This window comes from Haemaphysalis longicornis, unplaced genomic scaffold (genome assembly GCF_048455015.1).
Source record: "Haemaphysalis longicornis isolate Haplotype H1 unplaced genomic scaffold, Haemaphysalis longicornis Haplotype H1 scaffold_3, whole genome shotgun sequence".
In the NCBI taxonomy this organism is placed as follows: domain Eukaryota; kingdom Metazoa; phylum Arthropoda; class Arachnida; order Ixodida; family Ixodidae; genus Haemaphysalis; species Haemaphysalis longicornis.
The window spans coordinates 184,629,717-185,202,430 of NW_027526335.1; the positions used below are offsets into that span (position 1 = coordinate 184,629,717).

The following is a 572,714-nucleotide window of genomic DNA, read 5'->3' on the forward strand; positions in this document are numbered from 1 at the left end:
AAGGCCAAGCCGAAAGTGCACAGGCTGCAAGAAATTCAATGTACAAAGTTCATTTCAATGTTCAAAGTTCAAATGTTTTAGCCCCAGTGAGGCTGATACGTTTTATGTCGGAAAGACAGGAAAAACACCTTTCTTTTTTACCGTCATAACATAGTTAAGTCACATTGAAAGGTAAAGCTTACTCTTTGAGTTCTTTGTGGTTCAGTAGGCCTAGGTTTGGCGTAGAAAATTCTGAAAAAGGGTGTACATTGAGTACCTAAATAGGTAATACATTGAGCAGAAGAGAAATTTCTATTGACTCGTGGGGATCACTGCACAGCGCCTGCGCGCACCACCTAACGCAGACCAAGGAGCGTCAGGTGGTCTAAACCTTCCATGTAACTGTTCCGTGGTATTCATACGCCAAATTTAAGTTAGTCAGGCCTCTTTAGTGCATAAGAACGCCCGGATAAAGAACAGTTTTAACGCGTGCAGTCTGACGTAGCACGTTTATACAAATTGTTGTCGACAAATGCTTATAATCCTCTTACGGGAGAAGAGATTTTAGATATAGTGTCGATTTGTATTGAGAGCCGGAATATGGCGGCCAAATAACTTACTTTTATTTATGAATAGATCGTAAAGTGTCGTGGACGCCGTATTCAACGCGCCCGCTCGACTCAATTTGACCCCCGCACGACACAGGATCGAAGAAATGGCATCACCTTTTCACGGAAAGTCTCTCCTGTTACATGTATGTCTACGCTGGAAACTATTCAGGATTGGCCAAGTGACGGGCCATTCTTTGCTGGCTCACTGCCTTGCAAATACCTTCTCCTGCTCTGCGTTACACTTGAGTCTTCCGTGTCTAACATCTTGTACCCTTTCGGGCTGGAGCAGATTTTCTTGTGTATTTTTGACGTGTGTATCTGCGGCAATGCTCTCTGTTTCAGGCCCTTTTTTTCGGTCGCACAGGCTCTTAATGCAACATAGGCAGCGTGTGACTGCGAACTCTAGAAATTAGCCGACAGCACGTATTCATAAAACCAAGTAAAACACTATAAAGGGGCAAGTGAACGCTTAGTTTTACGTAACGTATCGCGGGTTCACCAGAAAGACCTGGACATTGAACCACTGTTCCTAACATCGCTTGAGACCACGTCGGCAGTTTACACACACACACAAAAATATCTCTTGTCCCCTACCTGCCGGCTTACGCGGGCATTGTCCTCTTGTAGGCCTTATCTCAGGCACAGTAGCAGTTGAAATATCTCCCGTCCCTTTGATCGGGACACAACACAAATAGAGGCACACCGCAGGTTACGGCGCCTCGAGGCGCGGCCTTATCTAACTGTTGAGCCACCGGATTGCGTTTCGCGCCATTGTATATGGCCTGCCGACTGCAATCTCCTGGACTTGCCAGAATTCGGCGACGGGAAAAGAGCGCGAGAGAAAAGAAAACAGGGGGTAGCAAAAATCCGGAGGGGGAGTTAAAATAAGGAGTGGGCGTGGGGGGTGTTCGCACGCTATTATACCCCGCGATGGCGTCGCGAGGCCAATGTCGCTAAGAGGCAGCGCAGACGCCGCCCGCGGGTGCCGTCGAGCCCGGGCGCAGCGCCACCCGAGAGAGCGCTCGGAACGATACGCCCCGACGCCAATAAAACAACAAACGCTAGAGAGGAAAGGGAGAGCGCATAAAGAAAGAGGGAGGGAATATCTGGGTCGCCGGTCCGGGCCGGGGCCTCAGGGCCAAGGGTGCCTGCGTGCCCCACGTCAGCGCAGTTGTTCGTGCCAGCACGTCCCTTTCGGGCCTCCACCTGTCTCGCGCTCCAAACGGTCTCCCTCCTCCTCCGTTCTCTCTCTCTCCATCTCTTTCTGTTTTCTCTCTCTCACTTTCTCTGTATCTCTCCTTCGCCACCGGCGTGGCTGCGTTGCCACTCGGGCTCAACATGCCGCAGAAATAAAGGCCGGAGGAGCACGCCAACTTGTTCGGGGGCTGAGATGTAGCGAGGGGTGGGTTTGCTTTTATAACCTCCTTTTACCGCCATTTTCAACTGCGGATACCGCGGGAGGAGTTTGCGAAACCAGTGCGTCATCTACTGCAATTGAAAGAGAAATCTCAGTGGGCCCCGTCCTTGAAAGAGAGGCGCCCCTGAACCTTCGCTTCCCTCTCTCCCTAAAGGGAGCCAATTTTTCCTCTCCCTTCAGCTGCTCCCTTTGGCCTGGTCGTCTGCGCCGCAAACGGCGAGACACGCCCGTAGGCGTGCCGGCGATCCCTCCGAGGTAGGCGCGCCATAGATTCTCTGTTTTGTTGATTGGAGCGTGCAATTTGTCGTTCTATTTTTGCCCGTCTTTTGTTTGCCTCTTCCGAGTCGAGGGTGTTGCCGGTCCTCTTGCCGTCGCGGGTGATGCAAAACACTGCGGAAGGTAAGGGGGAAGGGGTAAGGGTGTGTCCTCAGTTGTTTCCCTTTCTTCTGCATTCTCTTCTAGCTTACGCAGTGAACAAGGCGTGAGGGCCGACTATAGTTAGGAGAGCTGCCCGATTATTCTGGGAAAGCGCTGCAAATGGCTGTGTTATCAGAACGGGCCAGGCCTATGCTCGCTGTTCCGTGCGACGGCAGGGCGATCAGCTTCGCAGCACAACAGCTAGGTAGTGGTGAAGAACACAAAACTCCGGGCGAGGTACGGTTAGGTTAGGAGCAAAGAAAGATTCGCGATCTGTACAGCAGGAAAGTTTTGCAGGCAATCTGTACATCGGCATCCCCAATGGCTGGATCGTGTGCGCCCTTCAAAAACAAAAGAATACAATTAGCGTCAAAGGCAATTCCCTCGCGAATGCTTTGTAGCTCTCCCTTCAAATGTATTCATTATGGACAAAATCCTACTTCAATTGGTAGCTAAGACGACTTTTGCTTTACGCCGGGCTTCACCTATTCGTTATAATTAGTTCGCTGCGGAGTAGTAATAAAGTTGTACTTCTCGTTTGCCGTTAATACACGATCTCCTACGGGATAATATGGTTAACGAAAACAGATGTCGTTGGTGTTCAGTCGAAACCGACCCAGAAACAAATTACATGAGTGTTGTCGCTGAGACGACTCTATCATCACGCATAATTTAATGTACTTGTCATAATTAGGTAGTTCGCTGTAGAGTTGTAAGCGCCCCATTGAGAATTCTCGTCTGCGGTCATGACATTGGCTCGCACGGGAGTTGTGTAAGTACAGAAAACGGCAGTAACTTATATTTTGTGAGAACTACCTTGAAGCAAACTGTCTCGTTGGACTGCCCAAAGAACTACGTTGCTGCGGTTTTGATAGACGTAAGCATTACGAGCAACTATCGGTCGCAGTGTTAATACGAAAATAAACCCATTGTTCCTAAGCCATTCCGGCGGCATCACAAAGGCACCGTAAACATGTTTATCCGCTATTATAATAGTACAGTCCTCCCTAATTTCATTAAGCCCATTAACTGAGACGTAGTCTAAACCGCAAACTTCAAACAACTGCGTTTTGTTTCCTGCACTCGTTCGGACTGCCCCCCGCCAATCGTGTTTCGTAACGTCCACTCGTTTCGCTGCGTTGTTAAAAACTACGTTCACGTCTTGGATTGGGGTCTGTCTCTTTAATGCGAAAACTCTAAATGCCCCATTACGCGAACATGCGGCGCCCGGCGTATCCATTATTGTAAGAGAATCCTGAAGGTCGCCCTCGTTGCACACAGAATAAAAAGGAAGAAAATATCTGTTTGCAATTGGGTCTGGGATTCCACCACAGATCCTACGGAGCGCGAATCAAATATGCATCCCCGCACCACAAGCGATCTTTGGCTCCAGCTTACAGAAGGCGAATTTAGTGAACGCCTGGTTGCTTTGCACTTAGAAACGTGCGTTAGAGAAATTTATTGCGCCATTTCGGAATTATTTGAGAATGTTAATTACGCAAGCAGCAAAGAAAGTTTATGCAACTTATAGTGGTAAATCTTTCCCATAAAAATGGCACGCACCCACTTAGGGCCAAAAAGAACCTGTTTTAGTCATGGAATATGCAGAGTTTACCAGGCTGAATAAGAAAGCAAGAAATAAGAAAATTGCACACAGGGAAAACGATTCTTAGATTGGTAGCAAGACGGCATAGCCCCGCCACGGGGGAATAAAGGAATAATTTAAGCATGGTGATTACGAAAGTAGCAAAGCACGTTTACGGCAGCAGGGGGTGAGCAGTGCTAATAAGGGCGAATGGCCAAAGTTCTCAGTCATAGTAACAGATATAAAAAGAAAACAGCGCAATCAGAAAAGGATCGTGAAATACAATCGCGCCGCTGGACACGTTTCTGCTTTTGTACCGTCTCTATCGCGATGGACTCTGAAACATCCACCTCGAAGGAAGCTGTAAGATGTCGTCTCCCACGGAAATCCGGCACAGAAGGCGCAACGGAATACACAAATTCCTCCCGGCGAGCAAAGAGGCAAGCGCTCACACGATCTAAAACAGCCACGACCCAACTCTATCGTGACAGGTATGACGCGCACATTAAACGGCGGACAACATCACTCCAGTGACGAAGATATTGTCAGAACAGAGGGTGACGTAATCACTATAGGGCTATCGTTAGACCTAGGCCGCGTAGTTTGAAACAGAATTTCAATATTTCTCGTTTCTTCATGTAATCAGCCTAAAGTGTGGCTCTGAACGTTTTGCCTCCTCATTTCTCTTTCTTAATCATCTATACCCTCAGCTCCTACACCCGGTTTTCTCTCTCCCTATTATAAATAACATTAAAACTACAGGAAGTTTCCATCCTTTGCGTGAGGCTTTGGTGGAAGCCTCCTCAAAGCGCAAAGCTGGCTCCACCGCTAGGCTGCTGTGCCCTGTGGCGCAGCCTGCCAAAAGCGAGATGATATACGCCGGCAGCAGAAGTAACGCCTGCTCCCTCCGAGTCGCATCCGGTTTGAAAGAAGGCTTCGAAAGGCCCTTAGGCTAAGCTCTCGGTGAGCTTCACCGCGTTTTCGTTCTGCACACACCCGTTTCCATTTCCATCTTTCGTCACAACTGTCATTCAGTTCTACACGGACGCCAGCGTCTTCGCGCTATGCATGTGCTCGGGCGCGTGTGTATTTTGACCAGACATAGCTTTGTGGACGTAATAAGACTCTTTCGTATTGAAACTAGGTCACACCTGCGTTTCCAAAGGGGCATTATGCCTCGGAGCGAGCCGAGTAGGTGACAGGGCTGTCATGGCAATGCCGTCGTGGGTTCGCAGCAGTAGCACGTGCCCGTATTTGCATCGGGTCCGGCCAGCCGTCAGCGCGGCGTGGCATCCTGCGGCCTCACCGGAGGCTGTGGCATTGATCGGCCGTGGGACCCGGGCCGGCAAAGGGGGCGGTGATGCGGCGACCACTCTGCCTCCCCGTCCTCGGATCGTTTGGCACGGCTGCCTCGTGTCCCGGGGCGGTGGCTAAATTGCCATGTGATCCTCCGGGCGCTGCTGCCATAGCGATACGAAGGAAGGAAGCCAACGTAGAGCGGCTGTGGCGCCCTGCGCGTCCAGCCAGCGAGAGCGTGCTTCTCGTTTCCGATAAGGAGGGCCTTCCATCCCATTCTGGATGTAAGCAGCCGCCCTCAGGACACGGGGTTTTCTGTGAGGCCACACACGTGCGCGCCGAATGCGATTCTGGCAGGTGGCGGCGTCAGTGCGAGTGTTACCATCTGCAACCCCTCCTTGCCTTCCCTTGGAACTTCTTTGCGAAGAGGCCTTAGGCGTCTAGACAAAGTTTTCCAAGGGGGAAAACTGTGGTACCTGAAAATATAGGAAAGACGGAGCGGCAAAAAGATATTCTAAAGTAGATGGACAAAGAAAGCGACAAAAACGAACCCTATCGTTTAAATGCACCAAATGTATAACCAGTTTACCATGCACCGATAATTCCTGTGAAACTATGGTTTGGTTCGCTACCGCGTTTACCTTATTTCCTGGGTGTGGCACACCATTTCCGAGCCGCCCGTAGAAGTAAGTTTTTTGTATGGTCAGTCTTCAACAACAAGTTGCTAAAAACTTGAATGCGATGAAGCAGCGTGCCTTTAAAACTTCGAGTCGGATCACAACCTCCTTGTTACGCAAATTTCACACTGTATAAGTAGGCAGATCTTGCGAGTGGTGGCGCCACTACCTGACGTCTGTACCTTCTTTGAAGTGAGAAAAGTGCAGAGCAAAATATGTTTTGAAGAACGACTTAGAAACATTGATGACCAGAGATGGGCGGGCAAAGTGTTACGGTATCTTTACATGAAAAGCGTGGACACAAAGTGGAGGAAAATAGCCAGAAGGCTCAGCACAAAGTATGTGAAACGACCAAAGCACTAAAAAGTGAAGTAAACGAATCAGAGACAACGACCTGGAAAAAAAAAAGGATGGAAGCAAAGAAGTCCTCAGATATCTACAGGATCGGGAAGCGGGAGATCACGAGGGAAAAGTTCTTTGATAATACCAAAGGGAGTGCATTGCGTTTTGAAGCCCGGGCGGGGTGCTTCTGGACAAAAACGCTTATCCGCGAGCCTGTACAGGAAGAACTGTGCGCAGGCTGCGCCAGGGTGACAGAAACGATGTGACATATTGTAATGGAGTGCAAAGACATTCGTACAGTCCTCAGTGACGGAGATATCCAGCTTCCGGAAGCCCGTGGCTCTAAGTTTAACGGATAAGTGAACTGGAGAGCAGTAGAGGTTAGTAAAAGATGGTTAGAATGTTGGTGGGAAAAGAGCAGAGAAAAATCTGCGAAGACATGCGAACAAAGTCAGACTAGCACAAAAATTCCATAAAGGCTTTTTTTTGCGAGGTGATCGTACAGTGGCGCTACGACTAAGGTTGCTGTGCAACGCCACCCGTTACAAAGGGGAAGCTGCTAAGCATCACCATGGGTTAAAACCAGAACATAGTGTAGCGCTGATTTTTGAATACCATGTATTGTGGTGCAATAGTTAACACATTCCTTCACAACAGCGGCTCGTATTTTCGTCCTCAGCTCATACGGTTAGCCTCTGCCAGCAAAATTATGCGGATTATATCGCCTATATGCTGAGAATATAGAGCTAGTAAAGTTTCTTTTCTCTCTTTACAACCGGCTGTTGATAAACACAGCTTGTAGCCACGGTGCCCAAAGTAATAACCCACCCGCCGCGGTGGCTCAGTGGCTAAGGCGTTGCGCTGCTGAGCACGAGGTAGCGGGTTCGATTCCCGGCCGCGGCGGCCGCTTTTCTGATGGAGGCGAAAAGCAAAAACGCCCGTGTGTTCGAGATTTCGGCGCACGTTAAAGATCCCCAGGTGGCCAAAATTAATCCGGAGCCCTCCACTACGGCGCGCCTCATCGCCTGCGTTGCGTCGGCGCGTTAAACCCTACAATCAATCAATCAATCAAAATCAAAGTAATAACCCGCATGATGGGAACTGCCGGTCTAGCTATCCACGCCCGCATATGAGATCTGAATCGCCACAGTGACTACGCTCGGGTACAACTTGTAAAGGCAACTGATGATGATTGATGATTGCTATTGGTTTCCCCCCTGTGTAGTGGGATGATGACATGTCATCTTACAAAAAGGGGTAATATACCTACGTTTTATACTCTCGGTTTAATACTAGCGCTGCTTAGGGCAGGCACAAAAAAACTTCTTAGGCACAAAATACTTTTCTTTTCTGTTGCAGGTGGTAACTGTCCTAGGCAATATTCACCTCTCGGATTTTCCTCCACCAGCATTCTTATCTTCTTTTCGTCGCCTAGACAGCCTTGAAGTTAACTTCACCTGCGCTACCCTTAAATCCTAGGGCTTCTGGAAGCCGAATATTTCCCTCATGTAGATTTGCATCGATACCCTCGCATTCTAACGCTATGTGCCGCATAGTTTCTGTTTATTTCCCTTATGTAGATTTGCATCGATACCCTCGCATTTTAACGCTATGTGCCGCATAGTTTCTGTTTATTTTCCGCAGACCACGCATACCCAATCGTCTTGTGAATACTTCTAAACAAAGCTCTTAGTTTGCAAGCAACCTGCTCTAGCTTCAAAAAGCAAAGCGGTGCCCCGAGAATTATCGTGAAATTTTTCCTTTCCGATGTCCAATTTCTCAGCAATGTACATCTCTAACGACGTTTTAGCTTCCATTTTTTCTCTCAATTTATTCGTTTCTATCTGACTTACCCCTTTTTTGCTTACCTCGGCTCTTTTGCATTCTCCCCTGTTCTTTCCGTATTTCATCGTTAGTCTTCTAGTCTTCTTTAACCACTGCGTGTGCACGCTTTTGGAGTTAGGTACATAAAAACCTTAGCTGCCCACCTAAGTTGATCCATTGCTCTCAAGCTCACCTCTAAACATAATTTACTCTGCGCTTCTCGAACTTCAAACGACGCCCAGCCCATAACTCCCTCCACTGCTTCGTTATTTGTTTTTCCATGCGCGCCTAAGGCCAAACGGCCTACCGTTCTCCGGTTCACTTCAAGGCCTGATAGAACGTCTGATTGTAAGCAGAGTACAGCATTCGCAAATGTGAGGCCCGGAACCATTACTCCTTTCGACATTAATCTCACTACTTCATAGTTGTTATACACCCACCGAGCTCTATGCTTCATTATAGCTGCGTTTCGCTTTCCGTTACCCTTAAGTTGCTCCTGATGAGTTCTTAAGTAGTTATCCCCTTCGTTTATCCCCACTCCTAAATATTTATATTTCTTCACTCTGGGTAATTCGCCTTGCTGGATGGACACTGCGTCAGTGGTAGCGCCATTGAAAACCATTATTCCCAATTTTTCTGCGCTAAAATTTAACCCGAGGTCGGTGGCTTCCTAGCCGCTAATATTTATGATCCGTTGCATATCGGTCTGGTTACCAGGCAAAAGACAATGTCGTCTGCGTATAACATTGCCGGAATACGCTGTTGTACCGCTTCGCCTTGCCGCATATGCGTTATGTTGAACCCTACTTGACTTTCTTCCAGATTCTTTTCGAACCGTGCCATAGAAAGCATAAACAGTATTGGGCTGAAAGGGCATCCCTGTTTCAGTACCCGATGGATGTTGACCTGCTGGGCGCATTTCTGTTTTTCCCACGTAAGGTGCACTCTATTGTCTTTATAGATTGCTATAAAGAACTGGATTAACTCGTCATCTAATCCATGGAGTTTCAGCATTCTCCACAACAATTCTCGGTTTACGTTGTTTTATGCCCATTTAATGTCCAAGAACGTAATCCATAATGGCCGATTCTGCGCTTTCGCAATTTCAATGCATTGCGTCATCACGAACAAATTATCATCCAATCACCTGTCTTTATTTATTTATTTATTTATTTATTTATTTATTTATTTATTTATTTATTTATTTATTTATTTATTTATTTATTTATTTATTCAAATACTCTCAAAGCCCGAAGGCGTTACAGAGAGGAGTGGTTACATTTCATGCAATATTAGTTACAGCCGTTTTGAATGATGTAGGATGCGAATGCTGGCGATGGAGGCGGGGAGGTGGTTCCAGTCGTCGCAGGTCTTGGGAATGAACGAGTGAAAGTAGGGGTTTGCGCGACACTGAGGAACCCCTACCTTGAACCTGTGATAATTTCGTGCGGAGCTGTAGCATGGAGCAGAAATGAGAGCCTGTTTTAGAATGGGGTTAGTAAAGTAAATCTTATGAAAGAGGCACAAGCGCGTAATTTTCCTTCTAGCAGCAAGGTCACTAAGTTTTAGAGAAGATTTAAATGAGGTGATGCTAGCGGTTCGAGAGTAGTTTGTGACAATGAATCGCGCAGCCCGGTTCTGAACGGCTTCCAAGGATGAAGACAACACCACCATATGAGGGTCCGAAATCGATGATGCATACTCTAATTTAGATCTAACAAGGGCTTTATATAGTAACAGTTTTAAAGTCACTGGAGCAAGAGCAAAATTACGGCGCAAGAAACCAAGCATGCGGTTAGTATTATTGGCAACATAATTAATATGTTCATGCCATTGCAGATTAGTGGTAATGTGGACGCCAAGGTACTTATAAGAAGAGACAGAGGATAAATGTACATTGTTAAGTTCGTACGGAAATAGCTCAGAAGGGTTATACTAGCGCCAGAAGAAACTCATTATTTTACATTTGTTAACGTTCAGTTGCATCAGCCAATTATTGCACCAAGAAGATACGGTATTAATGTCACGTTGGATAGAGACGGAATATTCCTGGTTAGTTATTTCACGATAAATCACGCAATCATCAGCAAAAAGTCTAAGTGTAGAAGAAATAATGTTTGGAAGGTCATTAATATAAATCAGGAAGAGTAAGAGACCTAACACAAAACCTTGATGCACCCCAGATGTTACGTGTTGCAACGGTGAGTTACAGTTGTTAGCACTTACATATTGTGTTCGGTTAGACAAAAAACACTCTATCCACTTGAGTAAGCTTCTTTCTATGTTAAGAGCACCAAGTTTTAACAAAAGAAGTTGATGGGAAACTGAATCGAACGCTTTTTGAAAATCTAGAAAAATGCAATCGACAATGGCACCCGGTCTGTTATGAAAAATAAATCATTAGTGAAAACTAAAAGGTGCGTTTCACATGAAAAATACTTTCTAAAACCATGCTGGCGGTTATCAAAAAATTTGTCGTCCTCGAGGAAAGTTATCAAATTGGAATGGATTACGTGCTCAAGCAGTTTGCAGGGGATACTTGCGAGTGTAATGGGCCTATAGTTGAAAGGGTTGGAGGCATCACCTTGCTTCGGAACTGGCATTACCTTTCCGCCTTCCAGTCGCTCGGCAGCACAGAAAACTGCAAAGATTGCGAAAACAGCTTTGACAATATTAGTGACGAGTATGTTTCGGTTAGCTTCAAAAACTGTGCAGTGATACCATCAGTACCGGGGGAGGATACCTTTAGGTTCTGAATTAATTTACTAATGCCAACCCAATCAATACCAAGTGGGTCCATAGGCGGGAAATGCACATTATCAACTTTGGGTAACACAGTAGAAACACGATTACAAAAAGAAAGAACAAAGGCATTTTGCAAGGCAACGCAACACTCATCCGGTGGTATCATACTACCGTCATGATCACACAACTGGATCGTGTCCTTTTTATAACCATTCACTGTTGACCAAAATTTACGAGGGTTAGTATGCAGCAAAGAGAGCCACGTTTTAGTAAAAAAGTAACGTTTTGCTGTAGGAAGCGCATGTTTATATTAAAGGTTTACATTTTGATAGGCTGACCACCTTTCGCTACTCTCAGATAATACTGCGCTACGGTACAACCGTTTCTTTTTGTTGCGCAACCGGTTAAGAGAGGAGGTGAACCACGGAGAGCGGAAAGATGATCGGATTGTGCGCAGGGGAATAAATTTATTAATGAGGGATTCAACGGCATTATGAAATACTTTCCAGTTTTCTTCCACAGTGCGCAAAGAAAAGCTACGCAGATAGGACTCGGTAAAACTTTCCATTTCCGCATTGATTGCGGCCACGTCTGCGCATTTATAATCTCTTATGGTTTTAGCGTAAGCTGCTTGTTTTGAAGCAGAGACATCGTAAGTAAAATGAAGAATGCTGTGATCGCTTAACCCTGGAAGATAATGAAGAGAAGAAATTTTATCAGGGGTTGTGGTAAGTATCAAATCCAGCAAACTCGAGGAAGTAAGAGTGACACGTGTAGGTTCCTTCACTACTTGGGTGAAGTGAAAGTCATTACGAAGATTAAAAAACAAATTTCCTTCACGTGTGCAAGAGGTAGTATGGTTACCACTACCGATCCAAGAGATATCAGGAAAATTAAAATCCCCTAATAAAAAAATAGGGGCAGCAGGGTAGCGAACAACTATATTGTTTAAAGCATCATGCAACGTATCACAAAAATCAGAAGACGAGTTCGGTGGACGGTAACATGCACACAAAATAACGTCATTATGACCAAAACATACGTACGCGCAAACAAATTCTAACGAGGACCTTATGGGAACAAGGTGCGAGTGTAAATCAACAGAAACACCAATCAGAACACCTCCTCCACTTCTGGTATTACGGTCAGACCTGTAAAGCTTATATTCGCCGCAGGTGTGGAACACTTCACTATCACGAATCTTGCTGGACAACCACATTTCCGTGAGCACAATTATTTTAGCATCACAGTCGTCGATTATTGAAGACAGTTCATCACGTTTGTTTATTACGCTGCGTATGTTAGTAAGAAGGAAAGAAACATTACATTCTACTGGACTGTGGTTGCAACTGCGGGATTGCTATGACGTACTTGTGCTAGAGTTGGGTTGATTTGCATGGGTATTGACCGGCGACACAGAGTTGGTTGGATTAGCATGGGTATTGATCGGCGACACAGACTCGGTTCCGGGGTTGATTTCACAGACACTGTCAGTTTGAGTACAATAAACAAATCATTTCTTACCGATTAGTAACTTGTTATAACGTAAGGAGTACTGTTGCCCACTGGCTTTCCCAAAGTCGAGAAGCTTTTTCCTCGTGTTTCTAGTTGCCTTACAGAAGTCCTCACTGATAGAAATTCCCGCCGATTTTAGTTTCCCTTTCATCGCAAAAATGGTGTCCTTTACATTGAACGACGAGAACTTTACTATTATTGGTCTTGATTTATCGAGCACAAAAGTTCCAAGCCGATGTGCCCTTTCGATTCCGTCATGCTCAATTTGAACTTTTATACGAGAGGAAACAAGCGTGCGTACTAGCTCCTCCGACTGCGACCATGTTTCTTTTGAGTTGTCAGCCACACCATAAAATATTAAGTTGTCACGGCGAGCTCAATCTTCAAAATCGTCAAGGCGGCAACGAAGCTCTGCATTTTCCGAGCGAACTGCATTAGTTGCGGCTTCTAACCGTGGGTCACTACCCTGATCAAGGGCGTTAACACGGGTTTCAACAGCATTCGTTCTGCAGTTCTAAATTCATTCTGCAGTTCCCCGAGGATTTTATTTTCTTCCATCCATGCTTGAATTTCTGATTTTATCACCTGCTTTATGAATATATACACCACTGACGTTACTGTGAGTGTGGCCTGTTTGAATCAATACTGGCATTTTTGCCTCTGCCTTTATACATTACACTCATCCTACTTTCTAGCCAGTCATCCGGTATTTGTTTGGTTGGTACCACCTCATCTGTTGTCCTCATAAACGATGCCTTACTTTTAGGTCCAAGCAGATTTATCAGTTGCATTGGTATTCCATCCAGGCCCACTGCTGTCGGGGAGGGAAACCGTTTGCTCTGCTTTTTTCCAATCAAGGTTGCTCAAGCATATTTCTCTTTCCGCAGTCTTCTGTGGCGCTGATGTTATTGGTGCAGGCTTCCCTACTACTATTGTTCTAAACTTCTCACTAATCACTCGTTGAATATGCGCCAACGCGTGCTCTCCTTCTAAATGTTTCTCCTCCTCATCAATCAAGAATTTTTTACGGATATCGTTTTTTGAGCTTAGTAATTTTACACGGTATCACAACTTCTTGGACGCGTTTTTGTCCTTTTTCGTATATCTGTCATCCATCGCTCGCTTTTATTCTTGATCTTGGCTTGCACCATTTTCTGCACTTCTCGTTTTTTCCCCCGGTAGATATCCCATTTTTCCTTCACTGCCTCCGGTTCCATGCCACTTCTTTTTGCTTCTCTATGTTCTCTCGACGCCTTTTTTTCGCGGGTCAATAGCCTCTTTTATTTCCTTATTCAAGCAGCGTCTCGTCTTTCTCTTGCCTTTCCATCGGTTTAGTTTCTTTGCATCATTCATATTACCCTTTATGAACGCAATCATTTCGTCGTAATCCCAATTTTTGTCTGGGTATTTATTGATTTCATCTTCCAAACCATCAGCGAGGATCTTTAACTGCTCATTGTTCAAATTAGTTCCTCCTATTGTACCTATTTCTAAATTTTTCCGGGCTGTGCCTCCAAAGTGTAAGCTAAGCCTTTTGTGGTCGCTTCCTAAGCTGTCTGTTCATTTTCATCTATCCTCATTTCCCGCAACCATTCGTATACTGTCTCGGATTCTAAACTGTAGCCTATGCTGGACTGTCTGTTACCGCTTTCCCACCTTATTTGTCCGTAGGACTTGCTTTCCGTGTTTACTCTTACAAGCCGGTTTCGTTTTCCTGGCATAGATCTATCACTAGAGAACCGTTGTGGTCTGTCTATCCATCCAAACCTTCAATGTGAGCATTCATATCTCCAACTAGGATTACTTTACCTGAATCTTTGAACTCGTTTATATCTCTTCTCAAACAATTTACCATTTCCTCATTTCCCTCCCTCGCCCTACTTCCGGTCCACAGATACACCACTCCTAACCATGTATTTTTCCCCTCTATGGTGCCTCACATCCACAGATGCTCTTTACCGTATTCATGCAATCTCTGCCAGTCGGTCCCTTGTTTAATGAGCATTCCAACACCTCCCCCTCTCTTAATTACTGTGGTCCTGTTGTAACCTTCCCAGACATAATTGTCTATGACAGGTGGGGCTTCTAGGTCTCGGAGGTGAGTCTCGGCTAAAGCGTAGACGTTTATTTCTTCCCGTTCAAGCTGGTGTTGAATTTTTACCCACTTATCAGGCTCTGCCTCCCTGCATATTTATGTAGCAGATTAAATATTTATAAGATGCGACGCTGAGAGCATCTCTTGTCGGCGGCCCTGTCCTTCCTGCGTGTGTCCGTTGTTGTCCGCACCACTGCGCCCCTCCTCCTCTCGCCGTGATAGCGCGCCCTCTCCCCCAACATCTGTGGCGCGCGCAGTACGGCGCGCTCTCTCACTCCGCCGGTGGGCGGGGCTGCGCGCGGCGCAAGCGCGCTGTGCGCATGTGCAGCGCCCTCTCTCTCCGCGGTCTCCTCTCCTTCGGGCGCGCTGCGCATTAAGCGGAGTGCCGCGCTCCGGCCGGTCTCTCAGTCGACGGTCGTCCGCGCTACGAGGCTCTCTCTCTCTCTCTCTCTCTCTCTCTCTCTCTCTCTCTCTCTCTCTCTCTCTCTCTCTCTCTCTCGCATTACCCGAGGATTGCTCACGCAATTCGAGTAATCGACCCAACGGAAACGCACAATGGAACCTCCTTCAGCGTCGCATCACACCAGGGTTCCCGCGAGGGGAGGTGGGCGTAATTTTTGCATTTGTTTTTCCCTTTACGATTACAGGGTCTATTTTTGTCTTTTTGCAAAATTCTTCGCTCTATTGTTTCCACATAAATCGCTTCTGTCAACGTCCTCAGTTATGCCTGTAGGTTCTCCGGTTAGCTCTAGGCCTGGCTGCCTCCCATCGTTAAGTGTGCATGTGTCCCTTGCTTCCCCTTTGGCTCCTAGTTTGCCTTCCTTACCTGCGAGGGGCAACCCTAAAAAAGCAACCGCTCTCCCCCCCCCCTTTTTTTCCTAGCCTGGGGCTGAAGTGAATCGCGTCCCACTTAGAAGCTTGCCTATGTCCAATGCTGCCCACTACCCTGTTCACTTATATCACTTCAAGCCCAAGTTCCCTGCTGCGCCTCACGATCTTGGCTGATAGCAGCGAGTACTGCTTGTTCGGTGTGTACGCCCTGCTTTGTCACCTCCGGCACAGTGCAGACTGCAATGAGCGCTCGTCCGTGTCCCCTTCGTCCTGTGTCTTGCCTACTGCGCTATACGGTGTTTAGATGGAGTACCAACTAGCTCGTACCCATACGTTGTTGAATTACATTTGAGGCCGTCGCCCGCAGGTTATTTACCCCCTCCGCTATCTCATGGCCAAGTTTTACCTCCTCTCTCTTCAGAACATCGTTAAGCCCCACGGCAATAAAAACAAGGTTTCTAGCTTTACTGGACAAGGCCAGCTGCCCCTTTGCTTGAGTCACCGCCGTCTGCGTTGTTTGACCGCGGAAGCACCCCACCTTCACACGCTTATCCCCCTTTACCCTTTCGACTACGGCAGCTCTGCTCCTCTCCACGTTATAATCACCCGCAATGATAACCGCGCTATCATCCGCCACGTGCTGCTCTTTACTGGTACCCTGCTTACCGACTGTTTTTGCTGGCCTATGTTGCAGCACGTGGGAGTAGCTGTTGCCTTTCGTTGCTTCCACCACGTGTGTCACCTCGGTGAATGCCGCCTTTCTGCTGCATGGGCCGAGGTGTTCCTCATTTGTTGGCGAAATGACCCTCCTGTCTACCTTCCTCTCAGCTGCTTCTAAAGGCACGTTCCCACTGGCGATTCGCCTCGTCGCGCGACGTTCCATGACGTCGCAAAGCGATGAGCCGGCCGTCGCTTTTCGTCGATTTGCGACGGCGGAGCAGATCGCTCTCGGACCGAATTCCCTCGTCGCGCGACGGCCCCGCAAAACCGGATAGCCAATCATGGCCACGGAGTAGGCTGACGCAGCTGGAAACGAAACGTTTGTTTACATACGGAAAAGCAAACGGCTCGTAGCGAGCTGTCGCCGCTGGGCTCGCTCGGCCCGCTGCCGCTTGACCCGTCGGGTCGGGCCGGCAAGCAACTTCCCGTGCGCTTCGATTCTTTGGTCAGTGGCTTCTGCGTACGCGTGCACTAATCAACGATTAGCGTGGAACTCATCAGTGCGGAGAAATGTGTATGGATTGTAGAATCAAGTAATCTTCGTATATAGCTAGGTGGATAGCGAGACGGTAGGTTGACTGGCAGCATGTTCGTACTGCTATCGGGGACTGGCAAACACGCGTAGAGTTCGGAAGCGTCAGAACTTTGCGCCTGTGGAAACAAGCGAAATTTGTGGGCCGTGGAGCGAGTGTTTTGGCGTTAAAGCAAGCGTGTGCATTTCTTCCTGCAATAATATGTTGAAAAGAGCCTTCTTGAGTTTGTTATTTTCTGCACCTCCTGCAACCCGCAATGCTTTCGGCATTGTTCCAGGTTAGTAGCATGTGTTTTAGTTTGATTTCTACCTGCTTTTGTCGCGCTCGTGTAACATAATTTTATTTGACTGCGAGTGGTTTACGCACGAAGGAAGTCGTACAAGTCGGGTAGCAGCTGCGCTCATCATCGCTCATCGCAAGTGCAAACACCGCCTCATGGCCTCATCGCGCGATGCGCGACGTTGCGCGACGAGGCAAATCGCCAGTGGGAATCAGCGTTAACTTTCCCTCAACGGCCCTCCGTTCGTCGCGTTCGTTACTTAGCCCTGCCTCCAGTTCTACAACCCGCTCAGCTAACCCAGACTTATCCGCTTCTACGCGTTCTAGCCGCGACACCACTAAGCATAAACGACATACCTGCCCCTTCGTCTGCCTCGCCGCCATCCCGCTGAAGCTCCTCGGCGTGTACTTGCCGTGGACAGCTACCACACTGTACCAGTTTTCTACGCGTCATCTCAGGTGAAAAACCCGCCACAACGAGAAAGAACCGTGCAGGTAAATACTTTCGCTGTCCTCCGCTGTCTCTGCCGTTCCGCTGTCCGTCACTGTAGAAACACGCTGTTGCCGGAGCACTAGGAAAGCACATCCTGGTTGACTGCGCACTGTGGAGTTGCCCCGGTGCCTCATCACCACCGCCGGTTGTTCGTCTGCGCCGCGCAAAGAGTGCGTCAATGCGAGTATTTTAAACGTGGCACAAGTCGTTTCAGAAATTGTTTGCACCTAACATGCTTATAGATAACTTCAGTGACGACAAACAAATTACGTGAGTAAGAACTGACGAAGTTTGCACTAAGTCGCGCAAGGTTTAAACCATAGCGAAGCTGCAGATTTCTATCTACGTGAGCACTGAAGGACACATAACCACGCATTTGTACAATTTAAAATTGTTTATTTACATGTCCCGCCGTCGGTTTGCACTGTGCTATAGTGGTCATCATCATATGCCTCGATATTGTCGTGTTCCTGATGCCAAGCTTTACATGCGCGGTAGCGATTGACGAAAGCTGGGGCACCGTGGCGGCGGGTGCGTGCACGACGCACGCGCCGCGTTCCTTGAGACGCGTTGAGATTCCGTAGAGCAGGTGTTGCACCAGCAGTGGGTTGTTGGTTTCTAGGGAACGCGAAGCGCTCCTCGTGGTTATGGCCATATTTTTTGTTGCTAAATCCACTGCGCAAACCAGGGACGCTCGGCGGTTGCCGCCAGGCACGAGCTCACAAGTGTTCGGCATTTTCGCGCTCCTCGAAGTTTTCGGTGGTTTTCTTTTTTCATTTTGTTTGCTAAAATTCCTTTAGGAATTTCACGTGACGGGGACGCTCGGCGGTCGCCGCGAGGCGCGCGCTCACGGAAGCTCGGAATTTTCTTTTAATTTTTAAAACGTTACGCGCCGCACATTACGGCCAGCTACAACAGCTCCACTGTTAAAAAAGCAGACAATGTCACACGCGCGGGGTTGACGTCACAGGTCCGCAGTTTCAGCGGGGTGATATGCTACAAAAGATATTGCCGCTCTTAACGCGCGAGTATATAGAGAACTGCAGGTAAATAATCACCTCTTATAGCTCGTTTGGTGAACAACTGCTCTGGTAATCGCGTTCGCACCAATAGCCATCTGCATGTTTTAAGGTTCGCGGGAGATGGAATTAAGGCACCGTCGCAACCGAATGTTCAGGAACCGGAGCTATATTTCAATCATGCTTCAATGGCAGTACAGCAGAAGCGACAGCAACGAGGGCGCTACGCTCACTGAGGACTCAATATCACGTCGGGCTGTGCACACAACTTCAACGGTAGTTTTACCTCTCGTTCATGCACCCCAGCGTTTTTTGTTCGGTGCAGAAACTGCCCAACACCTGAAGTTCCGCACCCTAATTACGCCGCGGTGAAAGAGCCCGCCTTCGTCAGCTGCCCATCCCTTGCGCTCAATCAGAAGCAATTTGCTACTACGACTGATAATCTTTCATGGGTTTCCGGGCAGTAGAATTTGTGGTGTTTGGCTTTCTTGGGCAAGTTTATAACGTCCCGTGTACAATCTCTACTATTCTGGACAAAACCTTGATTACTGGGGAAAGTTGGTCAGGTTCGTTATACTAACAAACGAATTCATGACCCCAGCGAATACCTAACCAGACGGCACCTAAGAAGGAACGATTGACATTATAGTGTTAAACTTAGTTTATACCGGAAGAACCAAGTAAAGACGAGTTAATTCGAAAGGGCCAAGAACAAAACGAACAAAGGAACAAGAAGAACCCAGGGGGGAAAACAACTGGGCCATCTTCACTAACGTGAAACCTGGGGAGGGGCGTAGCATGCTGTGTGTAAGTGCATGATGCGGTTTCGACGTTATGCTGAAGTGTATAATGCGGTTTCGATGCGTTCAGCCTTGGCGCTTTTGCCCACGGAGATGAAACACTTGGGGGGTAGAGGTATACAGCTTTGCCGTAAAAGTCTCGTGTCTCTGAAACACGAAGCGTTCTGGCGCGAGGTGTTGGGAACCGAGTATCCCGGTGTGTTCTTTGAGGACGCATTACATTCTAGCGCGAGGTGTTGTAAAACGAGTGTACGCGTGACTACATGAGACACCGACACCCGGAACCCCTACGGGGCTTTGCCCTAAAATAAACGCTCGGGTTCGATTCCCGGCCGCGGCAGCCGCTTTCCTGATGGAGGCGAAAGGCAAAAACGCCCGTGTGTTCGAAATTTAGGCGCACGTTAAAAATCTTCAGGTGGTCACAATTAATCCGGAGCCGTCCACTACGGCGTGCCTCATTGCATTTGTAGTGTCGGCGCGTTAAACCGTACAATCAAATCAATAAAATAAACGCTGTGGGCCTTGTGCTTGTGGCTATCCCTAATACGCACCCAAATACACACGTTCTGTGCGAGGCCACATCAAACTGGCACGCGCATCAGCCACGCGCTCCTCACCCAGGCGCATATAAAGTCACTTCCAGAGATATCGCGGGCCGTCTCCACTAACGTGAAACATGGGGATAGGGGCGAATCATGCAGTGTATTCTTGGTGCCTTGGCGTTTTTACCAACGGAGGAGTAACCACTGGGGGGTAGAGGTATACAGCTCTGCTGCAGAAGTCTCGTGTCTTTGAAGCACGAAGCGTTCTAGAGCGAGGTGTAATCGAGGAGGAGGAAAAACTTTTATTGTTGCCCGGTAAGGGGTTGGGAGTAGGGGAGGTGGGAGTCCCCGCCCATTCCCCCTCAGCCATCAGCCAGGAGTCCTTGGTCCCTGGCGGCGGCTTCGGCCATCCGGACTACTTGTAGCTGGATGTCAGCTTCCGAGCTGAGCAAGGCTGCCTCCCACTGCTCGGGTGTGTTTATAATGAGTGTTCTCTGATCACTTTTATCTATTTTGGAGCAGGACCAGATGATGTGTTCTAAATCCGCTCTCTGCTTGCAGTGTTTGCACTTGTCGTCTTGTATGCCTGGATAGTAATAGCTGTGTAAGACTGGGTTTGCGTACATACCAGTTTGAATTCGTCTCCAAGCTGTGGCCTGCTGCTTGTTGAGGGTTTTATGCGTTTCCGGGTAATAAAGCCTGCCTTTTCTGTAATGATCAAGTATTTCGCTATAGGTTACCATGCGATCCCTGTCTGCTCTGCGGAAAGTGAGTGGCTCGGTGGTTTCACTGGTGCTAGCCTGGTCGGCGAGTCCTCGGGCTAGCTGGTGAGCATTCTCATTTCCGGGTAGACCAGAGTGCGCTGGGGCCCAAACTAGTTGAATGTTTCTGATGTTGGTAGTGCCGTTGCTATTGAGTATTTTTAGTGCTATGTTAGAAATGCGCCCTTTTGCGAAATTACGTATCGCCGTCTTGGAGTCACTGACTATGACCTTAGCCTAGGTCGAGGTGATGGCCAAGGATATGGCTGCTTCTTCTCCAATCTCTGTCGTGGTGGTATGCACTGTTCCTGAGGTCAGGAGTTGTCCCTTTTGATTCACAACCACTAGTGTCATGGCTGCATCGAGTATCCCGGTGTTTCAGTACCGTGACTACATGAGACGATGGGTACGATGACGACATGAGACGCCAACTGCCCGGGCCCCTTGGCAGTTGCACCAAATATGGCGCATTGGCGCAAATGTCTTTTTCACGTCTTCATTGTTTCTTCCAGTGAAGGGGGAGTTGAGGTCTAGCGTGCGTCTCGTCTCCGGTTTTGCTACCGTCCAGTTATTTGATCGCTAAAGCCATAATTGATTTGACTGGACAGCCTTCCCTGTGCGCCTAATGTCGCGTGTAATTCACTCTCTTGCAGTCGCAATGCAGTCATAGCCAGTCGCGATGACAAAGGCCCCTTCACAATAAGACAAGGCTCACTACTCTGTTGAATCAATTTAAAACGCATGTGCCCTTATACGATCGCTACGGAAATGTATTATTTTTGTTACAAAATACCGCGGGAAATGTTGTTGCTATTCAAAATAACTATTAAAAGAAATTACAGCAGTATTGGGTCGAAGGTAGTTCTTCCGTAATAAAACCCACTCTACTACACCCAAGCGAAATGGCAGCTGGCATTTCTTACGCAATGTTGTGGTTTTATTTCGCCATGGTGTGTCACTGGCCCTTTTACGTGCCGTGGGCAGTTCTGCTGGAGATTTTGCAACGTGTGACACGACACCCTTCTCATGCAAAAGGCTTTCTGCCAGCCGCGTTGAAAACAGAGGTGGTGCCGATTAATTACGAAAGACAGCTGCAGCTCTGTTTAAAAAAGTCGTTCACGGCCGATAATCTGCGGGTTCAAGCGGTGAACATTTGCGCATGCGCGTTCGTGCACGCGTGCACACGTTTTTGTGCATGCATGTGCGTGCGTGCGTGCGAGCGAGGCCGAGAAACTATATCAGTCAGTTCATCCCTGTGAGACTTGGATATTAAACTGATTTCAACGCTGACAGAAAATGAAATAAACTAAGAACAATCTTGGACCAGTAAGATCGCCAATGTTTGCAGCTATCCAATGTTAGGGAGTCTGTATTTTGGTGATGAATCTAGTAGCAACCGAGAGAGCCATCCCCTGTGGCAGCGAACTACTATCAAAACTGCGTTCCCTTTTTTCTGGCTTATATTTGAATGCGTTTTTCCTGAAAGTGTGCAACGCGGACTGCTGCACTTACAAAGGGAGTAAGAGTAAAAGTTCAACGCGTTGGTGATTGATGTAGGCACGACTGGGAGCCTTAGTTCGTTTTCGTTCGCTCTCTGAAAGTTATCTGCCACTATTCGCCGACAAAGAGTGATCTCCTTTCGACGCAGATTGTTCGGGTTTATAAAGATTCGTTGTGCCTGCACGTCAGCTGTCCGCAGTTGGAGTAAACAGATGTGTCGGCAGAAAGTCTACAAGCCTGCTTTGTTGGGGTAGTTGATTCGTCACTGTCAGTCAACCTAAACAAAATGCGCAAGCTCTTTCCCGTGAAATTGCGTTTAGGTGGACTATATGTCAACCCACGCTACACAAAGTGTACAGGAGACAAAGCAGTGTTTTTAGATTGCATTTTCAAAGCTTAAAGCGAAGATTGCAGCGACTCTCCGGGACCCATAACTTTCAACACGCCATTGGTGCCAAAGTCAACAAAGCATTATTCCTCTATCTCGGGGCTCCGGCGGCATGGTTCCTCAAAAGAACAAAACGCAGCGATATGTCGTCTCACTAAAGTAATACTTCGTTTCACATGTTTACAAAATGCTCAGTAGTGCATGTTCTCTGATACGGGTGCAGCACCAAAATTTACCGAAGGGTAAACGTACATAAATACTGAGTACATGAACCAGATATCAAAAGAAAAATATAAGCAAAAACCAAATGAGTGCAGCACTGCCATTAGAGCTTATCTAAGGAGCTCACCAACTTAAAGCTAAAATAATAAAGATCAAATAGGGTCTTGTTTGTGAGATATCTTTGTGTAATTTGTTGCTGCGATCCTACACCCTGTTTTAACAATCACCCATTTGTTTTTTTGTTTTTTTCACGACGTAGAATGATGTGTTTCAAATAATGGTTGAACCAGCTGCTTCGTTACAAACATTCAGTAGTTCGGCTATTGACGGACAAAAGCCCGCCAGGGGGCCACGCAATGAAGACAATCTCCACGTCGGTACCGTTTTTCAATGTTTAATTTGTGGCTCATCAGTTCCCTGGCGTTTCTGAGTGGTACCCTGTGAATCGGCAAGGTGCAAGGACCCACGGGACACCACCGACCAACCATTTGGACCACTGGATGCGAATTTCTCGCCTCGGAAAACCACGCCAAGGCGGTGGCAGCGCTAGCCCTGGTTCTAGGGTTAGCGCGGCGGACCCTCGACCCGCCGCGCTATCGACGGAGGATCGTCGTTTCATCTCTCCTGCCGTGGCTATGCAGCAATCGTAGCTCTCCGCCACTCCGGCCAATCACCCATGAAAATAATAGTACAAGGTGAGGACATTGATCCATCTGAAATGTCCGACCCGACTTGGGCCACTATCCGCCACAAGCAGTTCGCTCTCAAGGAGGCCGAGCAAAGGGCCGCCTCGCAGGCACGTGCCCATCTTGCTAGCTCCCCACCCACGCGCGGTCGGCGCGCGCCCAAGCGCCACCCACCCGCATCACCCCTACCCGGAAAAGACGTCAAAATAATTCTCAGGCCCAGAGGGGGTCTCGCTCTGTCGACGGTGTCGGCAGCCGCTCTAGCCGATGCCATCCACAGACAGGCCGGAGTCTCTCACAACGACGAAGACCAAGTGCGCATTCAGTCGACTTCTAACTTCATCATCGTAAGCACGCCGTCTGAAGATCGCGCACGCAACTACGAAAAGATCGTCACGCTTACGGTGCAGGGCAAGCAATACGCTACCTCTTCGCACGTCGCCGCCCCGGCTAACACCACAACTGGCGTCATATTCAATGTTCCTGAGACCGATACGGCCGAGCAGGTCCTCGATAGCGTCTGCCGCTACAATCCTGACTTACAAATTTTGGATGCCCGCCGACTCAACTCTTCCAATATTGTCAAGATCCTCTTTAATGGAACCCGAGTGCCCTTTTGGGTCCGATATCGTGCTGCAACTTACCGTTGCAAGCCCTTCCGACGCAAAACTGAGGCTTGCACGGCGTGTTGGCAGCCCGGAAACCGACAGGACGTTTGCCCGACCACGCAAATTGCCCCGCGCTGCCCCAAGTGTGGACCCTCCAGTGCACCCGACGACCACGCGTGCACTCCTAAGTGTATTGTGTGCGACGGTCCCCACCTGACGGGTTCCGCTGAGTGTCCTCGCCGCTACCAACATCGCCGGCAGCCGCTTACGTACGCACAGGCGGCCAACTCCAAGGCAGCGTCCGCCACCAAGGAGGAGGACTTTCCGCCTCTCCTGAACAAGCTCCCCTCCAAGACTGCTGGCATACACAACGCCAGGAAGCAAGAAGCTGCCAAGAAACATCACCAGGTGAGCTGCACACGCTCGTTGCCCAGTGGCGCTCCGTCTAAACCTCCATTCCTCCCCCACAACAGCGACCCTCACTTAGAGCTTATTAAGGAGTTGCGGACGAATGGAAAAGCATGCTTTCCGCACTGGGCGAACAGAGTAGAACCGTGGGCCTTAAAATTAATATGCAGAAAACTACAGTAATGATCAATAACCTCGGGAAAGCACAGCATTTTGAGATAGGTGGCGAGGCAGTGGAAGGGGTAAGCGAATATATCTACTTAGGCCAAGTTGTGACCCCAGATCCCAACCATGAGGCAGAGATAATTAGAAGGATCAGAATGGGGTGGGGTGCATATGGCAGACATTCTCAGATAATGAATAGCAGCCTACCATTGTCGCTGAAGAAGAAAGTGTATGACAGCTGCATCTTACCGGCACTCACCTACGGGGCAGAAACTTGGAGGCTCACTAAGAGGGTTCAACTTAAATTGAGAACGACTCAGCGGGCAATGGAACGAAAGATGATAGGTGTAACATTAAGGGACAAGAAGAGAGCGGAGTGGGTCAGGGAGCAAACTGGTGTTAAAGACATATTAGTAGAAATGAAGAAGAAGAAATGGACGTGGGCAGGGCATGTAATGCAAAGGCAAGATAACAGCTGGTCATTAAGGGTAACAGAGTGGATCCCTAGAGAAGGCGAGCGCTGCAGGGGGCGGCAGAAAGTTAGATGGGCAGATGAGATCAAGAAGTTTGCGGCGATAAATTGGTCACAGTTGGCACACGACCGAGGTAATTGGAGAATAATGGGAGAGGCCTTTGCCCTGCAGTGGGCGTAGACAGGCTGGTGATGATGATGATGATGATGAAGGAGCTGCGTGCCATTCGTGCCGAGGTAGCTACCCTCAGGCAGGAGAACGCGGCTCTTAAACGCGAACCTCAACTCGCGAAAAAGCAACCCTCTCCGACGTCTCCTCCTCAAAATGAGCCCATACAAATGGATATACAGTTGTCTCCCCCCTCGAAATCTCCTGAAACCACCGACCCCGCCGCGTCTCCCCCGCCCAAACGCAAGGCTGTCTCGACCGGCGACTCGCCCTGCGCTTCCACGCGGGATGAAAAGCTAGGAATTCTGGAACAAACGATCGCCAGCCACAGGGAGGAATACCTACAACTCCACAACGTCCTCCTACAAAATCAGACGGCCCTTCAGTCTACCATTGAGATGATGCGCCTGGATTTCCGCAACTTTATTGGGTCTCAGGCCGTAGCTCACAATACCCCCCTCCCCCCTCCCCGCGGACGAGGACGATGTCTAAATGCCGCAGCCCATTGGTTGTGTGGCAGTGGAATTCCGAGGGTTCACCCGAAAGCGACACAACCTTCAACAACTAATTTCGACAGAAGCTACTCCTCCCGCCCTCATCGCTATCCAAGAACCTGGTAAACACATTAAATTAACAGGCTATCAATCCTTTTATACTCCCAACAACCCGTACACAGTGGTGCTTGTTCAGCGCAACATTCCTGCGGACCATCACGTCTTCGACAGTATCTCTATTCCGCATGATTTAGTCGTCCTCTATCCGCCAAAGCGCACTGCCTCTAGGCTATATGTCCTCAATGTCTATAGCAGCCCGAAAGCACACACGCATAACTTCAGCAACTTACTTACACTGACCAAGCGAGCGGCTGCTCACCACCCTCTAATTACACTTGGAGATTTTAACGCCCCGCATACAACCTGGGTTTACAAGCGTACAACCAAGAAAGGGAGGCTGCTCTGGGAGTTGGTGCAGGCGCGAAGGCTCGCAGTCGAATCTGATCCCACCGTCCCCACTCGGATCGGTAACAGTGCCCAAACCGATACCTCCCCGGACCTGACGCTCTCGCACCGAGTCAAAGAACTGAAATGGCACTGCACTCCTCACACTTTGGGCAGTGACCATTTTATTATTCAGTCCACTCTCCAACTCGATACATCACTCGCCCCACGGTTACGGCAGACCCACATCACCGACTGGCCAGCATTCAGGGAGACCTGTCAGGGGCAGGAGCCACCCGACGATGACATGTCGGTCCAGAGTTGGCTTAGTCGCCTTATAGATATTAAGGAAACTCATGACCTCCCTTTGGACCCAGACATTCCTTCAGAAACAGTCGACACGCGTTTGCAACATCTATGGGAGGCTTACACAAGCCTCCAAACGCGATGGCGCCGACAAAAACACAATCGCTGTCTACGACTAAAACTAGCCCGCCTCGAAAAAACGATTGAGACTTACACAGCCGAATTAGCCCGAGCTCAGTGGGGGCAATTTTGCGACAGCATGAGAGGTAACCTCGGCATGCGTCGTACATGGGCTATTTTAAGGAACATGCTCGACCCAACCCACTCTAAAATGACTAGTCGAAATCGTCTAACTACAATCATACACAAATTTGACGGAACTAACGAGCAACTTCTATCAAGACTCCGGGACCTATACCTAGCACAGGGTACTCAGGAGCCCCTCCCTGTTTACGGGGGCTCTGAAAACTCAGACATGGACCGCGCAATCACGGTTTCGGAGGTTCGCGCCGCATTAATAAAAATTCGCCCGGGCTCGGCACCTGGGGAAGACGGCGTTACCAACAAGCTCCTTCGCAACCTGGATGATCAATCCATCGAGATCTTAACGCGCTGTTACAATCATCACTGGGAAGCCGGTACCATCCCCCCCGAATGGAAGCACGCAAAGGTCTCGCTCATTCCTAAACCCGGCAAGCCTCTCGACCTCGCGCATCTCCGGCCCATCTCCCTCACCTCTTGTGTAGGAAAAGCCCTTGAACATGTCATTCACGCACGCTTGCTTCAGCATCTCACCCACACAGGACAATTCCCCCACACCATGTTCGGCTTTTGGGCTGGACTCTCCACTCAGGACGTTCACCTCCAACTAAAGCACGACATTATAACTCCCCAGTCTCGTGTAGACTCTGCAGCGATACTCGCCCTCGATTTGCGAAAGGCTTTCGACCGAGTCTCCCACAAAGCCATTCTGCAAAACCTGACAGCCCTAGCCCCGGGGGCTCGTGCTTACAATTACATTCGCGATTTCTTACCGATCGCACTGCCGTCCTTCAGATCAACGACCTGCGCTGATCGGTACCCCGCAGGGCGCTGTCCTGTCACCACTGTTATTTAATATAGCGATGATTAATCTCCCCCAGCAGTTGAATAACATACCATCCCTTCATCACAGTCTTTATGCCGACGACATCACCTTGTGGACGACCGGGGGCAGTGATGGGCACATTGAGGATACCCTTCAACAGGGAGCAGATGTCGTCGCTGCCTACGCTCGTGGCATTGGACTTGAATGCTCACCGGAGAAAACGGAGCTACTAATCTTTCCTGCTAAACGTACCAGCAGAGACACTTCTCCTCCGGACATTACAATCCGAGTTCACGAACAACCCGTTACCCAGGTGCAATGCCTGAAGATCTTAGGCCTATACATACAGAGCAACCGTGCTAACACCACGTTCATAGCACACCTCACTTCTCAGGTGAATCAAACTATCAATCTCATACGTCGTATAGCTACACGAAATCAGGGGCTCAAAGAGGCAGAGCGCCTTCGGCTGATACAGGCTTTCATTATTAGTCGCATCACTTACTCTCTTCCCTACTTGCTACCTTCGCCCACCGAATTAGCCAAAATTAATTGTCTAATTAGGAAAATTTATAAAACAGCGCTGCAGGTACCTCAGAGCACATCCACTGCCCGCCTTGAATCACTTGGGGTCTTTAACACCGCCGAAGAGTTGATTGAGGCGCATCTCTTGAGTCAGCTCACTCGTCTCACAGCCACGCTCTCAGGCAGAATGCTTCTCCGACGGCTGCGCCTTGACAGCCCATTCCTTATCGACCCGCCCATTCCCCTTCCCAGCCACATTCATGAGCTGATAACGGTGAGACCCATACCGCGCAATATGCACCCGACGTTTCATCGAGCGCGCAGGGAGCACAGGGCGAGGACGTTAACCAAGCGGTACCCAATCACCCCCTCCACCGTCTACGTCGACGCTGCGAGATACAGGAGCCGTGAAGCTTATGCGGTAGCGGCCATTAATGGCCCTGACGCCCCTCCGCTTGTTTCCCTTACTCTGTACACTAGCTCCCCGGCTACCGCGGAAGAGGCGGCAGTAGCCCTAGCCTTTACCCTCAGGCCATCCCCCTCCATCGTAATCTCCGATTCCAAAACGGCCGTTCAAAATTTCGCCAAAGGAATGATCTCGCCTTTGGCCCTTAAAATCCTTCTTCAAAATTCTCCCACCACCCCAGTCGAGCTGGTATGGACTCCGGCCCATACGGGTGTGGGAGGGAACGAGGCAGCACACAGGGCTGCTCGAGAGCTCACCGTCCGAGCTGGTCCTGGCCTTGAGCCCTTCCACGGAGCCCTATCAGCCCGCGACAGACTTGTTACCCTCAACGACATAACCTCGCACTACCGCCTCTCCCGCCGCCAACTACCCCCAGCCGCTCCGACCTTCCCCAACGAAGAGGAACACCTATGGCGACTCACCCAGACACACGTACTCCCCTGCCGATATCGACTTCACCTAATCTACCCTTCTTTGTACCCCACCCCTTTGTACCCCGACTGCGGGTCGCTCGACACCCAAGACCACTGCATGTGGCAGTGCCCCCAAAACCCATTCCCCCCTTTCACAGACGGAGAGCACTGGGCGAAGGCGTTGTGCAGCTCGGACCGTGAGGTCCAGGCTAAGGTCATTCAGCGAGCTGCAATAGTCACCGGCCGGTTACCACCGCCGGTCACCCGCCACCCAGACTAGCCCCATGGGGCTCAAATAAAGTTTCTCTCTCTCTCTCTCTCTCTCGGCTATTGACGATGTTGTATTTTATTGGTTGGGATTCTTTTGTCGCTACGTCTACAGTTGAACTCAGATCTTCTGTATTCTGTATACTATAAATCGTTTACGCCAAGCCCTTCCAAAAATATTTGATGGAACTGAGTTCGTAAAAAGGGCCCATCTCCCCACGAGGGGGACTCGAGTAAATGCGTCGCATATGGGGTGGGTGTATTGCGTTAACGTTTAGTGTTTGGGGAGTTGGTGGTAGTGAATGCGTTGTATCAGCAGCTTCTTGACGTAGTTTGAATGAGTCAAGGATATAAGGCGCGTTCGTAGCCTTTCATTCTGTGTCGGTTTTGTTTCGCAGTGGGAAGAGCACCATGTACCTCGCGTGCCGCCCACAGGTAGTGAATGCGTTATATCAGCAGCTTCTTGACGTAGTTTGAATGAGTCAAGGATATAAGGTGCGTTCGTAGCCTTCCATTCTGTGTCGGCTTTGTGGCGCAGTCGGTAGAGCACCATGTACCTTACGTTCCGCCCGCAGGGTCGTGGGATCGAAACCTGGCGCCGGTAAGTATTATTTTTTTATATAGTGTAGGGGGAGGGGTGCGGACCTGTTGTTGAGAGCGAGGAGGGTAGCGTGATGCGGGAGAGGAGGAGTGGGGGAGAGGGCGCACCTGGAACGGCTGTTGCGGACGCCGAGGCACGCCAACAAGGCCGGGTGACATCGTGAGTTAAAGAAATGCTCTGCGTTTAAAAATAGGCTAGGACAGAATTTCGAGTCTGACACTGAAATGATAAAAGCACAGATGGGTTGTAAAAATTCTGTTTAACGACGACGATGGTTAAACGCGAAGCTTTCTCGCGATGGATTCCTTGGTTGGCCAATCATCCCACACTGCGAGAGCGTGCTACTTTGGATGTACGCAACGCTTTTCTAGAATACCCACAGCAACTCCCGGGTGTGCCCTCCGTAGGCCTAACGTTGGGGTTTGAGGTGTACGGCTCGATTCAGTATCTCCTGCTTGGTGTTCGCTCCGACCATGTTGAAATGGATAAACACCGGCTTCATAACGGCAGAGACCCAGGTTCGATTCTGGCCAATGGTAGCGTTTTTTTCTTCCACTTCACCCGCGATCACTCATCATCAACGTCAGAGAAAGTTGGCTTTTCTGCAGGGCGTATGGGTGCACAACGGCATCAGTGGGATACACTGAAGCTTCGCTTTAAAAGGTATTCAGTGCAGAACCAATCAGAACTTTGCGCTGATGGCATAAGTAAAGTTTTGGGTCTTTGTTGCGTGGTGCCCCACTCTGTTTTCCAGACCATATTTGGTACCCCTGCATGTAAAGTACCCAATGCGACACCAGAAAAGTTGACTGCACTTCCAGGCATATATTAGAGCCGAAGCGCCTTAATTGCATCAGTACCATCGGCACTGAAAGGACAGTCCAGTGCGACGAGTAACAGCTCTGAAGCAGGTAAAGTATACCTTCACGTTTAGTTGCTTTCGCGAGAGAATTTGTGAGAGCGCCCTATGAATTTGCATGCAGATAAGCGCGTACGCATGCACAATGTAGCCCTCGCATTACGGACAGCGAGGACAGTGAGGACTACAGTGAGGGTCGTTCCATCAGAGACATAGTGGCCGAAGAGTAGAAGAGAAGAGCGACACGAAATAGTGGCCATCTACGATTAACTCTTTCGTTACCGCGCAAAATTAACCAATTTTGAAGGGTCTAACAAAACATTTTTTTTGTGCTATAAATATTGGTTAGGCACACATTGCAGTGACATAAAATGCAGATTATTCCACGCGCTTTCCAACGATACCAGTTTTAATAATGTTTTCCTAAATAATAAATGCGAAAAAAAATATCGAATTTGAAAATTTTGTCCACCCGTCGAAGAAAATAAGAAAAGGTAAGTTGTGTGTAATAAACGACCAGTAGTAGAAAAAATTTAGAATATACATTTTGTAGGTAGACATTTCAAAAACCCGTCCTAGAAAAAAAATTGAGTTGCGCAGTGCAATTTGTGAGATATAAAAAAAAATGTTAGCGCGCGTGGTGCCCGTGCCATGTGGTGAAGCCCAACCACTATTTCAAATTTTGCTATTTTAGATGGTTCTGTGGAAGAAATTTGGTAGTTTGACATTATTAAAGGCCCAAATTAGCCTCCACGTGATGTAAAAACACCTTGTCAATGATTATGACCGGCACAATATTGAAAGCAAGCAAGCGATGTGAAAAAAATCGGCTTGGAGTTGAGAACCAAACTCTTTGGTGGATGCTTGTTGACGTTCTGATCATCACTTATCAGTCAGAACTTTCATTTGCGGTTTATTATCATGTTCTGACTCACTATGGTAGCCCTGCTTGCAGGAATAAGGCACGATGCGCTAGAATCATGCTCAGCAAGCTTTCACCAAGCCGCCGTCAGGCCGTGAAGCGAGTTCAGCACCTCGAGCCTACTACATTGCAGCGCCACCTAACAATTTTGAAAAGAAACAAATACAAGGCTGTTGGAGACTTCGTCAGAATAGATAGTACTACTAAGATCCGACACTAGACCTCCGGAAATACCTCGTATGAAACCGAAACTGGCCGGTGAACAGCTGGTGGTGTTCAAGGCCAATTGGAAGCGTTCTCCTTGTCTGAACTGATACCCGACGACTTGGTGTTATCGTTTGACTTTCAGCGGAAGCTCTTATCGCAAAAGCAAGGCGTAGATAAAGTGAAAGCGCGAGCGGCATGCTTGTTTTGAGGAGCAGTAGCAGGCAGTAGCGGGGAACGGAGGCGCCATGGCAAATGAGCTTGTAGTTGGGTAACTGCGTAGTAGCGCCAAATATGAATTTCGCAATGCAAAAACGAAACCGAAACTGCTGGAAACTGGTTGAAAATGGCAGGCACGCTTGCTAGACATGCGGGGGACCATCAGAAATAAGCTTTGGGAGAATAAAGCTGCCCTTTGACCGAACCAAAGATCATAAGTGAATAGCTGGGGCCATTTTCGAGTAATTATCACCTCTCAACACTGTCGGATTACAAAGTTGACCTCATTATTTGGTATTTGACTTGCCAGGAGCCTTTTGACAAAAAAAATATTATGGTAATGCAGCCTAACCACGATCTGCATCCTTTTTTCTCAAGTGCAGCAGCCACGCCCCCTTCCTCAAAAACACACGCACCTAAGCTCGCAAAAAACGCCGTCAAAAATCTCAATGTCGCCGGAGCGGGAAAATTTAAACTGATTCTAGAAGGGCAGTGCCTAGACTAACCACAGGCCGCATTAGGTGTACGAGAAACAACTACAACATGTTGAAATAGGCAATATAAATCATCGATCACCGGTGATCGATTTGAATAGGCGTGGTATTAACCACTCCTAGATAGTCCGCGAACAGTCCGAGGACTGCCCTCTGCTCTATAGGAATACGTGAGAAAATAGAGGAGGCCCAGTAGTTCTTGAGGCACCATGATGCAAATCGACTGAGTAACAAATCATTGTCCTAGCGGCTGCCTGTTCGGCTTCCGCTTCCGTTACTATATTTGTGTGTAGACGAGTGCCGTCCCTGCCTACAATGAGCGGCGACATCGCTCACAAGTTTTCGCATTCACGATTGTGTGAAGTAGGTTATCCACTGGGAAGGAAAGGGCAGGTCGTGGCGGATGCTACGACGATACACCGTGAAATACTTGAATGTGAACATCTTCGACAGAACTCTGTCTTGTTGGGTTAAGGTTGAGGAAGACGGGCATTTTAGCCAAAGGTCATAGCCTTGACGTAACAACTACCTGGCCCCCTCTGCCAAAAAATGGCGACAGCCATCGAAACTGGGATTATGCGTCTTGAAGCCGGCGCCAGAGAGGAAGCCAGACTGAAGGCGATTGACGTTCTCTCGAACATTCTCCGACAGCACCAACAGAACTTGAACCCAGATGGAGCCGCAGCTATCCGTAGCCTATTAGATGATGATAACGTAGTCATCCTCCCTGCGGACTAAGGAAATTGCACCTTTGTGCTTAACACCAAGCCACAAAAGCAAAGTTCAAGACCTCCTCGATTGCTAAACGTACGAAAGATTGAAAAGGAACCCAACCCCACAAGTTCAAAGGGATCTGAACAAACTCTTGCTCAAAATTTTCAAGTACCCCGATTTCTGAAGCAGTTGATCCGAAGATCTACGTGTGATCTGGAGGAATGGCTCAGCGTCTGGTTTTTATGGACTGCCCAAAATTCATATGCCCAATAGTCTCCTCCGGCCCATTGTGTACTTCATAACTTCATCACTTGGAGCCCTGCCCAACTTGCGTCATCAGGTTCTCTCCCCTCTAGTCGGCCAAACGTCCAGCCACATCAAGAACGCCGGCCACTTTGTCTAACTTGTTTCCTAAGCACCCAACGACCTAGGTGTCTCGTATCTTTTGACGTCGTGTCGCGTTTCACCTGCCTTCCTGTTTCCTTGGCTGTGCAACCGCCTCAACTGCTTTCGAGAACGACGACAGCCTGAGCTTCATGATCTTCCTGAGCATCGGCGAAATAGCGCAACTTCTGCAGTTCTGCCTGCAGTGCACATATTTCTGCTACAAGCAGGAATATTTCAAGGAAGCTGGTGGAACTGCAATAGAGGCGGCTATTTCCGTAACCTCAGCGAATCTGGTCAAAAAAAAAAACGAAAGGACCTCTCTGAAAAATTTGATGCTACAAACACGTCTGTGTTTGTAGCATCAAAGAGACAACAGCAGACAACTTCCTGCTGCAGCTTAATTCCATCAAATCAGCCCCACAGGCCACCATGAAAAAAAAAACGGAAAGCACCTTACTATTCCTCGAAGTTTTGATAACACGACCGCCAGATCGACTTAGTTCAGCAGTGTACAGGAAACCCACTCATACCGGCAGCTACCAGCAGTTCGATTCCTACCACCCGAATTCCCACAAATAGGTAGTGTCAGCTCTCTTAATTAGAACCAGAATGTATGCTCAACAGAAGACCACCGGCAGGAAGAAGAAAAAGCCGTAATCGCGGACTTGCAGGAAAAAATGGCCGCATATCTGCTCCTTTCGTTGCAAATGTCGACGAAAGGCGATAGTCGACTGGCGCTTCTGCCAATAAATGCCTCCCTTCGCTTTCCCGTTCACCTCTCATGCTATTCCTCTCCCGTCTCGTTCTTCCCAAGGTAAACACGATAGAGCTTTCCTCAAGTCAATTTACATTTACGGCGTTCCACTGCTCCAGGCCAGGTGCCTCGATGCCAGCGCGGCCATACGGTGGAGACGGGCGTGAATGAAGGCACCCCACTACAACACTTATAGAACCACGTTGCCCTACTCCACCAGCGTTTCAAGCGGAACATGGAACCTGTCTAGTACCGGAACCTTTAGTTACTGTTGCCGTTTGATTTCTTAAATGGCGGGTGACATCAGGTGGCAGAGTGAATCGTTTTTCTGCAGTCGATGTATTGTTTCATTTGCTATCGTAAAAACCAAGCATCTATGGTTTTTCTAATAAAAGAACAGCGAAAATATCACTTATATCTTGTTTGCTGCCTTATATTTGCGTAATGTCTTGTTCTTGTAAAACTGTGTTTACAAGTATGTACGTTGCCACCGGACTTAGACGTTTAGATTTGGCTGGGGGTATATAAAAATATTGCACAGCTGCTGTTTCACTTTGGCCGGGTGGCTGAATCGAGTTCCAGACAGAGACAGACAGACAGACAAACAGGCACCCAGACAGATTAAAATTGCTGCGTTTAAGTAGCCCAACAAAGACTATCGTCTTTAAAATGGATACGCGAGCAACTCCATACTGTCAAGTGCTGTCTCCACCGATCGGGCTGCAACCATGTAAATTCCGCTCTATTGACGCCACCGGTCAACAACCCTCTCCTGCCTCCGCCGTCTGCGCCCCTTCCCCCTTCTCCGCCCGAGGTCCCACCCGTATTTCCCTCCCGGGTGTTAAAGGAACGAGTGAAACAATATGGCGCATTCCTCAGAAGGAAGACATTATCGTCTCGCAAAAACCAATGCCAACGCTTGGATGGCTCACGTCCGGACCGAAAAAGTGTCCGCCAAAAGAAAAAGCCAAAGGGGTCGTCTACAAAATTGCTTGCGCACAATGCCTCGCTAGTTATGTTGGAAAGGCCAGGAACTTCCCAGAACGCCTGTGACAACACAAAAACGACGTTCACAATTTGGACATTAAGCACGGTGTATTGGCCGAACACTGTGGAAACGCTGACGAAAAGATTGACCTGGGCGGCGCGTAGGTGATTGGCACCGAAGCCAATTGCTCAGAAAGAATACGCCTCCAGTCCTGGCACATACAAGGGAGCCGGAGAGGCCTGAATAGATCCTTAAGAGCCCTTCCCACCATCTACGCCCACGGACTCCGAGGCGCAAGGGCAAGATACGAGTAAAAAAACAGAAAAAGAAAACGAAAAAGAAGGAGACACCTTATATAACTGCTGCTTCTTGTCTTACACAGTCACCCCTGGTAAAGAAGCCGAGGAGGCTCTGAAACGCTGGTACCGCTTTCAATAAACGCCCTTGGTGTATTTTCCTCTTCCTCAATGATGAAGTTTGCACGTATACAAATGTAGTTTTTTTAGAACCACGAATAAACAAAATAATTAGATAAAAACAGCCCTTCCCTCTGAAGGTACGTAGTAGAAGCATGGCCGAGATTCGGGGGAAGGTTGGACAGCAGCACACGTCCCCAGAAGTCTCCAATGGCGTCAGAAAACCGTTGTCTCTATACCGTAGCCAGACCGGAAATCGACCGTGATATAATTGTGGCGGAGGGGCTTTGCGACGCACCTACTTCCTTATGCGTGTAACCGGGTTTGTATGGACAAGTGGTGGAGAAAGGCCCAGATCACTTTCTGTGATTGAGTTATCCTGAAAGTTATTCTGGGCTCACCATTACGATAACGATGAGTTTTCGGATACGTATATGGTCGTACTAGCTAAGTTTGCGGTGGGAGCCATGCGCCAACATATCCAATTACAAAACGGCAATGCACACAATTTTAAGAGCAAAATAACGACTAGCAGGTCTTATATCACCCACTCGACACATGCGATCACTTCGTATCTAAGGTCTTCCTCCCTTGCGCTGCTGCAGGACGCGTACAACCCTCTAATCGAAGGGCGCACAGTCATAGTTTTAGATCTCCTACGTAATCGCATCAATTAGTGGCCACACCACGTGCCGCTTGAATCACGTCTTGCCCGCATGGAGAGAGAGAGAGAGAGAGAGAACAACTTTATTGTGTGCCCGGTGGGAAAAGGAAGAGGTTGGAGATCCTCCTCGGTCCTCTTCCCCCTTTAAGGCGGCAGCCAGGAGTCCTTGGACCCCGGCGGCGCCTTCAGCCATCCGGACGAGGAGTCGCTCCGCATCGCTTTGCCCAACACACACGATAATTTTTGAAGCGCTTGGGTTTTGTCTGCCTGTTTTTTTTTCTCGCTTTTGAAGTGATTCCCCCATAGCATAACGTACACACTCGCGGCGCGTATACTCGTGAAGCAGGGGTTGTTGGGTTGGTAGCGCCTGGTTACAGCCCGCGTAATTTCTGGAGTGCGTAGACCCCACGGTTGCCGGGTCGAGGTGCTTTGACGGGCCACTTTTATGGAGCCGGTACGAAGTCGCGACGTAGTGCTGCCTCGCCACCACGGAAGCCTTGCAGTCGCACGGCGCCAATTTTGGGAACTGCGTGACTACATCCAAGACTCCGTAAAGCGTTGGCGTGACAGCTATCGCTTCAAGAGGCCCCTGGATGGTAGGTTGGGTCAAGGATTTAAAGAGCGGGTCGCGTGATAATCGTCTGGGCTGTTACAAACGCGCACACACGATTGAATGTTTGGGGTGTTTCCAGTGGGAACAAAAGCTTTTTTTTTTTTCGTAGAGATGATCGGACCGGCATTATTTCCAGACTATGTCATGCAGCTGACATTGTGATTCGAACAAGAGAAAAAATTTGTCGCGTGGCACTCATGCAGTTGCCGCTACAAGAAAAGACTTCGGGACACATTGCTTTTACGGCGAAAACCTCTACTGCACCGTGGTGCAAAAACCGATTTTGTGACATTCCGGTAGCGAAAAATTAAAGCCGTTCTCAGTGTTAAAGCTGTCGAAAGTGCAGAGCAGTGATTCGCCATAATGGTCTGTAGCGACGTTATCTGCTCACTGCTACCACCCAACGCATTTCAAATTTCCCGCCTTCGCAGTTCTCGCGGGCCCCCTCCCTGAAACTGCGCCAGCAGGAGTTCTGTTGTTTTTGTGCTTGCTTTTCCTCCCGCACGTGCCGGCGTTGCACTGCCACCTTTTTTCGCTTACTATCGTAAATACCAACCCTACTAAATGAACGCGGGCGCTGCCCGTTGACTACAGATATTTTGCCTGAAATGTACCTGCAGTTTTCTTTGCGCTAAACAACGGGGTAATGTATGACAAGCGCCATCAGTTCACGAGTTTCGAACGCTTATGATTATATAAAATGCTTGGCTTTCGAAGCCTCTGGGTTACGAAGCGACGACAGGACGCCGTGTGGCTCTACTTGGGTCCAGCGAGCGAGCTACGACGAGAAGGCGAGCCCCTAAAGTGCTCTGCACTTAAAAGGCCGCAGCTGCAACAAATAAACAAAAATCGCATTTCAGATCATATGGGAAGCCGGGTTTCCAGAGTACTAGCCGTATGCGATGAGTTTGCCTAGCGCGTGCGGCGCTGACGTCATATCGCGTGACAGGTGAACGGGATGGCATGTGAGTGATTATGGGGAATCCGTGGCGTGAGACGTCGCCGGTCTTCCTATCGAAGTACTATCGCACCAGTAGACGAAGAAACGAAAGCGGAAAAGGAAACGGAAATACGATTTCGCTGTAAAGAAGATTTCGATTAGCATTGGCAGGGGAAGGCATGATGCTTTCGCCTTCGAAGCACGTACGCCGAATTAGAGGGGCGTGAAGAGATTTTGAAAAAAAAAAAAATGCGTTGTGTGGATATTGTAGAGCTGTTGACCTTTGCTGTACAAACCATGTATAGCCTCTTCGTTTTAAGGTTCCGGTAAACAGGTAAGAAAACGCAGTTACGGTTTCACCGAGGCTTTCCTCCTCCTCATTGCCTTTTTTTAAATAAGCTTGTTCACGTTTGACCCCATAACCTTAACACAACATGGTTTTGTGAGCGCAAGTGAATTTTTTACTTTGTCTATGTTGTTGTTGATCCGGTTGTTGTTGTTATTGTCGTTGTTTTAAGTGAAAGAACCTCACTTTTTGTGTTATTGCATGAAGCGGTAGTATGCAGTATCTTTTTGAAATTGTATATGTGTACTTATGCTGTCTCCGCTAAACTGACAACGAAAAGGGGGTCGGGTCCCCGTCAAGCTGTTCAAACAGCTTTTTGTTTCGTCTCCTCCACTAAAAAAGGAAATAAAGATAAAATTAATAAAGATGGAATGAAAGTCGTTAAGTGACCAGTTAAGCGACACGTTAAGAAACCAGTTCAGCCAATCGTAGCTTCCGCTTGCGGCACAACATGTCGGCGTCAACTCGGGTTAGGCGTGGGAGACGAAATTGTGGGAGACGAAATTGTGTGCGCGCTCGCTTCGCTGCAAATGTCTTCGAAAGGCGATAATATTTTGCCGCCCCCGCCACGCAAATGGCTCTCTTCTTTTCTCCGCAAACCTTTCACGCAAACCCTACCCCTCACCTATCGCTTCTCCCACAATAAATACGGTGGAGGTGTGCTCAAGTCGATTAACTTTTGCCGGATGATGATGATGATGATGATGATGATGATGATGATGATGCTTAGTGGCTTCCCCTTTGTAACGGGGTGGCGTTGCACAGCGGCCTTAGTCGCAACGCCACTGTACAATCACCTCGCCAAAAAATACAAACAAAATAAATAAAAAATACTGTCAAAATAAAAAGAAAATACTTTTACGAAATTTTTGTGCTAGTCTGACTTTGTTCGCATGTCTTCCCAGATTGTTCTCTGCTCTTTTCCCACCAACATTCTAACCTTCTTTTACTAACCTCTACTGCTGTCCACTTCACTTTTCCGCTAACCTTAAAGCCAAGGGCTTCCGGAAGCTGGATGGCTCCATCACTGAGGACTGGACGGATACTTTTGCACTCCGTTACAATATGTCGCATGGTTTCTGGCTCATTTCCGCAGCCTGCGCATAGTTCTTCCTGTACCGGCTCGCGGATAAGCGTTTTTGTCCGCAAGCAACCCGCTCGGGCTTCAAAAAGCAATGCACTCCCTTTGGTATTATCGAATAATTTTTCCCCTGTGATCTCCTGCTTCCCGATTCTGTAGATATCTAAGGACTTCTTCACATCCATCCTCTTTTTCCAGGTCGTTATTTCTGTTTCTTTCACTACATTTTGTATTGCCTTGGTCATTTCCCCTGCACTTCCAGGTTTCATATACTTTGTCCTGAGCCTTCTGGTTCTTTTCCTCTATGTCCACGCTTTTCATGTAAAGATACCGTAACACTTTGGCCGCCCATCTCTGATCATCCAGATTTCTAAGTCGTTCTTAAAAACATATTTTGCTCTGTGCTTCTCTCACTTCGAAGAATGCCCATCCCATATCTCCCTGCACTGCCTCATTTGTTGTTTTGCTGTGTGCTCCTCATGCCAATCGACCTACGGCCCTCTGATTTACTTCTAGCCCTGATTGAATCTCCGATTTGACACACACTACTGCGTTTGAAAAGGTGAGTGCTGGTACCATTACTCCCTTCCAGATTCCTCTCACTACTTCATATCTGTTATATCCCCACGTGCTCTGTGCTTCATGATAGAGGCGTTTCTTCTGCCTTTCATTCTTAAATGCTCCTCATGAGTTTTTAGATACGCCTGACCTTCGTTTAACCATATGCCCAGATATTTGTATGCTGTTACCCACGGTATTGCTGCTTTTTGAACGAATACCGATTCGTTACGGGCGTTGTCATTAAAAACTAGAACTCCCGACTTTGCTGTGCTAAACTCTAACCCCAGTTCAGTGGCTTCTTCCCCGCAGATATCTGTGACCTGTTGCAGACACTGTTTGCTATCTGCTAGTAGTACTATGTCATCTGCATATATCAGTCCCGGGATATGTTGCTTCACTTCCTGTCCTTTGCGGCTATAACATAGATCGAAACATATTTCACTGCCTTCAAGCTTTCTTTCTAGTCTATCCATGTACAGCATGAACAGCAATGGCGACAGAGGACAACCCTGCTTTAAACCTCTATTTGTGACTACCGGTTCCGTGCACTTTTGGTCCTCCCAGGTTTTTTGCACCTTGCTCTCATTGTAAATTCCCCGCAAAAGCTGTATAAAGTCCTGGCCTAATCCCTCCCGCTCAAGTATGGTCCATAGAATTTTTCTATCTACGTTGTCGTAGGCTCCCTTTATATCGAGGAATGCTATCCATAGTGGTCGATCCTGAACCATTGGCACCTCTATGCATTGGGTTAGGACAAATAAATTGTCCTCTAAGCGTCTATCTCGTCTGAAACCATTTTGTAGTTCTCCCAGTATGCTGTTCCCCTCTATCCACGCCTGTAGTTCCGCTTTTATAGCTTGCATTGCCAGCCTGTATGCCACTGAGGTAACTGTAATAGGCCTGTACGAATTGGCATCAGCCCTGTTTCCTTTACCTCTATATATCATCTTCATCCTGCTCTTACGCCAATTGTCCGGTACTTGCTTAGTTTTTATCACTTTTTCGATTGCTCGAATCATTTGTGCCTTGCTTTCCAGTGCTCCAGGTTCCAGTGCTCGCGCGCCACCTATCGGCCTCTTTCGTTACTTTTGGACTTGGAATGACTCCACGAGTGCGAGGATCCTACGCGACCCCTTTCCTAATTTTGGGCCAAGATATTGTTTTCGACGCGCATTTTTTTTTTAATTTTCACTCGTCAAAATGAAGCCCACATTTATTTCCATTTCAAAGAACTCTGCCTGTATTAGTTATGCATTGATGTTATGCTTCGAATATGCGAATTTCTTTCTTTTTTCTCAACAATGTCGACAAGTATCAAGTATTGTACCAGGATAAGTTGGTTGGAAAGGTTTTGCCTGTATAAGCTTTTCGTTTCAGAATTCTTTTATCTCTTGGCCAGGTGGCTGAATCGAGGGAGAGAGAGGCACATGGATAGACAGACCTACAGATCGAAACTGAGGGGTTTAAGTAGCCCAATAAACGCTGTTGTATTTAGAACTGCACGTGTGGCCGAATCAGTTGCGCAATTGACTGCAACACAGGGCAGGAATTCTCAACGTCGGCAACAGCCTTCGGTTATGTTTTGAATATTTTGAGAGAATTAGATACGGCATGTCGGCAAAGTTTTGGCATCGCTCCCGAGAGCCACGTCACTGTGTCAACAGAGCGATACAAGAAAGAGGCCAGAACGACCGACTTCTGAGAACGCGTGGGGGAGAGCTGCGGTCGCAACGCTGCCGACGTTGCCAGGATGTCAACCGAAGCACGGTGCGCCATCTGCATCTGCGGCGTCTCGACGGGGCCCGTGACTTCCGCGACCACTTGCACGCGCTGTACAACAGTGTGCAGCCGCAAGAGCAGTGCGCCAAAACAGAATGCCCGATAAAAGTAGGTGCACTGGGGCGAGCTAGGTTCACCACGAAGAGACGAGATGCTTACGCATTCTTAAAACTCACCAGTGGTGGCCCAATACAATTTCAATGCTCTGTTTCGGTTTACTTTTCGTTTACCGGTATTTATTTACGTACCTTGTGGATGCCAAGCCGGCTCCAGTACCCGAGCAAGCTGAATTTGCTGCTAAGCATAATTGCGCCATCATCCTTAATGGCATATTACAGGTATTCGTAATCAGTGGCTTCTTGTTTTAAAAATTGGGAGGAGGCAACTGACATGCAAAATTACACATAATTCTGGGTTCATACACAAAGTCGATGCAAATCGGTACCCCAAGACTTTCTGATAAATTGTCTCACTATGCATATTCAACTAATTGGAAGTTAGTCTTCAGTTTCCATTCATGGCGAGTTTTAAATGGAGGGTTTTTCCCGCACACGACTTCTTTAAGGCTTTCCGTTTTAAGTTAACCTCGATTAGCATCGACGGCGTCATTTGCGCAAGAAATAGATTACGCAAACAAGGAGCTAATGACCTAGTGGCCGCCTTGTCAGATGGGACGGATTATATGTTTAGCTCCGGACGAGGGGCCAATTATAGCGCCCCAGACTCGGTCCACGGCAGCTCTAAAATTACCCTGAAAAAGTTTCGTATTCAGACATGGAGCTCAGCCCTATTTTCGCCTCAGGAGCTCAAGCAAACTCGGGCGTAGTATACGAAAATGCGGACAAGAAATACTGAGAATTGCGTTGTGAGCACATCGTTAGAATACGCTAATGCAAACTCTATAATTAGAACGAAATCATGTATTTGCAGGAACGATGTTGTAATGGGGATGTGTACAGCTCATTGTATACGGTCACTGGAATAATTTTCGTTGATGCATTACATCCAAAGCGGGTTCACAATTCTATCATAGGGTTGTGTCGGTATTGGTGTCACAATAAATGCATGAAACAGACAAGGTAAAATTTGGAATAAAGAAACTGTGTTTTATTGTTTAAAAAGAACTGCCACTGCAAGGTTTAAAACACGTCTTGAGCTGCTTAATGTTAATAGTACAAGAGCTGTTAATCCAGGATAAATGGGCAGAATTAGTGTCAGATCGCACACGCTTTCTTCGCTGTCTATTTTCATGGCGCCGGGTTATGCTACTCGCGGCAGCAACCACATCCCGACGTACACCATGATTGATGTAGTCCGTTGTGGTACCATCAAGCGACCACTGTCAACTGTAAACTGGACGACCTTGCGATACATGCTGGAGGATAATGCTGATGCATTGTCTACGAATGATGAGCTTGCGGATGCTATTGCCAGGGCCCAGTCACCGTCAATACGGCGGAGCTTGGTGCCAAAGCGGGTTCACCAGTGGACGGATAGTATGAACGGCTTCGCGCTTTGCATGACCGCAGGAGAGCAGAGCACCGTGGCAGAAAAGCGTTATCACCCGATGACATTGTAGTTTCAAGGCATGTCTAGAAGCGCAGTCAGAAACGCATGAATAAGCTATGAAGACAGCGTTGGAGCCAATTTTGTCCTGAGCATTGCCCCGCAAACCGCTGACTCACAACTGGCAAGTTTTCCGCAACCTGAGAGCAACACCAAGTCAAGCTCATCCGTTATTATCAATAGCTCTTCAGCGTGACGTCAGGTAATTGGGCGTAGCAGGCGAATTTTGCGTCAAAGTTGCAGCTCGCTGGAGCTCTGCAGTGATTTCAGAGGTCCTGACTTATTGGCTCTCCACTACGACTGCTATACTCATGCATAAATTATTCGCTGTCCATTAGCTAAACACAGCGTTAGCGCACGTTAACCTACCTTCTTCGCCAGGCGCCGATGAAGTTACGTACTCAGCCTTACGACATCTCTGCAATAATGGCCTCCGGCCACTGCTTATCTTCTACAACAAATTGTGGCAGACAGTTCTCGTGGAAGCAAGCTGGAAAGTTTCTCTCCTAGTAGCAGTCCTCAAACCCGGAAAACCGACAACGGACCTCAACTCTTAACGCCCTATTGCTCTACTAAGCTGCATAGGGAAGGTAATGAAGAATATGGGCTGCAGAGACTCGTCTGGGAGCTTGAAGACCGAGTGTATCCCCCAGAGATGTCAGGGTTCAGAGAAGGCAGAAGTAGCATCGACAACGTCATTGCTTTGGCGACAGATATTCATTGGCAAAAGGCTGCAAAAATATCAAAGTAGCTGTCTTCTCTGACATCAAGATGGCTTTTGACAGCGTTGATCATGAAGCTATACGAAGGCAAATGACATATGTAGGACTACGAGGGTGGATGCACACTTGGCTATGTGACTACGTAAAGATGCGGCATGTCTGTGTGACCACCAATGAAGGTGACACAAGGCGGCATTGGATCACACAGGGTGTCCCTTAAGGTAGAGGTCTAAGTCCTATTCTATTTAGCGTTTGCTTCATCCGCATCCCGAAAGTACCACCCCAGAGTGTCAGCATATCTCTTTATGCTTATGAAATTTGTGTCTGGGCTTCTAGCAAAAACCGCAGAAGTATACGATCCAAATTGCAGAAAGCTCTTGCAATTCAAAGCTACCTCAGTACCTGCGGGTTGTTAATTTCATCCGAAAGTCTGCCGCAGTTGCCTTCACGAGGCGTCATTTACCCCGCCAACATCTGGTCATAAATGACAGAAATACCGTACGTTCACAACCATAAAGCTCTTGGGCTAATATCAGTTCGATCAGTATCTTGGGGCCCCATATCCGGCGCCTCAGAGAACGCCTGCACTAGTTTATGCCCATTTTCCGGATGTTGACAGGAAAAACCGGTGGCTGCTCAGGGACTTAACTAATGCGACTTTATCAGGAACTTTATTTTGGCCTTCTGTGCTACAGCCTCCCAGCCCTGATTGATTTCTCTTCAGACGAACATCACAGTGCTAGAGAGTGCACAAACTCAAGTTATACGCATCTGCCTGGCCTTCCAAGGTTCACATCTATGGACGGAACTCTCGGCGAAGCAAGGTGCATGTCAGCCTAGACACTTCCGGCTCCGGAATTCTTTCGCACAAGCCTCCGTCACATAACCCTTTGCGCTGACAATCCTCTAGCACAGGTGTCTTCCACTCATGTGCGGAGCCCTGCCCGGCCAACTTTGAACACCCAAACAAGCCTGCTTTTCGCCATGGAAATCTGCACCGTGGGACGTATGCATCATAATACCAGGTATATAGGCAAAAAGCAACCTCTTCCTAAGCCAGCCATACAGTAATTCACGCTGGAGAACACCATCTTACGTTATCTTGGCCACGTTACGGTATATACAGACGGCGCCGTGAAGTCTGACTCGTCAGCTATTGGAGTGGGGATTCCGTTGGTGGTACTAACTTTAAAAGAGGAGCTCAGCCACAAGACGTCGTCCACCTTCACTGAGTTAACTGCTATACGGGTGGCACTCCTTCACGTCACCAGTATTCCCGCTCGGCAATGGGGGATCTTTTTCGACTCACGGCATGCCTTGCAAGCTCTGATGAAGCCATCCCACCACCGGGGCCAACTTGTGCGTGATCTACACGCATTGCACACACTTGGACTACAAGGCGGGCTCTACATCTCGCTTCAGTGGCTGCCAGGGCATTCCGGCATCGAGAGGAACGTCGTCAGCAGTGAAAGAGGCGCACAATTTTCTTGTGTCTATTGAAACCCGTATTCCAGACAAGACGAAAGTACGGCTGTCTCTGCACTTGGATGGAAACTGCAGCTGTCAGCTTGGCAGGACCCTCTTAAGATGCCGCCGCCTGTGCATCCGATTGACACTCCGTGCAATTTCCAGTTTCCGCGAAGCCTACTAAAGTAAACTGAGGGTATCCTTCACCGACTGCGCCTGAACGTTGCCTTCACCCGTAGTTTTTTTTTAAGATAGGCTCGGCGGACTCGCCATTGTGCTCTGTGTTCTCTGTGAAAGAAAACAGACGGAATGTCTTATGCTACGGCCCGCAGCATGAAACTCAACGCCGAATAGCGAAAAGAACTCTTGTACGACTGCTATGCGGAGACTCTTTAGTTCTGCATCACTTTCTTGGTCCGTGGCAAAATCACCCTGATGCGGCTCAAGGGACAAAGGCTCTTTTAACTTCTTTGTCTGACTCAGGGATTAGTCGAGGTGCTTTAGCCTTGAGGTCTTCACAATTTTCATGCTAATGCCGTAAATTTTTTGTACGTCCCAACTGATTTTATTTTCTTCTCCTTCTGTATACTTTTATCATGGTTACTACGTGCTTCTTCCCACTTTGTGTTCTTTTTTCGCCTCCCTATGTTAATTCATCTTAACTAGCAAGCCCCGCCGTTTGTGGGACTAACCTGAACAGTATAAATTAAAGGTCTCTTTCTCTCTCTCTCTCTCTCTCTCTCTCTCTCTGTCTGTCTTTCTCTCTCTTCCTCTCTCTCTCTCTCTTTCTGTCTTTCTCTCTCTCTTCCCCCCCCCCTCTTTCTCTCTCTCTCTCTCTCTCTCTCTCTCTCTCTCTCTCTTTCTGTATTTCTCTCTATCTCTCTCTCTCTCTGTCTCGAATTTAAATTCTTGCACGGTGCATTCTTTATGGGTAGGCCAAGAGGGCAGTTTAAAATAAGCATGAGCTGAAAGTTTTCTGTGGTCCCTTCCTAAAGTCCACCCCTTTTCTTGTGTTTACTATGCTTTCATTCTGAAGATTAAGTTACGTTAGGCAGCATACAGAAACTAGCCTGGCAGTCAGCACTTGCCGACTCCAGTTTGAATAGCCATTACTTTTGGAAAAACCTATGCAGTTTATATTTTACATAGTGCTGTCTTGCACATTGTACAAAAATAAGAAATACATTCTGATCAACGTAATTCTTCATTAAAAAATAATAAAAGATTAGAATTTAGAACGGCGGTTTTGAGGAATCCAGTTGTCGGTTGTTGTGACCGGATACGAGCTCTTCAGCATTGCTGGATCGGCCCTGATTAGCCCCACGCAAAACACAGAACGACGAAACACAACACGTGTATATGCAAGATGTATACAGTCGCGTGCAATATTAAACTACTACCATTTTAGACACCCCAGAAACACGTGCACGAGCTCGTTCATACAAAATTTGCTGTTATGAACAAACACGGAAAGTTTTCTGTTTTTCTATCGTTGCTCGAACGACCCCGAGACGTTCATCTAGCATGCATGGGTCTTGTAAAGGGCATACGCTATACACCGAAGCTCTATTGACTTGCGGGTTCAATAGAGCTTCACAGCTTTCATGTGACCGCCGAAAAGGAAGTGCAAATTGAAAGGCGGGGGAAAGCAATGTAGGGGCTCGGATTAGGTGCATTACTAGGACCACGGGCAATTATATTTGTGATGGATGACAGTTCACCTTGTGGTGTGAAGTAAATGAGAAGCACAGCGATGGACTAGGCGTTCAAAGAAGGTCTGAGTCTTTGTTACCGTATCGCGGGGGTTTAGGTCGCGAAATGATACTTAAGGAGATTGGAAAACTCCTTGAGCAATGCCTCATTTCGAGACGATACATTAACGGTGTTCATTCAAAAAGTACGCTAAAAAGTAACCATAAAATATATATCCTAACAATAAATAACAGCTTAGACATTTGTTTCGTCTCATGGGGTGCGAGTTAAAATCGGATAATAAACGCTTAGCAGTCCTTAAACCTTGCTGTCCTAAACCTAAGGCGTACTCGTCTGCATCGCAGCCAAGCCACGAAACGGGCATCGACATAAATTCGCTTAGATCGCTCGCTATATCATGAAATACGGCGTTTGCGAAGGTACTCTTTCATCCGCAGCTTTTATTTCGAAACGCTATAAAACTCTCACCAATAAAGCCACATGACCTAGTGACCCATGGGAGGGAATGAAAGCAGATCAATACCGGAAATATTGAGAAAATAAGACTTCAATTTCGGCATGGTCAGAAAATAAGAAAGAAACCCAGTCGGCTATGTACACATGAGAAGGCACCCTATTTATACTGTTACGGTACTGCAAGAATGGTGCCTCGCACACACTATTCCAAGCGCCCCTACAATTCGCTGTATGTATCCGTTCCTTGTGTCCTAACTTCCGTATCTCATCTCTCCGCCTAGTAACCTGCAATCCCTTCTTTGATTGGCATCTTGACGTAGCCACCATGTTTCCCGGATGGTGCACCGGTTTTCACTTCTCCGCATTATAAAACCCCTGTTGAAGTCGACATTTTCTCGTAATCTCTGTTACGGTATCTGCAACCCGAGTTTCATTGCTTCCTTATTCTAGGCGCTCGTTCCCTACCCGTAATTGTTACCCATGCCATTTTCTTTTCCACGGCTTGTCGGTTGACAGGTTATCTTTCGAGGTGCTTAATAAGTCCTTAATTTTCTGTCACATTACCAATAACCGTGAGTACTCATTAGTTGTGCTTAGTTTTTCTGCCAGAAATGTGTGAAAGTGCTTGCCTAATACGCCCCAGCCCATGATGATTTTGCTCCTCAGTTAGTTCTCGTGCTTTCGATCAGCAGCGACAACTAGTCAGGGTACTTGTACTCATCTCCCTCCTCTTGTCTTCCTTTTCTTAGATAAAAGACAGGCTTTCTTGTTTGTTTGCCTTCACTTTAGAATTAACCTCACTTATCCCTAGCTCTTGTAAGGCAGCTTCCAGAGTTATTTCCAGTAGCATTCTTTGCTGGTCATCTCCCGATTCACTGTAGAGGAGAATATCAACCTCAAATGCGCAAATACCACACAGGTTTCATTTTTTCCATTCGCCCAGGGAGGGGACGAAGACACCAAAGACGAAAGAATCGCTACTTCGCAATCGCTTTGACATTATACTTTTTCACATGAACGTTTTTTTTCCGGGATCCCCCAAGATCTGGCTGACGTCATGTCCGTCGTGGAAAAGACGTCGCCAGAAAAACGCGGCTGCGCCAGGATTCGAGCCGGGTGCTCCGTCGCCGCAACGGGAGGGGCCAGGCGCTCTGCCGACTCCGCTACGAGCTGAAGCGTAGACAGCTGTATGAACGCGCTATATATCTTTCTTATAACCACCTCTATTTCAATGGTGCTGCCGTTCAAGAGAAGTGAAGCGAAGTAGTGCATCACGATGTTAATGAGCGCCGACAGTTCGCGCCAGCTGAGCGAGTTGCAACGCAACCGTATGCCGTACATTCCGCGGAACAGGGACGCAGTGGTCGCACATTTCCGAAAGCGACGCGCCAGCAGGTTGTTGCTCGCCAAGCGCACCCACAAGACAGCCCCGCAAATCATGCTCCTTCGCTGCAGCGGACCGTGAGTTCACCAAACGATTCACTGGCAACTCGTTCGGTTTTTTTCGCATGGTTTGCGAGCGCGTGTGGTTTCATTCGCGTTTACGCAGTGCTCTGGCGCGTGCAATCCAGTGTCAGATGTTGATAAAGGGACACTAAAGTGAATTTCTCAAGCTCCCGTTTTTGCTTGCACTGCGTAGACTGGCTCAAATTACCACTTTTCATCGTTTATCCAGTTGATAAGTCGGTACTTATTTTATAAAGCTAGAAAGAAGAAAAACTACCATGCACGGTCTGTGGAGGCCGCTCCAACTAAAGCCTGCGATGTCGGGAGGAGGTGCACCGTGATTGGACGATGTCCAAGATTAGCATTCAAACAAGTGGCGGTTTCGGTTCTGTCAAACAACATGCTTGACATCCGACGTTATCGTTGGATGGGCATACTCGATATCTCAGTAATTGCCATACCGCGATGCTGCCATCTTGACGGCTGTAAAATCGCTAAGATAAGCATCCCAGGACAGCTTTGAATCGTAGCAATCACTAGCGGAGCCCTACGCAGGAGATGAACTTCCTCCGCGTCCCCGCAGACGCTCAAATGCCATGCGCTTTTCCCCCATATTTGGAGCTTGCCTCACTCATGACTGTACCATCAAAAGCGTGTTCGCACCAGGCCAAGGGTCTGCTGATTGTAGCCTGTGCCCACTGCCCGTAAGCAGTCGGTGCTTATGGCAACTGCACGCCAAAGAGAACTCGCTAGCGCGTCAGTGTCAGAGTGCGCGTTTTGCAAACCCGCTCGTGGAGCAGTGAAAGTTACCGCCCAAAAATGGTGAATTCAGTATTGAAAACATCGCTCGAAAACAAAAAAAAAAAAATCAACTTACAAAAAAATGTACACTCGGGGATTCCAACTTGCGACTTGCCAAATAACATACCTAGCACTCCAGACCACTCGGCCACCGGCCAGCGCTGCCTGCATTGGAAATATAAGGTATATGATGTATAACCAGTTTACACTTTATATTTAGCATTTCAAGCAGCTTAGGTGTCTATTTGTTATATACCACTCGTGTAGGAAGTGTCCCCCAAATTTCCACAACATTTAATGTCTAGAAATTGCATTTCTTAGACGGAAAAGCGTTCGCAGATGTTTAGTCGTGCTGCTGACCGCTGTGCTTGTTCACCCAGCGCAAGAAAGGGCTTCCTTCTCCCTAGTTTTACGCTGTACGGTAAACGTTTCGGTTGATTTTATGTCCTTAGTACCTATATTGACTTCGCTAACTCTTCTCCCGCCTTCAAGTGGCCTTAGATTTTCCTACTAGCGTACCAGTCAGCAAAGCGCCGCATGTGCGCTTGTGAAACCCTTGTGTGGAGTACCTGGACTTGGAGCTTGATAGTATACAAACTACCAAACTAAAGAAAGACACATTCTTCCATTAACAAATGTGTCGTGGCTTATTTTCAACTGAGCGAACGAATTGCGACGACCCGTCGGCGGCCGGCGGACTAAACGCTGGGACGACTGACTCGGTCGGAAGGTCGGCGAGCCGTGTAGTAGCGCAGTCAAACCAAGTCATTTCCTCCTGACGTCACACGAAAACACCACAGAAAATGGGCGAGGAGGCAGAGAGGAGGACAGCATTTTCGAATTGATTATTCTAGTAAATAAATTCGCGTAAACGCACTCAGAGTGGTCGAAACATGGCCTATAGGCTCCGGACTACAATTGGCGCTACTAATCCCGCAATGTTTACGAATCAATTCAGTGCTCCTATAAGTCTGACCGTGCATACCGAAGACATAAAACAGCGATGTGCAAGTTCATATCGATGCAGAATAAGTATTCAACTGATCATGTGAAGGCACATCTCACTTTCGGGTTTTATCGATTCCTATGAAAGAAGGATCAACCACATTTTTTCCACTGCGTCTAGCATAAGAATATCGCAACGGAACAGGGCAGAAGTCATGTTTGCTGTTTGTTCGCGATAATGTCCACGACGTGAACTTGAGCTCAGTACATCGATGAGAGAAATTCTGCCACTATTCGTTCCGTTGTACTGTTCTCTGCACGGCATTTTCTTTGGACACTGACTCAGAACAGAAATGCGCGGGGCGGATGCGGTAGCAATGGCACTGTCGTGTTCAAATATTGTCCGAGAGCGAGTGGAAGCAAGGCAGCGTCCGCAACGTTGTTTGTAGTTTTGAATGAAGAATGACAATCAAATCCATATTATTTCTCATATACAACAAATCTTCTTCGGGATTTGGTGTAATTTGATGTAAATGTACCAAAAGAAGAAACGTTTGGGAAAAATCCTTTTCGTGCTAGCTTAGGTGGGTATATTTGCGTGTTTTTTTTAATACAAAGCTTTGGTAATTTTGTGGAGCGGGTCCGCCGGCGCAGTAAACTGGAATTTCGTGATCGTGGGTAAAGCGAAAGAAAAAAAAACGCTTCCCATGGCCGGAATCGAATCTGGCACTCTCGCGTTATGGAGCCGGCGTCTATCCGATTGCTCCATTTGGACTTTTTTTTTTCTTTATTGCATGGGAAACTAGCCCGAATAGCTTAAAGTACAACCCTAACTACAATAGCGGTACATTCACTAATACATTTTAAAAGTCAGGCAGGCACACACACGCTTCAAGAAGATGCAACCAGTCCGGCGGCTGCGATTGCGCCGCATAGACACCGTACACAAGCGCACATTGTTCGCGAAAAATTAACTTAGTTCCAGATGGTAATATCATCTGCATACAAGCCGTTTGAGGCTGGGAGTCACAAGCACATGGAGGACTCTTCTCTCTCGTCTGGGGCTCACATCCCCTCTGCAGCGTCAGACATCTCAAATGAGAATTCTCGACCACAATATCAGGAAACAGCTGTACGTCTCACCGCTCCCTAACAACATGCACCATGTGCATCACACTGGGCGCAGGGAAGCAAGAGCCAAGGCCATGCACACATACTACGGGAGGGAACCAACAACAGTATACACGGACGCGTCTTGCTATCCCGGCATAAGAGCAATGAGAGCCGTGGCTGTCCAGAACAATAAGGACGTCACCAGCCTAACCCTACCCGGATACGACCCCTTACAAGCGGAAGAAGCGGCCATCGCTCTCGCCATAACGCAAACTACCGCCAGCGTAATCATCACGGATTCGCAGCAAGCGTGCCGCAACTTCTCGTGCGGACGAATTCACCGGAGAACCCACCAATCATCTTCCAGCGTCCACCAGACAGATCTATCATGATCATATGGGCACCCGCCCACTCTGCCGTCCCGGGCAACGAAACCGCCCACCTGTTGGCCAGAGAGTTATCCCGCCGGGCCCCGGGAAGCGAGCAGGAGAGGCCTACCCCGCAGATCACGTATCACGAGGTAACACAGCACTACAAGTTGGGACGTATCACCTACCCAGCACCGCATAAACACCTAACGAAAGAGGAGGAACGGCAGCTCCGTGCACTCCAGACGAATACCTTCCCCGATCCCACTAAATGCCGTATATTGCACCCCACCGTATATTCCCCGCTATGCCCCTTCTGCGGAGACCCCGGGACGCTCTTTCATATGGTAGGGAGCTGCGCGCACGCCTTACCACATTCGCGAAATACCTCCATTTCTTCTCACGAGCTTTGGGAGAGAGCTCTGACCAGCTCCGACCTCAATGACCAGCGCCTGCTGGTGTTGAGGGCTGTTGATGCGGGGAAGGCTCGAGGGGTCTTGGACTGAGGACTCCTCCCCATTGCTTTTCGCAATAAACACGTGCAGTGGCGTAAATCATGGGGGGGTCAGGGGGGTCCTGACCCCCCTTGTGTTCGGGCGGGGGGGGACACCCCTTGCAAGTGTCCCCCCCTTGACATTCATCTTTCATTTACCTTTGAAAGCTAAAACAACTGTTATTTTTGTAAATAATAAGTACTGCACGAGCTGAAATAACCATCCCGTTCCCGCTAAATAAAAAGAAGGTTTGTTTTCCACAATCGGCGACGTGCACAAGGTGCAAGCGGAATCACTGAAAGCAGGTAAAACCTGTTTCCGCAGTGGTTCGCCGAAATAAATTAAAATTATTTCCGCCAATTTGTTTTGAAATGGCTTGCGGTTACCGGGCTATATAAAACGCTGGCTTTCATATGAGCTAGGGAACATATACGCGACAAAAATCGGTTGTCTGTCCCTTTAAGAAAATACAGCTGCCAATAAATACTTTAAACACCCAGAATATGTTAAAGAAGCACTTGAAAATATTTAGCTACTTTTAGCTCCTTGCTGGATTTTTTAGCTACTTCTAGCTAATAAAGCACAAAACAAAATGGCTGCCTTGGCAAGATGTGTGTCCCCCCTTGTGATTTTTCTGGATTTACGCCACTGAACACGTGTACTCTCTCTCTCTCTCTCTCTCTCTCTCTCTCTCTCTCTCTCTTGACTTAGTTCCACGAGGTTCCTCGGCATGGCGGTCAATCATGCGACACTTCCGTAGGCTAAACAATTCTATCATCACGAAAAGGTCACACGGCACGGAACAGTTCTTCATCACTGGCAGGAATCGTATACTGTAAGGGGTGATGTCTATGTCCTTTTTAAGAGTCCGCTGCAGAACATCCCAAAAAAACACAGCATCCCGACATAAAACAAAGCAGTCATCAATTGTCTCCGGCTGGTTACACAAGCGAAAGTTAACAGATCAAGGCTTATATGCACCTTTACAATAGCGCCATGTTTTAACATTATTCACACTAAAAACAGCGCAGGGACGAGGACGGAAGAAGTGACAAACTAGGGCGCTTCTTCCGTTCTCACACTTCTTCCGTCGTCGTCCCTGCGCTGTTTTTAGTGTGAATAATGTGTACCCAACTAGCCCAACGTCAAGCCTTATCATGTTTTAACAGGCAACGTTGATGTGTGCAACTTAAAAAAGAAAGTTTTTGCAGCCGCTTGTATGCACATTTTCTTGACGCGCTTCAACACACAGTCATCTAAAAACATCAGGTATGGTTGACGGTAAATGGCACTAGAAATAAACTTTCAATTAAAATTAAAACCGTACAAACACTCGAGAGAAAAACGCACAATACGAAACTTGAAAGTGTCAGCAACCTCTTTCAGAAAGCCCCAAAGCGGCCTAGGATTTGCGGGGTGGGTTGGAGCAAATAAAAAAGGCAAATGAGCACTCAATTTATGCTGAAAAAAACTGTTAAAAACGGGTGATCAGCCGTTTTGATAAAAAAGAACCGCGAAACGAGCTGGTGTACAAACAAATGCACCAATCCAACACCACCAGACCTTAACGGGAGGAAGAGGTTATCCCGGCGCACGGGCTTCCACTTGGACCGCCATACGAAGGTAGCCAACACTCTGTGAAATGCTTGAACGTTACAGTCAAACCCGTTTATAGCGTATTGCAATATGCACCGAAATTAGTTCGATATATACAATATTTCGATATAGCCGAACCCGCCCATAACAAACATATTGTTACAAGTTCGCAATCCGAGGGAGCCCCCCCCCCCCCGTTCTCGCCTTCCCCAACTCCACCATCCCCGCATGCAGAAACAAACACATCAAAGTAGCCAGTACCATACTCAAAATAATCCAGTTATTGCAAGTAATAAAGCTAATTTCCGCCGGAACTGCCTACTTTGCAAAGAAAAAAGCGATGATTTTTGTTTTCACTTTCATTTTGGCGGCTTCAACTAGCATAGCATTCTCCACACGAAACATTGTTAAACCAGTTCGAGTCCGCGTCCTCCAAAATCTAAGACGCATTGGCCGAGCACATCGACTCCCGAAAGCGCTTCATTATAAGCGTCGGACGGCTTTCACTCGAGACATCATCGGGAACATGGAGGAGCTCTTCCCGCAGTTCACCGATGCTGCTGTCTTGGTCCAGACTCGCTGACTGCGCGGGTTCCGTCGTGAGTCCGGCGCGTCGGAAACAGTTACGGAAAGTGTCTGGCGTCACGTCGTCCGTGCGAGGCGCAATGTCTCAGTCGCAACTCTTGCTTTGTGGTTGCGGCCAATCCGCATCCCAATCGCCGCTCCGAGACCATACATTTCGGCGGCCATTTTCGGCGCGCAGAGTTCAATATATCGGATGTGAACTTCGTTATAGGGAATATGTTTCCCATGTATTTCCGTAACTGAAATATTTTTGTTCGATATATAGCATAATTCGCTCAATCCGGGTTCGTTATAGCCGGGTTTGACTGTATTTTGTGCGGAACTAAGGACCTGCAGAACATAAACAAGTTTGGAGACAGCAAATACATTACACAGTTCTGCACGTGCCAAATATAGACAGCTCCCGCCTCATCCATGTCTGCGTTTGACGCTTCACTACAGTAAGTGCAGAAGACCAATGAGGTCCACTGTTCCGGATCTGATGTACCCCAAGGTACTGCATTGTTTCAGAGTCCCATGTTATGCCTCCATATTGACGTGGCTGCGTACCCCACCAGCCCTTCCAAAAACCTCTTGATTTTCCAAGGTTCACCTTAGCACCACTTACATCGCAAAACCGCTGTGTCAGCATCATTACCTCCAAAACACTTTTCTTGTCGGTACAAAAAAGGCAAGGTCATCTGCATAGGCTAAAACTTTGACTTCATAGTTTTCCAGTGAGAAACCATGAATGGTACTGCTTTGGAGAATACTAATGTACAGGGGCTCAAGGCACAAAACGAATAAAAGGGGTGACAGCGGGCAACCTTGCCGTACGGAAGATCTAATGGGAATAGGTCTGGAGAGTTCGGGATTTATAATCAACCGGGTCGTACAGCTTTTATAACAGAGAGATATGCCTTTATACAAGGCTTCCCCAAGCCCAGCTGACTCCAGAACAGCAAAAATGAAAGTGGCTAACCCTGTCACATGCTTAGGCAAGATCAATTTGAAGGGGCGCAACCTGCCCAGCACCATCGGATACGCACTCCAGTACTAAACGAGCAATATGGATGTTGGTCTGAATGCTCCGCCCCTGAATACCGCAAGTCTGGTGCGAACCTATCAGACTTCTGATTAAAATCTGTAGCCTACGTGCCAGCACCTTCGCGAATATCTTGTAATCCACGTTACACAGAGATATCGGCCCGTAGCCATCCACGCTTTTCAACTTTTCTGCGTTGTCACTTTACGGGATTAGTACAGTATAACCTGGATAAAATGTAGGAGGCAGGACATCGAGTTTATAGGCTTTTGTAAATACCTCATGTAAGGCAGGTGCCAGAATACTTGAGGATTTTTGGCAAAACTCCGGATTGAGGCCATCATGTCCAGGTGACTTATGGGTTTGCAGGTTTTAAATGGCAATTTCCACTTCTTTGAAGCGTAATTGGTTCTTCTACAAGAGCCCGCTCATCGTCACTAAGCTTAGGAAAAGGCTGGAGGAATACGTTAAAATCAGCCGTACTACAGGTACCCGTGCTGCCATTAAACAGTTTTTCATTATGGGCATGAAATGCTCCAAGTATACTGCGGCTATCAGAGTAGCTTTGGCCCCCATACTCAATTTCGACTATAACTTTTTCTAGTGCTGTCTGCTTTTCATCTCCACATGCGCGTCGTGTTGGCGGCTCCTGCAAAAACCTACGCGTTATTGATCGAACAAGGGCTCCCCGATATTTTTCAGTCATATGCTGCTGCATTTGAGCTTTAACATTGCATATTTCATCAAAAAATGTCCCGGCCTCAGGTCTTTCAGCCTCATGTAATTGCATCAAGGAACTGCGGAGTTCACGCATGTGAAGTCGCTTCAAAAAGGATGACCGAGCCGACGCCTCTATAGCTACGTTTTTGATTTCTTGTTTAAAAAGGTCCCATTTTTGGAAAATACTAAGTCTTGAAAGTTCGAATGTTTCGTTCAAGCAAGCTGCTACTGTGTGTTGAAAAAGTCCGTCCCAGAGTATACTATTGTTCAGTTTCCACAGTTTATTTATTTATTTGAAGTGCTCACCAACAGCACAGGGCCTTCTCGGGTGAGGCACCACATACATAGGTACAAAGAATACGAACAGGCAACATGCATAGATGCATGGATACAAGGAATACAAACAGTACAAATATGGGCAGCGTATAAATCAAAAATTGGTAAATGTGGAAGTGCAGATAGATATATACAAAAGTGTAGTGTTATCGAAGGATACACAAACATTTTTGAACGGTAAAGGTTCGGAGGACGTGTCTGGAGTATGCACAGGAGAACACGTACGAACATGGGCAAGGTAGCGCTGTATGTGAGGAAACACGAGAGCAGGGAGAGAAGTGCACGAGCGACCTCTCCACAGCATGCGTATTCAAAATATCATACATTTCAGAGAGCGCTTAAACAGTACCAAATCGCTGCAAAAAACGTCTATAGGAGATAGAATCAGACTGTTATAGGTGAGCTGGCACCGGCTGGCTGGTGCCAAGTTCCCAAGGGATGGAAGGAGCGCGCCAGCCCCGTGGACCGATCCGTTCAGATTGCTCCATTTCGACATGGTCGAAACTCAGTCCAAATTCCGACGACCACCAAAGAACCAGTCACGAGAAAGCTTCGCGTTCAATCATGGTCGTCGTTAGACGGAGGTGTGCTTGATTTTTTTTTCTCGTCTCCTTCCTAGGCCTTAGAGGCTTATCCTGGACAGCCCTTTCCTCGAGGACCAACTCATCTTGGCCCGCAGAGCAGAGGCCGCATCCAAGGCACTCGGATTTTCCTGAGGCGGATTCCGGGACCGTATACTCTTCCCATCCCTTTATCACTTCTAAAGGCCAATAAATTGTGTCTAGCCGCCACCACCATTTTACTCGTACCCCTAACCCCTACAATCAAGCTTCCTGATTATACAAGTTTCGATGTTGGGTTAGTCGGTTGAGCATATTTAAGGGACGAATAGAGCCGCCAAAGACTAAGGACAAAAAGAACGCACATAAACAGAGTGTTCCTAATCACACTCTCTGGTCAGCTAGGTAGTAAATAACTACGAAGCACCGATTCTGTGCCCTTTTCTCATCCCCTTCCTGATAGTGAACGTTCCTTCTTGTGGATGATTTTCGCTCGGGTATATCCTTCATACATGTCCTCCACGAGCTCTGTGTAAATATGCTACAATTCTTTGCTCTTAATGGTTCCACAAATCGTTTTTCATAATTGATTTCATTCCTTCAACGAGTTCCAAATGAACAGATGAAATCACCTGATGAAGAGAAAAATAAAAAAATCCTGAAAACCAAGCTATAACACTAAAAAAAGCGTTACGACTTGCATCTGCAAATATGCAAAATCGGGAAAATGAAGACAATAATGATTTTAATGACGCCAATGTACATAAATGCGAAAATAAAATAAAACAAAAACGATACATCAAAATAAAGCCAAATTTGAACTGGAAACAACCAAAAGAAACCCGTTTTGGTTACGCGTAACCGCGTATGGCTATAAAAATAACTCAAGAATGAAGACAGGCAACGTAGTCATTGCTCATGCATTAGTTGATAATTCTCAAATTTCCTGAACAATTTTCCTGCGGACAATTTATGTGCATGCAATGGAGGTATGCATGCGTACTGTCTTGCGAACGCGCTGGTAGAAAAACAGTTGTGGGGCCAGACTATATATAATTAGGTGTCGGTCCAGTACCTATTAGTATAAATTATGTGCTGTAAACCAAGTTATGAAGTGGTCATTTGCTTTATGTGGGACCCATGCAAGGCTTGTGGATTGCAACGGAAGGTTTTCTGGGGGAACGTCGGATAAGAAATGTGCTCTGTCATTGGGTAATCACCTTAGCCATTCGGAGGGCTCGTGCATTCTTAAATGGAGTTATAGTTAGCACGCGGAGATAGGGAAGCCGTTCTACCATTTGTTATACTACGCTCCATACTGCAATTTGCTGTTTCTTGTAATGCTTTGATTCAATTTACGTAAGCGGCAGCGGTGAGGCTTCACGATTTCATACTATAAATCATCCGTTTAGGGAAAAAAATTCACGGCAAATGATTTGAAGTTCGCGCCAGAAGCAGACGTGCAGCCTCCAGGAATGCTAAACATGACTCCACGGCGTTTCTTGTGTAGTATCGAGATGTGTTTTCTTATGGTAGTCCCTGTCCAGGGTTACCGTGAGCTTATGCGTACACATAAGTATACCTGAACAAAAGCATATTCCTATCAATTCGAAGCGCTATTAATAAAAGTTCGAAAATAGTACGTACATTGTTTCGAAATGGTCAGACTGAATGTACTGTATATTTACAAACCCCTAATATATCTTACCCCAATGAGTATTACCCTTTGTTTTAATAAGAATAAAATTTAAAGAAGTGAACAATGAGCCTGTCTTAATTCCGTGCAATGTACGGCTAGTATGGACAAAATTATTACAAACAAGAATACTATCATACGAGAGAAGAATCAGCACTCAAAAATTGCAGCTGTGTCTGTCAGTGATACAATGATATATCTAACACGTAAAGCCGTCTACTATGTAAATATACCGGAGGTTTTATATGTTAGGTAATCACGTAGAAATATTTAAAACAGTCCTATTATTTTAGTCATTGATGTCTTCATAAAATATATTTGAATTGATTGTGTCGAACGCCTTGGAAAGGTCCATCGATATTCCTACTACAAACTGTTTTTCATTAAAAGCATCTCTTATCAACTCGCTACTACGAATAGCTGTGATTTATCTAGATTATATCGTTAAACACGTGCTACTGTCCAACAAAAATACCGTATTGATCAAAAATGAGATTTCTCGCTTCACTGCAGCTCCTCAACTGTGATGTTCAGAGCTCCTAATCTATATACGGCATGCAACTATCAAAGTCATTGTTATAGCCACCATTGCAGAGGTAAAACGAGACGAGCCACTTTCAACGAATAGAAGTATATTGAAGAATAAGCAGACACATTGCATAGTATGTCTAAGTGTGCCCGAAGTTTCACAATAATGTTGTTTGCTGGCTTATCGAGTGATCTTTTCTCTGGCGGGAATTTTTCCTCCCGCCATTACGCCTTGGGCTGATGTATATCGCCTTGGGCTGATGTATATCACTAAAACGAGAGGGAGATGTAGGCTTTAAGAACACGGTTACAAATGCACAGAACAGGCACGGTAGGCCATAAAATCGCTGTTGCGAAAGGGTTCGTCGAAGCTTCCCTTATGCCATGTATTAGGTCGTTAAACACCGCGTAAAATTTACTCGGGGGTGGTACCCTACGTGGCACAATTATTTCCGCTGTTTGTTTGTTCCCATTAGATCAACGGTTTCGTTCTACTTAATTTCATTTCATTTCATTCATTTTCACCTTAAAGGCCCGAATGCATTACGTAAATCATACCTTTTACATTAAGTATGTACATGGTATGATTTACATCTCAACTATAAACATAAACAGCAGAAAAAAGAAGAAAAAAGAAAAACACAATTGTACAAAAAGTGTTGCAGTAAAAATGAAGGCAGAAAACAGGGCTCCAACAAAGTAATCTACAAGGCCATAGGTTTGCTGCACTCACTCAGATTGTGACATGTGACTGCTCAGTTTATTTCGGAAGGCTTGCTGGTTACCGCACGTGCTATGTTATCAGGCAGGTTGTTCCATAGTGTTATTCCATTGGGAAAAAAAAGAGTTGTTCATGGCTGAGGTGCGGCCGTACATTGGTTCCATAGGATGGCTGTGGTTTATGCGGGATCAAGTTCTGTGTGAAGGCTGTAAGAGGACGTGCCGTGATTGTGGGCGATACAATAAATCGTGGATGAGGCAGGGTTGACAAACTAATCGACGTCATTGAAGTGACGGTAGGTGCAATTGTTCTTTTAGTGCGGTGACGCTGGTATTATTAGGGTACTGGGAGCAAATAAAACGGGCGGTTCGGTTTTGGATTCTTTCTAGATCGTTAGTATATGTTTGCCAGTGGTGCCAAATTGAACAAGCATACTCGAGTTTCGGCCTCACAAAAGCTTGGTTAGCTAACAGGTTAATATCTGCGAGGCTAATTTCAGGTTATGGCACAAATATCCTAGTGTGCGTGAAACTTCGTAACAGATAGTTTGTATGTCAGTTGCCCATAATAGTGATTATGACATATGCAATCCGAGGTATTTGTTTGATAATGTAGAGCTAATTGGACCTGAATTAATGCTGTAGCTGTTATGTGCTGTGCTGCGTTTGCGGGCGAATGATATTGCTTTACATTTTGTTAGGTTTAACGGCATGAGTGACTTGTTACACCAGGTTACAATCTGTTGTAGATGTTTTTGAAGATTAGTGCTGTCGTCTGGATTACGGATGGGGGAGTATAAAACGCAGTCATCGGCAAAAAGTCTTATTCTAGTTGATATGTCACTAGGCAAGTCATTTAAGTAAATTAGGAACAGGAGAGGGGAGTGGCAGGCACCCTGGGACACGCCCGACGTTACATCGGAGAGAGGAGAGTTGAAGTTATTTCCACTTGTGTACTGCTTTCAGTTTCTTAAGAACTTTTCGATCCAGGAAATAATGTTGAGAGGGATTCCAAGGTTATTCAATTTAACGAATAATTGGTTATTGGGCACATGGTCGAATTCTTTTGAAAAATCTAGAAATATGGCATCTGTTTGAAAGTTTTCGTCCATGAAGTGTTGTATATCGTGCGTGAATTCTGCCAGCTGCGTTTCGCACGACAAAAGTTTTCGGAGCCATGTTGGTGATGATAGAAAAAATTTATGGATTCCAGATGGGTCATTAAACTCGACGCAATGATGTGTTGGAGCAGTTTGCATGCGATGTAGGTTATGGAAATAGGGCGATAATTGGCTGGCAAAGCACAATTGCCTTATTTGAAAGTTGGTGCAATCTGAGCTTTCTTCCAGTCGTCAGGGACGTCTCCTGTTTGCAGTGATTGGGTGAAGATCAAGTGCAATATTTTGCTAGAGACTGATGCGGTGCTTTTCAGCAATTTAGTATATATTTTGTTGCACCCAGCTCAGATGAAAATTTGAGGTCATTCATCAGTTTATATATGCCTTATGGGCTGATGTCGATTCTTGGCGTTGTTACAGAGGCATGATTGGGCAATATTTCGGTGTCGTTGGTGTTACCAGCGGAAAATGCGGACGGGGAGTGGTTGTTTAGAGCAAAAGCAGAGTGAGAGGCGTCGATTCTATAAAGTAAAGTTATAGGACTTTATTTTGTTACATTGGTACACTTTAGATTGATTTGTTCAAAATAATTTTTTACATGTACCTAATATCCCACCTGCATTGACTTTTTATAAGAACTTTGTCGTAAATCTATTAGAGTATGAGGTATGCGTGGCACGATTTCTTTTCAACCCTGGATTTTGCAGAACATGAACTTACAGTTCACGCAAGGTGAATAAATTTCATAACCATGCCAGAAGTGTCGCCAGATTGCAAATACGCGCATTGAAATAACTGTAGTCTGCCCGTGTGAAGGTGCCACATTTTTCGCGCTTCTCTCTGTTGGAGACATAGGCAGAAGGCGTAAATACCGGAAGATTATCAGATATATCTGCGTCAGGCATATCTAAAACAGTGAAAAGGTGTCAAACGTAACAAGTGATATGTGTTCCAGGATCATTATGCAGAGGAAAATGCAAATTTCCGTGCTATTTTCTTCAAAAGCTTGTAATATTGAACCATTATCAGGTAGGATTTCCCACATTCTCTAGAGTATCAACTTTAGAATCGACACACTTATGTTCAAAGGTAACGGTGGCAATTTTCTCTGAAGTATTTTTCAAGGCACTAAAAAAGAAATCAATCTTGCAGATTGAACAGTCATAAATAACACCTCATGTTTACTGAAATTGGAGAACCACACGCTTTGCGTGACTAGATACCCTAATGAGAACAATGCTGAAATATATTTTATGTGCAACGCGGCAGCCCCACCGCGAACCCGTCACGGTGGCTTAGTACCTAAGGCGAGCTGCAGAGCCCAACGATGCAACCTCGATCCCTGCAGTGGTGGGAATTTTTTCTGATGAAGGGGAAGAACGAACAGAGCCCTGTGTCAAGATTTTGGCACGAATTAAAAATGCCCAGGTGGTCTATAGCCGTCCACTGCAGCGCAACTGATATCCTTGGTGTAGCTTTAACGAATTAAACTCCAGAAAGTTGAACTTCGCCACGAGTTCCTTTTTTTACTGGAAGAAAATGTGCGTATAGTTTTAATGACTCACCTGGCTCTACCCAAGGTTTGGTTAAAGCAACCACATAAGTGCAACTGTCTGCTTTTAAGAATTAAAGAAATTGATGCTATTTTTGCTATAATGGGGATGTTGTAGTAAATTGCGTTAAAAAGTTTGTTTTCTCCATAAAAAGGATACCATTATCCTTCCATGTACGTGAAAGCTTAACGGAACTTGATTTTTATAAGCAATGTGAAGAACAGAAAATTTTCCAGATTTTATTCCCAGAGCGTGCCCTCCAGAAGAACATTTATTGGTTTTGCTTTAGAAATTGAATTGCTTGCGAAGGTGAACTTCAAACTTCAGACAAGAGCTTTCATTATGTACACTTTGTTGTTAGTTTGAAATCAAACTGGTTTTTTCTTGCGTGTGTGGACAATCTTTCCTTCTTAAGACGATCTTTGCACGATGCAAGCGAAGTGCCCATACCGGGTTCGAAGTTTTGTTAGCACACGGCGGTCTAGATCAATATCTCCCGCTGAAATGAAACTCATGAGCTTATCTCCCAGCGTCTTCAAAGCGATTTGAAAAGTCTCATTTTCCGTTACAGGTAAATGTTTTCTCCATTCGTTTATGATAGAATGAATGATTTTTCTCGCGGTCATTTCGCTCCGAATTGTTTTTCTTTAAGTCCCGATGGACTTAAAGCCAGCACCGGCAAGAGGAGACGACTACGAGCATTGCACAATGACTTTGAAAGAATCCAGTTTAAACTTCGTTTATTTTAACAATTGTTGTTACAACAGAATGACTTCATTCTTTTCACAGAGGTTCTTCTGAGAATCAGTTTGAGAATTACTTGTCTGTTCGTTCAGCATCTCGCCATAGGTACTGCAATGCTTCCTTTGCGTTAGACCCGCGCCCAGGTGACTTCTTTTGATGCCCCATGCCCTCACCAGGGGCTCTAGTGTGCGCTTCAGTGCATTGGAGATAATCGACGTCTAAGCGTTCTAACACATACGGGTAACCGTTCGTGATACCAGGCGATTCATCTCAACCGACCTTGTGATATTTGTAAGAACTATGGTCGCCAAAGTGCGCGTATTTTATATCTAAAAATGAAGAGTTCATCGAAGAGTTATTCCCTTAATACTGCGGAAAAATTATGATAAAATGATCATTATTGTGTTGCATACGTGAAACGTCAGGAATTGGCGACGCTATTCGCGTAGCCTTTGCACCACATTTCTTGCATCACAATAAATACTAAAACAGAGATAATAACAAGTTTTTCTTTTCATGATTGTAACCAATAATCGTCGTTGTGGGGAGGTCAGGGGGGCATTTATATCGCTGACGATTTAGTGTTGACGCTATGATGAAATTGGCGATAAAAACTTTAACGTCGTTGATCGAATGCTCGCAGGCACTCAGGCTCGCAGCACGGGATAGTTGGGGACGTAGTAAAACATCATTTAACGTGAAAACTTTATTCCAACAAGGAACGGCAGGGTAGTATTTCTTAGACTGAGTGAAAGTGCTGGATTCGCATTAAACTGCAGCATCAAGCAGAGCAGTCAGTAGTTCACCTAAACAAAAAATGATGTTTGAAAAGAGAACTAGCAAAGGAGCTGTCGTTGAAAACTTAAACTGCCTGTCGGAAGTAAAGAACAGAAAACATACCATATCTCCAATGCGCGAAAGTTCTTACTTACCCCAAGGCAGTTTCTTTTTCTGGATTTTCCAGCATCACTTCCGCATGGAAGGCGTCAGTTTTAAAGAGTCGTTATGGGACGACGTCTCAGCAAAAAATTGAAGCCGCATGCAGGACTTCTGCTTGGGCATCCTATCGGTATCCCCAATTGCTGTAGACGCGGCGCTGTACACAAAATACCGGAAGACATAACGATCCTGCCTAGAATAAGGCCCACAGCAGAAAGTTCTACCAGATTCTGCTGAATACATTAGCGTGGGCGGCGGTAAAAAGCCATGGATGCAAAATGTCCGTGAGTGCGTGATGATTTGTAAAGTGTGTTTGTTTTGTGTTGCTATAAGAATTGATGAGAGCACTGCTTTTATGCGTATCTTCGAAGTTAGCACGCCGCGAGTAATGTATTCAACTCTCCTAACCACAGTTTAGCATTCCCGCTCATCACGAAAGTGTGGGGACCACGAAATGACCTCTGTTCTGACGGCGACCTCTACTCTCGAAGTGGCGGAAGGAGGTAAAATAATGACTCGATTTAAATGTACCGGTACATGGCACGAAAGCCTGAAATCACGCATAGAAGACTTACAAGGGAAAATCTATAGCGGTTGTGCGCTTCGCTTCGAGTGAAACGAAGGTGGAAAACAGTGCCTACGTAATGGAACTCTTTGCCCATTAGCTTGGATTTTCTGCGCCTAAAGAAAGGCGAAGACATTACTCAATTGACTCTAGGTCATTTTAAGATCTCCATTTCGTGATATCGCTACCCACGTATGAGGAAATCCACTGCCCTGGAAACATTATTTTACCGCATGTTTCGACTATTCCGTTACCATACGGTTCGTATCAACGCGTCTTCAACAAGATCGTGAATCTTCAACATTTTTTGGATGAAGGCAAAAACATTATTGACCGGAACGAGTGACAACGCGTGGCGAACATAGACAAGACGGCTTTGTTTACTAATCTTAACCCAATATAACTGGCATTACGCCCTATCTTACGAATGTCAGGTAAGTTCATCATGTGTCAAAAATAATAACATCCAATTAAGAGAAACTCTTTCACATCATGCCGGTACACGCTGTTCGTCAGCAGCTCTATAGACGCGGCTGAAGAACATGAGTGTTTCCTTAAAACATATTGGCTGGAAAGCTGTTCGTATTGTAGCCCAACACGCAAGTCTATAAAAAGTGATGGTGTATCTCAATTCATCCCCTTTTACCTGTTCGCGTCTTTACAGTCCAGTCTGTTTGCTCGCACTAACGCGATTCCGTAAGGCTTTTCTCCTTTGTGACCAACACTGCTGGTTTTTTTATACGTGTAGTATAAACAAATCGCTCAAACAAAATTTTTCAGAAGGGATTTTTTGCTTTTTCTATATGACACAGAGTGGCCAAGGAAACGAGGCTGGCGAGAAGCATCGAATTCACAGTATCAGACATCGGTACTTTGTAGTTGGTCAGTTTCTAAGATATGCTCCACAAACATTGACTTCAAAGACACTTTTCGCGCGGGCGTTTAGGACAATACTGTAAACTGACAGTGCAAATATTTCACAAATTGCTTAGTCTCGGTCCACATATTTTATAGCGAAATACAATGCGCGGGTACGTTGGCAAAGCATCAGATATATCAACACTCCATTCAGATGAGGGAAGGTAACAAGAACAACATCGCCATACAAAAATCCCAGCAATTCCACTCTGTGAATGTGCACCACCAGCGGAGCTGTGCAAATACACAGATTAGACTTCTGAGAGCAACTAGAAGATGAATACATTTTTATGCCGTGATAATTTAGGTCGGGAAGCCGCAACAAAAATTCGGCAGTTCGTCACGTTAAAATCGCCTCTTCCAAAACACGCACAGCGGGTACAAACACCACCACCAAACGTCTGGAAAACAGGATATTGTTTCTCAGCGCCAACTTGAGCATCAAGATGCCAGCATATTGGTTTGTTTTGGCAACTCATAGAGGGCGCTGCGAGTTCAACACTGGCCGAGGTTGATCAGTTTCTCGTGGCTCCTGGAGAGCCGTGCTGAGCGTGCGCGAGGAGCAGTGCCGTCTCACGGCGCACAGCTGAAGCGCCGGAGCCACCGCCACCGCGACTGGATTGTATTGTATTGAATTAGATTGGATTGAAATAGATTGACTTGGATTGGAAATCGTTTTAGCAGCAGTAAGCATGATAATCAGCTAATCTTAGACAACCAGCAAACCTAATAATAACCAGCTGAACGTCAGCTCCCGCTACGTATATCGTGGCGTAGCCGAGATAAGCCACTGCAATTTTTTTATTTTCTCTTTGAACGCTGGGATTTCGGTCCATGTAACATGAAAAAACTATGGGTGGGAGGGTAGCCTAACACAGCTGCTCTGCAACAGAAACCTAAACAAGGGACCGGCTCACAGACCATGTATCTCTGCTCAGATGATCGACGTGTAGACTACCTGCACAGCTTTATGGGTTGGCTGGGTGAATGAGAGGCAGACTGATCAATATAACCTTGCTGAAGAACTGAAGAAAGTTACGCAGTCCTGCATCATTCTGCTCGTGGACCGCTGGCGCACTGTTTCCCAAACCATCTGTTTAAACTACCACGTATGGAGATTGAGGCAGACAATTAAATTATTCTCAGTTCCAATCATTAAGAGATATCCGTAAGTGTAAAAACGAACTATGCTTCCATACACAACTGCAAATGGTTATTCGGTGCTGTCTCCCGCATGATAGAGAAAATCAAGCAGGCAATGATTAAAAAAAATCTGTGCCACGTGCTATATTGATTTCAGAAGCAACACCGGACAATTAGTGAAAATATAAATCATAACATCACTCATGTAGATAGCAGGATATGCCGTTCAGGGCATTTTGAAAAAGCTTGAATAGAATATAGCGGGCCCCCCAGGGCTTTGCGAGCTGGGGAGTTCTTCACTTCGCCATAGATTTTCTAAGAAGCTGGACCCAGGACCTTGTGAAAAATCTGTTCAGAGGAAGATTCGTACGTCCTTATATATCCGCAGTGAAGGCCCTTGGACGCCGCTAAGTTGTTGTCAAACAAATATCAACGCTGAAAGGCTTCCTAACAGAAAGCCTTCTTTCTAGTGACCGTGTACCACCCCTGAGTTTTTACGCTCTTTCTGATGCGGACGCAAGTGAGCGTGTTTTGAAACACATGTTGAAAAGCAGCATAAACATTTCGCTGACAGACTTCTTTCCTCAGAATGGACGGTAAGGTTATTAATGTGAGTTCAAGATTAAAATAAAGAAAGCTGCAAACGCTTCTAGCAATATTCGGACATTTTCGAAATTGACATGCAAAAATCGAGGAAACAGCGTGGCCTTTTTTCGGCGTCTCCCTCAACTCAGAGAAGACCTGCACGTCAAAGATTACGCCATCAAAGGCGGAACCAATTCCCGACGCCCGCCTCCCCACCCGAACATCTGCGTCACTAAGCGCTCCCCACACCTGCTCGTCGGCTCCCTGGCTCCGTGCCACTTCCCTTTACCCTTGTTAGCCTAGCATTTGCCTGCTCTCCCCTTTGCTGCGCAAAGTTTTGAGTGACGTCAGGCATGGAAGATTAAATATCTCCGCTGTTAAAAGTCGCATGGGTGGGCTTATCTACAGGGTGGTGCGACGATAATTAGAACACTTCAAAAATTTTCCTGAGCGAACCACCGCCCTGTTAGCGCTCAAACGTCAGACGAAGGTCGCATTTTGTGGTGTATTTTGTTTGAAGCCGGTAACAACAGCGCTACTTACCTGTTTATTCCTAAATAAAAACATTTTTCGCCTATGGGAAAATCCCGGCTTATTTGGACGTGCGCGCCAGGGCAAGTTAATCTTGGAACGACGGCGCCACCTAGGGTAGGCAGAGCGAAACACACGTTTGGGATTCACGCTAGGAAGGAGCCAAATAGTGTAGCAGACGATCACAAAATATGAAAGCGGGTTTTCTGACCATCTGCTGGCTCAATTGGCTCCTTCCTAGGTGCATTTTCTGATCGTCTGCTGTACCATTTAGCCCCTTCCTACCTTGAATCCCAAACGGGCGTTACGCTCTGCCTACACCTGGTGGCGCCGCCGTTCCAATATCAGCTTGCGCTGGCTCGCACGTGCAAATCAGCCGCCATTTTCTCATAGGCGAAGATATTTTTATTTATTTTCAAAATAAACAGGTAAGTACCGTCATTGTTCCCGGTTTCATACAAACTAGCCCACAAAATGCGACCTTCGTGTGCAGTTTGACCGCAAACAGAGTGGTGGTTCACTCAGCAAACATTTTTAAAGTGTTCCAATTATCGTCGCACCACCCTGTATAGCCAAGGAAGTGAAATGGTTCATTTAGCTTTGCTGACCACTGTGAAAATAAAAACCAAGCAAATAAAGTAGCACCAAATCGCTGCAGCAGTTCTTCTTTTGTTCAACAATGCTGACAAGCCGAAACACATTTCCTCCCCATTGTTGTCTCATCAGAGTCCCACATAATAGATAGGAACGGGGATACGTGGAGACAAGCACATTGTTGTAATACAAAATCAGTGCAATACTCTGCCGTGTATGGTGGCACACATGTTGCAGATTCCCCCCTCCTATGATGTCATCACAGTGCCTTTCAGGCCTTCGAACTATACTCGCTGTCGCTGGTGTACGGTAGGCCGTCTCACTTTCCCCCTCAGCGTTGCCCAGTAAAGCCATGCTTTTGTCCCATCTCTATGGGCGCACGGCGGCTGCACGGTCAGTTTTTCCGTCTTACTCTCAGACCTTCTTTCTGATGTAGCATGAGGGGAAGCAATCGAATACACGAAAATAGCATTTAGGTATTCATTAAAACCTCAATGCCGCTTTGTAGTGACATTAGGGGGGGGAAAAGGAAAAATTACAGTATAGAAAAGAGAGTGCAATTATAAACGACAACTTGGAGCAAGTTGTAAAGAAATTACTTTTTTGAACACCGGTGCTCTCATGAATAACCCTGTCTTCTCCGGCTGGTAATGGCGCATTAGTTCCGCAGAATTAAACAGCACAAATCTTTAAAAACAGCCCCTCCCGACGGAAGTACTTAAAACCCGCAACGCAACAATTAATCAGACGCCAGAGCACACAGGCTAAAAGTAACAACGTGCAAACAAAAACTTTATTCTATCAGAACACTCCCGTGCTCATAACGAGGAACATAACACATTGCGAAAGAGCAAAGAACTACAACGTAAAGTACGCGAAATAATTTAAACGCTTGCCCCTGAACCAATGCGCTAGAAAGGAGCAAACAAGTGCGGTATAAATTATCATTGCACCAGCACGGCAATGTAAATGATTAAAAGGGGGATTTCTGAGGATTTGCAACACCGAGTCCTTTGATAGTTTCATGAACCGAAGATACTCGGCGATAAAAACTAGCAGCCGCAGAGCGAACAATCACAGGTTGTTTTTGAACGGAGCCTCTTAATTGACAGAGGCCCGACTCGACATTATCGAAACTGAAGGGTGCGCTCAGGTGTATAATACCACAGCAGTTCCAGGACTGCACACGCTATAGCCAGTATTCAATAGCGAGGCACGCATGCAGGTAACCATGTGAATGCGCCGTCACTGGTTACGTTGGGCTCCACGGGATGGAGGTACTTGTCCGTGCTAAGGTCATGATATGTGTTGGACATTCCAAGCTCTAGCCCGCCGAACGCAAAGTAATGCCTCGACTCCAATGTGAGTGCGATTAATAACATCTCTGTTGGCACCACCGTTAAAATCGGGTTCAAACGGAGCAGACGACGCACGCCGGTGTTAAATTTTTCTTCGGCGTGCGGCCGCAGTGGCACAAGCCACACCATGTCCGTGGCGCTTCGGCCATGTCCGTGGCCATTTCAGTGTTGCCAAACGAAGAAATTGACAGCTAAACTTTTCAATGAATACCGGCTATAGGTGCACCAAACTATGCTACCAATCAATTGCTAACTATCCGTTCCAAGACGTAAACAAACATCGTTATCATTATCTATGTATTCCTGTGAGGCTGCTATGGAGGCAGCCATTAATATACCGAGGGATAACTGCGTACACGACAGCACTTTAGTGATGGTAAAGCATTATCACATATGCTCACAACGTGGGGAAGCATTAAAGGGATGGGACTGTTTACGGTATGGTATGTGAAAAAGATAAAGTAATCTCCAAGAATACTGACATGAAACATAAAGTTGCCGGATTTCGTCTTGGTGTAAAGATTATTAAGATCAATATCTAAAAACTAAAACCAAATTTTAGTGTTCTTGAAATTTTACGTAGGCCAAATGTACATGGCCTGCGATAAATTATGTAAATATGTGATAATGCACTTTTGTTTTTCAGTGCTCTTAACTTACTTGATCAGGGAACATACACACATACACTTGGAACACGTGAGTGTAGATCAGTTATGCGGACATTTTCTTCCGAGAATATTTTTAAAATTAGTTTAAAGCATAGGTTCACTGGTGTCAAGGCTGAATGTTTTTATCAACATATTTATATTTCAATTGCCTAATACGTAAAAGATAGTTTTCTTCATTATGGAATGCGTATGGAATATTCAGTGTCATCATCTTGATTGTACATTTTCCGTAAATACACGGCGAGCAGAACCTTCACTTAGTAGATTTTGTGAGCTACTAAGCATTCAGTATCCGTCCAATAAAGGGCTTGTCCTTAAATTTACCTAGCATCCGTTGTTATTTGATACAAGCGCGACATTGCTTTTTGAAAGACAATTGGTCCTTGTTGTGCCAACCCCCCTCCCCGAGTACCAAAACTCCCGGGACATAGTGCCGAGTAAACAAGAGCATTACATTAATGCTGCTTCAACCATAGCGGTGTCGAACACCGTATAGTAAAAGTCATAACTGTACCTTTGCAAAGTTAAGTAATATACGCGTTCCAAAAAAGTGGAAAGTTAGAGGGGCCCTGAAAGGCGTTTTGAGCACACTAAATGAAGTAGCGCAATCGTTAGATTGGGTAGTCAAGGTCATCTGGGCCAAGTGTTATACTCTTTTACGCGCAGCGGAAAGCTCACACTTTTGTTGCAAAGTTTGTCGCTTTTTTCTCACCCTTTCCTTCGTGTTTTTGGACGCCGTCTTCACATGTCTACATCATCGATTCCCAAATGTTCGTCATGAGCTAGACATCCTGCTATTGGGCGGCTTTTTCACGCACTTCCGGCAAAGAGATGAGTCGTCTGCTCAGCGTCGGCTCGCCGGCTGATCTGCCGCCGGAGTGTCGGATTGATTGGACACTTCACGACAAACGAAACAAGCGTAAACAAACGCTTAACCGTTCGTATTGAATGCAACACGGCCATAACACGACATGGATATTCTCTTACCTCAGTACGTTCCGTAAAGAAAGCGTTGAAGCCCCGTGGCACTTCTTTCGTGCAATCGCTGAGAACGCCCTGAGCCGAATGCCCAGGTTTGACGGGTACATTTTATTCCACTTCAAAACAATCCAGAGATGCGTTTCGAACGAACACAACGTCACAACCTGCGTTGAAAGTCTGAACCGCGATTGACAGACGATAGGTTGCCTCCTCCTGCCCGTCGTAAATTCCGCACTCACCTCGCGCGCGGTTTGCGGGGACGAACAGCAAGTCACTTAACTCTGGCGCGCAAGCCGAGATGGCTTTTAGCCACGCACACTGCACATACCCCATGCGAGATTGAGTCGTACGTCGCTCGAGAAACATAATCCAGACCATGGGAAGCACTATCCACCCGCAGAAGCACAACGTCGCATTTCATCGCGAAACAAAGGCGTCCACAACACGACACCCACACCATCGCCTCCTGTAATGCCAAACGCATCTCACACTTCCCAATAGGAGTGAGTGGTACGCCTGCAGTGCCCACATGTCGGGAGGTGGGGCCCCAAGCTGAACCGGGATCACGAAACCGTAACTGACTTCTAGGGAGGTTTGTGCCTTGTTGCCAAGGCAACCTATGTTTGAGATTGTCAAAGAAATGGCGCTCGCTTCAGCACTAGAAAGCTCAGAGCCGTGCCGGAGCATGTTTTGCAAACGTTGCCGCTCTCCACCACGCGTCGCCCCAAGCTTAACTGGTCACATGATTGAAGCGTTTTGTGCACGGGTTCTGTATCGGTTTAAAATGTCTTTTTCACATGCCGCCGGCAGGAATTACCACCACCGCAAAATAAGACCCGGCACCAGCGGGGCCACATCTGATACGGCGCTTTTTGGATAAACAGTGCGCGGTGCATGAAAGGGATCGAGTGCACGATCCACCCCGAGCGGCTGCGAGTTCGGCGCCGATTAAAAGTCACGTGCTGCCCTGCAGCAACGCACACCGCGAAAGGGCAAGGCCAGGCCACCGCACACATGCGGCCAGATTTTTCGTTCGCTTATCCAGCCTTGGGGATTCATGGGGTCTACAAAGCTTGCCCGTAGCAGACGGCAGTATGCGGAGCGCCATAGCGGAAGTACGTCACCGCTGAAGCGCGCAACATCATGGGAGGGAAGGCTCTCGCACCATCAACAGCGAAAGGAGGAGGAAACGCGGCGCGACGATAATGCGCGGTTTTTGATTTACGATTTCTCAGCTAATACTCATCGCTTTAACAAAATTCTTGCGGGAGGAGATTGCTAATACATTGTCTTATTTGGTTACATGTACATGTCTGCATCGGCGGAAGGTATTTCAGGACCCCTTTAAGTAAAGCATATACGCGTTCCAAGAAAGTGGTTCATGAAACCAAGCTGCTCATACCTTCAGCTCCGTTACCCAGTTTGAAACGCACGTCCCACTCTCACTGGAGTCTATCTGTGTAAGTATTGTTTTTGTAGTTCATGATTCGCGTGCACCTTGTTTGCGATATTTCACTACGAAGAGAGCACCACTTGTGCAAGATTTACCTGCAGCATTTTTTCTCGTAAGGTAGCACAATGATCGACTTCATGAATGTGCCACCATTAGTCCTTAATAGCCACTAGTAATACAAATACGGGACACATAGAGCACTAAAGATACCAGTGATAGTGACTTTTCACGTCAATCTTATGAACTAAAATGGTTCTATAAATGCCTCACTAGCTGTTTGCGTAGCTTCTGCGTTTAAAAGAGCACGCCTAGTGGTCTAACTAAAGATTTTCCAATTGAAGAGAACGCAGCAGCAGCCCCACAAGCTAGTCGAGTTCAATCATAAAAGGGGGAATCTGAACCGGCGTGTAGGTGTCGGACATAACAGAAAGAAACCAATTCCAGAGTGATAACAGGGTCATAGCAGCAACAAAAAATGACTGCCACTGAGTTATCTAGAGTTAAAAGTGATTCAACAATATTAGACGCCATGGAAATTTCTGTCACAATTTTGTTTGGCCCATTCCTAGTCATAGCATCAGGAAATGGAAGGAGAAGTAACCCTTCGATTTTTTATGTGGTAGCTTTATAAGCCATTTTACATTGTCAGTGGAGGTTCGACCAGCTTTATATTCTGGAAGAGCGGGGATGGTCTTATAACTATGAATAGTTTGGCTATTCTATCTGCGCGCGCCGTCAGAGAAACCTCTTCCAAGTTGTGGTCATCAATTAGTTTTCCGAAAAACGTGTGGCGGAGCGGGCAGGCACTCCAACTGCTCAGCTACGCAGGTTTAAACGCTCCATGCTGTCGCTTCTTATCATATTCCGTGCGGTCCCGGAAAAGGACCGCTAGTGTGTAAGCCCTATTTTTGAAGAACCCTTACGCGAACAGTGTATGGCCTTGCACCTGCGCAAATAATGCTCAATTGGTCAAATTAACATATTTAATTGCCATAGCAGCGTAAATGTCAATCATTATACAACGAAGGGGAAACAAACGAACAAAGGTAGAACCATAGGAAAGTTTCCCAGTTTGGCTACTAATAGCCAAGTCCCGTAACCCATTGTTCGTCGCTGAAAGTTCCTAAAAAAACGCAAAATATCGCAAAAATTGAAAATAGCGTAACGGAATCTTAAGGCCTATCTAATCCGGCGCCGCCACCGTTTCATAAAAGAGGAAAGCTAAACAAAGAAACAACAGAACGTTAACTCAAAAAATCGCAACGGTTTACGTAATCCAGTGCCCTCGCGAGCAAAATAAAAAGTAAAGGGAACATAGAAAAAAGGCTGTCTCGATTTACGTGTTTCTTAAAGCGAAAGACTGTTGAACCTTACGGTTTCCAAGGCGGCTTTCTCATTATTACACGTCCTCAGAATTTCTTTAGTTTTTAATTCCAGCTTGCAGTACTTAGCGCACAGTCTCAGTTAAAGCATCGCCGAGCTCTTAACGGAGCAAAGGTATACCAGCTAAATCCCCCGTCCAGTCGTTTGGTTTTGTTGGTAGCTTTATTCCCGAGTGTCCCTCTAACACTTTCTCTTTATTTGTCCCCTCACATCGGCCGACGCCAGGCACTCAAACCGAATTTATTCCGCTCCTTTAGGTAAGAATTGGTAGTTCCGCCTCCGTTTGGGGCTGATCCACTGAGTCCCGCGTTTCCTGCTACCTAAGGGCCCCGGGGAGCTTTTCTCCCGTTCCGCCTGAGCGCAGGCTTGCTGGCTCACGCTCCGATTGCCTCTACGAGGCTCGCGTGCATTTACTGCCAAAGCCGCCGCCCTAGACAGTGGGGTATGCGGCCACAGGGGACGGAGGAGACAAACGAAAGAGCACACGTGCGAATCGGTGGAAAAGCAGGCACAAACGGAACGGCCACACTTCAAGTATGGTCAGGACAGAAACGGTCCATAGCAAAAGAGAAAAAAGGATAGACAGACAGTGAAGCAAACAACGGTAGACCACACAAGAGCTGAAAAGAGCAAAGTGAAAAGATATAACAAGTCATGAGAAAAAAAAAAAAAAAAAAACTGGCCCAACACGCGCGTGGCAGAATTGACCTGATGAGTTCCGGAAGAAACGTGCGGGCTGTTTGCACCAAACGGAGGCAGTGTGCAGGTAAGCCCCGACTAACCTCGTCACCTTCAGACCAAGTCTAGTCGGAGCGGCAGAGGCGCCAGCCGAATAACAGTGTCTACTGGATTTGTAGTTCCTCTTTGCCGTTTTTATTCACTTCAGGCGGCTGGGGACATTTGTTTGACCGCGTTTCGGACACTCGGACCCCGAGGGAAGAGGGCTCAGGTGATGGAATCTCTGACGCTGACGCTCCTCGGAGACTTTTTGTGCTTTGAGGTACACTTGTTGTCACACCTGCATTTGTTCTCTTCGCGAGGCCCAGCAGAAGACAAAGAGGGTCGTTCTTCTCTGTTTCCGAAAGCTGCCGCCGCCATCCCCACTCGCGAAAGTCGCGATCGCGCAACTCAGTGGAAGCCGTGGAAGAGAGACAATCACCGTTCCTTATGACAACGTCAGCAAAACGCCCCGCTCGGAGTGTGGAGAGAACCCTGACTGGCCGACCCAGGCATCTTCCTTTCTCCACCAACGTCCCCGCTGTCATCTTGAATTGGTCCCCTCCATTGTCCTTGCCTGCGGTGCAGCGTCTGCTGCGGGGAATTGGGCGGTGTCGCAATTTGGCAGGGAACAAAAAACAATGTTGCCCTTCGTTTATCCGAACGAGAGTGCGGGTTTTAGTCGACTGTAACTGCCGCGCCCATCATTTCCAACCAGCGGGGACCCAGTGCACGTTGCGCATAGATTGGGAAAGTTAGTTATCCCACTGCGCCGCGATGTTGCGTATTGCCTCGCAGTGACGAGCTGCGCCGACCAGGAGGGGAAACTAAAGAGAGGCTCCGTCCTTGACCACCAGCAGTGACGTAGACAGAGGTTCTGCGGTTAAGCGGCATGCGGATGCTTTCTCGTTTAGAAACCTCTTACATCGCGGAGAGAGAGAGAGAGGCATCGCGACGATAAGAAACTGCTAAAGTAATGCTTTCAAATCTAGCTTCGTGCGAGGCAGATGTCGCGCACAACGCAACTCACTAAGTTTCAGATTGTTTAACACTGCAGACGTGCGGAGACGTGAAGACGTGAAGACTTCGTATCAAGAACTGACACCAAAGAAAAGCCAGCAATGCACGATGATGCGAATGTTGATTTGACCCGCGGTTCGGAGCGCTCGTAAAAAATAAAGACGACTCATAACGGTTGGCGTAGACGTGCGCTTCCATTTTTTTTTCATATAGGTCAATCTAAAATATATTTAACTCCAAGGGGATCGTAGAATAGTTCGATTTATCGAAAATTCGATACATGAAATATTTTCTTTTGCATAGGATTTGAAAGAGGATGTTTGGGCTGTTGGATATAGCCAATAGTTCAATATGTCTGGGTTCAATATATCCGGGATCGACTGTATGTAACGTCTACTCTATTTGTCACTGAAAGCGCTGTTTCAAAGACGAGACGATATTGTTCAGTGGCCGACCACCTAAAAGCGAAAATTTCTGTCTGTCTGTCTGTCTGTCTGTCTGTCTGTCTGTCTGTTCATAAGCTCGGCCAATAAACAGGTGAGGGAATGCTTGAACAGCAATTACAAATAGGCAAGACATTTAAGAACAACTAAAGTCGTTGCATGCGTTATACATACCACCATTGAGCAGCACAATGAGAACAAGCGTATTTGAAGCAAGACCTAAGCACTTAACCCAGGGCAACGACGCTGTTTTAATTAAAAATACACGTGATATTGGTTTTTACGAGAACTATAAAACAAACCTGGGAAACGGTGCCCAAGAGACGGAGATAAAAGCAAGCATCAAAACAAAAAACAACAAAAATTTCAGGGAAGCTCGCACTCACACGCAAAACTTGAATGGCGAAGCTGTTGTAGGTGAGCATTTTCGGGCGCATAGCTAAGTTTCAGTATCACTGTTTATTTGCGTAGTTGCGGTGCCAGTAATCATCCTCATATGCATCGGAGAGGTCATCATCTTCTTCGCGGCGAGTAGTGGATGCAAAGTTGTCTTCAGCATTGTAGACTTCCACCTGGTCCTCGTCATCGACTCGAGGCAGCGGTGCCGGGATCTGCAAGCCGTCTCGGGAAGGAGTCGCACAGTCTTAGCCATTTCCCCAATTAATCATAATGGCTTCTGGAGAGTGGGGCTGCCGAAGGGACCTCTCCCAAGCGGGGTGTTCTTTCAGCTTAAGCATAGCGCTGGTGTCCGTTTTTTTAACACAAAAGTGTTTTTTTACGGATACACAAACATTTCACCGACGTAATATCCGTCACGGAAGTGAGGTCAGTACAACGGAGCAAGCGGACTGAAAAGGGTGCACCCCTGCAGACAGGGTGTTCTTGCGGGGAAGCAACCTTTAGTACTAAAGACTACGTTACACTTAGGGCTGTTCGTTTTCGGGTTTTATATTTTAACACGACAGTGTTTTATGCCAGTACACACAAAGATTTCGCTGACGACATATCGGTCACGGATATGACGCAAGAACACCTTTGCCGAAATGACCCGCCAGCAGAACATCGCTCGCCAAGTACAACCACAAGACAGCCCCCCACCTGCAAATAATGCGCAGCTTCAGATTTCACTGCACATTTCACTTTCGTGTTTTACCGATTACCGATTGCTATGACAGGGAAATCAAACAAGGTTTTTGCTAAGCCACTGCGCAAGCCGGGGACTCGGCGTTCTCCGCGAGGCACACGCTCACTAGCGCTCGGCATTTTCTTGTTTTGTTTTTTTTTCTTAAACAGCGATCTTATGCTTTGTACAACAACTCCGCTGTTAACAAAAGAGCACGTGTTCATATGTGAGCACGTGTCCTACGCCTGTTTGCTTGTTTTGACGCGTAATAGACTATCGAAGCACCCGCTTTCCAGTACTTCCGCCTCTATCGCATAAGGCCGCATGATTGTAAGTCTTAGTCCTACGCACCGTAGCTACACCTGGGCTATTAGCCCCGTAATAGCTCAGGGTTCCGGATTAATTCTGACCACTCATGAATCTTCTAAGTGCGCCAGAGACGCCGTCATTTTAGAGCGCAGCTCGTGTGGTATCGCGTCGTCCATCCCCGTCGGCCTCGCTGTAACCCAGCGAACGAAGAGAACACTGAAGACAGAGCGAGCAGGAAAACGGAGGAAAGAACTATGCAGAAAATGTGAGGGGGATTACGGTATGGCGACGCCGCGTGAGACGTGCTCGGCGGCGGCGACGTGCTGGGAGATGGAGAGTTTTAGCATACCAGGTAACGTCCGCTAACGCTACGGCGGCGGGTATCGGGGCCCGACTGGGAAGGTGAAAATTCGTCCCGGTGGGGGGATTAGTTCAGCCGGCCGGCCTTCGCCATGCCCGCGGCCTCTCTCCACTGAGAGGCAACCTCCTCGCCCTCCCCGCGCGCACATGCGCGGTCGGGTCCCGGTAACCCGCCACCGTAGCGTAAGCCTCCGCTAGCCGCTATGCTAAAACTCTCTAATGCCAAAGTAACGCGCGGCGTGGTGCATTCACTGATGACGCGATCACTTCCTATGACGCACCAGCTATGCACCGTTACCGAGAAGGCTCCAGTAGTTCGCGCTGCGCTCAAATTTCGTATTAAGTTACATCGTAATCGTCAGCCTTTGTTTTTTTTTTTTTTTGCTTTTCACTTCTATAAGACAAGCATCCACCACGGCCACGGCCGCGATTCTAACCCGCGTCTATGGACTCTGTACCACAACTCCTTAGCCACTGAGCCACCGCGGCAGGTGAAAGCTGCACATTGGTCAGCTGGCCTTCGGTGGTAACGCGGTGCTCTGGCCGGTATTCGCCTCGGCGGAATACCGCAATAAAAGGTCTTCGTTCTCTCTACCGAGAGTGGCGGCAGTGATGGCCACTCCATCTTGTTGCAAAAAGAAAAGAAATCATCGGCAGTAAGCTCACCGCGGCAGCTATGCACACAGAGGCGTCCCCTTCCGTTCCTCTAGAGCAGGACACTCGAGAGCCCCTCGACGGGCTAAGCTCACGCGGCCGGCGGGCTGCCGCGGACTTGAAGAATGGTCGCGTCGCCGCGCTGTAGCTGATTCAAGTAGTCTTGGGGCTTTATTGCGAGCGTAAAGCTACAGAAATAAGGAAAAAAACTGGGTGGGAGACTGAGCGATTCAACTTACGTCCGAAAGACAAACTCGAAACTATTCTGGTGTGCTCCTCATGTAATTTGTGTCGGTTCAAAAGGCACAATAATACAAACAACCGCTAGTGGTCGTTGGACCAACAAATGGAAATTACATTTGGCCACGGAAGTATCAAAATTTGTATACGTTGAATTTGGCGTTTAAGCCCACCGTAAGTTTTGCTTTCGTTTTTAAAGCGAAGCTTTGTATGGCTAGGCGAAACGAAAATGTGATGGTCCTGTGTACGCTGAAAATTCCTCCGGGGCAACCACATGCGCATGCGCGAAAAAGACAGGTTGGAGAAGAGTTAGAAGTAAGCGGGAAAGAGCGGAAAAGCGCAGCGAGCTGCTCTGTAAAGCATTCTTCAAGCAACAACGCGGGTTAGGCGCTGTGCTGGTGTGGGCGGAGAAGGCTAGCCCCGACCGCACGTTACGTCGAAATGGGTAGGCCACGCGTCATACGTACCCCCAAGAGCAGGCAGCTTACGATCAGCCACGCCGCGGTGAGGAACGGGCCGGTCATACGTTGCAGCTTGGCCGGTTCACTCTCGGTACGGAGTGCATGGACGCTTTTTAGCACGAAAATGTTTCATTCCAGGATACACAAAGATGTCACTGACGTCATATCCGCCACGAAAATGACGCCAGTACAAAGGAGCGAGCGGTCTGTAAAGGGTGCATCTCTGCACACGGGGTCTTCTTGCGGGGAAGCAACCTTTAGTACTAAAGAGTACGTTATACTTAGGGTTGTTCGTTTTCGGGTTTTATCTTTCAACACAAAAACCAAGATTTCACTGACGTCATATCTTTCACGGAAATGACGCCAGTATACCTTTGCCGAAGCGACCCGGCAGCGGGACGTCGCTCGCCAAGCACGCCCACAAGATAGCCACCGACCCGCAAATCACGCTCAGATACAGATTTCGCTACTGATTTCACTTTTGTGTTTTACCAATTCCTATCACAGAGAAATCCGGCGCAGTTTTTTTGTGTGTGTGTGGGTGTGAGGCAGATATCACGAAGTGGATACGGTCTAATTCACCACGTCGGGCTCAGTCGCTTGAAGAAAAGCAGCAGAGCTGATTCGTTGTTTAAAGCGAGTGGTAAAAAATTGCTCCGCCCGCCTGCCTGCCCGCCCGCCCGCACTCTCACACACACGAATATGTAAAGGGACCCTGCAACACTTCATTCATCTTTTTTAGAAATCCTAAATGCGTGCAGAACTTAGTCAACGAACCCATTACTTGGATAGGGTTCGATAGCCACTTCAAAAAGAAAGTCACAAAAGCAAAGCAGAAACGGAAAGCGTATCTGCTGCGACGAGCAAATCGCGCGCAGTATCGCTCCGTTCTAGCGCTAACAATAGCTTTCGCACTGCATCCAGGCGCGAAGCAAGGAGTGAAAGCGCTTTAAGAAGTGTTGCAGAACCTCTTTAAACTCCTAGAGTTTTAAAGTATAATAGAAAGGAAACTACGCCGGTGAGTCGGCGTTGGGGGTCATGAGACGATCAGCGCTGCTGGCTGGGCATGTCTATTGGATTCCTAAACGTCTTCTCGGGTTTGCGTTCTTCACTACGCATTACTACGTCAACGAGGTAGCCGAAATGGTCGGAACTCGCTCTCGCTCTTCTCGCTTTGCTTGAAAACTCGAAATTCGCTCCATTTGTTCATACCAACCAGCTTTGCTTCGTTATAAGCAAGTGGATGGACTATAGGGCCGGTGAGCGAGCATCGCTGCATATTCACGTAAGTACCAACCCACAAAGTAGATGCGCTAGTCTGTGGTGAGGAGAATTCGCTTCCAGGTTCTGTTTTGCAGTAGCAGTACATATGTTAACAGCGCCCTGAAAGTTTGACCGAGGGAGTAATTAATTGCCGCAAAAGTTGTAGCACGCGGTCTGTGCATGCCGACTCACCGCGAAGGCGATTTTTTTATAGCTACGTACACAAAACCTCTCTGATCTTTTCAAAAAATTTATTATTGAACTACTGACAAAATAACAGCCTTGATGAGCCTTCGCGCAATTGTTTACATTATTGTTCACTACCAACTTTGTCTGTAAAGTAGTAGGCACAACCGTTCTGGCACTCTCAGTAAAACGAATACGCATTACTTTTAAGTTAGCATTGAAACAGCGTGTTTTATTTTATAGTTATGCCATTACACACTTCTTCGCGTTTTTGGGGCACTGTATATGAATTTACGGCCGCTAGAACGTTTAAATCCAAGCCAATGATGAAACTAAGGTGAGTGTGCGGTTTGACGGCAGCCCATGACGACACAGACGGGATTGATGTGAGTCGCGTAGACGTTAGCGCCAGATTCCTCTCTAGTGTACATTGTAAGAAACCCTCTGTTTAAACTATAGCGTCAAGGTGTCAGCATTCCGATACGCAAGCGTATGAGGCCCGAACCGGCCGGTTGTATATTTCGCGATGGGTGAAGAACCCGGTGCGGAGTGTCGCGCATACGCAGTGGGGAACGGGACGCGGGAGGGCGTCAGAGCGGAATCTCTGACTTAAGGATGACACTGGAAAAAAAAGAAAAGAATGCTGAAAAACATGATATAAGCGGAGGTATTCAGTGTGCCTCGTACAAGAAAAGCACGTCAATTCGCATTTTGCATAAATGCCCGCTAAATCTTTTAGGCAGCATCAGCCATCACGTGGGCGGTCTTGTTCTATCCTCGTTGTTCTAAAGAATCTCTTCGCCCGAGTGAGAAATTCCACAGCGCCCAGACGTGAAGCAGTGTGAAACGAGGCAATTCGTGGAAGATTTTACTTGAAAAATGCAGCGCGAAATGTTGAACATAAAAAAATATCTGAGCAGCGCATGAGTACGCTTGGAAATCATGAGTTCTATCTTTGCAGATTTATGAATCCGTTGCGGTGCACTAACTTTGACCGGAGAATAGTGCCTAACAGAGTGTCGAATAGGTTTACACAGTTTCTGATGGTGAAACAAAAGTCAAAGCTTCCACAAGGCCAGTTACATCCCTTTAAAAGAAATTTATATGCAAATATAGGTTAATATTATTCGTCCACCTGATCCTTGCAAAAACGGGAACATTCCTGATCCCAGCACAAAATAAAAGCTTCAGTTTGGTTACGACACGAACTGTGTGTAACTTACTCGGTGAAGCAGCGTGCAGGGGATACATCTTAACTAATCTTGATGTATCTGGACAGTCGGGTCTAAACAGTTCGTGACGGACGGATGAATGGCAGGACCGAAAGTTTGTTACATGTTTTTGGACCGGGGGGGTGTTTCTTATTTTCCTGATATTTTGATTGAGCCAGTACCGCCGTAATGACTGAATACTGTTTGTGAAGTTTACTCAACCTGTCCTGGTGCCTTTAAGGTTTCATGCGTCTGTGTTCTATCACTTGGGAGCACGATTGTTCGCGGCGATTCATAAGTTTCAGGGGACTTTTGCTCTTAGTGGGAAACGTCTGGATCTGGGAATGGTTTTGGACGGCAAACTCCAAGAAAAGAAACGTAAGGAAACCTAGTGCGTGAAGGCAGTGTAAACATAAGCATTTGTAATACAGCGGCAGTGGGAAGGAGGTGCGTGTAAGCATCAGTGTTAATGAAGCCATGAAGAGAAAATACAACTTCGTTTATTTGAAAGAACTAGGATTCAGTATCTCACTCAGCTCCATTACAGCCACAAAAGATGTTTTTAACAACAAAAAAAGCAAGAAGTATTTAAAAACTTTCAAATTTTGCGCCACAGTGACGTGTTATGAGCAAGAATGACGTCATACGGACCAACAATGTAACATTATTTTCAGTGCGCTAACTTCACGTTAGCATTCAAGTGATGCGGTCAAATTCAACAAGAGGCCCCATTACAGACGTCCAGTCATGTGTCGTCGCTACAGGTCAGTTGGGTGGCCGCGCATTGCACAAACAAGGTTCCATGACGCCATAGAAAAGTTGCGGGAAATCGGCTAGGGGGTCGCGACTGCTTCACACGTTTTCTTTAATATCTCCGTTATTTGTTCGACGATTGCAATGATATTGGTACCATTGTTATCGGCAGTAAGCAGTATTTGTAATAAACCCAACTTCTATTTTGTCTTCATGGCTCCTTTGGGAATACTTGCGTAGTTCAGCGCAACTATGGGTAAGATTATCCCTTGTTTTCATAATGATGCTAGGCTGATATGTATGATTAAAACGTTTTTTTTTTCACAAATAAAGTTTGTGTACACCACAAACGACGTAAAGTGTTCGGTCCATTTTTGTGTGAATTTGGGAAAGGTTGCTTCTCAGAAAATACACTTCGTTCGTACACCTGAAATATTACAGAACGTTTTTAAACGCACACCAGTGATATATCGCAGGAGGCTATGAACTGAATGCTTAAGAATGCAGCGAAGAAAGTATGGTACAAAAATATTTGCTATAACATTAGGTTTGGCTTCAAGACGTTGGACCCGTCAGTCCCAAGAACTGCTAACTATTAAGGGCCTACAAACGGGTGCGCCAGTGAAAGTTAGTCGGTCATGCTGCAGGCACGAAAATACGAAGAACTGTGTGCATACAAGCGCACTGGTTCACTCGCCTCGAGCTATTTGCTCTGGGCTCACTCTGGCCCTAACTCTCTTGGTGCCTTTATTACTGCCTCTCTCTACCCATTGATTCCGGAACCAACTAAAAGGTATTCTTTTCATGGTGAAACGAAGCGCGAAAAAACAACGACAACCGGGAGGAACAAATGAAACGGGACGGAGAAAGATAACACACAAAGTTTGATACTGCATAACTTGGGCCATGCACTAGCAAACTTACTTTGGCATATTATAGAAGTATGTTTGCATTGTGTCTGCATTTTCTGCAGCATTTCCGTTGTAATTGCCAAGTCTTAACTTTATTTCTATTAGGGTTTGATGTTCCTGTGTTTCTATGGCTTCTATTGAATTTATATATATGCCTTGTTCCCTGCCTGCTCCAACTCGTTCGCCATTTATGCATAGTTTACTCGGTGCGTTCTCTGACGTTGCACATTTACACATTCTCTGTTAAGAGGTCTTCACGACCGTTTTTTTTAAACTACGGAACCTGGTTCTGTATTAATATGAGCTAATTATTATGAACCCGCTTTACCAAAGCTAGTCTGCCCCCCGACGCAAGCACGACAAGTGAAAAAAACTGTAAACTTGATTTAAAGGGACACTGAAGTGAATTTGTCAAGCTCCCGTTTTTGCTTGCACTGCGTAGACTGACTCAAATTAGCACACTTTTCATCGTTTATCCGGTTGACAAATCGGTAATTATTTTACAAAGCGCGAAAGAAGAAAAACTACCATGCGCGGTTTGCGGCGGCCGCACCAACTAAGCTGTGACGTTGAGAGGAGGGGGCACCGTGATTGGACGATGTCCAAGGTTAGCATTCAAACAAGTTTCGGTTTCGGTTTCGGTTCTGTAAAACACAACGGGTGGCGTTGTTGGATGGGCATTTTCAATAACTCAGTAATCATCGTACCGCGCTTCTGCCATGTTGTCAGCTGTAAAAATGCATAAAGATAAGCCTCCCAGGGCGGCTTGGAATCGTAGCATTCACTAGCCGAGGCCTACGCAGTGCATGGACGCCCTCCGCGTACCCGCAGACGCACAAATGTCATGCGCTTTTCCCCCATATTTGGAGCTTGCCTCACTCATGCCTGTACCGTAAAAAGCGTGTTCGCACCAGGCCAAGTGTCTGTTCATTCTGGCCTGTGCCCACTGCCCGCAAGCAGTCGGTGCTTATGGCAACAGCACGCCAACGAGAACTCGCTAGCGCCAGTGCCAGCCTGCGCACGTTCTGTGAACTAGTTCGTGGAGCCATGAACGTTGCGGCCGAAAAAAAGGTGAACTCAATGTAGAAAACATCGGCAGAAAACAAAAAAGTGAACTTAAAAAAAAAAAAATCACGTACCCGCGGGGATTCGAACTCGTGACTTGCAAAATACTGGTATACCTAGCGCCCAAGACAACTAGGCTACGGGGGCTGGCTGTGCTGGCCCCTGGTAATATAGAGTATATATTGTCAACCAGTTTACACTTTTATTTAGTTTTGACATTTCAAGTAGCTTAGGTGACTATTTGTTGTACTACGCTCGTGCAGTAAGCGTCCCCCGAGTTTCCACAATAGCTCACGTATAGCAATTGCATTTCGTAGACGGAAAAGCGTTTGAAGATGCGTAGTCGTGCTGCTGACCGCTGTGCTTGTTCGCCCAGCGCAAAAAAGTGCTTCCCGCACCCTAGTGTTACGCTGTACGGTAAAAATATCAGTTGATTTTATTTCCTTAGTACCTATATTGACTTCGCTGACTCTTCTCCCGCCTTCAAGACTGGCGTATCAGTCACCGAAGCGTCGCATGTGCGCTTGTGCAGCGCTTGCGTGAAGCGACCTTGACTTGGAGCTAGATACAGTGTACAAACCAACCAAGTAAAGAAAGGCAGATTCTTCCATTCACAAACGTGTCCTGGCTTCGTTTCAACCGAGCGAACGAATTGCGACGACCCGTCGGCGGCCGGCGGACGAAACGCTGGGCCAACTGACTCTGTCTGAACGCTGCGGAGCCGTGCAGTAACGCAGCCAATTGCCAGCTCATCCCCTCCTGACGTCACACGAAAACGCCGCAGAAAATGGGCGAGCGTAAAGAGAGGAGGACAGCATTTTTTAATTAATTTTTCTACTAAATAAAATCGCGTAAACCCGCCCAGGGTGGTCGAAACATGGCCTGGGGACTCCGGTCTACAATTTGCGCAAGTAATCCCGCAATGTTTACATATCACTTCAGTGTCCCTTTAAATGTTGTTCAAAAAAGAAGACAGTTTTTCGCAGTGCAATCTGCAAATGGGAAACTTCCCAAGGACTTGTGCCGGCGTCTGTAAGTGCCAGGTTCCCCTGGGTGCGAATCTCTTGCAGTGATGTCCCGCGCGGGGAATTTTCCCTTTTCGGGGAACTTTCGGCTGTAATTTTGGTACAAAGGGGAAAAGGGAATCTTTAATAGATGGAGGAAATTTTAGGAGCCTCCAGAATAAAAAGGAAAAATAATGTCTGTACACCAAACCTCGCATAATGTATTACTTTTCTTTTTGAAGTTCTCTTAACGCTCCGTCGGATTTGTGCTAAAATACCCGAAGTCGTGTTCCTGCAAGCCAAAAGCATCTAAGACCGCTTCCAATCTGGTTCATGAAGCAAGAAGGAGAATAAAAAAAATAGTATTCAATGAGAAAGAGCTAGTAAAGCGTGAAGCCGCGGAGGCTGAAGGGCTGAAGCATGTTTGCATGTATTCCTGTGCTATATACAAAAAAGTATTTCGGGTCCGCCTTAGTTCGCCTGCTGTCAAAAAGAGATGGCTCCGGCGGCCCTGGTCTAAGCTGAAATTACCTCAATTACCCAGCAAAGTGTCGTTGTTCTTTATACGGGTAGTTTTAACTTAGAGCTTCAAAATGCGAAATAAGCATGCTGTTTCGTAGAAAACAAGAAATGTATAGTCAAATGCGGCGGAGCTATGGATGGACGGATGGAAAGAACTTTATTGAATAAATCCTGCAGTAGGTAAAGCCCGGTTGACGGGCCGACCTCCACGTGGCTGTGCGTTGCATCCTCTTGGGCAGCCCTACTCGACAGGGACCCCTTTGCGGAGTCCGTGCCTTTCGAGTTCCTTGAGAACCTGCTGGATGGCCCACTCTTGATCCGACTTGTTGGTTCAGGCGATTGCGATTTGGAGATCTGCGGGGTATTCTGTGAAGCTGACGCCGTCTTTATGGCTGCACAGTCCCTTAGGATGTGCCAGCGATTGGCCGTACCTTGTTTTCCGATGTCGCACTGTGCGCTGGGATAATCGTCGGGGTACATGTGATGGAGGAGCGCCGGTGTGAGCACCGACGCAGTTTGGATGCGTCGTAGGTATACTGCTTCTTCCCTGCTTAGAGATTTGTAAGGTGAGGGGAATAGCTGGCGAGCAGCCCTCATGTTCTTGAGGATTTCTCCGTATCCACTCGGCGAGTCTTCAGTCGCCGTCCACCATACCCGCTCCTGACGGGAACTTGCGGTGGGGGCGTGGTGGGATGTAGCAAAATTTACTGCCCGCTGAAACTCTGATTCTCTAACGACGTCTGCGCCCGGATGGCAGCGCAAATTAGACAAAAGTGGCACTGTCTAACGTCCTAAACCGAACAGGAATCTACGTAGTGGTCAATTAGCTGCAAAAAGAGAATGACGGAGAATGTGCAGAGAATTATTGTGAAACCTGCGGTGAAAAATTGCTGAAAATATGGAATCTCAGGCTTTAGCAACGGGAATTTTTCTACCGAGTTCGGAACATCACTGATCTCTTATGAAGCGTTCCGATCTATGTTCGTTCACACGAAAGACCACATCCCAGATTCAGGCTTTTGGACAGCGTATCGGCTTACGTAACGTAATTAATTCGTGTTCCCATCGCCTTGTCTGCAGACGCAGCTCGCTAAATATGCTACACGTTATAGTGCTGCACAATTTGACGGAAAACGGCTCCCTCTTGATATTTAAGCAATCAGCGGCTATATGATGCCACAGATTTGTTTTTCTGCCAATTGCACGAGACGGTCATCATTCATTGCGAGCGCTTCACTTAATTATGGCAAAACAGCTGCCATGGGCACAAACATTGTTGCTTGATTTCGGTCTTGGTGACTGCTAGCATTCTTTTGGTCCTCGGAATCGATGGTCAGCCAAACCGGTTACTTTATATCGTCCACTACCTTGATCCATCCTTGCGAATGCTCTCTGCAAGCGGGACTCCCGTGCCGAGCTCGTTACGTCAGGAATCCGTCAATGCCCCAAACAAACGTGCTTTACGCCTAGTTCGTACGCTACCAACGTTAACCTAAAGAATGTTCTTTCGGTCAAACGAGCACAAGGCCGCCATAAGGTACATTACAAAAGCGTGATTTTCGCTCAAATGGGCGAGAACTTGTGGTATAAGCCAGCCAGAACATTCCAAAGGACGTGCGCCTCGATTATTGTGACTTAAGTCAAAGTTTGTACGTAAACTGCCGAGACAAAGCTGAAAGCACCAACAACAACAACAAAAAAAGAGACTGTGCAACCGAAAATAACTAGCTGGTGCTTAGAAAAGAGAGGCAACAAGTTTCAGCCACGCGGAAGTGTATTGCCATTAATATCGCTTCAACTTCTTCAGCGATGTTAATGCCTCTCAAATTGATAGAGCGCTGCACAAGGAAAGCTTAAGCACTGGAGAAAAAAAAAACATTTGCTTAGCGCTCCAAAAAAGATTGGGAACACTGCTTAATTATGATGCCGTATACCGTTAAAACCCGCATAACCTACATAATTATGGAACCCTTTGATCGTTCTTTGATGAGTGTTTCTAGCGTAAGCTGCGAAGAGTGAAGCTTCCGGTAAATCTCAGCGTCATTCGCAAAGCTTGTTGGGAAAACGGGGGTCGAAGGAAGCTATGCTCTCTTTTATGAATCACGACAGTTAGAAAAGTATACGATTGCCACATAGCATGCTATTGACATCTTATGAAATGTTTAGAGATGCTTCGATGACTTGTTAGAGCGTTCCGATATCCCAACAAGCTAAAAATTAAAGCAACGAGCATGAACATTCGGAGCTTGTAGAATTAAAGCATGTCTAAAAAGAAAAAAAAGCACGGCTTATGTCGACGCTTCCGTAGTTGATTCCATCATGTGGCTCTAGTTGTCGTTCACATTTTGTCTACGCCAAAAAAATACTGTGGCACGCGTTCCAGAAAGGACTCAGCACCACGTGGCTCCATCGTTCGCCATGACAGGAATTAAGACTAATTATTGGTCGCGGATCGGCGGGCTTCGCAGTAAACGACATAAAAAGACAACAGACTTAGTGCTTAACGCTCGTGATGACTCCTCTTCCCCCCCCCCTTTCTCATCTCCCCTCATGTGCATTCCTTCCCCCCTGCCGTACTATTCGATTTCTCGTGCACTCTCGTTTTACCCATTCTCCTCCGTCGCTTCCTCATTTTCTCCTCCTATACCTCCCTCTCCTTTTCTATTAGGGGTGACGCCCCTTAGGGGCTCGGGCTGTCGGCGTCTCATGTCGGCGTCACCTCATGTCGTCGTGTTCTCATGTAGTCACTGCCCTAAAATACCGTGAAACTCGTTTTTCAACTCCTCGTGCTAGAACGTTTCATCTCCGCGGGAAAAGCACGTACTAAAAGGATACACCGTGAAACTCGTTTGCCAACGCCTCGAGCTACTTGTTAGCATACTTCTTAGCTTGCTGCGGCGTGTGACACGAAGACAACTTAAGGCCAGTCTTTCTGTCATATAATTGCTTAATTGCAGTTCAACGCAGCAGAGGGCCCCACCTCCTCAGCATGCGCGCGATTGCTCGTCCCTCCGGTGCTTCACCGGCGCCCAACCAGCGCACGCTGTGTGAAAAGAGAGACGTAACACCTTTGAATACATTACACACTGCATGCTTTGCCCCTCCGCTGGTTTCACGTTAGTGGATATGGCCCTTCTGCAGGTATCCCGTCTTTTCTCTAGTTTAATTTTCAGACCCCTCGCTCTCTACTCCCTTTTTTCTGCTACCTACCGCCTCCTATCGCCCATCCACCTCCTCTACTTCCGTCTCCCTCGCTCTGTCCTCCTCCTCCTTCACCCTCTCATTCTGGGGGTCACGTATTCGGCAGGGCACGCAGTCTAACGGGTGACGCATGAATACATCACAAGTGGGTCATCAATGCGTCAACAGAAACTCGTGGGCCTCTTCCCTCTGAGGCCATCCCGTGGTCCTCCTTCAGAGAAATGCACTCGAAGGTCCAATTCGGGCCGCCGACAAAGCAAACTCAACGAATTACAGCAACGGGCATACCGTTTCACTCAGAAATTTCACCTCCACTGTAGCACTACGCTGTGCAGAACGCGCGCTCGCATTGCGTAATTGCAGAGCGCCCACCGAACTTTTGCGTCTAATTGTGCGCTAGCTATCGTCATTTGACAAATTCGCATTGCTGGTGGCACGGGTTGGTCATTGGAGTGCATTTCGCTGAAGGTGAACCACGGGATGGCCTCAGGGTGAAGTCACTAGTTGGTGATCCACCGCGCGGGGCACGCTACCAAACAGAGACGCACGGGTGGATCACTGGTCGGTCACAACTGGGAAACCTGTGATTCACCAATAGCCAGTGAACCAGTGACCCACTAGCAAACAGGCTTACCAGTAACATTACTGGCTCATTAGGGTGAGAGAGTGCCGGCCCAACAAAGGCTATGGCTTCTAAAATAGGGGAGGCCACACATCCCTTCCAGGGGACCCGCCTGATAATGTGACATTCTAGAGATCCACTCGGGCAGCTGTAGTTCAGGTCCAGTCCGCCCATTTGATCGTTTTTTTCTTGGCCATGCGCCTGCTCGTCTGTCTTCGGGATGCCTCGGCGTAAAGTCAGGCTTATGAAATTAAACTTGCAGTGGTCATACAATACAGACCCACTGCATAGAATAAAACAAACTATCACCTCCGGCGAGTACCTTGCGCGAACAGACAGCAAAGATCGTTGTAGGTTCCTTTCTTCTGAGTCCGGTGGTGATCGGGAACGCAATCGTCCGGGCTCCGGTTGATTTAGCAGGAGGCTTAGCCAGGTTATGATAAATGAAGTTCTCGAAAATCATTGCCGATTGTGAAATTTGAGACGTGGTTGATTAGATGAGACGTGAAAACTATATACAACTTACATTACTTATTAGAGTACTTTATTGCATTGCTTACTACATTACTATATTACATTACACAGCACATGTGTAAATACAAAAAAAGACTTCCGACTCCAAACTTGAGCTTCAAGTGCACAAAATCACTTTAGCTGCTCGAACTCCCAGTTAAACGTTTATGCTTTCAGTCTACATAAACCATTTCAGCAACTTCCGCCGGGCCTCTTGTCGCGCTGCGGTATCCGGTCGCCTAGCTGCCCGGTGCCCAGTTCCACCGTCATGTTGTAGCGCGAAGCCTCTAGCTCCAAGTCTACCTCAAGCTACGGGGGCACATCAGTCACCCTAGCAATATAGGACGAGACCCCAAGTCTCTGCGGCTTACGACTGCTGTAGTGGGAATGCTATCCACCATACCTACCACCCCCACCTTTTCTCCCGCATCTCTTCCTGAGACACTGGCTGAACCCTGGTCGTGGCGTAGTCTTCAAGTCGACGCAAGAACTCCTGGAGGCCCACTGCCTTTGGGTTAGTGAGGGACTCTGGGAGATCAATGGATCGACCGTCTCCTTACGAAAACACTGCAGTATATGACAGCCCGTACTAGGGCTGTCTGAACAACTGCGTCCCTCTCCTCTCCCTCTCTCTCTCTATAGCACGAGTTCTCAGAGAGGACGCTTATTTTGCCAGAGTTTGGCTTTTTTAAACATCAGCATCTCTGTATTACGAAGACGTCCTTCCAGCCTTTCTAAAGTTTGCTCCGAGGCCTGTCACTCATGCTCACCTGCCGATCAATCATTCACCACAGGACACGGATCGAATGTGGGTAACATATCCCCCGTGAGGGAACACGACCCGCTTCACTACGGGGAGGGAGGGAGAGGTGAGTCGCTCCAGCGTAGGGCTATCTTTCCATGGTCAATACAAAGAAGAACGATAGAAAAGCATCCCCTTTCCGGGTAGACTTGTCCGTCGAGCCTGGGATAACATCAGCGAAAGGTGCGGCTACAGAGGTTCTCCGCTGCGATAATTATCCGTCTTTGTCCTCGCGGTGTGCGATTCCCAGATTCCCAGAAAGAAATTGCGCGTCCAAACGCAAGATGAACGGATGCCATCGTGCGAAAGCCGAACAACACTCGTCGTCCTCCTTCATCTGCGTGGTGTTTCCCACAACTTGAAGTAACTAGCTGGAAGGGCAACATTATAGTCTTTCTTCTTCTTCCTCTAGAAAACTGGTCGGGCTATGCAAAGCCAGCAGTCCAGCCAACATCCGAAGCATTGCGTAACAATGCGGAGAACTGAGGAAATTGGAAATATGCATGCTATCGATCTCCTTCAAAAAAAGAACACTAAACAAAAAATTCCAAGGAGAGGATGTTGGAAATAGGAATATAAAAAAAAATTGTGGGGATGAGGCAATTGTATAACGCCTTGAATTTCACCGTTTCGGCAGCAGTTTCACCGTCGTTTAGTCACGTGGTACCGCGGCAGCGAGGGTTCGAGCGAGCGTTGCTTTAAGAAAGGCGCAGCTTGCGCACCGGCTGGTGATGGTCACTTGCGACGCGGCAAACGACGTTAAAAGATGTAGCGTGGTAGAGTTCTTGATCTAAAAAAATTGGCCGCGTATCTGCTCCTTTCGTTGCAAATGCCGTCAAAAGACGATAGTCTTTATCGCCTTTTCCGAAGTAAATGCCTCCCTTCGCTTTCCTGCTCACCTCTCATGTTGTTGCTCTTGCGTCGCTCTCCTCCCAAGGTAAAGACGCCAAATGTTTGCTTAAATCATTTTAAATTTCCCGCGTTCCACTGCTCCAAACCGTGTGTCTTGATGCAGACGCTGTCGTACGGCGAAGACGAGCGTTAATCGAGGCGACCTACTTCAACGTTTATAGAACCGCGTTTCCCTACTTCACGTGCACTGCAAGCAGAACGTGAAACCTATCTAGTGGAACCTTGCGTAACTGTTGCCGGTTGATTTCTTAAAATGGCGCCAGAAGCTATAGTGGCGCGGGCGACAGCAGGCGACGCCGGAGTGAATTCTTTTTCTGCAGTTGATGAAGTATTTAATTTCGCAAAAGACAAGAATGTTTGATTTTTTTATAAAGGAACACTGCCAATATCACTTCTGTATTGATTTGTTGTCTCATATTTGCGTAATGTCTTGTTCTTCTTCAACAATGTTGACAAGTATGAACATTACACCGGACATAGACGGGTAGATTTAGCTGTGACTATATAAGATTATTGCGCAAACATTGTTTTTCTTTGGCCGGGTGGCTGAATCGAGTCACAGACAGACAGACGGACAGACAGGCAGACAGGCAGACAGACAGACAGACAGACATACAGACAGACCAAAATTTCTGGGTTGAAGTAGCCCAAGAAAGACTATTGTCTTTAGAAATTGCGCCCATTTTGACAGAACAGAGCCCGGCCTCTGGCGCGGGATACCAGCGCTGTATCCCCGGGCCCTGGCTGTTTCCGTTTCTGTGTGATTAGAAGTGTGCCTAGTGCGTGCGTCAAAACCAGCGCGACCGCTTCGCGTCTCGACAGCCTCCTTGGGGCGACAAGGAGAGCCGTCAGCCGTCCCGTTCTTGTAAGAGCTGTCGGAGGGACTCGCACCGTGTCTCGTGGTGGAAAGCGGTTTGACGTCGGTGTGCTGCCAGCTTCTGCGTCGGCTGAGCGCGGCCCACTGCGCAACTATGCCAACTAGGCTGAAGCGCAGGAGGCCTGCAATGCGGCGACGACAATCAAGCACTCGGAACTGGGAGTACTCAAAGGGGGTCTTTTTCTCCAAGCTCATGTACACGCAGTACGCCGCAAGTCTTTCAATTTATCGCAAAGAACTAATAATGCTTTCGTATTCAATCCACGTAGGCAGACTTAAGTGACGTACCTGAGGAATTTTATTGTTTGAAAACTGCGACTTATAATGTTCCATACTACTGACTGACATAAAACTGGCCACGGATATGTAATCATCTGAGCCATGACACGTGGCGTAATATGGGGCGAGATGGTTTCGGTAAATCATGAGTTACAGACGTTTCCTGTAACCATGTTACTGCCTTAGAAACCCATGCATTTTCGGCAGACGGGAATTCTAAAATACCCGCCGCGGTGGCTCAGTGGCTAAGGCGTTGTGCTGCTGAGTACGAGGTCGCGCGTTCAATTCCCTGCCGCGGCGGCCGCTTTTCTGATGGAGGCGAAAAGCGAAAACGCCCGTGTGTACGAGATTTCGGTGCACGTTAAAGATCCCCAGGTGGTCAAAATCAATCTATAGCCCTCCACTACGGCGCGCCTCATCGTCTGCGTTGCGTCGGCGCGTTAAACCCTACAATCATATCGGGAATTCTAAAATGTTTATAGCGCCAGGGCGAACTAACTAGATACAAATAAGTGCAGCTCGGCGTAGTGATCGAGTCGGCTTAGCGGCCAACTACACCACGATGTTTTTCCAGGATATCTACGTCTTATTAAGGCCCATTGGCGGAAAAGTTGGCTTTGCCGCAGCGCGTACTTTTCAGACGGACACGAAAGAACACGGGGATGGAGCTGCTACAGCTTCCTGTAAAACGCAGTTATACGCACAGTGGGATAAAATATAAGAATGAGGCTGCAGAATTCTTACAATAACCTAGCCGCACCAGGAAATGACCATTTCCTATTTCATTTCAGAAGATTTGGTATTTTTAAAAGCAACGTACGAAATTGTCATCACGTTGAAGGAGGAAATTGCGTTAACTACTTACAAGATTGCCCAACCACACTAATATACAGGAATAAATTCGGGAAGACATATGAACAGCTATTACCAAATACAAAAGTCAGAAATAACAAAAATGCCGGTTCCAAAGGCTTAGAACATATGATAACTGAAATAAATGACACAATTTATAACCTGATTTTCTCAATTTCGACCAAATTCTTAGTTTAAGATCTCTCTTGGACTCTCCACTGATTCCTCCCAACCTGCAACTTTCCACTGTCGAGCTTTGGGAGAGCGCCTTGGCGAGCACCAGCCTGGACGACCAGCTTCGGCTGGCTCAAAGGGCTGTCGATGCTGCCCGCGCTCAAGGCATCCTGGACTGAGGACGCCTCCTTCAAGCTTCAGTACAATCCCCCCCTGTTGATTTAAATAAACGTTTATTCTCTCTCTCTCTCAAACAATTATATTATAACACAGATAAGTGAGTTTATAACAATAACTGAAATATGATTGTTTTTCAACAGGACCGAAGGTCACTGAATGCAAATTGTAATTCAGGAGGAATTGGTTGGTTATTGAATATTTGAATTACTGCCGCGTTTGATCACGGCATTTTGCGGCAGTGAGGTCGCTAGTCATTCATTTTTGTTTTGATTTTAGTCAAAATTATTTAAAGTTCCTAGTAACGATTTATTTTACAATCTGGACTAAGAAAGTAATATATATTCATTTCATGATAGGCAGTTCCCCTTTTCTTTTTAGCTGCTCTCAAAGGACAGAGTTTATTTTGTCTGCTCTTTTTTTTTCTGTTGCCCAGTTAACAAAGAAAGTGAAAACTGATTCTTGAGCTTGATGAATGCACATAATCCCGTGTTGCAACCGACGCCTAAAAATTCCTGGTTCAAAGATAACAAACCGCAAATGGTTACAAACACTCATAATGGCTACAAACAGCTGCGCTTCCGGTGAAAAAATTCCCTCGCACTTCCCCGAGGGGGAGAGTGTGTAAGTGCGAATGCACGAGTTGAATTTGCGCGGGTCGGTAATGTTCGCGAAAGAGAGATCACACACACACACACAACTACAAAGAAAGAAAGATGCATTTATTCACAGACACCTATTTGTGTTGTCCTTGTACTTGATTGCTAGAGCGGATCTCAGCTTTGAAATTTCGTGTCAGTACTCCTTTAGGCGGGTGCATTAGCCCTTCTCACGCCCGATTCCTGGCCAATCCCCCACGTGGGTATGTGCCATGCACAGGCACCTATTTGTGTTGTCGTTGTACTTGATTGCTAGAGCGGATCTCAGCTTTGAAATTTCGTGTCAGTACTCCTTTAAGCGGGTGCATTAGCCCTTCTCACGCCCGATTCCTGGCCAATCCCCCACGTGGGTATGTGCCAAGTAAGTGGGAATGCACGGGTGATGCGAAAGAATTCTTCTTGGCCAATCGCCCTAAGTGGGTATGTTCTGAAGAAATTAGGAACACTTCTTGGCCAATCGCCCTAAGTGGGTATGTGGTGCGGATGGACGGACGGCGGTGGACGCGTGATTCAGGGTCGCTTAAGAAGTGCATTCGCACTTAAAATGCGCTCTCACACCAGGCGTTTTGCAGTCACTGTTCCTTAAAGAATGCGTAATGACCCGCCGCGGTGGCTCAGTGGCTAAGGTGTTGTGCTGCTGAGCACGAGGTCGCGGGTTCGATTCCCGGCCGCGGCGGCCGGTTTTCTGATGGAGGCGAAAAGCAAAAACGCCCGTGTGTACGAGATTTCGGCGCGCGTTAAAGATCCCCAGGTGGTCAATATTAATCCGGAGCCCTCCACTACGCCGCGCCTCATAGCCTGCGTTGCGTCGGCGCGTGAAACCCCCACAATCAACCACAATCAATCAAGAGAATGCGTAGTGTTCGGTTCATTTCGCGCATATTCTGATGCACGTGTAATGATTCTTCCCAGTAACGTTCTTGCTTTTCTTCTTCTCTTCCGCCGCCACCACGAAAGCAAGTGCCAGAGACGAGAGCTGGATCTAAAACTGAGAATTTGGTCGAAATTGAGAAAATTAGGTTACCAATTGGGTCATTTATTTCAGTTAATTTAGGTGCTAAGCCTTTCTAACCTGCATTTTTGTTATTTCTGACTTTTGTTTTTGGTAAGAGCCGTTCGTATGTATTCGCAAATTTATTCCTATATATTAGTGTGGTTGGGCAATCTTGTAAGTAGTGAACGCAATTTTCTCCTTCAACGTGATGACAATTTCGTGCGTTGCTTTTGAAACTACCAAATTTTTGAAATGAAATAGGAAATGGTCATTTCCTGAAGCGGCTAGGTTATTGTAACAATTCTGCAGCCTGATTCTTATTTTATCCCACTGTGCGTATAACTATTTTACTGGAAGCTGTAGCAGGTCCACCCCCGTTTGATTGTTCCAAGTAACGTTCTGATTTCTTCTTTTTTTCTGCCGCCACCACGAAAGCAGGTTCCAGATACGAGAGTCGGGTATGTTAGCACATAAACTGTTTAGATTCGGGTGCATTCGCACATGCGTGCGCTCACCTGCTGCGCGGTTTCTTGCGCCTCGGCCGTTCGCTGCAACTGCTCTTGGGCACAATCCAATTTCGCCCGTCTGCAGGATATATAAAAAAACATCTCAACTTGGCTGACATTTTGACGATGTTAATTCTTCGTAGCGAGAAGAGCCGGCTCCTTGACATTTTAAATGACAGAAAAGAACAAGGTATACGCTTCTGGAGCGAGCAGTCATGCATGCGCCGAGGCAAACTATATCTGTGTCGAAGCTTCCGCAGCTATCACACTGGCGTTAGCTCTTTTCGGCCCTCAACAGATGAAATATATTGCCTGTTGCTAGAACGCTATGCCGCAAAGCTGCTAGCCTCTCGTTAGTGGGTTCTCATAGACGATATATAGCCTCTCGTTAGTTGGTTCTCATAGACGATAGTATTTTTTTGGCTACTTAAATACAGAAATTTTTGTCTGTCTGTCTGTCTGTCTGTGACTCGATTCAGCCACCCGGACAAAGTGAAACAGAAGCTGCGCAATAGTCTTATATACCACAGCAAAATCTAAACGTCTCAGTCCGGTGTAAATGTTCGATCTTGTCAACATTGTTGAAGAAGATCAAGACATTACGCAAATATAAGGCAGAAAAGGAATACATAAGTCATATTAGCAGTGTTTCTTTATTTACAAAATTATGGATGCTTTGTTTTTGCGATAGCGAATGGAATACTACATCAACTGCAGCAAACCGTCGCTTGCTGCTGTTTTTGCGCTACTACAGCTCCTGGCGGCATTTAAGAAATCAAACGGCAACACTTACCAAAGGTTCCACTAGATAGGTTCCATGTTCCGCTTGGAACGCTCGTGGAGTAGGGAAACGTGGTTCTATAAATGTTGTAGTAGGGTGCATTGATTGACGCCCGTCTCCACCGTACGGCAGCGCTGGCATCGAGGCACCCGAATCGGAGCACTGGAACGCCGCAAACTTAAATTGACTTGAGCAAACCTCCGGCGTGTTATCTTGGGAAGAATGAAACGAGAAAAAAAAAGCATGAGAGGTGAGCGGGAAAGAGAAGGGAGGCATTTACTTGGGAGGGGAGCCACTCAACTATCGTCTTTCGTTGAGCAGATATGCGGCCATTTTTTTTTTTTGGTATCCGTGAGTAGAGAGAAAGCGGAACCGAACAGAATGAACGTAACATAGTCTCTCTCGTGTTCGCGAGGAGAGGGGTGAGTGAGTAAAATATTTTATGGTGCCGAGCAAATATAAATGAAACAAGAAATAAAATTAAGGCGATCCAGTGCTGCGAAGTTAGAAGGCCAGCTGATCTGTGTAACACCTGTGGATGGAGTGAAGCTTGCACGCTTTGTTCATTTGTCGCACAGAGCGAGGCACAGCACAGCGAAGAAAGGAAGCATTGCTCCTAGCACTTTCTGCACACTTTGAAAGTTGCCATGACAAGCTTTTGAAGAAAAGTACGCAGCAACACGTCCACTGCATGTTCACGCTTCGCAGCATCTCAAACATTACCAACACCATCAAATAGTTCTGGAACCACATTCTGTGCCGCACACCGAACAACTGAAACCGGAATGTATGTCCAGAAAGTCCCTTCAAAATTTCGCGTACGCAGCCTTGTGCTCGTCAAATTTACTGGCGTAGTTCTGCTTGCGTCGCTTCACCGCATTGTCTGCTTCGTAGCATTCGTTTCCGTTAGAGGCCGCCGCTTACGGAAAGCCTCTCGGGCACGATCTTCGACGCTGCTCGCTCAGTTTACGTTCGCGGTGTTCGGCTTCGCAAGTGGCCTGCTCTTCCTTCGAAGGAAGCGCATTCAACTCAATTCAATTCAATTATTTATTTCCGCCGTGGTTCCTGAGAAGGCTTTCTGGGCTAAAAGCTGTTGTACACAGCTTCTGAGGCCACTACAACACAGCATAAAGAGAAAATAACAATGCATACAATATAAAAGAGAACCACAACTAAACAACACAATGCGACAGAATAAACTTCGAATGCAGGATTACATGCATACCATGGGTAGAGAAAATTGATTAGCAACAAATTAAGTTATATAAACACTACTAGCTCTTGCAAAAAAGAACAACACGATAAAACCTATCAGCAACAAAAAACATTAAAGCCAGCTAGAAACGCAAGCAACCTAGACTAACAGGTTTGCAAAATATTGTGACATCTCTCTGAATGCAAATGTCGAAAGACTTCTGTCACCCCTCCGACGTAACTGTTCTCCTCTGTGTATCACGCACCCTTCCCATGCTCTTCACCTCCTCTCCCGCTTCTCCGAGAGATGCATCATCCCAACGAGCGCGAAAAGCTATGTTTCATTGGGTGTTTCAGGGGCGAAGCACCTTAACGCCGAGGCTTGTCCGGCGTCCGGCGTCCGTGCTCACCGCACAGCAGCGTGTAAATCGAAACATCTGTGAACATACGGTTCAGAAAAAGTTAACAAGTACAAAATTCAAGGTTCACGAAAGGCGAGAGAGAGAGAGAGAGGGGGGGGGGGACAGAGAGATAGAGAGAGAGAGAGAGATAGATAGATAGATAGAGAGAGAGAGAGAGAGAGAGAGAGCGACTGCTCCTGGAGAGGGTGTGCGCATGCGCGAAGAGCATTGGATTGGATTGGATTAAATTGGGTTCGATTTGGATTGGATTGGATTGCATTAGATTGGATTAACTTTACTTGTATTGTATTGTGTTGCATAGGATAGGAAATCGTTTTAGCTGCAGTAGGCACTCTCACGGGTGATTAACGGTAACAACGATCCCCACTGCTTCGCCCACTCGTGATGATTCATTTCGTGGAGATGCGTGAATTTTTCTAGCTCCCCCTTTGCTACGCCATACGTAACCACATACCGTACTGGTCTTCCTTGCCTCCCCACGAAGAGCAGTGGGACTTTTGAGGCAGAGACATCCGGAAAATCTCTGGAAGGGTAGACATATACAACTCCGCTGATAAAAACAAAAGAAAAATGGGGTTGATCCTTCTTTCATAGGAATCAGTAACACACGAAAGTGAAATGTGCTTTCACAGGATCATTTCAATGTTTATTGTGCATCAATATGAACCTGGACATCGCTATTTATACTAGATGCGAAGCATCTCATGCTCGGGGCTGTGTCCCTCCCTCCCTTGTCGTTGTTGTCCGCCGTCCGCACACCCACTGCGCATGCGTGGCCAGGCACTACTGATGATGATTGTGGCAGGATGCGCCTACTAGGTATTGGCCAACCAAAGAATCGATCACGACATAGCTTCGCGTTCAACCACCGTCGCCATCTTCCCGTAGGGGAACCTTGAGTACCACACCCCCACTGCGCTTGCCTGGCCAGGCACCGCTGATGATGATTCTGGCAGGATGCCCCTAGGGATTGGCCCACCGATAATGCGAATCAGCTTAGGGTTAGAGACGAGACGGTACCCGCTGCATACTCCGCTGGGGGCACCACTGTAGCTCCGCGGTATAAATGACGCGCGCGCGCACTCCACTCCCCTCATTCTCCTCCCGCAACACCGCGATCGAACTGAAAACTAACGGGACATTGAGAGTCGACCCCATGGATGCATCGCATACTACCCAGGGTTCCCCTGCGGGAAGATGTTGAAATTTTTTCATCCGTTAGACGCATCAACATTAGACACTGGATGACATGCGCCCGAGCATTGCGTTAATCCCATTGAAACCCCAGGCGCTCGCAAACCATGCCAACGAAACTGAACGGGTTGTCAGAGAATAGTATGGTGAAGTCACGGCCAGCTACTGCGAAAGGAGCATGATTGCGGGTCGGCAACAGTCTTGTGCTTGTGCTTGAAGAGCGCGACCAGCTGGCTGGTCGCTTCGGCAAAGGTCCTGCTCCAAGGCGTGCACCCCAGACGCTGGCGTTGCGTCGAGTTCAGCTCGTGGAACGCGAAAGGCAGAGTTCGTAGCTCGGTTTGCAGAGTTCAGCCGAAGGGTTGCGCCAACTATCGACGCTCATTAGCGTCATGACGCACTACTTCGCGTCACCTCGCCTAGACGGCAGCACCATCTGAATAAAGATGTTAGAGGGACGGACATAAGGTACGTTCCTACAGCCGTGCGGGCTTGACTTCATCGGCCAGTTGGCAGAGCGTGCCACACCTTCTGTTGCGGCCAGACTGATCGATGGCTCAAATTCTAGCGCCGCCACGTCAAGGGAAATTTTTCAGGTGATCTCAATCCCGTGACGGATATGACGTCGCTGTGGTTTGTGTACCCCGCATTGAACACTTTCGCGTTGAAAGAAGCAAGGAAGAGAATGACGTGATACAGGCTCAAGTTCCATCCTAGGTGAAAGAGGACTCCTCTCCCCATTGGCCTGCCCCGAGAATTCTACGTGAACATTTGAAGAAGGACACGAACACCCGCACAGCCAGCCGCCGATCGAGTGGACACAACCCGTCGGCACGACTCAGCAGGTTTTGCACGGATTCATTCCGGGATATAAAGAGCATACTACGGGCAGCTCGGCGTGTCACAGCTTTGCTGGCCATCCACTTCTGTAGGATTGCATGACCCCTCAATTGTATCGGCCAATTCTTTCGTTTAAAGTCCTAGTTTTGTATAAACTCACCAAAAATAGCTTCATTATTTAAAGCATAATAATTATGGGTGTCTCACATCCCCGTGAATGATTATAGTTAAACCAAAAAAAAAAAAAAACGTGGCGCACCGTGAATGGTTTTAATTAAAGCACGAACAATACGGCGATGGATAGGCGACAAGCTGCGGCTGGCAGGTGCGGCCGCTCGCGTAACAATGGAGAGGCTTCGCGAGCAACTGGCTGAAATGCGAGTGAGGGACGGCCATCGCGGGCTCGGATAAGAGCACGGCCAGCTACTCTTGGCGCTGGCTGGGCTGGCGATGGACGAGCTGGACGCCGTGCCCGTCGTCCGGCAGCGACGGGGCCGGCGGGGTGCACGGGAGGTCGGCGACGCCATCTTGGACAAGCCCGGGAGGAGGGCAGCCCCAAGCGGCGGGACGGCGGCCATACGGGCCCAGCTTATAGAAGAGGAGCTGGACGATTATGATGATCAATGGCTCCCTCTTTAAATCGGGGCGTCGGTTGTTAGCAACCGACTTGCCTGTTTTATTCCACTTACCTGCCCTACTCTTAGCTAACCTAATAGATTTGCTTCCACCCCAGCTCCTGCCACCCCTGTTTTAAACTCCCATCACTCCCTCCCCCTGCTGTTCTAAATTCTCATGCGTATGATTACTTCCTCTGCGTACTAATCTCTTCCATACTTTTCCTACATTACCATTGCAGTCGCCTCTTCGTCATTTCTATGGCCCTTAAGTATTGGCTACCCTTCACCCCAAATCCCAAAGCCTCCGCCAACGTCGTTCTCCCCTCGCCCCGCGGCGGTCGTATCTCTGTGCAGTTCCTGACAATACGGTCTATACGCCTCGAGCTTCTCGACCGCTGCGCCACCTGCCGCCGCTTCTCCACAGCGCATACGGGAGGAGCGCCGCGTGGCTGATACAAGCTCATGCAGTGTTATGGTTCTCTTCCGCTTATTTTAAGTGCACAACACCTTAGGGGCTCACGTAGTCATCGCGGGTCGCTCGCTGGACCCAAGTAGACCCGCACGGAGTTCCGTCGTCGCGGTGTAAACCAGACGCTTGGAATGCCAAGCGATTTATATAGTCATAAGCGTTCAAACGCGTCTTGGCATGGGGAAAAATCAGATGTATGCACTTAAGGATAAGTGAGGCAATGACATCACAAATAGGGATAAAATAGTCACAGTGGCCGAGCAGTTCTATAGGGACCAGTACAGTAGCCGGGACATACAGGATAATGCCGAACGAGACAGTAGTTCAGAGGAGATAGACACCCCATCAGTAACGACCGAAGAAGTAAGGAAGGCTTTGAAAAAATTAAAGGGGGCAAAATACCTGGTGAGGATCAGATAACAGCAGACCTCTTGAAGGATGGCGGAGAAATTGTACTTATTGAAAAACTGGCAAACCTGTATACGCAATGCCTAATGACCGCAATGGTACCGGAATCTTGGAAGAACGCGAACATCATCCTAATCCATAAGAAAGGCGACATGAAGGACTTGAAAAATTACAGGCCGATCAGCTTACTGTCAGTCGTCTACAAGGTATTTACCAAGGTAATCGCTAACCGAATCTCTGCAACCTTCGATTTCAGTCAACCTAAAGAACAAGCAGGGTTCCGTAAAGGTTATTCAACAATGGACCATATTCACACGATCAATCAGGTGATAGAGAAGTGCGCTGAGTATACTGAACCCCTATATATAGCCTTCATAGATTATGAGAAAGCATTTGACTCGGTCGAAACCCTAGCAGTCATTCAGGCATTACGGAACCAGGTAGTAGATGAGCATTATGTAAGAATACTAGAGGATATCTACAATGCGTCTACAGCTACCATCATCCTCCATAGGGAGAGCAGTAAAATACCTATAAGGAAGGGTGTCAGACAAGGAGACACAACCTCTCCAATGTTATTCACACCATGCTTACAAGAAGTATTCAGAACGTTGGATTGGGAACAGGTAGGAGTAAGGGTTAATGGAGAATACCTCAGTAACCTCAGATTTGCTGATGACGTTGCCTTGCTAAGTAACTCGGGGGACGAATTGCAAAGCATGCTTTCCGCACTGGGCGAACAGAGTAGAACCATGGGCCTGAAAATTAATATGCAGAAAACTAAAGTAATCATCAATAACCTCGGGACAGCACAGCAGTTCGAGATAGGTGGCGAGGCAGTGGAAGTGGTAAGTGAATATATCTACTTAGGCCAAGTTGTGACCCCAGATCCCAACCATGAGGCAGAGATAATTAGAAGGATCAGAATGGGGTGGGGTGCATATGTCAGACATTCTCAGATAATGAATAGCAGCCTACAATTGTCGCTGAAGAAGAAAGTATATGACAGCTGCATCTTACCGGTACTCACCTACGGGGCAGAAACTTGGAGGCTCACTAAGAGGGTTCAACTTAAATTGAGAACGACTCAGCGGGCAATGGAGTGGAAAATGATAGGTGTAACATTAAGGGACAAGAAGAGAGCGGAGTGGGTCAGGGAGAAAACTGGTGTTAAAGACGTATTAGTAGAAATTAAGAAGAAGAAATGGACGTGGGCAGGGCATGTAATGCGAAGGCAAGATAACCGCTGGTCATTAAGGGTAACAGAGTGGATCCCCAGAGAAGGCAAGCGTTGCAGGGGGCGGCAGAAAGTTAGGTGGGCAGATGAGATCAAGAAGTTTGCGGGGATAAATTGGTCACAGTTGGCACAGGACCGAGGTAATTGGAGAATAATGGGAGAGGTCTTTGCCGTGCAGTGGGCGTAAATAGGCTGGTGATGATGATGATGATGATGATGAAGCGTTCAAAACTCGTGAACCGCTGGCGCTTGTCATAGTACTCCCCGTTATTTAGCGCAAACGAAACTGTAGGTACATTTGAGGCAAAATATACGTAATTAGTAAGCAGCGCCCGTGACTTTACTTAGGAACTCTCGAGCGTTCGTTTAGTTAGGAACGCTCGTTGGGTTGGTTTTTACGATAGTAAGCGAAAAAAATTGGCCGCGTATCTGCTCCTTTCGTTGCAAATGACGTCAACAGACGATAGCCTTTATCGGCTTTCGCGAAGTAAATGCCTCCCTTCGCTTTACCGCTCACCTCTCATGTTGTTCCTTTTGCGTCGCGCTCCTCCCTAGGTAAAGACGCCAAATGTTTGCTTAAATCATTTTAAATTTTGCGCGTTCCACTGCTCCAAACCCGGTGTCTCGATGCGAAGGCTGCCATACGGCGAAGACGCGCGTTAATCGAGGCACCCTACTTCAACGTTTATAGAACCGCGTTTCCCTACTCCACATGCGTTGCAAGCAGAAGGTGGAAACTATCTAGTGGAACCTTGCGTAACTGTTAGCGGTTGATTTCTTAAAATGGCGCCAGAAGCTATAGTGGCGCGGGCGACAGCAGGCGACGCCGGAGTGAATTCTTTTTCTGCAGTTGATGAAGTATTTAATTCCGCAAAAGTCAAGCATTTTTGAATTTTTATAAAGGAACACTGTAAATATCACTTCTGTATTGATTTGCTGTCTCATAATTGCGTAATGTCTTGTTCTTCTTCAACAATGTTGACAAGTATGAACGTTACACCGGACCAAGACGGGTAGATTTAGCTGTGACTATATAAGACTATTGCGCAGGCATTCTTTTGCTTTGGCCGGGTGGCTGAATCGAGTCACAGATAGACAGACGGACAGACAGACAGACATACAGACATACAGACAGACCAAAATTTCTGGGTTTAAGTAGCCCAAGAAAGACTATCGTCTTTAAAAAAGTGGCAGTGCATCGACGCCACGTGCGGGAGGAAAAGCAAGCACAAAAAGAACAGAACTCCCGCTGGCGCAATTTCAGGCATGGACGCGCGAGCACTGCGAATACGGGAAATTTCAACTGCATTGGGTGGTAGCAGTAAGCGGATAACGGCGCCACAGCTCATTATAGCCAAACATTGCTCTGCACTTCCGACAGCTTTTACATTGAGTAGAACGGCTATAATTGTTTGCCTTTCCGCGCCCTAAACAACTTGTTAGGGTGATATCTGTAAGCAAATAGTAGGTTTAGGGCACCTCGAAAAAAATTCACAGCATATCCACGGGGTGAATGATGATGAGTGGGCGAAGCTCCTGAGGGGAAATCATCGGTAAAACCGTGACTCTTCAGTGAAAGTTCGCCCACTACATCTGTGTCCGAACGTAACGTCTAGAAAGTCTCGCTTAAAGCGCGCGTCGGCACCTTGGGGCTGAGCTCGCCTGATGCGTTTTGCAGACGCCTCACGAGCTCTCACTGCATCGGGGTCTGCCTGCCGATACGCGCGCTTTCTCGCCGCTTCCCGTTCTCTGACGTTTTGGAGATCCTCTTCGCGCCGCAGCCGTGCCGCTTCGCGTACGGCAGGGTCCTCGCGCCGTTGCCGTGACGCTTGGGCCTCTCGTTCTCGAACGCTGGGATCTTGGCGGCGTCGTCGCGCAGCCGGACGACACGCTTCGGCCTCCCGCTCTCGTACGGCAGAATCTTGGCGGCGGCGTCGCGCAGCTTCACGGAGCGCTTCTGCCTCGCGGGCTCGCACATCTGCAGCCTTATCCATCGGGCGACTCCGAGCGCGCGCCAACAGCGAACGGATTTTATTACAACGCTCCCCGCCATCTAGTAAACAATCCAAGAACTAAACTAGAGGTAGCCACGCCATCTAGTAAACAATCCAAGCGCATCTTTTCATCATATACAAGTACCGCCATCTAGTAAACAATCCAAGAACTAAACTAGAGGTGGCTACATACATACGTCAAGGATGGACAGACCCACGCCCTAAGGAGCTTCGCCCCTAAAACAGCTGCGTCTTTGTAGAGTGCTCGATCGCCCTCAAGAGCTATCCGGGGACGCGTTTCTGCGCGCTTCTAGGCCGCTCTTTACGGGCGCCGGCAGCGGCAGCAGCATATCACCACTGCCACCTCGGAATGCGTAAGGCACAAGTGAGTTTTGTTGTCGCCTAGTTTAGACCTGATACTGGTACATTGAGGGGTTGGTTTCGTTTTCCAGCTGGGACAACGAATGCGGCTTTCTTTCGAATATGTGCGTCGTAGAAAAATATGTTTCCAGGATGTGACTACCCGTTACCTGACAATAACTTTTGCTGTTTATGGATATATAAGCCGCGGGATTATGTTAAGTATATCCCAAGGCTATGGTACGTTTGATATCTGCCCACTCACGCCTTATAGCACGGACCGAGATCATTTAATGTAACCACGGGGAAAGAAAGTTGCAGATGACATCTACGGTTACTTCTTAAGATGTGCGACGCGATGGCGTTACTTCGACGCCCAGAGACCGTTTTGGGACCGAGTTGCTGCTTTACGATTTGTGTTTCACTAGCACTGATGGTAAGAGAAGAGAGAAATACTAGCAGCAATGACTTCTAATCGCCCTGGCCCAGGCGCGCTCTGCGCTTGTGTGGCTTAAGATGTGAGCTTGAAAGGCTCCGGCTGCCTTTTATTGGTGAGTTTGATGGTCATTATGGTCATGTGATGGTCGTGTTCATATTTATTGTGGTTATGTGATGGTCATGATGGTCATCTGGTGATGGTCATGTTTATTATGTGATGTCTTTGGCGGTCTGACCGTGTTTACTGTTTGATAAGCCTGAGAGAGAAAGAGCTATGCTCTGTAAACAGCGCTTAAACAGATGGCAGGGAGCTCAAGGGTGGAACCTGAAGTTCAGGGCCCCAGATGCAGCAGCTTATGCCCTTGCCCTCTCAATCTGCTCTCGATTGTCTTTAGGTAACTAGATGGCTAGAGGTGCCTCCCATGCCTCGATAGAAGTAGAACATGTAATGTTTGAGTTGTTCTCCCCTGAGCGTATCTTGCACACGGCTTGGTTGCGTGGAAGCGGGTGAATGTTTCTCAGAATTTAGCACGGTTTTAAGTTAACGTCTGATGATCCCATCTCCGCCCACATACGTTCGTAGATACTTGTGTAGGTTTATCCTCCACACAGTTTGCGGCTCTTCGGCATTGTGACCCCTTGTGGCACGGGGAAGGATCGGGTTCTTATGCGTAGGGCGAGGAGGCGTTCTGAATGTTTTTCGGGGTGGGGATCCGCGCGACAGTCCAGGCCGCTCCTTTGATGCTAGGAGAGTGGTCTCTCTGATTTCTTCAAAGGCGTTACGAAGACCCAATTTGAGGAACTTTTCATCATCAGCAGCAGCAGCCTACTTCGGTCCACTGCAGGACGCAGGCCTCTCCCGTTGACCTTAGCCGCACCTGTGCGGCGCTAACCGAGCCCATTCTTCGCCTTCACATTTTCCTATTTAGTCCCTCCACCGAGTTAAATGAAAAAATGATGGGGAAGAGGAATTCCCTATCTAGAATGATATCTTGGTATTCGTTTTGGGACCCTGCTGGTCCACCGATTGTCAGGTCGTCACACGGTAAAGATTTCGAGGGTGAGGGCTGCTTGATATGCTGCCCTGATGATGGTGTTTGGTTGTCTTCTGAGCTTGTAAGTTTGTGTTGCGGTAACTTCGCGATATCCGGCTAATGATCACTCGCCGCGTGAGTCACCGTTTCTTCTTCTCTTTTTCCTGCTCTTTTGCTGGTTAGGCGTTTAATGATCTAGGCAGCTGGGTATTTCTCTATTTTGACGATCGTGATATTGGCTCTGCCGCTTGACTGTACAGTCATGCCAAGCATTTTTACGTGATATATCTCTCACCGCGTGGCGTCATCCGTCATTTGCCAAACAGAGCTTGCGCCGGTGACCGAACCTCGAGAATATCGATAAGTAGTGTGAAAATTCGTGTAATTAGATGCTATGTACTGGCCTTTATTTCATTTCGTTTCGGTGGATAATGTACGCTCTCGTTGATTTTTGATATACTGGCGTAAATCTTATGCCCCTGTTGTTATTGGTCACCCAATCTTGGTGCCGGCAGCAGTTCCGGTTGAAAAAATGCCCCAGTGGCTCAGTGGGTAAGGCTTGAGCTGCTGATCCCAAGAACGGGAGTTCGATTACCGGCAGCTGGGACCGTGTTTTGGTGGAAGCAGAAAACAAAAACACCATGGTGTCGATATTTCAGCGCACGTTACAGGGTCGAAATTAATCCGGAGCCCGTGACATCGGCGCGCCTCACATCCCAGGTGTGGCTTCGGGCCGAGAGGTATCGCTTTGCATCATCACATAGTTGCCTTCGGGGAGATGGTGTAATTTTTTTAACCTCCTCTGGAGAAGCACTTTTGTGTGGTGGCGTCACGTGTGTGCGCGGCGGGCGAATGTGTCTGCCGAGCACGCTACATTCGAAAGGGCATATAGAACGAATTTCACTGCACAGGTGCGACTAATGCTGAAAATGCGGATGGTTTCTTTCGTCTTCCGCCGTACTATCATTGGCGTTCTTTCCACACTTCAGTTGCCACTGCACCATATTCCAGATTTAGGCAAGCCTTCGCATCTGTCTGCCCTTGCCGTAGCCTCCGGGTGGCAGCGATGCCGTATTTCCGTGGACGCTTGATGAGCGCGGATGCTAGCGGACGGCTCTCAGCCACGGGAAAATCGAAAAATGAGCCCAATAACGCTATCGCGTAAATAAACGGTCCTCAAAGAGTGGAAGAAACAGAACAGGTCGTACGAGAATGAATAAGAAAAACAGTGCAGCTTCGCAAATACTAAAGACTTTGGCCGAAACTTAAGGAAGGTAGTACCCACCAGACCAACTAGATGAGAAATGCGCTGATTTTGCAAGACAGGAGGGGGGGGGGTGCTTAACTATCGTTGAGTAAAATGATTAGCGAAATATCGGCCTGCAAACCAATCCTTAACGTATGTTTGCCGTACGACCACTTAATTCCGTCGGGTGCGGGTTACCCTGGAGATGCTGTCGAACAAGCTAAGCGAGCCGTGCGAAGGCAGCGCGCAATGTACGCGAAGCTGCTCCAAAACAGGCAAAAAAAAAAAAACCGTCGCTAAAGCAGACGGCAAAGCCGTACCGCCGCCGCACGCGGCGGCGAGCGGGAACTTTTGCGCAGGGAACGCTGGGTAAATTCGCCGTGCCATCTACAGTGGAATCCGTAAGTGAAACCCTCCTCCCCCCTCCCCCCCTTACGCCACGTTGGGAGTTTGTTGTCCCGCACGCCACAAAAAAAGCGTTGGCTGGTAGAGCTAGACAGCTTTGGTTTAAGACCGTCCGCTTGTTAAGTCGATATCCTGTTTTCTTTCAAATCGCTCACGATTTCCACATTTTAATCGAGCGGCCTCCTATACCTCAGAGGTAATTAGGTGTGCCACATGGTTGGGTTACCCGCCGCGGTGGCTCAGTGGCTAAGGCGTTGCGCTGCTGAGCACGAGGTCGCGGGTTCGATTCCCGGCCGCGGCGGCCGCTTTTCTGATGGAGGCGAAAAGCAAAAACGCCCGTGTGTACGAGATTTCGCCGCACGTTAAAAATCCGCAGGTGGTCAAAATTAATCCGTGGCCCTCCACTACGGCGCGCCTCATCGCCTGCGTTGCGTCGGCGCGTTAAACCCCACAATCAATCAATCACATGGTTGGGTTCTTGGGCACCTCTTGGTTTTTTAAAGATATACCTGGCAACACCACTTCCCAGATAAGGCTGCACGCGGACGACTGCATAATTCACCAATAAATTACCTAAGCCGTGGATCATGCTCATTTGCACAATTTCTTTTCCAGTTTTTGTGGGTGTGGTCAGGAGCGCTAAATGAGCGAACATATCCATAAAAAAGTTTCGATGACATCGTCTAGTCGGTCGTCCGCTTATTTATTACCTTAGTGATTTAATGGTTTCCCCCTACAAAGAAAAAGGGAATGAAAGTTTTTTTTACTTTATTTTACGGATAATATGTCTCGGTCCAAACACTTATGTTACTTGGAAATATGCAGGCCATCCTGCGAGTACATGAATAGCGTTCTCTTCTGGAATTTCCACAGAGCAATTTATATTGCAAAATTTGGATCGATACAAAAGAAACCCGTCCTCCTCATCTGCCGCAGATAGGATTGCTTCTTCCTCACATCTTCCAACTTATCGCTTCTGGGTTAGCCTGCTCGCCGCAGATCGGAATACTCCGAATTCTTCTACAGCAAAGTTAATTTACCGCGCTTTCAGTCATTACAAAAGTGCATACACGTGCGAACACGCGGCAAAGATTGAACCTTTGAACCCAAAACCGATTTGTTTAAATTTAGCTTCGTTCCTTTGACTATCAAGCACTAGAGGTCGATACCAGATGAGATTGTATGCTTGCTCTGAAGGAATTTGTACCTGCAATATAAAACTCAAAAAGTTCCAACTGTTCTCGTTTCTTTGATCTTTGGGTACATTTGCAATTGCAAATCAGTTTCACTGTGGGAACGTATTCCTGTTTTTGTATCATCATTATATCCACTCCTACGATGGACTTCAGAAGCGACGAAGGATGGATAAATAACACAGGGTAATAAATTAGCTACTTCAGTAATCAGGATTTTTTTTTAATTTTGATGATTTGTTCGAATTGCGTGTGGCACCATGCGCCTAAAGCACGCGAGAAAGAGGGCTCATTTTCCTATAATAAAATGCGGCAGCAAAGATAAGCCTTTTGTACCGCCACTCTCAAAGTATGTTCTTACCAATGCCAACGCACTCATTGGTGCAACTGTTATTCGCCCCGAGATCGAACAGAGTCGGCCCCTGGCGGTGGCGGGATGAACCGCTCCTAGTGTGAATGGCTCCCTCGCGTCGTCTACTCGTTCACGTTGGACACGGTGCAAGACGCGTGCTGCACACAATAAATAATGAACTTGGGCACTAGTTTCGCACTAAGCAGTGGCATAGTTATCTCTGCTTGCGGATTTTGTCTAGAAATGCAATAATCAGCAGCTGTTGGGGGATAACGCGCTAGTTTAGCTCCACAAAGCATCGTCGCCGTTGTCACCACTTGAGCGTGAAACGTGTTATAAACATTGCTTCGACACATTGCACTTTTCTTATTGATGAGTGCAGTCGTTTGCCGTTTCTGGAATGTCAAAGGGTGCTTTTGGAAGGTGGCGCGGTGGTTATTTAAAGATAAACATGAAACAGATAAAAAGCGAAAAGCCCCGTGCATACCCGTACATTTGACACACCCTTGTAAAATGTCGCTGTGCACTTTCAGGAAGAGGAAACAAACAAAAACAATTACTCTGCACACGACCCGTGCGCTATATCGCCCATTGATTACTGGGGACGTATTTTACACACGCAAGCGCCTCTGTGATCGAATTCTTCCCGTACCTTTTTTTAAATGCCATTTTTGCCAGGCGTTGCTCATACTGTGTTGGTAATTATTTACAATACGTTTCTGTGGATGCGCAAGAGTATTTCAGGGCGATTTCTTGGTAAAATTAAGCAGTTATGGGTTTGTGTCTTTCCCGTAGCATTTCGTGTTTCATTTTTAAACATCCCATTTTCAAATCACATGAATCCCCTTGTGCAAAAATGTGCTTCACTCAGTATAACCAAATGCATATTATGGTCAGGTCTTAACCCCTTCAGAAGGAAAAATTGCGTAATATAATGCATGTTGTTGCCCATACGTTTGGAGGGTGTGTGTCACGGCTCGCTGATTTTTTTTTCCCCACGATACTCGCTTTAAATACCATTTTGGAAAAAGCGAGCCACAATTCATGGACAATCTCGGGCCAAAAGGTGGGTCAATCCGTTCAAAATACTGGCGCTTACATGTTGAAGTACTGCTTTTTCACTGCTACGGAACACGACACCTACCGTACTACCAATTGCAAGTAATGCTGATCGCCAATGTTTGATTTTTCCCGTTACTTGGTTTCTCTCTTCTCTGAGTTTGGAATGTTGGCACAACCCCTCCCTAATTATGCCCATCAAACCGAGGGGGTTACGCTTATTACGCCTGTGCCCCTTCTTTCGCAATGCCAGCTTCATTGTCCGCGAAGCAGGAGGGTGCCTGCAATTTATTTAAATGAGGGGGAGCCGCACTTTCATTGAGGGCCTTCCTTCTCAATAAAAGTCCTCCTACTCCTTTTTTAATAAAGATCGCGTCATGGGGAGACACGGATACGACTACAACAGCAAGGTTGGTAGAACGAAAATGAATTCCATAAGAATTTGAGTTAAGGCTGCGGGATGGAGTAAGAAACCAGAACGTACCGCCGTTTCCGAACTGCGCTTCACCTCTATAACGTGGGCATGTGAGAGGCCTCGATTGAACATAACTTCAAAAATGCGTCTAAACGTCCATTAGTTTGCTGCAGTGTGTGTGCATCGAAACAGACATAGGCCTACCAAGGGCGATTGACCAAGACTCTCAGCTACGCAACAAGCCGCGTCCAATCAACTTATTGTCTTTAAGCTTTGAGAACTAAACCCAGAGAAGCATGTACTAGAACGGATTGAGTGCTTTTTACATAACCCATCTAATATGTCCCACTCAATCGCCACGACTCCCACCCTCACGCAGGGACGTCCGGTGTGCCACAGGGTTCAGTCTTATCACCTATTCTATTTCTCATATATATTTTTTACCTTTCTAAATCTGTTTCCTCGTCCGTAAGGATTTTTGCGGATGATTGTGTGGTGTACGAAAAATTACAAAACCAACCTATAGTGCTTGCCTCCAAGCTGACGTTAGGTACATCTCTAAATGGTGTGACCTCTGGATAAGGAAACTTAATACTCACAAGTGCAAATCAATAAGCCTTTCACGGAAGGCTAATCACCAAGACCCAGCCTATTTCCTGAATGGCTAACCTCTACCTTACATCAATAGTTATGAATGCCTTCGTGTCTACATTACTAATGCACTTGATTGTCGTATTCATGATACGTACAGCCATAACCAACAATGCTGACAGGATGCTTGGTTTTATTCGCCGAACCTTTTCTCTTGCGCCTACCTCACTAATGTGGAATACGCGTCATCCGTTTAGGCTACAACAGCTAATAAACACACTCATTGCCACGCTCGAGTCACTGCAGGATCCCACAACTAGATTTGTATTTTCAAATTATCCTCACTTGCTAGTAAAATAAAATCAACAAATAAAATCAGCATTACATCTTCCGGAACTCTCGGTCCGAAGACAAACATGTCGTATATCTCTTTTTCATCAAATTTTTTATGCAAACGTAGGTTTAAAAGAAGCACTTTTCAGTTCCCCAAGGCCCCTAGCTGCCAATTATCTCGTATAGACCACAATTTGAAAGTTGCACACCGCGATGTAGAACTAACTTTTTTTATGATTCTTTTGTGCTCATAACTTGCCGTTACTGAAAACACTATCCGGCTTTTGTTTCCCCAATCACATTTCACTCCATTCTAAAGACGGCACTTCTTGGCTGCGTAACGTGAAACTGGTCACTGTTTCGGTCATTACTTCCTCATTATTGTTCGTTTTCTTGTATTTGTGTATCCCGTCCACTCTGTAACGCCTGAATGACCTTGTGAGTAGGCAAATGAATAAATAAATAGAACAAAATAAGCGCAAAACGGAAAGGATGATGATTGTAATGAGAGGCACCGTTCTGCAATTGGACACTGATGCTCTCGCATGCGCGGCATCATAATAACACCCCGCAGCCTATTATCATAGCCTGCATCGCTGTTTTAAAACCAGACGATCCTCATTGAAACTAATGGGCTGATACCGGCATTGATAAATGTACAATAAAAAGGATTCAAAAAGAAAACCTAATACCAAATCTATGGAATCTTGGCCGCTAATGTTGAGTGCGGAAAATAAAAAACAGGCTTCCGGATTCCGCCAGCTTCATTTGTCTAGATTAAGGCATCGCTGATCCAGGAACTCACTGGCTCTATGCGCCGAGCGCGATGCTTGGGTCTTCTGGCAGGTAAGACCAGCGCTCTTAGCCATGGGCAGACACTCACAAGCTGCGGTCAGATATATGAAGATAACGGTTATAAATGTTTGCGTTGGGTTGCCCGCAAATCCCCTGCATGGGAAGGGAGAAAGACAAATTATACGCAATCAATCGTCGGTTTGGGAGGTATGGCGCCGATCTTTTTTTAGGGGGGGGGGGGGGCTTTATTTGTATGTTCTCAGTTGAAACGCTGGCTTCGCTTTTTAAAAGTGAATTTCCGTTGGATCCGCGAAGCGGCACCTGGGCTCTGTTGTGCCCCGAAGTGGAGGGTTGTGCCTGTTTGGTTTGGATGACTGGGAGTCAGGATGCGCCAAAATTTTGCGCTAAAGGGTGTTTTTTTTTTTATATCCAAGCTGTTAGCCTCTGGGCAGTCGGGTTTTCCTTGGCGTCAGCGTGAGAAATGCTGGTAAAAGCGAGCCGATAAGCGTCGAGAGAGAGAACAAAAATCAAGCAACGAGGGCACTCAACGAGACAACTGCTCACGTGTAGAGGCTGCTGCAGAACGAGTAAGGGCAGAATTTGGTTCACCCGTTGTTCTGAGCTCAAGTTCACATCGTGGGCATGATCGCGAACGAGCAGCGAACACGACCTTCGCCCTCTTCCCTTGCAATGGTTATGCTGTACGCGGTTCAAACAAAGTAAGTTCTCCCTGCTTAACCAACCCGTTCGAAGCGTTAGGGACAAATCATATGCGTCTGGCAATCATTTTCAATTAAAACTATCAATAAACATGCTATTAAAGATCTAATTATTTATTTATGTTGCCTGCTGCATCTCTGAACAACTGCAACGACGAAAACAGAAGTGGGTAACGAGTGGGATGAGCTCGTGTGTCTCGCTTGACTCCATTTCGAAAACCAAGCTTACTGACGTAATAATGCGGCAGTATTAAATGGCCCATAGAGCAAAAAATCCGGCGGCGACCTCGGCGTTGGCGTCGGTGTCGCATTTGTAACAGCGAAATCGCTCCTTGGAAATCGTTCCATAGGCCGAGTTGCTCCATCACGCGAGCGTAAAGGAACTCTGCAACACTTCCGATAAACGCTTTCACTCTTCCCTGCGCATATGGAAGCATGTAAAAGATATACCGTAAAAACCCGCGTATAATACGAGGTTTTTTTCCAAATTTTACTACGTAAAATTTGTGCCTCGTATTATATGTGGATCCCAAAGTTTTCAGCCGAAAATTTGCACTATCGGTTTCGGTTTCAGCGGAGGGTGCGGAATCTTGCGATGGCGTTAGCTGGCTGCTGCTTCCCTCAGCCGGCGCATTTTGATTGTTTTGACCACGCGAAGGATCGGCACGTTCACCACAAGTCTGCCACGATGTCGGGTGCTCGAAGGCAGTATTCGGCTGCTATTAAAAGAAAAGTTAATTTAGGAGCCGGGGCCATCAGGAATTCCGCCTCAGGACGGCAGTTCGGCGTCACCGAAGGCAGCATTCGCGGGTGGAGAAAGCAACTGGTGCTTGACTGGATAAAGTCTGTGTGGTGTCGGCGGCCTGGAGCACTGTTGGGGGTTCCCGTCAGTGCTCGTGTTGGACGCCTTTCGCTGCCACCTGGCCGATTCCGTGAAGAAGTTGTTGCGCGAACCCCGCACCGACCTCATTGTTGTTCCAGGAGGAATGGCATCCCAGCTGCAACCGCTAGGCGTTTGCGTCAACAAGCCTTTCAAAGATTGCACCAGGTCCTGCTACCAAGAGTGGATGAGGTCAGGAGACCCGTAAGTGACAGCTACCGTGTGGCTGACGCGGGCTTCTCCTGCGGTGCTTTGTGGCTGGATCGCGGATGCGTGGGCCAGCATCCCAGAGGAGCTCGTCAATCGCTCTTTTAAGAAATGGGCATCTCGAACGCCCTTTATGGTGAGGACCACTTTCTGTGGGAAGACATTTCCGACAAGGCGACTTTAGGAGACAGCGGCAGCGAACCTGGCGATGACGAACGGACGTCGGGAGACAGTGCCAGCGAGAACTGGCAATGACTGAACGGTAACTGCAGTGCAAATAAATGTTTTCTGTGCTCTTTACCTCGCATTATATGCGGATGAAAACTTTTTTTCTGATTTTACTGTCCTCGAATTACACCTCGTATTATACGCGGGTTCGTATTATACGCGGGTTTTTACGGTAGTTATCGCCAGCACAAAGTGGCACTGCGTAATTTGCTCGTCGCAGCAGATCCGCCTTCCGTTTCTGCTCTGCTTTTTTTGTGCGATTTGTTTTAAGTGGCTACCGAATGCGGCTATTGCGGCTACTGAAAGGAAGGTGGCCAATAACCGCTATAGCGCTCTAATGTCGCCATTCGAGCGCTCGAAAAATGCCAAGACTGGGAAAGGGGGAAAAATATTTTGAGCAAGTTTCAAAGTTGTCTGATAGGCATAGAGCAGCAATTTTTGGCTGAGATACTTTGTGACCTTCTATTCTAGGTACTGAATGTGTTCATTGACTACGTTCTGACAGGATTTAGGATTTGGTCGCGGGTTTCATTCCCGGCCGCGGTGGCTGGCCGCTTCTCTGGTGGAGGCGAAAAGCAAAAACGCCCGTGTGTGCGAGATTTCGGTGCACATTAAAGATCCCCAGGTGGTCAAAATTAATCCGGAGCCCTCCACTATGGCGCGCCTTATCACCTGCGTTGCGTCTGCGCGTTAAACCCTACAATTAATCAAGTATTTATGATTAAGAGAAAACGATCAGAAAAGTGTTGCAGGTTCTCTTTAAGCTCCCAGTACCGAAGGACGCCGTCCACGCCAGCATATTGCAGATGAAATAAATGAGGTGAAGAAGTCAGGCAAGCGAGCCAACAGACAACGAGCAAAATTCACCGTTGTTGTCCACTCTCCAACTACACGGCGGCAGGACTGAGCAGCGGCGCAAAACACAGGAAACATATATCGAAGCCATTCGAAAGCGTAAACGCGGATCGTTATAAGCAAAGCGTCTGGAGCGCTGATATATCAAAGCACTTCGACAGCGGCAGGTGGAAGCAAGGCGTCTCTGCCGTTGAACTGTACATTCGTGCGTTCGCCTTCAGAACCCACAAAAAGGGCTTAGGTGCCCTCGGCCTTTTGGCTTCTACACTCCCTGCTTATAGTGACTCGTCGGCGAAGCTATACAAACACATGCGTGGTTGCATGGCTGCTACCGTTCTTTAGTGGCAATCGACTGAATCCCGAGCCCATAGGCAGACATGGCATTCACCCACGCGGCGGGAGGATGATTAGGCGAGAACATTGCTATAGAAAGAACTGAAAGGTCGCCTGGTGCCAGGAGATCTAAACTTTCCCCGGCTGCTTGCCCACGTGCCGACCGCTACACGGGCAGCCGATTACTCAAGGTTGTGTGGGTTGGTCGCTTTCTAGAGAGAACTGAAAGGTTATGTGGTGTCTCGAAAAGTTGCAGGTGACAGCTAAGTTTGGTTTATGATGTATGACGCGATAGCTTTACGTCGGGTTCGAGAAAGCGTTTCGGGACGGAGTTGCTTTATTTACCATTTATGGTTTCGAAACACACAAGTTCAGTGACAAGAGCTAGACTAGCCGCAGCGGTTCTTAATTACCACGCACAATTACCATTAATTAATTACCACGCAAAATTAAAAGCCATTTTCGCTAGTGTGGCTGAAGGTGCGGGAGTGAAAAGCTGCGGCTGCGGGGCGTTGGTCTATTTGAGTGAGAAGGAGACAGTGTCTCTGTTTAAAAGTGTTTATTCCCTAGCGTAGAGGCCTAACTGACTGAACGCTTCGGTTTTTCATAACTAACACGCGCGCACACACAAACAGGCACGCACGCACGCACACACAAAGAGCGAGAGAGAGCGAGAGACCTTCGTTAGGCAAGATTAAGGAAAGTTCGGAAAAGGAGTTAAAGGGATGGTAGACACCAAGCGCTGAACCCGAAGTCCAGGGCATCAAAATCGGTTCACGCTAATCCAGACAAGCTGGTCAGGGAAGCCTGCCATGTGCCTAATGAGTGCCACGTGTAATGTTTCAGCTCTCTACTCCTGAGCATATCCTCGGATATGACAAGTTTGCGTGGAATAAAATGGGTGTTCCCAAGCACAGGTTTAAGTTCATCTTCTTCTATCTACATTTTTGGAGATTGTGCTGGTATGTATTCTGCGAGAGTTGCGATTCTTCGGTATTGAGATCCCGTATGGCACGCGTAGCCATTGTGCTCCAAGGCGTAGGATGAGGACATGTTCATATATTCCGGGGAGGGAGTGTGCTAGTCGTGGTCAACTAGCAGCGCCGCATGCAAGTTCGTGTGGATCTCAGTCGGGTGCGTCGATCCTCTCGAGACCATTTCCATTGTGTCCGCGTGTTAATGTCATGTTAACTTTCATTGTTGTGGATTGGAGACTCTTCCTTAGGCAGTTAGGTACTCTGTCTTCAGCCTAGGGAATAATGGAATTTTGGATGCGCGTAATGATATTTAATAATCTTTTGGATAGTTCCGCTAGGAGGACCGCCAAGAGGATGCCTCTGATTTCCGTTTTTTTTTGTTCCTGTTTGTGGGCGGGGTATTGAAGCAACAATGATTGCCACGGTATCCAACACGACAATTGTTGCCTTCGTACTTTCGAACATGACGGAGTCGGCCTATACGACGTTTTCATAGCTTTGGAACTTTCTTCGAGGGGAATTTGATCATGGCTTGTTACCTGTCCATGCGTAGGTATAGATCTGTTTTTTTAGGGGAGCGGGGGTGGGGGGGGGGGCGGTGCTTTTATGCGATGTCGCTGTATCAGTGATACATCACCATAAGCTGATGATGATGATGATGATGATTCCTATTGGTTTCCCCTTTGAAGCGGGGTGATGACATGTCATCTTACAAAAAAGGAATAATATAACCATGTTTTACACTCTTGGTTTAATACTAGCGCTGCTTATGGCAGGCCCTAAGGCTTATTAGGCCCGAAATACTTTCTTTTCCCTGTTACAGGTGGTAACTGTCCTAGGCAATATTCCCCTCTCTGCTTTTCATCCACCAGCATTCTAATCTTCTTTTCGTCCCCTCGACAGCCTTGAAGTTAACTTCCTCACTGATACCCTTAAATCCTAGGGCTTCTGAAAGCCCAATATTCTCATGTAGATTTGGATGGATACCCTCACATTCTAACACTATGTCCCGCATAGTTTCTGTTTCTTTTCCGCAGACCACACATACCCCATCATTTTGTGAATACTTCCCCACAAAACTCTTAGTTCGGAGGCACCCTGCTCTAGCCTCAAAAAGCAAAGCACTGCCCTGGGAATTATCGTAGAAATTTTCCTTTCTGATGTTCATCTTCTCAGCACTGTACATCTCTAACGACGTTTTAGCTTCCATTTTTTCCCTCCATTTATTCGTTTCAATCTGCCTTGCCTCTTTTTTGGTTACCTTGGCTGTTTTGGATTCCCCACTGTTCTTTCCGTATTTCATCGTTAGCCGTCTAGTCTTCCTTAACCACTGCGTGTCCACGCTTTTCAAGTATAGGTACATAAAAACCTTAGCTGCCCACCTTCGTTGATCCATTGCCCTCAACCTCATCTCAAAGCATATTTTACTTTGAGCTTCTCTAACTTCAAATGACGCCCAGCCCATATCTCCCTGAACTGCTTCGTTAGTTGTTTTTCCATGCGCGCCTAAGGCCAAACGTCCTACCGTTCTCTGGTTTACTTCAAGGCCTGATAGAACGTCTGATTTTAAGCAGAGTACAGCATTCGCAAACGTGAGGCCTGGAACCATTACTCCTTTCCACATTCCTCTTACTACTTCATATTTGTTATACCCCCACAGAACTCTATGCTTCATTATAGCTGCGTTTCGCTTTCCCTTAACCTTAAGTTGCTCCTCGTGAGTACTTAAGTAGTTATCCCCTTCGTTTATCCACACTCCCAAATATTTATATTCCTTCACTCTAGGTAATTCGCCTTGCTGGATAGACACTACGTCGGTGGTAGCGTCATTGAAAACCATTATTCCTGATTTTTCTGCACTGAAATTTAACCCGAGGTCAGTGGCTTCCTGGCCGCAAATATTTATTAGCCGCTGCATATCGGTTTGGTTATCAGCTAAAAGAACAATGTCGTCTGCGTATAACATTCCCGGAATATGCTGTTGTACCACTTCGCCTTGCAGCATATGGGTTAGGCTAAACCCTACTTGACTTTCTTCCAGTTTCTTTTCTAACCCTGCCATGTAAAGCATGAACAGTATTGGGCTCAAAGGGCATCCCTGTTTCAGTCCCCGATGGATGTTGACCGGCTGGGCGCATTTCTGTCCTTCCCAAGTGAGGTGCACTCTATTGTCTTTATAGATTGCTATAAGGAACTGTACTAACTCGTCATCTAATCCCTGGAGTTTCAGCATTCTCCACAGCCGTTCTCTGTTTACGTTGTCATATGCCCCTTTTATGTCCAAGAACGTAATCCATAGTGGTCTATTCTGTGCTTTCGCAATTTCAATGCATTGCGTTATCACGAACAGATTGTCATCCAGTCGCCTGTCTTGTCTAAATCCATTCTGCAGTTCCCCAAGTATTTCATTTTCTTCCATCCATGCTTGAATTTCTGATTTTATCGCCTGCATTACGAATCTATACACCACTGATGTTACTGTGAGTGGTCTGTATGAATCAATACTGGCTTTGTCTCCTCTACCTTTATATATTAAATTCATCCTACTTTCTAACCAGTCCTCTGGTATTTGTTTGGTTTCTATCACCTTATCTATTGCCCTCATAAACGATTCCTTACTTTTAGGTCCAAGTAGGTTTATCAGTTGCATTGGTATTCCGTCCGGGCCCACTGCTGTCTGGGGGGAAACCTTTTGTTCTGCTTTTTTCCAATCAAGGTTGCTCAAACTTATTTCCCTTTCCGCAGTCTTTTGTGGCGCTGATGTTATCGGTGCAGGTTTCCCTACCACTATTGTCCTAAACTTCTCACTAATCACTCGATGAATATGCGCCAACGCCTGCTCTCCTTCTAAATGTTACCCCTCTTCATCAATCAGGAATTTTTGATGGTTATCGTTTTTTGAGCTTAGTGATTTTACATGGTTCCAAAACTTCTTGGATGCGCTTTTGTCCTTCTTCCGTATTTCTGCCATCCATTGTTCGCTTTTCTGCTTGATCGTTGCTTGCACCATTTTCTGCACTTCTAGTTTTTTCCCACGGTAGACATCCCACTTCTCATTCACTACTTCCGGTTCCATACCAGTTCTTTTTGCTTCTCTATGTTCTCTCGACGCCTTGTTTCGCTGGTCAATAGCCTCTTTTATTTCCTTATTCCACCAGCTTCTCGGCTTTCTCTTCCCTTTCCATCGGTTTCGTTCCTTTGCTTCATTCATCTTACCCTTTGTGAACGCAATCATTTCGTCGTAATCCCAATTTTTGCCTGGGTATTTATTGATTTCATCTTCCAATCTATCAGCGATGATCTTTAAGTGCTCCTTATTCAAATTATTTCCTCCTATTGTACCTATTTCTGCATTCGTCCGGGTTGCTCCTCCAAAGTGCAAGCTAAACCGCTTGTGGTCGCTTCCTAAGCTGTCTGTTCCATTTTCATCTATCCTCATTTCCCGCAGCCTTCCGTATACTGTCTCGGATACTAAACTGTAGTCTATGCTGGATTGTCTGTTACCGCTTTCCCACGTTATTTGTCCGTCACACTTGCTTTCCGTGTTTACTATTACAAGCCGATTTTCCTGGCATAGATCTATCACTAGAGAACCGTTGTGGTCTGTGTATCCATCCAAACCTTCTATATGGGCATTCATATCTCCAACTATGATTATTTCGCCCGAATCTTTGAAATCGTTTATATCTCTTCTCAAACAGTTTACCATTTCCTCATTTTCCTCCCTAGCACTACTTCCAGTCCACAGATACACCACTCCTAACCATGTATTTTTCCCCTCTATGGTGCCTCTAACCCATAGATGCTCTTTACAACTTTCATGCACTCTCTGCCAGTCGGTCCCTTGTTTAATGAGCATGCCAACACCTCCCCCTTTCTTCATTCCTGTGGTCCTGTTGCAACCTTCCCAGACATAATTGTCTATGATAGGTGGGGCTTCTAGGTCCCGGAGGTGAGTCTCGGCTAAAGCGTACACGTCTATTCCTTCCCGTTCAAGTTGCTTTTGAATTTCCACCCACTTATCTGGCTTTCTGCCTCCCTGCATATTTATGTAGCTGATTAAATATTTATTGCACTTGTTTTTCCCTTTCCGCTTACGGGGTCTGTTTTTGTCTTTTTCAGAATTGTTTGCTCCATTGTTTCCACTTAAATGGCTTCTGTTAACGCTCTCAGATACGTCCATAGGTTCTCCGTTTAGCTCTAGGCCTGGCTGCCTCCCATCGTTGAGTGTGCAAGTGTCTCTTGCTTCCCCTTCGTCTCCTAGTTTGCCTTCCTTAGCTGCGCGGGGCCCCCTAAAAAAGCTACCGCTCTCCCACCTAAGCGCCACCCCACCTTGTTTCCTAGCCTGGGGCTGAAGTGAATCCCGTCCCACTGAAAAGCTTGCCTATGTCCGATGCTGCCCACTACCCTGTTCATGTCTATCACTTCAAGCCCAAGTTCCCTGCCGCACCTCACGATCTCGCTGTTAGCAGCGAGTACTACCCGTTCGGTGTGCACGCCCTGCTTCATCACCTCCGGCACGGTGCAGACTGCAATGCGCACATTTGGGGCCGTCGCCCGCAGGTCCTTTACCCCCTTCGCTATCTCCTGGCCAAGTTTTCCCTCCTCTCCCTTTAGAACATCGTTAAGCCCCTCGGCTTAAGCATCCAGTCGATTATTATTTTTTTTTTGGTGATGTGCCTATATTTTCAAGGTAACGGTACCAATATTGCTTTTCCCAGAGGTCCCTTTTGTGCTAGCAAAGAGAACTCTCCAATTTCTTTAAGGGTATTTATAAGACGCAATTTAACGACCCTTGCGGTAGTCTTAAAATTTGGGAGGTTGAGGGCTGCTCTGCATGCTGCCTGATAATGGTGTTTATTTTGCTTTCTTCAGTGCGGGCAAATTTCTCATACGGCAGGCTGTACAATATCAGTTTCAGGATCAGTGCCTGCGCAAGTTTTGTTATTTCTTCTTCTTTAATTCCTGCCCTAACCCTGTACAGGCGTTCTACCATGTTGGACAAGTGGTAAATATTTCCGGTATTTTGACAATTGTGAGATCAGCTCTGCCGGTTCTCTGTACGGTCATGCCGAGGATTTTTACGAGACTGTTCTCTGGGATGACATCGTCACCAATTCTTTTTGGTTTTTTAGGCCATGCGGGACAGAGCTTGCGCTGTGACCGGGCCGCGGGAAATTGAAAAGTTGTTTTAAAATTCGTGTAATTAGACACCACATACTGGGTTTTATTTCTTATTGGGACACATTCTATTTTGTCTATGGTTACAATCTAGACTTTCCTTGGTTTATGAGAGCCTGCCTATTCTGAAACTTTCCGTATATACAGAATTATGGGAGTACGGGATTGATACGGAGTATTACGCACCCATGCGCAACATTAGTTACGCCTGGGTGCGTGACTAATTTTTCTAAAAAAATCTTACCAAAAGCCAAAAAAATGAAATCATTCGTTAGAGTAGAAACGTTTGAAACAGTTTTCGTGTTTTTGTCTGAATTTAAGCGCGAAATACGGCACCATATTTTTTCCGTCTGTTTTTTACATAAACCGTACATACGGAAGTCATACGGGCCATGATTTGATGTTTTTGACGGTCGTAGAAAGAGGAAAGCGGTGTCATATTTAACGTTATACCGTGCTCTGTTATCATGTGTTTCAGACAGAAATTTCGCATTTTTATTCTGACGGTGTGTGAGGAAAGGTAAAGATTTGGTATTGCCATATTCCCGTATATACGGTACGTTTCAGGAGGGTGGCCCCGTTTTTGGCTAGGTGACACGATCTTGCCTCGGCACCATTTTCAGTCATCGGACAGGCGCTTTGGTGGTGCCGTAAACTAGCGGCATGGCTGGCGACCGTGTTTGCCGAGCATGCGACTACACACGGCGCGTATATAGAACTTCACTGCGCAGGCGCTTCGCACGCTCAAATCGGTTATCTCGTCTTTTTCCCGGCCGGGGTATTATTGACCTCCTTTTCACAATCACTCCTGATTACTGCGAGCCCTCGTATCTGGCCGCCTTAGTTGTAGGTTGGTGTTAGCACCGATGACGTACTTTTGCGTACGCTTGATGAGTGCGGCTGATAGCGGACGGCTGGCAGCCACAGTACACTCGAAAAATGAGCCTAATAACGCTATCACGTTAAAATCTAAACAGTCCACGGCTCTTGCACACAGGCCGACCAATGGCAAGCATAGTCAACAGACGGTAAAGGCTGCCCGCAGAATTGTATGAATGCAGCATTGTTAGCATGCTTGTCCCCTTTTATGCGAGGTGAGCGATAAAGCTGGTCTCAGTTGTCTGGTTCCTGTAGCAGTGAAATGGCTCCTAAACTTCCCCATTGGCCGTGACGCGTGACGCGTGTACCCGCAAAGGTGTATTGGCTAACATATACACCCGGGATTTTTGTTTCACTGACGACTCGTGAGTGCTCACGGGTCCTCGGAGTTTTTCTTGCATCCAGGCCTTTTTCATGGATAACTCAGCGCCACCTGTCTATTTCCGCCGTAATCTTTAAACCCTGTGTAAGTCGGTGCTTTCGCGATAAGAAACACTGCGTAGTTGCGATGCTCGTTCGTAGTTTTGCCATTAGACGACGGCTCGGCGTCCCGGATAAGCTACAGTTCGCCCACGTGAATTGCGAGTACGCTGCCATTTCACTCACAAAAATTTCAGAAAGTGTACTCCCAACGTTTGTTTTTATTTCGGTGAAAAAAGATGTCGCCCGGGGATTATCTTAGCCCTAACAATGGGCTTTGCGAATTAAAAAAAAAGCACTCGGTAGCGTCGTTTTTTGGGTGCTCGTTCGTTGTTTTGCCGCTTCCAGATGGCTCACAGTCATGGATCAGTAAAAGTTGACTCATGCAAAGTATGCGAGCGCTATCATTTCACGGACAAAAATCTTCGTACATAAGCTGACGGTGTTTGGCTACTTTTTTCTCTGAAAAAATGATGCCGTGCGGGGATTATGCTAGCCGTAACAAAGCGGAGCCTAAATTACAAAGGCGGCAGAGAAAACGCACAATCTGAGGATCAACTTGCAGCAATTGTGGACTAAAATAAAAATTAAGGTTGTGTGGCAAAATTCACAAATACGCACAAAATCTCAGCGCACTGGTGCTATTTTTTGGTATTCCATGAATTGTGATGTCCTCTATGCTCTAACATGACGACTGAGAAGAAATGAATGCCCACGCAAGCAGAGAAAGCACTGGTGTTGTTTTAGGGTCCTCCAGGTGTTGTGTGCTTCTCCAATAGGTTGTCCCCATGCTCCAAGCAGATGCCTCTGACGGAATCAGGTATTATCCAACCCATCTCACGGCCCCCTATCACGCAGGGCAAGACAGAGAACATGATGGAAACAGACGATGAAAGAGGAGGGGACAAGAAAGTTAGGGTAAAGAAAACAAAAAAGTGCACAAAGAACCAAGGAACAACCGATTTTAATGCATGAAATATGTATGTAGCGGAAAGATCCAGGCGACGACGCAAGAAACTGTAGAACCAACAAATGGTCCATGCCAATTAATTCAGAGGAGGAAGCGAAAATTGGACCCACCGCGGTGGCTCAGTGGCTAAGGCGTTGCGCTGCTGAGCACGAGGTCGCGGGTTCGATTCCCGGCCGCGGCGGCCGCTTTTCTGACGGAGGCGAAAAGCAAAAACTCCCGTGTGTACGAGATTTCGGCGCACGATAAAGATCCCCAGGTGGTCAAAATTAATCCGGAGCCCTCCGCTACGGCGCGCCTCATCGCCTGCGTTGCGTCGGCGCGTTAAACCCCACAATCAATCAATCAAGCGAAAATTGGGGGTTGAGGACGCGACTGCCGTGACGTTCAGCGTTATCAGAAAAAAAAATTGGTTGAGCATTCCAGAGACGTGTTCAGCCAAAAGAAACACGAAGGCGTCGTGCTATTGAATGACTACTCATCGCACCGCCCGCTCGGAAAGTGTTTGTGGAGCGGCGCTCGTCGTTTCCAAGGCAGCCCAGAAGAGAAACGTTGGCTACGCACGTAGTCAGGCGATGCAACTGCACTCATCTTTGGGCTTCGCGTTACTTGGAACGGTTTCTGTAAAATATGTTCGCAGCGTGCACATAAAATACCTCTCTGCTTGTACAGATTAGTCCAGCTTACTGCAATGATTCTTTCCTTCAGCAGTTTGTTATGGCAGGAGCAGTGGAAGTTTCTGCGAGCTACTTTTTGTACGCGCTTTATAAGTACAGCATTTGCGGTAAACGCTATTCCGCCACATATTTAAGTAACATTTTTTTAGTTATGAACGCCACGGTTGGGAGCTCGTTATGAAACAACAAAAAATTGCGTGTAATTTGAGGCAGACTGTCAAATTAACCCTCCGTGCAGACAACCTTGGTAATTTTCAGTTAAGGGGCCCTCAAGTGCCGTCGGTTCCAAGCCCGGGCTTGCTATTGTTGTGCCCAAACACATTCGGAAATAAAAATAACTCGGGCTAGGCCAGTATGCTTTCGGTGCCTCAAGAACTTATGTATCCTAAAAAAGATCGTGCAGTAATCGCTTTTCCCGCATTTCTTTGCAGCAGGCACAGTAAATCGCACTTTCGGTGACTAATCGTGTCTATTGTGTGCACAAAATTGTGCAAACAAACGTTGCGAATATTGAATGAGATATATGTACCCGGATGGGGCCTTGGGCAAAGCCTCTTCAAATATTCGTGTTGGCAGTCTTTTTTTTTTACAATAATGTCATTTGAGAATGGCCCAAGTGTACCAAAAACATGGCGGGAAACAATTTTCAGCAAAAGTTGGTACTTGTTCTAGTTGGTTGATATTTACAAGGATAAAAAATTGCGCTAACTACATTACAAAAAGTGACAACACATGCAGCCACGTGTTTCTCCTTCTTGCATTAGCTTGAATTCTTTCGAAAGCTTCCGGTGAAGTCTTTCTGCACGAAAAATGTGAACTCGGGATCAATGTATACGCTGTTGCCAGTTGCACACGGATGGGTCAATACACTTTACGCGTATCTAAACTGCCAGGAGCCGCAGAATATCCGGCAACTGTATCTTGTACTGTTGCTTTAACTCGACAAGGTACAAAAAATATTTCTTTTTACTGCTATCATCACACGGGTGCGAAGGCATCAGAGAGGTACAGCGAGACACGGGAGTTGGTTTGCATGACGGAGGCGCTAACGGAATCAACGAGAAGGAGATGCACAGGGAGGCGTAGCTTGTAGTTAGCAGAGGTTTCAGTGGCTCCAAGTGATATGAAAAAAAGAGAACAAAAATACAGAAGAGGCGTTTGTAAGGAATAGCTGATGGTTTTTTTTTCGAAATGAGCCATATCCACCTAATGCGAATTTGAGAAACAAGCCCAAGTTGGTTACCGGACCAACTGGTTACCGGATGCAACGCTGTCAAAACTATTGTATAATAAATTTTATATGTCAGCTAAGCGAAGTTTATGGCCACACGTAATTAAAAATTATGCCATAACTTTGCGCACTATTTGGGCGATAAGTCGGGATTTGGCTAATATTGAATTGAAACACTCAAGTCGGTGCGGCATTCTTATGAATACTTTATTTAAATTCACTTTCAAGCATGGTGCGACGAAGTTTTGGTGAAAACGCCATTAAAAATGTGCAACGCTGCCTCAAGAACTGCAGAAACATGCATGGAGAGCAGGTGAGTCCTCTTGGCACCATTGGCAGACCTTTCCGTATTCTTCCCTAGGATCATTTTCTTGCAACGCCTGAAGGCACTCACGAAGTAAGCAAGCTTTTCATTGCTTTGCCATGAATTTCCAAAACGGTTCACAAGAAGGACGCTCATATCTTTTTCTTCACATTAATGAAGTGGTTCATACTGTCAGAGGGGGAGATTTGCCGGGGCTTGTAAGGGGCAGCTATTTAGTTAACTACTAAAATAATAAATATGAGAGTAAAGAAAATAAATATAACCAGAATTATTTCGTAGAGACGCGTGAATTGAAATAAACTCATTGTTTCATTTCATTTCGGTCGCAGTTTCCTTTCCTTCACTTCGTCTTCCGCTCGCTTTGTCGTTAACATCTGGCGACAGACCTTTCGTCGATCTCCTAATGACCGCCTGAATTCATAATAAGTCAGCAACGAAAAGCGGAAGAACGAAACTTCCGAAAACACCCACGCAACGGTCTGAACAGTGAAGCCAAGAGAAAACTCCCATTGGGCAAATGCATTTGGCTCATTTTGATCAGTGAAACAGCAGGATCGGGCGCATTTTCGATACGACCTACGATCTCCGTACATGTTTTCAGGGCATTATCCGAACTATTTTTTTGCCACCCCGCTTTTATGGAGAAGTTGCCCAGTTTTTCTTGTCACTGCAGTTTTATTCGATCTAGTTTCAGTTTCGGGATATGGCTCATTTCTGAAAACAAATTCTCCTCAGATGTTACGTCCCAACCAGGGGCACTTGGTTTGTGAAGGACTTCAGGAACAGCTCGCATTTTCCTCACATCAAGTAGCAACAAGCGCTAGAGTCAGCGCAGCGTTGTACACGTTCCTCTAAAACAGGAACGAAAGCTCGTTCCTCGTTCCTTCCCAATTTTGAAACGAGTTCCCGTTACAAGTTCCTTTATTGCGAAAGGCACGCGTTCCAGTTCCACTTCGAACATTAGAACGTGTCGTTACATTAACGTTTCATTTCATTTTTTAAATTAAAATAGGGTGTCGTATAATCCTGCGGCGAAATAAAGTGAGAAATTTAAAACTCACACCGAACAACGTATATTATACGAATAGGAACACCGCCGATAGCAGATTATCTGGGGATAAAAAGAATCCAAAGAAACGCTCCCAGACGAATTGTTTTAGGAAGCACCGGACAAACTCCAGACATGTCTAACTGCGTCTTTGGTGCTCGTCTATTATGGGTGCAACACCTATGGCCTTTTCATCTTCGTTCTTACAAATGCGGAGTAAAATTACCGCGCTTCAGATGTGGAAATTAAAGTTCCTCACTTGCAGGAACATAATTAAATGTCTTGCATAAGAAACTGTGTCGAAAGGAGCAATACATAGGCGTTTAATGAAAGGTTATTCAATATTGCATTTTATTTAAAATGCCTTACAGGTCTTTTGCAGTGAATTGAGTAAGTGGTTTGCAAAAGTGAAACTTTGCGGATCATACAGCCCAAATTTGCGAGTAACAAAACACAGCAGAACAAGTAATCGCTACGATGTTCGCAATACAAGTTTAAGTCAGGAGACGATAACAAGAAAAGAAATTAACAGTCAATAGCGTAGTCACGCATGAAATCTACACGCAAGAATTAAAAAATTACACTGAACGCAATCAGTGTAGTAGATAAAGGAAACAAGCAGACAGCCAAATATGTGGACGCGACGCGCAAATCCGTTGCTGCGGTTCGAAATACGCATAAGGGAAGAGGGGCACAGGAAATAACGCGGAGCCTAATCACGTGCGTAAAAAGCATTTACACTATAAAAATCAAAGCACAGGTTGAAACCGAGCAACTAAAGCAACTCTCAACGCTGGCCGTCCATGGTTGGGTGGCCTCTCTCTTAGGTAGTGTCCATACGGCACGAGACGAAATTATGCCCAACAATGACAAAATTCCTGTACGACGCGCTCAATACAAAAGCACCTGGCACTCCCGTCGATCCATTCCCGCCAGATCGATGATAGACCGCGCCGTGACTAACTGTGTGCGTACGCTGTAACTTCGAGCATTACAGCCTCCCGAGAAATTGCGGCGACCTTACCTCTATTGATAGCCGGTGACCCTTCGAATGACCTCACAGCGATCGCAACTCCCCCAACGACAACGCACCCCCGCCTCGCGCGCATTAACACCTGACAATATACAAATACCGAGACAACCTTGCCCCGGCAGGGAACAATTCTATCTGCCAGACGTGCATTCTGGACTCTCCAGACAAACGAAGAAAGCTGAAAAGCATTCTCGCGACTGCGTTATTCACCCGTCGAACGCCGCGTAAGCTTAACCTTCATGAAAGCAAGCACAAGCTGCGGCACACTGCGTGGTTATCCTTGTTCCTTTGACTTTCGCGGAAGCGCGTTCCGCTGAAGGGAGCGGGCTAATTGGCCAGCTTGTAGGAAGACAAACACAGTAGCGACTTGTGCATTTTTGTACTCGAGCCTTGGCATCAAAAACGGCCAAATCGTACAGTTGTAACGTTTGCAGATAGAACGCCGTTCCTGGCATTCCTCCATAAACCTAAGTAGTTACCGTTACAGTTCCACCGACCCTTAATGGAATGGTGGCGTTTCTCCGTTCCCCACAAAAGGAACTTCCAGGAACGTCGTTTCTTGGAACGCCGTTTCGTAAAACCCTGAGTCAGCGCCAGTCCATTACAATGGGAAGCAAAGCAAAAGTCCCCGATTAAAAGAAGGAACACGCGAGATGTGCGTAAAAAACTGCCGCTAGGCGAACATACCGCCACAAAAGGACGCTGTCACCTGCCGAGCATACTAACCAGTTCGTAAGAAAAAGAAGGTGTTGCACCTCGGAAGATTTTATGTGTAAATACTTTCCGTGTATCGGAGAAATCTCAGGAGGGGATGCGGCATGTGTGTTGTCCACGCTTTTGCACCTAATGAACACGACGTGCGTGACGCATTGGAGGCCCCTATCCTTACTGCGCACAATAAAGGGACGCAATTAGGGAATTAAACCACCATACAGTGGTGAATGGCATGACTTTGGCCGACGCGCAAGTAGAACAAGCTCAGCAATCATTTATCTATCAACCAATCCAGCCGTTATTGGGTTCATTGGGCACTTTTTGATGCGAAGCATGTGTGGCTACCGCTACTTGTCTGGCCTCACTACAAGAAGCCGTAAACAGCGCCTCGCCTGCGCGAATGAGCGGCGGTATACGTGCCTTCAAGCTCTCACCGTCTTCGAAGGGTTAGAGAGCGCATGCGCAATCCTAGCTTGTGCCTGACTGGCTGAGGCCCGAAATACGCTAAATACTCAGGCGCGAGGCTGATGCTCAGGATGAGGCTAGGCCCGAAATACTGAGTCTAAATACGTACTTCTCGTGGATGATGCAGCGGCAGCACGCGATCTTTCACATTTTAACCAACCCAGTGTACTTACGTACGAAACAGTCCCTGAAAACACATTCGTGTGACGCGACCTGCAGTGGTGGTTTACGTCAGTAATTGTGTCTCAAGTCGTTTATAAAACCCAACATTGAGGCACTCGTACTGTCAGCTGAGGCGGGGTGTCCCAATCAACTACCGAGTAGCTCGAGGTGACACTCGAAGGTGATGCAGGAATTTAGGCGCCGTCATCTGCAGCCTTGGTCGATGCCCACTTCGCAAAGCAATTCCTGTAAGACGAGTTTGGAGCGTCGAGCAGTGTGTGTGTGTGTGTGTGATAGACCTTCGTTCAAGTCAGACTTCAGTTGTGCTGTATAGCTATCTGCCGTGTGGAAGCAAAACGTGGACTCTTCTTGTCGGTGAGGCCGTTAGTCTTCGTATACACGCGTTTACATATCTTAGGCAACCAGCGTAGCGGTTTCTGCATCATCTCTTTTTACAAGTTTTTTTCCTCATCTGAAAGGATTGCAGTACACCGGCAGTAAACGTGTCCTACCGAACAATTAGGTGGTCCCGAAACACCCGAGCCAAATATTACGGCTCTACGCGTATGAATTACTTGGAAACTACCTTGAGCGATTTTTTTCTTCCTGGGTGTTTTGAAAGTCCTTAAAGTCTTGACACAAGCCATATATAGCCGCTATTGGCCGGTTTATTTTAAGCTACACCATCAGAAGACTTCCGCCATCGCTTTAAGGAACATCGCAACAAAGGCAATACTGACACTGCTGCAGCAAGAAAATCACAGCGTGTTGTTCTAGGGTAACCACCACTTCCAAAGCGCATCGAGGCCCGAGGCAAAATGAGAACATTTGTGAGCACTTGACCTGGGCCCTCTTAGGCCTTAAAAGTCTCGCCAGTAGACCACCCTGGGATGTTGCAAGCTTTATTCGTCTAGAAATGCTTCAAGTACGGTGATAAAACAGGCTAACAGTCTTTAAAAAGAACAAAAATAATTATTGAAGGAACTATTCCGTAGTGGTCACTGCAGTCTAAATGAATGGACTTGCAAGCGACCAAAGACTACCACGAGGACACTATATACGGGGCGCTTTGGGACGAAAACCTCTCATGAAAGGCCGCGGTCGATGTGCAAGTTTATTACTGCCGAAATTAAAAACATCTGGTTAAAATGGGCAACGATGGAAAAACACTGATAGCCTCGTACTGGTATGCCTAGTTATAGGTTCAGCCAGTTAGTAATGGGAGTTAACTGTAAGCAGGTGCTGGATGCCCAGGTATCGCTATGCACTTTCAACAGTTTTACTTCTACGGAAAAACAGGCTAGCAATATATCTAGTGAATTACATTGAAAAACTTCGAATTTGCGACAACAAATGGCACTGAATTCAGCTCGGACTCGAATAACGAGGTGTAGATACTGACTAACTGGTGAAACATCATCGGGAACATCATCGGTGAAACATCATCGATGATGAATACTATACAGTTCTATACGCATCGCTTAGAAAGAAAAATAATTTCAGCTTGGGTGACAGGTGACAGCGTTAAAATTGCATAATGCGAGCGTATAAGAAGTTATATGAGAACTGAGCTGAACATCGGCACACTATATCAACCGTGTTTGAGTTTACGGGCAAGCTCGTTCAGCTGGGTGTTTTTGAGGGTGCCGAAAAGTTACGAAATTAAATAAGCTCTGAACCCAAGCGTGGGAGTGATGCATGTAAAACAAACAGTTTTGAAGGCGGGACGCACACATTGCGTTGTCTCCTGGTTTTCTTTCGCATGTAAACATCCCTGAACGGCATAAACTAAAGACCCCTGCTGTCTTGCCCTGCACTCCCATTTCCCTCCATCAGCCTTGTGCCTTTCTTCTCAAAAAAAAAAACGTTCTCAATCAACCAAAGTGTTTATGTTAAGCGCTGAGCCACTAAAAAAATAATTTCTAAGCAGCAGCGGGGCTGAGGTTGCCGGCCCCTCACGAGCTGATTAAAAGTGCTCTCAAAGCCCTCTGTTTTTCTTTCCTTGTCTGGTAGCAAAGGTCTCATGAGTTCGCTGGGAACTTTATTCGCCGCGCTTTTTCTGGGGCGAAGCTGACGATTCTTGCCTGGGTGCGAACTGCCTGTGCAAGCTTGCAGCTTGCATTCCTGCATGGCTGTTCTTGAATGTCGGCTCCCATGTGAGACGCGAAGGCTATCGTTCCGCCACGCACGGCAGTGTCGTCAAACAACTCGGGCGAACTGAACGAATAGCAGCGGCGTTTCCGACAGAATGCCGGCATTAGGAAGGGAAGGTGAAGGGACTTGAGCCCGTACTGTCGTGTTTAAACTAAACACGGGTGGTCGCGCTTACATGCTTAACTCAAACACGGACGGTGCGTCGCAGCCAAAAAAGGTTTGCAGTGATGTACTTAAGGCGAAATAATTATTTTGTTCATGAGTCCTCTGAAACCTTCGCAGCTGTCTTTCCTTACCGCTTCCACACCGGATTACGGCACCCATTATCTGAAATACACTGCTATGACATACTGGATAGGCTAGCATTACCTTCTGCATTAGGCCAATCTCCCTCCCTTCCTGTATCGCTCTCCTCTCCTCCTCCTCTTTAATCGTCCCCTTTCCCTCGCCCTCTTTGTCTCTCTCTTTCTCTGCCTATGTCACAGGCTTGCTGGCTACTATAGCATCGTGAAGGCTGGTCACGGACCTTGAAACCAATGCCACGAAAAATTTCCTTCGTGATATTAAACGAAGCTTCCTAACTGTATACGTGATTTTCAGTATAACGTAGTTTTGGAGTCATTGCAGAGATTGCTAAATCCCAAACTTGTCATGATAGTCGTAGTATTAGCGCGAATACAGAAAACTGATTAATGTGCGGATCAATTCCTAGTTCAGCGCAGTACTGTGTTGTCACGCGGCAGCAAAGGACGATGCCAAGATTCGCCAGGTATTCCAGGATGGCCAACCTCTCATGTGGGGATGCACGCCAAGGTAGTGATTGGAAACCAAGGTAGTACATAGCCTTGGGAAAGAATACGACGACACTGAGAGCCCGTGACAATCAATCAATCAATCAATCAATCAATCAATCAATCAATCAATCGATCAATCAATCAATCAATCAATCAATCAATCAATCAATCAATCAATCGATCTATCGATCGATCAATCAATCAATCAATCAATCAATCAATCAATCAATCAATCATCCCTATTTCTTCGACATTACTGCGTTAAGAATGGCTGGGGAACAGAGAAAAAGCCCCAAAGGATTCGAGTTGGCGAAGGACTGTGCCCCTACTTCGGACATTTATTTGTTTACCAACAAACAAATAAGTGTGGTTAATAACAAACAACAAATGAAGTATTACAGGGTATCATACATATAAAAGCAAGGTTTATATCACAAAGTATAATGTAAACCTCGCATCAAATCACTTCCGAATTATGACTGAAATAATGTTTACAGTGTGTGGTGAACGTACGACAAAGATAAACATAATCATTGTGCAAAACAGTAGCAATCATATGACAAGAAATACGGTACATGACAATTAGAGCAAAGTACAGATAAGATACAAGGAACCGGGGTAACAGCAACGGAAAAACTGCACCATTACTTCTTTAAGAGAGAGAGAAACAACATCTTTATTGTCCGGCAAAAAGACGCGTCACGCTGGACGGCCACACGGCGCTCGCTACCTACTCGCACCCAGCCTCCGAGGAGACAGTGCTGTCGGCCGCTGGCGCTAGAGGGCCTCCAGCGCTTGCTGGACGGCCTCGCGCTGGGCGTCGTAGTCCACACTCGCCACCGCACTCGCTAGGCGCGGCGGCAACGCGTCTGTAACACCGTCCTCCACCTTGCAGTTCCACAGCATGCGCGCCATGGCGGCTCGGTCCTCGCCACACACCGCACACACGTCACTCGCGTACACCTCCGGGCACACATGTTTCGCCACCACCGGTGTCCACACCGATCGCGTCTGTAGCTGCCGCAGCGTCACCGCCTCCTGTCTCGTGAGCTTACGGTGGGGCGGCGGGTGCGTCCGCCTGCCCTCCCGGTACCAGTCCAACACGTCCTTTTACGCGGCGATCGGCACCACCTCATCCTCCTCCTCCGCAGGTCGGGGGCTCGGGTTCGCGCCGCGGCTGGTGAGCTCGCGCGCCGCCCGGTCCGCCTCCCCGTTGCGGTTCTCGCCCGTGCTCACCGGGCCGCGTATTCCCAAACCATATCCCGTAGGGGCCCAGGCCGACCACACCTTCTAAGCAGGGGCGCAGCCAAAGAGATTAAAGAAATTGCAATTTTTTAACCTCCTTGGACGCAGCACCATGACGTCTCTACCTATATGTGCGCGACTTCATGCGAGGTGGATTTTTTCTTTTTTCGCCCTCCCCTCGTTCCGAGTGCTTGGCAGGCAGCCGATGGTTTCGCTCCGTGGGCGGGGCTGGCCTGCGGCGCTGGGGAAGCTGACGCACATGTGGTAGAAGCTAACCTTTTGTACCTGAGCCCCTGATCTCTCCGCGCTCTTCTTGCGCACCTGCAAGTTGACGCTGACCTCCGATCGTGTTCCTAAATAAGCGCTCGACTCGGCGCTCGAAGTGCGCGCGCGTGGATGGACGCTTTCACGCGCATGTGGCAATTATACACGTTCCGGAAGGCAAACACCCTCATGGAAAGCTCATCCTACAGCACACAGAAGGGTATACAATTGAGTTGGGTGCTCTTTCACTATATACACAGCTGAAAACACGATTCGGTGCTGCAGGTAAGGATTACAAGAAAGGCAGCCAATTACCCATGACTACATTTACACAGTGTTGTACACGTTCCTCCAAAATAGGAACGAAAGCTCGTTCCTCGTTCCTTGCCAATTTTGAAACGAGTTCCCGTTACAAGTTCCTTTATTGCGAAAGGAACACGTTCCAGTTCCACTTCGAAAATTGGAACGTGTCGTTACATTAACGTTACAATTTGGTTTTCAAATTAAAATATAGCGTCGGATAATCCTGGGTCGAAATTAAGTGAGACATTTAAAACTCACATCGAACTACGTATATTATAAGAATATTAACACCACCGGCAGCAGATTATCTGGAGATAAAGATAATCAAAAGAAACGCTCCTAGGCGAATTTTTTCAGGGAGCACCGGACAAACTCCAGACGGCTCGAGGACATTTCGGTGCAGGATATTTCAGTTGGGAAATTTCGGTGTGCAAATTTCGGCGACGAAATTATCCGGTGCTTGCCTGTTTGCGACAGTCGTTATATTTTTATTTCCGCTTAACGTGGGTTATGGACAACAATCTGGAACAGTGAATTTATTTTTTTGATTGATGCCATGTTCGATCTTTGCCAGGTATTTTTAGAAATTCTACATTTATATATTTCTGTTTAATACGTCTTCCTGGGGACACCTGTTATGCAGCCGATTGAATTCTTTAGCCCACGTTTTTTTTTTTTTCATTTATGAGAGGTTGTAAATTTATATTCGCTCTTTTTTAGCTAAGACAATTACCCGTGTTTACGATGGTCTACCGCCTCTTTTGTATTTTTTTAAATGACACCCTCAAATTACATAAATTACATGCACACTCTAAATATCCAAAAAGTAACAAAAATTAGCTAGCCCATCAGAATGAAGAAAACCTTATGAAGAGTATTACGTAGGCTGGGCTGCCTTGCTAAAATGAATTCGCGAACACTGCTCTAGGATATTGTCGGGGAGGAAAAACGGGCCTTTTGGAAAACAGCCGCAGGTTCTAACGTCCTAAATGTTGATTAAGCGCGTACCGGTTGTCCATACAAAATCCAGCCATTGTGTTCGGGACAACCAACCTTCGTTTAATGTTTACAAGCCTACATTTACCAGATTTTAATTCTTTGTTCTAGCGCCCCCCCCCCCCCCCACCTCCTACCTCCAGCCTGTACGCTCGAATATCCACCAGGTTTCTTTTTCAGCCATATTATTTTCGGTTGCCCCTGAAAATCCTACTGGCGTGGTGGAGTTCACGGTCTCCGAAGAGTCACCGCAGTGATTTTTTATTTTTTATTTAGAACATACTGCTAGCCATTTAGTGGAGGCTTTTGCAGGAATTGGGTGATACATTCAGAACAATTACATAGCACACTTCGCGTTTAAAACAGAGAAAAAGCTTTACATTCACCATGGACGCACGAAACCTCTATAATGTGACACAAAAAGCCACCCAAAAAGCCGCTGAGAACACAATGGCCACTATCGTTTGCTGGCTACGCCCTTCCGCGCGTCGCGGTCATATCGACGGCGCCCCCACTCCAGGAATCGCGCCTTCTGCGCCTTCAGCCGCCCCCTTGGGAATTGACTCATCAAGTCGCTCATATCATGGACACCCCAGGTATACATTGCTTTCTCCCATTATAAGGAGCAAAAAAAAAAAATGAATATGCTAGTGTGACGAGAGCGGCAACAGTCGCCTTCAAGTTTTCGAAGTCCAGTAGACGCAATGGTGAAGCACAAGTGACACCCCTCTCTCTCTACTTAGGGGGATGATTGCCGGCGGGGCTCAGCTTTCCCCTCCCCTAAGAAACGCCACCGTAAGTGCGATGGTTGGTTTGTTAGTTTTAAGTAGAACTGACACCGAATGCAACGAAGGCGAGATTGATTGAGAGATTAATTAAAACGAAATGCACACGCGCCTAACCGACCTCGTTTTTCTGTTGTTTTTTCGCGGAAGTTCTCCTGGGGGGGGGGGGGGGGGAGGAATAGACTAAAAGCAGCAGCGTCTTGCACCGTTTTTTTTTTTTGGTAACACTTAAAGTATTCGGGTTGTTCACATGAATGTTAAAATAACAAAAAAAATGGTTGAACGGATCCAAATTAACAACGTTAATTTTTACCATCAAAATTCACGTGGCAATGCTCCGCCAGGGTTTAGCGTTCGTTTCCACGAACAGTGGCGCAAGCACAAGTATCGAACGTAAAATCACATTAAGTCACGAAATTACAATATTAAAGCTAAAATGTTCAAAGAATGCCTGGGACATCCCCTCACACAAAATGTCTGGTCCAAGACTTCATGCACCAAAATGTCCGTGCACACAAATGTCCACACAGAAACGTGCTGGACCGAAATGTCCGACCCCGAAATGTCCGGATCCCGTTTAGCAGTCCGTCCGTTTCATTGGCTACGTTGTTACCGGGTTGGCCGGGACCGGTCTGCTCCTGAGCGCGCGGAAGGGCGAGTAGGAAGGGTGCGGAGGCACGGACATGGCGAAGGCAGGCCGGCGGAACTAATCCCCCTACCGCGACGCATGCCCAAGAGCCCAGCCGGGTCCCGGTCAACCCAGTAACAACGCATACGACAGAGCGGACGGACTGCTAAAACTCTGTATTCTTTCCCCGCCAGGGAACAATTCTATCGGCCAGACGCGCATTCTGGCCTCCTCAGACAAACGATGAAGGGTGAAAAGCATTCTCGCGGCTACGCTATTCACCCATCGAACGCCGCGCAAGCAACCACCATGAAAGCAAACACAAGCTGCGGCCTGCTGCGTGGTTATTCTTCTGCCTTTGACCTTCGAGGAAGCACGTACGGCTGAAGGGCGGGCAAATTGACCATCTTATAGGATGAGAAACGCAGTAGCGCTTTGTGGATTTTTGTACTCGAGCCTTGGCATCAAAAACAGCCAAATCCTAGCGATGTAACGGCAGGAACGCCGTTACTGCCGTTCCTTCAAAACCGTAACGAGTTACCGTTACAGTTCCACCGACACTTAATGGAACGGTGGCGTTCCTCCGTTCCTCCAAAAAGGAACTAGTTCCAGGAACGCCGTTCGGTACAACACTGCATTTACGAACTGTACTACTCTTGCGAAATATTACAGCTGCATGAGCTGCTACATTTTGGCACTTTCATCAGCACTATTACATTGAATTTCATTAACATTAACTTCATTGCATTATTCTTTATCAGGAACAGTGCTACTAAGGAAAACATTGACATTTTGTTAACAGTAATGGAAGGTGTGAATCGTTCTTGCAAGGGTGATACATTGATAAGAAAGACACCAGCTCAAACGTGCACATTTTACACTCGGTCATGAATTCTGCATAATTTACACTGCTGGTCATAACAATTTAGGGAAACAATATCGAAAATATATACCAACCAAGGGCTAAGTAATAGTTGGATTGTACAGCAACTGAAGTACTCGAGGAGTTTGATATTTGTCTTCTGTACAAGGCTATTGACCACAGTCTCTTCACTGAAGCCACCAGGCCGAGTTTGATATCAGTAATCATGCGTGCTACCACTCACGCTGTTGCCAATGTCGATTAGTTATTTTTAACAATTTGTGCTTCATGCACACAGAGATTTTGCTGCATAAGATACGTTATTTATAAATGGACAGCTCCAGCAGGATCCGAATGGCGCTGATGCCCCCCCACCCCCTGTAATCGGGAAGGCACACCAAATCGTTACCACTTAATCTGGCTCTGTCCATTATTCGACCGCAACCACCACCACCTTTTAACTCAACGTCCCGCCCCTGCGACTGAACAGGAACATGTTAGTCGGGTCCGTGACGATCCCACCGCACTATAAGCAATTACCGAGTACGCCCTTGAAAACACACTCTACAAATTGGTGTAACAACCTGGCCGACCTTCCCGTTCGGTATACAATGTGAACTCTCTGCAGCGTGCACTGTTTTCAGTGTGAACCGCATTTTCCACAGTGTGAACTGTACATTTAAGTGTGAACTGTGCGTTTTGCTGCCACTGACTGACTTTAATGTGTTCATTTTGCGATTAGGACCCCAAGACTGCAACTGTGCTCATTGTGCTAGTTGTGACCTTCCCCTTTTCTCCTCATCCTTGCTCCCCCAGGGCCCCATGGCCTCTCATTTAATGCAGTGTTACACTCACTCAGATACGTATATTCTTTTCACTGGGACTAATGAGTAGTTGCCCGTGAGCTTGAAGTCATGGTAATCGCAGCAGAGATAAAACTAAGTAAAAAAGTTATCTCCTTGGCGCACTATTTTTACGATACTGATCTCGGAGTCCAAATAGCGGCAAAAAATTGTCACTTTTAGAGATCCACTGATGGGTATAGATGATTGATTGATTGATTGTGGGGGTTTAACGCGCCGACGCAACGCAGGCGATGAGGCACGCCGTAGTGGAGGGCTCCGGGTTAATTTTGATTTGACCACCTGGGGATCTTTAACGTGCGCCGAAATCTCGTACACACGAGCGTTTTTTTTTTTTTTGCTTTTCTCCTCCATCAGAAAAGCGGCCGCCGCGGCCGGAAATCGAACCCGCGACCTCGTGCTCAGCAGCGCAACGCCTTAGCCACTGAGCCACCGCGGTGGGTAGGGTATAGATGAACAGTTTGTTTCTGTTTCCTGCGACGCATTTTTAGCTACCACATATATATATGTTTCTGTAGTGTCTGGCCTTTTAATTCGCCAGCATTGTGTCACAGCTCGTGCCTCAACTGTAAGCCACACACACGCAAAAAAGTATACAAATGTATAAACAAGAAATAGCAGGAATAAAAATATAAGTAGTACAACACAAGTTGCCCGCGGAGCGAAACCATCGGCCACCCTCAAAGCAGCCGAAACCAGGGGAGGGGGAAAAAAGAAAAAAATCCACCTCGCATGAAGTCGCGCACATATAGGTAGAGACGTCACGGTGCTGCATCCAAGGAGGTTCAAAAATTGCAATTTTTTAACCTCATTGGCTGCGCCCCTGCGTAAGGGGTGTGGTCGGCCTGGGCCCCTACGGGATATGGTTTGGGAATACGCCACCGGGCCCATGTGTGCCGGAAACCATTTCACCGTCACCGGCACCGCTCTGTGTCCTAGGGCTCCGCACACCCTCGCCGCGCACGGGGACACGTTGTCCTTCGCAAAGTTCACGATCGCACTCCGCGAGTCGCTTATCACCGTCGTACACCTCGGGTTCGTCAGCGCCAGCGCAATGGCCAGCTCCTCCGCATGCTCCGGGCTCCGCGCCCGCACGCTGCCCGCCGTGCACAGCTCCCCGGAGGTCGCCGCGACCACGGCCGCCGCGTACGTGCCCGGGCTGTCCGAGTACCTCGCTACGTCGACGTAGAAGTTTGCAGAAGTGAAAAGCTTTCTCACATCAAAACTGTGTTAAACATGCGTCAAAACCTTAGCTAACGTTCGTCAAAACTTTACTGAAAGTTCTTTTAATCGATCGTCAAACTTCCAAAGACTCAAATCGCAAAAAAGAACTTACATAAGCGACAATTTGGCGCGCACTAAGTAAACGCATCTACGAACGATGTAAATGTTTACCGATACGTAGCTTAGTACTCCTTCCTCATGATAGATGCGTGTATTGTCCTACCCAGAACCAACCTTTTTCGCGATTTTCAAGTAACCGTTTTGGGACAATGGAAGACCGGTTTCACGCAGGCGCCGTGCATCTAATCATATTATCAAATTTGTTCAGTCAACCAACTGGTTTATGGGCAAATGCATTCGCCTTTTGACAGGACGCCGTCGGTCTCACCGAGAAAGCTTTCGCTTTAAAAATTACAACGTGATGTTACCATGTATCCTTGAATTTAGCATTTCTACTATTTGAAAGGCATGCTGTTTTGTCCAACTAATCCGATTATCATTCAGTTGTGTTTAGAAAATTTGGTAACGCATGTTGCAACATCTGAAAACCATAATTTGTGCGTTGTTCCAAGGCTGTTCCACACACTGGAACAGCCTTGTAAAATCCGGGTAAACTTGGCTTCACCCCTTAGCACCTAGCCGAGCCTAGCAAGAACATCGCAAAACCAAACAAACAAACTTAGCAAGGCCTAGCAAAACTTAGCAACACCGGAAGAAGATAGGTCGATCCCCAGCTCCGCTGAGTTTTTTTTTTTTTTTTTGCAATTGGATAAGTTACCGTCGATGTGATTTCGAAGTGGACAAACCCAAGGCGTCCATCCTTACCCAAGTGCCCCCACTGTAGCAACAGCGAGACACCCAACTTGTTCCATCTTATTTGGTCATGTACAGCCTTCGCAGACGGCCGTGTGCAGTTGCTCGCAAGCGCCACAATTCTGAAGTCGGCGTTAGAGCATGTCCAGTATGTTAGGGACAACCCCGAAATGTTAGAAAAAATCACAGAATTCGCCATAAAAAAAATGGTCTCTATAAAATGGTCGAATGGCTGGCCGACAATTCTTCAACGGGCAATCGGTGAAGAGAGAGAGAGAAAACATCTTTATTTGTCCTGCAAACGCGACGCGGCCTCACGTCGTGTCAGCCGGCCAATCGGCTTCCGTCACCTACTCATGCCTACCCCCGGGTGGGGGTGACACTTTCGGGCGTTGAAGCTCGAGGGCGTCCGACACTTGCTGGACGGCCATGTGTTGTATGACGTAGTCTTTGCACGCCGCCGCACTGACAAGGTACGGCGGGAACGTCTCTGCTGCACTGGCCTCGCTCGGGTGTCTTCTGCAGTCCCACAGGATGTGGGCCGCCGTGGCCCTGTCCTTCTTGCACATCACACACACATCACTGGGGTACACCTCCGGGCATATGTGTTTAGCTATTACTGGAGTCATCAGCGCACGTGTTTGCAGCTGCCTAAACACCACTGCTTCGCGTCGCGTCAGCTTAGGGTGGGGTGGGGGTAGCGTCCGGCGGTTAGTCCGGTACCACTCCAGGGTGTCCTTGTAGGTGGTGAGTGGCACCACCTCGTCGTCTTCCTCCGCCGTAAGTTGGGGGCTCGGGCTCGCGCCGCGGCTGGTGAACGCGCGTGCCGCCCGGTCCGCCTCCTCGTTGCGGTTCTCGCCCGTGCTCAACGGGCCGGCGTGCGCCGGGAACCACTTAATAGTCACCGATGATCGTCTGGGGAGTAGCGCCCCGCACACCCTCACAACACTGAGGGAGACACTATTCGTAGCGTAGTGCGAGATCGCCTGTCTAGCGTCACTGGTGACTGTGGTGCACTCTGGGTTCGTAAGGGCTAAGGCGATCGCCATCTCTTCGGCCTGGTCCGTGCTCTTGGCCCTGACGCTGCCAGCCGTGTACAGCGCCCCGGTGGTGGCTGCTACCACCGCCGCGGCGTACGTGTTGGGCCGGTCCGGGTACTTGGCTACGTCCACGTAGTATGCTCCGGTGTCCATCGCGTGTGTCGCCGTGAGTGCCTTGGCTCTGGCGAGCCGTCGTTCCTGATTGTGCTCAGGATGCATGTGCCGGGGGATGGGTGGCACGTGGAGGTTGCGGAGCAGGTCCCGCGGGAGCGAGGCTCGTTCCGCGCCGTCCTGCGTTCCTTGTCCCTGGTGCCCGAGCCGCTGTAGGATCGCGCGTCCCGCTCTCGTTTGCCTTAGTCTCGTTAGCTGTGCCGTGCGCTGGGCCTCGGCTATCTCGTCGAGAGTGTTGTGAACTCCCAGCTCGAGGAGCTTGTCCGTGCTGGTGTGCGTGTATAGCCCGAGTGCCGCCTTATACGCCTTGCGGATGATGGCGTCAAGCTTTTTGCGCTGAAGAATGCTGTATTCAATGAAATTATTCCTTGCTTCAACCCACGTATTTAAAGTTAAATATACTTCAACCGCCCGGTGAAGAATGCTGTATTTAATGAAATTATTCCTTGCTTCAACCCACGTATTTAAAGTTAAATATACTTCAACCGCCCGGTGAAGAATGCTGTATTCAATGAAATTATTCCTTGCTTCAACCCACGTATTTAAAGTTAAATATACTTCAACCGCCCGGTGAAGAATGCTGTATTCAATGAAATTATTCCTTGCTTCAACCCACGTATTTAAAGTTAAATATACTTCAACCTGAAACTCACTGGATCGCGATGAATCCCCCTTTCTGTTTGAACGCACCTCCAACGTCACTTACTGATTAGGCGCCGTCCAGTTGTGAAACTCATAACCGCTTAAAATGAGAGTTGCTCTTGCGGTTGATGTCAGCCTACTGAGATCCAGACGCCTCTAATCAGTAGTCCTTCGGCAATCATCACATCATCAGGATATTTATGTTTATGGTAGAAAGAAGTCATCTCCCATAAACCGCCGGCCGCTACTGCCCCGTGATTCTTTGGTTCATTCCTTGCCCGGAATTTTCTTATTCCAACCTGCATTCGATTCCCGGCCGTGGCGGCCGCTTTCCTGATGGTGGCGAAAGGTGGTGAAAAGCAAAAACGCTACTGTGTGCGAGATTTCGGCGCTTGTTAAAGATCCCCAGGTGGTCAAAATTAATCCGGAGTCCTCCACTACGGCGTGCCTCATCGCCTGGGTTGCGTCGGCGCTTTAAACTCTACAATCAGTATTCCAACCTACACCAAGTTTCGTTCCTGTGCTTTCAGCGCAGTACCTTGGTAGTCATTCTTTTACCCGCATGGTCCAGCGTTTGTCCGTTCTGTGCTTTTAAACTTGGACAAATGGTATCCGGTGCCCTTGAATATCCGTTCTACAACACCTTTACCCAGTAAAGGAAGGCAAAGTAAGGTAAAATACGTAAGGCATCTTGTAAGGCAATTCACGACATGCTTAAACTTCCTGGTGAACTGTACGTTACGCTCCTATATACGGCGGAGTGCTTCGGGTGGCGCCAGCGCCATACGATGCTCTGCGATTCACTGTGTGTGAAGAGCAGTGTATGCATACAATTAGACATGGTGAGTGTTACCTTCACCGAATATTTGAGCATAGTGAGACTCAACAGAAGAACATTTCCACCACCGGACAAAAGCCTGAGTAATGAAGAAGAGCACATTCTCAGGCGATTGCAGACAGACACATTACCCACACTGGCTAGATTACACTGCTGGTACCCCACGTTATATTCACCTTTTTGCCCGCACAGCCGGGAGAGGGCGGACGCGTACCACACCTTGTGGGTATGCCAGTACATACCAACAGTACATCCACTCACAAACACGTCAAGGGAGCAGTGGGAGGCCACCCTGCGCAGCGATGACCCTGCCTGCCAGCGATGGCTGGTAGAGAGAGCCATAGCGGCGATGGAGGCCAGTGGAATCCCGGAATTGGGATAGCCACCTTCTTTCCTCCCTCTTTTTTCTTTTCTTTTGAATAAAGATATTTTTAATCAATCAATCGGCAAAGTTAATTATGCGCTGAAAGTTACTCGAACAGCTGTGCATCTGGGGCCAGTGCTCTCTACCCTCGAGGAACTCCTAGGCACTAAAGTTGCTCTCAGTCACGGAGGGCCAGATAATGTCACAAGCGCTCGTCATAGGTTAAAGGGACCCTGCAACACTTCTTTGAACTTTATTGAATTCTTAAATGCTTGCAGAAGGTAGTCACCAAACACACCCAGTACTTAGATTAGGGGGCCGGAAAGTTCCTTAGCCAAAACCTACTGCTCTAGGCCCATCAGATAACTTGGAAACTCGCACTAAAAATTTCTCTATGACGTTATTTGACAGCCCGAATTACGTCACTGAGGCCATGTAGCGCCTGTTGGCCGGTTTTCCTTCAGTTGCAGCAATGAACGCTTTTCGATATGAAACTTTAAAAATAAATCTACAAAAGCAAAGCAGAAACGGAAGGAGTGTGTGGTGCGACGAGCAAGTTACGCAGTGCCGCTTCGTGTTGGCGGTAACTACAGCTTCCGCAGTAGTTCCAGACGAGAAAGAAAGAGTGAAAGCGTCTATCGAAAGTGTTGCAGGATCCCTTTAAGCTAGCGGCATCTGCCGCGGGTGAAGAAACTGCGCGGTCGCCGCAATCGGCATTTCACTGCTCAGCCCCGGAATAAGTGCGGCCGCTATCGCTTCGTCCACCAGGTGACGCTACCCTCTCCTTCGCTGTCGCAGCTACCAAGTTCGGCTCTGCCTTGTTTTTCATTGTGACTTTATCTGGTCGCTCGCCCGCGCTTGCCGCAATGGGCCGTTTCACCTCCTATATATTAAATGCAGAGCATTTCAGTAACTCACGATGTCACCCGCGTTGACGTCCGTAGGCGTCCGTAGTCGTAGTCCGCACCCCTCCCCCTACACTATATAAAAAAAAAATACAATCCGGCGCCTGGTTTCGATCCCTCGACCCTGCGGGCGGAACGCAATGTACATGGTGCTCTACCCACTGCGCCACAAAGCCGACACAGAATGGGCGGCTACGAACGCGCCTTATATCCTTGACACATTCAAATTACTGCTGACGAGCGCTCTCTCGTCAGCAGTTGCCACAAGCGCAATAACATTAACGTAACGCAAACTACTTAACGTCGTGCGCCCCCGGAAATGCTCTGCATTTGATCGTGCCCCTCGCGAGGGGGATGTTTCACTGCGTCGCCATGCGAACAGTTTGCCATTATAGTTTCTGCCCGCTCCGGTCGGTGTCGCCACGGTTCAAACCACGGCAGGGGAGCTGCGCGGGCGTTCGTTGATCGGCGTGCGTTTCACTTTCTGAGCTCGCCTCGTTCTTTCGAACGCAGTTTACTTCGTAAAAGAGCGGGAACAAGACTGCCCTCCCGTTTCTAGCTTCCTAAGCATATTCTTCTTGCTTTTCTGGGGTGCAGATACGAACGCGAAACAGCCGAGCGCTACACAGTTCTTTCTTCTGCAATAATAAAAGTTTCTTTTTTCTAACAAATTTTTTTAATCGGAGCGATTTTAGAATATGCGCTCCCCCCCCCTCCCCCACCCCCCCTGCAGCGTTAAAAAGCTAGAGCGTACCCATTGCGCCACAGAGGCTTTCTTGCTCCGTGGTCTGAGTAAAAGCAGTAAAAATTCTTACGCTTCCTGAACATGGAACATCGAACCTCCAACTCTCTGTCTGTCTGTCTGTCTGTCTGTCTGTCTGTCTGTCTGTCTGTCTGTCTGTCTGTCTGTCTGTCTGTCTGTCTGTCTGTCTGTCTGTCTGTGCGTGTGTGCACGCGCTGGCGCTTGTTTGAGACGCATAACGGTTTACTCCTACGTCACTTGCCCTTTACCGAGGAAGCTGCGCTTGGTCTCCTTTATTAGAAAAATGATGTCTGCACTGTTGTGGAAAAATGGGTAACAAACCGCGCAGGAATACAGCTAGCTGTGAGCGCGCGTCACGGGCCCCCCTTTCTCAATTCGTTGTCGTGGCGCCGTTTGAACAGTAAGCAACGCTGCTTTTAAACAGCCGCCGATTCCTTTTTAGTTTCTGCTGTGCGTTCAATAAACGCCACATTCAAATACACGGCGGTTTATTTTTTCGTTGTTGTTGTTGCCTACATTTAAATAAACAGTTAAAAGAAACCACTTGCCCTCTGTCAATAATAAAAACGTTCACTTCGTCCAAGCCAAACCACTCAATCCTTCGATGTCAGTGTGACTTGTCCCAGGAGAATAAAAAAAAAATTGGCCGCGTATCTGCTACTTTCGTTGCAAATGTCGTCAAAAGACGATAGTCTTTATCGGCTTTTGCGAAGTAAATGCCTCCCTTCGCTTTCCCGCTCACCTCTCATGTCGTTCCTCTTGCGTCGCGCTCCTCCCAAGGTAAAGACGCCAAAGGTTTGCATAAATCATTTTAAATTTCCCGCGTTCCACTGCTCCAAACCGGGTGTCTCGATGCGAACGCTGCCGTACGGCGAAGACGCGCGTTAATCGAGGCGCCCTACTTCAACGTTTATAGAACCGCGTTTCCCTACTCCACGTGCGTTGTAAGCAGAACGTGGAACCTATCTAGTGGAACCTTGCGTAACTGTTGCCGGTTGATTTCTTAAAATGGTGCCAGAAGCTATAGTGTCGCGGGCGACAGCAGGCGACGGCGGAGGGAATTTTTTTTCTGCAGTTGATGAAGTATTTAATTTCGCAAAAGTCAAGCATGTTTGACTTTTAAAGACGATAGTCTTTCTTGGGCTCCTTAAACCCAGAAATTTTGGTCTGTATGTATGTCTGTATGTCTGTCTGTCCGTCTGTCTGTCTGTGACTCGATTCAGCCACCCGGCCAAAGTAAAACAATGCCTGCGCAATAGTCTTATATAGTCACAGCTAAATGTGCCCATCTAATTCTGGTTAATGTTCATACTTTATAACATTGTTGAAGAAGAACAAGACCCTACGCAAATATAAGACAACATATTAATACAGAAGTGATATTTGCAGCGTTCCTTTATAAAAAATCGTACATGTTTGATTTTGGCGAGATTAAATACTTCATCAACTGAAGAAAAAAATATCACTCCGCCGTCGCCTGCTGTCGCCCGCGCCACTATAGCTTCAGACGGCATTTGAAGAAATCAAGTGGCAACAGTTACGAAAGGTTCCACTAGATAGATTCCACGTTCTGCTTGGAACGCACGTGGACTAAGGAAACGCGGTTCTATAAACGTGGAAGTAGGGCGCCTCGATTCACGCGCGTCTTCGCCGTACGGCAACGTTGGCATCGAGACACCCGGTTTGGAGCAGTGGAACGCGGGAAATTTAAAATGATGTAAGCAAACCTTTGGTGTCTTTACCTTGGGAGGAGCGCGACTCAAGAGGAACAACATTAGAGGTGAGCGGTAAAACGAAGGGAGGCATTTACTTGGCAAAAGTCGATAAAGACTATCGTCTTTTGACGACATTTGCAACAAAAGGAGCAGATACGCGGCCAATTTTTTTATAAAGCAACACTGCAAATATCACTTCTGTATTGATTTGTTGTCTCATATTTGCGTAATGTCTTGTTCTTCTTCAACAATGTTGACAAGTATCAACCTTACACCGGACATAGACGGGTAAATTTAGCTGTGACTATATAAGACTATTGCGCAGGCATTGTTTTACTTTGGCCGGTTGGCTGTATCGAGTCACAGACAGACGGACAGACAGACGGACAGGCAGACAGACAGACAGACAGACATACATACAGACAGACAGATAGACCAAAATTTCTGGGTTTAAGTAGCCCAAGAAAGACTATCGTCTTTAAAAAAATCTGTTCCCCCCCCCCCCCCCCCCCCCCCCTCCTTAGTGAACGCGCGCTCAAGGCCCCATCTCGGCGTTCGGCCCCTCTCAAGGAGTGCGGCATCGGCTGCCTGCCCATGAGAGACGTGTATACTATATTCGCCGATGTGCTTCCCTCGACCAGGCGGTAGCACCTCTCGCTCTTCCTTCGTGACCTTTATCGCGGCTGACCACGGCGGCGGCCGGCTCGCACGCCATCACTCCCTCCGGGTTTTCCGCCAGCCTCCTCGGAGAGCGCGATCATCGCGAAGGCGAGCCCAAATAAACCGGAAGAAATTTCTCATTAAGCTCCGGCAGCCGCGCCTGGGAGACCGCGGTGGAGGAGGTCTCGACTGACCGGCGCCCATGGGCCCGTCGCCTATCCTGATTAACGCCCACCAGGCGATGGGAGACGCGAAACGAGAATACGCAACTAAATCGAACAGAATCTGCTCCCGCCGTCTGTACACATTCAGCGGTACTTTTTGCGGATGGCGCGCGGAGGCAGCTGCACCACTAAACAGATTGATTTCTTAGCGCGCGCTTTGACGTCTCTCGGTTCAAACACGTGAAAGATTGAGGAGACAAGGCGAAGCGATGTTTCTGCCGAAATGGTACTGCATACAAAATCATGAGTAGAATAATGTGGTTATTAAGGTCGGAAAATAGCGGCTTTAAACATGTTGTACAATAATAGCAGAAACTGAGACAACAGAAGATACAATATGTGGAAGTATAGCCTGCCATTGTGTAAGCAGTTACACAATGCAATGCACAAAACAAAAAGAATCAGGTCAGTGCTGCGTCCCTGAATTGACTTATTTTAGTTGTTAATCTCTGAAAAAAAAGGCACCGAACGAACGCCAAGTGCACGGTATTGATTTGTTTAATTTCGAGTTTTACTACAGGAGAAAATGCTCAATTTTGCGACTAACAGATTGAATTATTAACACTAGTAAACAATCAGGAAGAAATATAAATTACAACCTTAAGCAAAATATATGAGAGGAAATAGCACGCAATGTTTTAAAGTCGTTTCTGTACAATCACATCAAAAAAACAAGAAAACAATATTGGAAAGCAAGAGAAGCCGGGATTTGTAACGTGGGGATTATTTATTTATCGAAACAATTCCGTGCGAACTAATGGCGAATTCCATTGGGAGAACAGGAGCAAGTGGAGCGAGCAGCCAGAGCAGCACACGGGAGTAACGGGGACGTGTGCCTTCGTTCCGCGAATGAAACATTCGCGCTGCTCCGGGAGCAGTGAAAAGAGGGGGAGGGCGTGATGTCAAGAGTCATGTGACCAAACTTTTCCCGCTCTCGCTTCCCGGAGCATTTCGCGCGCTCGTGTTGTCCGCACGCTGTTCCTCACCAGTTTTCCCAGATACGTGCCCGTGGTTTTGTGTCTACCTTCCGCGTGGCGGCGAATGAAGAAGCCGAGCGGATGTTCATGTCCATGATAGGGTTACCATCGTATTTCCCAAAAATTAGCTGCGAACGATAACAGCATCCGCCGTCTTTTCCGACTCTACCTTCGGTCGCTGCTCCGGCGGGGTGAACAGGTGCTCGAACATAAACTCATGCAATGTCAAATCGTCGTCGTCGTCGCTGCTGCTGCTGCTGTCTGATGATGAGTTTGCGCTTGAATCTGTGGTGCTTTCATCATCTAAAAGTAGTAGCATCGTCCAGACGGCCGCGCTTAGCTGCTGCGCACTGAGCGACTATCGCGGCTGCTGGATTCCGCCATTTTTTCTCCGCCACCCGGGGATAAAACCAGAAATGACGTAAAAGAGGTCATGTGACTTCCTCGGCGTTCCCTGTTACTCCGCCGCTGGCGACGGAGCACCGAGAACTGCTCTCGGCTGCTCTCGGCGCCAAAAAAGTGCTCCTCCTCGACCAATGGAACACAACGCCGCTGCTCCTGCCCGACCACTGGAAGACGCCAGAACTCGCGAGAGCACTTTGGGTGCAGTTAGAAGTGCACCTGTTCGCCCAATGGAGAGCGCTATAAGCAACAGCCGTGCAGGAATTTATTAATAATTTGAGTAGGAGCAAGACAGGGGAAAGGTTATCTGCAAAGAAATGGGAGAGGTTTATTCTTGTTCCGTATTACTTAAAATTGTAATTATATATTAATTTTACTCCACCGTTACTTTTACATCATTCCTTTGAATTATCTTGCCTTGGATTTTGTTGTTCTGCATTATCCCCGATGTATTTTCCTCTCTACGTCCACGTATATCGAATTAGGCAAAGCAAGATTGTAAGTTGTCCTACTCTTGTTAGTGAAGTTGTGGTTGTTTGCGTAAATTTCAACATAGTTATCAAAGCGCTCTGGTTGCACTGTCATGCAATTTGCAATATAGTTTTAAGCAGAAGCTGGCTAAAGGGCCGCGTTTGGTTACTTGGTATCTTGGTGTTCTTGAGATGTGGCAGACGTCATCAAAACATCCTTTGAGCAGACCAAAACATGAGCCTTGCAAGAAATCGGTACAAAGTCTAGCAAAATTTGGGCGTCCCTTCCGGTTGAATGATTTAGGTTAGAAACCTGTAGCAAGTATTACTTAATTTGGCTCCAGTTCAAATGGTGCTAGTATTGTAAGGCCCATGGGTACTTGGTGAAGTACGACGTTTATTCTACGACACAGCCATTCTCCGAACCCCGGTCCAGGAACCAACGTTGATGTTGATCATTCCGGAAGTATACGAAGTGTTCCTCGAAGTTTTTGATGATGGGGATAATGTGGAAGTGAAATAAATGAATTTCCACGCTTCGGAGCTTCACGCTCACAGTATCCTGTTACAAAATGCTCTAGTGAAGCTGTCGAAGTATCTTCGCGCTCTAGGTGGTTTAAACGTCTGGTTGGGACGTAAATAACGCTTTTCCTGGATGGATGATAAGGTAAAATGCACTTCGGATAATATTAGGAAACCAGTATGCTGCAAGCTGCAATTTCGTCGCACATGGCTATTCCAACGCAAGCGGCCAAATGCTGCGATGCCGCTTTCCCAATCTGTTGGTCTAAACAACAGGTGCTGCGAACGGCCCTACAAACGGACTCCGACCCTTACACGTTACCAAACCTAACCATCTGCCGCAACACACACCCTGCAGTTATCTTCTACCATTGTGCCAGGTTGTTCGCATCAAGGGAAAATTTTGCCGCACCCTTTGTCTTACCGTAACTGCGGCTGCGCTCGCGCCAATTGTGCTGGGTCTACGAACGGTGCAGAGAGCAGTGCGGATCGCTTGCCTCCCATGTTTAGTGCGGGAGTGCTGTCCGAACAAACGTGGCGAAATAGCATCTGTCATTGTCCTTTCCCTCTCGTCCCGAAACACCTCTCAGGAGTTACGGAGCCTATATCTATGGAAGCTCGTGGCAGGTTACTCGTCACTGAAAACCTGTCACGAGCATGCGCATGGCGTTAAGCTGCGGACGATTAACGGATGGAAAAAATTCCCCCGCACCTCCCCGAGGGGGATTGTGAGGATGCAGAAATGCATTGGGTGCACCGATGAGTGTGATGCGAATAATGGCGAAGAGAGAGGCGAGAGTGTGAGCGTAATCATTTATTTTTTTCGTTTCCCACACCCGTCATTTCCGCTTCGTTATAGAGAAGCGTCTTCGAGACCGCGTTGAACGCAACCGCCAACTGCAGAGGATCGTTCACGTCAAAGTCGTCGGGAATCGTTTCGAACTCACCGTCAGCATCATCGACGTCGTCTTCCTGCGGTTCCTCTCGTTCGCCGCCGTCATCGAAGTGATCGAGCCGACTCCAATCGACCCGAACGTTGATGGCGCGATACAGCGGGGTGTGTTCCAGGTGCTTGAGCCAAGCCAGGATGTTGCCGCGCTTGTACGTTGCCGGACTCATCAGCCTCCGCTTGATGTGAACGTCGAACGCAACGTCCTCGGGTACCATGCTCTTCGCAGCTTTGTCTTCTTCTCCTTCTTCTTCTTCAGCGGTTCCCCTACGGGAAGATGACGATGGTGGTTGAACGCGAAGCTATCTCGTGATGGATTGTTTGGTTGGCCAATCCCTAGGGGCATCATGCCACAATCATCATCAGACGCGCTGCGGACGCCGGCCAACGTACGCAAGACAACCCCCGGCTCTAATGCATTTCTGCATAAAACGCCACAAAGAATAGCTGCACAAATGTGTAGAAAACTGCCAGCGTAATTTTTGCTTTCGAGAGTATATTCGCTGGACTTCCCAAGAGAGAAAAGAAGCTGAAGAGGTAAAGACGCATCTCGTTTGCTAAGTTCCCCGGCGTTGTGTTTTCATTTATTTTTTAACGGACGCCGAACCAACAGTTCACCGTTCTCGTTGTTGCTGGGTCCGCATGCTATCCGCGGCGGGCACGAAACCCCGAGGTCCACCGCCTAGCTTGATCCCCATTTCCTCTTTCTAGCAAGGCGGGACGCGCCAGTCTTCGCTTCCCGGCTTTCGAACCCTGCAATACTTAGCGCCTCCTTTCCCGCTTTCTTGCATACGCCTGTAAGGTCTCTAACCAATGCGAGGATACCTCTTGAAGATATATCATCTGGCATAAGCCTTTCTTCCCCTCGGTCTGAAGTCAATGTGTGAGCGACCAACGTTGTGTTCGAATCGGGTGTGGTAACCGGCACCCAGCTTGTAATCAACCATGCAAATTATGATAGGACAGGTATTTTAAAAACAGCGGATACTGTTGCAGTCAGTTCCCGCATTATCCAGTAGCGGGGAAATGCGTTTGGAATATCTTGCACCTGATGGCGCTCACTAGGTGTGGCCAATTATGAGGCATATGTTGATGGGGCAGGGAACGGGAGGCAGAGGCCTAACACAGTCAAATAAGTTTGATGTTCCCGGGAACGAGGGAAAGTATGAGACATCTAAATCTGTCTCTTTTTGAAAGAGCCCATGCAGATAATTATTTTTCTGTCGTGTCGTAGGCGGCATTCGATGCCTGCGTTGCTTCAATGTAGGCGTTTACCGCAACGATAATCCGTTTTGCAATGCATCTGAAGAAAGATTGGATTCTGCAATCAGAAGGTTATGTAAGGAGCTACCAGTGCATTCTGAAGTTTGTTTCTTTATTTATGAATCAATTTTATGCTTAGAATGTTTGCTGTATTTTTGCATTTTTTTACCATGTTCTTTTCTTCAGCCACAAAATGTCGTGGGCTGCCACTGAGCTCTCCTTGCTGGCAGCTGCTCTCCTTCACATTAGAGGCCACCCTCCCGGCCTAAGGTGGCATTTAATGAACCGCGCAATGCCTTGCAGGCTTTCGAAAATAAAATACTCGGGCATCGCTCACTTTTCCTAAGTTCGACACCCTGCCCACGACAGCACTGCAAGACGAACACTCCATATAACCGCTCTGGTTGCTTCACCTCTCCTGTCTTATTCGGGTACCAAGGAAAGCCACTCCGTCCAATGCTTAGCTCCAATCCGGTTCTCTCGAGAGGATGCGAGCTCGGCAGCGTAGAAAGTGCAGCTGTCGAGTTGGCGCCATCCCCAGTTTCAATGTCTCGATGCGACCTAGGTAATATGCCCTCATACGAAGTAGGTTTAAGCGCCAAGCACAACTTCAGGAAGAAAAGGACTTTCTACCTTAAAATCACTTTTCTTTCCTGAAAAAGGATTTCAAGAAGAAAGGGAGCGCCTCCGTCCTATCAAAACCCTTTTCTTCCTGAAGTTGTGCTTGGCGCTTAAACCTGCTTCATATGATGCCATCCTCAGCTTCAGTCTGCGTCGTCGCACGCAACGTACCTGCAGCGGACGTTTCGTGATCTACTAGTTCTAAACACGAAACTTGAGTGCATGATGTATTGCTTGCGCTTGAGCGTTAGCTTCATGAGGAACTTCTTTCATAACTTTCGACTTGCCGACTCCCCTCTGTGAGCAGTATGCCGCTCGTTTAGCTCGTTAATCACATCGTAGGCATGCACTTAAAATTTTCGCCACCACGAGCAGCGGTGTGTTCGCTGCTGCGGGAAAGACTTCTGCGGGCGAAACTTTCTTGGCGCGTGGGAGTGCGATGGTGCTGGCACCGGCGCGAACGCATTCGTTTTCTCTATACGGAAGTGAGGACTTTGCGACGGAACACTCACGTTCCACAGTGTATGCGACCGTGTGCGCGAGAGGGCGCTTACTACGTAGGTTTTCCTCTCTTTCTGTGTCTCTTTTGTTTGCCTTTTTTGTCATTTCAGCGTATTCGTAGATTTTCATTCGCTTGTTCTTTGACGCGCTGGAAATATCAAGCGCTGCTGTTTTCGTGGCTCACCTCTTCAGTTTAGAATAAAGATCGCTTCACTTTCTTTTCTGTGCCTGGGTATTAAACACGGGCACAACGGAAAGCGAAAGAGTGGCAGTGCTCACTCGTTGGCCGGAACACGCTCTTACGTTCTTACGTGCCCTTTACTTGAAATTTAATCACTCTCGGCGTGTTTGAGGTTAAACAGAGCGACCGCGCCCGTTATCGACCGATTTTCGAAAGGCGTCGCCGCCCACGGCCTTTTGAAAGGGCCGTACTATTCTCTGGCGATGTGTCGATAACATCCTTCTCCAACCTGCGCGATAGGAAGGGTTCGCTTTTCCGAGAGTGACGGGTTTGAGCGCCGCCTTAATCTGTTCTTCATTCCACGGAGTCACGGTGGTGTGCCGCATGATCCAGTGCTCTCGCTGCTGACATTGCGGCCTGCTAGTGAAGTCGAGTCGTTCAGCGTTTGGTTATGGTGTCGTTCTCACGACGAACAGTGGCACTCATCCATTTAGACGCCGGCTCGTTCGCAGTTATAGGCGTGCAAGTAAAATTTACTGCCGTGAGAAAAAAAAAAAAGCCTTTTAAAGGATTCGCGAGTTCGGCCACACTAGCCGCCCGCCTTGCTATACCAGAAGGCCAGGACGCATTTTCGAGAATGCTTACGGCCATTATAAAGAAACTCAAACTGGTAGCTCCCTTTCTTACTGGATTAGTATGGATTTTCGCACACAAGGTTAATCACGCCATTAACACTTTCTCCGGCAGGCTTCTCCCCATTGGGTTTTCCCGCTTGCAGCCGGTGCACCTTGACAACAGCAAAGTCTCTGTAGTCGTTGGGTTAAGGAACAGGAAAACCGACAGGGAGTAGATATCAGGCGGACTGTTCCAAACTGGTGAAGCTGCTTCACTCCGAAAAATTGCTGTAGGTAGGCTTCACCACAACGCTCTAGAACGACCAATCAGCGTGACCCTATGTCCGAATGTTGCGAATGACGAGGCCCAACAGGCAATTAGGTTACAAAATTGAATCCGAGCTGAGACAACAGATCAAGGCGTAATGTGTGGTGTTGTCCCAGTGCAGATTCTCTATTTTGAATTAATTCCATGCTTAACCTTGCCGTTCACCTTATTTGGATATTGGGTCAGGCTGATTGGTCGTTCTGGGGCCTTGTGCTGAAGCACACCTGAGGCGATTTTTTAGAATGTGGCATCGCTGATAGATGTCCACATTGTAAGCGCAAAGGCAACCTAACGCATCTTTGAGGTAAAATATATTCAGCTAACCGACAGCTTCCTTATAATCAATAACGCACACTCGATTGGTCCTTGCCACAGCAAATTAGAAAAAAACAGCGTGTTTGAAATGGTGTGCATGACAGGTGAGAAAAAGGAAAACAGAAAGAAAAGATGTTGGCGCGACAAATGTAGAACCTCAAGAATACATAGAAAATCAAGCCTGCTATACTTTGTGGTGAGTTTCAAGGCACTGTATTTTATTTCATCCTATAACGCCTCCTCAAACTATTACGTCCGAAAAGATAGCAGGCGTGCACTGTGCACGCAAGATTGATAAGAAAAGGAATGGCCATTGGCCTAAGTGATAAAAAGCGTCTGTGGGGTAGAGGGCACGTTTTACAAGTGGAGGAATAAAAGATGTAAAGGAAAAGGAATGGTGGTACACATTTGGCCATTGGACATTAATGCGTTCACATTCACTACATTTCAAGGAGTTCTTAAGTTTCCTCGTAAATTTTTTGTGCTTTCCTTCGAAGGACCGCGTGAATGAAAAAAGAAAAAAAAATACGAAAAAAAGAATAACTTCGCCTTTGCCTGAATTCTAGTGTAATGTATTCGAGGCAACTTTGCGTGCCTGAAGTCCTACGAGTTCGGCCTCTAAGGTTCGCCGTGTTTTCACGTCCCAATGCGTGATAAATTAAGCCACTCGGATATCTGCGTTGGAGCCCCGAGCGAGCTCCTCCGGCGCCGGGCCACTGAGCACGTAGCGGCCATGCCGGCCAACTCGGCCATAGAGCTAACACGCCGACGGGCTCCCGACGGTGTGTACTCTGGCAGGCTCGGAAGGGCAAACATGCACCTTGGTGCCTGAGCGGGGCACTGCAATTTTTCAAACAAGTAGTGCGTGCGAGGTGTAGGGCCCTGCTGGTTGCAGGCGTGCAAAGTCGGCTATGGGGGGTTACGCCATGCCAGTTTAAAGGGGATATTCGTTTGAACCTTGGCTTTATAAATCCCTGTTTGAGTAATTTCCCGGCTTCACGTACGAATTCGCCTTCCGCCCGCAGTTCCCAAAAGGCTTGCAGCAACGCTAACGGCTGAATGACTGCTTTAATGCCACAACGTTAGTTAAGAATGCTAGTCGACAAGCCGGCGTGCACGGAGCAGAAAATGGCCTAAAGATGGTACACAGAATGGTCAACGTCTCAAAGGATAAAAATTGTGACAGTGAATACTCGAATTGACGCCATATTTCTCAGACAAGCTGCTCTGAACAAAGTTGCTAATTGAGCTGAAAAGAAAATGAGGAGAATTTTACTCTGCATTGCTGGGATTTCAACCATGATTCTCCTGAATGCTAGACTAGCACGGAACACCTGGACGACGACATCATTTCTTGCCATATTTTGACACATGAAGCAAAGAAACAAATCACAATAAAGATAAAAACTGCTAGCCAAAACCTGGCTAGTAGGAAGGGGCTAAAATTACTTGAGGTCCGCTAGCGTCTCCATCATAGACAGCCACTCTGGAGGGCCAAGTTGAGCCCTCCACTCTTCAGTCACCATTCACATAGAATCAAGAATCAGCAAAATACCCGTTCAACCGTTTAGCATCAACATTACGATGACGTATCTCCATACGTGACTTCCAAATGCGTGCAGGGCTAGTACCCTGACGAGGTCGCATGGTACCACGTTGTCACTCTGAATGGGTAGGAACCTGATGCCATATGTGCGTCCAGAGGGAAGTCCTTTTCATTGGGCCGCTGAAGCACGTCCCGGAAAAATACTCCATCCCAACACGCATGTTCTACTTTCTAGGGTTTCTTACACGGGCAGCAGTCAACCCACCATGGAAGGTACAAACCTTTCTCTTTCTGCCACGTTTTTACTGGAAGGGCGCCCACGTGAAGTCTAAAAAAGAAAGACTTAATCTATGGCGGTACCGCCATTCGCTTTGCACGTTTGAGCACGTCCTGCCCGGGCCCAGCCCGGGACCACGACGTCGCGGTAATTCTGCATTGCTGAAGGTGAACCTAGTGACTGGTTTAGGGGCCTTCGACTATGAAACGTGTACATATACTCAGTACTACAATAAAAATTTACCACGGTAATCCTAGAAAAAGTTCAAGAATACAACTGCCTCGGACAGGGGGTCAGCGCTGATTTCAACCACGAGAGAGAAATATGGCGCAGAGTAGGAATTGGCTGGGGTGCATTCCCATAGCACTCTCAAATAATGAAGGGCAAGCTACCTCCATCCCTAAAAATAAGAATATATAAACCATGCATACTGCCGGTGATGACGCATGGAGCTGAGACTTGGCGTGTTATTAAAAAACGGGAAAACAGACTTGAATCGGGTCAGCGGGTCACGAAACGAAGAATGATAGGAGCGACACTTAGGGACAGGAAATGAGCTTCCTAGATCAGAGAGCAAACTCAAGCAGAGGATGTCATGGTTCCAATAAGTAAAAACAAATGGACTCGGGCTCGCTTGTAGTGAGACGAAATGAGAACCAGTGTACCACCAGGGTAATAGATTGAATATCGAGAAACAGGTCTACAAGGAGGGGAACGCAAATAACTCGATGCAGGGACGAAATGAGGAAGTTAGGAAGCAAAGAATTAACTCGAGCACCACCGGACAAGAGCGCGTGGAGGTCAGAGGGAGAGGCCTTCGTCTAGCGGTGTACCTTAATAGGCTGTGGATGATGATGAAGAAGACGATGATAATCATGACGATTATATAATGAATTACAAATAGCAAAGCACTTTCCCGTTAATAGCGGGTATGTAGGGTTAACCAGTGCTATTTCCCAAGCCTCGCACTCATAGTAACCGAAAGAGGAAGAGAACGTCGCAAAGAGAAAATTATGATGATGATGATCAATCAATCAATCAATCATTGTTTATTATAGTGCCCAGGAACAGTCGAAGCCTTCGTCCTGGCGCACTGAGAGGGAAAAATGTCGCACTGAAATGCATCAACAGTTTGTAAATAAACAGTCAGTCAGCAAACAGCACCACAAAAACGGCCAAGAAGATTAAAAATAAAGTAGTGTGATTTAACCAACATTAAACAATCAATAGAAACTGTTGTGTCTGGTCTATTGCAAAAAGGTAGTTTACAATAAGCGTAACGATAGGGAACGGTAAGTGAAAAGAAAAAAAGTCTTTACAAAACCGGGGTAACGTAAATTTTCAATTCCAAATGAATGCATGAAATGATTACGGCAAATTATAATGATTAAAAAGACAGAACAGAACAATTCGACAACAATTACAGTCGCGGAATCCACACAATATAACAATAATCTAGAACAATCTCCGTTAAATCAATGCACACGTGAGGACGATATGTAAAGAAAAAGAGCACTGTCAAAATGGACCTAGTGTGTCACAGCTAACAACCCGCCCAAAAACTGCCGAAGAGGACGCTGAAAAATATCGAGCTTCTCGGAGTGGAAATTATGTAGATGATGTAGATGATTGACAGTCTTTGAAGAGGAGTACGTGTGCTGATACCTCCAGCTGTTTAAAAGAGTGCACCAGCCTTGTAGCTTGATCCAAGCCCTTAGTACAATGAAGCAAAATACAAAATACAAAGTAGTACAATGAAGCAATTTGTACAAGAAAAGAAGGTCCGAGTGGGTCCGTCAGGAACTCAGAGAAACAGTTGATTGATTGATTGACTGATTGATTGATTGATTGATTGATTGATTGATTGATTGATTGATTGATTGATTGATTGATTGATTGATTGATTGATTGATTGATTGATTGATTGATTGATTGATTGGTTGATTGATTGATTGATTGATTGATTGATTGATTGATTGATTGATTGATTGATTGATTGTAGGGTTTTAACGCGCCAACGCAACGCATGCGTTGAGGCGCGCCGTACTGGAGGGCTCCGGATTAATTTTGACCACCTGGGGTTCTTTAACGTGTGCCGAAATCTTGTTTACACGGGCGTTTTTGCTTTTCGCCTCCATCAGAAAAGCGGCCGCCGCGTCCGGAAATCGAACCCGCGAACTCGCGCTCAGCAGCGCGACGCCTTAGCCACTCAGCCACCGCGGCGGGTTTAGAGAAACAGTTATAGGGAGAGGCTCCCAAGGAAAACGATGCATAAATATCGATGACAATTGGTCTGTAAACAACAAGAACAACAACAACAACAACAACAAGGAGAAGGAGAAGGAGAAGGAGAAGGAGAAGGAGAAGGAGAAGGAGAAGGAGAAGAATGGTGATGATGATGAGGAGGAGAAGCAGGAGATAACACATGCCCGCCACCACTGGACACGTGCCACTGCGAGCAGGCACCACGTCATTACCGTGCACAGAGGGAACGCGCTGCCCTCCACCCGACATATGTGTTCCAGGAATTGCTTTTATCGATGCGGTGTATACTATACGGCCATGCAGTTTGAACTCCACGCATTAGGACCAACTGTGAAACAAATGCTGCTAACGCAATACCGCCATATTTTTTCCACATTTTAGCACTAATCCTTACGCGTTAACTGCATCGTGAGGAGTGCTTAGGTGCCCCAGAATATTCGTGTCAACTGAAAATTACATTGTTCACAGCTGCTCCGGTTTTTATTCGTGGACAGTTTGTTTTGTTCGTTTGGAACTAAGGCTCCCGTTTCTCTCGCTTCTCTCAATTGCATGTTTACGTTGCGCAAAAGATCGCTGTACACACTGTGAAGATGGACAGCTTACGAAGCCATCGCAGGTATTTCCCGCAAAGTGGTGGCTTCCGCGTAGGAAAAGCAGCGGAAACAGCTCGCGCGATTTCCCGGCACAGCGGCTGACGCGTCGCTTAGCCGATTACGGCAATAATCCCGGATTTTCGCAGCTGATTGTCGTACACAATATAAACACGGACAGCGAAAAAGGACAGCTACTCCCAGTTTCACTCGCATATGTTTACTGATGGTGCTTACGGCTGCGCATATCATTGGACCCAAATGGAAATTGAAACAAATCTCATTAGCAGTTTTGGTAAAAGAGCCAGCTTAGTTATTTTGAGGGGTTAAAGCTAGTGCCTTATTGAAACACGTGTTCCCAGAAGTAGTTGTCGCATACTTTTTTTTAACATTTACGCGTACCTGCTTTAAGCAAAGTGGTTAAACAAGCTACAGAAATCCCCTGCACAGTTCACAAATCATAGTCCGGCAAAGCGTATGAGGCGGCGAAATCGGTTTTCACTGTTAGCGCATTTCCTGTAGCATGATAAGTAAATGATGTTGCTACCAGTGGAATATTGTCTTCATGGCACTGAAATAAATACATAAAGCAAGACTTGTTTGTGCACTTTAGTGTCCCTTCAATGCTTTCTTGCTCTGGACTTGAATAAACGATTGGCAGGTGCCCGTAAGGTTGTTTTCTGTTGTTGTTTTTCTAAATTTATGTTCAAGTATACTCCGGCCACCTTTTGGTGAGCGTGAACTGCGCAGATTAGATTTTAATCGCGTTAGCTTGCTGTACACGTGAAACAAAAGGTAAACGGAGCGCAAGTTCGAGATTTTGAGGCGATTTCTTAGCTATGTGCCTGGCCAGCAACCTCGAAGTGACTTTTTAAGAAAGTCGTTCTAAAATAAAATCTGGCCGCACATACTCTATTTAGTCTGGCAGCCGCATAAAATAAAAATCATTCTAATTTTAGGAATCTCTGCTTCGTTTACTGATTTTTTCATCTGAACGTAGTTCGGCGCTTACCTTTGGCAACCTGTTTTTGGAGGTGAATAGTGCTTTATCAAATGGCCAGAAAAGTACAGGTGCACGTGTAAAATACAGCACTGCATTGGGTGGGTAGAGAAGTACGCTTATCGCATTTATCATTGATGATATCTCGCCCACAAGCGCTGAACTTAATACTCATTAAAAAGAAATCAATCACTAGCCATTCCACCCTCTTGAAACGTAATTATATATTTTTAATCTTATGCCCACCATCTGGCAGTCAGAACCGGTAATTCGATGACTTCATGTCGCACAGCGCGATCGCCATGGGACAGTGACTTTGATCGGTGGCCTGAAGTGACGAGCTAGTCTAAGAAAACATCGTGAACCTTTTATAATCGTATGGGCGCCTCTGGTCGGCCTCAGTTTTGTACTAACTTTCCCCCAAACCTTTTAAAAATACGATATTCTTCATGATCTCGCATTACAACGAAAATTTTGCGGCGAGGGTTCCTGTATTTTATGTCTGTGAACAAAACGTCACACGGCTCCGAAAGTCCCAGTGTGTGTGCTATCAGCACGCGGTCGCATGCCGTGCGAACATGATTTGGACCTTAAGCTTACACGTCTCGCCACTTGGATATGCATCCTGACTACATCAATTGATAACAGGCACCAATTGCAGACCTCCGGACCTGTAGCTTAAACGTATGATCATTTGGATATGCATTTGGATATGCATTAGCTTCCAAGAGGCACCATTTTCAAGATCAGTAGAATCGAAATAAAATGAGGCGGGTACATGCAGGTGCCTGTACTAAGAATTACGGCCGTCGGCTCTCACGAGAAAATGTGCACATACCTTTCACCTAAACTCTGTGCTACCTCTATGGGCATGCAGCTTCATAGAGTGGAATGGCTTCAGATCGTTTTCCTTTGATAAGTCTTTAGTTCCGAGCTTCTCGGAGAGCCAGCATCAATGAGAAATGTGATATGCGTATTCTCTGCACATTGAATGGAGTGCTCTATGTTTTATGTGCACATTGCATGCAAGTCCAATTCAATCTCGGATTACAGGATGCACCACTTTCTCAAGTTGTGCTTCGCTATTTTTTGATCCGACGGACACTCGTCTGTACGTAAAAAAAGTACAAATATCTAATCCTGCTTCCATACGGACGGTATTTGATTCTACTCTTCGCAAGCGTATACCCCGGATTGGTGCTGGCAGCAACCCGTCTCAGCGCTGATGGCTCGTGTTCCTGGCACTGGTCCTATGAACAGATTGGTCTTGAGGTTCACAAGCTTGTAGTCAAGTAGACAATTTGTACGCACCACAGTCCTTGAAATCGACAGTGGTCAGTGACGTAAATGTTGCCACTGATAGCTCACCGATACGAAACTTCATGCATTCATGCATTTATGATGTTAGTCCCTTTTCTATTACGTCGAAGTTTCGCGTCGATCCGCGTCGGTGCTTCAACAGAGCGACCGAAAGAACAGCACGGCACGACAGAGTGAAGAGAGCGCGTGAAGCGAGCTTCGTTCGAGAGTCGAATGAGACCGCCTTCGCAATAGTCCCGTAGTTGCCGCGGCAACGTTAAGACGTCAAGTCGACGCCCGGTGCACCCTCTGCTTCTGCCCCGTCTCGACGGGTCCCGTGACTCTCGCCACCGCTTACACGCGCTGTAGAACGGAGTGCGCATGTGCCGCGCTCCAAAACAGGAAGCAGGAACAGGGCGCGCGCGCACCGAGCCGAGCCTCAAGTTCGCTACAAAGACGGTGGAGGGGTTCACGCATTCCTACGGATCTACCCATGGATAGTCAATAATCCTTTTCTTGCACTAAGTGTCATACGCGCAGCCGCGGCATCGCTAAGAACGAACGGCGCTGCATTGTTGCCGTTTGAGGGCTGTCCTCGCGCCTACTTTCAGAGTAGTGCACCGTCAACATATTTTCTCGCTGTTAGTCATCGCTCACCGGTCCAAAAAATGTGGAAATGGGAGGGGAGGGGGGGGGGGGGGGGCAGTGTGCGCAATTGCGGGGCGTGCAGTGGGTTCATCGACACATGTGCACCCTTTGGTCGGGAAACGTAAAGGATCCCTTTTTTTTTATTATTTCGAGTAACGAAGTCGAACTTCGCATGGATCACCAGAGGTGCCTGCACGAATGCTTCGTTGAAGTCATCGCTATATTTCAAAATTTCTAATCAACAAGCAAACCGGGCAACAAGTTGCCTGGTTTCCGGCAACACCAGCCGTGCGACACCCTGTATCTACTGACAAATGCATAGCCGCCAAGGTTAACACCTTTAATAGTTATAATAGTGTAAAGGAAGGTTACTAGGTTAAGGGGAAACACAGTTAAAACGAAGAGAGGTGACGTAGGAAAGCTTCCGAATTAGTGTACAATTATCGGAATTTTCGGACATTTTTTTGTTATAGCAACGGGGAGTTAAGTACAGATAGAACCCGGCCCCTAGCAGAGTTGCTAAACCAAACCATATACCGTTTCTATAGCGCCCATCGATACAGATCAATTTGGGGCATGCAAAAGAAAACCGGTCAGACGCGAATGGAACTCTTTTGAAGTCTTGCTAGAGCTGCAGAAATACTCCTGCTAAAGCCGAATTGTTGATTGTAGGGGTCAACACGCCGAAGCAACGCCTAGGCTATACGGCGCGCCGTTGTGGAGTGCTCCATTTAATTTTGACCCACCGGGGATCTTTTAACGTACGCCCCAATCTCCACACAAGGGCGTTTGTCACTTTTCGCCTCTTTCAGAAAATCAGTCACCGCGTCCGGGATCGAATCCACGTCCTTGGGCTCAGCAGCACAACGCCGTAGTCACTGAACCACTGTGGCGAATATTCTTGTTAAAGCCACCATCTACATATCCATAGACTGCACATACGATTGTAAATCATTCGGCTACTGCTTGGGCGCGATAGGCACCGCCATGATGGTTTCACTGGGGATACATGTCGGACCGCACAACTGCATTACGGCTATAGACGAATGCTGAATTTGAAAATGCCAATATGCCAGAGATTTCGCTCACACTGCGTGCTAGACGTGTGGTGTCAGTTTCTTCACCAGTGACCGGCGTTATACTGCTTTTTCTAATTCATTCGTATTCGCGCTTTCGGTCGTCGCCGTGTACTTGGAGACATGAACGATAAAGTATTTTATAAATTGAATGAGATGCAGTATTTATGATGCTCACTGATGCTCCTGTGTATACGGAAAAGCTTACCGGTTGCGCAGTTGTTTACTGTTGCGCACACTTGATCAAGAACACAGTGTCGCTTGGTATTCTTAAATCGGGCTCGACACCCCCCGTGCCAAGTTTCTTGTTTGGCTGTTGTAACTAGAGATACTACTCCGTGCTCCCCGTGAGGACAGTTCAGCAATCGTCTGTCAGCAAGAGTGTTGCCTTTGGTGGCGCATCGCCAACGGCAGTCCGGGCGGGGACGTTTTTGTCTGGCTTGCTTACTGCGTGCGCTCGCCGCAGGAGTCTTCGGCCGTGCCATACATATTTGGCGGGAGTACCTCCACTGAATTCCTTCGTGAATGCGTTCTCGTTCTTCTCAGTCGTCACTCGGTGGCCATTCCGTTATTCGGGTGGTCGACCTGGTGTCACTCCTTCGTCTTAGATATGTGTCCGGCACTAATTCGTGTTTCTCTAACGTTGAACCGGAATTTTAACGAATATGATTTAGGTTCCCAATTTATGGAATACGTTGCCTATCCATACACGTGACTACAAGTATTCATCTTCTGGTGACTTGTTTCACCGACCTAAAGTTTTTCGAAGGTGCCCCAAAAAAGGGAAACGACAAGTGCAGACACGATAACTTAGCACGCGAAGTGCGTTTTGATTGTTCATAATACTCTCTTGGCAGCGGTAACCTACTATTAATTACTTTAAAGTACATGCCCGATGCACACAAGCCAAGTTAAGCAGCATTTGTTTTTGCTACTATTCTGAATCAGCACTGGAAACTCGCCAATGTTATCATACTCCGTCAAGTTTCGAGTATATAGCTATCATTTCTAGTACACGCTCAATCGCCGCCTCTTTGTATGATCGTGTAATTATGTATTCGATTTCTTCATCTTTATATCTCACACACGCCTAATATCTCATACAATACACTTTCTGAAGCATTCTGTCCGGGTCGCCTCTATACTCATTGAAGCGGATGACGTACAAAAATCTTAAATGGCTGAAAGGCCCCCAGTTACTCGTACCATGACTTTCTCATTCGAGATACACAAATATCTTGTCTACAGAAGGTGTAAATAACATCCGAGATATGATTTCGCCTTGTCAGATACCCTTTCCGATGGGGCACGTCTTACTTTATTTACGAAGGAATTTTGTACCCGCACAATATTTGCATACGTCCTCCAAGAGCCGTATGGAAGTTTCTTTGCCGGGTTTCGACAAAGGTCCCGCAGATTCGATTTCGGGGGCTTAGACTAAATCAAGGACGCTTTAGTGATCTATAAATGTCACGCACACAAACGTGTTACATATAATCCCTGGTTAAATCATTTAGATTTTTTATTCTTCGAATGCAAGCCATAGTAAGGTAAATCTTTGTAAATACCGCTTGTCCTCTGGCTTACTTGACGTGACGGTTGTGGCATATACGTTTAACTGATAACTCTGCGAACAGATATACAACAAAGAGTTGACCGATGGGGTTGTACTTCTAAAGCTCTTTATTATCATCCTATTTGTGGGCTACAACTATAGGTTGGCTTTTAGAAGAAAGTTGCACACCGAGGCAATTCGGTAAAAGTTTTGCCGCATTTCCTAGTGGAGTACCTTTCTTTTATTAGACACACGGTTACGACGTCCTGCCGTGCGCAAATTTTTTCCCGTCCATACAGCGGCGTTTCCACATCCTTTTTAGAAGCTGTTGAAACCTTGCATACCAAGCTGCAATTTTCAGTACTGTTTCCTGTCGTGGTGTCGCTAGCGTACAGATATCCATAGAACCTTTCCGATACATTTGCTACCTCATTCTTCTTCGTTACGCTGCCCCATTAGTTTTGAGGGCATACATTCTATTGGGTCAGTACAGTCTTCCCTAATACCACAAACTGCTTCTTTGTTCCTCCTAAATTATCTCGTACTTTTAAAGCGAAGCTTTTAAGCGCCCGCTCCTGTGGTTTCGCGTCGATGTTGGCCTCCTTGCAACCGAGCGAACGAAGAGGACACCGAAGATAAACGAGATAGAGCGAACAGGAAAATAGAGGAAGAAAGTATGGCGAAAGTGTGAGGGGGAAAGCGGTATGCCGAGGCCGCGCGAGATATTCTCGGCGGCGGCGGCGGCGCGCTGCAAGATAATGACAGAGAATAGCGTGCTGTCATGCGTTCGCTGATGACACGACCACTTCATAAGACGCAGCAGCTATGCGCCGTCACCGAGAAGACTGCAGTTAGCGCTGCGCTCAAATTTCTCATGAGGGAGTACTCTAATCACCAGCCAATTTTTTTTTTTTTTGGTTTCTCAATCTGTGCAACCTTTTAGGCACGAATTCAACTAACCATTCCTGTGTTCTTAGGTACTGACAACTCTGCCTATTCTATTCGCTCGCTCCTGTTTGTCAGTGATGACATTAAATTTCCTTAAAATTTTTTTCTATTCTTCTTTCTGTGTTTCCTTCCTACATTTACCAATGATTCGGTGAATACCACCGCTACAGATGTCATGAAGCCCATGCTTACGTCATCATGGCCAGTTAAATCCACAGATTTGTTCAGAAGCGCTAGTTTTAACTTCGGCACCTTTAACTTTTAACAAGACGAAGGAAGACGCAGTACGCTAACTTCGTAGTGAAACATTTATTCAAAGACAAGCAACAAAAACATGTAGGAAGAATTTAGAAACTACTCGAAATAAGGGGTGGGAGAACATGATATCTGAAATGTGTTACGGTGGTGATTATGAGTCCAAGCATCGTATTTATTTTTGAAGCGGCTCTTTTTACTCCTACATGACTCTCCTTTTTCGCTGATCATAAATGTTTACGGACTGTTTCACGTTCGTTGCTCTCGCTATCTTTTCAGTATATTCATGTCACCAAGCAGAGGAGGCCACCCACATATGGAGAAATAAACGACTCTATTGCATCCTCTTATCATTTTTAACGCATTGGCATGCTCCTTTCGACGGTCGTTGACGCAGCTCCCATTCTTCTCTACGTATACGATTTCCCGCTTGATAAAATGATCTCGTACACCACATTATCATACACCACATTCGACCCACGCTTCATCAACTGCCTAATGCGCTTCTTTCGATACGCCGCATGCCACTGTGCTCTTGGATCATTAGACGTTACATCGCCCTTCGTGTTTTCGGAGCGTAAAAAAACCAATCCCCGTGCATGCATGCTCTGCAGCTTGTCTAATCATGTGGGAGACTCGGTGCACATACGATATAGTTGCAATCTTGGTTTTCAGCTCTTCATTCTTTCCTTCTTTGGGCCTGATTTCTGGAATTAGCTTTTTTCTCACGCTCGAAAGCAAGCTGCGCAGGTAGTTCGCATTTTGAATTCACTGTACTTGGTTTGTGAAGCTTAGCTGCATATTAGGGTTCAGGAAACATTCAAGTGGAATTACTTACAGCAAACTGATCAATAGTAAGTTGACACTTTTTTCAACGTGCATATGAAAATGGGAGCGGGCCCTTCTGAGAGCGGCGGGCGTATTGCCAACAAAACATGCAGAGGTTGAACGTGAGCGCTACGCAGTTCATCAAGTCGGCGACGAAGGTTGTGTACGAGCTCCATTGAATACGAGGAAAACCGTACGTTGGGCAGGCTGGACACTGCGTGAATGGTTATCTAAGGAAGCATGCCAACACAATCAAAACGATAACATGATGCAATCTGGCTTGAGGATGGGAAAAAATTGAAAATATACCGGGAGCAACTTACGCGAGAAATTCACGAATCATTTATTCTAAGCAAAAGAAGAAGAGTCGCCCTCAAGTAAGTAGAACTACTTTAAAAAGAAACACAATATTTACGCTCATAATAAGAACCATACGAGAGTTCACAAATCGCGTTCTCTTACCTCCTCTCTGTTGTTGTAAGGGCTTGCTATACGTATTTTCGCATGCGTATCGGTCAAGCCGACCAGTCCCCTGTTCGGGGTGTGTACGGCCACGGTGTGTATGTCTATGGCCGCGGTGAGGGATGCCTGCCGTGTTGCTTGACCAGCCGAAAGTTCGAATACGACGGCGTAAATGTGTGTGCCCCGCGCTCGCGTGCCTGAGTCACTCCGCAATCATCGCTAAGACCCATCTTCCGAATACCCTTTATGCCTGGCCTTACTGACCAAGCACCACGCCTAATGAAAAGGTGCACCGCCACCTTGCTGTTTACATCTGCATGTACCAAGACGCAGGTATCTCGTTTTTGACTAGATCTTTGAGACGGCAGTCGGCGTAACGTGTATTTCTCCTTTTATTCGTCATATTTATATAGATTGTTTTTCAAATATACGAGCTAGCGCATCCCCATCTTTTAGTTCACTTAGTACGGTTGTGTACGGACAGTCTAGCCTCTCTGGTACCCTGGGCAATCATTTTTAAAGACGATAGTCTTTCTTGGGCAAACGCAGAAGTTTTGGTCTGTCTGTCTGTCTGTCTGTCTGTCTGTCTGTCTGTCTGTCTGTCTGTCTGTCTGTCTGTCTGTCTGTCTGTCTGTCTGTCTGTCTGTCTGTCTGTCTGTCTGTCTGTCTGTCTGTCTGTCTGTCTGTCTGTCTGTCTGTCTGTCTCACCGTTTCCTTATTTGGGTGAGCTGATAGAAGATGTGGAGCCTCGACTCAAGCGAGCAAACAACCCCACCCAATCCACAGGGCACAAGTTACGAACGGGGTGGCCATCTGATGTGCGGCTTTCGCCGACCAGAGCGGTAAGAATGAGTCAGAGCCTTGAACGAACAACAGCAGAGACTTATATTTGGACAGGCAAAACACGGTACAAGCACGAAGACAAGTAGCGTTAACGAGAGGTAACTCAAAACGAATACAATGGCGGGAAAACAGTTCAAATACAAAAGGTATAACAGGGAGCTTGGACCAGGAATATTACGAGGTATAAGAAGTAACTAAAAGAAAGACAGTTAGATGCATATGAGAGAGAGAGAGTCCCACAATATTCACCGACCGGCCCGGACGATGCACCGCTGTCGGATGCGATTCGGCTACCTGGGAAGCGTGGCTTCGTCGTAGACCAGGCCATCCGAGACGATCACGGTGATTGGAGGCCCGGGAGTACGTTGGAGTCCTCCAGGGCGCGGGTCACCGATGATGTGGTGCACAAACTGACAGAAGCCATTGTCACATCACGACGTCCAAACGTAGCTGATTTGCTTCGGCGCGGATTCTCTTTTTATAACTGTGCCGGCGCGGAGAGAGAGGGCACAACACACAACGTGCCTGCCGCCGTCGAGCGAACAACTTACTTCTTTCTCCCTTCTGGAATCATCGGCGCGCCTTGGCACTGGCAAAGCTACGCTCCTCCCCTCGAACGAACTCGAAGCTTCGAGGAAAGCTGAGCGACGGAGCTTTTATTTTGGTATTTTTTTGCCGGCGAGCGGAAGAGTAAGCGGCGTTACAGCCGCTTCATTCGAGAGAGTTCCAGTGTTTTCTCGGGGAACTGAATGAATCGGACCACTACAACAAGAATTAGGCGCTAGGCGCTGTACAATAATAAGAAAAAGCTATACAGTACTTTTGGACGTTGTACGCTCGAGTTTGTTACACAGCCCCCCAGTTTCAGAATATTATGCAATAATATTCCCAAAACTCACAAAGTCGTGCGTACGCGTCGTTCACACTTAGCGTCTTAATGAACTCCGGGAGTCTTAGTATAGGAGGGCTAGAGATGTGCCGTTTGATCTCTTTGAAGGCTTCTTCTTGAGCGGTACTCCACTTGACGATGTTGTTTTCCCCTTTTTTGGTGAGTTTGGTTAGCGGTGCGCTGATCTCGGCGTACTTTGGAATAAATTCACGATAATAGCCTGTTAAGCCGAGGAATGCGCGAACTTGCCGGTTTGTTTTCGGTGCCGGCGCTGTCTGGATCTTTTCCAGGTTCTTTTCCAGCGGTGCTAGTTCTCCTTGTCCAATTCGATGTCCGAGGAAGTCGATCTCTGTTGCCCCGAACTCACACTTGCTTGGGCGTACGGTCAATCCAGCCGCTTCAACTCGGCTGAAAAGTTCCAGGAGTGACCCATCGTGCTCTTCCCACGTGCTGCTGGCAATTAACACGTCGTCGTAGTAATGGTTAACACCAGGGACACCGTTGTCGATTCGTCGCATCAGCTTGGCGAAGACGGCGGGAGCGGTTTTCATTCCGAACGGCATGTAACGGAACTGATAAAGTCCCGACGTTGTGGAAAAGGCAGTCTTGGGTTTGGACTCCTCCGACAGAGGAATTTGCCAGTAACCCTTTACGAAGTCTAATTTGGAAAAATACTTTTTGCCACCTGCGGCCGCAAATACGCCATCGGCTCGGGGCATTGGTTCTGAATCGGCAACTGGTATGTTGTTGAGTTTTCGGTATAGTGTACGACAAACCGATTGGTGTGGTGGGGCTTACACCGAGTATGCGATTACAAATTTAACAGGTGTTTAGGGGCGGGAAGCACGATATGAAACTGTTTTGGGAAGGCGGCATTTAGGTTGTCGACAGCACTGCTCCCCCTACGGAACAAGGAGCAGCAGCAGCGGAGTAGCGAGTTAGACTACAATAAAACATGTTGTTGGGCTATTTGGTACATACTTACTGGGAGACTTAGCGCAAAGAAGACGAGGACGTTGGCAGACGAGACAGACGTTATCTCGTCTGCCCCCGTCCTCGTCTTCTTTGCGCGAAGTCTCCCATTAAATTGAGTTAGACTAGTAAGTTTGACTAGATTAGCCTAAATTGAGTTAGAATAGCATGTCTGGAAAAAAGCAACCTTGAAAGAGGCGAAACAGTAGAACAATTGCGAAGAGTGAGTACGAAATGGCATAGTACGGGACGTTCTGCCTTTATGGATGTGTCATCTACTTCTTTAGCGCCGTTTTTTATACAAGATAAAATACGTAGGGGGTAAATGGATGAGGGTAAAGTTCCTTGCAGAAGGAGAAAGTGTGTGCCACACGCTCACATTTTTCTGTGCTATATTTGTTATCGTTATTTGGATATGTTAAAAAATGCCAAGTTTTCGGCTCCGCGCCTCCTCAAAAATTGACCGTTTGATTTGATCCTTTCGCTGCGAATTTCTTCCATAGAGCGAAGTCCTCTGCCGCTCCTGCAACGTAATTAATCGCTTCTTGTCTCTCTCCCACCTACTTCTTACGCTGTTCCCCTCCTGTCGTGGTCCTCCCGTGAGAAACACAAGAACGATTTGCTAAATTCCATTGAAATTTTCTGCGCTCACACTGTTGTCTGGCCATCCGTGGGGCCTTGTGTAAGGGCTGCGAGCCAAGAGCCCAAGGCTCAAGCGCGAGCCCTTTTTGCATTGTGTGGTTAGAATACTTTTTAAAGCGTTGTTTTTTGCTTGATGGCGCGAAAATTAGACGCACTTTTTAAAATTTAAATAACACTCACTGAGAACGCGACGTGTGCTTTTCCTTTTCTAACGCGCATTCCATGTACATGGCTCCGGTTTCGTGTCCCGAGGTTGTTTCCGCTTTCATAACCATGAATAACAGCAGCTCCCGTGACGCGGATGCGGAAAGCACGTCATTGATATTTTAGCTCCCGTACTCACATGCATCTTTAATTTGCGCTTTGAATCGGGCGTATTTCCTTCTCGATTTCAGAAAGCTGAAGTTGCAGCTCTGTTTAAGAAAGGGGACCGCAAATGCCCGTCAAATTACATGGCAGTTTCAGTCCTCCCAGTATTTTCAAAGGGTCTTGAAAAGGTAATACAAATTCGAATGAATTCCTTCTGTGAAAAACATAACGTAATTGCGAACGCCCAATTCAGTTTCTCTAAACATAAATCAACAGCGGTAGCTCTTCTAAACCTACAAGAATACATTTTGCAATGCTTCGAAGAACACAAAGTTGTATTGGGTGTCTTCATTGACTTTTCCCAGGCCTTGGACACCATTAACCATAGTAGACTTCTATTTAAACTAGAAAAATACGGTTTCAGGGGTTCAGTTCGAAGCCTTCTTGCATCATACGTCGCTCATCGCACGCAATATGTTTGCATTAAAAATCACCATTCATCAGTTAAACAAATTCTTACAGGCGTGTCGCAAGGTAGTATTTTAGAGCCGCTTCTCTTTAAGGTGTATATTAATGATATTGTAGATCTTGGTACCGATTCGAACTGTATACTACATGCGGATGACGTAACGTTATTGTTTTCCTCTAGTTCTATTGAGGATGCCCCTAAAGAAGCCGTCATCACACTAAAAACAGTGTAACATTGGTCTGAAATTAACAAGCTAAAAACAAATGCCGAGAAATCAAAAGTGGCGTTCTTCCGACCACGAAACCATAGAAGTTGTGGAAAAAGAAGTGTTGGGTGTAATCTTCAATAGCCGCTTAACCTGCGAAGAACATGCTGATGAAGTTGTTTGGAAGCTTTCAAGAATTACATTAGTCATCAGCCGGCACCTTTACTTACTACCAAGTAAAGTAAAATTGCTGTTATATAATTCCTTATTCATGTCTCATCTGAACTATGCTCGCTTAGCGTGGGGAACCACAACTATGGTAAATAAGCCCAAAATTTTTCTTCTGCAGGGACGAGTGCTGCGCTCAATTCACAATCTTCGTTATACGACGCACACGGCTCACTTATTTGAACTGCACAACCTTAAAAAGATACAAAATGCACGACGTGAGGCTGATCAACGCGTACTCAAAAAAGGTAAAAATGGGTTATGATAATGTAGGCACACTTGCCGGCCTATGTGTTAATGAACCTGCTTATGCCAGCCGAAACCCGGAACACTGGCAGGTGCCTACTTATCGTACGGGTTACGCCTTGCAAAGTGCATCGAACATTTTCCCGCGTCTTTTAAATAAATTACACGCCGAAAATGTTGATCTCAAATAAAGGTTTCTTTGGGAAGCTTATAATACATGCCCACGTTAGTAACTATCATTTGGTATCTTTTTCTTCTCGCATTCACCATTCTTACATGTACGGATTCTTGTTTTTGTTGTCGGCATGCTCTACAAATTATAAGTGCTCCAATCTCCAATCTCCAGTCTCCAAATACGTAGTGCTGTTGCTGCACACCTAAGACCGCGTACAGATGAAATGTAAAAAAGTACGGCCAGACACCCAGAGTAGCAATACCAATTCTTGGGTGTCCAGCTACTGTCAAAAAAGAAAAATGACTTAGACCCATGACCTTATTTGCTCTAGAGGTTGGTGCACCTTGTTAGCAAAGGGTCTGCCAAAAATGCAGAATTCTTTTCTTGTTCATTCCCTTGCTTGTATACTTGCCAGCTTTATTTTTAGATGTTATGTCCTCTCAGACGCTGTAGTATGGACATCAACTGTCATTTGTACGGCGCAGCTCGCCTCCTCCCGTCACACGGCCATCACGACATAGCCCCCTAGCTCGGTCAGTCTGTGAAGGTTTAAAATTATCATCGCTGTGGTCTTAATCACCTCCGCCTACACCTGGACCGTAAGCATGGTCAACACCACTATCCATATTACCGTCGTCGCACTCGTCGACGCGCGCGATTGGCCGTGAAGGCACATGCAGGTCACGTGCCGTGACGCGATACGGAAGGTTTGCTGCCCTGATAAGGCTACCTCAGACAGTCGCTGTCACCGCAGGTCAATACACACTGTACATCTGTGCTGTACGCACAGCTTATTTATATTGTGTCCTGGGGGCCTCTGAAACGCGTAGGTAATGGAGGAAAACCAGGGTTCACATTACCTTGCCATTTTTGTCACAGCGACAGACTGAAATACGTGAGGCTATTATAGTCACAAGCATGCCCACGTAAGACCAGGGTTGCCGGACGGCGTAACCACTTGCTAGGCTTACAGGTTGCCAGACGTGGTCGTGCCAGCTTGTCTGTGGCCTGTAACGGTAGGCTTCGAGTGGGCTGCCCGAAAGTATCGCGCAATTTCAAGCTGGTGTACAAGGGAAGCGCAACACCTGTCATCATGCCTAGATTATCGCAACGCGTTGATGTAACGCACTTTTAAATTCAGTTCAGCTAAAACCACAGACGGTTACGATTGGATTCTTTCGCAACCCCACATCTTTGTACGGAGCCTACAGGCTATATCAATTCGAACAGAACGAGAAGTATTATTTAATAAATAGCTTAGTGTTGCTTGGAGCTTCAAAATGGAGATAAAGTAAGAGAGAGACTTTATTTCGGCTGGAGAACTCAAGGCCCGAAACTCCCTAGGGAGACGGTTACCCTTGGGAAGGCGGGATAGCTCATGTGAGTTAAATCGCCGGCAAACATCAGGGCTGAGAGATCAACAACGATTCTCAATCCTGTCTCTTTTATTGCTAATATACCAAATACGGAACGGTACCCGAATTGTTTTGTCACTTGGTACCACCCTGACAGAGCGTCAGTGTTTGCCGTAAGAGCAGATGGCGACGTCATGGGTTCGCCATTAACACGTCTTCAGACAATCCCTCCCTCTCATCACCCGCCGCGGTGGCTCAGTGGCTAAGGCGTTGCGCTGCTGAGCACGAGGTCGCGGGTTCGATTCCCGGCCGCGGCGGCCGCTTTTCTGATGGAGGCGAAAAGCAAAAACGCCCGTGTGTACGAGATTTCGGCGCACGTTAAAGATCCCCAGGTGGTCAAAATTAATCCGGAGCCCTCCACTACGGCGCGCCTCATCGCCTGCGTTGCGTCGGCGCGTTAAACCCCACAATCAATCAATCCCTCTCATCTCTTCATCCTAACACTCCTGAAGCACGAAAAAACTATACTTTCCATGGATGTATCCGTCGAACACTTTCCCTCACCTCCCCTGGCCACGCGGCCTCTGTACAACCCAACACTCTGCATGATGCAAATTTTGTTCCCAACCAAGCACGATACGCCACATCATCACCGGGTGTGCGCGCAACCCAGCCCTCCCACCTCCATCCTCTTCCCTTCCCGAGATGTGGGCGAACCTGACGACCTGCCCTGACCTGGACGCCGAGCAAACTACTGGTGTCCAGGGCAGAGACTGACAAGTCGTCACTTGCGCTCCTGAACTAAGGAACCACACCGATTTCTGGGCGAGATAAAGTTTACTACTACTACGCGTTGCCCATCAGACATGTTACACTTCTAACTATGTAAGCACACCTTTCAGGTCGCTCTGTGGTTCTGGTTTCCCCTGCTGTAAAACCTGAAGGACGCATGTTACGCTCCAGGGCGAGGCGAGATCATGTGTGGGTCAGTCATAATCTGCCGCCTTATAGCAAGCGACGCAGTACTTTCGTACCGCAGGCTTTCCATCCGTGCAATGTTCCGCTGGCGGCAGACAATACATATCGAAAGTTAAGAATAGGTCAGGTTTCGCGGGAGACTCATAAAATTGTCCGTACTTCCATTCAGCCACTCGTTGTATGGGCGGCCGCTGATGATGTGAGCGTTAGGTCAGCACAAGTATAGCGGGACGAGGTATACAATCTTGCTGTCTTCTACTGGTGGACGTAGAGTGAAAAAGAAAAACAACCGTGCTTCTGGACGACCTCCAAGCAGCTGTAGATGCGTGCACGGCATGGGGGGCGCGTGCGGTGGGAGAGTGGGGCGAGAACGTGTTCTGTCTTCTGTTAACATGTTATATGGCACCAACTTCGCGTGCAATACAACCGCTGATGAACGGAACTATACGCAACCTCGAACACGATGCAGATTTTGCGATCAAAATGCCGGTGTTCAATTGATTGATTGATTGATTGATTGATTGATTGATTGATTGATTGATTGATTGATTTAACTAGAAAGATGCAAGAAGCCCTGTTGAGGAATACGAATAAGTTAGGCCAGAGAAAATGTTTTGTGGAAGTCGTATTTAGGTCTTGTTTAGTGAACTTAAGTTCTTAAAAACGCATTGAGGTGGTCAGTAAAACAAGGGCACGCATTTAATATATGCGCCTTAGTAAATTTCTCATCCGGGAACTTGCGCTCGCGGCGTCCCTGAAATCGCATCACGCGCAATCCGTTGATGCCGCGACCGAAAAGCCCCGCGCGGAAGCGTTTCGCAAGAGACGCGCGCGTGCGGTCCGGAACTTAAAAAGTGACCCGTTGCAGATCCCCGCCAGCAGCGTGTAATGCGCGCAGCACGCGACGGGAGGAGCCCCCTCGCGCGAAGACGCGCCCGAACGGCCTGTTGACGTGGTTGCGAGTGTAGCGTTCGTCGCCGGCTGGCAGCCGCGAGGGAAGAACACTGCGCTGCTGCTGCTGGCCTGGCCCTGGCCTCGTGCCAGAGTCTTGCAGTTCGCGCTCCCGCCCTCGGGTTCCTCTCCTCCGCTCCGTCGACAGCGGGGCCGCCGCCGCCGGAGCACGCAACCGCCGGTTCCACCGTCGAGGCCGTGGCGGCCGACGAGCGGCCGGGAACTACTACACAAGTTCGGGGCTCGAGCGCGCCGCTGGTGTACGCCGTCTCGTGCATCGATTGCCCTCGAGCCGCCGCGAGCAGCGCTCTCTCGGGGCGGCCGGCGCCGGCGTTCCCTGCTCGCGCATCGATCGGGACTCGCGTGCGTCTCGCCATTCCCTTCCACCGGCACCGAGGCGACACCGGCCAGTCGCAGGTCCGACCGCGCCAAAGGCGAGCACAGCCTTGGCAGAGAACTTCGGCCAGCCGCCCGGCCCGCCGGGTTATGGCCAATACGGTGCCGTGAGGCTGCCCGTCGACGGGGCACACCTGCCGCTTCGGCGCGCGTGATTCTCTCGAGTGTGGAGGAAACCCGCAGTGTGTGTGTGTGGTGTGCTTGCTTACGGCTTGACATCGCTAGGAAGGGGTGAAACAAGGGGCCGCGTGCCGTTCTTCTGGTCCGCGTAGGTGCGGCGCCCCATGGTGTCGGTGTTGGCGCTCAGCTGACCGCATGGCAGCCACGAAGAAGTCCGCGGCCGGCAGCAACGGGGCGAGCGGGGGTCCGCTGTCCCGGCCGCTGCTGAAGCGCACCGACACCGAGCTGAGCATCGACCAGAGCGGGCTGCAGCGGCTGCTGCCCCGTCGGATGCGCTTCCTGTTCGCCGACGCGCAGGCCGAGAGCCTCTACCTGGACTACTACCGGCACCAGAAGTGGCTCGACTTCAAGGCCTGGATGGCCACGGCCCTGCTCTGCTGCCTCGCCCTGGCCACGGTGGCCACCTGTCAGTGGTTCGGCCGAGGGAGTAGGCGGGGACCACCGTCCTGGCTGCCGCCCGCCCTGCTGGCCTTCGAGGCCCTGACCCTGGGCGCGCTCAAACTGGCGCTGACCCTGTGGCCCCGTGCGCCGTACGCTGGGGCGTGGGCGGCGCTTCCCGCCGTGCTTGTGCAGCTCCTGCAGGTGGCCTGCGCCGCACTGCTCGACGCGGATGCCACGGTGAGTGTCTGTCCCTGCCCGAGGGCTGTTGTGCCACGCTACTCTGTTGCCGCACCCCGCGGACCTTCTAGGGTTGTTCTAGATGCTGCGAGACAAGACAGCTTCCTGCTGACTGGGGCGATATTGGCGTGTAAGGGAGGCTGGTGAACCACAGCGCACGATCTTGAATCATAATCAACGAACAATGGCGTCGTTGTTGTGAGATGGGGTATGTAGTGGTAGAGTGGGACGAGCGATGGAAAAGGTGGGAATGTGAAGAGAAGCAATAACTGAACAAACAGACAACTCAGGTTGGAATAAAGATGTACTTACATACAGGAACTGTGTGCGCCATCTGCTTTTATTCCACCAGCAACAGAAACCATATTTCGCTTTTGAGAATTTCTTTTTCGCGGAATGCTAATACAAGTTCAGTTACTCTGGTTACTGATGGTATGCTGTTGTTGGATCATAAACGAGGATACCGGATGTGATGCAGTAATGGGTGACAAAGGACCGTGTCACCCATTACTTACCACAACGTCCTTAATATAACCGTTCCCGTAGTTGTTATGTAGTAGGGAAGACAGCGTGTCCGCAAACAGGTTCGAATGTGGGCACAGAGGTTCATGCTGTTCCCCAGAACGTATTTCATGTTTTTCTGCTCTGAATGACGAGGGATAGGGTTAGCGAAAACTAAAAGTAAATGATGCAGACACCAAGAGAAACCGCGCTGTCGCATTCGCTAACCCCTTCCGCCGCCGCTGCGCGTAAGATCACAGTATGTTTTAGCTAAGTAATAATATCAAGACACTGTCCCTTTTTTTTCTGGGAAAACACAATATAAATGATTAACGTGAGAGTCTGGGCGGGTTGGTACTGCGTTTAATTATTGCTTACAGCGCGAACAACATACTTAAATTTGGATTGGGTTTTCTTAAAACGTACCTAAATGTGTTTTCGAACACCGTGCTTACATGTATACGTGTTTAAATTTAAATTTTAAATACACAAATTTGTGTTTTCCGAAATAAGCTATTACTTGGAAGTCAGCGCTTGTCCATGTAGCCGCTCTCTTCGTCCTTATTCTTGTTGTTCGCGCTGTAAGTTGTAACACGGTGTAAATATTTATTTTGCCTTTTTTGTAGTGTACAAAAATATGCGCTAAATCGAAGCCAAGCCTTAATTAAACGAAAAACTACACTTAAGGTATCGTATACTCGTAAAATGAGCACAGCTTCTTCGTGGCTGTAGGACACCGGGTCAATGTCAAGAGCTCCACCGTGTAACTTTGTTTAACATCGAGCGTGTGCCTTTCGGGGGAAAAAATAGCAAAATTACGCTGAAAAAAATGCCGTTAGGTGTCACGGAAGTTTCTGTTGTCGGGCTGAACGGCGCCGGAGTATTCGCGGACAAAGAGAAAAGAAACACGAGGCTTGGCAGCTCAACGGTGCGCGGTTGCCAAAAGGCAGCGTTGCGCAAAAGCAACACAGAGCAAGTTACGACCGGGTGTGGCTTCGGGAAGAAATGAAAAAGAGAGAATAACGGACAAATTCTGGCTTATTTCTCTTAAACGCGAGCAGCAGCAAGTAGTCCCGAAGCCGCGAGTGTGTTCATAAAAGTGACCGAAATAGATGGAGTCAAAAACTAAAAGTCGGAACCTTCCAAGTAGCTTTCGGCGGCTTCACTTGCTCTGCTGTTCCGCAAATGTGAAAACAGGCCTTTCGTTTGGTGTACCCGCAGTTCGCTTTAAACGCCCGCGTTTATTGATGCTCGAGTCGCTGAAGACGTTATTAAGAACGAACGGTCCTGATGGCTTTTCAAAGCAGCTCATTCCAAGAACATTCAAGTGATTGCAGAAGAGGACCGCAGTTTTTTTTCGCGCCGCCGGTTTTAAATGCAGCGGACGCCGAATGATAAAAAAGAGAGACATTTTAGGCGACCGTGATTTTGCGCGAGCGGAGAATGATAGCATGCGTAAAGCTTGTGGGATTATAGCGGGGTTAAAAGTAGATTGGTTTACTTTCCCCTGCAATAGCAAAACCGGCGACGAGAGAGACTAATCCGTCTTCGTCTTCTCGTTTCGCCCCGCTAGCAAGCTATCTCCCACCCCGCGGCTGCGCGCTGTGCCGCGCCAGCCGCGGCGGGCCGTGGCTCACCGGAACAAAGGAAGCGACAAGTGTTTTCGCTCATTGACATTTATTACAGGATAATAAACATTCAAAGAGCATGCAGGCTAGCTGGTTGACGGCGAGGATCTAGTTCCTCGCCCGGGCAATTTAAGGGAATCGAGAGGTTCGACTCACCGCGACAACAGTCATCTCCGGGGGCGCCTCAGCGCGCTCGCGTTTGCCTCGCTGGGACGCCGATGGCAGCCATTGTCGCCCTCCTTTTTGCCCGATCCTCGAAGGAAGGAGGTCTCTAGGCACGTCCTCTCGCCTCGCTTCCCGAGCTCCAACTCTCCCCGCAGCTCGCATCCCGCGCGCGCTCGCCGGCTTAAAGACACTCCTACGGCGAGGAGGTAGATCCCCCTCGCCGACGTCTTGCCGAGCAAGTTCCCGCGAGGAGCAAGCGGTGTGGCGAAGCCGAACCAAAGGGAACGCGCTAAGGTCGCGTTCCCACATCCCTCCAACCTTAAACGTTTCCGTACGGTGGAAAGAATAGCACACGGGGACATCTAAACGCAATGTTCGTAACACTATACAGAACATGAAGGTTCGCCCCCGCGTAGTAGCTGTCCTCGCACTCGCCGTCATCAAACATGCATCGTCAGCCGCATGCACAATCTTACGCTCAGGTGTCGCAGGTAACACCGAGGTTGTTCGAACACGCATGTCATGCACAGATGCAGTCTTGTCGTCGACAGCGGTGTCCGGGGCTGCTTTCGTCAAGACCCGCTGAGAAGGCATCAGCTGGCCCAATGCAACGGGGGCCGCAGAGTTCTCAGCTATAGGTTCGACGTAGCGCAGCACAGCTCAGGCCAACACGAGCATCGTTGCTCGCACTGGCGCTCTTGTCAGTCGGTGGTGAGGATCAGCAGGTCCCGTCCAGCCCTGGCCGAAGACAGCAGGCCAGGGTGTCGAAGCGTAGTGCTGAAGCCAGCCCGAGCAAGTGTAGCGACTGCGCTGATAGATGACGTCCGTACAGCTGCTGCTGTCAGCCCGGACGCACCGAGGACGTATCAGCAGGCCCAGGAGCCTCCCGACCGCAAAGTACGGCCCAGCACCGAAGTGACGCCAAGCGATGAAGCACACGACGGCGCCGCCCGCACCAACACGCCCTCCCTCATGGAGGTAAACAGCAGCCGTAGGGAGCTCCCACGGAGCCGCTGCCCGGCCTCCTCCAAGTAGCCGCCACGCCAGGACAGCCGCGAGTGGTCCCCAGCTCTGGAACGCTCGTAGACCCGGAGCAGCAGGTGGCAGCAAAGACATTGCGTAGCAAGCAAGCCTGGGTGACTCAACTCGCATTGCGTATCACATCAAGCATTCCCGCAAGCCCTGAAGTCAGGCAAGGAAGAAATGCTATTCCTCAGCATCGGCCGCGTGGCACGACGCTAAACAATTGCGGCTGTCAAAAGACGGTTTCCGACAGCGCACAAAAACTCACTTTCTCGAGGCGAAGGAGATTTTTTTCCCCGCTACGTGCAGAACCACTTAAAACAAGCATTCCGACGACACGCACCCCGCCATTCAGTGGAGAAGAGGGGCCGTTTCCCGTCCGTCTGCTCCCGAGCCACGTCCTCCTCGGTCGTGCCCTCTCCCGCGCGGTGCCGGCTCCGAAAAGCCTTCGGGCAACACGCATCTTTGACAACGACCGGCAACCCAGAGGCTTGCTCTACTGCCCCATTCGCACAGCCGTGAAGGAGACATCGGCTTTGTCGTCGGCCCTACCCGCTCGCTGCACACAAACAGCTTAATGAGCGGCGGCGCCCATCGCGTCTCGCGATGTCGGAACGCCCGGTGCCGAGCCGCAATACCAGACAGCCCATACGGCACCCGTGGCCCCTGGCCACACGGCTCAAAGAGCCCCGACTCCCGGAGTCGATAAAAGAGACAGCAGAGAAAAAGAAAATCGGGCCAAACAACGCAGCTTCCGTACTCGCTCACTTCGGGCTTGCAATTACAGCGCGGGCCTTATGCCCTAGCGCGTCATGGGTTCTGGACTTCAGAATTTCAGTGCCTCAATTTGCCGCGGCAGAAATGTCCCGCCTAAACGGCGCACTGAGAAAACTCGGCGCTCACATGTTCTAGCACTATGTAGCAACGTTCACTCCGCTCTCAAGAAAGTACGCCTGCCTCCGCTAGCGATCTGATTCACGCTAGCAGTAACACTTGTCAGGTTCGGACAAAGAACTTTTCTCACACCGAACAAAGACATGTTCCATGTTCCGAGAGCCAGCCCCACGTTGATGCGCCAGATGTGGGGTTATAGAGAGAGGTTAAAGTAGATCGGTTTACTTTTCCCTGCAATAGCAAAACCGGCGACGAGAGAGACTAATCCGTCTTCGTCTTCTCGTTTCGCCCCGCTAGCAAGCTATCTCCCACCCCGCGGCTGCGCGCTGTGCCGCGCCAGCCGCGGCGGGCCGTGGCTCACCGGAACAAAGGAAGCGACAAGTGTTTTCGCTCATTGACATTTATTACAGGATAATAAACATTCAAAGAGCATGCAGGCTAGCTGGTTGACGGCGAGGATCTAGTTCCTCGCCCGGGCAATTTAAGGGAATCGAGAGGTTCGACTCACCGCGACAACAGTCATCTCCGGGGGCGCCTCAGCGCGCTCGCGTTTGCCTCGCTGGGACGCCGATGGCAGCCATTGTCGCCCTCCTTTTTGCCCGATCCTCGAAGGAAGGAGGTCTCTAGGCACGTCCTCTCGCCTCGCTTCCCGAGCTCCAACTCTCCCCGCAGCTCGCATCCCGCGCGCGCTCGCCGGCTTAAAGACACTCCTACGGCGAGGAGGTAGATCCCCCTCGCCGACGTCTTGCCGAGCAAGTTCCCGCGAGGAGCAAGCGGTGTGGCGAAGCCGAACCAAAGGGAACGCGCTAAGGTCGTGTTCCCACAAGCTCAACGCTTGAAAGACAGACGTGGGGTGCTTCGTCCGATGGAGTGCTATAGAGCTTGGAAATGTCACTCGATGAATGGATGCGCGCTGCTGTCTGCTGACGAAAAGAGTTGGCTCGTGTCCTCGGCGGTATATACGACCACTCTGCCCCGGCGTCTGGCTCGTCTAAGAGCTCTTGATACTTCAGCGTCGTGTCTCTGCCCTGTCTTTTACTTAGTCTTCTGTCTACTAGTGCACTTATCCGAGCCCTTGACACATTGCGAGCATTCTGCCAAAAAAAAAATCGTTTAGCGATGACAGTAGCAACAGAACTTCAAAGGGGACAATGACAGTTGGTCCGGCTTTATGGCCGCTTCTTACGTAACGGGTTCGCTTTTGCATTTGTCCCTAAAAAAACTGACTTCGCAGGGCTTTCAAGGTGGATTGACTGACTCGTCGAAGCTGTAAATGGGTTTTTACCGTTGTCGTAGCACCGCGATGATTTCGGGCGTTTTCGTGTTTTCTTGACTGACCCGAAATTCCGTTTTTATTCCCCTATTTTGGCCGTTCCTTTTTCCTGTTCACCTGCCGCACTCCACCATCTCACCTTGGCTTGCCCTACTTTCACCTATTATCTGAATTTTGCCGCGCTCTCTATGGAACATAGAAATCATTCCCGCATAGACTCCCACGAAATGGACCTGAAGACCCTTCATAAAATAGCCATTTTATCTCTTAAAAACCCTCTAGAACGGCACTGAGAAAGCCGGATCTCTATGTATCTTTTGCGACGACCTGCAGGACTGGAGAATCAGTGGAAGAAGGACCAATTAACTGCGTAACTCTCTCCGAGACGGCTTATATGTGTTGCCTGTATTGATCCTCGCGCACCTTTTTAACCACCTTACTTGTTTATCGTCCTATTTTCTTGTAAACTTGCTAGTACCACTACTTTGCTTTCAATTGCTTATCCATCCAAAGCACGAGTACCGTAGGCTCAAACACAGCCAGCCAACTCGTTGGAGGCAGCGATCTCCCTTTTCACAACTTCTTGGCAGACGCATTCAAACGGCTGATGGATGAGGTATTTACAAGCCCATTTACTGCTTAAACCTCCAGTTGTTTCACCCGCTCCCCCCTACCCAAGTTGATACTTTATTACTTTCATGATGGGGAAATGTGTGGTATTGTGGTAGGCTCATATTGTCCCACTTCTATCACATTTACTTTGGCTACTGGTTACAAATTAGAATGTCTTTCGAGTAATTCTCATGACGCATACTTTCATGGTCGAGTCGCCGCTTTTATATTAAGCTTCCGTGTTTGCATTGTTTTAAGTAGAAATTGAAATTTCGTTTAACAAAAAAATGTTTTAAACAAGTCAGTTGCAAGTGCGCAGGCAGGCATCGCCTTATTTCACAAAGGATTTTTACTTGGCTCCGGTAAATAAACCCTTGCATTCGTAGCGTTTTATCGACTTGCTTGTGAAGTCGAGTTTATGCTTCAGTAAGAGCGTATTAATGCATGAACACCTCTCGCAGATTACTTGGCTCAGTTGGCAGCCAGTCGGCATCCCCAGGAGAACCTAACCAGAACCTGCCATCAAAATGTCAATAGGCTGCGAAGGATGTCAACAAAATTCCAGTTTTCTGTAACGCCCCAACAACATACCCACTCAGGTTGGTTCGCTAGTGGCGGTGACAGCCGCTGTCAGAAGCACACGGCCGACTCGACAATTTCTATGCGCAAACTGGAGTATGCAGCGGCTTGACGTTCCGACGTTAGCCCTGACGCTACGCTCTGGGGACTAACGTCGTCGACCGGCATTTGCAGCTTGACGTGCAGTGAGCTTGACATTGCTTGTCACGGGATTAGGCTCAACGTTAAAGTCACCTTAGGTTAAGGCTGAATATAGGCCTGACAACGCACGCACTCAGGTAGATCTTTCTGTGACGATGATAGCATCCGTCGGACGGCCGCATCATCAATTACCGTTCGGCTGCGGCGTCAACAAGCTCAAGGACACACATTCTTTCGCAACATAACAAGTGATTTTTCACACATTCGCACATCATAACAGAAAGCTCACGTGCCCCCGTAATTTTTTTTTTCGACTCAACCAATGTCTCCAACAACAAAATTCCTCTCAAGTTACTCGAACTTGACTCGAACTTTTACACGGCATCGGTAATGGGTTGGCCGTTCATAAGTAACTGCGGTACGCTTTGCTCTAAAAACTAAAGAAAAGAAAACGACGCGGCGCTCACTACCAGGGAGAGGAGCGTTGAAAAGACGGAGACGACGACGACGACACCGCGACGTCCTTTCTTCACTTGTTCCATTTTGCGCCTCCCGCGTTTAAACAATGAACGCTTGTAATTAAACGAGATTGGTATCGTATGCCCTTTTCGGTAAGCTTGTAGAAAAAAAAAGTCTTAACAATGCCCGTTCGTTAAAAACAATGAAATTCGTATCGTGTTATACCCGCGGTGAAATTCTCGCTTAGTTCAGCTTTATGCGAAGTCCACCTTCGGCGCCTTTTCATTGTGCGGATACAGAGGAGAAAGAGAAAGAATACCTGAGGCGTTTCGGCACGGACAGCCAGGAAGGTAGACTTTGCGTAACTGACTTCTCCGTTTGCATTCATTTGAGAGTCGGCAAGGCCCTCAGCGAAACGCAATCCATCCTGTACTTTGTGTGCGCGTAATACTGTCATCGCATCTGTTCGCTGTCAATCGTCCGATAAAAAGGAATGGCAACGATAACACCATGTATCATTATCAGCATCATCGTCATTGCCATGGTTGCCGTCAACATAATCGTCATCATAATGGAACTACGAAAGCTTGATATCTAACGCAACGTCACTTCATTCGCGAGTTCGTGACTTTTTGGGGTCTTGTTTCGTCGGCGTGCGCTTTTGGTTTTAAAAGGATCAACATTTGGGCGGCTTCGTACTGGTTATGTATCTTGAACGGCAGCGTAATAAACAAAGAAAAGAGGAAAAAAAACAGCGTCGTCCTGTCGTCTTCTTTTCCCTCATGTCCCTGTTTATTACGCTGCCGTTAGATATGCGTTTGATTGGGTTGCTTGCTTATTGTGTACAACATGTCTGGCCTGTGTTCAAATTTTCGTGTTTCAGGCTTTCGGCGACGTTATTGTGTAGCGGCATGCGGCGATTTTGCTGTGAGTAAATTCTCCGGACTCCTTCTTTGCTGCGAGAGAGAGAGAGAGCGGCGGAGAGAGACAAATAAAAAAATCATGGTCAACGCTTAACTTCAGTAAGTGTGTAACGGGTGTGTTCAGGCGCAAGCGAGAGAGAGAGAGAGAGAGAGAGAGAGAGAGAGAGAGAGAGAGAGAGAGAGAGAGAGAGAGAGAGAAAGTCCTCCTTAAGTACCTCTTCACGAAGTTGAAGTGTCGACTATGCCTCATTGTTTTTTCTGAGCAGCGTATTGTGATTCTGTTGTAAGATTAGATACATAACTTTCCATCATGTGGGGTGGCCAAATTTAACTCCTCCAACACAGCACGTGTACTCGTACTGGAAAAAGGAAGCGATTGCAGTTCTACTTAAACTTGCTTAAGAAACCAACTGCTTGGAAATGTTTAGCAATCTGTCAGGGTGGCAGAGAAACCGAAAGAAAACATAACAGAACAGAACTGTGATATGCGTGGCGATTTCGTCCTCGTTTCGCTCCGAATAATTATTACCGACACTGCCTTACAAGGCTCATTCCGCGAAAATCAGGTGTCGCCATATGACCGTTGTTGGCGTGACCACGATGCTACCATAAACCCCACTGGCTGAGATTTCGGCGTAGCCATCCACCATTATCATCCCATTGGCTGCGAACGCCGCTACGCGCACGCCTGACGTCCTCATTGGGTAGGCGACGCCCCTACGTTAGGCCAAGGGGTACACTTTTAGGGCCAACATCACTAAGCTTTACCCGGAGCTTAATGTTGCTTGGCACATAATTAGGCTTAACGTTAAAGGCTGCATAATATTACGTCAGAACCTAACGACAGGTTCGCCGATTCCTAATTGGCTGCACCCTCAACATACCCACAATACTCACATACCCACTCGAGTATATCGCCTGAAACTGAAGTGAGGTGTCCTGAACGTGTCTATTGTTTTTAACTGCGGAGATGATTAAACTCGAGCTTTGGTCCGGTGTCATCAGCACAAAAAAAAAAAAAACTGCGCCGCCTGTAAAGGGTGCACCACCGCAGATAGGGTGTTATATCAGTGAAGCCGGCTTTTGCGCCTCCTAGAATGTGAACGCAAGGGGTATATGAGTCTGGGCACCCCTTACTATACCATATTAAGAGTTATAGCTTTTCTTGGGCTACTAAAACGCCTAAAAAATTGGCGCAACTTAAACTAGTGGTGCAAGGGTGGAGAAACAGTGGAGCTGGGGGTCAACATGACTTCTTCCCCCCTAGGATCCGCTGTCAGTGTCGGGGACCGACAGTAACGGCCTCGTAAAATCCGGCTAAACTTGGCCTCACCCCCCAGCACTTAGCCCAGCCTAGCAAGGACATTGTAAAGCCTCATGAAACTTATCAATGACCAGCAAAACCAAGTAACACAGCAAAACAGGCAGAAGCTAGGACGACCCACCTCCGCCATTTCTACAGCCTTGCCCCACTAGTGCCAGTTGCGCCAATTTTCTTTGTGGCCACGTACTACCGTATTTATTCGATTATAAGGCGGCCACGATTGTAAGGCGACGGTGCAGTTTGGAGAGTGAAAAAAAAAATCGTCACATACAGTCAAACCCGGTTATAGCGAACTGCAATATGCGCCACGATTAGTTCAATATATCCAATTGTTCGAAATAGCCCAACCCACCTATAACGAGTTTTTTGTAGCGAGTTTGCAATACGCGGGTCCCCCTTACCCCCGACCACCTCCTCCTGCCATCCCCGCATACAGGAACGAACACAATAAGGTATGTCATTACCATACACAAAGCTATCTATTTATTGCAAGCAATAAAGCTACTTTGCGCTGTAACGACCTACTTTCCCAAAAAGCGGTGATTCTTGTTTTCAATTCTCTTGTGGCGGCGTCAACAAGCACAGCATTCTCTACATAAGACATCATTTGCATCAGTTGCAGTCCGTGTCCTTCAAAAAAATTTCCCCGCATTTCCCCGAGGGGAAGAATGTGAAAGTGCGAATGCAGGAGTTGAATTTGCGCGGTTCGGTAATGTTCGCGAAAGAGAGATCACACACACACACAGAAACTACAAAGAAAGAAAGATGCATTTATTCACAGACACCTATTTGTGTTGTCGTTGTACTTGATTGCTAGAGCGGATCTCAGCTTTGAAATTTCGTGTCAGTACTCCTTTAAGCGGGTGTATTAGCCCTTCTCACGCCCGATTCCTGGCCAATCCCCCACGAGGGTATGTGCCATGCACAGACACCTATTTGTGTTGTCGTTGTACTTGATTGCTAGAGCGGATCTCAGCTTTGAAATTTCGTGTCAGTACTCCTTTAAGCGGGTGCATTAGCCCTTCTCACGCCCGATTCCTGGCCAATCCCCCACGAGGGTATGTGCCATGCACAGACACCTATTTGTGTTGTCGTTGTACTTGATTGCTAGAGCGGATCTCAGCTTTGAAATTTCGTGTCAGTACTCCTTTAAGCGGGTGTATTAGCCCTTCTCACGCCCGATTCCTGGCCAATCCCCCACGAGGGTATGTGCCATGCACAGACACCTATTTGTGTTGTCGTTGTACTTGATTGCTAGAGCGGATCTCAGCTTTGAAATTTCGTGTCAGTACTCCTTTAAGCGGGTGCATTAGCCCTTCTCACGCCCGATTCTTGGCCAATCGCCCTAAGTGGGTATGTGCTAAAGAAATTAGGAACTCTTCTTGGCCAATCGCCCTAAGTGGGTATGTGGTGCGGACGGACGGACGGCGGTGGATGCGTGATTCAGATTACTTGGCCAATCGCGCTAAGTGGGTATGTGGTGCGGACGGACGGACGGCGGTGGACGCGTGATTCAGGGTCGCTTAAGAAGTGCATTCGCACTTAAAATGAAGCTATATTGGTGGAGCACATTAACTGCCGTAAGCGCTTCATTAAGCATCGGACGGCTTCCACTCGCGACATCCCCCGCCTTTTGGGTGCTTCCAGCAGCGCCAGCAGCCATGACATCAGTGACGGTGTCGGCGTCCGAGGGGCTCGCGTGAAGGTAACGTCGTCGTCGACACTCAGGCAGTCCTCGAATGGCACTCCTTTCAGCACAACATCGGGAACGTTGGCGAGCTCTTCTCACAGTTCATCGATGCTTCCATCTTGGTCCGGACTCACTGACTGGGAGGGTTTAAACGTCAGTCAGGTGCGTTGGAAACAGTTACGGAAAGTGCCGGGAGTAACGTTGCACCATGGGAGGCTCAACATCCCCATCGCAGCCAATCAACATCCCTATCGCCGCTCCGAGACCATGCATTTTGGCGGCAACTGAAGGAGCGCCGAGTTCGATATATTAGATGTGAACTTCGTTATAAGGGATATTTTTCGCGTGTATTTTTGTAACTTATCTTTCTTTGTTCGATGTATTGCACAATTCGCTCTATCCGCGTTCGTTATATTCGGGTTTAACTGTACATACTGCGCTTAGAATACAAGGATGGGTATGAATTTGAGACTACGGATTGCGGAAAAAACCTCGCCTTATATCGGAATAAATACGGACTAGTTGTAATCAGGACGGCGCTGACTGGGACGACAAGGCAAAACAAAACAGAAAGAAAGAGAGAAAAACGCACGATGTCTTAAGGGAAGCAATCATGAATGAACTTGTGTCGTTGCGGTCTGCTTAGCCCTGGCTTACACGCGACTCGATACAGCGTTGTCAGCATGGGCTGCGACTGGCAGCGTGCTCATAACGGATTCAAGGGCTCGACTGCAGCAACGGATTTAGATAGAATCACAAATGAGACGGCGCAAGTGTGTACGATGTACATAAGCTACTTACGTAAAGTCTTTATGTGCACCGAAATTCCGCTCATAAGGTATTTAAGGAAAGCCTCGGTCCCGGTCAGGGCGCTGTTCAGCCTGTAGTAGCGCACACATTTTTCTCCTGTCTTCTTTTCTGGTTTATCGTCGTAGATTCGCTTGGACAGCCATATTCCACGAGGTTAGAATTGCAGTCAGTACAGGCATTTACGCCAACGTACAGGTGAGTTATAGTATTTGCCATGTTACAAATAAAAGCTTAAACGGTAGAAGTTAAAGGGGCCACGGACAAAATACAAGTTTGATTGATTAGAAAGACTGCGTTGTCCCGGTAACAATGACAGCAATTTTATCACAAACTTCGAACAACTAATGGAGATATCACGGAAAACATGTGAAGCCGTGACGACACCCTCGGCCTTTTCGGCAACTTTTCTATGACGTCACAGAATCTTGTTTATTCGATTGGAGGCTGCCTCACAAAACGAGAACTAAGACACGTGACTACATGATTGTAGCGCGCCCTCTAGTTCCATTTGATCTCATCCCTTTGATGCCGACGCCCAGCTAACACACTGGTAATTAATTATCTCTCCTATAAAAATACCTTTTTCCTGAAGCCGTGCATGGCGCTTCATCCTAATACAGAAGTATTTGAGCGCCTCTGTCCTATCGAAGTCCTTTTTAGGGGCGAAGCCCCTTAGGGGCTCGGACTGTTCGCGTCTCATGTCGTCGTCGTAACTGTCGTCTCATGTAGTCACGGTACTAAAACACCGGGACACTCGTTCACGCCTCGCGCTAGAAGGTAACGCGTACTAAAAAAAACATTAGAACAGCCGTTTTCACCTCGCGCTAGAACGCTTCGTGCTTCAAAGACACGAGACTTTTACAGCAAAGCCGCATACCTCGACCCCCCAACCGCTTCATCTCCGTTGGCAAAAACACCAAGGCACCAAGAATACACTTATACACTGCATGATTCGCTTCTCCACAGGTTTCTCGTTAGTGGAGATGATAGATGGCCCGGAATTTTTTTTCCTGATTTCGTGCCTGGCGCTTCAACCTGGTTCAGAAGTTGTTTTTTGTCTTCAGAGCCCGATTAACGAGGATGGCTTGTTAGTGTTTATGAACTGCCTTCGTTTTGTATGCTATCCCTGTAACCTGATTAGTGTAGGCGTCGTAATCTTGTCTATTCTTTTGCCTACAAATATTTATGTGCAGTAATGAATGGCAGAAAAACCAATCGTCGAGCTCCTGCACGGTTTTCCCGCTCGAGGCTTATATACCGACAAGTATATGCCTGCACATCCGCAGATCCTCAAATTCCATACAGCGGGTACGTACGTACGACTAGTCGGACATTTATATAAAACGCCGCGGTTTGCAGGGTTTTTTTTTTTTTTTTTTAACCGCGACGGCATTCCGTTTTCGGCCTTTCGTCTCTCACTCGCCTCGTTGTGTCAGCGCGTAGTCACATGAATGGCAAAACTGCTCGCGAGAGCCCAAACTCTCCCTTTCCGCAGGGCAGACGATGGAAAGGGCCAAGGCGAACAATGCGACCTTAGTCACACGGGGACCTTGTTGTGTTCTGCTTTGAGCAGCGCGTGACAGGTGCACAATGCTCGCGCCTGTCGAGTTGATTTTTTTCCCCTCTCGGAACCGCGCGTCGCTTCTGCTTGTACGTATGTCGTCAGGCTTTGAGAAAAGAACGAAACAATTGTGTAAAAACAAAACAGAAGGCAGCACGCCGAAAGTCGAGAACTCGCGACTAGTGCCACGGACAAGGTCGCCGCGAAAGCGCGACGAGGCTCGGAGTGGCTTTTCGCGTTCGCCGATACCGAGCAGCTCACATCAGTCAATGTAAACGAGGCGCAGCAACGCGTATGCACTCCGGCTTTCGCTTCTTTGACTTTTTGACAATGTGCTCGCGTTGCTATATTAAGAACAGTGGAAGCGAGAAAACGGGTTATTCGAAATCTGATTGTCTGGCTCGTTTACAGTGGGATTTTGAAAGGAGTCTGGCTGAGCCCTAAACGGAAAACGGTAGCAAAATATTTCAATGAAAAAATGGATGTGTTGAGGTCGTCGTGGCTCGTATTGAGCTAAAACTGGAGTTACTTTGTTTTGAGAAATTTTAAAAAGAATTTTAAATATTTATTACTTGGAAGAATTGGAATACACTGTTTGCTCAGTTTCAGGATTGAAGGGCACTGGCAGAAACGTTCCCCGGCACGAACGATTTTTCTGAAGCCTCGGAACAGGCTGACAGCGTAGCCTGGATTTGGTGTTTTTTTCATTCAATGATCTTGATTGCGCTTGCATACACAAAATTTCATTGCTAACAGGACATTTTTATTTTCTTAAACACGAGTCAGGCCCGTGCTAAAAAGAGAGAGGCAGAGAGAGAGAGAGAGAGAGAGAGAGAGAGAGAGAGAGAGAGAGAGAGAGAGAGAGAGAGAGAGAGAGAGAGAGAGAGAGAGAGATTATCATTTAATTAATGCAGAGATTGGCTGCATCCCATTAAAGAGCCGGCTAACAGAAATTATCTTGACTGAGGAAGTAGAGGTCGACGATAAAAAATGCGTAAATTAAAGTGCGCAATAATTACTAAACTACAATGTGTACGTGCCGTGTTATCCGCGAGATACACAAAAGATTAGTATGTCCATATCATACTCAGAACAAACGTTGTAAATAAATTACAAGACATTTAAAAAGCAAGAAGCACCCACTTATTACAGGTGTTAAGCAAACAAACCAGGAATCATCGGTGTATAATCTTCAGAAATTTGAGCTCTAACAGCCGCAAAGAACGCCACCGAGAGGAGAGCGGTTTGACATTGCAAAGTAGCGGCGAAATTCCTACTGAACCAGTAAACTCTGTTTTAAGGCGATAGGCTTGAGTCGCTGTGTTTATCGAACTAAGATTCATGGTGAAGAACAGCGCAAGGAACACAGGGACAAAAAGGAAGAGTGGACGACGCACAGCGCTGAACTCGCAACTGAAAGTTTATTAGAACGAAAGCACGTATTTATACACAATAACCATGCTATCGCGTGAACAGATAACACGGACAAAGTGTGTGAGTGACAACAGAGTAACATCTTTAAAACTGTGGCACGCGACGAAATTCAGCATCCAAGAAGTTACACAATCTGCTAGCGGATAAGAACCTGAAATTCCTTGTCAAGTAATGACAGAGAAGGAACACTAACGCACTTTCCCTCGTTCCTTCTAACATGGAAGGCCTCTATTATCTCTCGGACCTGCTGGTTTTTATGTTTGGCTACTACTTTTGTTTCCTTAAAAACAGGGTAAAATTCTTTACATTTTTTACATTTTTTGCAGTGTTGTGCGACGTGGGAATAGTCATCGCCCTTCATGCACCTCACAAACGCCCGTTTGTGAGGTGCAGAAAATAGGTGGTCCACCAACAGTAGGCGAGCTGGGCAGCGTAGGCAGCGGTGGGGCGCCAGGAAAGGGAAACGGCAGTGCGGGAGGAGGGTCGGAGGTAGGCTCTGCGAAAGGGCGGTGCCGGGAAAGGGATTGGATTGGATTGTATAACCGCGCCTAACCAGAATAAGCCGCGGCCGCACGTGCAATACGAGGTGCCTTGAGACGGACACGGGTGAACAGGAGGCTGCCGAGCAGAACGAGCTTGGGAGGGTTCTTTCCAGAGGGCTGGTCAGATGGTGACGGGCGCCGCCGTGAACTCAACAGGAATTTCAAGAGCAGACCAACAGAGTCCAAGGACGCGCGTTCAATTGCCGGCGGCGGCGGCCGCTTTTTGATGGAGGCGAAGAACAAAAACGCCCGTGTGTGAGAGATTTCGGCGCACGTTAAAGATCCTCAGGTGATAAAATTAATTAGGAACCTTCCATTCAGCACGCCTCATCGCTTGTGAAGTGTCGGTGCGTTAAACCCCCATAATCAATCAAGCGTAGATCAACAGGTGGCTCCTGGCGATCGCGAGCGACCGAATGAGCTTTGCAGGGGGCTGTCTGCGGGGAGCTGGTCAAGAGGTGACGGGCGCGGTAGCGAAGTTCAGCAGAAAATTCAACAGAAACAGAAGGTCCAACTAGGCTTTCCGCTTCACGTTCTTAGAATTCTCTGAGCATCCCCCGTCATTTTTTTTTTTTGACTGTGATGTTTGTACCAGTGTATCTTTGTTATAGTTTAGCATACACCCCTTACCTTGTACAGTCAAACCTCGATATATCGAACACGGGTATATCGAATTATTGCCTGTATCGAACACTTTCTATATCACGGGGAAAATCACATGCATTTTTAATTTTTTATTTCGAACTGGGACGGACATGAAATGGGTATATCGAATTCCGCCACCCCAGACTGCCCAGACCGCTCGCGCTCTGTTGACAGGCGGCGAGCTATCCCCCAGTACCCTGGAGGATAGTGGTGGTGCGATGTGCGTTCCCGACTGCTGCGCATCGGTTCCACCGAAGCAGAATTGAACGGTGCAAAAGAAGAATGCGAGCTTGAAGAAACCTGGGGCCAGCTGGAGCGCTTTGTTGGGGCTGAGCCACGAAGCATGATGTGCATTGATGACTTTGTTGGCGCTTGGCGGTCACGACAGCACCGGAACGACGGCGGAGTTGACGGATGTGGAGATCCTAGCGGAGGTTACTACTGAGCGCACAAACGAAGACGCAGCCGAGGTTGTACCCGCAAGCGCTGCTAGTGCCCCGCTTCCGACTTCGACCGAGGCTTCAGCGGTTTTGGCCCTACCGCATCGCTACTGCAGCGCTATAGAAGGCACCGGCCTGTCGCTAGTGGAACGTTTGGACTACGTTGAGGAAGTCGTGTATAACACGCCAGGCTACCCTGCTGTAGTACTTTAAGCCAAAAGAATAAATACTTTGAAGCACCAAATAAGTATTTACGGCAAAATTCGTTCATTTATTGATTTGCACCAGTTTATGACTCGTTTTTTTACGTGATTTTATATATCGAATTATGGTTATATCGAACTATTTCGCGGGCACCGCGCTGTTCGATATATCGAGGTTTCACTGTAGTGCAAGACGTGTCTGTGAATTACTGAACTTCTTTATTCGTCGCGCTGAAATTGCTCCGTCATCATGCCGCAGCACCTAGTGATTCTCCTGTTCCATGTCTTTATTGCGGTTCATCAAAAAAAAAAAAAAAAGCTGTCCTCGTCACGCGTCGCAAAAGCAGCTGGCTTTTATCAAAGGATGTGGCCTAAACCCCTGTAAGCTTCTAACGCCGGTGACAAATGCGCAAGTATACCGCCTACATCACTATCCAACTAGGATTTGTAGTTCCTCAAATGGCAGCTGTGTGCTGCGTTTTCTCTCTTCAAATTTAATAGTTAGGAACGTCATTTATTAACACTTGGATTTGGGGGAGTTGTATTGATACTAAAATTTGTGGGCTACCATTGTGGGTTACTTCACACGTTACTCCGGTTGCACAGTGGTTACCATTTAAGTATTACACCTTTTGTGTTATTGCTCTATAGAATCGGTCCTCGGTTGTTGGGACCCTTGTAATGCCTATACTGTATGTTTGTGAAAACAATGTCAGCAAAAACGTTAGTGCCTGTGCGGGTAGTAGCTACAGGGCCGGCATCACTATTAGCCCAGCCTAACTAATGCGCCTTCGAAGAAATAAACCAGTCGTAAGTCAGCGCCAGTCTCCCCTTTCCTGTTCCTGCAACCGCGCACTTCTCGCGCGATTTGGTGTGCCTTTTTCCAGAGTTATCCGTGAGAAAGTTTCGGTAATGAATAGAGCGACGTGTCTGATCTACCTCCAAGGATATGGTGCTCCTCTCTGTCTTGAGCGCCTCGACGTCGAGCCAACTTCCGCCTGTTTGTTCGTAATACGATCCTCCGCTGAGACGTCGCGGCGTTCGTTGCAACCGAGACCCCGTGGGAATGAGCTTCCGGAGAGGAACCCTCCCTCTCCCTCTTCTCCCTCTCTCTATCTCTCTCTCCCTCTGTCTCCCCCTCTCTCTTTCACTTCGTATTTCTCCCTCTACTAGCGTCTATCTCTCTCGTTGTTTTTCATGATCAGATTTCTTGCTTCTGGGAGCGTAATCAAATTGGAATTTTCGCTCCTAGGACTGTCGACAGCGCGCCAACTTAGAAAATGCGATCAACCTTTGGGTTTATAATCTACTTCCCTATATTTATTTGTTTTTTCTCTCTCTCTCCGCTATTGTTTTGTCCTGTGGTATTAACCAATCAAAAGTTCGCCTCCCAGAGTACATTAAGCGGAGTATACGAATTACACCAGCCATCGGCCACGAGCGCAGGGAGTACGGACGGAATCGATTCGAGACTACCCTCACATTTTGCGGATCTAGCGATATCTGTTCTGTTGCTTTATTGTCTATACGACTTGCGTAACGCGCTGCGCAAGGACGTATGCGAAGATCGGCTCTGCGTTTTTCTCGTGCTCAGTTTGAAGGCTGCCCCGGATCGAGTAGCGACGAGAGCTAAGGACGTGGCTTATGCGGTGCCTGTCACGGGTGTCAGCTGCAGACGTGCCAACTCTCCAAAACATTGTACATTTGTGAGGGAAAACGTCACATCATTATCGCAAAGGTCTTGAAGTTGGGTGAAAACTAGAACAGGGAACTGCCGAGCACCGATACATTGTAGGAGTGTTATTCCGAGGAACATGAATTTTTCAGTGGCACGTGCCGAAAACCAGTCACACATTCGTTTTGGCGGGATTTTAAAAATGCAAGCAGAGTCCCGTCGAAGACTCTGACAAATCTAACGGCCCACAGACACCGAGCTGAGACAGAGAGAGAGAGAGAGAGAGAGAGAGAGAGAGAGAGAGAGAGAGAGAGAGAGAGAGAGAGAGAGAGAGAGAGAGAGAGAGAGAGAGAGAGGATTTCAGCGATATAGAAACTGGGAGGCAAAGGAAGTAAAGTGAAAAAAAAAATTACGAGAACTGATATGCTAAGGCGCACAGTGCAAGAAAAAGATGAAAAACGACAAAAAGGATAGTGCAAAAAAGTGAAGAATACCCGAACTGCAAGAAGTTATAGGTGCGGAAGCGCGACAAATATGCGTGATAAGTAACTTAGGCCCAATAGGTATTTCAGGTCCAAAGTCCTGTAGAAATATTATCTAACCTCGTGTCGCCAAGGTATTCTGCACCGTTAGTCAAGTATCCACGTAAAGAGGACAGTTTGAAACATTCCTATGGTATTAGTACTTCATGACACACGGGCTTAAAAACCGTCATGCACCGGCAGGAAAAGTTTTGAACATCCAATAAAACCGCTCCAAACGGCCTAGTTTACTCATTTTGGACAGATGTCACTTCTTTACCGAAATAAATAAGCAAACCTCTCGCTTGCTAGACAGCTAGTGCCATCTAGTGAAAGCTGGATGACACAAAATATGTGTTTCATTTTATTTTAGTGAAGAAACGATATATTTCTAAAAGCAGAAAACTAGGCCGTTGGGAACATGTTCATGTATCTGTAAAAAAAATTAAATTTGTACACGATGCTTTCTCAGTCCGTGGGTCAAGAATTAGTAAAACCCGTAAGAGTTTTACTATAATCCATCAGACTCCATCCATCTATCATCCATCATCCATCAGGGAGACTCATCCATCAGGTGAGTCTCCCTTAAGCTGGCCTCAGGGTAGTGCAGTTAAACCTGGATGTAACAAAACTCTATGTAACGAATTCCTGGATTTAACGAAGTTTTTCCAATTCCCAATTTCCACCTTCATTGAAGTCCATGTGTTTGCGAACTCAGTGTAACCAAGGAGTTGCGACGGCTAACGTGGATGTAACGAATTCGCTGCGCCGATGAGTCACGGTTTCTGGCCCTTTTTCTGAAAAATCGGATGGCGAAATACACTAATTTAGTGCATTTCGCCCGCACCGCAATCTCTCGTCCGTTTCCACGTGTGAGTGCGGTGTCGATTAGCTGCTAAAGGCCTGCCTGTCGGCGTGTAGTCGCGTGTGTCCCCTGATATCAGTGTGAGGTGAGGTGAGGTGAGTGTGAGAGGGAAAGAGGTTCCCAGCCTGCACCACATATGTATCGCAGGGAGTGAAAGGGAAGAGGAGGGGGTACAAATATGGGTTGAGGTACAAAGGTGGTTGGGGCAGGAAAAGAAGGGGTAATGGGGAAGAGAAGATAGATCAGCGACCACCGCCCGGGAACGGGAAAACTATCAGCGGGCTTTTTTTTTTGAACATGAAAGGAAAATTTTCTTGTTTGAAATGAAAAATCAGAAAACTCTACAAGTATTAAATGAAAAATAACAAGCACTAAACCTTAAAAACACTTTGTTCTAAAAATTGATCTTCACGGCCCACTTGGATCCTTGGTAGACGTCTTGTCTTGTTTGTTCTTGTTCTTGAACTGTACTTGATTCTTCATTCTTTGATCTTGGTTTGCTGATCTTGTTCTTCGTGGTTTGTTCGTGTATGGGATCGTGGATGATTTCTTCTGCCTGAATTTGGAAAGATTTGTCTTTTCAAGACAAGCTTGCTATTTTAAATGCCGTCTCCGCCGGCGAGAAAGAAGAACGTCACCGCCCGGTACAGTGTATCAGCTAGCATTCCTTCAACAATTTGGACTCCATATAACAGCATGAAGTTTGCGAAAGGGCGCCCTTTCAGCATATTTTCGGTTTTTGAAACGCGTTAAGGCACCGAAAAGTGTCGGGGTCCTTGTAGTGCCAGCAAGTGCAAATCAAGCAGTTTGTCAGTGCGAAATATATCCTTGAACGAGGGTTAATTCAGCATCACTGATTCCTAGAATATTGGTTTCGTTCCCGCGAGCTTTAACTCGAAACCTGCGTGTAACAAAAACCCGGATGTAACGAAACAATGGCAATTTCTGTAAACTGCTTTATATCCAGGTTTAACTGCATGTACACACCAGACAGGAAGCTAGCTGACGATGCTGAGGCAGCGCCATTTCAAGGACACAACAAATGCCCGACGCCATCCCAGCAGCGCTATAAGAAACGCCTTAGAACTTCCAGGCAGCAGGAAATATTGGAACGGTCCGTAGGGCCTTTCGTCATAAGCGAATGAGCCAAACAACGCCCAAACGGATTTTTAGGTGAAAGAAAAAGGGGGAGAAAGTTCAGGGTCGCACCGAGAATTACAATCGGCGGCGGCTCTGCGCTCTCCTTAGCGGGAGAAGCAGCTCGGCGCCCATCGAACAAATTGTTTTCGCCCCGATCAACGTGCCCGCGTCTCTCGACACCAGGGCCCGTCGGAGTTGAGAGAAAAAAAAAAAAACTGGAAGTACGAACAAAAGGGCCAGCGACGACGCTCTGACGTCTCCCGCCGCCTTTCCATGGCGGTCACGTCGGGCGCCGACGCTTTCTCAATAGCGCCTTCGCGCGCACACGCCGACAGCAGGGTCGGGGATCAAAATTTCTGCCGCGCTTGTGCCGGCTTGGAGGCGCCTTTACTTCGGTTTGCTGGCGCTCTTCTTTTTCTTCCTTACTTCAGCGTTTTGTATGTGGAAATGAAAGGGCGCTTGACGAATGTTCCCCGATGGCACCCGGGGTTGTTGAAAGCAAGAGCAGTCTGCGGAGCTCGATATACAATCCTAAGATGTACGAAACAGCTTCCTCGAACGGCTCACGCAACACTGGGAAGGACTTGGAAGCAAACCCATGATCCTAATGAAATTTCAGCAGTATTTGTCTAATGGCAGCGATGCGTTTCAGACAAAACATCTTCAGGGCTCCGGTTGCGCAACGGATGCGTGAAGAAATCCCCCTGCTTCGGATGGCTTTTAATCTCTCCGCTGCAGGATATAAATTGGTCTATTACGAAAGGAGCGTGGTTTGTTTATTTGCTATCTTTGCTCTACCGGCCGTGTATACGGATGTGGTAACCTGCGGAAGGGCTGACCGCTAAACAATCGGAGGCCCCGAGCTGACACAAAGAACAAGGCCCCGCGGGAAAGATAAATTCCGGCGTTTGTCGGCAGCATTGTCGTAAGCGATAAATAAATAAATAAAAAATAAAGAAATAAATAAACTTTCAGGTATATATGACAATTTTCCCGATCCCATAAAGCCGGAATGGAAGGGGACAAAGCCGAAACATTTTTTTAACAGTGAAGCTGTTTAGCAAATCGTAAGTTGTTGTGTCCGCAGTTAAAAATACAGAGAAACTGCCGAGCCAGCGCACTTCAGCGCGGGCTTCGCGGCGACCGCCCGGCAGTTAGCAAAACCAAGGAAATGCCAGCGCTCGTGTGGGCGTGCTTTGCAACGACCGTCCAGCGTTCCCGGCGCACGTTTGTCAAGCCAAGCATACCCACTTAGGAAGATTGGCGAAGATTGGCCAAAAAAAAAAAAAAGCTCCAGCGTGCGCCGTAATTGTGGAAGCATTTGCGCGGAACGAGAAAGACACGTTATAGCGTACGCCCTTCCAGGGTGACCTCCAGTGATTATAAATTCCAAAAAAACATGAAACAAGCTCACACTTCTAGCAACAACCATCGAGTAAAGATCATTTCAGCAGCAAAGAAGGAGAAAATCGGATGAAGTCGTGGGCTTAAACCTTCATGATGGTCGTCGAGGTTGCGTACAGCTTTGCTACCTTCAAGTCCTACGCGAGAGTGTGAGATTACTCCATTTCCTTTCTCTTTTAGAAGATTTTTTGTATATACCAGATTCACTGTTTTAAATTTATGTTTGCGACAGCTGTCTGTTCTGTTTGCGAAAGTTCTTTATGGTGTGTTTATCAATTGACGCGCTACTTCAAATGTTATATCTGTGTGTGTGTACACAATTGTGAGCGTCATCCCCAGCTTTCTCGCTCAAAATTCCGACCTCCGAGGAACCTAGCAAAACCACTTCAGGAAAGTGATAGCAAGAAGTCAACGTCAACAAGTCAGGAAAGCAAGAAGTCAACGTAGAGATGAAAACTCTAAAATAAGTTTCCAAGATTCTGAATATTTTTTGTGTAAATCGCTGTCAATTCTTACTCCCCTTGCATTTGAGTGCATGGATCTGGAGCTTAGTCGCGCAACGTGCTAGACTTGAAACTGTACGCGAAGCAATTTTTTACCCCCAATATTGGCTGCGCCAAAATATTTTACATTTCCCTAAACAACTACAGAGTAATCACTGTTGGAAGACTTCCATGAGCGGTAAGGCTGCACATGCATGGTTTACGCGTATAGTCTTACACTAGTTATCTTTCGTCGCACTTCGTCGTCGATGTCCATCCACCGTCTATGGTTTGGATCAACCTGTCACCTGTGCGTACGCCCATTATAATCGTAATTTGTATATGGCCATCATCATAGGTCGATTGGTGGTTGAGTCACTATCGGCGGAGTAAAGGAGGCCATCGTTACAGCTCCTCCTTATCTAAGAGAAGTGTTTCATATATATATATATATATATATATATATATATATATATATATATATATATATATATATATATATATATATAGCGAATCAGAAAATGGGAAATGAGGGGCTCCGTGAAAATAAGACAGAAAATAAGGGTTGGCAGTCAAGAAAACCTCGGAAAGCAAAGGGGAGGTTGTGGTGGGTCATAGAAAGAGATGAAGAATTTTTTGAGTCGAAAAGAAAGTGGTGAAAAAATGCCCGCCCGGTGGGATCCGAACCCACGACCTCCAGAATACCGGTCTGGTGCGATAACCACTACGCTACCGGCGGGGCTCTTTCCCCAGCACTTTCTCGGGTATTTACGTTAAGGTATTTTTTGTTTCCTGCACTTCGGGGTGGTAGCCAGCGCCACTCGGACTACTCGGGGTGAAGGGGACCTTCTTTTTAACCCCCGGGCCGTGACTCGAGTGTCTACGACATGTCGAGAGTGGTCGACCAGCGTTGAACCCTCTTAAGCTCCCTTTGGCACCAAGACTGCCAGAACAGAGGCCCTCGCTAAGCATGTAGCGAATCAGAAAATGGGAAATGAGGGGCTCCGTGAAAATAAGACAGAAAATAAGGGTTGGCAGTCAAGAAAACCTCGGAAAGCAAAAGGGAGGTTGTGGTGGGTCATAGAAAGAGATGAAGAATTTTTTGAGTCGAAAAGAAAGTGGTGAAAAAATGCCCGCCGGGTGGGATCCGAACCCATGACCTCCAGAATACCGGTCTAGTGCGATAACCACTACGCTACCGGCGGGGCTCTTTCCCCAGCACTTTCTCGGGTATTTACGTTAAGGTATTTTTTGTTTCCTGCACTTCGGGGTAGTAGCCAGCGCCACTCGGACTACTCGGGGTGAAGGGGACCTTCTTTTTAACCCCCGGGCCGTGACTCGAGTGTCTACGACATGTCGAGAGTGGTCGACCAGCGTTGAACCCTCTTAAGCTCCCTTTGGCACCAAGACTGCCAGAACAGAGGCCCTCGCTAAGCATGTAGCGAATCAGAAAATGGGAAATGAGGGGCTCCGTGAAAATAAGACAGAAAATAAGGGTTGGCAGTCAAGAAAACCTCGGAAAGCAAAGGGGAGGTTGTGGTGGGTCATAGAAAGAGATGGAGAATTTTTTGAGACGAAAATAAAGTGGTGAAAAAATGCCCACCGGGTGGGATCCGAACCCACGACCTCCAGAATACCGGTCTGGTGCGATAACCACTACGCTACCAGCGGGGCTCTTTCCCCAGCACTTTCTCGGGTATTTACGTTAAGGTATTTTTTGTTTCCTGCACTTGGGGGTGGTAGCCAGCGCCACTCGGAGTGGCGCTGGCTACCACCAGTAGTGGCGCTGGCTACTCTGTGATACCAGGGTATCACAGAGGAAGTTAACTTCAAGGCTGTCGAGGGGACGAAAAGAAGATTAGAAGGCTGGTGGACGAAAAGCAGAGAGGGGAATATTGCCTAGGACAGTTACCACCTGTAACAGGAAAAAAAAAAGTATTTTGTGCCTAATAAGCTTTTTGTGCCTGCCCTAAGCAGCGCTAGTATGGAACCAAAAGTGTAAAACATAGATATATTAGTCCTTTTTGGTCAGATGACATGTCATCCCCCCGATACAAAGGGGAAACCAATAGAAATCATCATCATCATCATCATCATCGAGGGACCGGCCTTCGTCAGAATAACAGCAGCGGCTGTAGTCACACAGCATATAAAGGTGATCGTTGCAAGGTCACGTGATGGGATGACAAAGTGAGCAATTCAAATGCAATATACCGAGGCCGCATGCGACAATCTTTTCGGATGAATACAACATAATAATAAGTCCGGCACGTACAGTATAAGAAATCAGCACTGTCAAGCACACACGCGCACAAAAAGTAAGGGGAGAGAGAAGAGGATACGGTCACTGATGCAAGCAACTAAGTTTTCCTGAGCTTTCATTTAAACCACGTGCTATTGTCTCGAATTTATATATAAGAAAGGATTCGCGGACTTCCCTGTCATGATGCGCACGGAAGCCAGATTCAAGTATCGTTGCTTTGATATGGTCAAATGAGTGGCCCGCGACATTGGCATGCTTTGATATCGGAAGGTGAGGTAGTGTAGCGATATTAGCCTTGTGGTTGTTGAACCGATGCCGGAAGGGGGTTTTGGTCTCGCCAACATACTGCATTTTACAGATATCGCATTCAAGTAGATAAACCACGTTGCTCGTGTCGCAAGTATAGTTCCAATTTATCTTTAAACTGAAGTTAGATGCTGTGCTGCTTGCGCTTATGGATGTAGTCATATGATTGCACACCTTGCAACGCGGTTTGTTGCAAGGGCGGCAGCCAGTAGGCACTTTACGTTTGTTATTCGATGATGTAAGCAGGTCGCGTAAATTTTGCGATATTCTGTACGTTACGCATGGTGGTTCTCGGAATATTGATTTCAATCGCTCGCTCTGTAACATTATATTATGGTGCTTTTTTAGAACGGCATTTACATTTTGTGCAGGCGCGGAAAATGTGAGAATCAAGTTTGTATTGGAATAAACCGGCTGTCTTGTTTTGCGGCATAAAAGTGCTTTGCGGTCATGGCTATCAGCGCGCTTAATGGCGTCGTCGATGATCTCGGGTGGGTACTTCTGCTTAATTAAAGCACTACGGAGTTGGGCACAGTTTGAATTAAAATCAGCCTGTTCGGAACATATTCTTTTAAATCGAAGCACCTGACTATAGGGTATGCTGGTTTTGCAGTGCTTTACATGGTAGCTATTGAAATGTAGGTACTGTTGTTTATCAGTAGGCTTCCTATAAACTTTTGTAGTCAGTTGACCCTCACACAAAGTCAAAGTTACATCCAGAAAGTTGATCGTTTGGTCCGAGTATGTATGGCTAAAAGAAATGGATGGATGAGCGTTATTAAACTCGTCAATAAAAGATAACAGCTGAGCTTCCCCGTGCTGCCAAATCATGAAGATGTCGTCAATGAACCGCCTGTAGTAGAAAGGTTTCAGCGAACGGCTGGCCAAAAATTCGTTTTCGAGTACACCCATGAAAATATTCGCATAATTAGGGCCGATGGGTGTGCCCATAGAGGTCCCGTTAATTTGAACGTAATGGATGCCATTGGATTCAAAGTTGTTAAATTCTAGTATCAATTTTAAAAGGGTGACCAAAGTGGAACTGGCAATTACTTTTTCGCAGATCGACTCATTATATGCATGGAGTGTTGCCCGTATACCGTCTTCATGCAGGATTTTTTTTGCTATATATATATATATATATATATATATATATATATATATATATATATATATAGAGAGAGAGAGAGAGAGAGAGAGAGAGAGCAACGAGAGTGCATGTGTGTGCCCGCGTGCGACGCGTTACCATTCCCAATGCGTACGTCAAATGTCCGTAGGTCTTCGGATGACAGTGATAACACCTAATACGCGATATTGGGATCAGAACTCTACATGAATCTGAAGAGCTGAGAGAGTTGGCACAGATTCACGAAGGCCAAAACTACGCACCAACATGCAACAGGCACGTAGAGCGCTGTTCATAAATTTATGTCACCACGATGTCCTTGATCGCTGCTTTCCCGCAGTAAAATGTTCCAGCCACAATACCAGGCGACAAGGTCGACATCAGCAGGGCAGCACAATTCACCGTTATGGGACGCAATTGTGCCTTTAAACCTTTTTACTCCGCCCAATATTCGCCACCCTTGCTTCGGCTCCCCGGGGTATGTTAATTCGGAACCAACCAACGAGTTCTAGGATATTTCTGTTCGACGTTGAAGCTTTCAGTATCAAGTATAAATTAATTTTCCGCGCCGGCGTTGTACCTCGAGCTAAAGGTACGTGGATCCCAGTGGGAGGCTATGGGTAATTACGACCACCAGGCGGCGTTTCGGTACACCAAGTGAAACGCTATGGGGTTTAACGCGCCAAAACTATGCCTGGGCTATGAGGCACGCATAGTGGAGGGCTCTGAGTTAATTCTGACCAACTGGTTATCTTTAACGTTCGGCGAAATCTCGACACACGGGTGTCTCGCGCTTTCTGCCTTCAATGAAAAGCGACCACCGCAGCCGCGATCAGTACACCGGAGTCGCATAGACCGTTTTACAAAGTTATCTGTATGGGGAGGGCGCAAACCTCGTATCCACCGAAAACGAACAGATCGAACGAGATTAACGCAGCTGTCGTTGGCTCCGGGAATGGGTGTGCGCTCCACTGGTGCGTACGGGATACCATCCCCCTTTCGCTCACAATAGTCGTGTTTGAGGCGTAGCGCGTTCGAGCGACCAGCGAAGGTGTGGCAATCGCCCCTCATTTTGGCACCCTATTTTCATTATTTCCCCACATCGCACCCGTGCAGCTATTCTAAGATTGATTAAATCCACTTCTCAGTGGCTAAGGCGTTGCGCTGCTGAGCACGAGGTCGCGGGTTCGATTCCCGGCCGTGGCGGCCGCTTTTCTGATGGAGGCGAAAAGCAAAAACGCCCGTGTGTACGAGATTTCGGCGCACGATAAAGATCCCCAGGTGGTCAAAATTAATCCGGAGCCCTCCACTACGGCGCGCCTCATCGCCTGCGTTGCGTAGGCGCGTTAAACCCCACAATCAATCAATCAAATCCACTTCTGAATATCTATGCAACTCCCGTAATGTGGTCGGGGAAAACGAAAAGCACCCTGAACGTCGCAGCCACGACCCCAAGTTCAGCGGCCCAGAGGTTAAATCGCTCAACCAAAGCAAAGCTGATCTCATCTTGGCCAACGCCCCGTCTAAAGTCACTCCGCTGGTGGAAATTGATGTCGTCAAATAACACGATACAAAAACGAAGTGTCCGCCCGAGGGAAAGGAGTGGAAATAGAAACGAAACGGCCGCACTTTCGAGAGCCACGCGATACATTAAGGGCCCGCACGGCTCGTCCCGTAAGATTGTTCTCCGCACAACCAGTCCAGGACGGGGCGACGTTACGCAAGGAAGGTCTCCACGGAACGGTGGATTGATTTCGTAAATGCGGTTACCCTTGCGCAACTCTCCCTCGCGGCGACGCCGAGTTGGAAATCTCCTTCTTCTTACGCAACGATTTCTTTGCCGCGCCGCTAACGGTACACGTACACTAGATCGCGCGAACGCGGGCCGTTGACACCTTGGCGCGACGATAAAAATGGCAGCGGCAAACACCGCTGCCCTGTACGAGGATCAGAAACACGCGAAAGAGTGCCTCAGTCGACGACTTCGCAGTAACGTGACAGCAGTAGTGGCCACGCTACCGGGGCGACAATAGAGGGACAGTTGCGGCAAACAAACGCTCAGTACCTTAGGCCCCCTGGCCCGAGTCACGAGGAGGTAAACAGGGAAGATTGAAGGGGTACGTCTGCGGGGAGCTGGAGGAAGCGTAAACAAACGAAAAGACGGAAAAGGGAGGGACGAGTGAATGACCGCCCGAATGCGACTGAAAGAGAGGCAGAAACAAGGGGTGGATGAAAAGAGGTCCGACTTAAGGATAAGTAAGCCGCCAACAGGGACGGCACGAAAACGAAGCAACAAAGAAAAGGGAAGACCCAACGTAAAAGGGAACGGAAGAAAAAGTAAAATAAAAAGGAGCTGGAAGGAGAGAGAGGTCGCAGAAAAAGGAAGACGCAAGGATGATAAGGATACAAAGGAAGAGAGCAAGAAAGAAAAGAGGGGAAGGGGAAAATAAACAAACAGAGGTAAAAAATTCACGCATCTCCACGAAGTGAATCATGACGAGTGGGTGAAGCACTAGGGATCGTTCTTACCGTAAACCACCCGTGACATTGCCCATTCGCGCATGTAAATCAGGGACAACGCGTGTACAGTACATACAATTCCAATCCAATCTAATCCGATACAACTCAATTTAATCCAATCCAATCAAGTCCAATTCAAATCAAATCCAATCCAATCCAATCCAATCCAATGCTCCTCGCGCATAAGCAGCACTGTGTACAGGAACGCCAAGGCCCCGGACAAAGCGAGGTCCTAAAATGCTTCGCCCCTAAAATCGATGAGCTCAAAAAGGAACACTTATCTAAGTGGCAAGTGAGGTGGGCGCAAGGACAACAAACACGTAACGGCAAAACAGATGGATGGAAATGTTCGGACGTTCATTTCAAAATAAAACGTTCTCGTGGCATCGCTAGCTGTGTTTAATTGAAGGGTCACGTCGTGGGAAGCGCCAACACAGCTGCTTCAAAAACAGATGGTACTAATGACGGGCCAAGCGAAAGTTTCCCGTCGGCTGCTGCACAATACGATTCCCTTTTCGAGCGGTCTGTGGTGTTAATAGCGAGGAGGGCGCTCTAGCTAGCGACGATATGGCACTTGCACGGACAAAGGGCTGACATGTGCAGCGACGGGAGCTCGGAAAGCGACTTGGTATTCCGAAGACGGGCCGGCAAGACCACGGCGGGTGCAGGTGGCTTGAACACCTCCAAAAAACTGACACTGTATTTCCGCAGTTGTCATCAAACGGAAAGCAACAAAGTATGAAGTACCCCTTCTGCTTCCTATTGTCATCCTCACCACCATCATCTTTTTCTCGAGGATATCCCCCTCACGGTCTCTTGAGTTAGTGTTCCGAGATGGCTGCAAGGCAGAATTAGAGAAATCATCTTCGAGGCAGGTTGTGCCTTGAAACAAATTTTCTTTAGGCTCATTCATACTTCTTGAAAAAAGAAAACAAGTTAGATCTCATATTCGACTAAGTTCACAGTGCAAAAAACCGCGACGGCGGACAAGAGAGGCCACAATACAGGCGTTGTCCTGTGACTATTCTTGTCCGCCGTCCCTGCATTTCGCGCTATATGCACTTAGTCGAATACGAATACCCAACAAGTTCAAACAAACAAATATCTTTTTTGTTTGTTTGAACTGGAATATGCCAAAACTAATTATATACAAGAAATTGCGTACCTTTCACTTTCACAATCAATATTAATTCATTAATTAGCGCGATATATGATCATTTTTTTGTGTTCACAGTCATGTGCGAAACCGTCCAAGAAATAACATAGCCCGCAAAGAGCAAGACTGGTCCATGGTGGGAAGCACCAAATTTCGCTTTTCCCACACATCAGTGCCCTCCACTAGACGTCTCATTTGGTGGGCATGTAAAGATATGCCCGAGCTCTTCACACTCGCACCCCACGTGCATCACTGCGAGCAGGTTTAGGAACATGTAAATGCGTATAGCCAGAGAGAGAGAGAGAGAGAGAGAGACTGCTTTCAAAGGGTTCAGAACGACTCTCCCTCCCTCCCTCCCTCCCTCCCTCCCTCCCTCCCTCCCTCCCTCCCTCCCTCCCTCCCTTTCGTGGTACAAGCGGTGAACAGCTCTATATGGTTTCCGGAGTAAGAGACGTATCTGCAGATGCTGCGTGCATGAAGTGTGTAAGCAGCTTGTAAACACTGCCGCCCGAACACTGTGAAACCGTCCCGTATTAATTTCAGCTCTAGACTCTAAGTTTTGAAGGGCGCCTCCAAACTACAACGACGATCTCGGTAATTCTAAGGGAATCAATCAATCAATCAATCAATCAATCAATCAATCAATCAATCAATCAATCAATCAATCAATCAATCAATCAATCAATCAATCAATCAATCAATCAATCAATCAATCAATCAATCAATCAATCAATCAATCAATCAATCAATCAATCAATCAATCAATAACAAAATGAAAACAGAACGTAAATGAATCATACAGTGAAGGGTTTCATGTTGCCCTAATAGCAGAAAATAAGAAGAAAAAATGATTCCGTTAGACCAACGCAGGTACACCAAAGGGGCTTTTGTAGCCGGAATAAAAGTACGGGGAATTAAAAAAAAAAGGAGAACCGTTAACGTTGTGAATGCAGCCAAAATAGAAGCAAAGGTCTATAAAAGCCTTGCCCGCTCTCACTGGCACCTGCCGAGGGATAAAGGACATTGTGTATGGCGAAGAGAACCTAACGAGCAAAAACAAAATAGTCCAAACGACTAAAGCTTAAAACCGGGCAACTGGGTGTCCCGCTCGACAGCATAAAAACCGTCATTGGTATTCTAACTGCCGCACAAAGCGCTTAAAACGCTTTCGGCTCTTTCCCTAACACCTTTGGTACGGAGTGCAAAGTTCCGCGCAAATGCGAAGTGACGAAATAGTTGGAACGAGCTCGCGGCTTAGAAAAAAAAATGCTGCTAAAAAGGAGAAAGCGAGAGAGATCAAGGTAGGGATGAGGACTGAGGTGAAGGAAGAATTTGATTACAGGAAACTGATGGAAAAAGAACTAAAGAATGACATCTTTATTTTATGTTTAAACCCATCACCTGCTAGGAAAAGGGAGGAAACAGAGTCGGAATGATAGTGAAGCCGTGGAACGGTCTTGCTAACCACCTAAGCGGAAAAGACTGTCGGATTTCTTTTTCAGTTATAAAAATAAACAACGACGGTTTGCATGGAGGGGAAGGCAGGGAAATGAAGAAAAAAAAATTGAATGAGGCGTTCTAGTAACTGTTAAACATAAAGACAAGAGTCCGTACAGTCGCACGCTGCGAAACTGTCAAAGCAATGCTGACAAAAACAACAACATTCAAAAGCCCGCTCTTGTTCACTCATTTTTTTTGTACGAACCGTGCAGGAGACTCTTTTCCAGAGGTAGAGACAGAGGGGAAGGGAAAAAGAAAACAAGACGCCGGGGAAATATGAGCAAACAAACAAAAAAGTAAACCATACGAAACGAACGCTCTTTCCGTCACGCGTTATAAGCACCGCATCGCGCAAAGTGTTTTTATGTTCCGATAGAACTTGTTAGTGTTGAAAAGTAAAGACGAATGCTACAGGAACATCGACTAGTGAACGCCTCATGGAAACGGACAAGCAGCGCCAGGGAAGCTGGAATTTTTTTTAGTTCTTTGTAGTTTTTAGGGAAGGTAAAAGAAAAATACCCGGATGGTGCCACACGAAACAAGATTATGGGACTCGTCAACGAAAAAGTAATAATGAATGAAAAGAGTTCACTTTCAGAGGGGAGAGTAAACGAAAGGAAGCGACAGTTTTTAAAACTCGAAAGGATCGGCGCGGGCGACGGAAAACGCTGCTATGGATAAAGAGAAAAGCACGGACCCAACTGCACCTGCATGATGACCTTCGTGTTCTCTGTCTTTCTCCTCGTCTGCTATCCTCTCGTACAGTCCCGTCACGGTCATTAGGGATGGGAGAATAATCAGCGGCAGCCCATTTTTGTTATGTCTTTCCTGTGCGTTCATATTTCCGTTTTTTTTTTCCTTTGTTTTACCGCTTGCTTGCCGAAGGGGCGGCAGACGTCCGCAGCAGCAGCAGCGTCGTTGCACACGCCTCCCCGCTCTGAGTTTGGTTATCTCTGCCAGAAGCACTTGTACAGCGTTCCCGGTGGGGCTTGTTCCATTCGGTACCGTGTTCTTGCTTACCTTTTGCTCTCCCGGATCGTTTCATTATCCGATTACTGTTTTTGTGGGTGTGCTTACTGCGGCGTTCCGCGGTCATTTCTTTCTCGTCGGTGGGGGCCGCTATCTCCTCAGGGTTCAGAATTGTCCCCCTTCCTGTTGAAGGAACGGTCACATAGTGATTTCGTGCGGCACGGAGGTCGTTCGACCGGTAGCGGATCGCGAGATTACCGGAAGTAACAGAAGCGGCAAACAGGGCGGCGATTGATTAGGGGGCAGGCGCTGTGTTGATGCCCGGTGCCGCATTGAATTAAGCTTTCGATAAGCTGGAAATGTTTCCGGCGACGTGTCTCCAGCGTGAAAGAATACGTTAGGGTATCCGGGTACGGGAGCGAGCCAACTGGGCTGATCGCGAATGCGGAGCTGGTCGATTTAGCTTTTACCGGGAGCGCTCACAAATACTCGAGACTCGTCAAATCTGTAAGGCAGATTTGAGGTGGATACTGCGTACCGGTTGTGGCGGGATAAACGATTCGTGTCCATTCGCTCCGCTGCCATTCCGGCGTTGGTGCTGCGTTTATCTTGTAACAGAATTGCGTTTACGGGTTCTACACGATCGCGAAAGATTTAATCCACGAGTGGGCTGCGGGAGAAGTCGTCCGAGTTCTAGCATTATGTTAATACCACCAACAACGTTTGTGTCGCTGTGGATTTAGTCGCAGTGGCAGAACGTTGGCTACATAATTATTTATTTTAGCTCAAGAGAGCTGGGTGCCTCACGTCGTATAATCGCGTCTGTCGTGTGTTAAGCCTGTCAGCCAACGCTGCAGAGAAAAAGAACGCCGCGATACAACGAAAGACTGCTGCTAGGCAAAGTCGTTCTGTCGGAGTGTGAAGCCTCTCAAACAAGAAAACGGGTGGAACGAATGCTGAGAACAAGAAAAAACGCTTCTAGACAACGCACCCGGGCGTCGGTGTGTATCCCGATATATGTTCGTAAATTTTATTTATACAAGAAGATCTAGAAATTTAGGTCAAGAAAAAAAAGAGCCGTGTACATTTTACTTCATGATTTCGTGTTCTCCCTCAGTGGCCTGTTTATTGTCGCAGCCGCTCCACTTTAATTCTTATATATGAGCAAGTAGCTTCGCAAGACTTGGGAGCAGGATACTCTAGAGCAAACACTCTCGAATGAGATCAAAACAGAAGGTCTGTTTGATCTCCTCTCAGTTTCGAACGCTGAAGCCCTTTTGCTGCCCGCATCGTGGGCACGCTTCTACTTTCGCGAGACCACTCTATCGTGTAGCCGTCCTCTCTAGCGTCCGCTACGCTTTCCTCTTTACAAAGAAAGCACTTGCCCTCCTAGTCCAACTTTTGTTTTTTGTACTGCCGGGTACGCACAGCTAAGATTTCTTTGTTCCCGGTTTGGCGTATTTCCACGGCGAAGCAGTCTGACATCAGCGCCTTCGTGACTGCTGCTTCACTGCATTGCAACACCAACTGCGGCAATGCAAGCTTTACAGGCAAAGGTCATCCCGCATTTACGTTCGCTCACTCGCGAAATTGCCGATTCCACGCCACGTTGGTATTACCGCACTCAATCATTCCATGCATCGAAGAATACAATAGGTTTACATAACGCGTGTGTGCTGCGGTTGATTCCTCTTCCAGCCCCCAACTCCCTTTCCTACGAATAGATAATCGTCAGGGGAAAAGGGGGTCTGCGTCGTCGCAAAGAAATGTATCGCATGCATATTGCAGATCCCACCGCTTAGAAATGACCTCGACTTTGATACGATAGAGATAACCGACTATTGAGCATACGCAGTAACATCCGGAACGTTGCGTCAGTTGCCTGGGGGAAGGGGGGGGGGGGTGAGTACGGATGCTGAGATTTGTAGTAAAAAATCAGCTACACCTCTATCAAAACGACAGCGTTGGGGGAACACGAAGCTTTTACTAAATCAATTCCAACAACAAACGAACCAACCCAGAAGCTAGCGGGCCCTGTTTATTTTAGATGATTAGTATGGTGGTAACGCGATTCCTACCTTATGTGTAAGGTAAGGTTCTTGGATGTGGGTCCGCTAGGCTGGTGCAATAGGATAGACTTCGGCCTCATAACGCGAGGGATCCGGGTTCGATTCCCACCATGGGAAGTGTTTTAATTTTTACTCACTTCGCCCACGGTCATAATTGTCGTCAGAGAAAGCTGACTTTACTGTAGTGCGTTTTGGGTGGACTAGTACAGGCGACATCAGTGAGTAGCTGAAAGCTTCGCTTTAAAGGAAGCGTGTAGAAATTTGACCCTGAGCAGGGTCAAACTTGCACACATTCCATTTCTGAAACCTGAGCCATCCGTTTTGCAGTAGGGTATGCAACACAGATGTTATTGTCTTCGATTGTATAATTAGGCCGTCAAAACGGGCGTGGCGCAAATGCATAGCGATCACCGATAATCGAAAACTGAGCTCAGGTTGTCCTTAGCGCTAAGGCATGTGACGAAGTTGGGACACCATTGAGCCCAGCAGCTTCTTGGAATGTTTGCATATTTTGTTTTTCTTGAGAGACAACATATCCCCTGCCCGCATACGGTGACCAATGTTGCCATAGAGTAAATCGTCATATATATATATATATATATATATATATATATATATATATATATATATATATATATATATATATATATATATATATATATATATATCGATGTCAAGTACACAAATGCCCGCATGTCTACAAGTAGAAGCGGGTAGCAGTCTACTCTGCAAAGTTCATTCAGACGGCCTCTTGTTCCTTGTTCGCGGAACTTGTGTCGCAAGTGAGTGCAGTTCCTTTTAGATCGCGGCCGGTTAAAAATATCCTGACGTCCAGTAAGAAGCCCACAACGAGCCCCTTTTTCGATCATGAACGCGGAGAAAAAAAAAAGAGAAACTACTCCACCGACGAGCGTGTTATACGAGTTCGCCTGTGATTGCAAATCTGCTAAGCAAACTCGGCCGCGCGGATTTCGGTTGGGCAAGCCCGCACTCGGAACTTTTACGTAGACGAAAACGAAAAAAACGAACATAAAACATTGGAGAAAACATATTGGCGGCACGGTGCGTGCGTGCGCGCATGAGTCCCGAGCGATGGGCCGTGGCGGTTGTGTGTGTACACAAGGGGAGCGCAAAGGCGAGCCGCGTTCAGCCGTTGAAAGCTCACCGCGAAAACGAAAGCACAAATGCCGCAGGGAAGAGGCTTCCTCTTGTCTGACGGGGCGTGCCGACGACCACATGCCGCGGTCAGCTGCAAATGGGCCCGGGTTAGCTGCAGGCCTTTGCCGAGTTACCGAAGCACGCTGCCTCGGTCAGCCAGCCTGCGACGCTAGAGTGGCCAGCGCTCGCAAGAGTGGACCGCCCCGGGTTCAATGGAGGGTGATGAAAAATGTTTTTTTCGGGGACAGGATGCCCACTCGTCCGCTAAGGCGGTTCGACGGGCGTATGTGCAGTGTGTATGGCCAAGCAGCGCCGCCTTTCGGGGGCTGGTGGTGGACGGAGGTGGAAAGTGGGCAGAAAAGCGCGCTAAAATTAGGCGATGTGTCCAGCTTTCGCCGCAGGCACAGCCAGTACGCCGTACTCTTTCGACCAGAATCCGTAGCGTAACTCAACGAAGTATTTCAGAACATTGGTGTTATGTACTTGTTTTTGTTTTCCTGACTTTCGTTATAACAATGAGGAAATCTACTCCTGTTATGTACGGAACACAGAACGGTACTCGCGGCGTTTCAGAGCTTTGAGGGATTCAGGAATATTTCTAATGAAGCTCGACACACGTTGGCGAAATGGGGCTCATGTGTTCTCGCACCCGCGTACGGTAGACAGATATTTGTTAAAAACCCGGTTATGTAAATTAAGTACTGAAAAAGGCCGTAGAAGTTGCACTTACGTCCGCATAACTGCAAAATTTATGGAGCATAGCGCGCGAACACGATCTGGATACGATGTCGGTGACATGGTTGCAGTTATGCAGAAATCTTTCCAGCGCTACAAAAGAACCGGTGCAAAGGGAAGCAAGGCTTAAGCAGCTGCCGAAAAATGAGACCTGTAGCATTACGTTTGAAACTTAAGTGTCTAAAGAAGCAAAAAAAAAAAATCAGAAAGTCAACGCGACGGGAATATAGAGAGTGGTAGTGTAAGGGAAAATGCCTACTGCACTCACCTATTTATTTCTAAAAAATCTTGAACACATTGCATACCCATCGCAAAAATCGCAGCAATTTATTGATTGTACGGCATAACGCGCCGATGCAACGCACGCGATGAGGCGTGGCGTAGTGAAGGTCTCCGGATTAGTTTTGACCACCTGGGCATCTTCAACGTGCAAAAATGGGAGTAACCACTTGCGATGTTCCGTAGGGCAGTAGGACTTTCACATTCACATCTCCCAAGAAATGCTTGCAGGTCCTCGAGTTTGTTTTGACGCAGTGACCCCGCAAATATGCTCCACGGCTGGTGCAGAGGGTTGGTGTTGCACTAAAAACAAAGCCAGAGAAACTAGAGATTTCTTCAAACTTGCACACGACATTCAGCCCACGCTCGATTGATGGCTAGGAATTAAAATTGGGCATCTTTGTAACCTGCGAACCATAGAAACGGCTTCGCTAATCGATGGGGGGTACACAAGAGCATTGAAGCGGATTTCCCCGACCATGTATTGTTTCGCCCGCGTATTGCTGAAGCGCTGACGATTTTAGCACGTCCTTGAGCAGGCCCGCGTTTAGTAATTGCTAGTAGGTCCCCCTATTTGTACAGGACGCGTGCGCTTCAAGATAACAGTTTTCCAATTTTAAAGTAGAACAAGGCACAAGAAGGCGAGGTCCAACCTTCTGTAGCGATGAGCGTTGAAACAAACGAAAACACGCATGCACGCGAAACAAAAGCGCCTTTCTTGGGTGTCGTTATATGCGTGGCTTCTTGATTTCTGCTCGGTTTGCTCTAAAATTAGGACGGAGTTGCTTTCGGCGTCGTTAAAGCGTGTTTAATTCTTTCAGACCTAAAACGCTCTAAGTCCGCGCTTAAACTCCAGAAACAAACAACACATTCTTTCCTTTTTTTAGCGCCGTTAGTGAGAGTAGTTTTCTTCAGCTAATTTCAGCTAGTCTCAGCTACGGGTTTAACAAGATCGGTGTTGCGTTCCCACCAACAATGCCCCACCATTTATATGGTTTTCACGTGATTTTGTAGCCCTACGAGCGAGCTAGAGAGAGCGGGTGAGCTTAAGCTACAATAGCCCACCCAGGCTCGCCTGATTGGCTGCACCCTCCCGCAGGATCTTCTGAGCGCGCATACATGCAGCCAATACCAATCTCTCCCGGCGGTCTCTGCGGCACGGTGCGTCATACAACGGAAGGGCTTATAACTGCGTGCCTGGTTCGGCGGTTCAGGCAACCCGCTATGCGTATAAATCACTCGACGCACGCAAAATTATCGTCTGATTACCGGTGCGCTGTTTTGCGTGCCTGATAGCGAGCAGTCCAGATACAGTTTTAACTCGTTAATTCGAAGTAGTAAAACTGTAAAATATTTTGAGATTAGCGGATTTTCGAGAGGAGCAAAGTTGCGCGAATTGCAGTGAAATACCGAGTTCGTTGCAAAAAAGGCGCTACTACTTACCAGCTCTTCAACAGCAGCTTCCAATCTTGCTTTTCATAAAGTTTTGAAAGAGAAAAAACATAAAACAGACGTTCACCGGCTGGGTTTTGTGGCACTGCGATTTTACTTAGCAGAAAAGACTAAATCCCTATTTATTACCTCAAATAGTCTTATTTCTTTATTTATGGCACAATGGTTCATAAAACCTTTCAATTAACTGTTGAGTTTGGTTTAAAAAGTTACGGGTGGCCCTGGCTGTAACAGGAGTTCTCTGCGGAACGCCTGCACTCCACAAAATATTTTTCGCCGCAAAAGGGACGCGCGCTCTCCATTGGGTTTTTCCTCGCACGACACACCGCAATGTTCTAGTACATTGTACCACTGCGCTTGCATCTACCGTCACAAGACTTGCCACAGGGTTGCTTGACGAAGTTGATATGCCTCTAGGCTAAGACTTCACGCTCGGGGAAAACATCGGCGTCTTGGTAGGCGCGGCTAAACGAGAAGAAATCGGGAAACTTAGGCGCGGCAGCATCACGCGAATCTTGTGAATCGGTCCACGGGGGCGAAATTTCCGTTCCACCCTCAGTCAAGATTTCGAGATATCCGCAGTTTGGCCCAAGAATACTTCGAACGAAAGTGCAACAAATATACGGGACGTATAGGAAATGGATCGGCGCCGCCGAAAATTTCGAGTTAGCCGATTTTTTGAGATACGCGTGTTCGAGTTGACGAGGTATTACTGTACTACTGTTAGGCTTCGGCACGCGGCGCTACTGCATTACTGCACGCACCATCTGCGTGGTGCGAAAATAAAAGGTACGAGCTTTTTGAGCTATAAATAAATGCTAAATTGCCATTTGTTTCTAAAGAGAGTTGAGAGAAGCCATAAATCTTTTTTACATCAAAACTGCGTCAAAAATGCGTCGAAACATTCAATAAAAGCGCGTCCAACCTTTTCTGAAAGTGCTTTCCAATCTGTCGTCAAACCTCCAAGGGACCCAAATCGCAAACGGAGAACGAAACCATGCGACCATTTTTCGCGCACTAAAAACACCGACGAACGATCTAAAGGTCAACCGGTCTGTGGATTATGAGATAAAGGAGTAATATTGTACTCCTTCTTAATGATCGAAACGTGTATTGTCTTACTCAATTTCAAGTGACCATTCTGACACAATGGATACCAGGCCCGGTTTCAAGAACGCGTCGTGCGTTCAGAAATCTTGTTAGCGCTTTTCGGGACGTGCATTAGTTTTTTGACACGACACCATCGGTCAAGAAAGCTTTCGCTTTAAAATCCAGAAAATTTGCGCAGCATTTTAACTGATACTACAACGAGTCTTAACTTGACCTGGTAGCAAAGCCTCGGTCTTCCCACTGAAACAGTTGTGTTTTTGTCTCGTTTTCATAATCGCTTACGCCTTACTCATTCTTAACCAGAATCTACGAATCTTTAAAGCGACGGTTTTGATAGGCTCTTCATTCTCACCTCACTCTGATCTACGGCATCTACACTTTGTTTTGTTTTTCTTTCTATCGCTTATTTCATGGTCTTCCTTCTCTGTTGCACATTCCCCGTCTATAAGCTGTGTTCGTAAATCCCCGTCCATAGATGGCGGCGTTAACGAGACAACTACCGCTCTTTAAAGACCAATAGAACATGAACAACACGAGCATACTAGCACGCATGCGCGAACCGCTGTGCAATGACAGCCACATTGCATCCTTTTTAATAAGTTGCAAGTGCACTCACCTTTGTTTCTGCCCTTCTTCGGGGGAGAGCGGCAGCAGCGAGCTACGCTTCCGTTTTATGACACATCATAATCTCGCTGTCTCCTGTGAGGTTATTAAAAATAATTGCACTTGTCTGGTACTCGGGATACTGCACGTTTCGTAATAACGAAAAGAAAACGCTAAGCCGACGGGGGTGCGCGAGAAATACATGAAAACGGGCCATCCATCGTGCGTCCCTCCCTAAAAGCAAGAAAAGCATAATTTTAAAGAAGGGAGTGACTGCAAAATGTTCTAAGCGTTGACAAATGAAGGATTAGCAAAATTTAAGGTTTGCCGCGCGGTGCGGGGACACGCGATCGATGCGGTGGCATTACACTCTTAATTATTGGCGACAGCGGGAAAAGTTTTTTAATTAGGAAGTCTCGCCGCATCACTATGAAGCGCCGTGGTGGAGACGCTTGCGAAAGCGCGCTCCTCTGCTGCACTTGAGCCCAGCGCGGCTTTAATCAGAAGGCCAGGTACGCAGACGAAGGAAACTGTGAATTCCGGTGGCGTACTAAGGCGCAGAGCCGCGCCTTAACGCGCGGTGGCGGCGACAGCGTAGTAATTACGCGATGTCAGAGCTTGGTTATGATGGAAACTCCGATTCGGCTTCAGCGTGCATGTTCTGTTTTGGAATACCGTTTCCACTTATATTGGCGTCAGAATTGCGGAAGTCTGGGTTTGTTTCGCTCAGCCGATTGGGAATAGAATATGGAGCGGAAGAAAACAAAACAAAGCAAATCAGGACAGGACAGGACAGGAAATAGCAGAACCCGACAGCACGGAACACTTCTGTCCTTCGTATTACATTCACTGTCTTTTAAAGCAAAGCTCTACCAGCAAACAAAACGGTTCTTTCGTGGCGTGCGGGAAAATAAACTCCCAACGCGGCGGAGGCGGCGGCGGGAGGGAGGGGGCGCGCAGAAAGTTTCACTCACGGAGCACACTGTAGATGGCGCTGCAAATTTACCCAGCGTTCTCCGCGCGGAGGTACCTGATTGTCTGCGGGCGCGTTGGCGGTACGGCTTTGTCGTGTGCTTTAGCTTCGCGTCCATTGCACACTTCCTTCGCACGGCTTGATTAACTTGTTCGACAGCACCTTCTGGGTAACCCGGACCCGATGCAATTAAGTAGTCTTACGGCGAAGATACGTTAGGGATTGGTTTTTAAGGCCGGCAAAACGAAATGTATAGACCACACACAGACATCTGGCCGCTAGCTAAACGCTGCATTTTGCGCACTGCTTGCCACGAATGGGTCTCTGTTTTCTAAATTGGTGAATACCAATTCGGTTGTGTTTGAAGAGGTATTACAGAAGGCGGAAGGAGCAACTGGTCCTGATAAATAGCGATTATAAAAGTTCCCTCAGCTTTCTATCAATTCTCAAACTTACTAAACTAACTAGTTTAAATCGGTATAAATGGGAATCACTAAGCTCACATGCCAGATTGTTTCGGTGTCTACGCTTGGGTCACGCGGTGGTGTAGCCCCGAGCTAGCTCATCGGGACGGCTTGGTTCCGCTGTTTTTTCCTTCGAAAGACGCTCCTCTCCGTTTTGTTTGTCCCGACTCACGGCCGGGCTACGGCGGTGGCGTCCAACCTCTAGGCCGGCCGTGGTCGACGGTGCTGTGGTCGGTACGCCGCGCCCGCGAATTCCAAGTAACGGTTGACAGAATCTCTGGTTTTACTCTTTGTAGTGCCACGCGTATGAATTGAAGGGGCGTCGCATGGGCAATCCTTGTGAATGTCGTTGAAAGCTTTGCTTTCCAGCCACCTTCATAGCGTGGATCGGAGCCCATTTTTAACACAAATACACGGATACACGAAGATTTCGCTGACGGGATATCTGTCACGGAAGTGACGCCAGCAGAACGAAGCAAGCGGCCTGTAAAACGTGCACCCCTTCACACAGGGTCTTCTTGCGGGGAAGCAACCTTTAGTACTAAACATTGTGTTATACTTACGGTTGTTGGTTTTCTAATTTTATATTTCAACACGAAAGTGTTTTATGCCGCGATACCCCAAGATTTAACTGACGTCATATCCTTCACGGAAATGACGGCAGGAAACCCTTGCCGAAGCGACTCTCCAGCAGGGCGTAGCTCGCCAAGCACACCCGCAAGACAGCCGCCTACCCGCAAATCATGCCCAGCTGCAGATTTAGGTGCACTTTTCACTTGCGTGTTTCGCAGATTCCTATGACAGAGGAATCAACCACGTGTTTTTTTTTCGCTCTTCCCCTTTCACCGCAAAGTACCATGTCTGCGAATACATGCCGGCAAACCTCTGTGCGTTTTCCCCATTAAAAAAGAGCCTTCTGTCTCTCTCTGACACTCTCCTCCTAACGCCTTAAAATGATTTACACCCTTTTTGTCCATAACGAGCACCGTTGCACCATATTCAAATACAAAAAAACACCATTCGCAAGGCGTATTTAACGATAAAACACCCTTTATAAGAGTGAATTCCGGTATTTTGCTTGGGTGTACGCGTGGTATAAACGACAAAATACCTTGAAGAGTGTTTCCTTTTGGATTTTTGTTAGGGCGTAAGGATGTTATGAGCAGAAGTGTATAATTTCCTTTTGGCTTTTTGTTAGGGCGTAAGGATGTTATGAGCCGAAGTGTATAATGGGATCGTTTATGATAAGGTTTCCACACCCTTTAGTTCTAAGCGATACCATAATTGTTACGGCTGAATGAGATGCACGTTGCAAGGCAAAACCGACTCTCCATCAAACCCAACTATCGGGGCCGTACGGCTGTCACCCGGTGACGGTAAGTTGCTGTTGTCTTCGCTGACAATCTTCAGTGTGAAACGTGTGGAACCGCGTATTCGGAGACATAATCTTGGCGTTCAAGCTATACCAAAAGCTTCAGTTGTTTTCATCGTCCCCTAAAGGGGTTAAATATGTACACAGACGCGAAGCTAACAAGTTTCGTACTGCACGCGCAGACATTACCAGCGGGGAGAGAGTCGAATCACCGCATGAGCGTCAGTCGACTGTACGCAGCGGGGTCTCCGTTCATTTCTCAAGAAGATGGCGGCAAAAAGCAGCCCAGAAGTCCCGCAGCTCAGAGCCGATATCTTCCAGAAAACGGCACTCAAAACAGCGACAATGACGTTAGTGCGCACCGAGTAGCCCGAATCACCGCTTTAACTTCCAGAAAAGTTTCGGCGCCACCTTCAGACACTTTGCCATCCCTTCCTAAAAAAAAGTTGAGAAAAACGTGTAATCTTTCTCACATAAAAACTGCGTTAAAAGTGTCATAATCATTCGCTCTAAATGTATACCGGTACGTGGTTTATGAGACAAAAGTATACTGACTCATGCCGACTAGCAGCGAGCACAGACGAAGGATAAAGGCAAAGAAGGCGACGGCCTTCGTCTGTGCGCGCTGTTAGTCAGCATGAATCAGTACCAAGTCGCCCATTTGTCTGTTCTTCTGAAAGGTATACTATTGTACTCCTTCTTTATGATCGATGCCTGTATAGTCTCCTCTAGAACCGTTCATTTTTCGCGAATTTTAAGTAACCGTCTTGACGCAGTGGAAGCCCGGTTTGACGCACGCCCGGTGTGTCCGGAGATCTTATCAGAGGTCTTCAGTCGACCAGCCGGTCCTAGGGGAAATAACGCCATCTGTCCCACTAATACAGCTATCGCTTTAAATCGCTGGACTTTCGCAAAGTCACGCCGCAACGTAAACGGGTAGCGCGGTGTCTCAACCCGCGCTGTGTTCGCGTTTCCAGCAAGAGCCCGTGCATACGCTACTCGGCTGAAATGCCCCGTAGCAGGTGTCTTCAGGAAGCAGGTGAGGCAAGTGGCAGCCTGACGTCTCCGCGCGGGGGAGGATACACTTCAAAGAGCACGTGCAGGGCGGCCGCTGACGAACAAACAATGGAAGCGTGTGTACGGAGGCCAACGGAGCGGGAAGAATGCAGTCGCCATTGTTTGTCAACATATGACAACTTGAGCGTGTCGGCACGCTGAGGCACGCATGGCGGACGAAGGCGAGACTGGACAGTTCAAGAGCGTGTACGTTCCTTCCATTCTTTCACCCTCCGTTAGAATTGTGGCAGGGGCAATGTTGTTACCGAACAACGACATTGAAAATATCCCTGTTCACTGACCCTGAGTAACCGCTTCCCCCTTACTGATACAGGTTAGAATGAACATACGAAACATATTCCTTCAAGTGAAGCCGTAAGCGCAAAAAAAAAAAAGAGGCGGAAACCCCTCTTCATCACACTGTCTGACCGAAATTCGCAGGCAAATCGAGTTGTTGAATTTACCAGCTGGTGGATTAGGTTACCTGGGCGACGGTATTCCATCGCCACTATATGCGGTACTACCCAAGGAAGTCATACTTGAAAAAGTAGCGCCAGGCGAAGACTATTCTCCGGAACTTTCTCGGTGTTTGTGAATACAGTTGCCCGGATAGCCTGATTTGTAACCTTTCGGATTCCTAACCAGAAGGTCAGCGCCCACTCGCGGCGCATGTTCTTTCTCCACGTTCGATCATTCGATCACTGTAAAAAAAAAAAAAAAACTATTGCTTTGTAATCAGGAGGGGACCACACTGCTACTGCCAGAGCCGCACTGTTTTGCTTCACGTAGCAAGTTGCAGGTAAACATTTGACAGAAGTCTGTGTGGTGGGGAAGTCACGACTCAGAAATATAATTACGGACCCCAAGCAAAGGTGGAGTAAATGAATAACCCTACGTTTCGAAATTAACTCGGTTACTACATGAGGGGTGACTGGGTCTACGCTGTAGCGGCGTCTTTTAATGTTTCAGCGCGTCCGGCCTCTCACAAAGCTGTTTGCCTTGGAACGCAGCTTGTGCGTGTACACAGAAGGAAGTTATAAATAATCGGCAAAGGGTGTGTGGAGTTCGCCGAATGTGCCACAATCAAACAGAAGTCTGTTCTTAGGCCATCCTCGAGAACGAAACTAACAGGTGTAAGAGACTTCTACTTGAGTAGCGGCACGTTCAGCGAACTCTACAAAAAAAAAATGGCGCAGCTTGCAATAGTGGTGCAAGGCTGGGCAAGCAGCAGAGCTGGCGGTCCCTCTTCCTTCGTCGCTGACCCGGCTGTTCCACTTCGTACGGATTTCCGGACCTGTCGCCGGAAGTTCTCCGTGTCTGGCAGGCCCGGATCGTTTTGTTCGCAGTCTTTCACATCTCTCCCAAAGTTGACCGCGTTACCACGCGCTAGAACCCTCGGCACTCGGCTTCGCTAACTCGGCGTCTATAGCGCGAAATCAGCCTTTGCTCACCACGTGAGGCGCAAACGAACGTGAACTGGCGAGGAGAATAGCACGCGAGAGATCACGCAACGAACGCTGGGAAGAGTGTTCTCGAAGGTCGAGCTGGCCGACGCCGGGCGCTCCTCACAATGCGCACGCTCACGCGCGGTAGGCTGGGATGAGTTTTCTGGTAACGCTCGCCGGCGCAACTAAACGCTTGAATGCTAGATGCCCTGGAGCTGCTACAGATGCCCTGTTAGCAACTAAAAGCTTCAACACCCCTAACGTTAAAACTGTCGTCGTTCGTGGCGGCATTGGGCGAGGATGTCTGCTTATGATGTAAAGGGAGTTGGCTTGATTGTGCGAAGGGAGCGCATTTCTTTGCCTTGCAAAAAGCCGAGGCCATCTCCACTAACCGGAAATCTGGGGAGGGGCGAAGCATGCAGTATACAACTGTATTCTTGGCGCCTTGGCGCTTTTGCCATGGTGATGAAGCAGTTAAGGGTGGAGGTATACAGCTTTGCTGAAAAAGTCTTTTAAGCACGAAGTATTCTAGCGCGAGCCGTAAACGAGTGTCCCGGTGTTTTTTTAGTGTGCGTTAGGAAGCGCTTCAGCGTGAGGCATAAACGAGTGTCCCGGTGTATTAGTACCGTGACAATATGAGACGACGGTTACGATGATTACATGAGACGCCAACAGCCCGAACCCCTAATGGGCTTCGCCCCTAAAACGACGCGGTGTGTATGAGCGCGGGCAGCGGCTAGTGCAGCCTCGTTCCCCTCGAAGAACTCGTGTCCGAGGCTCCAGATAATGTGTACTTTGGAAACTGGCGCACACATTGCAGAATGTTTAGGGACGCTGGCGATAAAAAAAATCGCAGGTTTTGCGAAAACGTCGGCACTGCTCTGGCTCGAACCTGGGTCGTTCTAGGCGGAGCTTACGATCCTTCCCCTTGCTCGTGATGCCTAGCAGCAGGACTCCTTTAGCAGTTTTTCAAAGCAATAGGAGGAGTCTGTAAAACAAACCAATAGATAGCGCTGGGTGCGTACAAAAAGCGACTGGCTCGTGCTCACAAGCCAGCGGAATCTCGCCTCGCGCGAGAAGAAATGTTTTGGGGCAAGTGCTACGCGCCGTACCCATGGCAGTTTAAGAATTCGCTTCGCTCTTATAGACCCCGAATGCCACACGGCGCCCTTTCCACTCAGTTGACAATATAACGCTTTCGTACTAAAGCGGCAGGGAGTCGCAGTCATGCGCTTCAGCTAGACGTAAAAAGGCGCGTAGGAACTCGCAGGTAGCTGCCAGCTTTACGCAAATTGAACTCCCTCTACTGTAGCTTGCTAAGATTCCCGCTTTTCTTCTCTCCTGTGACGCGTCAATCTATGATGAAACTTCTAGTGTCACTAAGTGACACTAGGATCATCTATTTCTTGTGCAGCTGGTGGGCTTCTACCGAGTTGTTACCGTTCAATGTGGGTAGCCGATGACTTTCGTTATTTCTCACTACAGCTATGTGCAGTGGGCATTGTGCTGCAAATGATGCGGCGTGCATAATTGCGCTCACGGATCGTAACGAGCCATCAGCCGCGTCAGGTATCTGCAGTTAGTTGGCATTCCAAGGGGCCTTTGCATAATCACACACTAGCTTGCAAAGCTGCGCTGCAAATGGCGGAGTTGGATGGAGGTAGAAGATGCGTTCTGAATCGAGGCATGTGTTCTGTACTTTAGATTGGAACGCCGTTAACGAGCCAGCATAGCTCGCGCGTGGACATTAATACCACGCTACTACGTATAGTGCACGAGCGAAAATCCCCTGGAAGCCCAAGGTTTTCTCACTGCCTATGCTGGGCGTGGTGCCGTCGCAGTAGACGCCAACAGAACAACACAACCGCATACCGCTGCCTGACACTGTTTCCTCAGCCTGGGAGCAAAGTACAAAATATGGATGCAAATAAGTCACGGAGAGGCGCACGAAAAACAAAAACAAACACCCAAAAACCCGCAAGCAGCAAGTTCAAACGCGCACATGCATACGTAAAACTCCGTTGTCCACGTTCTGCCTGGCATCAGGTAACGAATAGAAGCTCGATCGCAGCGACAGCCTCGATCCTCGATAATCATATTAACGTCTCGTCTGGGCACCGAGAGTCTCCGCGGAAACTTGGCGCCAGCTTCATATGCTGATTATGTGGGCTGTGTATCCACCCCGAGGAAACACCTCGCAGGCCGACGAGCTTACCATGGAGGCGGGAAAATTATGCGGGAGGTAACCAAAAAGAATAAAAGCTTCGTTCCTTTTATAAACGACACTGAAGCCAAGGAGCAATTTTGCCTTTTATTGACAGATACAAATCTGCTTGTTTGACAGGCTCGCCACATCCAGCTGCAATGTATGGATCGTTCGTAAAGTACACACAAAAATTACGAAGCGTTGAAAAGGCGCCAGGGGTTTTCTTGATTTGGGGCGTCGCATTGGAGGAGGCGTGTCAAAAAAGCCGGCACGATAAAAAAAAATCCGCCCCCTTCGCAATTGAGACGCGAAGACTGAATGAACAGCAAAGCTGGTTGTCGTTACTAGCTTTAACTTCGCTTTTATTAGGTCTTATCCTAAAAAAGCGAAGATTTTTTCGATGCGAACTGAGTCAATTCAAAGTCCACGATCCGCCCTTGTAAAGTCCGAAATTCTAACTGCCAAAGACCATATCCAACGTTCCCTTCAAGTGGACGCGACGACCCCATTTATAACTTCTTATCAGTTACCTCAGTTGTGCTGAGTATATGCCATATTTTCTGTACTCGTTCAAGCGTTGAGCCTTCCGTTGCCTGAAGCTGTACTAAAACTCACAACCGAACGATTTTAACACTGAAGCACGCGCGAAATAAGGCAGCACTTGCGCAGCGGCGCTTGTTTCCTAACCTTTGAAAGAAACTCTTGAGCTTTAAGTATTTTCGTGTCTCTGCGTAATGCAAATGCGTCGTTATGGCTTGACTGGGTAGATTTACGACTGGGGCGTAGCAATAGCAGAAGTGCCTCCTCAGCGCCCCTGTGAGGCTTTGGAAGCATTTTGGAAACCGTGGTGTGAGGAGTATGAGCGATGTGTGTGGAGTCATGAACTAACGAAGGAACCAAGGCACGGAAAATCGATTGTGATAGCGTGCAGACGTCAAATAAATCCACGATATCGATACATTTAGTAGCCGCTACTACCACCCTCCATTATTCGGGGTCCTTCCATGGTGGCATAAAAAGGAACGGCGTAAACATGCAGGGGTTGTCCTGCTTGCATTTGAAGGGTGTGGCCGGGTAGCCGCCCGATTCACGAGTTTGCCTCAGCGCGCACGAATCCCGCCACCGCTTCGATAGGTCCATGGCTTCACGTCAGCGCTTTTCGGTGGAACAAACTCCCGCAGCTATATATAGGCGGCGCGTTCGAAGTTTTTAGGGTGCTTCGACGTTGTCGAATTACCTCGCGCCACGACGGTGCGACCCTATCTTGCGCTTGCCCGAGCCGCTGTCCCTCGCGCGCCCTTGATTTCCCACCCTCCAGCAACCTTCAAAAGCGAGGAGTGAGTTTACTGAGGTATGATGAACAAATTTTTCAACAGCGGAGTTGTTTAGGGGTTCGCAATGTCCGTTGATGTCCGTCACGCTAGGCGAAGGTACCCGCTGGGCCGAAAGATGCCGCCACCGTCTCGGCGGCTCTCCAGGCGAAGGTGCCCTGCTGGGCAGACAGATGGCGCCACCGCTTCGAGGGCCGTCCAGTGCGCGATGCCGGCTCGTGCGACGTACGTCCACCTCTCTATCTGCACTTATACGCTACCAGACCTCCGCGGGTGAGCCTCTAGTACGTACGTACATACCGGTAGTGGCGCTGTGAGCGATCCCCGGATCTGCTGGAGATGGCCGCCACCGTGCCGAAGTCAGTTCCGTTGTTTCAGCAGATTTTACAGGTGTGGAACTGAATAATTCGCTCCTTTTTTCTGCCCGAGACCAAATAAACAACACTTAAATGAGTCCTTTGTTCCGATACCTCTGGTACAAGCATTCAACGCTTCTTTGCTGTCTGCTTTGAATGATGCGATCACCGAATTCCCTAAATGCGTGCCATCGGCAGCAGAGTGATTCGACGTACCATTAAACTACTTCTTTGTTCTCAAAGTCATCTCACGAATGAGACTTAAATTTACGGGCACCGTGCACAACGTTGCGTGTGTTTGATGTCACTCGTCCGATTATTCACGACAGCTACCAATTCCGTCGGCTGGCGCAAATAATGATGCCCCGCCTCCGTGACTTTAAAGATGCGAGTGAATACAAAACGCAATCGTCTAGTTAGCGCGTGCAATTTAATTTGGTAATAGATTTTTCTCACACGTTTCAATTGGTTGCATGAGTCTAGCTGTGTTGTCACCACCGAGAAAAAAAATAACGATTTTAGAGGCGCCTGTCGCTCGCTGCTGATATAATGATTAGCGTTTCGTACATCGCGAAACACTTGAATGCGCAAGATCTATGATTGTTTCCGGAGCTCGTACGAAAGGCAATTTTATCATGCACGGTAAGCGTATAATATGCCGCGTGGAGGATTTCGGAAATCGCAAAACTACTCGCCGCGGTGGCTCAGTGGCTAAGGCGTTGTGCTGCTGAGCCCCTAGGACGTTGGTTCAATTCTCGGCCGTGGCAGCCGCTTTTCTAATGGAGGCGAAAAGCGCAAACTCCCGTGTGTTCGAGATTTTGGCACACGTTAAAGATCCCAAGGAGGTCAAAATTAACCCGGAGCCCTCCACTACGGCACACCTCATCGCGTGTGTAGCGTCGGCGCGTTAAACCTCGTAATCAATCAAATCAAGTCTGAAAACTTCCGAAGAACTGCAAGGTTCTGGTCTTTTGTTTTGTTTCATTTTGTTTTTGTTTATTCAAACTTTGCTAATAGCTAACACAACCCTCAAGTAACAGTGTACTGCACAAACTGATGCGACGTAAAATTTAAAACAAAAGGCTTCGTAATAACGGCAAATGTTTCGCTTACTTGGGATGATTTCATCTGTTTCGACAGGGCTTACCTTGAAGCATTTCCGTCATTGGGAGCACTACGCAGCCAACCGTTTGTCGGCGCCAGTTCCAGGGCACAAACCCAAGCAAACCAAACGAAGCCACGCCTGCTATACACTTTCTAGCATGTATTGCAGGTCCCCCAGAAAAGCGACGCCAACCGGGTGATTGCGGCATTCTTACGGCGCTAGGTCGCCGTGGTAGGGGCATCTTTCAGTCATCGGCACTGTGTGACCACGTGCCCCGACGCCTCTGCTCCCTGGCAGCGGAATTCGCCATCTGTCCGCAGGTCCGCCGCAATCCGCACCCTCTACACTGGGGCTCGGAAGGCGCAACTTAAGCTGCGTTCGCGGACAGCTTGGTAGACAGCTTACGAAGCAGTCTAATTAGACTCAATGCGAACAAGAATTGGGCTGCGTTACAATTCGCGGACAGCTTGGTAGGCAGCTTACGAAGCAGTCTAACTAGACGCCTAAAGGAATAAAACTGAAACGGCGCCACGGTCCCAAACGCAACACCAACGCAGACGGCAGCCTCGTAGCAGACATGTTGGAGCAACGCAAGCCGCACGTTTCGTAAATAATAGTACCGTTATTATTATAAACATTACGTAATATATAAATTAAACAACGTCATCTTCACCGCTCGTAAAGTGTGCTAAATATTTCAATAAAAGGACTAATGCTTTTGTTCCAACATTAATACGCAAAAAGGGCATCACTGGCGTCGCTTATCAGTTTAGACAGGAAGGTAGCCTGCATCGTTGCTGACTTCGATGCCGTCTCCTCGAAGCAGTCTTCGTTGACTGCTTCGTTTGAATTGGTACGATGCTTAACATGGCGGGCTGTCCGCGAAGACGGCAACGAAGCCGTCTAAAGGGGTAATTGGAACGCACCCTTAGAACGGCTTAGCGGTCACCAACGTTGACGAAAACCTCGCAGCAGACATGATAACAAACCGAAAGCATATTTTCGTAAAAAATGATATCGCTTTGATTATACACATTACGTGATTTAAGAAGTTAACAATAGCATCTTACCAGCAGTAAATCAAACGAAATATTTAAGTGAAAAAACGATTTAGTTTGTTACGACACTAATGTGTAAAAAGGTGGCGCTGGCATCGTTTTTCAGTTGAGACAGGAAGGTAGTCTGCATAGGTGTTGATTTCGATACTGTCTCTGCGAGCCAGTCGTCATTTGTAGCTTTGTTTGAATTGGAACGCGATTAAACATGGCGGACTGTCCTCGAAGACGGCAGCGAAGTCGTGCAAAGAGGAAATGGGAGCGAACCCTTAGTCATAACTCAGTTCAGCTATTATAGTAGCATCCATCGTATATCCCGCTGGTGGGGTGCCGCTGGGGCACTTCTGAAAATTTGGCACGGAAATTTCAGCTGTTTCAGAAATTTTTAGTGGCGAAATTTTGAATTCGTCTTGTTGCACACCAAAAAAGCCTTCTGAGTTCAGTGCGCTCTAAGGCGAATCCGTGGTTCAGCATCACCACAATTCACCCAAACGAACAATCTGTGCCGATGACAAAGCGAGTTGTGCGAGCCACATGTGGCCCAAAAATGTTGTCTCCACTATTGTACTGCGCTATGCTGCACGCCATGCTTGCATCGCGTGATGTCACAACGCTGACCAAGCTTCCCATGTCATCTGTGTGTGTCAACGATATGATGCACCCAGACCCCCCTTGACAGCGACTTTGGGCAAGCTACCCACATCGCGTCTTACGTTGCATGATGTGCTTGGCCCCTGGTCATGTGCTAGAATGGCCTCACGTGCAACGAAAGCCTTTCTCAGCTTCGTCCGCAGTTCAGGTCTAGTCAACACACTTTAACAGTGCTGAACTACGATGATACGATGCGACTCCAGTTCTCATCATTCTTCTTTTTTTCGAATTTTTGTTCTTTCTTTCTTTCCTTCTTATTTTTTGTTTTATTTCTTTTTTTCTTGTTTTTCTCGTTTCTTTTTTGACCTAACGTAGAATGTCAGGCTCTTGCTGGACAAACCTCGTCAGTACCATCAAACTACATTCTCTCTGTCTCCTACAACCTATTTAACCCCTGTCCCCTTCCTTTCACAATGGGGACATGCCCTTTATACGACCCGGAAGTACAGTTAGCACTATATAACCAACCCGGCCGCCTCTCCCCAAGCCCAAGTTTCACTGAAATGTTCTTCCTCTTCCTTTTCCGACCTTTCCGAGCTAATCGTCTACTTTCAACATCATCTCACCGAAATTCCATTGTTGGCTGCAGGGATTCGCCAATCGACTGCATTTGGGGGGCAGCTGGACCACGGGATTGTTAAAAGTGCCGGGTAAAGCGTATGGCATTTATGGGAACTCGCTTTGGGATTAAGACAGAATAAATGTTTATTCATGAGCATAAGTGCTGATACCAGGACGCTCGCCCGGTGGAGGGAATGTATAATCCGGAATACCCAGACTACCCGGGAATACTCAGGTCCTCTGCACCAAGTCTTGCTGGAATCCGAGGCCCGGGTCTTCCAGACAAGCCTTCCACTGCGAATAAGGAGAGGGAGGTTGGAGGAGGTAGGTTAGCTTATTCGATTAACCTAAACTTAAACTCATCCGAGTTCGAACGAGTCGGAATTAAGGGGGGTTTGCTGCGTATGCATGCAATCAAAACCAAGTTGTGAACAAAAAGCAATCGCAGATACAGTAATCGGATGTCAGTCAGGGAACAAAGTAATGCATGGGAATGGGAGGCGGCTTCCACGAAGCGCACTAAAGCGACAGACAGAGACGAGAACCGGATCGTTGAAAGTCTTTCGGCGGGCTTAGCGCAGCCGATCGCTAAAGCGATTGGGGTTCCTTTCTTCGGCCACGAAACTTTGCGGCGCCAGTCGCCGACCTGGAAAATCGTTGCGGGGCGAGTTACGCTGGCTTGCTGACGGTGCACCGCCGGCTCCATCGATCTCCCCGGCATCACCGCACGTTTGGAAGCAGAGATGGATGAGCGGACTTATTGGCATCATATCGTCCGGCGAACCACCCTCCGTGGCTGCGACGTCGGCATTAGCGATCCAATAAGTGTAACGAGCGCCTATTATTGCGGCAACGCGGGAGTACGAGACATTTAATTCGGCAATACGCTATGTCGAGCATTCTGGCTGACGTGGTTGCTGGGTGAAAGAAGCCGCAACTATAGTTTGAATATTCACTGCCTTCCTCTCAGGTAATACGAAGAAGGGTGGATGCAAAACAGGCTGCTAAACCTCAAGAAACGTTGCTGCAGCCTTGAAAGGGCCACGATGAGAAAATACAACTATGTTCAACATGGAAGAATTAGCTTCTGATAAGGCGCTAACCTTTAACCCAGCCAATACAGCCATTTCTAAGTCGAAAAAGTGAAAAATTATCTTGAAAAACTCAAATTTCTTTCTATGGCGTCAAATTGTCAGGAGTGACGGAATACGAGCCAACAAGAAAGACATCGTCATCAGTGTGTTAATTGCACGTTAGCATTCATGTGAGGCGATCAAACGGAGCTGGAGATGGAGAGAGAGAGAAGGTTCTTTATTGAAGAAGCTCTCTGAGAGAGTCTTAGATTCGGTCCTCCACACAGGGATTCTTGCCGCTCTTGAAGATCATGGCTTTGGGGGCAAGTTATACACGTCGGTAGCGGACTACCTTGATGGACGCCACCTTTTCGTGACCACTCCGGAAGTCTCAACTTCTCATTACGCCGTGGAAAAGGCTGTACCACAAGGTGCCATACTAATTCCGTTGCTGTTTACCTTGCCCATCATTTTACTCAAGAGAATCCTGCAGCGTGGAGAGAAGATCACGCTGTACGAAGGTGATATCTTTGTGTGGTGTGCGTCTAGTTCACGACGAGTACACAGCAGCGATGACATGGAGCTCTATACAACATTTGTAACTACGTCGCAGCCCGCGGCCTTCCATTTTCTCCAGTTAAGAGCGTGGCCGTGGCCTTCACACGAAAAATTATGGATCGCTATCCATTGATACTGGATGGGCGCATACCTTCGCATGCACGAGTTCAAAAATATTTAAGAGTTTTATAAACGGAGCTAGATGCAGGCCTTATTACAATCAAGCAGTCGTGCTTGTTGGCGCTGGCTTAGGCTGCCGGCCGCCAATCGCAGCAACATAATTTTGTAACGTCACAACGAAGCTGCCAGAAAGTGGCTGGGACGTCGCCACTGGTTCATCTGTTTTCATTAATATATCTGTTATTTCTCGGAGGTTTTCCGATACCATCGGTACCATTGTTATCGGAGAAAAGCAGTGTTCCTAATGAACCAAATTTGTATTTCGTCTTCATGGGCCCTTCGAGGCTGCTTCTTCGTTCTCCTTTGGTGTGCACTGCAACGAATGACTCGAACCTCGATTATCGCTGCCCACCCAACCATGCCTACGCCACGAAAACGGCGAATTCCGACGCCGCACATCACCACTTGCAGCACGCTAGCACGCTTACTGTTTTCGTCAAAACTTTCTCGGAAAACCACGCAAACCTCCGGTCTGTGCAGCACCGTGCACAACTAATGAGCCCCGCTCAGGCGAGGCACTGCCCGGGCAGTGTAATTCCCCGGTACAACAGACACAGCTGCGCCGAATGGGCGCACACACGAGTTTGTCCTCGACGGATCCCGTTTCCCGTGTCTGCACGAGATCGCATCCTCTTCTTCTCTGCGCAACTGGAGCCGGTTAGTCGCGTTCCTCGCTTCGCACGCGCGGGTGTGTGCAGCGTCTGCATAATGGCGCTGATCTGCACGCACTTTTTTCCTTGCGCTCCCTGTATACGGACGTACGCGTTTCTGTGCGACGTCGCGGGCGTGCAAGAGCGCCCCCGCCTACGGGGAGGCCTGCGCGGTCAGGAGGGAACCGTCCGAGTTAAGTGCGCTCCCGTGTCGGCAGCGTTTTCGAGCTTCGTTACACGCCTTTTTTATGCCCTGCTGCTCGCTTCTCTGCTGCTCATTGGCCTCCGCGGCGGAGAATCACAACAGGGAGCCGTAATCGAGCGCAGAGGCGGCGTCTGTCTGGCTGGCGGCGAGCTGTCGTCCGGATCGCCGCGCGGGGCTCGAGTTGCGTGCAGTGCGCTTCGTGGAACGTTACGGTGCGGGCAGTGCGCTCGGACGGCGGCCACGAATTCGCGGGAACAAGAAGTGCGGTTGTTAATTGCCATTTCCCATCAAATGCACCGACGACCGCCCGCGACGGGGAACTTGATCAGGAATTGTTAGGTCTCGTAAGAAACAGTTGTCCGCTATTCGCGCATTGACAGTTCAAAGTTCGAAACTTTATTCGTGTAAAAAAAATCAGTAACCGGAAATATACACGGAACATGGTGCGAAGGTTGAAACAATGGGCGGTGCCACCAATTGCACTGAGCAAGGAAATTAGCGACGAAGAAATGGCGGAAAAACAATTACTTCAAAGGGGCGGAGCACGTTTGGGGCTCGGGCTGTCGGCGTCTCATGTCGTCGTCGTTTTATGTCGTCGAAGTATGATGTAGCCACCGTACTCTATAGTAGAACACCGGGACACTCTTTGTCCAACGCCTCGCGCTAGAACGCTTCGTGCTTCGAAGACACGAGACTTAAAGCAAGGCTGCATACCTCTACCCCCCCCCCCCCCCCCCCCAAAGAATCCATCTCCGTGGGCAGAAACGCCAACAAGGTGCCAAGAATACACTTATACACTGCACGCTTCGCCCCTCCCCAGGTTTAACGTTAGTGGAGATGGCCCGGGATTTTTTCGGCGGAACTTCGAAGAAATCTCTTCCTACCCTCCAGAACGTAGGAACATTTGTTCTACTTCTGGCTCTAGCCGCTAAGCCATCACGGAGGGTTGACGGCTTTGCGGAACGGGAGAAAGTTGAAAGTTGCTGACTTCCTCCCATACGGTCGTTCATACGTACGACATATTCCCCCCTTAAGTTAGCATGTATCGCACTTTGCGATATTAAACAACAACAGGTGATGATCTGTGCAATAAATATTGCAGCTTTCTTAACAGCAAAGCTGTTTTAAATGGCCGTAATTCCTGCGCTGAAAAACTCTCCCAGCGCATACCTGTTTAGGGAGAATGGCTAAGACTGGCTAAAAAAAAGAAAGAAATCTACAGCGTTCGCCGTAATTGTGGCAACACTTGCCCGAAATGAGAAACGCACGTCATACCGTACGCGTTTCGTTCGTTCGTCCTCGTGTCATCTTTGGGATCCGCTCGGTACCCTAGAAAAGCCCTCGCACGCGGCAGCGTCTACAAGACACCCTGCTTGGGGGAGATCACCGCAACCGCCGCATTCTCTATTCTCTCGAAGTCATTATGGATAATTGGAGACATGGCTATGAGGGTGCTGCCCCTTCCCTCAGTCGACCGGGTGGTTTATTAAGGCAGTCACTACACCTTTGCTTTTTAATTCCAATGTTTGGAGCAACCAGATCCTTTTTTTGTTTAAGCTAACCTCTTCAATTACTTCATATTTCTCTCTCTCTCTGTTTTTAATTGTAGTCCCTGAGCAGGTCTCCGCGACTGCGGTTTCTTGTATATGCGTGTATCTCGTTGCATATCACGTTATTGTTGCAACCATACAGAGCAGCAATCGAGACGACTACCCAGGCGGACCTCTCCAGTGCCCTAAAACACATCTCTTTATTCCACGCTATTTCTTCTTATCTCCCTCCGTGTTCAGTTGGAGAGAGGCAGGACACACTCACTGGCTGAGCTCGCCGAGTTGTTTTCACAGGTACGGTGTCGCAAAACATTTGTAATCAGCCCCTTCCTTGGCTAACATCTGGCTTGTTGCGGAGAACCAACCACGTGCAGGTGCCGACCAGTAACGAGCTTTTCTTATGGGGCGTACGGACAGTTTTGTGCACATTGACTCTCACCTATAGCTCGCCTTGTAGCTTTTCCTTCCACACACGACGACGGAACTTCGAGGAAAGTTGACGGAACGGAAATGACTTAGAATCGTGCTCCCGAGGCAACCTTTCGTCCTTCTAGACGACCTGACATTCTAGTCTCATCACCCAGAAAAAACTGAGGTCCCCGCGCGTTTTAAACTTTCGAGTCCCACGTTACTCTCCCAATCCGACTTTCGAACTCCTCATTTTCAAAGCGCAGCAAGCTTTCTCTTTCGCCGCTACATGAACCTAAGTTGATTGATTGCAGGGTTTAACGCGCCCACGCAACGCCGGCGATGAGGCGCGCCGTAGTGGAGGGCTCCGGACTAATTTTGATCACCTGGGGATCTTTAACGTGCGCCTAAATCTCGTACACACGAGTGTTTTTGCTTTTTGCCTCCATCAACATGAACCTAAGCTTGGTGTCGGGCGTCTTTTCAGTGAAACTCTGAAGGTGCACGATTTTTTGTTCATCCATTTTCTTCCTCGAGTTCTAAGATGTCCGAACTGCTGCACCCTAAAGCACCACCTATTGCAGAGCTCGTACCCTGAACGTGAAACCTCAAGCTGCGCTTTCCTACCTAACTTCAGTTTGCGCTCCGAATCGTGAGTGGATTGGCTCGCTGCCCCGTCTTGAGCAAGGCATATCCTCTTCCAAACCTCAAAAACGCATTGGGCGAGGCCTGCAGTCCTCAATAAACGCTTTTTTTTTTTGCTTAGGTAGCTAGGCCCATGTCAGGGCCTGACCCTGGCCGGCGAATAAAAAAGAATTATATCTCGCTCTCACACACATGCACAAACAAACACGCCCGCCCATGGACAAACACATATGCACCCCAACCCAAACACACGCTCACACTCAGTCACGCCCACACAAACACGGACTGGCAAACTCGCCCGCACGCTCGCATCCTCACAAAAGGCGCTCTGAGGTCGCCATATTCCTAGGCAGTTTTGAAGCGGAAGCTGTCAGCCCATTTCCGGTAGGCTGACAGGCGTGCAGAAAGCCTATCCGCCCGGTCCTGACGGTGGCAGTGTGATGACGGCAATATGGTGGCGGCTTTTGCCCGGTTTGACAGCTTTGGCGTCGTGTCGCATTTGTGTTGTTGTTTATCCGCTTCTCTTGAGTCAGTGGTCTCGCACTTGATGAAATTGCCTGATGAAAAGTTGACGCGGTGGCCCCAGCTAAGGGAAATAGGGGCAGTCCAATGTTCGACGAAAACTCGTCTGGCGAGGAAATAACATTGCCGGCACCAAACTGACACTCACCAAAAAGGCAAAAACAATAGGTAGAAGCAAATGACGCTTCGGTACCCGTACGGGTCCCTTGTTCACATAGGAACCGAAAAGTGGATCGCCCATATTTATGCATACGTGGGACGTTGCAAAGCGCATGTTTATGTTTTAGGCAAGGGCCTACGTGTCCGATTAAGAGCGTGCGGGCTTGATTGGATGTGGAAGGATTCTCGGAGTACAGAGGGCAACACCCTTGTCTGTAACACAGGTTTTGTGCTTATAGCCTTATCTTTCCTCGCCCGAGACACATTTGAAGAAAACCATTGTGTCGTTCTGAAGTATTGACTTTATATTTTGATCTCAACGTTTTTTGTGACAAGTTTGAGTCCGCAGTCTTGAGATGTAACCAATTGAAGTTGAACTCAGTGTTATAGACAAGGGTGTTGCGCACCGTACGAGCATTGGTAATATTTTCTCGGTGGCAATGATTCTGGCCGAGTCCTGAGCGATGACGTGACCGGTTTCGTTGTGGTGTTCTGCCAATGCGTTCAGCTGGGTGCGGCCGTTACCAACGTCGTTTTTGGGATCCTTTAGACCCCTCCTGAAATTTCCAGTTTCGCCAATATAGGCTGCGTCATAACATAAGTGTGGAAAGGAATTTTCTTGACCACCCCGGGATAACCTTTCGCATTCTAGAGCATCTTCGGCGTGTACAAGTTGCTGCCCGAGCTTACTTGTAGCCACGTGGCAAACTTGGACATCGTAGTCACTAAGGATTTTTATCACTCAAGATAGTCACTGAAGATCCTTAGGATAGCCACCTAGTCACGGAAGAGTCTTGTCCTTTCATGTGTGAAGAAGGGAGCCGTACGGACCCCGAAACGTCATTTGCTTTTACCTATTATTTTTACCTTTCTGGCGAGAGTCAGTTTGGTCTCTGCAAGGAAATAGGGGCGTGGATATTGCGACGGGGGATGTCATGCCTTTGGGCTTTTGGTACTGAAGGACAAAAGCCGGCGACGAATTGGCGCAATGGTCCGCCAGGATAATGCAGTGGTCGGCGTTTAAGAGCTGGCTAGCTTTGGTCAACTTGTTGGTCATGCATACCGTAAAATAGCTTGTAGTATTTTAATCTGTTTACGTGAAATTTGGGAAGGAAGGGGAAAATTTTGAGGGCGGGAAACACCAAAAGAGGACGCTGTGTTGCTAGCGCCAATGTGTCGGGGTTTTCTTCTTTAAACTTGCCTATGTCTTTTGGTGTTTTCAGCCTTTCGGTATGCCGACAGATGTTCTTGTCATTGCATTTTAAGACAGAAGGTTTCTTAGGTTACTCTACCAGCATGCTTTTCGATCACCATTTTTATTTTCTTACAAAGAATTAAAGGCGTTCCACTCCATATGAAAGCGTTCGGAAGTGCAGAGCACTGGTTCGCCATAATGGGCTGTGGCACCGTTATCCGCTCACTCTTACCACCCATCGCGCTCTTCGACGCCCTCTTCCATTCCTCTCTTGATGAATTAATTCACCAGAGGTTTGTTCAACGCATTCCAAATTTCCCGCCTTCGGAGTGCTCGCGCGCCCCCTGCCTGAAACTGTGCCAGCACGAGTTCAGTTATTTTTATGCTTGCTTTTCCTCCCGCACGTGGCGGCGTTGCACTGCGCTATCTTTTCTTTTCGCTTACTATGATAAAAACATACTCAATGAGCATTCCTAACAAGACGAACGCGGTCGCTGCCGGTTGATTACGCATATTTGGGCTCAAATGTACCTGCAGTTTTCCTTGAGGTAAACAAGGGGGAGATGTATGACAAGCACCAGCGGTTCAGGAGTTTCGAACGCTTATGACTATATAAACCGCTTGGCTTTCGAAGCCTGTGTGGGACGCCGCGACGACAGCTGCTACGACGGAACGCCGTGAAGATCTACTTGGGTTCAGCGAGAGAGCTACGACGACAAGGCGAGCCCCTAAAGCGTTCTGCACTTAAAAAATAGTGCCGTACAACAAAACACAAGGAGGAGAGTACAAACAGACACAGCGCTGTGTCTGTTCATTCTTTCATTTCTGTGTTTTTCTGTTCTCCGCTGTTTATTAATTTGAATAATGCATCAACTCGTGCACTCTTCGATTTCATTTTATTCGCATGAACATATTTCAGGTACGCTAAGAGCCACTGTACATATTTCTGGCATGTTTCATCAAGAAAAGTGACCTATTAGGGGCGAAGCCCCTAATAGGTCCTGGGGCTGTTGGCGTCTTTTATCGTCTTAATTGTTGTCGTCGTAATTTCCGTCTGATTTATTCACGCAACTAAAACATCGGAAAACTCGTTTAGGCCTCCCGCTAGAACGTAACGCGAATAAAATAACACCTGGACACTCGTTTACGCCTCGCGTTGGAGTGCTTCGTAACGCGTACTAAAAAACAAACAAAAAAACACAAAAAAAGCACGTTTACGCCTCGTGCTAGAGAGCTTCGTGCTTCAACGACAAGAGACTTTTACAGCAAAGCTGTATGCCTCTACCTCCCAACGGTTTCGTCTCGGTTGGCAAAAGCGCCAAGGCGCCAAGAATACCGCATGCTTCGCTCCTGCTCAGGTTTCACGTTAGCGGAGATGGCCCGGGAATTTATTTGTAGTTAGGCTTCGTGACATGTCGTGTATACCCGAGGTGGAGCTAGAGGGTACGTGTGCAAACGGGCCAGATCGCGACCACCTGCTCCTACTGTGGATGTTTTCCGCAGTGCACGGAAGTATAGCGGCGCGGTGTGCAGCCTGTAGTTGTTCGTCCTCGTCACGTTGCGTGGATAAAAAGCTGCGCCCCATGTAGCGGGGCATTCTGGCTCGGTCAACATGTCGCATCCCCCTTTTATCCCGTGCTCCCTTGGCGGGGCTTAAATTACGAGCTCGGTGTTTGCGCGCCGCCGATCGACGATTTGTCGTCTCCTCGAGCTCGATATTTACCGCTCACTATGTTTGGACTAGCAGACAAGATTCCGCTCTTAGCAGACGAGGAAAGAGAAAAGTGTCGCGGAAGCGTTTTATCTTTTACCTGGCGCCTGGTATAACATGTCCCTCCCCGACGAGCATCCATCACCGGTAATGGATTACAACTATCTCTATCTCTCTATCTCTCTTTCTTGTTTTTTTATTCCGGGTTCTTTTGCCGTCGTGACCGTAAAGAGTTGTAATCAGGAATTATTTATTTTCCATACGAATCGTTATACATGGCTCGTTTATAGAAATTGTACGAATTATAAGGAATTGTTGTACAGTCGAGCCCGCTTACAACGAACGCATCGGGAAACGGAAATCAGTTCGTTTTATACGTTTACCGCTATATATGTACATAAAATCTATGTATTCAGTTGGGAACGGTAAACGAAGGTTTATTCATTTTAGCCAAGATGTTATTAAAGCCGGGTTCGCTATAAGTTGGCTCTACTGTATTTCAACACATCCCGAATTTATACCAAATGCTCGTGATATAAAAGCGCCTGAATAACCTGACTTCGAGGATATTGGCGCCAGGTTATTTCTGGGTGACCGGCTGCGTTGGTACGGCACTGAAGCGTCGGTAATCTCAACATTATTTTTATCTGAGGGCGAAGGGAAAGCGAACTAACGGCTCTCCTGGTAGCGTGAGTTAACTCTCGCTGATATAATAAGTCCCGTTCAGTGAGCGGGCTACCGTTTATTCCTTACCGCACATTTTTACGCATCCTCCGCGGAGACGTGTAATTTGGTAATAAAATCAAGCGCGAAAAGACAAAGCATTATTATTATTATTAATACTATTCAAATACCCTAAAGTACCTTGCAGGCAATACATACGGAGGGAGGGGGGAGTCACAAATTTCAACACAGTTACTCGAAATACACAGCGAACGAAATTTTGAACGTTGGCAAACTAACAAGAGGAACACAGGAATAAAAAAAAACGCTCTATACAAATCATACAGTGCATCTTGTCAGGAGCACCACAATCCTACTTTTCTAAACAAGTACGTTCACACTGCCCTTCAAATGGTTGAGAAACGAGTCGTGATCGTGAATACATGCAATTTGTGGTGGCAGCTTTTTCCACTGATAAGCAGCAAGAAATAGTGGTGATTGTTGAAGAAGATTACTGCGTAAAGTAAACTTGGTTGCAGTGACTTCCTGATATGTTTCTTCGTAAAAATCTGCTAGAGCAAAACGCACTTCGTAAAACAATTAACACTAATACCGCCCTAACGTTTTCTTCCTGGAACGAAACGTGAATATATTTGCGTTCCCGTTCGCATTTCCTGTTTCGCGTTTTGCTCGTAGTTGACCGTGGGTTTGTGTCTGACCATATAAGCAAGCTGTGTTGTGCGTCTTGGTTCACGCGAATAGGTTACCATGGCGGCGTACCATCCGGAAGACATATCCCAGCTGTGGATCAGATTTTAACAGCTTCCACGAGAAATTCTAAATAGTAACAACCTTTACAAGGTATACCGAAGTTCCAGCATGCGACTGAAGTCAACAGCCGGGTTTTGGGCTGAGTTTTACAACTCCATATATTGAAGAGTTCGGAAAAGAATGGCGCAATCGGCATGCTAGCGTTCGGAGAAGACGTTGTGTTTCCCGTGATAACTAGAAAAGGGGGCGCCATAGTTTGTGTATTTATTTATTTATTTATTTATTTATTTATTTATTTATTTATTTATTTATTTATTTATTTATTTATTTATTTATTTATTTATTTATTTATTGAGAATGTGAGCCCTTGTCTTGCCCTACGGGGGTAGGTGTCAAAACGAAAATACGAAAGTAGCGGTGTGTAAAAATCGTCAGAGCGTTTACGTAAAAAAACAAACAATGCTGCACAACCTCACGCAAAAGGACTAAAAAAAACTACGGATGCAGAGGTTATGAACAACTATTATGAGGCCGACACAGTGCAGACACACAAAAAAAGAAACCTTTCTGAAGTGCGCGCGTGCTACTGGCAACCAGTTTCCCGCACCTCGTGGTTCGGCTCAGCCACCGTCCGCGCTGCCCATCCCCATGAGGCGGAGGAAGCTGCAAATGCCCTGGCCACCACCCTCCACCCCACCCCCTAGCCTCGTATTAACGGATTCACAAACGGCCGTTAATAAAACAAAAGGGGTGTCATTTCGCCCCTCGCCTACAAAATTCTCTGCTCCCACCCCCCTCCTTACCGCACCTTCTCCCTTTTGGGGACTCCTGGCCATACGGGCTTAGGCGATGCGGAGAAGGCACACGAGGCGGCCCGAGCTTTGATACACCGGACCCCTCAGCCGAGTGCCCTCCTCGCTTCACATTCCCCCTCCTCACCTAGAGCCACGGCTCACCTTCCGCGAAATCACCCTCCATCACAGGCTTTCACGCACCACCCTTCCACCCCCTCACCCTTCGTTATCCCCGGTTGACTGCTCCTCTGAAGACAGATCCAAAGCCACTCCCTCCCCACTTGATCCATCCTCATCCACATATCACCATCCCTCTTTCCCATCCCCGCTTGTCCACACTGCGAGGACTAGGAAGACACACCCCACGCCATCTGGCACTGTCCCGCCCTGCTTCCTCTTCCCCTGCCCAACGCCCCCCCCCCCCCCCCCCCCCCCTCCTGGCTGTCTTCCCTCCCGCGCTCGGACGCCCAGTCCCTGTGCGCCCTGGTCGACAGAGAGAGGGAAAGTGTTTATTAAAACGAAAATATTTACAAGGTGAAGTTTTGCCTCTCGACAGAGGGCACAGGTCTCGCGGTCGACAGGGCTGGGGCCTATAGAGCTGCGCTTCCGCGGCTCAACCGTCTGTACTAAGCCTCGCCAGGAATAAAACGTCATTCTCTCTCTCGCTCTCTCTCTCTCTGGTGGTTCGGTAACTAACGTAGTCGCTTTTCTTCCGTGATCTAGTTTGCAGATTCTTGTCGCACTTGCGCACAGCACGTTTTGGTGCGGTAAATGACCTCGCAGTTAGTGTAAGGTACGCAGCAGGGGCAGTTGTTCATAAAACTCAAACTTTAATTGTTGTTTTAATAGTCACCCTCTGCGCGCTTTGTCAACCTTTGGGACGCATTCTTTAAGACCCGTATCGGCTATAGCGATCCCAGATCTCCCGGAAACAACCCGTTACGCAGTTGGACCAGCATTAAAGCAATAGCTTGCAACCGAGTTCTCCTCTGTGGAATTTTGCAGGGATAGCGAAAACGTTGCATTTGTCCCCACAAAACCGAATGCTTGCGCCGGAAAAATCGCTGTCATTGTAGCCATCGCCGCATTCATTGACGTAATAAAGGTCGAACTCGCCCTCGCTGATGCTTAAAAGCAGCGAGCATCAAGGCACGACCCTCACAACGAGCAAAATTTATCATTGTTATTCAGCCAGTACAACAGAGTCAGCTTTTCGCTCCGTTCCCCCTCGCTCTTTGCAAAGAAACCTCTCTGTTTTCTTAAGCACGAGCTTCTCCATATTTTTTTTTTCATGCTATCAGGAGTGCCTGGGTTAATTAACTCGAAGCAGTCTTTGAGCTCTAGATAAGTCGGCTTTATTACCGTTTTATTTTCGCGTGTAGCGCATATACCGAATTTTCGCGCGTATAACCCGTCCATGCATATAATCCGCACCCCCACTTTCAGCCCGCCGGAAAAGAAAACGAAATCTTCGCGTATTGCCCGTACATTTGATAGAGGAAAGGCTGCGCTAAAGCTACTGCTCCAGCAACACATCACATACTGTGTAGACAGAAAAAGCGTATATTTAGCAAGTATAATAAACTGACTGCAAAGCGAAAGTCACAATTCACTGATAACATTTCGTTGTTAGAGTGCGCTCGTCCTTGTCTTTTTCTTCCTTGTCCTTGTACGTTTTCCGCACTTAGGAAGGCTTAGTGAGTGTTACTGCGTGGGAGCTTCACGGCACAACGCGCATTGCCGTGAAGCTGCACTAAAAAACAACCCTGCGTATTATCCACACCCGTACTTTGCCGCCGAAGTTTTCGCATTTTTGGTGCAGCCTATACGCGCGAAACAACGGTACTAGCTCTGAAGTAATTACGCGCTTTCAGAAAATGCTAGCACGGGCCTATGAAGATAGTCTTGCAGTTTTATTAAAGCTTTCAGTTTCAATTTCCTTTATCTCAAAAAGTAACATTAAATCTTGGCCTTTTTCACTCTGTTTTAATCTTCCAAATCTCCCCTGATTAGGCCATGCCAGAAACTTTAAGTAAGTTCGAAAAATCGGAGCTTGGCGGTGACCCCGTCAAGCAACCTTTCAGGATCGCTTATCTTTGAGTTTATCTTTTAAATTCGTTTTCCTTTAACCGATTCTCAGAGTTCCCAATTTGATGGAGCGCCTTTCGCGTGAGTCAGTTCCCCGAGTATACGCGACGTGTAATACCGTTCTATACCTCCCCGTTAAGCACATGTCGCGCTGCTGGCTTCTGCTACACTGATGTACGCGTAATTATTTTTGATTGATACTTCCCTTCAACTGCCTGCCAGTTTCTTCCTTTCCCATTTTACGTGCACAGCCTCCGGTTCTTCTCCACACAGCAATAAAGGCTTCAAGCAATCAATCAATCAATGGCGAAGTCATTACGAACGCTTAGTTTAGATGGCTTGCTTGTTGGAGTATCTTTCGCGTCTGCCCAACACAGAAATAAATAAATGCGAGAAGAGATTGGGCGAGGGCTGCTTGCGACTTGCCCATTTTGTTTAGATGTCAGTGAAGTTTTCTCTGAGACAGCGGTGCGATGGCCCACTAAGCGGGGCTCTTAAAATCCCTAGAAGTCGATGTACGCTCGGTACTCTATTTCTTTGGCCTGGCAAATAGGTTACTTGAGAGAGGGAAGGGGTGGAAAGAAAGCGAGACACGTAAAAAGATGTCGATATATTTTTAATTAACAGAGTGAAGGGGGTAGTAGGCATTAAGTTGATAACTTTATTCCGCAGCTAGAGAGAGACATGTGGGAGAAAAGTCTATTAAAGTTAAATGGGTGCCGGGGAAAGAGGGCCTCGAATTAATTTACGCCCGAGTCGTGCGCTCTTCCGAGCAGGAAGTTTAAAAGAAGTACTGTTTCCATTAATGCAGGAGCGTTGTTGCGAGATGGGATTAAACGGGTTCGTCGACAGCGACAGGTTACCAAAACTCGCTATTCTCGCTCGTTGTAGTTCTCCTTTTTTTTCCCCTGGTGTTGTAACTACTACTGAGCAAACATCCGGCTGATAGGTTAAACTAATCTTCGTCTAAGCGGTGAGTGGACGGATTCGCACGAGCAGGAGGAGGCCTGTTCAGTGACGCGCTCGCATGACACAAGGCACTTAAGGCGAAATATTTGTCGTGTGACGTGTTTTAAGCAATTCGTGCGCACCTTAGGCTTTGTCTATAACGATAGAGAGCTTCTCGAGTGTTTTGAATGTTCTATCGAGTGACCGGGCTCAGTTCCCCCTTATACGTTCCCCCCCCCCCCCCCCCCGTTACGAACCGAATTCCCATTCGCGTCGTAAACTTTACAAGTCTCATTAGTTTACAAAAATAAAAATAAAAACGGGAAGAAATGAACAAAAGAATGCCAAAAATACAAACAACCTATAGGGATAATGTAAAAAATGTCCGCGTGTTTGCTTTTAATCCCAGATTCGCAACGATGAAGTTTTGATAGATTGGCAGGGCGAATTCAATTAAGCGTCGCACCTGTTCAAAGGTCAGACATTTCGGAAATCTTCCTGCAGCTAAATTTTTAAAATGTCGGAGCGGCGATTACAAGTAAGAGAAGGCGGAAAGAAAATTCCCCCGCATTTCCCCGAGGGGGAGAATGTGAAAGTGCGAATGCACGGTTGTCGGCCCGCTTGCGGCGCTTGCGCTCGGCCCCCGCAGCCCACCGCCTCGCCGCCTTCTCTTCCATCTCTTCCATCGGGTTTGTAGTATCACGTGCACACCACGCAGTTATCAAGCCGCTATAACGCCGCTGAGTCGCCAACGCACGCCGCTGACGACGTAGTTTGAATGCGTTAAAGATATAACGCGCGTCATTAACACTGATATCACCGTCGCGTCCGTGGCTTGGTCGGTAGAGCGTCGCGCTGCGGCCGCAAAGTCCTCGGATCGAAACCTGGCGCCGGATGCTGTTTCTTTTTTAAATATAGAGGAGCACTGCGGACGCCGCCGACGCCGCCGCCGCCGCCGGCGGTGGATGGTTTGGGGTCGCTTATAAAGTGCATTCGCACTTAAAAGGTGAGGCAGAACACGAGTCCTTCGTTTGTCGTCTCTTGCCCGCCTCATTTCTAGGTGGACGCTTCGATAAGTTAACGCCACAAAAGTAGATGAGATTCTCCCTATTCCGCGTTTTCCCGGAGGGCTGCGGTAATGAATCTGTCCGTCTGACCAAAATGGGGGGGGCAGAAGAAACCAGCTGAAATACCTCCGGCTACGGACGAGCGTCTCGTTTTCACCTAATTTAACGCAGCCGTCTTTCACGTCTGTGTTCTTTTCGTTACTTTGTTCTTCTGCGGAGCAGCTGACGAGGAACGCTAAACTCTGGGGAAAGTCGTCTGGGATGATGAAGTTCGCTTCTAAGCTGTCCTCAGAATCTGCACGACTTTGTGGCACGTGCGTGTCATCGAACTCAGGTGTTTATTCCAATCATCGAACTCGGACTGCGTTATGACTACGAATGGCTAACTTCTGCGATGCCAGCAGGAGTAAAAAAAATGCACCCATGCACTCCTTAAAGAGACCCTGCAACACCTTTTTCGATTTTCTTGAATTCTTAAATGCTTGCAGAACGTAGTCACCCCGCAAACCCAATATTTAGATTAAACAGTCGCAAAGTACCTGAGCTAAATTTACTGCTCTATGCCCATCAGATAACTTGGAAACTCGCTCAAAAGATTTTTCTCTCTTTCCCGGTCTTGACGTTCTCTGACTGCCGGAAATACGTCACTGAAACCATGTAGCGGCTGTTGGCGGGTTTTCCTTCAGTTGCAGCATTTAACGGTTTTTGGTAGCAACTTTAAGAATAAAGCCACAAAAACAAAGCAGAAACGGAAGGCGTATCTGGTGTGACGAGCAAATCACGCAGTGCCGCTCCGTTCTGGTGATAACTGTAGCTTTCGCAGTGCTTCCAGACGCGAAGGAAAGAGTGAAAGCGTTTATCGAAAGAGTTGCAGGGTCCCTTTAACCGGCGAAACTGTAGTGTGCAGCTCCGCCCACACACCACCTCCCCTACCCGCTGTTGTCTCTTAAAGGGACACTGAAGTCAATTTGTCAAGCTCCCGGTTTTGCTTGCACTGCATAAACTGGTGCAAATTAACACGCAAAAGTGTGTTACTCCGGTTGATAAGTCGGTAATTATTTTATAAAGCACGACAGAAGAAAAACTATCATGCGCTGTCTGCGGCGGCCGCACCAATTAAGGCTGTGACAACGGGAGGAGATGCACCTTGATTGGACGATGTCGCAGGCTACATTCAAACAAGTTTCGGTTTCGGTTCTGTAAAACAACACGCTTGACATCCGACGGCATCGTTGGATGGGCATTCCCGATATCTCAGTAATCGTCGCACCACGCTTCTGCCATGTTGTCGGCTGTAAAATGCGTAAGATAAGCCTCCCAGGACGGCTTGGAATCGTAGCAATCACTAGCCGAGGCCTACGCAGTGGATGAACGCCCTCCGTGTCACCGCAGACGCCCAAATGCCATGCGCTTTTCCCCCATATTTGGAGCTGGCCTCACTCATGCCTGTATCGTAAAAAGCGTGTTCGCACCAGGCCAAGGGTCTGTTGATTCTGGCCAGCGCCCACTGCCCGCAAGCAGTCGGTGCTTATGGCAACAGCATGCCAACGAGAACTCGCTAGCGCGTCAGTGTCAGCCTGCGCGAGCTCTGTGAATTAGTTCGTGGAGCAGTTAACGTTACGGCCCAAAAATGTTGAACTCAGTATAGAAACCATCAGCCGAAAACAAAAAAAGTGAATTTACAAAAAAAAAAAAAAAAAAAACAAGTGTACTCTCGGGGAATCTAACGTTGATTTGCAAAATAACATACCTAGCGCTCCAGTCCACTCGGCCACGTACCAACGCTGCCAGCGTTGGAAATATAAGGTTTATTTAGTTTTAATATTTTGAGCAGCTTATGTGACTATTCGTTGTATAGCGCTCGTGCAGTAAGCGTCCCCCAAATTTCCACAATATCTCACGTCCAGCAATTGCATTTCTTATACGGAAAAGCGTTCGCAGATGTGTGGTCATGCTGCTGACCGCTGTGCTTGTTCTCCCAGCGCTAAAAAGTGCTTCGTGCTCCCTAGTTTTACGCGGTACGTTAAAAGTATCAGTTGATTTTATTCCCTCAGTACCTATAGACTTCGCTGACTCTTCTCCCGCCTTCAAGAGGCCTTATATTTTCCTACTGGCGTACCAGTCAGCGAAGCGTCGCATGTGCGCTTGTGCAGCGCTTGTGTGAAGCGACCTTGACTTGGGGCTAGATACAGTGTACAAACTAACCAAGTAAAGAAAGGCCCATTCTTCCATTCACAAACGTGTCGTGGCTTCGTTTCAACTGAGCGAACGAATTGCGACGACCCGTCGGCGGCCAGCTGGGCCGACTGACTCTGCCGGAAGGTCGGCGAGCCGTGCAGTAGCTCGAGTCAAGCCAAGTCGTCTCCTCCTGACGTCACACGAAAACGCCACAGAAAATGGGCGAGGACGCAAAGAGGAAAACAGCATTTTCGAAACGATTTTTCTGCTAAATAAATTCGCGTAAACGCGCTCAGAATGGTCGAAACATGGCCTGTGGACTCCGGGCTACAATTTGCGCTAGTAATCCCGCAATGTTTACAAATCACTTCAGTGTCCCTTTAAGCTGTGCTTTACGAAGTAGCTCGCTGCGCGCGTGTTCTGTTGCGAGAGAGACGTTTTTTTGCTCCATACTTCCTTCTAATTCCTTTGAAACCTCGTTTTTTCGCGCATGCGCATCCCAGTCGAAAGAAAATGACTAGAAAAATTTCTGTAGTTTGTCGTATTTTCGCGTGTCGTACTGCTGCCTTTTGTCGTATTATGGTCGTGTCGTGATTCTGGTGTTTTGTGGTGCGTCGTATTCCTGTCCTGTATTTGATGTTCCGTCGTGCCGAATTCCTTCCTTGTGGTAATCCTACATGAAGAAGGTTTGCTTACTGGAGATCAGGGAACATCATGTGCGCCAGAATACATAAAAAATTCTATCTATATGTGTGAAGACAAGACGACAAGTTTAGTACATGCCTTTCTGCGCAGGAGATATTTCAGCTTCACCAGCTGGCACCAATCATGCTTTCCTTTTTTTAAAACGCGAAAGTTTATACTTTTGAGCAAAACAAGCCTGAAAGCTCGTTTAGCGCGCACCGCACTGAACTGAGGCACTTTGTGGTGCACGTCAGTCACCTGAGGTAACAATGAGACGGCACATGTATCTTTAGTTTAAAGCAAAGCTTTACTAAAATAGTCGAGCCGAGTTTCGCCATCGCCAGCTGCGCCGTAGCCTTGGCAACGCGTAACGTGAGTCGCCGCGCCGAGCTCCACCGCCGCCGACTTGGCGCATGCGCTCTCCGCAGCTGTGCCGCTGCTTGGTCACGTGACTCGCCGCGCGCCTGGCTAAAAGGAGCACCGAGCTTGTCTAGTCAGTGAGAATTTGGCCATGGATGAGGGGGAGATCGGGCCGTCTTCTCTGAGCGTTTTTTTTTTCTTGCCGTCGTCATCTTTAGGGGAGAGCAAGGGGAGAGAATGGGTTTGGGGTGCAAGGCAAAGTCGCATGAAACTGCTTCATTCGTTCCAGCCCCAGTCATCAGGATATGCCATTACTGAGCCCCTCATCCATTACCTTGCGCAACTAGAAACCCTCCAGTGCCTTCCGATTACCCAAGGCCGCCCTCAAGCAGCTCTTCTAGAACAACAAGCCAAATAAGAAAAGAGGGGAAGCGCAGAAAATGCGAGCAAAAGCGACGTTTAGCTTGACGTCCACCCGCAATTAGCGACCCGCGGGCGGACCACGAACAAAATGAGCCGCTACTCTTTCAGCGGTATCAGGTCGTCAAGCCTGAGAGCAGCGCTTTCTCAGTTGCGTAAGCGCGGGTCGATTGATAGCCGTCACCGCTCAAGGTTAAATGGGAGCCTCGCGTAAGTGGGGTATAGCAAAGCCGAGTGACGTGCCGAGTGACGTCTTGCGGTGTTAAAACCGCGTGCACAGCTGGATAGCCTGTCCTTTCCTTAGATCGTCTTTTGTTGCGTAAAGGGGCTAAATCAGGGATGCACGGCCGCGGGTGTGTTTTCTGTTGCGCGTTGGCCGTTCATTAGGCGTCTGATTGCGTGCAATTAGCTAGCGGTCGGGTGCAATCTAGGTGAATATTTGCACTCGATGGTGGTCATCAAGAAACAACGTTGCGACGTGAGTCCCAGTGCTCAAGGATTGCCCTCCGGAGGACTGAGTAGCTGTGGCGACTAGTGCATACCTACGTTAACTGGCGCCGTATCGGAAGGGGGGAGGGGGAGAGGGGAGGATATCGGAGAAGGCCACGAACTCCACCTGTAATCAAGTAATGGCTACGGATAACCATTCTTGTGTAGCAAGGTACGCTCCAACCATATGCGGCTGTCATGTGGGTCTTCACCACAGCGGTCACCCATTTTGCAATTTTACTCGGAAATATCGAAGAAAACAACCGGAAAGTTGGGCAGTTTCAGTAAGGCATCATACCCGCGTTTTTTTTTCTATTTAGTTAACAAACAAATTACTTGTGCTGACCTGATGTTTGTTGTTTTTCGGTTTTTAAGTTTTATTTTACTTTTCTTTTTTCTTCCTTTCATCTTTTCTTTTTCCTTTCAAGCTCTCAGGAGATCCCCCCTCCGCCTCCCCCCCCCCCCCTCCCCGCAAATGAAATCCTGCGTACGCCACTACTCACGCAGGCTGGTAACTTCATGTCGGCTTCCTTGTGAACGTATGTAAGACACGCGCTGACCAGGCTGCACGTTTTCATAGAAATCCGTAACCGCGGAAAATGTCGGCAGTGTTTTTTGCCATGTACGTGCGCGAGAGTACGCATGCGCGAATGTCAGATTGCGTTTTATGCGCTGGCCATACAACAGGACTAGAAGGCACGGCGTGGTCCAGGAGTCCGAATTAACTTTGATTGTAGCTTTTAACGCGCCGACGCAACGCAGGCGATGAGGCCCGCCGTAATGGAGGGCTCCGGATTAATTTTGACCACCTGGGGTCAAAATCTTTAATGTACGTCGAAATCTCGCACACACTGGCGTTTTAAATGCAGAGCATTTCAGTAACTCACGATGTCACCCGCGTTGAGGGCCGTAGTCGTAGTCCGCACCCCTCCCTCTACACTATATAAAAAAAATACTATCCGGCGCCTGGTTTCGATCCCTCGACCCTGCGGGCGGAACGCAATGTACATGGTGCTCTACCCACTGCGCCACAAAGCCGACACAGAATGGGAGGCTACGAACGCGCCTTATATCCGTGACTCATTCAAACTACGTCAAGAACTACGTCAAGAAGCTGCTGATACAACGCATTCACTACCACCAACTCCACAAACACTAAACGTTAACGCAATACATCCACCCCCTATGCGACGCATTTACTCGAGTCCCCCTCGCGGGGAGATGGGCCCAATTTTTTGCTTTTCGCCTCCATCAGAAAAGAGGCCTTCGCGGCAGGGAATCGAACCCAGACCTCGTGCTCAGGGAATAACTTTGACTACGTGAACAGAACCCCACAAAAATGAGCCTTTGGTTTTCTCCTCCGTCTGGTACACACCCCACACCGTTGTAGTTGTGAGCATGCGCGTGCGTGCGGGGACCGTGTCGCTCCTGCATCTACTTGAGTTAAGCATGTGTGGTAGTGCAATAGGTTGCCATGAACATCAACTACTGCATAATTTGAATTGTTCTCGATCTCCTATTTTCCCCGCACTCAATCTCATTTAAATTGCTTCCGTTCTCCTAAAAAATAAAATTCCGCAGTCACCCCTTTTCTGTAAATAATTAAATAAATAAATAAATAAATAAACTTTTTCCCAGGGTAAGAATATCCGTGTTCTGTCACCTTCTTATTCAGTCCTTTGCAGACTACAGTGACCGTTAATATGGTTGACTTGGAGGAATACTTCCTTAACTTGTAAGCGTATTGCTATGTTGTAAAATAAAAACCTAAGTAGCAATAGTAACGACGATATTCATTGACCACTCGTGCACTACTAACTCCGCCTGTATTTCCAAATGTAAAAATCGTTACCTGAAACTCATGCCTCATACTGCTGATGCTCCGGCAAGGAGAAAATAGAACACGTGGGACCATGCGAGACCCATGGAATAGAAGAGCAGTTGCACAGTACTGTCGCATGACGCTTTTAACTGATGGGCGTTGGAAGCCTAAACGTTTCGAGCGTCACAACGTGGCTCGTGAAAATAAAAATTACCAGTCTCCAGTGTTGATATACCGCCGTCTGCGCCCAAAATAGGATCTTGAAATATTCAGCCGTAAGGCGGAGTTATTTATAGAATCGTGATTCGATTATTACCGTTCTCCCGATGTCAACACCTTTTCCTCTCTTGTCATTTTTTTAAATGTATACAGCCGCATTCCAGTACAAAACCATCAATGCACCTACGCCTTTCAGTTTTAATTGTACCCTTGTAGATTGCAAGGATCAGAGGTAGCAGTTTCCTTTTTTTAATCCCCCCCCCCCCTACCCCCCCGTATAGCGCTAGTTCGTTTCGGGGTGGTTAAACGGCATGATAAAGTTACTAGTAAGTCGTTTTTCCTGCAAGCCCGCGTTGCTCAAGGATTAAACCTATTCGTTCTAAAGTCAACGGATAAAACACATGATCCAATAAACTATCTCGTCCTATTTTTCCCTCTCTTGCATGCTGATAAATGTTTTAAGGAAGCGTATAACTCTGTACCAGCAATTTAGTTTTGTGCTTTCGAACAGCAGTTTCATTCTTTGAGCCGTTTCAATAACGCGACATCCTACCATACCGCATCCCCACACCGTGTTTTCTACGCTAAAGAAATAGCGAAAACCTACGCGATAGCTTTAGGTACAGCCGTGCAACTTTGAAACCACCCACGGGGCTCTTTCTTGTGCGCGTTATTGAGAAGACGTGGAATTACGAAGAAAAAGTCGTCGTTATTATGGATTATGCGCCCGCCTACGTGCTGTTTTTTTCTGTTCACTCGATATTCCACGCACGCGCTCGCCTATCATGTTCCTCACCTAATGAGTGTGGGATCTTGTTTCCCAACTTTGGAAGTTGCCTCCGAGCTAAGCAGGTTCCTCGTATTAACCGTGCAATGGGCTGGCACGCACAATCAGGATTCTTCCGCGAAATATCTAAGCCGCCCTATCGGCCGGCTTTTCTAAGCTTGCTGCGTGGGCGCCGGACTTGGAGGGGCTTTATTAAGGGAAATACTGAGCGCACGGGCATCTATAAAGTGGTGCGCCTCAAGCGACTGGAGAGCACTAAAAATAAGTGCAGGCGGATTACGATAAACTTAGAAAGGCAGGTGACCCTACCCCAGGATTTAACGATATTTAGTGTGGGGAATTGTTTAGATACTTCACCCGTATAAGGGCTGCCTGGTTGCCACTAGCGTCTAATGCCGAGCCGTCCATCACTGCCTGTAAAGCGTGCACAACGGAACGCGCAGGGTTTGGGCGGCCAAGCGAACCCTACGATTACGCAAACCTTAGTCTCCCCGCTCATATTTCGAGGTTTGTTTCTAGTAAGTTTCCAGAATCTCCATCTTTGGATGCCTATGTGCGAGTAATCCTCCCCAAAAAAGTATGAATACACAATTTTTTCTCTTCCGAAAAAATTCCGTCCGCTCTTCCGCGTTTATTTCTTTTAAGTGGGCGCGGCTCAGTGGCTAAGGCGTTGTGCTGCTGATGACGAGGTCGCGGGGTCGATACCTGGCCACGGCGGCCGCTTTCCTGATCGAGGCGAAAAGCGAATACACGGGCGTGTTCGAGATTTGGGCGCACGTTAAAAATGCCCAGGTTTTCAAAATTAATCCGGAGCCCCGCGCTGCGGTGCGCCTCATAACCTGTCTAGTTTCGGCGAGTGAAACCCCGCAATCAATCCTTTTAAGTGGGAAAATCCGGCTATACATATGAGGTACAAAAGGTGGTGCTCACGGCAAAAACATTTATTGAGCTGTTTTTTTTTTTGTTTTTTTTTATGAGAGTGGTCCCTCAGTGCCATGAGACAACCGGGCAACGGGTTTCCAAACGCTTCGCTGCACAGTACCCCACGTGATATGCGCGCGCTATTCGAGTGACCTCCTGGAGAAAGGGACCTGGCTTTCGGGATATTTTAAGCCGTGTCAAGTGTGTGCGCGTGCCGCCAAGTGCCAAAACGCTTTTTAAGCTTTATTCCCAAACGCTTCCAGTTAAAACATGGCTGCGCGAAAAAAGAATGTCTAGCCCTTGGTCAGACAGTTGCCGCTTGTGCAATCAACCAGAGACTATTGACCACTGTTTTGTGCTGTGCAGTGACGCGGTGTTTTTCTGGGACGTTTTACAACGGACACGAAAAAAGGACATTGGAATCACCCCGTAAACCATTCGCTTCTTGCCATTTGAAGATGTTAATTGGGTGCCATATGAAGTTTTTTTTCTCCTAGGACTGTTTAGCCTATTAAATTGCCGCATTATTGATCGGCACGCGGAACCCCCCAGGCCGACCAAGTGCATATTTCGGGAACAGGCTGCGTTGGTGCGGAGCGTGTATGCAGCGCAGAGTGATCCACCGGAGTGGCAGCCTGTTTTGGATGCGTGCACCTGCTTGCCTAAGTTTTAAAATGCCGCCGATCTTTGTTAGACTGACGCCCTAACCCTTTGCTGTTAGCGTTTGTATTGTACGAATGGTCTTGACTGAGTTTTTCTAAAATTTCCATGGATTAAAAAAAAAACATGTGTGGAATCGAGGTTTAATTCTGGTTACTGACGCTGACGGCATGGGTTTGAGTTCCAGCGGGTGTAGTTTTTTTTTTTTTCCTATTGCAAATTCTTTTAAAGCTCAATTTTGCGAGTTGTTTTTGTTAATAAGGGCGATTCGGAATGTTTTAGCTCGCTTTAGGTTGGGGGTGCAGCTTATGAGCACGTTTAATTGGCGTTCTGCATAGCTCGAAGAGACATGTGACGTGGGGTGTTGTGCAGCGAAGCATGCAACCCGGCAGTCTCCAATCTGGACGCCAAGAGAAGGTGGGCCTCCATTTGACCACTGGTCATCAGGATCGTCCACAGCTCGGAGAGATGGAGGGGATAAAGGAGAGCGGAATTGTTTGGGATTTTGTGCGCACCCTAGGATGGTGTGAGGCAGGGTCCCCGGTTGATTGCGATGTCGGCATTCTGCAGCCTATCGGTCAGGGTACGTGGAATGGATCCGGGTTTGAGGATGGAGAGTGTTGGTTTGAAGCAGGCGGAGGCTTGTTTCGGGATTATACCAGTTGGGGTATATGTTTGGCATGCACAAAGTTGTCTTTAATTCGAATTATTATTTGACTACAAATCCCTGTTCCAGATCTCACCCCTAATTTGGCTACGAATCCCAAAAGTATACAATCAATGTAAATTCCCCGTGATGATTTTGGCGCACACATGTAAGGGGGCTTACTGAGTGTCTTGAACAACAAACAAAACATGGGTCTACCAAATGAACCATAGAAAGAAAAAAACGATAGGAGTAATGCCTTCACATAGGAAGCGAGCATCTTGGTCGATGGAGCAAACTTCGGTGGACGATTTCCTAGCTCAAAAAATGGAAAAGAGCTGAGTTGAGCTGGGCATAGAATGCAAGGACCGTTTGTAGATGTGCTGTTCATATATGAAGAAACGCAGAGGTCATCACGCAAGCCCGTATACACTCTAAAACAACGCCGTGAAAGTCACGGCGTCTCTCCTTGCTTCATTATTTATCGTCATCTCCGCTTTCCTATGCAAAGCTTTTCTCTCTTTTGCGCAGAGCCTCTTAACAAATTCTGAGAGCTGGGTAGCAATAAAACTTGGTGGACACAGGGCACCGAAGGAGGATGGAACAGCAGAGTCCGCATTCCTCCTCATCTTCCGTACTAACCAAGAACGGAAGATAAGGAGGGAGGAGCGCGAAAGATCGGCGCGCTGCAACGCCACCGGTTCTAACCGAGGTTTGGCACGCCGCGTTACGTGCTTCCTAACTATACCCGAGTCCCGAAACGAGCGTTATCTGGCGTCTACGCGAAGCGCTAGGCGCGTCAGTCGCTTGCGCTTGTGCTTTAAGAGACCCTGCAGGGAAGAACGCGGGAGAAATATAAGTGGGAAGTAAGTACAACCGAGAGTTTGGTACTCGCCCCGGCACCCGAGAGGATGCGCGTAAATCCGGCGAACGCACGCCGAGCAATTTTGACCGGACAGCGAAGCGACGTGAGAGAGCTTCGGCGAAGCTCCGACGCGAAGAAACAACAACGCCGTACGCGGAGGAGTAAGGCGGACTCGGTGAACTCGAGACGAGACGAGCGCCGAGCTCGAAAAGTACCTCAGATCGCGCGTCACGTCGCCTACAAGCGTCAACAGCACTCAGTTAAGAAGGCCCTGTCACGGTACCACGACAACTCGATGGGAGACGCACGTTCCGTTTTCCTTTTCGCTAATTGAAACGCGAAGAGAGTATGGGAAGCGTTGTCAAATTACCGTGCTCAGGTCGACGTAATCTTATGACATGAACCAGTAGAAGCAGGAGAGGTTAGGCGTTTCTCTCTTGTAGGTGTTGTTGAGGCGCTTCTGAGTGTTGGTACAGCAGTGCTCGGATAAGCTGGTCTAAGCGCCGCTGAACGAAGGCGCTGCTCTCGGGATGCGCGTCCTTCGTCGTGTGGGGATGGAATACGTGACCTGCAGATGCGGACGCTGTCCATGTTGTGCAAGTGCGTACAGAGAATAGTTAATACTGGTAGCCTGTGGTGTAATGCGGGCAAGTTTTGGTTAGCGGTCATGAGGAGGAAAAAACAAAACACTGGAAACCTCCGAGAAAGTGGAAGAACGTGGACAGTCTTATGCCAGAAACGTTCGCTCAGTACTAAAGAGAGAGCGAACGAAAGCGTGGGAGAGTATTGACATTAGTTTCGGTTAAGGGGGGGGAGACTGTCGCACAGAACGAATTCAGGCCTTTTGTTCCGTCCTTCCTGCGCGTCTGTACTCTGTACAGTGCCGTGCTCCGAACTCGCACGTTGAGCGAAACAATGTACATTAAGTATGCGTCTCATGTTTAACTTGTTAATGGGTGAAGGAGAGGATTTTACTAAAGCGAAGCTTTCTACGCCTCGGTAATGGCGACGTCGCCCCAAAACGCACCGAAGGAAAGCCAACTAACTCTGACACTGGTGGCAATCGTGGGTGAAACGAAAGATGGTGGAAGCTGCGTTCCATTTCGCGAACAGCAACGCACGCAGCTTACGAATCCCTCTGATTCTGCGTTTAAGTGGCAAGAATAGTAATGGCGCAGTAGTAGTAGTAGTAGTAGTAGTAGTAACTTTATTTTGTCTAAAAGTTGTGGTGATTGCACCAATGAGCTGTTCGCTCAGTCATCTAGACAGCTGGGCTCCCGGTGTTTCTGTGGAGCTCGGTGTCTTCAGCCAACTGGGCGAGGGCTTCCTGCACGTGGGGAGCTGGGCTAGAGATGGCAGCCTCCCACTCTGTTAAGGATGATATGTTATGAAGGATGGGATGATTTCTTCTACGTGATGCGGGTATTAATGGACATGACCAAATGATGTGGTGAAGTGATGCTCGTTCCACAGAACAGAAGGGGCAAGCGTCCTTATATTCGCCAGGATATATGATGGACATGAGATGTGGAGTGGGGAATGATAATGTTTGGAGCGGCCTGAGAAGGACTGCTTGCCTTCGACTGAGCGATGGATACGGTGGTGGAATAATGTCCCGATCCTGGCGGAAATGGTCAAGGTTATCGCCGAAAGTATGGAGGTGGTCCTTACAGCCGAAAGGTTGCGGGATATCTTCAGGGGTCCTATGGGGCTCTCGGCGAACCATATCTCGAGCAGTCTCATTGGCTCTCTCATTTCCCATCAGGCCAGAATGTGCCGGTGACCAGATGATGCGGAAGGTCCGGCTATGAGGAGTGGGCCCTTGCGAGAGGGTTGCCAAGGTTCTAGATGATACCCTGCTGTTTAAAAAATTTAGTACGGCCGATTTAGAATCGGTTATGATGTTAAGATGCGGAGACCGGCTGTGGGCTATGGCTAGACCGATTGCTATTTCCTCTGCCTCTGTGCAGGAAGTGGCCACCGCCGCAAAAGAAAACATCGCAGCAGACGTGTTAAGAAACTCAAGCCCCAGTTTCCTAAAAAATAAAATACCATCATTATTACGAACATGATGAAATTCACAAAGGAAAAAAAGCATCTTGACATTGAGTAAATTACACGAAGCATTTAAATTAAAGTACAAGTTACTTTGTTACAACCCCATTTTTGCGAAAAGGTGGCGAATGGCGTCGTTTGTCAGTTTAGACAGTTTAGCCTGCATCGCTGTTCACTTCAATGCGGTCCCCGCCATTATTGTATGAAGCTCTATGCCGTCTTCCTTGCTGGCATCGTTCGAATTGGAACGGGGCTTAACATCATAAGATTTTATACTAATATACACTAGAGGGAAATATGGCGCTGCAATAGCGGGCCGCTGTGGGCGGCGTCATTGTTGCTACCGACGTTGCTCGCCTGCTTGGCTTAGCTAGCCATATGGCTTCTTTTTGTCTCGAAGCCAGAATCAAGAAAAAATGGGGAACATTTTTTTCTTGTTCATCGTGCATGAAGCTTCTAAATAATCACTGACAAATAAATATTTTTGGAGCTTCAATTTTGTAATAACGCAACAAATGTGAATGATTTCTACAGTAATACTGCTGGTTTTTTGCAGCCAGAGCCAACTTTTCAGCCTGTTCATGACCCATGGCCAGGACAAGTGGAACGTGGCTGCCAGGTACATTGCGGAACGCTCGCTGAAGCACGGCCTCCCTAGACAGTGGCGCCAGATTTCCTCTACTATACTCTATAATTAACTCTACTATACTCTATAGAGATAGTCTAGTACACTCTATACTTAACTCTTTGCTTGACATGGCTGACTATCCGCGAAGGCGGCAACGGAGCAGTGTAAAGGGGAAATGGGAACGCACCATGAAAGACGGTGATTTTCTGGTCGAAAGCCAATGTCTTCAAAGACCAAAGTCAAGGTCTAAAATCCAAATCCTTTCGCCCAAAGCGGACTGCTGGAAAGCCAACTTACACAATGGGTTCCCACAAGGTCACACAAAGCGCGTCACCCGCCGCGGTGGCTCAGTGGCTTAGGCGTTGTGCTGCTGAGCCCAACGACGCGGGTTCGATTCCCTGCCGCGGCGGCCGCTTTTCTGATGGAGGCGAAAAGCAAAAGCGCCCGTGTGCACGAGATTTCGGCGCACGTTAAACATCTCCAGGTGGTCAAAATTAATCCGGAGCCCTCCACTACGGCGCGCCTCATCGCCTGCGTCGCGTCGGCGCGTTAAACCCCACAATCAATCAAATCAACATCAAGCGCGCAAAGAAGAAAAAAATTAAAGCGGTTCCACTCAACGTGAAAGCTGTCGAATGCAGAGCAGCGGTTTGCCAGAGGGGCTGTGGTGCCCTCTCTTGACTGCTTTCAGTATCAGCGTGGCGTTGATACCGAACGTAGTCAAGAGAGGACGGCGTGACTCTGGATTGAGTTTTCATCATTTTGGGGCAATAATGCGTTGATTCGAGACTTTTTCATATTTCATGTTATAGCGTCCTTATTTTCGGTCTAGCAACGGCATCCTTCGTGACCACGGCGCAGCGCAAAGGTCACCCCCAACACTTTGCATATGGGTAATGTGGCTCTGCGTGGCGCAATGAGATTGACATCGGCTTCGAAACGCAAAGGACCGAGGTTCGATCCAACCACGGGAAGCGGTAATCTTTTAGAAGCCTCTGTGTGGGTAAGAGACGCCGCGTGACTGCGCTGGCTATAGATACCGTGATCCGGGACGAGCTACAAATACCAGCCGGGCCCACTTAAAGAGCTCCCCCGTGATCGGGACCGAACCTGCATGTCTCGCGCGCTATGAAGCCGACGTCTGTCCGATTTCTTCATTCCGACACGGCCGAACCAGTTTGGATTTCGGACTTTGACTTCGACTCAGGCTGCATGGGTGAAAGCGTCGCGTTTTAACCGACTTAAGAGGCTTTTAATTTACTTTATTTCTGACTTGATTGATTGCAGGGTTTAACGCGCCGACGCAACGCAGGCGATGAGGCGTGCCGTCGTGGAGGGCTTCGGAATAATTTTGACCACCTCGGGGTCTTTAACGGGCGCCGAAATCTCGTACACGCGGGCGCTTTTTTTTATTTTCGCCTCCATCAGAAAAGTGACCGCCGCGGCAGGGAATCGAGCCCGCGACCTCGCGCTCAGCAGCGCAACGCCTTAGCCCCTGAGCCACCGCGGCGGGTACGAATAACATCGTTCACAAAAACTCCCAGACGAGCTCACAGGCACAGCCATGAATTTGTCGTCTAAAAGGGTTCTTCCTAATTTCGACTTCCTCATTCCGCTGAATGCTTAAAGCGAGGCTGGCACATATTATGGGAGCTTGAATACAAATTGAACGCGTGCTGGGTCGATAGGCTGCCTCCCTTAAGGAGCAACGAATATCCTAATTTTATCCGAGGCACTTAGCTCATGACTTCGCCCGTTAGGTAATACCCAAATTTTGGCCCCATTCCCCCTCCCTCCTCCTTCCCCTCTCAGGTGCAGTGTTCGTACCTAGCTCTCTTCCACTTCGCTCATTTCTCCCTCTCTCTCTCTTCGTGAGTATCGCGGTGTGCGTGGAACGCAAGCAGGCGTCCAGCTCCAAATTCTGCATATCGACCGCATCGATTAGCGCGCCGTAGACTGCGACCCTCTCCTAAGCTATCCCGAAGGTGGCCTTTTCTGTTCGTTTATTTCCTTTGTTTTGTTTTTCACCTCGACGTCTAATGAAGGAGGTCGTGTTTGCGCTGGTTAATAATGGCGCACCCAACTCCCTCGGTGGCCCGACCCGCGCCGCTTCAGTCGGCTGGAAAGAAGCACACACAGTTCCTTCCTTCTCCCTCGCGAATAGTTGCCGGCCTATCGCGAAAGGACGTGTGGCGGCACCGATCGCGATGCTCCAACGCCTCGAGAAATCGAGCGGACGTTAATGCCGTGGACGCGCGGCGTTTGTGCTGCGTGAAACGTTGGCTGCCGAGACCTGTGCTGCATTAGTTGTAAGCACCGAATGATTCATGGATTGATTGTGGGCTTTAACGCGGCGACGCTTCGCAGGCGATGAGACGCACCGTAATGGAGGGCTCCGGATTTATTTTGACCACCTGGGAATCTTTAACGTGCGCCGAAATCCCGAACACACGGGCGTTCTTGCTTTTCGCCTCCAGTCGAAAAGCGGCCGCCGCGGCCGGGAATCGAACCCGCATCCTCGTGCTCAGCAGCACAGCGCCTTAGCCCCTGAGCCACCGCGGTGGGTGTAAGCACCGAATAGTGGTAATGAGTGTGGAAAGTTGGGCAAGTTGGTACTGGGATAACTGGGGCATGTTTTCTTGCGCAAAAAAGATGGAAACCTAGAGAAATATACGGACCTAGAGAAAAATGCGGACGGGACAAACGCTAGCGTTTTTCCCGTCCGTATTCTTCTCTATGTTCCCGGCTTTTTTGCGCTAAAAAACATGCCCCAGTTATCGAAGAATGCGACACGGAGTCGCAGCCTCTACTGGGAACGCACTAGGTGCGGTTTGCTTCGTCACGCGTGTATGTTGACATAATCCTAGCTGTACATCCAGCCGCCGCAGTTGTAACTCTAAATGAGCATGAGGTCCCGGGTTCGATTCCCGGTCGCGACGGGCCGCTTTTCTGATAGAGGCCGAAAGCAAAAACGCACGTTTCGGCGTTTCGTTAAAAATCCCCAGGTGGTCAAAATTAATCCGCAGCCCTCCACTACGGCGCGCCTCATCGCCTGCGTTGCGTCGGTGCGTTAAACCCTACCATCAATTAATCAGTGCTAACTCTATGCCCACCGTGGCGCCACTAGTGCACTGCTCACGCACAACAGCTGCGGAAGTCGCAAGTTTGTGTCGTTCCCGATCGTGTGGTTTTTATAACACCTTACGCAGTAGCCGGGCCCTTTCACCGTAGTGGCCATGCCACCACACTGCGGAAATTCCTATTGCTCCACAAAACCACGCCACAAGCAAAGCCCTATGCTTTAAGCAGTACAATTGACGTGTAAGGCAGGGTCTTAATCAATCAATCAATCAATCAATCAATCAATCAATCAATCAATCAATCAATCAATCAATCAATCAATCAATCAATCAATCAATCAATCAATCAATCAATCAATCAATCAATCAACTGAATTCTACTATATACGCTTCAAATGGAAAACACACCATCAACGGTAGCGCCGAAAGAGGTCCTAAAGTGAAGCTTTGCAAGGGGACCTCCTATTCGTGCATGTGTGTTTCAATTTCTCAATTTTAAGTTTAAATTACTTGTCTAATAGAAGTAGCGACCTGTGGCGAATGAAGCATTTGGCGTTTATTAAATAAAATGAACAAAACTGCGTAATGAACATTGAAATGTTTTAAATCATAGAATATTGTTACATAGTTGGATAATCAGCGTAGATTTTGTCAGGAAACCACATGCAGGATCGAAATGATGAATATATAATTTTGTGCTTATCAATATATCAGTATGAGTAAACGGCAGTACTGAGTTGCTTAATAAATCAGTCAGGGAACAAAAGCAATCAGATATGCAAGGTACGCAATTATGCGGAAGTAGTGTGTGATTGCAGTGCCTGAACTTATCAATAATGCAAGTTATCTCCATCATCATCATCATCGTCAGCCTACTCAGGTCCTCTGCAGGTCGGAGACCCTCTCCCATTGACCTCCAACTGCCCCTGTCCTGTGCTGCTCTAGCACCTCCCATGACCTCCCATGCAAGGGAAATACTTCAAAAAGCAAGTTGATAACGTTATCTCGGTACAAATACCAGAAAGTTGAAAGGGGCTAGCCTCGGCCAAATACTCGGATAAAAATAACACGCCATATCCACGGAATGAATGATGATAAGTGGGGCGAAGCTCGAGAGGGGGAGATCATCGGTAACCGTAACTCTCCCGTGAAAGTTCGCCCATTACATCATTAAGAAAGACGTAAGACTGTGTGCGTACATTGTACAAATGAACTTTTATTTTCCGAGTCAATGCTCCCAGGCCCAGACCTGGTGAAAGACCCCGCGCCACCGAGGACTGCCCGCACCTCCACCACAATTTGTCACGCAGGATGGGACACAACGGTAAAGAAAGAACTTTTATTTAGGGCGAACTTGTGCCCGAACAAGACGAGAGGAAACGAGCAAAGGTCCTTGCGTCTCGTTCGATCTCCGAGAACGACTGCCTGCGTTCGTGGCGTGATCTCTTGCGTGATCTCCCCCTCGCAGTGCACGTGCGCTCACGCCTCCGTTGGCGAACACAGACAAGCTCGCGCTCCCGGTGCCGAGTTTGCGCTGCCGGTTGCAGCCGGTTCTTGCGCGTGCAACGCGGCCCACTTTGCGACATCTCCGAAAGCATGCGGCGGTCACGTACCACGAGATACAATGGATAGACAAACCCAAGGCTTTAGGAGCTTCGCCCCTAAAATAACACGTGACACATGTGGCTGTCGAGGGTGTTAATTTTTTAAATAAATTTCCCGCATCGCAACGGTGTAGCGGTGGATCAAGTACACGGTCGACCGATAAAAACAATGACAATAACCAACAACAAATGCAAAACAACAACGCAACAACACCGTAAAATAGTGGGAGGGGCGGGTGATGTGGTTGTTAATTTATCTGGACACAAAGAATACCTAGTTCTACAGAACGGCGAAATGGTTGCGCAGAAAAGTGTACTCTCCTATCTCTCGCCACACCTTACATGTAATATTAACAAAGCCCGGAAGGAAAACACTGAAAAAGAAGCAAGATATAGTCAAAGCACTGAAGTTTTATTAGAGCTTGTAACTGCATTGCTGAGTTTTGTGTCTTATTGATTTGATTGATTGTGGGGTTTAACGCGCCGACGCAACGCAGGCGATGAGGCGCGCCGTAGTGGAGGGCTCCGGATTAATTTTGACCACCTGGGGATCTTTATCGTGCGCCGAAATCTCGTACACACGGGCGTTTTTGCTTTTCGCCTCCATCAGAAAAGCGGCCGCCGCGGCCGGGAATCGAACCCGCGACCTCGTGCTCAGCAGCGCAACGCCTTAGCCACTGAGCCACCGCGGCGGGTAGTTTTGTGTCTCATCTTTTACTCGTTTCCATTTTTTTATCAGGCCATGGTTTTCTGCACCACATGTTTATTTTCAATTTCCTTCTCGCGTTTTTTTTAATCGCGAAAGGCACTCAGCGGCGTTGGTTTCTACACTGCTTGATTTAGTGTAGGTCTGTTTTAACTTATTTCCGAGGCGTTGTACGTTTCAACAATATTTGAGTCCCTACACTCTGCCTGAACAATTAATTAGCGATTTTTCAGTGGTTAAAAATTGCCGAAGCTTTCAGTAAGTCGCGCAAGGCTTGAAGCTGAGGGATTTCTTTCTAAGTAAGCACCGAATGACACACACCCACGCACTGCATTAGTTTTGAAATTTTTATTTACATGTTCTGCCGTCGCTTTCCACTGTGGTAGTAGTAGTCGTCGTCCTATCCATCTATATCATCGTATTCCTCATGGATGACTGAGATGCCCGGATCATTTTGTCCGCAGGTTTTCACATTTTTCGCAACGTGGATTGCGTCAGCACGCGCTAGAACAGGCGTCAACCGGCTTCGTGAAGTGGGCGTCTTTGTGCGAGCTCTCTTGAACTCCCCCTTCCCTTACAAAAATGGTTATTGAGATTGAATTGAAAGTCAATTGACTTTACTCAGTACAATGTCTTGACAGTCAATTGACTTTGAATAGAAATTTTGTATTGAGTTCTCGTTGAAAATTGGCCGCCGTGTTTCAATTCAAACTCAACGCTGTGTTTCAATTGAAAGTCTATTGACTATATTCAACATGTCTGTTGATTTCCAATTGAGTTTCTGTTGACTCTCAATACACTTTTCCTGTTGAGTTCCTGTTGTGCTGTATCAATTGAAAGTCTATTGAGAAAAGTCAGTGGAGTTCCAGTTGAGTCTGTGTTGACTATCTATTGATTCTCCTGTTGAGTTCCTGTTGAGAAATGTCAAATGAAAACCTATTGAGCATATTCAAGACAGCCCGTTTGATTTCATTTTAGTCTTTTATCAAGTTATTTCAACAATGCCTCGTAAAGTTCAGTTGACTGTACTAAATATATAGTGAGTCTGCTTCAATAATGCAAAAAATCAAGGTGTGCATTGAGCAGGTGAAATAGTGAGGTGTTTCATGGCAACGCTTGCTTTATTGCTCACGAAAGCAGCACGGGAGGACTGGAGCCTTGCAGGGTCCACTTGGCTACTTGACTGTGTAGCCTGCAAAATACAAGAAACAGACTTGTTTGTTTCCACCAGTATAGTACGAAATGATTGCGTCCCTTCTTATTAAGCATGCTGGTCTAAGTAGCTTCCTATTTTATATGTTAGATGGTTTGTATTTTTGGAAAGTAAGGCAAGGAGACAGCAGTTCAACAAATGTATAAGCTTGTTTCAGGTTTTAATGCATCGAGGCAAACTAACCACATCAATTAATTCTTCAATGGGTAGGGAGTGGAACGCCTTTACTTGAATGCCTTCCGAATTAAAGCACCTGAAATCTAGAGGAACGACTATGCCCGCAGGGAGCCACAAAATCACTCGCATAGGTTAGTTATCGTGTCTTCCACATCTTTGAGGCCCAAAAGAAATCCGCTTAGGCCTATCAAGACTGGGTGAGCCACTACCAAACCTGTCCAAAAGCATACCTGTCAACCTGTGGATTTGGTTTTGTGAAATTTGAATACTGGAAATGTCAAAACAAAATTACATAACTGTCAACTTGCATGAGCTGGTTTACAAAATTGTAGCCTTGATTAAAAAAAAACTAGTGTCAGATGGTACTGTAAACTAAAGTTACTACAACAGGCAATCATTGCAAATGGCTTTATGAATGAGTGAGCGCATAATACTTTGTGCTTACCGACTAGTGGAAAAAAATTACATGAACAGTCAAAGAAAAAAAAACTTGCCAGAAAGAACGTGACAGAAAAAAATATGCAAGTTGAATTTCGCAGTCTTTCACACTCTTGTAACGCTGAAGTATGGTGTGTGCCTTGCAGTACGTATAACAAACAAGTAGCACTAAGCAGCAGCTTGGAGGGATCATATGAGATATGGGTATATCGACATTTTTGCCTTAATCGTAACAATGCCAGAGGAGTGTCCCAGTATAACAAGGTCGTGATGCCAGTTTACACACAACGAGAACACGAAACAATTTTGTTTGGTGACAGGAAAAAACCGCACAGTTGCTGTAAATGAGAAAAAATGTAAAAGCTTTTTTTTCCCCTTTGCTTGGCGAGATTTTCTATACAGCAGCAGCACTAAAACAGTACAGTGATACCGTGCCGACCAATCATTTGGGTAATTCCTAGAGGCAGAACATTTGTCACAACAGATCGACTAAGCCCTCGCGCAATGCCGGTGTAGCATCAGTCAGTGGCACGTCTGATGCCACGTTCAGCCAAAATGTTATTCAGTGATTTCGCTATTACTCACACCACATTCAGCCCAACTTATTCAAAACTGCTGCGAGAAAGGCAATCAGCAGGTTGTGATTATAAGCAATGGCAAATTTCAATTTATGCTAGCAAGTCGAGCAAGTGCTTAGTCAAAACCGGTATTCATCAGTTTGAAATTTTGACGCCTGTACATGTTCTAGCGCAAGCTGCCTAGCACCTGAGACAAAAATTGGGAAATGAGAAATTCCCAGAAAGATACGTGAAGAGAATTGGCACTTTGTGGTAAAAGACTAATATATAACAGTGTGCAGTCTGTTTCCAACTACTCCTTACGCAGCACATTTTTTTCTTCATTGGTTTTAAAACCAAAGTGTCTGCTTGCCTTTAGGGTGTCAAGGTAATGCGTCAGCCTTGTGTAAAGATGCTTTGGGTTCAAACCCTAGCTTCTGCGGATACACAGCCTCTATTTCCCAAAAGTAATAAATGAATTTGTTATATTCTCGGGCATTATTTCTTTAGCTGGAATGAAGTACAGTCGGGGACTTAATTTTGCAGACCACGCGAGCGCGTGGCAAATCCACCGATGCGCGCTCTGGAGGCCCGGCGCCTGTTGTCGAGACCGCCGCGGCGCGCATGCGCGTCCTGTTTTACTCGCAGGCACGCCGATTTTCTCGCTTCCCGCCGGGGTGCTGCAACGGTCACTCAAGCACCGCATAGCGACGCCTTTGTAGCATTCCTTTCTTCCATATGACACATTTGGGGCCTGACGTGACGATTGCGAGGCCTTTGGCGCAAGTGCGGCTCGCGTGCTGATAAACACTTGCGCGTGATGTTTTATTAGTTTGTTTTGTGCTTTATCGTTTATAGACGATGCGACTAGCGGCTTGCGAACGGCGTCCCCGAATGAAGCTCGTGGGAAGCACAGCCTCACGGTACCGCGCTACCGACGACGAAATGCCAGCTACATGAATAGCGAACCTTTATTCACCTTGTTTATTGTGTAATTTGGCCACTGAACATATATTCCAGCTCGATCTCCGCTGCGCATAAAGTAGGCGATTTGCAAGTTTGATAAAAGAAATCCTCTGTTTTATTTTAATGTCCACTTCCTTACTTAAAAATGATTGTAAGACATACCCATATGTATTGTCTGTTCGTTCGGCGCGTCGGTATTATTCAAAACGGCACCTCGGGTTCCCGTCGAAGAACGCCATAACCTTATTCGCTACTTTTCGCCGTAATATTAATTGCTACTGAGGGCCTTTCGAATGTTTTGTCACTAATGAACGGGTGTTTAACCACTGAAAAACAATCAGCTTGTCCTCCTGTTTTCTTGCTGACCTTGTCCTTCGGCTCCGCTGGGCATCTGCAAGGTGGCTTTTTCCTGATGGAGGCGAAAAGATAAAATGCTCAAGTGTGTTCGGGATTTCGGCGCATGTTACACATTCCAAGTAATCAAAATTAATCCGGAGCTTTCAACTACGATGCGCCTTATCGGCTTTGTAGTATCGCAGCGTTAAAACCTAATAATCAATCAATGCAAGCCGACCTTGAAGAATTGCTCTGGCCTTGAAGCAATCCATCCCCGTAGGAATGAATTCCTCAGCTAACAGCATCTCTTGGCCCATTAGTAAGCCGGCAAAGGTCCCTTTGAAAAACAGCTCCTTAAAAGTAGCGAATAATTTTACGGCATTCAATGTGAGCCCGACGTGCCATTTTTACAGATGCGACGGGCAGAGCGAACAGACAATTTATTTGAGTACGTATTTCTATCATTTTTAAGTAATGAAGTAGGAAGCAAAAACGTCGAAATAATTTCTTTTATCAAACTTGCAAATCGCCTACTTTATGGGCAGCGGAGAGCGAGCTAGAATATATGTTCAGTGGCCAAATTACACAATAAAGAAGGTGAATAACGGTTCGCTATTCATATAGCTGGCATTTCGTCGTCGGTAGCGCGGTACCGTGAGACTGTGCTTCGTTCGCGCTTCATTCGGGGACGCCGTTCGCAAGCCGCTAGCAAGGTAAATATAAATGGTAGCGAAGGTTCGGGCAAAAAGCGGTTCAGAACCTATTGCCAGCGACATCAGCATGGGGGCTTATGGGAGTGGCGATTGAAGCGCGACTAGGTGAGGAGGGAACAAACACTAGTAACAAAAAACCAAGTTTTTTTCAACAACAAAACAACAATTATATTTTACGAACTATATTTATTTCTGAATCAAATTTATTTAGGCACAGTGTAAAAATAATTTATGAGAATGACGTTCATTCTCAAAAACCTTTTTTGTAGCGCCCTCTGAAGAATGGCACATGTCATTGCTTTGTGATGCAGTCCTTGTAGCGATCGGAAAGGCGCTCCTAAAGTTCGTCTGCTAGGAAACGCCCCTCGCGTGTTTTGGTGGTGCGCATTTGCATTCGTTTTTCCTTGTTAATTTGGTGTGCACTTAATTTTTGCTGTGCGTGGAGTTGCGAGGTGCGTTGTATCGTCGGTGAACACGTGTAGTACCGTGCCCGGCAGGCACGGTGAACTACGGGACGATGCTGCCAACGGTTGGAGCGGAGTGCTTTCGTCGGTACCTACGGAAACGATGTGCTGTACAAGTTGCAACAGCAACTCCCGTACACCTGGCGTTTTACTGCACCATTTTCCTCTCATTTCCACAGGTAACGCGAAACTATTGTACTGTTGATATGTGCAGGGTGGTTGTGTAAGGGGACGTGGTGGTGCTTCGAAAAAAATGGGTCTAAAGCTTTGTTATGTCACAGTTATCTCTTGATTTCACCTCAGTCTGGCTCAGAGCAAGTTGTGTCAATTACTCTAGGACTTCTCGGCGTAGTACCACTCGAATTTAAACGAGTCGCTTTAATTGTCTATCTCAGTGTCTTCTCTATTGCATTACAACGGTTGTAGTGCTCGTTGCTTCCCGCACTTGTATGCGCAAGCATTATTTCCATCGCAGTACTGTGTTGTGCTGCTCCGTGCTGCGCTGCTGCCAGATCTTTCCTGCTATGTGCTTTTACATACTGCCGCCGCTTTCGTTTGCATTGATCCATTTTTCCTCTTTTTACTTATCTGTTGCGACACTTGCCTAATAATGCAACCAGGAAATTGCAGGCGTGAATGCTGAGTGAACTTCTGTAGAAACCCTTGTCTACTTGATAAGACGCCGGGACAGCTGCAGTGTGCTCGCTGCACTTTCGTGAATCGGCATTCCTGCGGCCCGGTTTTCTACGTCAAGATGCAGTGCCTAGTTCTTTTCTCTTGTTTCGAAGTTGTTCTGCTGTTGACGCTTTCATTGCTCATAATGCTATGTGTTACGGGTAAAGTAAATTTTTCGGCGCGTAAGGAAAATCATAATGCATGTAGTGCCCACGAACATTTTATACTTATTGTATACGTGCTATTTTGTGCAGTGTGGTAAATATGTTTTATGTTCATCCTGGAATAAAATTCAAATGTCTTGATTATAGCATGACTTTGCGTTATTTCTTCTCTTAGAACAGAAGTACAGAAACTGAGCAAGCATTATATAACCTTGATCTATACTTAAGGCACGCACGCGTACCTGCGTATGTGCGACGCAATTAAGCTTAGCAGTGGCGTTGGTAGAAATTGGTATCGGGGTAAGGAGTGGGCACGTTTTTTATATAAAAGGGGGGCCGGGGAGAGTGGTCAAGTGTCATTTTTGGGCTCTGTATCCCAAGGCAGAAAAAAATTCCGGTCGGGGGGGGGGGGGGGGGTGTACGTTTGCCACCCGCTGCAATCAAAATAAACTACTGATTGCTTTTATACAGCAGTGGAAGGCATGAATACAGAATAAAGCTTCAGAGAAGATGCAAGATGCTTTTATAAACACCGAGGCGAATCATACGACAGTATGCTAAAGTGCGTTTCTCTAGTCACGAGTATAAGCTGGCGTTGACTTGAAGCACGCACGCCAAGGGCTCGCCAACTTGCGTCAGATGGCAATGGCATGAGCCCTCAGCGATCAGAGTCCTGCTAAGGCTATTTTGAAGTCAAATTTTCCCGCGAATGCCACCAAAATGACGTCACTTTCTGACCGGATCTTGCGTCACATCCTGTTCATTTTTTGTTCCGCCGGAAGTGTTCCCTCCTCACACAGATGGCGTTAAGCCCCATGAGCAGCTTAAGAGCCGCCATTTTCTGAACGTATGGGCTTCTATGGAAGCTTCGCTACCAGTTATATTTACCTTGCCGCTAGTCTCATCGTCTGTAAACAATAAAGCACAAAACAAACAAATAAAATATGACGTGGAAGTGTTTATCAGGACGCGAGCAGCACTTGCGCCAAAGTCCTCGCAATCGTCACGTTAGGCCCCAAATTTCCCATCGGGAAGAAAGGAATGCTACAAAGGCGTCGCTATGCGGTGTTTGAGTGACCATTGCAGCACCGCTGCAGGAAGCGAGACAATCGGCGTGCCTGCAAGTAAAACAGGACGCGCATGCGCACCGCGCCGGTCTCGACAACAGGCGCCGGGCCTCCAGAGCGCGCATCGGTGGCTTTTGCCACGCGCTCGCGTGGTCTGCAAAATTAAGTCCCCGACTGTACGTTTTAGGCCACGTTTGTCACCTGAGTCACTGCTCTGCACTCAGGGAACGCTCTTTCTCCAAACAATCGTTCAAATTAGGAAGCAAATATATTGCCGGCAGCCAGCACTTTAGCTTGTAAGTATATTTTACCGCCATCTCTCTTAACTGGTTGAACACACTATACTGTTTGTGACTGGTAGATCTGCCTCTCAGCCTAGCGCTGTCAGGTGTGTTTGCATAGCGCAGTATTCGTGCGTCTGTTATTGATCCGACAGGCGCTTGTTCGATTCGACCTCCTTCATTTTTTTTTTTTTTTTTTCATTATCGTTAACTGCGTTCGTCAAACATTTTATTTACCTTAATCATGGTGTTCTTTCTTTTTTTAGCACACTTCGTACCAGGCAATACAGGGCTGCTGCTCCGTTCTGTAGCAGCACTGCGTCTAGAATTTTATTTATTCGTCACTTGCCTTCAAAGGTTTTTTAGACCTTTAGCTTAAGATACATACAAATATATTACACGCGAAAGCAATACAGCAGCGCGGAAGACAGTAAAACTACCGATTGATGTCAAAATGTGTGCCGGTACAATACCCCCTTCAATTTGTTACACTTACGTACAGTATTTTTGAAAAGCTGAAGCGAAATCGTACCCTTTAGGTCGATCTCGCGACGGCATGCGTAAAAACACTGTTTATATAGCGACAAATAACCAAGTCGTGAGTATAGCCATTCAGGTAGGTCTGCACAACGTTAGTCATGATGAAATGTACAGGAGCGCTCGGAAACAGGGGTGAGACAGCTGAATCATATTTGGGAGCAGTTTTTGGAGCAGCGAAATCTTGATTTTGGAGCAGAAGGACCTTCATTTGGAGCAGAAGAACGACAGTTATTATGTCACCTTAGGAGACTAAAAAAATCAAATTTTTGGCAACTCAGGGGGTAAATCTGCACTTTTTAATTGGTTTTGAACATACATAATATACTGAAACAGCCTTTCAATAAAGTTTTTTTCTTGCAGAGTATCACAAGGTACGAACTGCACTACCGTTTTACAAACCATTTTTAAATTCTTAGGCTTTATGCATAGTGTGGAGCGCCATTGAGAATATCAAATTGAAAAACTAAGCAACTGTAATGCATTTTTTTTATCATGTGAATGCCGAAATTATTCTTTTTGTAATCCCAGAATGGGCGTTACGCACAAGTGTAGAGCCACGGCAAAAGTTGCGCAAAGCGAGGTTGAAAGTAGTCGCACACCACCAGCCTTCCCATTTCAATCCCCAAGGTGCACGTTCACTACGATCGTAATTTGAGTAACGTTGCTATCTTTAGCCACCTCCCTCTTGGCATTAAATTTTACTTCAGATAGATGAGCCATTATCACTATTGTGCGAATAATAGCCCGTCCCGCTATCGGACAGCGGCGATGTGGCCTGCACCGCCACTTCTGCAGTATCGATCGTCCCATTCCCGCCGCTCGCAAGCTCGCTGTCAAAGGCAGCAATAACTCGGCGTTTTATAACACCGCAATTAGTCCGAAATTTCACTTCAAGCACGCACCGCGTTTCACATTCAAGGCCGAAAGACGACGAATTCGCAGGCACCACGTTGTTTTTGATGAACTCCCGTCTTTCGAGTCGCAGTTCCGCAACAGATCAAACGACTTAAAGGGATCCTGCAACACTTACAACCGACTATTTGGAATGCATGTTAAGATAAAGTCTATTGTCTCAGGAATCTCCTCCCGCAAGAATTATTAAAATCCGTTCAGTATCACCCGTAGATACGCGCGATGAAAAATCGCGCATAATCGTTCCCTCTCAACTCAGCGTGGACTACGCGGCCAAGGCTGCGCGCTCTCTCCCGGAGAGGGGGGAGCCTCGTGACGTTCTCTTTGGGAGCCTTCGATATGTCATGGGCCGGCAGGTTTTCTCTTTATCTCGGCAACGCAGAGTCGCTCGTTTCCGGTGCGGAAGGAGCGGTGCGGCAAATCAGGCATAGTTGCCTTCATGTGGGTTATCCGACTATTGTGTTTTCGGATACCGTTTCGTCGTGCAATGGACCCAGCTCTGCGAGCGCGGCTCGAAGCGGCGAGCGCAGTCATGGGTTTTCGACCCGTATGCGGACACTCCTCGCCGCAAAGTCAGGAAAAGAGCCGGTGGCGGTCCCCCGGAGCCACACCACCAGGCCGACGACGACATGCGGTGGTGTGACGGAACGACGGAACACCGTTTGCGCCCATCCTTTTCACTGCTCATTGCAAGCGCACTCGCGGGACACCCGCGGAAACGTTCGCAGCCACAGTGCGCGCCGTCGACGGAACTCCTTTTGCTCAAAACAGGGCGACTCATACGCTCGCAAGCGCTCGCGCAGACTCGCTGTACGCTGAACACCAAGCAGGTTGCCAGAGGTTGCGGCCTAGATGAGTTTAAAGTCCCTCGATCGGCGTTGATGAAGGGACTTTAGATGAGTTTAGTGCACAGCGCCACCGACGGCAGCGGATGCACCGGAAACACGAAGGGAAAAGATCTTTTTTGCCATTTTGATCATTTTAACTGTGACGTCAACAGCACGGCCCGAGTGACGCCCCTTAGGCCATGCCAGAGCTGCATAATGAGGAAAATAGAAAGGAGCGCGGTTGGTTTTTCCGCGTCTTTCACTGCGATTCGCGCGGTTACCGCTTCACGTACACGTGTAATATTTGGCTCAGGTATTCCTGGGGGTGTAATCTAAATGTCGCGCAGGTTTACTTGCACTGCTCAAAGAGTGTTGCAGGGTCCCTTTAATGTAAACGCAGACACCCCCATATACAGCATCGCCTTGGTTGGGCTGGAAAATTATGCCATCAGTAAGCATTTTTCCCCACTGAAACTCACGGGAGCGTTAAAATCCTTGGCTCTCAGTCTGTTTTGGTGCAGTTTGGCGCAATTTTTATAATTTTCAAGCTTTTGGAGCAGCCTGGCGCAGGAAAACCAATTTGTATCAAAACTGCGCAATATGCGCAGCTGTCTCACCCCTGCGGAAAGAATGAACTTACCTTATAACAACGTCGCTCCCAGCGGGGCTCCCAGCGTGGTAATTTGACGGATTCCAAAGAGTGGCTAACAGGCATGGTAACACCTCACTTCGCAAGCTTCTTCACCGTACGATCATAGCGCACAAACACAACACGACACACAAAGGATGTTCACCGGCGGTAGAAGAGCGCATACGATGGCTTTTCCTTCAATAAATTCGATGTATCGCCAGCTGCACTGCAATGTCTGACCTTCGATGCTGGTTGAAAAGATTCGCACACGGCACATAAATCGCCAACAACACGAGCAAAGCTGTAACTTTTCACAGAACAGTGAGAAAGACCGCACCACGTTGCCGCCCGCACATCCGGGATGGCGAACAAGCGACATTGGCTTGGTTTCAATACAGCCACTGTAGTTTCAAGTCGGTTTGCGATGGCTATGCCACAGCTACGCATTCTTGTGAAAACTGAGCGTGAACTGAGTCCTATGTTAATATTTACAATATTTTTTTTATAGAATTATTACCAACCCCTCTAGCAGAAGTAATATTATATTGCAGATAACCGAACTCCGCCGAGGACACGAAGTTGGCTGTCAGCGCCACTGGCGGCAGTGGCAACGCCGCGTACTAGACATTCGTGACCACGGCCGGGCTGGAGGAGCGGCGGGCGCGCACTTTCAAATGAAGTGTGCGCGCTCGCCGCTCCTCCAGTCCGGCCGTGTCGTGACAGCGCGGTCACTTTAGCTTAGCGTGGGAGGGTGCCAGAGGAACCAAAAGAACTGGTTATCGCCGGGTGTGGAGGTGGATGGCACGTCTTTTGTGTCCGGGCGCCCGCTTCGGCGAACTGCAGCAGGAGAGAAGACGGAAGAATTCTGGAAAGTCCAATCTTTGAAAACAGCTTCAAAGTTCTTGATCTGCTTGCGGGCGCAGGCTATTTGCGAGGCGCTTGTGTTTGAGAAACGTAGTCCGCGGACGTGTTGACATCTTTCGCGAGAGCGCTTCGGAGTGTAACAAGCGGCACGCCAGCCCACTAATTTGTTCGGTTTCTCTCTCTCTCTTTTTTTTTTTTTTGTAGTGGCGTGAAGCAGTTTCAGGCTCGTTCTTTCTTTTTGTGACCCTGTGCAGTAAAGATGAGTTGTTAATCAGCGCTTCAGTTTGTCTTTCTTCATTTTTTTTCTTCGTTTGTTCGTTCAGTTCGTGTGAGCGGCGGCGCCGTGGACTGGCGTACGGAGTTCTTTTGCAGTGAAAGAACTGTTTTCACCTGTTTTAATAGAGCGTAGATGCGCCTTTGCTCCTTGTGGGATTCTCTACATTCCACATTGCTGTATTACTGTTGTTATCATAGACAGTTCACGGTATCCTCAAGGAAAGTTATGTATGACGGGGAATAGAACTCGCGTCCTTGGGCTCAGACCACGGCGGGGGTGCGCGAATGATAACTGGAGTAATGAAGTCCACGAGTGAACGACGATGAGGCCAAGCCTGCGTTCGCTTGATTTAAACGCTTGTTTTAAAAGTTCGCTGTGTACAAAAATTTAATTGTTCTTTTTTCGACGTGTAGGGATTTACACCAAAGTTTTGCTGTTTTTTTTTCTGAGTATTTATAGGCACAATTTCGTCACTGGAATATTCTTGTGCGTTAGGCTTTGTGAGCTAAGTATTCATTTTTGCAAAACAGCGCTGTTAGTATCGTGCCTCCACAGAAAAACACTGAATCATCGCTCTAGGATGCGATGTCACATATGCCTTTTGTAGATGTAGCAGATGAAATCGCGTTTTAAATGTACCTCCTCCCCACCTCCCCTCCCCGGAACACAAGGTATCACAGCATTGTATGTGTGAAAAGAAGTAGGGGAAGTGACGACTTTTTTTTGTCCCCAGAACTGGGACCCGAGATGTGTAGCCTCCCTTCCCCCCCCCCACCCCCCCCCCCCTCCTTTGCGTTTTTTCCCGGCCGAGATATGCATGCTTCATGATTCCGCTCCAACTTTCCCGGAAGACTGACTTCGAATATGTCCACTGCCGCTAAAGCGGAAGCTTAGCAGTAGTGGAGATTGCAAATGTCAATGCGTGCTAAGGTATAAAGAAGAAAATCCGCTGCTATAGCAAGGAAACGATTCCGCGGGAGTCACGTGCCAGAAGAGATGAGTCACTAGAGTTTTGTCAATGTTTAGTTCCTCTATTGTTTTGTGCAAGCATGTTGCGGCAGTATTTGAGGAAATGCAGTCAAAAATTGTCCAATATAGTTGATTTCCCCACTTAGCAGGTATAATTATTATTTGGGCGAAGATGCTGCTGGTAAAAGCTACTGGCCTAAGGAGTTTTATCAGCTTTGAAAATTAAGCTCGAACCATAAAACATGGACAAAAAGAAGGACACTGGTATAATTTTCAACAACGTATGTTCACCAACTAGCTCGACTCTCAATTTTACTTGATTTTTGTCAGTAGAAACTCTATTGAGTTTCAATTAAACGAAGTCATTTGATATTCTGTTGAGTGTTGTCTATTGAAACCTTGTTGACTTTTATTGACTGCACTCAATAGAAATGTCAATGTAGAATAAAAATACATAAAAGTCACCTAGTAGTCTTAATTATGTAGACACAGTGGGCAGCGCTGAAAAAAATAGCCCTTCAAAGTGTATGTTTCAGCCTGATGAGTTTTGTCAATTGGTTCTCCAAAGAGTTTCAATAGACTGGTGTCAATTGGTTTTGTATTGCGTTTTCTCAATACAAATCCTTTTGTGTTTCTACTGACACATCTCAATAGCCAATTGAGTTTGAATTAGGTTTCTGTTGACTCAATAAAAACTCAACTGGAACTGAATTGAAACTCAAAATCCATTTTTGTAAGGGTTGAGGCAAGGACGCACGTCAACTGTTTACTTGGTATTTTCTTGCGAGCGCCATGCGCATGCCTGGACGACGCCTTGCGCTCCTCGCAAGGCGCGTGCTCACGTCCGCAATAAACGGCAGACGTAACTATAACCCTGACCCGTTGCGGTGGCTCAGTGGCTAAGGCGTTGCGCTGCTGAGCACGAGGTCACGGGTTCGATTTCCGGCCGCGGCGGCCGCTTTTCTGATGGAGGCGTAAAGTAAAAACGGCCGTGCGTACTATATTTCGGCGAACGTTAAAGATCCCCAAATGGTCAAAATTAATCCGGAGCCCCCCACTACGGCGCGCCTGATCACCTGCGTTGCGTCGGCGCGTTAAACACTGCAGTCAATCAACTATAACCCTGGGCTTTCTGATGACGCCGGACACATTACGGCCAGCAACAATGTGTAAGAGCGAAAAGTATGTGGAGCCAGGAGTGCCGCAATGCTGTATTTTTGTGTGTGTGTTCACGTTTTAGTTTTATGTGCTTCTCGGCTATTAGACGCCGGCACTTACTCCGAGTGTAGGGCTACAGCCCGCGTCGATTTCTAAGGGCACGCGCAGGAACGCGCATGCAAGTCCGTCCATACTTTGTGACGATTAAATCTGAAGATCAGCCATAAATATAAATCCGGTGGCTGCCCATTTACATTCACCGATCTTCTTCACCCGCGCGGATTCGGTCAAAGGATAATTAGGTACGTGTATTTTTGTAATAAACCATGCCATTGCAATCTTAGCTACCGTGCGCGCTGTTCGCGCATTTATTAGTTAGTTTTACCCGTTAGAAATGACAAAGTCGGAATTGTTCCTTTTTTGTCGCACTCGGAAGAGACATCGGGTCACAGACAACGGCATCGTTCAGACATCTGTTCCAAGCCCGGCGCAGTAGTAAGAAATGAATTCAGTATGAGGCCCATAACCACCGTGGCGGCTAACTGCGCGCCACAAAGTTAGCCACCGCCATGGTTTGTTTGTGGTATTTTTACTAACCTATAAACAATCACTTCACTCGAAGAAGCCGGAAGCCCGCATCAGTGCGAGCTTAGTAACGAAACAGTCACAGACGACTTGTGACCCAAAGGAGCGCCGGCATACTTCTAAGGGTAACCGAGAGAGTTCATGTACCCGTGTAATACAATAACTTCACTTCCGCATTCTTACCAGGAGTTTGTTCAGTGCATGCCTGAACGGAGAAAAGTATTCTTTTAAGCTTTATCACGCTCCAGATGGCCCGCAATCATATGCTTCGAAAACATTGATTTTCTTCTTTATCCCTAATTGCACTCTGCGTGAGCTCGTTGCATGCACTCCGCCTTTTCTTCTAATTTGCGGCGGCATCGCAAAGGAAATTGTGAGCGCACGTGTACGTTTTTGTTCGTCGTTTCAGGCGTGCGCGGATTAAAGAGGGTACTACTTGGGAACCGCTGGGATTTGCATGCGTGTCCGTTCGCGTGTGTGTACTCGTGTTAACTAGGAGGAGGTTGAGATAGCGTTGCCTCTGCAGTGGAGCGGAATGACGTTACTACACTTTAAGTCCCGCTAGTCAGCTTTGTAAAGAACCACGTGAAACGCTCCAGTAGTGTCGATAAAACTGCAGTGTGCCCTATGGGGGCAAAACGGCGCAACTTCCTTCCCACAAAAACCCCCACGCAATGTCCCCAGTGTTGTATAGCTGCATTACCCAGAAGCGGTCACTCTAAGCCCGCCACTGTTCTTTTTTTACTCTCCCGCAACGCGTTGACGAACGGTCTGTTTATTTTTGTATCCTTTCAGTACGATGTTTGTGTATTCATAATTGTTTGTTTGTGTATTCAAATTTGTGTATTCAAACAAATTCAGGTTTGTTTGTGTATTTATAATGGAGGGTCCCCCTACAGTCTGTTGACTATGGGACCCTCGTCTGTATAATAATATGTTTGTATTCCTTTTTATAAAATAAATTTTCACTTTCACTTTCATTACCCCCGCGGAACTAACGCATTTCCTTCGTGATAACAAGGAGTTGTCTTCGAAGCCATCGAGCCAAGTTTTCCCTCTAAACCTATTTTTTGGGGAGTACACTGATGCCTGATGTAGGGGACAGTGTTGCATGCTTCTAAGCGGCCACCCGCTTTGGCGTTAAAGCAAGAATATTGCACACCAGGAAGGTGTTCCTCGGCAGGTACTGAAATCTGTGAGTCGGTCAGCGGGGACGGTAAGAGACGTCATTCAAGATCGAACCAATGCAGCGAGAAGAATCAACTGACGGGTGTTCAGAAGTGGCGTAGCACTTGGCCGCTCGTAATTAAAGTCAAGCTGACCGCCTTTGCTTGCCTTCGTCCGTCGGCCCCTTTATCGCCGAGTGCGGGAAGCCCTGCCGTTGTTGAACTACTTTCTACGAACTTCTGAAGGAAGGAAGTGCTACACTGTTGGATGCGCCTGATTTCGGGCGGAAGCAAAGTCCACGAAGCTTTCTTTGATGCACTGACTCAATCATGAAAGGAGTGTACTCGATTCCAGTAATCGTTTGTTGGTGTGCTTACGATAAAGTGTGTACTGAGTAACTATCATTAGCCCATGTCCACGATAGGGATGTGCACGAGCAGCCTGTGTTATGAGCATGTCCAACGACGCCAACAACAAAGACAAAAAAACAAAACTGACGGGTCCCCTACGCCACTGGTTAGGAGAATGCTATGGCCCTATACAGCTGACTCTTTCCACATGGCTGAAGGTGACCACGAACTTAATACTTTACGTCTATCTGATTTTCAAGTCTTCTGCGTATACCCGAGCAACACGATGAAAATGACGATCATTGCCTTAGCATTAGCGTATGTCCAAGGAAGTCAGCTCAGCAGCTTTCGTTGTAGGAACATCGCCTTCAAACTTCACCTAAAGTTTAAGTAGTAAGCCTAAAAACAGTACTCTTGTTGTTTCATACTCCACGCTGTCTTTCTGTGTGAAGACAGCTTGACCATGACAGCCACCTCTTAGGGTGAAGAGGGTTCACGCCGTTAAGCGTGAGTTCCGGTTACGGCTCACGCATAATGAAAAGAAACAGGGGCAGAGGAGGGGGTATTAATTTCGACCTGTTCCGCTGATCCGAGTACAGTGAGGTTTATGGTCTCTACTGTAGTGCATTGAGTAAAAATAAGCCCCTCTTGCAACTAACTATCGCTTATAAACAACCCAGTTAGTTGTCTGCATGGCCTAGTTGTAAATAGGATACTCTGCATTCAGTCTGTACGCGTGGTACTTGAAGCGAATCGTCGCTCTTTGCGATGACAGCGTATCGCCTTCAACGCGGGCGCTGTTCAGCCTGAATGCCCCAGCGATGGAAGCTTGGAACCTGAAGACAAACCGTAACGCTCAGAAAAGCACCCTCGTTATTCTGTATAGCGCATTTTTTACCTCTCTACCCCGCTGGCGTGGCGCGCTCCAATTTTCCCCGCTTCTGCTCGCTCACAATAGCGCTAGCGAACCTTCGGCAGCCATTTTACGTCCTCACTGATGTACTCTCGTTCTGTCCGGCTGCAATTCTTCCAGCCGCCATCTACACCCTCGAACGCAGTTTCATTCCGCCGTGGTGCCGTTTCCGCCCCATTTGGCGGAGGCGCATTGCAAAGGAAAGAAATGCTCGCCGCACCGCTCGCGGGAAAAAAAGGCGGAGGCCGACGAGCGTGCGTTGTATGGATTTTTCCGCCACGCTCGTAGAAAACAACGCTTGCAACAAACACGAAAAGGTGAAAGAATGCGATAGTTTATGTCTCGCCTCGCATAGATTCAGTCTCTTTCTTCGCATGGCTCTTTGACGTGGCGATGGCGATCTCCTCACTGCCACTAGCGACACGCGGAAGCGCTCTTTTCCTTCGTCGTTCTTTTCCGAGTCGTCCTCGCGACGTCTTGATTTGCTTATACAAGGCGATATACGCGCGACGATTTACTTGAAGCCAGCGGCTCGGGCGACCTATGCTGCCGCCGTAGTGCGAGTCCGAATAGGCATAAAACTAAAGAGAGACATAATACACGGGCGTTCGAGAGTGTAACGGGCGGGGAAAGTAAGTAAAAAAACAGCGGGAAATTCGAACGGCGCTGCGTTCCGCTTTTATTCGACGCGCTCGCCCATTTGTCACTGTCGCGGTGCAACCGCTAGGCACCCGGCTAACCTTAGGGCTCCTACGAAAACTGGAGCGAGAAACGAATCTTTCGCTGTCGTCCTTCGGTAAGGAAAGAACGTCGGCCGCGGAGAAAGTGCAGATTTAAATCGGCACTCTTGGATCATTCCGGTTTCTGGAAGGGCATGGGAAGGGGCGAGCGCGCAAGCGCCTGTTTTTCAGCCGTGCGAAGTTGCCGAGGCACAGCTGTTTTAGACCGAGAATAAAGAACTTAGAGTCTTGAAGTGCGTAATAGCAGTCTTCGCCGGAGATGTTTTTTTTTCCCCGTTGCGTCCTCTCTACGCCCGAAACGGGAAAACTTGAGTGTGCCTATAGGCTGAACTGCAGACGTGTTCTCCGTGTGCGCCAAACTCATTTTGTCCGAGCTTCTGTACTTCCGGCAACTGCAGAGTGGGAAGCCTTTGTTTATTTATTTAGTCTTGTCTTCTCCAAGTGATCGATGTTATTTTTTCATCAGTACAGTAAGCAGTTTGTTGTTTCTTTTCTTTGGTGTTAGGCTTGTGTAAGTCAGCGCCTTAAGGCGTGTATACCATACTTCAAAATGGCTTTCGGCAGTACCACAAACGCTCGCGATTGTTGACCTGCGACATTTATTGAAACAAGCATTTCGTTGGTTTTATTTTAAAGTCCAAATGCCCTCCCACCCCCGCTCCCTTTTGCTTCAACCTCGCAGCTGAGATAAAGCAATTTTCGCTTCTTATCCGGTGGCCGAGTCTATTTGTCTTCTCTGCAGCCCAAGTTGCTTCGTCCGTCCAAGCACTTTTTCTTTTATCTCAAAGATGTATACGAGCGCATCCCCGGCAGCGTCGTATTAAGCCATTTTGGGGCGCTCCTTCACAAACCATCTTCCCGCAAGAAACGCGCCGTTCCACTCCACCGCCGCACGGTCGCCCCCGTTATCCGGAGAAAAGGAGCGCCACAGAATATTCAGGGGGGACAAAAAAGAGTCCAGGCACGCAAGAAGACAAGGAAGCCTCTCGGCGGACGGTGCCATTACAGGAGGACGATAGATACTCTTACGAGGACCCATCCGGTCAGATGGATTTTTTGCATTCTCCCCTCGCGAGCCATACATGATCCCCGCGTGGCCGACCTTCTCGAAGGCGCGGAGGGAGTGTGAGAAGGACCACCGGTCACTCGCTTCGTCGCGGACTCTCTCGGGAGAAGGCGGTGGCCGCACGGCCCCGGCTACACGGCGCGTGGCTTTTAAAAGCTGTCCGGGCGTGGCACGGTGAAGCACAGGGCAGGGCGAGCGCGTGCGACCAGAACGGATGGAAGACGAGGGAAGTAAAAGGACAACGAAGAAGAAGAAGAAGAAGGTGACGGGACCGGAAGAAAAGGAAAGCGCCCTCAATAAAAGGTCAGAGGCAGGAGAGAAAGGCTGCGCTGGCGGGAAGTAAAAGAAGCGAGGAAGTCGAGATACGCTAACGACTGAGTGGAGGAATGCAAAAAAGATGTGGCGAGAAAGTAGGGAGAATGCGACACTGGAGGAAGAAGAAAGGAATATTGTAGGAGGGGAAAAGACGTGCAGCGAAGCGTCAAAAAAACAAAGGAAACGGGCCGAGGCACTGCAGCTGTATTGTGCACGGGCAGGACAGGTCGGCAGGCCATTAAGCGTGCGAAGTGCGTGTAGGCGTGTGCCGAAGGCGTCTAAGGAAGTAATGGGAGTCGACGGAGGATAGAAAAATAAGAAGGGGGGGGGGGGTGATGAACAAAAGAAAGAAGAGGAGCAACGACCTGGAAGAAACTTACAGTGCACAGGGCGTTAGAGAATAAGCTGGCGTGAATACCTTAAAGCCTGTTGGTGCCGAATTATTTCCTGTGCGTTTTATTTGGACGTTGTAGGGGAGACATTATCAGTAACAGCGTGAGAAGCTGAATAGGTAGAACTAAAAAGGCGTATGTAAATGTTCTAAAAGCAGATCGGGTTCGGAAAGTTGTAGTAGTAGCGCCTTCATTGGTAAGGAGGGCAAAGGGCTGTTCAGGGAAGACGAAGGGGAGGACGGGAGGGGAAGGCGGCGTCTTTTCTAGGGGCGTGGCGGCTTTCCAGGGACCGGAGTGGATCCCAGCTACAATGCCCGTGCTAGGCCACTTTTGATCAAAAATAGCCGTATTGTGTGCAGTAGACGTTCATCCGTGGAACGATAGCCTACTGAAGTGTTTTGTTGGGGGCGTAAAAAGATGTAATGTCTGAGCGATGTTGTGAGAAGGAGCAATGCCAAAGGAAATGCTCGACGTCGCCTCAAGTGGACGTATTACAGAACGTGTAGGTTTAAGAGGCAGGTTGGGTAAGAGGTATTTTCGAATAATGTGCGAGTATGCGGCCTTTGCGATCAGCTTGTCCGAAGAAGAAAACCTTGTGGCGTATAGAGAAACACGGGGTGATCAAAACCCGAGTGAAACGGGACGGGACAAGTCAGCTGAACGAAAAACAGAGAATAAAAGAAGATGGCAGAAGGCAGCTCCACAGAAATCGGAGTCACGTGAGCATGTTCTGAGGCTGCATTAGATGCACGCTTTCGCTTCCGAGATACAGATCTACTGTGTATGTTAGCGGGGATTTGCTCATCGTTATAGCTCTTAGAACACTAATGATGGCGTAACATTACACCTTGTAGATTTCCGACCATGGCATAACACCTTGGTAACTAACCGTTTTCGAGGGATTCAGAATGAAGTGGAACGTCGACGGAAGCGGAAAATCGTCTCACTTTAGACCTAATCCAGTCTCACACAAAAAAGAAAAAAAAAACTGAATTATAAACGAGTTACACTTTGTACAAAACATTCTAATAGGAAAAAAAGATTTCTAAAATATCTCCGACAAAAAAATATTTTAATGGGGACTTTATGGTGTCCCGGTGCACGTTAAATGCCGATTCAAGAAAAATTCAGGTTCGCGCTTGCGTTTAATGATTACTCCTCTCAAAGTAACTCATCCCCGCCTCTTCCTTCTACTTTACATAATCATCATCATCCCCACCTTCGTCGTAGTTTTGCAGAGAATCGGGCAGAGAGAGTCGCTGTGCGGATACTAACCATCGGCATAATGATTACATTTGTAACCATCGCAACGTCGTTGCCATTACTAGCATTACAACAAATGTATAAGTTGCCCCCTTATAAATGCTCAATTGCAGTAACGCTCATTCCCCTAGCACTCTTGCGACGCGCCAGCGAATAGACGATAGCGGATTATGTAGCAGCCGTCGCGAAAGCTCACTGCGAAAAGCTGAAACGGGAAGGTAAGGCACGTTAACAAGCACGCATATCAATATTCTTCATAATCAAACCAAGAAACTGGAATCTGAAACAGTAACAAAGGTGGCAGCAAATCGCACCTCCTCTGGTGCACGAAATTCCGCCGCCGTATATAACTTTTTCCCGACATATCCTGTACTTTGGACCCAAACGTATGCAACGCCCGGTAGCAACGGCGACAACAACTGGTCGTGTGAAATCTGCTGCAATAAGGCAGTGCGGAAATGGAGAGTTACGAACTGAAGCTTAAAGAAACCTTTATCCGGGTCATTTCAAAAGTGGTTTCTAGCGTAGCGATCACCCTCCACAAGGCGAAATCCTCCTCCCAGTCAGTCCGACCCGCTACTTCTTTGCACCACAAGAATCCAGTCTCAGCTGCAGTCTTGCATGAGTCCTTAAGTAAAGGAAGCCGGAGGCGATTGACGGAACAATTGACGGAGCGATAAGAGGAAAAAGAGTACACATGTAACACACTCGCACCTGCTCACTGGATCTCAAGACCCCCGTGTGGCAGATGTGGGGAGGGCCTATCCGTGATACACATCCTCATTCAATGCAAAGCACTCGACATTACACGAAGCAAACACTTCAGAAAACTCTGCAAACAACATATTCCATTACATCCGTCATACTTTTTAGGAGACGATGCCATGTTTTCTGTTCCGCGCAGCTTTAAGTTTCTGTCAGAAGTTCACTTCTTCCAGCTCATCTCATACCACCCGTAGTTTTACCCCTGGTCCTATAAACCAGCCACCTTATTTATCTTTTAACCACTCTTCGTCCTCATCCTGGCCCATTACACCAGCCATGCTCATAGTCTTTAATTGATTTTATCTGTTCCCTCTAACCAATTTTAGTTGGCACCTTTTCATCAAAACACTTTTTTGGCGCTCTTTACCCTAGCTGGCCTTGCGGCATTAACAATCAAACATCATCATCAAGACGAAAAAGAGAGAAACTGATTAGGTGTATATCCGGCGCTGGTATCTACACTTACCTTCTCTGAATTAGCGACAGGTTACGACCACAGGTTTCGCCAGTAGGCGTGGCTAGGAAAAGCAAAGATTTGATGAACATGCCACTTCTCTTTCTCGCCTGTATCCAGACGTCGTATCTCCTCTACATATGCCCGGCCCTTGCATCGCTGTAATCCCTCTAGGGACACCATCATTGTAGCCGCATTCCAGGGTCAATCGCGAGGTCAGACTTGAGCCTTCATTAAGCTCTAGGCTCCAGAGAATTATTCCGATACGCCCCCCGATTTGCAACGCTCACGTGCACGAGAAATTGTACGGCTCATTAGCTACTAAAGCCAGAGTAGTGTATTTAATGGCAAGTACAGAAACGCACAGACGTTTCGTTCACGCACCATGCTAATGGGTCTTTCTCGAGGACTAAATCCTCCCATCTTTCTTTTTGAGGTAGACATTTCCCCAGCAGTGAGCCCACTCGTCTTTGATCTTCGCTTTACAGCATCTATAGGTACCGTCTGACCCTGCATGATCACGAATCAGTAGAACGTGACGCCTTAATGATGATCATTTGTTACTTTGTAGTTGGAATATCCGTCGGCGCCGTGGCGAGGATTTGGCATGCAAAATGGTCACGGGATGGCTTAGAGAGTGGCTGACGGATGTCACACAAGAAGATGGACGGCACAAATAACGAAAAAACAATAAATAATGTACATATTCATGTCACGTTTCTCAGGAAAGCATCTGAAAACGTAGTAAAAGACTACTGAAAAAAAGGGTAAAGTTAGTTCTGGATGAGAATCGAACCGTGTGCTTTCGGAATGCGAGAATAGCACACATTGCATGGGACACGTCAGCAAGATGGTTCATCATCGGGCCTCTTCGATTTTCCACTTCTGGCTCCCCGCGGGCTGCCCGCGGGTAGTCCGAGGATTCCCCGAAGCCATAGGGATACACGGGAAAATCGAATGTTGGACTGCTTCTCGGGGAGTCCGCGGTGAGCCCGAGACTGTAAATCGAAGAGGCCCATCATCATCATCATCAGCAGCAGCAGCACCAGCATCATCATGTCCACTGGATGGCCAAAGTTCACTAAAGGCACGTAGAAAATACGTCGTGGCTTTGACTTGGAAACTTTGATTGATTGATTGATATATTAATATATTGATTGATTGATTGATTGATTGATTGATTGATTGATTGATTGATTGATTGATTGATTGATTGATTGATTGATTGATTGATTGCGGGGTTTTAACGCAGCGACACTCCACAGGCGATGAGGCGCGCCGTAGTGGAGGGCTCGGGATTAATTTTGGCCAACATGGGATCTTTACGTGCGCCGAAACCTAAAACGCACGCGCGCTTTCGCTTTTCGGCTCCATCAGAAAAGCGGCCGCCGCGGCAGAGCATTGAACCCGGACTCGGAAACGTATGTTGGAAACATGTACTGAGGTCTGCGTGAGTAATTTTATCATGCTAAAACAGAAGTAGACATAAGGCGAATGGCGAAGTGCGTTCCCTCTAAACGCCCCCTATGCTTGGAAATGCTAACGCGGGTCTGTGCAAGTCGTGGTGATGTAGCGAAAATAAACGCAGAGAGAAGAGGATGATGCTGGTAATTAGAGGAGGCGTCTGGCAAGTGGATACTAATCCTTTAGATTTCACTACATCCACCCTCTTCCCCTTCTTCTAACAAACGTTTATCGACCACCATTACATCACAAAGAGTGCTTATGTGTCCTAGTAATTTTTTCCTTTGCATAACCCCCGAAGACTGACCTAAGCTCTCTTTAAGGTACTTGGCGCTTGAACGAAAACGAAGTTATTTGGGCACTTTTTCTCTATATTCAATTTTACATTTAAAAACTTTTGCAACCGATTTGGGTTTACTTTATACAGGACCCAGTGGAAATATCTTTATTCCAATAACTGATGTTTTTTAATGTATTTTACCATTCTGTGGAATAATATAGCTTGAATCGAATCAAGCGCAAGACATTTTTTTGTTTCTCCAGAGAGATATCGCATTTTCTTTAGGTTGCGGGAATTTACTAGCACACTATATGCCGCAAAGCCACATCGGCATTCCGTCCGGCCCATTATTGACCGTTTAACGGTTTCAATGTGCATTCCAATCAAGTTGTAAAAATATTTTTTTGCAGAATCCCCTGTTGGGGTATGTGCCTTCACCAACGATCATCATCGTCATCACCATCATCAACACACCTCCAACAGCCTATACTGTAGACTTTGTGTCCTGTACTCTTGTTACATGGTCTCTGCTTCAACACCCATCGGGACACCGCTCACTGAAGCCGATGGAGTTCGGGCGCTGCAGCACGGCCACTTTCCATCACGATTGATTTAGGGTCTTGTATCGATTGCGGTTCCTGAGGCCCACCTGTGATTTTCCGCCGTAATTAAGAGCAGTTATTGATACCATTGCCTGTCATGATAAATTAAACGAACTCGAGAAACTACAAATGTCCTGCAAAAAATTATTTTGACAACTTGATTGGAATGCACATTGAAACCGTTAGACGGTCAATAATGGGTCGGGCAGAGTGCCGATGTAGGTTCGCGCACACAGTGTGCTAGTAAATTCCCACAACGTAAGAAAAATGCGATATTTCTCTGGTAAAAGAACAAAAAGGATGCTATGCGCTTGGACAGATTCAAGCGATATTATTTTACAGAATGGTCAGATACACTCGAACTTTTAAATAATTAGGGTATGAAGTTAGGGTATGAAGGGGTATGAAAGGTATGAAGGGTATGAATTAGGGTATGACGGGTACGAACTTAAATAAAATGAGGGTATGAAGCACCTAACCTGCACGTAGGGGCCGATGAGACGCGCTGTAGTTTATCACACTGGTAAATTTAGAAGACCTGGTTTTCGCCAGTGGTCCCACAATCATTACCGCAATTAGAATATCAATTTACTTCATGCAGTTATCATGAGGGTAATAATACTACCATCAAGGGGTGCAATACATCTGTATTCGAGCTTGCAGAAATATTGTACGTTTCTCTCTAGAGGTAAAGGGTCATGTTAGCGCACATAGCGGAGAAGCATGAATTGAAGCAAAGCGTGGCAAATATGCAAAGAACATGTTCTGCTTACATGACCTTCTTTCCAGAAGTCGATGGACCTCGAATGAATAGGAGGAGGGCAAGCAAATGAAGTTCTCACTTTCTCGCTCCTTCTCTTTGTGCTGCCAACGCCTTATTTAACAAAGGAACTCATCGCGCGAATACGGTTAACGAACTGTGCTGTGGGAAATATGAGAACGGTGCTGAAGCCGAAATCGGAGTGCCACTAGAAGCAGTAACGGCACCTCGTGCGACCACGCTAACAAAGGGATGTGTAGCGCCCTAACGAACCAAGGATAATTGGCTTATTTACAATGGGCATCGGAAACGCGGGAAAGGTTGCAAAACCGTGCGGGAAAGCAGCAAAGGTACTCGCATTGGATGTAAAGGAAGTCACAGCGTGGGTACCATGCTTGTGCAATGGTGAAATGGGTTCGCTTGCGAAAACTCAATTATTGCAAACGACTCCCAAAATTAGTTTTTTCGATGCGAAGAGGGGGCATTGCTTGCGCGTGCCGTAATGCCGTGACGATGGTGAGTGATGTTATTGGACGGGATGAATCACCTCTGCTTGCGGGGGAGGCCACACAAGTGGAGACGTTCATTTACAAAAAAGTTGAAAACAAATGAGTCGGGTATACACGTATAAGCACTCAGTCACCCAATTTGTGGAAAAGGGTTCAGCGCAGAACCAGCCAGCGACAGGGGAAAAAAGCGGTCGTTCCTTTTGGAGTGGACCCAGCGATGCGACGACAAGACTCATTAGAAAGCGCACCCGGAGAAAGCTGGATAGAGATGGAGCAGATAGACGTTTGAAAGAGGGGCTGTTTCGCGCCACTCGAGGCGAAGCCTGGAGTGCTTGAGCAGGCCTCATCATGCGTCAGGCCGTGCGCGAGGTCTGATGCCGCCTTTTATACTGCGCTCGACCATTCATGAAAGAAAAAAAAACGCACAGCTATGCTTTCGCGATATGACTTCGCTAGTAGCTTCGCCCTCCACTTGAAAAGTCGTGGGTTTATGTTTTCTCTTACCGCATATTGCGCCCCTAAGAGTTAAGTCAGCGTTTTTGACAGGGAACCCTTCGTTTGCGGTAACTACATTTTCATTAACTGTTATTGCTAGGGGATTAGCCTGAAATGCAGGCGTCAATGACTACGGACAGCGTGTGGATGTAAGGCTCACAGATTTTGTTTTTTATTCTACCCTCATTGCTAAACCGGTTGTGTAAACATAACGTGGATACCGTGTATTCCAATCTGCAAGATATTAATTATTTTGCTGAGAAGTTGACTACAGACTAACATTTTTTTAAATGTGCAGTAATGCGGCCCCTTTTTCTTTTGTTGATTTTATTGTCTCGTTTACTTGTGTTCTGAAGTGCTGACCACCTGGTCTTTGCTTTGTACCCGACAGGGCAAAGGGCTAGTCAGCTAGCTTTTTTGTACAGTACAGCTTTTTCCTAGTACAGCTAGTACAGCTAGTACAAATTTTCCTTGGCCCCGACACTTTATACGAAAATATCTGTATATATAGATGTACATAAGTGAAAATAAATAAATAATTCATTCATTCATTCACCTCTGGCCTGAATCGTACCGCAGCACACGCACACACGGACGCATGCACGCACGCCCACACCTTGCTTTTGTTAACCAGTTTATTGTTTATCGCAAACTACCATGTGAAACAAAACTAGCGGAATTAACCCATGACATTATTCTGCCCGAAATGGGTGATAGCGTTCCCATGGATGCCATATCTGGGACTTGCCAAGGCTTATGAACGTTTTCCGCATAATCTCCTACTAGGAAAGCTATCTTCCCTTGTCCTTCGCCCTACCGTATTCACATGGAACAACAACTTCGTAATGAATTGAAAGCACTCACCACCACCGGGCTCTTCGTCAACGTAGGTTAAGGAGTGCCTCAGGGTGCGTGACTGCCTCCTCTACTGTTGCTAACGTGTATAAATGATCTCGCGTGTAGCATATTTGCCAAATTAATGTGAAATTTTCCGATACTCCTTTTCTTAACAAAGAGGCTGCACTACCCTACGTGCTACGCATGTTGCCCATAAAATAGTGCCGCCCATCAGCGCGATTTTTGTGCTAGTGTAACTTGGCGCTAACATTCAGTCATGCCTTTGTACTTGTAAATACAAACCATTATCATTCGCTCACGAAACCAGCCTAACGCGTATACTTACAATATGAATCCAGTTCCTTTTGATCAGACCATTCCTTATAGATGCCTCAGTCTGCACATGGCATCTTGAATATCGTGGGCTACTAATTTAGATCTTTAAAGGGCCCCAGCAACAGCTTTTCAAACTTTCGTAAAAATCTTAAATGGTTCCAGAACCTAGCCAACTGACACATCCAGTACTTAGAATAGAATGGAGGTCAGGAAGTACCTCATACAGAAATTATTCCTCCGTGCCCATCAGAAAACTTGGAAACCTTTTTAAATCTTTTTTAAAAATTCCGTTTTCTTCACCTCCTCCCCCAAAGAAAAAATAAAAATAAAGTGGGGAACAATACCCGCTAGAGCAAAGCTATGGCAGAAACGAGTCGCCTTCGTGGTGAACCGATGCACCGACCGTCAGCTGCAGTTTAACAAGAAAAAAAGAAAACGTGGCGTTAAACAGCCGTGGACGATGGCAAGATAGCACGAATTCAGGCGCCCGTATCTGTCGCATCTTCTATTCGTCGAAGCACGTTTTGTATATTTTTTTTGTAGGCTACAAATTTCGCGGCGGCATATTACCCGCTCAGTCATACGTCCTTCGACTGCGGCATGACCAACGTCAGGTGCGATCACGCACTGCCTGCTGTTTCACCGAACACGGCTACCACAGAACAGGAAGAATTTCGGCTTCCTCGTAGCTCGTAGACGTGTTCATGCATAGTGAAGAAAGCAAATTCCCAAAACTGCTTAAGAATCCAATGGCCATGCAAAACCCGAGCGAAAAAGGTTGGTCTTCCCATTAACCCCCACGACGACATGGATTCCAGGCGAAGTTTCTTATTTAGTATACTTACTAAGAATTATATGCCTTGTCCCTCTCCCCACAAAATCGAAGTTGGGCCCAATGCGCACGTCTTGATTCCGCTTGAGAAGCGCGCAACAGAGAGTTTCCTCAAGTCCCTCGTACTCCGCGCCAGCCCTGGTTAGCGCTGTAACCGTCTTCAGTGGGCACTTGACCTTGCCTAGCACCTCACCATCCTTCGCAGCTCTGGTATTGGCGCTTATAATGAGTTGCATTCCATTTTCAGCTGCCGTTGGACTTCTGCGGAACGATGTACTTCGTTGTACTTAAGGAGTTGCACCCCACCGCTAATGCAACCATGTGCCACCTTCAACTATACCGACTACCCTTTTCAGAGCTTTTACATTACCCGTGTTACGTTGAAGGATTTGCGTACTATAATTTTATTATCGCTATTATTATTACGCTTACAAGAAGGCAACGTTAATACGCACACCTTTATGAACCCACAAGATGGTGGATAAAAACTTGTGTGAATGGAAAAAAGAATTGGGCTCAGCTTGCACTAGTGGTGCAAGGCTGGAAAAACAGCAGTGCTTGTGGCCATATTCAGGAGGAAGTCGTTCGAGCTCCTTGTTGGTCTTGCGGACTCGAACTCGCTCATCCGGGAAGCACTTGGTAATGTAAACGACTCCTTGACTGTTCTCGAATATGTCCTCAAGAAGAAGAAACCGCGCCTCTTCCTGAGCCGACATTCCGACCGCATCGAGCATGTCCAGACCTAGCGCCATGATCACTTCGAGGTAACCAATGTCCCCGCGTTCCTCCAAATATCTCGGCCACGGCTTTGAGCAAGTTAGAGATTCCGCGGTCGCCATTGCTCACGTGTACGACGACGTACGTTGCACAAGCATAGCGACCGAGAATGACCTGAATATACATGTTGGAGTCGAGCACGGAGGCAAATCAGGGAATGAATGTGCTGACCAACTTCTCATCGGGAGCCGCTTGTACAAGACGCAGGGACGACTGACTCCTGCTCTGAGCATCTACAAGTAGTGAGCCTCATTGAACACGCCAAAGCGGCGCCAGAACTGTTCGATGTGATCGTACGTCGTGTGTTCCGGGCAGCCGTGCATTTCTTCGTAGAGGTCCTTTAGCTTTTGAGTGCATTCGGCTTGTCTTTGTCTTCTTCGTCGTCTAAATCGTCTTCGTCTTCTAGATCTCGCTGCTGGCCAAGAAGAACGGGGTCCGGCGGAGATACTACACGTTACGCGCTTAGCCTAGGTATATCTGCGGAAATGACAACTCCTCGCCGTTGTTATTGTAAAGCACGGAATGCGGGGCCTTACTTTCTCCCGGAGCCATGACTAAGCATTGGCGAAACAGGTTACGGAGCGCCAGGATGGACGACACGAATCATGGCAGATGAAGGGGTGATTTAATGGAACGAGCACTCGGGGTATGCGCTGTTCGGTTCGTCGTCTTCTTCTACGTCGGGTTAACATGGCACAGTGCTCCACTGCTGGCTTCTTCCTTCTGAGCATTTCGCCCTCAGCATTTTATTGGTATTTTTTCTGCGCATGGACGGCGCAACCAAGAGCCTAAACAGCTCTGCTGTTAAGGAACACTAGCAAGTACGGTGAAAAATCCACCGCGAAAGAAAGAAGGAGGATGGTTTAGTCTTCGAGCAAAGCACAACCCGGCTGTTTCACGAAAGAAACAACGCCCGTGCTTTACGGTACGTTCCAGTAAACACACAAATCGTTGGATAATGAGCCGTACCACCTCTCATGCCCTTGATCGTTGTACATCGGAGGGCCTATCGGATTACTCAAGCTTAGGGGTTAATGAGGGCTGGAGAGTGACCTCGGGACAGACCCTGGATCCTGGCTGCACGGACGAGACAGCTATCAGGGATTTGGGCGACGTAAGAGCCCGGCAGTATGCGAAGAGGGGGTATACGACGTCTGGAAACCGGCGAAAAGGAGAAGTAGCGTGACCCAGAGTTCCTTGCTCTTCCTAGGCCCATGTAGAGGAGAAACTGTTGCCTGTCACCACTCCCTAGTGCGGAAAGGAGGTGTGTGGACGGTCAGGCTTGTACGTGCTATATTGTGTTTGTTTGTTTGCCGGCGGTCCGCTCAGTCCGTTGTATCGCCACTTCCTGTTTTTTCGCCTGAGAGTGAAATGGCAGGAAGGAGGTTCTTGGCTGCTACGGCCAGTCTAACAATGGTTCTCCTCTCTCTCTCTGTCTCTCGATATATATATATATATATATATATATATATATATATATATATATATATATATATATATATATATATATATATATATATATATATATATATATATATATATAGTAAGGAAATGAGGGACTCGTTGAGGAAATACAGAAAGATAGGTCAGCAGTCTACGACGCCAAAGGAGGCATAGGGGTGTGGTTAGGCTCTTTTCTTTTTTACTACGGTTAATGAAGTGAACATTTTTTTTAAATATACAGAAGAAAGAAAGAAAACCACGCGCCCAGAGTGCGGACCGAACCCACGCCTTTCGATTACATGTCGAATGCCTTACCAATTCGGCTATCTGGGCGCCTGTGTTCTCCGTCACTTTCTGGGCTATTTATATTTACTAGAAGTGTATCTGATGCTTGAGGGTGGTAGCCAGCGCCACTCTGACTGCACGGGGAGAAGGGGTCCTTCTTTTCAACCCCCGGGGACCTTCTTTTCTCCCCGTGCAGTCAGAGTGGCGCTGGCTACCACCCTCAAGCGTCAGATACACTTCTAGTAAATATAAATAGCCCAGAAAGTGACGGAGAACACAGTCTTGTTGCTTGTTTGTTGCGCCTGTCATTCCCAGGAGAAAAACCAAAAACAATGCAGAGTAGCACGCCACGCCTTTAAGAACATCCAAAGAAAACGTGGCCCCTGCCCAAGGTTTCGCCGTGTGACTAATAAAGCACAGGCAGAGACAGGCGCCTTGTTTCTGTCGGGTCTGCTCCGCGTCGCCTGGTCTGAGTCGCTGCCCGGCCCGGTCGTCCATGCGCACACACAGCCTTTAACGCCCATCATTCGCGTAGGAGCTAAACTATCAGAAACGAAATGTTTTATACTAGTGCTTTTTTTTTCAACCGTGACATATAAGAAAGCCTGCTTCATGCACACGCTTGAGAACCCATCCGACGTCGCCTCTCGGAACTCAGAACATTTTTCATCGTGTCTTTAGAACGACAAAAACTGGCGCTTTTTGATAGATTCGAAGTTTTTTTGTTTCTTTCGACGATTCAGTGTGAAAATAAGAAACAGAGGAATTGGCTGGGTGGAAAGGAACGAAATCCTCATAATTTATAAATATTCACCTTTGGAATCGTTTTTTTTTCCTCTGAACACAGCAGAGGCTGCTATAGCCTTGACGGGCCTCATATTCTAGCCTTTTCTGTTACAGTTAGTCGCACAAGCTGTGGCTATCAAAGAGCAGAATGAGGCTGCCACCTGTATAGGGTAAAGCTTGGAGGGGGGGGGGCAGGAAACTAGATTAAAAACAGTGTTGGCATCCATTCGATTAGCGTAGATTTACTTTTAACTCCAGTGAACAGTAGACAGCCTCAAACATGATTTAGTATCTACGCGGACATAAACGATTTTGCACATAATTGTGTGAAACTAAATATGGCTACATAAGCTCACTTTTACCCCCATTTCAGAATCCCTACGGTGCTTGGTTGCCAGCAAGGCCCCTCTTCCTTCCGGAGCGTAGGTGTATCGCTGTTATCTGGCGTGAGGCATCTGTAATTAGACGTGTACCGGTTGTTAATCCATCATGACAACAGCGCAATAGAAGGCGAAGACTAAGAACAAGGGAAGACTCAAACACGTTGTTGCCTCGCAAATGAATTGTATTGCAGGAAACACCCGTACTTAGGCTTCAAATCAGAGAAAAAGCGAGACAGAAGCCCAAATTGCGCAGGATACTACGTAAACATCACTGAAAAGACCGCACACGCAGTACAGGCACAGAACATTACTCGGAGACAACTCGACAGAAGGACAGATAACAGGCTTTCCGCGTTGCTTGCCTATGACATGGGCTTCAATGAACTGTCGTGTAAGCTTATCAAGATACTCGGCTCAAACTGTAGCGCTCTAAAAGTAACAAAAGCAACCAAATGTGTGGGCATGCCGCTACGGGTGCAGTCAAGCCTTATGATTGATGTCCGATGAGGAGTTTACCGTAGGTGCAGCCATTGCAATGCAGAACCGCTACGACCCCTGCTCTTTGAACGCGCCAGAACGAACCCAGCGACACACTGACACGCTGATTACCCCGGAACCCTAACGCTAACTTTTAATACGGACAGAAATGGAAGTGGGGGGAGGTGGAGTTGGCACACAACAGTTACTCCGCCTAGCCTAAACGATAAGCCGACATTTCGCGTCCCCGACGTTCCGCTGAGATGACGTTTCGCTTAAGCGGATGTGTCCCGCTGCAGCAGCTTATCAGAAGTCGGAGCTTAGCGCCGCGACGGCTTTTCCACATAGTCCTATTTAAAAAGTAGGGTGAAGCGAGCCATTGTTCGAAAATTCCACAAGTGAGCCTGCAGTTGTAAACCTGGATTAGCCCGGCGGTTAACCTGTTTCGAGCGGTCTTGGCTTATTAGGCACATAACGGTCGGCGTTAACCAAGCGCTCTGCTCGCGCTTGTCTAACTTCCCAGGCCACGTCGAGGACTGAAGTTCAGAATTCAGTACTTGCACTTGCCGGTATTTTGAAGTAGGTGGCTGACAAATGTGGGTTTTCGAAGCAGTTAGCAGTTCGTAATGGCTGTACCATTTCTGAAACAACGACAACGGCAAATATGTTGCCTATTCCTCTTTAGTGCGCACGCACTACTAGCCTGCCATTCTGGATTTCGCCTTTGCCTGGAAATATATATATATATATATATATATATATATATATATATATATATATAACAGAAAATAAGGGTTGGCAGTCAAGAAAACCTTGGAAAGCAAAGGGGAGGTTGTGGTGGGTCATAGAAAGAGATGAAGAATTTTTTGAGTCGAAAAGGAAGTGGTGAAAAAATTTCCCATTCCCATTTTCTGATTCCTATATATATATATATATATATATATATATTAATGTGTGTGTTTGTGTGTGTATGTATATCAAGTACCGCTAATGGAAGGAAGAAAAATGTATATTTTCAGTTTATCACGTGCAGGCACCACCTCCCTTATGTGCGCATAGTTTTGGAGTAAATAAGGTATTCGGGTTTTCTGAGACGCCCATGACTTGGGGGAGAGGGCGGAGTTGTTTGATTGATAGCCATAATGATAAAATTGGAGCTTGTTTTCGTGGTTTTCCACGGTTACCGAAAATCGGTAGGCAAGCAGCCGAGTAACATTTATGCACATGTGAAAGGGAACGACTGACCTTTTTTTACGACTAAGCTACCTTATAGATAAAATTTTAAAATTGTCACTTCACGAGCCCGGATGAAAAGATGGCGAGCAAAGGAGTGAGAAACAAACTCGCCGACATTGATAAGTTGCCAGTGCGTTTGTGAAGCCCACATTGGAGATATAAAAAAAAGAAACATCCCCCTCGCTTGGGGCACGATCAAATGCAGAGCATTTCTGCGGGGGGGCGCGCCTGCAAGTCGTATGGATTACGTATTGGTTGTTGTTGTTGTAATTGTTGTCTTCCAGCGTAGACATTGTCGATGAAGTCGATGGTGAAACGTGCCGTGAACCCCCTGCCGCGGCTATGACGCAACGTGGCCCGGCTATGACGCAACACAATCCAACACAATCCACTTTAATCCAATCCAATCCAAATCCAAGCCAATCCAGGCCAATCCAATCGAATCCAATCCAATGCCCCTCGCGAGAGAGTGTTATAGCGCCGAAATCGCCACCACGCGAACGCGTGATGCTGACGTCACGATCACGCCACAGATGTTAGCGACCGCAGCGCGCGCGAACGACATATGTGGTTTAAGCGCGAACCGACCGCCGCGAGAGAGCGCGATGCGAGCGCCCCACCTGTTCTTGCGCGCGAACCTAACGCGGCGAGAGAGGGTGTTGCGCACGTCCCCACCTGTTGTGCGCCCGAACCGAACGCGGCGAGAGAGGGCGTTGCGAGCGGAGAGAAGGCGAAGAGGACGCGGGGGAGAGGGCGCACCTCTGGCCGACGGTTGAATGAGTCAAGGATATAAGGCACGTTCGTAACCGTCCGTTCTGTGTCGGCTTTGTGCCTCAGTTGGTAGAGTACCGTGCACCTTGCGTTCCGCCCGCAGAGTCGTAGGATCGAAACCTGGCGCCGGCAAGTATTTATATAGTGTAGGGGGAGCGATGCGGACGCGGACTACGGACGCCAACGCGGGTGACATCGTGAGTTACTAAAATGCTCTGCATTTAAGAGGTCTGCATTTCTGCCAGGAGGCGTGAATCCTGTATTCATTCCTTTCTGAACCCGCACTTGGGCATGTACCACGTGTTAGTGCGTATCAGCGCCTTTACACGTGGTGGCACGTACATACCCTCCCTTTGCAGATTCGCGTGGTGGATGTATTTTTGGGGGCATTGCTTTTTATTGCCCATTTTGCCACAGAGCATGAGTAATATAAAGAAAAAAAATGAACAAGACAGGACCAAGGTACGACACACAAATGCGCGGCTGCACTAACAAGCTCGCTTCAAGCACCGGCGTAGTCCTTTTGAGCTGACACGCGCCGCTTGGCAACGTTATTCTGTTGGATGTTCCCAGCGGGGAATTTTGTCTTTTTCGGTGAATTTCCGGCTGTACTTTTGCCAAAATGGAAAAAGGGGAAATCTTTAGTACATGCAGGGGATGTTAGGAGTCATTGAGTCAAAAGTAAAAATTATGTCAGTGAAAGGGACCTCGCATCATGTATTACTCTGTTTTTTTTTTGTTTGTTTCCCTTAACCCTTCGTCCGATTTACGTTCAAATATCCTGAGTCGCGTTCGTGCAAGCCACAAGCATCCAAGACTGCTTCCAATCCAGCCCATAAAACACGAAAGAGCATACAGGAAAGAATACTCCGTGAGGAAGATCCAGTAAACAGTGAAGCGGCGGCGGCTGAAGGGCTGAAGTATGCTCGCATGTATTCGTGTGAAATTTACAAAAACGTACTTCGGGTTTGGTTTAATCCGCGTGCTGTCAACAGTATATGGCTCCAGCGCCCCCGGCGCTCAGCTATAATTACCTAATTTCCCGAACAATGGCTTGTTCGCTTTCATAAAAGCAGTTTTATCTTGGAAATTTAGCGTGCAAATTATAAGCATTGTGTTTGGAACAAAACGTGAAATGCCCACAGTCAAATGCTGCTGAGTGGCAGATGTGGTAGAATTTAGTTCACGCTGAAACTCAGATTCTCTGAACGGCGTCTGCGTCTGGAAAGCTACGTGAAGTACACAGGTTTCGCTGTCTTAATCTCAATACCGAACAGTAATCCACGTAAAGATCTATCAGAAACAGAGTGCCAAGATATTTCCAAGAAACCTTAATAAACCAGCGTAAGAAAATGCTAACAATGGAGAATTTCTGAACGAGATATGGGAATTTTTTTCCCAAGTATGAAACATAGCTGAGTCTAACGCCTCTCAACCAAGTCTATCCAGGGAAAGAATGCTGCGAGAACCGGAAAACGCGTTGCTAGGCTCCGCTCGGGATAGTCGGCGTGTGGCGCTGCAGAGCATTTAATGCATGTAGTGTGCTGCCTTCCATAAACAAGCTGCTCGCCCCCCCACCTCCCCCCCCAAACGACTCCCCCTTTATCCCCATTCGCCTTGGTGGAACTTTAATACTAGAAGCAGACGCAGATACTCTAACCTTCGAGGATCGAGTACAAATTACGGAATGGTTAGATAAACGATAACGGTGGAGATTAGAAAAGGTAGGTTCTCCGGAAAAAAAAAGGGTGTACTTCGTGTATGACCCTCTTAATTTTTATGCTGCAAATGACTCTTCAAATCAGTGAGTTATCTAAGCGTATTCCTCGGATGGTCTCCTTATTGGTATGGGTTTTAAATTGGTATGGTTCCGGGTCAGTCTTTTTCCCCAGACAAACATCTACGATTATTTATGTAGAAGGCCTGTTATTATTAAGCGAGTATTGTGGTTCCAATCAATTCTGCTCCGGATCTATTCAGGGCAAATTATACAAACGATTTCGAATTGTTCTCATGCCTTTGGTTGTGTAATGCTGTTACACGCATACATAAAATACCGTTTATTTGGTATCAGCGAATGAATAGAAACCGAGTGGCTATGTTTCCCTCTTCGGAACTCGTCTGACTCGGCTCCCATTGCTTAGGGCAGTAAAGTGGGCCTTACTAGCCACACCTGAGCAACAGTTTCCGTGGACACACGCACGCATGAAAGTCCTGTAAAAAATGTGGTTGATCCTTCTATCATACGAATCAGTAAAACACGAAAGTGAAATCTCCAGCAAAATCTGCAGCTGGGCGTGTGCATGGCGAGCGACGTCCTGCTGGCGGGTCTCTTCGGCAAAGGTGTACTGGTGTCACTTCCGTGACGGATATGACGTCAGTGAAATCCTGGTGTATCCCGGCAAAAAAACACTTTCGTGTTAAAATATATAACCCGAAAACAAACAACCCTAAGTATATCGCACTGTTAAGTATGAAAGGTTGCTTCCCCGTAAGAACACCCTGTGTGCAGGTGTGCACACTTTACAGGCTGCTTGCTTCATTGTACTGGCGTCCCTTCCGTGACGGATATGGCGTCAGCAAAATCTTCGTGTAGCAGGGAATAAAACATTTTCGTGTTAAAAAAGAAATTCCTACGTACTCCTCAAAGCATTTTAAGACCGAAATCTTCCAAACTTGTCGCACCCATCTTAGGTGTCCAGGAATGGCGCATGGCAGCCCCGCAGACGAAGCAACGACGTCAGCCGCTACAGTTTATGGGCGGCTGTTCGCACGTTCGCGCAGTTAAATCTCTCCTGACGAAACAAAGAACCGGGAGAGGTCGCTATAAGAAGCAGCTTTACGGCGCAGAGTGTAGTCTTGGACGCATTTAATGACGCGCGGATTTTAAATCGATGACGACAGCACCCTGATAGTGACGCACGCTGTGGTGGAGGGTTCGTGATGAAAATCTGGCGCTCTTTTACGAGCACCTTACACGTGAGCACCGCTTGGATTTGTTGCTATTTTTTCACTCTGCAGAAATAGAACCGCTGGAAGGGAACCGCTCGACAGACTTAGTTCTCAGCCGGGGCAGGTAGTACGCGTCCTGACTCCTCAATGCGAAAGGGAGGCGAATCCGACGAAAGCAGTGAAGCGTAGCACAAATGGCGGCGTTTCGAGCAAATCTTGTATGAAATGGTTACATGTATTTTTCGTGTACGCGAAGAAAAAAAAAATAGCAGTGGCTTGGCTCAGCCATGCCTGAATATAGTACGTAACGTGAGCTAAGGTTCAGATGGTTATTTTTAGCTTTGCTGGTTGTCTAGGATTAGCTTGATTATCATGCTTACTGCTGCTTCAATGACACACACTCGCTATAACGCATTTTGTAACACATTATTTATCAAGCGCCTCCGGTGCAGCGTCACCAATCGCACCAGAGCTAAGGTGGTTCCACAGGGGCACGCCGGTGTTGCTGCGACGCACGAGCCATCGGTTCCACACCCGGCCACCCCTCGCATGATCATCAAGTGGAACGGGCCGCCACGTGGGGAACGGAAGTCGCCGAAGACGCTGGGTGCGTGGGGTTTGTGAGAGACGCCGGGCAGCGAGAAACGTTCCGTGCTCCGTATTACGTCACTGCTCCTCGCGCATGCGCAGCACGGCTCTCCAAGAGCCACGTGAAACTGCTCAACCTCGGCCAGTGTAGCTCACGCTACAAAAAAAAAATTTACCTGTCCCTGAAGCGTGAGGCATTCTGATGCTCGAGGCGTCGGCAAACGAACGCCCGGCGCGCGTCACGCGTTCACCATCTAAGTCAAACATCCTTGAAGACACCATTTCCACCTTAGGCTTATACGTTTCTTCACCTGGGCATGCGGCTTGAGTGGATTAGTTAGTAACAGGCATCTTTTACGAGTTAAAAAATGATTCAGACTCCAAGCTTATGCGGCTCGTTATTTGGACGTACATTTTGAGTAGATTAGTTATTCATAGGCACCATTGTAACGATCAGTAGTCTCACGTAAACATTAGAGGCTTCCAAATGCTTGCCGCTGTGAGACCTTATCGGCTATACATGTCTAAGTTAGCGCCTCCTTCCCGTTGTCGGCGTTCTTGGCGCTTGCGTGTCTAGTTTCCTCTGGCTCCTCGGGGCGGCGGCAACGTCGTCAAGACAAGATCGCCCTTCTCTATTTTGAATTTTGCGCTTCTTCTGTCGTCGTAGTGGGGACGCCGCATATGGTGCAGACAGTGACTTTGCTTGTCATGCACCTTCACGGAGTGGAATGGCTCGTGAGTTTTTTCGGGAAGCTCCTTCGCCTGAGAACGCAAAAGCGAACTACCAGCCGGGTGCACTTCTCATGGAAGTTAGTCCCGAGCAGTACTTCGTAGAAACTTAAAGAGCAGTCGGATGCGGTCTGAGTGCGGTCAGATGCTAGCCAATAACCTGTGCGCGTGGTTGCCGCGGCACGTCATTCTGCGTGTCTGAATGTGATCTCGTCCATAAAATCAATAAATGATATTCGGCGCACTTATTCTCTGGATTATTCGCGAGCGAGGTTGTTACAGTGGATTAAACCATGGACGCGAAATAAAGTAGTCGACTACCGCTGTTCAGAGCCGAACGGAGTTTTCTGTTTATAACGGGTTCATCTTAGTTTATTTTTTAATTTTAAAACTGTTCAGTGTGCGTAGACTTTTAAGACAACCTCGTTGTTCAGCTTCACCCCAGTTCGCTTGATTGAGGAATCCGATCGGCCAATAACGAAATTTTCGCAAATGAAGATTTCGACTCAAGCATTTCGTCTGCGTTGTGCACCTAATCATATTTGTGAGCCGTAAAGTCGTAGCCTTCGTCGCCATTTGGCGAATTGGCGCTGCTGATGGCATGGTTTGGTCCCTCGAGTGCACTGTGGTAAAGTTGAACAATTGAATTGCCTTAACAGGGGGGGAAATGTACCCGAGTCTTTTTTTTTATCAGTTAAGAGAGCTAACCTTAGGAATTAAGTGCATGATTTAGTATCGTGAACATAAAAAAAATTGAGGATTTTTGCAGCACTTGAATTTCATAGTCCCGGAATACTGGAAGTTCTATCACGTAAACAGCCATGAATGTGAACATTTAGTCATATCGTGATCCGACTGATTACAGTCATCGTGTATCATCGACCACGGCTTCACGCATAGTGCAATTTAACAAACCGATTGCTTTCTATTTTTGTAGAGTTACCAAAATCAGTGAAAAATTGTTATGAATAATAAATTACAGTACTCTAGTAGCGGCAAACGGAAAGCGTAGCTTCAAACACCTCTTGTCGGGAATTCGAAACAGGTTTGCATATTGAACGACCGAAACGCGACTTCTGCCTCACAGATCTAGAACTAACGTTTCGAATTCTCGAAAATAGGTGAGCTGCCGGGAGAGCACTGGAACGATCGAATTACAGCGCAGCGGATCGAATCAGAGGCAGGTACAAGTCTGAAACGCTTTAACGCTCGTACACGGCGATAAATCGAAAAAAGGCGGGACGGCGAAAAGACGAAAAGAGGCAGGGGATGCGACGTTCGAGGACATTCGTGCGCTACCGTTCCACACCTATTTCAGGAATTCTATTATCAACTTCACAGCCTCGTGGCCGCTACTTTTCCTTTTTTATTTAGCCCCGCACAAGCTGCGGGCTCCATCGGCTCTTCCAGCGGACGGGCGAGCCAATCGATGGCATAGAGCGAGCGATTCTAGACTCGACGTCGTTCGAGTACGAGACTGATGGTGACAACCGCGGGCCAATGCGCTGGGAACGGGGACAAACAAAAACAAAAACAAAAACAAAATAAAACAGGCCGTCGGCCCGAACTAAAATAGGGAACGACGCCCTTGGGGTTGCCTCGAGGTAGGCAAGCGCAGCCCGTCTAGATCTATGTTTTCCTGCTTCCCCCGTTGAGGAACGGCGCGTGTCCGCTTCGGGGAGATTGGTCAAGTCTCGGGGAAACTCTTAAACTTCCGGGTCCTCGAGATTTATTGCCACCTGTCCCTCTCGGTGGCTGGACGCTTTTCTCTCCCTCTTCGGGTTAGATTGTCGTAAAACGGAACCGCTGCTTCTTTTTCTCTTGTCTTTTTATCGGTGTGCGCGTCGGAATGCCGTTTTGAAGGAATAGCCGCCGTGACGTCAGCTAGCGATGGAATGCCGAGCACGTACAGATTATATTGTCCTCCGTTCCCGCTGGCGTGTTCTATTGACTGCCAGTGCTTGCAGCAAACAGATCTCAGAAAAAAATCTTCGCTGTTACGTAAATAGACAACTATAATGAAAAGCCGTTGTTTTCAAGTTGGAATCCCAATCTTTTTCAAAGTCTACTAATGCATGGGAAAGAGAATAAATGGTCCGGGATTTGGCTGCACTTATGCCGCGAGATTTAAATCAGCGTATCGAACGCGCTAACGACCGTCATGGTGCTTCACGAAGGGTTTAGAAAGGTATTTAAGGATTTTCGCTGCGCGAAAAGAGCGCGTTCGTCATGAGCGACGGGGCTAAAGGGTTGACCTGCTACGCGAGATGTCACGCGGGCTTGATTCCAGACCCCAGCGACCTTTTTAGAGTCTGTAGGCGAAATATAAAGCACCGGTGCGTTTGACATTGAGATGTGTGTCGAAGACATTCAGGTGGTTTAAAGTAGTCTTCAGCCTTCCACTGAACGATGTGTCTCACAGCCTAGGTGAAGTGTGCGAGCATCGAACTCCGAATTTTTATTGGGACCTACCCGGGGGTAATCGAAACAATGGCTACTTTGTCTTAGCCATATAATTAGATTAGCATTGATAATCTATAATTACGTTAATTTCGGTTCAGGTAAGAAAGGTATATTGCCCTGCTATGTTCTTGCAGAAATTGTTGAAGTTACTTCGCAAGATTAATGGCAATGCGAGAGCGGTTCGGTAGAAAGAGGTAAAACATCGACAAAGAGAATGTAAAGACTGGATTACTCTTCCTAATATCACGCAGAATGATAACGGCAGCTTGACGACGCAGGCGCCTCGTCAAGCTGCTGTTGGGTGGCTTTTTCTCCCGCCCCCTTGTGCACCAAAAAACGAGAAATAAATGAAGACTTGAAATGAAATGAAATGAAATGAACTGAAATGAAATGTAATGTAATTTTTCCCCTCAACCTGCACCCTAATCCATATCAACATTCCATGTGCTCACCACCCAGCTAACCCTCCCACCTCCTTCCTGGCCCCTTCCGCTTCCCGAGCTGTGGGTGAACCCGACGACCAGCGCTGGCTGACCTGGGCGCCCGGCCACTACTGGTCTCCAGGGCACAGATCGCCAAATACTATCTTGGGCTCCTGGAATGATTACCCACACCCATTGCTCCGCGAAATAAAGTTCCCTACTCATACCCAGCTTTCTCGCTCAAAATTCCGACCCCTCAGGAACCTAGGAAAACCACTTGAGGAAAGGGATATTTGGCACAAAGCAAGAAGTCAACGTGAAGATGAAAAACACTAAAAGAACGTTCCAGGATTCGGAATATTTGATGGGCAATTCGCTGTCAAATCTTACTCCCGATGCATTTCTATGGGATAGTTTCCATGGCTCAGGAACCTAGCCGCAAAACGTGCAAGACTTGAAACTGTGCGCAAAGCAAGCTTTCACCCCTAATATTAGCAGAGCAAAATAAGTTTACATTACGCTAAATAACTACAGAGTAATCGCTGTTGAAAGGACTGCCATGAGCGGGAAAGCTGCACATGCCTGATACTTCTACAGATCCACCATATTCCAGACGTCCCTGCTCTCCCACCTGGTGCTTTAAATGCGCTTTAGAAATTACGCACTTATACATTAAAAAAATCTCACACTGTCAGACTATAGCAGACTAACACTGGAGCAACTTTACGTCCATAGAAATCACTCACGCTGCCCTCACGTAACAGAAACTGTGCCTTTATATATCCTATTAAAACGTGCGTAACTTGCGGAGCCGCTACCAGTAATCAAGGGCCGTTGTCTGATCCGCCCTCCCACGCCGTCATGGTTTCAAAGTACCTCGGCCTTTATGAGTTGGACGGCGATCTATATATATATATCTATACATAAGCCCCTCGCGTGACATTCAATCGACCCGACATTTCCCTCTGGGGCTGAAGGGCTGCACGTAATCCCGCATTGATTGGCCCCCACACTTTATTGTTAGTTCTTGCCGCCTGTCGTCCATTGTTCGCGACCCAAGGGCACAGCGCGGGTCGGTGTGCCCCGAAGCTACCTTATATAGGCAACCTTGGCGAGTATCTTTACTGTGCATTTTTTGTCTAGCCGGGCTCCACCGTCTCATACGAGTGCCGCAACGATGACGTGCTCTGGCAGTAACCTTTTTATGGCCCGTCCTTCGGGTATACGGTGCGTCGCGCCCCATGGAAGGTGCTATACGCGTGGGGAATGTGGATCGGGCGTGCAACCTATTTTATTTCCTCGAAGGGAAATCACCACCGATGCAATCTACTGGGTATTAAGAGCCCGGCGTCTGCGGAACATGTGAAAGAGCGGCCTTTTCCTAACGTAGCTAAGAAGCCGATGTTACAAGCTATACGCTCCCCGACAAATTTTCGGACTGCGTTCGGCACGATCTACCCTACTCGGATGAGAGGAAGTTACATCCTCTGCCGTTCGCCTAATCACACCCATGAGATTGGATAGTCTGAATCTATTTGATCCACCGCTTGTGACACTGTGCGGCGCATTTTGCGTTGGCCACTACCGACAGTGGAGTGGCCGATGTACGATGTCACACGCAGATGTCATTCTTATCATGGTTTTGAACCGAGATGGCACAGTAGGTGAAACGCGACCCCGGTAACAGTTTGGCCACCGCGTCAACTAGAACAGGTTGTACACCAACATATATCAAAACAGCGTCTTATTTCCCCTTCAACTCCCTCTTTTTCCTTTAGGCCTCTGTTATTCCAGTGCAGAATAACAGACTGCACGGTGCTGTGCTAGGCTCTACTCTGCAAAAAACACCCAACCAGCCAGCGGTTGCTTTCATTTCACTGTTTCGTTCTGCCACCTACAGGGGTTCTTACAGTAAACACTAAGGAACACTTGCGTGACGCAGCCTCTTTGTTTATATTGTGCCCAATGGAGCGGTCCAACATATCTTAGCTTTGAGGTTCCACAAAGTATGATTCGGCTTAGATGTTGTGTCGCTGACGTTTTCAGTGATGGCTTTAGTATTAGCGGTGGCGGAACATAAGGTAAAATGTCAGGTCAGGCGGATTTTAGGGACATACCTTTCACTCGCAGCCGAGACATACCGCCTTCGAGCAGTTTTATCAACGAAAAATCAATCAATCAATCAATCAATCAATCAATCAATCAATCAATCAATCAATCAATCAATCAATCAATCAATCAATCAATCAATCAATCAATCAATCAATCAATCAATCAATCAATCAATCAACCAAACAAACAATGTATCAATCAATCAAACAAAAAACCAATCCATCAATCGATCAATCAATAAAAATCAATCAATCGATCAATCAAACAAACAAAGGTATACGGTACATCGAGCGTGAGCGAGCGACTCCAATGCAGAGGCCCACCCAGAATGTTTGAATATCGTTTGGCGAGGCCCCGCGGGAGTGCCTTGACGATGAAAGCACAGAGCTTTATTGCGGCGTTTTACCCCAGGTGAAAGGTGCTAAATCGTGAATTACAAAACGTAACCAAAGGAATTCATTTGTAGTGATTAACTCCAAGTACGTTCTGGTCTTCTTCATCTTCTTGTCCTCTAGTGACTGTCTTCATGTACAGATTTCTTTCCCTTTTTGCTGGTTTCGCGTTCCGGGCTTTCACGCGCCATTTGCTCCACTTTTTATTCGACTTTCACTTTACAGGTTAGTTCCTTGCATTTTATTGCCTATCTTTCTCTATATCTAATTTTTATTTGCTCTCTCATTGTTGCCCTCCCTATCTCAAACATCCACCCACTGCATTGTAATCATCCCCACCTGGCGGCGCAAGCACTGCCGCTAGCAGAGCTCACCTCTCCAGTCAACACTTAAGAATTCTCTCTCTCTCTCTCTCTCTCTCTCTCTCTCTCTCTCTCTCTCTCTCTCTCTCTCTCTCTCTCTCTCTCTCTCTCTCTCTTAGTGAATAACCAAGCGCGCTCCATTCAGCTCGAGCGCTACCACTCGCTTCCTTTCTTTCAAGCTTCTTTCAAGCAGCGAAGATGCGCGTGAAGCGACTTTCAAGTTAGTGCGTTGAAGATACCCAGATCTTGAAGATGCGCGTTATGCGAAAGTCGGCAGTCATTGTTGGCACAACGCCAGCAACGAGGTCGGCGGCGCAGCCGACCCGGCGTGGTAACGTAGTGCGTAATTGTGCTGTTTTCAAGAGGGCCGAAGAGCACGAGCAACAGTAAAGCGACAACGACGGCATAAACGACAGAAAACATGCCCCCGCAAATTACAGGTTCACTTCGTGTAACGACCCTCGATGTTTTTTAATGCGAAAGCTTTTTTAATGGGACCAATAGCGTCCTTTCAAAAACTGATGCATTTCCCCGTAGACCGGTTGGTCGACCGAAAAGCTTTGATAAGATCTGTGGACGCACGGCGCATGCGTGAAACGGGGATTCCGTTGTGTCAAAACGGTTACTTGAACATCGCGAAAGAGGGACGGTGCTAGATAAGACAATACATGCATCGACCATGAAGAAGGGGTACAATAGTATACCTTTATCTCATAAACCACGCATCGGTATACACTTGGATCGCTCGTAGATGCGTTTACTTAGTGCGCGAAGAGTCGTGACATGGGCTCGTACTCCGGTCTTTGAAGGTTTTACAATCAATGGACGCACTTTCCTTTTCGCGCTTTTCTCGACTTTCTTGAGGAAGGAATGGTAAAGCTTTTGTGTGTTGCTACTAGACCCGGTAATGTCCTCTCTACACATGACCAGCGGCGTACGCACTATTCGTTGGAGGGGGGGGGGGGCGGTACGGACCCCATAAACAGATGAAGGCAGAAAAATGAACTCATGTAGAACTAATAAAAATGCACAACACAAATTAAATATATAAAAAAATCAATTACTCCCCCGTCTTAACGACAATGCTTCCCCAAGTCGAGTCCAATACCAAACAAATAACTCATAAGTCAGCGGTCTCCATTTATTTTTGATGATTAGTATGGTGGTAACGCGACTCCTACCGTATGTGTACGGTCAATGTGGTGTATGGTGTGTACCGTGTGTGGTGCACAATGGGTATGGTGTGATGTGAGTCCGCTAATTACTGATACGGGCATTCCATGGCATCCCCCTCCGTTCAACTATCGTCATCATTAGACGGAGAAGCTATTGAAATAACAGGTATATGCGCGCGACGGTGCCACAGACGATAAAAAAAATTGGCCGGGAGTCAAAATGCGAGGAAGGGTGGGAGCTTTCCGCTGTCCGCAGAAGTTTAACATTTAGTGAAGACTCTTCTCTTCAAGAAATATAACGTCTATATGGGTTTGTTTGTCATGCTAACAAAGCTTTAAATCTTTTCTTCGTGTTGCGAAGCGATGTTTAAACTCTGAACATCGCCAGAACAGCCCATATTACTCCTAGATTCGCTCAGCGCTGCAAATATGACATGCAGATCTTGTTAGGGTTCGATGTGCTTTCGCTGCGCCGTTATTTAATGGGACTCCGAAGCCCTGTTATTTCTGGAACTGAGAGTACCCCGGTAATGCCACTGACATTCTCCGTGACGATACAACGGCCAACAAAGACAGCCGACAAGTTAACGAAGGCGGTAAAGGGCGAGGTTCTCTTAGAACTATGTTTTTGTTACTGTACACCGCGAAAAGCCGCTTTCATGACTCAGATGTATCGCGGTTGCTTATTTTATAACCACCAGGCTCACTCATTAACCATTTTGAAAGCCCCTCCTCATTTTTAAGAATGCGTTCCGCGGGGCCGTTAAGGGCCTCTTGAGAAACTGCGTTTCAACGTAATGGCTTTTCCCGGAATCCCCGCCTATGAGAATTTCTCATCGAGAAAGAGATGGCTTTTAAATTATTGTTCTTCTTTTACTAATCGAATAAGAAGAAACTAGGCGAAGGTATTTCTATTCGATGTCCCAGACGCCGCAAAATACGAAGATGCTGCTGAGCTCTGGTTGGTTCATATCGTTCGCAATAAAAGTCAGCGTACAACAGGCAAAGCCCAAAAGACACGGCCGGGGACTGGTGCACTGCAAGTGATTTTATTTCGGAGTCATGTCTTCGTATATAAAATGAGACCCGAGCATGCGCAAAATTTGTTTCGTAACATGCACAATTCACGCAGAAAAAAATTATTAAACTGATCTTTCACAAAAATTCGAACTCCGCGGTGAAGAGGACAATTGACCTTGATGTCATACGCCCTCACGAATTCGCGTGCATATGAGTTATGTCTTCTGCACACAACAGTGATCTCAATTAGCCGAGAATCATTGTGAAACTTAGGTACATGCGTGTGTAGGCAAAAAAAAAAAAAAGATTAAAGCAGTCCCACTCAACGTTAAAGCTGTGAAGTGCGGAGCAGTGACTCACCAGTGGCGCCATTTTTTGACTAGTTACAGTGTCAGCCTGGCGCTGATACCGAAAGCAGTCAAGAGAGGGCACCTTAGTCCGTGTAAAGGGCTATAATGAGACACTGAATTGCGCATTCATCGATTCGTGGTAGTTCATGCAATTATTCGTGATTTATTACATATTTCGTATGATTCTGCACTTATTTGCGGCCTGGAAACGGCAGCCTCAGTGGCAACGGCGCAGCGTTTAGATGACCCCTAACACTTGGCCAATAAGCAACGTGTGCCTCTGTGGCGCAATGGGACTGATATCAGCTTCGTGACGTGATGGACCCAGGTCCGATCCGGACCAGGGGAAACGACGATCTTTTCAAAGCCTCTGTTTGGGTGCGTGATGCCCTGGGACTACGGTGTCTAGATACCGTGACTCCGGACGAGCTAGAACGACAAGTTCAATCCCTTAAGTGCTCCGCACCTAAAATGACACACTTAGGTAACAGTGCATGGAAGTTCATTAGCGCACTCCGCTCGTATACTGAGGGAATTCAGGGTAGGCGGAGCTTTAATAATGAAATGAAAATAAGAAAAGGATAAGATTCAGGCGGGATGACGCCATTAATGGCTGGTAAAGCACGACGTGCGACTAGGCGCGGGTGAAGGCGTTCGTGCGTTACGAAACGTTCAGGCTGACTCAGCGCTGTGGTTTCGATGCGGGATGCACAGGTTTTAGTGTAGAATCGTTCCGCACGACAAGTTTAGAAAATCCAGAAGAACGAGTTCAGTGTTTAGCTTTTAAAGGAGCTGTTTTAAAGGGGTAGATCAGGCGAAAAGGCTGAACGATTTATTCTTGCCCGTGTTCATTGTGAATAATCGCGACAGTTTTAGCTGTACGTCTAGCACTTGCGATCACAGGCTGTTTCATCTATAGCAGCTCAACGTTGCTTCTGCGAAGGTGCTTCAGGAGGGAACATAACCTACGGGACATCGGGCTCCTTTCATCCGACCAACTGCATTGAGCGTGTTCGTTGTGCCAGTCATTAAAAAAGTTCAGAGAGAGAGAGAGAGTCAGTTCGTTACATTGCGTTTCGTCATAGGCCAATTCGTAATAGGCCGTTTGGTCACATAGGATCATTCGTCATAGGACATTTTGTCACTTAGGAATGTTCGTCACGGGAACTGTAAAAAAAATTGCGGTGTGTTTTTAGACGTAAGTGGTGATAAAGCATCACTCCTTACCGTTTGTAGATCTTCGGTAATGATTGCTGAGTAAAAAAGTGCAATTATAATTAATTTGCGTAAGTTGTTCTCACAAAACACGTGATTGTCACAATACTTTTTTCAGCAATGTGGAGTTAAAGAGGTTTTGTACTATATCTTTTTCTACCCGTGCGACACATTTATTTTGGAAGGAGAAGTAAGACGAGAAAGAGACAGCGGTTAAACCGAAAAATTAATTTCAACCACCACATGCAAAAAAAAAAAAAAGGAAAGGCCAACCCACCAACTGCAAAAGGGTCAACTTGGTATGATTTATCAGAGTTGAAGCCACTAACACCCCACCCCTTCCCCCACCTTCTCGACACCCGCCCATAATGAAACTTCCAGACGAAATTTCCAAGAATGAGAAGGTCGGTGCTACCGCTTTCCTCATTACAGGACCACTAAGAACTATGCATACGCCTCTTTGGCAGGTTTTCCCATGACGAGTCGGCTTTGACGAGCGGGCCTGACCCATGGGGGAAGGGTGGGGTACGGGGGGCAAGCCGGCCGCAATAATGGAAAGGGGGGCGCGGGTCCTCCTTTGTGGCCCGTCTTCCAAGAACTTTATTATGCTACGTCTCTGCCTCACCTTTCTGACTGGGGTAGTTTAACTCGTATCTATATTTGATCAACCCAGATCACCCTCCTTGCCTCCTGTGCTTGCCTCCTTTGCTGAACTTTCCGAGATGTACGGCCAAAAAGAAGAAAAAAGAAAGCCTGTGCCTCACTTCTCTCTTTTGAGTCGAACAATCCTACCTACTTCGGTGGGACCCACACGCGTTCAAAAAGAAAAAAAAAAAACACGTGGACATTCCTTTTGTGCATCTGTGACGAACTTTCCAATTTGTCGAACCGGACTGTGACGAATGATCCTATGTGACCAAACGGCCTATTACGCACCGGCCTATGACTGAACGTGACAAACGGGCCGTATCCCAACGAGACAGACAGAAGGGTGGAGGGAGAGTAGAACACAAATAGATTGGAAAAAGTTGCAGTTAGGGCGGGATAGGGTCTTATATTTGGCCTTCTTTACTTATCTCCACAAGAAATGAAGAGAGTAAGGTTTCCACGTGCCCGCTAGTTATTGCGCCCCTCATTTACTCCTGCAGCAGAGCCGTTGCTCCGTTCTTCTCCTTTGAATGGCGGCCTAAACTCCCATAAGCTAGCGCTCCGAATGCTGCCAGTAAGCGTTGAAAACACCTCTCAATGGGTTACTTTCTTACCAGCGTCTCTAAGTTCCATCCAGCCAAACTGTCCAATCCTCGTATTTATGAAACGTCGATATGTTTGTGCCTGGCTTCAGTTTTCGAGGTCATACGTCATTATAATGTCTTTTATTTCGCCTTACACACTGAGTACGCTGCCTGTTGATTTATTAGCGATCCCGCTACGCATTGCAAAAGCTGCGGCCGGTAGCGTTTTCAAGTGCACCGGCTTCCTCCTTTACAGGGAAGCTGGCTATGGCTAACGCTCCCGGTTTTCATTCCGGTGAAGGCGCTTTACACGGCACAGCTTCTCTGCTCCTCCTCGCCACCACCGATGCCCCTTTAACAATTTGCGCAATCTACTGATAGCGGCACTAGCTTGCCTACCAGCAGTTGCATTTGAACTCACTTTGGGATGGACGCGGGTTTTTCGATCGGAGGAACAATAGCGGGAATTGATGAGCGTGTGGCCGCACCGACACGCGAATGTACGCGAAAACAACAAAAAGCTGCTGCCGCAAAACGTGCAGACCCTGCCGTGGTAGCCTCAAGTTCCACCTCGTTGAGTAGATCGGAACCCCTCCCAGGTGAAAAGAACCTTGCCCACTTGGAACACAGACGTGAGCCTGTAGCTCTTGTTCAGATAGAAGGGCTCTCGGAGCGAGATTTTCAACCGTGTCATTAACGTTTCTGAGCCCGCGCACATCACCTGTTCCCGGTTTATGCTTTGACAGATTGCGGGTGGAGGGAGAGGGAGCGGTGGCGTGCACACGAAGTTGGACTCCACGCCCTCAGCCATGACATGTCCCATCTACTGGTGGGATATTTAAACGTGCACGTCTCACGGGCCAAGGCGACCTGGCGGCGGTCCTCGGCCGTGGTCGGGCAGTTTGAGTTGGTGTGTTGTAGCAAACACTAAGAAGTCTACGACGCGGGAGGAAAGCGGACAGCCGCATGTTTATCCGCCAGACTGAAGCTCGAGTTCCACCAAGTTTCATTCAGCAAATTATCTGGAAGTACGCCCGACCGTAAATTTCAGAGAAACGTCTTTTGTTTTGTACACCCCTTGAACTGCGCCAAGCTTCGCTGGTCATCCTCCTTCACAGAGTAGAAGGGCACCGAATATTTCCCGTTCAGTAATCGAGCAATTGTTATAACGATAAGCGTGATTTCTTTAGATGAAAATACCGCAAATTTTTTATCGTGGCACCTACTGGATTGACTGATTGATTGACTGATTGATTGATTGATTGATTTACTGATTTATTGATTGAAGGATTTAACGCGCCGACGCAACACAGGCTATGAGGCGCGCCGTAGTGGAGGGCTTCGGATTAATTTAGACCACCTGGGGATCTTTAACGTGCGCGGAAATCTCGTACACACGGGCGTTCTTGCTTTTCACCTCCGTCAGAAAAGCGGTCGCCGGGGCCGCGAATCAAACCCGCGTCCTCGTGCTCAGCACCCCAACGCCTTAGTCACTGAGCCACCGCGGCGGGTTGGCATGTACTTCATTGCTCCTGCTTTATAAAGTATATTTCTGTAGTCCGCTTGTACCTAGAGCGAGTTTGAATAGCGCAGTTTTACTGGAAGCGCCTGCGAGATCTTGTTTAATCGCTCTGTATACGACCCGCAAAGAACACCGCCAGTACCCGTTGCTCGGACCATTTGGTACGCCCCTCCAGAGAGAGGAAAGAAATGGTCCGCACGAGAAACAACTACTACCAAAAGAAAAAGATGTGGACACACAAAAAGCGCTGTTCCTAACTACACTTATTAACGTAACCCACGAGGCACTCGGTTAGCCTGGTAACCACAGTTGGCAGTAGCGTTTGGGGCTCTCCTTCGCAATCTTTCTCGGTGGTCGTATTTCTTTCATGCTCCAGATTTTACCAAGTAAGGGCGGAACCACCGACAGGATAAAAAGGGAGCTTTGGGAAGAACTACGTCCCTACCCGGAAGCAACCGCGCTAGATTGAGTCGGCCGTGAGTAAGAGCCTGAGCGCTGGGCGAAAAGGAACTCACAACAAATCGCTGAGCGAGGATAAAACTCGGGGACGCAGTAAGGCCCCTACTGCTGATGCTCGTAGCGGTATACCTTCGGAGAGCATTCAGGGAGGTAGTATCCCCGCGTATAAAAAGAAATTACAAGTTCTTTCCCCAAATGAGGAACTGAATAATGAATTGTCGCGGAAATGCTGTATGTTCAGCAATGCGCGCCCCGTGTGCTCTAGATTGTCTCCAACAGGAGATGGGTGAATCTTGCGTTGAGTGAGCGACGTTAGTAAACCGGAGAGTAGGTGTTTCACGGTTAGCCGCAATGGCCTGTGAGCATTAACGGAACACTGAAGCCACAAACACGGCTTAAGTAGGGCATGCTGCAATGTTCCGCTCTTAGTTTTTGCTGACCGTGTTATCAATCATGCAACGGGAGGCACAAAAGTAAATCTAGCTTATTAAGGAAAAGCATTAGGTGCCCCCTGGTGCGCAAAACCGGCGTTGTTGTCGTCCGGCGAAAGAAATGCCGCCGCTGTGGAAAGTAACAAACACGCATTAGGGTTTGTGTGGGAATTGAAATTGTGAACATTAGCCGTGTGCTTTATGAACACGATGCCAACGCTTGAACAAGAGTTTGTTCAGCGGTGTCGTCACAGGGGAACGTGCCGGCGCGTGAGTGGAACAGGTTCGCCCCATACGGATGGAATTCTGATTCTGGAGACGCTGTGGTGAGGCGTTACGCCAGTCTGGTGGTCGAAGTTCATTGTTACCAAAGGATTAAAAATCGAGAGCGGTGGAACAGCTAGACGCAAATGTTATTAGCATGGTCATGCATAGGCATCGTCATACGAAGCACGTAAGCAGACCTGAGTGCCCCGAGGATTCCTTTTTTGTTTTCGACCAGGGATTTTATTTCTGTTACAAATAAAGGTACCTCCCTCAAAATTACTTCTCTTAGGCAGCTGCCCAGCGCTCTAAGTGTTGTTTCTATTGTTTTTAGCACAGCTTAAAGGCTTCTTAAGGAAGGGTTTTCAGCCTGCCAATAGCGCCCTTGTGGACGTTATCTGAACTATTCAAGTCGCATGCTTTCATGCAGAAGCTTCACGCAGCAAAAAGAAAAAAAAAGCTAGTACAACTGAGCAATCGTTATGATGTACTCCAATTGCCGAACGTGCTCTGTCATCAGTAGTACTCTCATCTGACTTTTGCGTTTTTTAAAGCGAAAGTTTTGTCAGTGGGACGACGGATGGCGTCCTGTCAAAAACAAATGCATTTCCCGATAGACCGGTTAGTCGACCGAAAAGCTCTGGTAAGATATCTGGACACACGGTGCTAGCGTGATACGTGGTGTCCGTCGTGTCAAAACCACGACCAACTAGTTGGTCGTGGTCAAAACCATTACTTGAAAATCGCGAAAAAGGAACGGTTCTGCATAAGACAATAGACGCATCGCTCACGAAGAAAAAGTACAATGTCATACCTTTATCTCATAAACCACGTATCGGTATGCATTTAGACCGCTCGTAAATGCGTTTACTTAGTGCGCGAGAAATTGTCGCATGGGTTCGTTCTTCGCTTGCGATTTTGTTTTTTTGATGGTTTGACGGCCGGTTGGGAGCACCTTGAGCGAATGTGGGACGCACTTTTAGCGAAGGTTTCGATGCACTCTTGACGCAGTTCTGATGTTAGAGGTCAATCGCGATTCTATCAACTTTCTTAAGAAGGCTTTACCATTGTATAATAAAGTTTTTGTTCTCTACTGTGACACAGCACGTAACCGCGTTCCCATCGGCAAGCAAAGACAACGCTTAGTGTAGACCTACTTTGCTGATTAGATTGATTTGATTTTGATTCTGGTGATTAACGTGCCGACTCCACGCAGGCAATGAGGCGCGCCTTAGTGGAGGGCTCTGGGTTAATTTTGACCAGCTGGGGATTATTAACGTGAGCCGAAATCTCGTATACACGGGCGTTTTTGCTTTTCGCCCCCATCAGAAAAGCGGCCGCCGTGGCCGGGAATCGAACCCGCGTCCTCGTGCTCAGCAGCACAACGCCTTAGTCACTGAGCCGCCGTGGCGGGTCACTTAATTGGCTACTCGCCTGCTTGCTACTTACGTAACTAGCATGCTCAAGTTACTCATGTAGAACTCAGTACATGTTTCTTACATACGTTCCGAAATCGAAGGCCTCAACGCCTCCACAAGGTCCGCCTGTATCTTTTCTCTTTTTGTCCTTTTCTCCTTCTTCGTCACCATGACTTGGCACTTACCCGCGTTGACATCGTCCAACAAAGATGACCTTTAGCGGGAGCGAGATTGTGTTCCCTTATGTGTAGAAGCTCTCCATTTCCTGTTTGCACCCAGCGCTATCCACTGTTTCCCTTCGAGCACTCCTTCTATTGTTCTGACCAAGAGATAAAGAAGCTACCCCGTTCGGCCTCTGTGGACTAATGGGTAGAACCTCAGGTTCTGGCGTGTATTGGCTGTGTGCGAGCCCGGCAGTGCAAAACGTTCTGCGAGACCCTTGATTTCCTTTTTACTCTAAAATATTTTTCTGGCTAATGTCTGCTGATTTTTTTTTTCGTAAAACAAAGGTGGTTCGCATTCGGTTAGTTCTGTTTATGGACGGCTCAGCGGCAAATGAACCCGTTAAATCAAGTCCTGCATCGCACCGCCAGTGCCTGGTTCATACCTATCTCGAAACGGAATATCGCTTAACGGGAACGTGTTCTGCTACCTCTTGCCTAATTGCTGCTTCTGTAATTACCATGCTCAAACTATAAGCCTCTGCACAAGTCTTTACCAGTAGAAGGCAACAAAGCATTCACTGGACCCACCTCTAGAAGTCAGCTGGATTCGCTGAGCGGTGGTGGTCTTGGGCATGCGCGCCAGAGTGGAATTCCAGCGGCTTCTCGAAGTGTCTGTAGACGATCCCGTGATGCCACTACAAATAAAATCAAAATGAAAAAGAAATGACAAACAAAACACACTAACAAACTAGGTTTAATTTTATTTTCTATCGGTCCCTTCCTCGTTTCTTCGGAAGGGGAGAGATTACAGTTAATTCCCTTGAGTATGTCATTTTGTGACTTTGTTGTACAAGAAAATCAACGATATATGAAAAATTGCGCATTCCTCTTAATTAAGCAGGCACTGAAGGTAATGACACATCTTTTCCTGATCGACGTTCTGCTTAATCTTCCCTGACATTGCGCACAATTCCAGACTATTTTCCTATGCCCCAAAAAACCCTGTAGATACACCAGCATGTTCAGCGTTGTACTGATTCTATAGCAGGGGTTGACCTAACTGCCGTATGAAGGGAGAAATAGCACACTTGTCCGAGTTTTTTGTATAGTATTGTTACGTCCTGACGAACGTAGGCGCAAAACCGTCGACGGATGAGAGGCGGGCGGAAGCTGTTTATTAGGCGAAGTGCCTGATTGGAGGGACTAGACAGAGAGGGCGTTCAGAAGACGGCTGCCGAAGATGGCAGACAGATACCAGCACGCGAGCGCCGTTGCTCGATCCTCAACGCCGTCGTCTTTAAGCTATATGGCTGTCCACCGCACATGGTGCGTACCTTCAACAGGGGGATTTCCCGATGTAGATAGCATGTGCAAAGCATGGCACATGCCACCAGAAGACGACTCTCCCGCTATCATCGCGTCAGTATTGCCATATCTTTCTTTCCCTGCTATTTCTCCTACGCTTTTGCTTGCCAAAAAAAAAAAAAAAAAAAAAACTGCAGTAATTCTCCGGCATTCATCTAAAATATGATTTCTACCACGGCGGACAGCTTTTCGACCAAGGCGCAATTTTTTTAGTTCAACTTTTCAAGAAAATCTTTCGTCAATGCACAATGTATCTTTCAGAGGCAGGTACACGTGAACCGCTGGGTTGCTGTGCAGTAAGGCATAGAAATTACATAGTGCATCACAAGGTACACACGGCTGCTTCTACCCTGCAGCAGACGCAAGCATGATGATGATGATGATGGTGATGATGATGAATGCGCCCAAGTCGTAAAAACCGAGCGCAGACGGGAAACGATTCCCGATGCAATAGAGGAGGCAGGTGTTTTTCTGACGCTAAATATACCGAAAATGTTGGTTTCGTACGTGTATAGAAAAAAACGCCTTGCGTACTCGCATTCTTTTTTTGTCTGCCGGTGGTATATGTTTGTAGTCGTGGTGGACCCCAAATAATGTACTCAGTTATTCGGTGCAGGTCCAATTTTTTGTTAACCCCGCTATACGGGACAACGAAAGCACAGAGAAAAGACAAAGCCGACACAACTTCACTGTGGTATTATGTAGGTTTAGCTCGCGGGGGAACCGCTCTGCCCTGCAAAAATACCTGGGGACCATGGCCTTCGATCGAGAGGAACCTTGTTGGAGCCACGTAAACACATAAAGCCAAGGAGAGAATAGGCGGGCGGGGGAGAAGGCTAAAAGGGGAAAAAAAGTGGGGAAAGGCAATAACCAAAAAATCGGGAGATGGGCGTGCCGGGGGCTGCTTCCGGTCGGCATCGGCGGCCGTCTGCCCTTCTTCTCGCTCGATGAGATGAGACCTTCGACCGCCTCCTCCGCTTCTTCACCGAGCGCGCTACCGACTCCGCGCGTCGCGATGAAAGCAGTCGGAGTGTCCTTGCTGATTTTTGCCCTTGCGCGCTGATTCCCTATTCGTTTCTCACTCAGCGCTTTTTCATTTGCCTCCCCTCGGGAGTGCACGCGACGTTGAAAGCCGGCCCCTTGCGTTTGAAAGGGCCCAATTCATCACGACGTGTAGACGGGGGAAGAAAATACGAAGCCACTTCTGCGCCCCCCTCGCTCCTTTAACTCCTCCCCCTTGGTTTCCCGTGTGCTGCGTCTTTCCCTGTCTAATTCGCCTTCCTTATGGCTTTCCTCGTACCCGCTTTCCCGCTTCGTTACGAGTCGCCTTGTTCGTTCGCGGCTTCTTCATTTCGTCGCGTGTTGCTTGTTTGTGTTCGTTCATTCCGCGTTTTCCTCCCAGCGCTTTCGTGGGCCACTTTCTTCGTTATGATTGCATCCTTTCTTCATCGATACCTTTTTGTCTCTCTTTTTGGTGCCGAGGCTTCGGCTTCCCGGTATTTTGTCCCGGCTGTCGCTTCCTGCGCATGTTTCTTTTATCCCCATGCACGGAGTCTTCCAGATTCGGCTGTTGATTGGCTCTCGCGCTGCGTCGTATTGTGTTGCTCCGGCGTCGTTCGCACTGATACCGCTGATTGGCTTCGCGCGAGCGCTGTTTTGTTCGAGTTTGGCTCTATGCTTTCCTATGCCATTCTTGGGCTGGTGTTTACGTCGGCTATGTACAACAACAGCCGTGACTACGCAGTCAGCGACCGATTTGATTGATTGATTGATTGATTGTAGGGTGTAACGCGCCGACGCAGCGCAGGCGATGAGGCGCGCCGTAGTGGAGGGCTCCGGATTAATTTGACCACCTGGGGATCTTTAACGTGCGCCGAAATCTCGCACACACGGGCGTTTTTGCTTTTCGCCTCCATCGAAAAGCAGCCGCCGCGGCCGGGAATCGAACGCAGTCAGCGACCGATTTTTTTCTAGTATCGAGGTGCCTCGAAAAAAACCCCCTAAATTAAACAGCCCCTCCCCCCCTCCCCCCCTCCCCCCCCCCCTTAAAAATGGATGCCCGCCGAAAACGCCATGTCGTCGATAATATTGGCATGAAGAAAGCCACGGACGAAACTAAACCGAAATGCTGAGAGCGGATACCTACCGTACGGTTAACGCCACCACGCGAAAAAAAACAGAATATTCCAGAAGGTAGCATCACGTGATTCCCATCATGTCACACGATGCTTCCGCGTGTTTAATTAAATGGAGAAGACGCATCAAAGGACATGTTGGCACCGTGTGGCTGGCAAGAACGCTAGTTCAGGGTTGTGGGACAACCAAAATGGCGGTGGGAGCTGCTGCCATTACCGCGTTTGGGACCCTCGAATCGGCTTCGGCGTCTGAAGTTTCAGACGGTGTTATACAGGGTGTCCCAACTATCATTCACCAAGATTTGAAAAAAACAGCGATGGCGTTAGTCGTAGTGCGCAATGTTTCTAGTACAGTAGAGTAGCGGCCATTAATTTCTCCATTATTGAAGTGTAATTACGTAATCGTAATTAATTGTCTAACTCGAGAAGTAGTGTATCATATATTAAAGTGCCAATGAGGCACCTGTTATACCCACGAGAGACAGCTAACTGCGGTATTTTTAGCGACTTAATAACTGCGCACTGATTTTTTCTCACTGCTAAAGAAATGAGGTCGAAAACTGGGCTAGTTGGTATACAGTCATTATGATTAAACAGCGCAAACAAAACGAGATGACAGAGAAGTACACAACACGAGCACTTTTCCCATTTCCCCAACGAGGCTTTTAAGCATCCTCTCTCTATTAGAGTCATTCATTCATTTACAGAGGTCTTGTAAGAGCGAAGCTGTTTAGGATTAGGGCTCAGTAGAGTTTTTGTTTCCGTCTACAAATCTACGTGAGGAAAAACACAGCTGCCAAATTTGATTCATGTTCCTAAAGCGCCAGGCGTTAATGTCTGTGTGTTTGTGTGTTTGTTTGTGTGCTGTTTTTCAGGCTTGCTTTTATTTAGCTCCGCACTAGCTCTAAATCGAAAGGTTCTACTCTGCATTTTGCATTTCGTTCCTCGTCTCTTGTAATGTGGAGGCCGCGTATAAATAGTCCGCACTCTTGGGGCCGGGAGAATTGCGAGTGCTTCGCATCCAAGGCTGTGCTTCTTTTAAGCTTGCGTTGTTTCACTATAGAATCCTGCGTTGTTAAACGTCACCGAAGCGTTGGAGCGCCCGCGGCCTCCGCCGCCGGTAATGCGGAAACACGCACATCATTAGAGAGCTTTAGCGTTCCGTATGCTGCGTCTGTTCCGTGGTTACCGTGTTGACTAGAACCCGACTGCGCCTGCGCGGGGGGCCACGGCGAGGGCCTGTCCGCGGTACTAATCCACCCTACCGGAACGAATGCACAAGTGCCCAGTCGGGTCCCGGTAAACACGGTACGCCCGTACAACACGGAGCATACAGAGTGCGAAAACTCTCTAATGATGTGACCTCAGACGGAACACAAGACGTCATCGCTACACCCACGAGACATCCAATCGTGTGCTAGAAGAGCGCAGGATTACGCCCCCTGGTGTGTTACCGATTACATCAAGGTGAAGACGACGGTAGACCTTTGTTGGTCCCCCGTACTATAATAAAAAATGCCACAAAAAGTTCCTCACGCTACTGTTTTAGCAAAAAAGAAAAAAAGAAAAATTGGGGCAGCTTCGCACAAGTGGCACAGCGAAGCTGCCAGCCCCTACTATAATTTACACTTGGTTCAGCTGCGTTTACGCGTGGCCATGCTTAAAGGAGCCACGAAGACAAAATACAAGTTGAGTTTATTAGAAAGACTGCTTAGTCCCGATAACAATGACACTAATATCATCCCAATAGTCGAACAAATAACGGAGATATTAAAGAAAACGTGTGAAGCAGTCGCGACCCCCTAGCCAATTTCCCGCAACTTTTCTATGACGTCACGGAACCTTGTTTGTGCGATTGGCGGCCGCCTAACTGACCTGTCGCGACGACACATGACTGGACGTCTGTAATGGGGCCCATAGGTCCATTTGACCGCATCACTTGAATGCTAACGCGCAGTTAACGCACTGAAAGTTATATCTTATTGTTGGCCCGTATGACGTCATTCTTGCTCATAACACGTCACTGTGGCGCAAAATTTGAAAGTTTTTAAATACTTCTTGCTTTTTTTCGTTAAAAAACATCTTTTGTGGCTGTAATGGAGCTGAGTGAGATACTGAATGCTAGTTCTTTGAAATTAAACGAAGATGTATTTTCTCTTCATGGCTCCTTTAAAGGTTGTCCTGCTGAGCCCAAGGGCGCGGGTTCGAAAAGTAAATACACAGGACCTCTTTTTGAGCGCACGGCCGCTCGCCGGCTAAGCCCCGATACCTCTCTTGCGCAATGGCCGACCTTACTGCATCGCGTCCTCTGGGCCGGACTCACCCAAAAGAGGCTGTCCCTATGGACTTTCGCAAGTGCCGTGGGGATACACAAGAGGATTGATACGCCGTCGGCTCATTATTAAGCGCCTTCCATATCCCTGACTAAACCTTGAGTCCCCCTTCTTAATAAAGAATAATAATAATCTACCGCGCGTAGAGTTAAGCACGGTAGATTATTAGAGTTAACCCGAGTAGAGTTAAGCGTGGCTGCGAGGCTAGCTTTCAACGCTGCTGGAAGCTGGGCCCGACGTAAGTTGAGCCGTGCTGGGAGGCTAGGCCGGGAGGCTATCGCATGCTCTCCGGTCTTCCCTGATGCGCGAAAGGAGGCACCGCGTGCGTCGTTTTTTGCTGGCACATTTTTTTTTTTTGTAGACGCCACAAGACCAACCTCAAGCTTACACAGCTCGGCTGTTAAAACGGATAGCCGTATTGCATTCTTTAATATTGGTTTCGGCCTACCATTTGGCCTACCATTTTGGGGGCCGTTTTGGGGGCCATTTTGGGGGCCGCCATTTTGGGCGGCCTACCATTCGGCCTACCATTTTGGGGTCCAGGTACATAGTAGATTGAATATTTCCGGCGTGTGCACCTATAGAATGAAGGCTGGTTCCGTCATGCTATTGTATTAATTATTCATGTTTATACCGAAGCTTCCCCAGTTAATGCACTCGCCTAGCTGTCTTCTGTTTATCCCTTTTGGTTGTTCTCACGTGTGATGAAACCTCCGCTAACCTTTTGCACGCACCCCTTATTTGCATGTAAATAGGGTGTTTCTAAAGGACTGTAGCACTAATTACATGGGCCTACCTAACATGGTGCATTGCACCGTTCCGAGGAGGGACTGGGCGGTCACTTGCAGAGTTTTTCCTAAAGAGGTATTGTGTTTTTGTTAGGCTACTGCTTGTCGGCGTCAAAGATAAAATTTAGACCGAGGTATCACTTCGCTCTCTTTGTTCATACTTGAACCCGCTGACAGCTTGTTCAAAAAATGTTGCTTGTTTTCTTACCGCGCAGCAACCCCGCGTTATGGCAATGCTTTTTTATTAATCGAAAGCTTGCCCTGTGGCATACTGATACACGAGTTCGCAGGTACACGAACAGGTTGACTTCGTGTAGAAAATCCATGTTTTGTCGATGAAATGGTTCATCAACCGAGCGCTGCAGGTCTGGAGGGCGGCCAGGTGGGAGGACCGTTTCACGAAGGTGCCGCAGTCAGATGCCTTGATACAGTCCTTGGTGAAGTGCTCCAATGGTACAGAGACGGGAGACGCGCCTTCCCGCCACCCCACCCGGGACTGACGAGAAGAGAAGCGGTGCTCCTACGGCAGATGCAGACTAAGACTGTGCTCACGCCAGCGCTTGCGCGACACGTGTGCCCGGACGTTTACGAAGACAGTGTGTGCAGTGTGTGTGCGCTTACAACCGCGGACCTCGCCCACCTGCTGTGGGGTTGTGGTGGACACGTAGCAAGCGGGGGCTGCAAGGACCTCCCCCCGGACATTTACGGACTCATGAGCTCGCCAGAATGCGAGCGGCAACTGCAGGCAGTCCAGCGGCTCGAGGCTGCTCTGGCGCAGCAGAGGCGAAAGGGGGACCCGCACCTTCTTCTTTCTGCCGCCCCTCGGGGTGGCGGAGGGAAGAGAGACGGGGACCCTTCTAGTAGCCCAGGCTGTGGTCCAGGCCCCAGTGCTTCGAGGTCTGCCTAACCATATAGACAGGGGGGACGGCGAAGCCCTGCGTGGCCTGACCCGTCTCCTCCCGCCGGACAAATGTTCAATAAAGTCATTTCTCTCTCTCTCTCTTGGTATTAGATGCTGAATATTCACTCCCTGTACGGCAGAGACGCAGAATGGACAGGTGGGGCCGGAGAGGCCGTGGTATTGCGATGTCCATAAGGCAGTCACAGACGGCGTAGGCGACATTGGCAAAGCCTAGTGCACGAAAAATTGCAGCACTTGGCAATGATGTCCCGATAACGGTAGCGCGATTTTGGGATTTCTGCATGGCTAATAGTGGGAGAAGAAATTGGGGTAAACAACTCAGATCAAGTATTCAGTATTGTATATGTTTGTTCTCGTGCGATCTTATCATTCGGTGAATTTTGTAAAAAAATTGGGAAAAATAAATTAAAACAACGCTTTACTAATCTTGAACAGCGGTTTCGGCGTCGCGGTAAATTTCCCCTTCATTTGACCGCAGCTGCACTGTATCCTTGCCAAGGCATCACGTGACTCGCTACGCTGAGCTCCGGCGACGGCCGCGTTAACCGCTGCCGGTTGGCGGTCATGCTCTTCGTAGCTGGTTCGCGCCTGGCCACGTGACTCACCGCATGCATGTGACCTTGGCCATAAAATGAGAGCGAGGACGGGCCGTCGTCTCTGAGTTTTGCGCGGGAACTGGAGGCTTTGATCCGTCGACGGCAAGCGGCGTTTGACCACCCCGCGGATATCGCCTGGCGAGCCGTTTGGCTCGGACAATGCCGGAAGCCGGACGACAACCGTAGACAAAGGTCGGCTTTGGACAGTACTATAATAATTACAGCTAAATCAAAAGCATAACCAAATGAAACCAAGACTTAACCAGGTTAAGCCAATCTTTGGCTTTGCATATCCAGAGTTATCTGAGTGAAGCCGCAGCCATTTTTTTAGTCATGGGGTGTGCACGGGTATTAAATGTAGAGATGAAGCGGCGTTGTGTCATTATCGCAAGAAGTGGAGCAGTCCAGAGATGCAATGAGGAATTTTACGACGCCCGAGCAGTGCGTCTTACCAAGGGCGTTAGCTATAAAAAAGAGACAACTTTGTGTGGCTCGCCCACTGACGGGCCCACCAACCGAACGACGACCGTTCACAAACTCTGCGGACACAATGCAGCCAACATTAACGCGATTATATGGTCATCATAACGACAACGCTGAGCATCTGCTCTTCCTTCTTGCTTTCTTCTGATCTTCCTTCTTGCTTAACGTCCCGGGTTCGTCTCTTTGCCGATGATTTAGTAATTTACCGCACAATTTCCTCTGATATAGATCGCCAATGCTTACAATCTGACCTTGATGCAATTAACGTATGGTGCTCCAAATGGCTTATGACGCTTAATACTTCTAAAACAAAGTTAATGACATTTAGCGGCCGTAAGTCTCAAACTGAAAACACTTACTTCATTAATAACATCACGATTGAATTTACCACTTCCTACAAATATCTTGGCCTTCATTTCCAGTCTGACCTTACATGGCATCACCATATTAATTTAACCCTGGCTGCTGCTAACTGCACCCTTGGACTACTTAAACGAACCCTCAAGCAAGCTCCTCCACTCGTACGAAAGCAGGCATACATCACAATCATTCGCCCCAAAATTGAATACGCGGCGGCCATTTGGGACCCCCATCAGGCATACTTAGCTACTAATTTGGAAGCCCTGCAGAACCGTGCTGCCCGTTTTATTTTTTCAGATTATTCTACATTCACCAGTGTTACAGCATTGAAGAAACGAGCCGATTTGCAATCATTGAGCATTCGTTGCAAACACGCACGCTTTTCACTGTTCCATAAAATTTTCCACCACTGCGCACACAGTGATGATTTTTTTCAGTCCCCTCCGCTAATTTTTCCTCGTCGCGATCACTCTAACAAAGTGAAACACATTTTGTGTCGGTCATCCACATACGCACAATCCTTCATACCACGCACTATCATTGATTGGAACGATTTACCGTCACACATAGCCATAGAAACTGATGTAGACAAGTTTAAGGATTTAATTTGCACTACAGTGACGTGCTGATAACAGTGTTGTCTTTTCTTTTTTCGCTGTGTATTTTTGATACTTTTGATGCTTAGTAAGTATCTTGCTTGCTCTTCACGTTTTTATATTCGTTATGTTATTTTTTATTTTATTACTTTTTGTTTTTTCACTTTCACATGCAGTGATGAATTGCATTGCTTTGTTGCGTGCCAACGCACACGCAAGAAAACTTCTGGTTGTTGTTGACCTCTTTATCTCTTTCCTTTGTGTATGCTGCACCTGAATGTACGTGTATTCTGGTTGTTTATCGAAGCCCCCCCCCTATGCAATACCCTCATTCGAGGGCCTTTAGGGGTATTGTGAAAAAATAAATCTGTTGAAAAGAAATTTTAACCTGAAACACGTATGACGTCAGGTGCTGCTACCTCGAAGAGTTCTCTTCCCTATATGTCGGTTTGCTCAACAGTCTACGTCACGCGATTTCGCTATCGCTTAGATGCGTCGAATATTGGCTCATTACTGTGAGGTAAGGGGTATGTGCTCATGCGTGATCTCCGCTAACATAGATACATAGTGTTCAGGCGGCCATCTGTCGGCGTAACCTTAGAGGGACAATGGCGTGCACGAACGCACGCACGCACGCCCACACGCACACGCCCGCCCGACCGCACGCACAAAAGCACACCAATGTGGTTCAAAATTAACCTGATAAAGAATAAAGGTGCTGCTAAATGACCTGAACAAAAGCAAAAGGGGATTCAGGACACCTTACCGTTTCTTGTTCAGGCATGTCGGTAACCAAAAAAAAAAAACGCACGTAGTTTAAGGTCGCGGGCACAGAGCAATAGGAAACTCTCGCCTAGGTTCTGAGGCCAGCACTTGCGATCGCATCCTGCAAGACTTCCCTTGGGACGGGGATTTGTGCTTTCCCAGTCGTCGCTTCCCTGCACTCCCCTACGAGAGGAGTTAATGTTATTTTGTTTGCCACTGAATACTCTGTGGAAAGCTGCGTAAAGTATGTCCATGCGCACGGATGAACGTGAACGCACGTATTTAAAGAAATCTTTCCACATCGTCTTAACGTTCACCTAACACCAGCCGTGATGGCATGCATTATTGACGGTATGTGCAGGCTGTTGTGCTGTAGTAACCAAGTTGTGTGCTTCGTTCCCTGCGTGAAACCCGTAAATTTATTTTTAATTATGTTTATACACTCTTCATATACGTCAAATTATATATATATATATATATATATATATATATATATATATATATATATATATATATATATATATATATATATATATATATATATAGTCGAACAAAAGAAGTTTCCAATGGTCCAGAAAAAATATCAAAAAGTAGAGTCCGACGCAAGTCTCAAAAAACAAAAACAAACATGTTTACTAACGTTTCGACTGGTGGTTCTGGACCATTGGAAACTTCTTTTGTTCGACCGTATACTCACCATGGCACCAGCACCGACGACGTCCAAAAGCATTGTGTGGAGATACCCCAAGACCACGAGGTTATTCCGATGAAGACTGGACCACCAGTCGAAACGTTAGTAAACATGTTTGTTTTTGTTTTTTGAGACTTGCGTCGGACTCTACTTTTTGATATATATATATATATATATATATATATATATATATATATATATATATATATATATATATATATATATATATATATATATATACAAGAGAAGAAAAACTTCGAACAAGGTAAAAGCACGATTGTGGCCTACGTTTCAGCAAAGAGAACTTGCTTTCCTCAGGGTTTTCCACAGAACTTGCTTTCCGCCCTGAGGAAAGCAAGTTCTCTTTGCTGAAACGTAAGGTACGTAAAGACAGAGACACTGGCTGGCGTTTCAGCAAGAGGATTTCCTTTCTTTCTTTTTGAAGAAAGGAAGTCCTTTTCCTGAAACGTCAGTACGTCAGTAAACTTTAAATTTTTGATGTTTTTCTTGTGTGTCCCTGTCTTAACTTACCACATATATATATATATATATATATATATATATATATATATATATATATATATATATAGAGAGAGAGAGAGAGAGAGAGAGAGAGAGAGACACCGGATGTTTTTGGGCCTTTCGCCACCCGTGAACTCGTCGCATTTTCTGTTATCCCCACCACCCGCGTTCATGCAGTGTGTTCCTCCTTGCCTCTTTCTTGTCTCCTCCTTGCCACCTTGTTCCTCCCTCTTCCTCTCGCCTTCTTTTTTTTTTTTTTGAAGGCGCTTTTTCGTCTGCCTTTGGCAGAAGAAGCTCTGTATGCTGTGTGTGGTCGTTTGTGTGTTTGTTTCCCATGTGGCTTGTGTTTCGGGGCGCCGCCCCCACTCTGAGTCCGTACGATTTTACCCAAAGCTTTCATTCCTGAGGAAGACCTGTCTGAGGTCGAAACGTTGGAAATAAAGTCTCCGAAGAGCGTACTTCTACTTTGTGCGTATATATATATATATATATATATATATATATATATATATATATATATATATATATATATATATATATATATATATATATATTCTGTCTTATTTTCACGGAGCCCCTCATTTCATTTTCTGATTCGCTACATGCTTAGCGAGGGCCTCTGTTCTGGCAGTCTTGGTGCCAAAGGGAGCTTAAGAGGGTTCAACGCTGGTCGACCACTCTCGACATGTCGTAGACACTCGAGTCACGGCCCGGGGATTAAAAAGAAGGTCCCCTTCACCCCGAGTAGTCCGAGTGGCGCTGGCTACCACCCCCAAGTGCAGGAAACAAAAATACCTTAACATACCTTACCTAAAAATACCTTAACCCGAGAAAGTGCTGGGGAAACAGCCCCGCCGGCAGCGTAGTGGTTATCGCACCAGACCGGTATTCTGGAGGTCGTGGGTTCGTATCCCACCCGGCGGGCATTTTTTCACCACTTTCTTTTCGACTAAAAAAATTCTTCATCTCTTTCTATGAGCCACCACAACCTCCCCTTTGCTTTCCGAGGTTTTCTTGACTGTCAACCCTTATTTTCTATATATATATATATATATATATAGTCTGAAAAAATAAAAACTCACACAGAGCGCGAGAAACCTTATATATATATATATATATATAGCGCCTTTTCTTTCTATGTACATTGCCCCTCTTTGCTTATGTGGTCTGCGTCAATTAAACCTTTCTTTCCCTGCTACCAGTGGAGTTCTTAGTATCGTTTTTTTCACATGCTCACTTCACGAAAGTAGGACTGCTGACCTGGCTATAACCTACTTTGCTATCCTGCACGTGGGAAACGGAAGGTCTCTTGGTTTCAGCCTGCAGTTTCTGAACCAGTTCACGATAAGTTCAGCGCAGGTGCCAGAACTGCAACAACCGGGTCTGACTTTTTTCTACTAGTCCGGCACCTGTTTTCTTAGGAGTGCAAATGCCGTGAACACTTCCTACACTTTTGCACAGTAGGCAAATCTGAAAGGTAAAGGGCAGGCGCCGCGCGCTGCGCTCGAATATAAGGAGGCCAGTGCTGCACTGCCTGAATTATTTCAGCGAGTGGTGCTAGATGGAAAATGGGTAGAAATAAGAAAGCAGAAAAAGAAAGGAGACAGGACGGAGCATAGCGTGGCAATACGTACGCTGCTGAACTCACCCGCCAAACAACAGTAGTCGCAAGCGTGCGAGAGCTTTTGTTTTAACGGCCGCGAATTTATCGCGAGGAGTGCCAGAATTGGCCACCCCAGTACACCTCTCAATGCCTTTCCTTTTCTTGCAGCGCGTCGTAAATGGTTTTTTTCAACCCTTCGACCTCTTTTTAATATCCGCTCTATTCCTCACATAACGGTCTTCACCCCCTTAAGTTCATCGCACGTAAGTCCTAAAGCAGACTTACCTTGGTATTGTGAATCCTTCAACCACTCGAGCCTACAATGGAGGAGATCCTTTAAATCGATTTCCCCGTGTTTAAGCATTGCGGAATCATCCCCTCATCCGAGTGGAGGGCGCGAAGGGCGTGGAGGAAGGACTCAGAAAACGGCCCTCAAAAATAAACCCATCTTAACATGTCCAGCGCTACAAAAGTGTCCTTGCGTCTGTTTTTATCACTGAAGAAGGCTCAAAAGACAAAAAGGGATCCTGCCACCCCTTCCACGTTCCTGTCACACCTTTACGCCTTCCCACTCGGCAACCTTTTTCCCGAACCTCGCCATACTCTCTTTCAACTCACCTGTATCCCGCCCTCCCTCTACCACACATGACTGCGTATTAGTTTTCCTATTCTTTTGTCCACCTCCCCTCTTTTTTGATATTTTTATCCTACATTTTTTTTACATTTTGACCTATATTTTTATCTCCCTCTCCAATATCTGCACCGCAAACAATCTGCTTCCCCTTCCCACGCCTTCCTCACTTCTACAGTCCCTCGCCCCCCGGCCTCCCCGTTCCCTCTTATCTTTTCCCTTCAAGCCTTCCCCATCCCGATTCATTTGATGCAGAGAGAGAGAGAGAGAGAAAGCGTTTATTAAACTGAAAATACTTACATGGCGAAGTTCTGCCTGTCCACAGAGGGCACAGCGTGAGGGTTCGAGCTATTTGGTACTGCATAGTACAAATTTAAAGCGTCACAAATTTATACAAAAGACGAATGACACAAGGGCAAGCGCTTGTCCTTGTGTCATTCGTCTTTTGTCTAAATTTGTTACGCTTTAAATTTGCACTATGGAGGGCACAGGTCTCGCTGGGGGAGGGAAGAGCATTGAAAAAAGAATAAAAAAGGGCAGTGAAAGGGCAATGAAATGTTACAAATATGATAACAGGCAATTAAAAGGCTATGCCGGCATTTATCTACCGACGCGGGTGCTTCTCGAACCGTCGAATTACATCAAGAACACTGTAGATAAAGGAAGACATTCTAGGTTGGTGTCTTCAGGGCGAAACATTCTCCCTATGAAATGAGATAATCCTTGCGGCATAAGAAAGAAAGAATGGAAGATGCGCTTCACTCGGGGCACAGATAACGCCGCCTCGGAGCAGCCGGACGATAAAAGCACAAACATAAATAAACAAATCCAATGCATGCTTCGCGGCATTATACATACACATGCAGGTTATATACAGACTATTTACCTACACACGCACTCACACAGACACGCCGACAAAAGGAATAAAGGAAACAGGGGGTGGATGGTGGGTTGGATTGTACTTGGACAGTTTATTGGCGGTGTCACTCCTCTTGGTCTGTCCGTCACATACCCTTCGCGCTCTTTTACACTCATTTCCCTTTCCCCATCCTGCACCCCCTCGTCTTCTATTTTACCTTCTATATTCTTTCCCTATATTTGTCCCTGAAGGAGAAAGTGTATGACAGCTGCATCTTGCCGGTACTCACCTACGGGGCAGAAACTTGGAGGCTCACTAAGAGGGTTCAACTTAAATTGATGACGACTCAGCGGGCAATGGAGCGGAAGATCATAGGTGTAACATTAAGGGACAAGAAAAGAGCGGAGTGGGCCAGGGAACAGACGCGTGTTAAGGACATATTAGTAGAAATTAAGAAGAAGAAATGGTCGTGGGTAGGGAATGTAATGCGAAGGAAAGATAACCGTTGGTCATTAAGGGTAGCAGAGTGGATCCCTAGAGGAGGCAAGCGTTGTAGGGAGCGGCAGAAAGTTAGATGGGCAGATGAGATCAAGAAGTTTGCGGGGATAAATTGGTCGCAGTTAGCACAGGACCGGTATAATTGGTGATCAATGGGAGAGGTCTTTGACCTGCAGTAGGCTGTGATGATGATGATGATGATGATAATAATTCTTTCGCTGCCCCCCCGTCAAAATGTTCACTCACCGTATCCCCCTCTCTCCCCCTCCATTTCACCTTGGCTTGGTATGGAACAGCGCAGAACGACGAAGGCTAGATAGAGAGGAAGAGAGAATAAACGCCTGTATTAGCAAAAAATTTCGTGGTGCCTTTCGTGGTGCCAGCTGCAACGTCCTTTTCCACCAACCGAAGCTGGTCGTCCGGACTGGAATTGGACAGCACGCTTTGCCACTGTCATTGAGGCAGGCCAGGAATTCTGTCTATATTAGGGTTTTCGTAACACCTTCACACCATATGGTATAGGGTGCCACGTTCCCTACAAAACTGACATAGAGTAGACTACTACGTGGTATATATTGAGTGCAATTTTGTCGGGTCGGGAAACGTATTTGTTTGAACCAGCCTAATTCAGCGCTTCTGAGCTTTTGTTAAGGGTTCGTGGGCCGGAGGTTAAACGCTTGTGCTCGAGCCTGTAGTTCTGAGTGATCGCGTGGTATGTGAGCCTTGATCCCTCGTTGTGCCTGGTGAGTTAGCTCTCGGAGCAGGGAAATTCACAGAAGAATCAGTCGACGTGCGAAGTTGTCGAGGAGTACCATACAAGTAAGAATCTTACTGCGAGTGTCGGACAACTTTGTCTGACGCTTTCCGAATTGGAGAAAGCCTTTCTTCGTGCGTCGTAGCTTTTTGCCGATTCGTATACCCCTTTTATTTAGCCCCTTTTAAATTTCAGATTCAAGTCTCTGCTCTACCGAAGTGCATGTTTCATATTGAGATCCTTCGAATAAAACACTCGTTGCGAGTCAGCACCCATCCTGTACACTTCTCTGTTCTTCGTAGTTCAGCGTTTCATACAAAGATGAACGCGAACCAGCTAAACAAATTTTTAATATTGTTACTTCATTTTATAATTCCTCTCCGCAAACCTACCCTCCTCCTTTGCACTTCTTTTCATTGTTTTGTCTCTTACCCCACCCCTCCTCTATCTCTCTATCCCGCAGTAGAAGTAGTATTTTTTGTTTGCTGGGGTGGACTTAGCCTTGCATAAAACTGCCGGACGTTCCCCTGCTTAAGCGACACAATATCGAAGTAGGTGCATCAGAGCCACTCCCTGTCTCGTAGTCTTCCGGATTGCAAAAACCTCAGAAAAAGACACGGCAGAGTAAAATCCAGTGGCCCCAATAGGCACACAGACCAAGAATTTTTGCGCTTCGGTTGCGCAAAAAAAAAAAAACAGTAATCTTAAAAATTGCGCCGTAATCCTCGCAACTGGCAACGGCATAATGAAAGTGCAGAGGCCTCCGTACTGGAGGGTGGAAAAAACGGTAGTATGCGAGAGACGGACTGGAAAGACGGCAGCAAACACGTGCCCTTCCAGCGGATCGCGATGCAAGGATGAGCCGGAAATTGAGCCTGGAAGTCTCCCTTTTCCCTCCCTTCCGCTCTCCCGTAGGAAACGCATCCGGAATACGGCCGCATTCCGACGCCGGCTGCAGGCAGGAAATGCCGACTCCCAGAGCTGGGGAAGAATGCATTCGGCCCGAATGGATGCCTAGGGAAGAAAAGGGGAAAGAAAAAAAGGGAACGTTTGGGGTGCAAAGAAGCGGCGCGGGCTAAGGATTGCTTGCCTGGCAATTTGGGGACAGAAGCGTCGCACGAGGTTGACGGCGCCGCGAAATTGCGCTTGCTTTTACCTGAGGAACCGGCTGTGCTGTAGGCAGTCGGGAAAGTGACGATGAGACGGCGTATACCGCTGACTTCCGGCGATGTTGCTCGGTGGGCGCGTTATCGAGTCCTGGGGCCAATTCCAGGGAGTACGTTTCTCACAGCCTTCTTTCTCGGAAGTCCCGCAGAAAGAACAACACTGGCCGAGGATCGTCTTAAGCCCTCTAGAAAACACACTGTTGGACAAGCTCGTGCATATTTGGTAAAACATAGAGCGCCATTCAAAAAGGACTACAAAAAGACAAAACACAAGCGTGGTTTTCGTCTTTTTGTCATCCTTGTTGACTCACGCTCTAAGTGTTACCTTCTAGAAAACTTCGCGAGGAGGGGTATGTGAGAAACGTATCCTGTCTGTGACGAGGTCGCTGGCCCAACCTCGCGCCCAAACCTCTTGCGAGGGAAGTTGTTGTCTCTAACAAGACAACTTTCGCTTAGCTTTCGCTCAGCTATTTCATTTCATACTCCTGAAGCTATCCTGCGTTTCATTGTACGCTCTAGCAAAGCAGCTTATCTGCGCAATGTGCGTAGTGAGTGAGAGAAAAGGCTTCATTGAGCAAGATAAGTGTCAGCTAGGCAGCGAGCTTGGCTTGTTGCTGCATATGGTGATGTAGCAGGGGTAAAACGCATGCACGGGCATGTGTGCTCACACACGCGCGCATACATACGCACGGCTGCACTCTCATTCGTTCTGAATCAAAAGGGACAGTGGAGGATATTTCTACTCTAATACCGCTGTCAAGCTTGCAAACTAACTTAAGGCGAGTACACTCGCTCTAAGTGGCGCTCGGATGAGTCAAACGGCAAGCTCGAATGACACTTACCAAAGAAAGCGCTCACATCAAGAGCCTTTCCGGGTTACACTTGCGGCAGACCCGCCCGTCCAAGCAGTAATCCGGAAATTTGGAAAACACTGAGAAAGACTAAGCGGTTTAATGTGTTTATTTAACTTTAAAATGTTATCTATGTTATTTTAACAGAAAGTAAAGCGGAGATGAAGTGCAACGGAATTTCTATACGTCGTATCATCAGGCCCAGCCCTGTCAGTCACACTTAAATCCATGTCTTGTATAAGGCGGCCATTCTCTCCGCTATTGGGCGTAAAACCCGACTGTTGTTTTATGTACTCGCGCTTCACAAATAGCAGTGAGCGCTTAACAGGTGAATTTATGAAAGGAGCACGGAACGTGAATGAATGACACATGACTCTGTGCCTGGGACAAACAGGGCCCTACAATAACGTATATCAGCTCATGCCTTTCCGGTTATTAATTACTACGGATCGGCGGTGAACGACTCGAGACGATTTTATATCAGGTATGGCGAAACGTCGCGAGTCCCTTACGAAACGCACCCGCGAAGTGGTTGCCACTTAAGTTTATTAGCTTGCATTCGAATCATCTTTCATGCCACGAGCCCCTGATGGATAAAAATTCAACTTCCGGCAGCGGTAGCTGTGATGAAGGTATTTGCGCAGAATTAATCTCGATTGTCCCTAGATATCCACGCAAAGGCCACCATGACCCCCTGTCAGTTATTTGCGCAGGTGAGATGCTCGCAAGCGTGAATACACGCGCTGCAGAGCGTAGTCGCACAGCGTGGGCTGCCTCCGACGTCGCACGCTGCGCAGTTCGTTGAAACTTAATTGTTACCCGACTTGACTTGCAATACATTATTATCTAAGAGAAGCTAACTCACACGCACACCAAACTTAACTTCTTCATCGTTTCATCGCGCAGAAGGAGCTTGCTTGTTTCAAACTTAGCGCCTTTTCCCTTGTGCTTAACATTAACTCACCGACTTCAGATATCGTCCCAGCCGTCACATTGGCGAAGTGCCACTTTATATGGTCGCTCAGCCTCGCGCGTCTGAAGTGTCACTCGATGTTTCAGGGTGCACTCGACTTCGCGCATTGGCGTGAGTTTGTGGAAATTCCATTCACAGCTGCATCGCGTAGTTTAACCCACGTAGTCTACAGTCTGACTCTTTAGCGGTACTTTAGAGCCCTATTTCATCAGTAATCGGTGGAAGATGAGAAGACATTGCGCCAGCTATCGAAGTGACGTCACACTTATACCAAATGTGTTTTCTTGTCTCCAGCTTCAATATAATGAATTTTTTAATGCAACGCTGTAATATAGACCTTTTGTTTCTTAGGCACGGTTTGTACGGCTTAAACGCGCTTCCAATCCGCTAAATGTATCCTTGCGGACTTCTCAGAGTGTCGCGAGAGCCGTCATCAGCAAAATGTGGTGCAGAAAATAGGAAATCACGCGGCTCTTTCGAACGCACTTTCATCTTTAAAAAAATATGCATATGAATTGTCCAGGAAAAATCTTATAAGATATGATACGTATTTAGATTTCTATTGTGGTAAGATAATTAGACATTGTCTGCAGTTAAATTAAGCGTTTCATTAAACTCGACAGGGGCATAAGCGTACTCATCTCTCACCGTATAAAACAAGAAGCGAGATTTCGCTTTCATTCGTCGTTTGTTCCCATCTCAGTCAATAATGGGGCGATCCGCCAATCTCCTGTATCATTATTGCGATTAGTGAAGGTCCAGTTATGATAATGACGACGTTACGTCTATGCGCATGCGCGTGCGTGCGAGTGTGGGGGAAACATATAACTTGTGTCTCGGTATACAAACTATTTTTGAACAAGATCCTCCTTCCCAAGGTCCTGCAGACAATACTGTACTAGAGATACGCATTAAAAAGAGACCACCGTCCCCGAATCTACATCAGCTCTGTGGCTTGTTGAGCGGCAACATACCCCCCCTCCTCCCCCCGAGTCTATAACGTTTTTATACGTAAGAAGTCTATCTAGTAGCCACCGCCCCAACCGTGCGACGCCCCGCTTTCGCACAAAACACCGTTTATGCAGTACACATGTTGTTTGGTTTTAATGGCGGAAAGGAGGATAATTGCTAAAAGGAAATTTTTAAGGGCTTAGTACTACAGAAATACAAGAATGTAAAGTTATAGTCAAAACGAACTATCGAAATAATAAATATCTTCCCTATACGCCGCCCCTGGCTTATGAAGGCGAAATAAAAAAGGAACCCCGCAAAATTAACCCTAACCGGAATAAGAAGTGTTATAAAAAGCCCAAACCACGTGACGCATTGCATATGCATGCACGAAAATGCATAATCAGCGACGTGAACACATCCAAATTTGATATTAGTGCAAACGGAGGTTACTGGCTGAAAGCTCGAGGGAAAATGACTTGAAATAAAGAAGAGCACTGGAGAAATCCTTAGGCGTTAGTAGACGATTCTAGGGATTTCTGTACATTATTTATCGTGAACCACTACGTCAACAGGGCGGGACTTTTTCTCCAATTTTCCGCTCTCCGCCATTCGTATAACATGAGACAAAAAGAGCAAGCCTTGTGGTCTAGGAAGTGCTCCCACCCACCACACAAGAGGCTAAGTTTCGATCACCTCTGCTGAAGGTTCTTTATTATCTCTTTTGTTAGAATATTTTCTTCTTGTGTAATTCTATCCGCACACAGTGGACTGCAAACACTTTCCCCTGGAGTTTGCGGAGGAAACTTAAAGCTTCCAAAAAGAAAGGGGGGAGGGCGAGGCACTCTACGAGTCACCCATCGGTGCTCCAAGAATATATTCTCGCTCTGTGAATGTACAGAATTTTTATAAGGCTACAAAAATGGTCTGAGAAACAAATGCGGGCACGTTGAACTCCCCGCCACAAAATATAGCAAGGGATGGAGGGGGGGAAGGGGGGTGCATAAAAACTACACGCACGTGCGCGATGCAAGCTTTCTTTTTTGTTTTGACGGAGTAAACAATATATGCCGGTATCGTGAACCCGGTCCAGGAGCACGTTTCACGGGCATTCATGTTTCGCGAGGCAGCGCGGAGCTCTTGAAATCCAATATTCCGGCGGTGATATTGGCAGGGGTTTAGGGGGAAGGGTTTTGAAGCGGGCGCGCACTGCGGGAGGACAGGTATTGGTAAGATGTTATGCCACATTCAGCGCTGGCAGCTTTTGATGGAAAGCATTTACTGTATTTGTATGCGCCCCTAAATAAGTGACTAACACGGTGAGCACATGGGAACAGGCACGTTGCAAAGATAAGAAAGTACAAAGGAACACTAAATGCGCACACGGGTCGCGCAGATGCGACCCCAGTTGTAAATGCGATTAGCATAGGCAGCATTTATGTCCTCTCGCAACCTATCTGTTAAAGTGGCATGCGGACAGGAATAATATGGCCGCGGCTTAGCCCGGCTAGGCCCGGTTGGAAAAGCTTTTGGGAAAAGATTTTGCAAGTTCCTTTTTTCGGAAAAAAAGTAAAATTGTTTTGCAATAATGTGAGATTATCGACACAAAATTTCCAAAGATTTATTTTTGGGTTTTACTTTTTTATTCACGCACCTGGCACTTTTTCAGCGTATAACGTAGTCAACACATATAAGCGTGAAACCTGACTTGTTGGCCCACAGCGAACCTTTTTTTTCGTGCTAAGCAAAGGGAAATATATAGAAAGTAAAACGCATACAAACACACACGAAAAACATAACGTGATGGGTCGTAATCTCGTGTGCTTTTTTTCTGCCGAAGATTTCCTTTTCATCTTGAAAAATTGCCGAGGAAGCACGGCTTTTCCCGCCGCATAGTGTGAAGCAACTCTTCCCAGATTTCCCAGCGCCGAGTGTTTTCTTCGCCGAACGTCCGCTCCAGTCCCCCGTGTCACTCTCCATAAGAGACTTCCGCCGAGATTGTCACTCAGCTTCAAAGACTCCGGACCCTTCCCGTTATTCCCTCGTGGAAGCAGATGGTGTTTTGGGGACTTCCAATTGGCGGCCGGTATTTTGTTGTCTTGCTTCGCTCTGGTTTCGAGGCTATTTCGTTGCCGTTCGTTGAACCAAGCTTACCAACGACGGCGCCACCTGGCGGAGCGCGATAAGACGCGCTGCGATGCGGAACTCCCGGATTGTACAAAGACGGCGCCCGACACACAGCGTCGCCCCTCTCGCACCTCTTCAAAACGCCCGCCGAAAGCTTGCGCCTGACAACAACGCTTCATAGACTAATATAAAAGACATAAAAGAAGTCAAGCCAGACAGCTATGCGCACATATAACTTGGTCCCGGAAACAGTCACGTAGCCAGAAATATTTTTCGGGGGTTGTTATATAACATCAGTAAAATCATGAAAACATAAAGGAGGCTGCGTCCAAACAACATTTTAATAATTTTTGCTTTCAGTTTGGTCTTTTTTTTGTTTTTACGTTTTAATGTATCAAAGCAGTGTGTGAATAGCATCATTTTTGCTTTCAGCTTGGTCGTTTTTATTTTCGTTTTTTTTTTTCGTTTTAATATATCAAAGCTGTGTGTGAATAGCATGTGCGAAAAAACCAGCGCACAGAACATTTCGGGGATGTTCTGACACCCCCGTTCGGAAGCACGTAGAGCGGGCCACTTTATTAATTTTGTAGGAGGGACACCTTCTGTCGGATGAGCGAGCGGCCCCTTGTGGGGAAAGCCGCTAAACAAGGGAGTGTGTGTGCGTGTGCGGAACGCTCACGTCATGGCGCAGATCGGCCGCTATGCTGTTCCTGCAATCCACACATACTGCCTTCCGCAGTTTACCACACAGAGTTTCATACTAGCGTATACTAGACGGAAATCTGGCGCCACTGTCTAGGGTAGCAGCGCTCCAGCGATCGTTCCGTCATGTACCGGGCAGGCACGTTCTACTTGTCCATGGCATGGCTCAAGAACAGGCTGACAAGTTGGCTGTGGCTGCAAAAAAAAAAAAACCAACAATATTGCTATAAAAGATTGTTCAAATTTTTTTTCGTTATTATAAAATTTTAGCTCCAAAATGATTTATTTGTCAGTAATTATTTAGAAGCTTCATGCACGATGAACAAGAAAAAAATGTTTCCCTTTTGACTTCGAGACAAAACGGAAGCCATATGGGTAGCTCAGCCCAGTAGGCGAGGAACGTCGCAGCTGCAATGGCGCCGCCCACGGCAGACTGCGATTTGAGCACCGGATTTCCCTCTAGTATATATTTATATGAAACTCTATGGCTTATCATCCATTGCTGTTCATCGCCGGGCAGTGACGATGATTCCGTGTCCGACGTGGCCACTGTTTTCTTTCATTGCTGTTGAATATCCCTACACGCGCAAGAGCATGCAGGCGTCATAATAGAACGCCAGAACAACAAAAGAAAGCGCGTTTTTAAAGACGATAGTCTTTCTTGGGCTACTTAAACCCAGAAATTTTGGTCTGTCTGTATGTCTGTCCGTCTGTCTGTCTGTGACTCGATTCAGCCACCCGGCCAAAGTAAACCAATGCTTGCGCAATAGTCTTATATACTCACAGCTAAATCTACCCGTCTAAGTCCGGTGTAATGGTCATACCTGTCAACATTGTTGAAGAAGAACAAAACATTACGCAAATGTAACAGAACAAATTAATACAGAAGTGATGTTTGCAGAGTTCCTTTATAAAAAATCATACATGCTTGACTTTGGCGAAATTAAATACTTCATCAACTCCAGAAAAAAAAATCACTTTGCCGTCGCCTGCTGTCGCCCGCGCCACTATAGCTTCTTGTGGCATTTTAAGGAATCAACCGGCAACAGTTACGAAAGGTTCCACTAGATAGGTTCAACGTTCTGCTTGGAACGCACGTGGAGTAGGGAAACGCGGTTCTATAAAAGTTGAAGCAGGGCGCCGCGATTCACGCGCGTCTTTGCCGTACGGCAGCGTTGGCATCGAGACACCCGGATTGGAGCAGTGGAACGCGGGAAATTTAAAATGATTTAAGCAAACCTTTGGCGTCTTTACCTAGGGACTAGCGCGACGCACGAGGAACAACATGAGAGGTGAGCGTGAAAGCGAAGGGAGGTATTTATTTGGCAAAAGTCGATAAAGACTATCGTCTTTTGACGACATTTGCAACGAAAGAAGCAGATACGCGGCCAATTTTTTGTTTGTGTGTCCTTCCGTGTTCCCATCTGTCCGCGCACGTCGTGAAGACTAACAAACAATAAGAAGACTAAAATTCCGATATATCGGTTACCCATGGTGTTATTTGGTCTTTCTTCTTTCTTATTTCACAGCTCAAATACAGAGAAACGGACGACAATAGAAAAGAAAAAGGAACAGACATTTGCTCCAGTTCCAAGTATAATCTATAGCCTGCATGGTCGCTGCCAGTTTTTTCTCGCCGATGAACGCGGCCGTGTGGTTAACTGCGGAAGGGGTTGTGTTGTGCTTGCGGGGGAAGGCACTGCTGGTGGGGGGAGGTGGGGGAGGGGGTAAAGGAGACAGCAGGTGGAAAGGATGAAGTAGCCCGGAATCGCGAGCCCACTCTAGTCCCTTGTTAGGCGCCGCAGTCGTTCGTGTACCCTTAATTTTGGGATATTGGTATAGGATACGGGTATCCGTACGATGAATACACGATGCGTCGCTGGAATATACGTCTATAGCTGACTGTCGAATAGCCACTTTTTCCTGAGCCAACAAAAGGGAGCTTCTTTGTGATGGCTTCTGACAATCCTGAATCGATCATCCTTTGTGCGAGCGTCGGATCTGTCAATGCCAACGGCCTGTGTTATGAAGAAGCTCGGTGGCCTTCTGTGATAGATGATGATGCCTCTGTTAGAAGAGAGCAGGATTGCTGAATGGCCTATGTAGTTTGGAGTAAACAATAAGACTGAAAAATAAATAATACTGTGGAATAAAACACAGCACAACATTATACTCATCCCACATACATTAAAGAACACGCCACGAAAGTTTGTTCCATGCCTAGAAGCGTAGTTGGTATGCTACTAATCTGAAAAACTTCCCATTATACTTATATTTCAGCAGCACGTCCTGGCTCTTGAGCTTATCTCAAAGCTCATATCAATGAAGACAGAATTTGTGAGCCGCGGAATTGTTTGAACGCATCGATAACTCCAGCTTTTAACGTCATCGCGTTTCGTAAAACATTTAAAGCTGCCCACAAGCATTGCCTCTTTTGTCAATGTCAATACAGCGCTGTTTCCAGGTTGTGAAGTAATCGTGTTACATTGGACAGTTTGCGCTCTCTCTTTTTAATGCACAAACGCTAAGTGCGTCTATCACGAGAATACATTGCTTGCACTCTGAACTCGTGCGCGTACTCTGAAGCCTAGCATAGTGATCCATAACTACAGTGCAGCATACACCCGCAGAAGTGTGTTGGCCCACACTTCAAAAAGCGGCAAACCAACTGAGTCATTTTCGTCAACAAAAAAATCAATCAATCAATCAATCAATCAATCAATCAATCAATCAATCAATCAATCAATCAATCAATCAATCAATCAATCAATCAATCAATCAATCAATCAATAGTCAGTCAGTCAGTCAGTCAGTCAGTCAGTCAGTCAGTCAGTAATCAGTCAATCAGTTAGTCAGTGTGTGAAAAAGTGAAGCACTAGATGGATAAGCCACAAGAAAAAACTACGCGGACACCAAAGCTTCTTTATTATGAAGTTAATGCGAAAGCATTATGCCCAATCGCCAAGCGTCTCGTCGCACCATCATTTTCATCCTGTTGTCTTAGCAACTTTTTTTCCCGGACATGTAAACGCCGTCTTATCCCACTTTCCCTTTTATCAACTACGCTGTAGGCCATCGCTTTTGTAGTCAACTTAACTCAGTTCAATTCAATTTTTCCGCGCTCGCACTGGTCGCCATCTGTTGCGACAGCGGGTCTTTTTTTAATGCGTAGCATTCCCTGCACCACAGCCAGGACCGTGTAACGCCCTGCATTTCCACAAAAACGGAGATATGGCGGAAGTTCCACCTGTAATCGCCATAATGGCGTAAACGGAGATAACTAGTCGGACGAAATTTTGAGAAACTAAAAACTAAGAAAAATATAAAATAATTACGGAAAATGGCGAACGGTGTAACCCCCTGCATTTCCACAAGAATGAAGGTATCGCGAAAGTTCCACTTGTAATCGTTATAACAGCGTAAATGGAGGCAATTGGTCGGAAAGGATTTCGAAAGCGAAAAAATTTGGCTGGAAAAAACTCACACTCAAGACAAGTGGTGTAAAAATGCTACGCATTAGTAGACAATTCTCTGAACTTATGGATAATTTTTTTTATTTTTTGTTGTTATATTTGGCACAGCTGAAGCCGGAATTGTCGACTCTACTGCACCCCATTATTCAAGGACTCTTATCCCGCCGCAAGTGGCGTTCAGCTGCCGGCATGCAAGCTGCGCCTTTCTTATGGCTTCGCTCCCTCGGAGCCTGGCTGCTGCGGCACCACGTGACTAGGCGAGGGTGAAACGGCTGCTTTGCCTGCGCTTGATCTCTCAGCGTCGCGGCTGTCTGTGCGTGCGCTTTACCGCAAGCGAACCACGTTACTATGCGAGGGTACAACGGCTGCTTCGCCTGCGCTCTGCCACTCAGCCTCACCATCTACGGCACGCCGGCTAGGCTTGTGACGTTAGGGAGCCAAAAGACGAAACGCCGTTGCCCTTCACGGGTTGCAGACAATTCATCTAACGCCGTCACATCGAACACCACATCGCAGGAGACGCTTCAACGAATACTGTTTCATCGAACTCCCTTACGTCGAAGGACGTTTCACCGAGAAGATTTCATCGAATTAGTTCGTGCACAATGCTAGCAGAGTCTTGAGCGTGCGGGGACAGAAATAAAGGAGATTGTTGTGTTTTCGCAGGCTTTGAACGGCAGGCTAACTGCTTTGTATGTTTGCTGTTTTTTTTTGTTATTTTCGACAGGCTTATAGCGCATGCAGAAGCTTGGTGCATGCAGTAGCTTGGACTACAAATACTTTATGATAGAGACGCCAGCTTTTTCGGCCTTCGTCTGAGAACTCCCTGCTTTCCCCCCTCCTACCACCCGATGGAATTAGCTGGGTGCGTGAGTAGACCACAGTTACTTCGCGCGGGGTAGAAACTGGTTAGCTCGCAGGGCTTGGAAGAACTGAAGGAATAAATCCAATCCCTTTCCCTGGAGCTGGTTTGCGTGTTCGAAAGGAGTTACGGCTGGAAAAAGCCGATACAGCTGATCCGCACGGCACATCAGCAGGTCGGCATTTAACGGAGCAAAGTCTTCCACTGAGAAATACACCGGTGGAAAGCTGGCACAGCGTGATTTCAAAAGTTGTCGGAATAGCACATATCTGATTTTGACTGTTTTTTAGCCTCCCGCAGCTGCAGGAAAAAAAAAAGCCCGCCCGCATCTTCCCACGGGGTGAACTCGAGTAAATGCGTCGCAGAGTGGTGGGGGTATCGCGTGAATGTTGCGTAATTGGGTATGGTTTGGGAATGCTTAATTGTTATTTCGTCGTTATTATTCTTATTTATTGAATGAAGGAGAAGCGAAGGCAAGGAGTGTAAAGTTAAAGTCTGTCTTTATTGCTTGGTGCCGTCAAGCAAAGCGTCAAGTCAAGCGAAAACCAAGCAAAGACGCCCTTGACTGAATTCCGAACGCGCGCTCCTCCGCTTATATACACACCGCCCGCGTTCGAGGGAGAGGAGTACGGGGGAGAGACGCGCATGCGCACACTTCCGTACACAAGCACGCGAACTTTCCACGCACCCACCACGCCGTTATCACGTGTACACGCTCTGCCGCCAGCTGTTGAGCGCGACGCAGCGCACGGGTAGCTACGACGCATGCGCGCACAGACGCGCTCCCCTCGCACCGCCGCAGCTGTTGTTGAGAGCGACGGAGCGCACGGGGTACACGCGCTCCTCCCGCACCGCCGCACCTGTTGAGAGCGAGGAGGGTACGGGGGATAGACGCGCACCTGCGCCTCGACGCGACGAGCATGCGCAGTGAGTGTGTGGACGCGTGGCCTCCGCGATTTGCTGCCGGCGGCGCGCCGTTGCTCCGGCCGTCCCATTCGGCGCGGAAGCAAGGGTAGCGGTGTAATTTTGCTAACTCCGACACACGCCGCGAGGCGGCGCCGTTAGCCTAAGGTTGAAGCGAGGCTCGTCTGGCCGACGCCGCCTGCGCTTTGAGTTGTAAATCAGCCTTCGTTGTCGTGTCTTCGGGATAGAAAACTTGAATATAGGGTCTATGTGTTTTGACTCGATCCTACAAGTACAAAGTTGTTTAACTTATGTTGTTTAACACCCGCGATTACCTTTGCACGCAGCTTTAGTGGTCGTTTGCTTGAAAAGCGAATGCCGAGAAGGGTTCTGTCATCTCGGGCAGAGTGAATGCCAGCGTGCTGAATTGTTTTTTCGCTGTTACATCATTTTCGCGCGATATCGCTGCGCGAAAATATGCTTTTTTGCCTTTTAAGTTGTTTCGAACGCTCTGGGTATCCGTTGTGTGTGTGTGTGTGTGTGTGCGTGTGTGTGTGTGTGTGTGCGTGCGTGCGTGCGTGCGTGCGTGCGTGTGTGCGTGAGTGTGTGTGTGTGTGTGTGTGTGTGTGTGTGTGTGTGTGTGTGTGTGTGTGTGTGTGTGTGTGTGTGTGTGTGTGTGTGTGTGTGTGTGTGTGTGTGTGTGTGTGTGTGTGTGTGTGCGTGCGTGCGTACGTGCGTGCGTGCGTGCGTGAAAACAGCGTAATACCGATAAGCTCTAGTGTAACGGCGCGCCGCCGGTAGCCGATCGCGGAGGCCACGGTGGACGGCGCCGACAACATCGACGAGTGACATCGCGAGCCTAAGAAATGCTCCGCATTTAAAAATCCACGAAACGACCGGCTCGAAACCCCACTGCAAAGCCAGCAGCCGACAGAGCCGAGGAAGGCTGTACTGTCCAAAGAAAAGTCCCTGAAACGCATTTCCAACAACCGGCGAAAGATGCAAGTAAAATGCTTTTTGGAAGTGATCGCGAATCAATTAAAGCAGTGACTCGTTTCTTGTACGTTTTCATGGCATTGTACAACGTACACAGGTATCTATGCAACTCATTTTAAAGCGAAGCTTTTACCCTCTACTGTTTTCGTCTGTAGTCCACCCAAAATGCACTGCAGGAAAGGCAGCTTTCGTTTACGACGGCGATGATGATCGTGGGTAAAGTGAAGAAAATTAAAGCGCTTCCCGCGGCTGGAATCGAACCATTTTGTCCCTCGCGTTATGAAGCCAACGTATATCCGATTACGCCATTCCGGAACGGCCAAAGGAGTTTCTATTTGGACAGCGGCGCGTGGACGTGCAAAATTAGACGGGACAGGCACCCCTCCGCCTAACCAGGACGATCACCATACTAATAGTTATAAATAAATAGGAACCGCTCGCTTCTAGGTTTGTTCCTTCGGGGTTGGACTTCATTTTGGAAAACTTCGCGTTCCCCCATTGTGGTCGTTTTGACGGAGGGGTACGCGGTTTCTTCTTCGCCAAATAAACTTCTTTTAGATTTCGTCTTTTCGGTTGATAAACTGTCGGTTGATGAATTAGTGCTATCCAATGCTTCGTAGAAATACGGCTGCAGAAAAGCGAAGAAATTCTATCACAAAGCAAACTTCTGTAAAGATAACCGAAAATTGAGCATCGTCGGAAACACATCTGCACTGTCACGCGCTGCCGATAATTGCCACGCAAAGCAGCAGTGTGGTTGATAAAGCCGCAGCTTTTCTATGCGAACACAAAGTTACAAAGTATTTCATGCTTCTGCATCCCTTGGGGACGAAAAGATTTCGAATTTTAGGTGCGAAGCACCTTAGGACCTCGCAATGTCCGTAATCCGTGCGTTCTCCGGCGTTCACGTGGTGAGTACAGCGTGCTACACGATAGGGCGCTACGCGCAAACACGAGCGGGCGCTCCGGTGCAACGCGTATATAAGCGCGTTTCGCCATCACGGATCCTCTTTCCGTCATGGATGGGAACGAACGCAAACAGTGTCATGCTGTTGCTCAACGTCTACGAAGACAACAAGCGTCCCCGGAGACGAGAGAGCGGGAATCGGCGGCAAAACAGCTAAAGCGTCAAGCGAACCCGGAGATAAAAGCGCGGGAAGCGGCGGCAAAACGGCAGAAATAAAATCTCACATCTCCACGCCGTGAACGATGCCGAGTGTGCGAAGTACTGGTACGCGAATTGTCTTGCGTGTGGCACTTGTCATTACACTGCATTATTTCACCTAAAACTATTCAAAACATCATCACGCACGGGCGATGATCACATATGCAATACATAACTTGCGTCCCAGTGCTTCGCACCCTTGACATCGTTCACGGCGTGGAGATGTGTGATTTTTTTGCAGCAATACTAATTGTTACCGAAGTTTCCAAACAGCATTCGGTGAAACGGGCGACGTCACTTCAATAAAACGGCGTTCGATGAAGCGGCTTCGATCAACTTGGCATGCCTTCGATGGAGCGGCCTTCGACGAAACGTTGTTCGATTCATTGCCTTGCACCCGCCCTTCACACCAAAGGGCGTCGTTCGTCATTCACCAAAACGCCAACCACATTCTTCCAGGTTACCTTATTATTGCGAAGAAATGAAGGACCGGTGAATCGGTATTCTTTTCTCTCAAAGGCGTCGAGCCATTGTTCGCAGGTCGTGCACAAAAAGTCCAGGAAATATAGAAGACGCGCACGGCTACACGAGAATGAATATTCACCGAGGCAGGGGATCTGAGCGGAGCCCAGCCAGAGCTAACATTCAAAATACGTACGACAAGAAAGTGAAGTTGACGAGTGTGGACTGATGGGCGAGTTGGTATTTCGACATTCTTGTATTACAGCGCACTACAAACAGGACACAGGGAAGGACGCAGAGACAGCGCTGTCTGCGTCAAAATCAAAAGACACAGCGCTGTCTGCGTCACAGCGCTGTGTCTGCGTCCTTCCCTGTGTCCTGTTTGTAGTGCGCTGTAATACAAGAATGAAGAAATTGAAGTAAAGGCGATGCCAACGGCAGAGTTGTTTCTAGCATGGCGGAAAAAGTTAAGTGAGACTGAGCGGAGCGTGATACCGAGAACAGAAAGAAATGTTCCGGCATTTCTTTGTTGTTGCTGAAGCAGTTCGTTTGCGGCAACATATTCGCCCGAAAGCGAGCAGGGTGCGTGATTGAACCGAGCAACAAACGCGGGCGGAACCCGTCTGAATTTCGGGGCCGCGTTCAATTGATTTCCGGTTGGGAATACGGGGAAACGGCGCCGTGGTACACGCAGAGGCGCTGCGCTGCTACGCACGAAGCCACGGTTTTCCTTCCTCTCCGTAGGGGTGGAATTTTAAACCTGACACGGCACGTTCTGGGAAATTCTGGCGCTGACGTCGTCGGTGTTCGCGTGGTTTAAACCGCGCAGATCCAGGAAAGCTCAATTGAATAGCCAACAACAACAACAACAACAACAAAAAAACACTTGAAGAATTATACTGTCCTAGAACTTAGCTAGTTCAGTGAAACTAGCTCCTGATTGAATGCTGAGCGTCTCCCGTTTTCGGGGCGAAGCCCCTTAGGAGCTGGGGCTGTTGGCGTGTCCTGTCGTCATCGTAATCGTTGTTTTGTGTAGTCACGACACCAAAATACCGGGAAACTCGTTTACGCCTCGTGCTAGAACGTAACGCGCACTAACAAAACACCGGGACGACACTCGTTAACGGCTCACGCTAGAGCGCTTCGGGCTTCAAAGACAAGAGACTTTTACAGCAAAGCTGTATACCTGTACACCCCACCGGTTTCATCTACGTTGTAAAAACGCCAAGGCGCCCAGAATACACTTGTACACTGCATGCTTCGCCCCTCCCCAAGTTTCACGTTAGTGGAGGTGGTCCGGGATTTCTTTGTGCTACAACTGCTGCGCCTTGCCGGTTGTGGTTTTCACGAGATTGGCGCATGGCTGTGCACGTGTTCGTGGAGTGGCCTTCATTCAGCACACGAACGTCTCGAGAAATGCTGACCAACGAGTGACTAACAGCTTCGCTGTGAAAATCCGGCTTTGTCTGCCCACGGCGGTTGGTACCATAAAGCTTCGCACGCGAGGAGAACAAGTGGCCCTCAGCAGCATATACACCGACGATTCTGAGAAAGTAGCGGCGTGAAGTATTGCCACCCAGCCCGTCGAAGTAGTTGGCGCCCCGTCTGCTGTCACAGATTCAGACCGAGAACATACCAGCCGGGCCTTCCTACCGCCCAACATACGTGATGCAACGGGCGCAGAAGACGTACCCATTACCTATAGGGCCGTATTGCAGCACGACCGACTTGAGCGGAGGAGATATCCCCCACCACACCCCGATATCACCAAGGAAGAAAGCGTAATCTTTCGTCTCCTCCAAACAAACACTTATGAACAACATCAACCTCCACACGGCGGACGGGAGCGCCATACCACGAAAGGACATGCTGCGCGTGCTCGGCATGCACATACAAGCTAACGGCGCCAACTCGCACACGGTGACACGGCTTTTACGCAAGGTCACTGCGGCAATGACGCTCATCCGCAAAGTCGCCACACGCTACGCTGGGATGCCGGAGGCCAGTGCACTACGGCTAGTCCAAGCGTTCGTGGTCAGCCACGTTGCATATGTCGCGGCCTACCACAACTGGACGGCGGCGGAGACCCAACGCATAGACGCGGCCCTCCGCCAGGCATACCTCGAGAGCCTAGGACTGTACAGATGCACTAGAACGGACCGCCTCCTTGAGCTGGGTATGCACAACACACTCGCCGAGATTGCTGAAGCCCAACGCATGAACCAGCTAAATCGCCTCTCAAGCACGCCCACCGGTCGCCACATCCTCGACAAAGCAGGACTTCGCCCTCTCTACGATCCCCCACCGCAAGCACAACCCCTACCCCCGGTCTTCATTCGCCGCCTGCACATCGCGCCCATTCCGAAGAACATGCACCCGGGCATCCACGACGCTCGCAGGAAAGCCCGGGCTAGAGCCCTCAGTAGAGTGTACGCCAACGACGAGAGTGCACGATACGTAGACGTGGCCACATACCACGCCAGACCCGGGCAGTACGCGGCAGCGGTCGTGACAGCGACCACGGGCGTCACAGTCACCGCGGCCAGCTTCCGAGCAAGTACACCGGCGCAAGCAGAAGAAATCGCCATCGCCCTCGCCGCAACCGACCCCGGCTGCGCAGTCATCCTCAGTGACTCAAAATCGGTCATACGCAACTACGGTACCAACGCTGTGGCGGCAATCGCGGCACGAATTCTCAGCAACGCTCCAGGCTCTACCACCCGACCCTTGAGACTGCAATGGTTCCCCGCACACGAGGAGCAGGCCCCCGGGGTAGACCGCGCCCGCAACCACAACATCACTGCGGACCGGGCCGCTCGCGAACTCACCAGTCGGGCGGCCCCCCAGGCGAGGTCTCCCCCCACGCCCCTGAATCCCGGACGGAGATCCCATGAAGATGCGCCCTACTCGCTACCTACACCACTAGAAGACTATGGCACCATACTACGGTGGTACCGAGACACCAGGAGACGGTTCCCGGCCCCACACCCCAACCTCACTCGAAGCGAGGGGACCCTCTATCGCCAAATACAGACAGACTCTGTGCTCACACCAGTACTGGGCCGCCACATAGCCCCCGCAATCTACGAGACATCCGCGTGTACCGTCTGCCGCGCCACTCGCGGCACGCTGGCCCACATACTACAGTGCACACCCCAAGACCCCGCACCCTCAAGCATCCGACAGCTACCAGTGACAGTGCGAAGAGCCATCACCTCGTCAGACTACAACACCCAGAAATTAGTCGTCCAGTGCGTCCGGGAGGCCCTGGAGAGGCAGCGGGTAGGCGGCGGGAGCCCCTTGGGGCCGAGCGCCGGACGCCTGACCTGAAGCTCCTAGGGCTGGCGCGGATGATGCCATCGGCGCCACCGGACCGTTACTAGTCAATAAAGTCTTTTCTCTCTCTCTCTCTCTGAACACACACGGAATAATCATGAACGGCATTTACACCATGCAATTTCCGTATCTCTGGCCTTATTGCGACATAGCCGACACCTTGCCGCACATGATCCTGGAGTGCCCTTGCGAAGACCGCCGCCCAGACCTGCCTGTGGATAGCCAAGCATCATCAACAACATGGACTGCCGCAACACAAAATAATGCAAGTGCCCATACAACCGGGCAACGCGACATCGCTGAAAAGTTGGAGGCACTGCTCGCGTACGAGGATCCGGAGAACCAGAAGAATCTGGTGAATTGGACGAAGACGGCAGCCACAGCCAGAGGTCTTCTGCACTGAGGAGACCTACCACATCGGACCGGCAAGGACCAAGCCCTAGCTAGCCTTTTCAGCCAATAAACGTTTATTGCTCTCTCTCTCTCTCTCTCTCTCTCTCTCTCTCTCTCTCTCTCTCTCTCTCTCTCTCTCTCTCTCTCTCTCTCTCTCTCTCTTATCTCTCATCTCTCTCTTATCTCTGGTTCGAACCATGGATGTTCATTTTTGCACGTACCCCGACGTAACTAATACATACATGCTACCCACGTGCGTTTTAACAATTGTATTGGTAGTCCACTGCCCCGCATTCCGAAATAATTGGGAGGTCGGTTGAACGCTGACGTTTGCATTTCGTGGTTAAGACAAGGAAACATGCTTACTTTTGCCCCGCACTCATGTAGAGCTGACCCAAATGAATGCTTATACAAAATGTCATTAACCCCTTTCCAGGGTCTCAGTCGTAGATGAGCACATCGTTTCTTTTGGCACGTCCCTTGAGGATAAAGAAACCGTTCTTGCGCTGGTGCTAAGCACTGTCCTGCATATATTGGTCAAAATGTAACCTAAATTTTGTTCTGAGAACATTGTTTGTGCCATTAGACCTACAGGGTTCGAATGAATGAATGAATGAATTAAACAATAAATAAATAAATAAATAAATAAATAAATAAATAAATAAATAAATAAATAAATAAATAAATAAATAAATAAATAAATAAATAAATAAATAAATGTAACATAAAAAAGATCCACGGTGTTCAGTCATTATTTTTTTGATCTACTGGTTATGTACAGTGTGCCGTGTTTGTTTGTTCTTGCTTTCGTATTTGTCGCATTGTGGTTATGTAGAGTATACATGAATTTTCTGTGTCAGAATAAACGTAAACTTGTATTTATTGTTTCTGATCCAGTTATAAACTTTGCTTCTTCTCCTTTCTTCCCCAAATCTCCTTCTTTATGACGTATTTTCGTGAAACCTAAGTAAAACCGTTTATTATTCCAGCTGTATTTATGCACCTTGTTCGCTGTGCCATGTAACGGCTTCCTGTACCTTTGTCAAGCTGTTCAAGCGGTTTTTAGCCAGGAAGTCGTCCAGTTGATTCTGGGAAAAATCGGCGTGGAAAAAAGAAACAAACCATAAGTCCTAGTGATTGTTTATATAATGACAACGTCAAAGGTGCGCCAGTTAACGAAGCCCTTACTTACCTCGAAAGGAATTCCAACGTTCTTTACTTAGGATCTATGCTGCATGCCCGACATCTCGCTTAGTTCGCCCTCCACCCCGAGCTCGATCTCTTTAATGACGGTTCCCTCGTGGCTCGCTAGCAAGTGGCCGTTCCGGGGTCGGCTCTGGAAGCTCCAACTGCAAGGGGAATTGAAGCGGACAGAGAAGAATAACATTAGGGATGTGGACGTTTAGATTCCGAACGGAGCAGTCGTTACTCGTAACGAAGAGGAGGATTCATCGCAATGCCGCCTCTCTCGTGATCCCCGCCGGGTTCCCCGCTAACTCTCGCCGAGCGGTGGGCCCAAATGGCATTCGACTCCGCTCCGAAAGAAGACAGAAAGAAAACGGAAGGGCCCGCCGGTCCCGCAGATCTTTCGCCATCAGCGGATACGCCGCAGCCTCTGGCGATAGCGCCTACTGATGGCTCGACCATTAGGCACGCGGGAACATACCCCCCCCCCCCTCTCCCGCGCAGCAACCGCGGCGGCATAGGTGGCTTGGAATTGAAATAACGTTACGCGAGAGCGGAGAACCAGATAAACAGATCAGAGGGAGGAAATTTCGAAATGCGGAGCATCGCAGGTAATGCGCATAATGGCGCACGGGGCGGTCGCGATCACTTTCTTCTTCGCGAAAAAAAAAAAGAGATAGAAAAGAAAAGAAAAGCCGCGGATGCGCGGAGCTTCAACTCCCATTATGGAAATGCCTGGCTCTTCCTCCAGGCGGCGGTTCGGACGTGTAAATATGGATGACGTGGGCGTTTGGGATTCAGGCGCGCCAGGGCGGCTTTGAATGCGAGGTACGCCGCAGTGAGCTCGAAGCTGCAGCGCCGAAAAATCCCGGAGAAATGACAGAAGAAAAATTGACAGAACGCATCTCGGCGCGCCTCTTTGCCTTGCGGCTGCACGAACACGGGCGTCATGGTCGCAGCAACGCCAGTTTTAAACATACTACCGAGAAATTCCGGAAGAACTGCTTTTGGAGCGAGTATGGAAGAAGCGGGGGTGATGCTTATCTGGAGCGAGGATGCTCCGCTTTTCGCTTCAGGTTGGAGTCTGAAAAAAACGCTCTCGAGATTGGGCTTGAATATGCGTGAGTATGCAGCGCCCGGATCACGTAGTTGTTCCTACCCTACATGGGTGCTATTGGTTAGGTATGAAAAGGCGTATAAGGCGCGAAAAACAAAACAAAAGAGTACCGCACATGACGGAAGGTAAAAATATGATCTCCCTGCACTATGGAGAGATCAAAGGAGCAGCCCGTTGACGTGTTTTTCCTCGACGATCGAGAGGCTGTTTCTTCCGCACTCCGCAGCATAGTTTTCGCGTCAGTGCACCGTTGTTAGGGGGTAAGCTGGCGTATACGGAGGGTCGAAATGAGCGGGAGTGACAGGACAATGTTTACCGCAGTACTCGCGTAGCCATCGTATCATAGAGCTGGGCTTGAGCGTTCTTACGGCTGTGTATTCGAGCAGCCGAAGTTGTGGGTTATCGTACCTATAACGATAACGTTTTAAGCCGAAAGCCTTAAACGCCCCGTTTCGCAAAAAAAAAATATTGTTGTAGTTGTTGTTGGGTCGATGTCCGTGCCATATACATAACGGGAAACCTGGGAAGGGGCGAAGTATGCAGTGTATAGGTGTATTCAAAGATTGTAAGTCTCTCTGTAGCCCCATGGCGCGCGCTGATTGGGCGCCGTAGAAGCGCCGGTGGGAGGAGCAGTCGCGCGCTTGCTGAGGTGGTGACGCCCTCTCTTGCGTTGAACCGGATTTAAGCAATTAAATGAGAGACAGGCTGGCCGTAAATTGTGTTCGTGTCACACGCCGCGGCATGCTAAGAAATGTGCTTTACAGGAGAAAACTTGGTGTCTGAAACCAATTTCGGGTCGGACTTTAACAAATTTATGTTATTAATCCTCATCATTGCTGTATCTTAAATGAGTTTAAATTATGTTAGTTTATTTTGAACCAGTTTTATCCATTATACTTGTTTTTTGACCATTGCTTGACAACTTGATTTACCGTAAAGACATGAGACGACGGGGCGCCGTCAAAACAGCACACGACGAAAGGGCACGCGACAGAAGAGCACCGACATAACAGCACGGCGTCAAAAGAGCACGCGACAAAACAGCACGCGACAGAACAGCACGGCGTCAAAAGCGCACGCGACGGACGAGCACATTGACAAAACAGCACAGCGTCAAAACAGCACAGCGACAGAAAGTCACGATTTTATGGAATGCCTAACTGGGCAATTGTTTAGATTTTAAAGCGCATACAAACACTATAGTGGGCGCAGGATGCTCTGTAGGAGTTTCTCTTCATGTTCCGCTACTCTTTCTCGAAAAACATGTTCCGGCTTTAATTTTTACATTATGTAGGATGTTTGAAATCAAAGCGGCAAAAGCCAGGGCCGTCATTTGGTAAAACTATTCAGAGACCGAGAGGAAAAGAACTTGTATAGAGCCAAAAAATTCAAAAGAAAAAGCGAAAGTTGGGGTTTATGAAACTTAAAATGGCTTTTGTTTCCTTTTAAACATCAAGGTTTATAGAAACGATCCCTTACACTAATCGTTTTTGAAGTAGCCCTTCAATTTGTGGGGGTAATACCAGAGTATAATAATAATAATAATAATAATAATAATAAGCTATTGCTTTGAGACTCCCTCACAAAACGTTTTGGAAGTCTCTGCGTATTACAGTTCTTTAGATTGTTTTCAAATATTTTCCAGCCTTGCCGTTCCGATTGAATATAGAGGTGCCACATTATGTGGAAGCTCTCTTCCACCTTATGCGACTCGGCGTTGCCTACACATTTTTTCTTGTTTAAAAAATGGCACAGCTTGCACTGCGAGAGAAAAAAGCAGAGCTGGCGGCCCCCTCCCTTCGTCGGAGACCAGGCTGTTGCATGTCGCATTTATTTCCAAACCGAGACGACGACGGCAGGAGATGACAACAGCCCGAGCCCCTAAGGTGCTTCGTCCCTGAAAATACACGTGTGATCCGATAGAACTTCAACGCGAGTCTCCACATCAGCAGGCTGATGCGGTGCCCCTGGGCTATTTCCGCACTTTTCCAGCGATAACACAAAATTTGTTGTTGTTGCTGTTGTCCCTTTCTTCGTGACAAATACATGCTTGGTGGATTGGCCAGGAGTCGGGCGCTTTGAGCGGCTCTTCACAAAATGAACGAAATTATGATTTGGCAACGTAAAAGAAGTCTGATGAAATGTGCGTGCCGTTTTACACCGGAGTGTGATGGATACGAGTAAAAAAATGTGAATAAGTGTCACCCGGCTTTAGCCTTCAAAGCAAGCAAGAAGGCTTAGGTGAACCGAGGGATTTTTATTTTTTCGTAGTAAATATTTGCTCCATCTTCTACTACACTTGATTGCCAGTTAGTTTTTTTTTCATTGCAGGTGTGGAAACGATTGACCGCACCTCCTTATAGCTCACAGAAAAAAAAATCCAGGAGAATAAATCAGCGAACGCGCCGAAAGTGCTAAATTAAAAGGACCAGATTGCAGTCTGTCACTTCCTTCTTGTCCTCGTTGTAGGCAAATACGCTATGCAGCAACGCCAATTCTACAGTTCACTTTAAACTGCGTAGCGAACGCTAACCTGTTAAAGAGACGACTCCGTCACATGACGCAAATCATTGCCTGGCCGCTACGGCGCGCACGTCATCGACGGGGCCCCGACCGTCATGTGACGCCATAGACTTGTCCAAGGTTTGTGATTCCTACGCAGACACAAACCACCGCGAAGCACCGGCAGCAATATGGCAAAGTCACGTGACGCTACAACCAGAGGTGACGTCATCATAGTGTGGAACCCGAAAATTATATGTCAATTCCGGTTAAGACGCCGCTTGCGATTCGCGAGACATCATTACCCTCGATGTCGCTGCACTGAAGTGCTACATCAGTAATTTCAGGTATGAAGTAGATGGGACAAGCGACACCGCTTGCTGTGGCTGTGTCCGTCCGTTGTAGCTCGACTAATGTGTCGGCAAAGTGTAGCGGGTAGCACGCATGGAGGGCCTGACCGCTGGGTAAACGATGCACTACAGCAATGCTTCACCTAACAACGGTGCCGCAACTACGGCTCTTTACCAACATTAGCTAAATACACTGTTCAAAAACCGCTGGCTCTTCGAAGTGCTCTACGCTTCGTATCGTTCACTATAGGATCAGGTCAGTGTGTTTCACCCGCCGCGGTGGTTCAGTGTCTAAGGCGCTGCGCTGCTGAGCACGAGGTTGCGGTTTCGATTCCCGGCCGCGACAGCCGCTTTTCTGATGGAGGCGAAAAGCAAAAACGCCCGTGTTTGCGATATTTCGGTACACGTTAAAGATCCCCAGGTGGTCGAAATTAATCCGGCGCCCTCCACTACGGCGCGCCTCATCACCTGCGTTGCGTCGGCGCGTTAAACCCTACAATCAATCAATGTGTTGTGCTAACATGAAACATTGCTTATCACTATGAATAGATCAATACATAACCTGCACACAACTAAGAGTGAATGTGCCTTGACTGTTTTCTTTTGGTTGATCGTTCATTTGCACCGTAATTCATTCGTTCGCTCCTACCTGCACCATTGAACGAGTTCTGCAGTTATTTTCTAGATATTGAGTAAAAGGGTAACATCTTTGCTTGTGCCCAAATTTCCGTGCGGTACGTTTCTACGCAACGCCAAGGACAGATCACTCTGCCGCATATTAACATGTGTTTTCGGGTATCCAATATATAAGTAATAGTCTGTTATAATAGTAATTTGTGGCAATGCTTTCACAAATGCCTTTTGTCCGCAAAAGCGTGTTTCAGGCGGCCTTGAACGAGGAAATATCGCTGCTAGTTTAGCACATTTGTACCCCCCACCCATTCCCGCCTACCTTTCTATAGCTATAAGGGAGAAACTCAAAATTGCTGACTGAAACATTCGGTTTAGGCCAAATGTTCGGTCTGGTCATAAATATTCCGCCTTGCAGTGCCTGCTCCACAGCCTGCGTACCAAAAATCTTGCGACCGATCATCAATCATTCCAGTTTCGCACATAAGTGAATGCGGATAAGCAAATACGGGTTCTAGTTTTTTCCCCTATTTATTGCGACTTGGTTGTACCTACACGTGTAAATAGTGTTTTGTGTTTCGAAAAATACCGTGGAATAGCGGAACAAACATTCGATTTTGATTGCACTTTTTGGAGGTTTTCTCTTTAGATTTTTTCCAAATACTGTTATCTGATTCGGTACGAAATTCTCCCGGGTTGAACGCCTACACCATTCGTCACGGGATTTCGAGCAAACTCGTTCTGCGTGGGCGAAGGGAACCAGTAAATGTCCTGCTCGGCCGGTAGGCCACAATGCGTCTATAACGCGATGCTGAAACATATGTGAATGTTTGCAAATACGTTGTGGTCTCTTCGCGGCTTGGGGATAAATTAGTTGTGGCTTAAAGAGATAGGAAATACAAAAAGTTAACAAAATATCATCTTATATGCAAGGTGCACAGCGTAGGCCATTTAAAGAAAACAGAAATTTTACAAATTGGAATTTTAAAGCCGTATTGGGAAGTCGGTGCCAATGGTGTAGACGTGTTTGACGATATATAAATTCATTTTTGCTGCTATTTGAATGGCAATCTATTACTAAGTTGATTGCGCTGAAATATTCCTGGGCTACCTGGACGGCTGCAGGTATACATAGGCCAGCTTGATTTCATCATGGAGCGCCGAAATCTCGCACACTTGAGAACTATTGCATTTCCCGCCAAGAATAACCGTTGTTGCCGGATGTCGAAGTTGTGAGTTCGGGGTTAGCCGCTCAATGCCGTAACCACCGAGCTACCGCACACGATATCGCAATCGCATCACACGAGATACCGCTACCGTGTTGCGCCATATACTTGCAACACGAGGTGTGCTGCATATATATGACGTTAAATCACGAAAGTCAGTCAGCGCTCACGGAACAAATCTCACAGCAGCGAAGATAAATGAAGTTTACTGCGCGTGCAGCATTTCTTGGAATAAGACGTGACGTCTTTACTCAACTGTGCCTCTCTTCCTAGGTAACCTGCATCGGCGGATGGCTGGTCGCTCCTGTCTTGTGCAGACTATAGCGGAGCGGTGCATTGATATTGCGAGGAAAATGGCGTTCCTGCCCGTTTCATTTCAACTTGTTTGGGTACTCTTTCCCGCATTGCGAATATTGCAAACAACCAAGCAGCGCCGCGCAATCTCGTCGTCTCATCAAACTAGATTTCGTAAAGGGGCTTTTGTTCTAGAGAAAGAGAGAGATCCCTCTCTCTCTTTCTTTCTCTTTCTCTCTCTCTTTCTCTTTCTCTAGAGAGAGAGAGGTGGTAGGGGATAAGAGTTTGTTTGAGCAAACGGTCGTGCTTGATACGAATGGTACGTCTTTTATTACTGTTCCTTTTTGTAAGGCAGGTAAGCGTTAGGATGGAGCTCACTTGGAGAGGTAGCAGCTGCTGTTTCGTTCAAAGATAAATTCGCGACCAAAATGACTTGACCTTTCATTTTCTCTGCAGCCCTTAGTACTGAAACATAGGCGCGTTTCGAAATATTGTAAGTTCTTCACGGCAGAACAGTTGCGTTCACCGCATTTCATCTCCAATCGAGGCCCGGGTCTGGGATGAAGGTCAATATAGATAGATGAGCATTTTAAGAAAGGTAGATGAAAGGTAATACTTCAAGGATAAAGGGTCACGGTATCATTGCGAAGAAAAGGGAGTTGGAGAAAGTGGTCGGGAGAAAGCGGACGGGAGACGAAGCGCCTACCGGAAAGTAAGTAAAAACAAGAAAAAATGCCTAATGGGGCATGAAGGCTGCATGAAGCAATACTGATGGTTTCTTCCGTACACGGGAAGGTATGAAACCGCGCACACGAATTTGCAACTAGACTCATTGTGGGGCTAACTGGGTATCGTTTACTATCACGACAGCAAAGGGAAGCAAGCGCTTGTTTTTGTCGTTTCTTCAGTGGCGCTCGTCCTTTACTGCGGTTATTCTCATATTTAGCTTCCCGGCGTCATTTGAGAGATATCGATACCACCCCTACTGAAAGCTGTTTGGAGGCATTATTGAGTGCTAAACGTTTGGAATGCGAAACGCCGGCAAAACAATGCAAAAGTGAACATTTGTCGCCACAAATACGGTGGAAAATACAGCAGCCAGGGCACACGCGCATAAAAAGATAAAATTCGAAACGCCGAAAAGGCCCAAACACGCTGCATGCTACCCGACAGAGCCAGCGGAAGAACGTATCTAGAGTGGTCTTGCTGTTTTTGGAACTTTATGCGAGAGAAACGCGATCCCTCGTTCCCGTGTTATCAGGCGTTCCGCAGGGGTCTGTACTAGCCCAAGCTTCGTTCCTAATATACATAAACGACATAGCTAATTACGCAGACGTAAAACGTAGACTAATTTGCGTACGACTGCGTGCTCTACAATGAAATACGTCATCATGATGACCAGGTGAAGGTAAGTAATAACCCAAATAAAATAGCTCAGTGGTGTGAATATTGGCAAATTACTATAAGCGTTGACAAAACGGTATTTATTTCCATTACAATCAAGGCGTCTAAGTTTGATTTTCAATACCATTTTAATAATATGCCCCTTCGAAGAGTTAACCAGTACCAATGCTTTCGTATCAGAATTGCGTCTGACCTTAGCTGGACAAAGCACCTGCGTCAAGTGTCCAAAAACCGATGAGCAAATCATTTTTTATTACACGGACCCTGTCCTTCACCACACATGAAACGAAGCTTCTTGCTTATGTCACATTTGTTCGCTAGGTCTTAGAATATGCCTTTATTGTGTGGTTCCCTCACACTGCGAATAATATCGCTATACTGGAAAGGGTTCAACGGAAAGCACTGCGCTTTATATTCAACAGATACGGGCGCAAGGGCTCGCCTGTATACCACTCTATTACACCGTGCTGGTCTAGCCACCCTTGATGGTCGTGCAAAGGCTTTTGGGCTTAAATTCCTTTACCTGCTTCTACACAGATCATTCCGCCTAAACGCCAATTGTTACTTGAACTTTCGAGACACCAGACCGACGAGGCGAAGTCATGCATGGGAACTCGAAGAATATTTATTCAGTAATAATACCGTTTGTTATTCATTCGTTCCACGCGCAATTCGAGAATAGAATACACTGGATGCAGTCATTACACAGCAGCCAACATCAGACAAATTTATTAAACGAATTGAAGGTACTGATGTATCCGAAACGAGTTAGCATGTACAGTCATTAACTTTTTTCTTCACGCAACCCTCCCGGTTCGAATTTATTTCATATTTATTGTTTTTGATTGATTGATTGATTGATTGGTTTGATTAATTGTGCGGGTTCAACGCGCCGACGCAACTCAGGCGATCTGGCGCGCCGTAGTGGAGGGCTCCGGATTAATTTTGACCACCTGCAGGGGATCTTTAACGTGCGCCGAAATCTCGTACACAGGGGCGTTTGTGCTTTTCGCCTCCATCAGAAAAGCGGCCGCCGCGGCCGGGAATCGAACCCGTGACCTCGTTATCAGCAGCACAACGCCGTAGCCACATAAGCCACCGCGGCGGGTTATTCATTCTTTCGCGGTCCCTTGATAATAATCCCTGAAATGATGTTACCGCTCTCTGTTTTCTTCTTTCTTTGTTGGTGAATTCATACTTGTGTACGAATAACTGCGTTTGATTTTACTATTCCGTACTGCTATATTCACACTGATTATGTGTTCTCTCTTATTCTGTTTTCTGCGTTGCATACGTCAAAAGTTGTGACAGTGATGCTCACCCCTGTAATAATCCCCATGGCGGATTGACAGTATTCTGTAAATAACTAAAAAATAAAAAAAAATGACCCACAGCGAAAAAGACTGCGGTGGTGTTCGCATTGCCGCGGCCTATACCTTCCGGTTGTGTTGCGCTGCTGAGCACGAGGATGCGGGTTCGGTTCCCTGCCACGGCGGGCCGCTTTTCTGATGCAGGCGAAGAGCAAAAAAAGCCCGTGTGTACCAGATTTCGGCGCAGGTACTCCCAAATGGTCAAAATTAATCCGGAGCCTTCCACTCATCGCAAGCGTTGCGTCGGCGCGTTAAACCCTACAATAAATAAATAAATAAATAAATAAATAAATAAATAAATAAATAAATAAATAAATAAACTGCTTTTTTATAATTGTGCTTTGTTGCTAGCGACTGGACACGCCCAGCTGTCTTATCTGATGTGCGCTTTCCGTTTTTGTTTTGTATGCCGCGCAGGATATCTGGTTTGATAGGAAGGGTGTATCCGCTGTCGTCACTAGAAGGGAGTGTCCGTCTTTGATCGCTGACGTTCTACATCTGATTCGATAGTTCTCGAAGGGTTAACGCAGAAGGATAAATGCTCGGAAGGCAAACACCGCGGCTTTCGATTCACCGACACTCGTCTGCGCACGTCACTTGGTTGACTGGTTCCAAGCCGCCTGAAATTTCTGTCAATTTTTGTGCAGCGCAAGTTCGTTCCAATAAACGTTGTACATCAAAGAACCGTGCGTCATTCTTGTCTGCGAGACACCTGGTGATGTGCTGGGTAGGCACCGCTTATTTTCCCTGCGCTCTCTCGAAGCCGACAAGCCAGCCCAAGCCGAGAAAGCCGCCGACTTCAAGGTTTACCGGCCGAGCTTGGTCTTCTACCAGAAAGAAACAAGAGGAAAACCGCCGCAACCGAGAAGGTGGTGCATGAAGCCACTCCCCACATCGTCCTGCTGTTAACCGCCATCGTTCCGCGGGTCACCAGGCAAGGACTCTGAGGTACGCTTGGAGAAAGTGGAGTGCATAGGGATTTTTGACAGGTGGGATGACGAAGAAACTTTTCGGCATGAGTTATTCTGTTTAGAAGATGCAGCTGTAACTTGGCTCGGGAACCACAAAAGCTCCCTGACCGACTGGACCCTCTTCAAAAGTGAGCTCTATAAAATATTCGCCACCGTAGTGCGAATGGAACGACCCGCACGTTTTTGCTGGAAACTCGCACACAACACCCCAACAAAGGGGTCGTGATCTTTGTTGAGGCGATGAAGAGATTATTTCGCCGTTCGGACCAGAAAATGGCATAAGAAAAGAAACTATAGGGTTTTGATGCGCGGGGTTAAGCAAGAAATTTTCGCTGGCCTTGTTCGCGGCTTACCAAAGTCTGTCGGCGAATTCCTTAGGCCGCGACTATGTGGAAAAGACTTTTGACAAGCGCCCACGACAGTACAATCGTGACATCAGCGCAATTACGACAAACGACGTCTACGCAATAGAAATTATGACAGGAATCCTGCGTGAGAGAATCCGTGACGTAGTTCATGAAGATACCAGGAAGCTCTTTCCAACGACGAAGCCCCCTCAAGCTCCTTCTCGCACCGGCGGGATTCGAGAGGACGTTCATCATGCACAGGGTACGCCGACGTCGTCGGAAACCCGCGAAACTCAAGCCACAACCAACGCCGCAGCCATTCACCTAAGTCGGCGACCTAAAACGCTTTGAACAGAACACAATAATAAACAAACCGGAGGGTGTAGTTCAGTTATGCCGTGAGCACATGTTATACCCTGGTAGGTATGTTTTTATTTGTCTAAAGGTTCGTTTGTTGACCTATATTACCCTGGGAGGTATGTTTTTACTTTTATAAAGTTTGATTTCTTGTTATGTTCTACATTTTTTATCTGCCCAACCCCCCACCCCCGTGTTTGTTTATGCCCCTTCTTTCCGTACCCGTTCTTTGTGCGCTTTTAATCCCCCCCTCCCCCACCCCGAAGCAAAATCCTGCGTACACCACTGCTTCAAGCGTGCGAAAACTTATCCTACATTCTGCCGAGGCAATCTATGGTCTGAATTCAAGAACATGGATGTGTCTGGACCAGGTGCAATGGAAGAGTTGGAGAAACAGAAAAAATAATTTACAGCAGTGGGAAGCGACCCTTGTATTCAGCCCTGACAAAGTGGCCGCGGTCGCTAATGGTCACGCTTCAAGGTAAAAAAAAAATAAAAGAAAAAGAAACAACTTCTGCCGGGAGACAAAAACTGGGAAATTTGCCACAATCCTGACGAATAATCGAATGCACTGAGAAAATGTCCCCACAAATTACCCGCCACGAGCAACTAGCGCTGAACGATCCGGCGAGCGAGCAACCGCATCGCTCGAAGAAGCCACAGAAACATATCGGCGGTGCCAGCGCACCGGCCATCGACGGCGCGAGCCTACGCTTCCTCCGCAGTAATAACAAACGCCCTCGCATGCTTCAGCCGTGCGCGCACCATTGGCTTCCAATGGGCCGCGAACGGCGTTCACCAAGCGCCCACCATACATCGTCCGCCCAACTCCCGCACATCTTCCCTTTCGCAAGCAGCGTATACGCAAACTCGGTGGCGCAATATATATACGGGCAACGACGCCACGGGCTATTTATAGCTACACCTACCGTGCTGAACGGCGACCCCGAGTTACAAAAGCCTTCCCCAAACGCTTGCGCCTGCCCGAGGCAGATATATAAGGAGGCCTATAGGAACAGGTAATTAGCACTACCTTTTTGACTACTTCTCCTCCTTCCAGCCAGCACGATGTGTCTCCACCGCTCGGATAGAGGCGCCTAATGTGCCGAGCCAATTAAGAAAATGCAACGTTTTAGGCGCGTTTCTCGTTTTGCGGGATCGCGTGCGGCGTGTGCTCATACAAAATATGGGGCGGCATATATATCGTCGACATCAGCGCGCAATTAGGCAGGCCATGTCGTTAAACACCGGAGACGACGACGAGGTCTCTGCTCGCTGTTGCGAGGCGCCTACGTTAAAACAGGTGGACCGAAATGATGCATGCGTGAGAGCGGAGCCCTGGATAGCGGCGGGGATAAGTGAAGATTGATTGTTCGGCTATGGCGAGCACCTCTCCCGTATTGGAGGTCTGATAGGGCGCTCAGGAAGAGGTTTGTAATAGGGCAATGGTGGGGTTGGTCTAGGTTAGGCATCGCGGGTCGACCACTCACTTAATGCGTGCAATTTGCTGCGGCGATGTCGCAACACGAAGAAATATGCAGGAACATGTGCCATGAAGAACAACAATAAAACGCCAGGGCTATAGTAATGGCAGCCGCCTGACTGAAGTAGTAAGGATTCCTATACGGCAATATGGAAGTGAAGCTTCGAGTTAGCGATTTCTTGTGCAAGTTATTTGTTACACTTGCTAATTAGTTTGTATTTAAAACTGCGGAGTTTCTAAAGGAATATTTTTACACTTTGCACTTCCAAGTGTTGAGGGTTGGGAGAGGGTTTCTTGGCCGCGCACCTTTCCTTATTTATTACCCATTATGTGCTTTTATTGTAGTAATGCGTACTGTTTTTATATTCCAACGCTATATAGGTTAACTGGGAACAAACATCAATTCCCTGCCTGACTCAAAGGTGTCTAAATAACGCCAACCATGTGCTTTACCCCCATGCAAGGAGTTCTTGTTCCTGTCAGTTTGTTTTCAAGAGTTTGTTGTAAGCCGTAAAAGGGAGTGCAAGGAACTCTTGGGTCGCATTGGGGTCTACGCCTTCAACCTGACAAACGCACTCATATATTCAGCAGAACAGGTCCCATAATAACTACTAGGGAACTCAAAACTGTTAACTGTGGCCCGCTTAGTAAAATGCACGCGAGTGGAAGCTGGGCTTAAACCAGCTAATTAACAGCTGTGGCTAATAAAAACGGGTCGGTCGTAAAGAGCTTTTACAAAGTCAGCCGTGTGGTCTTGCACCATGAAAGTGGCCTGCAAATGTTCGTATGCGGGAGCGTAAGCAGGAAATTGAAAAATTTAGAGGAAGGATTCATACAGTGAAAATGTTCGAAATTTTTGCGCGCCGGGTGCGGCTAGTAACACGGGAAAACTATTAGGGGATAACGTGGTAGGGTAACAAATTGTGCACGACGCACCTACATCCCTGTTTTGGGTTAGCCTTCTTCAGATTGATCGTTGTTTTGCCTAATTCGCAAGCGGGTCGTTGTTGTGCATCGCTAGGCTACAAGGATTAACGGCCTCACGTTAAATTGAAAATAAATATTTTTCCCTCACTCTTTCCATCTAGCGCGAACAAGGGTGTAGCCGTATTACCCCAAGAGTAGGTACTCAACTGCTTTATGAGAATGTTTCTAGAATGTGGATTTGATTGTCGAGTTTAACAGGCCGGCGCAACGCAGGCGATGAGGCGCGCCGTAGTGGAGGGCTCCGGAATAATTTTGACCACCTAGGGATCTTAGCGTGCGCCGATTTCTTGAATGCACATAATGCCGTTACACTGGCGTGTTCAATGGCCCACTGTGCGACGACATTCCTCATAGGTATTGGACAGTTTTAGTAACAAGTGCGCGACGCACTCCGCGCGTAGTGCGTTTGGATGCACGCGCTCTCCACCCATAGCCGTGCGTAACTCATAGCGCCATCTACTAACAGACACAGATACTGCTGTGGCCACTCGTGATCTCGCTAGCCCGTTGCTATGACGATGACAAACGCTACTTCGTCAGGCTTAACAGCTGAAACATCATTCTTCTATCTGAGAAACAAAAGCTGTTTGTCGATTTCAAGTTTAGGTGAGGGTAAGAATGGGCAAATTGAAGGCGAAATCAACGGCTTACAACAGGATATCGCACTGCACAGCAGGAGTAGTGACAAAGTGGTTTTCGCTGCGAAGTGGGAGGGCAGGGCGCCATCATATTGGTCAACTGTACGTACGGAAGCAACGCGAACACCGCAACGTAGAAATTAGAATCTCACGTACGTCCGTGAGACTGACGTGGGTGCTTTGCGTTCTGAGCATGAGTACTGGTCACCCGTGAAAGTTCTACGTATGTGAAACGTATGTGAAGCGTGGAGGTTCTACGTATGTGAAACTAAAACTGTCTACTGGCCGCCGCGACGGTCCTCAGCGTTTCCCTCGTACGCTAGAGCAAAACATGTTCCAATTTAGGAGTTAGAGTACGTTCAGTTTACATTCGGCAATATGATACATAATAGGGCTAATAGTACTGAACGGAGGACGAGGACCAAATGCGGCGAACGAAACCACGCAGAAGGAGAGTGCACGTGCAGGGCATGTGGCCACCGCTAAGAGCGTGGCGGTCATTTACAGTCGTGAAGACGACAGCCATTTCTGGTTCTCCCCTTTCGTCCTTTTTTTAGTGCCGTTAGTCTTGTTACGACTCACCGAAGGGCCAAACTATGGCGCTTTTAAGCCACATAATGCGTAGCAAGGATTCAATCCCCATCGTTTACCCACAGCACGAAAGTAAACGAGGGAGCTGCACTGCTGCCCTTCCCGTCTTAGAATTAGGTGCACTCAGGGGCTGGCTCAGATCCACGGAGTAAAAAATAAAGTCCGCAAGAGTAAATCACTGACGTTGCCGGAAGAACCTGCCGGTTATTTCCTCGCTTCATTTCCGCCAGGATTGCGCAGGACTACAGGACATGTCTACGCAGAAGTGCCGCCCCTTGTTCGCACCTTAGGCAACGCCTGCACGCCGTGAGAGGAAACAGCGGCCTGCGGAAAGGGCCGTAAATCACGCATTACGCCATCGCTTATTGCGCGTGTGGAGTGGGGCAGTCCGCTACGGCACCTGCGCTCGCGGCCGCGCGGACGGACAGCCGAGCTCTAATTAGAGCTCTTGGCACCGCCGCGGCAACGGTTATTTTGGGGCTGCGCCTGCGCTGCGCGTGTAATTGCGAAAGACAGCGCTGTTTCCTCCGGAGCAAGGTTAGCCCCGCCGACCGCTTGCTTCATCTTTTTTTTTCTTGATTGTGTGTGTGTGTGTGTGTGTGTGTGTGTTCTCCCTTCACTCCGCGTGCGTGAGCGTGGCGACGGATGCAGTCGACACTGTTCGACGAGGTATATGGACTGAAACACCGCTTCTTGAGCTGCAACGTCCGGGGGGCGGGTAGTTCGCAGCGATCAAAGGGGGATGGAGATAGAAAATAAACCAATTGGTACGCGGGCGCATTGGCACCCACAAGTGAGAGCTGTGACTACAAGCACTAAGGGATGTTTAACGGATTCATAATGCGACGGCTTTGTGGTCGCTAAAAATATATTACGAATTGACTTCGGGAATTCGTGGTCACCGAGACTGGCGAAAGTGGTGAAGCGCTAGAGTCGCTGCATTTTTACAGAACCGAGAAAATGCCTAGCGCTGGTGTGTGAGTGCCTCGCGGCGACCGCCCAGCGTCCTCGGTGCACGTTTGTCAAACATAGAATACGCACTTAAGGAGATTGGCTAAGATTGCCCCCCCCCCCCCCCCCCACACACACACACACACAATCTCCAGCTTTCGCCGTAACCGTGGCGACACTTTCTCGGAACGAGAAAGACACGTTTTTTCAAGGTGATGTCCTGTGATTATCACTTTAAAAAAAAATGAAGAAGCTCACACTTTTAGCAACAATGATGGAGTAAAGGTTTTTACGGCAGCGAAGAAGAAGCAAATCGGCTGCAGTCGTGGACGTAAACCGTCGTGATGGTCGTGAAGGTTGCGTACAGCTTCGGTAAACCTTCAAGTCTTACGCGTTAGTGTTAGCTATCTTCATTTTTTATAATACAGAGCTGTAAATGGTTCAGTACGTTCGGGTTACTGGTCTGAGTGCGCGGGGAGGCTTTCTGTGTACGCTTTCCTCTCTGGCTGAAGCATCGCATGCCACAATTATAACTGCCACTGGGAAACCGAAGCTCCGTCCCGGGGTTCATCGTGATCGATGTCTGGTGCACATGGCAGCGCGCGCCAGCGCACGACACATCATATCCGTCGGGCGCATGGCGGTGACTTATGCCAATGCAAATCAAAAGGGCAAAGAGTGTGTTCTTTTAACTCTGGTAGTATTTACACTGGGAAAATATCTACAATGTTCGCTTGTCGTACAGCAGGCTGATACATTTGAGGTACCGCCTCGCCTGTTCTGCGTGTACCGCCTCGCGGGGTATCGCCTGTTCGACTACAATATCGAACTAATACATTTGAAGTCGAAGTATATTCAACTATAGATGAGAAGGACGCAGTGGCGCGATAATCTCATAAGAAGACTGAGCGGTTTCCTGTCTGCAATCATGTGACATAAGAAACACAATCTCTCTGAAGTTGTCTATGGGAGCTTGTTTGCGCCATATTTCCTTTATATGAGGTAATCCCAAGCATTCGTCGAGCTGTTTTGTTTTTATGCTTTGAACAGTCGGCCGATTTTTATACCGTCCTACAGCCATGTTGTGTGCCACGGGCGCCAGAGTTTTGGTCAACGTAGTTAACGAATGCTATCAGATTATTAAGAATAGAATTGTTAAAACTTACCACGCTGGTGTTAGTGCTTTTTAGACGGTTCATTCTGTTTCCGCAAGCACAGGCGCATCACAGTTGCGCGTGTTATGGTTATAGGCTTATGTTCTCTTGGGCACTCTTGCGAACGTTAAGTATGTTGATACGTGCAGACGACTCGGTCAATGGTTACAAGCAAGCAAGCAAGCAAGCAAGCAAGCAAGCAAGCAAGCAAGCAAACAAGCAAAAAAAACAAACAAAGAAACAAACAAGCAAGCAAGCAAGCAAGCAAGTAAGCAAACAAACAAGCAAGCAAACAAATAAGCAAGCAGTTGTTCCGTACATGTCAGTTAATCGCGAGACAACACCATCAGTGGTGTAACGAAGACTTGGGGAATAATATTGTTCATTCAGGTTGCACAAATCTTACCGAAACGCCTCCTTTACTCACCCGTCGTTTTTCCCTAATGTTTAATGAGCTTGACCTACATTACCGGCATTTGTGCGGTTTTGTTTACAACCAGGCGATGAAAGTGATGTCTCCTCTATTTTATTAGCAACAGAACGAATTGGGTTCCGTGCCCGACAGACAATAATGGACTAGACCTTTAAGACCCTCTTTTGTTCTTTAGGGAACATACGCTCTGAGCTTCTCTATAGTGGTGTTACACGTTTTCCGGTAATTTTTCTCTTGAAATGAGGGCGGGGGAGGGGGGGGGGGGCGGCAGAATTCCATGAAAAACGATTGTATAGACTAGCACTCCCTGTTCGCTGTTTTCACTTTTCAGCAGCCACCAAGTGAAACTTGTCAATGCGTTCTGTCCACATTCCTCTGCTGTCGGCCATATCAGCTCCGCCCCAGCGCCCTACCGCGTTCGCTGAAACAACGCTACATTTTTAACAAAAAAAAATTGCATTTTCCCCCCTCACCTTGCCGACGTTTCAACAACCATATATCCCGCTACCAAGAGACATCAATACAATACAAACACAATGAAACGCTGCCGTTCTCTCCAACAGCGCGAATACAGAAAGAGTGCAGACAACCGACAGGAAGTGTGCACACGTCTGGGCGGCCGAGGTCACTCTCAAGGAGGCCAGCGATATATCGAGTCCATGCAGTCAGGCGATATAGTCGTTGCTATATTATTCCCGGCCTCCCGCCGAGCCTAATGGTGCAGCTCACGAAGGAACATCGATCTTCGCCAAGCGGAGAAGAAAACGCATCGATGCCGTCGTGTATCGGAAGGCGAAGACAGCGCAGGATCGTGTTCGTGAGGGGCGCGGCGGGACCGAACATGAGGAATTATTGCAGCGCCTTGTCCCTGGCCGTACGTGATGCTTCTTTCCAGGCTCCGACTAGGGTTAGAGAAAAGGGGACGAAATTTTTCTGTCAGGTTAGGTTTGTCTTGAGGTTAGGGCGCGGGGAGGCGGTCGAGTGGGTCAAGTGTTCGCTTTTCTAACACTCTATTGTTAAGCCTTATTTTATTGGCTCCGAGGCGGATAAAAAAAAAATACTGTCGGGGTGCTTACGTCCACTTACGCGGTTACAACATTTATGAAAGACCTGTGTACTGCTACATCGGGTTTTCGTGCGTGAGTTTGGAGACAATGACACCCTTAGAGTATCAGCATGTTTCGGTCATTTGGCCCTCATCGCATTGCTGTGTGCGTTCCGCGCTTCCGCCTTGTAGGCGTATTTGCGTGGTGGACCGCCTTAGCCGACGCAGAAACTGGCGGTGCAGACGGCGTCGAAGCACCTTCCACCATGCGACACGGGCCACGCCGTAATGGCGTTGTACGTGCGTCGCGTGCCGCCGCGTGACACGCATTTGGGGACACGGCGTTACTTTTACAAGCAATTTCTCGACAGACAAACACCCACAGACACACACTGTGACACACACACATGCGCGTACGTGCATGCAAGCACAAACAACCAGTTCAAAAAGAGAAAACGCGACGTGACATATACGCAGTGCCAACTTAAAGGCGCTCAAACGCTGCACAATCTGCACAGATACTAGGTTTCCCATTATAACCATTTACGCCCGACGCCCAACCCGTGTTAAATAGAATTCAATTTCTCTTGAGAACAACTGGATGGGTGCCTCGCGGACGGGCTTAGTACCAAATAAGGCACTTGCATACGCTTATTTAGCCTCACGTATTGTTTTATAGGCTTGAAATTTCAACTTCCGTACTCTCCAGAATGTGTTTCACCGCGCTTTGGAGATCGAGCAAGCAACAATCACTGCTTAAGACTCGTTCACTAAAAGTTTATTTATTGCGTGTTTACGTCATCCAGGATACGGCCAGTTTCGTTGGGATGTTTATTACAGGAGTAATGGAAAATACCAAGTGGGTAGTTTCGTAAAGATAGTGTGTATAATAATTATAATGTCAAACAATTATGTGAAGTAGGACGTAAGCAAGAGTAAGTGAGGGAGTGAATAAACTTTATTTAGACGAGCTTCAGGCGCTGATGGTTGAGCGCCCGCCCGCTGGGGGGCCTCCTCTAGTCCGGGAAGCCCTGGTCTACGCTGGTTGCCATAGCCCTATCCATCAGGCTACGCTAGACTCAGAAGTCGGAACTGGCCAGCTGGCCCGCCCACTGCTCCTACGTTGGGCAATGGGCAAGGATTTGGGGTAAAGGATGGGGTTTTCCAACACTCCCATACCATGTGGTACAGGGTGCCAGGTTGGGGACAGAACTTACACGTAGCGTACCAGAGGGTGGGGTACATGGCATGGGGGATAGTGGGGTGAGGATAGGAAAGAAATATTGAGAGAGAACCCGTCTCCTAAGACTGTTGGTGCAACGATATTCGCCTTAGTATACTGTCGAGTATCGGAATTTTGCTGTCAAATTGGCCCTTCCAATTCGCCTCTCGATGTTGAGTCCTTCCAACTACCCTTCCACTTCTTCAGCGGTCTCCCATTCAAGGCAAACTTGACAGCGGATTCCACGAGATAACGAACATGCGTGTACACCCGCATTTTTTGTTTTTTTCCCATATTTTCATGAGTAACGCAAAAGTCAGAAAATAGCTTAAAACTGCTATTTGTTTTCCCATAGCGTGCGTACTTCGCGAGAAAAAATTTGCAGAAGTGGCACGAATTACGCTCAATATCCGGCGACTGCAGTTTTTTCGAAACTTTGGGGCTTTGCGCACGCCAAGGTTTGATCGTTGTGAATAAAATTTGTGTCTAAACAAAAGCTACGGAAAAATGATAAACAGGTCAAAATTTTTTTTTCTGCTATGAGCAAAAAAATTAGAAGAAAATTGTGAAACTGCGTCAGACGTTAGATAATAGCTAGCCTTGACGCACCCCATCTCCGTATCCGTAATTGTGACAAACATGTAAGTGATACGTAATGTCGACCAGATTTTTCCAAACATATCTGTATAGCATGGCTTGACTATAATATATATATATATATATATATATATATATGCGCAAAAAGATTGAGTGCAGTGATTTTTCTAAAAATTCGTGATTTTAAAAATCAAGTAATACAAAAAACCGTCCTCACTTTTCTTCGAAGTTGGGGGAAACCGACTTCTAAAGAGGCTCAACAATACTGCTGAAAAGCATGTTACGTCATTTTGTTTGTAGCGAAGTTATAAGCGGCTTAAATCACGCTTTCGACATGCATCTCCCTGCTGTTCCGTCGTGCACGTAGTTACCGTGTTGACCAGGACCCGACTGCGCCTGCGCGCGCGGAAGGGCGAGGAGGCGCACCCCACCGTGACGAATGCGCTGGCACGGCGAAGGCCGGCCAGCGGTAATACCCCTACCGCGACAAATGCACAAGTGCTCAGACCGGTCCCGGTCAACACGGTAACTACGTACAGGACAGAACCTACAAACTGCTAAAAATCTCTACTATTAGGAGGCTAAACGGCCCATCGCGGAGAGCGCGGGCGAGCGACCGGATAATGTCACCATGAAAAGCAAGGCGGACTGTAAAGCTTTGAAGCTGCGACGGCGAAGGAGAGGATAGCGGCCGCAATTTATTTCGTGGCTGCTCAGGACAATGCCGAAAGCGGAGGGTGCGCCGTTTCTTCAACCGCGGCAGGCAGGTGCCGCTAGCTTAACCTATGACAAGCGCTCGTGACACTATCTGGCCTCGCTAGGAAGACTCTCCGTGGCTCCGCTACTGCCGCTGCGTTTCCGGTATCGCGCTTTGATAAAAAATGTCTCTGAATTCTGCCGCCACGCCAGGTAGTTTTCAACCTTTTTCGTCCTTCTGTAGAGAAAACTACGTCTTTAATCTTTTTTATTCGCGAAATTTCACTGAATAAGCGCTAGCACAGCTACGCCTGTGGCAAAGACTTGCAAAAAAAAAAGCGCGTCGTTGTGGGCCTACCGTTTCTTTTAGCAAAATCAAAGGGCGGGGTAATAAAATAAAGAGTTTTCTTGTTGTTTCGACCAGAGTAACTGACTTCGGCCCGGCCACTTGTAAAATGGGGCACGATCCTCATCATCATCGTCGTGGTCATCATTATCACCACCACCACCATCTAGGCCCAATGCAGGGCAAATGTCTCTCCCATTGATTTCCAATTATACCGGTCCTGTGCTAACTGCGACTAATTTATCCCCGCAAACTTCTTGATCTCATCTGCCCATCTAACTTTCTGCCGCCCCCTGCAACGCTTGCCTTCTCTAGGAATCCACTCTGTTGCCCTCAATGACCAACGGTTATCTTGCCTTCGCATTACATGCCCTGCCGAAGTCCATTTCTTCTTCTTAATTTCTGCTAATATGTCCTTAACACGATTTTGTTTCCTGACCCACTCCGCCCTCTTCTTGTCCCTTAATATTGCACCTATCATCTTCCGTTCAATTGCTCGCTGAATCGTTCCCGATTTAAGTTGAACCCTTGTAGTGAGCCTCCATGTTTCTGCCCCGTAGGTGAGTACCGGTAAGATGCAGCTGTCATACATTTTCTTCGTCAGGGACAATGGTAGGCTGCCATTCATTATCTGGGAATGCCTGCCGAATGCATTCCACCCCCTTCTTATCCTTCTAATTATCTCTGCCTCACGGTTGGGATCCGGGGTCACAACATGGCCTAAGTAGATATATTCGCTTACCATTGCACTTGTTTACAAATCAAGCACTTGTTTAAATAATGAAGAACTAAAAGCTGCAATTGATTTCGATGTCCGAAAACCACTGACATTTACCGCGCGGGAAACGCAAGCAGTCCCAATAGACGGCTGAAATGTTGGTTTGTTGGTACGAATAAATCAATGGCGCGTACCCACTCTGGGGGATGGGCCAAGTCAGATCTGGTATCACAATTTTGGTGTAAAATTTGGTATAACAATTTGGTATTTGGAATAACAATTTTAGTATAACAAAGGTCCGGTCCCAGCACGATTAAACTGCCAGAAAAAGTTGTAGGTGTGAGCAATTTGGCAAGATTAAAGTGAAATAACGCGAACGCCCGGTAATTTGCCTCAGCGGGTCGGCTGCTTGATACGCCGCCGAACACCGAGCTCTCAGCCGCAGCGTCTGCGCATGCGCAGACGTTATTTAGCAGTGCAGTCCTATACTTGCGTTTTTCTGTTGTGGTGAAGCTCGAGCCGTGGAATCTATAGCAGTCGTGTGGGAGCCGTTCCTCGGCTTCCGTCGCCGACGTACTCGCCGGCTTTTTCGCTCAATGAGCCATTTAATGCTTGCGTGTTGAAACTGGGAGAAGAATCCCAAATACGAATTGGATAAAAACCTGATCAATGAGGCTGCGCACAAATTAAATAAAACTCTCATGAATTACTACATAACTGTCATTACAGACTTGTTTGTGGATGTCAGTATGTTCTGCGACTTGAACCCGTGTTTCTTTCCCGTGTTCTTGCAGAACTGGGAGGACGCGCTGCCCTGGATGGTGGTGTACTCGTTCGCGGCGCACGTGCTGCTCCCGTGGCGGGTGGTGTCCGCCCTGGCGGCCTCGGGCACCCTGGTGGCCGTGCAGATCGCGCTGTGGAGGGGGAAGCCCCCGCTGGCGTCGCTGCTGCTGCTGGCCTGCGCCAACCTGCTGGGCCTCATGGCCTTCCTCTGGGTGGAGCGCATGCAGCGACGCGCTTTCCTCGAGACGAGGCAGTCCCTCGAGGCCAAGCTGGTCGTCGAAGAAGAGTCGCAGGTCAGCCTCGCTTTCATACGCGTTCCTTCCCGTATTCTCGGTCGGTGAGCGTCGTTCTCTGTCGGAATTGGGGGACGTTTCATTCGTGGGCCTTGAAATAGGCACACCGAGGTGTAGTGAGTGTCCGGTTTGGTACTTGCAAGGTGCACGTCTTGGTTCTCTGGAAAAGTACGCACACCCCTGTTCTAGTCCCACTGGCGTGCTACCGACAAACAGCTGTTTACCAGGTCAGTTGGTTGATGGTCGCTTGACAGCATCTTGTTTTTTCTTTATATTTGGTGTGCCGTCCTAGTACCCTCACGAACAGTCCGCCTTAAGCCTTGTGACTGGGTCAGCGTGTGTATGTGTGCGCGTGAAAGAGAAAGAGCGAGAGAGACAAAGGGAGAGAGAAACATATAGATATATATAATATATTTATTTCCCTCTCCCTTTAACACGAGAGAGAGAGAGAGAGAGAGAGAGAGAGATAGAGAGAGAGAGAGAGAGAGAGAGAGAGAGAGAGAGAGAGAGAGAGAGAGAGAGAGAGAGAGAGAGAGGGGGGGGGAAGCAAGACAAGAAAAGGCAAACAGGTTCACCAGACTAGGGCATCTGTTGGGCTGCCGTTTGCGAAGGAGTGGAAGGCAACTCGTAGTTTGGAGGCGAGCCAGTTCGATCGCTCAGGGCGGGACGAAAAACAGACGCAGGCAAGAGTGCTTGCGAATTGAGAGCGTTAATTCCGAACGAGCCATCTTTCTGCGAAATACATTCGGGCTCTAACACAAAAAAATGGGAAAACTTCGCGCGGAACATGGCTGGATCACAATCCTTATCTTAGAAACACAATGAACAGAAAGAAAGAACGTAGCTAGAGCGCTTTGTGGTGAATTACTCCCACCTGCTGGCGAAGTACGTAATATATTTGTCAGGCGAGGGCGAGGGAGCAGAGACGTCCTGACACAAGTCAACAGCCTTATATACTACGAGGAGTTGGGCCATTTATGGCCTCTTCTACAAAGGCGCCCCGCTTCGTCTGTAGGATACGCACGACCCTACCGTCAATCAAAGGCGCATTAGCCAATCAACACGCGGCGCTCGTGCACCGACCCAACGACGCGTGCCCTGCGGGTTTGAAGCCTATCAACCAATCAACACGCGGCATTCGAGGGCCGACGCCGGCCGGGTGCCTGTCGCTGGGCTCTGCTCGGAACAGGCGTGCGCGGTGCTCCAAATCGATACGGCTTCTAAAGGGACACTGAACTTATTAGCAGGCATTCTATAGTTACATAGCCAGATGAAAGTATATCGGTACTGGAGTTAGGTTCTCGGCATTGGCGGCCGATTAATGTGCGTATTGAACGGGAAAAATGCCTTAAAAACTGTCGTTTGGTTTGAGTTATCCTCCGCGCCGGTCGGCTTACGTTGCTGTGACGACACACTGGCGAGTCCGCAGAGCCAAATTTAGGGAATTCGAAATTTCCTGAAATTATTCGTTTTTTTTTTTCAGTTTGTGTCAGACAAAAATGTATGCAGTACATGATTTCATGCTAGCATATTCAAAATGTAGAACCAGAGCGCAGAAAAGTGAAAAAAGTTCTCATAACCCTGAAATAGGCGAGAATAAAATTTTGAATGCTGCGATAGCTTCGCAACGCACAAGGGAGCTGATGCGGTGGCCGCAAGATGTACGTGGTCTTTCCTCTTTTACCGTTCATTGCAGCTAAACTAAGGCACTAAGTGCCGGCTAAATGGGGAAAAAATTATTTAGATTGGTTAAACTACAAACTCCAGCCAGTAAAAAGACTTCGAGGAATTCACTTCAGTGTCTTGTTAAGAAACATCGACCATACACAGCAACTGTTACTACGACGGCGTCCGCAACGGCCACAGGCCGCCGTAATGTCACATCGCCGTAATGTCGCCGTTATGTAACATGACTTGCCGTAATGTGCCGACGCGCACGATTCGCCGCAAATGTTGCCGTAATGTCACACGATTTTCGCTGGCACCAATGAACCACCCCTGTAGGAAGTTGTTGTGAATGTTGGCCTAGTTGATTTGTCATCGATACGCATACAGACAGCGCGTACAACGGGAGACGGCATGAGGAGGACAGCCATGTGCAACGCTACATTTTAAGGATGATGATATGATGACGATGATGATTGATAGTGGTATCCCCTTTGTAGCGGGGTGATGACGTGTCATCTTACCAAATAAACTAAAAAAACATATACCTACGTTTTACCTTAGCGTTTTGATACGTAATAGCGCTGCTTAGGGCAGGCACAAAAAGCTTATTAGTAACAAAATACTTTCTTTTCCCTGTTACAGGTGGTAACTGTCGTAGGCAATATTCCCCTCTCAGCTTTTCGTCCACCAGCATTCTAATCTTCTTTTCGTCCCCTCGACAGCCTTGCAGTTAACTTCCTCTGTGCTACCCTTAAATCCTAGGGCTTCTGGAAGCCGAATATTTCCCTCATGTTCATTTGGATGTATACCCTCACATTCTAACACAATGTGCCGCATAGTTTCTGTTTCTTTTTCTCAGACCACGCGTACACCATCATTTTGTCTATACGTCCCCACGAAGCTCTTAGTTCTCACGCAACCTGCTGTAGCCTCATGAAGGAAAGCACTGGCCTTGGAATTATCGTAGAATTTTTCCTTTCTGATGCCCAATTTCTCAGCCCTGTACATCTCCAACGATGTTTTAGCTTCCATTTTTTTCTCCTCATACGTTTCTGTCTGCCTTGCCTCTTTTTTGGATACCTTGGCTGTCTTGGATTCTTCACTGTTCTTTGGGTATTTTATTGTTAGCCTTCCAGTCTTCCTCAGCCATGGCGTGGCTAAGAAATCGGCGCAGGTTAAGAAATCGACGTAGGTGGGCTTCACTGAAACTCCTCAAAACGACCAGTCGCCGTAAGCAAATGTGCGAAGTTGGCCAAGCATGTGATTGAAGTTTTAAAAAAAATCAACTACCCCTCTGTCGAAACAAGAACAATATTTAACAAAAACAAGTCCAGCACCAAACCAACCAATTAAGAAGCGAGCGGACACTATTTGAATAGCGCTTGCAATGCAATGCACTGCATGTTCCATCTATGCAGCGTGGCCTACCGTGCGATATCCTGGTTGACAGTATGACGTAAGACTCTGCGCTCTTAAAGGGACACTGAAGTGATATGTAAACATTGCGGGGTTACTAGCGCAAATTGTAGTCCGGAGTCCCAAGGCCATGTTTCGACCACTCTAGGCGCGTTTACGCGATTTTATTTAGTAGAAAAACTAATTCGAAAACGCTGTCCTCCTCTCTTTACGCTCGCCCATTTTCTGTGGCATTTTCGTGTGACGTCAGGAGGGGATGAGCTGGCAATTGGCTGCGCCACGGCTGCGCTACTGCACGGCTCCCCGGCCGACAGAGTCAGTTGGCCCAGCGTTTCGTCCGCCGGCCGCCGGCGAGTCGTCGCAATCAAGGAGGTTAAAAAAAAATTGCTTGGTCGCAATTCGTTCGCTTAGTTGAAACGAAGCCAGGACACGTTTGTGAATTGAAGAATGTGCCTTTCTTTACTTGGTTTGTTTGTACACTGTATCTAGCTCCAAGTCAAGGTCGCTTCACACAAGCGCTGCACATGCGACGCTTCGCTGACTGGTACGCCAGTAGGAAAATATAAGGCCTCTTGAAGGCGGGAGAAGAGTCAGCGAAGTCAATATAGGTACTAAGCAAATAAAATCAACTGATACTTTTACCGTACAGCGTAAAACTAGGGCGCGGGAAGCACTTTTTTGCGCTGGGCGAACAAGCACAGCGGTCAGCAGCACGACTACGCATCTGCGAACGCTTTTCCGTCTACGAAATGCAATTGCTAGACGTGAGCTACTGTGGAAACTCGGGCGACGCTTACTGCACGATCGCAGTACAACAAATAGTCACCTAAGCGGCTTGAAATGCCAAAACTAAATAGAAGTGTAAACCGGTTGTACAATATATACCCTATATTAGCATGGCGTTCCCGTCCCGCTCCGTGGCCTAGCGGTCTGGGGCGCTAGGAATTCACCGCCAATGTTTTGCGAGTCGCGAGTTCGAATCCCCGCGGGTATGTGCTTTTTTTTTTTTTTTTGTAAGTTAACTTTTTTGTTTTCCGCCGATGTTTTCTATATTGAGTTCACCTTTTTTGGGGCCGCAACGTTCATGGCTACACGAACTAGTTCACAAAACGCGCGCAGGCTGGCACTGGCGCGCTAGCGAGTTCTCGTTGGCGTGCTGTTGCCATAAGCACCGACTGCTTGCAGGCAGTGGGCACAGGCCAGAATGAACAGACCCTTGGCCTGGTGCGAACACGCTTTTTACGATACAGGCATGAGGTAGGCAAGCTCCGAATATGGGGGAAAAGCGCATGACATTTGGGCGTCTGCGGGTACGCGGAGGGCGTTCATGCACTGCGTAGGTCTCGGCTAGTGAATGCTACGACTACAAGCCGTCCTGGGAGGCTTATCTTGTGCATTTTACAGCCGACAACATGGCAGAAGCGCGGTACGATGATTACTGAGATATTGAGAATGCCCATCCAACAAAGCCATTGGTTATGTTTTACAGAACCGAAACCGAAACCGAAACTTGGGTGATTGCTAACCTTGGGCATCGTCCAATCACGGTGCCCCTCCTCCCAACGTCACAGCCTTAGTTGGTGCGGCCGCCGCAAACCGCGCATGGTAGTTTTTCTTCTTTCGCGCTTTGTAAAATAATTACCGATTTGTCAACCGGATAAACGATGAAAAGTGTGCTAATTTGAGCCAGTCTACGCAGTGCAAGCAAAAACGGGAGCTTGACAAATTCACTTCAGTGTCCCTTTAATGCGAACACCTGTTTCTTATAGCGTGGTTTACTGTACTGCGATTGTGCTTTCTAGTGGTTTACTGATACGGGCATTCTATGGCTTCCCTAGAGTTCAACCATTTTCGTCGCTCTCCAAGCCAGGAGTGCTTCAGCCGTACCAAAATGGCCCGATCGCGTAGACGTCGGCTTCATAACGTAAAGGACCCAAGTTCGATTCCGACCACGGAAAGCGTTTTAGTTTTTCTGCACTTCTCGCACGATCATCATTACCGTATGAGAACGTTGGCTTTCCTGCAGCGTGTTTTGGGTGGACTACAGATGACAACAGTGAGAGGCTGAAAGGTTTGCTTAAAAAATAGAATCGGCGCTGGGACAACAGTGCAAGGCCCTTGTCTACGCTGTTGTCCCATCGAAGATGCTTTTTTTGCAGCGTAAGCTACACTGGCCGAGGTTGAGCAGTTTCGCGTGTGCCGTGAAGGGCCGTTCTGCGCAAGTGCGAGGGACATTGAATTGGATTTGGATTGGATTAGATTAAAGTTGATTGTGTTGGATTGTGTTGCGTCATAGCCGCGGCAGACCCACTGGCGCCGGCGCGTGCCCAGGTGTGCGCAGCAGCCAAGTCTGACACTGCACCGGAGCCGCTTGATAGCCGTTTCGCGTGGCTCGTGAAGAGCCGTGCTGAGCATGCGCGAGGAGCAGTGACTGGACAGGACTGGACTGGACAGGATAGGACTGGATTGGATTGGATTGGATTGAATTGGACTGGATTGCTGAACCTTAGCTCACGCTACGTATATCCTGGCATAGCAGAGCTAAGCCACTACTAATTTTTAATAGCATGCTTGGCCTCGTCATTCGCCAACTTCGCGCATTAGGTCACGCTGACTGTTTTTTCTTGTACGTTGGGGTGAACCCCATCCGCAGCGACTGCTTAGAGAGCATAGAAGGCTCTGTGCCACCCCAAAACTTTCTGTTTGGAAGCGCTGGGTGAGTAGAAAAAATCTCTGCGGCGGTGACGCCTGAAAGGTCATACAAGCGTCATACCCGGCTTCTTACTCCGAATTTCCGGCGATTTCCATCGGGAAAGAATTTTCACCAGGCGCTAGAGGAGAACACGGGTAGATGCACTTTGTGTTGGTGGAGAGTAGCAAATATAGATTCGAAAACTTTGTAATGATTAAAAAGGAGCCACGAAAATTTTATACCAGACCAGAGAGGTGCTTTCCGACGAATAAGCGAATAAGTTAGGGGAAATGCTCGAGTAATATCAACTTACACACTGAGAACGAAAGTCTTTTATGCCTTCATGTCTACACGTAGAAAAAGAACTAGAACGGAGAAATGATTGTTATTAGTTGATAGTTTATTACAACACCGTACGAGGGAAAAGGCGGGATTTATAAATGCTAGGCTGTGAGAACACTCAGAGAAATAATTAAACTGAAGCAATTCTGTTGCAAAAACTTAAGTCTTCTTAAGCGTCGATTAACACAAAAGGCTATACAGGGTGGCAATAAAATTGAGTGTGCGTTGTTTAGTGGTTACTGCCCTTATAATTCAGCAGCGCGTCGGTTAAAGGGAATATAAAGGGAAAGCCATAAAGATAATCGCCTGTCATAACATTAAGAGCTCGAGGTAAATGCTTCCTAATGCTTCTTAAGCATTAGGAACCATTCATCTGAATCTTATAAAGTAAATGCTTCTAAATGTATTCTAAATTCTCTTGAAAAAAAAAGTAAAGTAATTCAAAAAGTATTCTTAAAGCTCTCAGAGGCTACCACAGATTTAATGGATAAATAAAGAGCCATTGCCATTTATTTACCAAGTGCCCTGCTTTGGATTTGTGGAAGTCGAGCCTCGCTCTAGTACAACAAAAACGATAGTTCTGCCGGGAAACTTTGTGTATTCCAGAGAGCCTTGGTTACAGCTTTAGTTTCGATCATCGAAGACACCGTAACAATCATGGCAATGTTAAGCGTGTCATTAATATTGATTCATAATTTAAAGGCACCTAGACAAACTCCGATATGAAAATTAGTGAGCGCACTTTGTAACATTACAGACTGCGCTACCGCCTATGTATCCGCATTGCAAGGTCTTTCTTTCATTGCATGAGCAATAGAAAGACCCTGTCTGCAAAAATTTTACCGGACGTTTTTAACGAAAGTTGAGAAAAGCGCGAAAGCTAAAAGTGCGTCCAATCGATCGTCAAACCTTGAAGGACCCAAGAGGCAAACGAAGAACGAACCCATGCGACGATTTCTCGCGCACTAAGTAAACGCATCTACGAACGGTGTAAATGCATAGATGATATTCGTTGAAAAGTTTAGCGGCCAATTTCTTCGCTTAGCAACACTGGAAACGGCCACAGACATGGCCGATGCGCCACGGACATGGACAAGTACCGCCATCCCGTGGAGCCCGACGTAACGAGTGCCGGCGCACTCACACGGTTGCATGGATGAGAATAGGGGTGCTGATCTAGGCGCCATGAGCACAACGTCGCCTAGCAACAGACGCTTGGCCACAGATATGGCGGCGCACTCGCATGGTTGTCCATGACTTCTTGTAGCGCCAACAAAACGACAAGGACAAAGGGGGCGACGGGTACCTGCATGAATTCCACGCCCTTCAATACCGGCCATACCGATACGTGGTTTATCGGATAAAGGAATACTATCGTACTCCTTTTTTATGATCGATGCTTGTACTGTTATCTAAAGTCGTTCCTTCTTCGCGATTTTCAAGCAACCCTTTTGAACACAATGGAAGCCTGGTTTCAAGCACCTGCTGTGTGTCCAGAGATCCTACGCAGAAATGCATCCGTTTTTTAGGGGCGAAGCCCCACAGGGGCTGGGGATGTTGGCGTCTCCTGTCGTCGTCGTAACGTCGTCTCATGTATACGAAACACCGGGACACTGGTTTGCGCCTCGCGCCAGAGAGCTTCGTGTTCCAATAACGAGATTTTTGCAGCAAATCTGTATACATCTACCCCACCTCCTTCCCCAACGGTTTCATCTCTGTTGGAAAAAACGCCAAGACACCAAGAAGCCACTTATACACTGCATGTCTCGGCGCTCCCCAGGTTCCAGGTTAGTGGAGATGGCCCGGGATCTTTTTAAAGGACGCCATCTATCCCACCGAGAGAGCTTTCGCTTTAAACATTTGCGCTATTGGTCAACGGACAGGGAGCGTCGGAAGAATAGAGAATAGAGAGATTTAGCAGTCCGTCTGTTCCACCGTGTACGTATACCGTATTGACCGGGACCCGTCTGGGCACTTGTGCATTCGTCGCGGTAGGGGAATTAGTTCCGCGGGCCGGCCTTCGCCATGTCCGCGCATCCATCACGGTGGGGTGCACCGCCCCACCCTTCTCCTTGCCCTTCCGCGCGCGCAGACGCAGTCGGGTCCCGGTCAATACTGTAACTACGTACACGACAGAACAGACGGACTGCTAAAACTCTCTAATAGAGAGCGTTAGTAAAACTCTCTAATAGAGAGTTTTAGCAGTCCGCCCGTTCCGTCCTGTACTAGTTACCGTGTTGAGCGGGACTCCTGTGAGCACTTTGCATTCGTCGCGGTATGGGGATTAGTTCCGCGGGCTGGCCTTCGCCATGTCGGCGCATTCATCACGGTGGAGTGCGCCTCCTAACCCTTCTCCTCACCCTTCCGCGCGCGCAGGCGCAGTCGGGTCCCGGTCAATACGGTAACTACGTACACGACAGAACAGACGGACTGCTAAAACTCTCTAATGACAGGGCGCGTGCGGAGAGAGGTGACGTCAAGCTGAGCTGGCAGCGGTGGCACTGCCTTCGCACAGCCCCCCTCCTTTCTCGTGAAGCGCCAGCTCTTCGCCCCCTGAAGACCCCGTGACTCGCCGTCACAGCGTACAATGCAGTGCCCCACGAGTGCAGGGCTGAGTAAAGGGCAAAGTAAGATGAAATGTGATTTAAGGCGACGAAATGCCGTGACAATAGAGAAGGTTAGAATGCAAAGCACAATTGGAACGCTGTGCGAAGGGTGTGCGAGAAACGCAGTATTGCTGGCTTCTAAAGCCGCGGGAAGGCGTGGTGCATTGGGCGGAGCATCAAGCTTGCGAGGGAGAAGGATGAGATGCTCAGAAATTATTCAAAATACACAAATGATTTCCCATTATTTCCTTCGTTTCTTAAATTCCTTTATTATTCCTTTCTTTCATTCGTTCCCTTCCCTCTCTCTTACTTTCTTTATTTATTTATTTATTTATTTCTGTGTTTCTTTCGTTCCTTCCTTTATTCTGCTTTTCTTTCTTTCTTCCTTTACATCCTTTATTCTTTCTTTCTTCCTTTGCTTCCTTCTTTGTTACTTTCTTCATTTATTCTTTCTTTCTTTCGTTCATTTCTTTCTTCTTTTCTTTATTTATTTTTCCTTCTTTCGTTCTTTCGTTCTCTCTTTTTTTATTTTTTTTTTCTTTGAGCCTTGAGCTGCTCATTCCATATTGAAATTGGGGCTTTATGTTCGTGAACTTCTTGCTTGAGCTTTAATTTGAGCTTTAAATTGCGGGAGTGCATCATATTTTCCCAATAAAGGGCTTTACTACTACAATGCCCTTGAGAAAAGTAGGGTTCACTCATTTAATTTCATTTCATTTATTTGCTCCTTAAAGGCCCGAAGGGGGCTTGCGCAGAGATATCTCCTGCCCCCCCCCCCCCCCCCCCCCCCCAGTATTTCTTGAAGTTTGTACACTGTCAGTACAAATGAAATTTTCGACGTTTATCCTTAAGGACCATTCGTGCCGAGAGCACCACACACTGCATCGCCTAGGTTAACGAAAACGACAGAGACGAACCCAGTGTTTGTGTGTGTGTGCGTGTGTGGGGGGGGGGGGGGGGTGTGCGCGTGTGTGTGTGTGTGGCGGGTGTGTGTGTGTGCGTGTGTGCGTGTGTGTGCGTGTGCGTGTGCGCGCGCGTCCGCATGTGTTAAGAAAGATGAAGGCGCTTGCACGATACGGCTTCACCCGGTAATGCATTTTCGTTATCTGGTGAATCCCACTCGCTACTATTGACATCTTGTAGTGACAAAAACTTAGCGAGGCGGCGTGTTCGCCCGCGGCGTTTGATTAATGGCGCCCCAGCGGTCATTGCAAATAGGATTCTGACACGGCGCAGTAATAGCAGCTATAGCAGACGGGGTTTGGATTTGGTGGCCTTCTAAATTTTTGTACGGTTAATTCAACGGTTTCATGTTGCTTCTACATCGCCTGAATCTGTTTCTTGTCTCCTCAGGCGCCGAAAGCAATCAGAGAGAGAGAGAGAGAGAGAGAGAGAGAGAGAGAGAGAGAGAGAGGAGAGAGAGAGAGAGAGGAGAGAGAGAGAGAGAGAGAGAGAGAATAAGACTGCAGAGTGGCTCGACGCCTCTCAGCCATCCTTTCTCGCTTTCAAGGTAGCACTTGTAGCGATGGGACTTGTCGTCACAATGCACACTGCCTCGGTGCACTTATATCGGCTGATGGCAGCGTGCATCTTGCCACCAAATGGGAGCTCAGGCACAGCGAGCACCGTTTATTACACAGCAAGTAACCCGATGAGTGTAACGAAGCCGTACACCATGGGCATCCGAAAGTAGCCCCGAGTGTACGAAATGAGTAAACGGATTCACTGATCGAACGAGCCGTCAAACGAAATATTGTTCCCAGGTCAGGCGAGGAAGGAAGCCACCAATCCATCACAAAGAAACTATGAAACGTGATAGTGTTTCAAAAAATGTCAATAATGTCTGTTCGGAAAGAATGGGCCATAATGCACACATTGATAACTATACTATAAAATCTACCCTATCAAGAAGCTGAATAAGTTGTCCTAGGCATCAATCATGAAAAGAATGCGTAGTAGTGAAAACATCAACAGTCTGCCATGCTTTTTGCTCCAGCCACTACGCCAAAAGTGAGGTGACGTCGGGTGGAAGAAAATTGATGTCGAGTGACTTACTTTACCTCATAGATAAAACTGACGGGAAACACATGACGTTGATGGCTGGAGCGATGCCTTGTCGTCCACGTGTGTGGGGCTGTGGCTAGTTGGAAGAACAGATAGGTATGAAGTGGTCCAATGTCGCTTTCGCGAAGTGAGCGCGACACTGAGGACTTTGTAGTGCTGAAGGCACATGATGCCCAATCGCAAATTCTGGTTACTATAACTAATCTGGAAAACCGAGGCCTGCGTTTTACGATCCGATAAACTGAAAACCGCTGTATGCAGGTTATGAAAAATGATTGAGATATATAACTTTCTCAGGAGAACTTGTTGCTTGGCGCGTTGGTCTTGGGCTGAGAATATACTGAGTAGCGCAAAGAAACACGCACAAGAAAGAGGACACGGGACAGGCGCTACACTTCCAACTGTTTATTAGCGAAGATAGCATCGTACATTTATAGCTAAATCCACACATGCGCGATAGACGTGCCAACAATCGTTACGAGAGAATTTATGTAAAAACCGCACCTCAGTATCGAACGGTATCACAGAAGTACCTTCTAGTCTTCCTGGTAGTTTTACTAGACCACAAAGTTCTTGCATAAAACGGCTGTGTTGTGCCGGGCAGTAAGCAATGAAATTGGGGTGCGATGTTTAGGATTCTCCATTTGATCACAATGGTATATCAGTGCTCGGAACTGGTATCTTGTATAACATTCGCGTAAAAACAATCTTCCCTCACAGGGCCCTCACAAGAAGTTCAATATGCGCTATGTTCTGATAAAGGAATCTAGGGCATACTATGGGAAGTTATCAAGGCGCGTTGCGACGCATTCGTCGCTCGTCCGTTCCCCAACCAAAGCTTAAACCGCATAATCAGCGCCTCCCCTTGGAAGGAACTTGATGAGGGGGGAGCTCATTAATGGCACTGACTACTGCAAGGAAAAAAGGTTTGCAAGGTTCCCTTCTGGCTGGCCACTCGAATATTCGCAGAGGTCTATCTCCTTCGCTGCATCTCATTCGTAACAAAGTCCCGAAGCCCATTATGCTCTGAAATTAGCGGCATTGCAGCGATCAAGTGTTTCTCGTGCATCAGCTTTGTTTTAACCCAGGTGACTTCCACCACAAAGCTATCATCTCGTCTATGCAACTACGAATCAATCTCAGGCACCCCGGGCACTCGCCGCGCGGGGATGAAGCCCCAACGCTACCGTATACCCTCTTTACGAGGCACTCTCGCCGACGATAGCTCGCTTCGTCGCGCGTCTCGACGTCGCAGACGGGCTTCCGCTGTAAGCGAGAAGATCCCGGATATGCGGAGGATCAGAGGCACGGAGTAAAGAGGATTAGCGGGCTTGCGCTCGCTCGCTTAGTTCCCGGGAGCCTGGGGCAGTTGATCATTCACGACACTCGGGGCCGAGGGAGTGTCCTGGAAGACGTCAAGGCCGTTCGCTCCCTTCATGCCCTCGACGGGCGGGATTATTAGGCCGCTAGGCCTAGAGTGCCTTTCCCCATGAATTGTTTCGGCGCGCCGACAGCACGATGTACTTCAACTGGTTCATCATTGAAGGCAGCTTCAATGGCGTAGTACGCTGGTAGCGAGGTATGTAATTGCTTGCTAGTAAGTTATCGCTTCTGTCCTCTACGTCTATCTCATTTTCCTGAAGTTGTGCTTGTCGCTTTAACCTCTATCTTGCGGCTATATACCAACAAGCCCGTATAGACAGATTATTTCTGTTTATCGTCTTAAAGTTTGTGGTAAAGAACGGTGAGCCGTGAGGCTTCGCGCATAGTGCGGCTCGCTGCAATACATGCAGCTAAAACAGTGTACCGTTGATCACTGCACGTCAACCTGATGCCTGTGAAATGTTTGCGTGCAGATAGTATCGCGTATACGTAGTATAATTGCTTGCTAGTAAGTTATCGCTTCTGTGCTGTACGTCTAGATCATTTTCCTGAAGTTGTACTTGTTGCTTTAACTTAATTCTTGCCACGATACACCAACAAGCCCGTATAGAAAGATTAATTATGTTTATCGTAGAAGTTTTTTGAGCTTGTGGTGAAGCACGGTGACCCATGAGGATTTCTCGTATAGTGCGGCTCTGTGTAATACATGGAGCTAAAACAGCGTGCCCTTCATCCTTGCACGTCAAGTGTATCTTTGTGTAATGTTTGTGTGCATCGCGTATCCGTAGTAACTGCAGGCATTGGTATACAAATGTTTGATAAGATATGAAGTTTTAAACCAGGCAGCCACTCAGGTCATAAAGAAAATTCAGAACATCCACCCGTTACAGGTTCGAAATTCTTGCAGACGCATGGCTATTTCAAAGGTGCCGGTTAAGTGTACGTGGTGAAAGGTGCTGCGTGCTTCCTTCGCAACTGTTCCATGAATTCCTCCTCTTCGGGGTAGCAAGAAAAGTTGCTCCCCCAAAACGGCCGGAGTCAGTCAGAACTCGCGGGGGGGCCGTCTCTTCTCTCGTGACGTCGTCGCCGTCCGCTTCCGCTCTACTCCTCTTTTCTAACCACCCTGGCGACAGCTCGGCAAACGCTCGCAACAACGGCCACAGCCTCAAGGGCGAATAGATGTTGCACGCCATGCCACGTGCACGCTTGCTACCTAAGGAAAACCATTGCGACTCAAACAGCTAAAGCTCGCAAGCAAGTGGCCAGGACATCAGTACGAACTGCTACTGGGTGAACACGGAGTATAAACGCGCTTTCGGCGTTCCTTTTATTGTAGTTTTTTCGCCTGCCTGCGAAAACACCTCCGACACTTTCATCACGGGCGGCGTTTGACGCCGTCAGAACTATAATCCCCTTCATCGGCAAAAACGGACTTTAGCGGAGACCGGGAAAGGAGCACACGTCTGGAGGGACACAGACGCTTTTGGAAGGGTCCGACGTAAAGGCTGCCGGTAAATTCCTGTTCCCGTCACCCTTCGCCATTTGCTCCGGCAGGAGCAGTTGCGCTTCCAAGGCAGTTTCAGAGAGCCCACTCTTCAAAGGAGCAGCGTGCTCAGAAGCGGCGCTCAGCTACCGCTCCCGATCTGCCATTGAAATTTGACAGGACTGTTTTTTTTTTTCTGACCCAGTCCGGTGTGAAGCAAGGGGGAATGAAGAAAGAGAAAATGGCTCCTCCAGCTAGCATGAGCGATTTTGCTTGATTTAGTTTGAAAATGCTTTATATGGGCTCAAAGTCCAACGCTTTTTTAAATGTAATCTTCGTGTATCAGTCGTCCTCGAGGTGAAGGTGTGAACGTGATGTCATTGATGGCACAAGCCCGTACATTCCTGCCCGCCGACTGTCCTTTCGCTGTTAGCAACTTTATAATCCATCGATTTTGCTTCTTCCTATTCTGTTAAAGCCGCCTACAACAAATTTTCTGCTGCTTAAGTCTGCTTACGTGATTTGACGGCGAAAGCCAGCGGTGATTAAAGACTTCTCCACTACTGCATCGATCTCGAGTCTCTTTCGTCGTTTTCGTTTCTTCGTCTTTGTACGCGAATGACTCAGACAGGCAGACTGTACCGCAATTCACGCGGCACTTTCCTCACAGTGAGAGTTCTCCTTCTCGTGCACCTGTTGTACACACCTGCCGTCACGTTCAGCTGTCACGGGGCACACATCAAACTTATTTGTGTTTTACTCTGGCACGGTGCCGGTAAGCGGACGACGTGGCTGCTGCACCGGCAACCCGGGTTGCAATCCCACACAAACAGAAGCCTTTTTAATTGTTCATTTTCTCTAACAGCGGCTGCCATTTTGGTGCCTTTCGTGTTGACGGCCACGACGACGACAACTATATACGATCACTTCTCGTGTTTGATGACACATTTGGCCGAAGCACGGAGCTGAGGAAGCGCTGTCCGTACCCGCAATGGCTTTCCGCACTACCCCCGCCATAACCCGTGGCGCTGGAACCATGCGCCTGTGTGAAATTACACTTACGGCGGTGTCTAGGGGACTACAGATACGAAATGACCTTTTATTAGTATCCCGGAAAGTCGAAAGAAGAAAAAAGAACAAATACAATGAATGGCACTTGCAAAAAAAAAAAAAAAGGACTCGAGTGGGTCTGCTACAGAACAACACGTGACATCCGGCGCGGCTCCCTATATGGTTTGACAGGAAAAACTGTTTCCCTGCTTTGCCGTTGCGTATGGCAAGCATGATGGTTTGAGAAGGTCACATCTATTGGTGGTATCCTAGGTCGGGTATTGTTACTGGTCGCACCGGTTTCTCACTCTTTTGACGCACGGAGTGCTCATTCAGGCACATTGCTGTGATGAAGGGCCACGGCAGTTTTTCTCTAAGACAGAATAGGTAATGGGCCCCAGTTGCGCCTTATCCAAACAATACCTGTTTTTGGAGTTCTCTTTGACGAAGCTTTACTTCAAGCCAAGTCAAGTCGAAAAGCGGTCATAGATTGCTTGAAAGTGTCTGGGGGCCCTTACAGGCAGCGAGACATCTGAAGGAACGGAGACATGAAAGTGATGCTCGGCCAAATTAAAAAAAAAAAAACAATCTGAGGATGCGCATATATAAGTGAAAATATATTTACAAAGACAGTACCACATTTATTGAAAGTTTCTGTGTAAAGAAAAAAAAAACATTCCCACTCATACACTTCTACAAGTTGCACACTTCTGCAATAGGAAATGCACACGTGCGATAGGACTGCAACGGAAAATTTGCAGAGAACATGAAATCTTCACACTTGCATCGATTCGCATGAGTTCTCATCGACGCTAGTGCTCACACAAATTGGGGGTGGAGGGTCGAGGGATGCACCAAATCAGAATCAACGAGTCTCAACATGAAGTAGTTTCTTCAGTTTGGAGTTGTGTGTCCTTCTGTTTCCTCAGTCCTTGCGTGTTTTACAAGATACCCGCCGTGGTGGCTCAGCGGCTAGGGAGTTGTGCTGCTGAGCTCGAGGACGCGGGTTCGATTCCGGCCGCGGCGGCCGCTTTTCTGATGAAGGCGGAAAGCGAAAACGCCCGTATGTCGATATTTCGTCGCACGTTAAAAGCCCCAGGTGCTCCAAATTAATACGGAGCCCTCCACTACGGCGCGGAGCATAGCCCACGTGTAGCTTCGGGAGTCAAACCCCGAGAGTTGCGGTATTCGCTACGCTACTCCTCTTAGAGTGCTCTTTCGAGACGACCACTTTTCAAATTTCCCGCCTTTTTCGTGCAGGAGCAAGAGCGCCTCCTGCTGTCGGTGCTGCCGAAACACGTGGCGGCCGAGCTGAAGCAGGACCTGGACGCCGTGGTCCAGGGTCCCTTCAAGAAGATCTACATGAGCCGGCACGAGAACGTGAGCATCCTGTTCGCCGACATCGTCGGCTTCACCGCCTTCTCGTCCACGTGTCCCGCTCCACAGCTGGTGCGCACGCTGAACGAGCTCTTCGCGCGCTTCGACAAGCTCTCAGACGTGAGTACAGCACTGCGCCCTTCACGCCTTACTCAGACTAGCCTGGGAGGACGTTTTTACTCCAAGACGAAGCACAGAACGTTCGCAGAACGGTTTGTAGATGGGATATTGACACATTGTACTTGAAGGAAGAACGCGCTGAAGGCGGGAGAAAAGAAAAGGGAATCAGCGTATTAGTTGGGTGATTCGTTTTTCTTTTGTCCTGTTTTAGCTATTTTCCTTTAAGTGCACGGAAGCCTTGCTCGGGCAGCATAGAACGCACATCGGTCGCAGGGATGAATCATGCGAACTCCGTTTCATGCACGTGAGGCCAGTCTGGGATTCCATCTCATTATCCACACCGCCGCAGTTGCTTCAAGTGGATCAGCCGGTGCCATATTAAATATAACACGACAATAGACGGATAATGAAGTGAAATCGAGCAAAGTGGTGCGTTGAGCAAACTCGTGACGTTCTTTCAAAGTTGCAAATTAAGTGTGCCCATAGCGTTGTCGCGTCTATGTGATTCTTGGATAAATGCCTGCATAAATTAAGGAATTGATGATGATGGTTGCATTTTAATGGCGCAAGGCCAACTGGGGCAAAGAGCGCCAAAAAAAGTGGTTAGCTACCACAGATTAAGGTCAATACTAGAAGTGAATAGCACCAGAAGTAAAAACAAATAAAGACAATGAGGATGGCTGGTGTAGAGGGCCAGGTTGTGATTATGCATGATACGATATGAGATTCAGAAATTTAACTTCTGATAGATAATTAAAAACACGTTTGGTAGTAAACATTGGTTCATCGCCTAAGAAGTGCGATGGGTGGAGTGGGATTTGTTGTCTGTAGATTTCTGGAAAGTGTTTGCGTCGTGTGGTGTGAAGTGCCTTGCATGTGATTAGTATGTGCACTACGGATAGGGCCTCTCCGCAGCTGCTGCACTGGGGTCTACAAGATCCCGTCAGCAGATACGAGTGCGTCGCATGGGTGTGCCCTATCCGCAGCCTACCCAGGGCGACTTCTGTGTGTCTGTTGCGTGTGTCAGTGGTGTATGGTCCCAAGCGTGGTTTTATAACGTGTAACTTGTTATCTGTCTGTTCACTCCAGTGTGTTTGCCATGTTCTACGCAAGTGTTGTCTTATGTGTGGCTTGAGGTCTGTATATGGTACGGTTGTTATGTCTACAGTGTTCCTGAGTGCAGCAGCAGCTGCCCTCTCGTCTGCCAACTCGTTTCCAGCGATCCCAGCGTGTCCTGGGACCCAGCAGAGGAGCAGCTGATGCTTCTGCGCATACACAGACATGATAGTGTTAAATACAAGATTAACAATGTGGTTTTTGGGGGGTGTATGCGATGACAGTGCGCGAACAACACTCAAGGAATCTGTGTAGATGATAGACTTCGGAATTTGATTTTCAAGTATGTGTCGTACAATCAATAAAATTCCATATGCTTCTGCTGAGAAAATTGTTGTGTGGAAGCTCATGGTTCTGGCTGCAATGAAATTCGGACCATTAGCAGCGCAGGAGACCATAGTGGAGGTTTTAGAAGCGTCACTGTAAAATTCTGCAAGTGGGTATTTAAACTGCAGAGACAGAAAGTGCTGCAGTATTGCAGCTCGCGGTACCCGATTTTTGTCAAGTTTCATAAAAGAAAGATCGGAGGACACAGGACGAACTGTCCAAGGAGGTAAAATGTCTGAAAAGGATGATCTGTACACGTCTAAAAACGAAGCGCTCAGATCCGAGGCTCGCTCTCTCACTCGAAGTGAAAAGGGCAGAGGAACAGATGGGCGATTTACAAAAAGCACAGATGGGGATGTGTCGTTAAAGACAGGATAAAAATGATGGTTATTCAGCGATTAAATTTTAAAAGCATAAAGTAAGTCCATGTACGTCCTTTGTTTCTCAAAGCTCCACTTATTACACTCGGCATACAGACTCTCGACAGGGCTAGTGCGAAAAGCACCCGACGCAAGCCGCAGCCCCAAGTGTAGCACTGGGTCAAGCATTCGCAACGCTGTTTTAGTCGCCGACCCATATACCACACTGCCATAGTCTTAACGAGACCCAACCAAAGCAGTATAGAGCCGTAGTAGGAGTTCTTTGTCGGAACCATACGATTGATGGGAGAGAACCTTAAGTATATTCATTATTTTCAAACATTGATGTTTAAGTTTCTTGATGTGTGGAATGAATGTGAGTTTCTGGTCAAACACGACATCTAAGAACTTGTGCTCCTTGTTCACAGGAAGCGACACGCCATTCAGAGTAATGTCTGGGTCCGGATGGACCCCGCGCTTCCTGGAGAACACAACGCAGGTGCTTTTTGCAGGATTCAATTTAAACCCATTCTTGTCTGCCCAGCCGGCAAGCTTCTTGACACCAAGCTGGACTTGACGTTCGCATATTGACATATTACATGATTTAAAAGATATTTGCACGTCGTCTACATACATAAAATAAGAGATTGTTGGTGGCAGTGCCTTTCCAAGAGAGTTCATCTTTACGATAAAGAGAGTGCAACTCAACACGCCACCTTGCGGCACGCCATTTTCTTGGACGTGAACCTTTGAAAGTACACAACCAACTCTTACTCTGAACGTTCTCTCCGACAAATAACTAACAAGGGTGTTCAACATATTACCCGAAACACCGAATGACCTGAGGTCACTAAGGATCCCATAACGCCAAGCGGTGTCGTAGGCCTTCTCGAGGTCGAAAAAGACAGTTAAGCAGTACTGCTTATGCACGAAGGCATCCTTGATGTATGAGTCAAGTGCAACCAGTTGATCGTTTGTCGATCGCCCCACCCTAAAGCCTGCCTGGCAGCTCTCGAGAAGACCATTGTACTCGAGGAAGTACACGAGCCTGCGGTTGATCATCTTCTCGAAGAGCTTGCACAGGCAGCTCGTCAGGGCTATTGGACGGTAACTTGAGGGGGACGACGGGCCCTTTCCCTCCTTCAAGAAAGCCACTACAATGGCCTCCCTCCAAGAGTGTGGAATGTGCCCCGAAAGCCATATTTTATTATATAGATGTAGAAGTGCTTCAAGTGTGTCTGCGTGTAGGTGTTGTATCATTGTGTATGTAATGTTGTCTGGGCCTGGAGCTGAGGGTTTACACATGCTCAGAGCAGCCCTCAGCTCATGTAGTGAAAACAGGGAGTTGTAAGAAGTCTGTGATTTGTTTTTGTCGTGTAGGGACTTCTTTTCACAAGATGCTTTATGTTTCAAGAAAGTGTTCGTGTAGTGTGCTGAACTGGACACGTGTTGGAAGTGTTGTGCGAGTGTGTCAGCCTGGTCTTCCAGTGTGTCCCCTGTTGTACTGACCAGGGGCAGGCCGTGTGTCTGTTGTCCTTTGAGTTTGCGTATATGTGTCCATACTTTTCGTGTGTCTGTGTAGGAGTTTATTGATGTTATGAATGTACGCCAACTCTCTCGTTTTGCCTCACGACGCACACGTTTTCCTAATGCCTTGGCCCGTTTGAACAAGAGGAGGTTTCCCGACGTGGGGTACCGACGAAGGATACCCCACGCCTTGTTCTGGGCCTCTCGCGCCCGCCTACAGTCCTCATTCCACCACGCCCTCCGCTGGTTGCGCGGGGCACCAGAGGCGTGGGGGATGGACTTTTCGGCGGCGTCGAGGATGTGCGCCGTGAGGAGTTGGGTAGCTTCTTCTATGTGCAGGTGTCCTATGGATGTGTGGTGTAGTTTGGATGTCTCTGTAAATGTATTCCAGTTAGCTCGTGCTTCATTGAACCTATTATGGGAAGATGGACTGCATGGGCCTTTACCTATGTATGTGAGTGAGGTGGGGAAGTGGTCACTACTGTATGGGTCAGTGCCCACACCCCACTCGAGGAGAGGAAAGAGAACTGCGGAGCCAATTGCCAAGTCAAGACATGAGTATGTGTTGTGTCCTATGTTATGGTATGTAGGCTGTTTATTGTTGAAAAGGCATGCTCCTGAAGATGTAAGGAATTTCTCTATAAGGCGACCTCGGGCATCCGTGCGAGAAGAGCCCCAAAGAGTGTTGTGAGCATTAAGGTCGCCTGTCAGGATGTATGGTTCGGGCAGCTGGTCAACCAGCGCCTAGAAGTCCGAGCTTAGAAGTGAAACATCAGGAGGAATGTGTATGAAGCATACCGTTATCAACCTATTAAATATTATTGTTCGAATTGCCACAGCCTCAACGACAGTGTTCAGGGTGACAGGGTGGCATGCTAAATATTTCCGGGCAATTATGGCCACACCCCCAGAAGAGTGCGTGCAGCCATCCCTGTCCTTTCTGTATATCAAGTAACTGTTCAAGAAATTTGTGTTCTTGGAATTCAGGTGTGTTTCCTGAACACATATTACACTTGGCTGATTGGCATGCAGAATCTCATACACGTCGTCAAGATTATTCAGAAGGCCTCTGCAGTTTCATTGAACAATATTTTCTCTTCCCATTATGATGTGTTCGGAGCTACTGGAGTGTGACTATTTATGTAGGGTCTTTCGGGGCTTGGACTCTTGGAAGGGGTTTTCTGGCCTTCTCTACTGACCTGGACGTCCCAGCCCATTCCTTCCGCTGCGATGAAAGCCGGAAGGGCTCGACGTCCATGTCGTCATCTGAAGGCAAAGGGGTGCCCAGCGGACTGGGCCCCTTTGACGTGGTACCCTTTCGGGTGTTCTTCGCCTGCGCTGCCAGTGCCGAAGGCGTGGGGAGCACCACAGATGGCGCAGGCAGGGAGGCGGGGGAGGGGGTCGCTGCGACTGCCTCCGTCTCCATCTCCGTGCCCTTGCGTGTGCTTTGGGCCGGTGGAGAGGAAGCAGTGGATGCAGCGGCATCCCCAACAGACGTTGCCACCACAGCCGCTGCTGGGTGAGCGAGCGGTGCGGAGGCAGATTGGGCTGCCATAGGCAACCCAGGGGGGGGGGGGGGGGGGGCGGGGGCGGGACCAAGTCCGACTCGCGGTACTGGGTCCCCGCCGAAACCAGACGCCGCTCCGACCCCCGGCGAGCTGCGTCGGCGTACCTGCCCAGAGGGAAGGAGGCGAACCTCTTCCGCGCCCGTGGGAAGGTGATGTTTCCGTTGACTTTCAAGGCATTGATCTGTTTCTCTTGTTTGAACTTTTCACAGCTCCTAGAATAGGCAGCGTGTGGTCCCTGGCAGTTGGCACAGGTGAAGTTCTCGGATTTACAATTGTCAGTTTGATGATTATGTGCTGCACATTTTGCGCACGTCAATTTACCACGACAAGACGTTGTGCCGTGCCCAAACCGCTGACACTTGAAACAGCGGCGTGGGTTCGGCACGTAGGGTCGGATTGGACATCTCAAGAAACCTGCGTTCACCGACTCAGGAAGGTTAGAGCGGTCAAATGTCAAGATTATGTGCTTGGTTGGAATTATTTCATCATTTCGGCGTATGGTGATTCGCCTCACTGCTGTCACGCCCTGATCTCGGAGGCCCTCGAGCAGATCTGCTTCAGTCTCATTCATTAGATCCCGATCAGAGATCACGCCCTGGCAGCTATTGAGACTGCGATGGGGCGTGATCTTGATGTTGACATCTACCATGCGCGTTTGCTTGAGGAGGTTAGACGATTGCTGTTTGTTTTCTACTTCTATCAAAACTTCTCCCGTTGTGAGTTTTTCAGCCTTGTAGGACTTTCCGACAAGGCTTTCAAGATACTTGGAGATTAGAAACACGGACTGCGAAGTGATTGGATTTGTCTTGTCAAGAGATTCCATGATCAGAAAGCGCGAAAAATTATCGGGCTTTGGGAGAGAGATCGATTGCAAAGGAGGAAAAGATACTTCGGTGCGGCCCCTTTTCGGGGGCCGATCACGTCTGGGGGGGGGGGGGGGGGGGGGGGTTAGGAAAATGCCATATGATACATTGAAAAGCAGGGAGACGGGGGTACTTTCTCCTTTGACCTTACCCTGGTAGTCAAAGAGGTCCCGGAGCTCCCTGCCTGGTAGACAGGCAGGGAGCCCATCGGCCGGAGCTTGACCAAGGCTCCGACGGCCACCGTTTACGGCTTCTACCCTTCACCTTTAAACACCTCGCCACGGTTGGACACGGCTTATGTTGGGAGCTCGGGGTCCGCGGTGTCGCTGCTCACCGTCACCAAGATTACTCAAGGTGCCCCGTGCGGGGTAAATTAAAGAATTACATGCAAACACCTTTGGCTTTGAGTGCGCTTTTGCCTTAAAAGAGATCGATGCTTATTTATATCAGCAAACGGAGAAGACTCCTCCCCTAGGTCACTGACCACCCGTTGAACAAACACTGTTTGCGATCGATAGTTTCAGCTGGAACCGAGCGCAGATGATTTTGGGTGATTTTTAGTTGCGGTTAGGAAAGGAAAATGTGGGACGTGATACCTTGGTGCGTTATCTCCGGCTGTTTGCTGTGCCTGCCGTTTATTCGAAACGTCACGATGGCTTTGCGAGGTCACTCGTGCGGGCAGGCATAACGTCGAGGCTGTTTGTGCTTGTAGATGAATTTTTTCGGACCTCGTACGGAGAAATTTTGAAGGTACCGATTCCTGCGTTCACAAATACGCACTGGGTGCTGAATACGCATTCTCTCGCTGCAAAGTTTTCTCAACGCGAATATGCGCAAAACGAAGAATGTGGCGCCATGGAATGTTTTGCGGATCCTGCGACTGTTTTACTGTTACGAGGTGGTGAAAGTCTTTGAGATTTTCATTTCTCCTTTGAGTTTGGTTTAGGAGATGAGTGTTTTTGAGATATGCGTACTTCGCTCATCTGCATACCTAAAAACGTAAATTTTGGAAGAAAAATGGAAGGTCCGAGTAGAGACCTTCGTGTAATTCACCGTGTACTGTAATTCACTCTGTTTTAGCATAAAGCACACAAACTTTGCGCGGACTTTCCACTCTTTGCTTGTTTTTTGGGGGGGATTTCGACTCACACGTGTATATGCCTACCGAAAACCCCCCGCGCCAGTTCAAAGCCCCCCGTCTCGACCCTCTGTGACCCCCAACCCTTGCAGAAGTTCCACCAGCTGCGCATCAAGATCCTGGGCGACTGCTACTACTGCGTGAGCGGCGCCCCCGAAGAGCGGCCGGACCACGCGGTGCTGTGCGTGCACATGGGCCTGAGCATGGTCGAGGCGATCCGGTCGGTGCGCGACCAGACCCGCAGCGGCGTCGACATGCGCGTGGGCATCCACACGGGCGCCGTGCTCGCCGGCGTCCTTGGCCAGAGGCAGTGGCAGTACGACGTCTACTCCAAGGACGTCGTGCTCGCCAACAAGATGGAGAGCGGGGGAATGCCCGGGTGAGGAAGAATCGACCTCCTTTTCTTTGTTTTTGTTTGTACGGCATTTGAAACTGGAACTGACGACGTGTTGGTACTGTGGAACTACGTATGACCCAAATCGCGTTCGCTTACAACGTCAGCCTCCTGACTCCTCCCCAGTGCCTCCCTATTGCTTGTATTCCCTGGCGAGGCCCGCATGCAGGCGCCGACACTGTGAGTGCGCCGCCACTGGTTACGTCGGGCTCCGCGGGATGGCGATACTTGTCCTTGCTAAGCACATGACTGTGTTGCACGTCAACAAACTCTACCTCACCCAACGCAAAGTATTGTCTCTAGTCCAATGTGAGTGCTATTAATAACATCTCTGTTGACACCACCGTTGAGGAGTAGACGACGCATGCCAGTGTTTTTTTTTCTTCGGCGTGCGGGCACAGTGGCCCAAGCCGCGCCATATCGGTGGCGCATCGGCCATGTCTGTGGCGGTTTGCAGTGTTGCCAAGCGAAGAAATTGACACCTAAATTTTTCAACGAATACCAACTATTAATGGCGCCTAAAGTGGCTCCCCATAGATTACGCCACTTTGACGGGTAGAAGTACACTTTTTGGGGTGGTGATCTCACCGTGGTCGCGAGCTAGCATTTTGTTTTGTGCTCGGAAGCGAACAAGGTGCTGTGCGCGCATTGTGTAGTACAAGCTGTCAGGGAAGCGAAACGTGCTGCTCCTGTGCTTATCGGTGTTTTAATTTCACTGGGACAAAGCAAACCTGTAATAAATTTACGGGGTATTTACCCCGAATCTTATGGAGAATGTTTTCGTCTCCAGGAAGGGAAAGCATGTGAAGAAAACGTGTGATGATTACTGGACTCCCTAATGCGAAATATGTGCGCAACATGAACTGAAGTCTTCTTGGTCACAGCGCATACCTTCTGGGTCTTAGGAAGAGATCGCGGGATCAGCGATGGCACGGCGGCGCGCGCTACTCTGGCGTTATCTCGCAGTGCGTCGGCGCCGCCGAGCATGTTGGTGTAAATCGTGTTTGAACCTCCCGCGCAAATGTCGCGTGGTTCGGATGAGCCACTCAACGAAGAGCATGTCTCACTGCTTCCCGCTCACCCTTTCGCCAAGCGTCGGCGCCGACGAGCGTCTCGTGCGGGCTCAGGACGCTGCCCTCCCCCTCACACTTTCGCCACCCCTTCCTCAGCCGTTTTCTTTCTGTCTTCGCTCGCTCGGTTACGACACCGTCACCACTGCCACAACCCAGTAGCGGCCGCCAAAGTGCTGCGTACCAAAAGGAAAATGGAGTGGTGACTTTTCTGGGAACGGACTACGAGGGCGTGGATACTGAAATTATGCCGTCCACTTGAGGGAGGCAGTTGGCAAGCAAGCAAAATAGTGGGTACGTCAGACCATGTATCCCATGGAAATGATGCGAGAAAGTAACCCCAAATGTGAAAACCATGCAGCCGGCTAGGCATATGAGTAGGAGTGTTCATTTTTGGACAAACCCGATTTATTTGATTTTTACACCCCGAACATGTTTCATGAGATTCGGGTTACACCCAATTTCTCCCCGAATCAACTTTTTCCATGTAGCGATCTGCACAATTGTGTGCAGACTATCTGCCGTTCGCTATCAGTACTTGCTGGAAGCAAGCCTCAGAAACACAGCTGTCAAACTCATAGAGTATTAGCATGACTCTACAGCTCGCTACCCCAGGCGGGTAAATGCTGCACTGCCATTGTTGTGCCTAGGTAATGGAAGCAGTGATGTTGAGAGAACTTTCTCCCCACCGCAATACGTACAACGATCGTGCAGGTCTCGAATGGAGACAGACATTTTGGGCATGCAGATGGTAATGAAGGTAAACAAGGATGTGTAAAAAGTCAATGACCAGGTTTTTGGGAATGAATGGGGGTTTTATTTCTTGGAATTTATCAATACCTTTGTCTGTCCTCATTACTGATTCCTTTCCAAAGAAGCGCTAAATTTTGGCCACTTTTCTCATGAAGGCGAAAAGCAAAGACGCCCGTGTATACGAGATTTCGGCGCACGTTAAAGATCTATAGGCGGTCAAATTTAATCCGGAGCCCTCCACTACGGTGCCTCATCGCCTGTGAAGCGTCAGCCCGCTAAACCCTCCAATCAATTAATCAATCAATGCTAAATTTTGGAGAGTTTACCAAAAATTCTTATCTCCGCCCGATTACGAGCTTGAAAAAACACAGATTTTTACGGGTTAGAGTTTAGTATCTCCCGATACATTCCGATAAAATAAACTGAGTGGATTACTTAATACATCTGTATATTACACTCGAAGAAACTCGAATCTTAAAATTGTTTTTAAGAGAACCCCAATTTCTTCCCCATTATAAGTTTGAGAAACAGCGCTCGATTTTTACTCCCGATTTCAAAAGAAATATGAAAACAGAAAAAGAACAACACCACATATGAGCGACCGTGTTTCGTTAAGCATACATCGCTATCGGGAATCGCAGAAGCGTACAACTGCAAGTAATTTCGATAACACGATGTGGTGGAGTGGTAATTCCGCTGATATAGCTGTCTTGCTACTGTGGAAATGTTTTTTTTTCTCACGATGGCTGTCTGTGTTTTTTTTTTGTGACAAAGGACGTGATCACCCACGCTCCAGGATGTCGTGAGAGCATACGCGCACTATGTCCTGTCAAGGTGCCTTCGCGGCAAACATATTCATTGAGAGGAGAAGTCACCTTTACAGCGGAGGGCGTCGTGGCACAATATCACTAGGTTGGAAAAACAGACGTCAGTTTGTCGTTTGTGAAATAAAGAAAAAAAAAACACCCATAGGGTGGATATCGCATGAACTCCACAAAGATGCCTAATGCAAGCAAGGCGCAATAGGTATGAGGACCCAGCAATATAAATAAAACAGTTATTCCGACTCACATTTCCGGACCACAAAACCTGGTGCGGCTAGACTAAGACGGTTCATGTTAAAATTAAATAAGCCTTAGCCACCGTATGGATGGATAACAAGGCTTGAAAAATTATAAAATTACCGATTCGCACTATGCCGAATAAAGCGGAAACTGTCTTGGGAGTCAAGGACTTGCGGCAGTTTATTGCAGTAAATGTTCTATTCTGTGGAAAGATGAAGGTATTTTTATGGACCAATCTTATGCGGGTTTATTTATTGCTCTGACCGAATACTCTTTGACGAATGCTGCACGAGCCCCAAAGCACGATAGCAAGGCTGCTTGCCGTGCCCACCCTACAGCCAATTACATGCATTACCCATGCTCGCAGGCGCGTCCACATATCGGAACGCACGCTGAGTTTCCTGAATGGAGAGTTCGCCGTCGAGCCGGGTGACGGTGGCTCCCGGGAGGAGGCGCTGCGGCTGGCGGGCATGAAGACGTACTTTATCACCGAAGTCCTCAAGCCGGTACGTACGGGTCCTGGAGAGACCGTTCCCTCTCGGGGTCCTAGTTAAAATAAATGTATGAGTACATATATATCCATTACGTTGGCGTTAGGAAGCGATTCTTAATAACTTGACCGTTGATTGCGGGACATTAGTGGCAACCCAGAAAGCACCACCACAACAACCCGCCGCGGTGGCTCAGTGGCTAAGGCGTTGCGCTGCTGAGCACGAGGTCGCGGGTTCGATTCCCGGCCGCGGCGGCCGCTTTTCTGATGGAGGCGAAAAGCAAAAACGCTCGTGTGTGCGAGATTTCGGCGCACGATAAAGATCCCCAGGTGGTCAAAATTAATCCGGAGCCCTCCACTACGGCACGCCTCATCGCCTGCGTTGCGTCGGCGCGTTAAACACCACAATCAATCAAATCAAACCACCACAACAGTGTCGGTGTTCAAAACAGGCAGAAGGAAAATGGCAAGCAAGGAATATTGTTTGTTACTTCATCAAACACCATAGTCATGGAGCTTCTAAGAACATAGCTCTTGTATGATGGTACGCCGTATGATTTCAGTGCGGACTACGACTTCCATCTTAAAGGGTCCTTGCAACACTTGTGATAAGCGCTTTCACTCTTGTCTTCACGCCTGAAACCACTGCGAAAGCTATAGTTATCGCCAGCACGGAGCGGCACTGCGTGATTTGCTCGTTGCACCAGATACGCCTTCCATTTCTGCTTTGTTTTTGGGGCTTTTTTTTATTAAAGCTGGTATCGAAAGGTGTTCGTTGCTGCAACTGAAGGGAAACCGGCCAACAGCCGCTACATGGCCTTATTGACATAATTCGAGCCGTCGAAGAACGTCAAGACCGAAAAAGAGAGAACATTTTTTTGAGCGAGTTTAAAAGTTATCTGATGGGCAAAGGCCGTAATTTTTGGATGAGGTACTTTGCGACCCCCTAATGTAAGTATTGGGTGTGTTGGGTGTCTACGTCCTGTAAGCCTTTAAAATATAAAAAAAAAGTTGAAAAAAGTGTTACATGGTCCCTTTAAGGGTCCCCTCTACTTATGTTGATTGGCAGCCTATTTTCGGGTCAAGGGGCCAACGTGACAAGCAGACACACATTCCGCACGTTTTAAGGGGTGTGAACAAACATGGTTTTCAACGCGCCCGAAATACGGCGCCTCTGTTGCTGATTATTATAGGTAGCTGCCGATTCGGTGCTCAGTAGTAAACATATGATGACGGCTGGATACATGCAGGCAGGACTACAGGGGTAGTCATGATCCTTTCCTGTGTATTCGCCCACCTTAAAGATCTTAAAAAATCTTAAACCTCACATTTGCCAGGTGCGCTCTCGCAAATGGTCGAGGAGAGCGTCACGCGCGGATTTGTTTTCAGGTTCGAGAATAAAATTCATTATACACGATTTCAAGTTGAGGTAAATCCCACCGCAGCGATTTAATTGAGAGGCAGGGTCAAGGTCAATCTTGTATCCATTACTAAAACAATATAAATGATTTTAATTGCAATTACAGGCTTAACAATGGTCGGAAAATTACTCTAAAGTAATCGATTATTTTTTATGGTACTTTTTATACACCCTTTTCATTACGGTAGCACGACACGCACATATAGCTAGACCGCTGGGAAATCCCGTCTGAAAACCCGGTACCTGCACGTACGTATCTCACATCTTTGTCGTGGCTGTTTTAGTGGTGCACGATACCGCGTCAAATTTCAAAGTCCAGCTCCACTTGAGTGAGAAGTAAGAACAACGTTTCTGCAAATGTCGATGACGGACGCCGACGCACACGTGTCCATTGCCGAGAGAGCCGTAAACCCGGACGTAGTCTCCGGTGTACCAGGAAAAAGTTACACAGGAGATGAAGCATAGTAAAGTGGTGTACTAATTTACTAATTCTCAGGGCTCCGTTGCTCCGTGGTTTTTAATGAATGAGTGACTCGCGCACGTCTACCCCTCTAAAAAATGGTCCGGAAATATTGTAACGAGAGAGAGAGAGAGAGAGAGAGAGAGAGAGAGAGAGAGAGAGAGAGAGAGAGAGAGAGAGAGAGAGAGAGAGAGAGAGAGAGAGAGAGAGAGAGAGAGAACAATTTTATTAAAGTGCCTGCAGCTCGGTTCGATCCACCTCGCGCGGGGGGTCTTTCCGCGACGCGGCCTTGATATCTTCTCGACTTATTGTGCCTCTACTTCGGCTCCGGCCTCGCTACTCCCTTCGACCGGCTTCGTCTGCCCCTTCTTTTGGGGCGGTAACCTTCCGTCGGTTTCGCTCGGTAGTTGCCTTTCGAGGGACACCGAGATCTGCTGGACGGCCTCAGTCAGTTCTTTCTGGTCGTAGCTTCCCGCGGCGGCTTCGAGATGCGGCGGGATCATAGTCTCTATCGACGCTTCGCGCGGGATTTTGACACAGTCCCAGAGGATGTGAGCCGCGGTGGCTCTCTCCTTCTGGCACACTCTGCACAAGTCACTTTCGTACACGCTCGGGCACACGTGCCTCATCAGCACCGAGGTGAGGAGCGGCCCTGTTTGCAGTTGGCGCTATATTACGGCATCCTCTGAGGTCAGGCCCGGGTGGCCTTTTCTGCCGTCTACTCGGTCTGTACCGGTGGTCATGCGGTCCTCGTTCCCCCTCCACCACCGCGAAGGGTCGGCTTCTACCGCGGTGGCGCGGTTGGTTAGTCCTCGCACCGCCGCGTTTGCCACGTCGTTGTGGTTGGTGTTGCGCTGCCCATGTGTGCCGGTAACCACTTGATCGCCCCCAACCTTCTCTCGCCGTCGAGGTCGACCGTGCGTAGTACTCGCGCAGCCTCCCTGCACAATCTCCCTGTGTCGTAGTTTCTCACCGCCGTTCTTGAGTCGCACAGCAGCGCCGTGCACGCGGGGTCAGTGATGGCCGGGGCGATGGCTGCCACGTGCGCCTTCTGGGTTCTCACGCTCGCCGCCGTTATCGTTTCGCCGGTCGACGCCCCGACGGCCGCCGCGGCGAAGGCCCCCTCGCTCTCCTGGTACTCCGCCACGTCCACGTACATGGCTACTTCGTCTCTGGCGTGAAGGTCAACGAGCGCCTTGGCCTTCGCCGTCCTTCGCTCCTTGTGGAACTCTATATTCATATTTCTCAGTACCGGGCATACCCGTAATCGTCTGCCGGTGGCGACCGGGTCGGGTACCTGTTCGTTCTCGGCTCCCTTCTCTCTCGGTGTCAGACCCACGTCTGGCAGCACTTGTCTGCCCGCTCTCGTTTCCGATAGCCTTGCAATCTGGGCGGTCCTCTGCGCCTCCGCGATCTCCTCCAGGGTGTTGTGCACCCCCAGGGCCAGGAACTTCTAGCGGCTCGTGCAGTCGAAGAGTCCGAGCGCTGCCTTGTACTCCTTGCGTATGAGCGCGTTGATCTTGTTTCGCTCGCACTGCCTAATTTTTTTTATCCATTTCGGCAGAAAAGTAATGAATGACAAGCATCGTTTCTGCTTAAAGGAAGTAACCGAAGCGTCGCAAAATTACTGTAAAGCGTGATCAATTACAAGTAATCCCTCACCGGTAACGCGCTACGTAGAAGTCTGGTCAGGGTGGAGGATGCTTTTTTTTCATCCTTGCGGCTCGCTCGCCACTAAAAACGGGCTTGGTTTTTATTAGTTACAGGCGGCGTGTGTAGCACGCGCAACGATGCGCAACGCGCATCGCTGAGCACCGATTTTCCGCCCCGTTTATTTGGCTGCGTATCAGAGGAGTTTCAAGTTCGGCTTAGCTCCCCGTGGTTAGCGAAATCATCCCGCTGCTCCTGTGCTCCGCTCACTTGTTACCGAATAAATAATATGTTTCATACTACTACCCGTAACGTACATAAAACAGTTCGGCACGACAAGCCATCATTCGTAACTAAGATCGTGTCCCCCGTGCTCGCTAAGGGGCCTCGATCGATACCCAGCTAACGAGGGGTAAGCTATAGCGAGAAGACGAAAGTGCCTGTGCATTTGACATTTGGTTTTTCCTTAGCCGTCCGGCCGCTACGTATTTTCAGCGAGTTACGTTTCCTCTCTATCCTCCAATTTATGGCGCCAATTTGGCTGGACTGGCTGATCGTAAAGTCTGTGACTTACGCTGGCAGTGAAATTCACGGCCGACTAGACAATTTTGATGAGTCGTCCTGGAGGTAAACATACTTAGAAGCTTTTCTTATGCTTTGAAAACACGGACCCAATGTTTCAATAACAGGATTTTCAATGCTTAATAGGTGACGAGCTTCCTGGAGGCTGATAAATCCATCTGATTGTACGATCTTCAAGATATACCTTCGAAAACAGGCTTAGTATATTGCACCGCGATATTTTATTAGCTTTCTGCGAAAGGAACCAAACAGAGGTGTCCTAACGTTACTTTAGAAAAAGCCTTTCGTAAATAATAATTAGAAAAATCCAATTTTTTTTTTCTTCTGCGGCGCCTGCGGCCTACGTGACGGTTCAGACAGGTAAGCTAGACGGCAACTTGTTGGGAGTCAGTTGTTTATTGCTCAGTCGTCTGTTGCCAGCGGATGCCACTGGTGGATAAGTGCCGACGTTGTATCTATGTTCTCTTTATCTGAGGGCGAAATACCTCGCTTTCGAGTACCCGGTAATTCTTACGGCATCGCCGTGCTGGCCCCATTGACCGATTCTTCGTGGGCCCGAAAACTCAGCAGTTGCCGTGGTCCTGAGCCCTGATCCTCAGTCGTTTGTTCGAAGCCGCGCTTATCAGCAGTGTGCAGAAACGTCGTCATCAGCACCAACCGGAGACAACTACAGCGGCAGTGAAAAGCGAGTGCCCAGGAATGCAGTTGTAATCATGCACAGCGACAACGGGAACGTGGAAAGAAGGGGGCACGCCGGGAGGCTCGTCGCCAATGATAGTACAGCAGAGAAGAAAGAGAGCAAACGTGATTTCAGCACGTACTACGCCTGGGCAGTGGGGTTCGGCGGTTCGCTTTCCTGCGGTCGGTGCTGGCACCTATGAGTTATTGTTTTCGTATGCCACGTAGTATAAAACTGTTGCTGCTAGTCTCGCTCTCTGAGCTGGCATTCAGCGTTTGGAGAGAATGGAATGGTGAATGCAGTGACGTCACACCTGCCACAATTGGGTTCCGGCGGCTCATTATCATCGCGACGCGCTGAATGACCTTGCGAGACATGGCGTAGCAGAGCTTTCGCTCTGAAACCTAAGGCGTAATGTTGCACTTCGGCTTAACTAGGCTCAATTTCTGCTGACATTGATGTTGCGGTCTAGGTTTCTGCTAGACCTTTCAGAAGTATAATCCCACCAATAACAATTTATATTTATCTCCGATGGAATTGAAATTTTCCGTTTAAAACAGCAAAGCTACACCCGCGCTACAACACAATTCTCGGCGTTCTTCGCTGTGTAACGCAAACTCTAGCACACGAACAGTTATAGTATTTGCTGCAATAACATGTGTTTTGTTAGTTTGTTGCAACAGCACAATATTCTATAGTCGAATAACTAGCCTTTTGTTAAAATAGAACGTATCGCTGTGAGTACATTTGAGATACTATTTCTCGTTTCGTTTCATTTGCAGTACCCGGAGGGCACCCTGGATGTCGGAAAGCGGCTAGAGGACGGTTACGTGTCAAACTCGGTGAGACAATTAATTCATGCCTTGTGTATGGATTGTTGTATCCTACGCCAACGGGTTTTCACATAGTTATCACGTGTACCTTCAATGTTGGCACGCATGATGTTATAAATATAGCCGCGGTGAATTCGGGGATTTTTCTGAATTGGCCGAAAAATACTTTTAAAAAGGATGCTAAAATTAGCGCTCCCAACTTCTATATTTAGCGACATTATCTAGTCAAATTAACGTTGTCTGTTCACTATCTAGCGGAAGTCGCGCGACTTACTTTATTTGTAAACTTCAGAACCAGAGAGAACAACATGCGGCCTTAGCGGCCACCTCGTGAACTACCTCATTTTACGTAACAAAGGCTGCAGTAGAGTGCAATGCTATCGCAGTTTTTGTAAGCGTTTGATTTTCGCTTAGTTTATGGTAAATTTGAACCCTTTATTTGTGACGGCTTATGCAGGACAACGCATTCGCGATAGGCTAAAACAAGCCCAGCAATAATGCCAGAGTGACCTCAGAGTCGACATCACTCAGTCGGCGAAGACAATTAAAACAAGAAATGCGCGCAAATGAGGGGAAAAGCGCAAAAGATGGCCCACACATTTTGATCTTTGTGTTGATAAAGTAACGGCGCAGTGTACCTTTAACATGCACAAAAAATGGAGTTCTGAAACTGGCATCATGCCCATAAAAGTATGACCACTTCCAATTACACATTCGTGTAGAGCGAAACAAGAAGCATATCCTACGAACTTTCAGAATGTACAAATGACAGGGAAGCATAAGGTACACATGTTGACAGAATATGCATAAAATACAATGCATCTATATTCTGCATGGGTGTAAAGTAAAGGAGTAACAACAACAGTAACGATTTATAGCATTCACAAAAAATAGAAATATGAACATGCAGACCTGGCCATGTTCCTCTATGCCATCTTTCCTTCATGTCATCTGCAAACTGTTGTGTGTGCACAATGTTTTTTCTGCACTGAGTTGCTTGATTATGGGGTTAACCACGCCGCAGCTACACATCGGTTACTAGGCTGCCCGTAGTGCAAGGCTACGGATTAATTTTGTCCTTCTGGGAATCTTTACGTGCGCTGAAGTCCCTACACGCGGGAGTTTTTGCTTTTAGCCTCCATCAGAAATGCAGCCACAGTGATTGGGATCACATCCGCGTCCTTGGGCTCAGCAGCACGTGTCTTTAGCCACTTAGCCAACGCAGCGGATATCTGCACCTCGTTGAACAGTAGGAGAGATAAATATGAAAGGGACGACGAAAACGAAATACGGCTTGGTTAAATTCGAAAGATTGGCTCATCGACGTCAGATTCAGAACACTTATATCACCTTTAGCGCTCATACCAGGTTTAACATAATCTTCAATCACATAAGGTCTGTTATGGGGAAAGAATGTAAAAGGGGCGATTCCCCTGCTACTTCAACGCGCTCTTGACGTCGTATTATAACTTGTCCGATTGGCCGATGCCGTAAGTACTAAACGCGAATTAAAGCAGTATATAACCATTCCGACTGAAATTCAGAATAACTATTTTTTTGCGGCAATTCCCCCACAATACAAAGAAATTAGCAGTGGCTTACCTCGGCTATGCCAGGATATACGTAGCGTGAGCTTAGGTTCAGCGGGCTATTTTTAGCTTTCCTGGTTGTCTAGTATTAGCTTGATTATCATGCTTACTACTGCTTCAATGACACACACACGGTATACGCTTTATGTGACACATGTATATTTACCAAGCGGCTCCGGCGCCACGTCACCAATCTCCCAAGAGCCAAGCTGGTTCCACAGTGGCACGCCGGTGTTGCTGCGACGCACGAGCCATCAGTTCCACACCCGGCCACCCCTCGCATGATCATCAAGTCGACCGGGCCGCCACGTGCGGAACGGAGGTCGGCGAAGACGCTGGGCGCGTGGGGTGTGTGAGAGATGTCGGGCAACGAGCAACGTTCTGTAAGCCGTGTGACGTTACTAATCCGCGCGCACGCGCAGAACGGCTTTCCAGAAGCCACACGAAACTGCTCAACCTCGGCCGGTGTAGCTCATGCTAACAAAATGTGCCGGAAGTTAAAGTGATTTGGATTCGAACACTACGAGTGTCTCGCGCCAGTGCACCATGTCTGAGTGGGGCTCATTACGCCGTGAATACGCTTATAATCGAAAAAAATTACTGTCCTTATTAGGATGGAAGACCAATGAAGTGGTATTGGTGGATAACTATTCAGTTATGTATGGTCACTTACTATATGAATTCAATAAAGGAATATACACATAACGCCATTATATTTAATTTGAAATTAATTTGCATATTAATTCTTTCGGGATGGTCTCAATGAAGCAAAATACCTTTTTTTTAAAATACTCTCCCCGTAGACGGTAATGTATCGACAGCAGATGGAAATTCGGTATAGTTTATAACTGAATTGGTAACTCACTAATACATACAAGTAAGTGAAACTTGGCCTAAGGATAGAGTCGTCTTAGCGGTCAATTTCACTCTGATTTTTCGCAGTTTTTGTCACAGCCAAGCGCAAGACACATGGGGCTCTGTGAAAATCACGAACATCGCGCCGCTCTTTCTATGATGGGAGAACTGAGTTGTTCATTGGCTGAAGTCGTTCAATTGCCACGAGTTTCATCATCCGACGCACGTCCGAAATCCATGGCGGTGCTGTACAAGTGGCCATTGTTACCGGCTCATCCTCGCACGTCGCCGAACCCTTCGAACATTGTATAATGACTCATCATTCAGAAAAATTAAAATCACCTCTTTTAAGCTCGGATTATTCAAGAAAAGCAGAAAAGATTCGCTTCGAACGAAATTGAAACGAGAGAGAGAGAAAATATTTTAATGAGCTCAAATGTGAGAGTGGTACCCTAGTCCGGGAATCCATGCGTTGCCCTCGCCGTCTTGGCCCGTGTCACCAGGAGAGTCTGGTCCTCCGGTTGACACCGGGTCAACAGTGTCTCCCATAGCTGAGGAAAAGAACTGGTAGAGAGGGGTGGTAGGGCTGGGTTGTGACCGCATTCCACAATTATATCCTGGAGGGTACCTAGTTGTGGACAAAATTTGCATGGAGCGGTGTACTGTGTGAGAAAAAATAAATTCATTCGAAGCGGGTGAACGTACGTGCCTGCTTGTAATTGTCGGAGTGTTTCCTGATTGCTGAGGGATGGGTGGGGGCACCGGAATTTATGTCTGGTGGTCCGGTAAAATTGAGGAATTTCCTGATAGGTGAGAAGTGGCGTCGGAACTGCGGTGACCTCTGGGGCTCGGTGGGCCAGTTCGCGAGCCTGTTGGTGGGCGAAGTTGTTGCCCGTTACGGAGGCATAGGCAGGTGTCCAAACGATCTTCACTGGGTGAGATGTACGGTATCGCTGAAGTAAACGCACGGTCGTTGGTGCAATCCTCCCTGAAAGGAAACTGCAAGGTATGAGCTGCGGCGTCCCTTTGTTCTCTGTACAAAAAAAACCACAAAAGAACAAATTCAGGATTTTCTGTAAAAACACTTGCTCCGCAGGTTTTTCCCCTTTCCTGCGTCAACCAAGAATCTTTTGTGACTTCAGAACTGGTATTTCGTTTTTAGCAAGTCGCATTGCAGATGAGAAATTGATCCACTGGTTCGGGCTGCTTCGTTTCACTAGCAGGGATAAAAAAACTATTGCTGACAATTCGTCTATACGAAAACCGCCTGCGTATAGGCGTGAATAAAAGAGGAAGCTATGGCGCCACTTTATTTAGCATCCATGCAAGGAACTGTTAATTACCATGTTATTCTGGAGGACTTCACGACACATGAAGACAGAATACCACATTGTTCAGTTCGAGAAAAAAAACTGTTCTTTGGTAGTAAAGTGGCTAGTTAATACGGGTTCATGGTGTAGGGCAGCGCAGAAGACAAGACAAGAAAAAAAGGGTGCCTGTTAGTTCACGAAAGAAAGGCAGGAATGGTGCTCATAAGTTCATGTATTTTATGGCTTACCACTTTATCTGCATTCACTTCTTGTTTCTATTTTTATATTTATTGTCTTGCACATTCGAAGAGTGATGACTCCTTTTAAGTATAAATAACATACTTGATCAATAAACATCAGTTGACAGTCAGCGCTCGTCCCTTGTTCCTTTATTTCGTGTCTTGTCTTTTTCGCTGTGCTACACCACGGCCTTTGGTAACTCCCTCAGCCGTTTTCCAGCCACCAAAGACGCGTGATTAACACAAGAAAAAAAAATGTGGTTGACTCCTCTGTCATAGAAATCTGTAAAACACGAAATTGAAATGTCAGCGAAATCTACAGCTTAGCATGATTTACTAGTCGGCGGGTGTTTTGTGGGTGTCCTTGGCGAGTGACGTGCTGCTGGCGATTCGCTTCGGCAATGGTGTACTGGAGTCATTTCCGTGGCGGATATCACGCCAATGAATTCTTGGTGTATCCCGGCATAAACCATTTTCGTGTTATAATATAAAACCCGGAAACGAACAAACCTAAGCATAACGTACTCTTTAGTACTAAAGGTTGCTTTTCCTCAAAAAGACCCTGTGTGCAGGGGTGCACCATTTACAGGCCGCTTGTTTCGTTGTACTGGCGTCACTCCCGTGACGGATATGACGTCAAGGCAATGTTCGTGTATCCGAGAATAAAACACTTTCGTGTTAAAAAAACCCGAAAATTGAAAACTTTCGCGCCACAGTGACGCACTATGAGAAGAAGTGATGCAATAAGGGCCAGCACAAAACCATTTTTATCAGTGTTTTAGCTGCACGTTGTAAATTAAGGGATATACTCAACACGATCTAAAAGCCCCACTACAATTGTACAGTCATGTTTCTTGTCCGCGGCTTAGGTTAGCGGCGAAAACGGACAAAAAACATTCTGTGACGTCATAGAGAAATCATCGGAAAGTGGCTTGGAACTTTACATTGCTTAAGATGTTTTTTAACATCTCGATTATTTATTTGAAGCTCGCGATAAGGTTGGTGCCATTGTTATCGGAGGTCTTTTTGACGAACCAAACGTGTATCATTGTCTTCATGGACGCTTCAAGTTTCCCTACATTATTAGATAAGTTTTTAGGTTGACTGTACTTAAACGAAATTCAGCATTAAATTCATCGTCACAAAAGCCTGCAAGGGCATGTAAGCAGAAGCGTTACTCACGTGACTTGCACTTTTACTACGTGCTCTTAACTTAAGAGCTACACTGGCCGATGATGAGCAGTTTCACGTGGCTCCTGGAGAGCCGTGCTGCGTATGCGCTAGGAGCAATGATGTCACACGGCGGACAGAGCGTTGCTCGCTGCCCCGCGTCTCTCACACACCCCACGCACCCAGTATCTTCATCGACCTCCGTTCCGCACGTGGCGGCCCGGTCTACTTGATGATCATGCGAGGGGTGGCCGGGTGTGCAACCGATGGCTCGTGCGTCGCGGCAACACCGGCGTGCGCCTGTGGAACCAGCTTAGCTCTGGGGCGATTGGTGACGCTGCGCCGGAGCCGCTTGATAAATACACATGGATCACATAATGCGTATACCGTGTGTGTGTCATGGAAGCAGCAGTAAGCACGATAGTCAAGCTAATCCTAGACAACCAGGGAACCAAGAATAACCAGCTGAACCTTAGCTCACGCTACGTATATCCTGGCACAGCCGAGCTAAGCCACTGCTAATTTTTTAAACCGAATTCTGTGCCAGTTTAGAGTGCAGTAGGTGTTGTAGTATTCGTAGTAGTCTTCACTAATCCTGATAATGCTGAGCCTAGTTGGCGAAGGTAAGGTGGGAAAGGGTAAATCTCGGTTTTTATGGAAGCCTGCAGGTGAACGTCCATAGCAGACTGAGTGTGTCTTCCGCGTTTTGTTACGGCCGCACCGGCCGCTTGCAGACGTTTAGTACACCACCTTGCAGGCTCGAGAATGTGTTACTAAGTTTCATATCATATCATAAGTTTCATTCATGCCATAAGTTTCATACTATCATATCTGTCAGCTTGTGGGTGGTGGGCAGACTCGTCACTGCCGATTCCTTGTACAGGTGAAACAAAACGTAAACGGAGCACGGTTCCATGAAACTAGAATAATTTCTATTTTATGCAGGTGCCAGAATAAATAAATAATGTGCGGCCGGATTTTATTTTACAATGACTTCCTTGAAAAAAATAATTGTCGCTGGCTAGGCACACGGCAGAGAAATCTCCTCAAAATCTCCAACCCGCGCTCCGGTTACTTTTTGTTTACCGTCTACGTGCAAGAAACTGCGGCCTCGTGAATTCCTCCTGCGTGCTGCGTGACTGTTGCGAAGTTAAGCGCGAAGCAATAAGTGTTTTGTATATGATTTGTTGCCTTCAGCAGGCCGCACTTCCCCACCTTTACTTGTCTCTAAATGAAGTATCGATCATCACAGTTCAATCGATAACGTCTCCGATTCAATTCTACATTTACCGAAATTTCCTTGCTTGAACACTGATACCTGCCGAACATACGCTTCATCATTTCGTCAGCCACCTGATTGCTTCTCATCTAAAGCTCGTTTATCGTTTCACTGTTGTTGCAACTTCCACTTCTTTGTAACTTGATGTTGGCAACCAAACTTCCTCCTATTTAACTTCATTTAGCAGTGAACCTTTGCGTAGTCTTTGTACTGATTCCGATATTGCAATTTATCGGGGAAGTACTCGATACACTGTGCGTACACATAGTTATCATTAGTACGAAAAATCCCCCTTCTGCGCCGCCGAGACACAAAGGCAGTGGCGACAGCCGTAGATTTTAATCAGCGCCAGGCAGGAGAGTGCTTTGTTTCACTTTCGGAGCGCTTCGGTGTATTGACTGTCCGCCGCGGCGGCTGCTATGCGGATGCTTCTTCCCCCCCAAGGGTATTTGCGTAAGAAAGACGATCGCGCTTAGGGCGGCGTCTTTCAAGGCAGCCGGGGAGCGTTGAACGCGCCGGTCGCGGGGGCCGCTTAGGAAAGATTTATGCGGCCTTTGTTGAACGTAGCTGCCTTCTACATTCCCGCTAATTAGGTGGGCAGCCTAGTTGTGAATGTTTAAGGGATATGGGCAGCGTAATAACTCCGCTTCGAAGTGGAGCTTTACTGTCGTTAAATGGGAGCTAGCGACACAGGAAGATAACACGGTTGCACTGTGCGCATGAGTGATACCAGACGAACACGGGGACTGCCTCTGTCCAGAAGGACACTATTCATCTGGCAATATTCAGGTTTCTGTCTGCCAATATTCGGCTGAATTAATGAAGGATCAATGCAACGAACGCACAGATGTTTCAGGCCAGTGAAAAACATTTATCTATCGGGCGCTGGTTGAAATAAGCATTTAGCATACACGGTGACAAAATTAAGCACCGCTTATTTGCTAATTATTGATTCGAAGAGGCGCGTCTCTCTAAGTGAAAGTTTAAGGTACTGTTTAAAGGCTGTCTGCGCCGTTTAATGAATGGGAAACAAATAATTGCAGAGGACATTTTCCAGAGTAATAGTCAAGGAAAGCAAAGCACATAATAATTGAGTCGCACAAATATTATTGTACTAAAGGACTATTAACGTGCATGGTGCAAATAAAGATAGCCGGCATGCTGTCACTAGCAGTAGTTTATTTTCCTAAGCCTTCCGAGCCGCAGTGCTCTGTTTAAGCACTCTCGTCCATGCTCACAATGAACGAAAAGGACACCGCCAAGTTGCCAGAAAGGCCATTTCTAACATAGTAATTCTTAACGAATCCTTTTGTATTTACTGAATATTTCCGGACGCGTGCTGTGGTTCCACGTCTTTTAAATAGCCAGACTAGAGAGAGGGTTGCAACTGCACATCCAAACCGTCTCCACTAATGTTTGGTATTACAACGGCAAAAGTACCGATTTTTGACACCACCGTTCCTTAGCAGGCGGATGTGTGAAACACTACTCGTCACGGCTCGCAAATAAAGTGAAGGGCTTTCTTCACATTATTTCTTTCGCGCTGTTCTTTCGCGCTGATACGACGGTTGTTGAAGTGTTAAAAGTGACGCCAAGACCCTGACGACAGCGCCACGTGGTGAGAGCGTGGACAGTTTGTTGTTGTACAATATCCGGACGGCATGCCCAGGTTGGGGATTGCCCAAGAAACGGCTCTTCATGCGGGCGAATGCAGCCACTGGATGAAACTATAAAAGGACAACGTAAAAATGAAAAGAAAGAAAAAACGCTTCACTGGCGCCTCACGCTGGACAGGTTGGAATGGGAATGGTCTCCACGTGGTGATTTCTGGGAATTGAAAGACATGAATTGCAACTAGTGTTTCTAATTGCGAGAGCACTGCTCACGTACCCTTGTTCACCAGTTGAGTTTATTCGAGAATATTGGCGTCTAATAAAATCTTCACTGACGCCAGCAATCACGTTACGCCTGCCCGTAAGTAGCGCTTGTTGATCTGAAGTTTTGTTGCTAAGAGAGAGAAAGAGAGAGCAAACGTTTAATAGAGAAGACGGTGGTGGTTGAGCCGTCACTCGGTGCGGTGGGTTCAGTCCAGGTACTCCTGGGCCTTGGCTGCAGCCCTCGCACGGGGGACTATAGATAAATCTGCAGAAGGAATTGCTGAAGGGCAAGTTGGCACATTGTACTACGGAGAAAAACGGCGCAAAAAAGTTGACAAAGTTACTTTATCATGTCTTCTTTCGTGGTGTTTTTCTTCGAGGTAGTTCTGGTCAGCGTGACTGAAGCTGGTTCGCAGTCCCTCCAACTACTCGGGGGATCCGCTGGGGTTGAGGGTGAGCGACGGAGTGTTTTGACAAACCCATGATACTACCCTTAATAGTGTGGTAGTTAGCATTCAGAGAGGAAAAAAAGGGACAGTTGAAGGGGATTGGGTAGGGGAGGTAGAGTGGGCGATTCGTGTGCCGTAACAGGTATTTGTTTGCAAACTACGCCAGATGAATGTTTCCTCCTTCGTTAGTAGAGGGTGGGTTTAAGGCAGGGTAAGGCGAAGCTTAATTTCTAGTTGTTTCGAAACTACCTTCTCCATTGGTAACAGTCGTCTTTAAAAACCGACAGCTAAAAGTTACGCAAAAAAAACAAACTGCCGTGGTTTCCAGGATAGGCATCATATAAAAAAAGCTTCTGGCCGTATCTTAACTTAATTTTCCGCTTTATAGCCCTCGGCAATGCCGCAGCAGTAGCTCCATTTGCTGTAGCTGTATTTAAACCTTGCCCACATTGGCTTCCCGGCCCTGGCATTTTGTAATTACTTGAGACTCGCTACGGGGTACCCGTGGACTGACTATGAAAATGCTACGCTTGGTCCTTGAACCACTCAGGACGAGAAACGAAATCCCACTCGTCGATCGTAAACCTTAAATAAACAATTATTCTTTGCTTACTCAACAGTCCCAGCAGTAATAGCGACTGCTGGTCCAAAAAAATCAATAAAAGAAAACACGAGGGGTGGAATATGTCGTGCTGAAAACGAAAAACAAAATACTTGTGAATTCCGTTTGTAATTCGTATTCAGTTGTTCTAGGAGGGCATATGTATTTGCAAGCTACCGTTTTACAATAAATACGGCCTTAAACCAAGCGACTATTCGCACACGTAACTCTGAGTGAACGAGCCATGCTGGCTAGGGCGTACTTGGGGAGAATAGGCTAAGCAACTGCCATGTACCTGCCGCGGTGGCTCAGTGGCTAATGCGTTGCGCTTCTGAGCACGAGGTCATGGGTTTGATTCTCGGCCGCCGCGGCCGCTTTTCTGATGGAGGGGAAAAGCAGGAACGCCCGTGTGTACGAGATTTCGGCGCACGTTAAAGATCCCCACGTGGTCAAAATTAACCCGGAGCCCTCCACTACTGCGCACCTCATCGCCAATGTTGCGTCGGAGCGTTAAACCCTACAATCAATCAAGCACCTGCCATTAAGAAACACGAACGGGGAGGCGTCGAAGCTGCAGTATGCCAAAACGAGTCAAACCAGTGCTCTGAATTAGTACCCAGTTATTGTGGACTAGAAATCCGGTAAGGGTGCGACACCCGGTACACGTTGGGCCCAGCGGTGCGTATGCACATCCAGTTTCGGTATGTGCGCCAGCACAGCGGCAATGAGCGCTTACTGCGAAATGTGCCGGTAGCTGTTACCCGGTGCGCTAATGGCTCTCGGCCGTCTCTTGGCAACTCTAACTCCGCCGAGGTTTCTGAAGCGCACGAAGAGCATTTACATGCGTGTGAACGCATTTGCCTGGCCGAAAAGAAACACGGCAGCTCGAATGGTGCTCCTTCCGTCTGTTCCTGCGGAAGGCGGGCACGCACGAGCAGCGGCCAATTACTCCAGAGTGGGGAACATTCAGCCTCTCTTGTTCGCTTTCACGTGCGCAGGGTGGCGGTGGAGCCAACGACGCGTCCAGCGACGAGAAGGAGTACCGGCGCCGCCTTCACAAGGAACTGCTCGAGCGGGACACCGAGAAGTGAGGATGCCGCATATATTACTTCTGGGTCACTTAGGCGTAGCAGAACGTTATTAAAAGGGACAGACAAACTGTCTTTCTCAAGTATATCTTATTTATCCCAAATAAAAGGACATCACTTAAAGCACCTTAACCCGGAACGATTTTGCTGACAGTCCCTAGAACTTTGGAAGTCGCAATTTTTGTATCTACCAGCCGTAGGCTTCCGGCCAAGATGAATGCTGGCAACCTTGACAGTGACCCGTGCGGCGACACACTTTTAACTGCACTTGAAACGAAAAAGGGTATTCAAAAATCGTCCCCGGTTAAAAAAACACAATGTGCAACCCTTTCTATTCGTTCAGGCGGTTTTTGAATCACGCGTTGAAATCGAAGGAATTTTTTTGAAAGGTAACGTAGTATCATTTGTAGACACGACATGCCGTAACCTTCCAGAATATTGAAATTTTATTGCAACATTACAATTATTTCCGTCGGTTTATTTATAAATTCGTTGCGGTTACCCCAGTATATCAAACGCTGGCTTTTATAGCAGCGAGACGGCTTGCACTCTGCAAATATCGGTTGTCTGTCCCTTTAAGAATGTTGGCATGACTCGTAAAACTAGTACAGTTAAGGTCTTGTTTGTCATAGAGGCGGCTAGGTAAGGCATGATGGTTGGTTATAAAATATGCGGCATGGTCTTCACGAAGCCTGTGGCAGGCTGGTACCTTGTGCAGGAAGCGCCCGGTATCCGGCCTCCAACCGCGTTAATTGCATGCATTATTTGGATTATGTGAGTTTCTAGTGAAAAAAAATTACGCCCATCTTCCCGCGAGGGAACCCTGATGTGATGCGACGCATCGGGGGGTTCAATTGGCGTTTCCATTGGGTTGATTCTCTAAATCGGGTGAGACGTGCTGTGAACGCGTATGATGCATTCCATCACATGCGGGTGTTCTCATACGCGGGAAGATGGGCGTAATTTTACTTTAGCGTTTGGAGTGACGCTGGTATTGGATTGTGTCACAGCACTCGCTGAAGGGACCATCGCTTCCATCACGTCCTCATCGGAAGAATCGAGTCAAGCACGCAGTCGTCAAGCAAAGTGACGCGAAGTCGAACGAGAGCGAGCGCTGACTGAACTGCCTCAGCGCGCTACCCACTTTATAATCACAGCGCCTGAAGGAGAGGAGACAGCGGAGGAGAGTCGCGCATGCGCGCACTTGCGCGACGGGAGCGGAGCGAAGCGCGCGCACGCAGCTGTTGTTTATGATAATGAGACGGAGCGAGATCGTTGCGCACAGCTGTCGAAGAGAAGGGCGGAGGAGAGTCCCGCATGCGCAGGTGGCGTGCGGACGCCGCCGACGCCGACGCAGAAGGGACATGCCTCAGAGCAAGAGATGCGCCGCATCTAAAAAGTGTCTAGGTGAGAGAAATGTGGCTTCATTAATAAGCCGTACTGGCTACGTTGGCACGCCAGCGCTGGCACAGGGTAGTCTTCAGGGCCTTGCTACAGCTTCCGGCAAGATGACTCAGGTGGTGGGCTGGTTGTTTCCAGGTCATATTTTACTTAGACTAACGGGGTTTCGCTCTGTAATATTGGCAATTTTCTGCCAGCGTCTTTCAACCACCTTTTTGTTCATAATGAATGTCGCCAATTTACACGACATAGGAAAGCGAAGGAAGCGTACTCCGAAATTCACACAATGGCAGTGCGCGAAGGCCATGAAATCATTCTTCAGTGGGTACCTGGTCACTCGGACATACAAGGCAATATTAGATCCGACGCAGCCGCCAGCGCAGGCCACTTGCTGAGCAACACGACCCAGCTTCCTTTCTCCCGAGAGGACAGCAACGCTCTTATCCTCGCAAGTGGATGGGCTGCACAAAGGTCGGAGTGGCAGGACCCTCACCGCAGGTATCTACCGCTGCACGCTATTGACCCGCACTGTGACTTCCGTTTTCCACGCGGCCTCAACAAGCGGTGTGAAGGAGTTCTGCACCGACTGCGCCTGAATGTGGCGTTTACTCGGAGTTTTAAGTTTAAGATTGGTTGGGAAGATTCCCCCTGTGCCGGATTTGTGATGTGCGCGTGACTGTAAATCACTTGCTGTGCGTCTTCTGCCCTCGATACGCTGCTGCGCGAAAAACTGCAGCGAGCTCCCTCTCTCGTGTACGTCATGGAGGCAGTCTCGAACTTTTTCATTTTCTTGGGCCCTGGGCCAATAGTGCTGACAGTACCTTAGGTACACAAGTTCCGCTCCAGTTCCTACGAGAGACTGGACTGGACAAATCTCTCTAGATCAGAGACAGAGCAAGTGTGTCACTATACCTTCTCTTTCGCACTGTGGCGTTCATCTATTCATTTTTCTTAGGTTGGTGTTACTTTTTTTCCCGTCGTTTACTTTTCATTTTGTTTCAGCGTTTCCATTAACGATTTTTTTTTCAATTGTATTTTTATGTCCGGACTCTGTTGGCAGCATTCTCTTGTTTTTCTTGTCCATCTCTTTTTTCTTTTTTTTAACGCTTCATGTCTGTCTTGTTCCTGCTGTCTGATATTCACTACTCATCAACGTAGTCACCCCCCATCTGGTCACCCCCCATCTGGTGTAGCAAGCCTTGTCCCTAGCAGGGCTGACCTCACCAGTTCACATTAAAGAGCATTCTCTCTCTCTCTTTCGATGTAGTTGTCGTATGCTAAAGTAGTTTCACGTTCATTCAATTGACGAAAAAAACACATTCAAATTTAGACTAAGGTAAATTAAATTTGATGTCATTTATCTGACTAGCTTGTGCGGGTGAAGGCTCTAGATTGATGGATGGATGGGTCTTGGCTTCCGGAGAGCTTGCACCGTATCCATCGCAATTTCCCGTGCAACACGTAGAACTTCACCGTTATTTTAAAAAAGATGCTAAAACATCAAATTACACACACGACAGCACCTCTTTCATGCCTTAGTGCATGGAAGGCGGCCTGCCATGGCGTAACACTTGAAGGTTGTTAGCCCATCGTAAGAAAGAGGAAGTATTGTGCATTCTTTCATATATACCCAGTGAAGTATACTTTTAGGGTTAATGGAATGTGGGAGGGGTCTTGGCGTACTGTAAACTCCCAAGAAGCAAAACTTGCGCGTTCGCAACTCGTAAAAGGTTCTTAGGTATCCCCAGACGTTTTTTTTTCTTTTGTCATGTGAGGTAACGTGGTTTACAATCACGTTCAGCAAACTGCATTTGAAAACCGTGTGCTCCGCTCCATTTTTGGTGTATTCGTGCAGGGAGCTCCGCGAGCACGCCCACCCGGTGAGCCTGACCTTCCGAGACTCTGAGCTGGAGCGCCAGTTCTCTGGCACCAGCGACAGCTGCAGCTGCGTCTCTCTGGCCGCATGGCCCCTGGTTGCGCTCTCTTCGGCGGCCGCGTACCCGCTCGCCTCGTCGGGACCCGCCTGCGGAGCCTACCTGGCCGCACTGCTCGCACTGTGCGCGCTGTTGGCGCTCTGCGTCCTCCCTTTCCTCGCCAAGGTGATTGAACGACACACTTCGTGTTTGTAACCAAGGGAGGAAGAAAATTGTAAGCATTCATCGCCCAAATAGCCAAACTTGCGGATACGCCACAACTTACTGTGTCGTCAGTTATGTCGTGGCGCACCGAGTCAATTTTTTAATGCGAAGCTTTATATTGGTAAACGAAATAAAAGTCCGATGTTCCCATGTTCGCAGTACACTTCTCCAGCGCAAACAAATGGGCATGCAAGTTGGAAAGGAGTTAGAAGTAAGAGAGAGAGGCTGGTTAAGCTTTTTGCAGCGGAATGCGCGCGCAGCGAGCTTCTCCGTGAATCGCAGCTAAAGGGATAACGTCTGGCGGTGCAGGCGGAGCAGCGTCAACATGGCAATGGCAAAAACCGGTGGCACGTAGCATCAAAATGGGTAGGCAACGCCGCACGGAAAACAACGGCCGCTCTCACAGCTTCTCTGGTTAACCATCTGTACAGAGTGCGTGGGAGCCTTCTTTTAAAAGGAAATTTTATAGGGCTGGACGAAAGAAAATTGGGCCCATCTCCCCGCGAGGGGGACTCGAGTAAATGCGTCGCATAGGGGGTGGGTGTATTGCGTTAACGTTTAGTGTTTGGGGAGTTGGTGGTAGTGAATGCGTTGTATCAGCAGCTTCTTGACGTAGTTTGAATGAGTCAAGGATATAAGGCGCGTTCGTAGCCTCCCATTCTGTGTCGGCTTTGTGGCGCAGTGGGTAGAGCACCATGTACATTGCGTTCCGCCCGCAGGGTCGAGGGATCGAAACCAGGCGCCGGATAGTATTTTTTTTTATATAGTGAAGGGGGAGGGGTGCGGTCTACGACTATGGACGTCAACGCGGGTGACATCGTGAGTTACTGAAATGCTCTGCATTTAAAAACCTGGTGGTCCTGTGTACGCAGAAAACTTGTCCACCGCATTTCGATAAGAAGGCCTGAAAAAAAAAACAGGTTAGAGAGGAGTAAGGGAAGACAGTGTGGATGGGTTTATATTTGTCGCAGCAGAGACCTGCACAGCGAGCTACTCCGTGGAGCACAGCTCATGCGATAACATCCTCCATTTGTACGCGCAGGCGCCGCCACGCCCAATGACGGTCGTGTCTACGGCGGTGCAGAGCAGGTCCTGGGTTCGACTGTTGGTCTCTTTCATGGCCGTCGCACTATGGGCGTCGCTACATTTGGCTACCACGGTGAGTGTCTACGTTTTCAACTCATACAGACAAGGGATACATACATTGATTGATTGATTGATTGATTGATTGATTGATTGATTGATTGATTGTAGGGTTTAACGCGCCAACGCAACGCAGGCGATGAGGCGCGCCGTAGTGGAGGGCTCCGGATTAATTTTGACCACCTGGGGATCTTTATCGTGCGCCGAAATCTCGTACACACGGGCGTTTTTGCTTTTCGCCTCCATCAGAAAAGCGGCCGCCGCGGCCGGGAATCGAACCCGCGACCTCGTGCTCAGCAGCGCAACGCCTTAGCCACTGAGCCACCGCGGCGGGTAAGGGATAGATACATTGCAACTGGGGGTGCGCTTTAGTCGTATATAATATCGGGTAGGCCTAGTGACGAATGATTTTCGAGTGAAAAGGGAAAAGAAACAAACCAGTTAGTAACACCTTGCTGGTCGTATGGGGTTCGTTTTTCGGCCGAGTCCCTCGCTGTTGGAACTGGGCGTTGATGGCGATGAAGTAGACGGCAAGAGGACATGGCAGGAGGATAAGATTACAAAAAAACTGTATTTACAATAATTTCCGAAGGTTATTTACAAAGAAAGTTACAGACCATTGCTGTCTTTGCGATCGCCTGAACGAAGGTAGGCCGTAGGTATTCTTCCTCTTACCGATCGAATGTTACGCACGCACGCCCTAGGCACACAATGATTTACGAGCAGATTACACGGAGACTGAAGGTAACTTTTAAAAACTACAGCCCGTACTCGCACTGACCGTCTTGGGCGCGAATGTATCACTTCGCACCCATTGTGTGCAGTGTTGCAGATTTGATTCGTCACTTTAAACGTTTTAATTGAACGAATGAGGGGATTAACCGCTGATACACCGCTTTCACCAAGGTTAACTCCTCTACAAAACGTAGTGGTCGACGGAGACAGGAAACACGCTCCGGGGATGTATTTTTCGCGGCCAGCGAAGGGCTCGGCGTCCTTACAATCACGAGTGTCGTTGCGTCGCAGGTATGCGGGAAGATTCAGCCGAGAAAAACACACCCATTGTTACCCCCTTGTCACTCCTCCCTGACTCCCCCATCGATGAGCCATCGCGAGACCGAAAACCTTCTCCCCGAAATGCTTTAAAGGAGTACAGAGAGGAAATTTTCGTGTCACTTTTTTTCCTCCTCCGGCTGCCTTCCAGTTCAAAATTAAAAGAACAAATTAGATAGTCGACTGCACCGTAAATAATTATTTACAGGTTCGTGTTCGTTCCGGTTTCCGCGAGCTGAACACCAAGGCGGGAGCCTTAATTGACCCAAGGGCACTTATGACATCACCGTTCGCGTCGCACCACGGCCGATCTGGATGCGCGCGCAGGAAAAAAATGGCCGCGTATCTGCTCCTTTCGTTGCAAATGTCGACAAAAGACGGTGGTCCTTGTTGACATTTGCCAATTAAATGCCTCCCTTCACTTTCCCGCTCACCTCTCGTGCTGTTCTTCTCCCGTCTCTCTCCTCCCAAGGTAAACACGCTACAGGTTTGCTCAAGTAAATTTAAATTTAGCGCGTTCCACTGCTCCAGGCCGGGTGCCTGGATGCTAGCGCTGCCGCACGACGGAGACGCGCGTGAATCAAGGCGCCCTACTACAACGTTTATAGAACCGCGTTTGCCCTAGTCCACGTTTTGAAGCAGAACGTGGAAACTATCTACTGGAACCTTTCGTTACTGTTGCCACTTGGTTTCTTAAAATGCCGCCAGGAGCAATAGTGGCGCAGGCGACAGCAGGCGATTAGAGTTCCTGTATATAACTCCCGCAGGGAGCTAAGAGTTGCGCGACCCTTTTCCACGCGCCGCCGCGGCACTCCGGTTATCCATGCCGCGCAGAGAAGCCCCCACTACGGCTGCGTCGCAGCCGCCGACGCGGGCGGCACCACGCCCCGCCCAGGAACAGCAGCAGCACAAGCGTGAGCGACATCCCAGGAATCCAGCGGAGCTACAGTGGCTAGAAGAGGGAAGTGTACCGCCGGTGGGCTCCTATGGCCACCGCCGTCGCCGCTTTTCATGCATCCGCGAGATGGCGCTAGCGGTCGTTTACACGTCGATCTGAGCGCGCGATACATGGCCGCAAGCGCGTTTTGCGATCTTTTCGTTCTAAATTTTTATCGCGCTTCGTCAGAGTTATGCTAGATGTGGTGCTGAAATTTTGTCTGGGATAAGCCGCTGCCTTTAGAGTCACTGTTTTGTGCTTGGTTGCACGACGGGTAATAAATGCATGGTTCCAGAAGTTGGTTTTCGGGGTGTCGGAAGGCGAGTAAACGTGGCTCAATGGCAGGGCAACACACCTCGCGCCAACAAGCCGCTCGAGCATTTCGATCCGCAGTTAGCGTCGCGCGTCAATTTCAACGCAACACCCAAGGTAAAATGCTGCGCTGGTGCACCGTCTCACCTTGAATGTTGTGCATGCATGCCGTTTCTCCAGCCGGATGCTAGCCCAACGATCTTCCCAAACGTGCCACATTGCCTCTCAAAGCCAGTGCCCAAGAAGAGAAAACCAAAGGGAACGCTGGAAAAACAAATAAAGTTGCGCCTCCACAAAAATAAGCCGCAAATATGGAATTGTCACTGGACGAATTAAACGACGCCCCCGCGCATATTGCCATTATTGCCGCGCATAATGCCATAATGTCATTATTCAAGCACATTTTTTTAACATTTATTTCACCGCAGGGCATAACTGAAAGGGTTCGGTTAAATTAGGATGAGGAATTGAAGAGTAATTAGGTGAATATAAAATCTTAATGCTTTCTCTGGAAAACTGTGAGCGGTGAGGATTTGTCAAACTGCCTTTTTGCTTATTGTTTCTGGTAATTATAAACGGAGAAGTATGCGAATAAACAAAACATTTATTGTTCTCATTATTACTTACTTAACAATTAGCAGGCGTCAATTAAGCGTCGCCGTTGGTTTTATCATTTCTTCAATTACGTATCGTAATATGAATTTCTTCATTCTTCAGGCAAACCTATATTTATAAAACAAATTGAATTTAAAAGGGTTTCTTTTGGTCTTGTCAATTATGCTTTCCTAATATGAATGTATTCAATCAAACCTTTTAAGCTTGTCAAATAATCGTGTTTGAGTTAATTAGTGTCTCAAAAAAAAAAAAAAAAAAACGAAACGAGCACGAAAATATGTGTATTCTTAGCTGAATGCAGCCACAACCGACAGTATGGAAAGTATACAGTGATTGATAAAACATTCAGCCGTTGCTGTAACATTTCGATAACTACACCCGGTTTCATCAAATTATAATCGGCATAGAAAACTGTCCAATAAATTGTGCAGAAATGTAAATATTCAGTGACCCAAGGTGGACTATCCATGCCAAAGAATTCAATAATCTACTTGCAACTTCCCTTTCACGGACCGCTTTTTGTTAGGGGGCTGTGCCTGCGCCTTCACATTTGTGCGCGAAAAGCGACTGTAATGAAGCGAAACTCAGAAGTTTCCCGGCTGGCCGCTTGCGCGAGAGCCTGTCACGACAGCATATATTTCGAGACAAATAACGTGTTCTGTAATAGGAAGCGCATATTATCATATAGTTGCTGCAATTGTGAAATAATCTGAGGTAAAAAAATGCGTCGCAAACCACGGAGCTTATCGGACTGCAACTGACGCGGCGTTGACCGGCACGTCGGGCGACGTGAAAACGAGCGTCAGCGCCACCGCGCGGTTGCATCCAAGAAGCCCACGCGAGCCGCGGCGCCTTCGTCACACTTCCCTATTCTAGCCACTGTAGCGGAGCCGCCGCACTCCATGAGCCGCCGTAAGGCGCCGCCGCCCGAAGCGCCCCCACCGCGCGTCGGCCGCCGTCGGAAGCGTGGCGGCGAGGCTCCTTCACTCGCGACGGGCGGCTTTCCCGCAGCAATCCGGATAACAAAGATGGCGGTCGGTCGCGCAACTCTTAGCTCCCTGCGGGAGCTATATACAGGAACTCTACAGGCGATGGGGCAATTTTTTTTTTCTGCAGTGGATGTAGTATGTTATTTCGCAAAAATCAAGCATCTATGAATTTTTTGTAAAGCAACGCTGCAAATATTGCCTATGTACTGTTTTTCTGTCTTATACCTGCGTAATTTGTTGTTCTTCGTCAACAATGTTGATAAGTATGAACATTAAAACAGGACTTAGACGTTTAGATTTGGCTGTGAGTATATAAGACTATTGCGCTGATATCGTTTCACTTTGGCCGGCTGGCTGAATCGAGTCACAGACTGACGGACAGACAGACAGACAGATAGGGAGACCAAAATTTGCGCGTTTAAGTAGCCCAAGAAAGACTATCGTCATTAAAAGTGAAAGCACGCGGGTGCGTCCAGGCCGGCCGTGGTCGCACGTGCCCGGGCAGCATGACGTGAGTCCCAAAACTGTGACGTGACGCACAAGGCGGAGCAGTGCACTAACAGCATCCAGCACTTCAGCAGCGTCGCGGGAGCGCTGACGTCGGCAGATTGGAGTCAGGAGGAGTAGATGGCGTCATGCGGATGTCGATGTCAAAATGGTATCCGATCTGGGCTTTGTCGCGCGTGCAGAGAAAAGAATCGATTCAAAATAGGTTATACTGAACGGTTGCTGTTGAAACGTGCTGGGAGATATCTCCATACACAAGGGAAGCTTTTTACATGGTCATCTCGCCTTTTAAATTTCCTGTAAGCACTCCTTTAATGCAGTGACTGAAGAGAGAGGAGGGGAGGAATAACCGCGTACGCGTGACCGCTGCGCGCGCTTATTGCAGCTCGCAACTCTTCCACTGCCGGTGGAACAACAGAAGTGAGCAGCCTTACACAGTTCTCAGCCTTTTTATTTGCAATGAGATTAGGAGATTTGTAGGAAGTTTTCAGGGCTTAAAGGTGACCCAGGCGTGTCTCCTATTGTAGGGTTACTTCTGCCTATAGTGCACTGTCGACAGAATCAAACAAAATATTTGAAAAGACTTCTAGAAGGCGGCCCGATTTACGCTCCCGTGCACAAACGCGGACGTCATTCCGCGAATCGCGATGGGAGGAAGCCTTAAAGGGGCCATGACGAGAAAATACAACTTTGTGTAATTCGAAAGAACTAGGATTCAGTATCTCACTCGGCTCTATTACAGCCACAAAAGATGTTTTTTTAAGGAAGAAAAAGCAAGAAGTATTAAAAAACTTTCAAATTTTGCGCCACAGTGACGTGTTATGAGCAAGAATGACGTCATACGGGCCAACAATAAAACATAATTTTCATTGCGTTAACTGCACGTTAGCATTCAAGTGATGCGGTCCAATGGAACTATGGGCCCCATTACAGACGTCCAGTCATGTGCCGTCGCGACAGGTCAGTTAGGCGGCCGCCAATCGCACAAACAAGGTTCCGTGACGTCACAGAAAAGTTGCGGGAAATTGGCTAGGGGGTCGCGACGGCTTCACACGTTTTCTTTCATATCTCTGTTATTTGTTCGAAGATTGCGATGATATTGGTATCATTGTGATCGGGACTAAGCAGTCTTTCTGATAAACCCAACTTGTATTTTGTCTTCATGGCTCCTTTAAATCTAAGACACACGTTTGACGGGTTTTCTCACTTGCCGTTTTCTTACTTTGCTAGCAGTGAATTACGTCTAAATTGTTGGATGAATATCTCCGGGCTCTCACCGCGCATGAAAATTCTAAAAACGGTTTCGTTTCACAGTGGAGTTTCATGGAGGAAAATAGTGTTGCCTGGTTTCTGCAAACTTTAGTTCATTGAATTAATGCTCATAACTGGTAGTGCGGGCGTCAAGATAAGTCGCAATGTTATTAAATGTAATCAAGTGAACGGATATGATCAGCTCGTGAAGTTCGGTGCTTCTCTCGCCATGAGATTTCATTTACACTACGCTGTCGATAAAGTGCGCGAAGCAGTGCAGACACTCGCGTACTTTCAGCGAACAAAGTTTGAACTTTGCAGTCACCCCGAGACCAAATGGATTGATCGATACGGGACCTCACACTCAGCCAATTCGCCCACTTTGACCTTCGCAGTTGCCCCGCTACTACATTGATTGCCACATCCATTTCTATATAGAAAAAATAAAAGCGGAACAGAAATACGTACCTTTTTCACAACCGAGTTGTCGTGCCTCGTCCTAATTATGTCTTGCAAAACCCGTAATTCGCACATTTCGAAATCTGCGCATACTAATTTAGATGGATCCCCTGCGCCCTACAAGGGACCTCAAGTTTTTTTTTTTAGTGAAAGCTAACCTTCCCCCGATGGTGCTTCGCCGGGCTTATAATTACTGGAATGGGTGGACGCGACCAGCAGCTTTATTAAGAGTTCTGCGAGGACAAATGAATCACGGGGAAGTAAAAAGAATGAACAAACGGAAGCGCTTTCTCTAGGGCTTGAGCTCTCAGTCCGTGGCAACACCTGCGGGGTCCGTCTTCTGCAATAGCGATGTCAAATCACCCACAGATAGAGATGTCCTGACATGGGCCATGACAGTCCACGGACACCAAATACTCTTAGTCGTTACAAAGAGCGCACAAGAGGTTTTGAATTTTTGTGTTCACACCGATATGGCCGCACATGATAACGCTATCACTGCAAACTAGAAATCTGGTATATAGTAAGTAAAATAAATCTAACTACAAATATCACAAAAAAAGACAGCGCTTTCATTACTGTCTTTTTAAAGACTAAGTACACAAAGCTAAGACTCCATACACTGCGCCGGCACGCACTTGAGCGAGGCCGCCACAATTTTGCTAAAACTCTTAGGGAACATCGAGCAGAAAAAAAAAAACGGCCTAGCGACCTTGTTATGTTCCTAGCCTCGCATCGTGAATGGTCGTTTGATATGCGCTTAAACCTTCTTTATAGAGAAGTTATTGGGACAGAAAACTGGATTTCTTAAACGCGATAATTTGCTAAAAGAGGGCGTGATTTCCTCTATATTTACTGCAGTGGGAATCCAGAAAACTTTCAATAAAGGGACGTCGCTATGACGAGGGTTTACTGTATACGTGTGACAAGGTGCCCTTCATTTGGATTTCCGTGCATATCGGTTATTTCTCATTTTAACCTAGCGTTGTTCTGGCGAATGGTGATAGGAGACTTACAAAAAAAAAAAAAAAGATTCCAGCGACAATAAATTTCTCTCTTCCCAGTCTTGGGTGTTTCTATACAAAAGAAAATTTTTCTTCAAGCTGGATTTCATCCCTGACAAAGTTGTTGCGCGTTTTCTCATCCACACAGGGGAAACAAATTAAATTGGAATCGATGTCGTTACGGACAAAACATAGCATTCTCAGGGCTAAGTCCCAGTGCTCAGACATGCAGGGGGGCGGCGGTGTATACCGTTGTCGGTGTAGCGGTCTTGCAAGGGGGAACAGCGCATTTTAAGACATTATAGCGGAAACAGCCCCCTTTGGCACGTGTGCGGTAAAATTTCTGCCTCGACTTAAACAACTCACTTGTTTGAGTGTGCGACGAAAGTTAAGCGGATGTTTTTTTTACAGCGAAGCCTTATGTGGGCAGGATCCACCAGGTTGTCTCTGCAGGCATAGAATACAAATTTTCAGCGGCAGATATACATTGGTCTAAATATAAGGTGGCTTAGCACATGTGTCAAAACGAACTATAGGTGACCCTTTGTCATACCCCTCGCTATTGGCGACGCCTTTTTTAAATGCAGAGCATTTCTTAGCCTCGCCTGTTCTTGCGTTGGACGGTGTCAACAGTTTCGCGTCCGCAGCAGGTGCGCCTCTCCTTCCCTCCTCTCTCTCAACAGCAGCTGGCGCACGCATGCGTCGTAGTCAGCCCGTTCGCTCCGTCGCGGTCTCGGCCTAACAGGTGCGTTATAGCAGCGCGGTGGGGCGTGGAAGGGCGCGCGCTGCTTGCGCATGCGCGCTCTCCCCCCCGTACTGCTCTGCCTCTACTGCGCGCGCTGCAAATATAGCGGCTAGCGGTCGCTCGTGTTTCAGTCACTGCGTTGCTCCTTCCTTCCTTGGTTGACGCTCGTGCCCACGTTTACTCGTGTCTGCTACCCCAGCATCACGGAAGAAGCGATGGAAGCAACACTGCCTTCAATCAGTACTGAGGCCCCAATGCTCTGCATTTACTCGTGTTCCCCTCGCGGGAAGGCGCGGGAATTTTTTTTTTTTGATAAGTTGGGCAATCGGTTGATAACTGCGTTAGCGCCCTTATCAGCAGTTGCACTTTCAACTCGCCATGAGATGGACGCGTGTAGTTCACTCGGAGGAAGAAGAGCGGGAAAACGACGGGAAGACGCTGCCGCTGAACGTGCAGCCGCCTCCGTTGCCGAACAAGATCCGACGAAGCCATTCGTGTGTCTGCGTGTCTGGAATGCTTATTTTCGGAAACAAATTCGGTTGCCGCCGTTACTGATATTTGAAACCAGCTTTCACGGGTGGAAAGCGACAATCGTACCACACTTCAGAATTATGGTCAGGCCATGAAAAGCCCAAGCCAACGTAGAGCAAGTAAACAATGCTATGGAGAATATGTCCAAGAAAATAGGCACACTCGGACAAAGGAGGATACACAGTCAGTTCAGAATAATCAAAATTTAGTGCCATTCCACTCTGTGACAGTGGATGACCAGCGGAGCCGTATTTGGGTTATCGGTGGCCACAAACTCCAGCTCGAAACCGCACCGACGCGCCAGTGAAACGTCCAGCGGGATTGTAGCCACGCCGACGGGTTGCGTTTTGGGCCTTGCGGTACTCGGGGTCCCGGACGGAATCATGCTTACACTTGGCGAATGCGGCCCAATCGTCGTCGGTGGTCTCCTTTCACCGTTTTCACGCACATTGCCGCCTATTCTGTCTTTATGAGTAGGCTTCACTGTGCAACACACTATGTGGGAAAGCCAGCTTGCAAAAACCGAGCTTACACTTCGTAAGTCGTCTTCACTTCTAAACAGAAATGCACTTACGCGAAGACATTTGAGCAGGAGCAATATACGCCATCTTATATAAAAATGCCAAGCTCTGGGGGCCCACAGGTGGCTGAGGGGAGAGAGTGGGCCAAAGTGAGGACGGGGAGAGCAGCTTTTCGCGGTCTACGTGCGTCAAAAACAGAGGAGATAGCCTATAGCTCCTCGCTTTAAAAAAAAAAAAAAGGATTCACCGACCAAACGTTTATTAAGAAGTATGCGTTTCAGCTTCCATGGGGACTAAAAGCTGTAACGACGAGGCTTGGAATTTTGTACACCAGAACTACTGCGAAGGTGGAAGGCTCACCCCTAATAGAAACGTACCACGGGGTCTAGATAATGCAGTTTTAATAGAGAGGAAACTGAGAAAGCTGAATCTGCACGTTCACCCACGAAATATGATCAGGAATGCTGGCAGAATTCGCGATATTTAGTTGTTGAATGAGCTGAGCGTCTACGTAGGACTCCTCTACTCCCTATGAGTGCTCCCAGTGGTTCCGACTAAGTTGTGCGCGAATTTATAATAGCTAGCCGGAAAAAGGGCTTTATTAAACTCTCAGCATAGCAACAAAGGCGCCCATCTGGACCGGAACTGAACAAACGGAGTACGTGCTTTTTAAGCGAATTTCAGGCGACTCGTTGGTGCGGCGGCTATTGTTCTAGATATTTTGAACGGTCTTAACTCTGAAGCGACTATAGCGCGTAGGTAGAAACGCAAAACTGGAGCTAATGCGCTTTATGGAACTTTCAATGGAAGCGCTTACGCCTTCGAGTAAACTTCTGCGGACACGTCCGCCTTGCTAATTAGGCCGAGACAATAAGGTTTTATTAGAAAATAGAGTGGGTAAATGAAAGCTTCGTTTCCGCCCATAGTTATAGTCAGGAGAGTTGTGAACAGAATTGTACAATTGTTAACTTCGGGCAAGTTGAGTCGTCCCGGAATAAGCCCGCCATGTCTGTCGCACGTCTTTTTCAGCGCTGCCTTTTCAGTGGCGTATTAAACGCATAGTAACTAGGACAATAAGAACTTATTAAAGCGTGTGATCAACTCCGAACATTAACCAAAAGAATCCAGGCCGTACTCTTAAAAAAAGGTTGTGGCATTCACTTTCGGAACACAAACAAGTTACTTGTCCCAGTATAGACGAGGCACTTAGTAACTGGAGGCAGTAAGTGCAGCACTAGTCAGGGTTACTAACTGAAGCAGACAGTAAGGACCACTACCTTCAACAGTAACGTTCTAGCGATAACACGCTTCTTAGCTACATGCGTTTACTAACTGACCATGCTTAACCTAGTCATAAGCACGACCTTAATCTACAGAATACTATTTCCTACACCCAATTACTTTCCTATCCATGCAATTGTTAGTGGCAGAACCTACGTACCGTACCGTGGCGTAGTAAGTTTCGTAATGAGGTAGTAAATACGGCCGTTATTTTCCTTTTACGACCTTTTTTATTAGGATTGTTGTGGACTGTGAAACGCTTCTATGGGCTTATGCATCGATCGCATCGGTGCTGCCCCAGTGTGTTCAACGTCTTTATATTTGTGGGTGCACACGTTCGCCGGCTTAGCCAAACCATGAGGTTGCGACGGGCAGAGCCCTTGTTGGATATACGTGTCGGACGCAAACACTACAGGCTCAGTAGAAGAACATTACCGGCACCACACCCAGAGCTCTCAAGGAACCAAGAAACCACCCTCAGACTAATACAGACAAATACGTTTACACATCCAGTCACGATGCATCTGTTATTTCCTACACAATTCGACGCACAATGTAAATTCTGTACCATACCAGGCACCCTACGGCCCATAATATGGGAGTGTGTCAAGAACCCAGACCTGCCAGCCCCTTTTCCTTCCCCTACCCCGGAGCAGTGGGAGATACTCCTGTCCAGCTCCCTCCCTCAAGATCAACTTCTGCTGGTCGAGATGGTCAGTCGAGCAGGGACGGGACATGGTCACCTGAAATGAGGAACCACCCCACCTAAACTTCGTTCAATAAAAAAAGTTTTGTCTCTCTCTCTCACACGTAGAATGAGTGCACGCGCTGGCCGTCTTGTAGTTTTCGTGTCAACCAGTTGAATGGCTTTGACGCTTTCAACTTACAAATTTCCCTTTTGCTGCGTGGCTCACGATTTTTTTCGTTTGATCCATTGCCATTTAAAGGAGTTCGAGGTCACTTAAGCATGCCTCATGACTTGTGAGTGCGACTGAACGCCGTAGGACGCTCTGCGCCGCTCGGAACGCCACGTGCTGATGACAAACTGGTTTAACCAGAAGCAATTTTCACTCTTCCCTGTAAATCGCATTTTGCCCGCACGTTCCTTTCTTTCTGCTTTAGTTCTTGAAGAACGCGCTAATGTGTCGCTTGTGCGTTTCCTTTCACCATTACTTTTTTTTCTACATGTGTTTGGGTTTTTGTGAAGCACGGTGTATTCAACAGGTCGCGTCCACTAAGAATCTAGGGTCGCTCTACAGACACCGATGCCGGCTTGTCTCTGAAAGAGACATTTAATGATTTCAAAGTAAAACAAGTTACAAGGAAGGTACTGCCATTGATTTGTTTTTTACCACACGACGTTGTAAACTGTGAATGCTCAGCGACATCCTTTGCGTCTATATGGTGACCGTTTACTGGGAACATGCGTACGTGTGAGTGAACTCACGAGTGCGAGCGGGGGGATCTGCAAGTACAGCTCAGGCGGAATTTTCGACTGAGGCTACTGGAACGTTCCGTATATACGGCATTATTTGAACACCGAGTTATTACGGAGTATAGCGTGCCGAGGGGTAACTTCGAAGGTAATATTCTTTCCAAATACGGTAAAATAGGACTATTTCTCACAAAACCAACGTTTGGCATGGTTTTCGTGCTCTTACCTTCAATAAGCGGGATAAAGGTTCCGTATATTTTTCGTGTACTCCACATATATGGGATTCGGAATTCACAGGGAGAATGATTTAGCCTCTCCGGCGGTCTTATAGAAAGAAAAATGAGGTCAAATTCTCTGGAGGGCATTCACTACTTTATTAGCACGTGTTCCAAAATTTCTCCAAACATGTTACGAACGTGTTCTAAAAAAATTCCTCGTTTTATGGAGGCCTTGTGTCAGGAGAGGTAAGAACTCCGCATTCCCATCTTTCCGTGTATACGGAAGGCTTGAAGTACATTTAATGTGGGTTTCAATGTGGCCATTTTGAGCGAGCGCTGATTGGCTAAAAGTGGGCGGCCCGTGTATGATGAAGGACAAGCAATGCGGGGCGACGGTTCTGTGCACGTCATCGGTCAGAAGCCCCGCTAGTGCAACTACGTCGCGACCGAAGTCAACGCAAAATTGCCATTTTTGAAACGAAAAAACTCAAAATCCAGCCTTTGTTTCCTGTCTTTACTTTTACCCTCCACGCAATTGAGAGTATGGCACGGTAGAAGAACTCATTTCTTGCTATGAACAAACAAGATACATGTTCCAAGCGTAGTGACGCAATTGTGCGGTAGGCAATTGCGCTCGCCTTGTCTTCTCACCCGGCACGACGACTTTTATTAGACATGTTTTGGAGATATGGCAAGTTATGGAGTTGGGATGCGTCAATTACGGTTCGGCTTTTGACCATTCCGGGGAATCTTTGTGGTTGAGGTAGCTGTTCCCCGTTTTCTTTACAAACGGGGCGGGAACATAGTAATTTAGTGCGCGAGTATTCTCTGGTTGGTTCTGTGCTGTTGTAACTAGGAACACCTCAACAAGCCGAAGTAGACGGCAGGTTAAGAAAGTAATAATTCGTTTTTATTGCAGCGCCTGTTGGGTCTTTTGTGGCCCTTGGAGTCACATTTGTATTTACTCGTGATCGTATGCGTCCTCACCTTTACGACTCGTGCCGCGGCTGAACGAAGCTCAGCGATAGAAGCCAAGAATAGATTTAATAGGAAATTCCAGCCCCAACTTGAGAATGAAACCAAAAGGTGTCTGTCAGGTGGTCGTACCGAGAAATTCTGGGTCTTCCCGTGGGCTTATTATTTACTGAACTTTTAGGCCGAGCGCTCTTACAAAAATAAATAAGGGAGGATGATACACTCGCGCAAGTAACAATTACATAGGTAGCGTTTCTTGAATTACGGTTTTGTATGTGCTGGCATCCAGGATGTCTGAGAAAGCGACGGAAGATAGTTCGTGAATAACACATCACAGTCACACACACATCGCGTTGTTCGAAGGAATATATTGGGCGCCGGCATTTAGCTTCATGCTCTTGCAAGCCAGACCCGTCAAGCAGCGAAAAATGTTGCCTCGACAAAACAAATATCTGATCACACAGAAAAAAGTTGTATTTTTCAAATCCCGTCTTGTACGCGCCTTTCTGTTCCGACGACGCTATGGGAAGGCTTATCGGATTTTGTGAGACGCTTATTATTTTATTCAGTACCTGGAAGGCAATTTTCAAAATATGCTATATAAGCCACCCCATATTAGGGCAACCTATTTATCTCCGCATTGATTAGCTTTACACAGAAGGGGTGACTGTCCCAGTGTTGTGTAATCGGGGAAAGCAATGTTAGTGTCGAAACTCCGCGTTGTACTAGACTAAGCTATGCGACACTTACAAAGAATGGAAGCGCTCTGCTAAGGGTTCTATTCAGAAAAGATGGTTATATTATCCTAGGCCTGGCAGCGTCAATTACACAAGCTTCCACGTTTAAAACCAGCTTTTCAAGAAAGCAGTTCTTCTTACTGCCGACAAAGCGACCCAGTGTTCTCTGCTGCTTTACACAGGGTTCAGGTAAATGGGGTTGCCCAACCCCCTTTCCTTTCGTCGTTGCGTTACCGTCCTGTTTTGGATCTGTCTTTCCGACATACCTTCAGTGGCTAAAGAAATGAACAAGAACTACGATATTACCTATGCGCCAACGAGATGTAGGCATTAAAATCCCAGACACATTTTTTGCATTGCTATTGCTTCGTGTAGGCTAGCACGCGTGGTGTGCGTTCGTAACAAGACACTGTTTATTTTCGGACGCGGTGCTTGATTCTGCCGTTACTCAAAGCCGTCTGAACTTCGGACCAAACTTATCAATACTGCCATGTGCCGCCCTTACGTCCCTACTCTTATATAGTTGGGAGGACAGATTTAATAACGTTCCTCCCCCAATGGGCCTGAGGTAATCGCAGTCTGTGGGAGCTTACAGGAGCTCTTCGAAAATCTCGCTGCAATAACCTCGAGCGGACGTCACTCGTCTGGGAGCAGTCGCGTTTATTGTGCTATTCATGGACTCCTCTGCAGACTAGATTGGTAAGTTATGCAATAACTTTCCGAACGTCTTTCTAAGTCCCTGTTGAGGGACCGGCTTGGGTACTTTCCTGCTCTTTCGGCGATCACCCCTGCTGGCCTATTTCGTCTACTTCGGCGAATCTAAATCTGTCCCACGCCAGCGGGATGATGATGATTGCGATGTCTCGCCACTTGCGCCCAGACGTGTGCGTGAAGAGAGAGAGAGAGAAACAACTTTCGCTGAGCCCATTTCAGGTGACGCTCGCAGGCGTCAGACGGGGTGGAACCCTATTCACGAGTCCCATATGAGTCCAATAGCTCCTGGCCCCTGGACGCGAGCTCTTGCTGCGTCGACAGGTCGGGGCTGGACATCAAGATCTCCCATCGCTCGGGTAGGGGGGGAAGGGGAAGGGGGAGGGAAGGTAGAGGATTCTTGAGCTCAGTACACTCCGCCAGTATGTGCGGCAGGGTGCCTTCCGTCTTTTTGCAGAACGGGCAGATGGGGTCGTGTTCTGCCGGGAACATCTTGTTCAATAAAGCTGGGTGCGCCAGTGACCCCGCTTGTGCGCGGCGCACTATTGTTTGTTGCTTGCGGTCGAGTTGCTGGTGCGGCACGGGAAGCCTGCACCTGGCGCTCCTGTACAGCGTGGTAATCTCGCGGTAGCTCGTAACTGGGTGCGGTAGCTCCGACTCGTCCTCGGCCCGGTCTGCTAGTTCGCGGGCGTAGTGGTCGGCGAGGGCGTTGCCTTCCACTGTCGAGTGTGCCGGAACCCACACGAGCTCTACGTCTCGTCCCGGTGGGCTGCGCTATGCGAGAATTGCTATGGCCGCGTGGGAGGCGATTCCCTTGCGGTAGTTGCCGTAAGCCGTCTTGGAATCTGTGACGATCGTGTGCACGTCTCCGTGCGTGAGGGCGAGAGCGATGGCCATCTCTTCTGCTTGGCTGGCATCTGTCGTCCGTAGCGACGCGCTGGTCACCAGCTTGTCGATGGTCGTGACGGCGGCCACTGCTTTGCTGCTGTGCTGGGGAAGTGAGGCGTCCACGTAAAGGACCCGGGGGTCTGCTTCCAGCTGTCGGGCGAGTGCCTGTGCCCGCGCGGCACGCCTCTCGTCGTTCCTGCCGGCTTGCATATTGCGCGGCAGGGGCTTGGTCTTGAGCGCTTCCCTCCACGGCGGAGGTAGAGGGTGCTTGGGTATCTGTGGTTCGATGGGCCAACCAATCTTCCGAAGGACTGCTCGGCCGTGCTCAGTCTGGCTCAGTCGCACTCTCTGGTTGGAACGATGAGCCTCTATGAGCTCGTCTACCGTATTATGTGCCCCCATGTCCAGCAGCTTCTGCGTAGACGAGTACTGGGGCAGGCCCATAGCCGTCTTGGTGGCTTTCCTTATGATCGTGTCTAGCGTGTTCCTGTTCGCCTTCGTTAGCTGGAGGTACGGGGCCGAGTAGGTGATGCGAGACACGATGAACGCTCTGACCAGGCGAAAGGCGTCGTCTTCTTTAAGTCCCCTGTTCCGGTTCGCAACGCGTCGGATCATTCCGGTGACCTGTTCGGAGTCCATCTTGATCTTAGCAATGGCCGCTGTTGCCTTGCCGTCTCGTTGTAGCAAGAGACCGAGGATGCGCAGCTGCTGCGTGGGCTTGACGTCTACGCCGTCGATGGTAACGACCACATTCGGCTCGGCATCGTTCTTGTGTCTTCTGGGCTGCACGATGAGGAGCTCCGACTTCTGGGGTGCGCAGCACAACCCGCAGGTCTTGGCGTATTCGTGGACCGTCGTTGCCGCCCTCTGCAGGACCTCCTCCGTCCAGGATTCGGATCCCGCGCGAGTCGTCCACACCGTAATGTCGTCGGCGTAGAACGCGTGGTCCACGCCTCCGCGAAAGCGGAGAGAATGAATGGAGCGTAGATCAGGTTCGAGAAGGAGGGAAAAAAAGGAGACGTAGTTGAGGGAGAGGGGAGGACGAAGTGGCAAGGAGGGTGGAGGGAAAGCAGGGGTGGTGGGAGGACCTAGTGGCAAAGAAAAGGAGGAAGGGGGTAAAGTGAACTAAGTCTGTCGGCCCAAACCTTCAACACAAGCGGAATTGTACTGCTAGAGCGACTTCTACGGAATTCTCCAGAATGATCCCTTAAAGATCACAGTGCTGCAAGATGCCACTATGCTATAATATAGCATGAAAAGTAACTTTGGTATGATAGCATTTCTTCGCCACCCCTATTTGAACTCTGGATGTAGCAAAAGCGATCACCTCTATCAATCAAGTAGGCGTAATTTCCCAGATTACGTTCCCATCCTCATCAACTTCAATGACACATAAAAAGGTAATGAAGTGCCAAAGCGCGGGTTTTATTTCAATTTTCGTAATAAGAACACAGTATAATGCGAGAGAGAGAGAGAGAGAGAGAGAATAGTCTTTAATGATACTGGTGAGGTTAGCCTGGCCAAGGCGCCTAGCTTGCTACACCAGATGTATGGAAAAATGAAATCGATGACGAGATGATGATAATAACTGTGATGAAGATGACGCGCTCATTAAGAGAGTCCTGTTTAAAGAGTGCGATCAAGTCCTGTATAATGCGCTGTCACGGACATGCCTGCCGTATGTAACCCGGGTTACGTGAAGCCCATTACTTTCCATCCTACTGGGTCTGTAATTCGAATCCTGGCAATCGTTCATAGCTCCTGCAGCCCGCGCATCCCAAAGGCGACATCACTTCTTTATGGTGGGGCCAGGAGTATATTTCCAGTTGAAGAATGGCGGAGCACACTCTTGGCATTGCACGGAAACGCGTGCAAAGGAACCCAGTGCCCCAGTTAGTTCAGCCATCCTAACCGAGGGAAATCGTTTGAGCTTTTTAAACTTCCATGCACAATGAATAATGGGCAAGTCTTCAATCTACTGCTGTAATCGCATAATTTTGCTTAAAGCGAAACCACTTGCGTAATATATGCGCCTTAACGTGGACTCTTGAAACGCTGAGCACTGGACTTTTTTTTTTTGCGAGAGTTTGCCTTACGGCATAACAGACTGGTCTGAAGGTAATGGAAGCGTGTTAGTTTTCGCGAAATAAGCCACTTGTTACATACGCTCGAACATCTCTACGCTTCCTCGGTCCTCGTCCGTTGATAGTAAAAATTGAAACTGGTTACGTTGAGACACATATTCTGTGTGTCTTGCCAGTTTCGCTGAAAACCGATAGCATACGTGTCATACTCCCAGTTTTTGGTATAACCGGTCTGCAAGGAGTTTTAGCGGGACGTTGTCGCTGGTCTTGTAACAGTTCGTCTTTTTTTCTTTGTCCAGTGTAAGCTGTGTGGGCCTCATTCAAACGCACTTGCATATTATTCGCATATTCGCATTGTCGGAATATTTTACTAGCAAGAGGATCCACTTTTGCTGCATACGAGTTAGGACGAACCTGGGTGTAACCCGCCTTCTCCAAGTGTTCATCTTTTTTTGTTTTGTTGTTACAAGGTTGGCGCTCTTTGTTCTCCTACTTTTCTGGGATGTGTAGATAACTTCGCTCTTTATATGAGGCAATATACGCAGTATCGAGGTTATCGTGCAACTGCAGAAGTGGTTTTATAATTTGTCAGGACCGCGACAAAGGAAAGTTTGACGAAACTCTGCCTTTTGATGGTGTGCGGGAGCAACGACATGAACTGCCCTCTTTAGCAATAAATGCGATCCGCGCGATTTGACGCATCTTTAGAATACGCCGTGAACAGTTAGTGTTGTGAATCGGGCCCGTCCAAGCTAAGCCAAGCGTGCAGGGCTCCGGTTGCGAAAGTTGGAATTTTGTTTTTTGCCTATACAAGTGCGTGCGAGGTCTCCTTCGTCTCGAAAGCATTCTCATCCAACATGCTATACGAAATACTCCAGTAAAACATCCACGGCATGCGCGAAATCCTCACAGAGTTCATGCGTAAAATAAAAAAAAAGACATCCAAGACTCATAGTATGTTTTAGCGCCTGATGCGAACGTGTTTTGGAAGCTGCAATGAACGATTTTTTTTTGTTCCTTTTAAACGAGCAGCGTCAGGCGTGGCGCAATACTTTATGCGAATTATGGATGATATTTCTCCCTCTTGCCCCTTTTTGCCGCTACTGCATTTGAAGATGCCAGCATCAGATTTCGTCTGAAGCCATTCCTGAGATTTTTTTTTTTGCGAGAGTTTGCCTTACGGCATAACACTTACATATACAACATCACATTGGTTTCACGCAGAAACGTCAGCAGAGACCGGTACTGAGGGCCCCATATCCACTGCTGTAGATAAGGGGGTCTCCCAGGATGGAGCCGTGTGCCCCGGAGGTGTTGCAGGCGAGAGGTTTGAAGGGCAGGGCAGGTCCATAGAAGGTGGCTCGTGTCGGCTTCGGACGAGATTTGACGCCGCTACAGTGAAGCTCGTTGATTAGAACTTAACTTATTAGAATTTATGGATGACTCGAACTGTTCAGTTTGGTCCGGTGAAGTATCCGTAGTTTATGTATCAAAAATTGGCGCAGCCAGCACTAGTGGTGCAAAGCTGGAGAAACAGCACAGCTGGGGCTCGACCTGGCTTCTCCTCACACTGACAGGGGATCCCAGGAGAGAGGGAGCAGCCGGAACCCAGGAGTGCAAAGCCGTTTTTGACAGCAATCTAAAGCAAAGGCCATTGAATGCATGAACTGTGCAATCAGTAGCAAACTGTGCATTCAGTAGCAATCGTCGTCATCCCGTTCGTCGTCGCCTTCAGACGGCACAGCCGCGTATGGCCAATCCTCTTGTAGCACGTCCTCACCCCGGTAGACCTCCCCGTCTTCGACAGCTGCTCCGTTGGCCGTCTCCACGTGTGGATTGTTAAGGGTTGACAGGACAGATTCTTCGCCACCGTCTTCGGCGCGGCGGACACGTGGCGCGCCGATCGCTACACGACGACGAGGATGGATTCGGAAACTCCTCCTGTGACCTAAGTATATAAAATAAATCCACCATAACTCCGCAAATATCATCATCATCATCATCATCATAATCATCACAATCATTATCATCATCAGTCCGGTTGTGCCCACTACATACCGAAGGCTTCTTCTATACCGTTGCTGCGTAGTTCGGCCCATTAGTTAGCCGATATGTGTTGTTCATATCGGTAAACGCGTGAAGCGGAAAGGCGGGAATCACCGACATCGCATTCAGAGGCCACAGAAGATAATGTAACACGGGCTGCTTTTGTGTATTCTACAGTCCATTGAAACAACTATAGACTCACTCCTGGGCTCCACAGTTTCGGTAACTGCTTTCAGTGGATCGATTGTGCTGTTGAACGCGTCGAAGCTGCACGGGGTATGGGGCGTGGCGTAGTGGGGGTCTCCGGATTAATTTTGGCCACCTTCAGAAAAGCATTCACCTTAAAAGCAGCCACCGCGTCCTGGATCGAACCCGCGTCCACGGGGTCAGCAGCAGATTACTGTAGCGGTAACTGCTTTCACATGTCCACGGAGTTCTAGTAAGTGGCATGACTACGTATGGGGAATTAATTATGTCCTAATTATGTAATTAATTATGAGGCTGCCTATTATTTTGTGATAGTTCTAAATATTGCTTTCATGGAGATAACACACCGAAGCGTATTACACCGAAGATAAATGCACCCAAGCTTATTACACCGAAGCCGCAGTTATAGAGTTATAGCTAAACTTATTGTTATAGGCAATTGAAGATTAATCTCTACTATCTGCGACATGTGACGTATGCTGCAATATCCAACGCACGGCCGTTCTCGTTACAAGATGAAATAGACTCCCGGGCTAGGAATAAAACTCGCAACCTCTTGCTTAAACGGGAAAGGCGTCAGCCATATAGCACCGTGTCTTCTTCTGACGCTCCCGCTGCTTCCAATTGTTCGGTAGAAGAAAGCCGGCTTTCTCTTCTTCCATTCCCTGGAATCGGGCAACGTAAGCAGGTTTGTCGTGCGTACGACGTTTGCGAAATTTGACGCTCGACGACTGAAGGGATTGTCGTTTCGGCCCAACCGCCTAGCCCTTTGTTCGGTGCGCATTGCCTTTATGCGCGAATTCCCCGCGGCCTTTTGTGAGCGTCGGAGAACAGCGCGATGAAGGATGTGAACCAAAAAGGCGAAGTTATTTATGCAGCGTAGGAAAACTTGTACCAGTCCGCTCGTTGGTTCCAGCGGTGTGTCGCCCGTGGCAACCTTTGCTTCCAGGTCGCAACGAACGCTTATACCTTCACGGAGCGACAGGAGGCAGTTTATTTAAAATACCGGCGACAAAAGATTTCCGAACGTCCTACGCAAAAAAGGAATTTCGCAGAAAATGGGCTGTACATCTGCTGGGGAAGAAAATATGAGCTCGTGTGTTCGGCGCACTTTGACAGGAATGCCACGGCACGTTGCGTTCGATGGGATTTAAAATTACATCCAGCCGCTGTCAAAGATCGGCGCAGCGTTGCAGAAACGGCGGAATTCGGAGCTAGCTGTGCATTTGTGCAAGAAAAAGCTCACTCCGAGACAGCGAGTAAGCCTATTCGACTTCGGCATGGCTACGCGTGCGTTGCGAGAGCGGGGTTGAAGGGACAACCAATAAGCCGCGACGGAGAAAGAGAGAGAAGCAGCGGGTGCAATGGACGGGTTGCGAAAACGGATGCCGCGTCGACGTTTGACGCTGATCCATGGGGTTGCGTGGCAGCCCAATATATAGGTAAGCGCTTTGAATAAAGTGTCTAGGCCATGTATCACACACAAAAATCCAAAAACCCTTTTTCAAGGGAATGATGGTTAAAACGCGAAACAATCTCCCACGCAATCGAGTCAAAGCCAGAGTCCAGAATTCAATCTCCCAAAGCCCAAAATCCAAGGTGCCAATGTCCAAAGCCAAAGTGCACTTCAACTCAGCCAAAGTGCAAAAACAATGTCCAACTCTGTCATAATCATCATCATCATCATCATCATCATAATAATAATAATAATAATCAATCAATCAATCAATCAATCTCTTTATTATAGTGCCCAGGTACAGCCGTAGCCTTTGTGCTGGCGCACTTAAGAAAAAGACAGACGACGACACAAATACATCCACGCGTGAGAAGAACAACAAATACAAGCGAAGAAAAAAAACTATAATGAAGAATAAAGGTCATTTAACAAAATCAATGATTTCGGCACACTAAAGTTTGAACAATCGCGAAACGATAAAACACAGTGTCATAAAAATTTGACAATACAGACGGGCAGATATAGATATATATGAGTAGGAACAGTAACAAAGGCGAGCAACATAAACGAAAATAGGGCAATGAAAATAGAATTAAAACTTGTCGGAACCAAGTCGGGGAGAGACAGAAGTCAGAAGGTCGCACATGTAAGACCGAAGGGGTGTATGAAACAGGTCAATATTATGGGAGTAGAGATTGTATGTTTCTTGAAGGCGGTACAATGGGCAGTGTCTATTGCATGTCTTACGGGTATGAAGTATAGGAGACTTACGGGTAAGTTTCGACGGTACTCTAAGATTTACATTTGCAAGCAACTCCGAACAAAAAATAATCCCGTGTACAAGTTTAAATAAAAAAATTAGGTCAGCATTGGTTCGTCTGGACTTCAAACTTTGGAGAGGATTAGAAGTAAAAAAGTCTGAACCATTGCCTCTGTGGCGGGAGAAACGATGTTTGTGGATAGATATGAACTTATTTTGCACTTTGTCAAGTATATTACTGTTCGACTGGCACGTGCCGTTCCAAACAACAGAGGCATATTCTAAAATAGGGCGGACAACAGACAAATAAAGCTTTAGTAGTGAGACAGGGTTGCTGAATTCTCTTGATATTCGACAGACAAACCCCAAGCAGCGAAGGGCGCGCTTAGAAATAGAATCCACATGAGCAGAAAAGTTTAGCGCACTGTCAAATACCACTCCAAGGTCAGATATTTTACACACACGTGGTAGTGGCACACTTTTCACAACGTACGGATAAAGTATGGGGTTTGTTTTACGAGTGTAGGACATAACCTTCGTTTTAGTGCCACTAAGAGCAAGTTTGTTCGCGGAGCACCAGTTGCTAAAAGCATCCACATCAGATTGAAGAGCTATGCAATCTTCAGCGCTAGTAACTTCTTTAAATATTTTGATGTCATCAGCATATAACAGAAAACAAGAGTGATTTATAGAGGCTGAGACGTCATTAACAAACAAAGAAAACAAAAGGGGCCCCAGAACAGATCCCTGAGGCACACCACTGGAAGCATAGTAGGCAGCAGATTCTTTATCATTAACAGAGACAAAACATGACCTATTATTAAGATAGCTGCTGAGTAACTCCACGAAGCAAACAGGAATGTTATAAGTAGACATTTTATGCAGAAGCAAGGAATGGTCAACTACGCCAAACGCTTTGCTGAGGTCACAGTACACGGTATCGAGCTGACCCCGCCCATGCACAGCTTCCGAGGCAAAGGACATAAAAGACACAAGGTTTGTAGTAGTTATAATAATATAATAATAATAATAATAATAATAATAATAATAATAATAATAATAATAATAATAATAATAATAATAATAATAATAATAATAATAATAATCAATCAATCAATCAATCAATCAATCATTTATTTGCGTGCCCAGGAACAGCCGGGGGGGCCTTTGTGCTGGCGCACGGAAACAGAAACGCACGAAACATAATGTACACATCTCTCAAATACAAAATAAAATACAAAATACAAAGGGAAAAAAAAACGAAAGGATAGCTTATGTTGAAGTTACGGAATGAAAGTCATTTCAGTGCATGAACTCAAGGATAAAAGACAAATGCAGAATAAGAGAAGTTGGCAGTTACGCCAATACAAACTCACAGACATGTTTGCGAAACAGAGTAGGGCAATCATTAAATATATCAAGGTAATCCGAGTACCGATTGTACGTGCATTGCAGTCGGAACACAGGGCACAAGACACGCAGACAATTGGGGTTGCAAAAGGTATCATGTTTCCTGGTCCACTTTTGCGGCACATAAAGACGAACATGTTGTAGCAGCTCACCGCAAGACACTATGCCGTGCATAATTTTAAAGAGGAAGAGAATATCAGCCTTGTTCCGCCTGGAAGTTAAGCATGATAGCGTCAATGAAGAGGGCGATCCAGGGTTATAATTACTACTATAGCCAAAGCGATGGTTGAAGATAGATATGAACTTATTTTGGACCCTTTCTACAAGCTTACGGTTTGTTTTGCTCGTGCTGTTCCAGACAACAGATGCATATTCAAGCTGAGGACGACATATAGTTGTGTAGAGCTTGAGAAGAGAATGCGGCTCCTTGAACTCCTTGGACACGCGACAGACAACGCCAAGCGATTGAAGAGCTCTACGAGTAATTACCTGAATATGTGGAGAGAAGCTCAGTTTACTGTCGAAAGTGACGCCTAGGTCATTAACCTCTACCACACGTGGGAGTAATTCACCGTTGATGTTATAGGGAAACAAGATGTTGTCAGTCTTTCTTGTGTATGTCATTACCTTAGTTTTAGATGTATTAATGAGGAGTTTGTTGCATGAGCACCAATGCGAGAAGGATGAGATTGCTCTCTGGAGAGCGGAACAGCTGGCAGAGTTGGAAACAGATTTAAATATTTTTACATCATCGGCATATAAAAGAAAATTACAATCATTAAATATTGTCGCGACATCATTTATAAAGATTGAGAAGAGAAGTGGCCCGAGCACTGAGCCCTGAGGGACACCACTGGTGACCTCATAGGAAAGAGAAGACTGTCCATTTACATGCACGAAACATGACCTATCACATAGATAATTGCATATAAGAGATATCAGGGATGGTTGTATATCAAGCTCAGATAGTTTTTTGGCTAAGAGCTCGTGGCAGACGACATCAAAAGCCTTGCTTAAATCAAAGTAGACTACATCAAGTTGACCTCTCCCTTGCACAGATTCCGAAGCATGCAGCATGAAGTTGACGAGATTGGTAGTGGTCGATCGGCCCGCGAAAAAACCATGCTGTTCAGGTATTAATGTGGTATTTATACTGGATGTGAGTAGTTTATGCAGTATTGACTCAAACAATTTAGAAGCAGCACATAGAATAGATATCGGTCGGTAGTTCGTGGGGTCCAATTTTGAACCTGTCTTAAATACAGGAACAACCCTTGCATTCTTCCAACGAGCGGGGAACTTGCCAGACTTGAGAGAAGTTTGAAATATACACGTCAATACTGGAACTAGGATATCACCAAACGCTTTCAGTACGGCAGAAGGAATGCCGTCAGGGCCGCATGAAAATGACGATTTCAATTGTTTCAGAGCTTTCAAAACGAGACTTTCCGAAACCAACACTTCTCAGTTTTTACAGTAACCTAGAGATTGTGGAGGGGGGCAAGCTGCACTGTTGTTGCCATAAGTGGAACGGAATTGTCGCGCAAAGGCATTGGCAACGTCCGATATGCTCTCTCCTCGTTCATCGTTGAGGTTAATGTTCCCAGGTGAATTTTTACATGTTTGAGAACGGACGTGGCCCCAGAAAGCTTTTGCATTGCGTGTTGCATCAGCCTCAACCGCGGCAATGTAATTCGACCTATCGCGCCTAACCAGACATTTACAAAGAGATCTGAGTTGACGAAACTCATTCTGCCACCTTTCCTGCCCCGTTTTCTTAGCTTGCTTGTGCGCTCGATTTTTCGTCCCCAAAGCTCGTTTAAGTTCAGCAGAAAACCAACGCGGAAAATTGCCTTTCTTTTCAAATTTTCGGGGAACAAAGTTCCTCAAGCCATCGTGAACAACTTCAGTAAAAAAATCGGTCTGTTCATCAACGTCGTTGAGGTTAGCTATTGGTGACCAATCAGTGTTACTAAGAAAGTGAAATAAACCAATGTAGTCACCACGAGCAAAGTCGTAACTACTGCTTCCTGGTGTGCAAACAGGGGGACTGTAATGAAGGAGAGATACGTTTGGCAATGAAATATGTAATGACGGATGAAACTTGTCCGGTTTTACAAGGTTAGTATCCCTGCGCGAGACGACGACAGCTTCCAAGCTAGTCAGACACAAATCTAAGACGTTCCCACATGAATTCCTAATGAGGTTGCACTGCTGCAAGGAAGTAAAGGAAATAAAATCAAATAGAAAGTCACACTTCGGAGATATTGGTTGAGACGCCTGACTGACCCGCTGAGTCTCCCAAGAAATCCCCGGTGCGTTGAAGTCCCCAGTGACAAGGAAATGGTGATCACTGTGAGATATTACTGTAGTTTCGATTGTGTTAAGGATATTTCTGAACTCACTGGCATGTGTCTCAGGGGAAATGTAGTATGTACACACTAAGAGCCGTTCACCCCGATCACAAAACACCTCTAACCAAATACACTCACTCTCTAATTCAAGGTCAAGGCGGCGTTTACACTTGATGGAGTCATGTAGGGCAATAAGCACACCAACGCCCCGTTGTTTATCGTGCAACGGGTCAACTAGATAATAATCAATCAATCAATCAATCAATCAATCATGTTTATTTACGTGCCCAGAAACAGCCAGAGGCCTGAGTGCTGGCGCACGGATAGTTATATGAAAACAAAATACAAGAAACATATTGCAAGAAACAAACAAGCGACAAGACACACACATATTGAAGTAGCGAAAATTACAAAAATAACGCACAGGCGGAGCCTGGGTACAGGTAAAAAAGAAAAAAAAGAAGATGCCTTTGTGGCTCAGCTTATTGTAATGAATACACAACAAGCAGAGAACAAAGTTTGACAGTAAGACGACAAAAACAATGACAAGAGTATAGAGACAAATGATAAGACAAGCATGATAAGTAAACAGTTTCAAAAACAGGCAACTATATTGGTTAAACAGAACCGCAGAGAAACCAAATTTCAGAAATAAAAAAAAAAGAAAAACGAACGACAGAGATATCATAGATGTTTAACATACTGTGTTCAGCAGCGCAGTACGGTAAATTGTAAAGGAGCTTTGAAAGATGTCAAGGCGTTCAGAGAAGCGGTTGTAGCAATTCTGTATTCTGCGCACTGGAGAATGATTGGAGTTGCGCGCAGCGGTCAAGAAAGGGCGATGCGACCTGGTGGGCCTCTGTGGAACACTAAAATCTAAACAGTTAAGCAGGTCCGCGCAAGAAAGGTCACCATGAACAACTTTGTGAAGAAATGTAAGGTCTGCACGCATACGTCTGCAGGTCAACGAAGGAATGGAAGGAACTATGGGTAAGTCAGAATCAGGACCCGGACTGTGATTGTGATGACGGTGCTTAAATATGGATAAAAACTTCTTCTGCACACGTTCTATTAATTCACTACTAGATTTGGAGATGCCGTTCCAGACAACAGAAGCATATTCTAACTGGGGGATACATATTGCATTGTATAGCATTAGAAATGGATCTGGAGAAGAGAATTCCTTTGTAATCCGACACACATTTCCAAGACTTCGGAGCGCTCGCTGGGTGATGAGCCTAATATAAGAAGAAAAAGAGAGGTTACTGTCGAAAAGAACCCCGAGGTCCCTAATTTCCTCAACCCCTTGCAAAGGAGCTCCCTCTATACTGTAGGAAAACAGTAGACGATGGGCGTTCCGGCTGTACGTGACAACCTTTGTTTTAGCAGGGTTTAAAATTATACAGTTTTTGCTGCACCAGACCGATAATTCCGACACATCCCTATGCAAGGCACAGCAGTCCTGAAAACCGCTAATGTGCCTAAATAGTTTGACATCATTAGCATAGAGAAGAAATGAAGATTTTGTTAACACCGTTGACACATCATTGATAAAGATAGAAAACAATAGTGGACCCAGCACAGAACCCTGAGGTACACCACTCGTTGCAGTGTAAACACTAGACCTTTTGAAGTTTACATCTACGTAAAAGGACCGGTCAAGGAGATAGTTGGACAAGAAGGCAACAAGGCTTGCATCAACACCGGACATAGTAAGCTTGTTAATTAATAATTTATGGTTCACTACATCGAACACCTTACTGAGGTCAAAATAAATAACATCCAACTGGCCGTTTTCACAAACTGCAGCCGAAGCCTGAGTCATGAAGCTTGCAAGATTTGTAACCGTCGATCGACCCGAGAAGAAGCCGTGCTGATTTTGTATCAGAACGTTCTTGACGCAGGCAGCAAGAACGTTGTGCAGAGCTGACTCAAAGAGTTTTGAGGCGACACAAAGGAGTGAGATTGGGCGATAGTTGGTAACGGCTGTCTTATCACCAGACTTAAATATTGGAAAAATTCGAGCAATCTTCCATGCACGAGGAAATTTGCCGAAAAGTAAACAGTTATTATAAATGGAAGTTAAGACAGGCACAAAAATGTTGCCGTAAACCTTCATGAGGGCTGCTGGAATTCCGTCTGCACCACAGGAAAATGACGGTTTCATCCGTTTAAGGCTATCATTGACAAGTTTTTCATCGAACGTAAGTGTACTAAAATTAGACATATTATTAAAAGATAGGCGTTCGTCGTGACCATCTGGCAATTGAAAGACAGAATGAAAGTACTGAGCAAAGCTAGTGGCGACATCCTCAACCTGTTCTCCATCGGAATTAAGCAGGCTAATGTGTTCTTTAGACTCCTTAGAACGGCCGCGTACATACCTCCAGAAGTCAGCCGGTTTCTGAGACGCAGAAGCCTCTAACGACTCTATATAGAGCTGGTGGTCACGCCGGTAGAGGCTTTTACAAAGTGAGCGATACCGACTAAACTCCGCTTTCCACTTGTCGAGCCCAGAACGCTTGGCCTTTTTGTGGGCGCTGTCCTTAAGTTTAAGCGAACTTCGAAGTTCTTTAGAGAACCAATGGGGAAATTTGGAATGAACAGGCATATAACAAGGGATGTACTTTTCCATGCCACTCCTGACAATTTCGGTAAAACGTCGAACCTGTTCGTCAACATCATTGACATCAAAAACACTAGACCATTCAGCAGATGAATAAAAGTGATAGAGCCCAACATAATCTCCACGCTTGAAAGCATATCGCGGGACTGCACAATCGTCAACACCACCATAGCAATGCTGGGCAGCGACAGAGACAGAGACAATAAGAGGGGGGTGAAACTTGTCGGGGTGTACAAGAGATATTTCGGAGGCACACACTTGTACATTTTTCAAGTTCGAGAAGCACACATCTAGGACATTACCACAGAAGTTTTCTATGTGGCAGAACTGCTGCAAGGAGGTGAATGATTGAAAATCTAATAACATGGTGCATTTCTGCACTGCATAATGGTTTTTATGCTGAAATGAAAGACTGTTCCAGTGAATACCTGGGGTGTTGAAGTCCCCAAGTATAATTAGCTTATGGTTGGAGTGTGAATTGGAAACATTTTCAATAGATGTGAGCTTTAGATTATATAATAATAATAATAATAATAATAATAATATAATAATAATAATAATAATAATAATAATAATAATAATAATAATAATAATTATCATCACCATCACAACAGCCAACTGACTGTGCACTGCCAAACTATGTTTTGTGCATTGCGAGAGGTGCGTCAGGTGTGCAAAGACATCCCATTGTTATCTTAGGTGGCGCATGATTGATGCACCTTTTGTGAAACCCACTGTGTAACGTTGGCTTTCCTGCTGCGTGTTTTCCTCGGACGTCAACGCTATCAGTGAGGCGTAGCAAGCTTCGCCTTAAATTCAGAACTACAGCTGACCTCTAGACGGCGACTGAAAGGTTTTGCGCCAGAAAGCTGAAGAGAGCGCCTTTTTGTCTTCGGTGATGAAACGGATCATTGAAACTTGATAAAAAGCGTTTACTTGGACGTCTTCGTGGCCCAGGAACTGTTCCGGTAGACTAGAAAATTTTGACAGACTACATCTTCGTGATGCGTGAGGCCCCAGTTATACTATTTGCTTCCCAAGCGGGCCAACAATGTGTCTAATAACTGGAGGCCACATTTTATGGCATTAAAAAAAGCGCGTTTTAGGCGCCAAGAATAGCCATGCAAAATAACGTTTTAGGCCGTCAACGTCGGAAATATGGGCACCGCAGATTCTCACATAAAGGCAAATTACTACAAACGAAGATGTCCACAACATGTATCTACGACAAGAAAACCACCAATGTTATTATTAATGACGGCACGAAGGCGCCAGCAGTTCAGCATAGCCGGTAGATACTCCCCAAAACTGCTGGACTAATGGCGATCAGTTGGATTAATTCAACAACCTACTGCTCACTTTCAACTTCAATGGCCACTGTCGCTTGCTTGAGCGTCCTATCATTTATAATAATTTACCCGTAACGCCCTTACGGGCATCACGTAGGAGTGGGATTGAAAAATAATTATAACATAAAAAGCAGCAACAGTCGTGGAAATACAAATACAAACATATCCAAGTGGCAATGCATAGTTGCACAATAAGGGTACACATCAACGTGCCTATTTACAGGGTCGAAATGACAATAATATTGAGAAATGATTTATACAATTTACACCTTCAGGAATAAATGTAACTCTGATGAATGGGTCATGGTCACTGAGAGCTGGTTCCAGCGACGAATAGCAAATTAGAACGGTGAGGACAAAAACAGGTTAGTACGCGTTAAGGATGGCCGTGCTTTGAATGCATGATCTAGGCGAGAAAAAAAAAAAAACTGGCGCAGCTTGCGCTGGTGGTGAAATGCTAGAGGAGCAGCATAGCTGGCGGCCCCTCCCCCTTCGTCGGAGACCAGGCTTTTGCACCTCACATGGATTTTCGAAGTTGACGTTGAAAGTTCTCCATGACTGGCAGGCCCGGGTTGTTTCGTCCGCAGGCTTTCACATCTCTCCCAAAGTGGACCGCGCTAGCCCGCGCTAGAACCCAGGGCAATCGGCTTCGCGAACTCGGAGCCTGTAGCATGTACTCGACGTCTGTGGCGCCCACTTCAGGCGCGAACGCACATGATAACAACGACCACCAACTTCTCACGCTAAAGACAAGCTCAGTTTAATAAAGTTTTCTCTCTCTCTCTCTCTCTCTCTGAACGGGCGCGTAGAAGAACACGCGAGAGATCACGCCACGAACGCTTGGAAGAGTGTTCTCCAAGGTCGAGCTAGCTGGCGCTGGCAGCTCCTTGCGAGGTGCACACTCACGTGCATTTAATATTTTTTAAGTGCGAATGCACTTCTTAAGCGACCCTGAACCTGCGTCCACCGGCGATGTCCGCATAGCATACCCACGTGGGGGATTGGCCAGGAATCTCCTCTTCTTCCTTGGCAACGGGGGGAGATGGGCGCGCGCTGCGTGGCCGCTGACATGGCACATACCCACGTGGGGGATTGGCCAGGAATCGGGCGTGAGAAGGGCTAATGCACCCGCTTAAAGGAGTACTGACACGAAATTTCAAAGCTGAGATCCGCTCTAGCAATCAAGTACAACGACAACACAAATAGGTGTCTGTGAATAAATGCATCTTTCTTTCTTTGTAGTTGTGTGTGCGTGTGTGTGATCTCTCTTTCGCGAACATTACCGAACCGCGCAAATTCAACTCGTGCATTCGCACTTTCACATTCTTCCCCTCGGGGAAATGCGGGGAATTTTCTCGGTAATTTTCCGAGCTCCTAACGTGGCGGAAGCCCATGCGCGAGCCAGCCGACGCCGGGCGCTCCTCACAAGGCGCACGCTCACGTGCGCCTTGTCTTTTTTATATTTTGGTAGTAACGCTATACGGTGGAACTGAAAAATTAAACAGCCCTGCTGTTAAAAACGTGATTAGCGGGTTTTATGCGCAAGGCAGCGAAGGAAGAGTGGCTGTGCTACAGCGTATGGAAAAGCGATAAAAGACTATTACGCGGGCGTTGTTTCAGAGGTGGCAAATCTAGGAATTTTTTATTTATCTTGCACTTGATATTCGCGAGTGGGTCCCAAGAACAAATTGGGCGCTTCATTTTAGAGTGTTTCAACTTTTTTTACGAGATACCACTGATGGCGGTTCCAGGTTAGTGCTGCTTGTTCTATCTCTGAACAAAGTGTTGTTTGGTAGGTTAAAGACTTTGTGGACATATTAGCCGAATGGACATTGAGCTTACTAAATCGGTGATTTAGATTACTTGTGGGTTATTGTATCGATCTGATGGTACCATGTGAGATCAGACGTTATGTGGGCCCTCAAGCATTTCACCATGGTTAAGGCTTGCACAGGCATACTATTAATGAAATAGTTTGGACACATTTGGACACATTTATTTCCACCTGCCAATCGATACACCATTTGGCCAGTTTATTAAGGTCTGATTGCAAGGATAAAGAACCTTTAGGGCTTTGTAATTTGTCTGTAACTAACACAGTGGTCGGGAAATAATGGAATCGTAGAATACGTGTTGTAAGCTCAACCATTACGTTGAAATGCATCGACACATGTTTGAAGAAGTTTGTTTGGAGAGCACGCGAAACGTGGTCAAATCATCACGGTCAAAATCGGGGAAACAATAGAAATCTATCACCATCTCCATATTTCTGTACTTCAAATATGGCCTTTTGTCACTGAGAATGAGCGTCCTATTTTATTGCGGCTGGCAGTTGTTTTTAGCAACTTTTGTTTGAAATAGAGGGCCAGGTTGAACCCCATCGAAATCCGAACAGTCAATGCTGCCCGGTAACATAAAAAAACGATCTCAAACTGCACTAGCAAAGGAAACTTGAGTCTAAATAGCGCGCATATATGCACCAATTTTGAAAATAGCCATTTATAGCCGTTTACCGGCATTTAAGCAGAAACACCAAAATAGACATTTATAGGCACCATAAAAACACCATAAGAGCCCTTCTTAACCTCGATTTTATGCTCACATATCAAAGTGGGGAAAAAACAGCGCAAGGAAACAAATGGGCACTTGCCTAAGACCCGCTCTCTACTAATAACACGTGGTACTGGGCTAGTTCGTTCATATTATTCGCAATAAAAGTTAGCGCACCCCATACAAATCACATGGAAGCCGGAAAGGTCGGCGCTACTGCAATTGATCTTATTTCGGAGCCATGTCTCCGACGACTATTGCGTATGTTCGGCTCTGGTTATGTGTTCGAAGACATGGCTCCGATATAAAATTGATTGCAGTAGCGAGGACATTTCCGGCTCCCATGTGTTTTGTCTGGTGTGCATTAACTTTATTGCGAAAACAGTGTGCCTCACTTCGGTAAAGTGGCTTTGGAATACACAAATCAGGCTTCCCCGGTTGCTTGCCGCGGCAGAATCTGCCGATTGTTGAAAGGCTGCCTTAATATTGTGTGCTACAGACAGGCAGAGTTCTCATAGCAGAGTCGTGGTTTGGAGGAGTTAAAACATGATTGCAAATGATTTGGAGCGCTATGCAAAGACGAGGTACCGAAACACAAAGAAAGCACATATGTGTGTCTTTTTTAAGCCTCGGCCCGTCTTCTTTGTGCAACGCTTTTATGCCCCTGAAATTAAGTGTTGATAATTCTCACGTAGTGGCGTGGCGGTAGGGGACACTTAACGGGAAAAGCGTGTAGGTGAATGAGACAGGAGGCCCTTGTGCGGAGTGAGGCACCGATAGAAAAAAAAGTGGAGATTACCCATGCCAACGCAGTAGCCCGACTGCGTTCACGTCTTGCTTTCATGGGACCGGCATCCTTGAAAACTTGTTTCATACATTAAGAACGCTCGCCACATTACGCGAAAATCCCAAGGTGGCATTCAAAGGCGTGCCTGATGGACCGTACATGTAGGGGAATAGTCGGAGGATAAAGTTACCTAGCGTAAAATAGGAAAAAAAAACGAAAAAGAAACAGTGTCAGATACAAGAGCAGTCATAGTCCTGGGGCGGTATTCTCGAGTTTTGTCCCTTTTGCGTCCCTTTCAAAAGTGTCCCTTTTGGCGAGCCCTGATTGGCTAAAAGCAAACAACCGGAAGTGACGTAACGCAAGTGCAACAAACCTACTGCCAACGCCCATTGCTTAACCGGAAGTACGTCACGATGAAAGGGACTCAAAAGGGACGTTTTCAAAAGGGACAGTTACGAGAATACCGCCCCTGTACTCTTATTTCCAGCTCTTGTCCGTATGCTATTGCATAAAATGAAGTGGAGGAAAGTTTTGCGTTAAGGTCACGAATCCGAGGAAATTCTTCGTCATGCCCTCCTGATCATCCACAACTACAGATAAAGCGGAAGCGTATGGATGTATCAGCTGACAGGCTGAAACAACACAGCGTTAAGGGCATGAATTGAATACTTTGTCATGCCCTCCTCACCACCCACAACTGTAGATAAAGCTGGGCGTATGGGCGTATCAGCTGGCAGGCTGAAACAACACAGCTGCGGAATTTAGGCCTCAGAACGGCTTATTCAACCAGGACTGCCTTGTTGTAAAACTGCTTAGAACTTTTATTAACACTTTATTGCAAACGTTTCACTCTAGTGACCGCTTGGAGGTTTAAGCCCATCGTCGCTTTCCGCTTCCGTTCTCAGCTTCTCGGCACGAGCCGGAACAGCGCCAGCCAGGTCGAGGCCGAGCAGGAGAGGCTCCCCCTGCTGCCCGGCATCGTGGACGGCGGGGCGCTGGACGCAGCCCGGCACTCGGCGAGCGTGGCTGCGCTGGCCCTGGTGGCCGTGGCCGTGCTGGTGCGGCTCAGCTACCTCACCAAGCTCGCCTTTCTCGCCCTGCTTTGCGCGCTGCAGTGCGCTCTCTGCCTGCTGCCCCCGCTGGCCGAGTTTTACACCCTTCATCACGAGCACCTTGAAGAGAAGCCCCGGGACGGGGCCGAGCTGGTGGACGGGGCGCTTTCCACCGCCCTCCCGGAACAAGAGGGAGAGTGAGTGCAAGAGCTACATCTAATGACAGACTTGATCTAATGAAAATTTTGGTTAAGGGGAAATTTTGAAGACAAACAGAGAAGTGTACGCCCATAATTATAGCGCGCTTCATCTGCAGAAGAAAGCCACTGCCCCCTATAACCAAGTCCACTTAAATGGACTCTGCAACACTTCAGATAAACGCTTTCCGTCTCTCCTTCGCGTCTGGAAGCACAGCGAAAGCTATAGTCCTTGCCACCATGGAGCGGCACTGCGCGACTTGTTCGTCGTAGCGGTGCGCCTTTCGTTTTCGCTTTGCTTTTGTGGCTTTTTTAAAATGTTGGCGTGGAATGTGTTCACTCCTGCAACTGCAGGAAAGCCAGCAAATGGCCGCTATACCGCTGTAATGATGTAATTACAGCGGTCGAAGAACGCCAGGAACGGGAAAGAGAGGAGAATGTTTTGTGGATGTTTCTAAGCTATCTGATGGGCATACAGCAACAATTTTACGCTGAGGTACTTTGCGACCCGCTTATCTAAGCACTGGATGTATTGGTTGACTACGTTCGGCAAGTATTCGGGTTTCGAAAAAGTTGAAAAAAGTGTTGCAGGGTCTATTCAAACCACACAAATTCAGCCACTCAATGCCTACTCATTATTAAATTGTCATAATTGAAACAGGTTGTACCCAAATGTGCCTCTCGGGGGACGGGGGGGGGGGGGGGGGGTGTGGCTTGAATACGTTTCCTAGTGATCTGTGCCCAGTGACGACATGCTGCATTGAACAATATAACACGTGCCTTCTGATACCCTGTTTAACCGAACTTGACTGGCTGCTGTCGGAGCTTAGATTCAGGATACCAAGTTTGTAAAGCTGGGTCGCAATCACGTAAACTCCAGTTTTTCACGTTTTGGTAATACTTGATAGATAACATTCTTTATCACATGTGTAATCAATTTATGACGTGCTCTTGTATTATGAACGATATTTTGTGTAGTTTTATAGCCTTCTGGCCATTTTCAGCCGTTGTTTTTGTTGGTGTAGACGTTTTATAACGTTTAGGTCAGTTTGGGCATGTCTCGTTTATTTTTTTAACAGCACTTTAATGTTATCCGTTTTGCGTGGTATTCGTGTGCTGTCCTTTAGGTTGGTTCCGGGTGTCCATATTGATGAGCGAAATGCTGGCTGCACTAGTTGGGGAACGCCTGTATGTACATTTCTTTTACAATTGATTGATTGTAGGGTTTAACGCGCCGACGCAACGCAGGCGATGAGGCGCGCCGTAGTGGAGGGCTCCGGATTAATTTTGACCACCTGGGGATCTTTAACGTGCGCCGAAATCTCGTACACACGGGCGTTTTTGCTTTTCGCCTCCATCAGAAAAGCGGCCGCCGCGGCCGGGAATCGAACCCGCGACCTCGGGCTCAGCAGCGCAACGCCTTAGCCACTGAGCCACCGCGGCGGGTATTTCTTTTACAATTAGGATTATTTTCTGTTTTATGTTATTTTGGCTGTTATTAGTTTCAGTTGGATGGTTTTGTTTGCTTTAGGTCGGTTTTCCCTCTGTCTATGACTCCCAAAGCTGGCTGAGAAAATCGCTGGCTACATTAACTATGATTCAGATATTCACATCCGTTAGCGCCAGCTCATGCTGTCATCCACGCTTCCCTCCCCCCTGATTTTTTTTACATTTCATCTAACTTTGTTCACTTTTATCGACAAGCCTGTGATACTAGAGCTGAATGCTTTAGTTTTTTCTTATAGCGTTCTCTCTTACTAGAAACACCACTCCGAAAAGGTGCTCCCACACGAGCAGGGAGAGTTCTCTTTTGCGCTGTTAGAGCAAGCAAGCCTAGAACGTTTGAGGTGGCCAAGGACGCCTCACAGAACATCAGGTATTTTTCAAACGTTCTGGCATTACTATGAGACATTGTAGTCTCAGATTGTGGAGAGAGAGAGAGAGAGAGAGAGATTTAATGAATGCTGATGAGGTTATCCCCAGAAAAGGCGGCTCCCGCCAATTCAAGGCCAACATAGGGAGGCGACACGAGAAAAGAAAGGGATAAAAGGCACGAGGAAACAATGAATAAGAGGGAGCGGAAATTGAAATAAATAAGGAACGCAGAAAAAATTTACAGCATAAGGAGAAAAAATCTGACGATCTCAAGGCTATAAAACCTCGGCCCATCGATCGTCAGATAAACATCCAAAAGAGCCTTTTTCCCTCGAAGTTCACCATTGCCTGAGTGAGATATTGGTTGTGCGGCGAAGAGCTCAGAAACTGAAGATAACCATAGTGAACAACCATCGGTATTGGTATTCGCAACGACGGTAGTGATTATGATGATTGCGACTGTCGATGTTAGACGGCGATTACGTTGGCGCCAAGAGTGCTGACCTTGGAGTTTCACGCCGACCCCGTTTTATTCCTCCGCAGGCCCCTGCTGCGTCACAACGCTGTCCAGCTAATCTACCTGGTTGCCATCGCTTTCGCACTGGCGGTCATCTCGAGGCAGGTGGGTGCCTCCCGCACACGAAACAATTTTTCACCCTTTGTATAGTTTCTTCTACCCTGCAGGGAACTCAAAAAAGGTTAGAAAATATGCTCAGAATAACCAACCTCGAAATCGCGACCTTTGTACTATGGGGACCTCTAAACGCGATCGGACGAAGTTGTAAAATCGTATTCGCCACGGCGGAGTTGAAGAGAGTCTGCTGCTTTCATTTAATTGGCACGGGGAGTGTGTTTCTAATTGGTACAGTGCGTGTGCCTAATTTTCAGTTCGAGCTGACGTCAAGGAGGCTATTCCTTTGGCGAAAGGACGTGGAGGAGCAGAAGGAGAAGGTGGCCGACATGCGCCGAAAGAACGAGGCGCTCGTCTACAACGTCCTGCCTCCACACGTGGCCAAGGTGTTCCTCGGCAGGAGGAGGCTGGACGAGGTGCGTACGCCTTTACTGTACTTCTTCGTAGGCCGCAAAGATTACTTTACGAAGGTAGCGACATGCTTCTTCGCATGGGGATAGCTTCATGACCAGTGTCCTCACTCCATCACTCAAGTCAGGTAAGGCGAGGATGAGGCCCTGTGCCTCCAATAAAGGGCGCGCTATCCTAGTCGATATTTGTGCTGTTCAAGATAACAAAGGTGGGGTGAAACTTCGCTGTACTTGCTAAATTTATATCGGAACCATGACGCTGAGAGGTGAAGTAAACTGCCGGTTCCTCCCACATCGAAAGACTCCGTTACGTTCTTACCAAAAACCGTATAACGTTTCTAGCAGAACGCAGCGGAACCGCTAGGAGCGATGCAAGTTCTAAGTCAGTAAGAGAGTGGTAAGTTAAACAGATTCAATTCCGTTTCACACAGTTCTATGAAAAAAATGAAAACAGTGCACTTATCGTGCTGCCAGAACCTCACAGGAGTCCGATCACTAACAGTTTCCGATTTAGTAGGCTCGATGCAGTTTGTCCAACATCAGAGATGCTGAAGCATTTCTGCACAATGTATCCGTCGGGGGGCTGTTATGCCCCAACGGATAAAGCAGTGGAAATAGTACAACTGAACGTGTACCGTCAGATTCTAATAAACGAATTGGATATGGCATGTTTTGCTCAGTTGCACGACAAGGTACATCCTGGCGAGGTTTCTTAGACCTGAAATTAAAGGAGCTTGAACAAAGAGCAATGCTACTCCCAGCTGTGCCGACGTATAAACAAACTTAAATTTCTGTGGCTCAATACGCGGACGATACTTCTGGGCTAAGAGGCGTGGCGTAATAGAACGGTCTGGATTAATTCTGGCCACCTCGGGATCTTTAATATGCACCGAAACATCGACACACACGGGCGTTTTTGCGTTCCACCTCCACCAAAAAAGCGGCCACTGCGGCCGGGATAAAACCCGTATCTTTGGGCTCAAGAGCACAAAGCCTTAGCCACTGGGCCAGGTTGTCGTCATATATGATGCTATAGCGAAATTTCTTGCACGGGCTTCATATGCAAGGAAAGTGCGTTGTTGCTATCTTTAGGACATGCATGGGATCGGTAATCCGAGTTAGTGACGACCGTGGATATGATTACTCGGCAGGCAATCTTTTCTTCTACCCTCATCGGGGAATTTGACTTAAGAAAGATTGCAAAAATCATGTTACTCTTGGGACATCAAGTGTCCAGCGCTAAAAGTAACTATGGAGTAGCTAAGGGATCGACTGGTCCAAGTCTTGTCGAGCCACTGTACTGGCAGCGGAAATAGGACAATGAAGGTCCAAACTAATTGGTACCTAGAATTCTTACCAAACCAATTGTAATCCAGTTTAAATGTTGTCTGGAAGTGATCCAAATCAGGAACTGTATTACAAATTGGTCGCCTTACTTTGCACTTCGCCCATGTGCAGGACCTGTACAGTAAGAGCCATGATGCCGTAGGCGTGCTGTTCGCGGCCATGCCTAACTTCTCCGACTTCTACACGGAGGAGTCAGTGAATAACCAGGGCCTGGAATGCCTCCGCTTCCTCAACGAGGTCATCTCGGACTTCGACGCCGTATGTACCCTGGCTATATTCACTCTTAACTGCATGGAGGGGAGCTGTGCTTCTTTAATAGCACCCTGCCCTTATCAATTTTACGACACCTTATCATCGCATCCGTCGCTTACAACAATACAGCGTTATAAAGGCAGCGTCAACGTCTGCAACGAACAGTGCGTTTACGCAGCTTGCGCCTACCCTTGGTCGAACATGAGACACCGAAGGTAAATTCTCTCCACCGCTGCTTTAAAATTTCTAGTACTTACGCCGCCCCTTTTTTCATAGCTTGTTTGTTTCCTAGACTGACTCTTTGAAAAATAACTTGCATTGCAAACATGGGGGCCGTCCTTCCAAGGAAACATGTTACAGGTGTGCCTACACGTTTTCGTATGGTGTGGGAATCGTAAGCATTGCTTTTTTTTGAGTTGGGAAAGCATCTGCATAAGTGGTATGCTGAGTGTTGTGGCCGATGTGGATTGGCGAATGGGTTAATGGCCTCGGAAGGCAGCTGTCATCGTGGCGAATCAATCACACTAAGTGGTTTTGTGAGAATTTTGGTTGGATCCGTTGGCGTCACCACCAAATGGCAATTATGGAATCGGATGGGAAGACGTGATGGCTGCTGTCATTGGTACTGTCCAATCGCTTGAATGGTTATGATGTTCAAAGTTAATTTCAAAGTTCATTTATTGAGCATTGTAATCTCGTGCAAAGTGGAAATAATAAGGACAGAAACAAAAAGCTGCTAAAAGGTAACTTGACAGGGTTTCTTCCCCGTTTTTGACAGTGAAAGAACAGCGGAAAAATGAATACAAATGGTTCAACGTTTACAGAAATTGGATAAAAAGGGCATACACAAAAGAAATAATGTACACGTGGATGCATCTGATTACATATAAAATGCAGATAAGCAGTCATATGTACACTCGGATATACATATGTAATAAGAAAGTAGATACAAACACACATTACATATATACACACCCAATTAAAATGTTACAAATATTTATTTAATGTACCTATACCTGTTGCCGTGGTAGGTACTAATGAACATCCATACCAAGTGGAAGAACAAACAACCTGTGTAGTAAAACGTACAGCCAGAGAAATAATAGGCTCATGTCACCAACTAAAAGAAAACCTTTTCGACGAACGAAAAAAAGGAAAAACAAATTGCATTACAGGAAATGTTTCGGAGAGAAATCCATTCTAAAGAATATAATTGTGGTGTGCATGGCCGTCACAAATTTATTAGTTTTTTTAAGCAAATACTCATTTCTATGACGTGAGCTTTCCATTTACTGGTGAAGATAATATTTATGTCGATATTTTTGCTTGCTAAATTATTTAAGAGACTGGGCATACGGTACTGTATCCTGCGAAATTCATGGTTTGTACGTGAGAAAGGAGTCATCCAAGGATTTTTATGTCTGATATTATACATTACTTCCGAAGGTAGTGTAAGGTTGGATAAAGTGAGGAAACATTTGTTATTGTAACGGACAGTCTGTTTGTACGTGAGAAAGGAGTCATCCAAGGATTTTTATGTCTGATATTATACATTACTTCCAAAGGTCGTGTAAGGTTGGATAAAGTGAGGAAACATTTGTTATTGTAACGGACAGCCTGTTTGTTTTTCATCCCAAGATTATAATTATATAAGCTTGGCAGAGGCAACACCTTAAATTGTGAAAAACGTTCTGCAGTGTGGGCGTCGTATGAAACGTTTGCAATATGGCGAAGTGCTTTCGTTTGCAGTAAAAATAACTTAGTTATGTTTGCTTGAGATATGCTGCCCCATACAAGATGGCAGTAATTAAGGTAGGGGGTAAAAAGTGCGTTGTATAAAAGCAGTTTTGTTTTGGTGGGGATAACATGTAGCAGTCTGGAAAGAATACCGCAAGCCTTAGCCAAGCTTCCTCCTACGTGTTGAACGTGTGTATCCCGAAATAAATGTTCATTGAATGTTCCTCCCAGGGTTTTGAATTCTTTTACAACATCTAGGTTCTCCGGTTCAAGGTATAGGTTTAAATCCGAAGGAATGTTTTTTTTGTGTAGTAGAAAATAGTACAGATTTCGTTTTTCTTATATTCCGTCTCAGCGATTGTTGACCTCAACATTGACCTAACGATGCGCCACGGAATGTGAAAATAATTGTTCCTCAACCTGGGGCACTATTTGATGACACTAGGCTTCAAAGCATACCCTTAGGGCTGACGTTGGCCACCTCATGCCCAAGGGCGGGGGTGTAAAGAGAATTTATTATAATCCACATATCAAGGCGCAGTGACTAGTGGTAACAGCGCTGCCATAAGAACAGAATATTATCTAATACGTTTTCATGGAACATAGTCATTCTACACACTGCACAAAACTGTTTGGGATAGCAGCAAGGTACTACAAATCAAGTCATACAAAGTTCATCAGCGTCCAAAGGAAGAGTTCATAAACTATGCTGAACTCGCTGCGGCACTAGAGAAACGCTCAGGATGTTGCTCCTGACAACTGTAAATCGCGTAGACCAACGAAAAAAGAACGCTTCTTCTCCTAGAGCTGCCAACTCGTGTTCCAAATGACTCATGATAATCGACCGGACACGCCAAAGCATTGGAAACATTGCCCGTTGCGGCCGGGCTCGAAGACATGCAGCACCACGATTTATCCACAAAAAAAGCATCAGCGCACATCAAGAAATTCACCAACACATCATTTGAACGAGTGTTCATTCGAAGTGTGAGTCCGAACATCCTGCTTAATACAGCCCAAAACATTGCCGCTAAACGACAGTGAAACAAGGAATGTTCTAAAGTTTCAGTGTGGCCGCAGTGCGGACACCCTGCCGAACGCACAACGCCGAATCTCGCCAGACGGTCACACGTCGGGAGAACGTTCCAGCCACGTAACCATCCGAAAGCCCGAACCTTATCCGAAGTGCCGGCGAAGTCAGCTGATGCTAATGGACACCGCGTGACCTTCCAGTCTGTTGGTTGTCCAATTGGGGTATTGCCAATTTTTCGCACACTTCGCTTGCCGTACTTTCCCTAAAACATAGGCTTGGCAAGGAAGACTGGAGATTTTGCAATGTTTTTATAATATACGCATAAAATGGGGGCAGGTGCACAGCAGAAGGACCGGCGATGTGTACGTGATAAAATAATGACCCGGAAGTTCCCAGAAAGTACTGTAGCAGCGCCTTCCCTGTGTACTCGTTTGAGTCTAAAAGGTCGATGATTGCCTGCACCGCCAGCACGCTACACATGGTTTGCAAGCAAGGCAGACTAAAACCACCCATTGATTTGGGCAGCTTCAGCTACGCTCGTGACACTGTTTCTGTTTTTCCCGCCGAGAAGAACAATCCAAACTTCGTGGCGAACTGTCGGGTGAAATGGCGCGCGCTTTTGCTACGCGTGATACATAAAAAAGCGCCGCTGAGACGGACGACCTAATTATGTAGCTTCGCTCTCAGAGGGAAAGCCTGAACTTTCCTGCAACTGCAAGACGCTGCTCCGCAGTCTCAAGGAGGCGCTTCCACGTACTACGCGCCACCTCACCCGAGGAATGGAAAACCACGCCAAGTATACTCGAACACCCGTCACCCATTCTACGTCGCCCGCCAAGCCAGACGCAAATGTGCCGAAACGCACCGCCATACTTTTTCCCCTGTTCAGTCGAGCTCCAGACAGCTCACCGCACTCATGAAATAGCCGCATAAATGCTTGGTAGCTGTCCTCGTCCCGAATGAACAGGGACACGTTGCCCGCGTACGCGTACACTTTAACTTGGCCTATGCCTGGCAATGGAAAGCCGCGGATGGCAGTGCTTGCATCAACACGGCGGAGAAGTGGGTCGAGACAAATGACAAAAAGCAAAGGTGGCAAGGGGCAACCCTGTCTTATCCCACGGGTGGCAGAGAAGGGACTACTTAAAATCCCGTTGACGAGCATTGGAACGCTCATGTCCGAGTACAACAGCTTGAGCATAACTACAAGGTCTGGCGGAAAGCCATATTGGCGCAAAACGCCCAGAAACTATCGGTGTTTCACTATTTCAAAAGCTATCGCTTGATAGAGAGAGATGAAGCACCCAGAAGCGCTAATGTTCGTTAAGCAACTGAACAAATCGCGCGTCAATGCCAAGACGAGAATATTGTGTGACCTGGAACGCTGCACGTTCGCGCTTGGCTTATAATATCGGCCAAAACGGTCCTGGTGCGTCTGGAAAAAATGGATGCTACAATCTTGTAGTCAGGTCCGTCGGTCGATACGCCTGGGGCAGCGTAGGATCCCCGCCTTGTTTTGCGATCAAGATGACACGGCCTTCACGGAAAGAGGCAGGTCGCACTACCCGCTTAAGAAAGCCGTGCACCCCGAATGGACGGAAAAAACTTCTTGTAAAATCCAGCAGAGATACCATCAGGACCAGGCGCCGACGCAGCGTTCAATTTTTTAACACACTCACTTAACTCATCGGCATCCACAGGAGCACACAGCAACCCAAACAGGTGATGTGGCACGCATGGCAGCATCCCATAAAATTCACTAAGCTTGTCCTGAAATTACTCTGCATCGCAAGACACGCTCTCAGTCGAGAAAATGGCGGCAAAATGTCCCAGGAATACCTCGGCTATATCTTCAGCCGTCGTGCTAACCGACCCATCAGCGAGTGTAACTGCTGGAACAGTGGTTAACCCATCCTCATCCAGCGAGTCATCTCTAATATGCCGGGGTACGGAGGGGTCCGAGACAGGCCTGCCCAAAGTCTTCGCACGGCTCGCGGCTTAGGATGACTGCCGAAAGAGGGACTTGTAGCGTATTTTCAGCAGGTTGACATAGTCCGCATCGCGAAGGTTAAGGTGCCTCCTCTCTGTACGATGCCAAGTCCCCTCAACGTGTCGTTAAGCGCGGCCGTGCTGCGCACCTTGCGCGCACGACCTTCCTTAACTAAAATCACGCGCCAGTGGTCCTTCAACTCATCCCAAAGGAGAGAGCTGTACCCGCACAGAGCAGTCAACGAAGCAGTAAATGCTGCAGAATTGTCCCGGTCGGTTAGCAGACGCTCATTCATCCGCCACATCTGGTGGCGGGGCGTACAGTTGCCAAGGTTAAGCGCTGATAACACAGGCCGGTGATCGGACACGCGACGAACTCCAGCCGGGAAGGAGAAAACGTCGCAGCATTCCACGTGGCAGCTCAGCTCGGGCGGAAAATCGAACTTATCTAGCCGACTGCCAGATTGTCCCCTTTCTCAAGTAGCGACAAACGTGTCGCCGTGAAGCTGCACCCACCCGTCGGAAAGATGGAATTGACTGATCAGGTCCTTTCAACGCCCGTGCACCGCTTTAGGGCCGACCTTGCCCACGTCCTCGCACATCACATGCAGGGTCGGTCACACAATTAAAATCGCCAACTAAAAATGTTGGGTATAGTTCCAGCATTAACGCTTCGAGGGATGCAAAAAAAAGAGGACGAGTCAGAGTGCTGCGCAGGTGCATACACAACAGCTCGCACCCGACGAGCGAGCAGGAAAAAATCGACGGCAAGCACGCGCCCTCCTGTCCCAAAGGTACAATGAGCCTTGCGGCGCAAGCTCTCGCGGGGAAAGACGACGCCTACGCCCGAGGTCATCTTGTCTGAAAAAAGCTTGCACACAAAAGCGCTCGCGAAACAAAGGAACGTCGAGTGGAGTACGAAAAATGCACTCCCGCAAAAAGAGAAGGTCAACGTGTTGCGCCCGAGCGTAGGGCATCACCTCCCTCTGTTTGTCCAAGTCCCGAAAGCCATGGACATTTAAAGTAAGAAAACGCACCAGCATAAAGGTGATAAGGGCATGACCCACATAAACCTTCTTGTCTTCAAAACTCACTCTCGTTGGAAGGTACTTTGACTTCGACACGCAGTTCGTTGTTGTCGTCGGCGGCATCATCGGTGTCCGCTGACGACGAGGGCAACGCCCGCTTGGACGCATCTAGGCGGTCCGGTGGAGAGGGTCGGGGAGGAAGCAAGTCGTTCACCTGGTTGATCGGGTTGACGAGACGAGGGTCGGTCACAACGAGGGATGGGCCAGCAGTGCGAGGCTCATCAGTGCCGCCCGCATCACCTGTGGTCGCCGAGGAAGACAGACTGCTTGGTGGACGCTGCCAGCCGCTCCAGGAGAGATGGGGAACCCAGCAGATGGTGACCTGGCTGACAGGGTTAACCTGACGTGGGTCCTTGACCTTGGGTGTAGGAGCACCACTGGAATTGAACGTGCTTTGGCCAGCTACAGGCGACTTGGAGGCGTTATTACAAACGGCCACAGCTGCCTTGCCGCTCGTGCCAGACTTGCCGCGTTCCTTCCGGCGACTGCGCGAGCCGCTTGAGGAAACAAGGAGAGCGATGTTTTTTCCCTGTTCACGCCCTGGCTCGGGCTAAGGCTGCTGCGCAAGGTTACTGCACTCGGCAGAGCTGAGGCTCGTGAAGTGAGATGTATCTTCAACGTCATTCCGCCGCATGCCCCTGTTCGAAGCCACATGGGAGTTGCTGGGGGGGGGGGGGCGGCCGTGAGCTTCTTACGACCGCCGTCATCGTCAGTGGTGAATCCACCTGAATGACTGCTTATTTCTTTATTTATTTATTTATTTATGCATTTATTTATTTATTGCAATAATATCACGGCCTCTAATGAGTTGCACAGAGGAGTGGGTAATACAAGTTAAAAAAAAAGTTTGGCTATGGCGGTCTTGAATAATGAAGGATCCGTGATGCTGGCGATCGGGTCGGGGAGGTGGTTTCATTCCGACGCAGTTGTCGGTACGAAGGAATGTAAGCACACGTTTTCCGGCGGGATGGCACTTCAACTTTGAATTGGGGATCAATGCGTGACGATCATGGGCCGCCGCAGCCAATGTGAATTTAGGTCACAGATTGCGGCTATACTTGTCTGAGGACGGTGTGGTTTTCGCTACCAATCTAAGAAATGCGTGAGAGATTCTAACACATTAAAGAAAAAGGTCTGTGAACATGACCCTACTTTGAAACGAAAAACCGTCAATCCAATCGGTTAGAGATATCCCCTGGAGTAAAACACTAGCTTCAGTACGCCAGAGCTTGACCAATTTTTATTGCTTGCAAAAACTGTGCCTTCAGTGTCCCCTAACGTAATGGCACTTCAAATCACGAAAGACAGATGATATAGCAATTGTGATTGCACGTTTTACGAATACCAAGTATACAGTTCTAAATTCAAGCTAGTATATAGCGCTCAGTATATATTGCGCTCCCTCAACATTTTATCGAGGGAGCGCAAAGAAAACGTCCAAAGAAGTCAGGGCGCAGCACTAGCGCTGTGTACCCCAATGTCCTTCTCCAGCTTTACAGTTAATGTCAATTTTGTGCAGGATTTTTATGTAGCTTCTCACAACACCTCCATTGCGCCGTATTTAATTAGATAGGCGATTGAAAACTAGAACAGAAAATGCTATCAATCCTGGTCTATACAAACTCCTGGGTTTTTCTCGGGAACCATGACGTTGTGCTTCACGTCAAATTACATCTTTCAGGAAAAATTTGACAAAAGGAAGTTTTTGCTCAAGAAAAGCTTACACTCTACATGATACCTCAACCTGGTTGGTGACTTGCCCGCACGTCAGAACGTGATGCTAACATGCGCAATCCTAGTAGCTAAAGCTGCTTGCGTGTTTGTGTTACAGGCCGCGCAGGCGTTTGCAGACCCTGAAGCTACACTCGATGACACAAACAAAGCGCCAAGAGGGGCAGAGCAATAATATGGAAGTCGAAACGAGTCGAGTTGGCCCTTATTTTGCTAAATACTTCCGCTCGGAAGGGACAAGAGTAATGGTTTAAAAGCATTGTTATAGTGTGGAGTTGACAAGCGTATTAGTAGGAAGCAGAGGCTCAACACACGGTGCCGCAGTGTCTTGTCGAGCCACTCATGTGGTGCAAAACCACATTAAATTCGGTGGCACACATTGATCCTGGTAGACTGTTTACTAGAATGTTTCCTAGATCCTAATAGGCGAACATGAAACATGGCTGGGCAGCACTTAAATGTATCTGTTGCCAGTTTCCATAGCATACTTTACAGCTTTTGACGTGGAGTTGTGGGCAGTGAAACAGTGGAACAGGTGCTCACTGAGATCGGGATATGTTGACATCAGGCAACAACGAAGAAAATTATCAAATAACAACCGGGACAGATTAAACCAGTGGTGAAACAACCGCTGCTACAGATCAGGTTCCGCATTTCTGATAAATGTAATCACATTTTCAACCAGCCCATTATAAAACGGTTAAAACGAGAGCAACGTTGATTGTCTCTTTATCCCAATGGTAGTCGTCAGTTTATAGGTCGTGACTAAAGCAGGCCTAGTTACAAAGCACAGTAATGGTATGTTACTACTGCCGAACAAAAGCGCCATTGTCTAGCATGTAGGCATCATTCGTTACAAATTTTGGGTTTTTTATCTTTAGGGTATTGGCAGTAAAAGGGGTAATGAAGCTCCGGCCATCGAAGATATGGAGCAAATAGGGTCGAGCTGAGCATGTCGAGTTATCTATTGTCGCAGTAACTCTGGTAATGCAATTATAATAACCGAGTTCTCGCGTACCGAAAAAGCGCACATTTGTTTCCTACTCTGCGCCCTTCTTAATGGTGTTAGTGCTGGCTTGGGGCGCTGACCGTCATGATTCTGCATGCGTCACCAAAGACGTTACAAAACACATTGTTGGTGCTGTTACGTCTCTGCACAGCAGTGAATTTTTTTGCGTACCCAACCTTTCTAAAAGAGAAGGGTTGAAGGCGTGCAGCGACCTTGCATAGTAGCAGCTTTTCGCGTTAGCACGAAAACAGTTTACTGAGAACAAAAAAAAAAAAAAAAACCAATGAATGGTATGCTGATCATTTGGATTGGACTCAGGGACCACTTCACATCCCGCCTGATATGAATGTGAGAAACGATACATGCAGAAGCGGAACAAACGCTTCAAGTCTCCTAAATGTGTTGCAAGCACGCAGAAGGAGAATAAATCTGGCTGCCAGTAGCAGTTCAGATTTTTTGGAAGTATGCTGTGTTCATGGGCTTCGGGTACGCGCTCCTCGGTAAGGTGTTTCGATGTGCGCAGTTGGGACTCAGAAAGAAACTGCGTACTACAACGGCCTCCACTGACCAAGTTCGTGGATGTCTTGTAGGAAGATGTACACGGAGGTACCCTAATAAAAATATACATAAGCGGTCACAACAGCGCACAAATGCACTTGTAAATGAAAAGCTTCGTCGTCGATAGAGAACGGACGATATAAGGACGACCGTATCCTCCTACCATAAAAGCACGAATAAGCTAACAAACAGCAGAGATCTGTGTATTCGGTCCAGATGTTTTGAAGCACGTAAACGTCCTATAGCACAACTTTAGTAACAATGGTTCAAAACGTTATTTGAGGACCCTTTTAAGACTCCTCAACTTTAGACACGCGATAAGCGATGGCGATGAATTCTCTACGGAGCTGTAGAGCTGTGAATTCGTCACCATCTCAGCGTAAATCTATCGCAAGTGTGACGGACTGGATAACATGTGCGCCTGTCGGAATCTGTCTTGAAGGAATTGGCCAAGCGCCTTTGCATTGTGCTGTGGAGGTGTTACTGCCAGAATACACTAACATTGGACCCTCTTTTGGTGGCAGCTGCTGGAACAGAGCCGATTCAAGGACATCCTCAAGATCAAGACGATTGGCTCAAGCTACATGGCTGCCAGCGGGCTCAGCAAAGAGGACGAACCTAAGGTAAATACTCTTGAGTTGGGGTTGGTGAGAAACACGTCCTAGGCGTAGCGATTGTTCATTCACCTAAATGTGTTTGCGATTAAGACCGTTTGGGAACGCTTCCTCTGCTTTCAGTTTCAGTTTTCGTTTCAGTTTCAGTTTAAAATTCAGTTTCAGTTTCGGTTTCATTTTTCTGTTGCTGTTCAAATGTTACAAAGCAGTAATAAATTTAGGAGGTCCTATAGTCATTGTTTGGGGAGTGCTTTGGACACCTTATCCTTGGCGTGCTCACACTGACGAAAAAATTTGGAATTTACACTCCAGGGAATCATGTGACGTAAATTGAGATCAGAATGAGGAAAGTAATATTTTTGAGACGAAATGCAACCGCATGCTATATGAGTTTGTAATTTTTTTTAAACACAGGTACTTTTGTTTGGTTTGTTAATTGTGATGTTTTATTAGAAGTTGATAGAACCCCTCACATGAATGAAAAATGAGTACAACTGTCTTGTCTTTCATTCGTCGTGCAAATCTTTTGCAGCCACTACAGATATTTTGCGAAGGCAGAAAAGACATTCAAAATGTATCATGCGCACCAGCAACAAGCTCGAAACCGTAAAGGTTCTATTTACTTTTTTTCTGTCGCCGGGAATACAATCAGTGACTGCCCCGAAAGACCCGGTTATCCATCGCAGTGAATATACTACTAGTGAAGCAACCTTTCTCTGCGCAGGCTGGAGCCAGCGTACAGGAGAAGTGGGGTCACCTGGCGCAACTCACGGATTTCGCACTTGCTCTCAAGGACACGCTCAACAACATCAACCGCGAGAGCTTCAACAACTTCGTACTCAAAATGGGTCAGTGCACGCCCCGCGTCAAGAGAGGCGGGATAGTGGTGGGGGGGTGGTGATAATGTTTATTAATGAATGGATCGGACCTTGCGTGTTATGCCAGCAATTGCGTCCCCGAGCGGCGGGATTATCTACCCTTGGGGCCATGTCACTTTGTACAAGCGAGACCGAGCAGCAATTGGCCGAGGTCTGCATTTGCAACTGTCAGTTTTGTTCTACATCGTTTCACTCTCACTGCTTCAGTTGCTTCTCAGCAGATCTTAAGCAAGGTCATCCTAGGTATCCCTTAACTAACAGATATTCTCAACTGAGGTATCTTAAGAGAATACCTCCCATGACCATTATTCTGCTTTTTCGCAGCACGCTGCTGCTTAACAGACAGAGCACGCTTTACAGGGACATTTCTTGCCAGGAAAATCCCTTTCCCGCATCTAAAACGTCACTCCGGAAACTTCGCAGAAAAGCTGTGCCATTTGAGACACTCTTCCAGACTTCGATTAAAACGGGTTCATTCAAATTTATGTGTCTGCAATTATTGTCAGCTTGTTAACGCGCTGCTAACTTTGCTTCTTAACACGCTGTTAAAAATAATTGGTGCTAGTGCCCACACGATGTGGAAGATTCCTAATTTTACAGATTCCCAACACCTTGTGATTCGTTTCAACTTGTGACGACATTCCTTCACTTTGAGCTATGTCCTCTCGCTCGTTCATGTTTCTTCGTTTCAGTTATTTTGTGCCATTCCTCTTAGTCGCAGTATCTCTTGGTTCATGTGCTTTTTAATTACTTAAATTTAATTTCGGAGGGATTATTTGTGTGGCTGTCGAACAATTATTTTTGATTGCTATCGGTGTTCGTGGTTTCTTTTCTGTACCAATCTTCTCTTCTCTCTATAGCGCACTGCTTCCCAAAAATTCTCTCTGCTCTACATTTAGCCCCACTTTTCATAACCATCATCAGCCGAACAGTACAGAGCGAAATCATTATTAAGGCAATAAATATACTTGGCCATGTACCCGGCCTAAATGTATCTCAGCTCCTATGAAAAATTTCAGCGGTCATAACTGGAATGTTTTTTTCTCAGCTATGCCGATTAGCGATACCTTGATTACCGCCGTGATGTTTTCAAAAAGGTGTGCTGTAGACCTCTATGCGGCAGAGTGCTGAAGTTCCGCATTGGCGCCTGGCACGTAGCTGTGATCCTCAAAAAAAGTACCCATGGAACGTGCAGATTTACTCATGACGTTCCTCAAAGAAGAAAGGGTACCGCCATGTTTATAGCTGTTTTAACTTCGGAGTTTTGTGTACTACAGTAGTTCCACCTAGGTAAAGTGTATTTGTTTTTATTTATGCTGTGCAAAAACTGCGTCTACTTTGCTCTACGCGCCGAGGCATGCCTATGCGTTTTATAGAGTAGTGGTGGAAGCAATCCTATTTTGACGTCTCAATTTTCCACTGAATACTTAAGGTACAACGTTACAGCAGTCTGTGTTTACGGCAGTGAGTGTACGTCATTTTACGAATAATTGCAAATTCTAGCTAGGGGATAGTAGAGCGTTTTACTAACTCGTGGATCCAGAAGGTGAGTAGAGGGACTGCTTTTAAACCACTCTAAGAAGTTGAATCTCGGCTCGATATTTCTAATAATTCTCGAGGTGTGCATTTATGCCCTTCTACACCTTGAGTTCTCTAGTGACTCCACAGTTACGCCTGTTGTTGTGACGTATTTCTGACATATGACATATGTCCGAAAGTGACAGGTGTCAGAAAGTGACGTATGTCACATATGTCAGAAACATACGTCACTTTCTTTTAAACACTCACTACATCGTTGAACTTCTTTTGTTACGGCAGGTATCAACCACGGTCCTATTACATCCGGAGTGATCGGGGCCCGAAAACCGCACTTCGACATTTGGGGCAACACGGTCAACGTTGCCAGCCGAATGGAGAGCACGGGGAAAGCAGGAAACATTCAGGTGAGGAGGTGCTGCTTTTGGATTTCGCGCACTCTTAGTTAAAGTTCGGGCTTGCTGAAAGACATCTCCGTGTCTTATCCTTATGATGGCAACCGTCTCTTGTTTTCCCAAATGGAAAGTCCTAAGGTGTGCACATTGAATAGCGGAGTCTGTTCATACTGAGCGCGTTATACTGTACAGCACCGAAGAATTGTTTGTGTAACATGTTACGGGTCATGTCCCTCCGTGGAATTTGTTTGGGCTTCAGGCATTGAAAAAGCTTCTGTCGAGGTCACAGGGTTTAAAGGCGAAAAAAGCGGACACTAGAAGAGAAAACAAGCAAGAGAAACGAAGCGCCAAATTGTTTTGCTTGTTTTCTCTTCGAGTGTCCGCGTTTTTCTTGCGCCTTTAAACCTATCGATCATATCGAACCAACTGGCCCCCATCAAGCTATTGCTAGTCCAGACTTCTGTCAAGGTTTTTAATTATTTAGAGTAAGCGGGATGTTCTGTGGCTAGACATTACTTGCACAAATAAATATTTTATGGCGGCCTGCTGGAATGAGGGCTTAAACCTATTATACGATATGCGCCAAATATTTTGGCTTGAACGAGAAAAATATACCATCAGCACCTGGTGATCAGAAGCAATAGTATCGGAACGTAGAAAACAACGCTTCCAAAATACCCTAACTGATAGCTGTGACAGAACATATCTCAACAAAAACGGTACGAGAGGCCAGGGGCTCCTGAACGACGTGTAGGAACCCCAGTTGGCAACTAAATAAAGTTTAAATCTCTCTCTATCTTCGCAGGAGTCCCTAAGTTTTAAGAATCCAATGTAAAAGCACATACCATCTCAACCATACCTGGTGATTTGGGTCCATTTACTGGAAGTCTTTCAAGCACAAATGAGAAGTCACATAACATGCTTCGGCAGACAATGCTTTGGACCACAGAACTTTGTTTCACGTTTGGCCTGCGGTCGAAGCGTGGACGAATAAACAGTTGCTCAGAACGTACCGCGTATATCCTAGAACGCTGTACCTATGTGCGTGCGTGCGTGTGCTCGTCGCTATCTCCCTAACCCAGGCCAAGGTAATCATAAAACGAATGCGCCACAAGAATTACAGCTGTGTCTGATAACAGCTTACCAAAAACATAGCTTGGATGAATTTGCATCATGGTAGCCGATTGGTGCTACAGAAAAAGATGTGATTGCTTTTCGGTGAACGAAAGAGTGCTTCCCAGTGCTAGAAAATATCTCCACATGTCGAGACGCTTGAGACCGACTCAAACCCTCGAAGCTGCCGTTCACTCTGCGATGCTCGCTTACTACACCACCTCTGGCGTCGACGCTGATATCTGCCGTGGATAAGCTTCGGGGTATGAAACGCAGACGGGCGGTTTTGCACGCCTTTTAACGAAGCGCGCAGACGCCGGGCGATGATGAGAGCGGTTCATCGTAACTCGGCGTAGAAGGCCACACAAGCAACAGAAGCGGGCAGCAGTAGTAGCGTCTGCCGTCTGTTACTATCTGTATTCGTTTATTTTCTTTTTTGAGCCTGGGGTTGCGTTTTATGCCTTATTTAGAGAATACAAATTTTACGGAAGGCCCTGGCTCGCTAGCCTTCTTCCACGGGGAGGACCCTTTGCAGTTTGGTGCTTGAAATCGGACAATTCATGCACTGTTGTACCTAAACCAATATGCTGGGATGTTTTAATTCACGGTTTTCAACCATTTCGTGAAATGAACATGATATCGATAGGGTGGGCGTGGTACTGTACTCCTATTTTGGGCTGTTCTATGCTCTCTTTACGTGTTTTTGTACACATGATACCCTGTTTTCGGCTTCGTCATATTGCTTCTGCTGTTTTCTACACTAACAGAAATTAGTGTTGGAGCCCACAACTTTTCTCAGCCACTGAATTCGATCTATTCTTGTTCTATTTATGCTAATAAAGGGAGAACAAAGAGAAAGGTATCCAGAACGTGCAACACAATCAAAAGCCAAATGTGCTGTGTAGTTTTTGTAGAGAAATATTTGACGACAGCTGAGGGGTTGTTAGGTGCTGTGATGATGGGTTATTTAAAGAGAATTTAAAGAAAGGAGAGTTTTCAGCTACTGTGTTTAAGTTACAGCACGTTTTATTGCATGTACAAGGTGTAGAAACATTCCGGAGAGTTAGTCGCTTGTTGCGTGTCGACGGTAATGGCGAGTATATTACTTGTTTCGACTGAATTATGGTTCGGAGTGGGCAGCGTCGGTTCATAATGGACTCCTAACTACTACTTCTGGTCTAGTAGCATAGTTTCCCCTTTTTCGATGTCCTGTACACTGAAACATTGTTCATAGACTAATCTCGTGTGTCGTACCTGGCTTCCATAAGGGGAATTAGTGAATGAGAAACTTTCACACAACAAGAGACCGGTGTCATTTGGCGCCATTCGAGCCTTGTGTGTGCGGTCGTTGCAGGTGGTGAAGGAGACGGCGGACATACTGGAGAGCTTCGGCTTCGCCCTCGAGCAGCGGGGACTCGTCTCCGTCAAGGGCAAGGGGATGTTGATGACCTTCTACCTGCTTGGCAGGAAGCAGCCATCTGCCCAGGTGAACATTTTCTAGCTTGATTATTGAACTAGAAACTTCTTCTGGGTAGATTCATTTTTAGTTAGAAATAGGCGGAATTTCTAGCTGGAAATTTAGTTTCTATCTCATTTCTAGCTGGATTGAGATTCTATTTCGTCTGGCAGCTATTCCTTCCAGCCAGCTATTTTCAGCCTAGCTGGAAGAAAAAAAACCTGCAAGCTGGAAATAATTGTCTCTAGCTTAACTAAGAATTTTTCTAGTTAGAAGCTATAGATTCAAGCTAGAGTCTACAAATCTCGTCATAAAGGAAGCTGGAAATTATGATTTCTTGCTGGAAATGCTTTTTTCCATTTTACCGGGCGAGTGCAGCCGCAGCAGCCTCCCGCGGCACCGGAGGCAGTGGCAAGCGCCGCGCCGACGCACGTGCACACAAACCCGCTAGCACAAGAGGACGACGCAGTCGCCACAAATGCAGTCGCGGACCCGGATGCACATGATCCGCCGCAGCAGCAGGTGATGGCCTACCCTTTCATGAAACCAGGATTTCGCCCTGGTGCTATGACAAGAATGCAATGTTGAGGTGTACGAATATTGGAAATTTTAAGCACTCCGGGAAGAGAGCTTGCTATTTAATTCGATTCGCAGCGCAGTTTTATCATTTGAGGAATTCAAAGTTTTTGAATGAATGAACAGACGTTTACTGACAGAAAAAAAAGGGAGAGGTCCCCTTGGCATGACCGGAGGCCTCGGTGAAGAGTCAGAAATGGGATAGGAAGGAAGGGGTGGGGAGAACGGAAAGACAGGCAGCTAGAAGCGGTCCCCGATGCCGGCTTATCTAAGGAAAATCAGTAGTGTGTCCAGCAGGTGGCTCCTGTGAGATGGGGCTCCAAGTGTACTACCCCAAAGTTCGTAGTCTGCCGGGTGTAGCGGGCCAAGTGTCTTTAGGCAGCATTCTCCAAAAACACCGAGTCCCGTACATTCCCACAGGAGGTGTCCCGCACTGCACAGGGCTGCGGTACCAAATTCCTGGCTGTTAGGAGTACTGTATGGCTCTCTCTATTCCAAATGCTTTGTGCTTCGCTATTTTTTCTTAACTAACAAGGATGTGTTGAGTTCTGACTGCCTGAGTTATTTTTGTAGCTATGTTTTAGAAGCTCCATACATGCCAGAGCAAAGTATTCGTATACAAGAATACTCGATTCAATTTCCAGTCACTAATGTCCATACGTATTGAATTCACTGTCGTAAATTTTATAGTTGGGCAGCTGAACAAACAGCGCCATGATAGTACTTGTACGTGTCATAATTAATCTTTAGTATGATGTCTTTGTTGTTCTTGTTGATGTTCGTCGTTGTTATTGCTATATCCTAACAAGGGGGACAGTGGGACAAAGCTGGAATGTAACTTCCTTATTTGTGAAAATGACTCTGAGCCATCATCATGCATGCTTCGGCTTTGCTCGACTCTGAGCCATCATCATGCATGCGTCGGCTTTGCTCAAGACACTAGGGAATGCGCAATCTAGGCGCGTGCTTTGAACATGCGCGCGTTCTCGTGAGTCTGTAAGCAGATTTTGTTATCCGTGGCATGTAAAACGGCCGCAACGATCTACAGAGAGTATTGTAGCGCATGTGGAAGGAAGCTTATTTTTATTTAAATAACAATGCTTCGAAGAAACAATGTCTTCGTGTTTAATAGCATGAGAGATAAGGTGGGCGTTTATCGCAAACATCCTTGCGCCATGTTTTCAGTACGTAGAATGGTTTGCAGCATTTTGGCTTACTTTAAGCAGAGTGAGATTTTAATGATACCTTTGATTTGTGGTAAATAATTTCGTAGCCTGTGAATTAAACAAAGCGGAAGTGCATTTCAATTTTCAATCAAATAACGTGGAAGGCTGAGTCACGTGAAGCAGTCGAAGCTTAGGCAACAGTGAGCGATGATGATAAACTTTACAACGGCGTTGGCAATGCTCTTTACAGGAGCCCACTGTGACAACTCCGCTAATAACTCCCGCCACACCGGTGACGGCAAGCAATACTGCAGAATCTGTGAGCAACGTTGGAACGCTCGAGTCCCAACAGCAGCTTCCCAATGGGGCGGGTCCGACGTCGGTGGCGGCCGCAAGTCCCAGCTGAGAGACACTGCTCTCTGGTCACCACCATGCCCACAGGTTGGTACACCACGTCATGAGAGCTGCCAACGAATGTTCATTGTCGGATTTATTCGCTGCTCACGTTACACGCTGTTGGTTCCGATGCAAAACAGATTACACTTCTGCAAACAAAGTTTGGGTAAATACCACAGCAGCACAAAATAGCGCAGTGACGAAGAAAAAAGCACAGTGGCAGAATCATGCCTTGCCAGATCTCATTGAACTGTAAAAAAACTCCGTTAGTAAAGCCAACGCTGCCTGTATAATATTGCCCTTCACCTCACCTGATAATTGCGAAAACACCACTTTCCTGTAGCTCTTTTCTGCCCTCCCCTGCTCACTGGCCTTTCCGCGTGCTGCCTGCCTAAGTACTGTAGCACCGCTAACGAAAACTACGGGAAACGATTTAAAGGGTTTGTACAGCCCTGGAAAGGTGGGGTCTTGCGCTTTCATGTTTAAGGCTTGTAGGGCACCACGTTTTTTTCCTGATCTGTTGTGTGGCGCGCGCCGGAGGGCATGCCTCAGGCGAAGTATCCTTATTTTTTCAATCCCAAACGCATTTGCCCCGAGCGGCCAGCCAAGCCTTTTCTTCTATACTCCTGCCACTCTCCCCTAAATTCTAGCCTCCCCAGTGCTTTAGTCATGTGACCAATTACTCTTGGGGCTATGCGTAGTGGAAAGCGCCAACATAGGCAGAACGCACGTGCTTAATCACGGCGCTTTGTTTTCTATCGCTGGTCAAAGCACAGCTATTTCGGTGGTCTAGACCGTCGGTTGTCTTGGCAAATAGGCACAAGCTGCTCAGGAATTCCAGGCGGTATGTTTAGCGTGGTTAATTTTGCGGCCGTACCTTGAATAAACAGCTCAATAGGTATTGGAGCGCTCATGAGAATTACCGCAAATGCGATTTCTGGAGTCTCAGCAGTATTACATAGAAAAGATTTCAAAACCCAGACAACGAACATATTGAACAACTCTTCTCACCTTCAGTGATAGTCAAGTCTTTTTTTTTTAATATTTGCATTCACTACAAAGTAATGCCTATTACAAAATTTGAAAATATTTGATGTCTTTTACTCATTGTAAGGCATGAAAAGTTACTTACCGAGTAATTAATACACTGAAAATTACTTAGGAAGTTTTATTCCCATGACGAGAGCAATTTTACGACGCTTCAGGTACCTTCACTCAGCAGATATTTTAAAGGATCCTAAGAAAAGATTAAGATTTCCCACATTTTGCGACAAAACGTAGGGGCGTCCGTGCGATGGGCCACAAAACCGCCAGCTGCGAATAGGGCTTCGTTGGAGCTGCTGATGGAAGCTTTTAATGAATAGCTGTTGCAAATGCCCCACCAATGTTGGAAGCTTACATATCTTTCACCTAGGTGGCCCAAAAGTGCGTTACAGTCCAAAACCCGGACACTTTATTATACGAGGAAATACTCGTTGCCATTAAAATATTTGAAATATTAAGTTTGGTTGCACCCACTCTACCTTTTTCGCATGTGCTACATCTTGCTTTTCTATTCGCGCCTTCAATGCAGGTGTTGTGATCCCCGTCATCTTCATGGTGCTACCACCGCAAGCCTCACAGCCACTTCATGGGCATACGACATACCGCTCAGCCCGCGGCCACCCTCCCAGTTAAGCCTAACGACGCTCCCAGCCAGCCTACCAGGTGCCGCCACCTAGGCAGCCGTCGGTGTCACTACTCCCGCCAACCGTTGCATCTTTTGGTTCCGAGAACCACCACCGGCGGTGCGGGCCGCCGGTTACCGCCGCAACGGGAGTGACTTTTCGGTGATGCTGGTAGGTTTTTAGGTCTATGAGAAGAATGAAGAGCACATTTTGCCACCGTCTCCCAGCAACAGCATAGATACTCAAGACGACGGTCGCTGACGAGGGATTGTGCACTTCTACACCACCTCGTTCACTGAGCAGCCGTCACAGAGGCGATGAATGTGAAACCGGTGAAGACTTCACATGACACGCAGGAGATACAGCGCAAGCTGCTGTTGGGACTGGCTGTTCGTAGGAGCAACTCTCATCCCTCATCTCTTGCTCCCTACGAGCCTATGTACGGGAGGCCTCTAGCTATTTAAGTGGTTAGAAATGAACATTTGTGTATAGGTGATGTGCTCGCCTTGGAGCGTTTTTTTTTGTGAAGCCGTTGAATTTTGTTTTTGCTTATTTGTTCCTTTGCGCTATGTGATATTTTCGCGCTGCGTGTTCGCTTTCGCTTCATTGATTTACAACCTACAATTTCACCCTTAATATGCCAGAAATTGGGCTAGCATGTAAATATACAGACAGGGTTTATTCGGAACCCAAACTTAGCACGACGAAAAATTGTTGCCTCTTTGGAGAAGTAACTAATTCGTTATTTTCGAGGTATGTAAATATTCGCACCGAAGCATACGGCACACAATTGTTGGAGATTAACTATGTCTTTCCACGTTGTGCTCCAGAGGGCATCGAAGCTGTCCATAGACATGGCACCTTCAAGAGAAGTCGTGTGAAAGCGCATTCACTACAGTTATGCTTCTTCGGGTTTTAAAATTCTCACGGGAGTTGTGCATTCACAGAATGTAATTGTTTTGTCACAGGGACGGTTCACAGCTACACCGATACCAACCAAATCTGCGCCTGGGTCACTTACTTGAGCATCGACGTCTGCGGGACATGACCTCCAATATAAAGGCCACGGGGCACTTGCAAATGTTACGTTTTTCAAGATTAAAACATTATGATCATCTTCAGAACGTTCACTGCAATTTCCTGATGCTTCAGGCGCTACGAAAGCGATGTGAATAGGGAATTAGCTCGAATAATTTCAAATATCCACCAAAGGCAGTCATCTAGAATTCAACTGCCTTGAAGCTTCGTGTGTTGTTTTGTCCATGAAACCAGTTTTCTATCTGGTGTTGTGCTGTTGGTACAGAGTCGTGCGTTCCTACACTAAGGCAAACATATTTATGTGTGATTGACAGCTTGTGCATGAGGGAGCTGGTGGGTCTAATGTTCTCACCAACTTTCAATCAAATATGTAGAATAGCTCCGTAGGCGCGTATCTCCATCAGAACCCAGAGGTCAGATTTGGTGACATTTACTTGGGTTCGAAGGCAGCTGATTTTCAGGACCTTTGAGATTTAAATTGGCGCGCTTTTGTTCGGTCTCACTTATCTAGTCAGACGGTTGTACAAGTCTAATAAATTGTTCTCTCACTCCTAAATGAAACACTGCAAAAGTGGCAGGGGTCCGGCATTCCCTCTGTCAGGCATGATGGCTTTGTTCGAACATTAGCACCGATGTAAAATATTGCAACAGCTTACAAAACCACACCTTTCATGCATGAATATTGATAATTCTGTTATGAGAAACACTGCCTCATTGAGGCGCGTGCATCAATGCATAAATCTCACAGGTTTGAGCAACCAGATAATTTTGTTGAGTGATTGAGTTTTAACCTGTGAGCGGCCGAGAAACGAATAAAAAATGGGAGCTCGAACTTCAGTTTCCTTCTTGCGCTCACACAAAAGAGCTGCGAACTAATGTCGCCTGTAGTCAATCTCTTCGAAAACATAATATGTAGTCCTGTGTTTGAACGCTAATTGGTGAAAACGGAACAAAAAGTAAATAAATAATAGCATACAGACAAGGCTGCAAGTCGTTACCGACGATGCGACTTTTTGTAAGCCGAAATAAATACAGTGAGACATAGTTAAGCCACAATCTAGTTACAGACCGTGCATCAGTTCGGTACAATTCAAGCCTTTTTCGACAGGCGGGTGAACTATGCACACATTTATGCTTGTTGCGAACAGAAGAAGTGTAAACTAAAAACATATGCCACGAATTAAGTCCTAAATTATGTCAAAACGGTATTGATAGGCCATTTTTCGCCCACTAGGAGCACTGAAGAAATTTTAAAATATCTATGGCAAGTAACGTTATTGTATCGTGACATTGGTGGTGACGTCAGAACTGCTTCGTTTATTGCCAAAACAATATTTGTTTGTTGCATACCGCGAAAACACACACGAAAAAGCCCTTCGCATAGGCCACAGCTTATCATGGGATCCACTTGATTTGTAGCTGACCCCAGTTGTCCTTCCTAAAGTTGAAATACGGGCTGCAAACTTGGCGACAAACCAGACGAGATGGAAGCAACATGCAGGAACTACTATAGGGGATAGCAGAAATGCCAACATGGACCGCAAGAATACACTGTAATGGGGAGCAAACCCCACAGTGCGGTGGATACGAACACCACCAACGATAATCGAAGGCGAACTCTGTGTAAAATCATAGCAGCTGACATTGGAAGGTTCTCCAATAATTTTCCCGCGTGCGTCAGCGTAATGCACCCCGTGGTGACTGAGTGGCTGAGTGTTGTGCTGCTGAGCCAAGGAAGCGGGCTCTATTCCCGGCCGCAGCGGCTGCTTTCTGATGGAGGCGGAAAGCGAAAACGCCTGTGTGTTTGAGATTTAGGCGCACGTTAAAGATAACCAAGCTGTCAAAATTAATTTGGAGCCCTCCACTACGGCGCGCTTCATCGCCTGTGTAGCGTCGGTGTGTTAAACCTCACAATCAATCGAGGCAGAGTAATTCGGTGATTACTGCCGCGTGGGTGGGAAACCAGGAGTGGGAGGGACGCTTATCATCCTTAGAACCGGAGTATCGTTTGCGCTTACAAATTCTTACAAAACATCTTTTTACTGATGAGTGACAAGTGGCATTCCTGAAGATTTTATTTTAGGGCTCTTAAGTTAGGTGGTATCTTTATGCACTTTTGGCACTTGCAGATGAAGTACAGTGCCTCTCCCAGTAGGCAAGTGGAAAGCGTACAGATGAAGGTTTTTCATGTTTCTTTAAAATGGCAACCATAAAGTCACTGTGTTCCTCGGTACCATTTGGTAATGAAAATAAGTTTTAGGGCCACGATGGAGATATTCTTTTCGTAAAAGCACCCTGCCGTACCACGGATTCAAAAGAAGGTTTTTCATATGTCTATACATAGAATTGATACCTGCAGTGAAAAAGATGTTCATTGCGAGGGGAAAGCCCTATCAGCTTCGGCACATGCAGCACAATTTGACATTTACGCGGCGGATTTGGAGGAACAAGCCCCACAACAGGAGTTTAATTTCAAACTCTGAGACACAGGGTGACGTATCGCGTAACATAATTCACGTTAGTGGTGTGAGCGGAGTTAGTAGGCTGTAAAATACGATGCCCCGCTTCAGCGCTTGCATAGAGAAAGGAGTTTTCTGATGATTACGAGGAAATGGGAAAAGAGCAGGTGCGCTGGGTCTTCGCGTTTCCGAAAGAACGAGGCATAAGATGCCGTGGTGTGTAAACTCGCCACACCGAGTGCCTGTGCATGTGTGTGCCTGCGTGTTTTGTCAATGCAGCTCAAGTAACAACTCAGTGTCCCAGAGTAAGCGGCGATAGACTCCCCGGAAGCTCACGAGAAAACACAGCCGTCGCGCGGCGCTACTAAATGTTCAGGTGTAAGGTAGGTTTAGCCCAACGTACGGCTAAACGGGGCTGTCTTCGTGATACGCATATATATTTTTGTGCATGTGCGTGCACCCACATAATTTCGTGAATTTGTGTGTGTAACGTTACCTTTGTCAAATCTCGACTAGAGTGAGGTGCATTATACTTGTTCTCGTATCATAACGGAGCAGATAAACATAAAGCCCACTGTTCTAACGTGGCTGGCTAAGTTCTGCAAAGCACCGCAAGGTGTGCCTCGCCATGCACTTCACTCTTTTTACCGCGACGTTGTTTGGCCGGTCCGGTTGTGTGGAACGCTGGTTTCCAAAGAACTGTCAATATCTGGTGAAATACAGATGCAAGACGTCCATGATTCGCTTTGTTAAGCAGCACTTTTACTTTATGGAATAATTTTTTCGTCCAATGAATGTCACAGAACACAGCGACATCCTTGACAGTTTCTCTTGCCTTAACCAAGGCGCAGGTCCTCCTCACTTTGCCTATGGTGTCATGGTGTCACGACGAATGGGAATGCACACAGGCACGTTGAAACTTAGGTGAGAGTTGGGAAAAAATTCGCGTTTCATATCCAGGAACTGGTTCAAAATTATTCTGCGGCTGTGTCAGTGTGGTTGCAACTCCTACAAATGCAAGTGCCCTTCTCGTAATTTTATGCTTTCTTCTCCGTGGAACTTTGCACTTCGGAACGTTCTGCAACTATTGCGGCCTCTGTGAGCCAGTTTAAGTGGAGTATTTCTAATATAATTTTAATTCAGCACAGTCTCATATACACAACAGAATTGCCGTTGGGATGAAGATCTGATGAATAAATCAGTACGATGCACTATTAAGCGGGGCAATGTATTTACGAAGCAGTCGTGACAGAGAAAGTAGGGATAAAACCTTCACTCCAAACCTTACGAAGGTAACCTGAAGATCCCAAGAACCACGAGTGTCCTTGTCCTCTTACCGACGAAGAATGTTGGTGGAGTCAGTCACATCATTGCGACCGTGCGGCGGCTACGTCAAAGTATAATCACGGGGACTACGTAGCGAGTCGCATTTCTGTACAGCATTAACCATTCAGCGCACGGCATAGGCTGTAGCAACCGATGAAGACGATGATGGTGGTGCGAAGAAGAGCCTAACGTGGTTCTACAGTGAATTGTCAACTCAGAACTCGCAAGCTGTTGCGCTGCTGTGCCTGTCCACGTGTGTGTGTGTGTGTGAACGTGCACAGACTGACTATGCAACAACGTTGGTTTCTTGTTCCCTTTCTCCGCCAGTGCTCCTTTACTGTGACACCCCTCCATGTCTCTGTATAGTACCAGCAGCATGCTACAGTTGGTATTCACGCTGCAGTACGAATAAAGAAAGCGCAGCACTAGCGGCTCCCTGTTGACCAAAATGTTGCGTGTGTGTGTCCTTTGTCTTGCATTCGCGCAGCTAAAGCTTACCTGAAAAACAGACCGAGCCTGGGATAGAGGCATACCAAGAAGACAATTCTTGACATAGCTTACTCAGCGAAGGCTGAGTGGGTTAAGACCACCAGATTACGACGAATGTTTCTCAAGCTGCTAAGTTTTGGGAAAAGGTGCGTATAATGTCCTTGTGCCAATGGCTGCATTGGAGTTAGGTATTTTATCGTACACTATTGTTTTCCTTCGGAAGATTAGAATTACGTAGAGGCCGTTGGCAATTAATCAAATACAAAATCACAAAAGCCTAATAATCATAACTGATCACCATGTTCACGCTAATAATAGCACAGCTGAAAAATAAAAATTGCAATTAAGAGGAACTTTAGTAAGTAAAATTGTGCATACCAGCAAAGGGTAACAATTCGAAGTTTATGTTCTTGCTCAATAACGGAATTTAGGATGGCTGCATCTTTTCTCTTACATTGCGCCGTCGAACAATTTCCTACTGAGCGGAACAGAATGAGTGCTGATAATGGCGCAGCTGTCCTACGCTGGCTTTCACCAACCTCTCAGCGATATACTTATAGAATTGTCTACCCGTCTATGGGCATTATCCCCTGTGGTCTGAGTATACGAATTCCGGTGATCTTACTACACGACCGCGCAGGGACAGTGCTGCAAGCAGGGTATATGGCAGTTCTTGCACAACATTTTAACACATCTAACCGCGAAAAAATGGAGCGTAAGAATAGCACCATTGTTCTTAGGTATGATATGACTTCACCAGTACCCAATCTATTCTTATATTGTAGCGTGGGGACATCTCTACCAAAACAATAGGAGAAAAAAGGGCACTTGCCAATTCGTGGGATTGAACTCAGGGCGCTCTTGTTTTCAAGGGGTGGTCGAGCTGGACACCTACAATCCCTCAGTTGCTACATGAACGCGTTTGGAGAGTTTTTAAAGCGAGAGCTTCCTTAATCGTACAGACCTCTATTTTAACTCATTCGTGCCCACTACAATCTCGGATTGGAACCACCTACCTACTTCCATCGCAACAGTCATAGACACGTCTAACTTCAAGATGACCTTACACGCGTACCCGTTTTGATGTTGCTCCATTTTGTTCTGTTGTTTGTAAAACGTTTGTCACCACTCCTCTCTGTAATGCATTGCCTTGAGAGTAAATAAATAAATAAATAAATAAATAAATAAATAAATTAAATAAAATAGGGTCCTGTCAGAAAATAATGTAATTGCCCATAGACCGGTTGCTCGATCAAAAAGCTTTGGATACACAAGCGTGCATGAAACCGGGCTTCAATTGAGTTAAAATGGATATTGAAAATCACGAAAAAGGAACGTTTATGGGTATGACGATGCATGCATCTATCATGAAGGAGCACTAAAATAGTATGCCTTTACATCATAAACCATGTATCGTTATACATTTACATCATTCGTAGATGGGTTTAGTTACTGCGTAAAAATCGTCGCATAAGGTCGTTCTTTGTATGTGATTTCAGTCTTTGAAGGTTTGACGATCGCTTGGGCACACTTTCAGCAAAGATTGAGCGCACTTACAACGCAGTTCCTATGGGCGGAAGCTGCCTCGCTTTCCTCAACTTTTTTTAGGAAGGGAGGGGGGGGTAAAAGTTTTTTGGCTAGTTTGATGAGGTGCAGGAGGAAGAAGAGTGATTATTCGGGGTTTGGGAGATTTCTGTTCAATCAAAACCGGCAATAGACTGAATGTAACCTGTGGCTGGGTAGATCGAGGTAATCATCTGTCAACGGGAGAAAACTACCACGTAATATCAGCGTCAAATGAAACGCGAACACGAAAATATGAACCTGAACACACCAATAGCGCAATTTATTTTCATGGAAACCAACATGACGTGGCTTAGTTACAATAACAAAGTTGGGATAAGGGACTTTCCAAACATACCAATAGCGTGCCATTATATGAACTCTACGAACAGTATTTTTCAAGTTGGCACGTTCTGCTTCATATTGTCGTGTTCGCGTTTCATTTGACGCTGATAGTACATCGGATGCCCTCGCAGTGGACTGCCCAAGAATGGGTTAGCCGCTCGGTTGCTGACTGATCTGTAGAGCCATCTGGCGTAAAAAAGCAAAACTGTCGCAGGGGCCTTGCTCGCATGCAAAGGTTCGCCAAAAATAGATAGTTGCGAGGTTTGTTTGGGTGCCGGCACGTTTGAATGCTTCTTTGATTCTCTGGTTGCTGCTTACTAGTCTAAATGTTCATTCTTGTGTTTAGTGCACTGGCTGGCTTTATGACAGAATGTCAACTGTCAACGTGAGCACAGATTAGCTCGCACTCTTGGCTCAGAGTTTGCGCTGCCTGTTGCAGACGGTAGTATCTAGACCGACAGGCAGGTCTAGAAAAAGTGGAAGGGCACATACTCGGTGGAGGGCCGAAATCAGAAAATTCGGAGGCAAATAATGGACTCCAGCGGCGCGGAGAGGCGCGGTTGAAGGTCGATGAGAGAGAGCTTCGTCGTGCAGTGGCCCTGTGGGCTGCTGCTGATGAAACAGCCGGGTCTCCGACGAAGGGAGCCGCACTGCTGTTTCTCCGGCCTTGCACCAATAGTGCAAGCTGCTCCAATTTTTAAAGAAATGCAGTGTTAGGATACCCGGAGGCTTTTCCTCTGAGTGGGGGTGAAGAGAAATCACCGGGCAACCAGCGACATTCGGCCAGGGAACAGCCGAAGCAGCAGCAGCAGCTGGACCAGAAAATCCAGAGACGAGACGGAACCCCGCTTTAAAAGAGAACAGACTTAGAGATATTGCACTTTGCAGAATAAAAATAGCAATCACACGAGAAACAGATTCTTACCTTTTGAACAGAACTGAAAGCCTAAGTGTACTACAAGTGGACACTGCTCGGTGTTGTTGTTTCTGTGTTGTGTTTTATGACGCATAGGGAACTAAGATTATTATGCGGCACACGGATGCTCGTGTGTTTACATTTTGTGTGTGTTTTCTAGTTTTTAGAACATTTATAGCTTGTTTAAGAGACCTGCCGCTTTTAGATAACTAACAAGGGAGGAAAGTTTAACAAAGGCATTGTCTTGTAGGAGTAAACTGGGTTGAAAAGGGATGTGTTCGTTGTAGAAGTTCCTAAAACGTTTTTTTCACGACCTCGAATTTCCCACATAACAGCAGGGCGTGGTGTAATAATATATTGGTCACATTCTTCACATTTTGTTTTATCTTGTTTCATAAAGAGACATGCATATGTCAAATGCGTATGTCCTATGCGCAGGCGGCATAAAATGACTTCTTTGACGCGTTCTTCGTGTCTGCTTGATTCTTATTCTGATATAGTGGGTTTAACGTGGCGAAGTTTATTGTTAGTTTCACTATTCGACGAGGACAGCCATTTGGCTAACTGTTTACTTCGTATGAATTTCATGCAATCACTGTGAGGAATTTCTACTTGCTCTTATTGTTCCGGTACTAGCCCGTCTCTAACGGCTCTCTCATTTCCATTTATGTTGTATCTTTGAGCTTCGGTTGTCACTAAAATGTGTATTATGTCTCCTACTATAGGCTGGGCCGCATTTATGTAATGCAGTGCTTTGATAGCGCTGAGAGATTGCAGATAAGAGTTTCTATTTTTTTAAATAATTATTCTTTTTACTGCCATAGCAAAAGCGTAACATTCCGCTGTGTAAACCGAGGCGCGCTGAGGTAGCCTGATCACCTATTCCCATTTTACTTGCAATACTGCGGCCATAACATAGTGGGATGTTTTAGAACCGTTGGTGTAGAAAGCAGTGTAGTTTTCATATTCTTCGTTGAAGGCCGAAAATTCATTTATGATGTGCTCACGTGGGGTATTCTTCTTTTGATGGTGTGTTAGTGTAAAGTCGCATAGAGAGGTAAATTATACGAATATGGTAGCCGGTAGCGTCTTCGGGCAATTTCAGATTAGGTGTCCAGCATAGTCACTTCTTAGCATTTTTCTTCAAAACAGAGAAGGAATGTTCTGGTTGCTTCAGGTTTTTTAATAAACAGTGCCTAGAAGGGCGCCGTGCAACTATAGGGTAACACAGATATTTTTGCAGTGAACGGATCTTTAGGATGTATGAGAATATCAGCATGGGTAATCTCTCTGCAAGTGAGGGTTCATTGGTTTGAAGGTAAGGATTGTTTACAGGTGATATCCTGTAGGCCCCAGACGCGAGACGGAAACGTAAATCGTGTACTGGGCCCAGTAGAGAATATAGCTGCTCAAAAATGGACCTGCTAACAAATTATCTAAGGCTGCCGAAAAATCTATTTCATAGGTAGCATTTACATGGGTGCACTGGGATTTTTTTATGTTACCACGGAAGCAATATGTACACTGCTGATATTTAGACACGTCCCCTCCTAATGAACGGAGGGGACTTGCCACATTGCAGACCTAACTGTAGGGGTTCAAAGTTCAGGGTGATGGGTCGACTCCAGAAACAAGATCGCGATTTCACCAACATCAAAAAAAAAAAAAAGAAGCGGAAGAAATTCTACGGATAGAATGAACCTTGTTGGTTGCTTTATGTACTCCCTATAGGTCAACATAAGTGCTGAATGAAGAAGTAGCTCGTAAATCGTCACTAGTTCACCTGTTTTCTTTGATATCTGGCGAAATTGCTTATTGTCGTCCTTAATATTGCACATTTATTTGCAAAAAGCAGCATGTCGAATGCACCGGAATTGTATTTAGTTATGATCGCTTGAAACTACAAAACTTTTTTTTGTCCTTCAATACTAGTTTCTCACCCAAATGAAGCACGAAACGTTTCGCGAACCGGTTCATGCTTGCGAGTCGGTTCGAGAACCGGTTCGGGTTGGGATTTAGCCTAGCCGGAACAGAACCGGAACAAAATGAATTCAGCTAAACGCGAACCAGAAACGAAGTGGTGTTTTTTTTTTTGGTTTGCCACTGTGGGTAATATTTGTGGATTATTGACGCGCTACCGACACAGGTGCGCAAGTGGTTTAAAGCACGTGTTCGAGTATATTTTTTTTAAAATAACCTTTACAGTGGAGCTCGTTTGCCTCTCCTCAACACGCATGGTTCACCGGCCGCCAAAATATTCTTTCACTCAAACAAAGAAATGACCGATTTCTAGCCATACACTAAGATGATTTGAGGGAGAAAGCCATTCTGTGTTGCCATTAATATTCCTTTGACGCTTTTCTCTGTGTATGGAGTCATTGTTTATGATTGTTGTTTGGAAATTTGTTCCGTCATTTTTTAAAACTGCGGATTCAAGTTGAGAAAGACATTCAAATATCTGCGTTTCAAAGTAATTTTAGTGTTTTCTCCTACTTTTGACGTAAATTCCCCCAAAGAGGCAGGCCGCCCGCAATTCATGTTGCAGCTTTATTTATTAAAGCAAAGCTTTTTACCTCTACCCCCCAGGGTTCTTTCGCGACCGTTGGTGTCACCAGAAAACTCCAGCGAACAAATAAAAGAATTCGCTGGCACCGCCGAGAATCGAACCTGGAACTAATAGACTAACAATGCGAGAGCCCGTTGTCTCACCGATTTAGCTACGAGCACACGCGAAGACGGGGAAGACAGGTGGTGTACTCACCAAGCACATCTACGGGTTTTCCCCCTGCGTTCTCGCTGAATACCACGTAAAAACGTCACGCGACCAATCACGCCCATCTAGCGGCGCTGTGCGCACATTGCTCATGTGCTAAGAGTTACAAAAATTAAAGGAAGCTCACACCAAAGCATGGCATCTCACTTCTAATACGCCAATGTGCAAAAGCCTGTGGGCTCCAGTGTTCACGTAAAAAAATCACCGCTCCTTGTCGTCCGCCCTGACGCCAAATCAAGGAATGCATTCAAATACTCCTTGATGGCCAGACCATCACTCCAATTCCCAGCATCAAGATCCTGGGCCTACATCTCCAGGCTAACACCAAGAGTGACGTCTCCTTGCAGCGCCTCAAAACAGCATTAAATCATACACATGATCAGGCAAGTAGCCACCAAGAAGCGAGGCCTAAAGGAATACCGAACCTTTCGATTATTCGAAGCTTTTGTACTCTCTAGAGTTACTTACGTCAACCTCCGGTCTTCTTCTCGACAAGGAAGACATAGAGATGCTTTATATAATGATTAGAAATGCGGTCGAGCAGGCCATTGGTCTTCTCATGAGTGCGTCCACATAGAGGCTGCTTAGCACGGGGCTCCATAACACGGTGGAAGACCTGATATAAGGCGATCTTTGTAACCAGAAGGTACGAATCAGAACTGGGGTGGGTAACCGCATGCTTCACCAGATTGGCTGGGCAGCCCAGAATGTCACTCCGCTTGACGTACTCCTAGACTCTTGGTGACTGAAACAAAGGATGCTCCCTTCGCTTAGAAATATGAACCCCCCACGTGACGAGGGTCACCGAAAAGCACGGGCTCAATCGCTAAACACCACCCTCCGTGGGGATCATGCCGTTATCCACACAGACGTCTCCAAACATCAAGGGCAGCAATACGACATCATTGTGACTACATCCAGGACTAACCTCCTTACATGTACCTCGCCTAGGACCCAAGAAATGACGGCAGCAGAAGAGGCAGCCATCATCTTGGCTCTCACTCAACCATGGGTTCGGAGGGTAGTCACCGATTCCCAGCAAGCCTACTGGAATTACCAGTCGGGTTGGGTGTCCTGACCTCAACTGTGCGTGCTAAAAAACCACTGCCCAAACGGTTCCATTCAGCTCATCTGGACACCCCCTTACGCTTCAATGGAGGGCAACAAATACGCCCACCCAACAAGCCTACAGTATTACCTCCCGTGCTATGGAGCTGCACGAGGACAGTCACCCGCTTGTCACATTCAGGGAGATAACCCAGCATTATCGCCTTCTGAGACAGACCGTACCTTCGTCTTACCCTGACCTTTCCAGAAAACAACAAACTAACCTACGGCTCATATAATCCGGGCTGCCTCCCACAGTCTACGCGTCTTCACTTAATGCATCCGAATCGCTACGACGCTGAATGTAAATTTTGCTCAGAATTAGGAACACACCGCCCCGTAATCGGAGTGTGCGACTTTAGTTCTGAGCACCCTCCTCTCTATCCGTCAACTACCCAACAAGAGCAATGGGAGATGCTGCTGTCCAGGCCCTCTGGACAGCAGACAGTTACCCACCCCAGTTCTGATTCGTACCTTCTGGTTACAAAGATCGCCTTATATCAGGTCTTCCACCGTGTTATGGAGCCCCGTGCTAAGCAGCCTCTATGTGGACGCACTCATGAGAAGACCAATGGCCTGCTCGACCGCATTTCTAATCATTATATAAAGCATCTCTATGTCTTCCTTGTCGAGAAGAAGACCGGAGGTTGACGTAAGTAACTCTAGAGAGTACAAAAGCTTCGAATAATCGAAAGGTTCGGTATTCCTTTAGGCCTCGCTTCTTGGTGGCTACTTGCCTGATCATGTGTATGATTTAATGCTGTTTTTGAGGCGCTGCAAGGAGACGTCACTCTTGGTGTTAGCCTGGAGATGTAGGCCCAGGATCTTGATGCTGGGGCTTGGAGTGATGGTCTGGCCATCAAGGAGTATTTGAATGCATTCCTTGATTTGGCGTCAGGGCGGACGACAAGGAGCGGTGATTTTTTTACGTGAACACTGGAGCCCACAGGCTTTTGCACATTGGCGTATTAGAAGTGAGATGCCATGCTTTGGTGTGAGCTTCCTTTAATTTTTGTAACTCTTGGCACATGAGCAATGTGCGCACAGCGCCGCTAGATGGGCGTGATTGGTCGCGTGACGTTTTTACGTGGCATTCAGCGAGAACGCAGGGGGAAAACCCGTAGATGTGCTTGGTGAGTACACCACCTGTCTTCCCCGTCTTCGCGTGGGCTCGTAGCTAAATCGGTAAGACAACGGGCTCTCGCATTGTTAGTCTATTAGTTCTAGGTTCGATTCTCAGCGGTGCCAGCAAATTCTTTTATTTGTTCGCTGGAGTTTTCTGGTGACACCGACGGTCGCGAAAGAACCCTTTGGGGGTAGAGGTAAAAAGCTTTGCTTTAAAAGATATGCAGAATGGTGTAGCAAGTACCTCGGCCTAATTTTTCGCTAGTCGCTTTCAACATCTACCCTGCCGGAAGACTAGAAAAAAGCAAAAGTAGTACCAATTCACAAATCGGCAGACAAAAACGACGTTTGAAATTTCAAGCCTATTTCACTAACAAGCACGTCATGAAAATTACTTGAGCACATAATCCTGAAGCATCTAACTGTTTTCTTGGAAAAAGTGAACTTTTTATCACCTCATCAGCACGGCTTCCGCAGCGATCTATCAACTATTACAAAGCTAGCAGAAGTAGTTCACGACCTCGCACTATCCATTAACAACCACGCGCGAACGGACATCATTCTACTGGATTTTTCCAAGGCGTTTGATTGTATAGGCCATAGTAAATTAATTGGGAAATTGGAAAGTGTGATTGGCAAAGGCGCAATATGGGCATGGGTAAAAGAGTTCCTCACGAACAGATCGCAGTTTGTTGTTTTCGAAAACACACAATCTCAGACCGTACCTGTAACATCCGGTGTTCCACAGGGGTCAGTCCTGAGACGACTATTGTTCTTAATTTTTATTAACGATATCACTTCCAATATCGAGTGCAACATCAAGTTATTTGCATATAACTGCCATATTTACAGGGAAATAATTAGCTATACGGACCACCTAATGCTTAACACGGCACTTAGTAAAATAACGAAATGGTGTTCTGACTGGCAAATGACCATAAACATTAAAAAATCCGTTACCATGACTGTTTCAACAAAAAAAAAAACAGCCATCTATGTTTATATACTTCATTAATGGCATACCCTTAAGTAAGGTTTGGCCACACAAATATTTAGGAATTACGCTTACTTCCGATCTTAAATGGGATACACAGATCACAAATATTACCGCCGCCGCGTTGCGCAAACTGTTTTACATAAAACGATGCCTAAAGACGTCCCCCACTCCTACCAAGCTGTTAGCTTATAGAACATTCGTAAGACCGCTTCTGGAATATGCAAACACAATATGGTTTCCGCACTCGACTAACCTCATTAAAAAGATTGAAAGTGTCCAACGAAAGGCAATAAGGTTCATCCACAATAAATATAATTGGACTGACTCTCCCACTAACCTCTTGGCGGTTTCAGGAATAAAAAGTTTGTCAATTAGAGCGAGGCACGCTCGCCTAAAATTCTTGTTCCAGCTAATTCAGAACAGTTACGAACCCGCCGCGGTGGCTCAGTGGCTAAGGCGTTGCGCTGTTGAGCACGAGGTCGCGGGTTCGATTCCCGGCCGCGGCGGCCGCTTTTCTGATGGAGGCGAAAAGCAAAAAATGCCCGTGTGTAAGAGATTTCGGCGCACGATAAAGATCCCCAGGTGGTCAAAATTAATCCGGAGCCCTCCACTACGGCGCGCCTCATCGCCTGCGTTGCGTCGGCGCGTTAAACCCCACAATCAATCAGAACAGTTACGAGATTGATACGCATAAATACATATCTTTTTCTCAGACCCGCCCTACACGTCACAAAGACGACCGCACCATATCTGAATATTCCTGCAGTAACGACACGTTTATGTACTCTTTTTTTCTCATGGCAATACGCGAGTGGAATAAACTGGACCCGGTGATAACAAGCACAGACTCGTTATCTAAATTCGTCAAAATGCTAGATTATTCAGTGCAGAAATAACACTTATTGTAGCGCGAACCGAACAGCACACGTGTAGCACAATTCTTACATTTTTGATGGGCTTGTTTCTTTGGTTTCTTTTTCTTCTTGTTACTACAGCTTGTAATATAGGCGTGTGTATGCGTAAAGTTGTGTAATTATTTCTGTCTTTCAGTGCATATTCTTTTTTCTTCTTTCTCAGGAAGCAAGCCGCAGATTCACATGTTTCTTGTACGCACATTTTGTACGCCCTCCTGCTATGCTCTCGAATGAGAGTGGCAGTATTGTAAATAAATAAATAAATAAATAAATAAATAAATAAATAAATAAATAAATAAATAAATAAATAAATAAATAAATAAATAAATAAATAAATAAATAAATAAATAAATAAATAAATAAATAAATAAATAAATAAATAAATAAATAAATAAATAAATAAATAAATAAATAAATAAATAAATAAATAAATAAATAAATAAATAAATAAATAAATAAATAAATAAATAAATAAATAAATAAATAAATAAATAAATAAATAAAAATGAAAGCACGGCGGCCCGTTAGAACGTGAGCATTTTTAGAGCATTCATGTGGCGGCTAATGAAAACAAACTGGAGTCACAGATTTTAGACTTTTAGAGAGAGATTAGAATCATAAAACTTAGCTGCACGATTTACGCCCAAATCGCGCAAGTTTGGTACATCAGTTAAGAGTGATTAATTGATTGATTGGATAAATGATTTAACGTGCGGTGGCTACACCTGGACGATGAGGCGCACTATAGAGGGGATCGGTATAATTTCTACCACCTGGGGTATTTTTAGGTTAGGGCATGAAAGTGCGGCACTGGAGGGCAATTATTAATAAGGCTGTGTGGCCAACACAAAAATCTCGGACCATCTCCATTAACCTGAAACCGGAGAGGGGCGAAGTATGCAGTGTATTCAGAGTTTGTAAGTCTCTTTTTTGCCACTCGGCGCGGGCTCATGGGGCGCCGCAGAAGCGCCAGTGCCAGGAGCAATAGCGCGCTTCCTGAGGCGGTGGCGCCCTCTTCTGCGTTGAACCGGATTTAAGCAGTCTGCATGCTCCATTTGCTCCAGTTTCGGGTAGTGGCATGGGTTAACGCGAGTGCAGTGCAATGCCCGCGCCTCTCCCCGGGGGCTCATACTCGGTAATCAACGAGGCCCCGGTATCAGGTAAGTATGCCCCTTCTTTCTTCGGCCGACCAGCCGACCTTATCATGCCTAGCGTCAAGAGCCGGTGGGTATTTGAGTGCACCACAAGTTATAACCCGTGTACAGCAGATTTTATGTATTTTATTTATTTAGCAATTTCTGTAATACTGCCGACCTTTGAAGCAAGGTCCGTGGCAGGAGTGAGTGATATAGTATACAGATGACACAAGATAGATGAACAGGTATATAAAAGCAGTTCACTGGGGTACTGCCAGCGAACCTTACAGCACCTCATAGAAAATCAAGCCGGGGAGAAGCAAAATTTCACAACAGGACTGCACAACACAAGAGATAAGCAAGAATAAATGCGTCGTTGTCTTCAACGACAAGATAACTCACTGACCACATAATTCGCTTTTGAAGTCGCATTTTAGAAACCGGCGCAGGACAAGTGGTAGGCGTTGCGGCGGCGTGGGCGCACGACATGATAGTCCAGGAAAAGAACGAACGAGGGGGTGTTAATCAAGAGTTATTTTTTAACGCTGATAGAAAAGGTTCAGGGGACGCACATTCCACAATGTCTGCTCTTAGCCTATTCCACTCACCAATGCTTCTCGGAAAAAAAAAAGAATTTTTAAAGGCATCCGTTCTGCAAGAGAAGTCCTTTAGTTTTTTAGACTGTTGTGAGCGTGTAGAACGGCACACGACTGGTTCTATGTACGCATTTTTAGTTATGCCTGTTTTGTCATGGAAAATTAGGTACAGAAGCTTTTGGCTGTCATAATACCGTGTCAACTCTAAAGTATCTAACTGCATGTTTTCTAAAAGCACACTGGGTGATATGCGCCAACTGTAACTGTTGTTTACAAATCGGAGGGTTTTTCGTTGTATGCTTTCTAATTTTGCGATATTGACCTGTGTGTGAGGATCCCAGACCACTGAGGCATACTGTAAAACTGGCCGGACATAGGTTTTGTAGGCTAGTAGTTTGATTTATTTTGTAGACGTTTTCAATGTCCTTCTGAGATACCTGAAGGTGCGCATGGCTGTTTTTTACGTACGTGACATGATCGTTCCATCGCAAATCTGAGGAAATTATTACTCCTAAGTATTTGTAGTTATTTACGGATGATAAAGTGTGACCATCGGTACAATAAGAAAATATTAGAGGTTCCCGCTTTCGTGCGATATCGTCATGGGTACTGTTTTGTTCATATTAACGTTCATCTGCCAGGTTTCGCGCCATGATTGAAGCTTGTCTAGTGCCGAATTTAGAAGAGCTTGGTCAGCAGAATTTTGTACTTCCTGATATAGCACGCAGTCATCGGCAAACAATTTCATTTTTACTGGTATGCCGTTCATGATATCATTAACCTAAATTACGAAGAAAAGGGGACCAAGAATGGACCCCTGCGGTATAGCGGAACGAACTACATGTCGGTTTGAATACTCGCCGTCAATAACGACGCTTTGGCACCTGGAAGAAAAGTAGGCCTCAATCCAATCAAGCACAGCGTCGTTCTTCGGAACTGATTGAAGCTTTAACTGTAATTTCGGATGTGACACGAGGTCAAAAGCTTTCTCGACGTCAACAAAAATAACGTCGATTTGGCCTCGCTTATCTAGGACAGCGCTGAAGTCATGGATGGTTTCGACTAGCTGCGTTGTTGTAGATAACCCCTTTTTGAAACCGTGTTGGCAAGAAATAATGATGTTGTGTCCTTCCAAGAATTGTGATAAATGCTGAAAGATTATGTGCTCGAGAATTTTAGCGCAAGTGCATAATAACGAAATCGGTCTGTGAGATGGAATGCGATTGGTGTTAGTTTTTGGTACTGGGACTATTTTTGAAAATTTCCAGCCTTTAGGAAGCAGTTTTGTTGCGTTTCCTTCCATGTGTAGGCACGATGGAAGTACAGCAGTGGGTACTTTTACCGCTTCCCGCGAGAAGCAGACGACGTGCTTCGCGAGGTGTTGTGGAGACGGAACCTACGCATTGGAAAAAAGTGACGCACGCCATGCAGGTTTGGTCAAAACACTTCGCTCAAGACGACTACTACCTTCTAGGTCAGCAGCCACTTGCTTTTTCATTGTAATGGAACCACATTAGAGCACTGCACGGGCCTGATTTTAAGGCCCGAGCCCGGCACGAGCCCGCTTTGTGAAGCCCGAGCCCGGGCCCGGCCCGGGCCCGGGAATTCATAAGTGAGCCTAGCCAGGGCCTGGCCCGGGCCCGTCGTCTCAAGCCCAGGCCCGGCCGGGGCCCGTCGTCTCAATCCAAGGCCCGGCCCTAGCCCGTCGTCTCAGGCCCACGCCCAGCCCGGGCACGGTCTTTTTTTTTTGAGCCTAAAGAGGGCCCGCATGTGTGTAACCAGGCCTGGTCTTAGACGTTGAAGAAAATTTGTTTATTATATTTGGTCGAGTGTCTTCGTAGCGGGAGATCAGACGGAGCATGTAGTCTGTACTAGCACAGTCTGAATTGTAACGCAAAAATAAGGGTTTAAAAGTGCACGTAGTTTAGCTTACACCGCCTGCAGTTCACGCCACATGGGCGTAATATTAGCTCGTATTCTTACACGAGAGACACCATCACCTTTGATGACCAGACTCTTGGCAACTTCATGGGGTTGTTTCGGTCACAAGCTGGTATTAATGAAATTCTTGCTCTCCATTTGAATCCACGAGTATGTGCGTGCGTTGAAATATTTTCCATAGAGTGATTGTTAAGCGGCGGCGCTTCTCTAGGACGCGAGTTTGATTTCCAGCCACGGCATCCGTATTTAGATTGATTAGACATATAAAGCACACGTACATGGACATAGGTGCACAGCTCCAGGGTGGCTTAATTAATTCCTTACCCGCTAGGGCATTCCTTGTAACTGTATCTTTGATATGTTATACACAAAATATAAAATCTTGATGCAGTACATGAAATGTCATTAAAGTTACAGTATAGTGACTATCAGCCCTAGCAGAACACGTTTTTAAAACAATGTGTATAACTAACATCAAGAAGCGCGTAAAAGAATACTCAGAATATTCAATTTTATGCTATTTTCTACACTTCACGTCGGAACTATTAACGGCCGGGCCTATAAATTCAAGCCCGAGCCGGCCCCGGGCCCGCGGCACTGAGCCCGAGCCCAGCCCGGGCCCGCGGCACTGAGCCCGGGCACGGCCCGGGCCCGCCGATAATCGACTTCGGGCGGCCCGGCCAGGCCCGCGGGCCGGGTCAGGCCCGGGCTTTCGGGCTGGCCCGGGCCCGTGCAGTGCTCTAAGCCACATTGCATGCGTGTGGCGTGCTTTCTGTGGGCGCGTTCCCCGTGTGCTCTGCTCGAGCATGTACCTGCCCTTTTGAGATAATTCTTAGGCGCTAAAGATATCTGTCAGGTGCTAATTATGTCAAGATACGTGTTCGAAATGAATCCTTGATTTTAATCAGCTGGGAACATCGTCTTTCCTCCGCGCTTAAAACGACCCTCAAATGCGCATCTGCGCGGCCGCCTTGCGCACAGCTCGACGTACTTAACGCTTAAATCAGTGACGCTTAAAGGGGTCCTGAAATACCTTCCGCCGATGCATGGATGTACATGTACCCAAATAAAGCAATGTATTTGCAATCTCCTCGCGCAAGAATTTTGTTAAAGCGATGAGTATTAGGTGAGAAATCGTAAATCAAAAACCGCGCATTATCGTCGCTCCGCGTTTCCTCCTTCTTTCGACTTACTCTCCGCTGTTGACGGCGCGGGAGCCTTGCCTCGCATGATGCTGCGCTCTGCAGCGGTGACGTACTTCCGCTATTGCGCTGCTCAGACTGTCGTCTACTACGGGCAAGCTTTGTTGACACCATGAATCGCGCACTCCGCTCAAGGCTGAAAAAGCGAACGAAAAATCTGGCCGCATGTATGCGGCGGCCTGGCCTTGCCCTTTCGCGGTGTACGTTGCTGGCGGCACATGACTTTTTATCAGCGGCGAACTCGCAGCCGCACGGGGAGGGTCGTGCCCTCGTTCCCTTGATGCACCGCGCACTGTTTATCCAAAAAGCGCCGTTCAGATGTGGCCCCGCTGGTGCCGGGTCTTATTTTGTGGCGGTGGTAATTTCCTGCCGTGGGGCATGTGAAAAAGTCATATTAAACCGATACAGAACCCGTGCACAAAACGCTTCAATCATGTGACCAGTTCAGCGTGGGGCGCCGCGTGGTGGAGAGCGGCAACATTGGCAAAACATGCTCCGCCGCGGTTCTGAGCTTTCTAGCGCTGGAGCGAGCGCCATTTCTTTGACAATCTCAAACATCGGTTGCCTTGGCAACAAGGCACAAACCGCTCCAGAAGTCAGTTACGGTTGCGTGATCCCGGTTCAGCTTGAGGCCCCACTTCGCGACGTGTGGGCACTGCAAACGTACCACTTACTCCCATTGGGAAGTGCGAGATGCGTTTGGCATTACAGGAGGCGATGGTGTGTGTTGTGGACGCCTTTGTTTCGCGATGAAATGCGACGTTGTGCTTCTGCGGGTGGATAGTGCTTCCCATGGTCTGGATTACCTTTCTCGAGCGACGTACGACTCAACCTCGCATGGGGTATGTGCAGTGTGCGTGGCTAAAAGCCATCGGCTTGTGCGCCAGAGTTGAGTGACTTGCTGTTCGTCCGCGCAAAGCGCGCGCGAGGTGAGTACCGAATTTACGACGGGCAGGAGGCAACTCATCCTCTGTCAATCGTGGTTCAGACTTTCAACGCATGTTGTGACGTTGTGTTCGTTAGAAACGCATCTCTGGATTGTTTTGAAGTTGAATAAAATGTATGCGTCAAACCGGGGCATTCGGCTCAGGGCGTTCTCTGCGATTGCACGAAAGAAGTGCCACGGGGCTTCAACGCTTTCTTTATGGAACGTACTCAGGTAACAGAATATCCATGTCGTGTTATGGCCGTGTTGCATTCAATACAAACGGTTAAGCGTTTGTTTTACACTTGTTTCGTTTGTCGTAACATGCCCAAGCACTCCGGCACTCCGCTGGCAGATCAGCCGGCGAGCCGACGCTGAGCAGACGACTCATCTCTTTGCCGGAAGTGCGTGAAAAAGCCGCCCAATAGCAGGATGTATAGCCCATGACGAACATCTGGGAATCGATGATGTAGACATGTGAAGATGGCGGCGTCCAAAAACACGAAGGGAAGGGTGAGAAAAAAACGACAAAGTTTGCAACAAAAGTGTGAGCTTTGAGCTGCGCGTAAAAGAGTAATACTTGGCACAGAGGACGTTGACGACCCAATTTAACGGTTGCGCTAGTTCATTTAGTGTGCTCAAAATGCCTTTCAGGGCCCCTTTAAGTCAGTGATAGGCAGGACTTCCGCAGCTTCGACAGTTCCAAGCAGCGAGCGGACGACGTTATCTTATCGGCGCTCGCTGTGTCGCATTTTTGTTTACTCTTATCGCACGTGAGATCTTAGTTTAGTAGTTTTCCGTGAGAAAGTTGTGTGCCTATTTATTAGCAAACGTTGCGGGCGCCTGCAAATCAAAATAGCCGAACTTGGGTCTCGAAGCGCAAAATTACGCATTTGCAAAAAAAAGGCCCGGAAGTTTAACGTCCGCCCTGAATTCGGAGCATTCAAAACAGCCAGGTTGCACCGAATCCGACTTCACCGGCAGCTACCCAACGCTCTAGGCAATTACGCCACTGCGTAAGGTTTTCGGTCCATAAATTTATCCAGCACCTGTAAGCTGCATGCTGTAATCGTTGACACAACAAGCCACATATGTTTTGGAACAAAACGTTTACAGCAAGGCAATATAGGTTTTGCTAAACCGACCTTTTTTCAGTAGTGCGCCGATATGCGCACTGATATGCATTGAAGTTTACGTGTTGTCACGGCTAATGATATCCTAAACTGGATTCTCACGCTACGAAGCGAAAAGGAAGGTTATTTCATTAGGCTATGGCGAAGCTCTATCACAGCCCGAACAGTGGCAGTTAAAACTGTACGTCTTACTTGTAGCAGTTGATGAAAGCCACCGCACGTTGCTTGAACTTTGCTGAGAGCCTTGGTGCGCGCGAGCACCGCCCGTCCTCGATTTTTGGCTCCCTAGAGACGCCGCTTACCTTGAGCGAAATGTGATGCGCTGCCTCGGTCGCCCCCAACGTTTCAACGCACATGGTGATTATCTCGGCGTTTTCATCGCTCCGATCATTGACCACGTTCAAGGTAAGGTCGTAGGCTAAAAGAATTGCTCTTCCTCGCCAAAAAAAAAAAAAAAAATGCGTATCGACGCTGCAGTCTAAGAATCTTAGTGCTGCCGCATGCGAAACTGCGATGGAGGACCTGTTTTGCGACGCCATAATGATTGTTTTGAGTAGTGTTGCCAGACGGCGTCGCAGAACTTGAAGTTGCCAATTCCCAACCTTGTCTTCAATTCCAAAGCTTATTACCCCGTAAGCCCTGAATTTTTTACTTCCATTGTAGAATATTTTTTCTGTGCCTTTGCTTTATTAATTGGACCAGATAAGTTTAAAAAAGAAAAATTGCGATGCGAGTAATTCGCGATTTAGAAGCATGACATCTAGTTCAATTATCAGGCAAATAAAATTTAAATTCACAGAAGAAAAAAATTCTTGCTTGTTTTCCTAAATTTTGGAAAGCCGTAAGCCCACAGACAAAACAGAAGGCTGGTAGTTCAAGTATTTTTAGATTTACAGCGATGTCGTCAAACTTGAACTTCGGTCGTTGGCGTCACACTGACGTGAGTCACACTCACGTCACACTCACTGCGTCACACTCACTGCAATGCCTTCCTCTTTCTAGTGTTCAGCTATAGCAAAAAATGTCCTCCAATCCGGGCTGTAAAGGTGGTTACTTTTGCGAAGCTCTTAACGGCACCCACAAAAATTATCGATGCGGCGTAACTTGAATTCACACACGTCGCTCTAGAAAAAGTGAAACTAAAGACTGTCAGCCCTTACCTGGGATTCGCGGGGACAGAGTCTTGAATGCAGCAGTGTCAGCAGAAACAAAATGGAGAAGAGCGTATTTGGAAGGGTAAGGAGGATGGCGGGACTCATGTCCTGGCGTCATCTCTCCTACTGCCACTCCTGACTCTTGTTTCATGTGTCGCCCCGAAAAGAGCCCTCCATCTCGCCAGACGCTGAACCCAAATCACTGCCTGCTTCCCCGTCTCCACGAGCAAGCGTAGCTTAGTCGGCAAGCAAACAAGTTATCGCTTCACGTCTGTTCGAACCCTGGTTTGATACCTGGCGGTGGTAGTAGTTTGTTTGAGTAGCCTTGGTGTTGCCGGTAGCCAGTAGTAGCCCGGGATGTTTGTTTAAACTGTGTAGGCAGTAGTAGCCTGTGGTTTCTGCTGACGCGAACACGAAAACTTCCTTGGCTGGTTAGCGGTGTATTGCTTCACAGTAAAAATCAACAACGGTAATATCTATCGAAAGACGCATCCTTGAAGAAATATTTCGCAGAAAATTAGCTATTTTGGTTTTGTTCTACAATTGCTAGAAGTCTTTTGGTTCAGGTCCTAAATATAGTACCCCAGGGCCGAAAGGGTTAAATCCGCTCCCCACGGGGACCTTTATAAAAGGCGAAATATCAATCCGGAATCCTCAGCAGAATCGATTCCCCTGTCTGTATGCGCTAAGTTCAATTTTGTCTTCAATTTTTCACTGGCAATTGGTTTGTCCGGCGAGCGAAACGTGGTCGGCGGCGCTTCATTGGGCGCCTTTAAACATTGAAGGCCCTTCCTAGGCCTTGACTGAAATTGACGGTGAGATAAACGCTAGCAGGCGTCTCCTGTGTTTATACCTGGAGTAAGAGGCTTCACTTAAAACTCTGTGCTTATGATGTTAGTGCCGTACGGGTGAGCAGATATGTGCAGGGGGACTTTCCTAGCTTTCCCAGGAATAAGAGATGACTAGTGGAGATAGGGCATGGGGAGAGGTAGTGTGGCGAATAAATAGTACGAGGAATAGAGCAATATGTGTGGTGTATCACCCACACAACAGCGCCTGCTCTGCAAACCTGCGAACCTACCTGAGAGAGAATCTTGCTTTGCCGAATGGGTTTGGGAGCGGAATCCGCGTAGCACGCTAGGCGCGCGTTGCTGTGCTTCACAGTCGCGATACCATTACCGCTCGTCCCGCTGTTCAGCACTTTCAGCATTCCGTCGCCGTGGATCACATTCCGTCTTCGTTTGCCCTGTACGTGGCCCTACACTCACTCCTCAGTTCATTTTAAATTGGGAATCAGCGCCGAGAAAAGCTGCCAGGACGAGAAAACACATGCTCCAGCAACACCGCCACCGCTACCTCCATTTGACGTTATCCCGAGCAACTAATCCGCCAGCGGCGTGAACGCAACGCCATCACAGCCAACGTCACTTCTGCTAGAATTGATGTTACCCTTCTCCGCCGTGCTCTTTTGTTCTCCGTTCTTTGTTCGTTGGGTGTTGGCGGATGGGTGTCGAAAACGTTTGTCGATATGAGCCAAGCTCGAACTTCCTATCTGCATAGCCAGGTCGTCAAGAATAGGCCACAAAGTCCTTCCACTACATCAGCCACCGGCACAGCAGTCAACAGTGATCTAGGGCGCTCTGGACACCGTCGCACTCCTTGCCCCGGGAAACCGGCCGCTTCTGATCATGATGGCGCTACTCTCTGAGGAGCCCGATTGCGCACTGCTGCTTTCGCACTCTCGTCATAAAACAAGTGGGTGGTTGTCTTCACAATTTCTCGTGCCAAAATCCCAACACATTATCTTGGCAGATTTCTCTTGAACTAGTTCACTCGGTGAAGCCCCATTCTGGAAACCACTTTAACCTCAACATTTTACTGTTTTTAACGTGCTCTCGCGAACCATGATCTAAAGCCTAGTTGCGGGGTGATGTGGGTATTCAACGGCCTGCGTTCAGCTTTATGCATGCTGTGAGGGCTAACCCTATCGACAACTACCGTGAGCTCGACGTAGAATGTATCGACGTTGCTAAAAAGTCTCAAATTGGAAAAAAATCAAAATCGCCCAAATGTGGGGCTTTTTTTCTCGGAGTCTAAACGTTAGGTAGTTGAAATTTTTTGGTGTTATTCTTCTATCCGTGTTCAATCGTCGTGCCGATTTTACTTGATGGGGTCAAGACGCTTCAATATGAAAAAAACCCTGTATTGCGGCAATGTGACGCATTTTAGTATATTTTGAAAGTCAATTAAAAAAAAAGACCATATTTGTTTTTTTTTCAAACTTTCCCAAATTAAAGCCAATGTTTCTCTCTATCGCGTGCATGAAGACATGTTGCACAATATTTTTTTTCAGCTCTAAAGCGCCAAATATGGCCTTGTTAGCAGTAGTGAGGTGACATACCCAAGTGGTTTGCAAGAAGATAATGACCGAAAGTAGGACGAGAAAATGTCGTTACACTAAGAAAATCAATAAATAAATGTTGCGGCGAGCATGCTTTGTTGAAGTCGAACGCGTATAAAGTACATTGCACCTAAATCCCATGTTGAAGCTCCAGCTTACGAGCCCTGACTGGTGCTCTATCAACCGCTCCAATCGAGACCTGGCCGTTTTAAAGTAGTCATGGAGAAAAAATACAAATATGTTTTATTCAAAAAATTTCATGTTTTATAGTGCGCACATCGCTTCTCCAAATACAAACGATGCTTTATTCACTGATAAATGAATCAATTTAGGTTAAAATTTTGATTTTCCCGCTAAATCGTGTTTTCGTGGTCCGCAATGTCATCGCGGGAACCGACCGCTGTGCAGCCGGTTCAGAAGCCTTGTTTACCGTTAGTGAACCTAGGTGGCGCCACCATACCGTTGCAAGCCGTTTTCGGCCCTTGGATTGTTTTTGACCGTATTCAAAGCTGGCTTGTTTGTTTTTGTTCTCGGAGAAAATAATCCCTTCGTGAAACATAGTTGCTCCTCAACAAATACCGTCGTGTAAGACACCGTGCTTGCGTGAATCGGCCAGTGTCTTCTGAGACATCCCCAAAGCCCCGCAGTGCTGTGCAGCTAAACCAAGCATAGCGCGCGCAGTACCAACAGCAGTGCCCATAAGTACTATATTTACGTGTACTTTTGTAACTTTGACTGTTTGTATTACCATTCTTACTAATATCAAAAGAATGTGCGCTAAATTTAAGCGCAAATAGCTCGTTCGGTAAGCTGATAAGCTCTCCCTAATTTGCGTTTGCTTTTGCCGGTCTCCACCAATCGCAGAGCTGGCTGGTATGACACCATGGGTTCTGTTGCGGGAAATGAGCTAGTGGGTGGCATGGCCATTCCCTTTTTTCTCCTTATTATGTAGCTTATTTAAGCGAAGTGTGCGTTAAAAGCGGTGTCAGTATGTTTCTAACGATGCAGTCTTTCTAATGAACAAACTTGTGTTTTGTCTTCGTGCCTCATTGAAGTCCTGGGCTTTTAATGATTGCCGTAATATTTTGGATGAAAAACAGAGGAGTCATGGAGTGTTACAAAAATGTTTTAAATGTACCAAGAGTGCAACGTATCCCAATGATCGAAGTATATAGACTTCAGTTCTCTAATCTCGCGCTGTCTTCAAACTTCAGGAATAGCACCTTTGTGCAATTGACTGTTCACTCGAAAATTTAAGTACATCTGAACTGAATCCCGAGGATCTCTGTAACACTAAATGCTACTGCAGAGCACTTAGCAGCGATGCGCAGGCGACGGGAACGGGGGGTGACCCCCGGAGACCTTTGTGGCGCCGACCGCGCGGAAGCCCGGGCCGAGGCATCGTCGCGAGGACGACAGTATAGTCGGGGTGGGGGTGCCCTAAGTCGCACTTGAACCCACCTCCGCAGGATATTTATTTCTCAATAAAGTAATTCTCTCTCTCTCTCTCTCCGTATGTGTTTACTTTCGTTCACTTTAGCATGAAGCAGTAGGAGAGTGAGGCTGATCGAAGTGGTCATGGTTATATGTTTTCTTTGGTACTTATAGTTTGGCTGGAAAGCGTGAGATGACATCGTTCTGAAATTAAGTAGGAAGTTCAGACGCAATTCTTCAGCACTTATTTACTTCAGCCTGAATGGTTACCCCGAAGCTGCAAGTTAGACAAAGCTCGAGCATAGCCCGTGCTCTCCGGTCGCTCCCCAGATATCCCGATCTCATCTTACCAACTCTATATATATGAGTGAGCCTAAACAGCGCGGACACAGCGCTTGAAGAGATCGATCCATAAGTGCGACTCCGCTAGCTTGAAGGGTTTACTTGCGGGGCTTTTATGCAACTTGTTAAAATGCTGGCTACTTTTCGAATGGTTAATTTACTAACGTATACCCACCGGAATGTTTAATGATTTTCTCTTCGTAACGGGCATTTCTCAGTTACATTGCCGTCATAAGCCATAGGCATTTTTAAACCACTTGGGCATTTCACCGCAATACTGCCAACAAGGCCACATTTGCAACTTTGTAGCGGCGAAACAAAAGATAAATTTCAACATGTCTTTCATGTAGATGAGGGAGAGCAACCTTGTTTTTATCGTGTGAAAGTTTAAAAAAAAATAAAAATTACCCTTTTTGTTTAATTGGCTTTGAAAATATACCAAATTGCCTTACCTTGCGGAGGTACAGCGATTTTTTCATACTGAAGCATCTTGACCCCATAAACTAAAATTGGCACGTATATTGAAAAAGAATAAAAAAATAACACTGAAAAATTTCGACAACTTAGCTTGCTCACATTCCGAGAGAACAAGCTCCACATTTGGCAAATTTGCAATTTTTTTTCAAAATTGGGAATTTTCAGGTAAAGGAATTCGCTCTGCAAGACAAACACGACTATGTTTCAATATGTGAGAGTACGCAGAGCAGTTAAATAAAAAGAACTGAGATGATAGCTGCAGTAGTTTTGTTTCGTAGCCTTAAAGGTCCCAAATGTAAGCGAGCCACTCAACGCGCCAGCGCCTAGGGCCGGCATTGGAAATTCTTTTGAGAAACAGACTTTCCTTGCACAAAATAAATTCACATATGCTTTCCCGCGTGCACAAGGAGCTACATCTAAAATGTTCGTCAAAATTAGAGATGTCAATGAACACGCCTGCTCGATATCTCGTGAAAAACCTTGTGCTGCAGTGCAAAACCTTTATGAGCAGGAATATATACGGCCGAAGCCCTCGTTGCTGCAAACGCTGCCGACAGCGGTCACTCCGAGGCATTCGCAAAACAATCATAGAATCAATCAGCCTATTACTGAGATTGCAAACACTAGGTGGGTAATCCTTGCCTATTCGTGAAATCCTGTTTGTGTAACTAAAAGGCTCTAGGTCAGTAAACTATCTACAGACACAGTTCTTGGAGTTATCATTTCACGCCACAAAAATCCCCTAATACGAGCAGTTTAGCCGTGAATTGCACTGCGAACTGTGACATTTAAATTTTCTAAAAAAAATTGAAGGGAACCCACCCCAAAATGACGTCCTCGAGAACTCAAGCCCCCTTACCTTGCCCCCCTCACCCCGTTTGTCAGTTGCCGTCCTTGTCATAAAAACGTTTATAAACAGCCCGTAGTATCCACCGAATGCACATACCTGCCGGTATGCATGCTTCCTTCGTAAGGTATTCCGGGATTGGTGCAGGCAAAGAGCGTGTTTAAGGCACTCTGCTAAAACACCTTGGATACAGGAGGAACTGTGTTTGGGCACCTGTCTCTACGGTGGCTTGGACTTGAATCCCACCACTGCGAGCATTTTTGGCATAAAATGCTACTAAAATATCCAGAAGCACTGACTATCGGTAACGAGTGCGCTACCGCTAGTGTGGCCGTGTGATCTTAGGCACTGGTTTTAGGCACCAGTCTCTTCGGAGCCGTGGGTTCTTATTCCATCGCAGCCAGCGCTTTTTGGCATCATGATGCCATTGAATGTTTCGGAAAAGCTGAGTGCGCACCGCGGTAGCGTGGCTGAATGGTCTAAGGCGCTGGTTTTAGGCACGAGTCTCTCCGGAGGCGTGGCTCGAATCCCACCGCTGCTAGCAATTTTTGGCATAAAATGCTATTAAAATTTTCAGAAGCACTGACTATAGGGAACCAGTGCGCTACCGCTAGTGTGGCCGAGTGAAGGCACTGGTTTTTGGCACCAGTCTCCTTGGAGGCGTGGGTTCTTATCACATTGCTGCCAGCTATTTTTGGCATCATGATACTAATAAATGTTTCGGAAAAGCTGACTATCATGTACCAGTGCACACCCCGGTTGCGTGGCTGAGTGGTCTAAGGCGCTGGTCTTAGGCACCAGTCTCTCTGGAGCCGTGGGTTCAAATCCCACCGCTACCGCTACTGTGGCCGAGTGGTCTAAGGCACTGGTTTTAGGCACCAGTCTCTTTGGAGGCGTGGGTTCTTATCCCATCGCTGCCAGCTCTTTTTGGCATCATGATGACATTAATGTTTCACAAAAGCTGACTATCATGTACCAGTGTGCACCCTGGTAGCATGGCCGAGTGGTCTAAGGCGCTGGTTTTAGGCACCAGTCTCTCCGGAGTCGTGGGTTCGAGTCCCACCGCTGCCAGCATTTTTTGGCAAAACGTGCCAGTAACATTTTCACAAGCGCTGACTATGTTAAACCAGTGCGCTACAGGTAGTGTGGCCAAGTGGTCTAAGGCACTGGTTTTAAGCACCAGTCTCTTTGGAGGCGTGCTTTTTTTATCCCATTGCTGCCAGCATTTTTGGCATCATAATGCTATTAAGTGTTTCGGAAAAGCTGACTATCATGTACCAGTGGGCACCCCGGTAGCGTGGCCGAGTGGTCTAAGGCGCTGGTTTTAGGCACCAGTCTCTCCGGAGCCGTGGGTTCGAATCCCACCGCTACCAGCGTTTTTTGGCATAATCCCAGTAACATTCCGAGAAGCGCTGACTATCTGAAACCAGTGCGCTACCGGTAGTGTCTAAGCCACTGGTTTTAGGCAACAGTCACTTCGGAGGCATGGGTTTTTTTATCCCATTGCTGCAAGCTCTTTTTGGTATCATAATGCTATTAAATGTTTTGGAAAAGCAGACTATCACGTACCAGTGCGCACCCCGGTAGTGTGGATGAGTGGTCTAAGGTGCTGGTTTTAGGCTGCAGTCTCACTGAAGGCGTGGTTTCGAATACCACCGCTGCCAGAACGTTTTGGCATATCATTCTATTAAAATTTTCAGAAGCGCTGACTATCGGGAACCAGTGCGCTACCGCTAGTGTGGCCGAGTGGTCTAAGGCACTGTTTTTAGTCAGCAGTCTCTTCGGAGACGTGGGTTCTTATCCCATTGCTGCCAGCTCTGGCATCATAATGCTATTAAATGTTTCGGAAAAGCTGACTATCACGTACCAGTGCACACCCCGGTTGTGGGGCTGAGTGGTCTAAGGCACTGGTCTTAGGCACCAGTCTCTCTGGAGCCGTGGGTCCAAATCCCACCCCTACCGCTAGTGTGGCCGAGTGGTCTAAGGCACTGGTTTTAGGCACCACTCTCTTTGGAGGCGTGGGTTCTTATCCCATCGCTGCCAGCTCTTTTTGGCATCATGATGATATTAATTTTTCACAAAAGCTGACTATAATGTATCAGTGTGCACCCTGGTAGCGTGGCCGAGTGGTCTAAGGCGCTGGTTTTAGGCACCAGTCTCTCCGCAGTCGTGGGTTCGAATCCCACCGCTGCCAGCATTTTTTGGCAAAAAATGCCAGTAACATTTTCACAAGCGCTGACTATGTGAAACCAGTGCGCTACAGGTAGAGTGGCCGAGTGGTCTAAGGCACTGGTTTTAAGCACCAGTCTCGTTGGAGGCGTGCTTTTTTTATCCCATTGCTGTCAGCATTTTTGGCATCATAATGCTATTAAGTGTTCCGGAAAAGCTGACTATCATGTACCAGTGGGCACCCAGGTAGCGTGGCCGAGTGGTCTAAGGCGCTGGTTTTAGGCACCAGTCTCTCCGGAGTCGTGGGTTCGAATCCCACCGTTACCAGCATTTTTTGGCATAATCCCAGTAACATTCTGAGAAGCGCTGACTATCTGAAACCAGTGCGCTACCGGTAGTGTGGCCGAGTGGTCTAAGGCACTGGTTTTAGGAACCAGTCACTTCGGAGGCGTGGGTTTTTTTTATCCCATTGCTGCCAGCTCTTTTTGGCATCATAATGCTAGTAAAAGTTTTGGAAAAGCTGACTATCACGTACCAGTGCGCACCCGGGTAGCGTGGATGAGTGGTCTAAGGTGCTGCGTTTAGGCTGCAGTCTCTCCGGAGGCGTGTTTTCGAATTCCACCGCTGCCAGCACTTTGTGGCATATAATTCTATTAAAAGTTTCAGAAGCAGTGACTATCGGGATCCAGTGCGCTACCGGTAGTGTGGCCGAGTGGTCTAAGGCACTGGTTTTAGTCACCAGTCTCTTCGGAGGCGCGGGTTCTTATCCCATCTCTACCAGTTCTGGCATCACAATGCTATTAAATGTTTCGGAAAAGTTGACTATCATGTACCAGTGCGCACCCCGGTAGCGTGCCCGAGAAATTCTCCTTCCGGTCGCGCTAGTGTGCGAACGCAGTATGCATGGCTCCTCAGGAGCGGTGAATGCGGCCATGTCTGGCCGCGGAAACAGGTTTTTTGGCCAGGAATCCGGAGATTACTCCGTCAGTTTGCCGGTGTGTTTTAAACACCATTCTTCTTAATGCGGACGTTCTTGCGAGGGCTTATCACGTCGAAAATTTCAGAGGCACTTTGGCTCATTTGGAACTTCTCCCCGAGGTGCTTGCCTTGGGGGCGTATCAAATGAACCAGGTATGCGCCGTGACATTCAGGGATAAAGGCGGCGTAAACCGCATGCTCGCGGCCACAAACGTGAAGGTAAGGGAGCGCCGCTGCCTCGTCATCAATCCGGCGAACCAGGATGTGCGGATGACACTGCACTGGATTCTTTACATAGTGTGGGAGGACGACGTGCGAGTGGCTCTGCTTCCCTACGGACGTGTCGTCTACATCGGACGCGAGAGATGGCGTGTGAAGCGCACGAACAAGAAAGGTTTGACTACGCCGTCCGTGACCCTCTGGCTCAACGCCGGCGTGAGGATCGACGACCTGCCGCATGAGCTCCGGGTTGCGGGCGGCCAGGCACTCGTGCTCGTGCCAGCAAGGGCCCCGCAGTGCCTGCGCTGCTCAGCGACGGGGCACATGAGGCACGACTGCAAGGTGCCGCGTTGCAGTGCTGCTGCCGCTTCGGCCACGAACCAACACAGTGCGTGCGGACGTACGCACATGTCACCAAACCTGCCGGAGTCACGGACGCCGCCGAAAACCGAATTGACGAGGAATTGGTGGAATCGGCGGCGGCCGGCGGAGGTGGTGCGGCAGCACCCGAGGACACGTTGGCGTAGCCAGGCGTGCAAGCGGAGGACGTAACTGTTGCTCCTGCGGAGGAGCGGTCGACCTCCCAAAACGACCCCGCGCCGGTGGCAGCTGTGCTAGACGTGAAAAGTGAGGGTTGTGTTGGGGTGGGTTCTACGAACAGCGCCGAAACTCGTGAAGTGCGTGACGCCGGCGATAGCAACGACGCAGAAGCCACCGCCAAGCAGCCGCGGAAGGAGGACGACGAGCGCGAGGACTTCGGTCACTCCCGCAACGCCAAGGCAACTGTGGGTGGGGTTATGGTGAGGCGCCCGACTTTCAAGCCAAAGCCCAACACCACGTCTTACGACAGATAACATGCGGCGGGGAAGCCTCTGTAAGCAAAACGTTTGCTGTTTTTCAGGGAGGTTTTTCAATGAGCGTTACGGCACAGACAACACTTTTTATTTTTTTGAGGAGTAGGAAAAGGGGCGGGGCCAGTGTTCTTGAAACGTGTGTGTAATAGTGTGCTACTTGCCTTCATCTTCCATTCATGCGGGGTTCATTTCATCCTTTGCGTTGTGCCGCCCTTAATGTACGCGATTTTTCTGAGCGCAAGCGTCAGAGTCAATTGTACAGACTTATCAGCGAAAGAGAGTTACACGTCGTAGCCTTCCAGGAGACGAACGTAGAGACAGAGCAAAGCACGGAAAAGATGGTGGGAGTGTTCAGTTCAAGTTATGGAGACTGCGTCAGCCGTGCCGTCGGTTTATCGGCTGCTTGTCTCATTTTATTACGTCGGAGCAGCGGTACAGTAATGCAAAATGTGACGACCAGTTTGTCTGGGGGCTTTGTTATTTGTGATTTTATTTTAGCCTCAAAATAATGGTGTACTGTTTGTGGGTACGCGCCGAGGAAAGCCGATGAAAGAAAAGTGTTTTTTGAAGAATTACGGGCGTGGCTTGACACGGAGCGAGTTTTCGTGTTAATGGGAGATTATAATTCTGTGTGCTCGGCTCGCGATAATTGTGCTTGTACTCCTTATCGCGACGGAAGCACGATTCTGTTGAATGGTATCGCGGCAGATTTGGTTTTAAAGATGTGGGGGATGCATTGGAATGTAAGACGCAGATCCAGTTCACCCACTTTCAAGGCACGAGCCACGCAAGATTAGACCGAGCATATATTTCATTAGAACTTCCGCCGGAGTGCTCTGAGTATAGTGTTACAACCATGTCCTTCAGCGACCATTGCCTAGTGTCGTTCTTGATGGAAAGCGCAAAGATAAAAAGACGTTCAACTGGGACTTATAGAAAATTAACAGCATATTGTTGAAGGATGCGGAATTTGTAAGAGAAGCAACGAGAAAGATTAGGAACCTTGAACAGGATAAATGTGACTGTGCGTCGAAGTGGCAGACTTTCAAAGCATAAATTAATATGACAGCATTGGAAAGGTCAACTGCCTTAAATAATGAGAAAAGAAAAAAGGAAGTCCTGCTTAGAAGAAACCTGAAGACGCTTTCTGCACTAGAGTGCAAATCACCTGGACTGTTCAAGGACGACATTAAAACTTTGAGACATCAGATAGAGGCTATAGAACAAGAAAAATATCATGGTGCGATAGTGCGAGCCCGGGCGGAAAAGTTCGTGTTAGGGGAAGCCCCTACAAAGAGAGCTCTTAGCTCTAAAAAGAGATACGCTACCCGCAACCCTATTGCGGAAATAGAATATAAAGGGCAGGCTCTAGAGGAACAACAAGCAATTAGCAATGCTTTTTGTGAGTTTTATGATCGTTTGTTTTCGTGCCAACCTGTAAACTTAGAACGGTTTATAGACAATTTTAGATGCGACGCTGAGATCACCTCTTGTCGGCGACCCTGTCGTTCCTGCGAGCGTCCGTTGTTGTTGTCCGCGTGCGTCCGTTGTTGCCCGCAGCCACTCTCCCCCTCGCCTCTCCGATAGCGAACACTCTCTCGCGAGGGGCATTGAATTGGATTCGATTGGCTTGGCTTGGCTTGGATTGGATTTGATTTGGATTGGATTGGAATAAAGTGGATTGTGTCCCGTCATTGCCGCGGCACTCTCTCTCTGCGCGGTCTCCTCTCCTTCGGGTGCGCTGCGCATATAACCGGTGTGCCGCTCTCCGGCGGCCTTTAGGTCGATGGTTGCTCTCCACTTGCGCTTGAACTCCCCTCAGCGTCGCATTACACCAGGGTTCCCGCGAGGGGGGGTGGGCGTAATTTTTTAAAGGTTCTTGTCGACGATAGATGAAGAGGTAAAATAAAATTTAGAAGTACCAATTACAGTGAAAAAGGTTAGGAAGGCTATCGACTAATTAAGTCTGGGAAAGTCTCCAGGCCCTAACGGGTTGTGCACGGCGTTCAACAAAGCTTTCCGCATATTACAGTGATATGTGACCTGTACACGGAAGCCTACACACTAGAAAGACTTCCCCCCTCCTTATCACAATCGCGCACTGTTCTCATACCCAAAACAGATGCAGAAGAAGAGCTCAGAAAAGTTACTGTGTATAGGCCGATATCTTTAACGAATGTAGATTATAAAATATGAATGAAAGTCTTAGCAAGGAGGTTACAGAGTGTGATAATAGACATAGTAGGCGAACACCAAACATGTGGAATAAAAGGAAGGGCAATAACTAGTAATATACACATAGCACGAAGCATTCTCGAGTGTTGTGACGGAATGGATGAGGTTGTAGCCATGCTACAAATAGACCTTGAGAAGGCCTTTGATAAGGTCTCACATGAGCTACTCTATACTATTTTGGAAAACACAAACCTAGGAAAAGTAATAACGGAGGGCGTAAGAATGGCGTATAAGGAGTGTTCAACAAGGCTGGTAATAAATAAGGCAGTGAGCCGTCAAACAAATGACACGCGTCAAGCAAATGCTACGCCGGATGACGCCGGAGGGACAAGGCAAGTGAAACTGATGCGTCGCATCTAAAAGTTGGAAGGGAAGGGGCGTGCGCTGTCGATGTTTGCGCGCGCAACGGTGTGCAACATATTTTGTTTGCGAATCTTTGGTACGTTTGACAAGTTATCCACTGTTCTCGCGCCAATGTTCAGCGGCTGCATCGCGTTTGTGCGGTTTTTGTTTGAGGCTCGTCCTGGGAAGGACGAGTAGAACAAATCTTTTCCGAAGAGTACGCGAAGGCGGTTTATTGCTCTCGTATCTTTTTTTTGAGACAAGTGGTAAATCGTTTGTATTAGATGCGAAGCATCTTATGCTCGGGGCTGTGTCCCTCCCTCCTTCGTCGTTGTCCGTCGTGCGCATCCCCACTGCGCATGCCTGGGCAATCACGGCCGCTGAAGACGAAGACGGAGAAGACAAAGCTGCGAAGAGGAGGGCGTGTATGTTGCTCTCGCCCCGTCCGCAGCACTTCTGATGATGATGTTGGCAGGATGCCCCTAGGGACCGGCCAATGAAAGAATCTATCACGAGATAGCTTCGCGTTCAACCACTGTCATCATCTTCCCGTAGGGGAACGCTGAGTACCACACCCCCACTGCGCGTGCCTGGCCAGGCACCGCTGATGATGATTGCGGCAGGATGCCCCTAGGGATTGGCCAACCAAACAATCTATCACGACATAGCTTCGCGTTCAACCACCGTCGTCATCTTCCCGTAAGGGAACACTGAGTAGTATGCGAGGCATTCTTCCTCTCCTTTCCGACGCTCCTCTCCTCTCCGGCATTCCTCCTCTCCTCTCCGAAGCTCCTCTCCTCTCCAGGATTGCGCAACGAATTGCAACACCTGCGGCTCCGCGCGCGATAATGGGAAGCAGCTTGAGTTAGAGACGCGATGGTAGCCGCTGCACACTCCACTGGGGGCGCCACTGTAGCTCCGTGGTATAAATGACGCGCGTGCGCGCTCTGCTCCCCTCATTCTCCTCCCGCAATGCTGCGATTGAACTGAAAACAAATGGGAACTTGAGTCGACCCCATGGCCGCTTCGCATAATACTCAGGGTTCCCCTATGGGAAGATGGTGAAGTTTTTTCTTGCGCGACGTAAAGGACCCCTTCCTGCGCACTGTTATTCAGGTCAGGTTAGGCAGACTTGCCCCAATTTATCGTTACGTCATGTCAAAGCTACAATGGAGGAGTACACGGGTATTTAAAAGAAGTTGTTCAAACGACACAATTTCTTTGTGTATGGTTCTCTATGGAGTACTTGAGTGCCGTGTTGAAGAAAAAGTTGTATAAAGACCTTGCTTAAATCTGATTTCCGGTTCCTTTATACGGATCCATGTTTCCAGTGGGCGCCGGGCAGAACGTTTTAAAACTGGTGAAAGCTAAGGCCATTCCCCCGTGTGTCAAACATTTTTCTTTAAACTGCACTGTGGAGGGTTACCAGTTAAACATGGATGTTAGAAAATGGTCTATTTGTGCCATGGGGAGTGGACTGTTCTTTGTGCAATAAGCCTGTGACGGTGGAACACGTGTTTCTGAATTGTTGGGATGGGGTGTTTTTGCGGGAAGTTCTTCAGCGAACATTAAAAAGGAGTTTTCGTTGAGCTCTTACGGCATTCGGTTTTTAGCGGTGCACACCGATAATGGGGCGCCTTTTGACCTTGTGATGTTGCTGGTCCTCCGTGGAATATGGAGGTCTGGAATGGCGTTTCGGCGCTGTGACGTAGACAGAAGGCCAGCAAGGCTATATTTCTGTGAGAGTGTCCAACGTATTGCAGCAATGTGGAAGAGTCAACAATGTACTTCTGAATGGTTGCATGAATTTGAAAAGGTATTGTCTGTGCCCCGTTTTTAGTCATGTTGCGCTGGCTTAAGTGAAGTCAGCGCTTGTATTATATTTACCACTGTTTCTAGGTGATGTATGAAACCGGCAATAAAGGTAAAAAAGGGAGTGTGGCCGAGTGGCCTAAGGCACTGGTTTTAGGGACCTGTCTCTTCTGAGGCGTGGGTTGTTATCCCATCGCTGCCAGCTCTTTTTGGCATCGTAATGCTATTAAATGTTTCGAAAAAGCTGCTATCATGTACCAGTGCGTACCCCGGTATGCCAAGAAATTAATATGCAGTGCCCGGACCTTACGTGGTTAAAAAAATTTGGAAGAATTGTCTTCTTTCGATGTTTATGATAGTTTTCACCCACCAAAGTTCAGTGAGCGGGTTTTAAACAGACACTGATGTGTTTTAAACCAGCGTCGTAGTCATTGACGTGAATTTTGTTCTATATGCAATAAAGAAAAAAAAACTAGCGTGGCCGAGTGGTCTAAGGCGCTGATTTTAGGCACCAGTCTCTCCGGAGGCGTGGGTTTGAATTTCAGCGCTGCCAGCATTTTTTGGCATAAGATGCTATTACAATTTTTAGAAGCGCTGACTATCGGGAACCAGTGCGCTACCGATAGTGTGGCCGAGTGGTCTAAGCCACTGGTTTTAGGCAAAAGTCTCTTCGGAGGCGTGGGTTCTTATCCCATCGCTGCCAGTACTTTTTGGCATCATAAAGCTATTAAGTGTTTCGGAAAAGCTGACTATCATGAACCAGAGCGCACCCCGGTAGCGTGGCCGAGTGGTCTAAGGCGCTGGTTTTAGGCACCAGTCTCTCCGGAGGCGTGGGTTCGAATCCCACCGCTGCCAGCTTTTTTTTTGGCATAAAATGCTATTAAAATGTTCGGGAGGCTTTACTATCGGAAACCAGTGCGCTACCGGTAGCGTGGCCGAGTGGTCTATGGCACTGGTTTTTGGCACCAGCCTCTTCAGAGGCGTGGGTTCGAATGCCACCGCTTCCAGCTCTTTTTGGCGTCATAATGCTACAAAAAGTTTCGGAAGCGCTGACTATCGGGAACCACTGCGCTACCGGTAATGTGGCCGAGGGATTCTGCTTCCGGTTGCGGTAGCGTGTGGTCGCAGAATGTCGAGCTCCTCCCAAGGATCGGCTTCGCAGGCCTTTGGGCCCGCGGTGACAAGTTGTTTGCCCAGGATGCCGAGGATTATCAAGTTATTTTGCCACAGTTTCCCTCAGGTCAGTCGGTTTTAAAGACAGTTTTTCGTCATGCCGACATGCTTGCCCGGCCTTACCGTGTTGAAGACGTTTGGGACGTTTTGGCTCGGCTGGAACTGCTCCCTGACGTCGTAGCGTTGGGGGCGTACAAGATGAGTCAAGTCTGGGCAGTGACGTTGAAGTCGGCGGAGGGTGTGAAGAAGATTTCGGCGCTCACTGATATTAAGGTGAAAGATCGTCGGTGCCTTGTTATCGACCCTTCTAATCAAGAAGCCCGCCTGAAGCTACACTGGCTGCTGCATAATGTGCCGGACGACGTCGTTCGCGCTGCGCTGGCGCCCTACTGGCGTGTCGGCGAGGTGTGCAGGGATCGGTGGCTCTTCGAAGGCATTCAGGACAAGGGCTGGACGCTCCGTACGGTTACTCTCAAGTTGAAGGCGGTCGTGACTGTCGACGACCTGCGGCGGGTGACTGTCGACGACTTCGTGTGGCGGGTGGCAAGGCCCTCGTCGTCATCGCCGGAAGGGCTCCGCAGTGCTTGCGTTGCAAACTCATGGTGCACGTCAGGTGTGAATGCAAGGTGCCGAAGTGTTCTTCATGCCGTCGCTTCGGGCATGACGCAAGCACCTGCGTTAAGCCGTACGCCAGCGTCACCGGACCAGCGAGGGACGACGACCTTCGCGAAAACCTCATGGACGAGGCAGACGTGGAGGAGACCGCAGCAGGGGCCACCGACAAGGCGGGGAAGGAGCTGACGTCGGCGGGGTGGGTCGAGGCCGAGGCTGGCCAGCGCCTTCCCGAAGAGGAGCAGCCGGTCCAGTCGAACATGCCTCCCTCTCAGGTCACGTCGAACGAGGCCAACGGCACTGGACAGGCAAGTCAGGGACGACGGAGGCGGCGGCTACCGCAGCGGAAGTCGTGCAAATGGACCTTAGTGGTGCCGCCGCAAAGCGACAGCGCGAAGGTAATGACACCGGGCAAGGTGACGGACTCACCAGCAGCGAGGAACCCCCGGATAACGCGTGTTCAGGGAGACGACCGAGCTTCAAGCCGAAGCCCAACGTCCCCCCAGACCGAACAAAAACTCCGGCTCCGCCCACTTAGCCAGCACGTCACTACGAAAGATAGTCGCCATCCTTTTGCTGGGTGTTTTTTGTTGCGCTGCTTTTTTGAACTGCCAACGCACTAAACTCAACATCGTAGTTGGGGCTAGGCAGTATTTTTGGAGCGGGTTGTGTGTTCTTGGTGTTTATGCTTTGATATTTAGGTTTGGTTGCGGGTAGGGGGGCAGTGTGTATTGCAGCGGCTGTGAATCCCGCAGACAATATGAAGGTTTTATAGGTGCGGGTTTTTGGAGTGTGTATGGGATGTTTGTAGTTGACGAAGCGTCGTCCTTTTTCGTGCTGCATGAATGTCAGTGTCGTGCGATAAGTCTAGCTCCCTCCTTTACATGGTTTACTTGAGCAAAGCAATGCGCATCGCCACGCTTAATGTCAGGGGATTTTCGGATCGAGATGACACAATCAGGTGTATCGACTCGTAACGGATGAGGATTTGGATATCGTGGCCTAGCAAGAGACCAAGGTTGGGAGGGAGGACCAGACGGATCGTATGGTGCCGCCCTTTATTGCCCGCTATGATGTGTGCCTGTCGCATGCGGTCGGGTTTTCTGCGGGTTGCGCACTTTTAATTCGTAGAAGCTTAGGGGCCGCTCTAAAGGCCGTTGCCGCTTCGGAAAAGGGGCGGTGTGTTGTGTGCGACTGCGAGTTTTGTTCCAATAAATGGCGTGTAATGTGTGTCTACGGACCCACCAATACAGCCGAAAGGAAGGCTTTATTTGAAGAAATGGTGTGAGACGGAACGGCTCTTAATTTTAATGGGCGATTATAAGTGTGTTTGCTCAGCGCGCGACAAAAGCAGCAGGACCAATTTCAGAGACGCCAGTACGGCGGTACTGAATCAGATAGTAGCCGGCTGCGCCCTGGAAGATGCAGGTGATAGCATAAGAAATGCAGGCACCGTTCGCTATACACACTTTAAGGGCAATAGTCATGCGGGGCTCGACGGGGTGTATCTTTCTGTAGAACTCGTACCTGAATGTGACAATTACGAAGTGACCCCAGTTTCATTTAGCGACCATTGCCTGGTGTCTTTAACACTAGGCAGGGCCGCTAAACGTGGGGACGCGTTCTCCTGGGGTTTGTGGAAAATGAACAACAAACTTCTACAAGGTGATCAATTCGTCGAGGCCGTTGGCGCATGCGCACGGACCTCATTTAGCAGCTCAGGCGTGACGAACTTCATTCGGAAGTGGGAATTGTTCAAACAAGAGGTTAAACTAAAAGCCCTTGAACGTTCTTCCGCAATGAAGAACGACGAGAAAAAGAAAGAAGCCACGCTACGAAGTTATCTCGACGCTCTTATTGAAGAAGAACGTAAGTCGCCGGGGACGTGCAGAGATGAAATACGGAATGTTAAAACACGGCTTGAGCTTTTAGATAAGGGCAAATATCATGGCGCGCTTGTTCGCGCAAGAGCAGAAGAGATGCTGCTAGGAGAGGTGCCGACCAAAAGAGCCTTATACTCCGAGAAAAAGTACGCTCGCAGAAATGCGATAGCGGAAATAGAAACCGAAGGCGTCTTGTACAAGGACCAAGCCGACATAGAACGCTGTTTTTGTAACTTTTATGACAAGCTGTTTGCACGCCACGCTATTGATATCGTTGCGTTTAAGGACGAATTTATGAGATTGTTGCCATGCCTAAACAAAGAGATGTCAGCACCGCTCGAAACAGATATTACGGACAATGAAGTAAGAAATGCTATAGAGGAGTTGAGCCCAGTAAAGACGCCTGGCCCCGATGGGCTAAGCGCATCATTCTATAAAAAGTTTAAAAAGTGCCTAAGTCCGGTGTTCTGTACTTTATACGCTGAGGCTTATTAGAATAGTGTGCTACCACCGTCTTTTCTTGAGTCGCGCACCATTTTTATTCCTCAGACAGATGATGACGCCAAACTCCGAGCTATATCTGGGTATCGCCCAATCAGTCTCACTAATGTAGACTACAAGATTTTAATGAAAATTCTGGCTAGTCGCTTGCAGTCTGTCATTGAGAACATCGTTGGACCGCATCAAACATGCGGTATAAAGGGGCGGTCGATAGTAACGAGCATTCATACTGCTCGAAGTGTTCTTGAGTGTTGCGACAGCACTCAAGGTTCTCTAGCAATGCTCCAGGTAGACCTGGAGAAGGCGTTCGATCAGGTATCACACGAGCTCCTTATAGCCATGTTAGAGCACATAAATATAGGCGTTGGTATTCTTCAGGGAGTGCGCATGGCGTATAGTGGGTGTTCAACTAGCCTTGTTGTGAACAAGTCGCTCAGCAAAGCAGTTCAGGTTCAACGTGGCGTGCGTCAGGGTTGCCCGTTGTCCCCATTGCTTTTCTGTGTATATGTAGAAGCGTTTTGTTTGAGCATTAATGGAAGCAAAACCATCAACGGCTTTCAACTACAGTCGTGTGAGGTGCGTGTGCTGGCCTATGCCGACGACATTGCACTTTTCATTGTTGATAAAAGCAGCATAAGCGGCGCTGTAAAGACACTAAAGGCCTTCTGTAAATACAGTGCCACCAGCGTGAACTGGCCAAAATGTTTAGGTTTCTGGCATGACCAATAGGATGAAGCGCCAGAGGGACTACGCCAACGAGATACTTAGGTGTGCCTCTCGAAAACAACGAGGACAGCGATTTGTATTGGCGCAGACAGACAGTTGAATTGCGCGATAAAGCAGAAATATGGCAAGGCACTGGGCTCTCCATTTCTGCGAGAGCCTCAATCTGCAATGTGTTCTTGATAAGCAAAATATGGTACGTGCTCCATGTGTTACACTGTTCGCGTGCGTATGTGCAGGCGTTGCGCCGAGTTTTTGCAGTGTTGATTTGGGAGTCCACGTGGGAAAAAACGAGTCGAACGAACTTGTTTCGGCGCGTGCGTCGCGGGGGCCTTTCCTTGTCTCATTTGTTTTTGCTACAGGTTGTCAATCGTTTTCTCTTCCTTCGGGATGTACAAGACCCATTTTAGCGTACTGTTTACCAAATGAAGTTCTCTGTGGTGTTACACGATTTTGTTATAGCGTCAGCACGTTTCCCTGTCTTCACAATGAAGAGATACTTCCGCGAAGTTGTTCAAGCGACCCAGTTTTTGCGTGCCCGCTTCCCGCTGGAATACCTACCTAGCGTTACGCGGTAAAGATTGTATAATGATCTCGTTGACTCTGTATTTCCAGTTCCACTGTACGGGTCAATGTACCGTGCAGGGCCAGGCCAGGATGTGCTTAAACACGTGAAATCTATGGCGGTACCGCCATGGGTTAAAGCGTTCTTTTTTAAGCTCCACGCGGGTGTCCTACCAGTCAAAACGAGGCAAAAAGAGAAAGGACTGTGCGTTCCGTGGGGGGTCGACTGTTATCCGTGCAAAAAGCCGGAGACTGTAGAACACGTGTTTTTAGAATGTTTGGATGGGGTCTTTTTTTGGGGCGTGCTTCAGCGGACTTTAAAGAAAGATTTCCCTCTAGACACCTATGGAATCAGGTTTATACCAACCGAGAATGACGGCGGGTTGCCGTACGATGTGGTGATGGTTTTGGCTCTGCACGGCATTTCGAAATCTCGCATGGCTATACGCCACCGCGATGTTGATGCTAAGCGTTCCAAGGAATACTTTGGAGAAACTGTTTGCTTGATTTTAGAGGTTTGGAAGACTAAGCCTGACCCCGCGGAATGGCTTCCAGTATTGTAGTCGGTGACAAACCTTCATCAGTTTTAGCCATTTTCTGCTAGCAAAAGACTGTTAGCAGTTTTATCTATGTATGTTACAGCTTTGTGTACCGGTTTTCCTTGGTTTGCGTGCTTGTTTTGTGTTAAAGTATGGCAATAAAAAAAAAAAAAAGGTAACGTGGCCGAGTGGCCTAAGGCACTGGTCTTAGGCACCAGTCTCTTCGGCGGCGTGAGTTCTTATCCCATCGCTGCCAGCTCTTTTTGGCATCATATTGCTGTTAAGATTTCCGAAAAGCTGATTATTGTGTACCAGTGCGCACAACGGTAGCGTGGCCGAGTGGTCTAAGGTGGTGGTTTTATGCACCAATCCTTTCGAAGACGTGGGATTCGACCCGCTAGCGCCCAGCATTTGAGCGGAACGGTCGCAAGATGTCTAGTTCTTAGCTAGGGGACGTAACGGCCGTTGGTGTCCTGGATGAATCGTTATCAGAACCCCCGCCCGGTTACCGCTTTTTGTTGCCGGCTTTTCCTTCTGGCGAAGGAATGAAACTTCACGTGGTTTTGCATTGCGACTTCGGCGCCCCCCAATAACACGTGTAAGATTTGCGCAACCCATTTTGAAGCGGTGGGGCTGTTGAAAGACGTCACCGGCATTGGCTCTTGCCAGATTGGCCACGCGTCATCTTACGTACGGAAGAAGACAAAAAACGACTGCTCGCCAAAGGAAGCTTGCAAGTAAAGGGGTGTTTCTGCGCCCCGATGACACAAGAAGTGACTTTTAAAGTCCACTGGGTACCTTTCGTCATGCCGAACGTGGACCTTCGTCGGGCGTTCAGCGAATTCGGCGAACTTCAGGAAGTGCGGCAGGAATGCTGGAGTTCAGCAACAGGGTTCGACAAGGCGAATTCAACGACTCGCGTCGTTCGGGTGTCGCTGAGAAAAAAGACCACACCGGAAGCACCTCCTCATCTCTTCAAAGTGGGGGGAGAGTCCGTGCTTGTGGTTGTGCCCGGACGGGCACCAGTGTGTCTGAGGTGCCGACGCAGGGGCTACATACGGCATGAAAGTCTACGCAGCGATGCTCGCAGTGCCATGCTTTCGGGCATCTGCGCCAGGACTGCGTGAGGAGCTACGGTAGCGTGGCGGTGCATGCCGCTAACACCGAAGAAAGTACAGAAGAATACATGGACGCAGAAGAGGCGTCGAAGACGGCACCATCGAGGGACTGCGAGACGTCTCGTGCTGACGGTGGAAACCAGGTGACCCGAGCGTGCGATGAACGATGGGAACGCTTCCGTCACCGAAGGCCGCCGTGGAGACGACCGTGGAGACGACCCGCAGCCCTACAAACACGAGGAAGAGAACAACACCGAGAACGGCACTCCGGCAGACAAAGCGCCCGCCCCAGAAACACCAGAGGCGCCGCCAAAGCAAAGTCGCAACGACGGACCGGTGATTACAGAGGCGAACATTGAACGAAAACTTCGGGAGGCAGAAGAGTAGTAGTTTGTGATGGGGTGTGGTGGGTGTGTCCCGACTCAGGAACGGCGCTTCACCTCGTCGTTGCCTGTCCGGGGCTCCAAACCAGGGGGATGAATCTCCGCCGTTTTTCTTTCCCGTGACTGCAGGGATCCTAACGTTTTGGGGGCTGTATTACGTACAATCATAAATGAACTTTGTTGTTGCATTTTATATTTAATACCGGTTTACTCATTATTTGTGGAGTGTTTAATATGCAAGTGTACGTAAAAGTTGCAGTTCGAGATTGCGAAAATACCAGCGCCACCCGGAGTGGCAAACGGGAAATGTGCCTTTCTACTTCGCAGCGCTGAAAAGGTGCGTTATTTGTCGCGCCCACAGGTATGCTACGGTCCACGTTGTTCCGAAGGACGTTTTTACCACCGTAAAGTTTGTTTCATCAAAACAGACGCATGAATGGATTCCCGCCGCATCACAGATCGTCCTGTTCTGAGTGGTGTCAAAACTTTTCATGCCAGGCCGCATAAAATTCTTTTGTATCCCGGAGGACGAAAGGTACGATGTTCATGCTGTACGTTTTGCTTTTCTACGCTTCCACAGGATAGTAGGATGCGTTTGCAGCCGTAGCTTTATAATTTAAGTCAGCATACTTGCACACTTTATTTGTTACATGCTGATTGTGTCTGTGACTCTTGAATTACTCATGAAATGCGCGGCAGAGCCTCTGGTAATTCTTCCAATGTCTACGTTACCTACGCATGTTTGTTTATACGTGCGTTATTGATTTAATTAGTTTCGATCGTGTGTTTTACGTTTTAGCGCAAGTGAATGCACGGTATCCAGCAAAATGTATATAAGGCAACATATACAATAACTAATGCAAGAGTGTGAGTATCTGCCGTGTGAGCTATCTGTTTTTGTAGCATGCGTTATTATTATATAATATGGTTATTATATTAATAATTTTATTATTATTAATATTATTATTATTATTATTATTAAGATGGCGCCCAGCACAGATGTCTGCGTGCTGTGCTCCGCTGTTTTTTACGGCAGACAGGAGAATTTTCGATGCACATCGTGCAAAAAACGTGCGCACTCCAAATGTATTCAGCTGCCCGACATGGAGCTGCAAGCTGTGAAGACTGGTGAGAGGCCCTTCCAGTGTAATCTGTGCCTGTGTTCGGCGTCGGAGGTGGTGAGTAGGCCTAGTGACGATTCCGTACACGAGAGTCTGCCGGCCACGCAGCCACCCGATCCTCAGAACAGCGCTCCTCCACCAGGCGACCTTGGAGGGGACGCGACCGACATCCGCGAAATGCTGCTCCACGCTCTCGAGGGCCTTTCATTCCTGACGGACGAGGTGGCAAAGCTACGAGAGGCCAACGACCGCCTGAGCAGGGAGAACGCGCGTGCTTTCGCCCAGCAGTCAGGCATAATTGTTTCTCTGCGGGCGGAGGTTCGCAGCCTTAGAGGGGAGCGGCTCCCGCGGGCCGGTCCCTTGCCTCCCGAGCGGCCTGCCCCCCCTTCGACACCTGAGCTCAACGTGACGATGGCGACCCCTTCCACGCAGCGAGTGGACCTTTCATCCTTTGCCACTGTTGTGGCGAAGATAAACGCAGCGTCTACGCTTTCAGCGAACGAGCAGCTGACCCCAGCCCCTTCCGAGGCTTGCCTTTTGTTAAATGATGCATCCGGCAAGCCACCTTCCAACGACTCGGCCCAGTCAAACAAACGCAGAGGGAGTGCAGTGTGTGTGGGTGCTTCAGATGCGTGTAGCATCTCCGTCGTTCGTCCATCTAAGCGTCCGAGACACATCTTCGTGTCTAAACTGTCACCGTCCACCACTTCAGCCCAACTGACGGAGCATCTTTCGACGGTACATGTCATACCTCTGGCTTGTCAGCGGCTGAAGACCAAGTACAGTTCATATTCTTCCTTCTGCGTTACGGTCGATGAGGACTCCTTCGAGCGTTTGAGCGATCCTTTGTTCTGGCTGAAGGGCTGCCTTTTCAAACCTTTCCGCGGAAAGCTGCATCCCGAAATGTTCTGTTCCCCTGATGTCCCACACGATGAAAAAAACTAACAATAGGGTGGACATTTACTATCAAAATGCGCGCGGCCTTCGCACTAAAGCGTCCGAATTTTTTGCTAATGTACTTTCCACAAATTTTCCAATTATTGTCATTTCTGAATCCTGGCTCTGTAGCGACATTAGCTCTAATGATTATTTCCCTCCAAATTACCAAGTTTTCCGCAAAGATAGGAATTTTACTGGGGCTAAACAAAAGGGAGGGGGCGTATTAGTTGCGGTCGATTGTGGTCTTCAGGGTAAGAGGCGTCAAGACCTTGAGGGCGACAATGACATCCGACTGACTGGGGGCGAGAGGCTCTTAATAGGGGCGTTTTATATTCCCCCAGATGTTCCTATTTCTTCGTTCAATGAGCTACTTACTTCTGTAGAAGAAGTTTGCGCTTCACACCAAAATAACCAGTTTATCATTCTAGGGGATTTCAATGCACCTGGTGTACAACGGGACAGTCTAACTAACCAGCATTACAATTATTACGTACAGCAAAAATCTCGCATTGTTTTAGACTTCCTAGATTTCACATCCATGACACAACTGAATAACATCAAAAACTGCTCCGAAAATATCTTAGACCTCTGCTTCTCAAACATACAGAACGCGCGAGTATCAATGGTGGATATCTCTCTTGTCAAACCCGACAAGCTTCATCCTCCATTTTCAGTTTCGGTTTCCGTTTCGATTCGGCATTGTGGTACCTCACTAAAGTATAATGAACTCTCTCCCTTCTGTTATGCACGTGGGGATTACATTGGCTTGTATAGCTTTTTTTCTTCGTTTGATTGGTCGGAAATTCAAGAACTTCCTGATTGCAATGCACAGGTCGAACGGTTCACCGAAATTGTCAAAAGCGGTATGGACCAATTTATTCCCAAGTATAAACCAAACAACTCCAAGCACCCACATTGGTTTTCGAAAGAACTTCGTACGACTCTTAAAATAAAAGACCGCTGCCACAGAAAGTATAAGAAAACCGGGAGTGACGAATGGAAACAGAACTTCTGCTCTTACCGTAAATTATGTAAAAACCTTTATGAGCGGGACCAGCGCTCCTATCTCGATTATGTAGAGAGTAGTGCGAATTCTCAGCCTGAAACATTTTGGAGATACATCCGGTCCCGTAAGAACAACTCACATGATCTTATCAATCTTGTAGATTCCTCTGGGGAAGAAGTTCATAATGTCGCCAACCACTTTGCTCAGCACTTCAGTGCCACATGCGGCCAGCGTGACGTCTCTGAAATGAACATATTGTTAAATCGCGTACAAGGCTCCAGCTTAGTGCTTTTGGACGAGCAGTTGGTTTTGGAGAGCCTAAAGCGCATGAAACCGTCATTGTCGTGTGGAGCTGACGGAATACCTCCAGCTATTCTCAAAACATACGGCAGCATTTTTGTACCTGTTTTGACGGTGATATTTGACCAGTATCTAAAAACAAACGTGTTCCCTCTCGCATGGAAAATTTCTCGAGTCCGTCCTATTTTCAAGTCAGGCTCCAAATCGGATGCAACAAACTACAGAGCAGTTTCTCTCCTTTGTGCTTGTTCCAAGCTGTTTGAGACAGCGCTGTACAAATTACTGTCAAGTTCTGTACAGACTTTTCTTGTAAGTAACCAGCACGACTTTATATCAGGAAGGTCGACAACAACTAATCTCTCCTGCTTTATGGAGCAGGCCTCGGCAGCCATTTCTGAGAGGGGCCAGCTCGACGTTGTCTACTGTGATCTGAGCCAAGCATTTGACGTTGTCTGCCACACGCTGTTACTTAAAAAGCTTTTACAGGTAGGAATTGATACACCACTCGTGGCATTGTTGGGTAGTTATCTAGATAACCGGTTCAGTTTCGTTAGCGTTAACGGGCAGACGTCTGCTCTGTACAGATCAACAAGCGGTGTGCCTCAAGGCTCCGTGTTGGGGCCTCTCTTGTTCTCCATTTTTGTTAATGATGTGTCAGCCGCAATTAAGATGTCTTCTTTCCTTCTTTACGCTGACGACATTAAAATATTCAGAAGGATTGAGTCCATTAATGACTGCATTGCCCTGGAGCAAGATATATCCTCATTTTCCAAGTGGTGCTGAGACAATAGATTAAATCTTAACTCTACAAAAACAAAGGTCATGTCTTATAGCAGGAAAACGAACCGCACTTTATTTTGCTACAGTATTAACGGCGGTTACTTGTCTAGAGTTGAAGAGATCAGAGAGCTCGGCGTGCTTTTCGACAGTGCATTAACTTTCTCACCTCATGTCACTCAACTTACTAGGCGGGCGCTACGCTCTCTTGGGGCTGTATGCAGGTTTTCTCAAGAATTCCGGTTTCCTTCTTCATTCCTAAAACTATTCAGAACGCTTTGTATTCCGCAACTAGAATATGCTTCTGTCGTTTGGAATGGAACCTGTAGTTCCAACTGTCAACGTATAGAGCGTGTACAAACCAAATTTTCATCAATATTTAGGCATCGTTTTCCTTCGGAGCCTATCCCTATAACGGTTTCTCTAAGTTCCCGGCGGACCCACTCAGACCTTCTTTTCATGTACAAATTGCTTCATGGTATTATTTTATGCCCGGAACTACTTGAATCAATCAGTTTTCGCGTTCCACAAAAAGCTACAAGGCTCGCCCACCCTTTTAAAGTAGCTGGAGCTCTCAGCACACGTTCTCCTCTTCAAAGGATGCAGCATCTGCATAATGTTCACTCCGAGAAGCTCGATATCTTTCAGCGTCCTCTTCGGGAGTTTTTGGCCGGGTTGTCAGCTCTGACACACTAGGTTCATCTTGGCAGTGCTCTTTTTCTTCACTTATCGTCCTGACGTGTGCATTGACTTCACCGAGCTTGTTCTTGTTCCTGGTTATTCATGTATTGTGCTGATACTGCGACTGTAATTATCGTAGAATTTTTCTTTTCCTGCCGTTTTTATCATTAAAAGTTGCCATATTCACTTCATGCGTCCATTTGAAACTGAAAATGTACGCTTCCAGAATCTTGTAAAAACTTTCTTCTTTTCACTCACCCTTCCGTATAGTTACGCTTATTGTAAGATGTCTTCTTGCAATTGACCAGACATTACAGTTTCTATTGATTGTGTAATGTTGCCTAAAATTACACTATGGCATTTTTACTTTTCTGTGAAGTTGTAGTTTCTTCTTATTTTTTGCTCACTCACTGTTCTTTTACCAGCTGTTGATGCGTTTCATTGCTGTCTTATACCTTTTCTGTGCGCCAGCACGACTTGATTGTGTAAAGTCGGTTGGATTGCACTATTTTATTTCTAATCTTCTTTGCCGTTTTTTGTAGGTCTCTCTTTCTTTTCTTTTTTTTTGCTCACTGAGTGTTTATTAGCAAATTGTTGATGTACTACAGTGCTGCATTTCCCCCTCTGAGTGTTCCAGCACGAAGGCCTCCGCTGTTCCTGGGCACTATAATAAACATTGATTGATTGATTGATTGATTATTATTATTATTATTATTATTATTATTAATATTATTATTATTATAGTCTCCTCCATTGAACAGGTGCTCACTACTCATTGCGACCTCAAGGTCCTCCTCCTTGGAGAGTTTAACGCTCCTGGCGTTCAGTGGAGCCACCTCACCTGTTCCCACTACAACCACCACTTTAAACAGAAGGGTAATAGGTTACTAGATTTTTCGTCTTTCACTTCCATGGCACAGCGTAATCACATAAAGAACTGCAGTGGAAACATTCTGGACCTGTGCTTTTCAAACTTCGATGGTGTTAGTGTGTCGCGTTCTGATTGTGCTTTAGTAATACCCGACAAATATCATCCTCCTCTTTCTATTTCCTGTTGCCTTCCTGCAATACTCCACCGTTCTGTAATTTCAAGCAATGCGCAACCTCGCTACGCTTTCGCCCGGGGAGATTACGTTGGCCTGTATGGCTACTTTTCTGCTGCCCCTTGGTCAACAGTCATTGACCTCTCTGATGTCAATGAACAAGTTGACCGTTTTACTGAGATTGTGCTTTTGGGTATGAAGAAATACATCCCGCAATATTTACCAAAGAAGTTCAAGTTCCCACACTGGTTTTCTTCTGAATTGCGGGATGCCCTGAAACTCAAAGAACGTGCGCACAGAAAGATGAAGCGCTCTGGTGCGAATCAGTTCGCTCAGGAGTTCCGGCACCTACGTGCCCTATGCAAAATATTGCACAAGCGTGATCATGCTCTGTACCTGGCGTCAGTTGAAGCTAAAGCAACTCATCAGCCGAGTGCCTTCTGGAAATACATTCATTCTAGATCTAGTACAAGGAAAGAATCTATTCGTCTTCTAGATTCCAACGGCGATGAGGTTGCAGATGCGGCCGACTGCTTTGCTCGTCAGTTTTCTTCTTTGTTTGGGCTTAGCGGTGGTAGTGATGACGGCAGCGTCTCTTGTCACCAGGACGGTAACTCCGCTTGTTTCCAATTAGATGAGAACATCGTGCGGACCAGCATCAAGCGGCTAAAGCCCTCGTTGTCTTCTGGGCCAGATGGTATTCCTGCTGCAATTCTAAAAACGTATGCAAATATATTCGTTCCTGTGTTCACCTCAATATTTAATAACTGTCTCCGGTCTGGCACGTACCCTCGCTCACGAAAATTTCTCGTGTATTCCCTGTTTTCAAGTCAGGCCCAAAAACTGACCCCATGAACTATAGGCCAGTGTCGCTCCTTTGTTCTGCCTCTAAAATATTCGAGTTATCTCTTCATGCGGTCTTGTCTTTCTCACTTAAACACGTCCTCATTCCTAATCAACATGGCTTCATGCGTGGTCGCTCAACTTCCACAAACCTCGCATGCTTCATGGAGCAGGCTATCCCAGCAGTCGTTGGTAGAAGCCAGCTTGATGCTGTCTAATGTGACATGAGCAAGGCCTTTGATGTAGTCAACCACTCGTTATTGCTTGCCAAGCTCATTCTGTTAGATGTTCACGCTTTTTTAGTGGGTCTTATACGTTGCTATCTCCAGGAGCGATATTGCTATGTAAGTGTTAACGGTCAAACATCATTTAGATACAAATCAACAAGTGGCGTACCCCAGGGCTCCGTTCTGGGCCCCCTTCTTTTTTCCATTTTCATTAACGATGTTGCTTCTGCCATTCAAAATTCATCTTTTTTGTTGTATGCTGATGATATGAAAACCTTCAGAGAAGTGTGTAATGCTCAGGACTGTAATTCTCTTCAGGCTGATATCGTGTCATTCCATCGTTGGTGCACCAAAAATGACTTAATTTTGAACCCCTCAAAAACTAAAGTTGTTTCCTATAGTAGGAAAACTCAACAGCTGCAATACTCCTATAAAATAGCAAGCACTGCACTGCCGAGGGTGACCGAAATTCGGGACTTGGGAGTACTATTTGATTCTTCTCTGACTTTCTCTTCCCACGTTACACAAATTACCGGACGCTCTCTTCGATGTCTGGGTGCTGTTTGCAGGTATTCTAGAGAGTTTAAAAGTCCTCTTCCTTTCTTAAAGTTGTATTCAGTTCTCTGCTTACCTCTTCTCGAATACGGTTCTGTTGTTTGGAATGGAACTTGCAAGTCCAATAGTGACCGCATCGAAAGGGTTCAAAATAAGTTCCTTTCTATCTTTAGGCACCGTTTCCGTCATGTACAAGAAGACGCAAATGGCAGCATGTCTTGTCTCAAAAGTATTCCTTCCCTTTGGTGTCGACGAATCAGAGCTGACATTATCTTTCTTTATAAACTTCTTCATGGTGATATTTTGTGTGATGACTTGGTTGCACTTATCAATGTCAACTTGCCGAACAAACTTTTCCGAAGATTTCGAACGTTCAGAACAGATGCTTTAAGTAGACGACGTTCGTGCATCTGCAGAATACAATGTGCATATGATGAATATTCCGATCGTCTTGATATATTCCAGAGCTCTTTGTTTTTGTTCTCTAATGAATTGAAAACTGTTGTAGCTTAAGTGCCTTTATGTCATTTATGTGGCGTATTTCTGTTCCGTATTTATTCTATGCAAATCATCATCTTGCTTGTTTGTTTTTCACTTTTCCTGATTTTGTGTTGCTTGAATTTCTGTCGGTTTAAGTGTGAGTGCTTGTAACGCTGAACTTCGTTTTTTCATTTTGAAACTTCCTAAGATCTTGTTACAAAACCTTTGTTTTATGTGTATAATCTATCTCCGTCATGTTCATTGAGTATTTGCTTGTGTATTTTCAATTTTTCACGTGCCCTCAACGTTTTGCTGGCCGGTTGTCATGGCTTCTAACACTAGGCTTCCTTTTTTTTTGCTGTTTTGCTTTCTGGGATCTCTGTAACTATTTTTACTTTATTGTTTCTTTCATATATATGGTTTTATGTGTTGTGTTGTCTTGATTTTAGTTTGTTTTTATGAATGCTTGTATATGGTGTACCAGTACCAAGACCCTAGGGTTGTTCCTGGGCACCAAAAATAAAGGTTGATTGATTGATTGATTGATTGATTATTATTTTTATTATTATTATTCCTTCCAACCGCGCCGCTTCCAACCGCGTCGTCCGCGGAAACAATACCCCCCACTTCGCTGTCGCAGAGCGCTTCGCCTGCCGCATCGCCTCTCTCGGCCGATCCCAGCTCGAAGGTGGTTTCTTCGAAATCCCATCGCCTGGACCATCCGCCCCTGCACCTACCCCTGCAGCAACGCACTCCCAAGAAATCTGTACCGCGTCCCCTGGCTGTTGGCGTATCTGAGGGATCTGGTCTTGTGGCTGTCAGCCGTCGCAAGCCCCCAAAAGCTGTGTTTGTAACAAAACTGGTTCCGTCTACAACTTCAGCTCAAGTTTTCGAGCACCTGTCCGGTGTGGGGGCCGCCCGGATAGTGTGCAAACGTTTAAAGACGATGCATGACTCTTACGCCTCTTTCTACGTCGCTGTTGACGACGCGTGTTTTGAGCGGCTCAAAGACCCTGCGCTGTGGCCTCGGCACTGTCTTTTCAAGCCCTTCCGTGGTGAATTGCATGAAAAAATGATTCATGCAGAGCAGCAATGACTTGATGATGATGGCAGGTAATAGTAGCTTTGATTGCTTTTATCAGAACGTCCGTGGACTTCGCACAAAGTCAGCTGAATTCTTCTCAAATGTCGTTTCTTCTTGCTGGCCTATAATTATTCTAACAGAAACTTGGTTGTGCCCGGACATAAGTTCCAATACCTTGTTCCCTCCGCATTACCAAGTTTTTCGGCATGACCGTGACCCGTTGCACGATAAACAACGGGGCGGTGGTGTGCTTATTGCCCTACATGACTCCATCAAGTGTAAACGCCGCCTTGACCTTGAATTAGAGAGTGAGTGTATTTGGTTAGAGGTGTTTTGTGATCGGGGTGAACGGCTCTTAGTGTGTACATACTACATTTCCCCCGAGACACATGCCAGTGAGTTCCGAAATATCCTTAACACAATCGAAACTACAGTAATATCTCACAGTGATCACCATTTCCTTGTCACTGGGGACTTTAACGCACCGGGGATTTCTTGGGAGACTCAGCGGGTCAGTCAGGCGTCTCACCCAATATCTCCGAAGTGTGACTTTCAATTTGATTTTATTTCCTTTACTTCCTTGCAGCAGTGCAACCTCATTAGGAATTCATGTGGGAACGTCTTAGATTTGTGTCTTACTAGCTTGGAAGCTGTCGACGTCTCGCGCAGTCATACTAACCTTGTAAAACCGGACAAGTTTCATCCGTCATTACATATTTCATTGCATAACGTATCTCTCCTCTATTACAGTCCCCCTGGTTGCACACCAGGAAGCAGTAGTTACGACTTTGCTCGTGGTGACTACATTGGTTTATTTCACTTTCTTAGTAACACTGATTGGTCACCAATAGCTAACCTCAACGACGTTGATGAACAGACCGATTTTTTTACTGAAGTTGTTCACGATGGCTTCAGGAGCTTTGTTCCCCGAAAATTTGAAAAGAAAGGCAATTTTCCGCGTTGGTTTTCTGCTGAACTTAAACGAGCTTTGGGGAGGAAAAATCAAGCGCACAAGCAAGCTAAGAAAACGGGGCAGGAAAGGTGGCAGAATGAGTTTTGTCAACTCAGATCTCTTTGTAAATGTCTGGTTAGGCGCGATAGGTCGAATTACATTGCCGCGGTTGAGGCTGATGCAACACGCAATGCAAAAGCTTTCTGGGGCGACGTCCGTTCTCAAACATGTAAAAATTCACCTGGGAACATTAACCTCATCGATGAACGAGGAGAGAGCATATCGGACGTTGCCAATGCCTTTGCGCGACAATTCCGTTCCACTTATGGCAACAACAGTGCAGCTTGCCCCCCTCCACAATCTCTAGGTTACTGTAAAAACTCAGAAGTGCTGGTTTCGGCTCGTTTTGAAAGCTCTGAGACAATTGAAATCGTCATTTTCATGCGGCCCTGACGGCATTCCTTTGCCTTACTGAAAGCGTATGGTGATATCCTAGTTCCAGTATTGACGTGTATATTTCAAACTTCTCTCAAGTCTGGCAAGTTCCCCGCTCGTTGGAAGAATGCAAGGGTTGTTCCTGTATTTAAGACAGGTTCTAAATTGGACCCCACGAACTACCGACCGATATCTATTCTATGTGCTGCTTCTAAATTGTTTGAGTCAATACTGCAAAAACTACTCACATTCAGTATAAATACCACATTAATACCTGAACAGCATGGTTTTTTCGCGGGCCAATCGATCACTACCAATCTCGTCAACTTCATGCTGCATGCTTCGGAAGCTGTGCAAGGGAGAGGTCAACTTGATGTAGTCTACTTTGATTTAAGCAAGGCTTTTGATGTCGTCTGCCACGAGCTCTTAGCCAGAAAACTATCTGAGCTTGATATACAACCATCCCTGATATCTCTTATATGCAATTATCTATGTGATAGGTCATGTTTCTGCATGTAAATGGACAGTCTTCTCTTTCCTATGAGGTCACCAGTGGTGTCCCTCAGGGCTCAGTTCTCGGGCCACTTCTCTTCTCAATCTTTATAAATGATGTCGCCACAATATTTAATGATTGTAATTTTTTTTATATGCCGATGATGTAAAAATATTTAAATCTGTTTCCAACTCTGCCAGCTGTTCCGCTCTCCAGAGAGCAATCTCTTCCTTCTCGCATTGGTGCTCATGCAACAAACTCCTCATTAATACATCTAAAACTAAGGTAATGACATACACAAGAAAGACTGACAACATCTTGTTTCCCTATAACATCAACGCTGAATTACTCCCACGTGTGGTAGAGGGAAATGACCTAGGCGTCACTTTCGACAGTAAACTGAGCTTCTCTCCACATATTCAGGTAATTACTCGTAGAGCTCTTCGATCGCTTGGCGTTGTCTGTCGCGTGTCCAAGGAGTTCAAGGAGCCGATTTCTTTTCTCAAGCTCTACACAACTATATGTCGTCCTCAGCTTGAATATGCATCTGTTCTCTGGAACAGCACGAGCAAAACAAACCGTAAGCTTGTAGCAAGGGTCCAAACTAAGTTCATATCTATCTTCAACCATCGCTTTGGCGATAGTAGTAATTATAACCCTGGATCGCCCTCTTCATTGACGCTATCATGCTTAACTTCCAGGCGGAACAAGGCTGATATTCTCTTCCTCTTTAAAATTATGCACGGCATAGTGTCTTGTGGTGAGCTGCTACAGCCTGTTCGTCTTTATGTGCCGCAAAAGTGGACCAGGAAACATGATACCTTTTGCAACCCCATTTGTCTGCGTGTCTTGTGCCCTGTGTGCCGACTGCAATGCACGTACAATCGGTACTCGGATTACCTTGATATATTTAATGATCGCCCTACTCTGTTTCGCAAACATGTCTGTGAGTTTGTATTGGCGTAACTGCCAACTTTTCTTATTCTGCATTTGTCTTTTATCCTTGAGTTCATGCACTTAAATGACTTTCATTCCGTAACTTCAACATAAGCTATCCTTTCGTTTTTTTGTATTTTGTATTTTATTTTGTTTTTGAAAGATGTGTACATTATGTTTCGTGTGTTTCTGTTTCCGTGCGCCAGCACAAAGGCCGACCCCGGCTGTTCCTGGGCACGCAAATAAATGATTGATTGATTGATTGATTATTATTATGGCGCCCAGTAAGGACAAGTATTTGCTTTGCTGCCTGGCTTTCTTCGGCGGGCAGGAGTTTTTTCGATGTTCTGCGTGTAAACGCCGTGCGCACGGAAAGTGCATTGTTCTTCCGGACGAGGAACTGCAGCGTTTGATCTCCGGTGAGCAACCTTTCGTCTGCAATCTCTGTGCGGCTGCGGCGTCACCCGCTAGGCCTAACGACCCCGGTGACCAAACCAGCGAAGACGGTGAGCCAGCGAACATCCCGGCCAGACGAGTGGTCCGCTGTCGGAGCAAGCTGCTGCCCTTCGGCGGACCTACGCGCAGAGGTAGCTGCCCTGAAGAATCTCCTGTCCGAAGCCTGCGCCAGCCTCACTTTTCTCGGGGATGTTGTCACCGAGGTGCGCGAGGAGAACCGGCATTTGCGAAGGCACATTGTGGCTGGGCTTGCCCATCAGGCTACAATAGTCGCTCCCTGCGTGAGGAGGTTCGCGGCCTGAGAGGGGAGCTCGCCCGTCCGCTGCCTTCCCCGCCTGCTTCTCCGAAGCCTGCTAACCTTTCCACGCTACCGGTGACGTCGCCGCACTCTAGTCCCCCCATGAGGTCGGCGTTCGCCGCAGCTGCCGCCGGTGCAGCGGGCGAAGGCGGCACCCTCCTGTGCTCGACGAACGTTTCGGCATTCGTAGAACGCTCCAGCGGTCAACCAGGTGCGGCGTTGAGTAATTTGGGTTCCCCTTCGGACTGCCCTTTGCCTCCGCCTCGACGGTCCGACACTGCGAGTAATGGCCCGCCGGCGAACTTACTGAAGAAAAGAAGCCCTCCTCGCGTTGGTGCATCGGAAGCTTCTGAGCTGGTTGTGTTGCGGCGACCACCGAGCTCCAGTGCCATGTTTGTTTCGAAGTTGTCGGCTAACATGATATCTGGGCAACTGCTGGCCCACTTGTCGAATGTGCAAGTCACGCCATTGTCGTGCAAACCCCTTAAAACCAAGTATGACTCGTAGTCTTCTTTTTGTGTAACTGTTGACGCAGAGTGTTTCAGGCGCCTGTGCGACCCGTCTATGTTGCCAAAGGGCAGCCTCTTCAAGCCAGTCGAAGGCAAGCTTCACCCTGGCATGGTGCACAGCTGTGAAACTACTGAGAATGACCAGTAAGAACGACACTCTCGACATCTATTATCAAAATGCTCGGGGTTTACGTACTAACTCCTCCGAATTTCTTAGAAATGTTGTGTGCTCCAAATTTTGTACTATTGTTCTTACTGAAACTTGGCTTTGCAATGATATCTCATCTTCCGACTATTTTCCTCCGACCTAAGAAATTTTTAGAAGCGACAGAAAGTTAACTGGGTCTAAGCAAAAGGGTGGCGGTGTTCTCATTGCCATCGATCGCTCAGTGCAATGCGTGCGGCGTGCAGACCTCGAGACCGAGCAATCAGTCTGGCTTGAGGTAGGCCTCAAGAGGGGCGAGAAGCTGCTCATCGGGGCATTCTATATATCCCTGGATATTTTACCTGCTGAATATAATCGAAAGCTCACATCTATTGAAAGTGTTTCCATTTCACACTCCAACCATAAGCTAATTATACTTGGAGACTTCAACACCCGAGGTATTCACTTGAACGGTCTTTTATTTCAGCATAAGGACCATTATCCAGCGCAGAAATGCAGCATGTTGTTAGATTTTCAATCATTCACCTACTTGCAGCAGTTCTGCCGCATAGAAAACTTCTGTGGTAATGTCCTAGATGTGTGCTTCTCGAACTTGAAAAACGTTCAAGTGTGTGCCTCCGGAATATCTCTTGTACACCCCGACAAGTTTCACCCCCCTCTTATTGTCTCTGTCTCTGTCGCTGCCCAGCATCGCTATGGTGGTGTTGACGATTGTGCAGTACCGCGATATCCTTTCAAGCGTAGAGATTATGCTGGGCTGTATCACTTTTATTCATCTGCTGAATGGTCTAGTGTTTTTGATGTCAATGATGTTGACGAACAGGTTCGACGTTTTACCGAAAATGTCAGGAGTGGCATAGAAAAGTACATCCCTTGTTATATGCCTGTTCATTCCAAATTTCCCCACTGGTTCTCTAAAGAACTTCGAACTTCGTTTAACTTAAGGGCAGCGCCCACAAAAAGGCCAAGCGTTGTGTGCTTGGCAAGTGGAAAGCGGAGTTTAGTCGGTATCGCTCACTTTGTAAAAGCCTCAACTGCGTGACCACCAGCTCTATATAGAGTCGTAACAGGTTTCTGCGTCTCAGAAACCGGCTGACGTCTGGAGGCATGTACGCGGCCGTTCTAAGGCGTCTACAGAACACATTACTCTGCTTAATTCCGATGGGGAACAGGTTGAGAATGTTGCCATGAGCTTTGCTCAGTACTCTCATTCTGTCTTTCAACTGCCAGATAGTCACGACGAACGCCTATCGTTTATTATTATGTCTAATTTTAATACACTTATTTTCAATGAAAAACTTGTCAATGATAGCAATAAACGGATGAAACCGTCATTTTCCTGTGGTGCAGATAGAATTCCAGCAGCGCTCATGAAGGCTTACGGCAACATTTTTGTGCCTGTCTTAACTTCCATTTATAATAACTGTTTATTTTTCGGCAAATTTCCTCGTGCATGGAAGATCGCTCGAATTTTTCCAATATGTAAGTCTGGTGATAAGTCAGCCGTTACTGACTATCGCCCAATCTCACTCCTTTGTATCGCCTCAAAACTCTGAGTCACCTCTGCACAACGTTCTTGCTGCCTGCGTAAAGAACATTCTGATACCAAATCAGCCCGGCTTTTTCTCGGGTCGATCGACGGTTACAAATCGTGCAAGCTTTATGACACGGGCTTCGGCTGCAGTTTGTGAAAACGGCCAGTTGGACGTTATTTATTTTGACTCCAGTAAGGCGTTTGATGTGGTGAACCATCAAGTATTAACTAACAAGCTTACTACGTCCGGGGTAGACGCAAGCCTTGTTGCCTTGTTGTCCAACTATCTCCTTGACCGGTCCTTTTACGTAGATGTAAACTTCAAAAGGTCTAGTGTTTACACTGCAACGAGTGGTGTACCTCAGGGTTCTGTGCTGGGTCCACTATTGTTTTCTATCTTTATAAATGATGTGTCAATGGTGTTAACAAAATCTTCATTTCTTCTCTATGCTGATGATGTTAAACTATTTAGGCACATTAGCGGTTTTCAGTACTGCTGTGCCTTGCAGAGGGATGTGTCGGAATTATCGGTCTGGTGCAGCAAAAACTGTCTAATTTTAAACCCCGCTAAAACAAAAATTGTCACCTAGAGCCGGAAAACCCACCATCTACTGTTTTCCTTCAGTATAGAGGGAGCTCCTTTGCAAAAGGGTTGAGGAGATTAGAGACCTCGGGGTTCTTTTCGACAGTACCCGCTCTTTTTCTTCTCATATTAGGCTCATCACCCGGCGAGTGCTCCGAAGTCTTGGAAATGTGTGTCGGATTACAAAGGAATTCTCTTCTCCAGATACATTTCTAATGCTATACAATGCAATATGTATCTCTCAGTTAGAATATGCTTCTGTTGCCTGGAACGGCATCTCCAAATCTAGTAGTGAATTAATAGAACGTGTGCAGAAGAAGTTTTTATCCATATTTAGGCACCGCCATCAAAACCACAGTTTTCATCCTGATTCTGACTTACCCATAGTTCCTTCCATCCCTTCGTTGAACGGCAGACGTATGCGTGCCGACCTTACATTTCTTCACAAAATTGTTCATGGTGACCTTTCTTGCGCAGACCTGCTTAACCGTTTAGAGTTTAGTGTTCCACAGAGGCCCACCAGGTCGCATCGCCCTTTCTTGACCGCTGCGCGCCACTCCAATCATTCTCCTGTGCGCAGAATACAGAATTGTTACAACCGCTTCTCTGAACGCCTTGACATCTTTAAAAGTTCCTTTACAATTTACCGTACTGCGCTGTTGAATACAGTGTGTTAAACATCTATGATATCTCTGTCGTTTGTTTTTATTTTTTTTATTGCTGGAATTTGGTTTCTCTGCGGTTCTGTTTAACCAATAGATAGTTGCCTATTTTTGAAACTGTTTACTTATCATGCTTGTCTTATCATTTTTCTCGATACTCTTGTCATTGTTTTTGTCGTTTTACTATCAAACTTTGTTCTCTGCTTGTTGTGTGGTCTTTACAATAAGCTGAGCCACAAAGGCATCTTCTTTGTTCTTTTTACCTGTACCCAGTCTCCGCCAGTGCTTTATTTCTATCATTTTTAGTACTTCAATTTGTGTGTGTCTTTTCGCTTGTTTGGTTCTTGAAATATGTTTCTTGTATTTTGTTTTCATGTAACTATCCGTGCGCCAGCACTCAGGCCTCTGGCTGTTCCTGGGCACGTAAATAATCATGATTGAGTGATTGATTATTATTATTTTTTATGAGTCTTTATGAGCGAACCAGCGCTCTTATCTCGATTCTGTTGAGAGCAGCGTTAATTCCGAGCCTGCAACATTCTGGAAATATATTCGATCCCGTAAAAATAACTATCATGAGCAAATCCGTCTTGTTGATTCCTCTGGGGAAGAAGTTCGTGATGTTGCCAACCATTTTGCTCAGCAATTCAGTACTACATATGGCCAGCGCGATGACAGCGAAATAAACCTAATGTTAAATAATGTAAAGGGTCCTAGCTTAGTACAATTGGACGAGCAGTTGGTGCTCCAGAGTCTAAGGTGCATGAAACCGTCGCTGTCGTGTGGCCCTGACAGAATACCTCCCGCTATTTTAAAAACATTCAGCAGCATTTTTGTTCCTGTTTTAACTGCGGTATTCAATCACTGTCTAAACACAAACACGTTTCCTCGTAAGTGGAAAATCTCTCGAGTGCGCCCCATCTTCAAATCGGGCACCAAATCTGATGCAAAAAACTATAGAGCAGTTTCTCTACTTTGTGCTGCCGCCAAGCTTTTTGAGACAGCGCTGCATAAGGTATTGTCAAGTTCTGTACAGCAGTTTCCCACAAGTAAACAGCATGGTTTTATGTCAGGAAGGTCGACAACGACTAATCTCGCCTGCTTCATGGAGCAGGCCTCCGCTGCACTTTCTGAGCGAGGCCAGTTGGACGTCGTCTACTGTGACCTGAGCAAAGCATTTGATGTTGTCTGCCACGCGTTGTTACTTGATAAGCTTTTGCTGTCAGGCATTGATACACCACTCGTGGCTTTGCTGGGTAGCTCTCTAAGCAATCGGTTCAGTTTCGTTAGTGTTAATGGGCAGACATCCTCTATGTATAGATCAACAAGCGGTGTGCCCCAAGGCTCCGTGTTTGGCCCTCTCTTGTTCTCCATTTTTGTGAATGATGTGTCAGTCGCAATTAGAAAGTCTTCTTTTCTTCTCTATGCTGACGACATCAAAATTTTCAGACGTATAAAGTCCATCGAAGACTGTGATGCCCTGCAGCAAGATATATTCTCCTTTGCTAACTGGTGCTCAGATAACAGACTAAATCTTAACCCGGCGAAAACAAAGGTCATGTCTTATACCAGAAAAACGAACCCCATTTTCTTTCGCTACAGTATTGATGACGGTTTTCTATCTAGAGTCGACGAGATCAAATACCTCGGACTGCTCTTCGACAGCGCCTTAACTTTCTCGCCTCATGTCACTCAACTGACTCGGCGGGCGCTCCGCTCGCTTGGTGCTGTATGTAGGTTTTCTAGAGACTTCCAGTCTCCTCATTCGTTCCTAAAACTTTTTATGGCACTTTGTATTCCTCAACTTGAATATGCCTCTTTCATTTGGAATGGAACCTGCACATCTAATTGTCAACGTGTAGAGCGTGTACAGACGAAATTTTTATCCATATTTATGCATCGTTTTCCCTCTGAGCCTCTCCCGATAACTGTCTCTTTAAGTTACCGGCGCACCCGTTCAGATCTTGTTTTTTTATATAAACTGCTTCATGGTACAATTTCATGCCCGGAGCTGCTTGCAGCAATCGGGTTTCGTGTTCCGAAAAAAGTAGCAAGGCTTAACCACCGTTTCCACACAGCTGCTCAACTTAGCAGATGTTCTCCTCTTGATAGACTGCAACGCCTATATAACCTTCACTCAGGGGAACTTGATATTTTTTGCCGTCCCCTTGGGGGGTTTTTGTCCGGGCTGTTAGCCGTGGCGCACTAACTTCATTTCGACAGTTCTCGTGTTCCTCAGTTATTTTCCGCATGTGTATACTGTTTCCACAGAGTCTGTTCTCATTTGTTCATATAAGTTGTTAGTGCTGCGGGCGTAATCGTTGTATGTACTATGCTACACTTGTTGATTTGATTGATTGATTGTGGGGTTTAACGCGCCGACGCAACGCAGGCGATGAGGCGCGCCGTAGTGGAGGGCTCCGGATTAATTTTGACCACCTGGGGATCTTTATCGTGCGCCGAAATTTCGTACACACGGGCGTTTTTGCTTTTCGCCTCCATCAGAAAAGCGGCCGCCGCGGCCGGGAATCGAACCCGCGACCTCGTGCTCAGCAGCGCAACGCCTTAGCCACTGAGCCACCGCGGCGGGTATGCTACACTTGTGTAGTCAACTCTTCATACATATGTTTAAGTGGCGCGGGCGAACCAAATGTTATAGAAACAAATGTTTCTATAACATCAGTTTATGTGAATAGTTACAAACATTTCCTGTACTTTGTTTCATACGTTTTTGTGTAATTGATGCTTCAGCCGATTGCTATGGTCATTGTACGCTGTGTTTGTGCAATGTACCATAACTTCGTATAATGTAGTTTGGATACCACTTTTAATTTTTATCTCTGTCGTATTCCAGTTTATTGCTTTTCATTCACCCACATTTTTTCCTGGTTTTATATGTGTCAGCCGCTGATGTATTTCAATGCGGCATTTTTTCTTTTTTTTCTCAGTGCGCCAGCACCAAGGCTTCGGCTGTTCCTGGGCACTATAATAAAGGTTGATTGATTGATTGATTGATTGATTATTATTATCGTTATTATTATACGCCTATTTATGTCCACAGCTGGAGGAAGGCATCTTCAATACACTTATGGCTCTAAGAGTGGGTCCGTAGGTTGATATCGTTGTGTTAGCACTATGTTAACTAAGTAGTGATTACATAAATTATTTTATTGCGTTTCAATTGTGCGTTCTGCATTTTCTTTTCACGGGAATCAATAGAACAGAACAGAATGAATTTGCAGAAATAAATATACAAATTAAGCCATTAGTGTATGTGTTTCTAATACAATCATAACTATAATTCCGCCACTTAGAATTAGGAATTTACGCTTCAGTTCCATGCTTCGAGATTCAGCTTTAAGTACAAGAACGATATATTCACAAGAACGCAGGTACAGCTACAAGCCGATAAATAATTAGACAATGCAAGCTTAACCTTTGGTAGTAATTTATTAGAGGCTTTTAAATAAGGTTTTTATAACCAGTTTACTGCAGGGCCAGAGAAATACCAGAGGAATACATAGTGCACGGAAGAATATATGCATGAATTTGGCTGCTTTTGTCAGCACAAATGAATTTTCGATTAGGGAGTAGGTGCCTCGTTGCTACCGAACCTCATTATCGCACAAACAGAAAAACGTAACCGCGGCTCTTAATAATCAAGGTTAATTTACCTTTACGATTGGTGTTGTCGCAAGTCGTCTTTGTAGCCGATATCAATTTAAGAGAGATTCCTAATAAATCACATAACGTTTATTTCGAATACAGATGCCAGTTTTCACTCAAAACTATGTGCGACTGAAACCAGCACTAAAGCCAGTATTCATTCTAACCCAAATATACAAACGTGCTCGTTGATGTTCCACATCATGCGTTTGGCTCCAGTGTGCGAGAAGGCAGGACCTGGCTCATTTACCACCTTGACCGATCTTGTCGGGTTCGAAGGGGGGTAAAAGTAGGTTGGTTACTTTCTCCACGTAATAGCAAAACCGGTGACGAGAGACACTAATCAGTCTTTGTCTTCTCATTTCGCCCAGCTAGCAAGCTATCTCCCACCCCGCGGCGGGCCGTGGCTCAACGGAACAAAGGAAGTGACAAGTGATTTCGCTCATTGACATTTATTACTCAATAATAAACATACAAAGAGCATGCAGGCTAGCTGGTTGACGGCGAGGATCTAGTTCCTCGCCCGGGCAATCTAAGGGAATCGAGAGGTTCGACTCACCGCGACAACAGTCATCTCCGGGGCGCCTCAGCGCGCTCGCGTTTGCCTCGCCGGGACGCCCATGGCAGCCATCGTCGCCCTCCTTTTTCCCGATCCTCAAAGAAAGAAGGTCGCTAGGCACGTCCTCTCACCTCGCTTCCCGAGCTCCAACCTTTTCGCCGCTTGCATCCCGCGCGCTCTCACCGGCCACAAGACACTCCTTCGGCGAGCAGGTAGATGCCCTTCCCCAACATCTCGCCAAGCAAGTTTCCGGGGAGCAAGCAGTGCGGCGAAGCCGAACGAAAGGAACCGCGCTAAGGTCGCGTTCCCACATCCCTCCAACATTAAACATTTCCGTACGGCGGAAGAAATAGCACGCGGGGACATCTAGACGCAATGTTCATAACACTAAACAAAGCATGAAGGTTCGCCCCGCGTAGTAACTGTCCTCGCACTCGCCGTCATCAAACAGGTATCGCCAGCCGCATGCACAATCTAACGGCCATGCACGATCTAACAATGAATCATTGAGGTGTCGCAGGTAACACGAAGGTTAACATATATGCTCTGGACGCTCAGGTGATGGTGAACACGTTGGCTCGAACCGGCATGCCAAGCACACAGAGTTCCAGGACGAGGATTCCACGTAGCGCAGCACAGCGCAGGCTAACACGAGCACTCGTTGCTCGCACTGGCGCTCTTGTCAGTTGGTGGTGATAATCAGCAGGTCTCGTCCGGCCCTGGCCGAAGACAGCAGGCCAGGGTTTCGAAGGGTAGGGCTGAAGCCAGCCCAAGCAGCGACGGCGCTGACAGATGACGTCCGTGCAGCCGCTGCTCTCATCCCGGATGTGCCGGGGACGTATCAGCAGGCCCACCCGACCACGAAGTGCGGCTGAGCTCCTAAGTGACGCCAACCGAGGCAGCACAGCACAGCGGCGTCCGCACCGACACGCCCTCCTTCATGAAGGAGACAGCAGCCATAGGGAGATCCCACGGAGCCGCAGCTAGGCCACCTACAAGTAGCTGCCACGCCAGGACAGCTGCCAGTGGTCCCCAGCTCTCGAACGCTCGCAAACCCAGAGCAGCAGGGGGCAGCACAGACTTCGCGTAGCAAGCAGGCCTGGGTGACGCAACTCACAATGCGTATCACATCAAGCATCCCCGCAAGCCCTGAACTCAGGCAAGGAAGAAATGCTATCCGTCAGCATCGCCCGCGTGGCACGACGCTAAACACTTGCGGCTGTCAAAAGACGGGTTTCGACAGCGCACACAAAAAAATCACTTTCTTGAGGCGAAGGAGATATTCCCCCGCTACGTGCAGAACCACTTAAAACGAGCATAAGAGGGGCCGTTTGCCGTCCGCCTGCTCCCGAGCTACGTCCCCTTCGGCCGTGCCCTCTACCACGAGGTGCCGGCTCCGAAAAGCCTTCGGGCTACACACATCTTTGGCAACGACCGGCAACCGAGAGGCTTGCTCTACTGCCCCATTTGCACAGCCGTGAAGGAGACATCGGCTTTGTCGTCGGCCCTACCCGCTCGCTGCAACACAAACAGCTTAATGAGCGGCGGCGCCCATCGCGTCTTGCGATGTCGGAACGCCCGGTGCCGAACCGCAATACCAGACAGCCCTTACGGCACCCGGTATCCCCTGTCCACACGGCTCCCAGAGCCTCGACATAAAAGAGACAGCAGAGGAAAAGAAAATCGGGTCAAACAAGGTAGCTTCCGTACTCGCTCACTTCGGGCTTGCAATTACAACGCTACAGCGCGGGCCGTATGCCCTAGCGCTTCAAGGGTGCAGGACTTAATGTTTTCCGTGCCTCAGCTTACCGCTGCAGAAACGTCCCGCCTAAACGGCGCACTGAAAAACCTCGGCGCTCAGATGTTCTAGCACGATGTAGCAACGTTCACTCCGCTCTCAAGAAAGTACGCCTGCCTCCGCTAGCGATCTGATTCACGCTACCAGTAACACTTGTCAGGTTCGGACAAAGAACTTTTCTCACACTGAACAAAGATATGTTCCATGTTGCGAGAGCCAGCCCTACGTTGATGCGCCAGATGTGGGTCGCAGGGGTAAAATAGGTTGGGTTCCGTTCCCCATGTAATACCAAAGCCGGCGACGAGAGACACTAATCAGTCTTTGTCTTCAAGCTTTCTCCCACCCCGCGACTGCGCGCCGTACCGCGCCAGCCGCGGCGGGCCGTGGCTCGACGGAACAAAGGAAGCGACAAGTGTTTTCGCTCATTGACTTTATTACTCAATAATAAACATACAAAGAGCATGCAGGCTAGCTGGTTGACGGCGAGGATCTAGTTCCTCGCCAGGGCAATTTAAGGGAATTGAGAGGTTCGACTCACCGCGACAACAGTCATATCTGGGGCGCCTCAGCGCGCTCGCGTATGCCTCACCGGGACGCCGCTGGCAGCCATTGTCGCCCTCCTGTTGGCCCGATCCTCAAAGGAAGAAGGTCGCTAGTCACGTCCTCTCGCCTCGCTTCCCGAGAGTCAACCTTTTCGCCGCTTGCATCCCGAGCGCTCGCACCGGCCACAAGACACTCCGGCGAGGAGGTAGATCCTCCTCGCCGACATGTCACCGAGCAAGTTTCTGGGGAGCAAGCAGTCCGGCAAAGCCGAACGAAAGGGAACGCGCTAAGGTCGCGTTCCCACAATCTACAGCCGCTAACGGCTGTGTCCTGCCCATTTCACGAGCAGAGTACGCGGACCTTGGACAAACAAGGCACTGACAGATACGCACTGGCTGAATACCCTGTTATTAGCATGCGGGCATGTGCCATACACTTTTGTTTGCGTCTAAAAGCGTACATAATCCAAGTTGTGTTTTTACTGTATGTATGGTAGATTTAGGCAATAAAAAATAAAATTACTGTAGTCTTTATTCTTAAGCAAAGTGGAAAGACGGGCTAGTTGAAAATGGTTCATGACTGGAACTGCGCACAAAAAAACCAGACCAAGGTGTTGTCCGGTTTGTGTGTGTTCTCTTCCCTTGGTCCGGATTTTTTGTGTGCAGTTCCAGTCATGAATCTTTATTCTTGTCTAAATTGTGTGTACTAATAAACCAAAACAACGTCGTACATAGAATAAGAGGTGCAAAAAGGAGGGCACGCGCAAAACTTCATCAGTCAGAACGAAACAATTGGCCTTTTGATAATGTTGCGTGTTGCGGAACAGGAACAAGGTCGTGCGCTGGCCATCTAAATATCTTCCACTCGGTCAATTTACCTTGCATGTGCGTCTCAATTGAATTTGGTGCTAAATTTCCCCCCCTCCCCCGCTCGGCTTTTCAGTCATCATTAAGATGGCGTCTCCCAGTGCATGTCTGCAACGCACCGTCATGTTTTTAGTACCGCCCCTAAAAACCAGGAGTTGGTCCGGCGCTGCGAGCGAATATCGCGTCTCATGCCAGGTATAGGTAGTTTCACTCCCCTACCCGAACCGGCGAAGTAAGGGGGGCGTATTGAACCATGCTTTCACCCTACTAAATGCAAGCAATGGCATGACCACCAGTGATAGCGAAACGGCCAAACATCCCGTCACGCAAGGAGTTCCTCAAAGGGGCGTCTTGAGCCCGACGCTCTTTAGCATGTGTCTCATACGCCTCCCACAGTCCTGCCGAAAGATGTCAACATTTCACTCTACGCAGATCACATCTGTATCTGGGCTTTAGGCAGGAACCGCCGAAACATTCGTGCCACACTCCAGAAGGCATTTCTGAAGATGAGAAAATATATCAGATGCTGTGGTCTCATATTTTTCCATGAGAGGTGTGCTGTGATAGCATTCACGCGGCGCGATGTTTCACGTTACACGCTCACCGTAGAGGGTACTCCAATATCTTATGTATTTCAAGTCCCACAAGCTTCTCGGTGTCACGTTTGACCGCTCAATGTCATGGTCCCCAAATATTCAGAGACTGAAGGAACGGCTTCTGTGTTTTGTGCGAATTCTGCGTATGCTCGGTGGGAATTCACGGGGCTGCCCTGTATCCTCGCTCTTTTGCCTATATGAAGCCCTTTTTGTCACCCTCTTGCGGTACAGCCTGCCGGTCCTACATCAGCTAACGCCTACAAGCCCGAAGGTCATTGACTCAGTGCTGGCAAAACCTATGCGCATTTGCCTGGGTCTACCAAAATGCAGATCGACGGTTGGTTTCTCTTTGCGAAGCTCGGTGCTTTTCTGCCACAGTGCTACAACGCCAAGAGGTGCTTCGAACGTCTTTGCGCCATTTGACTCGGTGTCATACGCATCCTTTGGCAGCCCTCTCCACGCAGTATGCAAGACACCTGCTCCCGGGGAATTTTCTAAGACCTCAAAAGTAAATAGCAGCACCGTGGGTACTGGCGCCATGGAAAATTTGCACGACGATACCCGGAATTAGAAAAAGTCTGGCATGCCTGTGGCGCACCCAAGTTCTTCACATTCGAGTATATCTCCAGCACTTACAAAGGCTACACGCATGTTTATTTATTTATTTATTTTTATTGATTTATTTACCCTCAGGACCGGAAGGCATTACAGAGGGGAGTGGTTACAATCTACAATACGAACACAATAAAAAAGCAGTCAGTTGCAATACAAACGCAAATAAAGCAATCAGTTTGTTATATAAAGCTACATTCAGTTCAAGTAAATAAACAATTCAGGTAAATAACAAAAGCATTCAGATATAATACAAAGGCAAATAAAGCAATCAGTTTGTTATGTAAAGATTAATTCACCTTATTATACAATGTTAGGAAGGGCATCGTAAAAAAATGGTTATCAGTAATCCATACAACTTCTGCAGGAGGGTGGTTCCAGTCTCGCGATGTACGGAGTATAAATGATTGCGCGGACGCTCTCGTAAGACATGAATTGAGGCCTACTTTGTGAGAGTGATCAATGCGATGAGAAAGGTATGACGTAGAGGGAATTAATTTATGGCGTGACTCATTATGATGGTATAGTTTGTGAAATAAGCTGAGGCGAGAAATTTTACGACGAGTCTGTAGTAACGGCAGGTCAAGACTGGACTTCATTGTAGTTATGCTGGCTGTACGGTTATAATTGGAAAGAATGAAGCGTGCAGAGTTATTCTGGACCATTTAAAGACGGTAGCTTAGTTTATCGTGACTGGGGTCCCATACTGATGTAGCATATTCTAATTTAGAGCGCACTAATGTTTTATACAGTAGTAGTTTTAATGAAGATGGTGCGTTGTGGAAGTTTCTACGCAAGTAGCCCAGCATTCTGTTAGCGTTATTAGCAACATATTCCACGTGAGCCTCCCACGCTAGGTTAAAAGTAATATGGACACCTATGTATTTGTAAGAGTCAACGGATTGCAAGCATACATTATTGATGCAGTAGGAACATCGAGTTACGTTAATCCTAGAAACAAGCATGACTTTACAGTTATTTGTATTCAGTTCCATTAGCCAGGTATTACACCAGTTATTAATAGCGGAGAGATCAGATTGAAGTATTCGACTATCATTTTCACTGGTTATTTCCCGAAATATAAGAGAGTCATCTGCGAAAAGGATTAAATTAGAAGTCATGGCATTATTAAGGTCGTTAATATAGATAAGAAAAAAAGCGGACCAAGGACGGATCCTTGGGTACACCAGAATCAACATTACGTAGTTGGGAGTTATGGCCGTTAGCTGAAAAAAATTGGGTTGATTAGTTATAAAATACTCAATACATCAAAGGACATTCCGATCTATGTTTAGTTTTCCTAGTTTATGGAGTATTAGTTTATGTGATACCTTATCGAATGCTTTTGAAAAATCCAGAAAAATACAGTCGGCGTGTGATGAGCGATCTAGGATTTGATGCAGTTTATGAGTTAGCAGTGCAAGTGGAGTTTCACATGAGTATGATTTGCGAAATCCATGTTGTGGCGATGTGAAAAATGAGTTTGATTCTAGGAATTTTACCAAGTTGGAGTAAATGACTTGTTCTAAAAGCTTGCAACAAGTACTTGTAAGAGAAATAGGACGGTATTTAGCTGGATTAGATTTGTTCCCCGATTTGTGAACTGGAACCACCTTTCCGATTTTTCACGATGTGGGAAGACTGGACGTATCTAATGATTGTTGAAAAATTTTTGTTAGTAGGATGGCACTGTAGGTGGACGTGTTTTTTAGAAATTTTGTGGTGATGTTGTCATAACCAGGGGAGGAATGATTACAAAGACCACTAATTAATTTATATATATCAGCTATGTCGAAAGATATTTGAGGCATGATGGTGTAGTCATAGTGATTTGTCACAGGAAGGTAATTGTGTTTTGCATCCCAAAAAATGTTAACAAATACCTCTTGCAAGACAGTAGCACTTTGATCTTCAGGGATCGGGTTATTTGACGGGTCAGCCAAGCTAATTTTGTCAGAATATGACGGATTAATAGTTGGCCAGAACTGTCTAGGGTTGTGTTTTAGCATGGCTGGTAGTGTATTGGTAAAAAGTACAATTTGAATTTTTAATAGCTGAAACATAAGCATTTGAAGCAATATTATAGGCGGACCAGCCAGTGTTTGTTGGATTTCATTTGGCCTGGCGATAAAGACGCTTCTTTTTGTTAGCTAGTCGTTTGATATGAATATTGCACCAAGGCGCATTCGTGTTAGTGGGGATTGTACGTTGTGGAATGTGCTTATCGGTAAGTTCATGAACTTTACGCGCAAAAATGTCCCAGTTTTCTTCGACCGAACGATCATAAAAATGTTTGAAAAAAAAACTTCAATAAATTGTGACAAGGCGTTATTTATGGAAGCGAAGTCAGCTTTGTTGTAGTCGTGTACAGTTTTTCCAACTCGTTTTGTTTTTAAGATCGGTGCGTGAATATTGAGAGTGAGAAGGCAACGGTCGCTTATTCCAGGCAAGTAAGTGATTGGGGAAACGAAATCAGGGCGATTAGTAAAGATAAGGTCCAGGGTATTTATGGGGATGGCTCGGTTCACCCGGGCTCATCCGCCATCTGCGTGTGGATTCCATCAGCCCGGGGCACTATCGAAAGAAAACTTAGCCACGAAACATCATCGACTCCTACCGAACTGGCAGCTGTAAGGGCTGCACTTCATTACATTAGCAGACATCATGCCCAGCAATCGGTAATATTGCTCGACTCGCGCAGCGCCTTACAAGCGCTCCGAAAGCTTCACAACAACCGCAGTCAGCTTGTATGTGAAATTGCCAAAATTCACAGACTTTCAGTGCGCGAAGGTTATGACATCATTCTTCAGTGGCTGCCTGGTCGCTCGGATATACAAGGCAATATTAGATCCGACGCAGCCGCCAGCGCAGGCCACTTTATGAGCAATTAGACCCAGCTTCCTTTCTCCCGAGAGGACAGCAACGCCTTTATCCTCGCAAGTGGACGGGCTGCACAAATGTCGGAGTGGCAGGACCCTCACCGCAGGTATCTACCACTGCAGGCTATTGACCCGCACTGTGACTTTCGCTTTCCACGCGGCCTCAACAAGCGGTGTGAAAGAGTTTTGTACCGACTGCGCCTGAATGTGGATTTTACTCCGAGTTTTAAGTTGAAGATGGGCTGGGAAGATTTCCCCTGTGCCGGACGTGCGCTGTGCGTGAGACTGTAAATCACTTGCTGTGCGTTTGCCCTCGATTCGCTGCTGCGCGAAAAACTGCAGCGAGCTCCCACTTTCGTGTACATCATGGAGGCAGTATCGAACTTTTTCATTTTCTTGGGCCCTGGGCGAATAGTGCTGACAGTACCTTGGGTACAAAAGTTCTGCTCCAGTTCGTACGAGTGACTGCACTGGACAAATCTCTCTAGATCACAGACAGAGCAAGTGTGACACAATATCTATTCTTTCGCACAGTGGCGTTCATCTATTTGTTTTCCTTGGGTTGGTGTTGTTACTCATTTTTTCCCCTTGTTTACTTTTCATTTTGCTTCAGCGTTTCAATTAACGATTTCCTTTTCAGTTGTATTGTTATGTCCGGACTTTTCTGGCAGCATTCTCTTGTTTTTGTTCTCCTTTTTGGACCTGTCATGTTTGTATTCTCCTTGCTGTAAACATAATGTCTGATAATCGCCACTCATCATCCTAGTCACTCACATCTGGTGTAGCAGGCCTTGTCTCTAGCAGGGCTGACCTAACCAGTTCACATTAAAGAGCATTCTCTCTGTGTCTCTTCACTTTCTGCACGCTTACGCTTGACCACTCCAAATATTAGAGGTATTGCATCTACACGCCGGCAGTACCAAGTCCGAAGGATTTTGCTAGAAAGCGACCTCGATATACTTGCAGTGGAAGAGAACAAAACTGATAGCGAGGGTGGGACTGACATCATGGTGGAAACCTTCCGTGATCGTTACTATGTATGCATGAGTCACGCAGTGGGCAACTCAGCAGGATGCTGTCTATTTCTGCAGAATTAAGTAGGCATCGAAGTGCAGAGTGTTGTTTATTGCTGTTCTGGGCGTTTAGTTGTCGTGAACTTTAGTTTTGGGAAAAAATGTAGAACTGTCTGTGTGTACGCGCCAATGAAATCTAAGCTTCGTATGAAGTTTTTCGAAGAACTAATGAAGTTGTTTGCATGCGATAATAGCCTAATTGTTATGGGTGACATCAATTGTGTCTTCAGTAATTGTGGACGTTCAAATAAGAATTTCCCTACGGATCACGGTGCAGTTTTTTTGAAAGCCAGGATTTACTAAAACAGTTTGCATAACGTTACCGCGTTTGTGACAGCTTAAGATATTAAGTTCACCCACTTCCAAGGATTTAACCATGCAAGTTTGGACCGTATCTACATGTCTTCAAACTGGTATCGCAGTCTTACAGTTACGAGGTAGAGCCACAGGCTTTTAGTGACCACTGTCTTGTTTCCGTATCACTGGGGGCAAAAGTTAAGACAAAAACAAAATTCAACTGGGACTTGTGTCAAATGAACGCAAAACTTCTCCAGGACAGCATTTTTGTGGAGAGTGTTAGAAACTGACTGTACGAAAAATTTCCCCGCATTTCCCCGAGGGGAAGAATGTGAAAGTGCGAATGCACGAGTTGAATTTGCGCGGTTCGGTAATGTTCGCGAAAGATAGATCACACACACACACACACAACTACAAAGAAAGAAAGATGCATTTATTCACAGACACCTATTTGTGTTGTCGTTGTACTTGATTGCTAGAGCGGATCTCAGCTTTGAAATTTCGTGTCAGTACTCCTTTAAGCGGGTGCATTAGCCCTTCTCACGCCCGATTCCTGGCCAATCCCCCACGTGGGTATGTGCCATGCACAAACACCTATTTGTGTTGTCGTTGTACTTGATTGCTAGAGCGGATCTCAGCTTTGAAATTTCGTGTCAGTACTCCTTTAAGCGGGTGCATTAGCCCTTCTCACGCCCGATTCCTGGCCAATCCCCCACGTGAGTATGTGCCATGTCAGCGGCCAGGCAGCGCGCGCCCATCTCCCCCCGTTGCCAAGGAAGACGAGGAGATTCCTGGCCAATCCCCCACGTGGGTATGTGCCATCTCCCCCCGTTGCCAAGGAAGACGGGGAGCGCGCGCACCCGCAGCTGTTGCTATGTGGACGGACGGCGGTCAACGGAATTCAGGGTCGCTTATAAAGTGCATTCGCACTTAAAAACTGCGACGGGAATTGCCAGAATGCAGGCGAAGCATGGGAGCGTTTCAAGCAAGACGGAAAGCTGATGGCGGCTGGCAAGCTTTTCTATTTAGAAAAATGTAGGAAAAAGATTTACGTAGCTTATTAATATAACTAACTAAAGAAGAAACCAAAACACCAGGGTATTGTAGCGAACATATTCGGCATATCAAAGCCAAGATCAGTAAGCTAGAAGTTAAAAAAATACAAAAGAGCCACTATGAGGGCCCGTGTCGAGACGTTGCCCGTCGGGGAGCAGCCAACTAAGCGGGCACTGGCTGACGAAAAAAGGTACGCTCGTAAGCAGGAAATAAGGCAATTAGAACAAGGTGGGGTGATGAAGATTCCCCGAAGTGATATAAAAAAGGGCCTTCACAGAATATTACGCCATGCTTTTTAGCCGTAAAACAACAAACAAAATAAATATGAAGCGGATTTTTTACAGCTTCTACCAGCTCTCTAGAATGACGATATACAAAGTTTGGAATCCCCAATAAACAGACAACCAATGGAAGAAGCAATTTATGACCTAAACGCCGGAAAATCACCCGGACCTGACGGACTGAATGCGGCTTTTTACAAAATGTTCAAGGCAGAAGTAGCTACTCTGTTGCACACGGTTTACGCTGACATTTATGTGAAGGGATGTCTGCCACCGTATTTTTGCAACGGGTATACGGTACGTATCCCCAAAAGTGAGAGTAAAGTTAGGTTCGTTGAAGAAGGTGGTTGGTGTCGCCGTGGAGTCGTGTGAGAACCCGATGGTGAGACGAGGAAAATATATGACGGAGAAAAGTCTATGAAGCATGATCTTTACAAGGACTTACAGAAGACACGATGGCAACTCACGACAATGAAAACTGGATTACAATTAAACGGTGCGGCACCGCACAAGGGGGTATCGCGTCACGATCCCTGGCAGGGGCCCGGAGGCCAAAAAGGTGCCGAACTGCCGCGCAGTTGGCGAAGAATGCGTGGAACTGTGGCGCCCAGAAACCGCCACGGGAGCAAGTCTTGATGCGACCACTATAGGCCGCAGCTCCGGACAAACTCATTGAAATTGCGCATGCAGCCGCAAGCGAAGCCGCCCCCGCACAGCAACACACGTACCAATTAGGGTTTTGACACCCGTTCCCCCATTCCGCCGTCCCCGAAGGTCGGGAGGAAACGAAAGACTGCCCAAAAGACGCGTAGAAGATCGCAGGCAAGGACGTCCCAAAGGGCTGCCACTCCGCCGACGGCTGGGGGGGACCCGACAAAGCGGTGAGAAGGGAGGAGGGTCATCGCTCCGTCGGGGTCCACCGGCGCTGCATTGGACCCCGGCTGCAGAACACATCGAGGCTGCAGCACACTTCGGCAAAGTGTCTGGTTACCGCCGTAGTACGTTAACCAATATCGACAACGAATTATTTATAAAGGTGTTAGCGAAACGACTACAATCTGTCATAAAAAAATGACGCCACCTTCCCGCGAGGGAACCCTGAGTTGATGCAAAGCACATCGGAGGTTTCGAAACGTTCACGAGATTGGGTATCCAAATAACGGGAAATGACGGAACACCGGACGGCACAGCGTGACTCAACCGAAGCAGCAACTGAGGGAGCGGCGTGGCGACCGGGCAGGTGGAGTGGAGAGGAGGAGATGAGAGAGGAGACGCGCAGCTGCGGTGATGAGTAGCGTGCGCGCTATCGCACAGCTGGCGTGGAGAGAGGGAGAGGAGGAGCAGCGCGCGCGCTATCGCACAGCTGGTGGGGAGAGGTGCGCACGGACGACGGACGACAGACCCGAGAGCAAGAGATGCTTTGCATCTAAAACTGGTCGGACCACACCAGACATGCGGCATCAGAGGGAGTAGCATATGCACAAACATACACGTCGGACGGAGCATTCTGTAGTGCTGTGATGCCGATCATAGGATCGTGGCGGTTGCAAATTGACCTGGGTATGAACCATCCACAGGGTACCTCATGACATTTTATTTGCAGTCTTATACCACGTTAAAGTGGGTTCGGTATTATTCGAAAGAATAAAGATGGCATACAAAAATTGGTCCACCAATGTAATAATAAACAAAAAGCTAACTGAATGAATAAACGTAAATGCATCAGTTCGCCAAGGGTGCTCAATGTCAGCTTTACTGTTCGCGCTTTATTTCGAACCACTATGCAGAAAGATAATTCAAGGTAGCCTTATCAATGGGTTTGTTTTAGAAGCAGCCGAGGTAAAAGTACTCGGTAATGCAGACGACGTGGCCGGATTTTGTAACAATCAGACAAGCGTAACGAACACCTTAGCTCTGACAAGAGAGTTCTGTGAAGTAACTGGCAGTAGTGTGATCTTGGACAAATGTAATGGAATCTGGCATGGTGAGTAGCTGGAGACGCTCAGCGTTTAGATAACTTAGAGGGGCCAATAATCTCCAACAAGTATTTGGAAGTGCCTTTCGACAAATTCTGAGAGAATACGATGTATTGGCGGGAGAAAGAGCAAGAAATGCACGCGCAGACAAACGAATGGGCAGGACACCACGCATCGATGTTCGGTAGAGCGACCACATATAACCGGTTTCTTTTTGCTAAATTATGGTACAGTCGGGGACTTAATTTTTCAGACCACGCGAGCGCTTGGCAAAAGCCACCGATGCGCGCTCTGGAGGCCCGGGGCCTGTTGTCGAGACCGGCGCTGCGCGCATGCGCGTCCTGTTTTACTCGCAGGCACGCCGATTTTTTCGCTTCCTGCAGCGGTGCTGCAATGGTCACTCAAGCACCGCATAGCGACGCCTTTCTGGCATTCCTTTATTCTCGATGGCACATTTAGGCCTAACGTGACGATTGCGAGGGCTTTGGCACATGTGCTCCTCGCGTACTGATAAACACTTGCGGGTGATGTTTCATTTGTTTTTTGGCTTTATTGCTTATATCGGCGATGAGACTAGCGGCTTGCGAACGGCGTCCCCGAATGGAGCGCGTACGAAGCACAGTCTCGCGGTACCGCGCTAGCGATGACGAAATGCCAGCTATATGAATAGCGAACCTGTATTCGCCTTGTTTATTGTGTAATTTGGCCACTGAACATATATGCCAAGCTTGCCCTCCGCTGCCCATGAAGTAGGCGATTTGCAAGTTATATAAAAGAAATCCTCTGTTCTATTTTTAATGTCTACTTCCTTACTTAAAAATGATTGAAAGACATACCCATATGAATTGTCAGTTCGTTCTGCGCGTCGGCATAACTCAAAACGGCACCTCGGGTTCCCATCGAAGAACGCCATAACACTCGGCCACCCCGGTAACGTAGCCGAGTGAACATTCCACTTCCGGCCACTGCGGTGTCCGGACAGATTTTGCACACCCCCCCCACCCCCCTGGGTCGCGGAAACAGAACAATGGAAAGTAACTATCAGGAATACCAAGTTCCTCTGCCGCCTCTGTCATCAGGGCGTGCTGTTTGGAATAATTTATTTTTTTACGCTGATATGAAAGCAAGGCCATTCTCACTGAAAGATTTCGCTGACATGCTGATAAGGTTCGGAGCGCTTCACGTCGTTGCCGCGTTGGGGGCGTTTCCAATGAATCATGTTTTTGTTGTCACGTTCAAGAATGCCGAAGCACCGAAGAAAATGCTAGCCGCAAAGGAGGTTATGGTGAAGGAAAGACGGTGTATCATCGTCGACCCCAGCAACCAGGACATTTGGCTCAAGCTGCTTGGGTTTACACAACGTGACCGACTACGATGTGCGGGAGGCTCTTGTGTCCTACGCAATAGTTAGCGAAGTAGCTAGGGAGCGGTGGCGAGTTCGCGGCTGTTCCGTGCAAGCGTCAACGACGCGGTCCATATCGCTTAAACTGAAGGCCGGGCTGAAATCGGAAGACTTGGCTCATCAGCTACGCGTCGGAGGGACAATGCGCTGGTCGCTGTTCAGGGTAGGCCCCTATGTTCTTACGCAGTCGTGGCGCAGGCCTCATCCCCAGGGAATGCCCAGTGCCCCGCTGTGAAACGTGTAGACACGTCGGCCTTGACGCCGACGCTTGCATCAAGACTTGCGCTAGTGTCAGAGGCCCAGCGGTCGTCGACGAAGCGTAGGAACATCTCATCTATGAAGCCGACGCGGAAGAAGCAGCCAGGGCAAGAGAGGAAGGACCCAGTGCAGCAGCAATACACGTCAAGGACGACCCCAAAGGTGAGAAAAGGACAGCGACGAGGGGGAAGACGAGGCAAAGGGGGACGGTGGCCAAACCACCACCCCCGAGCTTCAACTACACCGACCAGAAGGCGCCAAAGAGCAGCCAGTAGGCAAGCAGGGCGGTAACCGACCGAGCACTGCAATCGAGTGAACCTGCCCAGCCAGCGACGAAAGCCCACCTCCTGCAAACGACGACTTGCAGGGAACAAACCCACATACCGTGGCGGACGCCGAAATGGCGGGCGCCAACGGCGTGAGCGGCAAACGGGTCCGAGGCGACGATGCCGATGACAATGACAAAGGCTCCTGGAACACAAGTGCGTGTGAACTGTCTACGGCAACTTGCGTTCTGCGTGGGCCGGTACTGAAAGACAGAACGTTCCAGCGGAAAGACATCATCAAGCCCCCTCCCCTCCCCCCCCCCCCCCCCCCGCCAAAAAAAAAAAGATGGTGGAGACGTGACGAATGCAGACACTGGTAATGGTGGACTCAAAGCCTTCAACATTCCTGCAAAGTGCCCTCGAGGTATGGTGCTATCAAGAGGTTTTATTTGAGTGTGTGTGCGTTTTGAACGGTGTATCGAGCGAGGCAGCGAAATTATTGCTGAGGCTGTGCGACCAATAGGAAAGCAAGGGGTATTGATTAGGCAATGGTTAAGCAAGCCGCCGTTGCTAAAGGCAAGAGCGTGGACAGCGAGAACACGGTGGAGCCACCGCCCGAAAAAGGTGGAGAAGGCAGAAATACAGGCCCTGTCGAGGCGCCGAGTCGCCTCGACCAGAGCTTTGGGGAGGACAACTCTATGAAGGAAGGTTCAGTGGTAGCTGGTGTGAAAGTGTCGGCTGCGATGCCAACTGTGGAAGGGGCAACGGGCGACTAGAAAATGGCTAACGCCGCCAGCGTTGTGAGAAAGCGCAGCAGTAAGGAGTCGCACAGCCAAAGTGAAAACCTGGAGGGGCCCCCGTTCAAAGCAACGCCACTACGAAGGCCAGCGTTCAAGCCGTAACCGAAAGTTCCCCCTGAACGTGTTCCGAGGTCGGCGAAAACTTCGTAGCGCTGTGTGAAAAGGGTGTGCGAAAGACGTCTCGCGCACGGCAGACCAACTCGCACGTACTAGACTACCACGAAAGCTCCTCATTGAAACGTGAAGTGTTTCCGAGTAAGCGGTGCGTTTTCAATACTAGGCTCACCATACGGTTCTTACTTTGAGAAAAATGACTCTTCACAAACCACCCCGAATAGGTACGGTCAACGTCAGGGGGCTTGAAGAGAGGCGCAAGCAGGGCCAACTGAAATGGTTGCTCAATGAAAATGAAATCGACATGCCAGCAATACAATAAACGAAAATTGAAAGTCAGGGCCGTACTGACAGCTTGGTTCGACAGTTTGGAAATATCTAGTGTCTGCGTTAGCCATGCAGCACGGGTTCATGCGAAGTGTTGTATTTTCTTGAGAAATTCCACGTATCTGAGTGTACAAAACGTGATTTCCTGTGAGTCAGGAAGGCTTGTCGTGTGTGATTTTATGTTTGTAGATGTATCGTTTCGTTTTTATATGCGTTTATTCCCCAAATGGAGTGCATGGCAGACTAAAATTTTCCAATCAATCAGGGGGTACTTGAGCTTTCACAAAACGTGTTGCTACTAGGAGATCTGTGCTAGTGAAGACAAAAGAGGTGGTGCAAGAGGTGGTGCATTTGTGCATGAAAGTACGAATGTGTTAGTAGAGCTCATTGAGGAATACGAGCCTACAGACGTTATTTAGTTCATACCACCTTCTAAATGTCTGTATTTCACGCACTTTCGGGGATCACGACATGCGCGCCTGTACCGGGCGTATGTGTCGTTGGAAGTGGCAGAGGAATGTTACTCATATTTATGTGGAAAATGTGTCTTTCAGTGATCATTGCCTGGTTTCATTCATGATCGGACAGCGAAAAGAGAACGCGAACACGTTTAACTGAGATTTATGGAAATTAAAAGCATAACTACTTATGACCCTTTATTTTGCGATAAAGTGGGTGTTAGATTACGACACTGACTGTGGACCTAACAGGGAATTTTTGAAGGAAGAAGTTAAAATAGAAGCAGTAGAAAGAGCAAGCGTGCTAAGAAAGTTAGAAAAACGAACCTTGAAAAAACTGCGCTCAAACTTGACACAGTTGCTGAAACTGGAAAGCGACATGCCAGGTTTTAAGGGAGATATTGAGGAAATGAAAAGTATGCTCGAAGCAATCGACAAGATCAGGTATGAAGGGGCGATTGCCCGCGCACGCGCAGAAAGGTTTCTGGCCAAGGAGCAGCAAACAAGGCGGGCGCTTTGCGATGAAAAGCGGTATGCCAGAAAGAGCGATATTGAGAGCATAATATATCAGGATCGGTTGACTTAGGACAAAACATGCATACAAAATGCGTTTGTCGAACTTAATGTCCAGCTGTTCGGCCCCAGATCGCCCAGAATTAATGAGTTCGAGGAAACGTTTCTGCCCTTGCTTTCACGGCTCGATTCGAAAGTTATACGCACTTTAGAAGAGCCAATATCATTTCCCGAAATAGAGAACGCAAAGCTGAATTACAAACCAGAAAAAACACGGGGGCAGACGGTCTAATAGCTGAAGTTTACAAGAAACACCGCGGGAAAGTTTTCCCTTTTTTGTATACTTCATTTAAAGAGGCGTATGAGAGGCAATCCCTTCCGCCGTCATTTTCAAATATACATACGGTGTTAATACCGAAATCGGTAGACATTGCAAAGCTGCAGTCAGTTTCAGGTTACAGGCGAAGAAGACTAGCTGATGTTGATTACGAAAATTTAATGAAAGTACTAGGGAAATGTTTGAAAGCAGCAATCACGACCATAGTGGGGCTGCATCAGACGTGTGGTATCCGCGGGAGGAGTATTGTGACCAATACTCATGTGGCGCGGAGTGTTTTACAGTGTTGGGAAATGTTATGCAGAAAAATAGCAGTATTGCAAGTCGACCCTTAAAAGGACTCTGACCGGGTGTGTCGCAAGGTTCTATTCTGTGTTGTTAAACATGTAAACCTGGGTGATGTGTTGATAAACGGAGTTTCCACGGCCTACAGCAACTACTTTACGCAGTTAATTATGAACAAAAACGTCACTGAACGAATTCCTGTTTTGTATTCTGTTAGGCAGAGCTGTCCAATTAGCCCCCTTATTTTTTGATAATTCCTAATTCTTTCTGTTTGAAGATTTTGCATAGACAGGCTATCCAGGGGTTTGAGTTACACTCAAGTGAAGTGCATCTTCTTGCCTACGCGGATGATGTTGCTTTGTTTTCTGTTAACAAGAGAAGCGTGAGCAGTGCAGTAGCAGTCACTAAAGGATTCTGCTCCGTCACTGGCAGCTCGGTCAACTAGGAAAATTGTACGGGTTTTTCCCACGGGGAATGGAGCTCGACGTCATACGTATTTGAAAACGTATCGTGGATGGTTATACCAACGCACTATCTCGGTGTTCCCCTGGGCTGCTATCAGGCCGCTAATGCAGACTGGCAGGAAGAAACAAAAAAATTGAGGGAAAGGCCAATCAAACGGGGGTGCAGGGCTTTGGCGATTTTTTCCCGGGCAGCTGCATGCAATCTGTGCTTTCTCGCGAAACTCTGGTACGTGATGCAGGTACTGAACTGTTCACGATTGCACGTGCGGAAGGTACGTGCGAAAGGTACACATATGCAGCGTGCGCTGCATATGTGTGGGGATCCGCGTGAGCGCGAATGAGCAGGATCTATCTTTTTCGTACAGTTAAAGAAGGAGGGTTAGGCCTGTCGCACATTGTCATGTGGCAGACCGTGAATAGGTTTTTGCTTTTGCGGAACACCACAGAACCCGTGCTCTGTACTTCCCTACAAGTGGCGCTTATGGTAAAAGAGCTTTCCGAATACATTGTATCGTCAAGTGATGGTTTTTGTTGCGCGGTAAAAGGCTACATGAAGAAGTGGTGCTTGCTGTGAGATTTCTTGGTGCACGCTTTTCGCTTGTATATCTGTCAATTGTTGAAAGGAAGCCTTTAACCATGTGCATGGAAAAGGTGCTGTTCCCTGTACCCTTGCACCGGGCGATGTGCAATCTGGGCCTTGACAAGGATATTCATCGCCGTTTTAATAAGGTGGTTGTCCCTGCCTCAGTGAAGACATTCTTCTTTAACTTACATACAGAAACTCCCCCAGTAAACACATAGATAAAAGGAAAAGGTCTCTTTGTACCATCGCTAACTCTTCGCCTCCTCTGTTAGAATCCGCATACAATAAAGGACATCTTCATTGAGTGTCGGGACGCCATATGTCTTGGGACGGCTGCAGAGGACTTTAAAAAAAGACTTCCCACTCACAGCGATGGTATCCGTTTTCTTTCCGTAGAAGCTCTAAATGGCTTAGCATGTGACTTTATCATGCTCTTGGGACTGTACGCAATATGGCGAAGTCGAATGGTTGTAAGACGTAAGACACTCTGACGGGGATGCGAAGAGTGTCTCTCAGTATTCTGAAGAGAATGTTAAGTTACTCCACAAAGTGTGCGAGCTGCAATGTACAGAAACCGAGTAGCTGCATGAGCTTGAGAATTTTGCAAATTTTGGCGTTTTCAGCAGTTTTTCAAACCGAAAGTCTGGCCGCTGGGTTTAAAACCGAATAGCCTGTAAGCTGAAAAATGCAGGAAATAAAGAAAAAAAAAAGGTCTGGAGTGACCGAGCGGTCCAACGTGCTGTTTTAAGGCGCTAGTCTCCATGGGGGCGTAGGTTAGAATCCCGCCGCTACCAGAAGTGTTTTTGTGCCAGGAAATCATATTTCTAGGAAGAGCAGGAACTAGAGGAGAAGCTCTTCAACCAGGTGGAGTGGCCGAGCGGTCTAAGGCGCTATTTTAAGGCACCAGACATTTCGGGGGCGTGGGTTGGAATCGCACCGCTGCTAGTAATGCTTTTGCGCAACGAATCCAAATTGCTAGGAAGAGCAGGAACTATATGAGGGGCTCCTCAAGCTTTAGCGTGGCGGAGGGGTATAAGGCACTGGTTTAAGGCACCAGTCTATTCGGGGGCGTGGGTTCGAATCCCACCGCTGCCACTAATGCTTTTGCGCCGGAAATCCGTATTGCTAGGAAGAACACGAAGTATATGAGAGGCTTCTCAACCATGTAGCGTGGCCGACGATTCCACTTCCGGCCACCGCGGTGTGCGGACGTGTTTTTCATGAGCTCCTCGAGAGCGGATTTTGCGGCCCACCCGTGTCGCGGAAACAGGACCATGGAAAGTAATTCTCAGGAATACCAAGTTCTTCTGACAACTCTGCCAACAGGTCGTACTGTTTCGAATACTTTATTTTTTCACGCTGATATAAAAGCAAGGCCCTACAGGGTGGAAGTTTTCCGTGACATGCTGATAAGATTCGGAACGCTCCCCGACGTTGCCTATTTGGGGGCGTTTCAAATGAATCATGTTTGGGCTGTAACGTTAAAGAGTGGCGAAGCACTGAAGAACATGCTAGCTGCGAAGGAGGTGACGGTGAAAGAAAGACGGTGCATTATCGTCGACCCCAGCAATCAGGACATTCGGCTCAAGCTGTATTGGGTTTTGCACAACGTGACCGACGACAAAGTTCGGGTGTCTCTTGCGCCCTACGGAAGAGTGACCCAAGTAGCGAGGGATCGGTGGTGAGTTCGTGGCTGCTCCGAGCAAGCGTCAACGACGCGGTCCGCATCGCTCAAACTGAAGGCCGGCCTGAAAGTGGAAGACTTGCCTCATCAGCTACGTGTCGCGGGGGACAATTCGCTCGTCGCTGTCCCGGGTAGGCCCCCATGTGCCTACCCTGTCGCGGCACAGGTCACGTCCGCAAGGAATGCCGAGTGCCCCACTGTGAAACTTGTCGACACTTCGGTCATCACGCCGACGCTTGCGTCAAGACTTATGCAAGTGTCACTGGTGCAGCGGTCGTCGACGAAGCGTAGGAACATCTCATGGATGAAGCCGACGCGGAAGAAGCAGCCAGGGCACGAGAGGAAGAAACCAGTGCAGCGGCAATAGACTCCAAGGACGATGCCAAGGGTGAAAAGGGCAGTGACAAGGGGGAGGACGAGGCAAAGGGAACGGCGGCCAAACCACCACCTCGAGCTTCAAGTACCCGGACTAGAAGGCGCCAAAGAGCAGCCAGAAGGCAAGTATTGCGGTGAATCACAAATTGTGGAAGTGCTGTCCGCTACTGCAACCGAGGGAGCCAGCCCCGCCAGCGACGGAAGCCAACCTCCTGCAAGCGACGACTTGCACGGAACAACACCACAGGACGCGGCAGACGCTGAAATGACCGATGCCAACGGCGCGAGTGGCAAACGGGTCCGGGACGACGACGACGATGATGGCGACTAAGGCTCCGGGAACACTAGTGCGTGCGAACTGTCTACGGCAACCGGTGTTCGGCGTCGACTGAAACTGAAGGTAAGACAGAACGTTCCAACGGAGAGACATAAGAGTGCATCGAAGCCCCCCAAGAAATGAGGGTGGAACGGGACGAAAACAGAGACTTGTAATGGCAGGCTCAAAGCCCTCGACAATCTTGCAAAGTGTCTTAGAGGTATGCCGCCTTCACGAGGGTTTTGGTTTTGGGGGCATGTGTGCGTGCGTGCGTGTGTGTGTGGGTGTGGGTTTGGGATTGGGTGTGGGTAAGTGTAGCGGGTTGCAAATGGTGTATGGAGAGATGCAACAAAATTACTGCTCCTAGTCTGTGTCACCAATCGAGCAATAAATGGATAAAACAGCAATGCGAATAGGTACGATAAACTCCCGGGGTTTGGCGGCCAGAAGGAGGCAGTGCCAGCTGAGTAGGCTCTTTCTGGAACATGACCTTGACCTAATCGCCTTTCAAGGGACTAAGGTAGAAACTGAGGAGCAGACGGAGCAGATTATTTCGCAATTTAGAGGAAACTACAACGTGTGTGTTTGCCATGCTGTGGGTATATCAGGGGCTGTTTACTTTTACTGCGGAATAGCCTAGGCGTTGTGGAATAAAGTGTAACTGCATGCGATGACGGCAGACTGGTTGTGTGCGATTTCGTTTTGTCGGAAATGTACTGGCGTGTGGTATGTGTATATGCACCGAACAAAGAAAATGATAGAAAAGCGTTTTTTGAGTGGGCGGAAAGCCTGTTACGTACCGACAGGAATGGTATACTCCTACAAGATTTTAACTTTGTATGTAACGCTGAATATAGAGTGAAGGGGCGGCCTGTCAGGGACAAAAGCGCCCTTTTCTTGAATGAGCTGGTTCACGAGCAGGAGTTATAGGATGTTGGCTCCGCTCTGGCCAGTGGCCAGCCGCCAGAATACACACACTTCCAAAACCAGAGTCATGCAAGGCTGGACAGGCTGTACGCATCGCTGAAGCTTATACCATGTTGCACAAGTTACAAAGTCAGTCAAGTAACCTTTAGTGACCACGCGTTGGTGACGCTTACGATGGGAAAAAGCTCACAAAAGCGAGATTTAATTGGGATCTATGGAGCTTAATGCAAAGCTACTCGAAGACGAAGAGTTTGTAAACATAGTAAATGAGTTGGTGCACGAGTTTATCGGAAAAGGTGATGACGTCATTGTTCTGTCGGAGCAGTTTAAGAATGACGTGAAAATGAAAGCAAACGAGGGAGCGACTGTACTACGGTACAATGAAAGCAAAAAAGAGGAAGAGCTGCAGAAGCAATTGAAGTTTTTGCTAAGCCAGGAATGCGCTGCGCCTGGAATATTCAGCAAAGAAATCAAAGAAGTAAAAAACGCCCTCGAGGTTATCTACATAGAAAGATACAGGGGGGCAATGATACGCGCACGCGCGGAACGATTATGGTCAAATGAGACACCGACGAAGCGAGCGTTAGGGGAAGAAAACAGGTATGCGAAACGAAATGAAATCACTAGGATACGATGAGGAAACGAAGTTACCGCAGATAGTGACCTTATAGAACGCGAATTTGTTCAGCGCTATCGAGGTCTTTTTAGTCACCACAAGTGGTTGAAAGACGACTATGAAAGTAAATTTTTGACTCTTCTGCCACAGTTAGATGAAGAGGTCAAGGCGTGACTTGAGGAACCGATAAGCGTTAGCGAAATAGCAAAAGGCAATCGATGAACTTTATTAAAATGGGCTCAAGAACTGAAACCCTTCCCGTTCCATCGAGGTATAACGGGTAAATAAATACATTGAAAATAGATGTATGGATTTAAAATAAAAAGAAATGTAAAAAGGTAATTAAACAAGATGGTTACGGAGAAAATGACTTACTAAAGAAGAATGGCAAATACAAAAGATCTAAAGGCTATTATCGCGTTATTTGCCGCTGACTTTGTTTCTGCGTGTGAGTGAAATTGTGACAAAATATTTGAGGGGTTAGTATTGTTGAATATCAGCGTTAACTAGTATTCTCATTTCTTCTAAAATTTTTAATGTGTTTGTATGTTTTATAGCTCCGGTTTCCTTCTTACGAGATCATTTCTATGGATATCAAGAAGTTGTTCTCTGTGTTTGTTTGTTATTGGGCAGTCCTGTAAATAGTGATCAAAACTGTCTGCTGGTAGGTTACATTTACATATGTTATTATTTGCAATGGCGAACCTATGAAAATAAAACGGAAATCTACCGTGTCCAGTGATAAACTGCGACGTGTAGTAATTGGTGGGAAAGTGGTCCGGAATTTTGTAAATATTCTTTATCCGTTGGAATCTGTAGCTTTCATTTCCTTCTTCTTGCCGCTCAACATTCCAATATTTTCTTAGGTTAATATTGAGCTGTTTTTTGATCAAGTGTGGTGAAATAGGCCAGTCAATTTTTTCGCCATATTTTGCTGCTTTTTTATTCATTTCGTCTGCCATTTCGTTACCTACATTGCCACTGTGTCCTTTAATGTAAGTTAACGTTATTTTTACCTGTTTTGTTATTTTGTGTAGTATTTCTTTATTTCTAAATATATTTGGATTTCAATTATTTGGATTGTAATTGCTTTTAGGGTTGATAGGCTATCAGTATCCAACTGTACGTTACATTTGAAGCTAGTTTGGAGGTATTGAAGTGCTTTTAAAATCGCTATTCCTTCTGCCTCAAAGTTATTGCTGTACTCCGGAAGTTTGTATTGTTTGGTTTCTACTATTTTGCCGGATTTGTCTAGAATTTAAAAGCTGCTCCTATGCCGGTTTTATCTTGCGAGCCGTCTGTAAATACTACAAAATCTGTCTGCGAAATTGGTTGCGTAAGATAGGTAAAATATCTTATCTGCTGGATGCAGCTGCCATGTATCTACTTTGTTACTTATTTGGTCTCCCGTAAAAGCGCGGTTTTTCCAGATGAACATTTTTCCGGCGAAAAGTATGTTAAATGTTTCAATTTTTTTTTCGATCGTCAGATGAATCGGTGGGACATTAGCTATGATGTTTAAGGCCGGATTGGATACTGTTTTAAATGCTTTGGTAACTTTAGGGAGGCTTGTTCTTTGAATACTTCTTAGTTTTTTTCTTATTAGTACCTGTTTTTATACCAAATTGGAGCGGCATAAATTATGATTCTTTCTATAGCTCTGATATAAATTTGTTGTAGGTGTTTGCTGGTAAGCCCCCAGTTGTATGCTGTAAATTTTCCTAGGCTGTTTATTATTTGGTTTACTTTTTCCTTTACATAGTTATTATGAGGGATAAAACTGAGCTTGTTGTCTATATAGACGCCTAATATTTTAATTTCTTTACGGAATTTAAGATTTTTGTTTCTTAGTTTGATAATGGGAGGTCTTTTAATGTACTTGACCCTATTACAGTGAATGTTGATTTTGTTGGGTTAAATGTAAGTTCTTTGTCTATTCCCCAGTTTTTAACTATTTTGAGAGCTTCGGTTGCCTTTTGTTCGATATTATTTCATGAATTGCCTCTTATTACTAAGGTTATGTCGTCGGCAAAAGCCTGAATATATACATCGCTAGGAAATTTGCTGTTTAGGAGATCTAAAATTGTTATGTTCCAGAGTAATGGACTTAACGGTGACCCCTGAGGAGAGCCTGACGTAAGATAGAGTTGAATTCTTGATTTCTTCATGTTATAGATAACTTTTCTATTTTTAAAAAAGTTATGAGTCGAAATGATCAGATTTTTCGGACACCCTGATTTTTTTAGAAATTTTACAATGCCAGATGAACTGGGAAAGGGCAAGTCACCCGGGCCGGACGGCATCAGTGCTGCTTTTTACAAAACGTTCAAGAAAGATTTAGCGGCGATATTACACGCGGTCTTTGCGAGGGCGTACGAGCGTAAAGAAATGCCGCCATCCTTCCAAAGAAGTCACGTCATCTTAATGCCCAAAAGTGATGATCCAGAGAAGCTGCTGCAAGTCGAGTGTTACAGACCGATAAGCCTTACAATGTGGATTACAAGATCTTAATGAAAATTCTGGCAAGCAGGTTACAATTAGTCATAAAAGAAACAGAAGCCTCCTTGTTTTGCGAAGTGACTGGGAGCAACATTAATTGGAAAAAATGTTCAGGTTTTTGGCACGGGGACTGGGAAACCACGCCGTCCACATTTGCAAACGTCCAGTGGAGTGTGTGTCCAGTTAAGTATTTAGGCGTGCCACTCCAGTGCTACAGTGACCCAGACGAGTGCTAGAAGGAGCAAATTGAGGCTACACGAGTGAAAACGCTCAAGTGGGGTGGACGGGACTTGTCTATGTTTGCACGCTCAACCGTATGTAACGTGTTTCTTGTTGCGAAGGTTGTGTATGTTCTTTAAGCACTGTATATGTCAAGAACTATAGTTCAGAAGTTACACCGAGTGTTCGCGATGTTTTTGTGGTGGTCAACTTGGGAACGAACGAGTTGCACAAATCTTTTTCGTTCAGCGAAGGCAGGAGACTTGGGCCTTGTACATTTGTTTCTGCGAAAAGTATTCGCACGGTTCACGATCTTTCGGGATGAAAGCGATCCTTTTTAGCGCCATGTTGTTCAGACAAGGCTGTCGCACCCTCTCCTTGAGTTTGTTGTATCAACTAGTGACGCAAAACGAGTGTTTGTGAGAGGCTTTTTGAGTGAAGTTGTGCGTGCCGTCAAACTACTCAAAGTGCAATTTTCGGCAGAATACCGGAGTGTTGTCACGCAGAAACAGCTGTACAAACACCTTGTTGATGTATGCCTGCCCGTGCCAATATACCGGTCGCTGTACCCAACGGGAAAAGGTAGAGATATTCCTAAAAGAATTAGGAAAACGTCAGTTAGATCATTCTGCAAAACGTTCTTTTTCCAGTTGCATAGCGGCACTCTTCCTGGGAATGCTTGGTTGGAAGAAAAGGGGTTATTTTTCTACGGTTCCGTAAACTGTCGCTTGTGTAAAAAAGTAAAAACGGTTAAACACATCTTCCTGGATTGCTGGGACGCAGTATTTCATTGGGACATCCTGCAGAGGACAATGAAAAAGGACCTGCCACTTTCTACTTCCGGCATTAGGTACCTTCCAACGGAAAATGATGAGGAAGTGCCCTATGACACGATCATGCTACTATCTCTACATAGTTTGTGGAGAGTTCGTATGGCGGTCAGGCATGCTGATGTCAATGCTAGACCCATCAGGTATTACCTCATTGAATGTATAACGTACATCATGGAAGTTTACCGAGCGCAAGTACACCCACCTGAGTGGATCAAAACATTAGATAGCCTCGCATCAATGAAAAAATTTTAGTTCTTGACGCAGCTGAAGTGAGGCTGCTGTTTCACATCCATCCACCAAGCGTTGTGACTGTCGATTGTATGATGTCACAAGCAGGCAATAAAGAAAAAAAAAAGA

General features: G+C 47.4%; 1 protein-coding gene and 7 non-coding genes across 8 annotated transcripts; all 8 read left to right on the forward strand.

Moving 5' to 3' along the window:
- The first annotated feature begins 178,952 nt into the window (after positions 1-178,952).
- LOC144175876 (adenylate cyclase type 3-like) lies at positions 178,953-485,115 on the forward strand. Its single transcript, XM_077704914.1, has 20 exons — positions 178,953-180,118; positions 376,636-376,917; positions 392,882-393,118; positions 400,109-400,395; positions 403,665-403,803; positions 409,361-409,420; positions 419,779-419,867; positions 423,125-423,368; positions 424,450-424,566; positions 458,254-458,597; positions 461,016-461,094; positions 461,361-461,519; positions 462,972-463,118; positions 472,782-472,880; positions 473,596-473,719; positions 475,568-475,692; positions 478,148-478,279; positions 478,628-478,771; positions 480,242-480,432; positions 481,961-485,115. Exons 1-19 carry the CDS (start codon positions 179,636-179,638, stop codon positions 480,395-480,397), a joined length of 3,447 nt encoding a protein of 1,148 aa, XP_077561040.1. The 5' UTR covers positions 178,953-179,635; the 3' UTR covers positions 480,398-480,432; positions 481,961-485,115.
- Positions 485,116-511,451: 26,336 nt separating this feature from the next.
- Positions 511,452-511,533, forward strand: Trnal-uag (transfer RNA leucine (anticodon UAG)). The gene has a single exon. It is a non-coding gene; the product is annotated as a tRNA-Leu (tRNA).
- Positions 511,534-511,683: 150 nt separating this feature from the next.
- Positions 511,684-511,765, forward strand: Trnal-uag (transfer RNA leucine (anticodon UAG)). Its single transcript has one exon. It is a non-coding gene; the product is annotated as a tRNA-Leu (tRNA).
- A 220-nt stretch (positions 511,766-511,985) lies between these two features.
- Positions 511,986-512,067, forward strand: Trnal-uag (transfer RNA leucine (anticodon UAG)). Its single transcript has one exon. It is a non-coding gene; the product is annotated as a tRNA-Leu (tRNA).
- Positions 512,068-512,806: 739 nt separating this feature from the next.
- Positions 512,807-512,888, forward strand: Trnal-uag (transfer RNA leucine (anticodon UAG)). Its single transcript has one exon. It is a non-coding gene; the product is annotated as a tRNA-Leu (tRNA).
- A 220-nt stretch (positions 512,889-513,108) lies between these two features.
- Positions 513,109-513,190, forward strand: Trnal-uag (transfer RNA leucine (anticodon UAG)). Its single transcript has one exon. It is a non-coding gene; the product is annotated as a tRNA-Leu (tRNA).
- Positions 513,191-520,076: 6,886 nt separating this feature from the next.
- Trnal-uag (transfer RNA leucine (anticodon UAG)) lies at positions 520,077-520,158 on the forward strand. Its single transcript has one exon. It is a non-coding gene; the product is annotated as a tRNA-Leu (tRNA).
- A 70-nt stretch (positions 520,159-520,228) lies between these two features.
- Positions 520,229-520,310, forward strand: Trnaq-uug (transfer RNA glutamine (anticodon UUG)). Its single transcript has one exon. It is a non-coding gene; the product is annotated as a tRNA-Gln (tRNA).
- Positions 520,311-572,714: the final 52,404 nt, after the last annotated feature.

Excerpts from the sequence above, each read along its gene's own strand:
- LOC144175876 (XM_077704914.1), top strand. The coding sequence starts at position 179,636 with ATGGCAGCCACGAAGAAGTCCGCGGCCGGCAGCAACGGGGCGAGCGGG. Across the intron at positions 400,396-403,664 it reads GAGAGCGGGGGAATGCCCGG|GCGCGTCCACATATCGGAAC; the intron begins GTGAGGAAGAAT and ends CCATGCTCGCAG. Across the intron at positions 423,369-424,449 it reads TCCTCCCTTTCCTCGCCAAG|GCGCCGCCACGCCCAATGAC; the intron begins GTGATTGAACGA and ends TTGTACGCGCAG.